The sequence below is a fragment of the Mesoplodon mirus genome (assembly GCF_964341445.2).
Source record: "Mesoplodon mirus genome assembly, chromosome: 4".
Classification (NCBI taxonomy): Eukaryota; Metazoa; Chordata; class Mammalia; order Artiodactyla; family Ziphiidae; genus Mesoplodon; species Mesoplodon mirus.
The window spans coordinates 152,282,897-152,859,612 of record NC_138979.1 but is presented as its reverse complement, the minus strand read 5'-3'; the positions used below and the strand labels follow the sequence as shown (position 1 = coordinate 152,859,612).

The window sequence follows — 576,716 nt, the reverse complement described above, 5'->3', positions numbered from 1 at the left end:
GTTTTGCTGATCTTCTCTTCAAGAGTTGGAGTATCTTTTCCCCTCTTTGAAACCTGGACTGGCCTTGTGACTCACTTTGACCCCAGGGTGTAGCAGAAGTGATGTGGTATTGGGTTGGCCAAAAAGTTCCTTCAATTTTTAAGTAAAAATAAAAGACACGTTTTTCATTTTCACCAAGAACTTTATTGAACAACGTATTCACTGTTTTGTTCCACTACCTTCTGCCATTTTTCAGGCAATTTCATAATTCCATCTTCCCAAAACTTTTTATCATTTTGAGAAAAGAACTGTTCCAGGTGCCTTTTACAGTCTTCCAGGGAACTGAAATTTTTTCCTTTAAGAGAATTTTGTAAAGACCAAAATCAATGGAAAACTGAAGGTGCAATGTCTGATGAATACGGCTGATGAATCAGAACTTCGCAGCCAAGCTGTAACAGTTTTTGCCTGGTCATCAAAGAAACATGTGGTCTTGCATTATCCTGATGGAAGGTCTTGTGTTTTCTGTTGACTAATTCTGGACACTTTTCATCGAGTGCTGCTTTCAGTTGGTCTAATTGAGAGCAGTACTTGTTGGAATTAATCATTTGGTTTTTGGAAGGAGCTCATAATAGAGGACTCCCTTCCAATCCCACCATGTACACAACATCACCTTCTTTGGATGAAGACTGGCTTTGATGTGGTTGGTGATGGTTCATTTCACTTGCCCCACGACAGTATCCACTTTTCATCACCCATGACAGTTTGTTTTAAAAACGGAATGCTTTCACATTTCAGTAGAGAATCGCATGCAGAAATATCGTCAAGGAGGTTTTTTTTGCTTAACTTATGTGGAACACAAACATCAAAGTGATTCACATAACCAAACTGGTGCAAATGATTTTCAATGCTTGATTTGGATATTTTGAATATGTCATCTATCTCCCACATGGTATAATGTTGACTGTTCTCAATTAATGTCTTGATCTGATCGCTATCAACTTCAACTGGTCTACCTGACCATGGAGCATTGTCCAGTGAGAAATCTCCAGCATGAAACTTTGCAAACCACTTTTGACACCTTCAATCAGTCACAGCACCTTCTCCATACACTGCACAAATCTCTTTTTTGTGTTTCAGTTGCATTTTTACCTTTCTTGAAATAATAGAGTATAATATGTCAAAAATGTTGCTTTTTTCTTCCGTCTTCAATATTAAAATGACTACACAAAAATTCACCCATTTTAATGTTTTTTAAATGCATGCTGATATGACAGCTGTCACAATACAGTCTAACAAAATTGTTTTGAATGAAATTAAAGACAACTAAGCGCTACGCGAGTCACCATATGGAGAAAACCGAAAGCACATTTTGGCTAACTCCATATTTGTAAAGGCTCAGCCTCAAGAGGTCCAATGGCTTCCACCTTCATCTTCTTGGAACACTTCTGCCACCATGTACAAAACCCAGACTGGACTATTAAGTGGTAAATGACCATAGGGAGAACAAGGTTTGGCCAATAACCCAGATGTGTGAATAAGGGGGGATTTAGACTTATGGAGTTGCCAGGCAATTCTAACAGAAGAACTGCCCAGTTAAAAAAAAAATGAACAAAAGACATAAATGGACACGTCACAGAGAAAAGTATCCAACAGCAACATGAAAAAGTGTTCAACATTCTTAGTCATCAAGGCAATACAAATGAAAAACCCAATGAGATTTCCACCAGAATGGCTAAAATTAAAAAGACTGACCACTCAAAATGATGGTGAAGATTTGCAGCAACTGAACTCTCAAACATCATTGATGGGAGTTCAAAATGGTTCAATCACTTGGAAAACTGTTTCATAGTTTCCAATTATACACCTATCCTATGACACAGAAATTCTACTATGTATTTACCCAAGAGAAATTAAAACATATGTCTACAAAAAGATTTGTATAAGAATGTCCATACAACTTTATTCACAACAGCTCCAAATTGGCAACCCAAATGTCCATCAACAGGAGAATGGATAAACAAACTGTAGATTATTCATACAATAATATATTCTCTAATAAAAAGAGAGAAACTACTGATTCATCAACAACATGGATGGTCTCAAAGGCATTATGCTGAGAGGAGGGGATTCTGGACTCTCCACCTAAGCATTCGGGGGAATTAAACAATGTGACCCTTGACACCTTGAATTACTTCATCTCTTGAATTAGCGTATCTCTTAATTACCAGTGATAAGCTGCACATTGCTTGTGGTAGAACATTTATCTTTCCCCTAGGTGATATTCAGAGTCTTCAGAAACCGAGGTACTAATGAGCTGGCCCAACAGTACTGGATGTTGGAGAAGAACCCACAAACCATGTTATCTGGAAAAGCCCAGATTCTTCCAAGTTTGTTTGAAGATGGCCATAAACTCACCAGGGGACCTTGTTAGCAGACATCTCTGAGAACAGAATGAGGGTCTCAACAGCAGGCTGACTCACTCCATCTTTCCTGGTAAGGTCCCCCTTCCCTGCCACACCACATGGGGAATGTATCTGGAAGCAGCTGAACTGGAGGAACTTCGCCTCTTCTTCCATAAACCTCGTTCACAGAATGTCCTCTCTGGAGTGAGATGGGAAACTCCCATATCCTCCTTCCTTTGGTATGACAGGCACCATTCCCTTCTCAGATCCCACCTAAGAGTCCACAAGATTCCTCCTAAAACTTGGGTTCATTTGAAGTTACCTCAGCAACCCAGAGTAACAACTGCTGAAAAGCAGAGTCCTGACATCATTAATAATTACAACCTGCTCCCCAGCCATTCAATCCAACCCAACCCGAAACATCTCTTGCCTGTCCCCTGCACTACATCTTCTGTGCTTGGGGTGGAATCTGGCCACTGTGTGTTCCCTCTGCCCCTGCCCCCGACGACGCCCCCTGGCCCATCTCTGGTCATATCCTGCAGTGACCTCACAACTCCTCCCTATAATGGCCTTCTCTTCTCCACCTGTGTGGAAAATGTTAGGAACAGCCTCCACGCAAGGTCTCCTTGGGGACTCTGGGTCTGAAACTGATGTCTCTTTCTTCTGTCTCTATTCTGTTGTCTCTGGATCTGATTCCACTTGAACGGTTTCCAGCCTCCTCCTTGGCAGCGTGGTTCATATTTAGGTTTGGCTGCAAATGGGCAGACAGATGTGCAGAACCACCTCTACCCCGGGGGTGGGCCCTGCTCTTCTCCTGTCTGAGATCAGCTTATTTTTTGCCTGACTTGCCTCTTGCCAACCCCACCACCCAGGCAGAATAGATGATTGAAGCAGGAGGCCCAAAGTAAGAAGGAGACAGAGCTCTCCGCACCTCCGAGCTGTGTCCTTTCCCTCCCCTTCTTTCCTCACAGTCAGTTATCTCTGAGGATTGCAGGGCTTATCCAGTGCTGCCTGCCCACATTGCTATTTATGACTCAAATTTCATTATTCCCATGAGTGTCCTCTCCGAAAATGAACTAACCATGCTGGGATGGGTGTTGCTTCTCCCCAGTGGAGCACCTGACCCTAAGTGCAACTTCCCAGGACACCAAGGGGCTTCCTTGCACCAGAAGGGGGTCTGTGACATCCCAAGAGCCCCAGGTTTTCAGGTTTTGGGCAGTTGGATTCCTAGACAACTTCTGTAAACAAATCCAAACCCAGACTCCCTGGTGCTGCACTGCCTGTTTGTTCTCCAATTAACAAGGTCATTTCTCATCTGTGATATATGAAAAGGCAGAAACAGCAGAGGGGCAGGGTCCCCTGGTAACAGCAGATCTCAGGTGGATTAATGGTTGATGGAGGCTTGTTTTTTTTCTCTTCTCCTGTTTGCCTGAAGCTCTTTCCTTTTCTACAAAAAAGCTATCCCTTGGGCTTCCCTGGTGGCACAGTGGTTGAGAGTCCGCCTGCCGATGCAGGGGACACGGGTTCGTGCCCCGGTCTGGGAAGATCCCACATGCCGCGGAGCGGCTGGGCCCGTGAGCCATGGCCCCTGAGCTTGCGCGTGCGGAGCCTGTGCTCCGCAACGGGAGAGGCCACAACAGTGAGAGGCCCGCGTACTGCAAAAACAAACAAACAAAAGCTATCCCTTACCCCATGTCAAGATGCTGAATAATTTGTCCCAAACTTGTTGCACAACAGGTAGTGAACCAGATGGCACCCAATTGGCAGGATGGTGCACTTAAGAAATTAAGAAGTCATAAAATGTGGATGATATTGCACAGGCTTTGACCAGAGATTGCCATGCTAGCTCGACTTTTAATTAACAGTCTAGTATTAGGCAAATTTATTTCCCAGCCTCCATTTCTACATGTATAAAATGGGCAAAATTAATATCAGATTCAATAGGATGTGGTGAAGATCACAGGAGAGAATGCTCCCAGTGTGCGTGGCCCTGTAATGTCCTCACAATTAAGAAGTTGACACGGGGGAAGCATTCTTTGGTCCAGGCATGGTCCTTTCCTCTCCTGGGGAGTCCTGCAGTTTCTCTGTACTGATCGGTTTCTACCATGTTATTTGTTTGCACCATGTAACTGTCCTCCTGCTGATCCAATTGACCCCTCTGTGAAATGGCACACTTTGAGGAGCTGTCGGGCATCATATACAATCACTTATGTGGGGGTGTGATTTCTTACCTGATAACCTTGCCCAACAAGACCCCAAACCCAGCTGCTCTAGAAGACAGTGACAAGGGCCTATTAGCAGCTATAGCAGTGTTCCAAGGTCCAATCATCACAGCTCACACAGGTTGGGAGCAAAAGTTCCCAGCGTTTGGAAGAAAAAGTCCCTGCTTTGAAGGCAGAGGTGAATTTAAATCCGATTTCTACCAGGTAGCTGTGTGATCTTGGAAAAGTTGCTCACCTTCTTTGAGGCTCAATTTCTTAAATTTAAATCTTGGTAAAAGGATGTGGTAAGGATTAGAGATAATGTTCCCAACCCATTGAAGCTCCTTATAACCAGGACTATTACTATTTCAGTAAGGTCGGCCTCCTCCAGCCCTTGTTCATTCTAATGGTCAGTAACACAGCTGCACAACTGTGAATAAGTTTGCATCCCTGACCACCCAACCAGCACGTTCAAGCAACTAGGAAAAGTAGCCAGATGGCAACATTCTCAGCCCTGGCTGCATATGAGAATCACCTGGGGAGTTCTTAAACCCCCCAGTGGCCTCACCACACCCCAGACCAATCACGTCAAAGAGCTGGGGCTGGGGGCCCAGCATCAATATTTTAATGCTCCCCAGATAACACCAACGTGCAAGCTAAAGTTAAGAATCGCTGGGCTGCTTCTCCAATGTTAATGTGCAGGTTTAGCACCTGGGGAACTTACCAAAACCCAATGGAGACGGCCTGGGGTGGGGCCTGATTCTGAATCACTAGTAGTTCCCAGGTGATGCTGATGCTACTGAGTAACAAGGGCTAGAAGATTTGCTCTCATTATCAAGCTGAGAGCCTAATTTGATGGGAAAAGACAAGACAGAGTCTTGGGCTCCAAATGCAGAGTGGCCTGGGACTGCTTAAAACAGAGGCACACAACCTATTAGTAGTCCCTATGAGTATTATTATATTACTTATTAGTAGTCCCTATGAGTATTATTATATTACTTATTAGTAGTCCCTATACTTATATTTACTAGTAGTTCCTAGGAGTATTATTACATTGTAACAAAGCCCAAATTGATGGTCATAACTATGACCCCAAATCTCTGAGAAAAAGTTACATTGTGTATAGGAGCATTCCTTTAGGAGGACCAGGAAATGATTCATGTATCTTGGAGAACCTGGGAAGAAAAATATGTCTTCAATTGTTAGAGGTGAACTTTAGACAAATCTTCCAATGAGAAATAACGAATGTCTTATTGATGTCAATTACTGGGCTTACCAGTGGGTTGTCACTCAAAAGGCACCTGACTGCTCAACCCTAGTTGTGAACTGATATAGACTATGATTGTTCCCAATTATTCACTCTCCTCTCCCTATACAAGGATATAGTTTCTCACTCCACTGACATAATGATTGGCCAAATGAGTTTTTGGCCAATAGAGTGTGAGCATTTGCAACGTGCCACACGCCACTTCCAAGCAGAAGTTTCAAGAACCATCACATAGTTCCTTTCCATCTGCCATAAGACTCTATTAGGGGATGCTCCTTCATCCTGGCTCCCAGAATGCAGAAAAACATAAACTTGCAGCTTGCATGTACAAGAGTGAAAAATAAGCATTGGTTGTTATATGACATTGAGATATTGGGGATATTTGTTACCACAGCATAACCTGGTGACAACTGACTAATATATGAGCAATGGAGAGAGGGCTGCAGAACCCAGAAAAGATGCCACTCTTCCCCACATGGGGGGTGGGGGGTTATAGTACAAAACAGAATGTGAGTGTGCCCAGGAGTGAATGTGGCTCAACATATGTAGATCCTGAAGGGATATATAATTGTCAGGACAAGGAGAGGACAGATACCTCCTGGTAGATCTGGGGAGGTTTCTTACAGAAAACACTCTCTCTGAAATGAAGGGAAGACATAGCAGGACAGGGGAGCATAGCGGTAGGTCCAGAAGCAATTATTATAGTGAGAGGGCTTGGGTTAAATGTTAGATTTGAAGCCCAAATTTAGAGTTAGATTGAGAGATGGGACAGAGGGGGACAAGAAGTGGCTGAGGGCTCTGATGAAAAGAGTGACAAGTTTTTTCCCCTAAGGGACACCAAGCTTTGGGACTTCTCTTGTGGTGCAGTGGTTGAGAGTCCGCCTGCCAATGCAGGGTTTGAGCATTGGTCCAGGAAGATCGCACATGCCGCAGAGCAACTAAGCCCGTGTGCCACAACTACTGAGCCTGTGCTCTAGAGCCCGAGAGCCACAACTGTTAAGCCCGCGTGCCACAACTACTGAAACCCGTGTGCCTAAAGCCCATGCTCTGCAACAAGAGAAGCCACCGCACCGCAACGAAGAGCAGCCCCCGCTGGCCGCAACTAGAGAAAAGCCCGCATGCGGCAATGAAGACCCAACACAGCCAAAAATAAATTTTAAAAATTAAAAAAAGAAAGGGACACTAAGCTTTCAAGACGCTTCTTATGGTCTTCAGCTGAAAGGTATATAGGACCACTTTCAACTCCTCCTCTTTACTCCCTGCCGAGAAGCACATGGGTCTAGTTGGCCAGAGTCCAGGGCATTGATTTGGCTGTTTCTTGCTCTTTCTCTGGTTTCATATTCTCTGTTGCTGTTGGGTATGGTTTGGAGGATAATGAGGTCATTTAATTCTCTAGCCTGGGACAAAGGAGGTACCCCAGGACCTAATCCAGCTCCCTTAATTTCAGTCTGCGGTCCTAGAATAACAGCCCGAGCTGTCATGAAGTATCTGCTTGGCCAGGCATTGTCCTGTTCATATATTTCCCTTGCAGACCTCACCCGCAGGGAGGAGTAATTAACGTGGGCAGGCTTCAAGTATTCCTGGGTCCTCTGGCCAAAACTCCATCTTCAGCACCACTTTAATACCAAACCTCTCTCTGACCTCTAAGATTACCTATCTCACTCATGCCTGCTGTCCTTGTGACTATCACCTGATGCCAGAGAGAGATTTTTAGCCAGAGTCAAGTTTTAGATAATTGTGTGTGTGTGTGTGTGTGTGTGTGTGTGGTATGTCTTTTAAGAGCACCATGACATGTTGTAATTATGCCAACAGAGGGCTCATTTCCTAAACCTTCCTCACCAGTTTATCAGAATCCACTGGGGAACATAAGATCTGAAAACAGGTGAACTCAGCTCAGCTATTCTGGACATAAAAATAGGGAAACCGAAAAAGACATGAAGGAAAAAGTTAAACCCCACAGAAGTATAAATGGTGACAGGAAAAGGACAAGTACAAAGAAAAGAGAAAGTCTTAAAATGAGAAAATCAGCTAGGGACTTGATGACTTTAGCGTCTCCCCCTACTTCTTTCACCTCATTTGATGAAGCAGCCAATATTAGCTGGTGAGATGCTCAGGCTGAGGAGACCATGTCTTTGTGTCACAATCCAACAGAGAAGAGTCTGGCAAAATCATTTTTATTCCCTTCTCTGCATGTAAAATCTATTCTAAAGCTTGAGGCCATCTCTCTACTCTAGAGAAAAGGAAAGTATTTACAAAGAAGGCAGAAGAATGTCTTCACACATGTACACAAAACAGAATGCCAATTAAAGCTCTCAGTAGGGGGAGAGTTTTCTAAGCTTGTTTCTGTCAGGGAGAAAAAAAAAACAAAACCTGGCCATCGACCAGCTTCCTTTAGACAAAGAACCAAATCAGAGTGCTAGGCATAAGAGACCTGAAGAGTCAGGGGTTGGAATTTAACAGCCCTGGCTTGTCCTCCACCCTGTTCCTCCAGGCTTCATCATGGGGGCGTCGGGTAGAATGGCCCACGGGAAGCAGAACTCTCCTGGGGCAGCAGAGACCTTTGATCATTCAGGGCAGTGAGAACAGAGGACACAGTCTAGTTCTGTCTCCATTCATAGAGGCATCTACTTTCCCCTGGGCACTCCTCACTCCTTTTCTAATTTTCTGTTTCCTTTTTTTTTTAATCCTCAAAAAATAAAATCCTTTTACTTCCTTCTAATCATGGACCCTTTGTGATCAGTGGGAAGGGCTCTCCCCAAGTTAACTATTGTCTCTAAAGTGGAGTCAGGATGGGCACCATGCTGGTCGTGCATTAGGAGGAGGGATGGGGCAGGATCCAGGCTGGGAGGAAGGGAAGCATAAGGGTGGAGCTGAACTTGGGGAGAAGACCACACATGGGGGAATGACTTGCTGGGGAGCAGTGGGGCACTAGGGTGGGAAGTCAAGAAACATGAGTCAACACTTTAAAGGCAGAAAGCTGGACTGCCATCTCATACCAGTGGAGAGGCCATTGTCATGGCAAAGGAATATGTAATGAGGAGTCTGACCCCAATTTTTGATGTTTGGCTGCTGATAGCTTTTAAGCCTTACCCATCCCTCTTCCCTTCATGCCCACAGCAGCTGATAAGAAAACCTGGGTACTCCCTCCTTTGGCGAGGGTGAAGATTCAAGCCCAGCCAGCTGTGCCTGCCCGGGAACACTCATCCTAGCCCTACCTCCCGACCACAACAAAAACCCTGAGCCATCTCCTTTCCTTGCTGTCAGCTATTTCAGACCTTCCTGGGTGGCCTGCCCTGCTCCCCTCAGAGACCTCAGTTGTGTAATCCAAACCTTCTCATTCCTCTTGGTATGTGAGGCCATTGTCAGTCTCCACATCTGACCAAATTTTGGGTGGTCGTCCATATGCTTCTGCAGGTAACCAGAGAAGAATAGATCTAGGAAATAATGTACTCTCATCATCCATGGTGATATCCGGTACTGATATAGTCAGGTAAAATTATTACCAAAAAAACCCCAAAAAAACCAGCTTCAGAAAAGCTGGTCCAAGTTGACACGGAGAAGGGCAAGGCCAGAGGTTGATATAGCTTACAGGGGATAGAGATGCAGTGGGCTTGAGTATTTTTAATTTCAGTTTGTTCAAGAGTCTGTCAGCTGGGCCACTTCCACAAATCTGAGCTGTCTACAAAATCACATCCTACAAGCACATAAAACATGAGCTGGTTGCATTGCTATGGTTCTAGGACAACTCCAAACCTACATTTATCTTATGTGTTCTGACCCTCTTTGTCCTCTCTGAGTTTTCAGTCTCTATCTGGTTCTCCTCTGCCTCCAATTTTTATTTTATGTGCTCATGATTTGATTACTTGTTTTGGATATGGTAGTGTGACTTGAGCTGGTACTCCCCCTCAGATTTCATCCAGAATTTGACTTTTGCTACCACACATTAGGATTTTAGGTAAACAGTAACTCTACAAACACACACACACACACACACACACTCACAAACACATATCAGGACTGGATAGCTGGCTAGTGAGAACAGAGAGCTATTGAGATAACTTCAGAATCCAAGCTTCTCAGATATCTTCCACAGATCCTGGGTGCACTGTGCAACCCTGGTGAATTTCTTTGCCCCCCCTCCTTGCAGAACGAGTCCAGTTTGCAGGAGAAGAAAAAGAGGGTTGGAGCAGGTTCACCTGCAGTCTGGGGCTACCGCAGCTGGGTCATAGATTACAAAGGAGTCCTCCCTCCAAGTCCCAGAATAAATCTTGCTGTTTGCTGCCTTTATAATCTGAACAAATTTGGCTCCACAAGGCATTAAAGAACCCAGGAGATATGGAGAGGAAAGGAAGAAAAATGGAGTGGCCTTACAGGTAGCAGTTCTGGTTTTCTTTAGGCTGAGAGTTCAGCCATCTCTGCAACTTCCAAAAGATCCACTGGGGAATGTTTTCAAAGGGTAGCCTTCCCTTTGCTTTACTAAATGTCTATCTAGAAAAATAGCTGTCTCACTAGGCAACACTCAACTAATCTAGATGACTCCATGTGTAGCTGCTCTTGGGGAAGCCACTTTAATAAAGCAGGGGAGAAATTCTCAGATCCTGGGCCATTGAATGGCATTCACTGAGGCAGGAGACTCCTGTGCTCTCCTTTCCCCACATCCCCCTGCCCTATCCCTATCTCCATTGTTCAGAAGGTTCCCCAATCCATTAAAAGCATAGCTGGGGTGGGAAGACTCAGCTGGGTCCAAAGCCTGAGGTTAAGTCATGTCTAACTCATGGAGTGGACTTATTAAGTCTATTAAGAAGTGTCCTAGGAGATCATCCATTCTAGGGAACACAAGAGACAGGAACAACTAGCTTAATCCTGTAGGAAAACCTTAGTGGCTGAGGCTCTGGCTTCATCTTAGAGCTGACTGCATGATTTTATTTCCCAACCAGCCCTCTTGAACTCACATCAGTCTGATAATATGGTTAGGAACCATTTGATGACCAAGTTATGTGTCAGTCACTATACCAGGTGCATTTTTGTATATGAATATGAGCTAATTCTTAATAACATACCATGAATGCAATTAAAAATTGTCAAAAAGTCAAAGGTGGATATTTTTGAACTAAAATGAGCAATTTATGGAGTTTCCTGAGGACTTTAGTCCCGGAGACCACCAGGAGTCTGGCTGCTGCCACACACACTCAGGGACATGGACAAAGCTCACACTGTGCCTGTGGATAAGCGGGGAGCTGGGCTCCTGAAATTTGGGGGAAGTCTGAGTTATCAGTATGGCCTCATTGTCATCTTGAGTGGGTCATAATTTTCAAGTGCTGATCTTGAATTAATTAAGAAATCTGCAGTCTCATATTTGTTAATCATTTGGTTTAACTCATGCAGTAGTGCATTCTGGTTATCAGTATGTTCTTCTCCAATGCCTTCTTATCACCCAGTTCTTTGTCCACCTGAAAGTGGGACCAAGTCAGACAGGTGGTCTTGTCCCCATTTCAGGGGCTGGCTCCAGAGATAAAGGAATCCCAACTACAAATACTTGTGTAAACACCCAGGTGATCTGGTTTGACAAGAAAAGTTGTTTGAAGCAAAATGGGAACCAATTTTTGGCCACTAAGATCCTGAGTAAAGAGGCTCTGATGTCAAGACTCGCAGCCCTGCCAGGCAGCACACATTGCTGGGGAAGGACCACTGAGTCACGGAATGAAAGTTGGTGGTGTGAAACCAAAACCTTCCTCAGAACACACGGCCATCCCCTGTACCTGCAGAAAAGGAAAAATCACACATAGAAGAGACATCTGAACAGATGCCCCTCACAACTCCCCCTCACTTTCTACTCATTGCCACACGTTTTGTTTTCTCTCTACCCTTCACTCATTATCCTCCTGACATCTGGAGGACTCCATCCTCACTTTTTGAGCCAAATAACCTTCTCGCAAACCTTACCAGCCACCTCCTAACTGCTAAACCCAACAGTCCGTGTTTGATCCTTATTTGGGGTTGAATTATGTCCACCCAAAATATACGTTGAAGCCCTAATCTCTAATACCTCAGCATGTGACCTAATCTGTAGATATAATTAGTTAAGATGAGGTCATACTGGAGTAGGGTGGCCCTTAATCCAATATGACTGGTGTCCTTATAAGAGAACAACATGAAGACACAGAGACATACAGGGAGAAGACTCCCATCTCTCGTGTGATGATGGGGGCAGAGACAGAGATGTCCAAGGAATACCTGGGCCACCAGGAGCTGAAAGAGACAAGGAAGGATCCTCTCCTAGAGGCTTCAGAGGGAGCATGGCTCTGCCCACATTTTGATCTCGGACTTCTAATTTCAGAACTGTGAGAGAGTAAATTTCTTTTTTAGGCCACCCAGCTCGTGGTATTTTGCTATGGCAGCTGCTGCAATCCTCCTCTTGCATCTTCAACCTGTTCTATTTACCACTCCTCTATCTCAAAACTCTCCTTCGTCTTGACCTTGTTCACCCAGCATTGCCTTCCTTCTCTATTGCTCTGTTCTTTTCTTCTCGCTGGCTCATGTCCCTAGATGTCTCATCCCTAAATGTGCATTCAGGTTCCTTGTAGTTCTGCCCGCAAGCTCTGTTCTTTTTGTGAGAAGCCTCCCCTTAGGTTTCAGCTATCACACTCATGGAGATCACTCTCCAATTGAGATCATTCATTTATTGAGGACCTCCTGTGTGTTAAGTATAGAGTTAGATGTTACAGATACAGAAGAAAATAACACAGCTATAGGACTAGTGAAATAGTCTTAATTTCCTGTCCTCTAGCTCCATATTACCTGCATCTCTATCTAGCACCTCAACCCTGATTCAGCCTCCCCAAACTCTTCCTGCACTTGGCTTACTATTTTGGTTAATTGCTCCATCAGTCTTCTAGTTCCCCAGGCTGGTGACCTCGGCTTCATCTTTGCTCCTTTTCCCACAACAATCAATCAATTATCATGTCCCCTAGATTCTGCCATTACCCTGTCCCCCCATATCCACCCTTGTTTAAACCCACATTAATCCTCATCTAGAATAGTCTGGCAACTTCCTCTCCAGTCTCCCTACCCATCTCTCTCCTTTCTGAGTCATCTTATGAGAATAATTACTCTTCCTCAAGCACAGCCGTGATTAGACATCCTTTTACCAAACCCTCAATGGCTCCCCACTTACAGACTAAGTACAGATTGCTCACCCTTGCTTCTAAAGTCTTTTATGGCAAAGCCCTGATCTACCTTAACCCCCAACTCTTCCCTACTGTACCTTACACATCAATCAAATTAGATCACTCCTGGTACATTTCCATTTTCATTTTTCTGCTCACGTTATTCCCTCTACCTAAAAGTTCTAGAAAGCTTTTTCCCCCATGTCTCTAGCTCTGCCTGATGAAATCTTATCCATCATCCTTCAAAGGGCTACCTTGAACATCACCACCTTCACATGGCCCTGCCACCAGGTGGGATCCTTACCCTCTCTGACTCCCTGTTACCCATGGTTTGTACCTCTCTTGAGTTTGATAGTTGAATCACTTGCATCTTTGCCTTGTCCCCACAGCTGGACTCTGTCCTACCCACCATGATAGATACAGTCCTCAGATACATGGAGAATGTACCAGGAATGGACATTATGAGTTTATTGAATTGGTGACACTCTAGGAGTGATAACACCCTGGGACACAATGATATCCCTAAAATATCTTCATTAAAACATGGAAAAGGACTTGACATGGATCTGAGTTGCCATAGTGACCTGTCCTTTGAGATTTAGTGGAATATGAAAGGAAAGGGAAATGAAATTAAAAAAAAAAAAAACACGTGTCCCATAGGAGACTGACATCTTCACAACATAAAATCCTAAAAATAATAGCCAATATTTACATATTGCTTACTATGAGTCAGACACTGTTCCAAACATTCTGCATATGTGTATTCATTTAATCATCACAAAACCTATTTTACTTTATTTTATTTTTTTAAACATTTTTATTGGAGTATACTTGCTTTACATTCTTGTGTTATTTTCTGCTGTATAACAAAGTGAATCAGCTATATGTATACATATATCCCCATATCCCCTCCCTCTTGTGTCTCCCTCCCACCCTCCCTATCCCACTCCTCTAGGTGGTCACAAAGCACCAAGCTGATCTCCCTGGGCTATGTGGCTGCTTCCCACTAGCTATTTATTTTACATTTGGTAGTGTATATATGTCCATGCCACTCTCTCACTTCTTCCCAGCATACCCCTCCCCCTCCCCGTGTCCTCAAGTCCATTCTCTACATCTGCATCTTTATTCCTGTCCTGCCCCTAGGTTCTTCAAACCTTTTTTTTTTTTTTTAGATTCCATATATATGTGTTAGCATATGGTATTTGTTTTTCTCTTTCTGACTTATTTCACTCTGTATGACAGACTCTAGGTCCATCCACCTCACTACAAATAACTCAATTTCATTTCTTTTTATGACTGAGTAATATTCCATTGTATGTGTGCCACATCTTCTTTATCCATTCTTCTGTTGATGGACACTTAGCTTGCTTCCATGTCCTGGTTATTGTAAGTAGAGCTGCAATGAACATTTTGGTACATGACTCTTTTTGAATTATGTTTTTCTCAGGGTATATGCCCAGTAGTGGGATTGCTGGGTCGTATGGTAGTCCTATTTTTATTTATTTTATTTTATTTTTTTTGCGGTACGCGGGCCTCTCACTGTTGTGGCCTCTCCCGTTGCGGAGCACAGGCTCCAGACACGCAGGCTCAGCGGCCATGGCTCACGGGTCCAGCCGCTTCGCGGCACGTGGGATCCTCCCGGACCGGGGCACGAACCCATGTCCCCTGCATCGGCAGGCGGACTCCCAACCACTGCGCCACCAGGGAAGCCCCTATTTTTATTTTTTTAAGGAACCTCCATACTGTTCTCCATAGTGGCTGTATCAATTTACATTCCCATCAACAGTGCAAGAGGGTTCCCTTTTCTCCACACCCTCTCCAGCAATTACTGTTTGTAGATTTTTTTATGATGGCCATTCTGACTAGTGTGAGGTGATACCTCATTGTAGTTTTGATTTGCATTTCTCTAATGATTAGTGATGTTGAGCATTCTTTCATGTGTTTGTTGGCAATCTGTATATCTTCTTTGGAGAAATGTCTATTTAGATCTTCTGCCCACTTTTGGATTGGGTTGTTTCTTTTTTTAATATTGAGCTGCATGAGCTGCTTGTATATTTTGGAGATTAATCCTTTGTCAGTTGCTTCATTTGCAAATATTTTCTTCCATTGAGGGTTGCTTTTCATCTTGTTTATGTTTTCCTTTGCTGTGCAAAAGCTTTTAAGTTTCATTAGGTCCAATTTGTTTATTTTTGCTTTTATTTCCATTTCTCTAGGAGGTGGGTCAAAAAGGATCTTGCTGTGATTTATGTCAAAGAGTGTTCTTCCTACGTTTCCCTCTACGAGTTTTATAGTGTCTGGCCTTACTTTTAGGTCTTTAATTCATTTTGACTTTATTTTTGTGTATGGTGTTAAGAAGTGTTCTAATTTCATTCTTTTACATGTAGCTGTCCTGTTTTCCCAGCACCACTTATTGAAGAGGCTCTCTTTCCTCATTGTATATTCTTGCCTCCTTTATCAAAGATAAGGTGACTATATGTGCATGGGTTTATCTCTGGGCTTTCTATCCTGTTCCATTGATCTGTATTTCTGTTTTTGTGCCAATACCATAATGTCTTGATTACTGTAGCTTTGTAGTATATAGTCTGAAGTCAGGGAGACTGATTCCTCCAGCTCTGTTTTTCTTTCTCAAGATTGCTTTGGCTATTCAGGGTCTTTTTTGTTTCCATACAAATTGTGAAATTTTTTGTTCTAGTTCTGTGAAAAATGCCATAGGTAGTTTGATAGGGATTGCATTGAATCTGTAGATTGTTTTGGCTAGTATAGTCACTTTCACAATGTTGATTCTTTCAATCCAAGAACATGGTATATCTCTCCATCTGTTTGTATCATCTTTAATTGCTTTCATCAGTGTCTTATAGTTTTCTACACACAGGTCTTTTGTCTCCCTAGGTAGGTTTATTCCTAGGTATTCTATTCTTTTTGTTGCAATGGTAAGTTGGAATGTTTCCTTTATTTCTCTTTCAGATTTTTCATCATTAGTGTATAGGAATGCAAGGGATTTCTGTGCATTAATTTTGTATCCTGCAACTTTACCAAATTCATTGATCAGCTCTAGTAGTTTTTTGGTGGCATCTTTAGGATTCTCTATGTATAGTATCATGTCATCTGCAAACAGTGACAGTTTTACTTCTTCTTTTCCAATTTGTATTTCTTTTATTTCTTTTTCTTCTCTGATTGATGTGGTTAGGACTTCCAAAACTATGTTGAATAATAGTGGTGAGAGTGGACATCCTTGTCTTCTTCCTGATCTTAGAGGAAATGCTTTCACTTCTTCACCATTGAGAATGATGTCTGCTGTAGGTTTTTCATATATGGCCTTTATTATGTTGAGATAAGTTCCCTCTATGCCCACTTTCTGTAGAGTTTTTATCGTAAATGGGTGTTGAATTTTGTCAAAAGATTTTTCTGCATCTATTGAGATGACCATATGGTTTTTCTTCTTCAGTTTGTTAATATGGCGTATCACATTGATTGATTTGCATATATTGAAGAATCCTTGCATTCCTGGAATAAACCCCATTTGATCATGGTGTACGATCCTTTTAATGTGCTGTTGGATTCTGTTTGCTAGTATTTTGTTGAGGATATTTGCATCTATGTTCATCAGTGATATTGGTCTGTAGTTTTGTTTTTTCGTGACATGCTTGTCTGGTTTTGGTATCAGGGTGATTGTGGCCTTGTAGAATGAGTTTGGGAGTGTTCCTGCCTCTGCTATATTTTGGAAGAGTTTGAGAAGGATAGGTGTTAGCTCTTCTCTAAATGTTTGATAGAATTCGCCTGTGAAGCCATTTGGTCCTGGGCTTTTGTTTGTTGGAAGATTTTTAATCACAGTTTCAATTTCAGCGCTTGTGATTGGTCTGTTTATATTTCCTATTTCTTCCTGGTTCAGTCTCAGAAGGTTGTGCTTTTCTAGGAATTTGTCCATTTCTTCCAGGTTGTCCATTTTATTGGCATAGAGTTGCTTGTAGTAATCCCTATGATTCTTTGTATTTCTGCAGAGTCAGTTATTACTTCTCCTTTTTCATTTCTAATTATATTGATTTGAGTCCTCTCCCTTTTTTTTCTTGATGAGTCTGGCTAGTGGTTTATCAATTTTGTTTATCTTCTCAAAGAACCAGCTTTTAGTTTTATTGATCTTTGCTATCGTTTCCTTCATTTCCTTTTCATTTATTTCTGATCTGATCTTTTTGATTTCTTTCCTTCTGCTAACTTTGGGGTTTCTTGTTCTTCTTTCTCTAATTGCTTTAGGTGTAAGGTTAGGTTGTTTATTTGAGATGTTTCCTGTTTCTTGAGGTAGGATTGTATTGCTATAAACTTCCTTCTTAGAACTGCTTTTTCTGCATCCCATAGGTTTTGCATCATCGTGTTTTCATTGTCATTTGTTTCTAGGCATTTTTTGATTTCCTCCTTGATTTCGTCAGTGATCTCTTGGTTATTTAGTAGCATATTGTTCAGCCCCCATATGTTTGTATTTTTTTACAGTTTTTTTCTTGTATTGATACCTAGTCTCATAGCATTGTCGTTGGAAAAGATACTTGATGTGATTTCAACTTTATTAAATTTACCAAGGCTTGATCTATCCTGGAGAATATTCCCTGAGCACTTGAGAAGAAAGTGTATTCTGTTATTTTTAGATGGAATGTCCTATAAATATCAATAAAGTCCATCTTGTTTAATGTGTCATTTAAAGCTTGTGTTTCCTTATTTATTTTCATTTTGGATGATCTGTCCATTGATGAAAGTGGGGTGTTAAAGTCCCCTGCTATGATTGTGTTACTGTCAGTTTCCCCTTTTATGGCTGTTAGCACTTGCCTTATGTATTGAGGTGCTCCTATATTGGGTGCATAAATGTTTACAATTGTTGTATCTTCTTGGATTGATCCCTTGATCATTATGTAGTGTTCTTTTTGTCTCTTCTAATAGTCTTTATTTTAAAGTCTATTTTGTCTGAAATGAGAATTGCTACTCCAGCTTTCTTTTGATTTCCATTTGCATGGAATATCTTTTTCCATCCCCTCACTTTTAGTCTGTATGTGTCCCTAGGTCTGAAGTGGGTCTCTTGTAGACAGCATATATATGGGTTTTGTTTTGGTATCCATTCAGCCAGTCTGTGTCTTTTGGTTGGAGCATTTAATCCATTTACATTAAGGTAGTTATCGATATGTATGTTCCTATTACCATTTTCTTAATTGTTTTGGGTTAGTTTTTGTAGGTCTTTTCCTTCACTTGTGTTTCCTGCCTAGAGAAGTTCCTTTAGCATTTGTTGTAAAGCTCATTTGGTGGTGCTGAATTCTCTTAACTTTTGCTTGTCTGTATAGATTTTAGTTTCTCCATCGAATCTGAATGAGATCCTTGCTGGGTAGAGTAATCCTGGTTGTAGGTTTTTCCCTTTCATCACTTTAAATATTCCTGCCACTCCCTTCTGAATTGCAGAGTTTCTGCTGAAAGATCAGCTGTTAACCTTATGGGGAGTCCCTTGTAGTTTATTTGTTGTTTTTCCCTCTCTGCTTTTAATATTTTTTCTTTGTATTTAAGTTTTGATAGTTTGATTAATATGTGTCCTGGCATGTTTCTCCTTGGATTTATCCTGTGTGGGACTCTCTGCGCTTTCTGGACTTGACTATTTCCTTTCCCATTTTAGGGAAGTTTTCAACTGCAATCTCTTCAAATATTTTCTCAGTCCCTTTCTTTTTCTCTTCTTCTTCTGGGACCCCTATAATTTGAATGTTGGTGCATTTAATGTTGCCCCAGAGGTCTCTGAGACTGTCCTCAATTCTTTTCATTCTTTTTTCTTTATTCTTCTCTGTGGTAGTTATTTCCACTATTTTATCTTCCAGGTCACTTATGCGTTCTTCTGCCTCAGTTATTCTGCTATTGATTCCTTCTAGAGAATTTTTAATTTCATATATTGTGTTGTTCATCACTGTTTGTTTGCTCTTTAGTTCTTCTAGGTCCTTGTTAAACATTTCTTGTATTTTCTCCATTCTATTTCCAAGATTTTGGATCATCTTTACTATCATTACTCTGAATTGTTTTTCAGGTAGACTGCCTATTTCCTCTTTGTTTGTTTGGTCTGGTGGGTTTTTACTTTGCTCCTTCATCTGCTGTGTATTTCTCTGTCTTCTCATTTTGCTTATCTTACTGTGTTTGGGGTCTCCATTTCGCAGGCTGCAGGTTAGTAGTTCCCGTTGTTTTTGGTGTCTGCCCCCAGTGGGTAAGGTTGGTTCAGTGGGCTGTATAGGCTTCCTGGTGGAGGAGACTGGTGCCTGTGTTATGGTGGGTGGGGATGGATCTTGTCTTTCTCATGGGCAGGGCTGTGTCTGGTGGTGTGTTTTGGAGTGTCTGTGAACTTTTAGTATGATTTTAGGTAGCCTCTCTGCTAATGGGTGTGGTTGTCTTCCTGTCTTGCTAGTTGTTTGGCATGGGGCATCCAGCACTGGAGCTTGCTGGCCATTGGGTGGAGCTGGATCTTAGCATTGAGACAGAGATCTCTGGGAGAGCTCTCGCTGATTGATATTTCATAGGTCCAGGAGGTCTCTGGTGGTCCAATGTCCTGAACTCTGCTCTCCCACCTCAGAGGGTCAGGCCTAACACAAGGCTGGAGCATCAGGACCCTGTCAGCCACATGCTCGGGCAGCCATCCTGTATGAAGTCACCTGAGGGTTGGGCATCCTGTCAGGGACTCCTCTCCTTGGGTCCCAGAGACACCTGAGGTGCAGCCTCCTTTCAGGGGCTTCCCGGTCATGTGCAGTCCCCTGAGGGCCGGGCGTTGGGTCTGAGTCATGCGGGGCACTCGGCGTTCATCTTCTCTGCTCCAGAGTGCAGCGTCAGGGGGTTTCACTGGCATCTGAGGCCCAGGTTGCAGCTTCCACCCAGGTTTACATCTGGGCCCCAGGTTTACGACTTCAAGATTCTCCAAACAGCTGGATGATTGAGCCATCTAATCTCAGTCAGCCTGCCCCAAGTGAAGAAGAGATGAGCCTTCCTTACCACACCATTTTTTCTTTTCCTCTGTTCTCAGTCAAGTTCCACTTGCTCATAGGGGCCATATTCAGAGGTCTCGTCCCCTGCACTTCAGACCAGAGTTTAAACCTATTTTATTGATGAGGAAACTAAGCACAAAAAGGGTAAGCATCTTGCCCAAGCTCACAGCTAATTAGTGATAGAGTTGAACCCAAGCAGACTGGCTTCCCGGTGCATGCTTGATGTGCTATATTGATACACCCCTGCATGTAAACTAGTGTCCCTGGAGTCTCCTGGGAGCCATATATCACACCCAGCAACCCTGGAGAGTCTCTCCCCATGCATGGGGCTTCTGCATGGGTCTCTTTAAACCTGGAAATTGTGCCACAGTCTCTGACCAGAGAATGGATGACAGTAGGAATGGCCATTCAGGAAGTGTGTAAAGGGTGTGGGGCTTATGTTCTGAAGAAATATGCTCCACGTCTTGAAGTTAAGGTGGCTGCTTTAGCTGGCTCTATCTCCCCCAATACCACCTGGCCTTCCCCTTCCCAGCCCCAACTCTGGGGGCACGATGAGTGCTGGGATGTGACATTGTGCTGAAGCCATACACCTAGATCTCTGGCCCAGCACCGACTCTGGTTCCCCACCTGTTGTCTCCTCTCCTTAGAAGGTCCATGCTAGAAGATGACTGATGGGAGGGCAGAGTGTACAGATGCCAAGGCTAGGCAGGCAGTTTGGCAGTAGGAAGCAGGCCTGGTCTACTCCCTGCTGGAATCACACAGGCTAGTGTGGGTTGAGCTCCCATTTTGTGCCAGGCACTATTCTACAGACTTTTTTATGTATTAACTTATTAATCTTCATAACTACTGTTCATTTTTTTTTCTCATTTTACTTATGAGAAGCCTAGGTCACAGGAAGGTATGGTCATTTTTACGAGGTCACACAGCCAGTTACTGGAAGACCCAGGATTTCAATTCATCCAGAGACCTTTTCCTTAACCACTAACCTTCACTGAATGCCTCATACCCCACAACCAAAAATAGAAAAAAAAAAAAAAAAAAAAAAAGGGATGTGGTTGTGGACGGCCTCATAGAATCAGCTAAGGACCTTTCCAAAATATCAGGGGCTGAGCACCATCCCGCAGAAATTCTGATCTCTTTGTTCCAGTGTTGTTTCTGAAAACCAATATTTTTTTATAGCTCCCCCACTGGCTTCTAATGCTTTTGATTTGGGGAGGCTTCAGCATCCATGTAGAATGCATTCATTCTTTATTTCCACCATCCAGTCATCAAATGTTATACATGCCAACATATAAGAAAACCTCCAAGCATACAGCTGAAAGGAATCCTGACAAATTTTGACCAGCTTGGACACATGAGCTTTTAGACATATAGATAATATAATTAAAATATCCATTTATATTTAACTTATGAATTTAGTCACACATATATATATATGTACATTTAAAATGATGTATTTCACAGAGTAGGAAATTAATTTAGAAACCTTGCTTTTTCCATTCTCATATCCCACAAAACAATTTTAGTTGAACTTCTTACATGCATCTACAGCATTTTTGTCTTCACATCTCTGAAGTCACATTTGGTGGCATTTGTACAGGTTTCCGGTACACATCACCTGCATGGCTGTTTGCTGATTGTAATATACCAACTTTTCAATACAGGTATCACATGGTCGCTGGAAACTTTACCTCATGCCACCAAAAAATGCTTTAGCACAACATCAGGGCATGAGGTTGAGCGTATGTGTTGTGGGTAAGGCTGGTAGTCAGCTGGTCGACAAGGCTTCCCCCTCACTCCATTCTGACTGATCTGTACCTGGCTCTGAACAATTATTAGATATTTCAAATATTACTGCTGCCTGATTTTTACAACCTACCAACCCCTTGCCATATTGTCCCTGAAAGTGAGTCTTAGAAAGGCTTATTTAAAAGGACACCCACACTTGCAGTTGTGAGGTTATACACTCAGCAATAATAAATGGAACTTAGACTTATAAATATTAGCTCAATAATAATGGAGCTAAAATTGTGAGATTACATGCTCAGCAATTTAAAGCTTAAACACCATTATATTTTTTGTTTCTTGTTTCTTTTTCTTAGCTGATCAGAGGTGACCTCTACGATGTTAGTTGGGCAATTTCTCAGTGTTTTCGTTTCAAAATAAGGTAACCGATGACTGTGTGGTCTGATGTGAAATATTCTGTAAGGGTTCCATTACAAGGTGACTGACTCTCTTCCAAAAGGTACTTCAGAGGGAGGGGGCATCTCACTTTTTCTCCAAGCACAGACAGTTTCTGTTGAACACCAAATGACAAGTCAGGCGCTGTCACTTATATTTCTACACCCATTGGGTCCAGCAGTGTCGCTCCTTGAATGGCTTCAAGTTTCTTTTCTCTCTTTCAATGTCCGTAGACTCAGGTGACAGAGGCGGGAGAGCTCTTCTCTTCCTCCCTCACACCTCCTCCTGCCGTCTCCCCACCCGGGTACCTACCTCTCTGCCAGCTGCCAGGCCTCAGCACGACTGTGAAGCAGCCCAGCAGCATCTGGAAGGCGCCCGTGTTGAACAGGGATGAGACAGACCTCCTTAAGCTACTTATTCTAAGTTGGGGATTCTTCCTCCTAGTCAATTGATACTGAAAATAATTACGTCTTAGAATCTTTGAAAACCAAATGTGTAAAGAGAAATTAAAATCTAATTAAATGGATGTAGGCAATTCTGTCTGAGTTGACAACCCTTAAGCCACTGCAGTTTGTCAAAGGTTACATTATCTCCCCATCCCTGGGCGCTTCAGGCTCTGCTTGGCTCTGCGCCCGGCACTCCCTCTCCAATACCCTTTCGTCTGCCCTGTCTTGGGCCTCTGCATCCTCTTTGTTCTCAGGCAGAGACGCTGGCTAAAGAGTCCATCTGTCAGCGGGGTTGCTGAAGAGCCTCTTGCAGAGGACGGGGTCTCCCAGATCTTAAAGCTCCAAACCACTGTTTCCCAACAGGGGTGGCTTCTGGCTTTGTGGCAGGACAGTTCCTTACTGTGTCTCTCTGGCAGGGCTGGGTGTGCAATATCACCCCCAGTTGAGACCCACCACTTGAGCCAACTCTATTCAGCCACCGGCATTCAGCTGGCAGCCAAAAACCATAAGGCTTTGACCCTCCCAGCTCCTCTATGACAATCTCTTAGACCAGTGTTACCCCAATCTGTGCACACGTTACCAGTCTGCAGTGAAGCCCCTGAGTTAAGAGGCTAGAAGTTTTTATAGCAATCTGACATTACCACAACATTTTTATTGCATTTTACAGATTGGAAAATCAGTTTGCAGTGGGTTGGAGGGGAAAAAAGGGGGCCATCACCCCTCATGACTTGGGAAGTTCTGTCTTCGACCTTTCTTGCCTATTCTGGACCCTGTTCCCATCAGATCCAACTTCTCCACGCTTGAGACCAGGGGCTTCGCCTTCATGCTTTGAATGTATTTTTTCTGACTTTCTTTGAAACGTGGTTCTTTCATGGAGAACATGCCACATTCTTCCATGGAGGCATTCTGGGTTGCAAGAAACAGAGGCTCATTCACATCACCTGGAGAAAATACAGGGTGGAGTGGTCACTGCAAAGCTTCTCACACATGGAGAGAGGCTAGATGTGTATCTGCAAGGACTGGTAGGATCCGAGGGAGATGAGATCCAGGCTGCTCTCTCAGCCTCCCTCCAAGGTCACCTGATTCCTCCCGGTGTCTCTCCTCTTTCCTCTCTCTCTCCCTCTCTCCCCCCACCCCCACTGCTGCTACCCCATCTGGGTGCTCACGGCTTCTGCCCCTTCTCCACTCTGCCCTGCACTGGCCCATCATGGCCCTTCCAACCTCATGATTGACTGTACCTGCCTACAGCCCGGGATCAGTCATCCTCTAGTTTGAGGTAACATGAGAGGGAATCTGATGGGCTCCGGTCACCTTTTCCTGCCAGGCCAGTCTGGGCAGCCTCATGGAGTGGTTATGCTTAGGTCAATGCCCTCTTTCAGGCCTGTTGATTTCCTCCTAAGAGAGAAGAGAACAGAGTCACTTGGTAAAAAGCAGACCCTCTGAGCAGCAGGGGCTGTGGAAGAGCAGTATCCCTAGGAGGTATCCTGGGTTCTGTCTGTCCAAAACACTCTTGCTTCTTCTTCTATTACCCAAACTGGGTGATACCAGACAGTCTAGCTGACTCCTGACCAACCTCGGTCCTTGTGAGGGCACCTACTCTTGGGTACTGGACGACTGCAGGGTTATGGCCTATAAGAGTGTGTGGCCCCATGAAATGCCCATTCGTGGACATTTCTCCCTTTGCATCATCCCAGCTCCAGTACTGAGCTGGTGGAAGGAAAGCGTTGGAGATCACGGGAGGCACTTCCCACTACCCAGCTCCGTGCAGCAGATAGCTCCACGGGAGTTCGTTGGTTTTTGGCTGTTGAAATCACAGCAGAGTCATTCATTGTCAAAGCTCTTTGACAGCATAACAGTTATTACTCCCTGGACACCTCCCCATTCCCTTCTGAGCCATTTCGTTTTCTCAGTCTTGTCGGAAATGAGTATTTGCATCAACATGTCAGTGCCCCCTTGTAATAAGGGCATAATGTTATTGTTTTCACACCACTGAGAGGAGGGCGTGCTGCAGAAGCTGCCACGCACGCACACCAGTTCGCTGGCTGAACCCCTTGGAGGGCTCAAGGGCCTCACTCAGTGGGATACCTGGGTGGAGAGGCTGTTCTGCCCCCAAGGGCCCTCTCCAGTGGGCAGGAGCAGTACCCAGTGTGGGTGCTCCTGTCCCTATGACCAGGCACTAGGAGTTTAGACCTCATCCCTTGCCCTTCTCTGAGTCAGGGACAAAACTCCAGTGGTGGGCAGGATGCTAGGTAACAAGCCCGGGGTCTCCTCCACACTGTTAAGGCTCATTCCGGCCCCCAGGGGGTGCTCAGCGGCTCCCTCACTCCCTTTCCAATGGAGAGGGCAAGGCTGCTTCTAGCCACTAGCGATAAGACTGAGGATCGAGATTGGACTTGGAGCATAGAGGTAAAAGAAGGACCCTTGTACTGTGTTTGGTCTGGGCTCCAGGGACTTGCAAAAGCTTTGTGTATTGCAAAAGTGTTCTTTGGGGTGACCTCGGTGGCCTTAACCTCCATGCATAGACCCAGAGGTCCTCTCTTAGGGACCTCAAGGGCAGGCATGCCTCGTCCTCTCTTTCTAGGTATCTTTTCACCTTAGAGACAGTGAGTAGCCGCTTCTTGCCCCACCTCTTGGCTCACTTCCCCTCTCCTGGCTTAGAATAAGTTGAAAACTATTACTTTTGCCATCTCTTGGACCAGTACCTTTCATTCTCGTCCTTCCCCTTCCAAAAGGAAGCTAGTCCCAGGACCATCTGTTACCATTCCCCCAAATTGTCTCCTAATGCAATTCAGTGCCTGACCTTCAAATAATGCCTTACCCTTTCCCTGATTATCTTTACACAGCGGTAAAATGAGTACCAAAAAATGGCTGGAGAGAATGCTTTTGCTATATATTGTCAACTCAGAATGAGGCCATCTAGGTAGATTCTCTAAAATTGCAAGGAGGAGAGAAGTAAGGGGCCTGCGGACCCAGGGTGCCCTATTACATGACATTTAGTCTTAGTGTCAAAACCATGGGGTGTACACTGGAGGCCTCACACAGCTCTCCTGAGGGCTTAGTAAAGCATCTGGGGTCAAGAGCTGGTGACTGAAAGTAGTGGCTCTGTAGTACTGTTTCCTAGCCCAAACAGCTGCTGTTTAGCATCAGACTAACAGAGATAGGAAGGTCATAGTTCTCTGCAAGGGACCTACCCCCAAGAACAGGATCTAGTCAAGGACACTAGGGCCATGTAATCTGTTACCCTTGGGCATCATATAGCAGTGACTAATTACCCCTATGGTTATGAATGCATTTATAAATCTGATATTAACACCCAATACATTATTTATGACCCCAAATATGAATAATTCAGTGTGTCCACATTTAGCAGGTTTCTGCTTAAAAACCAGCTTTGCACTGGGTCTTGGCTCTTGACATTGACACAGGAAGGAGTGGGAGGGAAGCAGCTCCGCTCTTGCTCTGAGCCCAGGGGAGGTGGGCTGCTCACTGTGGGGAGTGTTTCAGCCCAGGCTGCACCCCTGACCCGGGTCACTTGCTCAGCACCCTCTTTTGGTTTACTCACCCACGTATTGAAGATAGATGGGCTCAAAGATCTCTAAGGCTCATTCCAGACCTGAGATTCTGAGAAAGAGTAAAAGAACTAAAGAAAGGGGTAGGAACAGATGTAGTATTCATGATCCAGAATGGTTGCACTCGACTGCTCTAATCCTAGAGTGAGCTGTGCCCAGGTTATTGGTTCTAGCTAGGACTTGCCAGTGTCCCAGGCGCAGAGCTGAGGCTGCTCGATGTCTTACTTAGTTCCCTAGGTGTGTCCATGCTTGCATGGTGCAGCTCTTTGTCCCTCCTGTCCGAAAGCTACTTAAGGTCAGAGACTTATTTATCTTTATCTATTGCAGCACTGAGCAGAGTGCCCAGCATGTAGGGGGTCCTTCTATGTGAATGTTAAATGAAAGAATTAATGAGGCACAGATGTAGATTTGCACCAACTCCTTTGCCAGTTTAGTCCATCTCCATGACAAGGAAGGAGAAATTTGCCTTGGGTTTTTCCAGAAGTTCAGACCTCTGTCTTTTGCTCCAATAGAGGCATTCTATCCCTTTTACTCTTTCAAGCCAGGGAGAAGTATGGAAAAAAAGAATAATCCTGCCCATCTGCAAAACTCTTTCATCTTTTGCCTGTGGTTGGAGTCAAGCTGATTTCCATTCTGCCTAAGACTTGCCTTAGCTATTGAAATAGGAGGCAGGGAGTAGCTTAGGCAGCAGCAGGAAACTGCCAGCGTCTTGGCCTTGGGCAGGTCAGTTCCCCAAGCCCGTTTGTTTATCTCCACAATGAAAGGGTCAGACTCAAAGATCTGTCAGGCCATTTTCAACCCAAATTCTTTATGAAAAATGGGAGAGGAGAGAGGCAGTGGACCTGCCTCAAAGAACCCTGGGTTTAGTGGCACTCAGTGTGAAAAGTGAAGTTGTTCATGATAGATTAGATGGTGAAAGAATAATGCCACAAGCCCCGGACCCTGTGAGTCAATTCCTCTGCCCCATGGCCAGAGCCACAGCCATAAACCTCAGGTTTGGGCTAATGTCTGCAAGCCGAGCAAGTGGCTGCTAAATCACACCTGCTCGGGTATAAATAACCCCATGGGCATTTCTGTGGGGAGGGGGCTGAAGGTGCCCCAGTGCACTACCTGTAAGCTCTGGACAAGGGACAGCATTTAAGAGTGGTGGGCATTAGAGCCGGAAGTCGCCCATTTTAGCCCAATGTCCCTAAGCTCACCTGTTCTTAGATCACGTAGGGGAGACTGGGAATCATTCTGTTTTCAAAGATATGAGCCAGTAGAGGCTCAGTGACCTCTTTTGAGAGCCTGTTCTGGCTTTTGGTCATGGGCACAGTTTTCTTCTAATTGAAATCTCACTCAACGAGGCCCATTTCTTCTTCTTTAATCTTCAGAGTTGATGGCAAAGTCCTGCCCATGGTTAGAAACCAGCCTTCCTAATGGGGTCTCCTCTTTCTCCAGGAGAAAACACCCTTAACTTTAGGGTTAGAAGCTGTTCTCTTATTTTTCATGTCTCTTCAGCACCATGTTCAATTGCTGCACCTTCTTTTCAAAATACAGTGATCCAAGATTCAAGATAGTGGCCCCTCCCATAGGTGTGTTTTCTGTTACCCTGCCCCCAAACTGCATGTTTGCTTTTAAGTAACAACAATTTCTAACTTAATTCAGTTGCTGCTCCTTGTGATTCTCCCCAGAAATGCCTGTTTTTATTGTATGGTGCTCAGCTCATTTACATATGAGCTGAGCACCATACAGTACAATACGTATCATCATATCTAATGATGCTGAGAAATAGCAGACAACGATGATTGGGATGATCATAATGAAAATGAAAAAGGAATGAAGATGACCTAGCATTCGTGGCAGTGAGTGGGATTCCTGGGACGCCTGAATGCCTGCAGAGCAGCCCCTCAGCCTGAATGCTCTAGTCCCACGAAGCTTTAGATGGTTTTAGGCAATTGCCAGCACTCAGCATCATCCTGTGACAATATGTTTGGTCACAATTATCTCTAATCTCCTGTGGTGTTAATGCTAATTGTTAAGCATTAACACATCCTGATCTTATTCAAACACTTAGGACTTTCTTGCTGGTCTCAGATGCAGAGAGAAAAGCCAGAGTGGATGAGAGTGGGTGGAAACCTCACTGAGGGCTCTGCTGTCCACATGAAGGAGACCTCTGCAGCGGAAGCCACCCCTGAAGGGGCTTCCAGGGCTCGTGGCCGGCTTTATGTGGGGTGGACTTGAGTGCGTTAACTGTGGTGGTCAAGGAAACCCACACCCAAGACTCAGCCTGCCCAGGCCCCTCTCCAGGCCTCAGTCTCCCCATGTGTGAAAAGGAGAAGACTGTCCATGCCCCACAAGTTTCTCCTCCATGGGTGGCTGGGTGTGTGGGCCGCTGGTGGCTTTTGTGAAAGATATTTTTGATGTCTTCTGGCGTCTCTTTCCCTTTAATTCAGTAAATGTTTACTGAACACCAGCCAGGCACTTTGCAAGGCACCAGGGGGGACCCAAAGACAAAGTTTCACCCCAAGGCACTGACAGATTGTGGGAAAGGAGGGAAGGTAAGAGCACAGAGAAACACAAAGAAGGAGGACACTGTTGTGAGTCCAGAACAAAGAAAGCTGTGAGGTAACAGGAGAAAAAGGTTAGCTTTGATTCGACTGAGGTGGCATTTAAATTGCACCTTAAAGCAGAACTTCTTTTTTTATTATAGATGTTTTCAAACATACACAAAAGCAGAGAGGAAAGTATAATGGATTCCCATGGGCACATCACCCTGCCTCAAACCACGAACATGCTTTCGCGTAGGACCCCACCCACTTCCCAGGACAACTCCCACTGGATCATTTCCATTCAGATCCCAGAAAGCGTATTATTTCATAAGAATGTACATCAATAAAGACTCTTTATTTTAATACAAGCCCAATACAATTATTATATTCAAAACAATTTCCTTAATATCATCAAATATTCAATCAGTAACCAATTGTCTCATAAATATTTTTTATAGTTGGTTTGTTCAAATCAGGATACATGCTAGTTTGATAGGTCTCTAAAGTGTTCTCTCTCTTTTTTTGTTGTTTTTTGCGGTACGTGGGCCTCTCACTGTTGTGGCCTCTCCCATTGCGGAGCACCGGCTCCGGACGCACAGGCTCAGAGGCCATGGCTCACGGGCCCAGCTGCTCCGCGGCATGTGGGATCTTCCCGGACCGGGGCACGAACCCGTGTCCCCTGCATCAGCAGGCGGACTCTCAACCACTGCGCCACCAAGGAAGCCCTGTTCTCTCTTTTTTTCTTGCAATTGGGTGTTGTTGCTGAAGAAGCTAGATCATTTGTCCTACAGAATTTCCCAAAGTCTGGATTTTGCTGATGGCAGTTAATGTTCTTCTGCCCCTTGTACGTTGTACACATTGGCAGTTCAATCTAGAGCTTCATCTGACTTAGGTTCAATGTTTTTGGCAAGACTTCTTTTTAAGTGAGGCTGGGCACTTCCATCAGGAGGGTCATAAAGCCTGATGAGCTCTTTCTGTGATGTCAGCAGATGCTAACAATCGTCACCTAGACACAGCGGCTCCATGTGGGTGATAGTGATAGGGATTGACACAGATGGTTGCCTTGTAATTATTTTATAACCTGAGCATGTGTCTCATGAATTTCTAGTGTGTGTGTTCTATGGCATCAGAGAAAAAGAATATGGGCATTTTCATAGGCAGTAGGGCATTGTGAAGGGCCGTGACCGGTCAAATCCACGGGATAAAGCAGAGTGCCTAGCAGATTGAAGCTGGGCCTTAACAGCTAAAATCTTAGTTTCTAAGTACGTGGTGGTGTAATTGAGGTCCACACCCATGAGCCTACCCTTTGGGGCACTTACTGTTGTAGAGTAGAGGCTTCGACCTCCCACCAGGGTCATTTTAGAGGATGCCAAGCAGCCCTAGTCAGGAGATATGTGAGAGAGCCCTTACTGCCTATGTTTATAACACATGAGAGTTTTTCTTAGCGTGGAGGTTTCCAGCAGTTAATTAGGTGGGAGTGAACTTCAGCCACAGAAGTCTGCACATTTTGTCCAGTTAATATGTGGTCCTGGCGAGACTCCCAAATATAAGAGAGGGAAGGGTTTTGTGGCATCATCTACCTAAATTCAAATCCTAGAGTCACCTCTTACAAGCTGGGACACTGTAGGCAAATTACTTCACCTTTTCAAGCCTCGGTTTCCTCAACTGTGAAATGGGGGTAATAATAGTACCTAACTCCTGGTGTTGTTTTGATGATTAAATGGGTTGATGTTTGCAAATCAGCAGGCACATAATAAGGAACCCGTAAGTGTTGACTGTGATTATCATGCAGTACATGATTCCTCTGACATTTGCTTCCTGAGCCTCAGAATAACAAGTCTTGTGTGCAATCTTAATAAATATTAATTGATGAAGTTAGTATTAGAAATCTCTGGTTTCTTAGATTTCTGAAAGGACTTGGCTATGACATCAATGTGGGTCAAATGGTTTCTTCCCCCCCCACCCCGTTTCATTTTTTCTAGTAAGGAGACTTTGTATATTCGGGAAACTGGTGAACTTTCTGAGAGTCTGAGCAGGAAATAAATTATGGTGATCACACTGATTGCCAGCCTGCTCCTTGGACCCTTTGCCAGACCCTGCCAATGCTCCCATGGGAATTGTAATGTCATTAGAAACAAAGATATAATTAACATCCAAAATAGGCAGGGATACAAATTATCAAACTTTGTGATCTACAAATGACCAAGAGGCTAAAATCACTGCAGAGAACATTAAAACAGCAAAAGCCAAATTTTTCCAACTCAGCCTTCACTTTGGTTTAATGAAAGACTGGCTTGAAGTTCGGTGATGAGGATGGGGGCATGATGGGCTTAGAGCGTCTCTAAAATGAGGTCTCTCTTTCAGTTTAGATATGATTTCCACATGAGACATTTTCCAGGAGTCTCTTAACACTGCTGTGTAGTCAGTGGTCCATCAAGAAATACGTACTGAGCACCTAGACTTACATTCTAATGGTAGAGACAAATAAATGAGTGATTGTAATAGGAGGAGAGATGATACAACTTAAAGAGAGCTCAGCCTCATTAATAATGTTCAGAAGGCAGTCCATGGATTACTAGTCGGGGATTTAATAAGGACCCAAAATGGATACCATTTCTACCCCTGCTGCCATTGCTGTAGTCTAGCTTCTCACCACTTTGTGCCTAGACTCTTATAAGGGTCTCCCAACTCTGCACAAAGAGCAGATTCCCCTTTGCAGAAAACCACTTTTATCAAGTCGCATCCCTACTCAAACACTTTCTGGGACTTTCCACACTGATGAGGTAAAGTTTGAATCCTTTAACCCTGGATCTTGAAACTTAAGTACAAATTTGCAAGTAGATAAGGAAGGCGGGGGTGGGGGAGTGACTTCATTGCACAGGTTTGTTGCAGGGAGTGGTTGGGGAAGAAGCAACACCAAGTGAGACAGATGGGCTCAGTGACCTTCTTTCTTGTTCTGTCCTCTCCTGGTGAGCTCTTGGCATCCTCTGAGCTTATGCACCTGCCCCTGAGAGCCTGCAGGGACCTGAGCTGTACTAGATGTCCCAGCACTGAGGCTGGCCAGATTCTCTTTCATGTCAGCACTCACAGATCAGATGAATATCAAAATGACACAGAGCCTACATATCAGTTACAAGCAATCACGTGGCCCCAGTTAATGAATGTCATCCAGGGATTGAAATGGCCATTGATCCTAAAGAACCAAAGGAAAGAAATTTTAACCCAAGTAGGTTGAATTTGTCCTAAGCAAGAAGTACATTACAACTCCTCAATTCCAATGGTTTTTCCACATTTTATGTCAACTCTCCAAACATAAATATTGACTATTAGAGCACTTATCACATTGCATTTTAATTACCTGTCTCCTTGCTACCTTCCTCCACAAGACTGTGGAGTCTTCTCTAGGAATCATCTTTTATTTATCTTTTAAACAAAACACCTGGCATAAAATATGGTACACAATAGGCACTCAATAAATGGTAAGTGAATTCTGTTCCATTGTCTTACAAAGCCATTTCTGAGAACCTTAGGTCATGGCAGTTTGTCTTTTCTCTGAAGTCTCAGGGCATGATCTGTCCTATTTATGTATTTTTTCATTTTTACAACTTTTAAATGAGTTCTAAAAATTCATTGGAATATTCTCTGTTCACAGAAAAAATATTATAAATGTCACTGCATAAGCTAGTCCACAAATCTTATTTTTGAACCATCAAATTCAACTCAACAAACATTTATTGAACACTTGCTCTGGGCAGGGCTCTGGGATAGGCACTGACATAAAACAGAGAGTAGGCTTTGTCTTCAAGAAGCTTATGATCCAAGACAACAAATTAATGATGACAGCACAGTATGGCAAATATGGCCATACTTACTCTGGTGGTAGGCATGAAGGCTTCACAGAGGCGAGGGCCAGGCAAAAGGCCGCTGCATAGCCCAGGTGAGGAATAGAGAAGAGTGGACACGAGACAGCCCCAGCTTCTCTGAGTTTTTCTGTTTACTTCAATTGCCTTTTCCTCTACTTCTGTGCTTCCATATTTTCCAAAAGAAAGGACAGTGGACCATGGGGTCCAGTGATGTGAGGGTGTCCATATTGGGATGTAGACACAGACATTTGCACGTCTGCTGTTTATTAGTGGAGACCCTTCCAGTGTGTCTTATCTCCTGCTAACACTCTTAGCCACTTGAGGCTAAATGCTACATCTTATACATCTCTGTACCACTCTCCCACCCTAGCACAGTGCTCTCTGCATGTGTCCAAACCAATGAGAATTCATGAATTCAGATGTGTTGATTAATCCATATATTTTGCCTAGAATATACACTTTTGTGGGGAGGATCAGTGTCAAGCTCACTGCTGACATGTTGTATAAACACAAACATTAATTAAAACTACACAGTATTAACAATTCTAGTCTAACAGATGACATGGCACGAAAACAGGACACAGAGTACAGCCTAGACTGGGGCCTGAGCCTCACCTTGGCCCTGACACAATCCTGCTGCCCAGAGTGGGTTTAGTTAATTTCTTTAAGATTCAGAGTAGGCTTCTGGCTCCCCTCTACCCGACTAACAGCTCCGTGAACCTTCAGAGTAAGAAACAGGCAACAGTCAAGTTCACTGATCACACATGGCTAACAACCACAGTGTTTTTCCTTTTTTAAATTCAGTGAGAAGAGAATTCCCTAATATATTACACAGGATTCATAATCGCCAGAGATTTCAAAGATGGCAAGTCGAACTGAAAATCATTGACTCTTTGAGGATTTAGGAAGCACTTTGGGATCCTGCCCACCCCAGGGCCCCCATTAAGAATCCAGTTTTCAATGTTTTGTGGGAGGGTGTGGCAAAGCTGCCCCCACTAGAGAATCCTGCAACTGAAACCTCTGTGATGGGGGTGTGTACTGGGTGATGCGGGTGTGTACTGGGTGTTGGAATGAACCAGTACATCTGCAGTAAACTGGTAAATCTTGCAGTTATTCATTTAACCAACATTTATTGACCAACAATGCGTTTTAGGCACGAAGGTGCAAATCAAAGAAATAATGGGGACTTCCCTGGAGGTCCAGTGGTTAAGACTCCATGCTTCCACTGAAGGGGGCACAGGTTCCATCCCTGGTTGCGGAACTGAGATCCCACATTCCGCGTGGCGAATGAATGAATGAATGAACGAATAAATAAAGAGTCAAACAACCCTGGATTGATTCTAGGTCCCCCTTTGTAACCAGGGGTAAGTTCCTTAATCTTTTTGAGCCTCAGTTACTTATCCGTAAAATGGGGACAGTAGAACCCCCCACTGTGGGTTGTGATTAGGATTAATGAAGGGCCTCACCCAGCTCACAGGTGTTCAGAAGGTGAGTTCTCTTCCTCTTCCTTGCAGGGACCTTAAAATCCTCATGCAAATACAAACATCAAATAACTAGAGAATCACCTAACAGCAGACTATAATGCTGCATTAATTTATAGCAAACCGCTCAGCATCAAACAAGGGAGCCTGCAGCTGTCTGGAGAGGAACTGCTCAAGGTAATTTTTCAAAAATCCATTCTAAACAAGGGTTGACATAAACTCATCTTTAGCCGAGCTTTAGCTTTGTGGCACTTAAAAAATCCGTAATATTAAAAGTAAATTAGTTATAAAGCAGAAACTAACATACCATTGTAAAGCAATTATACTCCAATAAAGATGTTAAAAAATAAAAAATAAAAGTAAATTAAATACTGCGTATGACTAGGCATTGGAGGTGCTTAGGGAGCAATTTTGACAGTTGATGATTCAAGCCTTCCTGTCTGATGAAAATTCACATTTCCCCGGGGTTGGAGGAGGAGATGAGGAAACAGGCAATGGGACCTGAATCGAGAAGGTGAGGAGTTGGACAAGGGATTCAGATATGCACCTGCCACTGCGGGAAGATAGATGTCATTTTCTGAGGCTTTAATTGGCTAAGTGAACAGACACTCTTGGTTACAGAATCTGGGTCAAGAAATGCGGGTTACCCTCCCACATTTGCAGTCCTGCTGGTAACTCAGATCTGGAGGTGCAAAGTGGTCGTGTGGCTCTCCAGGATTTGGGGGTCTCCCACTTGTGCCCCCACCCCCTGCCATGTTGCAGCCCCCTTTCCTACCACCACTGGGTCCCATCGCCTCCCCTTTGGTGTCTTTTGGGATCATTATTAAATGTGTGGGATGCTCTGGCGAATACGTCAGAAGATGGAGCTGCTGATTATCAGCAGGAGATGAACATGGAGCCACTTCTCCAGCCGCAGAGAGGAATTCAGGCCAAGCTTTCCACATGCTCCGGTCTTCCATCTATGGGATGGGACTTGGCAGAAACAAGAGTCCAGGGCCATTCTGGGTTATCAGGGGGAGATTGGACACTGGACTTGGTCCTCATCCAAGGGACAGAGTTGAGCTGGGCTGTGTGTCAGCCATTCTGAGGAGAGAGCCAGAAACCCGAAGTCTGGGGCAGAGTAGATCAGATACCAGAAGGGCCTAGCTTGGAGCCAGAGAAGGACAGAACCAAACTGTATGAACGAAGCCAAGTTGGTAATGAGCAGGGGGGCCAGATCACACAGGGGACTTCAGGCTAGAGGAGCTTTGACAAATCTTACAAATTGCTGTTGACCAGCTGCAGGAACTTTCCCTCTAATGGTGTCTTAAAGGCAGTGAGCAGCCCTCAGCCCTGCAGGAGGCACAGGCTCAGAGCAATCCCACCCGGCCCTTAGGACTGAACAGTCTTCGAGGGCTTAGGGCTTTAGAATTCACAAAGCTTTTCATATATACTGAAGTATCCCAGCCTTATGAAAACCCATTATTAGCCCCTACTTTACAGCTGGGGGATAATGAAGGTGAGAGGCTTGCCCAAGTTCACCCAGACTTTCAGCTGTGGAGCCTGGTCTTGGACCTACCCCTTCCTTCATATCCCATCTTGAGTCTATGACTTTGGCTGAATCCTCACCATGTTCCTTTCAATCTGTGTGGAAAGCTGGAACTACTTATTCCTCTTGGTTCCCAGGCTGAGTGACAGCCTTATTGAGTGGTGGCCCAGGAATTAGTCATTACCTTATTTCTGTCCCACCCAGATCTGAGAGCCTACGGCATCCATGAAGACACGATATAACCCATTTTGGCCACTCACCATCTACCAAGGCTGTGACTTAACTGCAGGAAGTGACCTCACTGTGCCTCTCCACATATCCAAACCTCATTTTCTTTACTCTATTCGACTGTTCTTTAGAATAGCTGTTCATTTTCTGTGTAAAATCATGTAGCTCTTCAAGAAATCATGGCACGAGTTCTAATAACTCTCCTATTATTGAATAATCACCTGTATGAATCTCAACAAATATAGGTAGCAAGCAATCTTCAATTAATTAACATAAAGCAACCAGTCCCATTAAATTCAAATGTTGCAAAAGACATGGTTGGTTAGCTAAATAGCAGTTCCATTTATAAGTACATTCTTCTTGGGATTGTCCTGGACTTGAAAATATTTTTTATTAACTAGCTGGTATTTAACAGAAATTAACTGTTTGCTATGCATCATCAATTTCATCCCCTAGGAGTAAGACCTAGAGCTGCCTTGGAACAGCTGTGTGCGTGGGTGGAGAAGTTTTCTGGGTAGTTCTCTGAGACACACCACATTCTCCCCCCTTACTCCCTAATTCTCATCTCACTTCTACATCCCCCTACCTAGCATTTTAATGAGGCTTCTTCTAATCGAGCTGTAGTTTTGCAAGCTGTTCCTTAATTTCTGTCTTTGGAGTTGGCTCTTATTCCAAAATATTTCATTACTTGCTGATACCCAACCGGACACAGGTACTAGCATAGTGAGAGAATTGGAATCATGAGAGAAGTGGAGGAGTAAAGGGGTGGAATGACTCTGAACGAGGCTGTTCTTCTTGCACCTTCATTGTTAGAATGATAAAAACACTTGCCAGCAACCTGTCCCATCTGTATTAGTCAGGAGTTCTTTAACTGAAGTGACAGAAACTCACTCAAAAAATAATTGAAGCAGATAAATAACATTTATTGCCTCATATCAGTGAGTCCAAGGGAATTCAGGCATGGCTGGATCCAGGTATTTAAACAATATCATCAGGACTCTTTCTCTGTATGTATATCTCTGTATTAGTTTCCGAGGGCTGCTCTAATAAAGTACCACAAACTTGGTGGCTTAAAACAACAGAAATTTTTGCACAACAATGTGAATGTATTTAATGTTATTTTTAAATGGTTAGAATAACAAATTTTGTGTTATGCATATTTTTCCACAGTTAAAAACAAACAAAATTTAAAAACTCAGAAATTTATGCTGTCACAGTTCTAGAGGCTAGAAGTTCAAAATCAAGGTACCACCAGCACACAGGAGATGCTTGATAGAGGGAGCAAGAAGGGAATGAGTATACCATGCCTCCTCAGGTTGCTACCCTTGAGGGGAAGAGAAGAGACGAGAATTAAGTCAGAGAGAGACGAGATTAAATCTCTAACCAGACTGGACTAAGTCATGATGAATTGAAATGACCAGGACACAATGAGAGCTCCCTAAGTGATAGAAAAGGGGAAGTCTGCAAAACTTGACAGCGTGATTGGGGCCTCAGTATCACCCAGGGTCCCAGCAGGAAGCAGATGGTTAAAAATAAACAAACAAAAACAACAACAAAAATTGAATTGCCAGCAGAGCCATGCTCTGTCTTAAGGCTTTAGGGGAGGATGATACCCTGCCTCTTCCAGCTTCTGGTGGTTACCAGCAGTCCCTGGCCTTCCTTGCCTTGTAGATGCATCACTTCTATCTCTGTTTCTATTGTCACATGGCATCTTCTTATCTCTTAAAAAGAAAAAGGAACACCAGTCACTGGGACCCACACTAATCCAGCGTGACCTTGTCTTAACTAATTATGTCTACAGTGACTCTATTTCCAAATAAGACTATTCCAGGTGGACATGAATTTTACTATTCAACCAGCACAATCTCTAAGCTCCATTTGATTGTTTTCTTTATTTGCATTCAGGCTCCCAAGCAGTAGCAATATAACTGGAGGAAACCCCAATAACCCCAGAAAAAGGGAGACATCTCCACCCACCCCCAGCATCTGATTGGCTCCGCTTGGATCAGGTGCTCAACCCTGGACCAATCACTGTTAAGACAATGGGAGATTCAGACCACTCCTGAGGTGTGCAGGCAGGGCCACGTGACTGACACATAGTCTTTCCAGAATCTTATGGAGATACAGGACAGACACAAAGAGCAGATGTCCCCTACATTATTTCTCTTTTTATACAATTTTCTATAAACAATTAAGTTTCTGTTATTAAAGGAAAGAACCTATATCATTTTAAACTACTATTTCCATCTGCAGAACCTGATCAACTGAACATGATGGCTTTGATTTAGAAGCCATTAAATTAGGAGTTTCTTGAAGGCTAGGAATGGACACATATATATTCAACCAAGATTTATAGCAAGACCATAGTTTATGAAACTCCTCAACTCCTTTTCATTCATGAAATTAAGTCAGAAATTTGGAGGAAGGGACCCTTAGATGGCCCAGAAATGTGGCTTGTGGCATTCAGATACTTTTAGAACTATGGGGTATTCTGAGCATGAGTCATTTGTTACATAAAGACCTAAAGTGGATTTCAAAATCCCTCCCTCCACTCGCACCTGGCTGAATTCCATTTTGTAGCTTTTCTATTGTCATTAAGAGGTCATAGAAGATTCATTGACGGAAGTAACACCTTCAACCTGAACTTGCCAGAACAAACTCAGTCACAGCTGGATCTGCCCAACTTCGTCTCCATACACCTCCCTCCCTCTTATCTGTGACATGTAAGTAGAAGATCACCCATTACTCCCCTTGATCTGAAGGGCAAGGTCAAAGGCTTTACTGGAAGAGATTCTGTCATCCAGGGTGGGTAGAGTAAAATAGATTTCATCCCCTCTAGGGTATAAAATCTGCGGCACAAGGCTAGCAATGTTTTCTGGCAAATTGCACCTTGAATGACTTTTCTAAATGCTTGCTTATCTCAATGAGAAAGATTTACCCAGACAGACGTGACAGCTGTCACTTCATTAAGTTGCTTAGTCAGCACATGGGTAGCACAAGCCCATGGGTTACATCTGGCAGAATTTGAGCGTCTCTGTGGAACCTCCATTTGCCTGGCCCTGCTTATGCAGCAGTTAACAACCTGCTTTTCCAGAACCCTGACATGGGAATGATGGTTTGGACTTAAGCACCACACAAACACTTAAAGTCTCCATTCCCTGCCCCTGCCTCACCTCACACAATAGGGAAGAGGGTTATAAAATAGCCTTTTCTTGCCACATCTGAGCTGACAATGGTGTTGACAGTCTCCAAACTAATTTAGGGGCAAGATCCTCAGCAATAGCAAAGCAGCCAACAGATGGTGTCAAACTATGGTGCCTGAAATACCTGGAGAGACCGGGCAGTCCCAGGAACAGTGGTCTGAAAGCAAGGGAAGGAGAAAAGGAGACTGAAGGATCAGGGAATAATTAAAGATCATTAATATCACCAAGGGAGTGAAGGAAAGACAAACTGCCACTGGCAGTGTAGGTAACTGGGTGACTAACTCATCCTGGTTTGCCTGGCACTTTCCCAGTTTTAAAACTAAAAGTCTCATATCCCTGGAACAACCTCATTCCTGGGAAAACCAGGATGGTTGGTCACCCTCAGTAGATATAACATGGGCTTTAATTATGTAGAGCAGGTGGGGGAAGAGCCTGAAATGAACTCTGGTATCACTTTGGGGCCGAGTAGATTTAAAATGTGAAAACTGCCACTTTGACTCTGCAGCTGCAGTCCCAGGAGGCAGACCCCGCAGCATGCCATGGGTGTGACCAGACTTCTCAATCTTGAAGGGCAGCACCTGTGGTGAATGTCACTCTTCCTACTTCTCTGAAGTCCCATTAAAAGGCCATCGACAGGGCTTCCCTGGTGGTGCAGTGGTTGAGAGTCCGCCTGACGATGCAGGGGACACAGGTTCGTGCCCCAGTCCGGGAAGATCCCACATGCCACGGAGCGGCTGGGCCCGTGAGCCATGGCCACTGAGCCTGTGCATCCGGAGCCTGTGCTCCGCAACGGGAGAGGCCACAACAGTGAGAGGCTCGCGTACTGCAAAAAAAAAAAAAAAAAAAAAACAACAACATAACATATCTAGTTAAAAAAGGGGTACCACTAAGTGAGAGAGGCTATAAGGCTAAAGCTAAAAGCAAGTCCCAGAATAATGGTAGGAGTTGTAATCAGAACACTTCCCCTGGAGTCAGACGCACATGCCTGCAAAGGGAGGGTCTGGCCTTCAAAAGTTCCTCAGGCACAGACAGCCATGTCCCCAGAAAGTTGGCCCACACTTCCCACAGCCCAGGTCTGGCTTCCACATCTTCTCGTTCCTCACTCTGCTGTGTTGCAGACCTCAGACTGCCCTGCAGCTGGTCTCGGCATGGCCTCCTTGGACCAGGCATCTCACATTACCACTGCTCCTTCACCTCCTCTGCTGCTGCAGGACTAGGCTCAGACATTGCCATTCCTCCTACCCACTGGTCCTTGACGTTGGCCTTCTGGCCAGGCATTGACAGCTTCCCTTGGCCCAGCAACACTCAGCCCAGAGTACACACAGGGTGACTGCTTTGCCAACAGAGAGGCTCTCCTGTGGCTCCCACGCTCCTGGCTTCCCATTTTACAAATGTGGAATGAGACCATATGTCAAGATACACTTTCAGGAGCAAAAGGCAACACAGAGGTCTGAGTTTTCCTACTGTGCCCATCTCTCAATGTCCCATACATTCACACACTCATTAACTTATTTTTTAAAATACTAATGAGAAATCAGCTCATGCCAGGCACTAATGTAGACATTAGGAATACAGCAGAGAAGAAGACAAGTAAGGCTTTTGCTCATGGAGCTTATGTCCTAGAGAGGGAGAGAAAGATAATAAATGAGAACGTAAACAAATGAACAATGACATTTCAGAAAGTAATAAGCACTGTGAAGACAATAAAAAAAAGGGGTGTAACCTTCCTAGGAAGGGGGCTTGACTCCCTTTACCTTTAGGGACCTTCCCACAGGAAGGATACAGTCTAACAATGCCTCAAAGAGCCCTGCACTGCCCCCTGCTGGCCAGCATCAGCAGGGCATGCCAGGCTTTCCTGGGGTTGCTTTGGTTTCTCCACTAGTAGCTGTGTCTGTTTTGCCTGCCGCCCCCCTCCCCTGGCCATTTGCATAAGAGCAGTCTTAGTACTGTTCAAGGGGATGGGGGCTCTGGGAACAGAGCTTCTCTTGGTGAGTCCCCTCTTGAGATGTTCCCTGTCAATACAGGTCTCTGGAGGCCATATAGCCTGCAGCTTGGAGTGTGGGCTTTGGTGTCAGCCAACCTGCATTCCCTTCCTTTGACCCCATCTGTCTGGCCAACTGGCACTGATCCTTCAATACCCAACTCAAGTTTCTGCCCTGGAAAGCCTTTCCTGGCCCCTGCAACGTGAGTCCCCAGCAGCACGAGCCTGTGAATGTCATATGGGCATAGTCAAGTCTCATTAATTTGATACTGAGCAGAGTGTCTGAGGCACAGATGGGACTCAATACACTTTATTGAGTGCATGCTTGAATAAATGAATGAATCTGGAGTTCGGCAGGCAAGCCTGGATCTGATAAAGTTGGTCCCCCAGCTCATTGCAGAACCCAGAAGTCCACAATGAAAAGCAAAGTAAACATATTTTTCCACAAATCGCATCATGCACAATCAAAAAGTTGGAAAAGCATCGCTCAGGTGGTTCATAGGGGTTCTCCCAGAGGCAAGAAGCACAACTGTTTTCATCAGAGCCACACAAGCACCACTCGGTGGACTGCTCTGAAGCATCTATTGATCTTTAGAAAAGTATAATTAAAAAAAAGAAAAGAAAAGTATAATTTTAAGAAAAATGCTGCTTCCAGCTCCTTGTCTCATTCCCTGAATTCCCTCCACGTATTTCCAGCTGTGATGTGAAACTCAACTGTGTGCTCAGCTCCAGTGATTGTAACTCCCTAGCTCACCACTGGGTTGGTTAGAGAAAGCTGTCTTCACAGTTCTCTCTGGACAAGATGTCAATCTCTGACAGATTGGAATTAAAGGTTGTCCAAGGAGCTCAGACCTCCCTGGGTTGGCTGGAGTAGAGGCGTCATGAAGGTTCACCCCAAGCCCTGACTCAAGGCCAAGGCTTGGGGCATCTCCTGTGGGCTGCTGTCTGCAGAGCAGAGAAGGGGGTTTCTACAGTTGTTTGAGGAATAATGGAAACGGCAGAGCAGCATCAACTCTTGCTAAATGCTCTTTGTTGTGGATAAAAAGAAACCATCTCAAATCTCTGGTATTGAAGGATGATAATACTCTTTCAGAAAACTTCTCTCTCTTATCTTGGCCTGGGAACCCTAAGAGAAAGTCATTATCAAGGTTACAGTGTGCTGAAATGCAACCTCTCTATTCTCTTCAGGTTAAGGAAATTGATTTTCTGCTCAAACCCCATTCCGATTAATAGCAAGATGCCTCTAATATGATGATAAGAGCTCTTGACCTGCTGGACAGGCTGGGGCAAGTCAGGGACATTGAGTCTCCATTTTCTAGTTGGAATAATCCTCCCACTCATTAGCCTCTCACTGATTTTCTAGTTGGAATAACCTTCCCCTATAAAAACGGACAACCCCGTACCCTGGTGCCTCTCGCCTTCCAAGATGACCCACACTCTGTTTGTGGAGTGTGTTTCTCCCTGAACAAAACTTCTTTCACTTAAAAAAAAAAAAAAAAAGAGTCTACACTTACAGTGGAACCCACAGTATGGTTGTGAGGTTCAGCTATGAAGTCATATGTGAACATGATTTGTAAACTGTAAAACACTACAAATATGAGAAATTATTATAATGGGCCACCTGTAAACTAGCAATTTTGAAGAAAATTATACTGAATATCATTTAATATCTCTTTAATGTCTCATAAAACATTTTAGAACCTCTTGATGGTTCAGTGATATAATTTTGAATTTTGCTTGTTATAGTCATAGGCAGAATTCCTAAACTCCTGAGCACAGAAGACGCTCAGGACAGCTTGCAAGTGGTAATAGTAGATCTCACCACAAGATGGCACTATTGATGACAGTTCTTGGCCTTAATACGGAGGACATTTGAGGGGCCCAGGTCAAGAGTACAAAGGAAGCCCACATGCCACATGTTTTAATTATTTAAAAGTTAATCAATCTAATACCCAAAGTAAATAAAATGTTTCCTATTTTTAAAAACATATCTTCCCAATGAAATGGAAGGCCAAGTGCAAATTTAGAATTCTGAGATCCTCCAAGTTCTGGGTAGAAACAGCATGGTTCAGGGAAGGTGGGCATCCAGCCTCCCTCCCTCAGCTCCATCCTGCACTTGAAGACCCTGCACACTCATCCATACTGCTGTGCCCCCCACCCTCAGAGGCCAGACCGGAGGAGAGGCCTCTGCCAGCTCTGGAAAGAAGCTCAGAATTTTTGGGAAGACACTTACGAGGCCCTGGGGACTCACAGCCTGTCTGGAACAGAGGTCAGCTGACTTGCCTGTAAAGGGTCACTTAGTAAATATTTTAGGCTTTGTGGGCCATACAGTCTCTTTCACAACTGTTCAACTTTGCCACTGTATCACGAAAGCAGGTGTAGACAATGCAAAAACGAATGGGTGTGGTTCTGTGCCAATAAAACTTAATTGACAAAAATAGGTAGCAAGTTGAATTTGTCCACAAGGCATAGCTTAAAGACCCCTGGTCTGGAAGCTGGAGCTAGGATGGCCAAATAAAACACAGGACATCATGTACCAAAATGTTCATTGCAGCTCTGTTTACAATAGCCAGGATATGGAAGCAACCTAAGTGTCCATCGACAGATGAATGAATAAAGAAGATGTGGTACATATATACAATGGAATATTACTCAGCCATAAAAAGAAACGAAACTGAGTTATTTGTAATGAGGTAGACGGACGTAGAGACTGTCATACAGAGTGAAGTAAGTCAGAAAGAGGAAAACAAATATTGTATGCTAACACATATATATGGAATCTAAAAAATAAAGTGGTTATGAAGAACCTAGGGGCAGGACAGGAATAAAGATGCAGACATAGAGAATGGACCTGAGGACATGGGGAGGGGGAAGGGTAAGCTGGGAAGAAGTGAGGGAGTGGCATGGACATATATACACTACCAAATGTAAAATAAATAGTTAGTGGGAAGCAACTGCATAGCACAGGGAGATCAGCTCGGTGCTTTGTGACCACCTAGAGGGGTGGGATAGGGAGGGTGGGAGGGAGACGCAAGAGGGAGGGGACATGGGGATATATGTATACGTATAGCTGCTTCACTTTGTGATACAGCAGAAACTAGCACACCATTGAAAAGCAATTATACTCCAATAAAGATGTTAAAAAAAAAAACAAAACAGGACATCCAGTCAAACATGAATTCCAGATAAACAATGAGTGATTTTTTTTTAGTGCATGTCCCAAATATTGCATGGGACATATTTATACTAAAAAAAAATTAATAGATGTTTATCTGAAATTCAAATTTAACTGTGAATCATATATTTTTATTTGCTAAATCTGGCCACCCTAGCTGGGACAGGAGCTCTGGGCAAGACTGTCCCATTGGGCCCAGGGACTCCTTACCCCACAGGGAGGGCCACAGCTAGAGGGGGCCAGACTATAGCCTCTAAAGCACAGGTCCCAGGCCACTCTTTCCTGGGTGGGAAGTACTGGTTTCTTAAGTGACAATTTTTATGCTCTCAAAGAATAGATAGAATGTGTATATTTTGCGATTTAAATAGCTGATTTTGTATAGTTTGGATGTTTTTTGTTTTTTTGTTTTTTTTTTTTTGTGGTACACGGGCCTCTCACTGTTGTGACCTCTCCCGTTGCGGATCACAGGCTCTGGATGCACAGGCTCAGCAGCCATGGCTCACGGGCCCAGCTGCTCCACGGCATGTGGCATCTTCCCGGACCGGGGCATGAACCCATGTCTCCTGCATCGGCAAGCAGACTCTCAACCACTGTGCCACCAGGGGAGCCCTGGACATTTAATTTTTAAACAAGTATTTATTGAGTTCCTGCTCTATGCTAGGCACTGAGGGGAAAGCCTAATCCCTGCCTTCATGGGGCTCATACAGGAAACAGACATCATACCAATTCACATATAAATAAATGGATAATTACAAATTCGAAGGGCTATGGAAATGAGGATAACAAGGGAGATAAATAAATTGGGAGGCAAAGCAGGGCCCATCTGAGGAGTGACGTTGGGTCTGAGGTATCAAGGGGGAGAAGTGGGGTGCCAGAGTGGAGACCCTGAGTTGGTACCTGAGAGAGGCCAGAGGAGTGAGGTGTGGAGAGTGGGAGGGGTGGGGCTGGAGGGAGCAGGCTTTGCTTCCAGGGTCCTGTGCGCAGCTTGCATTTACTTACAGTGTAGCAGGAAGCCCCCGCAGGCTTTCAACAGGGAGGGACTCTGAGCCAATCCTCATTTTTAAGAGCTCACTCTTGCTGTTTCTTCCTGCAGAGAGGATGAGGGCAAGAGGAAGATGGGGAGGCTTAGCTTGGGGCTGCAGTGGTTCTGGAAAGGGGATGGTGAGAATTGCACAGCTTTGAGAAGCTCGTGCAGGTGGTGGATGGGGAAGGGAGGAGAGAGGGGATTGTCAAGACCGTCTCCTCCTGGGTTTCTGGTTTTGCCGAGATGAGGAAAAGTGGAGGAGATGCAGGAGTGGGAAGAAGATGGACATCACCATCGTTGGCATACAAAGTCGGGGATGCTTTTGATCCTTCCAGGTGGACAAATCAAGTGAGAAGGTAGATATACTTGTCTGCAGCTCAGAAGAGAGGTCAGGCTAGAAATGGAAGGGGTTGGTCGGCAGCCCATGGAAGGCATTTATAGCCAAGAGAATAGCTGGGACATTCTTGGTAAAAAGAGAAAGGGGCCTGGGACAGATCTCTGAGGCATTTCAATGTTTGGAGGAAGATAGACAGCAAAGGAGAGAAACAAAAAGAGGGTGGGGTCATAGAAGCCAAACGAAGGGAAGTTGCAAGAAGTTCTCTTTCTGACAATTACCAAAAGCATCCTTTCTCCTTTAGCACTTGTGGGGCCCCCTCCTTATCATGTCCTCTCTTACCTCATCTCTTCACTACATTTATGATGATAGAAAGATGAAGCAGATGAAACACATACATAAACAACTATATACAGTCACTCCCATTAGTATTTGCACAGTAGGTGCTCGCCATTGAAGGAGTGAGTAAAAAGATGAATGGGTGACTTTAAATGAGTGAACAAATATTGTCATCCCCCTCCCTTATGATTAGGAAATAGATTTTGAACCTTCCAGAATTTTCCTTAATGCAATGGCAGCCAGTGAAGCAAGAGGCTCTCTGAACAAATCCAACATGCGTTGGCATTCCCAGCCTGGGGTGTTTGTCCACCCATCAGACCTTGGTCAAACACACTGGGCCCAGGAGACTGGGGAAGTCAGTGTCTGTGCTAAGTCACCAGGGTGAGGGGCGCTGTGCGTTGTTCGGAATCCCTGAAGGGAAACCATGGGGTTTCCACAGTTCATATTAGTGACATTTCTCATTCCTAGTTAATAACCTTATGTTTTGACCTGTAACAATGTGAAATGCTAACAAAGTCATGAGGAAATTAAAATCCCTTGATGTGGCTTGGAGGCTGCCTGCATGGATCCCGTCCAGGTGACAAAAGGTCTGCTAGACCCTGGAAAGAAAGAAAGGAAGGAAAATGTCGCAGAGGAAGTAGCCATGTGTTGAAATGCCAACGTACAAGAGTTTATCTAGACCAAAGAAGTACCCTTTACATCAAAGAATTCCAAGCCAAGGGTCACTAACAGGGCTGAGCACCAGCTAATACAAGTAAAATGGAAATGGATGATTAAAAGAAGACCTGGGCTCTGATTGCTATATTGGAACAAAATTTGGTGTGTGGTAGGACTTTACCTTTATTTAGCACTTTACATTTTTCAAAACGCTTTTTCATATATATCACCTTATTTGAATTTTCCAGAAACCTGGCAAGGTAGGCATGGCAGGGACTAATATTCCCATTTGGCAGATGAACAGGGGGAGAAAGGCTCAGAGAAATTAAGCAACTTGCCTAAGGTCACACAGCAACCAGGCCAGGTGGTGGTCAGGACCCAGGTCTCCTGAGTATGGTTCACTGATCACTGTAGGACAGTGTCTTTCAGAACAATATCAGGTTGCAAAATGAGATCTATACAAAGCCTCAGTGAATCCAGAAAAAATTTTCTGTCCAACAGTTAGCAGACTCCTGTGGCTGCTGCACGTCTGTGTCCCGCAACGTTACGAGTCTGCAGAAATAGAAGTCATCAGTTAAGACATGGCAATAGAATTCTAAAATAGGTGTCATATGGAAAGCTCACATCACATGACTATTCCTGGAAGGCATGAAGTAAGGCAGCGTCAATATCAATTGGCTGCTCCCGGCTGTTGCCGTCCATTCCTGAGACTCCAGGCTGCTCCGCAGTGCGGCTCCCTCGTTGCTTGTGAAGTGGCACGGAGTCAATAATGCCTCATCTGCTTCTAATCATTTGCTCCGTCTCCCTGTTTCTTTCTTTTCCTTTTTTAAATAAATTTATTTATTTATTTAATTTATTTTTGGCTGCGTTGGGTCTTCGTTGCTGCACGCGGGCTCTCTCTAGTTGCGGCAAGCGGGGGCTACTCTTCGTTGCGGTGCGTGGGCGTCTCATTGTGGTGGCTTCTCATTGTGGAGCACGGGCTCTAGGCGCGCAGGCTTCAGTATTGTGGCACACAGGCTTAGTTGCTCCGCAGTACGTGGGATCTTCCTGGACCAGGGATCGTACCCATGTCCCTTGCATTGGCAGGCGGATTCTTAACCACTGCTCCACCAAGGAAGTCCCCTCCCTGTTTCTTTTATGGAAACCTGCAGAAGAGTTAACCAGTGAACTTCAGAAAGTCAACCTGACTCAAGCCTCACAGGGCCAAGCTTTGGTGTAGACAGGATGGGAGAGCGAGGAAGAGGCTAAGGCCCGGCTAAGAATTCTGGCTGGCACAGGGGCCTGAGGTCTAGATTCCAATATCCTCCAAGACAAGGATTCACTCTTGAGGGCAAAGAGTGAGCTTGGACCTCACTCTTCTGTGTATCCCCTGCACCTGACATAGTCATACTGACGGCACTCATTATGGCGAAATTGAATTCCTCTGAATGGATTTAAAAGGGACAAAGCAGGGAATGCGCTTACTCAGAAAGACACAGCTTCTCCTACAAACGCATAAGGAACAGACAGACAACTCATGGAAAACAGGCAAAATAACTGAACAGGCACTTCACAAAACGAATATCTAAATGACCAGTAAGCCTATGAATAGGCACTCAACATGGTAGTATCAGGGAAATGCTAATTAAAACCCCCTGAGCTGCCACCACAGGCCTATTGGAGTGGCTAACATGAAGGGGACTGACCACACCAGAGCATGTGGGGTCACCAGGAGTCTCACACTCTATTAACTGGCTTAATTTATGCATGTTGGAAAACCATTTTACAGCACCTACTAAAGCTGAACATATCCAGCTCCCATGGCCCAGGGTGGATGCTAATCAGCAGAATGTCATACACATGTGTTCACCAAAAGATGTGAACCAGAATGCTCATAACAGCATTTTTATAATAGCCCCAAACTGGAAATTACCCAAATACCCATCAGCAGTGGACCAGATGAAGAACGGTGTATTTGCATAATTGAATATTATACAGCAAGGAGAAGGAACCAACTACAAGGACATGGTTGAATCTTATCAACACAGTGTTTAGCAAACAAAGCTGGACACCAAAAGGTGCATTCTGAAGGCTTACATTTCCATAAAGTTCAAAAATGGGCAAAAGTACTCTAGAGTGTTCATGGCCAGTCTGGTCAGCCTGGCAAGGGTAGTACCTGTGAGGAGGGCTCCAGGGGTGCTGGTCATGTTCTGTTTCTCCTTCTGGGTGCCACTGACATGAGCGTGTTCAGTTTGTGAACATTCTGTGAGCTGCACACTTATGATTTATGCATGATTCTGAATATCTGTTATACTTCCATAAAAGCATGTTTAAGCCAAAGAAGAAAAAACTAAAGGAAAAAAGGAGCACGCTTCACCAGCATTCCTAATGCTGCTTCTTCTGCGGCTGCATCCAACGTAGTGCAGAGAAATGATCTTTCCCTCTGTTATGTCCCATTGCACAGCCTTTCTTGGTAGGTTGTCTCTTTTTCCTTCTCCTTTATTTACTTTTCAATTTAGATTTTAGCTCTTTAGGGAGAGCTGGTGAGAGGCAATTTTTCAGACTGGCATGGTGTTAGGAACCTGGGTCCATGGAGGAAGACCGGGTCACCCTGCACTCTTTGGTGGTAGGTTGAATCATAGGAGCGAGAGGCAGGGTTAAATCCTGGAGGCCTTGCATGGGATGCTGCATAGGAGCTGCCAGCATCAGGCACTGTCAAGTTTACATCTTAGACAGGTATCTGGAGCAGCAGCTGTGTGGAGGTGAAGAGGGACAGAAGTAGAGCCAGAGAGGTAGGTTAGGAGCCAGGGAGGTAGGTTAGGTTCAAGCAAGAAATAATATGTGTGTTGAAAACGAAGCTTCATTGCTTCCTCCCATTCTCTCCGCCTTATCTGCATATAGTTGATAATAATATAGTGGCAGATGCAACTGCCAGGAAAGGATGGAGGCAAGTGGCTGGGGTCAGATGGGAAGAGGATGTAGCCAAGGGGAAGAGAGGAATGCAGACATCAGTAATTAACCGGGGCGGGGGATTTAACCTAGCAAAGCATCCAGTTAAAAGCTTCAAAGAGTTTTGTTCCTTCTGTGATTACTAAAGCCAGTTTTGATCATTTCAAAATCACATTTTGTTTTTCTGGAGAAGTTTGGTCTTTATTCTTTAAGCAAACATTGATTTATTTCCTGTTTTCTGGGCAAAGGTTCCTCTAGTTTAACAGCTCTGGCTAAAACAACCCTTTTTGTGCTCCCAAGCCTCAGTAGCCTGTTTGTGGGAAGATAATATATTAGTCTTCTGCAGCTGCGAAGACAGGTAAATAGGAGGTACAGAATAGGTGGTACCACACCCACCGGCAGGTTGGGAGCCACCAAAAACCAGAGCTGGGGCTTTATAAATAGTCCGAGGCAGGAACATTGCACTCAGAAAAACCACTCCACCCCTGCAGTCTTTAGAAATCCTTGTTTGGATAACCTGAGTTAATACATCAAGGTCAAAACCCAGACCTTGAAGCTGTGGCAGAATCAAATGGCCTTTATCTGCAGCTGCAAACGGTAGGACTCCTTAGTGTGGGAGGTCGGGAGAGTGCTTTCTTGGGGCTTGAGATCCCAGTTTGGGGAAACTCCTGTGAGAAAAGGGAAAAGGAGGGCGGAGCTGAGGGGGTCCCTTGGGCTGATTACGGAGGAGTGCAGCTGACTTCTCTGCTTCCTCCAAGCAGGACTGGTCTGGAGGCTGTGAGTAAATACCCTCTCGGAGGCTAGTGAACCTGCCAGAGAGACCCAGGCTGCCCCTGGAATGGGGACAGCATCTCAAGCACGTATTGCTCTTCATGTGTTTTAAAGATATTTCTTCCCCCGGGCTTCTGGCTTGGATGTATATTTGGCAGCAAAGGCATATGTTCGATTCGCATTGGAGGAAGGGCCCCGCTGCCTCATGGGATGGGTCCCTGTTGCTCTCCGGCAGCGAGTGGAAGCGGGGCTGGGACTCCCCACTCCAGCCACCAGGATTCTGCAGAAGGGAGCCACAGGGGTCCTAGGGAGTCCCCTCGCTGTCAGAATTCGAGCAGCTTCTCCCTCCCTGTTGACTAGAGTCCCTGCTGTGTGCTGGGCACTGTGATAGGCTCCAGGGCACAAACAAGATGAAGATCCTCTCTTGTTGGGCTTCCCTGGTGGCGCAGTGGTTGAGAGTCTGCCTGCCAATGCAGGGGGTACGGGTTCGTGCCCCGGTCCGGGAAGATCCCACATGCCGCGGAGCGGCTAGGCCCGTGAGCCATGGCCGCTGAGCCTGCGCGTCCAGAGCCTGTGCTCCGCAACAGGAGAGGCCACAACAGTGAGAGGCCCGCGTACCGGAAAAAAAAAAAAAAGATCCTCTTGCTTTTTGCCTTCACAGAACTCGTGGGGCAGACAAACAGACACATCAAAACCACATTCTAACATGATGGGGTAAGCACATTAATGGAGGTATTGCAAGGTATATGGAAAATACATATTGTACAGAATACAGATGCAGGCTGTGTTCATCCCACTGGGAGAAGGACGACTGGGCAGGGCAGCAGGGAAAGCCTCTCATGAACTCTTTATTTGTTGAATTAATAACTTGATTAATTTCAAATTAAGAGGTAACATTTGAGCTGGGTCTTGAAGTATAGGTAGGAGTTCTCCAGCTCAAGAAGGGATGGCACCCCAAGCAGGAGAAAACCTGAGCAAAAGGACACAGCTAAAGTATAAGGCAGTGCTTCCCATATGGGATGCCCACATGCTCGGGCACCTACTGCTGTAGGTCAAGGCACACTCAAAGCCCCAGAATAAGCATGGCGCATCTTCCAAAGATGTTTATTTTGCTTAAATATTGGGTAGATTAAGATATATAAGAAGAGATTAAAGTCACTTTTAAATGAATATTATGCAATAGTAGGTAAAATTGGCATCAATTTTTAAGATGAAGCATTAGCCCTCCAAGAAATATTGTGTGTGGGGTTCTCTCTTCTGCTACAGATGCAGATCCTGGGGTCTTGGTCTCTCTCGTTCAGGGTACACTGGAGCGAAGGAGGGGAAGCCTGGGGTACACACAAGCTGGGGCTGGGATATGGTGTGAGGGGGGATGGCGGAGGACAGCAGGGTGCGTCGCTGAGAGCTTCACAGAACACGCAAGTGGTTTGGGCCGTCCCCCGGCAGCCTGCCTGGAAGGGATGGATACGCTGCTGAGGCTGCACCATGACCCTTACTCTGCAGCCGTGCGTCTGGTCAGCACAGCTAACGCACAGTGCCCACCTACTGCTCATTCCCCTGCCCAGAACCTTCTGGGGCTCCTCGTGGCTGCTGGGTCATTTCCAAGCTGCGTGCAAAACCCTGCTGCAACATGGAAAAGGGATCGCAAGGCGCCAGGCTGGAGGCGGGAGAGGGTGAGTTGTCGGCGGCCACACTCAGGAAGCGCAGGGGTAGCCGATGGTGTCTGAGATCCTCCGTATTCTCTAACCTGCCGCGGCGACCCCCATCACTCTTGCACCGCTGCCTACCTCTCCATCAAGCTGAATGACTCACATTCCTCATGGTTTCCTGCAAAGACAGTTTTTGCTCCTTCCATTCCTTCCTCTAGGAATATCCCCTGACCCATCTCCTGCTGCTGGAGGGGGTGTGCTTTTCGCTCAAATAATGCAGGGGGGCCTTACCCTGAGGGTCACTGCGGGCCAGGCCCTGCGCCGTGTGCTTTACATAATCTCTACCCTCTGTCCCTGTGAGCAGTAGTAGCTCCTTTTTTGCAGATGAGGAAACTGAGCATCACAAGTGAGCCTGGACCCCCGGGTGAGTGGACTAGGATGTCCTGAGGGGGCACCTTGCCCGGAGCTTGCAGAGGAAGTGACGCCTATCCCTCTCCTCTGGACTCCTCCGCCCCATGACCTCCGTCCACCGGTCACCAGGTCCTGTGGGTCCTACCACCTCCTGTCCCCACCCCCACTGCCATCTGCGGTCAGGGCCCCCGTCAGTTCCCTGCCTCCCACCCCCAGCACCGCTGCCCAGAAATCCATCCTCTGCAGTGCGGTTGGGTGGTGATTCTAAAATGGAGAACTCAACAGGTCCTGTCTCTGCTTACAGTCTTTCTGTGCTTACCGTTTATTCAACCCCCAAAACGAACTGAGCATCCACTCTGTGCTGCAGGGGGATGCAGCAGTCAGCAAAACAAAGCCTGCCCTCATGAAGTCCAGCCCCTTCTAGTGCCGCCTAAGAGGTCTGCCAGCATCAGGGCCCACCTTATTGTGCCCACCCCGCCCCCCGGCATTTCCCACCTCCGTCTCGCTGAACCACCTATGGTCTCACAGACACAGCTGGCTCCTTCTCACCTCCAGGCCTCTCTGCATGCCCTTCCCCTGCACGGGACATCCTTTCGCCACCCATCATCCCGCCACTTGGCTGCTGGCTCCTTTTCTTCCTCGCAGTTTCAGCCTCAAGGTCACCTCCTCCAGAGAGCCTTCCTTCACTGCCAAAGGTATGAGGTGCCCCTACTATGTGCATCTACAGTCCCTTGTGTTTTCTTGACTCTCCTCCAAGGCAGAGACCATGCTTTATTTATTTTCTGTAACTCTGTATGCTCAAGGCACAGCACAGTACCTGGGGCCTCTGTACTGCTTGTTGGTTACGTGAATATCGAAGCAGCCAGCCCCGTCTGCCACATCACATGCGGTGAGACCTCCCCAGGTGTGAACACCCTTAGGGAGCCTGTCCTGGGCATCGAATCTTCTTAGGGGCCAGTGGAGAAAAGAAACGGAGCAGGGAGACTGTGAAAATGGATGCTAGGCTGTCCTCCTGCCTTCTCCTGATTCTCGTCTCCCCCCCCACCCCCGCCCGTCTCCAAACCGCAGTGTGAATCCAACCCAGGAGCGCCTGGCTCATTTCGGCATCTGGGTGATGAGAATAGAGTTTTTTTTCTTGCCGGGCCATTAGGACTCATCCTTTCTAATCGCTTTTTTTTTTTGATGGTACGCGGGTCTCTCACTGTTGTGGCCTCTCCCGTTGCGGAGCACAGGCTCTGGACGCGCAGGCTCAGCGGCCATGGCTCACGGGCCCAGCCCCTCCGCAGCATGTGGGATCTTCCCGGACCAGGGCACGAACCCGTGTCCCCTGCATCGGCAGGCGGACTCTCAACCACTGCGCCACCAGGGAAGCCCTCTATCAGGTTTTTATGGAGTTTTCACAGGAATTTGTATCCTTGGGGAAAGTTCTGGGGTCTCTGTGCCTAGAGATGGGCTCTAGGAGATGGACGGGAATGAGAGAAGGCGGGGCTGCACCTAGTCAGGTTGGCAGGCCAGTGCCCTTCAGTCTTTTCATCCTGCTAAGCATTTTTCAGGTCTGCTGGCTTTGGGCACCTATCAGCAAGGCTATTTTAAAGCACATAAAACCTGAAAGTAAATGGAGTGGGGCTGGGACAGAGGAAGCCTGGTTTGGCAAGGACTGGTCCTCACAGGTTCCGAGTTCTGGTTGTCACTGTAGGGCCCTGCAGCTGGGAGGGCACTGTGGAAAGTCAAGGGTGAGAGGAGGCATGGCCACACCCTCATTCCCCTCCCTCCTCGCTGGAGGGGCTGCTCAGATTACACACCCGGGGACCTTCTCCTGGTTCTTCCTGGAATCTGCAAGACAGGGGTGCGGGGAGAAGAGCCCTAGGAACCAGCTAATTTCAGTGTAAAGGAGAGATGCTAACACCCGACTTACCCCCAGCCCCACTCCAACCCAGAGCCCTACCAGCACCTGCAAACAGATGGCCTCTCCCTAACCCAGGTGGCCAACGCCCGGTAGTAGGAAGCTCCTGGCCCTCTGCCTCATTCTCAGCCCACACCCTGAACCATTCTTCCCCAGCTGTCCTGCAGTCCTGTTCCTGGTCGTCTTGGAACCTGACCTCTGACCTCACACTCTGTATCTGGCTCTGCTCTTGTCCTGTATATCTGACCTTTGATACCGCACATCTGGTCCTGGCCTTTTCTCCGCTCACTGAAGATACTTTGCATTAGTGTCCCATACCACGTGCTTTAGAAGGCAAGGAATACACCTCAGACACCTGGGAGAGCAGGCATCTGGCCAGCCGCCCTGTAAATCCTGGCTCCGCTGTGAGCCAGATTACCATGGTGCGTTCCTGAGCCTCCCCAAGCCTTGGCTTTTTTTTTTTTTTTTTTTTTTGAAGTATAGTTGATTTACAACCTTGGCTTCTTTGTTTGTAAAATGGGGATGGTAATAAGATTGCTGAGAGAATCACTGAGCTAATTTACATGTAAGTGCTTAGCAGAGCGCTCACACATGTTAGATAAAACAACAACTTCAGCTCCCACAGCCCTACTGCCCTTCATGAGTGAGAAATGGATACTTACCACACGTAACACCCCAAAATACAAACTAAAAACGTTTAGAATAATGGCGCCTTTCTCTGACCTGAACACCTGAGTTCACAAAAGGGAACCAGAGCTCCACGGGGAGGCCATGGATTGAGCTGACACAGGGCGGCTGAGGGGTAGGCAGGGGCCCAAGGGGTAGGTTCATAGCTTCCCAGGGGAACCCAGCACACAGGAGAGTGTAGAATCAGCTGCAGTTTGTGCCCCTCAACGCATCAGGGCTGCCAAGGCTGCAGGAGGGCCAGGCGCCGAAGGACCACTGCACACCTGACAAAGCGGGTGAGCGTCATTTAGGGCTAAGCAAACGGCACTTTTTGGGTGTGAAAGGTGTCCTGCTTGTGAAGCATGTCCTGGCAAACCCAGGAGAGGTAGGAGGGCACTTTCAGGGGCACCTGCCAGGGTGAAGCAGGCCCAGGTACTGTTCTCTTCCCTTTTACTGAAGTTCGGGCTTGGTTCTAGGGCAGCGAATGCCTCTTCTATAGGTCCATGACCTCCCTGCTCCTTTCTGAGACTCCTGTCTTCCCCTTGACCACCAAGCTCAGCAATGATGGAAATTCCAGGACCCTCCATAGGTCTCCAGGGAGGACAGGCCCACTCACCCCAGGGAGGCAAATCGTTAGTGTCATCTCATTAAACTGAAAACTGCTGCTGACTCAGGCTGGCGCTTTGAAGGAGGGCTGACTCTCTCCTCTGTGTGACCTCCCCTGGGAGCTCCACGAGGTGGGATGAAAACACTCAGGCAGCAAGCGGACTGAGATGAGGGTGTCGGTTGGGATAAAATTTTGACTGCTCCCACAGAGACACCAAGTACAGTGGTTTAAGCAAGGGAGAAGTATTTCTCTTGCCCCTAAGAGTCTGGGGCCGGTATGGAGGCTCCACCGTCTGGGGGACCCAGCCTCCCCTCTCCTATTGCTCCACTATTCCTAGGGTGCTGCGCTCACCCTCCTGGCCAAAGAGGACTTCCCACGTGGCCAGTGGGATGCAGGGCTGGGAAGTACGGCTGTGCCCATCATGGTGCGGGTATCCCTTTGGTCAGAATTTAGTCATGTGATCCTTCAAAAAAAGGCTGGAAAACCTTGCTTTATCAGGGGCAGCCACGTGCTCAGCTAAAATTTGGAGGCTCTCTGCAGGAGAAAACAGATGTGACAGTCTCTTTGACAATGACCAATTCAGAGCCCTGCCCACGGGACTGCACAGGTACAAAGACAGAGCCATGCAAAGCAATGCACAACAAAGCAAGCACCATCCAAACATTTACTCAAGGAACATTTGTTGGGGAGTTACAGGCATTGAGGAAACAGAGGTAAAAGCACCGGCTTTTCCCCCAGGGGGCTCACAGACATAGTGAAGAAAAAAAATCATCTAATGTACTTCCTGCTATAAAGGAAACATTTGTTAATGCGTTAACACATACGTCTCATGCCCTTGCACCAATTCTAGAGACAGCACAATAAAGACTCAGGCTCTGCCCTCAAGCTGATGACTCTTTAGAAGGGAAGACAGACCCCTAGTGGGAAAACTGCAATGTGGGTGTCAGGGCTGTGACTGTGGTAAGAGGAGGGAGTCCCTAACACGGCCAGGAGGTCTCAGCAGGACCAAAGAGCCTTGGCAAGGCACCAGACAAGCCCCCAGAGCCTTGGCCCAGCCCTGGGGAACAGCCCCTAAACGACTGGAGCTGAGTTTCTCACAAGCTCAGGTGAAAGGATGATCAGAGTTGGATTTAAGCTGATGCTTTAAAGAGCACAGAAACAAGCTATTTCTGGCACCCTGGGTTATACACTAAGGCTCTGTCTCCACCAAAGTTTAGCTCCAGGAAGCTACAAGGTCTGGAGGCGGAGCCTGGGAAGATGCCCAGGGGCAGAGGTGGATTCGGAGTATCCTGAGGGCTAACAGCAATTCCTTTGCCTCCCATGCCTTCCAGCACCCCTCCATCTTATTCCAATCAGCCAAGATTTTGATGGCTGTTGGGCAGTGGTGAAGTCAACCCTGGGTAGCCTGAGCTGCCCACTCCTTTTTGAAACTCCCCCAAGGACAGAGTCCACAGTGCCCCAGATAACTTGTCCTGGGTTTTATTATCTCAATGGCCAACCCAAATCACTGTTACTTGAATTAAAATTCATTTTCTTTTACTTGGGCTTTGAAGGGATAGGACAACAATGGTTCATCAGCCTAAATCGTGAGAAGATGCTTTCTAAGCTGTGAAGACCCATAAAATAGGAAGTGGTTTTACTTTTATCGTATGTAAGATCACATAGCAGGTGAGGTGGAAGTTAAATTTTACTGAATAACCAGTCTGTGTCAGGAACAGTGCTAAGCACATTACATGTATAAGCACATTATACATACACATGTATAATGTGCATAAGCACATTACCTCCCTGCAAAGCGACCACTATTCTGCCAGGTAAGCATTATTTTTCTCATTTTACAGGTGAGACACTGAAGCACAGAGAGGTCCAGTAACTCCCATGGTCACACAGCTAGTCTGTGGCCGAGCCAGGACTGGAACTCAAGTCTGTGTGACCTTTTCCTCTCTTCTACAATCCTAGAAGATTGTAATTAGGTCATCCATGACCTTTTCCTTTCTGGGTTAAACTCCAATTTATTTAAATTTTTATTCCTTTTATAATGGGCACTTCATCTTACAGAGTATTTAACAGTTTTTGAAGATCAAGAGATGTTGTTGATGGCTACAAAGAGATGGAGTTGTTTTAAGGGCTTAGTGTATTGTAACCTCTGAGCAGAGTTTTATCTTGAGATCCCACTAGTACTGGGGTCTTACAATAATTGTAGCCAGTTTAAGCTGGTAGGGACATGAGAGGCACTTAAAACAAGAGTGAAGACACATATTGTGAATTTTATCGTGTCATGGTAAGACGTGGTTGAATGTCCTCTGAAAGACTTAAAATGACATTAACATAGAGTTACATGACGATAGTAGAGATGGTGGCAGTGGAGAAAAATTTTATCTATCCGTCACTCTGTTCATTCATCCAGATGTCAGATTATCACTGTGTTGGAGACTGGAGCTAGGCACTTCGGAAGACACAAAGTATATATGCGTGTGTGTGTGTGCGTGTGTGTGTGTTTACGTTATGTTTGGGGAAGGGGAATTATTGCATATATTTGTTACGGTTAATTTTTTTTTTTTTTTTGACCATGCTCTGCAGCCTGCGGGATCCTTGTTCCCTGACCAGGGACCGAACCCAGGTCCTCGGCAGTGAGAGCACAGAGTTCCAACCACTGGATCACCAGGGAATTCCCTGTTATGGTTAATTTCTCCTCCTCACCTTCATTAGGCCAACTTTATCCTGTGCTTCTTATTTGTCTAATCATGAGAAAAACATCAGACAAATTCCAATAAAGGAGCATCCTACAATATATCTGACCACTACTCCTCAAAACTATCAAGGCTGTCAAAAACAAAGAAGGTCTGAGAAACTACCAGTCAAGAGGAGCCTAGGAGACATGATAACTAAATGTAACATGGCATCCTGGATAGATCCTAGAAGAGAAAAAGACATTGGGTAATAACTAAGGCAATCTGAATAAACTATGGACTTCAGTTAACAATAATGTTCTTTTTCTAAATCACTCCTCAGTTCCAGTTAGGTAATATTGTCATTCCTCATCAAGGGTGGGCCCCAAAAGTTGAGATAAAGAGAGATTCTGAGGTCACAGGTGGTTAGCAAATGTGCGTGAACCCACAGAGGAGGCCTCAGCCCTGCTTGGCCTCCAACTGTTATTTCAGCCTTGGACCCAGCATCTCTCAGAGGAGCAGGGCATGAACCCTCAGGCAAGTGAGAATCTAGGGTGCTTGACCAGACTAGGATTTCCCACAGGACCCAAGCCCATCCCAGACCAATTGTTTTAGGCCATTTCTTAAGACAAGCCCTTCACCTCTCAAATAGCCATAGATTTTACTTGGCAAGATTTAAAAACAATCCCCTTCACCTTGTTAAACTCTCCCCTTAATTAGCAGAGGGAGAAATGCTTAATGGAAGCAACCTCTCTGCAGCACACTTCCCTCTGTTTGGCAAATTAAAAGCATTTGGATGAAACTCTTTTGTGGTCCCAATCAATAGCTCAAACCATAATTATTCAGTGGTGCTTGCAGTTTTCTCTGCTGACAGCCAGCTGGGTGTGCTGATCTGTAATTGTTTCATATGATTTTGCAGCTTTCTGTTCCCATGATTGGGGTCTGCAGCAGATTAATCGAAAGCATCTTTGGGGAAACTGGAGGATGGACTTGCCCGCATCTGAACCCTTTCAGGCCTCTCCATGTCTTTAGGAGTCAGGTGGGCCTTTTTGTTTTCTTGTTGTTACCTACCTGATGCAAAGCCAAGCAGAACTTTTGGGAGACCAAAAATACTCCCACTTCATAGGATAATCATGTAGTATCAGGCTTTAGATTGTGGATAATGGTTATGTGCCGAGGGACAGTAAAATAAACAAACGTTATTAGATTTCACTAATTTCAGAATTACTGATAATTTGGATGGGATGTTGATTAATGCTCAAGCAGATCTTTTCCTAAAGGAAAATGTAAACAAAACTGCAGGGGGTCGATATTTAAGATATTTCAGAGGATTAATTTCTTTTCAACATCACCTGTCTTTTAAAAGTGTGCAGTCACATGCAAGTAGCCGATTTATTCATTCCAAATCCTTCTGGAGTCTACTAGCTGAGACACTAAACTCCAACCCTGTATTTCTGTATTTCTCTAGACAGTTTACTTAGCTTTGTTTCTTAGTTGTTTTTGTTTTGTTTTGTTTTTCTGTAAAGTAGAAATATGACTTAACTTCAGATGGGTACCATAAAAATAAATGAAATAAAAGATATGACAATGACTTTTAAGTATAAAAAATGCTATGGTCAGTTAATTATTTCACACATTAAAAAGAGTATTTTAAATACTGAGGTTACTTTCTTTTTTAATGTTTTAACTATTTAGGCTTACTCCATGTTCTTAAAAGTGATCAAATCAATTCTTTTAAGACAATACAGATTAGATTTGGCTGTATTCCAACTCATGAACAGTTACATCTAAAAAGACAGTCTTTTTACATGAAAGGGAACATAAAACCAGTGGTCTCTATGTGAACCCAAGCCTAGGTAGCTCTCACCAGTTAGACTGATTATTAAGTGTTATAAGACACTACCTTAGACCAAAGGCACTGAGACTCTTCTAGAACATCCTAAGAGTGATGTCATGCATGACTGCCCATTGGGTTCAGTGCTGAGAAGCATCCAAAATAATGGGTGTGCCTCTTAGGAGGCTGAGCTTTCTGAGGATCCAGTCATTTTTCTGTAGGAGAAAATGGCCTGAAGACTGAGCAGGGCCCTGGGCCCATTAAGCCATGGAATCTCTTTCAAATCCTTTTGAAAGTGTCTGGGGTTCACCTCAGTTATCAACACCCTCACATGGTTTTTAATAAATGCTTGTGGTCCCATACAAAATTAAGCTGCCAGGAACCTAAACTGATCCTACCCATGGGTGACGTCCCTGCATGCTGATCTGAGCCCCCTGCTAAGTGCTGAACATACACTTCACCAACCCTTGGAAGAGCCACATCAGTACACCTTGACATCATCGTTTGTTTCCTCAAGAACTGAAGCACCTTGAATGGGGTTCAGGAAGAACCTGCCTTATACCAAATCCCAGAGGCATTCCAGCCTCTGTGCAGGAAGACCTCTTCTGAGTCTGCAGAGATCATTCATAATCATCCGTACTGTGTTTTCATTTTCTCACGTTCAACCTCCGTCCACCACCACCCATTCATCACATTTTTAAAAATTCAATGTGAACAATATTGAATATCTTCTCTGACTCACTCTCTCCTTATGTCACATGAGAAATTAAAGCAAACCTGTCAAAAGTCTCTGGAAACATAGACTGGGTTGGGAATAACTGTCTCTTTAAATGAAAGAGAATGTTGAAAGCTGATGGTTCCAATCTGAGCAGGAAGCAATACTTTATCCTGGAAGAATTATTAGAAAGAAAGGGACATATATTTCTGTTGACACTGTATATTAAGTGAACTTTCTAAACCCTCTTTTGTCTGTATTAAATAAATATGCTCAGAGTTTCCTACCATGTCCTTTATTTCTTCTGGTTTTAAATAAAAGGGATTAAGACTCCTAATTAAGACACTGGAGGAAGGCCTGATCAGTTTTGCCAGTGCAAATTAGTTCAGAGGCCCAGAGCTGCTCCTTTCTGTTTGCTGGTATGGGAGGGTTTGTTTGATTTAACATGGTTGAGGAAATGAAATATCTCTAAGACAAAGAACCAGTATTGCACTTCTGGAGAGTGGCTGGAGGGAAATTGGAAACTAATGCACATTAGCAGTGGATCCAAAATACAACCAGAAGGAGAAATGTTATTTAGAAGGAAAGTGATGTGACTAGACTAATCCTTTGACATAGATTGTACGTTCTTCTTCCTTTATTTTTTTAAAGGAACATAAATGAAATAGAATCTAATTTTCTAACAAGGTCCCATGAGCTTGGGACGTTATCTTTCTTTCCTTGAGTACAGGCCAGTTTCTATATGCATAAATTATTACTATTCACAACACCTCTATGAAATAGTTATTATTACCCCTATTTTACAGAGAAGGAATCTCATTTTCCAAAGGCAGATACTGACCTAAAGCCAAATAGTCTTTAAGACTCTTGGTTATTATTTCTGGTTCCATCAACTCTGAGCCATTTGGTAAGCCTGAAGAGAAGAAAGGTCTCAGTCATGGAAAGTAACGGCTTGTCCAATTCTAGTGTTGCATTGGGTTGGGTTCCTATTCAGTGGATCTGGTCAGGCCAGAATAATTCCCCAAGGGCAATGGAAAAGTGGGCAACAGGCAAACCTATAAAGGATCATCAGTTGAAGTCAAACAACAAAAATGGCCCCAAATGGCCTTCTCTTGTCCAGCTTGGCCTTGCCTTCTGTATCATAGCTTATTTTCTCCTCTTCCCTCTCTCCTGGTGTGCACGATTCTGCACTTACCTACTCAAGACTTTCTGCTCAACTTCTATTCTCAACAGTTTCAGTAGTTTGTTTTTTATCTACATATTTAATAAAAATTCAAATTCTTGTGTTATCTGAGGGAATGGAAGATGAGGTCTTCTCTGTGGTTGTCTGCTGCATGTGTGGGGTACTAGCACCTGTGTCATGGAATTGTCTCTTATCCCTCAAGAGTTGACCCCATTTTATGTCTGAGATGGCCAATCAGACTTTGAGAAGGAAGAGGATGAAAGATGGATTGCTTTAATTTTTGTCAAGCTAGGCATTGTAATGCAGAGTAAACCCAAATCATCCAGTTCCTACTACCTGGGACCTCTATGACTGATGAGCCAAAAATGCAATACACACATTTGTGTGTGTGTGTGTGTGTGTATGTTTGTATGGCATATGAGACACCAGGAACGTTAAGGCCTAGGTATCGATAGGTAACTCATAATGGCGTAGAAATGGGTGGTGGCTACGAGAGGGCAAAGTGGTTTTGAAAAATCCATCCATAACTGCAGGATCCAGGAGTCCTGGAGGAAAGACTCACAGAATCATAGAAGCACTGATTTCTTTGATTATCTTGTGATGTCTGGCAAAGTATCAAGCCAGGGTTGATAGTCTTCCAGGTGTGAATTGTTTTAAGAGTACCCAGGATTTGCTTTAATCAGGTGTAGGGAGACACACAAACATGGAAATGACTGTCACGGAGGAAGAAGTTCTTTTCACTCACAGATCCCTAGAAGTGGGAAGTGTGGTATGCCATGCAGGGGGGCCACATGGGAAAGCACCAGGGTTGGTCAGGAGGAGCAAGGGAAAAACATGGCAAGAGCCTCTATTGTGGTTCCTCTAGAAGGAATGGGTGAGGCAGAGTAAGCAGGCTTAGGGTTGTCTAGTCTGAATAATTTCTCTAGGCTTTGGGGTGTTGAGGCTGTCTCTAGTTCGTTGGTACCTGGCCCTGGGGTGATTAGGGCAGGACAATAGTGGCCCTGAGTGTGAGAGCTGAACAAAGATGGTGGTTCAGGGTATGGGCTCTGGATTGATTGGTTTGCATATGAAAGGTGCACTCACAGGTGAGTTGCTCACTATCTCTAGGAACTGGCTAGTCCTGGGAGGGACAGTCCCTCCTGGTTCAGCAAGACCCCAAGATGTCCAAACACCAAAAATATAAGAAAAATAAAAAACACAGTAATATAATACATGCATGTAGAGTTGTACTTCCTGCAATTATGAAAGGCAGAAGAAGGGCTACAGGGGTATTTGTCTCATGTATGTTGGGAGGAACCTGACAATAATTCTTCATTGTCCAGAAAGGTTAATGGCAGAGGGGAAAATGCTACTTTTTTGTTTATTTTTTTGTAAGAGTACAATTCAGTAGTTTTTAGGTTATCCACAATTTGTGTAACCATCACCAATATCTAATTCAAGAATATTTTCATCACCCCCCAAAAGAAACACCTTACCCATTAGTAGTCACTCCACACTCTCCCTCCCCACCCCAGCACCTGGCAACCACTGATCTACATTCTGTCTCGATGAGTTTGCCTATTTTGGACATTTTATGTAAATGGAATCACACAATATATGATTTTTTTTTTTTTTTTTTTTTTTTTGCGGTACGCGGGCCTCTCACCACTATGGTCTCTCCCGTTGCGGAGCACAGGCTCTGGACGCGCAGGCTCAGCAGCCATGGCTCACAGGCCCAGCCGCTCCGCGGCATGTGGGATCTTCCCGGACTGGGGCTCGAACCCACGTGCCCTGCATCGGCAGGAGGACTGTCAACCACTGCGCCACCAGGGAAGCCCAATGTATGATTTTTTTGTGTCTGGTTTCTTTCACTTCGCATAATGTTTTCAAGGTTCATCCACATTAGAGCATGTGTCAGTACTTCATTTCTTTTTGAGATATTCCTAATGATATTCTGTTGTATGATATACCACATTTTGTTTCTCCATTAATCAACTGAAGGACATTGGGTTGTTTTTACTTTTTTGTTATTTTGAATAATACTGCTATGAACATTCATGTACAAGTTTGTATATGGATGTATATTTTCATTTCTCTTGGATATATTCCTAGGAGTAGAATTGTTGCATATATGCTAATTCTATGTTTAACTTCCTGAGGAACTGCCAAGCTGTTTTCCAAAGTGACTGCAGGAGCGATGTATAAGTCTTCCAATTCTACCATATCATTGTAGACATTTGTAATTGTCCATCTTTTTGATAATAGCCATCATAGTGGGTGTGAAGTGGTATTTCATCGTGGTTTTGATATGCATTTCCCTAATGACTAATGATGTTGACCATCTTTTCATGTGAAAGCTCTATTTAATATGCTAACTTCCTCTTTAATGCACAAAGAATGTATAGTAACTAAGGAAAAACTAAAAAATAAACCAAAAAGACAACAAAAATCATCCTTAATTTTAGAACTCAGAAATAATTATTAATAATACTTTTAAGTATATTCTTTTCAGATTTTTTCCTAAGAAAAACTATTTTAAAAATCATTCCATATGTACCATTTTCTAATTTATCTTTTTTCATTTAACATACATTGTGAACTTTATTCCATGTTAATACCTATTATTTTCTATAATATCATTTTTAATGGCTGCATATTATTCCCCTGCATTCTTTTACCAGGATTTATTTACCCAATCCACTATTTTGGAGGGTCTGGATTGTTTTTAATTTTGTGCTAAGACAATTTGTCAAATAACATCCTTGTAGTCAAATCTTTGGATAAATAAGTTATTCGTTCTTTAGTATAAATTTCCAGAAGTGAAATCTCTGAGTCAAACAGCATGCAAAATACCAATGCTAAACTTGTGTGTCATCTAATTGCCAAACTCTGTGCTTCGCTGAGTCCCAGTTTCTAGTTCCACTTCAAACTTGAGACCAAGGACATGTCTGGCCAGCTCTGTTGATTAGAGAATGGAATAAACAAAGCCAGGGCTGTGGGTGTGCTCTCTGCCTAATGAGACTGGAGTACTCTTTTCAGCCAGTTTATGAATGTCCATCCTTGATCATGAGTCAGCAGAAGGAGGGAATGTGGCCATATTAGGGCATTTCTTTCAGGTATCACTCAAACATCACTTCCTGGAGGAGCCCCCCTCCCTCACCTGCTAAGACAGGCCAGGGGGTCTTTGTCTACCTTGGCTGTGAGCCAGACGTTCTCTGAGGTCAGGCACGGTGTCTAACTTGCTCAATCGTTTGTCCCCAGCACCTGCATAGCACCAGGAAAATGCATGTGTGCTGAATGACGGAATAAAAAAATGAATTAATACCACTGAGAGAAAAAAAACGAAGCAAGCCTTAGTCATGCTGAGCTGGACATAAAGGGAAGCGCAGCTATGACTGATGACTGCAAATAGAGACAGTATAGTGGCCGACTGCGCCATCTCTCTGCCAGCCAAGAAGGAAACGGAGGGAGCTCACACAATTGTGTATCCACTGTGTGCTCTGCATACATCATGGTATTTAGCCCTCATCACAGTAACACCTATAGAGTAGGTCTTATTACCCCCATTTTAGAGATGAGATCACTGAGAGCCAGAGAAATTCTATTCTTCTCCCAAGATCTCACACCCATTAAATGAAGAGTTGGCACCACACACCAGATCTGCCTGCCTGCAGAGCCCCTCCCTTTTCCACTATAATGTCACATTCCATTTATTCCAGAAAACTGAGAACCAAACCTGACCAGGTGTGATCTGAGCAAAGCTATAAGACCTTATATATGGCTCCAAATGCAGCCAACATTGTCCCGAAATGACTCCGTGGAGATGCCAAATTAGAGATGGTCTGATCAGTCTCAAAGGCCCTTGCCCTGGGAGGCCAGTTCTGCTGATGCTCCTGTCAGAGGGGCACTTATTTAGGACATGGGTCACAGTGACTCCCAGACCTGATGGTAGGGGTAAAGCGCAGGCTGCCCGGCCACCTCAGAGCAGTCAGGAAAGCAATATATCTGCCAGCTAATTCTAAGAGCCACTTTCCCTTCATGTAGATTTGTGACTCTCCTGGGCCCTGTAGGCACATTTAAACAATGAAAGGAGATTAACCACTCAGTCAGAGACATTTTTAACGTCACCATAGCACTGACTTTTTCCACTTCAAACATTCTGCTGGCGTAATTTGCTGCAGGGCCGCAAAGTACACCAGAAAAGTTCTCACCCTTCCGCTGGTCCGCCAGGGGAAGTCAGTCTCATAGCAAGATCATTGAGTGAGTTTGAGCCTAGCAGAGCCAGGCCAAAGTGGCCCACTTTGGAATCAGCTAGGAGATCTTCCCCCCCTTTAAATGGAGATAAGTGTTTCCTGCCTAACCACAGAGCAAAGAGTGAACTTGGCCAAGATGCAGTCAGGTCTGAGGTGGGCCATCACTGCCCCCTCTCCAAGAGGAGCATGAGGCCAGGCTGGCTTTCCTTTTGAGTTCCAGAGTCTCAGATCCACAATTACTTTTTTGAAATTTGGGGGCATGTACACTAGCCCAGTTTATTGACAGGTTTTCAAGGAGTTATGAGCAGAGTCCCAAGGGTTGGAGGTAGGGGTTGATGAGACCCACATCCCTCAGTCTGGCAAGGCTCTTTGAAGTCTGATCTGAGACCAGAATCGGGGCTGAATGCAACTGGGTGGGACTGGAAGAGAGTTGCAGAGATCTGCCGAGCACCTTTCCCTAATATTATCAGTGCTTTGTAATTTTGGCAGCTTCAGGATCCTAAAATGCTGAGTCTCTTCCTCAAGAGCAGAAAGGAAAAATGGAGGGAAACCAAACTGAGAGGTTTAAGGAAAGCATGGTTTTTAATGGATTGATTTTCTGCTGCTTCCAGTCCCTTCAACAGAATACATTTCTATGAACCATTACACACAAGTACTCATAGAGAACAATTATAGCCATGACAACATAAACCTCCCTGATAGAGGCAAGGCGTAGCTCCCGAAACACCTTAAGTAAGCTGGGGAAAGAGTAGGGAACAAATGATGAACTCTTTAGGGCACTTGTAATTGTGAGAAGAGAAATTATTCTTATTTGTCTTTAGGATTTAGAGATACACAGACAGCCACCATCTTGGCTCTGTCGTCTCCAAACTTTTTGATTATTCATCCTACCTATAAAAATGTTTAAGCCTACATCCCCAATATGTTATATGTGATATGCATGCCCTACCATACTCATTTGTTATGTACATTTTACAATATACAGAAGAAATTGAAATTAACATAGAATCAGATAGAAATCAATAGACATAGCTGTTATAATATTTTCTTCCTTCATCTCAAAGGATCATCTAGGTACATACCATTTTGGAGACTTTTGCTCTAAATGTCACAGAGTCTGTATTGGTTTGCTAGGGCTGCCCTAGTAATATACCAAGACTTGTTGGCTTAATCAACAGAAATTTGTTTTCTCACAGTTTTGATGGCTGAAAGTCCAAGGTCAAGGTGTCAGCAGGTGGTTTCCTCTGAGGCCTCTCTCCTTGGCCTGCAGATGGCCGCCTTCTTGCTGCCTCTTCACGTGGTAGGCCCTCTGTGCACGCACATCCCTGCTGCCTTTCTGTGTGTCCAAATTCCCTCTTTTTATAAGGATGATGCCAGTCAGACTGGCTTAGGGCCCACCCTAAAAGCCTCATATTAGCTTAGTCACCTATTTAAAGGTCCTAGTTCCAAATACAGCCACATTCTGAGGCACTGGGGTTAGGGCTTCACATATGAATTTTGGGGACACAACTCAACTCATAACAGAGCCTCTTCCTGCTAATAGTCCAGTGGCCTCCACAGGAAAAAGGAAAGCATGATGTCTGACACTGGGACCAAGGGGAGGGCTCTTGGGGGCTGTTCTCAAGCCATTAGCTAACCACTTGCCTACTGGTCCCCTAGGGATAATGTTGCCCCTGTGATATAACTGTAGGACAACCTTTCCCAGATACCAAGGTTGGTCCCTCTAATATCAGGTAGTATCAGGCCATTGGCTGACTTCCCAGAGGTGACAGATCATTTGCTCCCCAACCTCCCAAAGGGGAAATGCAAGGGAACCCTCAAGAGTTTTGACCAGGACTGGACTGTCCTTCCACAGACTCTACCAGCTATGGAAACACTAGCCAGGACACTGGAGAGTCTGATATTGGAGATCCAGTGATGAGTTAGTCCACAAAACTCCTTCCAACATGGTGAGAGGATAGGGGTCATATGCAGGGCTGGTCCTTGGCAATACTTTCAAGGAGTGTCCTTTTATGTACTCTCTTCCCTCTTTGAACATCCTCTGCCCTCACACCTTTCACGGCTATCCCTATAGTTCATGGAACTCCCCAGTTCATATCCCAAAGTTTACTCCTATTTTTTTAAGAGGCTAAAGTGGAGTGGGGAAAAACCAATCCAAAGCAATGAATCTCTAATGTTGGGATTTTGGACATTGGAATTGTAGGTTAGGAAATATGTGAGGATAGCAGAAAATTTCTTGACCTTTCAAATCACCCCTTGGTGAGAGATACTGATTCTGGCTGTTCCTATCATTAAAAAGCTACTGTTTCCCCTGTGCAATAGCTCTTGTCCATTGTTTCCAAAAGGGACTTCAGTGAGAAGGGTTAGAACCTGACTCCAGATGGTACTGACTCCAAGCTAGGAAGCAAGTTGGAGCAGTGACCTCCTGGATGGGAGGGGATGGATGGGGGCGTCACAAGGGAACAGATAAAGGGAAGATAGGGCTTAACGGGATGTTAAGACAAAGCCTCTGGAATTCTACCACTTGGGTCTGCTGCTTCCTACTGGCTATTTCCTCTATGCCTCAGTTTCCTCATTTTAAAATTGAGATAATTCTAGTGTCTTAAATGAGAGAATACCAGTAAAGTGCTTACCACAGTGCCTGACATATAAGTACCAACAAAAGTCAGCTGCTCCCATTAATATGCTTTTGCCAAATCAGAAGACCTAAAATAAGGCAAGTACGCAGCAAGCTTATCCCTCTTCAAAAGTGATGGGACCCGTGGGATGAAGGACCTCTGTTAACGAATTTTTCCTACCACAGAATATAAATATGTGAGGTTAGGATTTTGAATTATCTACTGCAGGGTAGCAGTGGCTTTTCAGGGCAAGATGGGAACAAGAGTTAACAGGCAAATGCTTATTTTTAATTCCTAGCAATCCTGTGAAGAGATGAGGTGGACTCTGTCCAAAGACTTTAGCACTGGACGTGATGGTGATAAGGAGAGGGAAAATTGGCCAGAAAAATTTTAACCTTGAAATCAAAGTCCAGACCCACAAGCCTTAAGCTTTTGGGGATCGTAAACCCCTCAGAGACTCTGAAAGCTAGGTGTGCTCTTCCCAGAAAAACCTCACCGGCAATAAAACTCTACGTAGAATTCCAGAGTGACCCTGGACCCCTTGAAGCCCATCCATGGATCCCGAGGGAGTCTGACCCCATATTAAGAATCTCTTGTAGGAGAAAGAAAAGCCTGCAGACTGACAGAGCTGATGTCAGGAAAGATCTGGAAACAAATGCATCAGGGTCAGATGCTGAGTCAGGCACCAGATTCCTAAGGAAGCCCTCTGGGGAGCTGCCAGGCCCTGCCATGAAGTTTGCTTTCAAAAGTGACCCCTCTGTGGATACAGAGTTACATGAACACTTAAACCAACGGTGTGTACAGGGCCCTGAGGACCAAGGTGGGCAGTGGGCTGTAGACAGGAAGGAGGGGACAACAGGGAAAGGGCTGAGCAGGACATGGCATCCAACCCCCTTTGGTGGAAAAACCTTCTTCTGTGACCCCAGGAGGGCAGGAGAGGGGGTGACAGAGCAAACGTGAGTGGTGACAGGAGCAGACCTTACTGAGCCTCCCTCCTCAGCCCCAGTGCTGTCACTGCTCTGTACAGATGGGGGGTTCTCAAGAATCACCCTGGATCGCTCGCTCTCTCCTGCCCTACTTCCTGGTTACCTCTCAAGTCCATCTCCTTCGTGCCTCTGAACCACGCCACAGCCCTCATCACTCACCACCATCGCCCTATCAGACTCCTAGGGTCTCCCTGCCACCCCCCAGCACCCTGTCCTCTTTTCTTTACACCCCACACTGCAGCCGGCATGCTCTTCTTCAAGGGAAAATCTGATTGTGCCCTCAGAATAACACGCCGCCTCCTGAATACAGCCTCCCGCATACAGCCGTGATGGCCTGGTCCCCATTCACCCACAGGCGCCTGTGTCTGAGCACCTTATGGTCCAGCCTCTCCTCCCAGGACCTTAGCCATGTCTCCCCAACCCCCAGGCCTGCCTAACCAGCTCCCACTCAACCTTCAGGTCTCCGGGGGACATCTCTCGTTTCCTCCTTTAGGAAGTCTCCCTCCCCTCCCCTCCACCCCCGACATCTCTCACCACAACCTCAGACTCCAGCCAGCAGAACTATTGATCTTGGGGTCCCCTCACAGTGCGTTCTTCTTGGCTCCAGGCCACCTCCTCCTCCTGCCTCAGTGGCTGGTGATGGGCCCAGACAGAGCTGCTTCCAATGCCTTCCCTAGCCTTGGGGGGCTGGTCATGCCCTCCACGTGCCCTCAGCCCCTGGATCTCTCCCAGCAGAGGTCTTGCCTCACCTCCTACATGCTCTTTCTGGGCTGGGCCTGTGCCTTGGGCTGTCTTGTATAGTCCCGGGTTCCTGCAAGGATGAATGGATTAATGCACTGATACACTTAAAACAGTGCCTGGAAAACAGTAAGCACAAGAATTGGTTATTATTATTGTTTCTGATGTTATCATCATGCTCATCATTATGATCATTTACAGCTATAGTCTCAGCACCTGACATGTGGTGATAGCATCCAACAAATTTTTGTTAAGGGAATGAATGGACGATAAAACTGTGTACGTGTATCATTGCAGTCATCTTTGTGTTTTTTACTTTTGTTGAAATGCTGTTTTAAAGAATCACTTTATGCTCTTCAAAATACACTAGGATAAGGAATCTGGACCCGGCAAACCTTGAAGCTGAAGTACAGAGAGGCTGGTCCATAATTACACAAAAACTGCCAGCTGAGTCTGGGGACAGAACGCAACAGATCCAGGTCCTTGCTGCCCTCTCCCTCTTCAGAACTAACTTTCTAGGAGAGTTTTTTTTTTGGTGGGGGGGTCCACCTTCCAGAACTCCTCCTCTCCTGACCCTGCTTTCTCCAGCTCGGGCTGCTGCACAGAGACGAAGGGGGAGGGCAGGGAGCACATACAATCGGTTGAGATTTCATTTACTTGCGTTCATTTGCATCACTTAATTATTGCGGTCTTGGGCCGGTTCTAATAAATGTGTTTTCCTAACCCACAGCCTCTGGGCTATCCTTCTCACCATATCTATTATGTCTGAATGGCTTCTTGGGAACAGAGCGACCTTCTCCTCCGAACTGCAAGCTAAGTAGGGCATACTAAAGAGCTTCCTGCCATCCGCAAGAGGGATGTGGCATGCAAGTCCCCTGTGCTCTGGTGACCAAGGCTTGTCATTTCACTGGCTGTCACCTGCCGAAACAATGGGCCTGGGGGCTTATACAACAGTGCACCCAGCTGCAGCCCAGCGAGGAGTCAAACCACAGCCTCAGGAAGGGGCAGGAGCCTGCTTATGGCTGTAAATATTTAGGCAACCGGAAAAGCTCATCCATCTTGATCTGTTGGCTTCTCCAGGGGAATGTGAAGGCGCCGAGATTACATTAAGCAAAAACAGCCCCACCCCGGAGACAATTTAGATCCTAGGTGTTTTGCACCAACATTCCTATTCAAAGAGAATTCAGTATCTGTACAGGGTTTGACTTCCCTCTGCTCAATACTTTGAGTTAAAATTCTTCTTTTCTTTCCTGCCCTCCAAAATAGATCACACTGGGCAGCAGAAGCTGGGTATTTAATTGCAAACTCCACAAACAAATGAGCAGCTGTCTTTGTACTGACAAATGCATGTCTTTTGTCTTTCCAGACGCTTCAAAAAAAAAATGCAGAGTGAACAGAGAACTATATGCTTTTTGGGAAACAGATTTACCTTCTTAATTATGTTTTTACTTGCCCTCGGATTAAAATTAGTTTGCCTTGCCTGAGCTGACACCAGCTTGAGTGGAGAGAGATGGCTGAAGAGAGACCTAGGGAGGGAAAATGAATCTGGTAAGAAACATCTGCTGCTGGGATTCTGTGAGGAGGATGTCTCTGCGGATCTGCCTCAAAGAGCTGAGAGTTACCTGAGGTCACCACCACTCCCTCACTCACACAAAAGGTACTTCTAGGGTAGGAAGCAAAGATGTCACTTATCAGTTTTCAGGGGGAATTGTCCCGGATCCCTGGGGACAGGTGTCTCTCCAAACTCACACATCCTCAGGATTAGTCTGTCAGTGGAGAAATGGAAATCTGGGCCCTGGTCTCCATGCTTGGATAAGGGTAGAGACCCGACATTCTGCTCTAAATAAGAAACAGACACCGAGGTTGGTGCTGGCTTCACAAGCCCTCCCATCCCTGGTGCTGGCAAAAGAGGAAAACTGTGGGTCAGAGACAGACCTCGTCACAGCAAGCCCCAAAATCCTCATGCAGCAGACAATACACTCAGCAAAGAGAGGTGTGGTGCGCTACCACCAGCCTGTCACTTTCCAACCTGTGGGCTGATTTTAGAAGCTCTAGCAGGGGGGCTTCCCTGGTGGTACAGTGGTTAAGAATCCGCCTGCCAATGCAGGGGACACGGGTTCAAGCCCTGGTCTGGGAAGATCCCACATGCCGCGGTGCAAATAAGCCCATGTGCCACAACCACTGAGCCTGCGCTCTAGAGCCCGCAAGCCACAACTACTGAAGCCCACGCGCCTAGAGCCTGTGCTCCGCAACAAGGGAAGCCACCGCTATGAGAAGCCCACGCACCGCAACGAAGAGTAGCCCCCTCTCGTGGCAACTAGAGAAAGCCCACGCCGCAACGAAGACCCAATGCAGCCAAAAATAAATTAATTAATTAATTTAAAGAAAAAGAAGCTCTAGCAGGTAGAGACACTATAGGTGTTTCTGGGTCTGCAAAACTCACCATGGGAAGCTTCTTATGAAATCTGAGCAAGAAATAACTTCCATTTCATTAAACCACTGATATTTTGGGGTCTGTCTTTTACAGTAGCTAGCTGTAACTTAAATAATGCATCTTCATATTTATGAGGTGACAGTGACAGATTTTCCTCGGTTACAGTTTCCTCCTCCCTTCCAATGACCCATATTGTGGATCCAAAAAGATACCTTCTTAGTAAACAGAAATTAGTTCACTAGTTTTGGAAAACAGACAAGATACTGAAAGAGAAGGTTATTCCTTCCAAGAATATGCTGAGAAAAGGAAGGCAGGTAAAAAGAATCTTGAAAGAGATTTTAAACTTCTTAGTTGGTAAATAAGAGTGATTCTATAGGGCTTCCCTGGTGGAGCAGTGGTTAAGAATCCGCCTGCCAATGCAGGGGACACAGGTTCGAGACTTGGTCCAGGAAGATCCCACATGCCGTGGAGCAACTAAGCCCGTGCACCACAACTACTGAGCCTGTGCTCTAGAGCCCGCAAGCCACAACTACTGAGCCCGTGTGCCACAACTACTGAGCCTGTGCTGTAGAGCCTGCAAGCCACAAGTACTGAGCATGTGCTCCACAACAAGAGAAGCCACCACAATGAGAAGCCCGCGCACTGCAGCGAAGAGTAGCCCTAGCTCACCGTAACTAGAGAAAGCCCGAGCACAACGAAGACCCAACACAGCCAAAATAAATAAATATTTTTTTTAAAAAGAGTGATTTTTATAAACCATTTCTTTATGATGCTTCCAGTATACTTGGAAGATGATGAGTGGTGGGAAGTGACATTCCCATGTTATAAAGGAGAAAGTGAATGCTTAACTTTGCTGAGAAATCCATCAAATCAAGGCTGCTGGTTTTGTGACTCCCATTCCACTGGTGAATGAGCTTTTGCAAACAAGACTAGTGATATTACCATATCAAAGGAGGTGGGTACAAGGCTCTCCTCCACTGTGATCACACAAAGAGGAAGCTCACACTGGAATCACCACTTTCCCCACAATCCTTTCCCAATTTACATTCTAATTAGATAAATTCCAGCGTAGGTGAGATAACAGAGAATGAAGCCTCAGCTCCATGCCGCCGGAAGACTCATCAGAGACGTTGTAAAGAAATGGGGTGAGGGGAATCAAAAAGGAAGAAAAGAGGTGGACAGAAAGAATGCTTCTTTCTCTTGCACAAACCATCCCTTGAGGGATCATCACGAGGTCCAGGGGCACTGGACACTCAGCTCTCTGTGCAAACGAGTCTTTAGTGGGTACCTTCCATCCCTATATCTGCTGAGATTCAGATGGGGTGGGAATAGTGAGTTGGGAGGGTACATGCCAGGCTGTTTGTTGGCATATTTTACCTACATTATCCTACCCAGTCTCTGCTGTGCCCCTCACAGCCAGTCACAGCACTGCCCAGTAGAGTTTGCACAATGATGGCAATGTTCTATAATTCTGTCCAGTATGGTAGCCACTAGCCACATATGACTACTGAACACTCGAAATGTGACTAGTGCACCTAAGGAATGACATTTTTTATTTTGCTTAATTTTAGTTAATTTAAGATTAAAATCACCACATGTGGCTAGTGGCTACCATACTGGACAGCAATGTGGATTAAGGTGTTGTGAGGGTACCAGTGGAACTATAGCTCATGAGGAGGAAGGCCAAGCCCATCAATGGGAACTGCAAATATTCTTGGTAAAACTCATCTAAAACACATTGTTGGAAAATAAAGTTTCTGGAGGAAAGCTCAACTCATAAGGAAATTCTACAGACAATTCTTGTGTCCCTCTCTGTTTCTCTCATTGGTCCATCTTGGATTGCTAAGAAACAGCAGGTCTGGGAAATTATGCAAACATGGATCTTGAGCCCTACAGGCTGGCACAGGAGTTAGCATTATTTAATCTTTACCAGCAACCCTATGAGGTAGCTACTATCTCTATTTTTCAGATGAGCAAACTGAGGCCTGGAGAGTTTGAAAAATTTGCCAAAGACACTCAGCTAGTATGTGGCAGAGATTTTTACCCAGATCTATCTGTTTCCAGCATATTCTCAACCATATGCATAAATGTTCCATAATTCAAGCCACAAATGTGCTTTTCTCCTCCAGTTTCTTGCACACAAAACATCTGGGCCCCTGATTGTTTTCTTTCATTTCCCCTTCATCACTGGTTTGATGTTAAGTAAAAGAAGTTTCTGGCACCACTGAATATTAATACCCAGCATTTGCATTGCACTTTACAGTTTATAAAACATCCTGACATTCATTATTTCTTTGATCTCCCCATGAAACATGAGAAATTATTATCATTTCCTTTGTTACAGGGGGAAAATGGAAGCTCAGAGAAGCTAAGTGACCCCACAGCTAGACAGAGGTGAACTCAGGCCTAGGCTCCAGCCCTTCTGACTGGGAGGTCCCAGCTCTGCCCCTGCTCAAAGCTGTGCCTCAGGCCCAGTATGCGTCAGAGAGACTCTGGGGTAGGCGGTCAACCTTCACAGAATAATAATGACCACTTCACAGAATAATGTTTTTAAATACATAAAATCGAATACACGAGGTTTCAAAGGAAACCAATTTTATTGAAATAGAAAAATGGTTTTAATCATGTGTGCGATACAGTGTTATACATGTGCTTCTTTATTAACCAGTTCTAGTAGCTGGTCTAATAACTTTTACAATTTCAAAGCAGTAATTGGTATAAGTGATATTTTAAAATATGTGCAACAACAGTGATATCGGATGAAAATATCTTTGATTTCTGACAGTAATGACACAGATACTGCTTATGCCATTGAGGGTTTGTTGCTCACATTTATAACTGAAGAAAATAACTTTAAAGATTAGCGAAAACAAAAATTAATTCTTTTCCATTTCAGTACACAGAATCTTTGAATTCTATCCATGAATTCTCTGGGACCACACACTTAGGACTTATCAGTGTGGGAATTCAAAATCCTCAGACTGGATCCTCCTTTCCAATGTAGGCACATAGTCCACCTGTAGGATGCACTGCATCATATCCCTAACCTCCCTCCTATAAGATCAGGGAGGAAATCTGAGATTGCTGGCTTGGATTAAGCAGGGAGAATCAGAAACATTTTAGTGGCCATGATGGTCAACTTGGGAGCTCAACTTCAGTATGTTCTTACTACATACTAGTACCTGGGAGTCAGAGTTTTCTATGTGCTCCATGAAAATGACCATGAGCATCCCAACCATCCATCTTATATTCATGTGGCATCTTCCTGCCCATGGCTCAGGGAAGTATGTCCAAATATATCCTCAGATCGTCAGAGGCTCATGGTTTCTTCTTTTATTTTCATTTTAAGCCTTCACTTCCATAACTGATTCTTACAATCTCCTTTTGATACTTCAGAGAATAGTATTAATATCTCTGCTTTATAAATGGAAGAAATGAGATACAAAATGATTGAGTGACTGATCACACAGTTTCACTGCAGGACTCCCAACTTTCAAGATGCTATTCACTATTTAGAAATTCGAGGGGGTGAGGTGGAGAAGGCAGACACACGGGAAATGAGGCCAGGTAAATCAGGCCAGCTGGTGTGCGTTTTACAAGAACGTGCTCCAAGTTCCCAGAGTAAACACTTGAAAGGGAGAAAAGAGAGAAAGGTGACCCTGAAGATTTGTCACCTCAAATTTCAAAAGTCACACTGCAGATGGTGGCGTGCCCAGACCTTGCAGCGGCTCTTGGCTAAAAGGCGATGTTGGAAGTCACTAAGCTCTCCCAGACAGATTTATAGTCATTTCTTGATGTACTCAAGCAGAGTGACTGGTTGTCCCAAAACATTCCAGAAATCACATAGAAGAACAAATAGGGAAATGGCATTTATCTGAACTCACCTTTGAGTAAATCACTTTATTGTTTTTCTAAAATATCCTATGATGGATGAGAAAATCACTGAAAGCCTGTTTTACCTTTCATCGTTAGTCTTAGCCCATTGACTAAATGATAAACAAGGATTTAATTAAAAGCCAGTGTCCGATTTAAAACTCATGACACACACCAGAAATAAGCTCAGTAGTTGAAAGGATCACAGTATAGAGTAGCAGGGGGAATTCTGAGAGAGCTATTAAACTGGACACTCATTCTCAACAGTGGAGAAACCCCCAATACTTGATTTTAACCTGTCAAGGATCCTTACTTTGCTTTTCATCTAGTGAGGGATTTGGAGGTGCTCAAGTATTTGAAGCAATCTATCATGCCCTGTCCTTTTACTTCTCTCTCTGGGCATTTAGTAAAGAAAGTCTGGAGCTAAAATATGGACATATATTTTGTGTGTGATGTAAATAAAAACCAAAATGTCTTTTCCAGCTTGGTATACAACTTACCAGTGTCACTTCTGAAATTTCTTCAGGATTCAAGTGACATAGGCTTTTTGGAATTCAACAGGAGATACAACGCTTCCAAGCTTTAACCACAACAAAAGTAATACTTCATGCCCACAAGAAGTGCAAGGGAGGTGGGATGGGAGAAATACCAAGGATTTACTCAGTGGCCTGGGAGGTACTTGCCATACTTGCCAAAGTGCAGAAGGGACAAAACTGTATGGAAATTCTTCCTCCTGGGCTGGTGGGAACAGAGATGGACACTTGTGCCACATGGATGTAAGATGGATGGTTAAGATGCTCATGGTCATTATCATGGGGCACATAGAAAACTCAGTGACTCCCAGGTACTAGCATGTAGTAAGAATATACTGAAGTTGAGTTCCCAAGTTGACCAGCATGGCCATTAAAACGTTTCTGATTCTCCCTGCTTAATCTAAGCCAGCAATCTCTTCCTGGGTGAGAGGTTTAGAGAAGTGAGTAGAGAAAGTATAAATGGAGCTGGTTATGAAAGTCCATCCTATAGTTTGCGCATGTCAAATATGCGAGGGTGACCACCACTAACCCCCAGCGCCCCCAGAGCAGACATCAGACACAGCCCCAAATCCCCTCTACACACAGCCTCCACCAGTCAGAAGTGGTGTAAGAGATAGAATCCCACATACTGTTTCAGCCTTTGCCCATCTGGTTGCATTTTTTTTATTGTTGTTTTTGCTGTTTCTCATTTGCAGTCTCCTATGTGGTAAGTGGTGAAATACCCAGTGGATTACACTCCACGCTCTCTGGTGGTCTAGTGGTTAGGATTCAGTGCTCTCTCCCGCGCCCCAATAGATTACACTCACATGCATCATCATATACTTAGTATAGTGGTTATAACTCGACCATGCTCGCTCCCATGCAGGAAAGCATATCCAAATACAGGTATATGTCAGGGACAATGTTCTAAAAATAACATGGAAACATTTAATTTTTTTAAAGGAAACAATCAGCAAATTTCCTTTAAGTATTATAAGTAAGTGATTTCTTGCCATACTCCTTCACAGTTGTGGGTCCTTCTATCTCCATGAATCACTGCCAAAGACATGGGGAAGCAGCTTCAGGTCCAGGATAAGATACTCCAGCCCTTATCCTGCAAAGCTGATGATGCTGCTGAAAGTCAGCCTCACATCCAGCCCACAGCTTAGCAGTGTTGCTCTGTCCCTTTTGACCTGTTACCTGTAGGCAAACTATGAGACCCTGTGGCTGAGAGGCACTGAAGTACGTACGGGGCAGCTTTGTCTGCCAATGCTTCCTCATGACATGCTTCAGAGGGTCCTGGGGTTGTAATAAAGAGAAGCCGGGACCTGCCAACCTCTCCCAGCCTGCATGCCCTCCCGGGAACACACACACACACACACACATACACACACACACACACACACACTGCCCACCCCGAATCCCCATGGCCCACACTGGGGCCCGTTAGCAATGGGCACAAAGAAGTCTCCAGTGAAAGCCAAAGAGAAAGCAAAGAGAAGTTTGAAATCATTGGATGGCTTTACAGCTCAGGGTATAACCACAGCATCTTCCAGGCAGGCAATTCTCTTCCCTTATTTGCTGTTTATCCTGAGGAATCTGAAGTTTAATGAGGTTCAGGCAAGAAAGACTCATAGAACCACAGCTGCCCAGTGAATCCTCTATGCTGGGCGGGTAGGCAGGGCCAGGAGCTTAATCACAGGCATCACCAGAACCCCTGCAAAGGGAGAGTCTATAAACCCAGCATCCCCATTGGTCTTTGTTTCCTTTCAGTGATTCCTGATGGCTTCCTCAGTTTCCTCTGCAGGTGAGCAGGGAAGCTTCCTGACTATTTCAGCTCATCACCGAACTCAGTCATCAGCAAAGTCAGTTCTGGGATCACAACATTTCAGGGTGGTGTTTGCACAGCGAGGTCAGCTGGACTCTAACCAGAACTTGACGGTGCATCCCAGAGGAAGAGCCCTAGAAGCTGAGAAGGAATATTCATTCATTAGAAATGCAAGAATAGGATTTTCACCTTCCTAGCCAGCCACACGGGGCTGCAGCCCTTACAGGATAATTGAAGAAATCTTGTTTCAACAGCTCTCTGGGAAAGAGGCCTGGCCTTGGCGAGACACTGGGCCTCAGTCTTCTCCTTCAGCCCAGCGGTGAGAGGAATTAATGCCTGCGTTGATGCCATACTTGGGGCCCACCCAGGTGTGTCACCGCGTGGTTTATTTCATGGTGAAACAGACGCCAAGTAAAACCGGAGATGGTAAATACAGCGGCGTATTTGACTGGTTGAATTGGGGGTCCAAGACCCTGCTGACTGGACAGTGCCCCAGCTCAGGTAGCTGTCAGAGTTCATTTCGTGCTTGTCTGGGAGTTGAGGGCTTTGTTGTCATTGTTGTTCCTAGAAAAAGGGAGGAGTTGGGGGTCAGGAGATTAAAGGAAAAGGAAGCAGAAGGGAAAGCTTGATACCCATTCCTCCTGAGTCTTTGTACTTAGAACATAGTGCAAACTTGGCAGACCAAGGGACACTTGAGATTATCAGAGTCATTTTTTTTCTTTTGCAAGAAAAATAAAATAAGGAGAGCAGGGACAGCCAGAGAGGGCCTTGTGGTACAGCTGCAGAGCTGAAGGAAAGCCGGGCTCTCGCCCACCCACAGGCCAGGAGTAATGCCTCCACCGCCCCCTGCAGATGACTCACACTGCCCTCTCAAAATCCATCTTCCAAAACACTTATTTTCATAATGCTGACAAAGTACATTGGAGACCCAGCTAAAGAAGAAACTTTAATGTCTACGACTAATCTTTGATAATGATTGTGATATGAATATTTATTGAAAATACAATTAAAAGAAAATCCTGGCAAGCTATTAAATGCAAGTCCCTCAAATGGCACCTTTTAAGAGAGCCTGTTACACATCCGTGACCAGCAGCTTCCGGCTCCATCACTTAAGTGGGCGTCAGGGCTGACTACGGGAAACTCTACCAGCTTTCCATTCCTGGGATCTACTGAACTGTCACATCAGCTGACACTGGTACCCACGTCCCATCCCAGTATAGTCCCCCAAAGACATCAACCTCATTTTTCTTAATATTCCAAGAATTTCTATGACTGGCTTTAGAATGAGTGGAGCATTAAAGGCAACAGTAAACTTTTCCCTGCTACATCTATTTCATTCTTGGCGTAAACTGGTCTGCATCTGATCCCTTCATGACCACTCCCACCACCACCTTTTTTCTCCAGATCACCTTGACTGTCTCTTTCCCTTCTCAGCCACCTGTCATTTCTCTTCTTACTCTCCCCTAACTCCTTAAACTGTTCTTATTTTGGCCACTACCTGGATGAGATTATACCTTGGCAGAGAGAACATCATGGCCTGATGTGTTTGTTTCACAATTCCAGAGCCAAAGCACGTGGTTTCTTGTGTCTAAAATGATGAAGCGCCAATGTTATTATGGGTCGAATCTAAAAAGTGCTTTGGGCACATTATTCCTTTGACAAATTCGGTGTCCAAGTAAAAGGCACTTGACCCTGGAGGTTCTAGGAACCGCAAGATGATAGTCACGTCTCATGGATGCCCCAGTCAGAGGATGCCCTTGCTCTGCCCTGTTGGTTAGAGTAAAACATTAAGGAGGAAAATACAGACTGTATCATTTTTGAGTACTAATAAGTGCTTGTCCTTGGCCAAGTGCAGAAAGCAGAACTTAGCATAACACTGACCTCTGGACTTTTAGCTACCAAAAAGTTTTAAAAGGGCTTCCCTGGTGGTGCAGTGGTTGAGAGTCCGCCTGCTGATGCGGGGGACTCGGGTTCGTGCCCTGGTCTGGGAGGAGCCCACATGCCGCGGAGCGGCTGGGCCTGCGAGCCATGGCCGCTGAGCCTGCGTGTCCGGAGCCTGTGCTCCGCAACGGGAGAGGCCACAACAGTGAGAGGCCCGAGTACTGCAAAAAAAAAAAAAAAAAAAAAAGCTAACAGGTCAAAGAGATGAGACAGAACATTCTTTGCAAAACTGGAGATAACAGTGGGAAAGACTTAACAGGGTAACAAGAGATTTGCAGAAGACTAGTAAATAGACAATGTTTTTATTGAAACCATCATGGGGGAGAAATAAGTGGAAGATATGAAGAAGAAAAGGAGGATGTGTGGTGGGCAAAGGAGACCACTGAGGACCAAAAAAGCTTACACTGGAACCAGGGGCAAAGGAGAAGGAGTAGCTGGAGAGAAAAGAGAAGCAGAATTGTCGAGATAAAAAATGGGGAGCCCATATTTGAACCCAACTCTCCTCCCCTTGCCACCCTTTCTCTCCCCCTCTTCTGCCTTTGGAATCACTCAGGTTCCCAGACGCTGGTGCTGATTCACAGCTCTAAGCTTTGCTCACACTCCAGGTCTGCAACGCCCCTTTCCTCTGTCTGCCTGGAGAACTCCTACACATCCTTTGAAGACCCACCACTCTGCCACTTTCTCTGATCAGCACTCTCTAAACAACCAGCCATCACAGAAAAGTTTTGGTAATATCCCTTCTTTATAGCGAGAACATGCACCATCTATAAGCCATGTCACTTTGCACTGGGTATTTGGTTACATGGGTTTTTGTTACCAGATCATAATCTTCTTCAGCATGAGAACTGTGTCCAATTACTCTTTATATTCCAGATACTTAGTGCAGTTTCTAACATATGATCGGTTTCAATAAATATTTATAGAACAGTTAAGAACCCATAACTGAGTATTAGAAATCATAGGCCTCAAGAGACTGGTTTTTAAAACATTTGTATGTCTTCATTGATGGATAGAATTTGGATAAATTTAGAGTAGGGATCAGCAAGCTATGGCTTGTAAGGCAAATCTGGCTCACCACCTGGATTTTTTTAACAGTTATTTTGATGGTATAATTCACATACTATACAATGCACCTATTTCAAGTGTACGATTCATTGGTTTCTAGCATAGTCACAAGGTTATGCAACCATCACCACAATTTAATTTTAGAACATTTTCATCCTGCATTAAAGAAATTTCATTATCTGCCAATCCCCTTTCCCTTCCCTTATCCACACCCACCCCCAGCCCAACCTAAGCAACCACTAATCTACTTTCTAATTTGCCTATTCTGGACATTTCATGTAACTGGAATCTACAATTTATAGCTTTTTACACCTAGCTTCTTTCACTTAATATGTTTCGAATATCCATCCATATTATAGCATTTATCAGTATTTCATTCCTTTATATGGCCAAATATATTCCATTGTATAGATATGTCACATTTTGTTTATTCATTCAATTGAAGGATATTTGGGTTTTCCACCTCTTGACTATTAAGAATAATGCTGCTCTGATTATTTGTGTACAAGTGTTTGTGGGATATATGCTTTTATTCCTTTTGAGTGTATACCTAAAAGTGAAATTGCTGAGTCATGTGTAACTCCATGTTTAATTATTTGGGATGCTGACAGACTCTTCCAAAGTGGCCACCTTATTTTACTTTTTTACCAGCAATGGATGAGGATTACAATTTCTCCACATCCTCATCATTTCTTGTTATTATCTGACTTTTGATTCTAGCCCTCTTATTGGATATGACGTGGTATGTCATTGTGCTTTTGATCTGCATTTTCCTAATGCCTAATGATGCTGATTATCTTTTCACAAGCTTATTGGCTATTTGTATAACTTCTTTGGAGAAATGTTTATCAAATCCTTTGCCCATTTTTTAATTGGATTACTCTCTTTTTGCTGTTGAGTTGGAAGAGATCTTTATACAGTTGACCCTTGAACAACATGAGTTTGAACTGCGCAGGACCACTTACACACGGATAGTTTTTCACTAAATACATACCGTGGTACTATACAATCTGTGGTTGGATGAATCCACAGATACACTACTGTGGAAACGAGGACTAACTAAAGTTATACGTGGATTTTCAGCTGTGAGGAGGGTTGTTACCCTTAATCCCTGCACTGTTCAAGGGTCAAGTGTATATCCCAGATACAAGTCCCTTATCAGATATGTGATTTGCAAATATATTCTCCCATTCAGTGGGTTTTCTTTTCAGATTCTTGATAGTATCCTTTGAAGCATGAAGCTTTTAATTTTGATAATGTCTAATTTATCTATTTTTTCTTTTGTTGCTCTTGCTTTTAGTGTCATATCTAAGAATCTATTGCCAAATCTGAGGTCATAGATTTACCCTTATATTTTCTTCTAAGAGCTTTGTAGTTTTAGCTCTTACATTTAGGCTTTGACCCATTTTGAGTTAATTTTTATATATGGTATGAGGTAAGGGTACAGCTTCCCCCTTTTTTTTTTTTTTTTTTTTTTTTTTTTTTTTTTTTTCTTTTTGCGGTACGCGGGCCTCTCACTGTTGTGGCCTCTCCCGTTGCGGAGCACAGGCTCCGGATGCGCAGGCCCAGCGGCCATGGCTCACGGGCCCAGCCGCTCCGCGGCATATGGGATCCTCCCAGACCGGGGCACGAACCCGTATCCCCTGCATCGGCAGGCGGACTCTCAACCACTGCGCCACCAGGGAGGCCCGCGCTTCCCCCTTTTGCAGGTAGCTATCCAGTTGTCCCAGCATCATTTGTTTAAGACACTTCTTTCCCCATTGGATGGTCTTGGCACCTTTGTAGAAAATCAGTTGCCCCTCAATTCTATTCCATTGATCTATTTGTCTATACTTATGCCAGCAGAACTCTGTCTTGATTATTGTAGCTTTGTGGTAAGTTTTTAAATCAGAAAGTGTGAGTCTACTTCTCCAACTTAGTTCTTTTTCCTCAAGATTGTTTTGACTCTTCTGGGTCCCTTGCATTTTCATATGAATTTTAAGATCAGCCTGTCAATTTCTGAAAAAAAAAAATGCCAGCTGGGTTTTGATAGATTGCATTGAATCTGTAGGTTAGTTTGAGGAGTATAACCATCTTAATAATATTTAGTCTTTCAGTTCATGAATATGGAACGTCTTTTTATTTAGATCTTCTTTTTCTTTTTTTTTTTTTTTTTTTTTTTTTTTTGCGGTATGCGGGCCTCTCACTGCTGTGGCCTCCCCCGTTGCGGAGCACAGGCTCCGGACGCGCAGGCCCAGCGGCCATGGCTCACGGGCCCAGCCGCTCCGCGGCATATGGGATCCTCCCAGACCGGGGCACGAACCCGTATCCCCTGCATCGGCAGGCGGACTCTCAACCACTGCGCCACCAGGGAGGCCCTATTTAGATCTTCTTAAAAATTTCTAACAATATTTTGTAATTTTCAGCATACAAGACTTACACTTCTTTATTAAGTGTATTCCTAAGTATTTTTGATGTTGCTGCAAATGAAATTGCTTTCAAAATATCATTGCTAGCATATATAAATACAATTTATTTTTGTATATTGATCTTTTAGCCTACAGTATTCATTTATTAATTCTAATAGCTTTTTTTTTTTTTTTTTTTTTTTGCGGTACGTGGGCCTCTCACTGTTGTGGCCTCTCCCATTGCAGAGCACAGGCTCCGGACCTGCAGGCTCAGTGGCCATGTCTCATGGGCACAGCTGCTCTGCAGCATGTGGGATCCTCCCAGACAGGGGCACGAACCCATGTCCCCTGCATCGGCAGGCAGACCCTCAACCACTGCCCCACCAGGGAAGCCCCTCTAATAGCTTTTAATGGATTTTTAAGGTAGTCTATATGCAAATATCATATGTCTGTTTATAATATATCACTTGCAAATAGAGCTAGTTTTACTTCTTCCTTTTCAATCTGGGTGTCTTTTATGTAATTTTTCTTGCTTAACTGTCCTGGCTGAACCCTACAGTATGATACTGAATAGATGGTCAGTGCAGATATCCTACTCTTATTCCTGATCTTAAGGGGAAGGCATTCTGTCTTTCACCATTAAGTATGATATTAGCTGTGGGTATTTTGAAGATGCCCTTTATCAGATTAAGGAAGTTTCCTTCTGCTCTTAGTTTGTTGGGCATTTTTATCCCCACCACCTGTTTTCATAAATAAGGTTTTTTTGGAACACAGTCATATTCATTCACTTATATATTTTCTTTGGCTGCTTTTGCCCTGTTAGTAATAGAGTTGAGCAGTTGTGACAGAAACCATATGACCCACAAAGCCTAAAATATTTACTATCTAGTCCTTTATAGAAAAACTTTAGTGACCACTGATTTAGAAGAAGAAAAGCAGGGGATGGGGAAGCATGCCTGCTGGGGAAAGGGCATTAGTAAATGTTGCAGAGGATATAAAATGGAAGAGAAAGAGGGGGTCAGATTATGGAGACTGAGAAAGCCTGGCACAAAAGAGAGAAATAAATGAGCCACTACAGGACATTCAGAAGACCTTAGCCTTGAAGGGAGTGATATTAGGAAAATGTAAAGCAAGGGGAAGCTTGAAGAAAAGGGCAGCCCCAGGAGGATGTGGAAATAATCCAGGTGGAGGTGACTGGGGCCTGGACTGGAAAGGGGACAGGAGACTGAGTGACCTTCTACGAGCCCTGCAGGTGGTGCTGGGAAAGAGTGCCAGGGAAGGCGTCAATAGTTCTAGTTTTGAGTCTTGACTCAGGCCCCCTCTTGGGCAGGTCCCTTCATCAACTTGACCTCAACTTCGTCATGAAGAAAAATGAGGGGGTTGAATTCCATAACTATGAAGGTCTCTCCACCTTTACTTTCCACAATTTTATGCTTTTATTTCAAGGAAAATGAGGAAGTGTTTCCTACTTCTCCCTTTTATCTTACCCTGGAAGGCAGGCTTGATATTTTCCCTCACATCTTCATTTTAAGGCTAGTACACACTACACAGTCCCTTTCAGCTACTTGGTAAGTTTGATTGTAAAGGCTGTGCCTGTGCTGACACATGGTTCTCGAACTTCATCGTAGATCAGAAGCCCCTGGAAAGCTTGTGAAAACACAGGCTGCTGAGCCCCACCCCCAGGGTCTCGGAATTAATAGGTCTGGGGTGGGGCCCAGGAATGTGCATTTCTAACAAGTCCCCAGGTGCTTGCTGTTGTTGAGACCACTCTCTAAGACCACTGGGCTAAGGCAAACATGCTTCCTCCTTATCCAACCCATTGTTAAAATATGAGAGTCAAATATTCTCTCTTTCTCTCGGCCTTTTGCTATCCAGCCACATCTTCCCCCACCAACACACAGTTCCATGTATGTAGGATTCCTGGGACTCTTCTTGATGTCCACCCAGGCCAAGTTATCTGCAGAGAACCCCAGAGCTATGGCACTTCCTGAGACCTATTTCCTATATAATAGGTCGCTTAGTGGGGGAGTCACTTACCCTCCATTGACTGTTTGGGAAATGAAGGTAATTCAACATCACAGAACGCCATAAGAATTGACCATCCAGAGTTTGCCAAGCGCCCTGGAGGGCGCCTGATGAAAGATGGCACTAAGAATGGCAGCGTTCCGAATGTGAAAGAACCTGATCGAAGACTGCGCACCGAGTGAGGAAATAGGCTCATAAAATCCCTCCTGACAAACGTGTAAGGTGCAAAAGTTGACATTTACAGCTATCTGGGAACAAGGATTGCATACTTCTGCTCTGAGGCATTAGCAATATATATTTCAAGACATCTTTTAAAAAGCTTTTTACGGGCTTCCCTGGTGGTGCAGTGGTTGAGAGTCCGCCTGCCGATGGAGGGGACACGGGTTGGTGCCCCGGTCCGGGAAGATCCCACATGCCGCGGAGCGGCTGGGCTCGTGAGCCATGGCCGCTCTGAGCCTGCGCGTCCGGAGCCTGCGCTCCGCAAGGGGAGAGGCCAAGACAGTGAGAGGCCCGCATACCGCAAAAAAAAAAAAAAAAAGAAAAAGAAACAGCTTTTTACATTTTCTAATAATGGACTGAAAAGAAGTCTGTTCTTCTTTTGGGACTGGCTTCTTTTCCCAGCTGCTGCCGGGGTTCACACCCCAAGGCTTCTAATTTCAACTTCTTTAGAGCACATCACAACCAACAGGCACATCCCAGCTCGCAACTCCTCACCCTGCTGGGCTCTGGCCTCCCGCCAGCAGCGTCTCTGATTGTGGCGCTCCTGTCTTATTCTGTCCAACAGATGCCTGAAGAAAGGAGAGGCAAAGTTGACTGTGTACTTACTGGGAATGAAAGACCAGGCTAAGTACTTGATGTGCATTATCTCATCCAGTCCTTAAAACCTTAATAGGTGGGCATAGATCCTATGTTATCCCCATTTTATAGAAGAGGAAACCAAAACTTAGGGTAGGTAGCAATGTGTCCTTAGACATATAACTAGTGAGGCAGGAACACTGGAAACCTGACACTCCGGAGCCTGGGTTCTTAACCACCCACTCTACCACGCTGGTGGGAAAGATAGATACAAGATAGCTAGATGTGAGAAAGAGAGAGAGAGAGATGATTGACTTTAAACTCCATTGTTACAGAGTCGGAAATTCAACATCCAGTAAGAAACTCATGCACAGCCTACCACCCTTGCTGTATTTCCTGTCATGGGCAACACCTTTCATCAGCTACTAAATGGTTACTCCACGAGGGCAGTGATCATGTCTTCTTGTGTCCCCACAGTCTAGTTCCATGTTGGGCACACAGTAAGAGCAAGAAAATATTTAGTGATCGACAGAGAAGCCAAAACACCCTATCAGAGGAGATACTTTCCCAGCCCCTTGTCTGATTGTGTGTAAAGACCTATGTAGGCTCATGGGTCAGTTAGAGGTTAGAACCCACCAACTGTTTATTAACAGAAATTATTTATTCAGAATAAATTTAATATAGGGAGTTGTTAACTAGGCAGAAAATTGTTATCTAGGCATTTGAAAGAACGAGAGAATTCTATGAGGTAGCCACTGCAGAGAGCACGCCACCCCAAACCCACCACAGCCCAGGTGCCTCACTGGCAGGAATGACCTTGATAGGAAGGAGAAACCAGCAGGAAGTGTGTAAGAAGCACGTCCCTTCTGCCTCATCCAGCATTGCAGTCTCCCTATAGCACCCCCTATTGGAAAGCCTAACAAAGAGCCATCTGGCAAAGCAGAAATATTCTTTGCGGAGCCCCAGCTCCAGGAAATATTATACAGAAGGGTGGGTTAGGAGTGAGAGACAGTAGCTTAATAGCTGGAACAGCTCGTGATAGCGGTGGTTAGGGAACGCAAACTTTTAACATTTGCTAAAACAAGAAGTTAATTGGGGTATTTCTCTTAGCCTATAATTGTTAGCTTATGCCTTTGCATTTCCCCTCACATCTCTTCCCAGTGGTGACTCAGAACCAACTATTCTGTAATGTTCGCCAGACAAACCCTACAGAGATTGGCTGTTTCCATCCAGACTTGACGCAAATTCCAGGAGCTGCCAAAGGAAAGACGTGGAGCCTTGAGTTATGAATAAACTCTTTCTCAGGAACAGCTAACAGAGAGATTTAAGCACTCTCCTCCGCACTGAAGTTGTTTTTTGTTTGTTTGTTTTTTCCTACAACATCATAACTCTTTAGTAAAACAACCATATTGGGTATTTAACTTCTGTACGCACTAACAAAAAATACTATTTGATTCTTCCGTTTAGGACTCTTAGAACAGGCGAAATGTGTGAACAGGTAAATTCCAGGCGCTTCTTAGATTCAGCTTGCCCTCTTCCTGTATGAATACAAGTCTTATGTAGAGGTTTCTTGAAACCTGAATCCCTGAGTGCAGGTTTTTGTGCATGTAGATTCTTCATCCCATTCTCCAAAATGTTTCTGTTTTTTTTTTTTGCTAGTTTATCCCTGCCCCTTTCCTCAGTCAAACTCAACAGTGAAAATCAATGTGTCTTTTATATCAGGTCCTGCTTTTGTTTAAAAGTAAACTATGTCTCAAGCCCTGAAAAACACAGTTCTCTTGCTGCTTGTTCTTTGCTTCATTCCATGTATTCTTTTCTTTTTTTATTTCTGTCTCCAGCATATTTTGGTGGGATCACAAGTGTTTTTCACCACATCTCCCCCTATGGTGCGTGTCCAGCCTATGCTTTCTATAAACTTTCCTTCCACAGAGTATTGCACACCAGGCTATAAATACCATCATTTGCATAGGCTACATCTGAGCTGACACTCTGCAGAGTCAAAAATCCAAAAAGAAAATATACCTTGGAGAGCTTTTCATCACTGAAAGGGAAGCCCTGACCCAGTGAAGCCTGGATTCCTCTAGAATAGTAATATGTATGCAAGATGCTGTTTGCATAAAACATTTTTTGAAAATAATCAAGATGGATTATGGGAGCTATCCTTTGCGGTAGTGCAAAGCCAATTTAAGCAATAAAATACATGGTGTGATCACATGGAGGCATACACTCTGCATGTCATGATTGCAGACTTTATGCTTCTAGGGTCTGATCTGAATGATTATGAAATAGGAGAAGAACTGCTCCCCAAAAGGATGCTGGGAAGAACAAAATAATGTGTTCACTTTTCAACAGGAAAGGATTGTTTTAAAGATGAAACAATGTTGTTGAGGATATGGTAGGATATGTACTGACTGGCGTATAATCTCACAGTGGTTCTGATAAACAATTTGGAACTATATATCAAGAGACTTAAAAATGTTAACATACTTTGTCCCAGTGATTCCAATTTCATGAATCTATCCTAAGAAACAATCAGCAATGTTATTAAAGGTTTATGTAAAAGAATGTTCATGAAAATTTACTTATAATAGTAAAAAAAAGTTATAAGTAGCCTAAATAAAGAAAAGGTCAAATAAACCATGGCAACTTCATATGTTGGAATATTATTTGGTCCTTAAAAGTCATGTTATTGGGCTTCCCTGGTGGCGCAGTGGTTGAGAGTCTGCATGCCGATGCAGGGGACACGGGTTCGTGCCCCGGTCCGGGAGGATCCCACATGCCGTGGAGCGGCTGGGCCCGTGAGCCACGGCCGCTGAGCCTGCGCATCCAGAGCCTGTGCTCCACAACGGGAGAGGCCACAACAGTGAGAGGCCCGCATACCACACACACACAAAAAAAAGTCATGTTATTGAGGAAAATTTAGTAACATAATAAGGTGCTCGTGATGTAATGATATATTTAAAAAGCAGCAGAACACAGAACTGTATACGTGTATATGTATATGTGGCTTGAACCTGATGTTGCAAGAAATGAATATAATATACATGTGAGTGTGTGCATCTCCCAAATGTTTGGTGGATTTTACTCTCTTGTTAGGCTCTACTGTAATTTCAAAATTATTTTTTAAATGAGAAAAAGGTTGTTTTAGAAGTGTATCTAAATTACCTGATTATAGAAAATGATACTAGCATATTTATCATATTCTTTAAAAATATGATCTTAGTTGAGTTAGCAAGAACAATTGTCACAGTCAGCTTTCCATTTCTTTCCTTATGCATAAAGTCCACTGAGTTGTGAACTTTAAAAACATCCCTAGGGACTTCCCTGGTGGTCCAGTGGGTTAGACTCCGCACTCCCAATGCAGGGGTCTGGGTTCGATCCCTGGTTGGGGTACTACATCCTACATGCATGCTGCAACTAAGAGTCCACATGCCGCAACTAAAAGATCCCGGGTGCCGCAACTAAGACACGGTGCAGCCAAAATAAATGAATAAATAAATCGTCTTTAAAATAAATAAATAAATAAATAAAATTTTAAATCTCCATTTTTCTTGTTTTCCAAGGCTGATAGATTATGACCAGATAAAGTTCCAGTGTCAGCAGCTAGGACAGCCTGCTGGGAGTTGGCTATAAATAGGCTGTCCTGAGACACACCTCAGAAATGTTTGAAAACTATGAGAAAGAATTGATTTAATTTTTTTTAATTGAAAGATAAAATTATGTGTAGTAAAACACATTCCTTTGGAAGAAAGTTACTAAAAAAACAAAAGCTATTATGTTTTCTCTCAAACCTTTCAGAGTAAATTGGCTGTTTGAAAAGAAAACTTCTCTGGTGGGGAAGAAGGAATTACTTTCTAATAAGTTGCTTAAATATTTTAATAACTATGGAGTGGGTACTTTATTTTTCCAGAGTTCTTCTATATATGTCTTCTGATCATCAAGATCATCAATCCAATGAGGTAGCCAGAACAGGTATTATAATCCCAAATTGTGGAAATTAAGTCAGAAGGATGATGACATTTGCCCAAAGAATACAAAGATTGCCTCTGAAGACATTGAGCCTGTTGTTGCTGAAGGCTTCTGCTCAGTTCCCAGGCCAATCAGAACCTAATATTATGTTCAGAGCCCACTCCCCAGAAAGGACTCAGTTTAAGACCCAATATGCCTGAGGTGCATGTCCAAGGAGCTGGTGCCTTCTCCCCGACACACATCAAAAACCACCCATCACCATGTTCTCCACTGGGCTGGATCCCAACTGGGACTTGAACCCCACCTTCCCTGGGACGCTTGCTGCCTACCTACCCTAGACTGGCCCCCTTCCCTGAGGACTGAACTGCACACCATTCGGCTTGGAGTTTCCTGGCTCTGACCCTTCCCTACCTCACACACACACACACAAGCACACACACACACACAATCACCACCATCACTGCCTCCGCCATTCAGACTGTCTTATTTGGAAGCTGAGTCCCGACAGCTTGTCACCAGGTCATAAATCCACTTAGTTGCCAGAGCTATAACAGAAGATATTTGTCCAGATACCTTTGGTCTTGTTCCTTCCTCTCTCCCTCCCACTTTGCTTCCTTCTTTTTGATGGTTATTTTGTTGTCCCTGAACCTCACGTGCCTCCCTTCAAGGCACATTTTCGTTATTTGTCCATTTTATTGTCCATTGTCTAGTTTATTGATGGATCCAGACTTATTCCCAAAGTCACCCTCTTTGTCCTCCCCCACAAGGCAATTATGATATGTTTAATGCATTTCTTCTTGATTATAAGGGGTATAACAAGATGTAAATTGTGGATTTGTAGGCATATATTTTAATTGACATAAACAGTTTGGCATTATAGATCTCATTCCATTCACTTTTTTTCACACAGTATGTTTTTATGATCCATTCGTGTAGCTAGGTGTTCATCAAATCCAGTGCTTCTAGCTACTGCACCCACGGGTATAAACCCATGACATTTATCCATCCTCTCCCACGTTCACCACTATCTAATTGCCAAGAAAAGCAGATGCGCACAGAACCCACTCTGCCTTACTCACTGCTGAACCCCATCATGCTGCTGGTGTGTACTGCTATAAGCCTGAGCTTGCCTAAAGAATGCACGCTGAAGTATGTCAAAGTTAGGTCCTAGACCACCAGACTACGTGGCCCTAAATTTCTCCTGTCTCCCAGTCCTTACTAAGACAAGCTTAGTTCTGGACATGTCTCCAGATGGCATGTTAGACTCTGTGTGAGTTTATAATAGGGATCAGCAAACTTTTCATAAAAGGACAGAGAATAAATATTTCAGGCTTTCACAACTATTCAACTGCGCTATTTTAGCATGAAAGCAGCCATAGACAATATACAAATAAATAAACGAGGCTGTTTCAATAAGACTTTATTTACAAAAAGAGAGTGAGCTAGATTTGACCTTGAGATGGATTTGGCCATGAGTCGGCTTTAGCCATGAGCTGTAGTTTGCCAATCCTGTTTTATAGCCACTGGTCTCATGGAAAAGAAATGCAATTGGTTAATTCTGGGTATGCTGGTTGTTTTGCTGCCATATTACTTGCCTCAAATTACTAGATTGTCTACTGGTGAGAGGTTGTAGACGTGCCGTAATTTATTCAACCACTCTTCTCTTTATAGGCACTTAGTTGTTTCCAATATTTTGCAACTATAAACAATGCTGCAATAAATAAATTTGTACATAAGCATTTTTGTATCATTGGAGGTATATCTTCAGGGGAGGTTCCTAGAAGTAGGATTGCTGACCCCAAAATAAGTGCTTATATTGTTTCATTAGGTATTGCCAAATTTCCCTCCAAAAGGGTTAGTGTATATATATATGTGTGTGTGTGTGTGTGTGTGTATGTATATATATATATATATATATATATATATATATATATATATATATATATATGTTCTTTTTTTAAATTAAAAAAAAATTTTTTTTTGCTTTATAACAAATTTAATCAGTTATACATATACATATGTTCCCATATCCCCTCCCTTTTGTGTCTCCCTCCCACCCTCCCTATCCCACCCAATGATAAATCTTTGGCAAATATGACTGGTTTGATATGTTTGGTCTAACAGAACAGTTATGTCTTCTCTGATATAGCAGAGTTGAGTATAATAGAAACATATATTTTATTTTACTTAGGTTTACTTTTTCCTATAGTTATACAAGTTACCGATCAAATAAACTAACATTACTCTTACATAATGTAAGTGGGTGTTCAAGATTGTCATAACTTCAATTCAAGAATAATTATGTTTGTAGCATGCCAGCTTAAAGATAATTTCCAGGATTCCTAGGTGGCGTAAAACTTTGAACTGGCATTAGATTGAGTTAATTAATAGATATTCATTGAATATCTAGATAATTTCTAAGATAGAATATTGAAACACAATTAATATGCTCTGGAGGGGATATGTCTATGGATCATGTTAATGAATATGTTCATTTTTGCTACTACAAGAACATATAAGAGAGGAGGCTTCTATGCATGGTTATAGAAAAGTGTATTCACGAGCTTTTCTAGTCTGCTGTAATGCTGGTGAATGGTAAAGTTCTCAATTACCCACCCCCCACCTACTTTTCTCTATGAATAAGAAGTTAGTTGTTTTGATTAAAGGTTATAGTTAATATAAGTGGTTGCAATTACCCTTAGGAGCAATAATAACAGAGAAACCCAACTACATGTATGTTTTGATATTTTCAAAGAAAAAGAGTGGTTTTATCCTAAAGCAGTAGTCCTCAATTTTGTTGGTCTCCAGATCATTTTACACTTGGGACTTGTTCAGGACCTCAAAGGGCTTCTGTGCATGTAGCTTATAACTATCAATATCATATTAGAAATTAAAACTGAGAATTTTAAAAATACTGATCTATTATTAAATTTGAGGATAGCAGTAATAAACAAATTGCATGTTTACATAAATAGCATCTCAGAATTATAAGAAAATTTGTTTTAATTTTGTGGACCCTCTGAGATCTGTTGTAATGCAAAGTGTCAGTTTGTTTCAGAATATGAAAGAGGATGATAAAAGAAAAAACTCAGAATATGAATTCTATTTGCCTTTGTTGATAAAAACTGAGTCTGAAAAAGAAGTTACGAAATGTGTTAAAATCTCAGCAAAGTTCAGTCTATTTTGATGGGTTTGCTTCCCTGGTTTACTGCTGAGTGTCTTTGTTTACAATATAAATGTATAAATTGCTTAGAGAGAAAAGATTCTGTGTCTTACCAGAATAATTTTCTGTGTTTTATTTGGACTTGATTATGTCCTTGATTATTTAAAGAAAAAAAAGAACAAAAGTTCCTCATTTATAAAAGAAGTAAGGTTCTTTCCAGTTGCATTGCTGTTGATGTGTATTTTTAAATATTTTATTATCATTTTGATTAACTAGGTAATCAAATATTGTTTCTCAGGCATCCATGAGCCTATCTTAACGATAGGTTGAAAACCTTGAAAACTTATTTTAATTGTTCCCTCCCAGACTGGGAAAAAAACCCCAAAACTCTCAGGATATTTTTTTATACCTAAAACTGTCTTTAAGTTTCCCAGAGAGCCCCTGGAAAAACTCACCAAGTTATTTTTTCTTTTACTTTATAAAAAGAGAAATACTAGAAATAATTAAGTTTGTTTGATGTGTGACTATTGTAAGAGTTTCATGGGAAGCACTGTCAGCAGAGATCTAGCCTGCCCCAGGTTAAATTTGTGTTAAGTGAAATGGTATTAATATAATACACTTGAGAAAGTGTATACTTTATGGGAAGTCCCTGGAAATTTGTCAGTATTCGTGCTTTCTATAATATGCTTTCACCTTAGGGGAAACACTGATTAAAACTCTTAAGAAATGGTTCCTTTCAAGTCTTCCTATATTTTATTACTGTCCCGGAGATGCTTTACCTGATCATATTAAGCCACAGCAGTATGGTATTATCAGTCATAAATTCAGTTATTATTTGAAATACTTAGCCAAAACCTTACTTCTTTAATTTGAATCTAGAGTTTTCTAGGACAATGGTTCTCAGTCAAAAATATACATCAGACTTACCCACGGAATATGGGTGTATAAATGGGAATATAAATACCCGTTTATATATTTTATAAAATTTTTTTTAATCCAGACTTATTTACTCTCTTTACTTGATATGCTTGGTATACTGTGTATATGTCTCAGAAGTGTTATGTTATATCTCAAGATTTTTTTCTTTATAGAAATCATATTCATACATTTCTATAAACCAAAAGTAGCATTTACTGACTTCTTTGGAGATAAGTTTAATCAATATCCTTAGCGATGCTTTGTCTAAATTTTTAAAGTTACTTAATTATCCTTGTTTTGCATGTCTTCAGACATTTTAAGTTTCAAAATTATCAGTAAAAAATTAAAGACAACCATTCTCAGGCTTTGTTATCTACAGATGGTTTTCATTTCACTCTGATGCTTCCCTGAAGTGATGCTATAGGATGCAGGCCAAAATTCATACATCGAGTAAAGAAGGACAATCTCAGAATCTCATTGAAAAGGACTTTACCAGGTACTTCAAACTACTGACATTTCAAAGAATAGACTCTCGGGTGCAGTCTTCTGAGGTGACATCCCTTAGACAACTCTCAGATGGTTCTAGTGGGCCAAGATTTCCACAACTCTTTTCCAGTTGAGAAGCAGACAGCTTCATGCAACTGCTAACCCAAGATCCAGCAGAACAAGAATTAATTATAGTACTGAATAAACTGATAAGGGAAAATTTATTGGCTATCTGGAATATTGTTGATTTTTTTTCATTGTTCCATTTTCTGGATCTATAAGAAAGCCATTTCTCTTTCTTCTTACACCTCTGTAACCCACAACAATTTAGTAAACTCTGCCTTTGTAAACTGAAATGAAACATATTTTAAATGATATCTGATTCTCACTGGGTCTGCAGAACTCAGAAACTCTTAGTCTCCTCACTTTTCATAGCAATATAGTTATTTCAGTTTCCATAAGAATCGGTCCTCCTTTTTACCAGAACATAATTGGACAAATTGATTGTGCAATAAAGGCCTTATCTGAAGTGCTGTATTGGAGAATGGTGTTCATTTAATCAGACATGACCGCCACTTTTTTTTTAGGAAACAAATGTTGGCTGTATTCATAGAACTAATACAAAACCCTCCCAGGGAAGCTGGTTCGGTTCCTGGCTGACAGGGTCCCAGCCTTTCAGGTGATTAGTAAGGTTACCTCCTAGCAGATCAAGAATTGTAGAATATTTGGGGGCCTTAAGAAGAGAGGAATTCACTTAAATTCTTAGGACCTGTGGGTAAACTCTGGTGGAGTTTCTTAGGATTGGTTTCCTAGTCTCAAGATAGTAAATAATAAACGCCTTTAAATCTGTCTGAGATTCCTCATGAAAACTCCCAGAGAGTAATTAGTTTTGTGGCATTTGTTCAAGACTGTATGGCTCAAGATTTGCAAAGCAGACTTAAGGAAGCCTGTATGTTAAATGACCACGCTTGCTGCATTTATGTAAACAATCAGGTCAAACCTAATTAAGGTCAGCCTTATTTTGTGATCAAGAATAATCTTTCTTTAAAATTCTACAATCACAAGGGAAGGGAGAGAGACTGTCAGAAAAAATTGTGAAAGACTTTGAAATGTACCAAAATGTACCCCCAAAATGATTGCATGTACTCGTAGGCAATTTATATGTTATCTAGAGCACATCATTTTGGCTTATCTGATTCTATGGGATTTAAAACTTTCATTGTCTTTGAGCTATTTTACAATTTTGTAAGTTATTTTAAAAAATGATAGCAATGCAAATAATTATTGTCTGTAAACATGCAAATTAATTCTGTCTGTGGGAGGAACAACTGATCCCTTCCTTTCCTCCATTATGGAAAAAGCCAGTTTTGCATTTATTTGTAAGTTCATTTCATGACCCACTTATGTCTCTGCTCTTTGAATTCTCCATTGAACCAGTTATAGCATCTTACTGATTTCCTCATTAATTAATAAGTTAAATAAAATACTTGATGCATATTCACTTTGTATATTTATATGATAGTCACGATTTTATCTTTAAAAAAATTATCCTTTAACATGTTAAATTCTTCCTGTTGTTCTTGTGGTGTAAACTCTATTAAATTTATTATTTATACATAGCTATAAAAGAGTTGAATTGTTAACAGTTGACTGTTAGTTTAGTAGACACTTAATTAGGCATTTATTAATTTTGAATCTACAGGAAGTTACTTCCTATCTTGGAGCTAATAATTTTATTATTTTAGGTGTTAAGTATTCTTGTAGACATTTGAAAAGCTCTTAAGCCCTAAGCACTGTGCTTATGGGGTAAAAATCAATAAAATGATTGTGTAGTCACTCAATGAATATTTGTTGAATGAATAAATGAGTGAATTGCAATAATATCTACCATTTTGGTGGCACTTCTCATGTGTCATATACTCATACCTATCCAAGAAATAGGGAATACAACATGAGAAACGAACTAGGCAGGGAGAGTTGTTGGAAATAATGATAATAATAATAAAATTAAAAAATAATAATGGTTATTATTATTATTAATATTTCCACTTGATAGGTAAGGAACGGGCTAACTGAGGGTGAATAACTTGCCTGCAGTTGCACAGTTCTAAGCACCAAGGGCAATACTGAACCTGGGTCTCTGATTTCAAAGTCCATGCCTTTTCTAAATCCCAGGGTATGGTGCTGGGTCTTCTGCTTACTCTCCTGAAGGAATCCGGTCAAGGTGATTCAAAGTTTCCCTTTTTGGTTCATTTACCCCTGAGCCCCATATCCTTGAACTTGGCTAAGGAGACATCTTCCTGGAAAGCACAGTGCTGCTGGGCATTGGATTTCAGTTCTGCAAACAAGGGACAACCCTGGCCCTGCCTGAAGCTGTGTACTCTTAAGCAAGTTACTCAATGTCTCTGTTAAAATAAGAATATTAATAATATCTAACCCTAAGAGTTGCTGTGAAGGAAAATGAGATAATGCATACAGTGGTCTTGACACAGTTCCTGGCACAGAGTAAGTGCTCAATAAGCGGTAGTCATGGCAACATCTTCCCGATTTCTCCTCCTCAGTGGATCAGGCATCCTCTGAACCGCAGCAATCAGAGTGGTGACAGCACTGGGAAGGAGGAATTGGTGGTGGGAAGATACAATTTGCATAAGTATTTACATATTAAGAAAACTCTTTTATTCCACAATGGAACGAGTCTTTTGAAGCAAAGCTGTACAATCTAGTGACAATTTAAACAAATTCAAATTGAAAAGTTACAATGAAGATTACAGAAGGAAGCAGGAGGAGTCCAGCCTCAATGGTTCTCAATCCCAGAGGCCCTGAGCCAAGCAGGCTCCAAAATGAGCCTTAACTCCAGCCTGTGCTGAGCGGGAATACTTCCCCAGGCTCAGCAGTAACTGAAATGAGGCAGGAGCGGAGATCACAGGGCATGGGGACTGGACCTACACCAAGCCCCAAACTCCAGTCTGGGTCCTAGTCTCTGTTCCTGAAGAAGTTATTTGTCAGCAAATGCAGTGAAACTGTAAGGGGCTTGTGTTTGTGAAAGAATGATCCTGTCTCTAGTGTAGCCATGTCCTGAAATAAAGCTCAACTGACTTCGGTTGCTTTCGTCCGTCCCTTTGGTCTTAGTTGCTGTGTCTGCATCCAGGGCAGCTCTGGGTTAGTGCTGACCTCCTAAGGTGGGAAAGGACCTTTCACTCACTGCTGAGGGAGTGGGATCCTGACCAGGGGTATCATCGAGCTGGCCTTGCTATACTTAATAATTGCGTCTGAAAAGAGTTTGAGGCTGTGCAGGGAGAGCTGGGGAGATAGAGAGCTGCCATCCCACAGATACAGAGCAGGACGACCTATCACAACCAGACCGCAGCTGCAGCGTGGCCTGGAGGAGGCGCCTGGGCTTTGTTTGCTGTCAGTAGAACGGGGTTCACACCTAGCTCTGTTCTTGCCCAGCAGAGTGACTTAATTTACTTAAGATCTCTAAACCTGTTTCTTCATCTCTAAATTAAGGGTAATTATAAACATCCCATAAGGTTGTTGTAGGGATTAAATGAGGTAAGTAAATGGAGATTAAACACACTGGACTCCCAGAGTGTTTTGATATGAAATGAAATAATGTATGGAAACTCCAGGCACTAAGTGGCAGCTGGGTTAGTCTGAGGGAGGACAATAAATCACCCACTCTCCCCTCCATGATCTGAGCCAACTGAGATCTAGAAACAGATGTCAGAAAAATGGAGATCAAAACATTAGCTTTGGGCTTCCCTGGTGGCACAGTGGTTGAGAGTCCGCCTGCCGATGCAGGGGACACGGGTTCGTGCCCCGGTCTGGGAAGATCCCACATGCCACGGAGCGGCTGGGCCCGTGAGCCATGGCCGCTGAGCCTGTGCACCCGGAGCCTGTGCTCTGCAACGGGAGAGGTCACAACAGTGAGAAGCCCGTGTGTCGCAAAAAAAAAAAAAAAAAAAAAAAAAAACAGAAACATTAGCTTTGCAGCCATTACACCTGCAGCCAAATGGGCTTCATAACATTTTACCTGAGGTTCAGCAGAGGCAGGAAGTGTTCCTCAGGGTTGTTTCCTTAAGGAAGCATGAGGATGGGGAGTTAAGTTCTTCTGACAACCATACATGGTACTAAAGTGTGGACTTTCCTAATCCAAACCCTAACCTTTCAACTTGTGGTCCTGAAACATTTCCATCACTCACCTATAAACTAACATCTTAGCAAGGGAAGTCTTCACAGATCAGCTTTCAGAAAAGCCCAGTGCTCCGAGCCAAGGATTCCTGAGTGATCAGTTTCTCTTCCCCAAACTTAAACCACATCCAGACTTTCTATTTTCATCTGCAGTCCTGTAAACATCACAGCCATGTTTGAAGTACACCCTTAGCTTTTCTCTCCTCATCTATCATCACTGAGGACCAAATGTGATACAAAGGGAAAGATGAAAAGCACACTCAAGAAGACCCAGCCTCCTTGATTCTCTTCAGTGGGTACTGAAGTCCCATCCACAAGCCTGGCAATGGACCAGGACTAGGCTCCTTCTGGTGCAGAAGACAAAACTCCTACCAATTAGAAATTTTTATTTAATACTAGGTTATTTCAAATCTTCTAGGATTTCCTCGAAATGCTGATGAGCATATGAGCTCACACACACATACACACTCACACTCACGGTTCACTCTCAGCAGGTTACTTTCTTATGAAGTCTCCTACTTCATGTAGACAATATCGTTTGGAAAGTTCCTTCAGCATCACACATTTAAAGTTACAACCCACACACATCTGCATGCATCTTCTTTGCCTTTCCCTCTGCTTTAACAAAGGAGCTCCTCCTCCAATTTAAGTCAAGGTCTTCTACTATTCTTCAGGTGCCATCATCTCCCTCCTTCGCAGAACTCTTTACTCTCAGTGACCCTTCTCTCTTTTGTACATGCAGTCTCTATATTTCAATTGGTTTTTCTCCCATAAGTGCTCTCCCATTAAAAAGCAAACTCTCCTAGGGAACTCTACTCAACACTCTGTAATGGCCTATATGGGGAAAGAAGCTAAAAAAGAGTGGACATACGTGTATGTATTCCTGATTCACTTTGCTGTACACCTGAAACTAACATAATATTGTAAATCAACTATACTCACCAATAAAAATGTTTAAAAAATAAAAAAGCAAACTCCCACTCAACCCCACCTTCCTCCTCCAGTTAACACCCCACCTCTGTCCCCCCACCCCCGCCATCACAGCCAAGCTTCTCAGAAGAGCTGTCTACTCTCATTGGCTGCATCTGTTCACCTCTCACTCACTGCTCACCACCACAATCTGGCTCTCTGCTCCCCCGCCAAACAACTCACACAAAGGCTGCCAATGATCTCCAATTGTTAACTTCAGTGGGTGGTTTTCAATCCTCACCTCATTTAAGCTCTGAGTAACATTTCACACTTTGAAGACTCCCTCAGATGTCTCCAGGCAACTGACTTCTCAGCCTAGCGTCTAGATCGGTCCTGATCTGGTAGTCTCAAGCTCAGAAATGGTAGCATCATCTAACCAACCCGCCAAAATTACTCAGGAGTCATCCACACCTCCTCTTTCCTTCCTGCCCTTTATATCGAATCTATCGACAAGTACTGCTGATTTTACCTATTGCAAGCACACACCTTCCCACTCCAAAATCAGGAAAATCTCTTGCTGCTTCTCACCACACCCCTTCCTCAGCCTGAGAACATTCCCAAATGCCAGTCAGAATCATTGCCCCGGTTATCTACAAACCCACACACAAAAAGACCCCTTGACTGTTTCCCATAAATTATTTGCCATTTATGAATAGGCAGTTATGAAACTGTGAAGCCATCATTTTCAATTATGCTCTTTTAATTCGCAGCAATGGCAAAGGGAATGGTCTTACATGACCCCAATACTTGCTCCCCGCTAAGCGATTACTATCTTTTATCCCTGTAATCTTGACATAATATCTATAAGGCAGAAGTGTTCTTTTCTTTCTCTTCTTTTATTTCTTTTTCCTCCCTGTGGTTGACCCTTCCTGTGGATTTCCAGTGTCTCCTCCTGGCTAAAGTCACTGTGGATTTCCTCTCTTCTCCAAACAGATGGTTCAGTATGATTAACTTCCTAGTTCTGTCTTTGAAAGATCCAATCTTTGTATTCCCTTCTCTCCTTTCCTTTACTTTTTAATAACAGAGGCATGTCAGGACAGAAATTGCTCCTGGTCTGGTGCAGGCTGTGCTGTCGATGGCACGCATATTACTGAGGCGGCGGGGCTTCACTTTGACTTGACACAAACCCAATCAGGATATGAAACTCTGAAGATATTCGTCTTTATCTGCAACCTCACAGTTGTTAGGAAAGTAGGAATGATATTGATGCATATATAGCTCCTTGCAGTCCACACCAAAGGGGCCGAGAGAGAGAGGAACCCCTGACATTTATCTCGTAAAAAAGACATGTGAGCAGCCAAATGCCGTTTGACAGGACAAATTTTTACTGTGCCTGCAAACAGCCCTGAATGTTGGTGCAGAGAATGCTAAGGCTGATCAAAGTTCAACGGAGATACCAGGTCCCAAGAGCTGGGGATTAAGGGCATCATTTAATACTGAACTATGGACAAGATTTGTCTCGTTGGCCTTGTATCCAAACTGGGGGAAATTTTATTTTCATTTCCTGGATTCTCCATGGGCTCACGTTCTTCAGGGTGAGTGGCTGTGAGCCCTTTTCATTCCCCTAAACTCTGATCTCCAGGCTGACCTTTCACACAGCAGTCAGCTGGGTTATAGAGTTGCAGAGTTCTTGTGAAGATTCGCTAGTTCTCCTCCAAAAAGAAAATTGGACTCCTGAAGACCCACAGGAACATCACTGCTAATAGCAAACAACGAGAAGAGAGACCTGTCTAGAGACCTTGGCGAGAAAAAGTACTCCAAGGCGTTTTTGCAGCAGCAAACCATATGGGGGGGGGGGGCAGGGGAATTTCCACTAACATGCTTGACAGTTATTCTGTAACTTGTAGAGAAGCCCTGCTTACTTCAGCAGCATTATTTTTTTAGATAGAAATGTCTGATTAAGAACCTCGTAGAGTGATGCTGTTTAATTGACACTGGCCACAAAGGCATCTGAGAAGCTTTATCTTCTGCCTTAAGCTCTTTACCTGTCTGCCCTCCTGGGGTCCTAGTAAACCTTCTTTTCCAGGGAAGGAGTCTGCAGCTGGAGTCAGGCTGCTTGCTTCCCTCGCTTCCTGGTTTGGATACATTTTAACCTCTCATGCCTCAGTTTCCTCAACCATCTAACCATTTTCTATCTATCTTTTGGGGCAAGCCCTCATGAAATGTTAGCTCTCATGATTATCATTTTTACAAATGCCATAGCAACGCTGTGCTGAGGAGGAATCCTGTCTTGGTCAGGATAAAAGATGCTGGATACAGACGTTCAGTTTTACACGATGAAAAGAGTTAAGATGGATGGTGGTGATGGTTGGACAACAATATGAATGTTTTGTTTTCTTTTTGCGGTACGCGGGCCTCTCACTGCTGTGGCCTCTCCCGTTGCGGAGCACAGGCTCCGGATGCGCAGGCTCAGCGGCCATGGCTCACGGGCCCAGCCGCTCCGCGGCACGTGGGATCCTCCCGGACCGGGGCATGAACCCGTGTCCCCTGCATCGGCAGGCGGACTCTCAACCACTGCGCCACCAGGGAAGCCCCAATATGAGTGTATTTAATACCACTGAACTGTATACTTGAAATGGTTAAGACAGTCAATTTTATGTATGTGTATTTTACACAATAAAAAAAATAAGTGAAAAGAATGAAAACAAACAAAAAAAATTTTTTTAAAGGAGCTGGGTATGACAGATAGAATCATGGTTCCCCTAAAATGTCATCATCCTGATCCCCAGAACCTGTGAATGTTACTTTACATAATAAAAGGGATTTCACAGTAGTGATTTTGTTAAGAACCTGGAGGGGGGGTTACCCCAGATTACCCAGGTGAATCCAGGCACAGGAGTCCTTATAAGAGAGAGGCAGGAGGGTCGGAGTCAGAGAAGGAGATGTGATGACAAAAGCAGAGGTCAGAGAGGAGAAAAAACTCTCTGATGCCGGCTTCGCAGATGGAGGAAGAGGGTCAGGAGCCCTGACGGGTCAGGGGGCCTCTGGCAGCTGGAAAAAGCAAGGAAACAGATTCTCCCCTGGGACTCCAGCAGGACCCCAGAACCCAGCCCTGCAGAAACCATGATTTTTAGACCAGTGAGACTTCTGCCCTCCAGAATTGTAAGATAATCCATTCATTTTATTTTAAGCTGGTGGTGATTTGTTCCAGCAGCCCTAGGAAACAAATGCACTGGGTAATGGTGGGTGGAGACGTGGGCCCGATCAGAAGAGGAACACAGAGGGACCTCGGCAGGGGGCAGTCCCGGGCATCGTTCCATCCGGCAGAGGGCACCTTGGGAAGGCCTCAGCCTGCGGGGAAGAGCAGCTACTCTTCATTCCCATGAAGTCTTGATGTCAATGGAGGCACAAGCTCAAGGCCAGAGCAGGTTGAGGGCTTGGGGGCCATCCCCAGATGGAAGATGGTACGTGAGAACTGAAAGTCCTTTGACTGCGGCCTTCTCTCCCCACAGAAAACCTCAGAGGAAGGGCCCAACATGAGGCTGTGCCTGCAGCAGCTGGTCAGAGTTTCCACATCCTGCTCGCGAGCTCCTGCAATAAAGCAGAGACAGCTTGCATACGTGGCTTATGAGACGGTCTCCTCTTTCTAGAGTCTCTGTACTTTCTTCATTTGCCCCACAAGCCAGTTCTCCAAAATACTTACTGAATGAATAAACAAACAAATGAACAACTAGACAAAAACAACCTAACTGTTATCACAAAATATCGCTGTTTTTCTTAGCCTGGGGGTGTGGGGCTGGAGTGAGACAGAGACCGGGGGAAGGTCCTTTTTCCTTCTCATCTCCCTAGAAGGGGCCTAACTGAGCTGTCCCCTCCCACATTCACACACCGGCGGTGTCCTTGGGCCCAGGACAAGGAAGGTGTTTCAGAGCCCTGCGCTGCTGCTGTTGGTGTGCCTACAAAAGCTCCCAGAACATTCGAAATCCAAGGGAGCAGATGCTAATAACCCATCATCAGTGTTGCCTTTGCCAACGGCCAAAGGAAAACAAACCTTTAATTGAGCAAGATCTGGCATCAATCAGTGATGTGACTTTAGTCAGGCAAAAACGCCAGATTCCTGAGTCGGACATCCAACTGTGAGAATTGTTCTCTTCTGGGGCAGAGAATGCAAAATGTGGATATATGGCATCTCTTACCCAGCCCAGGACCACAACTCATTGTGAAAAAATCCTCTCTATCTGTTTTTAAATCTTCCTGAGTTTAAGTTGTATTCTAGCAAGGCTTAACTAACTTATTTTGTAACTCTAAACCCCTTCACAGAAGTGTTGTGATTTATTATACATTGATGATAGTTTGTTTCTAAGAGACAGTTGGAGATGATTTAATTAGCAGAGAGAAGGAGGAGCCTGAAGTTAACAGTAGCAGGTCGGAGAATTCTGGCAAGATAGTGGTGATGTGGCAGCATAGGTTTGGGACCTTCTTGAATCCCCACAGAAAAACAAACAGAGCCACTAAGTAGCAAGACCAAGAAACCTGGCCATGAACAACATTTATGACAAAACTAGCTGACAAGCTACCCCCATAAGCCCCAAATGCAAGCAAGTTGGGATAAACCCCAACAGTAGCAAGCCCCGAGTGCTCTCAGCACCTGTGGGAAAGCAGAGGGAAGCCACGAGGCATCTGCGGGCCTAGAACAGGAAAACCCCACATAGCTGACAGGTGGGACCACTTGTGGGCCTATGGAGAACAGCCGGTGCTGGGGGGGGCTTTGCCCAATCCAACTAGGGGGGTGCTTTGCCCAATCCAACTTGGGGGGTGGGGGCGGTGCGGAGCACGAGGGATCTGCAGCCAGCTCTGAACTATGACCTTTCCAAGCTGACTAGCCAGGGATCTCTTTTAGGATGAGATCCCACATCAAGGAAATTGCTGACAGTGGAATTGAAACTGAGCAGGATGGTGCTTTAGACTGCCTGCCCACAAAAGCAGGTAAAACTCCATCTGCAGACATTTATGCCCATGACCCTCCCTCCCTCCGTCTTAGGCTAGCAGGCTGGTTCTGCTGCTCTGGGGTCACTGTTTTGTTGCCCTATCTGGATACAATTCTGCACTTGTCACTCTTTCAGACAGCTTTGCCACCACCCTCTGGCTTCATGCATAATTTCAATCAATTATTCCTACTACTGCACTCTGGAGCCATCAAGTCTCCTCCTTCCTTCATGTGACAGGTTTTGCATAGTTGGCAACAGCTCTCACAGGCCCTCTAAAAGCATCTCTCTTTGAGGCCAGGCATTTCCAGTTTCTTCAAAAGCACCTTCTGGAATGTGGCTTCCAGAATCCTCAGTCCTGGCCCCTGCCTCTGGGCTTCTTGCAGTTCAGTTCATGGTATGGCAGGAAAAACACCAGTCCTACAGCCAAAGAGCTTGTATTTAAGTTCTGGAACCCCCGTCTCCTGGCTAGCCTATTACCCCATCTGGGGCTCAGTTTTCCCATCTGCAATATGAGGATAATGTTAAGTCATAGACTTTTTTTTTTAATAAATTTATTTATTTATTTTTGGCTGTGTTGGGTTTTCGTTTCTGTGCGAGGGCTTTTTCTCTAGTTGTGGCGAGCTGGGGCTACTCTTCATCGCGGTGCGTGGGCTTCTCATTGTCGTGGCTTCTCTTGTTGCGGAGCACAGGCTCTAGACGCGCAGACTCAGTAGTTGTGCCTCACGGGCTTAGTTGCTCCACGGCATGTGGGATCTTCCCAGACCAGGGCTCGAACCCGTGTCCCTTGCATGGGCAGGCAGATTCTCAACCACTGCGCCACCAGGGAAGCCCCATAGACTTATTTTGAGGCACAGTGAGATAATAAACGGAGCTACTTGGAGAACTCTAGCACATAGACGAAATATACAGAAATGTTTAGGCATTATTTCTCCAAGTTGGTCATCGTTGGCACCCCAAGTTGCGTTCCAGAAAGAGATCATTCCAGAAGTGATCTGTTTAGAAGAGGATGTGATGGGACTGTCTTCTCCCTCACTCTAGTCTCCAGGCTTCTCTTAATGCAGTTTAAGACCTGGCACACTGTTGGTCCTCATGGAGTTGGCAGTGAGCTCAATGAGAGCCCCTCCCCTGATGTGAAGTTTCTTATCATCCATCATATTACACAGCACCCTGATGAGGAGAGTTGCTGTCAACCCGTACAAAGGGCCTTCGATGTGGAATTAGATCAGTCCATCATTCTTTCCCCAACTTGATTCAAAGGAATTTTTTTTCTGGGGGAGGAAATGTGTAACAAGGAAGAAACTTTGTATTCTATTACAAGTTAATCACTAAAGGCATGTTGCCTATAAGCTTAAATTATGCATAATGGCCCATCTCTGGGAATCAGGTAGTGAGCGTTAAGCTAAAATACCTTTGTTTAACTCAGAGGAAGCATCCTGACCAGGCCCAAGTGTGAATGAATGCAGGTAGGAAGAAATGAACACGTCCCCTCCGGAGGCTGACCAAAGGCAGGAAATGTTTGACTTTACTCCCTCCCCTTTTAGTATAAAAGGAGCCTGAATTCTAACTCAGGCAAGATGGTTCTTTAGAACACAAGTCCACCATCTTCTCTGCTGACTTTACGTATAAAGTCGCTATTCCTTTCCCCAACAACTTGTCTCTTGATTTATTGGCCTGTCGTGTGGCGAGCAGTACAAGCTTTGACTTGATAAAAAATGTACAGAAATCTCTGCAACTTTCCTATTTAGAAACATTACAGTCCTATATGTCCAATCTTCATCTTCCTCAGTATCCATCTATCAATCTTTAACCCAAGAACCAATCTTAAGATTTTAAGTTCTTTTTATCTTCTGCCTATCTCCTCTGGATAACAAACTCCATATGCCAAATGTGGGATATATACATCCTTTTTCTTGATTTAGCTTTGCATTTTAAGTTTCATGGGGTATCCCCTACCAACATGTCAAGGTTTGTTACACAGGTCCACCACGTGGCCCCTGGATTAAGGATTGTTTCCTTAATCACTGCTCCAAAATTCAGCCATCTTTAAAAGTTGGCAATAAAGTTTTAGAAAATGCATGGGAGTCACTGTTTTAATGAAAGGGTACTTAAAAAAACAAGAGGCAAAACATGTTATTCACTTTGGTTAAATAAGCAGAACCGCCTGGGAGCCTGGCTACTTGGCTTCCAAGGCCAGACTCGATGGACCAAGTCCCATGTGGTGCCAGGTACCTTGAATTGCCAGCCAAGAACAAAGAACAGATGAACAGTCACATGAGGACTGGTGTGGAAAATCAAAACATTTACAGTCTACTGGGGTCATTTATCCTTTCACATATACATATATCCAGATATATGATTGTCCTTTTACCCAACAAGTACACTAACCTCACATACCTTCTTGGTAAAAGGGTGACAATTTAATGGTGTGTAATAATACCATCCAATCACAGTAAGGCAAGGAATAGGATCTCACCACATCAGGCTTCGAAAAGAAAAGAAGATGGTGACTAACATTGAGCTCTTGGTTAACAATCTCATTGGTGAAAGTCCCCAAGTGATGTTGATGGAACATCTATCAAACCACCATTGGTATTTGAGCAGCTAAGCAGATCAGAGACCCTTGTGTGATACTTACATCCATGTGGCTAGATCCTGGACTTAACTGGGTGTATCTTAACACACAATGCATTTATGAAATGTCCCAGAGAAGATGGATGGAGTTTCACTGTCTCAGTCCCTCCCCTCCTTGGTGTCCCTTATGCTGTTGGTACTTTGTAGTTTATGATTTCAGAGAACTGCCTTTCAACTGCTTGATCTGCAGCTTATCACCAAATGAGGTTGCAAACTCTGTGAATTCAAGAACCAGGTCTTCAGATTTCTTTCTTTCTCTCCCCACTCAGCTCTTAATCCTATGCCTTTCATAAAGCAAACACCCAATAGACATTTCCTAACCAAATGGTCTAATGTGGCTTTGGAGATATTGGCATGGTGTCAGTCCTGAATTGCATGGCACTGCATGAAAAGAACTGTTAAGAGGGGCTGGGGTTTGGACTCTTTCTTATAAAACCATCTCTCCCTACACTTATTGCAGAGCCTATGATTTATTCATCCTTTTTTCTACCTTGGCTATTTTTTTTTTAAATCATGCCATTAGGATTTTGTTACTCATTCAGGTAGTAAGTTGAAGAAAAAAAACTTTTCTAAATTGCTAGCATTCCGGTCGTGGGTTTGAGGCCCAAAATTGCTCCTGTGCAAGAAAAGGTCAAGTGTCGTTGCTCACCGGAGAAACAGAGCAGGGTAAGCCATTTGCCCCCAATCAGAGATGATCCCACAAAGTGCAGAGAAGGCTGCTTTTGATCTGTGGCAACCTACAACCTGGTCATTGCCTGAGGTCTGAGTCTTGATATTTTTCCCCCATTTTCCAAGTGTCTGCTTATTTAAATTTCATGATTATCTGGTTATAAACTCCTAGAGATTTCAACGAAGAAAACAGCAGGTCAGCTTGAAGTTAAAGAAGATAAATGAACATAGGTCAGGGGAATAAGAGCCAATTCCCACTGAAGACTCAGCTAGCCTTATGTCATGGGGACACCAGCCTGATTGCATGAGGTAGCTGGCTCTATACCAAAATTGGACACATCTGGAAATGATCATTTTGCAGTTTGCTTGGCCTCTTCCCAATGGCGAGACCTCACTGTCTTGTCTTATGCAAGCCACAAATTCACACATTTCTGGCCAAAGGGGACAATTTAGGATGACATGACTTGCTGTTAACTGGTCACCAAGCATATAAACATACCTCAAACACACAAGGAACATGCTAGAGGGAGAGACAGAGTCATCACCCACAGTCACTATCTCTTAGTGTGCCTTTGGCCAAATACAGTATGACAACAGAGATATTGCCTCACCCCGAGTCCCTCTTAAGGCTTGCTAGCAGCTCCCCAGTGGTCCGTATCAGGACTATCTCTACACAGTTAACAGACAGCGGTCATTGGTTGAGTCGACCAGGGCTTGACCTCAAGGATCCAAAGTCTAGAGCTTGGAACAAGGATGTGAGTGATATTTCTGTTCTTCCTCCCCGTCATACGCGGGGAATTTGGAAGGTCACTTTCATCAGATTCACAGTGCCAACCATCCCCTTAATGAAGATTGAGTCCAATGGGCTCCTGGCACACACCCTGGTAGACAGATTTGTTAAAAGTATGAGAAAACAAACAGGCAAAAGAAATCAAACCAAATAAGCAAAACCGAAAGGACAGACCTCTTTCCAGCTGACTGGGCATTCCCTAGGCCTGCGTCCAGGTAGTACTCTCCTTCACCAAAGCCTGGCCCTGAGCCTGAGCCCAGTCTTTGCTGGAGGACTGTCCATGTCCCAACCCACCTCTGTCATGAAATGTATCACTTCTCTTTACTCTAAACCGCCTCCTGGTAAAAGCAAGAAAATCAAGGGGTACAGTTAGTACCCAATCCAATTAGGATGATGATCCAAACACCACTGAGTGAGCAAACCCAAGACAGAGGAAGGAACATTGGTCTCAAGGTTTCAAGACACCAGCAATGTAAGCTGCCCTAGGGGGTAGAGCTCAGGTGAAAGGCCTTCAGATGAAGTCCCACTTTGTTCCTGTTGAATTTGATTGTGGTTCTAGCTCAGAAACGTTCTGCTTGGTAGAGTGGTGGTCATCTGACATTTCAGGGTTTGGGGGATAGTCATAGTCAAGACAGTGACATGGTTTCTGTGATTTTCCTTTGGGGAAGGAAATGGTGTAAGGGAATGGACCAGAGAAGAATCATTTGGCTGCATAGAAACCATTCGTGCAAATTTAAATAAAGGGACGTTTACTCAAAAGATGCAGATTAAGTGGAATCCAAAAGAAGGTGATCAACTAGACACTGGAGCCAGGACCATTCTGAGGGCATCTGCAGGAGTGCCTAGACCTTCACCTCAGTGCCTGTCCATTGACACCATTCTGCTCCCTGAGCCCTCCCTCTTCATTTTCCAAGAAAGGGAATCTCATTGGCTTCTGACCAACCTTTTTTTTTATTGAAGTATAGTTGATTTACAATGTTTCCGGTGTACAACAAAGTGAGTCAGTTATATATATATAGTCTTTTTCAGATTCTTTTCAGTTATAAGTTATTACAAGATATTGAGTAGAGTTCCCTGCACTATACACTGGGTCCTTGTTGTTTATCTATTTTATATATAGTAGTGTGTATACTTTAATCCCCAAATCCTAATTTATCCCTCCCCCCTTCTTTCCCCTTTGGTAACCATACATTTGTTTTCTACATCTGTGAGTCTATTTCTGTTTTTAAAATAAGTTTATTTGTGCTGTTATTTTTAGATTCCACATATAAGTGATATTATATGATATTTGTCTTTTTCTGTCTGATTTACTTCACTTAATGTGACAATCTCTAGGTCCATCCATGTTGCTGCAGATGACATTATTTCATTCTTTTTTATGGCTGAGTAATATTCCATTGTATGTATGTACCACATCTTCTTTATCCATTCATCTGTCAATGGCCATTTATGTTGCTTCCATGTCTTGGCTGTTGTGAATAGTGCTGCTATGAACACTGAACTGACCAAGCTTCTTAGTCAACTGCCATCAGGGCAGGAGGGAGGATACACAGTAGAAGGACTTGGCTGGGTGGGGGTCATGTATTCCTTTAAGAAGGGGTTGTAGAGGCAGGAGAGGACTGATGAACAATTCTGCTGCAGAAGACCCCCTATTTACTTCCTTAGTGATGAGAAAAGATTCTTATTTGCGTCACATCAATCTGAACCAGAGGGTAGACCTGGAGCAGGGGAATCCCTCCCAACCTGGTCATCAAAGCAGATTGAAGCGAGACCAGGTGACTTCAGGTCAGTAAGTACGTAGAACATCTGGGAAAGCTGGAATGGGGACTAGAGGAAAAGGGCAAGAAGACATGCACATTTGCAGATTAATTAAATGTCTTTAAAGAACAGACTTCCTTGGTCTCCCTCAGACCCTGTCTCAACTGTGTTCTCACCCAGAGGAATGGTTAATTGGCGGGAGATCAGTGCATTTACATAGACTCACTCCAATTTACCAGAGAGGCAGGAAGAGCCAGGCAGAAGTGGCTGGTTGACATACTATTATGCAATCATCTGGAAATCTAATTTGTGGAACCAGGAGCCATCTGTTTCATGGGTAATGTGCCAAGGTACATGCCAACATCAGAACAAGCTTTCTGCTGTTGGTAACTAATTGCATCTATGGGACCAGCACAGCTTGAGATTCAACTTACGTAACATGATCTTCCACCAAATTATTATTGCTGCTTGGGTTTTTCTCTGAGTCTGTAAACATAGTACAAGATTTCTGACACGGCAGCAGAACGATGGAGAGGCTGGGATAGCCCTGTGCCCCCAAAATGTGGTAGGTCAGCAGGTATGAGGGGCAACCCCATTCTTGGAGCCGTGCAGGGGACTGTGGTTCTGCTATGGCCCGTTTTCCCTCCTGAGAAACAGGGAAGCCTGACTCAGGATGAAGCTGGGAGATGAGGTCAGAGCCTAGAAGGGCTTACAGATTGCTATCAGTGGTTCCTTTTATACCTTCTGAATATATTTTCTCTTTTAAGCCACCTTGTTTAGAGACTAGAGAGAGTAGAGTATGCAGGAGGTATGAAATCTATGTCTTCACCCCTGTCACTGCAGATGACATGGTGGCCAACAGTTCAGATGACGAGCTGCTCTGCTGTAATAAACTCCTCACAGGGAAAGACCTCTTGTTCCCTGGTATTACCCACAACAGCCAGCACGTAAAAGGAAGCAAGCTGAGAGTAAGTGGGTCTCCACCCTCTTCTGCAACTCCTATCCCCCAATCCCTGTCCACCCATAGGCAAGTTGTTCCCACAGAGCCTACACAGACTAGATCCTAGGTTTTTGTAATGTTTAATAAATTATCATGGGATGGATGGATGGATAGATATCTAGTCTGCCTAAAGAGACTTACTCTCAAAGCCCAAGTGATGGTACTTTTTTCATTGCTATTTTTTTTAGACTGTATCAGCATCATCAAAAATGTGCCAAGAACACTGGGCATTGTACAGGCCTCTCAGTACCAGCTAATTCTGGCCTTCCAATGGGACTGGGGACAGACCTCTCCTCCTGGAGAGATCTCCTGACTCCTGGGCTCCTTCTAACCTCTCATTAAATCCCTATCATGCTGGATTGGCTCTGAGCTTTAGTGATAAACAAATAAATGAATAAATAAATAAGACACCTCCTATTTTCCTGTCAGACCAGTACCTAGCCCGCTGCCCATATGTGATGAATATTTAGCGATGATCTAGTGCAAACAAGAGGAAAAAACCAAGGGATTTAACCAGCAGGAGGGAGTATGCTTAGCACTAAAGGAGCTAAGCTGCTAATAAAAAGCATAACTCAAAGGCACTTCAGACTCTCTGGTCCTCTGGGGATCAGTGAAGGGGTGTTGCATTAAAGCGGCTGCAGAAGGGAGCCCCCAACAGGCAGAACGGTCATTAGGCTGGGCCCATTGTGAAAGGTAAATGAGGAATATTCGAGAAGATTGACTTGGCTTTCCAGAGATGTCTCCATTATCTATGGGAATGGAGGTTTCTAGTGATGTGGGTAATCCCACAAAACAAAATATTATAGCTAACACTTAATTATGGAATGGATTCTATGAGGCTTTGGGGGTTTTTTGTTTTTAATTTTCTAATTTTTGAAAAAGTGGTTATAGACTACCTTTCCGATTGTATTTTGCTTGGATGACTAGGAAAATGAATTCTATGCCCCAGGTGGCATAAGCCACACATAAGCTGGGTGACACATGGCAGTGGAAGGAAGGTTGGCTTAGGATTCATGGTTCACTGTGATAACAGAGGTAACATCTGCCCAGGGGTGTGCTAGTATTAACAACTGGCTCTACAATAAAAGCCCTGGTCTTTAGTGTTTGCCACTTTTAGTGATGAAAACCCTCTCCCCACGGCTGATTCCAAGGCACCAATGTATCACTGAACGTGAGGCTGGGAAGAGAACCTGCCCCAGCATACCACTGTGTCCTCCAGAACAGGCTGGATTCAGGGGACAGAAACCAAAAGACCCACCAGCATTGGTGGGGGCTGGAACCTTCCATTTTTGTATATCTGGTATCATGATTACATTTAAAACTTACTTTTAATAAAAATTGGTATATAAAAAATGATGTTAAGGAATACCTAAAGTGTATGACTTAGTCCACCACCTTGAAAAAATATTTGTCAATAAAGTTCTCAGATTGGCATAGCATTGATTTCTAAAGGCTTTTAATGACATTTAATATGTAATAGAAATTACAGGGCTGAACTATTTACAGTAGCCAAGACATGGAAACAACCTAAATGTCCATTGATGAATGGATAAAGAAGATGTGGTATATATATACAATGGAATATTACTCAGCCATAAAAAATGAAATAATGCCACTTGCAGCAACATGGATGGACCTAGAGCTATACTAAGCAAAGTAAGTCAGAAAGAGAAAGACAAATACCGTATCACTTATATGTGGAATCTAAAATATGACACAAATGAACATATCTACGAAACAGAGACAGACTCACAGACATAGAGAATAGACTTGTGGTTGCCAAGGGGGAGGGAGTGTTGGGGAGGGAAGGATTGGGAGTTTGGGATTAGCAGATGCAAACTAGAGAATGGATGAACAAGGTCATAGTGTATAGCATAGGGAACTATATTCAATATCCTGTGATAAACCATAATGGAAAAGAATATGAAAAAGAATATTTACATATTAAAAAAAGAAATTACAGTGTTGAAAAATTGCACTAAAGAGATCTATCATTAGCTCTAAATTTATCTTAAAAGCTTAGGAGATTTTAAGAAAAACAAGAATTCTTTCAGAATCTCTTAATTTGTATTTTATTCTCAATTTTATCAAGTTTTTTTTTTTTTAACTATGCCTTTTCTTATAGATGTCTCTGAGAGTCCCTGATATTATTTGCTTTTGTACAAACGGGAAAGGTAAAGAGGCATTTTCCCCTCCAGAAGTCAGGTACAAGTAAAACTCTAAACAACAAAACAGAATTGTCCACGCCTTTATACTGATGACAAATTGGAATTATAATGGAGTGATCACAGTTCAGGCATACAAAATTGGAGTTGGGCGGCCACTGAGGATCTGGTCTCAGACATGTCTCTGCATGAACCTGAACTTTCTTTGAACTGTACCAGACCCAAGGACACCACCAGCCATCTTCAGAACACGTTCCAGCTGCAACCTTATTGTTTCAAGGTCTCCCCTTGTAACTACGCAACCATTCTGGACCCCAGCCAATCCCGACTTAATAAGCACCCTTATTTTCTTGCCAGCTCCAATTATAATTCTTGATAAACAACTCATGTAACTAACTGTAACCTTGCAGTTTTTACCTTTATAAGCCTCCCCCATTTTGTAGTTGAGCAGACCACAGCTCAGGTGCTTCTTGAATCTGTGTCTCCAGGGCTGCAGTCCTAACAAACCCCAAATAAACACCCTTTTGTTTCAATCAGGTCTTCTTTTCTGAAATTTTGGTTAACGCTCTTCTATAACTATTCTCTATTTTTGATCTAGAAAGATTTCTTCCAGCTCTAGAATTCTGTGAGTCTCCATTTCTATTTAAAGGCCCTAGAAATGTCCTTTTGAAGGGGTTCTAGCTGAATGAGTTTACTTTGGAGACCCTCTCCTTCAGCGATGACTGGATTTTCTCCAGCGAGTTCTGCTGGGGGCTGTGGTAACAAATGCATAGTGAGCTCAAGATATATCAACAAGCCCCCAGTGGACCTTCTCCCTGGGAACACCCAAAAGCTTTTCCCTCTTGCAACCAGACAGTCATCTTGTGAGGTGGGAAGAAGTGGTAAGAGAAATGGAAATGAACTATCAGGCTAATGCTCTTTTTCCTACGTCAGGAAATATAGATGCAAGTCTCTGGGAGATAATCTCCGGGACAAAGTAGAATCTAGCGAAGTGAAGCACGTCTCCAGGGTCAATGCCCTGATGACTCATCTCTCCACTTCTGAGCTATAAGAACTGTAAAACGTCCTGGGTCAGGTGTGGCTGGGAAATTGCTCTCCAGTGTGTGTTCCGTTGCCCCTCTCTCTCTCCCTGAATCTGTCTTTTGTCTGTTCACTCATCACTGTCCAACCACAACTCCTAGGAAAAGTCAGATGCTCAAGTCCCTAAAATCTGGTGCCACTTGCGTTTCTACACATCCACCTTTATTAGGTTCTGGGAAAGGAAACCACTTTAGATCTTTGTTCAGAAGTCATATGTTTCCAATATAGTTTTATGTAGTGAAATTTTACCTTAAGCTGGTATTTATCTAACTCATTTTTTCTAAAGGAGCAAAGTCTGCTTCAAAAAAGCAGAGTTAGCTGATTCTCATCTAGTGATGGTTGCTAGGAAATCAAACTAGAATCACATAAGCTCTGACTTCCCTGTCTTGGGAACTCCTGGAGAAGTAATGTAGGCACAATTCATTCAATGATGAATCAGCATTACCCAGTGATATCTTTTCTCTCTTACTGTTAAATTTTTATTTAAATAATTAACTTTTATCTACAGTTTGTCTTAGCTTCCCAGTTAGTCTTTAAACTCTCAGAAAATAAGTCTTCTTGCATGAATAACTTTGAATCCCTTCTCCCAAGTGCTAGTAACCAGAGCTTAACCAATATGCACTGATTGTATTTTGAAGTGAGGTGATCACATGGGAGAAATGACCCTGGTTGGAAAAAGAAGTCTGAGGTAAGTTCCACCGATAATTAAATGCATTCTTACAGCAATTGTCTTACTTTGGCTTATATTTCTGCTTTTTGCTCTTAAATTTGAGGCCACAGAAGGGAAAACTTGCTGGAATATTCAAGAATTGTTATGGAAACTGGTGCAATTTCTTTGCAGAATAATTTTGCAAGATCCGTCAAAGCTGCAGATGCACACACGCTTTAACCCACGAGGCCATTGCTAGATGTATAAAATCCTCACACAGCAGAAGAAATTCAGCAAAAAAAAGTTCACCTCAACATTGTCTGTACTAGTTTAAAAAATGAAAACAACTTAAATGTCCATCGGAAAAAAAAAGATACAACTGGGGCTACGTTCATACAACAGCATCGTATTAATGCTCTACTAGTAACGCTATACTACCATTCGCTGCGGCACGTCTGTCGCCCTGCGCCACACGACACGCGCGTTAAATGAGCCGGAGTCACATATGTCAACACGGCACATCACTGAGCAAAATAAATCTATTTGCAGAGAAATGCACACCATACAATACCATGTATATAAAGTTTAAAATATGTCAAACCAAACTGTGTATGAATGCATTATACAGGAATACACATTTATAGGAATAAAATCACTAAATTCAGTACCGTGGCTACCTTTGGGAAAGGGGAAAGAAGGATGGGTCAGAAAAGTCTACACAATTTTTTTCTGGAATGTTTTATTTATGAAAATATATGTTTGAAGAAAGCATCGCAAAATTTATGACTGGGTGAAGCTGAGAGGTAAGAGCCTGGAGGGTTATCCTCCAATCTATTTTTAATATTTGATATATTGCATTTTGTTTTCAAGAACTTGTTTTAGGATGATGAAAGACCTAAGATTCCTTTGCTGGGGCAAGTCAGCATTGCACAAAGCTGGGGCAAGAGAAGGTACTAAGGCGTTTTCAGTTTAGGGAATTACAGCTTCATTCCAAGTTCTATGTACACATTAGAAAGTTCACATGAATTAGATCTTTTAAATACTGGCAATAAAGCAAAGGAAGGTCAGACAATGAGGCATGATTTTTTTTATATGTAGCAAATAATAAATCTTTGTTTTATTTTGTTTGAAGAATAGTTAATTATAAAAGCAGTACATCACTTTGACAGCTAGCAATGCCTAGAGCAACAGTTGTGAAGCTGTAATGAGCATAATAATGCAGATTCCCAAGTCCCACCCTCACCCCACCGATGCTACTTCCGTATCCCAGGGCTGGAGCCTGTCATTTCCACTTGTATCAATCCCTCCAGCTGGTCAGTGGACAGGGCGACCACAGAGTAAACTGGGACTCTCCCAGGCAGGCTGTCCCACCCCCTGAACCAGAGAGCATTAGTGATTCTGATCATAACAGCACATTGCAAGCACTGCAGGGTCATAGTAATATTAGTAAATAAATTGCTCCTTGAAAGTCCAAATCTCTAAAATTATCACATCCAACATACTATCCAGCATTCATTCATTCACCAGATATTTGTTGAACGTCTGTATGTGCACAGTACTTCTTTTATCTTCCTTACTTGTACTCTATGTTAATTTCTTGACATATATATATGTAAATTTTTACATAAGTGCATAAATGTGGTTGGCTCGTTCATCATCTTTGCTTTCTGGTTGTTGTTTTTTTTTTTTTCCCAAAGTTGAACTGATGTACGAGGAATGCCTTCTTTTTTTAAGTGGAGTCTTTTTTTGTCCTTTTTTTTGTTTAACCACCCCTCCCATTCTTCTTTTTTTCCATCCATATCAGCCACCCCTCACCCGGATAATCCATGTTAACAACTTAATAAGTACCTCTCCATAGGCCACTTTATGCCCATATGATTTTATACAGACATATAAGATCTATGTTTAGACATACACCTAAACATAGCCCATCGACAGGCATGGATGTCTCAGCGCAGTAAAAGATACAGTCTCCCTCCACCAGGAGCTTATCATCTTTGGGGGAGACAATGCACATAAACGAAAATATCAAGACAAAAGAGTGGTACAGTACAATGAAAAATAGATAGAAAAGGTCTATCATCTCATATGCTGTAGGCTTTTGAGAGGCAAAAAATAGAAAGTGTAAGCACTCACTGTCATTGCCACCATGTCATGGACCACTCGGATCAGAATTAGCTTAATATTTGGATTCTGTGTGTACAAGAGACATATGCTCCCAGGTCAAGAAGGAAATGTCTCACCCTCAGAGGACAGAGCTGAGGAGAGAGTCCCTCCCCAGTGTGGAGCTCCCAGACCCAGGAACATCTTGGGGCTGGAACAAGGTGAAGGTCAGGAAAGCAAAAGCATGTGTTTAACTTAGCAAATGCCATGGTGATATTTGCAGGCTCAATCATGCAAATGTTATCTGCTGTGAGAAATGCATTTCCAAAGCAGATGCTTCCCACCATCTCTCCACTTGCCTGCCTCAAAATGAAGCAATTCCTTTCTCAGCCTCCCAGGAGGGGTAGTATGTCGGGGGCCTGGGATTGAGACTTGGCAGCCAGCGTAAAGGAACAGCTAAAATCCTCCTCTCAGCTGGTGAGGTGGGCTTCAGCCTTGGGGGTGGCAGAGCTTGAACTTGCAGGCTTCAGAGGACACGAGTCAAACCCCACCTTCCAGGTCAGCCCTGTGTCCTGACTGAGAAGGGAAGTGAGGCTTTGGGGTGAAGCTGACCACCTTAGTGAACCCAGAATTAGAGCCTAAGGTGAGCATGCGGGGAACAAAAAGCCTAGAAAATAAATGACACAAACCAACAAACTAGGAAAAGCAGCTGGGATGGATGAGACAAAAGAAGACTGCTTCTATTTGAGGATCTTCAGTTCTCCTTGTTTACCGGGCAGCATCACTTACCCAGGTGGTTAGAAATTTTTTCAGTCCTCTTGACAGAACAGGAATGGTGGGTCATTGGGCTTCCCAGTCCTTGACTGGTCCAGTATCAGATGGAAAAATAAAGAAATCGGCTAAGCAAAGAAACCTATAGCACAACGTTTACTGCAACCAAGGTTAGCCCCAAATCCACTCAACAGGGGTTCTAGGAACTCACTCAAATCCTCTGAGGAATACTTCTTGCAATAGTGTCCAGTGAGGTGATATAATTTATAAGCCACTGCACTTGGAATTGAATATCTAGAAAGAAGGCATATAGTACGGTGGAATGAAAATGAGACATTTTCAGTGGCTCATGTTCCAGATCCTCCACTTGCCCATGGGGTGACCTTGGGTCACCTTAACCCCCCTGAGCCTCTGTTTCTTCATCTGTAGACTGAGGACGTTAACGTCTTCCCACTTACTTCACCTGACTGACGTGATCATGCGTGGTGATGACCGCTAAAGCATTTTGAAATAGTAAAGGTTATAAAATGATAAGGTCCTTATGGCACTGTATCAAATCTTCTGCTACTGAAGATTTGAGAGGAGGCTGCACGGCCTCAGGAGAGATGTATAACAGGGGAACGTTTAGCGCAGACACCAAGGCAGTGCCTAATTACCTGCTAAACGGGGTGCAGAAGAAAGCCTTCATCATTCAGAGAAGCAAGTGATGACTCTGGTCTACAAGATACAGTTTTAGAGAGAGGTTAAGGGTTAAGCCAGTCCTCGAGAATTTAAATAACTGGGCAGTTTAAGAACCCAGGTGATCATAAACCACACAGATGACTTTATCAGAGAGTAGAAAAAAGTCATCCGCACCCCCAAGTCGGAGGGTGTCTGTGAAGCTGAACCCAAGTATCCCCCTTACTGGGGGGCCTCTAGGTGTACTCTACTGATTCTCAGCCACCACCTACCTTTGAGATAAGAGACAAGGCCGACAGAGAGCCCTCACCCCTTCATTTTCTCACATGACTTTCACTAGATTTTTCCTATGCAGGCCCAATGTTATGAAAGATAGTTTATAATTTTAAAAATTCAAGCAGTCATTCATCTCCCTCCAATCTGCTGTGTAACAGGACAAGGTGGAAATGACAAAGAAGTGAGTGTAATTATTTTTCCCTGCTCATTATTTATTCATAATATAAATGTCTGCCGATCAACTTTTCCTATTAGCGTGAGATAACCAGTGTTACCGGGTCAAGCTAATAATCTAATTCTAGCCAAAAGGCAAAGGAATTGAACATTTTGTTAGCATACACATTATTATCTGTATAAATGTATAATTTCCTGAAGACTTTATGAAATATTGAAAATAGTTCAAATATCTCTAATGAGGCCTGGAAATCCAGATCTCTAGGTCAGCAATCACTTTTCTGGAAGGTAATTTATAATATCAACCTATCAGCAATAGGAAGGTTGGAAAAAATTGCCTCGACTCCCTTAGAGCATGATGCTTGAACACTCAGCTGTGGGGAGTTCTTCACTCAAAGTGGCCCAGAAAGTGTGCCCCTTGGTTGTGCGGGACTGTCTAATCTCCCTTCCTGGTCATTATCCTGACCCCTCCTTTCTCCCATACACTCCACCCAGGAGTCTTAATTGTCTCTCCATCCCAGCCTCAGGCAGGGGTACATGCTAAGCTTCTTCCAGACCAAGAAGTACAATGCATGGGCTAAACCATCTCTAGTCCATTTATTCAGTGGGCTGACTCGCCCGGGACCACACAGCTAGCAGGGAGCTGAGCTGAGCCTGGCATCCAGCTTCCTGCCTCCTAATCCATTTCCCTTTCCAGTTCTCTGGAAGGCAGAAATGTTCAGATCTTGGTGTAAAATAAACCTAAACCTCAGAAATGCTACCATGACTTTCTTAAAGCAGTGTTGTGATAACAGATGTTTCGGGGGCCTAAGGAGGAATATTGGAAAAGAAAATTTAGAGAAAGAATGTAGCGAAACAACACCAATAAAGATCAAGAATGAAGGCACTCTGACTTCCAAAAACTAGAACCAATGCACCAGGCAGGAAGACCCCTAGAAAAGAGAAGAATTATTCACTGGTGGAAATGTCCCTTGAGCAATGTTCCGATCTGCTGGGTGCTCTCTGGGCAGACTGTCCGCTGGGAGGGATCAACATACAAATGGCAGGTATGGGTCACCCTGGATACTAACATCTGGTTTCCAGTGTCCTGATTTTTCTTTGAGATCAGTAGGAATTATTTGTCCCAGGCCCATCCCCCCAAGCCCTGCAAATAACTGATAACAGACTTTCTGAATCCACAGTGCCGAGACCCAGACCTGGGACTGAAGGTCCCCCTGAGATACAAACCCAGCCTGAGGGTGGGCCCAGAGCAGCCTCCCAGCTGCTGCCCTCGGGTCCCCTTATCTGCACTGGGGGGTCCTTAGCACCGAGGACTCTGGAGAGAGCAGAGGATAGGGGTGTGAGCTTTGACATCAGAACCTGGTACTGCCGTGTAACTGGGGCAAGGAGTTCAGCCTCTCTTAGTGTCATTTTCCTCATCTAAGTGTTGGCAGTGGTAATAATAATAAGACCTTCTTCAGAGGGTCACCATGAGGATTAAACGGTGCTTAGCACAGCAGCTGGCACACTGTAAGTGCTCCATAAATGTTACCTGTTGCTACTAATACCCAGCATGCTTCCACCGTGTTGCTTTGGCGAGGACACTGCCCTGTGCTTCACACGATTCAAAGACAGTTTTCCCCTCTTAACAATCTATCCTTCAGCACCCTGGCCAGAGATTCCAGGGTCCCCCGTGACACTGTTTTACTAGACTTCACCAGATGGGATCAGAGGACACCCGGCCTGCACCGTGGTCTTCCGCCCACATCACCAACCTGTGGGTTTGCCTGTCTCTCAGAACAAGTGCACCCTCTGTCTCTGCGATTCTTCCAAAAAAAGGAAACCTTTGGTGACCAATGGGGAGCCCTTGATTCTAACCTCTGTTCTGGCCAAATCCCAGGGTGGTGGAGCACTGTCTGCTTAATTCAGTGGGGACACAAGATCTAACCAGAGGAGAAGTGTGATTGAGGACTGCCCCAGCCTCTCAAGTCTCTTCCCTCACCTCTCCCAAAGGAAATTCAGGTTGGAAAGCATTGGTTTAGTATCACAAAGCTGGCTTAATGAAGGCTCTTGAAGACAACCGAGGTAGTTGCGACTTCTGATAGGAAGGGGAGTTGAAAAAAATCCCCCCTGCGCTTTATTCCAAGTTGTTTTCTTGAAGTTTCCAGAGCAGTCAAGCAATTATTTCTTTGTAAAATCCAGGAAAAGCTAGAGAGATACACTCCCTGGGAAAACAGGACTCATTTACAGAAAAGCAGGGATGAGATGAGCCAAAAGCATAAAGATTACAATTGGAAGGGAGATTATAGCTGATGTGTATTTTATAGATGAGGAAACTAAGACTTAGAGAAACGAGGTACATTTCCCCAGATCACAACAGTCAGAGGACAGACGTGAAATAATAACAGAAATAATATGGCCGCTAGTGCTTATTATAGAGCTTCCCATGTTTCAGGCTTTAGGGGACTTTGTGCTTGTGATTCAGCCTCTCTGAACCTCAGTTTCCCCATCTGTGAAATGGGGATAGTTATAGTGCCTACCTCAACTTTATAGGGTTACTTTAAGGATTAAATGAGTTCTCCTTGTAAAGATCTCAGAAGAGTACCAAGCACACAGTAAGCACCATCTGTGTAAGTTCCGACTACTACGATTATCACAAAAATGATTGTCATTGTTAACTTTTTAGGTTGACATCAGGGAGAAGTGAAGATGTTGCCTCTCACAAGAAGGGCAAATCCCGTGGCTGATTCAAAGACAAAGCCAATGCCTTCATCAGCCAAAATAAGTGTGGTTAACACCTCCGGCAAGAAAGCAGCTGTGACCCTCCACACGAGGGCAGGAATGTCACCTGCCAAGAAAACAGGGGCTCCAGCCAAGCCATGGCCACCCCACAGCCAATCCAGGCAGAGCAGAAGTCCCACCCAGCAGAAGGGGAGGCAGCCAAGGAGATGACGAACATGAGGAAAGCCAACACAGAGCCTGTGAAGAGGAGAACGAGGAGGAGGAAAGGTATGACAGCGACTCGGGGGAGGGTGGGCAGTGAGCAGGGAGCTGCAGCTGCAGCAGGAGCAACAGAGACGAGATCTCCCACTGGGAAAGCTTCCCATAGGACAGAGGACAGGAGGGGTCTGGATGGTGAGGGGTCCAACAAAGATGGCCAAGCAAATGAGCTCCAAAGAAAATTCAGGCAATCGATATGAGAGTTTACCTATGTCCGTGAATTTCTAGGGAGTTACCTCACTTATTAAAGCATGGGTTGTTTGTTTGTTTTGTTTTGTTTTGTTTCCCAGCAGACATCTCTGCAGAGCTGTTTCTTGGTATCTGCTTCAGCAGCCTGGTTTGGGATCCATTGAAGTGTTTAAACTGGTTAAACACTGGGTGGGGGTTAAGGGGTCCCTGAGCACATGCAGCATTCTGCATCTGAGGCTTGGGGAGCCCTCAGGTTTCAGGGTTGGGCCTGGCTGGGTCCCTCCTTTTCCGTCTTCAAGCCAAAGGGGATGCTCTCCTAAGGTAAGTCAGCAAGCCCCTGGTGTCAAAGTTCGTCCTAGACCCTCTCCTCTGATCCCTCCAAGCCACCTGGTCATCTGGCAGGGACCGCAGTCAACTGCTTCCCTACCAAATGCAGAGGCTGTGACCTTGAAGTGGGGCTGGGCTGGCCCAGGGACACCCTCCCTGCTCTTCATCCAGACCGCAGAGCCGGCTAGGTGGCATTTTAAGGCAAAAAGCACCGGGCACCTGAAAATAGGAGGGTTCCCTTAACACCTCTCCATATATAGGTTTACGTGTCTGGTGTCTGCATAGTCACAAAACCCCTTGTCCACAGGGATGAGCCATTGACATCTATCAACTGGTGTCTGGATTTTAGATCTTTTCCTGAACCTGACTGATTGGGAATGGTGTGGGGAGGCTGTGTTCATCTACCAAGGGGCTTTTAGTACGTGAAAGTGGATCTTTTCAAATAGGCTGGAAACAGACTTAGGGAGATAAATACAAGCACAGTTTGTTCTGTAGCAGCTTCAACACGCAGGCTGCTATTGTCTTCTGCCTTCTCCCCTTGGCTCCCCTCCTCCTTCGGTTTCCTCTCCGTTCGTTCCCTTGATGATCCCATCAGCTCCTGTACCTGCAACCATCACCTGCAGACACATGATGCCAAATGCACAGTCTAGCTCCTCTTTTCCCCTGACCTCGGTTCCGTGCTCCTGACCTTCTCCTGATGGGCTGCCAGCTTCTCAAACTCAATAACCCAGAACCACATTCACCTTCTGCGCCTCTGAAGCCTGCTGGCCCTTCTGAGATGCCTTCCTCACACACTGTCTCTATCGTACTCTGAGCTGTGAACCTGGAGTCCTCTGGTCTCTCCCTCCCCAGCCCCCAATATTCGATGAGCTTCCAAATCCTGCCAGTTCTACTCTCCTGTCTCTGTCCTCTCTGCTCCCCTCATCGCTGCCACTTCCCTAACTGTGGCTTTCACTTCTTCTTACTAAACTCCTGCAACAGCCTTCCCACTGGTCTCGCAGCCTCAGCTACTCCTCGCCTCCACCCCAGTCCTTTCCAGACTCTGTTGTCGGATTAATCATCCAAAACATCGTGTTTCTTTATATCACCCCGTCAACTGGGAGAGGGGAGAGAGGAGGGGAGGAAAGACTGTTTCCTCCAGTCATTTTCTCCAGAATGAAATGCTAATTCCTTGACCTTCAAAAAGACAAAGAAGGGTGTGGAATGAGTTTTTCCTCATGAGCCAACTCCAATTGATCAGGGCTGGCTGAGTGGAGCACAGAGTGGAAAAGGGCCCGAAGGCTGTATCCAGAGTTCATGGAAAAGATGCCCAGGTCATGTCTTTCATGAGCACTGGAATGGGCAATGGGACACCCATGCCTTCTAAGGGCCACCCCACTTCTAGGCCTCCCATCCTTTGGCCCACCATCATGTTTTTAATGTTAGCGCTCTCCAATCTCTTACTAAAACAAACAAACAAACAAACAAACAAAAACAGGACACAGCACTGTTCCCCAAACCTACTGTCTAGCCACCTACTCCTGTGCTTTATTCACACTGTCATTCCTCCTCCCTGTCGCCATTAAACTACACTTCTGTAAATCCAACCTATTTCTCAAGGCCCTACTCAAATCCCATCTCCTCCCTAAAAACATCCTTATTTTCCCCTGAACAATATCTCCCTTAAACTCTTCAATCTTTAGCTCCTCTCTGATGTCACACCTTCCTTTCTATAAGCAGCTTGACAGTAGGAGTCATATGGCTTGTCCAGTATTTTGCACATGATAGACAAATATTTGTCAGTTGAATGAATGGATATTCACATGCAATATGTGTCTCTAATAAGGACACTGTCCACCAGTTATTTTTCAATTAGGTTAATAATGCAAGTATCACAATTGACTCATGGGCTAATTATTAGCAATCAAAGCTATAACAGAGATGCAAGCTGAGTTCCGACTCACCTGCCCTTCCCTTTATTCAAAGCCCTGGGAACTTTATTACTGAACATTCCAGTCCTTTCTCTTGCCAGCCTCCCTAAGAGCACATGTGTGGAAGATAATTGAACCTCTCCGGGGCCTGTGTTCTACTGAGGCAGACAGCAAAGGCTTGGAGAGTGTCTTGGCAGCGTGATGCCATTTGGGGAATGTATGCAGATAGCCTGCTGTTCAGTTTACCCCCTGCAAGTTCACGTTCATTGTTCTCCCTCTGGTTTTCAAAGCCTCAAAAATTAGTTGACTCAGAGCGCCCCCAAATTAAAAGTAAAAAAATACATACCCTAAGTACACTAAAAAGACGGTGGTGGATAGTGAGCCTTGAGCCCTGATTTAAGAATGGGTCACCTGTTTGGTGTCACCTGTGTGGGACCCAGAGTGGGTAAAACTCAGTGGTCCCCTAAACTGATTGAGCATCAAAATCCACTGGGGAGATCTTTTTTACTAAAAATACATGGAGATTACGGGGTCCCATCCTATGAGTCCTATGAGTTTCTGATTTAGCTTGGTCCAGGATGAGAGTTTGAAATACATATTTTGGAAAAATCTTCCCAGGCAATTCTGATGTGCAGATATATTTGGAAGCCAGTGGTATGGAGGGGGGGAAGGAAACAGGGTCCTTGTAAAGACTGAGGGAGCACCGCGCTTGCCCACCTGGCCTTGGAGCCTGTGTATGAGGTGCATCCTGGTCCAGCAGGGCTGGGGAGGGTCTCTTCCAGGAGGGTTCTCACCAGGATACATTGCTAAACAAGTAGATCTCCAGGCCCAGGCCCAGTCCCCCTCACTCTGAGGTAGTCAGCTTTGGGGATCCAGGAATTTAATCTAACAAGCCCTCCACAGAAACCTGATGCACATGGGGGAGGGGGCTTCCCTGCCTTTACAGACTTGGGTTCAAGCCTAGCTTTGGGGTTGCCCCCTACCAGCATTGTGAGCCTTTAGGGATGTCCCCAAGTGCCCCCTCCCCCTGCTTCAGCACAGAGAGTAGCCTTCCTAGCTGACCCACCACGATCCGCAGAAACGGCTACGATGTCTTGGTTTTTGACACCCAGAGCTACACGGAGAGTCTTCTGTTCTGAAATGTACAAGAATTTCCTTGCCTAAAGGGAGAAAAACATGGACCAGCAGCAAGTCTCTCTCACTCCCGTCAACAACTACCAGCCCGCAGGCGTCAAGACCACCAAGGTGGTGAGGATAAGATTGCAAAGGATAAATGGCTCTTCCTCCTCTGTCTTGAAGCCCAGATCAATGCTCCACCTCTATGGCCTTCTCTCTGTAAGGCCTCTCCTTCTCTGAACTTCTTGAGAATGATCTGTCTTCTTTTTAGAGACTTTGCATTACCCTTAATAATGGTGAGAATTCAGCCACGTGGAGATCCACTTTAGGCAAAACCAGGCCTATTTTGCCTGATGTGCCCAGCCCCTCCGCCATGCCTCACCCTGACCCAGGCCTGCTGTGGATCTGAGGTCGCGGGTCCTCCCCACTGTGAGCAACAAATATTCCATAAGCCCCCATCTCAAGAAGCTCACAAGGGAGTCACAGGAGGCAAGACAGTCACCAATGGGGTTGCAGTGGACCATCTGGTGGAAGGAGGTATGCACTGCGTCATGCAAGCTGAGGGATCACATGGGTCAAAATCACCCTATGCACCCACCCCCAGCCCTGGACAACTGAGGGGTCCTGGGCCCCATCTCCTCTCCTTCCAAGTGACACTGACTTAAAGCCCTTTGTACAACTCTGGGCTTCCACTCCCTCCTGGTTTGCCTTCGAACCAGGCAAACTGGGTTCAAATCCCAGCTCTGGCACTTAGGAACGGCATGACTTGCTGCAAAAGTGGGAACGTTAGCACCTGTGTCACACATGTGGAGAAAATACAAATGAGTTAATGCATGCATGATGATCATTCTGAAAGACCGACTTATGACTCTAACGGTGAGAAGTCCAGGCTTCGGGGAGAGAAGAGTAGGGCTTTGGCAGGATTTTGAGAAAGCAGAAACCCTAGGGCTCACCTTACATCCCAAATTGTCGAGGGCTCTGACTCCTTTCTGCCTAGGCCTGTAGTCTCAGCAGCAGGAATAAGCACCACCCCCCTCAGTGAGGGCCACGTGGTGCTCCCTGTGGTGCTTTCCTGAGCCCCTTTACCAATCAGGAGCCATGATAAGCTCCTGTGCAAAAGCAGGAGCCACCACACCTGTAGCTCCGGGTCCTTTTGGCCATCCTCCTGGTCCTGAAGCACTGGAGACCCAAGCTCCTCTCCACCAGCATCTATGAGCCCTCCTCCTAGGTGGCTGCCAGGCCCAGGTCTGCAGACCACAGAGATGAACAGTGAGGGGATGGGGTGAGGAGGCTGCCAACAGGACTGAGGGCATGTCTGATGGACACCTGGCCAGCAAAGAGTATTAGGCAGCATAATACAGGTGTGTCAGTTGTCATAGCAACTCCCTACCCCTTCTAATAGTCTGGCCAGAGTTGGAACCAGCCCCGTTTTAAGCTATCCAAAGTGGACTGGTTTCTCAGGAGGAGTCATACCACAACTTTCTTTCCATCCCATGTCCCTGGCTGATGGACATCCTTGAAATCCCTAGTAACAGTAAATTCCTCCAGGGTTAGTGGACAGATTCTGCCTTGTCTACTCACTGCTAAGAATGCATTTGGCACGACTGCTGTGTAACGAACCATCCTGAAACCTCATGGCTCAAAACAGTACGCATTGATTATTGGTTACAAGCCTACGGGTTGGCAGAGAAGTCTCCTGGGCTCGGCTGGGCTCGCTCATGTACCGACAGTCCCCTCAAGGAGGGGTAGGCAGCACTCCTTATCTTGGCTGGATTTTCACATGTGTCTGGGGGTCAGCAGGTTGAAAGATGATCTATGATGTCCTCAAGCCGGGACAAATGGCGCTTGATTCCTCCATGGGGCCTCTATTCTTCTGTCAGAGAATAGCACCATCCTGGGCTGGTCTCCAAGGTGGCAGGGTTCTGAAAGAGAGAGCGGAATCATCCAGGGATTCTTGAGGCCAGGCTCTGAACTGGCATTATCATTTCTGCCACATTCTACCAGTCAAAGGAAGTTGCAGGACCAGTCCAGATTCAAGGGTAGGAAAAAATAGATTCCTTCTATTCAAGGAGAAAGATGCAAAGCTACATTTAAAACTATATATGGATGTAAGGAGGGGGAGAATTGGGGTCATATTTGCCGACAATTTACCACAATGTGGGAAGAGTCAATGCTGTGAAACAATTTTCCTTAAAAGCCATATACACTCACTTTGCAATACATTACCATTATTAGAACAAATTTCTAATTAGGTTAATGCCTGATGAGTGAGTGAGTGAAGGAGAGAATGAACGAATGAAATTTAGTCCCTCAGACGTGAATTAAGCACCCCCTCCCCTGCATCCCCGCCCTTGCATAGTACAGGATTCCAGTCCCACTTGGCCAGAGCTCCGCTCCTCCCTCCAGGAATCCCATCACCGGAAGGTTCCATGATTCATGACTCAGGGTTTTCCCAAGGCCATCAGGGTGAAGTCAGGTCAGCAGGAATGCGGTCCAGGCATCGTAACCCAATGCCAGGGAGATGCCTCAAACCACTCAGAGCTCGCAGCTTCAGGACTCCTCCCTGGGGCTCAGCAGCCCCAGAAGTTGCTGAGCCTGGAGAATGAGCACACAATGGTGTCCTTTTTTAAAAACAAGTGGCACCAGTGAGGCCAAAAAGGGAACGTAGAACATAAATATGATTTGTCCCTGGGAACACTATGCTAATGCCTGCCCCAGGGGAGAAGTTGTCCGAGTTGCCAGCAGGTAGGGAACAGGGAGGCCTGGGGGGGGGCACCCTAGAGCTTTCTGCACTCTCTGCCTCTCGCCCTGAGCCACAGAATCACAGACTCCACAGCTGTGTGGTTTCTTTTTTTTTAAATTAATTTTTATTGGAGTATAATTGCTTTATAGTGTTGTGTCAGTTTCTGCTGTACAGCAAAGGAATCAGTTATATGTATACATATATCCCCCTTTTTTAGATTTCCTTCCCGTTTAGGTCACCACAGAGCATTGCATAGAATTCCCTGTGCTATACAGCAGGTTCTCATTAGTTATCTATTTTATACATATTAGTGTATATATGTCAATCCCAATCTCCCAATTCATCCCCCCAACTGCTTTCCCCCCTTGGTGTCCATAAGTTTGTTCTCTACATCTGTATCTCTATTTCTGCTTTGCAAATAAGTTCATCTGTACCATTATCTTAGATTCCACATATAAGCGATATTAAACGATAGTTGTTTTTCTCTTTCTGACTTACTTCACTCTGTATGAAGAGCTCTACATCTATCCACGTCTCTGCAATTGGCCCTATTTTGTACACCCGGAGAAAACCATAATTCAAAAAGACACATGCACCCCAATGTGCATTGCAGCACTATTTACAATAGGCAGGACATGGAAGCAACCTAAACGTCCATCGACAGAGGAGTGGATAAAGAAGATGTGGTACATATATACAATGGAATACTACTCAGCCCTCTTCCGTGTCTCACTGTTGAATGGTTGTCTCCATATTCCAAACTGGGACGTAAATTGGCCCCTGTTCCCCACGTGGATGTAGGTTGTTGATCTTGCTAGTTCAGGGAGGCCCCATCTAAAAGATGGGACCCCTCAGTGCACTAAACCAGGGGTTTCCACCCCCCAGGCCACGGACCAGAACCAGTCCGGACCAGTACCAGTCCGCGGCCTGTTAGGAACCGGGCCGCACAGCAGGAGCTGAGCAGCAAGCCAGCAAAGCTTCCTCTGCGGCTCCCCATCGCTCGCATCACCGCCTGCACCGTCACTCCCCGCCATCCTCCGCCACGGGCCCATAGAAAAATTGTCTTCCACCAAACCAGTCACTGGTACCCAAAAGCTTGGGGACGCCACACTAAACGGCAGGCCCAGGGAGCCTGCAGCCAACCACAGCCCCTCATGTTTGGGAGGTGCCTCCTCCTCACCCACTGTGCCCAGCCTGGCGCCTAAGGGAACCCGACAAACGGCGAACTTCTCTTGGTTTTGTATTTCACTGGTACCCTAACAGCATCCTTAGGATTTGCAAAGCTCTGAGCAGAGGCAGCTTCCCTCTTTCCTTTCTTAAAAACCAGCAGGGGGAGCAGCAAAGCCCTGGGGCCTCGTTTTAGTTTTATTTTTGACATCTGGCTCTTGCATACATTATACATAATCCCTTCATGCCCCACATCACTGTGATCAATTTGTTCTTTTTGGAAACAAGACTGTAAAAAAAAAAGAAAGAAAGAAAGAAAGAAACAACTAAATAATTAACTCAAGGACATCTTCCAAGAAAAATACAAGAATTCAAAAGAGTAATCTTCCACTTGAATGATTTGGGCCTCTATTAATTATAACTTCCTATTCATTGTGATTAATGATTACCAGGATGACATTTAGAACAGAAAGCTGGGAAAGAATAACAAAGGGAAAGTTGTCTTTGCGATAAGATCTAACCATGGGATCGTCTCTCCCAGGGGAAGTGGCAGGACTTCATTCCAGGATGCTTTTAAAACTAGTCCTAGCAAAGCCTGGCAGAACAGGTTGGAAGGAGCAATTGTCCTCTAAAGAGAGATAAGAAATGCCCTCAACAGTTACTTACATCTGGGCTTTCTGAAGTGACTGACAGCTGTGATAACAGTGGTGACAACGGCAATAGCAAAAACAGACAATACAAATTAAGAGAGAAGTTTATTTTTTAAATAAATTATTGCAACCAGCTGAACGATTTGATAGAAGGGAACCATCTATGAGCAGTTAATGCTCGGGAATTTCATGTCCACAAGCTTTCCTCCATGATTTTTATTTGATCTATTTTCTTTTTCTCCAAGGGCTCAATTAACATATAATTTGGATCACCCATTAAGCCCATTACCAAATGTGGCACATATTTCAGATGGAAGCCTATAATTTTGGAGGAAATCCTCTGGAGATATAATCATCAAGATCTTTAGGACATGCCACAGTTCCCTGGTGCCTTCTCCAGGGTTGTGAGGACCTGTGGGTAACACAGTGCCACTGAAAATGAGATGAACCTGATCTATGTGGTATTTGGTGGTAAGTGTTGCAAATAAGAAGCAGTCTGAGCGCCTCGAAGCTCAGTAACCCTGACCTCCACCCAATTTCCTAGAAGGAGCCAGTCTTTGCCTGGTTTCTGAGGGTCCCTCAGCTTACTACAGCCTGCTGGGGAGCCAAGACCCCAGAGGGGCCCCTGGAGGCTGCACCCCCTATAGCACTGCCCCGCCAGTGCCCCCCCCGAGGTATTCAGTGCCTCAGGTGACCCCTGTCCAGCACGGCTAGCAGAGACAGAAACCATGTTGAGGATCAGCACTCACTCAGACACGATTCACCCACTGCACCGTGGGCTGCGCGAGACACTACTCAAGGCTCAGGGTGAGTTCCCATCAGGGCGCTGCTCTTTCTACTCATGCCTCAGCAGCCATGTTACCTGGTACACACCCTGGTCACTGAAACAACCCACTCCAATCTGTCAGGTGTGGACAGGGTTTCCCTTCACCACAGGCTAGTTAACATATATTTTGGGCCACCTGCTAAACCTACCGTAGAACATTCCACAGTTCAAAGACCCAGCCAGGAGAGGCACCACCCGCTCCCTCAGTGGATTTCCTCTAAGGGGCCTGTGGTCATTTCCTGGTTGAAGAAAACTGTCAGACCTGGCTTTCTATCATTGCACTTCCGTGTGTGTGTGTGTGTGTGTGTGTGTGTGTGTGTATTAGTGGTGATTGTGATGATGGTAAGGGGGCAAGAACAACAAGGTGTCTCTCAGGGTCCTGATCTCTTCTTTCCCAAGCATCTCCGCCCCTATATAACCAGGTAGATGCAGACAGAGGCAGTTCTACCAAGCATCAAATGCAAATGGGCATGTGCTGAATAACCTACTGAGAGATTAATCTGCGTTGGTTTGCTTCAGTGGGAGTCAAAAATGAGGGACATTTTCCCCTCTCCCATCCGAGGCCTTTGTGTTGAATAGCTGGGCTCCCTAGTCTCGAGGGAGTTTCCCTGGCATTTGCCACTGAGCACTATGGCCAGCAGTTGTAACTGCCCAGGAGACAGCCACGCATGCACACGTGCACATTTCCTACCTTCCCCTGTCTACAAAACACCCCCATGCAGAAGCACTTGGTTGGGAAGACTGGGACGATTAAGCATGGCTGGTGAAGGAGATGAAATACTGGGAACAGCCTTTTCCAGAAAGAGAAATGGGTGGTTTCTTCAAAGCTGAAGTGTAGGAAAGGACGACAGTACCACAGGAGGTGGGGACTGGAGCCCCTCTACACACACAGCACCCAGAGACGGTGGGATCGCTCTCTGAAGAGGTGCCATTATGTGGATGCCCAGGAGGTGGCCATTATGCCTGGCAACTTGGGGGCCTCAGTCAAGAGCCTACTTGCCCCAGAAGCAGTGGGCCACTCCGTCCTTTCCTCAGCAGTGACCCTAAGACCGTGGTGACCAAAGACCCTGCCCCAGAAGATCATGCTCTGCCTGAATCTCCTAAGGTTCCCACAAGACTCCAAGGGAGGGGCGGGGCTAACCCTTAACCCATTTCTTACCACTTATAAGTGGGAGCTCAGAGGCAGATTCCATTTTCTTCAGAACAAATGTGGTGTGACGGCCCTTATCCCCAGATGTGGTGGAGAAATGGAGAAACTAGGAGAGATGTGATATTTAACTTCACTGCCCCCCGTGGAGACCTGAGAACAGCCAACAGGTCCTGTCCCACAGTGACACAGGACCAGCTCCATGTCCTAATTTATTTCCCAGTCCTAAGCAAGTGAAAATCAGACTCTACCTTCTTGAACCCTCTGCCTTCTCCCCCCCCTCCTTGTTGCCCACTCAGGTGGGCCTCCACTGGGCCTGGGGGGAGGCAGCTGGAGCAGTACTGGAATCACAAGGACAGGGAAGCATTTTGGCTCTAATCCTTTCTCTCATCCTTCCTACTGAGTCCCACCCAGAGTGGGTTCTCAGTGGGTAGTGTGAGTGATGAATTAGCCAATTTTTCTCTCGCCATCTTTTTTTTTTTTTTTTTTTTTTTGTGGTACGCAGGCCTCTCACTGTTGTGGCGTCTCTCGCTGCGGAGCACAGGCTCCGGACGCGCAGGCTCAGCGGCCATGGCTCACGGGCCCAGCTGCTCCGCGGCATGTGGCATCCTCCCAGACCAGGGCACGAACCCGCGTCCCCTGCATCGGCATGCGGACTCTCAACCACTGCGCCACCAGGGAAGCGCTCTCTCTCTCTCTCTCTCTCTCTCTCTCTCTCTCTCTCTCTCTCTCTCTCTCTCTCTCTCTCTCTCTCTCTCTCTCTCTCTCTCTCTCTCTCTCTCTCTCTCTCTCTCTCTCTCTCTCTCTCCCTCCCTCCCTCCCTCCCTCTCTCTCTCTCTCTCTCTCTCTCTCTCTCTCTCTCTCTCTCTCTCTCTCTCTCCCTCTCCCTCTCCCTCTCCGTCTTTAAAACCTAAGACAAGCTCCTCCCTCACCCTCCAGAGGCTCCACCACGATGAGCCCCGCTTCTCTTCCCTGCAGCTCCTCTTCCCACCCTGAGTCCTTCTCTGGACTGTCTGGATTGCATTATTTATAGTTTCTTTTATGCCAATTAATAAGAACATTGCTAGATATTTTTGATGGGGTTTGCTTGTGATTTGTTACTTGACCATATGCTGCCGCCGGGCAAGACCACGCCCTCCAGCTGATACAAGTTTAAATGCATCTCTAAAGCCCCCAGACACCCACGTACACTGTGCCCTCCCCCACCCCAAGAAGATGGTGTCTGGGGCCTGCAGCTAAATCCTCGCTGCCTGCCCCCCTCATTCCCTTTGCCTTTTCTACTTAAGCCAACGTTACACCACCTCCTCATCCAGGTTTGAGAGGGGTCTGGGAAATCAAAAGTGCCTTAAATCAATATTTTGTGAACAGAACTAAATTCAAGAATGGAAGCAGCCAACCAGTTTTAGACTATTAAGGCCGGACTTGCTTGGTTTGGTGCTAGAAGTAAACATTTTTCTCAGCTGGGATGGATTTATGGCCCTGCCAAGAGCTTGCATGGGAAACTCGACACACCTCTGAATCTCCTTCTGCTTTTGGTTCCCCCCAGGGGCCTATGCCTTCATGTGAAGGAGATAAGGTTATCTACTTTGCCCCCAGCTCAGCACTCTCTTATGAAGCCAGGCATCCCCTTTCCCTTTGGCTCAGTTCTCAGCTGGGAATTTCTTGCCAAACCCTTTCTCTGAACTCCAAGTGCTGAGGGGAGGGGAAGGCGAGGCTAAAAGGACACCCAGGCTCCCAAAGATGTTTTTAGGGCACTTCACATGCAACCAGGGAAGACACCGGCTGACCAGGGATTTCAGTAATTTGATGTCCTGGAACTGACTAGCATCTCTCATGCTGAATAGCTCAGGGCTCACCCAGTATATTCCCAGATCATCAGCATTCATTCACAGCCATTTTTTACACCTGATCCATTCATGGCAATAAATTCCAGGTGACACCTTGAAGCCACCACACAGCCGTGTCTTTTTAAAAGGACCCCAGGCTCCCAGCAAAGGTGTCTGCTTTCTATAGCTAATTCAACCCTCCTCCCTTCTCACACTGCTCAAGCCAAAGGGAGACAGAAGCTGTCAATTGAACAAAAAAGAGAGAAAACCAGGTGAGGGAGGAAAGTACCCACGGGCAGGTTTCCCATCTGTCCACTGGATGCCCCAGGCTGAGCCCTATGTGTGCAGGGTCGCTGGCTGATGCTCTTGTACTGTCCTCCCCTTTGCCTCCTCGCAGACGGCCCTGCTTGGTGAGCACTGCTTGACCAGGCCGCCCAGCTGGCCTGGCTCCCTCCAGGAGACTGCTCATCACCTGAGCCGTGCATTGCTTAGGTGTCTTTGCGAGTTCACAGCGGGCCCTCGGGGGCCAGCCTTACCAGGTGGAGCCGGAGGACTTCTCCTCCACCTGGTCGGGTGCCTGAATGTTATCTCCCGGTCACATCTGCTACCACTTCATAGTTGCTCATCTGCATTTGCTGTTCCTTGTATTCTGGTCTCAATTTGTTACAGCCATATTCCCACCACATCTGGGTAAGTCATAGCATTTGGTCTACCAAAGGGAGAGGGGGACCATCCCTCCCCCAGTTCTATGGTAATGACCCTGTCTGTGCCGTTAGCAGGTGGTCCAGGCCACCTACTCCCTGCCTCTGGGTCAGACAGAGATCAGCTCTGACCAGTTAGAGGGCCTGTTCCTCTGGATGCAGTGATTGGTTCACTTCAGGGATAATCTGGGTGTTGGGAGAAGGGGGTCCTTCTCCTTCTGCATCGTGAGAACTAAAGACCTTCCTTGCAAGTCTAAGGCTCCTAAGTGGGGCAGGGCGTGAGGTGGGGGAGATTTGCCACCCCGCAGAGAGCCGCAGTGAGAATAAAACCTGGACTGAGCAAGGCAGAGCAGAGGGTTGGAGGAAAAGTGGGATCCTGAAGATGCCATTTGAGCATCTAAAACAGGAGCCTTTCCTGGGCACGCTGGTTCCACGAGCCAATACATTGCTTTTACGCTGAAGCTATCTGAAGAGGGAACGTCATCACTCACAACCACTACCTCGCTAATGTGTCTTCAGACCCTGGAGTCGTTTCTGTATTATTCAAAGGTCCTTCAGTTACAAGTAACAGAAATTCAGTTCAAGTTAATTTATGCCAAAAAGGGAGGAAAATAGTAAATGCCTGGAAAGGATTTGGGAATAGACAACCAACAAGGACCTACTGTATAGCACAGGGAACTATAGTCAATATCTTAGAATAACCTATAATGGAAAAGAGTCTGAAAAAGAATATATAGGTATATTATATATATAACTGAATCCCTTTACATCTGAAACCAGTACAATATTGTAAATTAATTCTACTTCAATTTTAAATGCTTAAAAAATAATACAATCGTAAACGAGACCAAAAAAAGAAAGAAAGGATTTGGGTACAACTGGCCTGGGGGACGACAGCACTGGGACATTCTTTCTTGGATGCCATCCCTGCAAATCCCCACAAGGCAGATTCTGTGGCCACCCCACTTTTGAACTTCAGCCCTCACAGCCCCATGAAGAGAGAACAGTCTCAGGGAAGGACTCTGATTGTCCTGTCCTGTGTGTCCCTGGACCTGTCCTGGCAGCTGGGGATGAGGGGCTGTGATGGGTCTGTCCTGGATCACAGGCTCACCCCCGCCACAGGCAGAGAGGAGGTCTGTCACTAGAAGAAGGTACAGGAAAGGAAGAGGCAGTGAAAACAAAGCCACCTTGACGTCCTCTTGCAGGAGGACCCCTGATAAATCCCACTCAGATACCCCGCACCTGACAGTTGGCTCGGCCCTGCACTGTGGGCTCAAACGGGTCATTTCATTAACCTGGCAATAAAGCACCCCTACCATTTATGTGACGGAACTTTCTGGACCACACTTGAGTGGTAAAGTAGGGTTTACTCTGTGCTTTAAAGCCATAAAAATGTTCATTTGCAGGTGAATTTTCTTCTCTCTGTTATTTGACAGTTTCTCTTACAGAGGAGACGAGGAAATGAGAGTGTGTCTCCAGATGTCTGTCTATTGCTGAGCCACACGGGAAACCAGCAAGCATGGTGATCTACAGCCCGGGCACACCTCTCCTCTAAGACCTGGCTCCACCCACCCACCTGGATGATTTCCTGCCTTTCAGCTTTCAGAATGCTGGTGTGCCCATGAGTGCACGTGGGTGCCTGGTGCCGTGTGTGTCCCCAGATGAGGAGGGGTGTGGAAAGACAGTGAAGTGATGGCAGATCAAGGCAGGCAGCAGGAGAAAGGCACACAAAACCGCTTCTCCTCTCTGTGTACGTTGACCTATTTGTCACACAGTGAGAAGAGCCGGGAACACGGTGGAAGGCTCTAATTTGTAAATATCACTCATATTTTAGATGGATTTTATAACGTCAGGTAGCGGGGGCCCAAAACCTACCAGATAATCTCCTTCCAATGAGTTGTGGGTGATCTTGCTGGCTAGAATACTGAAACACTGGACATGCTTCTTTCAAGGGAACACAGAAATCATGATGGATGAGGGCTGAAATATATATATGTCAGAGAGGGCAACACAAAAATATTTATAATTACTATATGATTTAGTGAATTAATATATTAATAGTACCAAAATCAAATTTCAATTCCTCAAGTCATTTACAATAATATTTAGTAATTGTCAGTATTCCAAGTAAAGTAGTTATTAATTCTTTTGCTGAATCATGTTAGTTAACTTTAATTGGTCTTAAAAATTTTATATCTCCTTGTAATTTAAACATTCCAATTAGTTACAAGAATTTTTTTGTGATTCAAGTCTATTAAAAACAATTTAATAATCAGACTTTAAATATGTTCTTATTCTAATCCCAAAACTATAGTAAATACTTTTCTTAACAATATCCAAGTCTTTATATTAACTGGTTATTCCTGTTGATATGAAAAACATTTCAGTTTGCTCTTGATAACAGCTGATGATATCCAAAAAGTAGGCCAGATAATGTTAATAAATAACACATAAGTATTTGTAAAGTATAGCAATCTGTTGGCATACATGCAATAACTAAAGGCGGACACTAGAGGGAGGTAGACAGAGAGGGTAAGAAGGAAGGAAAAAGATGGGCTATAAAGATGTTGTACTCGAATGAAGAGTTTGACCCCTTTGGTGCTCATTTCCTGGAGGCCTTATCCATGAACCTAATTAGAAATGTGATGTGTGATTCATGTAACACGAATTTACTTTACTTGGAAAGAGGCCAGAGCAAGTCAGGCTTGTCTCAGAAGAAAGAAATCTCATTATCACGCTCCCTCTCCTCATTCCACTCCCCACCCAATACTTGCATAATGCATTCCAGTTTTCAAAATGATTTCATATACATTATCTTATTTGGGAGGCAATGTGGTGTAGCAGAAAGAAAATTAGACTTGAGTCAGGGAACCTAAATTGTAGATGCCGGTGACCTTGGATAAGGTACCTAACCCATCTGGGCAGAAGCTTCCTCATATGTAACATACCAGTGTTAGCACAGATGACCTCTAAGATCCTTTCAATTCTAAAACTCTATAATTTTATGATATAGCTTTTTTAAGAAAGAGAGAGCGTATGTGTATGTGTGTGTGTGTACCTAAGAACGTGTGTGTCCCACTCAAATGTGATTTTTTTCAAATAAAAACACTATTCTGCCTTCACTGAAAGCATTTTCTCCTTTTGTCTTGGAGGAAGAATGCAAATATCAGGGAACTCCCAAGTAGTGAAACAGCCCCTCCGGGACTCAGCGAGTACCAAGATTGGGTTACAAAACCTAATGTGTATATGAAATATTTCCATCAACTTATAAAATAGAATCCCAATAAAAGCAGTGGCTTTTTATTATTATTTAGATTTAGATCATCCCCTGCAGTGCTGAAAACCTAAAGGCAACCTCCTGAGTTTAGTAATATCTTGGAATGAAATGGAAACTGAAAGTAGCAAGGGAAATAGATGCATTAGACATTATCATCCAACCTAAAGGGCAATTTTTGTTCTTTGTTTTCTTGTGTTTCTTTAAGCCCAGCAAACAGCACAAGTGCTGAAAGCTCGTTAGAATTTTAAAGAATTCTTAACTTGCTAATCAATTCTAACTTTTAGAATTTCTGAATTATTTTTTTTTTGGCTTAACTCTGGCTCCTCTGTGTCATTTTCATTAAGTTAGCGCAAAGCAATTGTCATCCCCAGCCTGGAAGAAATCCTTTAACTCTCTTGTCTGAGAGTGGATGAAAGCACGCCCTGCTTCTCATCTGTGTCTCTCAGTTCCGAAACTTCTGGCTCAAGGGGGAAAAGAAAACGGAGACTATAGGAAAGTTCGGAATGTGCATCCAGGAGTCTGGCTCAGGGATGAGAAGGGTTCTGTTTCATGGACTATCGGGTCGAGACTTGGGCGGGAGACCAGGAAGCTCAGAGAATACAGGCTGGGAGAGACCATTCCATGGTTCCCCAGAACAAGGGTGTAAGCTGGCCAAGGTGAGCTCCAAAGGCAGCTCTCTGGGTCAGTGCAACCCAATCTGGGAAGCAGAGAAAGCCAGCAAGGTTGCGCAGAGGGCCTCTAGATTCTCAGTTGCTGTTCCTATACAAGGAATCAATTGAAAGCATCAGCACATCCTCCCTTCCTGAAAGGAGGACTAGCAGGTTCAAACATGAGAAGCACTGGAAAGCATTTCAATCCGATCCCTAGAGCCCCTTTCTCCAGACGAGTTCCAACGTAAGGGAAATATTTCATTCAACAGTATTTATTAAGCTCCTACTGGCACAGTTCTAGGCACTAGGGATCGGTGAACAAGTCTGACAAAAATCTCTGCTCTTACAAGCTTATGTCCTTATGAGGGGAAAGAATCTAAATATATGAAATAAATACATGATCTAGTAGGTTAGATGCTGGTGGCAGCTGTTATGGAAAAAAATAAAGTAAGGTAAGGAGGATAAGAAGTATTGGGAATCAGGGAAGAACTGTTTGCAGTTTGAAAGAGTAGTCAGGGGAGCCTCACTAAAAAGGTGACATTTCAGCAAATATTCTAAAAAGGTGAGGGAGAGAGCCTTGCAGGTATGTAGAGGAAGACAAGACATTCCAGGCAGACAGCCAGTGCAAAGGTCCTGAGGCAGCAGCAGTATGTTCCAGGGACAGAAATGTGGCTGGACCAAAGTGAATGAGGGGTAGGTATAAGGAGGTGAGGTCAGAGAAGTAATCATCTCCAAAAGGGCATTTGATGCCATTGTGAGAACTTTGCTTTTTACTTTGCATGAAATAAGGAACCATTGCAGGGTTCTGAGCAGAGGAGTGATGTAATCTGATATATATAATATTTTAATAGGATTGCTCTGCATTGAGATTAGCCTGAAAGACACATATAATTCAATGGTAAATGTGACTTTCCATCTGAATGCCCTACCAAATGGGGTGACTTCCTAAAATCACTCATGCTAATGTTACAGCTGCACCTACAACATCCCGCTCTCAGAGGGGTCCTCTGTGCCGAGGTGATCCCGCCATGAGGTGAAGGGGGTCGGCTCCATTCCTCCTTGGCTGGAGCCACTGCGAGATGGTGCAGAAGCACCCGTGGTCCCTTCCCAGACACGTCCCACCTACTCAACCTTCTCTGGGTCAAGGCCAGAGCAGACAGCAGTCTCACAAGAGCAGCAGGCCATGGGAGAGCAGAGGTGGGTACTTGAACTTACAGAGGAGAACCTCCACAAACTTGATACTTCACGAAGGCCCCTTTCCCCAGACCCTGGTCTCTCTTCCCTTCTCCATCCCCATCCCATTCGTGCAGCCCTCTCCTTTGGGGTCCCCAGTCCAGTCTCCTCCTCCTCCTCTTCACAGTGGAGACTCCAGCCTCCCCATGAGGGGAGGAGCTGTTCTCCCAGATCCTTCCCGTGCCCTTCGGACTGTACACCTCAGCCTCCAGCAAGATGCCCTCTCATTAGAGGTGGGGGAACTGGGGGTGGGAGGGGCATTTGGGTCAGTCACAAAGACTGGGCAAACTCGCTGCATTTAGTGCCTCCAGGCCAGGGATGCTAACCATCTAGCAGTGGTCATTTGATCATGGTCATTTGAGATGGAGCATCTCAAATGCCAATAATCCCAATAAGAATCACTCAAGCACTTGAGATGAGGGCCAGACCCCAGGCTTTTCCCACCAATGGGAGTCAAAGCTGACTTTCTCACTGGTTTCCCTGACAAGCAAGTGTGTTTGTCCAACATGAACTTCTGTTGAATATTCATTTTTCTTATGAAAACACAGTCTAGTCTCATATGAGGAAGGCTTATTCCTCCTGACAGCATGCATGCCTCTCACCTTGTCCCCACTGGCAGTAACCCCCAGCATCACGGCACTGGACAGCATCTTGTATAACACAGGTTCTGGAGCTGAGTTGCCTGGTATGAATCCTGACCCTACCACTGATTACTAGTGTTACCTGAGTGAGCAGGTTACTTGACTCAGTTTTGTCATCTGTAAAATGGGGAGAATAACAGCACCCACCTCGTGTGGATGTGGAAAGAGAATACATGTCAGGGCTGAGCTGGGTAGTGCTCGAGAAACTACATTCTCTCCTTGGAAAGGGCGCGGGGGCACTCCTGCTCATCCCGTCCCCCAAAGATCATACTATGTGACCCAAAGTACGCCTGTACACTGAGTGTGTATATCTTTCACGTTGCCGGGTTAGTGACTGCTGCCCCGAACCATAATTCAATGTGAATCTAGACATGTTGCTATTTTGCCAAAGCTCACAGGGCTTGACAAGAGCAGATGGCTGTCAGTCGTGACACATCCCCAGAGCTGTTCCATAATCACATAACAACATTCAAGGCATTCTGGAGAATATAATGCTCTCCACAATTTTAAGGTGATGTCACTGTTGTGGTTCTTATTTCTTCTGGGGAATCATCTGAGTAAAACAAGGAGCCAATTTCACTTACTTGTGAAAGGAGGCAATCATCACCCCAAACCCTTACTATTTTAGGCCATTTTTCGACGTGCTGTTCCCCAAGACGTTTTTGCCAGAACTACTACCAAATAGAAAATGTGATGGGTTTTTTATTAGCTTTTTTGAACCTCTTCTCTGAATTGTGACTTTGCTCTTTCCCTCCATTTACTTCCTTGAACCTCTCAGGTAGAGTGGTGAAATGGCATCCCTTTCTCTCAGTGAAATCAAAATGGCCATCAACATGCTCAAATTCAGCAGAGATTTTCTCCATTTTACCAGGTCAGCTGAGTGAATAGGAAACCACCTACAGAATGTGGTTTGTGTATGTGTATGTGTGTGTGTGTGTGTTGGAGGGGTGAATGACATGGGGAGGGGCATATGTATGTGTGTACGTGGAGTATGAGAGGTGTATGTATGTTTTCGGTGTGTTTTGTTTGTGGTGTGGGTATGTATGTGTGTTGTATTGTGTGTGTGTGTGGTGTATATGGTGTGTGTGTGTTGCGTGTATGTGGCCTGTGCAGTGTGGGTAGATGTAGGTGTAGTGTGGGAGGAGCGTATGTGCGTGGAGAGGGTGTGTCTGTGTTTCTGTGTGTCTGTGTGTTGGGTAAGGCAGACCGCCAGGAATGGAAAGTGCTCTAAGTCAGGCCCTGACCTGGCCTTGGTCAGAGTAGTGTCCGATAATGTATTTACATACATTAGCTCTAAACCGCACAAGGACTCCACAAGAGTTGTTTACAAATGAAGACAGTTGAGTGTCAGAGAGGTTAAGGGTAGGTAACTTGCCCAAGGTCACACAGCCAGTAAGTGGAGTAACTGGGATCCAAATAAGCCTGGCTAAGTCCAAAAGCGCACACTCTTGTCATGATCTCAGGTAGTATATCATATAACAGTTCAGGGGAAATTAAATCATCAATGGATTTCATCAGTATTTCCTTGCCTTTTGTGGTTCCTTTGCCCCAAAGTTCTTTCTACCCATTAAATTTGTTCCAGTATCGGGATTGATCGTGTGAGTGGCTTTAAGAGGAGGAAAGCAGAGCTGAGTCTTACAATCCTGGTTACTCTGGAGCCAGTAAACAAGCTTAATTCTCTACTCTGGACCTCAAGAGTGAGTGCGAGATGACAAGGGAGGAATAGAAGAGATGACACAGAATGACCACATTCAAAGAATTGGTTGGAGGAGAGATTGGGCACAGGGCAATTACGCTTGGTCATATTTATTCGTAGACCAGTGTCATGAAACACTAGCCCCAAACAGCATGGAACGGTGAATTTATGGAAAAGAATGAGGAGGGGAAGAGGCTCAAGCTGAGATGAATGGATTGGAGACAGAATGGCTGTCAAGACAAAGAAGGATTCGCTGAGGCCATGAGGCCCAGACTCTCTCACAGGTGAAAAGTCGATGATATCCTGGCCCCATTAACTCACTTCAAACGCAGGCTCTGAGGACTGGTTCATAGTGGGGACTTGAAAGAGTTGCAATTAGTGAGGGCAGATCACCTACCAACTGCAGCTACCCCCCAGTCTATTCTCTCTGCCACAGGGTTGCCATCTGGTCCCACAGACCCTGGAACCATCCTGACCATGGGGAGACAGGCCCAGGGACAGGCATTCTGACACATTTGAGTAGACATTGGTAGAACTTGAAATATCTAGGAAGAAAGGAAAAGTAGGCATTAGATACAGCTTCAGGTCCTAAGAGGCATGAGGCATCGTGATCTGTTACTACTGAATGAAAGAACGAAACCAAGAAAGTATTGAAAAGTATTCTGAGCTTGGTATAAATGCAAAGTACCATTATTTTGCCCAAAGAGATCCATGGGAGGTTGGTTCAGTTCGTTTATTCATCCCACAACTAGGTACGGGTGCCTACTTGCTAAGTGTGGTTTCGGGGCTGGACACGCAATGGCAAACAAGGACTGGCCTCTGCACTTTTGTAACTGATATGTCAGTTGGAAGAAACAGAATATAAGTACACATATAAATGAGATAATTCCAGCTTGTGGTAAGTGCTATGAAAGCAGAGTGATGTGCAGCAGAGCCCCCGGAGGTGGAGAAGGCAAGCTCCTTCCGGTGGGCTCTGCAATCACTCAACGGTGGGGTCAAACCCCAGTTCCACCACTTACTAGCATCATGGCCTTTGGCAAGTTACTCCTCCTTGCTCAACCAGGGCTAATGCCTGCTTTGCAGAGTGCTTGTGAGAGGAATAGGGCTCAGTAATGTGAAGCACCAGCCACATAGCAAAACATGAGAGTGATGATGGGGTTCTTGGTCACAAACAACATAATCCACTCCAGTGAGTTTAAGCAGACAAGGAGTTTAATAAAAGATAGCTCAGAAAATATGTAAGAGGGACATAGAATTAAGCTTGCATTCTGGAACAGTGCACAATTGCACCTAGACTGCTCCAGTGGAAACTCTATCTCAGCAGCTCTCCTGGTTGCCCTTGGCAGTAGGACGCTACCTACCATCAACCCTGTGGCCTCCAAAAGCAGGATGTCTCTCTACCCTTTCACCAGACTAGATTCCACACAGCACCTCCTTCCTTACATTCCAAATTTGTCTCATGTGGATACGTCTGATTGACAGATCATAGCTTTGTCTAAAATCTGTTTCCTTGGGAGGGTAGTGATGTGTGCTTATGGTTTCAACCTAGGGAGGTGGGACCCATAAAATGGGAAACTCTTCAAGCATAGAAGGGTGATCAGCAGTGCTGGGTGCTATGTGTCTCAAGTGTCCATGTACAGAGCAAAAAACCACATGGCCGGTTTAATATAACACATGCCCAATACTACTCCTTGTCACTCCTAAGAGAACAAACCAGCACACAGAGAGATCGTCTCTGCAGGTGTAGCATCTCTTCCTCTGAGGTTATTAAAGAAAGGGGGAAAGGGAAGGAGGAAAACAATGAGATACCCTTTTACATCATCATATCAGCAAAATGTAAAAGTCTGATGATACCGTGCATTGATGAACATGTGGAGAAAAGAAAATTCTCACATGTGGCTAATAGGAGTGTGGATTGATGCAGCCATTTTAGCATGGAATTCAGAAACAAGCAATGAAACTGAAGAGGTTCATGCGCTATGACCTAGAAGTTCACTCCTAGAGAAATTCTCAAATGTATACACAGAGACACAGGTGAGGATGTTCACTGCAGCACTGTTTGTAATACTGGAAAACTGGAAATAACCAGAATGCACATCAACCAGAAAATGGATACGTAAGTTGTGGCTTATCAAATAATAAAATACTATTCAACAGTTACAATAGATGAACTATAACTACTTATGGCAACATAAATAGATAAGACATGGAAATTGAGTAAAAACCAAGGCACAAAAGGAAAAAAGAAAAGCAAATCACAGTCTGATATCAATGAAATAAAACTTAAAAATGCAAAACAGTGCAATCACATGTTCATGGAAACACTGATGTGGAGTGTTTAAGTCACACATGGCGTGTATTGTATACCAGTCGGGATGATGTACCTTTCTGCGGGAGAAAGAGAAGGAAATTGTTTTTTCTCCTTGCACTAGCAAAAAATGAAAATTATAGGGCTTCCCTGGAGGCGCAGTGGTTGAGAATCTGCCTGCTAATGCAGGGGACACGGGTTCGAGCCCTGGTCTGGGAGGATCCCACATGCCGCGGAGCAGCTGGGCCTGTGAGCCACAACTACTGAGCCTGCGCGTCTGGAGCCTGTGCTCTGCAACAAGAGAGGCCGCGATAGTGAGAGGCCCGCGCACCGCGATGAAGAGTGGCCCCCACTTGCCACAACTAGAGAAAGCCCTCGCACAGAAACGAAGACCCAACACAGCACAAATAAATTAATTAATTAATAAACTCCTACCCCCCGCCAAAAAAAAAAAAGAGAAAATTATACAAGATATTTCCGCCACTATTTAAATGCCAACTTTAATCAAGCAACAGTAAAAACAAAATAGCATAATACTACAGCCTTCTGTTTAAAATAATAACACTGTTCTGCCTCTTTTCCAATTACATATTAAATATGATGTCTACATATATATGCTTCTGTGTATGATTAAAATGTTTCACAACTTGAAAAAGCTAAAAAACAGTGAGATTTGGAACCACTCAACTCTGAGTAAAAACTCTGACTCCTCCACTTACTAGAAAAAAATTGTAAACCTCTCTGAGTCTCATTTTCTTCATCTGGAAAATGAGGTTAATAATACTTATTAGGTTGAACCTTATGAAATTGTCTCTTTTTCAGGACAAAAGCAGTTGCCTATCAGCGGTGTCACAGGTTGCATCCAGCTTTATCCAGTAGAGCCGTGGTGCAGCCTGAGGGAGCGTGCATGCGTAAAGGGCTGCTGGTTCCTCACTCAGTGAAGCGCTGCGCTTATGGAAAGGAGAGACATTTTGCTGGAAGGTTTGAGTGTGTCCCTCCCTAGAAGCAAAGGAGTCGCTAGATGACCCCTTGAGGTGTCCTAATCCCAGGGAGCCAGGATTCTATCATGTGGGCCCGGAGTTACCCAAACCAGCAGAACACTTGCCAGTATCAACTCGTGGAGCACAGAATTTCCAGCATCTTTTCCAAAAAGAGTGTGGATTGAGGGAGGCCTTGCAAAGACAAATGAAGCTTTCTCTGGCTGGTGTCAGATGGAGAGGCCTGCAGAGACACATCTGTTTGGCTCAAGTACAGGGACCAGACTGATATCAAAGCCAATCAGCTTGGCCAACCTGCACAAAGGGCCCTGAATAAGCCTTCTTCCAACCTTGAGCAGAAGAGCCTGGCACCTTTTCCACAGAACCAGCCTCCAAAGTGCTGAATGCATACCTTCATTACACTCAAGACTGAACAAATTGCCTAGTGAATGTTCTCAGTGGTGCCAGAAATGGCAGTGCATGGGGGTGTTTTTTTCTGAAGGGTGGCAGGAGGGCAGGAAAGAGCTGAAGATGATTAATGATCAAAGCCTAGAGGAAAAAACACACCAGCCAATTTGTGCCGATTTTCTTCTGTCTGAAAATGGGGAAAACCCAAGGATTATTCAAGCTTAACTGATGTTTTTGCAGCAAAGGAAATGAAAGGTGCTTAATTCACACACACACTCTCAGAGGTCCATTACCAAGCTGTCACCCGCACCAGCCAGGCCAGTAGGCTTTCTCTGGGCCCTCCTGTCCGTGGGCACATAAATCTGCTCCCAGCTGTATGTCAATGCCTGGGCAACTGGCTGGCTGGGTTGTTTAAGAGGAAAAAGTAGACTTGAGAAAGAGTTGAAAAAAAAATCTGGACAGAAAATCAACGTTTTTGATCTTTGCAATTTAACAATTAAACAATTTAATTTGTTCTCCCCAAGTTGCAATTTTTCTGACCCTAGCCCTGAAATAGTATTTAAGAACTTACCCAAATTTACAGCAACTTTGGTGATCGAATTTGAAATTCTTGGGCCGATCCTTAGCCTCTCTGAGTCCCAGTTTCTTCATCCATCTACCAGGGACATCTATAAAATGAGGACAATACTTTTCTCAAAGAGTCATGGTGGATTATGAATCATGGAAGATGCATGAGTGATACAGACTGGATGTTTCATAAATGTTATTCTTTTCTCCCTGGCATTTATGAGAACAGGTGATTTTCACATATATGACCCATAGCACTTAATGAGTTCAGGGGGAGGAAAGATGTAGGAGAAAACGTGTAGCATGCAATAGTAACTGGGTTTTGTTAAGTACCTAATTTTTCCTACTACCAAATGAATGTAAGTGCATACTCAGAAACCAGAGAGTGTGCCCAATAAAATCAGCACACAAAGGAACTACAAAATTTTACACAAATGAGGTAGCCCTTCAAATCACATGTGAACTGTCCAAGTGGAGAGCACAAAACAAGTAAGCCTCAGAGCCCCTTCAAGACCACATTTTCTGGTAAGTGAATGCCTTTTAATTCCAGCTGTTGTTACTAAAAGCACGTTTGAAAGGGAGGGACAAAAAAACAACTATAGGGGAAGGATGTTTGCACAATGAGAAGGGTTGTCCAGGCAGCACTCAGCTGTGAATACTTGTTTCCCCAGAAGTCCTTTCACCAGCAAAGCCTGCACAGAATGAATTTGCATTCAAAGAGAACTGCCCCTCCAGCGTCTCCCAAATTGGCCAGATGGGCATTCACAGGGAATGCAAATTTACAATAAAAGCTCTAGAAAATCAATTGAGTTCTACAATGGGCATGTATTTCTTTTGTAATCAGAAGACAGTCGATCTCATAAAAAAGAAATAAAGAAAGCCAAATTGATTAGGGCTATACAATTGAGGCAGAAGTCTGTGTTTATTAAAGCCTGATTTTTATAAACAGTTGTGGACAGAGAGACAGAGTACACAGCAATCCTTCTACAAGCTCTGATGTAGGGGAGCAACCAGCATAGTGTTGACCAGCAGGGGCCAGCAAGGGACATGGGTGAGTGTGGGACATTCACAAACCACAGAGCTAAAGAGAAGACAAATGAAGAAGATGTTTGGACCCAGAACAAAACCACCTGAACATTGTTAATAAACCTAGAGAACAGGGGAGATTAGCAGTTATCAACAGAACTGCCATAAAGGGACAACACTTATAAGCCAAAAATATCCTCTAGGTCCTACCCTCGGCAAGGTCGCTTTAATAGTTTGTAGTTTGTCCTCTAGATCAATATCAGCCACCTACCAAGTTGCATGATCTCAGTCCTCTGCCTTTTTGTATCTCCTTAAGAATCTCCAAAGGGATGGAGGACCTTTAGAAGGGATGTTTGCATTTATAAGCTGCCTCTCTTCCCTGTTCTAGCCTATGTCCACTCCTCCACTCCACTGGCCACTGTCACTCTGTTGACCTAATTAGTGACATATGCCTGGTGCACCTCAATCTACCAGGCTGCCGACCTGGATATTCTTCAAGTCCATGGCCACTGCCAATTGTCTCTGCTCTGCTCTGTGTTATTGCAGATGACCTGCCACATTCAAGACCACTGATGCTCCTCACACTATGCCCAGTCTACTCACCCCAAAGTCCAGATCTCCTTTGACCTTCAAACACCTTCAGAGTCCACCCCACCAGGCACTGGTCCTGAGTTTTACCCTCACAACTGCACGGCTTGCCTGTGTCCCCAGCCAGTAAGGAAAAAAACGCCCCTGTTTCCTTCCTCTGCACTTGCAGAGGGGTTCCCAAAAAAGAGTTTCTTGGACTCCCAGTCATATGGTTCTTTCAGTTTTGTCACACATTCTTCTTGCAGGAGTGTCTCCTACAGAGATTTTATGGAGACAAAGATGAAAAAATAAAAGCACTGGACACTAGCGAAGCCCACAGTCCAGTGGAAGGAACAGACACTTACACAACAGACAATGGTACAAAATAAGTGTCCACTGTAGCATAAACAAAGTTGACACATGAGTACTTAGAATAAATTAATAAACAAAGAAATAAATAAACAAAACCTCAGTGCTATCCTTCAGTTTTCACTTGGGATCCAGTATATAATCAAATCCTGTCTTGTCAGCCTGTATTCTTATCCAGGCCACCATCAGCCCCCAACTGGTCCCCTGCTTCTGCCACAGCCTCTGTAACCCATCCTCAGCGTGGCAGCCAGAGGGATCCCACCCAAGTATGAGTCGGATCCTGTCACTGCTCTGCTCAGAGCCTTCGAGTGCTCCCACCTCACACACTCTCACTCGGACTCCCACATGCCCACGTGCCCTGGGCTTCCTTCTCTTTAACTTCATCTCCTGTTGCTCAGCCCTCACCCACCTGCCAGGTCAGCTACAGCCTTGACCCTTGGCATGGGCTGCTTCCTTTTCTGGGCTGTCTTCTCAGATGACTGCTCCGCTACTTCCCTCACTCTCTTTAGGTCTTTGTTCAGAAGTGCTGCTCTGATCATGCTATCTAAAACATCCCAGTCTCCCCACACAGTTACTACTATCTATATTAAGTATTTGTCTTGTTTATTGTCTGTCTCTCCTATTAGAATGGAAGCCCAAGAAGAGCAAGGGTTTTTATCAGTTTTTTCACTATGTGTACCCAAGTGCTTGGTAAATTATCATTGAATGAATGAGAAAAGAGGAGGAGAAGACATTGCATATGGTTCTTGAAGACTGAAGAGGTAAAAGTGTTTTGATACTCACACAGCTACACATTAAGTCAGGTTGTTCTCCAAGGGAAAAGGCCCAGAGGCTGTATTTACTACTCTGGTCAATTTTCCACAATACAGAATCTGACCCTCAATCTTTTAAGTCAGAAACTCAACTTGCACCTTCTCTAAGGAATCAGGCTCAGGGTGACCAAATTATAAAAGCAGAAAAACACATTTACTTCCTTACAATTTTAAGAAAACTGTTGTTTAGATGATAAAAGTCTATGAACATATGTAGTCAGAACATACGCTCCCCCTGGGAAGACCCTCTTAAAAAAATCAATGATAATCAGAAGGCAGCTTGGTAATAATGAAATTAAATCAAGGAAAGTGAGAAGAAACAAATGTGTAATTGCCATCAAGCTTAGAAGATTTGATGTACAAGTGGCCATTAGAATTCTTATGGCTGCAAGTGACAGAAAAACCAACCCAACTGGCTTAAGCGAAAAGAGGATCTAATGGTTCATACAACTGCAAAATCCAGAAGGAGAGCTGACTTCAGGCAGGACTTAATGCAAGAGCTCAAAGGGATTCAGTTTCTCTCTCTACATCTCTTGTCCCTCCTTCCTCTTGGGTGACTCGTTTCTCAGACAAATGCTTTCCACATGGTGGCAAAGTGGCTGCATTTGGCTCCAGCCTCACATGCACAACTGCAAAACTAGGTAAGGACACAGCCTCTTTTCTAGGTTTTCTAGGAATTCTGCCAAAGTCCTGAGACCCAAACACTGTAATCAGGGAAATGAAGCATGCTGACCAGCATAGGCTCATCCCATACTCTATGGCCTGACTTGGGGGTAGGACCCTGCCCAAAATATGTGGCCTTAGAATGAGGTGAATCTCAAACACTAATTGAGAAACAAACACTATCAATGAAAATGAGATGAGCAGATACTAGGAGGAAAAATTTTTAATTTCCCCTGCAGCCTACAACTTAATATTATATGCTTGTCAATGGTGTGGGGATGCTCACAGTGGGCTGGGTATGCCTCCTGCACCCAGTCTTCACATTACACATGCTTTTGTCAACAGGTCTAGAAATCTACCGACCAAGACTTCCCCTTCTGTGGTTAGTGCATGGGAGTACACTCCTTTTCCTGGGGCTCCACTGCTAGCCAACCCCAGCTAACACATTCAGTCAATTACAACCAAGGCCTGCTGGTTGGGAACTCTTCATTCTCTCTCCTACAGATGACTTTGCATGTCTATGCTCTAATCCAAGGTAACTCAAGTCCCTTATGGAAAGAACACATCTGTATCCCATTGATAACTGGGGGCATAGTCTAAGTCAGCTTCTGCAGACACATTTTCTTTAGTCTTAAATTCCACCTTAATTTTTAATATAGATTTTGTATTCTATTCTATGGTATTTTACTTGCCTTCCAGTAAAAATAGAATCTCCAGGAATATGTACCATGCCCACACACTAAGCTCTAGTCACCTGAGTCATTTTATAGACTTGGATGAAATGCCATCCCATGAAGCACGCAATCTGGCTCACAAATGTAGACGAAACAATGAGTTAGGTCTGAGATGTTTGGGGTATGATGTTCATGTGGGACATGCAAGTGAACCTGTCTAGTAGGCAATTGGAGATATGGGCAGGTAGCTCAGGAGAGAGGTGAGGACTGGAGATAGAAAATTAAGTATCATCAGCATGATGGGGTGGTGGAGCCAGGACGGTGGGTGGGATTGCTCATGGACCACGAGGAGAGAAGAGAAAGGATTTCAGCCCACACAGCTGAATGCTGGAGAAGGAAATGGGACCAGGAGGGTAGAATCAAGAATATCTGCCAAAAGGCAAAGAAAATCTCAAAGACTCCAAGCAACTGCCCAAAAGAAGCAGATCAAGCTTCAACGTTGGCTATTTTGAGGGCTCCTGAGCCATTGCAAAGCACTACCCGATGCAGAGGCTATCCTAACAAACCAGGATTGATGGACTGCTGTGCACAGAACCGGCAGCACTTACTCCGGTCACCATGGGGCTCTTTGCTGGCAGGGCTACTTGGCATCACCTCCAGTCCCAGTGATGCAACTGCTCTGCCACAGAGGGGCCACCTAAGCTTGCACAGGTGGGCAGAGCCCCTTAGGGGAGGCAGGTACCTGAAAGTCCTTTCTGCTGACCTCACACCATTTGTCATGTGCTCCTCACTTGCCCTGGCCGAAAGCCCAGAAAGGAGGAGGAGAAGGTCAGAGTAGGCTGCTGTCTGCATGACAGTTTGCTAGAGGGCTTGAGCCACCTCTTTAAGGATATCTATCTGCTTGTGAATGGCTGGACTGGACAGGCGACCTAAGGCTATTTTAATTCTTAGATCCTCTCCAGAGGTGACAGTCACCAGAGTGTTTATAATGGAATCTTTTGCTAACAAGGCTTCAAACTTTCCTGATGACCGAGCTTTGCACCGCTAGAAGAGGAAGAACAAACATGGATTCCACTCGCGCCAAGAGCCGGCCCCATATCAGACACTCCACGCACAGCTTCATCCCCAGAATGACGTTGCACGCAGGCACTGTTATTATCTCGGTGTTACAGACGAGGAAACAGGGATCAGAGAACTAGTCAGGGGAGAGCTATGTCAGACAGCATTTCCCAGTTTTCAAGAACAACTTTAGAGTTGACAAAGCTCTTCCATATAGAATATTTCCTTTTGACTTCAGATGCTCACACTGACGGCAAGAATTAACCCATTTTGCAAATAAGAAAACTGAGACCCTGAGAGTTTAGTGATTTGTCCGAGATTTGAACGTTGAGCCGTCAGACCTCTGAATTCAGTGTTCTTTTCACAACACTTCTTATCCATTCCAGGAGAAAGCCTGGAAGATCCAAATAGGCGATTTTCCCATAATTGACAAACGATTTCCTAAACAAGAGGCCCTCTTTCTTGAAAGACTTAGTAGAAGATCTCAAAATCTGCCAAGTCCCAGAGTGAATTCTGTGAAGTAGAAGTTACAAGGGGGCATCGGTGTTACAGGGGCAATGAGTCCTCTGGGTTTAACAAAGCCCATGCGACCTCCCTACCTCATCAGCCACCTGGACCTCTGGATCTGGGGGACCCAGCAAGGTTGCCGTCTCAGCTGCTTGCTGTCTGTTTTTGTTTGTTTGTTTGCAGTACGCAGGCCTCTCACTGTTGCAGCCTCTCCCGTTGCGGAGCACAGGCTCCGGACGCACAGGCTCAGCGGCCGTGGCTCATGGGCCCAGCCGCTCCACGGCATGTGGGATGCTCCCGGACCGGAGCATGAACACATGTCCCCTGCACTGGCAGGCGGACTCTCAACCACTGCGCCACCAGGGAAGCCCTTGCTGTCTGTTCTTAAACATCAAGCTTCATGAACTTGGCTCCCGGCAACAGCTCTGTTCCCACCCTCAAAGACCACTCTCTGCCAGCCATTCACCAACTAGCCATGGAATGCCCTGCAAGTCCCATGGGCTTTTCATTATATTCTCATTTAACTCACTTTTATTACATGTTTCGTGCTCGGATGTCCTGCTTCCCCAGCAGGGGTGCAAGGGATCTTGTCTTGCTCCGCACTGTAACCCTGCATGAGTCCACACTTAGAGGATGTATTTTTTAATTGATCTAGCCAAAAGCCAAATTAATTTTTTTTTTTACTATAATACCCATTCTTTACCAAAAGTATTCTTTTTGCTGTTAAAACGAGTTGCAATAATTTGTCAGGGGGAGATGTTGGCAATTTCCTTTACGATTTGCTTTGCTGTGGAAGTCTCCTTTCCATGCAGGCTTCTTGGCATTGTTCCACAGAGAAACACCTGGCCGGTGGTTAGTTCTGAGCTGCCTTGCTCCCTCTGGCTAAGCACTGGCCAATGGAGAATAGCAGGGTGTTTAGAACCTTAGTAATATCTTTAGCTGACCAACTGGAATAACAACAACAATAATGATACCAAGTATTTGTATCATAACTTTTCATTTTTTGAAATAGCTATTGGATTTGGGGGCTGGAAAAGTCCTAGAGACTGAACCCAGTTCTCTCATTTACAGATGAGGAAACAGATGAAGGCCAGAGAACCTAAAATCCTGGGTGACCCTCACAACACTCCTCATGGGTCTGTCAGCCCCCATTTCACAGATGAGGAAACTGAGACACAGACAGTGACTTGTCCCAAGTGACTCAGCCGACTCAAGGCAGAGCTGGGCCCAGATTTCCAGTTTCCTGGTCCCTGGTCTGGTGCTCTTTCCCCTTAGCTGCAGGCTCTCTCCCTTAGCCAAGGAACCATTGGAAGCGATACCAAAGAACCTGGGTCATCCGTGATATTGGATCTGACCTTGGCCCATACCAGCCTGAAACGTTGCTTCCAAAGGCCTCCCTGATCTGAGCAGTTGTCTCTGCTCCCTTGCCTTCCCTGTCTGCCTTGAGTCATGAAGTGTGAAAACCCTGAATACCCTAATCATCTGTTAGAGACAACTTTGAGCTGAGGGCTGAGTAGCTTCCCGTCACTTTAATTAATGACAAGTATGTGTCTGAAGCTCCCTATAGCAGCAATTGCCATATGTTGGAAGACGTTTTAGCTCTAAGTAAGGGGAAATGCTATGCAGCCGTGCATGGCCCTGTCTGGCTGGAGGAGGTCGTGAGGATCAGGGATTGATCAGGATGTGGACCAGGCTAAGCCCCCAGCAACAGCTGCCCCATCAGCAGGACGGTGTGGGCGCCCCCTGGTAGAAAGGTACAAGGTGCTTCCTGTCCCTGGGGCACAAAGGGAGAGGCAGTGAGAGACAAAGCAAGTTGGACTTCAGGGACAATTCCCCAGCTTCTTCTCAGGCAAGCCCATATTGATAGCTGTTTCCCAGGTGCCTCCACGCTGCAGCTGAAGAGCTGGGCTGATTCCGCAGCAAGTGTTTATGGTGAGCCCCACTTGCCATGGAATCAAGACAAATCCATGGTTCAGGTTTCCAGCTCAAGGAACTCACGTCTTGTTGAGAACTCGAGACATAAAACTCTGCTCCCGGTTTTGCCTGCCTGGCTTGCAGGTCCCTGTCTTCTATCACAGCACCCTGATTTCCCTCAAGGGCCCCCCTCACTCAGTCCATGTGGTTCCCCTGCCATAGGGGAGGGCTCTCCAACCTAGACCACCCGAGAAGCGCCTTCTGGGTCCTTTAAAACTCAGAGAAACGATCTCCTTCCTCTTCTAGAAAGCCTCTCTTGACCCTCAGAAGTAGGTGTCCACTTTCTCCTGTGACATCCTCACCTCCACCTCTGCATACTTTGTACCACAACTGCGTGTTTATGTGTCAGTCTTCCCCTCCAGACTCTGGGCTTTTAAGAGCTGGGGTGTCTTTAATTATTTTTAAATCAGCAGCTTCTAGCACAGTGCCTGGCACATAGTAGGTGCTCAATAAATGTTAGATGAAGAGTGAGGGACAAGACTCACACCAAAACTGTAAATAATCGTGTAAGTACAAGGTGGGCAGATCAGATCCTACAGGCTCGTGGACATATTATCAACCTCAAGCACTGCAAACCACAACATGCAGAGGCATTATTGCATTTATTGGTGAGGCGAGATAAACCCCATCTGACAGGTCCCCCTACTCATATACCAGCCAGATGGTGCACAATTAAATACGCAGCCCTGTCAAACACTCCAGCGACCCCAAGGCCATGCTGTATCTGACAGTAAGAGGCTGGGCGAGAGAGCTTTCACCCCTGGATCAGGACGGGGCTGGGGGAAGGGAGCCTGCAGAGGAAGAGTGTTACACATCTCCCCTTAATTTTCTCAGTTTCTCTTTCAGAAAAACAAAATACGTGCCTGAGGCAATTGAAGACCACCAAGCTATGTGGAGCTGGTGCTTAAAAACAAAATACTTACCTGTAAGAAACAGTTACACATTAAAACAGATTCGGAGCAATCCAGGGCATTTCTGCCCTTGTAAAATGTATGAACTCAATCAATAAACATTCTTCTCCACAGCTTAGCAGCCCCAGGACAACCTTGCCTCAATGGAAGAATTTCACCTTCAGTGGAAAGGAAGTCAACTCAGCCATGTTCTCCAGCAAATTCCAACTGAGATACAGTTTTTCTTCTCATTTTGTGTCCCCTCTCTAGTTTAGATGAACTAGTGTATGGGCTGGTTCCCCAAGTTAGGATTCAGAGGAAGCTAAAGTAAGAGTTATTTCTTCATTGAGCCTCAATATTCCTCTAAATCCACTTTCTGTTGGCCCCAAGCCAAAGTCAGCTATCTTCAGCTAGAAAGAAATTGTTTCGGTGTTAATATGATTTGTATCTGGCAAACCCAAGCACCCTGCTGATTATCATCATATCCCTGCCATTTAGTTCTTTTCAAAATGACGGTCTATTGATCCAGTCATCTCCCAGGTTTTCAAGTTCATGGAAAAGGACGTCTCCACTGTACGGTTCATTCCCACTGTTCCTCGTGTTGCAGGGGAGAAGTGTTGCCTTTCATATTTCATGTACTTCCCCTGCCCCTTCAAATGAGGGCCAATCACCAAGGATCTTTTGATGCTTACCAGGCACAATTCCAAGCCCAGGGCTGGCCCTCAGAGACTGCTGAGCAGAATGCAGCTGAGCGTACCTGTCTTTTCCACCCTCTATTGAGACTTTGCCCTTTAAATTCATAACTGATAGCTTGGTGGCTTCTTTCTGCAGAGGAAGCGGTATAGCAGGACATCCTGCATTCCCGATGCCTTCTCTGTTTTGTTTGAGCCTTACAACCACCCCGTGGGGCTGGGTGAGAACTGAGCTTGTTTTGAGGAGCTCTGGGAGTGACCAGAGCTGGGATTCGGCCCTGGGTGTTCTGGCTCCAAGCCCAGTACTCTTTCCTCTCTACCTTATCCTCACATCCCTCTCTGCAGGCAGCATACCCCGAAGAGCGCTTACACAGCATCCTGGCCCTGCCGTTCAGGTGCTGTGGGACCTTGAGCAGGTTTTATCTGAGCCTCAGTTTCTTTATCTGATAACTGGAGCTAAGAAGGCCCCAGTTAGCATATCTCAGGGCCATGGCACGAGTTAAGCAATGCAGATGAAGCTTCTAACACAGTGGTTTTCCCTGAGTTACTGCTCAATGGCTGCTACTGTTAATGATTGTTGATACTACTGTTACTCGGCCGAAACTGCTGTATTTCTTTTTTCTTTCTTTTTTTTTTTTTTTTTTTTTTTGCGGTACGCAGGCCTCTCACTGTTGTGGCCTCTCCCGTTGCGGAGCACAGGCTCCGGATGCGCAGGCTCAGCGGCCGTGGCTCACGGGCCCAGACCGGGGCACGAACCCGTGTCCCTTGCATCGGAAGGCGGATTCTCAACCACTGCGCCACCAGGGAAGCCCGAAACTGTTCTATTTCTGAGCCAAAACAAATCACTCAAATAGTAGGTCTTTCCTCAGTCTTGGTCTTGACGTCATCATCATCCCTGCATCCACCTTTCTTTCTTATTCTATAAACTAAAGAACCTGTCTTTTCAGCCTGAAGGATTTGTAAATGTTACTGAGTTTCTAAGATATTTGGAAAGCCTCTTCCAGGGAGAATCCTTAGAGACAGAGTGAAGAGAGAAGGCTTTAGGCCAGATACCTGTCCCACGAGGAGGCCAGGCCTCTGGCCAGCCAACCCTTCCCTCATGTCCCCCTGTGGAGCAGAAACTTCACTAGAGACCACTGTGTCGGGCTGGAGCCCTGGTCTGGATGTGGTCCTGAAATGGCACTGCTCAGAAGCTCTCCATCCCCTCCCCATCCATCTGGGTACCATGTCCTGCTGACTCTGTCCCCATGACTCATTTGGGCTCTCATGTCACACCCACTGCCACTACCCCAGGCCATGCACCTCTTGCATGGACAATTAACTAGCCTCTAACTAGTCCTCTCGCCTTCAGGCTCTTGAGGAATCTAGCATTCTGGACCAGACTGACCTTCCTGGGGCCTGGCTTCATTGATGAGTCTTCTCAGCCGACTCCCATTTTATAAAGCAAACTTTGAAGCCTAGAGCACAGGCCATGCAGAATCTGGCCACACCCTGCCTCGTGTTACCATCCTACATTATGGTTCCACATTACGTCCCACAATAATGCTTCCCAAACCCCTGTCCCAGGGGCAGACTCACCCAGGTGCTTTGAAAAATGGGTGTTCCCAGGCCTGACCCCAACTTGCTTAGACTTACTGGGGGTGGATCCCAGGAATCTGTATTTGTAAAAGGTGTTCTAGGCAACTGAAGCACTGCCAGGTGTAGGAAGCACTGCCCTACATGGCTGCCAGGGAGATCTGAGCCCAGGCCCACGTTCACCACACAGCCTCACTCTCTCTGCTGACTGCCCAGGCTCTGCCTGCTAGATTCTCCCCACCCTTCAAGGCCCACGTCCAATACCCACTCCTCCAGGAAGTTTCTCCAGATTCTTCCAGCCAGAAGTATGCTCCCCCTCCTCTGAATGCCCATAACATCTTGTCCCTCCCTCTCTGCCATTTTCTAATCATTCCTTAAAGTCAGCCTCCATTGCCTCACCTCCTGGTCCCGAGACAAACTCAAGACATATCCATACCTGGCTGCTCTCCATGCCCTCTCCATCCATTTGCGGATAATAGTATTTATGTCATAGGATCGTTTTACGGATTGAGTTTCCACGTAGAGTACTTCAAATTGTGCCAAGAAATGTTAGCTCTCATAATCATCACTGCCATCATGTCATCTTCATTCGTGTTCTTATGGTTATTTGTGTACCTGCGTTTTCTCCCTCGAGTTCCTGTTGAGGGCAAGACCATATCCTGTTCATCTTCCTGCGCTCCGGGGCACTTGGCAAAATGCCATATACCTACAGGACATGCCATGACGCAGGATGGATGGATGACAGACTCTGATACGGCTAACTGCCTCCCCCCACCCCTCTGTTTTCTCCCCACCTTTCCCTACTACTTCGATTTGCCCTCGAAGAACTTATCACTATCAGAATTTGTAATTATAGGTTTACTTTTTGCAATTATTTATCATCTGACATTTTCACCAGGCTCTAAGTTCCTTGAAGGCAGGGATTTTATTTTCAATTAATTAATTAGCAAACCCTAATTAATCCAAAATTGATTCATTAACCTACCAATGGACCTTTTTCTTTTTTTAGTTCTCTTAATTATACTAATATAATAGATTGGGTTCTGAATACTAGAATAGTTATAGTAAATGAGTCCTACTAGTAGCTAGAACCATTCAGTGACCACATGAGTCTAGATCAATGAGTTGTTAATTGGGTTATCGACTGGAGTACAAGGTAGGCATTCAGAGTGTGGGCTCTGCAGTCAGGTGGGCTAGTTTGGGACACTCTCTTATTACCTGTGTGGCTCTGCAGTCAGGTGGGCTAGTTTGGGACACTCTCTCTTATTACCTGTGTGACCTATAAACAAGGGAGTGACTTTACTCTTCTCATCTGTAAAATGGAGATAAGAGTAGATCGACTTCATAGGGTTACCAGGCATGTGAAATCCTTACTCAGAAAGTTAGTTACTATGATGATAATGTTGGCTTCCAAATAACCTGAGACTAGCCTAATTAAATTTTTATGGGTTAGATCCTGTGCTTCAATTTTCTTATCTATGAAATAGTGCACTGGAATTCTTATTTTATAATAAAAATGATCTGTTTACAAGGGGACAATAATAATGGAAATTTAGGGCCCATCCATGTACATCCTAACCTCTGACCAGAAATATACTCACTTTATAGAAAATAAAGTCATCAAAGGTTTTACTTCCTTAAGAAAGTTTAAGCAGATTTAAATTCTTCCTCCTAGAAAAACTAAAATAAGTAATGCTAGAACCAGAACAAAGAAAAGAAGGGAATGGGTCAATTCAACCACATTCATCTGCCTGTCCTTCTAGCTGCAAGACACTTAGCTTCCCAGAACTTTGATGACAAACACAAAACGTCATTGTGACCCTAGTAAAATCCAGAGCTCTATACAAGCAGTCTAAGTACAAAGTCACATTCAAAATCACACAATGAAGGGTCACATGTAATTAAAACAGAACTGCCAATCTTCACTTGTATCTCGATAAGTACAGTAGGCTTTCTGTATCTGCAGGTTTCATATCTGAAATTTCAATCTGTGGTTGGTCGGATCTGCGGTTGTGAAAACCCGCAGCTATGAGGGCCAGCAGTATTCACTGCACTGCATCATTTTATGTAAGGGACTTGGGCATCCATGGATTTGGGGGCTCCTGGAATCAATTCCCCCATGAACACTGAGGGACAACTGTACAATAAAGGTGATTCAGTTCATAACTCACCACAACATATCTCAGAAGCTCTCTGTACATGACTTCTATACAAGAAGCTCTCAGTACCTGACTCAGATAAACATATCTCAGAACCTCTCTGCCCTAAGAGATGCTATTTTGGAGACACTTCAAACCCCATATTCTTCCTCAAGCTCCAGCACCTGGCAAGTTACGCAGGCCTTTGTCCTCCTGCCTCCCTACTCACTCCCTCTATTGATAGACTTAATCCCTTTACACCACCACCCTCCAACCCTTCCCACCCATCCCCCCTTTCCACATCACAAAAGATCTTGCACTGGGGCTGGCAAAAACTCTCCTTTCCTGGAGGATTGCATGGGGCTGGGTAGTCAGGTTAGAGGATGAGCATTGTCTTCCCAGCTCCCCCTCTTTTAGTAACTGAAAATTCTGTTTTCCTTTTCTGATTGCAGGTCACTTTAGTGGGACTGTCAACGAGGCCCTGACCAGTACATGACTCAGGTTAGGTCACCAGACCCTCCCCCTTCATCCTGGCAGCAGTGCCCCAGTGCTGCCTCTGATTGGTTCCTGCCTTCTTGACCCCTCTATCTACCCAGACCACTGCCATTGTCCAAGCCCAATTCTTCAGTCTTCCGTAGACCCTGTGAACTGTCTGAAGTCTTTCCAACCAATGTGTCTGCTTAACTTATCCAAGTTGATTTCTGTTGTTTGCAACCAAAGAACACTAGCCAGTACCCAAAACTCACATATTAATAAACCTTGTCACCATCTCTGTTTATGAGATTATGGCTGCTGCCCTGGACAAATGAACCTAAACTTAACTGAAGTAATTGATTGCAACTCATGGTCAAAATTAGCCTCCATTAAATTTGCTTTCTACAACCTTTGCTCATTCCCCAACAAAATCATTTGGACCTACCTAAAATTCTTGATGAAGAAAGGAATAATGGTTACTCAAACATTTTGTAAAGCCTATGTTCAAAAAAAAAAAAAAAATCTGTAAGACATCTACATTTACATTAGAAGCATTATTAAAAGGATAACGACCTGTTATCTCTCTGCACTAACTTTTCCAATTATAAAAGTAATATGGGTTCCTATTACTTTTAGAATATTTCTAAATATATGAAGAATAAAATTTAAATGACCCATTAAAAAATTAAATAAATAAAATAAAACCTATGTTCACCTTCTAGAGGCTACTTGTAGTAATAAAAACAACATGTAGCAAAAAGTAAAAATATTTAGCCTCTCTCATTTACTGACTGTGTGTCTTCAACTCAATCACCTAATCTCCCTGAATCTCATTTACCTTGTGTATGAAAATACATATAAATATACCAGCTCTTTCTACTTCTCAAGGTTGTTGTGAGGCCAAAGTCAAAAAGCGAAAACAACAAACAAACAAACAATGCCTTGAGAATCACTAAATTTGTGGCCCAGGCAAAAATTAAAGCCACTCGTGGGCACTATCTTCCCCTAACTGGTTCTTCCTCCTCTTAACATCCCTTATTTAGCAAATCTTCCCACTTCTTTCTCCTCCCTCCCAGCTGCTACCATCTAGGTAAGGAAGATTGTCCTTTCTCAGCTACCGTTCCAGGGCTGGATAAAATGCACCCTATGGATATACAAGTATCAGTGGTGTCATTCTTTTAAACTGTGAATTCCTAGTTAGTCTGTGCCCATCCCAATTGTTTTCTTTGTGAATTTGTGTACAGTATCCAACCTAGGACTGCGGCACATGGGCACGTACTCAAATGCAACCAGGAAGGAAGGCGATGGGCCCACTCATAGTGGATTCCCTGGGTTAGTGAGAACTGAAATTGCCTCAGCTCTTCGCTTTTTCTTTTTTGCTATTAGAAGTCAAGCTGGAGGCAAATTTTCTTCACTCTGCACTCTTGAAAGTAAGGAATCATTACTCCAGTGGAACTTGATTAGCTAGGGCTCCTGACCAAAATCTGTAACTATAAATGATTTCTACTCAAATTTCTGTTAAAAATTTTTAAACTATAGTAAGAAGAGCAAGGGAGTGCCTGGAGGAGAGAGGAGCTGTGGTGGAAATGTGAAAGATGTGAAAAGCAAAGGAGCGCAGGAGGCCCCGAGAGGCAGGAGGCATGGGCGCGGGGGAGGGCCAGAAGCGGCGCTCACCGAGGAGCTTGTGTTCAGAGCAAGCCCCCGGCGCCACTGCTTTTTCTCCTTTCCACTGACAAACTACTCAATGAGAGAGACGGAGCTTTTCCTCGGTGCGACCAGCAAACTGCCTTCCAGGGCACTGCAGCCTGCTAATAATAGTAATAGCTATCATTTAGAGGCTCTCACTATATGCCAAGATGCAGCACTAAGTGCTTTTGAAGCCCTTGGTGGTAGGTACTGGGGTAGATGATATTGTTGTTCAAATAGTAACTGCCCTTCCCCGGGGTGGGGGGGATTATACTCTCCTCTGCCATTCACTGGGACAGTGATCGGTGATAGCCTCTCTCTCTCTCTCCCCCTCTGGCAGGGGCCCCTCTGTCACTCTGGCCCACAGTGAATGCTACCTAGAGCGGCAGCGCTGAAACCAACCCACAGTGAACATGGAACATGAAAAAGAAGAAATTTTGTGGGGATGGTTTAATACAGCATAACTTAGTTTCAGAAGTGGAGGCTCAGAGGGTAATTGCCCAAGATGACACCGTCAGCAGGTGGCAGCGTCCCCTCTAACTGCAGAGCCCTCACATTTCACCCCATCCCAATGGCCTTGGCTCTCCATCGCAGCCTGACCCCGGGCAGCAAGGTCCCTGGGGCAACTGCAAAGGCAGCCTCCCACTTCTCCCCTTTGCCGGCTTATCCATGGCACGGGTCCTGTTTGCCACCTTCCCATTCTTCAGACGCTGCTTTGGGGACTTCCAGGACCTTGCATTTCTCTTTATCCCCCAGGCACCCTGACTTGGCAGTTACAGCCGAGCCTTTACAGTCAGACAGGATCCCAAAGGTGAAATCTAGGCTCTTCCTCACCAGCTGTGTGGTCGTAGGGAAGTGACTCAGCCTCTCTGAGCCCTAGTTTTTTAAATGGAAGACTGGAATAACAACACCTCATCATTAAATGAGTTGGCCTGAGTAAAGGAAACAGGCCAACTACGTGGCCACCTGCCCCTTATTTGAGGATCTTTCCTCACTTGCTTGCTTGAAGAGCTGCTTGGTATCACTTGCCCCTACCCTCCTCCCTCTCTGGTCAGCCCATCCAAAGCCTCCCCTGGGCCCATAGGAGTCTCTCTCTCAACAAATTGAACTAAAATATCCAGAAATAAGTCAGTTAGATCCATGCGCAATTATCCATCCTTCAAACTTATCCAGAATCTGCCCTCTTCTCATTACCTCCCCAGCTTCCACCCTAATCCAGATCACCGTCATCCTTCATGGGATCACTGAATCAGCCTCCTAACTGCCCCCCCAGCCCCCCTCATTCGATAGTCTGTCTCCACACAGCTCCTGCAGCAGCCTGTCATGTGGAAGGCACACCACGTCCCTCCTGTACTCCCAGCCTCCCAAAGACCTGTCTCATGTCTCGCAATGGCCTGTAGGCTTGGCATGAGCTGGTCACTTGCTTTGATCTCCCCTCCCCCACTCCACACAAGCCACACTTGTCTCTCAATGCCCCATCTCAGGGTCTTTACCCCTATTTTCCCCTCGGCTGGAAACACTCTTGCCTCAGATATCTGCGTGCATCACTCACTCACTTTCTTCAAGGCTCTGCTCTAATGTGACTGGATCAGAGGGAGGCCTTTTCAGACAGCAGTTATTAAAAAAAAAAAAAAAAAACACTCCACCCCACCACCCCAAAGGCACTTTCCAGACCCTCACTCAGCTTTATTTTTCTTCATAGCATTATTGCCCTATAATAATATATCCGAAATATTATATCTCTGTTTGTTTAATATGTCTCCTCTACTGGAATGGAAGAGACTTCACTGTGATATCTGCTGTATGCCCAGTGACTAAAAATACTGACTGACAACATAGTAGGTATTCAATAAATTTCATTGAATGAATGATTGGATGGATAATATTGGACTCAAACTAAAAAGTCACAGTGAGGCCATGGGAAGCAATAGTCAACAGAGAGAAGCAGGAAAATGGAACAGACACACAGAGAAAAACAGAGATGAGAGACCATGTGTCCCAAGAGAGATGCAAGGAGAGGCAGCCGTACATGACTTCCAAGGCCATGTCCTGGGAGGTCCAGCTGTTTCCTGCCTTGGGATATAATAACACACACACACATCACACACACACATACACACACACCACACATCACACACACATACACACACACATACATACATACACACACACATACATACACACACACATACTTTACTGAAATGACCCTGAGTGAGTTTCTGAGTCTTGCTGCCTGATGACCCCACACAATGGCAGTGTATAAATACCCAACACAGAACCAGGCACACAAGTGTTCATTCACGTGAGTTCCCTTCCTCTCACCTGAAGCCCTAGCTATGAGCAGTTCCCAAGGTTGAGAACTTGCCCCCATCTTCCGTTCCCTAGAGTTGTTTTCCTGTAGAGTTACCCCTCTCACAGCCTCTGCACACCCCCCTCACCAGGCTTCACCCACCTGCCTCCCCACCTTGCACAGTGTGTCCAGTCCCCTGCTCTGTCCCCTGGGCTGTCATGTTCTATGCTGCTTCCCCTGTGAAACGGACTCCCCATCCCAACCGCCCTGACAAGAGCACCTCTGATTTTCAGTTATTCCTATTCGAAACTTAGGAGTCATCTTTTAACACCCCTGTCCTTCAGCCCTGCGTCTGTCCACCAGCTTGTCCATTCTTCCCAAACACTTCCTAGAGCAACCTTTCTTTTCCGTTCTCACAATGGATCTTATAGCCCTTCATCTGGAAATCCTCCGCTGACCCCAGGACAAATCAGGTCCCCATTTATGCTCTAATAGCCCCTGTATTTTGCTTTGCATTGACCATGGTTTGCAACTGCATGTGTGTGATAGCACTGGATTACTGTCTCCTCCCCCACTGACTTTACACTCCACAAGGGCAACTCTCAATAAATGCTGTTAGATGGATGAAGTGAGCTACTTTTTCTCTCGTACTTTGTCCTCATCCCTAGCTATCATGGAAGCTTCCCGAAGGACGGAGCTGTGTTTATCACTGCCTGTATCCCCCCTCTCCCCCCCATCCCAGCCCCAACACTTAGCACAAAATCAAGAGCACACTAGGTGCTCCCTAAATAAGGGCTTATTGACTGGGGTGTCCCCGCCTATCATTCAGAGTCGAGTCTGGAGAAAAGCAAATCCTCACTTCCAAGCGACCAGTCAGGCAACCGGGCCCCGCCAGCCCCAGGAACCCAATAACCGGGACCGTGTGTTTGCACAGCAGCCCACCAGGCTGGCAGCGCTTCCTTCCTTTGCCTCCTGATTCTGCAGTAATTAGAAACAGCAGTCATCGCTATGTCGCGTTCCCCGGAGCACCCTGCTGGATGCGCAGAACACATGTAGCTGCGAGACCACCTGCCGGGAAGAGACTAGAAGAATCATTTGCTGAACATGGCAGGGGTGATGGCCAAGGGGATGAGTCGCTGCATAGAAAATAGCCGCCTCATCTTCCCCAAAGCCCTAAATAATTTCTCCACTTGAAAAAAAAGAAGAAAATACACGATTAATTTTTCATGTAGATCACCTCACTTGGAAGCTTAGGGAAGGCTGTGCATGCTAAGAGCCAAACTTGAGATGCCACATCGCTGGCTTAGACACAGTCAGGGAGAGGGAGCAAAGGAGAAAATCCGCGGCGTTTACTTGTGGCGCTTGGTGGACAGGGAGGGACAGAAAGGAGGGCGTCCGCTTGTTCTTTCTCTTTAAGGTACTGCTTCGGTCCCTGGCGTGGTCACTTTCACTGTCACATTTGCCACAATAACACTGAGGGTCGTCGGACTTGTCCTCCTCTTCTACACGAGGAAACCGAAGAAACCGGGGACATGGGACACCTCGGCCAAGGTCACCCGGCCAAGAGGAGGCCGAGCAGGATTCCGAGCCCAGCGCGCACCCACCTCCCGCAGACCCGCCAGCCGTGCGGACTCCTGGCAGGTGTTTAGGGAACCGCTGGGTGACCATCTGTCGAAGAGTGTGGCGGGCTTGCTTTCACTGCCTCGGAGTTGTCTGATCCAGATTTCCCTGCCCACGCGTTAACTGTTTACCGTCTGCCTGAGCCCCGACCATCGTGAGGCAGAGCGCACAGGAACGGAAGAGAAGGCGGCTCGGACTCTCTGGCTGCACATCCCTGAATCTGATGAGGGTCCCTTCCAGTGCAAAACCCACCGCAGCTGCGGAATGTGTTACCGCAGAGGAGGCTCAGAGCATCAGCTCTGAAACACGCCCGGGGGCTTCCATTTCCTCCACACTAGATGTGTGCCCCTGGGCAAATGGCTTAACCTCTGTGTACTCATTTCCTAGGGCTGCCAGAACAAAGTGCTGCAAACAGGGTGGGGTTAAACATTCTCACACATACCTTAATATATTGTAAGTCATTTAAACTCATCACTTGTCTATGAGCTAAGAAAGCATCATGGATTACTCTCTTGGGAAGAAAAATGGAGCTAAGTGAATTTTTCCTGCATCCTAAAATGAAGACACCCAGGCTTTGGAATGCCCTCTTCCTGCTTATCTTTCCATGCTGGGCCAATCCTAGCACTCTTCAACAGAAAGGGAAGAGAAAGTAGAAAGCCCCTCAACTATCAAAGAAGTTCTGAGCAGCAGAGCAGCCTGAAGTATCCAAGCATTCTCAGAAAGGATTTTGCAAAATCTTCTGATTACAAACATTAATTGGTCTCTGGTCCTCACAGCACACAGAAAAGAAAAGCAGTCTAAGGAATTACACTTCCCCAGTCTCACTGTAGCTTGCTTTCCTTAGCTGTTTTTTGTTGTTTTTTTTCAGTTTGGTTTCTGTGGGTTTGTTTAACGTTACCTCTCTGTGATCCACAAGTTGCTGAATAATCCATCTGTAAAATTAGGGAATTGAGCTAAGGTTGGATTACTATTAGAAAGAAATAGTCTCCCACCAGAGTCGTGAAGGTCTCCAGGACCCTCTGTTTGGCTCCTTTAATGGGTCTCCAGAAGCTGTCTTGTTCTATGAATTCCTCTTCAGTCCCTGTACCTCTCTATAGCTGACAGATATGGCTATGTGGGTCTTAATCCAGAGAGCCTGGGATCTCTGAGACCTTATCAGGATGCAGAAATGGATGAGTGCCCTGAGCAGCCACCTCATTCAGTAGAGAAGACCTGAGGCAGCTTAGTCTGACCTGAAATTAATTCCCGTTTTTAATGAATTGCCCAGGGAATTCCTTTTCCAATTTCCCTTCTGGTTTTATAGTTTTCTTTAGATTTCCTTCCCTTCATTGTTCTCTCCATCCCTCCTGGGTCTGGAACTGGGAAAATTGTTTCTTCTCGGGCTGAACCCTCACGGTGTATGGTCATTGGTACTGAAACTTCCCTGTGGCCCCTGAATCCCCCACTCATTTCCTTCCCAATAGGAAGCAGCAGGTTTAAAGTGGTGGCATTGTCTTCTTTCCATGTCATAAAATTTTCTTCCATGTGATTTAAGAACTTCTGGGATGCCGCATGGGTCTCCCAGTGGACAACAGTGGTTAAACCCCAGCAAGCATACTGCTATTGTTAGATTCTGGGTTTACGATGACGTGTGACCCCAGCAGCCAAGCCATTACCAGCTGGCTTGGAGAAATTTTCAAAGCACTTAAAAAAATCCAGCTCTCCCTACACACCAGTGAGGTGTTGATTAAGATGACTAACTTTAATGTAGTTGATTAAGGCCATAAAATCCATGAAGGTCTGCGTGGCTTACCCAGGCCCCTTCATTTAGCCCAAAGACAGACCATTTTTGCTGTATTGCAAGCCCTGCAGGAGGAAACAAGAAAAGCTTTATTCTCTGTGTCCTTGTGCCATTTGGAGGCTGCTCCCTTTGCTCCTCTCCTTCCCACTACCCCCACCTACCCCGCCCCCCAGAATATAGAGAATGGAAAGCATAACTTTCCTAACACTGAAGAGAAAAGTCGATATGGATGCAGTGTCTTTCATTTGAAAAGTGCCCTTCCTCAATGAATGCAAAGCCTTTTGCGAAACTGCCATTTCCTAACATAGAAGAAGAGAACATTTATAAAGATGGAAGAACCTAGGCACAGATAGAGACAAGATGGTCCAAGGTCACCTTTGGGAGCTGGGGGTAGAATAAGGAAAGGTTGGTGGACTTGCCCAGAACTGCACAGTGTGGGGCACAAGCTACCATGATGATGGTCTTGAACACTCACTGCTGAGCAGGCAGTGGTTGCGTGAGGGCAGTCACTGAGAGCTGGCCTCAGACCCTTCTTTGCTTGGCATTTTCTCAGGACTCTTAGGGCTGACAGGATCTTTCCCTGATCCAGGTCCACACTGTCAGTTTCCAAGAATTAGTCAGAGGCTCCTGTGTGTTGAATGAACTGCCAAGTCATCACCAAGCCTTGGCTCACAACACTGAAATCATAATTACCCCAAAGGGGTGACCACAGGGGTCCCAAACTAGGATGCTTGACATTTACAGATAGCAATAGCATGACTGCTTATGTAAATTATATCATAAAATGCAAAGGAATTTAATTATTTTCTGTTGCTTTGGCAGCAACATAAAATGATTTTAAACAAAATATTTAAGAAGGATTTTTCTTTTCATGTTGAGTCCTGAGAGATTTACTTTCTGGAGTAGCTATCCATTCATAAACAGTTAAAAGACAGTTTATGTAAATATAACCTAATATTCATAATTAAAATTGAGTAAAATGTTGATTTTAAAAACTTCCTTTTTGGTATGTGTGGTGGTATATGTGAAATAGCTTCTGTGCTCCATTTTGTTAAAACTTTCCATCACAGTACTGTAGTGAATGGTGTAAGGTGAAGGCAGTCAGTGTAGTGGTGTAAATCCAGGCTTTGGAATCAGTCTCCTGGGGTCAAGTCCCAATTCTGCTACTTACCAGTTATGGGACCCTGGGCAGTAATGTGGCCTCTCTGACCTCAGTTTTGTCTTATGTAAAATGACAATAATCATCCTCTAATCTGTAGAGTGTAGGCTTAAATGAATAAATTGTGTGAATCTCTTAGTTCCATGCCTGCTACATAATAAGCACTTGAGAAACAGAAGTGGTTGTTATGAAGAGGAATGTGACAAATTTCAAATATGTCAATGCAAAGCATGATGGAGGGTGAGGGTGGAGGAGGAAGAATCTGGAGGGTGAAGAATCACTCACTATACTAGGCTACTACAGCTGGAGGAAGGGATATTTCACTTACAAGATGTGGACAATGCAAGAGAAAGATGGGTATTGACTAAGAAGAAAGTACCCTTCAGTAGCGTTAGAGAGACGGGCTGCCAGATTCTTTGAAGGACATAACCACAAGACCTATGCAGAAGACTCTGTTGTGTAAAAGTGAGAGAGAGAAAGAAAACGTGAACAGTTGCTCAGACCAGTCTAGCCTTTCAGTGGTGTCACGGTAGTTGTGTGGCATCTTGGCTAAAGCAAAAATATTTAGGGACAGACTTTTCCACTTAGAGCTATAGGCCCCTCTGTCCTCTGGAGCTCATCCTGGAAGCCTGCTACCTGCACCAAATCACCCCATCTTGTATGGCTGGAGCCGGATGTCTGCAGATCCTCATGTCAGAGGATTTTCTGGGATGGAACAGCATCTATTGCCCCCTCTTCTAGAAGTGAGGCAGGGCAATGCACTACGGAGAAACTGAGGTGCTTGTCGGAGGTTCAGACCTCACTGGTTTGAGCAGGTCATGGAATGCTAAATTTCCATGAGGTGGGTCCATATGTCTCAAAGGTGCCTTGATTGTTCAGTTCTTACTCCAAAAAGGACATAACTAACCTTGGCCAGAATCAACCTTTTGCATTCCCTTCCATAATAGGAACAACTTTGGCAGTGGGACCAGAGTATTAGTTCATCAGCCAAGGTCATCTTGACTGAGGCAAAGCCCTCTGTGCTTCTCCCTAAGAAAGCATGGGGGCTCTCCTGGGGCATGTGGATGGCCTAACAGATCCATGACACAAGGACACCCTTGGTGTTAGGCTCAGCAGATGAACATGTCTCCTTGGCGGGAACAATAGCCCAGGAACCAAGTCTGTTATGTGGAACACTCCACCTATGTTTGAATTCTCCCACCTATACACAATGAGGATAATCCTAGCATATACTTCCTAGAATTATTTCAAGGATGAGCTAGTATACCTGAAGTGCTTAGAACAGTGTCTAGCATATTCAGTAAGTGTCAATAAATAAAAATGTCAATAAATAGCTCCCAATAAATGTCAGTGATCATGGTGATGAAGAAGAAGGGGAGGCGGAGGAGGAAGGCTATGTCACCCAATGTCAACTAAATCCAAATGCCTCCAGAGAATTATCTTAGAATTTAGTAGGAGAGAAATTGTTTTCTCCAAGAGAAACCAAGAAGAATATAAATTTTTTTCATCCCTGTGTTTAGGATTCTCAAAGTTAAATTTTAATCCTCAGTTACCATCATGTTAACCCCGTGGTTAGAATATTTGCTTTTTGTTCTTTCTTCGGTCTTGATTTTCTATTTTATTAGTCTAGTCTTTTATGTCCTTGATAGTAAGCTGTCTGGAATTCCAGTTACAAGAGGTGAGATATAAAAGATAAAATAAAGAGAAGACACTCCATAAAAGTTTGCTGAATTTATTGAATTGTTGAATCTTTCCACATAAACCAGACTGTTTCTGAAAAAACAAGTAAGCACAAGAGACAGCTGTAACAGAAAAGCACACTCCTTATTTCCTTGTTTACACATCAACCTGCTACCCATGAGAGCAATCCCAGTTCTCTTATTTCCTGTAGCCATAATGCAAATCCCCTCTTCCTTGTGAGAGGGTCTGAGAACCTGTGTGAGGGCAGACGCTTCAAGAGGCTGATGGTACAAGTTATACAACATCTGTTCACACTCTGCCTTGAGGCGTGTGCCATTTCTTGTTGGAGTGGGCAACTTTAACAGCTAATTTCAGCTCTGTCTCTCATTATCCTTTCACAACTGCCCTGTCCTTCCTCGTGGAGGGAGAAAAGAAGAAAAGAGAAGAAAGGAAAAGAAGAGAGAAGAGAAGCACACCTGCATCCCCGAAGATCAAAGAGATCTGATCTGGAGCCATTCTTGAGGTTGCTATGGTGATGGACAATTCTGACCATCAGGGTGCAGGAGCCACGGGTGCTGAGGAAAGCACTGAGCTGAAGAGTTATGGACACACAGGTGCAGAGAGAGCACCAGAGTGCCTCCTGGTTTGAGAAAATGACTGGCTTGTTCAGCCTACTCTCCACACTCCTGCAAAGCCTTTCTGATGGAAAGTCAGCCTCTTCACATTCAGCTGAAACATTATCTGTCCCTTCTCACAACTCTCAGCATGCTCTGGGGCTCTGGTGAGTCCTTTTCCCATCATGCTCTAATGGCCCCTCCAACGAACAATTTGAAGGAGTGAACAGTTTGCCTCTGAGGATTCTGAGTTCAGCTAATTCCAAGAGGAGACCAATTTCCCCTCTGATAGGTCCCTAGGGGTCTGCCTTTCCTACTGCACCCCCAAAGCTATAATCTTTTGACTCTATTTCATACCAGGACTGGCTTTCACCTGTTTGGAGAGTGACAATAGGGTGTTTTAGGCAGACATGGTTCAAAGTCTAACCATTCAGAGGACATCCTCTGAAGTTTTGTTTGTTTGTTTGTTTGTTTGTGGTACATGGGCCTCTCACTGTTGTGGCCTCTCCCATTGCGGAGCACAGGCTCCGGACGTGCAGGCTCAGCAGCCATGGCTCACGGGCCCAGCCGCTCCGCGGCATGTGGGATCCTCCCGGACCGGGGCTTGAACCCGTGTCCCCTGCATTGGCAGGCGGACTCTCAACCACTGCGCCACCAGGGAAGCCCACCAAAGCTTTTCCTCCGTGTGCTTGCCCAGCCTTCTTTGCACGCCTCTGTTCCCTATACAGTCGTGTGCTTTTCTCATTTTGAGAAATGTTTGTTAAATCCATTAGATAAAATTCACAGGGTCTAAAAACTGAGCCGACTGGTTTGTGCTAACTAAAGCGAATTGGCAAGGACAACAATGAAGCACAAACACCAGACAGAGACTGTCTCACACCCAAGGCTGTGGGCCCCCATGGAAAACAAGATTGGTAGAACCAACAAACATTCCCAGCCTCGTTCTTCTAACTGGCTCTCCCACAAAGTTGGGAAGGCTGAAGTCCCTTTTTCCCAGCCTCCCTTGAAGGTAGGATTGGCCATGTGACATCATCCTGGCCAATGATGTCTGCTAGGAACTTCTAGAAGGTTACTGTTTTTCCCAATAAAAAAGTATCACCTTTCTGTTCCTCCTGCCTTCTTCCTTTCTTGCATGAAGACACGATGGCTTGAGTAGCCACGTGACAACCATGAAAGAAGTGCCAAAGGATCCCTGTGGCCTTAGCCCTGGCACCGTCAAACCTCTGAACCAACACCAGCAACAGCTTAGCTCCAGATTTCTTGTTCTAGAGAAAAATAATCCCATTTTTAAAAAACCATTGCAGTCAGATTTTTCTTTTACTGGCAGCTGAATGCTTTCCTCATTGATATAAGCCCTCTCATTTCTACATTCTGACTCTTTCTCAGAATGTGTAGGGAGAAGCAGATGCCAAGGCCAATGAAGGGCTACTTCTTGGAAATTTGAAACTCAGAGTTATCTCATTCAAATCATTTGACAACGCCTAGTGGTGTTCTGTGCATCATTTCTGTTATTTATAAAAGTTGATTAGGTTAGGATTTTCTGAGAGCTTCAGGAATTCTGCTGTATGTTATGACAAATGGAACAGTATCCCAATTTCTTCTGATCAAACCATTTTGAAATGGAGGAGGGGAAGAGAGATGGGAAAGATAGCACAGCAGAATGGTAAAGTTACTTAGCACTATAATTTTCTGCAGGCATAGATGAAAGGCCCCTTCAGTAAGACAAAATTCCTAAATGGCACAATATTGAAGAGAGAAATGGAACCTTAATTTCCTTTTTATTTTTTGTATAACAAGCCTCAATCCCCCAAACTCAATCTTGGGTCCCTTTGAGAAATTGTCCACAGAGAAGAAAATGGAAGAGGGAACAAGGATAAATCCAACCCCCAAACATGACAACGGAAGATTACAAGACATTTTTCCAAACCACTTTTATCACATTATATTCCCCAGTGATGTTGGCAAATGTTTGGAACTCTTCGTTCCACCTCCTGGACCCTGGACCTGTAGTTCATTCGAAGGTAGAGGTTATTTCCTCCAAAGTGGCAAAGAAAACAGGCCATCCAAGCACTTCCTACTTCCCTAACATTGCTTCTCCACCACATCCCCAGACTATACAAGAACAAAGTGAATCAAACTCCAATCCCCCAGGTTTCTCATCACTTTCATGCTTCTCCAAAGCTCTTCTTCAGCTTTCTTCAAGGGACTTTTTCTCTTTGAAGTTGTATAGGTTCATAAGGAAACTATTTTTTTTTTCAGATTTGTTACCCCATATCTGATCTAAGTTTCTGAGAGAAATCAGGGAAGACATAGACCACCTGCCCAAAGAGCTTAGAATGGTGCCTGGCACATAGTAGACACACAATAAAATATTTATGAAATTCATCTGGGAAAGTCATTTTGTATCAGAAGAAGATTCTATTACAAATGTTGAGTTTAGCTGTAAATTCTCAAAAGATTTTTATTTCATCATTTTCTAATTGCTTGAATGGCATTAGTATTTCACAATGGTACGATTAATTGACCAATTCTAGACCTTTGCTTAGAGGGCAAATGTGGCTTAATCACAGTAGAAGATCAGTATCTGAGCAGGGAAAGTGCCCGCCGTCAGTGGGGTGCTCCCCAGATGCCTGCCAGGGTCCGGGGGTCCTATCCCACCTGGAAATGGGGAATTGGTATGATGAGGCCCTGTTGATTTACCAGCCAACTGTTCTAGTTAAAAACTCAAAGAGCAGTTTTCTTCTAAATGCAAATCATAGGCCCATTCACTAAATGAGTTAATTTGAATGACAATACAAATACGGTAGCAAAGAAAGGCGGACTCTGCTCTTTCATCCCAGACTAGACCTCTATTTCTTAAAGAAAAAGCAAGGAGGAAGGGGAGGAAAGAAGAGTGTCAAGGCAGGCAGGATCCCTGATGATGATTTGATGGCTCTCAGCTCCCAGAAATTACAATAAAAGGACAGAAAATTACAGCACCAATTTCTTCAAAATGGTCCTGTACTTCTTCAGGGACAGTCTGAGACACTGGCGTATTCATATATACAGCCTTTGAACTAGAAAAGATATTTGAGATCTCAGCCCTCCCTCTGTTAAAAGCCATCAGGTGACTCCCAGTCCCCCTGCATCTGAATTGAAATCCAAAGTGAAAAAGGTTTCTACCACCCCCTGGATCTGGCCCTGCTCCCACCTTTGTCCCCTCTCATTTGGGGGAGGACGCCTCACGTCCATCACATTCCTAACCACTCTGCCCGGGGGATATGCAGGAGGGTGCTGGGACTCTGACTTCTGTGTCTATGACAAATGATGCCCTTTCTCCTCTGTGACACCCTTCAGGTGACACCCACCTACATTCTCAGAGAAAAAGGATGCCATTTCAGTTATTGTACAGAAGAGAAGAATTTTAAACGGGGCGCCTACAGGTATTTTACTATCATTCTACTTGTTAATTACTGGATTCAAGATTTTTTCATATTACTAAGCCCTGGTCTCATTCTCCCATTTCAGAGCTCAGACTAGGCTGAGTCATAGGGGGACAGCCTCAAGCATTTATTTTGAATAATGAGACTGTTCAATGAGGGAAAGGAGAAAATTAGAGACCACAAGAGGGAAAGAGGACTTCTGAAGGCAGAAGTTTGGACAGCTGTGAAGTCAAGAGAATTTGCAGACATCTAGGCAGGGAAAGCTCTCATCCCCACTCCTACCCTCCATCCCTCCTTCCCTAGTATGTCAGGGTCTCCAAGACCAGCCCACATTCAGTGTTTTTCCAGGAAGACTCACAAGATTCAGTATTCAGTCACACTCATGGCTAAGATTTATTACAGTGAAAGGATACAAAGCAAAATCAGCAGAGGGAAACAGGCACAAGCTTCCAAAAGTCCTATCTCGGTAGTCATAGAGGACACACTTAATTCCCCAGAAGCAAATCGGGACAACAGGGTTGGTACCATGCTACCCAGGGAAGCTTGACAGAGACTCAGGGACCCAGTTTTATTGGGGGCTGGTCATGTAGGCACCCTCTGCCTACCATAGCCACAAATTCCAGACTCCCAGAAGGAAAGCAGCTGTTGAGCATGAATCCCATTGTTCACACAAACAGTTAGGTGCAGGGAGCCACTCTCGCCAGTCAGGGTGGTGGGAACCCTCCTGAGGGCCAAGTTCCCAGAGCCAAGCTTGGGAGCAGGCCTTTCAAAGACAGCAGTCGCGGGCCTGCTGTGTTAGCTCTGTCCACACACTCTCCGGGGTCTGCTCTGTGTCCCCTGTGGCACTATCCCCACCAAGAGGCCCACTCAGGGGGCTGAGGCCACTGCAGGACCCCTCAGAAAAGGCCAGGCAAATCTGTTTACATACATACATTTCAAGTGACCTTCTCTTCCTGGGGTGTCAGAGCTTCTGACAAGATCTCTTTGCCACACTTCACCGGCCCCAGCTTCTCCCTGCTCACCCCACTCCTCCACTCCTGAAGTCAGCCACACTGGCTGGCTGGGTTTCATGGTCTGCCTGGCCTTTGGGGGTGAGTATGGAAGCCCCCTGCCCACTCCCCACTCCAGAGGAGGTAGAATTCATTCATCAGGTATTTGCTGGGCATCTCAGGACACATAAATGGGCCACAGAAATCACAGAGAGTAGGGGGCTGGATATTGCAAATAGCTCCAGCAGGCAGGGCCCTGATTTGAGCATAAATCACTCTGGAAATCTCACTCAGAAAGAAGCACAAGTCAGGGATGAGGGAGAGAGTCCGGGGTCTGGGTTCAGATTCTGGCTCTGTTCCTTGCTAACTGTGGGGTCCCAAACTCTATGTTTGCAAAGTGGGGGTGATAAGCTCCACCTCATGTTTTTTGGGAGGATTAAATTAGATACTTAACATAAGTGCCAGTTCTCTTGCTTTTTGTTTTTTCTTTTCTAAAGGGCTCCAAACCTTCCCTGGTTCTCTCAACAGCTAAATTCCAACATTAAAGGCGTTAGAAGTCAGCTTTGTAGTATAAACAATAACCTTGCCTCACCCTCCCAGCAAGGATTATTGACCCAGACAAGGTCTGTTTGCTCAGCAGGAAAAGACTCTGAATAGAAAGTCTCCCACGGAAATCCCAGAGCCCCAGAAAGCTGGGCTGAAAGAGAAAAAGTTTAAATAAGTTGAAGGTGAGAGATGATCATAGTCAGCAAATAGTTATTATAGCCCTAGTCCTGAGATGGGTAGGTACAGTGGGGACTAAAAGAGAAGTAGGGGACGAGAGCTAGTGGTCTTTGCCCCTGGGAATTGGAGTTCTATTAAGAAGAGAAGCCTCAGACTCTTGGGGGTAATAAGACAGCTGTACAGAATAGAATAAAATCAAAAGCTTGGTTATAGGGAAAACTGATTCTAGAATATGCTTAAGGAATAGTTGGGAAAGGGGTGAGATGTTGGCTGGGCCTTGGAAGCAGGCAGCCTCTAGGATGTCCCCAATATCTCCCTCTCCTGGTATTCAAACCCTCGGTCACCCCCTCCCATGTGTGCTAGGCTTAATGACTTGGCTCTAATAAGCAGAAGTACTGGGATGCCATTTCCGACATTAGGTTATAAAAAGACTGTACCTTCCATCTTGGGTGTTCACTCTTGACTGTTCTCTCACTTGCTCACTTGCCAACAGGGAAACCAGTTGCCATGTTATAAGATGCCCTAAGGAGAGGCTCACATGACAAGGAACTGAGGTAGGCCTCCTGCCAGTGTCCAGCAAGGACCTGAACACTGCAAGTGACCATGTGAGTGAGCGTGGACATGGTCCCGACTAGTCAAGATGAGACTGCAGCCCTGGCTGGTGGTTTTCAACCTTATGAGAAACCTTGAGCCAGAGGCATGTACCTAAGCCACACCTTGACTTCTGACTTACAGTAACTGAGCTAATAAATGTTTGTCGTCTTAAGCCACTAAGTCTTGGGGCAATTTGTTATGCAGCAATAGATAGCTCATACAGCTGAGAAAGATGAGTAGGCTTGCAGGGGTTGGTGCCTGTAGGGGGAAAAGGAGGTAGAGGGGGAGAAGGGTAGAGACAGGCAGACACGGGGGTGGGGAATGAATATAAGTGAATTTCAAGTGAACCCTTTCGTGAGAAAAACTATTGAGGAGTCCAGTTCCTGGTTAAAAACCTATGTGTAATTGCGTGATATTTTAGGCCCAACCATAGTCAATTTCAAAGGCTTTGCCTGGCAGGCCTGTGGGGAGCTGCCCTCCCCACTGCAGCCCTGGTGCACAGCCCATGTCATCACAGTCTCTGGGGGGAGGTGCAGTCAAGGACTCAGGCCCCCCATCCTCACCCCACCCCCGTAGGTCATGCTCTTCGCATATTTATGTTCCTAGCTCAGAGGCACCTTCATTCCTAGGTCTCTCAATCTGAGGTCTTGGGTGGAGGTCCTCTTCAGTTGCCTGACTCTGCTGAGACCTCCTTATGGGGGGTGGGGGTGGGGTGCGGAAGGAAGGGGAAACCCCATCTGACTCGGGACCCAGTACTTTCCCACTCTTAGCCCTTCCCCCACTTCCCCAACCTCAGGATCCGCAAAACTGAAATCTTTTGTGCTTGGAGCCCGACCCCCACCCCCCACCCCGCCAACAGCTATGCTGATCCACCTGACGCTGGGCTAGTGTGCCTTTCCATGGGGGCAAAGGGGGCAGGAAGAGTTGGCATCTTTTCCAGCTTTAGACTCTTGCTTAGACCATTGCAGTAAGTGATTAACAGCTTCACTCTTTCATTTTTGACTTGTTGCTTTCATCAGCTACTTGGACACCTGGCAGCTCAGCGCTCTCTCTCCCAGCTCACTTGAGCCCCTGACAGCTATCACAAAGGTATGGAGGGGGCAATGTTTGTGGCTGAGGCTGGACCCCAGCTGGAGAAAATGAGAAATAAGAGCTCTAGAAAAGCTCAGCTCATCACCAAAGAAGATGATTCAGAGAAGGGGACCAAAGCTCCATATAGCGATGATGAATACAAAGTATGTTCCTTGTCATCGAATTGTCACCTTCACGTAAGTCTCCACTTGTTTCTTAGGGCATCATCCAGTTAAGGACAAGTGCAACGTTTGCTCTCTAGGACCCTGCTGTACTGATGACTTTGCTATGCAAAATATGCTCCTTGGACCAGGAGTATTAGCATCACCTCTGAGCTTGTTAGAAATGCAGAATCTCAGGCTCCAAGCAGACCTGCTGCATCAGGATCCATGTGCTCACAGATTCCTAGGCACATTAAAGTTTCAGCAGCACTGGCCTAAAACAGGCTGACAGACTCACACATTGAAACACAAACAAACAAAAATAAAACCCTAAGATTATTCAGTTAATAAGGGAAAGTTGAGAATTGGGCTTAACTAATTAATTTAATCACTTATTCAATTATTTATTTAAAAGAAAACATTTATTGAGCATCTGCACTGGACATACAAAGCTGACAAAATATATGGCCTTGCCCCAAAAGAATCTACAGCTGGAAGGAGTGTCAGACATGTAAACAGCCAAAGAAAAAGAGGTGTTACAAGTACTACTATGGATGTATTTACAGGTACAGAGGGGGCACAAAGGAGGGGACATTCCCTCCACAAAATGCATGAAGGGTCAAGAAAAGCTTGAGCTGGGTCTTGCAATATGGGTAAGTTTGTTTGTTTTTCTTTTGGCTGCGTTTGGTCTTCGTTGCTGCACGCGGGCTTTCTCTAGTTGTGGCGAGTGGGGGCTACTCTTCGTTGCAGTGCACAGGCTTCTCATTGTGGTGGCTTCTCTTGTTGCGGAGCACAGGCTCTAGGGACGCGGGCTTCAGTAGTTGTGGCACACGGGCTCAGTAGTTGTGGCACATGGGCTTAGTTGCTCCGCGGCATGTGGGATCCTCCTGGACCAGGGCTCAAACCCGTGTCCCCTGCATTGGCAGGCTGATTCTCAACCACTGCACCACCAGGGAAGCCCTGGGTGAGTTTTAACCAGGGTAGGGAAAGACATTCTAGGCTCAGGTTTATAACAGCTTGGCTCACTTGGCAAATAGTTTGATGTGGCTGGAGCAGGATACAGGGCACACTTGTGAAGGCCTTATGTACCCATGCTAGGGAATTTGGATTTTCTCTTGTAAGGATCCATAGACAATGTCTCAGGTTGCTTTTGCCAGCAAGTAACAAAAGAAGGCCCATCTAAATGTGGCTTAAATGATAAGAAAATTTAATTTTCTCATATAATAAAAAGTCCAGCAGTAGAAAGTTTCAGGAACTCATCAAGATATGGCTCTGGGTCAGCTTCCATCCATGATCACATCCAGGTCCAAGCATCACGGCTTCAACACACAAAATCCCAAAGCAAGACAAAAGGGAGCTTCTCTCACTTGTGCCTTTTCTATTAAGGAGGAACGTATTTCTCAGAAACTCTCGGAAGGGCCAGTTGATCAGAACTGGGTCATATCCCTGTGCCCTAGTTGCAAGGGAATCTGGGAGGATGGATATTTGGCATTTTTTCATCCTTCCCAGGAGGTCAGCTCTGCCAGCAAGAGAGAAAGGTGTTGGGAATGGCTGATGAACGGCAACTATTAACACACCCCACAAATGGGTGTTGAGCAGGAGAACCATGTGATAAGATGAGCACTTGGAAGATAGCTCTGGTGGCAGCATGGAAGAAGGACTAGATGGGGAGATAGAAAGTAATAGAAGTGCAGGTTGAAGACAGGTCAGTGGGCGATGGGATGGTGGACCGTTAGTGGCCTCTGGAGGAGCAAATTTCTCCATGTACCCAAGTGAGATATCTCCTGAAACCCACAAAAATAGAAGGGGGGCACTTTCAGGGGCTGAGGTGCTACATGAGCTAGTGACTTCTGTGTTATTACAATCTCTGTAATCCCATCTCAACCTGCCAGATGAAGAGGCCTGGGGAAATTAGGACTACATAACACGTGCTGGAATTCATTTCCCTTAAAACTATAATGACGGTTAATATTGAGCAGCTTTATGTTGGAAGTCTCCAAAAGGCTTCCTAGGTGCCAATTGATGTAAATATTTAAAAGGGTTTATAGAACTGGATTCCCAAAAAGCCTTTCAGCCTAACCTTTCACCAGCTGTCATATGTACAAGTTACCTAGAAAGGGTTTTCGAAAGACTAAGACATAAAGCTCTGGCCTTTGAGAGCTTGTTCCTGGTTTGAGGAACAAGACTTAAACATGTGTATGGTACAAGATAACGCTCTGATTAAGGATGCTGTGGTTGGAAGGGACTAAAGCCAACACAAATAAAGGACAGAGGATAGGAGATTGTGAAAATTCATGCCAGCCAAGGGGAGGAAATGAAGTAAAGCAGAGCCTCATGACATCACAAATCACCGAGAGCTGAGGCCCTTCTTTTCTTCTCTCAGTGGATCATGGGTGCTTATACCCATGTGTCTCCGTATTGATTCCATTCTCCTGCTTCTTTAAAAAACAAAAACAAAAAAAACCACTAGCCTTTTCTGCTTACTATTTCTGCACAAGGCCCGGTATGGCCACCTGGATCTGTGTGGCCTTCCAAGTCCATCATCTACTGCCAACTAACCACAATTTCAATATTTGGAACCAGGCCATGTCATCAGCAGATGGTCAGACTATGAACGGGGCTGCCCAGGGTCAGGTGTCTCTCTCTTGGTTCCAGTCAGCTGTACCTGGGGTCTCAATAAAGGTGGGAGAGAGGGGCAAGGCCAGATGTGCCTAGCATAGTCAGCCAGGATCTGGTGCATGTTGACATGGACACTCAGAAGGCCTAAGGCACAGGAACTAGGGGTGGAGAGTCTGTGGAGCTGGTGAGGAGACTCTGAGGTGGAGGTAGTCCTCTCTTTCTCCCATCGTCTCTATTTTGTGGATGGCCTTCCAAGATGACACAGTCAGACCCCAGAAGTAGGAACATGAATAGCATGTAACTCTTCCCAGGCCACAGAGAAAAGGGAGCAGGGTCACTGGGAACCACATTACTAAGGTCATATTTTCTGAGAATTCAAGTCACTTCACCCTCTGAACCTCAACCCCTCATCTTGAAAATTAGAGGTTGCACTGAGTGATTTCTAAGGTTCCTTCCAGCCATGTCATTCTATGACTGTGGGCTTTTTTCTTAAAGAGAGGGGTCCGAAAAATAAAGAAGTGAGGAAAAAATCTTCCCATCATAGAAGGAGGGCATCATGACTCATTTGTTGCAGTACAATGTTTTGTAAGCATTATCACCTCTCATTTTAGAGAATAATGTGACCTGGGAGGAATTAAGACCTTAACTCTGAGGTGTAAATAAACAAAACAAAAACAAATGACCCAGAAGGAGACCTCTGTTCCCTACTGCAGTCTGTTCTGATGGTAATGGAAGAAAAGATGCTGGAAAATCCTCTGTATGTGACATCTGAAATGATAACCTTCCATGTCACTAGGCAGAAAAAGCTGAGGGCAGCTCCAGGGTCTGGAGCCTGAGAGAACTGAGGGACTGTGTTGCTCCCAAGTGACTCTGGAGGTTAAGGAAAGCACTGGGACTGGAAGGATGGGGTTGCATTAAACTGATAATCAGGAGGGTTTATGGAGGGGCAGTTACTACCATGGGCTTCGGAACTTTCACTTGGACTCAATCCCTCATCCTGAAGCAGCCAGGCCCCCTGGCCGCTTCCCCTAGAAGAGGTATTGCAACCGCCTGACATCTGTCAGAACCCAGCTGCCATTCGTGACAAACGCACTGGACTCTATCACATGGGAGCAAATTAACTTGACCTTTAGGAGAAAAGGGAAATATGTCACCTTCCTAACACAGGCAAATAGGCAGATGGCCCCTGTTATGAAGAATAATCTCACTGTACAGCTTTTCAAGCAGGTAGAGAAAGGCCCTAAAAAAGAGTTGGGAATGAAACACTGAGATCAGAGCAAGGGCACATGGCACAACGTTTAACTCTCATCAGCTTTCCACAGTGTTCTCACAGGTACCATTTTCTCGGAGTCTGATTTCTCTCCTTTCCTTCTAACCTTTCCTGGACATCTGATTAGCTTAGAAAGAGAGCCAGGGTCTTCTGTGTCATGAGACTGGATTTGTCAGGGAGGTCAGCAGTGCCATTTTAGGGCACGGGATGTAAAGGGATAGGTTTCTTTCTAAGCAGCTGTCCTGGACAGCTTCCTTGGTGGTCCTTCATGGGAAGGATGATAAGAAGGGGGGATGTGAGATCCAGATACACTCCCGTTACAACCCTACTCATGAATGAGCATCTTCCTTTGCAGAGAACAGTGGGATCCAACCCTGGTCAGGAGCCTCAGTCTTATTTCAAGACAATCTGTCCTGTCTAGGGCACTTTGTTCCCGTCGACCTGGGCAGTGCTTAGCTGGCAAGAGACACATGGAAAGCAATCCCTCTGACTAGAGAGGAGCCTGTCCCAGGTAGCCTCGAGGTAGGTGCCATTTCAGTCAGCTTACACCTAGGCTTGAGGCTTTGCTGGTTCCCTTGGTGTAGCTGTATGACATCTTGGAGTGAGAAGGTGGGCTGAGGCTCCTTGGAGAGAAATTCTTCTGGCCTGATGAATGGAGAAAGTTTGCCAGCTATCTGGATGGGAGGTAAACGCCATGGGAACAGGAAGAGAACATCCTTCCTTCTGCCTACACAGACTCACTCAGGCTCCCCTCTTCTGTGAAACCTTCTCTGACCACTTCAACCCCCATTGACCTGCCCCTTGTCTGAACTCCTAATAGAATCATTGTCTGAACACTTATGGGATCACAGAGCTGGGAGGATGTTTCTTACGGATTATCCAGTGCATTGAGGTTTGGGATGAGAGCATTTCACAGATGAGGAAACTGAAGCTTAGCAAGGTGAAGTGACTTACCTGAGGCTTACCAGCTAGTTAGTGGCAGAAGTGGAACTAGAACTGAGCTTTCCTGATCAAGCAAGTCCCTCTTTGTCACATAGCATATATTCCCATGGATTATCAGTGATCTTTTCATGTGTGTTTCATCTCCTGCTTTATGTCTTGTATGAGGGTCTTTGAAGGGGCAAAGGAAGGCCTTATTGGTCTGAGTGGAAAGGCTTATGTAATGAGTTCCCCAATCTCAGCATGGAGCTGAAGGGAATGCCAGTGACTCAAAGCCTCCTGATTGTGTCCAAGGAAGACCGTGTGGCAGCCTTACTCAGTGATGCCCCAAGAAGCCTCAGATAAAAGGGCCACAACTTCCCTCTTCACCCAGGCCTTCCCACAGGCTCCCATCTCAACATGGCTGCCTGGGGTCCCTCCTGGTCCTTATGCCAGGCTCATGTTTGGATCCAGAGTCTTGGAAAGCATGGGTTCCCCCCACCCTCATCTCCCAGTTGTGGGATGGGGAAAAACTCTCACCCTCAACATCTGGTTTATCTCCCTTCCTGGATTTTGTGGGTTACCTCTCCCCACCAAAGAAGAAAAATCTGCCCCAGCCTTCTTTTCTAGAAGAAAAGGAATTTACTAGTTTAATCCAAAGGGTGCAATAATAACAGCTCATCCTTATTGAGCACCTACAGTGTGCCAAGTACGACTGTAAGACTTGACATGTATTAACTCACTTTATCCTCCAACAACCCTGTGAGGGGGATAACATCATCATCCTCTCACTTTGCAGTCAATGAAACTGAAGCTCAAGAATGTGAACTTGCCCGAGGTCACACAGCTGGTAAATGGCAGATCTGAGATTTACATCCAGGCTGTCTGGTTCCCGAGTCCAGTGGCTTAACCATGATTCGATACGGCCATGAAACCCAATGTACAATATAATGCATTAGTGATAGTAGTAATAATAATAATAATAATAATAATATATTCAATACATATTTGTATGGCAGGGACCCAAATCACTTATTCCTCCATTCCAAAAGTCTGTTGGGACAGTTTAATACTTTTTTGGAATAAGGTCCTAAAGAGCCCCCCGGGACCTCTGAGTACTTCTGAATCTGGCATCCAGATCAGGTGAAGAGTTTGTTCTTACCTGGGTGAGAAGACAACAGCTAACATTTTCTGAGCACTTGCTGTATGTCAGACACTATGCTTAGCACTTTACAGAAATGGTCTTATTTCCTCTTTATCACACAACTTTATTGTATGTAATCCCCTCATTTTATGGATGGGGAAAGTGATTCTTGGAGAAGTTAAATAACTTGGCCGAGAGTGCATGGGGGGTAAACGGCAGTGCCCCTGCTCTAAGCCCTGCTGTTGTATCCACCTCATCCAGAGTGGCAAGCTGAGCAGCAGCGTAACTTGACAGCCCTGAAAAGTTTTATACCCTGTAGGTTCTGGACTTCCTGTCCCTCACCAATTCATTGATTTGCCCCATCCACCTTCTTGGCTGCTTATCCAGCAGGGCGGGCAGTGAAGTGCAGTATTGACTGTAGCTCTGACTGCAGTGGGGATCAGCGAGCTGATTCTAGCTATGACTGTGACCTTGGACAGGACCACAAGCCACGAAGAGAGAACTGATGCATTGGGGATGGGTGAGGTCCAAGAGTAATTCTTTTCTGGCCATGATTCATTACGGGTGGGCAAAGGGAAAGCAGTGATACAGGGAAGCAGTACAATGTAATGGTTGAGTGTGAGGATTCTGGAGCCAGACTCTTTGGGTTCTAAATCATAGACCTGCTACTTAGTAGTTACATGATTTTGAGAAAATTATTTAATCTCTCTGTGCTCTAGTGTCCTCATTCACAAAATGGAAATGATAATAGTATCTACCTCATGAGATTGTTATGAGGGTAAAATTATGCAGTATTTGTAAAGCTCTTAAAATAGTATACGGCATATAGCAAGTGCCACATAATGTTTGTCAAGTAAGGATGAACAGCAGACCACACCTTAACTTAAAACTTTATACCTTATCTTTGTTGTTGTTGGGATGGGGGTGAGAGGCTGTCGTCAAGGTGCATAGTGGGGCTTATGCTGTGTGGCCATAAAGGGGAAGAGTTTAGGAAGGCCAAGCTTTCCTTGACTGATTCATCCCTCAAGTCATATTCCAGGTACCTAGGAAGCAAGATTTGTGTTTCTCATGAGTTTTCATTCACCACAGTGACTGACAGATGGAGAACAGATACATAATAAATACACGTTGAATGGTTCTCTCCAATATTCCTTACACTCCTATAGCTCCTCTCCTAGTTTAGTCCCACATTAAGGCTTACCTAGATGACTGCCGGTCTTTTAATCGGCTTCCTTACCTGCATCTCCTACTGTCTCTGACAGGTGCTGAACACAGCTTCTCACTAACCTTCCCAGGGCACACGCCACCCCAGTGCTCACAAACCTTTGACGACCTCTCTCTGTTCTCATCACAAGCCTCTTGGCCTAGACTTCGGGCTCTGCACAATCTGTTCTCTGGTGACATTTCTAAAACTGTTTCCTCCAACTCCTCTTTTGGCAGCTGTGTTCCTGCCAGACTATTAGCCACCATTTCCCCACGGGTCTCTTCCACTTTCCCATGTCTGACCCTCCCCTCATCTCCATATGTTCAAATCCTGCCCTGCTTTCAAGATTTACTCAAATGCTCCCTGATCCCTCCAGCCAGAAGGGGTTTTCACTTTCTCTGAATTCCATAGCACTTTGAACTTGCCTTCCATGCTTATCATATCCTGGTCGGCCTTATAGTTATTTATGAAGATAAATTATCTTCTCTTCTGCAAGAATTTAAGCTCTTCAGGGTAGGATGTGTCTAATGCAGCTTTGTATCTACTATAGGGCCTAGAAGTGTCTCTCACACATGCTAAGCACTGAACAATTATTTTTTGGATAGATGGATGGATGGATAGATGGATGAGCAGATAAGCTCTCTTGATGCTGAAAAAATTTCCGTGGGGATTCCTTTCTCTTTACTTTTTCAGAAGACACTTTAGCCCCAGGATCCACACTCACTTAAGAGTCCTTCACTGGGACTCTAAAGTCTCAATTTTGCTTGATCTGACATGTGTGTTAGGTGGCCCACAAATTTCAAGATGGGGCCCTGAAGGGCATAGAAGTGAAAGAGTTAATGCCTAAATCCAAGACCTAAAGGAAATCCCTCTTTACTGGTCAATATTTAAACCATTTACCAGGATACTCAGGATAATTGTCCTGTGTCATTAGAGATTAGGAAATAGATGCCTCCAAAGTTGAAATTATTTATCAGTCACTGGATGTACTGAGTTTAGAATTTACAGCTGGGGGAGGTAAAAGAGGAACACTTAGTGAGTACCAACTATGTCTTATAAAAAGAAATCATCTATCCACAAAATAACCTTGTGAGATAAGCACTATTTTCCCCATTTTACAGATAAGAAAACTTAAAAGGTAAAGTAACTTGCCCAAGATCACGCAGCTGGAAGTGGTGAAGTCTGGATTCAAACTCAACTCTGACAACCATCCATCCTGGTTCTTTTCACAAAGCAATAATGTTACATCCTTTGTTAGCCCTCACTGTGGTCTCACTCAAGTTAGAAAAGTATATGCTTCCTTGTATTTATGCCTTGAATACCCCATTGCTCTAGGTAGCCCCTTCATTTCACACCTCCACTGGACTATTCAAGGCAATTAACTTTTTTTTTTTTTTTTTTTTTTTATTTATTTTTGCAGTACACGGGCCTCTCACTGTTGTGGCCTCTCCCGTTGCGGAGCACAGGCTCCGGACGCACAGGCTTAGTGGCCATGGCTCACGGGCCTAGCTGCTCCGCGGCATGTGGGATCTTCCCGGACCAGGGCACGAACCCATGTCCCCTGCATCGGCAGGTGGACTCTCAACCACTGTGCCACCAGGGAAGCCCAAGGCAATTAACTTTAATGGTGGGAACAAACCACTCTTAAAGTCTCAGTGGTACAACATAATAAAGGCTAATTTCTCACTCATATTAAGTTGAGTTCAGTTGGGCAATTCTCCTCCAAGCAATCACTCAGGGATCCAAATTTCTTGCAGCTTGAGACACTGTAACCTTAACATGTAGCTTCCAATATTACCTTGGAAGAGGAAGAGGATGGGGACAATTGCACAGGGGGTTTTATGGCCAGGCTTGGAAGTGTCATACATGATCCCATTGAACAGAACCCAGTTGCATAGCCTCAACCTAAATCTAAGCGAGAATGGAAAATGTAGTCTTCATATGTGTCCAGGAAAAGGAAATGGAATTGATTGACATTAGTCAGTCTCTGACACACCCACTGTATCAATCAGGGTTTTTGCAGAAAACAGATGGCATACCTAGCTGGGACTTTGAATTTAACAAAGGTACTATTTACAGAGGTGTGAATGGGGTTAAGGGAATCTATAAGGCATTTTGAAGCATCCAGGGACTAGCAGAAACAGGAATTTTATATCTCCCCTGTTTATGAAGTTTATAGTTCAAGGGCAAGGAGAGGAAAACATGTTATTAGAGCCCAAAAGAGCTGGAGCCATGGAAGGAGGGCTTCCTGATAGAAGCTATGGCTGTAGAGGGATGCAACCACTGCCAGAACTGCAGGAAATACCCCCAACCCCCTCTCTCCTTCTACCCTCAGATCTCCTGTCAAAGCCGATTGGGAGCCAGAGGGCAAGAGAGGCTAGGTGATGCAGCCACAGTGGTCATGCTTCCAGGGTGCAGAGAATAGCAGACAATAGATCTTGAGGATAGGGATTCACAAGAATAACCAGCATCCCAACCACTCCACCTGAGTATCTCCCTTCCCTAGGAAGTATCACTGTCCCTCAGACCCTGCCCTGTGTGCTCTCTCCCCATAGTTCTGCCTGTCCAGAGTCATCTACCCCAGCTGGGCACCCTGTATCACATGCCCCACACCCTCCCCTGTCCCCACCACACCCTCACAAATGGGATGGGGGAGAATGCCGGACTGCCAAGAATCCTTAGTTTTTTCCAGTTTGACGTGTAGAACCCAATACTGGGCTTTATAGCAATTTATATTTCACTCTATAAGTCAGCTACCCTCTGTGAGGAGAAAGGAGAGGGTCAGGGTGGAGAGAATCCCGATTCTTTTTTTTTTTTTTTTTTTTGGCTGTATTGGGTCTTTGTTGCTGCGGGGGCTACTCTTTGTTATGGTGTGCGGGCTTCTCATTGCAGTGGCTTCTCTTGTTGTGGAGCACGGACTCCAGGCACGTAGGCTTCAGTAGTTGCAGCCTGCGGGCTCAGTAGTTGCGGCACGCGGGCCCTAGAGCACGCGGGCTCAGTAGTTGTGACATGCGGGCCCTAGAGTGCGCGGGCTTCAGTAGTTGTGACACGTGGGCTCAGTAGTTGCGGCGTGAGGGCTTCAGTAGTTGTGGCGCACAGGCTTAGTTGCTCTGTGGTGTGTGGGATCTTCCGGAACCAGGGATTGAACCCGTGTCCCCTGCATTGGCAGGCGGATTCTTAACCACTGGCGCCACCAGGGAAGTCCCGAGAACCCCGATTCTGAGAGATTTGACCCTCTAGGCCCTGAATGACTCAGTCCTTCACTGCTTCCCATGGTCACTCTCCCCTCCTCCACCCTGTCCCTGTCCTTTTCCACCTTCAGTAACTATGCCCCGCCCTGGCCCCCCAAACCTGCATCAGACCTGGCTCAGTGCTGATTGCGATGAACTGTGCAGATATGTTCACAGGAACTTGGCACTCTGGCAGGGCCTGGAGAAGCAGCTGCAGTAATTACAGTGGATTTCTGGAATGGAAACTAATGATGCAAGTTCAGATCTAAAATGCTTTTGATCCTCTTCATCATTAAAAGGCTATTAAAGATACAACACATATATTATTGAACATCAAATCTGCACTGATGTAAAAAGAAATTAGGCTGATAATTGTTCCCAAGGCCATTATCTCCAGTGAGTGGGGGCACATTGTACCTTGTGTGATCCCACAGAAAGGCTTTCATTGACCCTGATCAGCTCAGTTTAGACAACACTGATTAAGCACATTCTATGTGCCATCTTAATCAGAGGTCTACTTCTGTGACTGCCCTGATTTAAACTGTGACTTTCAAGAACTTACACTCTGCTTTAAAACCTGAGCCCCAGGGGAAAAATATACTTACAGGCCTTGAAAGACCACAAAAGTTCACGGCAACAGCACTGAAAGGGAGCGCATGACCTAGTGGCTCCAGCGAGAGAGGCAAAACCACGTGTAAAATGATAAAGAGACTACAGAACCATCTAAGAGAGTGCATTGCATGTAATAGATATTCAGTCAATATTGGTTTAATTAAGAAATTAACCAATGACCTAAAAGGTCTTTCTTTATAGACTTCATGTAAGGATGGGGCTTAGGCCATTCTTATTGGCTTAGATCCTCACTACTTCCCCTGAACTACCACCAAAGAAATTCTCATCCAGAAGCCTTACCACAGGCCAAGCCCTCCTCACTTAACCCCATCCCACATTCCTAATTATCCTGCAGCTACCACCCCCTTGTGTCACCATGGCATTCCTGGCCTGGCTGCTCATTGCTACTACCCTCCATTTGTCCCCCAGGGTGTGAGGTTAGGTGACAACACCACAGTCTTATTTCCAGGCTCTCTAAGATAATAAAGAGGATGAGGAAAGTATTAAGGTGGGAGAGTGGGCCACTGACTTCTCCAGAGATAAGATTGAGGGTGGGAGACAGTGCAGAAGTAAACGGTGGTACAGAGAGTCTCAGAGAGAGAACGGGTTATTAAATATTGGGTTGGCCAAAATGTTTGTTTGGGTTTTTCCACACGATGTTATGGAAAAACCCCAACGCACTCTTTGGCCAGCCCAATGCATGGCACATGGCTCATCATTTCTTAGCTCCTGGACAAGAATATCTTCAGAACCATGACAGACCCAGTCACTGCCAAAAAAAGAAATAGGCCAAAAGGCTGTAACCAGTACCGGTGTGAGCTGTGACCAGAACAGGTTCTCTTGGAGCCCCTCAGCCTCAGAAGTTGGGAGCGAGATATGACAGTAATCTAGGGAGAAGGTGATAACTGCAAGCCCAGATGAGACCAGGGGCAGGAAGGTCATTCTTAAGGTGCAGGCTGTTCTTCCATCCAAGGCCACCTTCAGAAGATATCACCAGGGTTTAGTGCTCACCAACAGGGAACTGGTTAAATAAATGATAGTATAGCTACCAATTATTGTAATGTCTATATATTGATATGGAAAGGTCACCAATAAAAGGAATACAAAATAAAAAAGGGTCATAAAGGTAGTATAATGTACTACTGTTTGTATAAAAAAGGAGTGAAAAGAATGCATAAGAAACCAAATAACATTGGTTTCCTGTAGGAAAAGGAATTGAGTGGCTGGACGTCTGAGGAAGGAAGGAGAATTTTCATTTTCGTATTTGGATGTGACTATTATTTATTCAAAATAGAAAATAAAGCAAAACCATTTTTAAGTGAATGGGGAAGGGAACTATCATTTATTGAAAGTGTATCAGGAGCTTTGCATATATTGTCTAAGTTACTTCTCTCACTCCTATTGAATCCTACTTTTTATTTTTATATGTATTTTTGATTTATAAAAGTAATACATACTCAATGCAGAAAATTTGAGAAACTTTAACACATATGAGAAACAAACATACAAACAAACAAAAAGTCCCTAGCTGTAATCCCAACTACCTTCTGAGAGAACTACTGTTAAAATTTTGGTGTAAAGCCTTTCAGTTGCACAGTTGTTTTTATGAAAATGGAATCCGTGTTCGTACTGTTTTGTAACTTGCTTTTCTCACTTCTCACCATAACATGAATAGTTTCCCATGTCAACATTATTCTTCTATAAGATAATTTTAAGTGGATGCATGATACTGTTTAATATGGGATATCATTATTTAACAAATTCTCTACAAATACTGTTATAAGCATTCTTTTATATGTATTTTATTTATAGCTCTGATTATTTTATAATCTTTATTTTTTCCCCCAGAAGAGTTAAATAACTCCTTGAATTCACATGGGTAATAAACAATACATCTGAGATTAGCATTCATTATGTCTGCCTCCAAAATTGGAGTTCTTTCTGCCACCAGACACTGCCTGCATCTGCTTACTAAACAGCAGATTTTTATAATTTGGTTGTATGGAAATGTTGTAAGTATTGTACTGCTCCAGCAGGAATACGTTTGAACCGAACATGACAGCTTCCTAGAGGTACGGAAAGTAAAACTAGATGTTACCAGAGCTATGCAAACCTCAGTTCTCAAAGATGAGACTTGGGGAAGTCACCTGTGCCGTGCTGTCTGTTGTCAATGCAGCACAGTCACTGCCTTCTCCTAAAATCTGCTCAGCATTGCAGGAGGGAAGTCTGGAACTACATTTCTGAGGATCTTTCTTCCTTCATGGTTCTGGGTTATATGCTGCCAATGAGAAGCACTTATGAGAGATTAAGAGAAGTACTTTTTCTCTGGTGGCAATTGGGGGCAAATATATAGGCAGATGGCAGAACCAAGGTTTGCACTGACTTCTGGGTAAGCTTCTGCAAATCACCTGCTTGGGTAGTGCAAGCAGCTGAGATTGGAAGTGGCTTGAGATTCCAGCACGTTTTGATTTCGTAACCTTTAGCAGTGTCTTCCCCAGCTTTCACTCCTCCAGCTAATCCAATGTTTGCCTAAGTCTCTAATTCCCTGTATTAAACCCTTCCTACTTGGAATAGCAAAGTAGTTTCTGTCTCCTGACCATCCATTAGCAAGACTTTAGATGAGAAACATGGTCTTTCTGAAAATCAGGAAAAATCTTTTTTTTGGACCCCCTGTCCTCCCCTAAAAGACTTATAAACTAGTGGGCTTGTGTGATTTTTCATTTGCCACTGTTCAGGTCACTTTTTAAAGATATGCTGCATTTTTTTCCTGACAAACATTAAAAGAGCAGCTACCATGTGTCAGGTTCCCTGGATGGTGCCAGGGATCAGAGATATATACATAGCCTGGTGGAAAAGGCAGTCAGAACAATCAATAATACAAGTCATGGTCAGTTTGGTAAGAGCCAATTGAACTAAGTCTCTTCTGTGTCCTATGAAAAGTGTATGGTGTCCAGGTGTCACCTCTCTTTGGGAGCCTCCCTACCTCTATAAGCAGAATGGTTCTTCCAAGGTAATGTGCATGCATGTACCTCCAGCATAGCTCTTAGATATAAAAGCCAATTTCAGCAATTTGGTCTGTCTCTACAAGACTAATCTCCTTGAAATAAGAGTGTGGCCTACTTACAGCATACTTATCTGGGTGCCTGTATATAGGCTCATTTAATAAAAGTTTGCTGAGTGAGTAAGCGAATGAATCTCTGCCTCCCACAGCTAATTCAGGATTACAGGTTCTTTCATCTTAAAATGGGAATTCTGTGCTCTGTATAAATGCAGGGGTGTAAATGGTGTTGAGCACATTAATTTCCTTAATGTGACCAATGAACCCTTGCTAAAGTCATGAAGTGCCCCATATTTCTCTTTTAAAAAAATACAAAGTTATGTTAATGCAATTATCATAATTATTTAAAAATCATGCATGCATAAAGATAAGGATTGAAGAGACTAGATAAAAATAAAAATAGTTTATTACACAGGGATTTTTATACGTTAGACTATGAGTGAACTTGTTCTTTAATTTTTTTTTTTTTTTTTTTTTTTTTTTCTTTTTGCGGTATGCGGGCCTCTCACTGTTGTGGCCTCTCCCGTTGCGGAGCACAGGCTCCGGATGCGCAGGCCCAGCGGCCATGGCTCACGGGCCCAGCTGCTCCGCGGCATATGGGATCCTCCCAGACCGGGGCACGAACCCGTATCCCCTGCATCGGCAGGCGGACTCTCAACCACTGCGCCACCAGGGAGGCCCGTTCTTTAATTTTGATTTCTGTTAACGTTAAACTGTTTAGCAAAAAGTACTCTAAAAATTGCTTGTAACAATGGCGGCCTCAGCTGTGCAGTTTCCTCATCTGTATGTGAGGGTGGTGGAGTAGACACCCCTCTCTTTGTGGGACTCTCTTTGAGTCCCACACACTCAATCTGTCAGCAAATTCTATTGCCTCCACCTTCAAAGCATTCCCCAGGTATGACGATTTTTCTTCCACTATGACCACTCTGGACTGATCCACTATCATCTCTCACTCAGAAAATATTAATAACAACAATAACATCAAATATAGAAGCAGCATTTGCTATGGGCTGTTACAAATATTTTAACTCATTTAATCCTCACAACAACCCTATGTTCTAAGAGTTTCACACTTACTAACTCACTTAATCCTTACAAAAACCCTCTGAGGTAGGTACAATGTTTATCCCCACCGTATAGATGAGGAAACTGAGATACAGAGAGATTATGTAGTTTGCCTGAGGTCATGCAGCTAGTAGGTGGCATAGCTGGGATTTGAACCCAGGCAGTCTGGTTCCAGAGACTCTGCTCTAAATACCTAAACTCTAACACCCTTCTAGATGTATCTCCTAACTGGTCTCCACTACTACTTCTATCCCCACAGGATATTCTCAAGGAAGCTACCAGACAAATCACTTTTTTTTTTAACTGAAGCCAGATCACGTCATTCCACTGCTCAAAACCATTCAATAACTTTCCATTTCATTTAGGCTAAGCCCTTATGCTGGTCTGCAATGTCCTTAGTCCACCGGGTCTCCCATGACCTCTTTCACCTCTTCCTGCCACTCTCCTCTCCAGTCACACTAGCCTCCCTGCTTTCTTTGAACAGGCCAGGCATGCTCCTGCCTCAGAGCCTTTGCATTTGCTGTTCCCTCTACATGGAATGCTCTTTCCTTAGTTAGCCACATTCCTCACTCCCTCATCTCCTTCAGCTCTTTGCTCTAATATTACCTCCTAAGTGAGGCCTCCGCTAACTGACCCCTCCCCGCCATCCTCCACTTAAAATGTTACTCCTCCACCTCCTTTGTAGCACTCTTCATACCCCTTCTTTGTTTTGTTCCTTTCATAATTCTTATGTTTCATGTACGGTTGTCCCTCAGTAGCTGGTGGTGGGGAATGGTACCCGGAGCCCCCGCATATACCAGAATCTGCAGGTGCTCAAGTCCCATAGTTGGCCTTCCATGCCTGCCGAGTCTCCTATTCAAAGATTCTTGGTGGAAGTTTCAATCTGCTGATGCGGTAACCCCCAAATGGGGAGAGCCAACCATATATTCACTGAAAAACATCTGCCTATAAGTGGACATGTGCAGTTCAAACACTTGTTGTTCAAGGGTCAACTGTATTTATTGTCTGCCTCCCTCCTTGAGGATAAGAATCTTTGTTTGTCTTCTGCTCTGTCTCTAAGGCTTAGAACAGTGTTAGACACATAGTACACACTTAATAAATATTGGTTCAATGAATAGTTTCCAAGGTCCTTCCAACTACTGCCATGTTCCTGCTCGCATTTAAAGAAACCAGTGAGCACTGCTTTGCTGCTCACTGGGCATACACACTGGCTGTGGGAATTGCCAAACACCACCTTATTTGTGTGGGAATAAGGGGAACGAGGAAGGGGAGGATAGGGAAGGTGAGGTGAGATGTGAGGAGCTCTGGGCCATCAAGCACAGCGAGTCTCCACTAGAGCTACTAAGATCTGCCTTATTAATACTTAACTCTGCATTATAAATCACATCATTGTCTTAAGAATATATTGTAAGGGCTTCCCTGGTGGCACAGTGGTTGAGAGTCCGCCTGCCGATGCAGGGGATGCGGGTTCGTGCCCCGGTCCGGGAGGATCCCACATGCCGCGGAGCGGCTGGGCCCGTGAGCCATGGCCACTGAGCCTGCGCGTCCAGAGCCTGTGCTCCACAACGGGAGAGGCCACAACGATGAGAGGCCCACGTGCCGCCAAAAAGAAAAAAAAAAAAAAAAAGAATATATTTTAAGAATGAAAAAAAAACCCAATTGTTCCAACAAAGCTTATTACTTTTTTGTTGGTGGCTGCTTCCACAAAAATGCTTGGGATTGGCTTTTCTGGGCTACTTGGCATAGTCCAAGTCTGTGAGTTGGAGGAGTGCTGGGTTCTAGGGGACCTCTGAACCCAGGTCAGTTGGGTAGGACCAACTCCAGGGTAACTAATAGAATCTCAGATAGCCCGGTTTTCTTAAGAATTGTTTTTGTGTCATGACTCAGAGGAAACTGTCTTGGAATACTTGTTGGAGGGGCTCCAAATGGGCTTGGAAGGCTTGAGCCCAGGAAGCTATAAGATTGGAGTAAGGGACTAAGTTAAAAAGTTGGGGAAAAGTCACCAGAAAAGAACAGTCTTGGGGCAGAATAATCAATCAACTGGGCAGGCATCTTTTCAGGGGGGCTCTTGAGGTATCCATTGGGAATGTAAAGTACCTTGGTCCAGGAAGTATGAAGCATGATGGGCTTTAGAGGATAAAGTCCTCCTGGTCCCTGGACAGCTTCTTCCAGTTTTGCAGCCTCCTTGGAAAGCCAGGAAGAAATCAGATCATCAGCCTTTGAAGCTTAGAAATCCTTCTTCCCCAGGTAGGCCATGAGGTGAGCTGATGGGGGTATTCAGCTGCTCTATGCCAGCTCACCTGGGCATATGCCCAAACAGGAGCAGCTTTGAGAGGCCAACTCTGATGGTCAATTGCCCCTCACCCCAGCTTCTCTTCCTTAATTTTTAGGTCTTTCTGGCCTTCTTCCTTATTCTGCCACTGCCAGCTATGAGTTTGAACAAGTTACTTACATTCTCTGAGCTGTAGCTTCCTCATCTGTATAATAGAGTCTATTCATACCTAGCTCATGGGATTGTTGTGTGGATCAAATGAGATGTGTGTACAGCACACAGTAGCTACTCAATAAATGAGTGGTGGCTAATGGCGATGGTGATACCAGGCACGGAAATAAGATAGAAGGGGGTTGTTTGGCAGAAATGACCTTAGGGTCTTCCTGGAGGCTCCCAGCCTCAGGCCACGAGCAGGTCACTTTGAGTTTAGGCTGAGTACGTGGAGGGAGAAATGCCTGTTTCTGCCATCATCACGATGCCCGCCCCCTTCCTCCTCTACCATGTGCGTGCTATGCACTGCCCTGTCTCACATCCTTTCCCCTCTACCCCATTTCCCTGTGAAAGCAGCTGAAGATGCACATATTATGGGCCCTCTGAGCTCTGTCGAATTGCCAAGCTCATAAGTGCTCAGCACCGTGCTGGCAAACGAGGCAGTGGGGAGGCATAATGCTTAAGCCCTGGTTATATTAATAAGGAGACATGGCCAAGTGATAAATAAGCCAACTCAAGAAGAAAAATAATGTTAGGGAGGTTAATATGAAAGAATAAAGAAAAGACTGAGGTAGAGAGGAGAGGGTGGAGTGGAATTGGGTAGTAGGGGGTGGGATAAGGTGCAGAGCTCGGCTTGCTTCAGTGGGAGCCTGCAAGGACAGTGAAAAGAGCACAGCTTAGGAGTCAGGCCCAGGTTTGCACTCTGCCTCAGACACATCAGCTATGTGACCCTGGAAAAGCTGCTTAAATTCAGTTTCCTCACCTAGGAAAATGGGACTAACAAGAACATACCTCCACTAAATGGCTGTGGGAATTAAGTGTTGTAAAGAGCCCTGCAGGTTCAAGGAACACGGTAGGTGCTCAGCAAATGTTATTTTCCTCTGCATGCTCGGAATTCCCATAACCTCACAGCCAAGCCCAGAAGAGGTGCCTTGGACCTAGCCCAGACTCTTCACCTCATCCTCATCTTGGAGCAAAGAAAGAAGCTGAGCCTCTGGGAAATGAGGCAGGTAGGAAGGCTAGGAGCAATGGTCAGGATTACTCCCGAGTCCAGACAAAGCCAAGACTTCTCACCCTTTCAACTGAACTGCAGTGAGCATTTACAGTACACTCAGCCCTTGGGATACAAAGATGGATAAAATGCAGACTATATCCCAAAGGAGCCAGAGGTTGGGAGGGAGAGACAGACACGTAATCATGATAGCTAAGGAAGGAGTAAGGGCTTCACTCATTTATGTATCCTGATTTCAAAGAATCTGCTTTATTGTCTCTACCATCTAATTTGATTTGGAGTTTGGGAAAAAATCCTGACAGTTTCCCCAGAGATCTGAGCAAAGTGCTGCAAAAGTGCAGAGAATAATGAATTCTGCTTAGGAGAGTCAGGAGGCATTTGATCAAGGTAATGACAATGATGAGGGTTAACGTTTATCAGTGTTCACTGAGCACTAACATTTCGGGCACCAAGTGCTTTACACATACTCATTTCAATCCTCATAACAGCTTTATGAGGGAAATACTATTCCTATTTTACAAGGATAAAGTCACACAGTTTGAAAGTGGGAGGATTTGAAGCCAGAGGATCTTACTCTAGATCCCACATTCCTAATGTCTATGCCAAATTGCCTCTCTGAATCTTGAGGAATAAGTATCATGACCATTCTGAGATAAAGGCCAGTTTCCCATCCTCCCCAACCCCGACTGGAACTACACCCAGACCAACAGAGATCAACCATTCATCTATTCATTTCATGTTCATTTAGCACCCACTCTACGTAAGGCTACGTAAGACTCAGAACTGTGGGACTTGTATGGGGAGCAGCAACCTATGGCCCCTTTCTCCACCCATGAGCTGTTTTGCTGTAATTTTCCATGACTCCAGAGCCTAGAGAGTGGAATTGGGACAGTCAACTGGGCTTCCTTCCCACCTCTGCCCCTGGTGGGCAGGAATGGTGGGACTGAGAGGCTCAAGACGTGAAGAAGCGCTCAAAGGTTTGGAGATTCAAAGGGGCTTCCAAAGCAAGGCTTTCTTCTCTATTTCAAGAGTAGAATAATTCTCTAAATGCAATCTTACATGAAGCAGATAAAGTGGAACTGCTGTGATAGAAGTGAGCTGGGGGTTTTAGAAACCCGCTCATTGAACATTCTCTATATCTTCTCCCATCTTCTCAGGTGACTCCTGAAGCCTCTCCATGGAATGCAGTTTGAAACCCCTGTCCTATGTAGAGCACTGGCAAAAGCTTGACGCTGCCCCCTCCTCAGCTCTGCTGGCTGTTGAGGATTGGCAGCATCTGCAGCAAGCAAATGAGGTCAGGAAGCAAGGGAGTTATCAATTACTACTGTCATTTGGAGGTTTAATGACTATTTACATGATTCTCTGCCTTACCATGTGCTCTGAATAGCCTACAACAGAGACATGGGTTCTGGGTTGGGATCAAGGAGAGAGAGGGTCACAAAGGGTGGGCCAGGTGGGGCTGTGGGCAAGTGGGACTTGTGAGTGGAGGAGGTGACAGATATTTGCTCCTTGTGGCAAATACAGGAGGGGTCAAGGTTGAGAGGAGATGGAAAAGAATTAAATCAGAGAGCCATTCAGAATGAATGAAACTCTCACGCTTGGTTTTATCGCAGATGATCAAGGACACCATCATTAAATTCTGATCAAAAGGACACCATTTACAAGGGCGGGGGCGGAGCAGGTTTTGGTTCCTTTCTGTTCTGTGTACTCTTCCCCAGAATGGGGGCCCAGCACTGCTTCTATAGGTGATACATCATGCTGCCTAGAAATTACTTCATGCTGCCTAGAAATTACTTCATGCTACTATTCATTTCCCATGGGGAAGTCTGAAATATTTAGGCAGTATTACAGGCTGGTGCAGAGACAGAGCTTGAGAGTCAGAGGTGAATCTGAGTCTAGGCTTTGTCACTTATAATTTGTTTGATTTGGGCAAGTTACTTATCCTTTCAATTCCCTCCTCTGCAAAATGGGAAGAATATTAGTTTCTCTCTCATAGGGTTGTTGTAGGAATAAAGGAGTTAATACATACAAAGCACTTAAAACAATACCTGGCATATAGTGGTTACTCAATAAACGTTAGTTATTATCATGAAAGCTAAAAGGCCAAGTAACTACTAAGCGCCTCCTCTCATGTCAAAAATAGCTGGGGTCAAAACCTGGTTTGCCAGATTAAGGGCAATTCAAAACTGTATTTTTTTTTAAAACATGATAAAGGCTTATCTCTCAGTCACATCCAAGTCTACTGCAGGTTCATCAGCAGAGTGTGGCAGGTGGTTTTGTTCCATGAAGTAATTCAGAGGTCCAGGCTCATCCACCTAGGCTCCATCATTGCTTAGGAGTTGGGTTTTTTACTAATTGCATGCAGCCTGGAGGCAAGGGATGGAAGAAAGCTTAGAGGATCGTGCAGGCTTAGACTCACACTTGGAAGAGCCTTACATTCTACTGACCAGAACCTAAGTCACATGGCCTGACTACAAAGTGCAATCTAGCTATGTGCCTTGGAAAAAGATGAGAATGTTAAGAGAGCATTGGGCCAGTCTTGACTGCATCTTTCAACATTTTTTTATACTTAATTCAGATATGCATTAAAAGTTTTCATATGGAAAATACTGAAAAAAACTAGAGAGAATAGTGTAACAAACCCCCATGACCTATCACTCAGCTTAAATAGTTTTCATCTCATGGCCAATCTTGTTTCATCTATACTCCCACCCAATTCTCCCTTCCTCTTGTATTACTTTAAAGCAAATCCACGATAGTGCATCATTAAATCTATAATAATTTCAACACAGTACATTTTCAAGCACTTACTATGTGCCAGTCACTGTGTATGCACTAGGAATACAACGATGAATAAGATACAATTTCTGCCTTTAAGGGGCTGCAGCTGAGTGAGGAGCTTATTGACTAAAGCTTATTGAGATAAGCTAGACTGAATCACAATGAGAAGAGAAAACAGAACTCTCTAACTTGGGAGGATATATCCTCCAAAAAAAATCACCCTTGAAACAGGCAAAGTGACCACAATAACTAATAAACTTATTTCCCCTGACCTCCCTGCCTCACCAGTGGTTTTCCATAAGCATCTTCTCTCTTCCTTGAGAAGCTGCTCCTCTGAGAGCCACTGTAGCTTAGGAGCTCTGTAAATCACAGGGCATGAGCTCACCTGTTGGTAGAGGAGTCTGATAATGGAGTGGCTGCTGAGAGAGGCTAAAAGAGGCCCGTTCTGGCCAAGTAAGCTCCTGGGGCTCCCACTAAGCAATGACCTCAGGCTTTAACTCTGTCTTTTCTTGGAGGTGGGAAGGATAAGTGGCCTCCAGGGGTTAAGAGGCAGAATCTTAATCAAAAAGAAACTGAGTGTTGACAGCTCTGCTGGCTCCAAGCTCTCTCTGATGGGAGCTCAGGACACCTTCATGGGTCACTAACCTTGCCCCAGATGTCCTGCCCTAGATCATCGCCTGCACGTCAGTCACTCAGCATGCCAGGCCAAGCCAGGAAGAAAACACCACCCGTATCTTCCACCTCCTTCAGGTCCCCCACCGTGCAGAAGGCTGGAGTAGGAAATTCAAATGCAAGTAGGCTTGGAAATTAGACAAACCATCATTAGGTAAAACATACATGCATATCAAACTTCATATTTAAAAAATGTTTCCACATATAAAGTTCCAACATCAACTTCAGCCACAGAATATTCATCTGCATGAGACTGTGAAGCACACCTGGGGAAACTTTCTGCTCAGAGGTGAAGCACAGAAGGCAAACAGAGCACAGAAGGCAAACAGAGTCACATCTAGAGTTATTCCTGCGTGGAGGGGCTGGGTGACAGCTCAAATAGCCTTTTATTATAATCCAGCACCTCTGTGTGCGCACAGCAGGCTGAGCTGGGAACAGACACTCTGCTAGGACTCACCTTCCACAGGAAGCAGGCAAGCAGAGGCCCCAAGTGAGAGTGAGCCCAAGCAGGCATCTCCAGAGCACAGGGTCAGTCTGTTGCCTATGACCTCACAGAATCTTCACTTGTCTCACTTGCCCATCTATTTTCTCCTGTTTTGGAAATGGGTAGAGAGTGAACAGAAAGAAGTATGGAATGCTAGTTCTAAAATTGTCAGAGAGAACCGGGTAGGGGAACAAGGTTCATTGAAGACCACGGTTAATAATGTTTCCCCTTAGTGTGAGCCTGGACGATCAAACTTCAAATAATCCAATGTGCTAAGGATAAATGGGGTCTGGGTCACATAGTTTGGCTCTTCACGGCAGAAGGGCAACCTTACACAGAGGCTAGAAGAACAGGCTGAAGAGTCACAGTCCTGGATTCAAGTCTTGGTTCTGCTCAGCCACCCATCAGCCATTTGCTTTGTAAATAGTTTATCTCAGAGCTTGCCAAAGACAAACAGGTTGTAGATGCACCACAAATGCTGTCAGTTGCAAATTTTCATATAATTATAAAATACTTGAAGCAATTTTTTAAACTATTCAACATTTTATAACAGTTGAAGTTATACTTGAACACTATTTGTATGGTTCCTTGTGAGATATCTTGAATACAGTAATTGTTATTTTGCTGTGTATTACTTTATACCTAGTACCCACTGCCAGAGAGCAATGAGTGACTCCATCATGTATACCTTTCCTGATCCTCCGCTGAATATCTTTGTCAATTTTTAATATAGATGTAGTGAATTTTTTACCTAGCCCCATATAGATGCTCCAAATCCCCTCAAATTTACCCCAGAATGCCAAACAAATATTTTTCTATGTGTGCCATCTTGTGAAAAAGACTGGAAAGCAGTGATTGAATCTCTGAATAAATTTCCTCCCATGAAAAATGGGAATAATAATAGTACATATAGGGTACTGTGAGGATGAAATAAAATATATAAAACACTTAGAATAGTGTCTGGAACACAGTAAATGAATAATAAATGCCAGTTATTATTTTTCCTTATCTTTAGAGATGGGGATAATAATACCATCTGCACATGGCCGACGTGAATATTATGCATGTGAGATAAAGCATGTTAAGGGCTCAGTACACTGTCTGGCACATAGTAGGAGGTCAGTAAACGCAAGGTCAGTAAGTTACTCGTGCTCTAATTATTCAAATGTACATAACTTTTTATGTTAAATTGTAACTTTTCAGTGTAGTTCATATGTGTACAACTTTCTGGTTAGACTGTAAGCTCTTTAAACTGATTTCATTCTCTTCAGGACCTACTACAGTCCTAGAACCATAGAAGCTGCCCAAAACATGACTGGAGATTGAGTCTGCAGAGCTGTAAGCCTTTACAAAGCAATTTTATGTCTACTCTTCTTACTTAATTTCTCAAAGCAACGATTAAGAGCTATCTATATTTTAAAGGTAAGAAAACTGAGGTCGAGACAAATTATGCAGCTTGCCTAAGATATCAGCAGGTTAGTTTCTGAGCTACAAGCAGAACCCAGGTCTGTTGATTCCAAGTAGAGTGTCCTTTTTACCAGATCCCATGACTGCACTGGGACTGCTGTATACAGCTGTACAGGGGAGTGCAATATTGTAGACACTGCAGATTTGTATACTTATGTAATTTTCCTGGCAGGTAGCAGTAAGAGTTTTGTTATACTAATAAGTATATTACAATAATTGTCTAAAGGAGTACCTTCATCAAATTTGCACAGTTAGGCACCTTACAGATTAGTGGAGGGCCTAACGTACTACTACCGCAACTAGATTTTCCTCTGATGATTCAAACAGTATTTTAGGATATTAAGCCCTTTGGATTATCCATTTGAACCTAAAAGATACTTAGAGCAGGGGTCAACAAACTTTTTTCTATAAAAGGTCAGACAGTAAATATTTTAGGCCTCGGGGGCCACACAATCAGTCTTTGTCACAACTACTAAACTTTGTTGTTGTAGCCTTTGAAAGCAGCCATAAACAATATGTAAATGAACAGGCAGGTCTGTGTCACAATAAAGCTCTGCTTAACAAAAAAAGGGCCTTAGGCTATAGCTTGCCAATTACCGACTTACAGAACTCTGGCTATTTGAATTATCAGTGAGAATTTCTTGAAAGAGCATTACCTCAATTAGATCAAACTTATTGATCCTAAACAAGTGTGAAGCCAGAATCTGAAACTAGAGCTATCTGGTTTCAAACCGCTCCTTCTGTAACTTGAACACATGTATGTTCTCATTCTTGGTGTGGTGACCCGCCAGTATGCAGTGATCAATTGTGAGGTATGTTTGCAAACAATTTCCAGTGTTTATGTATATGACTTGAAAAATAATGGAATAGGTCAGAAGGGACTCACACTTGTTTTGAATTCTTGAGTGGAAAGAACAATCAGATCTAGTCCAGGGTGGGACGTCACCGCCACTCTTGGCTTCTAAGGAAACTCTGACTCCTCAGTTCTTTTGGCCTTTGTCTCTACAAATTCCTCTTCCCTTGGCTTAGATGAAAATAAAGCTGTGTTCTATGAAAGAAGCTTTAGAAGGAAACAAAGGTAGGAAAGAAAACAAACAAAAGAGGAGTTTCCAAATTTAAACAGGTAGATTTCCGAAGCCTGTTATGTTATGTAATGTAAGAAATTAAGTTTCTTGATTGTAACTGAGATAAAGAAAAAGACCCAGTCAGCTTGTCTAGCAAACAGATAGGGCCTTGTTCCTCTTTGTTACCAGATTAAGCTGTCTAGGCTTCTAACCCAGGCAGCTTCAGGTTGGCACCACTTATTTCCTGGATGGAATTTCAGTCTCTACAGTGTGACCATAAATCCATGACCATTTTAGAAATTTAGGGCCGGAAGGAACTTGGAGGTTAACTAACCCCTGCTGCATGCTTGAGGTTCCCTTTGGCATCCAATTCTGCTTGGACATTCCTTCAAGGACAGGGAACTGCCACCTAAATTAGCTTGTGTCATGATCAACAACACTATTAGGAAGTTCTTTCGTGTGTTGAGTTAAACTTACTCTAATTGTTGCTGATTCTGCACACTGCAGTCACATGAAACAACGTTACCTGCTTCTTCACATAGCAGCCTCACCAGTATCTAAAGATGTTACCATGGAGTACCAAGCACAGGATTCAAGATGAGATTCAATAATCCAATACTTTCCGTCTGGAGACTTCTGTTTTTGAGGGGTAGGGTAGAATGGGAGGGGGTGTCATAGCACTCTATTGGCAATACTGAGTTTATGGGCAACTAAATTCTCTAAGTCTTTAGTTACATCTCCAACAGGCTGAACTGAGACACAACTGACCTTCTGAATCTAAGAATAAACTACATTTGTAAGCTGTACAGTATGTTAAGTGCTCTGGTATTCATTATCCAATGCAGTGACTCTAAGCCCTAAGTATATGCTAGATTTACCTTTTCATTTCAATTTTTAAGCAACTTTTAGGGACCCTAATTCTCTCCAACAATATAATTTACTATTATCTCAGTTTTTAGTCACTAATACTTTTGATTAACAATGCAAAAAGAATAGTGATAACAGCTCACATTTGTTGAGCTTTGTGCCAGGCACTGGGCTAAGAGATTTTCATATGTTAACTTATTTAACACTCGCAAAAACCTTATGAAGTAGTTATGTACTAGTATTATTTTCATTTAATTGATGGTTTAGTGAAGGTACAGAAAAGTTACTTGCTCAAGGTCACAGTGCCAATAGGTAGAGGACCCATGATTTGAACTCAAGTAGATTGACAAGAGAACTCATCCTTTTAACTACTATATCATATGGTTCCCATCACTGTCCTTTTTCAAAGCATTAATAAACTATGTGAACAAGTCGGGATAGAGCTCTTATGGCAAACCAGCAGAGACTTGAGTTAATCAAACCGTTTGAATGAACAGCTGATTCTTAATACAACTACCTATGCTCATGCAGCCTCAGCTGCTCTATCTTATCCACAATAACAGTTACTGCCATGTTGAAATCCTAGAGACAGTATGCAGAGACAGTGTTCCATGAGTGGTTAAAAGCCAGGCAGTCTGCATTTGTATCCTGGCTCTATCACCCTCTAACTTTATCACCACAGGCAAATTACTTAAGACTTCTGAGCTTCAGTTTCCCAGTCTAAAATGATAGTACCAACCTTATTATTATGGTGATTATAAATTAACTCAGGTAAAGTATTTAGAAAAACTCCAGGTACATAGAAAGTGCTCAATAAATGTTAGCTATTACTGTAATGCTCTTTACTCTAAAGCCAGAAATATGATTAGTCTGGTATGTCTGGTCCTTACACAGTTATTACAGTTAACATTTTAATAATCTAGTCTAAAACCTTACTTATAACTTATCAAATTTATCAGTCTACATGTTGGTACTCTATCTTCTTCTTATCTTTAAAAATAGAAATATCTGCTCATTTTCAATCATTCAGCACCTCCTAGTTCACCATGCTTTCTTAAAGACTACCAAGAATCCTGATCTCTCTCTACACTGAGAACTACAGACTTGAAGTATACTCTGATATCTTGACATTTGGATGTAATGGAGAAAAACAGCAGGAACTCCCTAAGGTGGCATCTCAGTTTATGGCCTGTAGAGTCATCACCAGTCTGTGAACCTGACTGTAAGAAATCAAGATTGGTGGTCAGGACAGTTGAAACAGAGCCACTTTCGATCCTCAAGGCCAAGTCTGAGAGGGGCTCAGGATATGAGCTATCTCAGCACAGTTGTCATTTTAGCACATTAAGTTACTTCTGAGCCCAGGATGAGAGCCAGCTGAGTAGACACTGCCCAAGAATTGGGACATATGCAGCATATGAACCTGAAAGCACTGCACAGCTGTTACCCATCTTACCAATCCTTTCCAGAGACAGAATCTTGAAGTTAGAGAAGAACTTTCTAGATCTATTCCAGCAGTTGTAAACTAATGGACCATGGACCAAAAGTAGCCACAGATGTCTTATTTGCCCTGCTTAGTGTCTTATATTTTTGAATTAGCTGCCAGTATTTAAAAATTTGAAATTTTGCATATAAATAGATTTGGCTCATCTTGAAAAACAAAGATCTGGCCACATTATGTCCTTAGCACAATAATCAGCTGAGCATGAGTAGTAGCTACCCAGTTTAGACATGTGGAACCCAAACAGACAACAACATTTGCAAACTCTGATTAAATCTAAACAATTCATTTCACAGGTGAAGAAAATTGAGCTCTAAAATGATCTGACCTGTCCACATTAAATGGCAGAGTCAAAATTGAAGGCCAGGTGTTCTTAACCCGAATTCTGTGATTTTCAGTAAGTACTGTTGATCTTTCTTCTAGGGAATGTGAGGTACAGGGACTTACCGGCTTGTAGGAACAATGACAAGGAGAAACAAAACTGAAAACTATGTCTTCTGCCTTTGCACCCACTACCCTTCATTTCCTATGCTGGGCCAGAAAATTCTTAGGGGCTGCAATCCACTAGGGAAGTTAAGTCTAGCCAGAAACTCTAAGTCCCAGCATTCCTCAGACTGCTGACTACACCCACAGTTCAAACTATCTGTGCTCTCTGTACAAAGCACTGCACATTCCCAGCCTCCACCAGATGCTCTCATGCCCAGCTGGGTTATGAACAAACATGCTGCTTTCCCTTTGTTAATGGCCTTTTCTCTACCCACACAGGTAGTTAGGGAACAATGGCCTCCACGGGACACTGATGCTGGAGGAGAGGTTACAGTTACAGATGATAGGAGGGCAGTAGGAGCTCTGAACTCTCTTCCTGGCTCTCTTCCCAAAACACCAAATGGCTATGCCATGGCCTTCAATACATCGCTTTTAAAAAAAAGTGCAGGTTCTGTACTGATTGACAAAGGATGACCTAGCCACATTCCCCTTGAGTATAAAGACACTGATTTGTGAGAATCTTTGAAATCTTTAGCTTAAAAGGCTCCGAATACACAGTATCATAGCATCATTATACCTCAGAGACAGGAATATATTACTTAAAACTGTCCAAGGGGATATCTAGTTTCCTTTCTATCTTGGAGATGCCAATGACAAAACTATAGTCTGTGTAAGTAATTAGGATAGGAACTGCAGGAGGAATGGAATAGTTAACAAAGGCACCATTCACAAGAGATCATTTTCTGTAGAAATACAAAATCAAGATTGTCTTATTTAAGAATAAGGAGAGAGTGAAGCCACCATTAAAATCCAAAAGGAGGGGTTTCAGACAGCTTCCAGGTTGGTGAAGCAGAATGCCTCCATGTGCCACTGTGCTGGGCTCCAAACTCCAAGAGGACTGAAGTTTCTTTGTTCTCCACCTCACCCTATGAATCTCTTCATCTGGCTGTTGGTTCCTGTGCTTTAATACCCTTGGTAATAAACCACTCATCTGCTGTGTGGCGGATAGGGTCTTGGTACTCCAGCCTGGTGTCTGGTCTGAGCCTCTGAAGTGGGAGAGGTAAGTTCAGGACATTGGACCACCAGAGACTTCCATGCCCCATGTAATATCAATCGGCGAAAGCTCTCCCAGAGATCTCCATCTCAATGCTAAGACCCAGCTCCACCCAACGGCCAGCAAGTTCCAGTGCTGGACGTCCCATGCCAAACAACTAGCAAGGCAGGAACACAACCCCACCCATTAGCAGAGAGGCTGCCTAAAATCATACTAAGTTCACAGACACCCCAAAACACACCACTGGACGTGGCCCTGCCCACAAGAAAGACAAGATCCAGCCCCACACACCAGAACACAGGCACCAGTCCCCTCCACAAGGAAGCCTACACAAGCCACTGAACCAACCTTACCCACTGGGGAGAGATATCAAAAACAATGGGAACTACGAACATGCAGCCTGCGAAAAGGAGACCCCAAACACAGTAAGTTAAGCAACGTGGGAAGACAGAGAAATATGCAGCAGATGAAGGAGCAAGGTATAAACCCAACCAGACCAAACAAATGAAGAGGAGGTAGGCAGTCTACCTGAAAAAGAATTCAGAGTAATGATAGCAAAGATGACCCAAAATCTTGGAAATAGAATGGAGAAAACACAAGAAATGTTTAACAAGGACATAGAAGAACTAAAAAGGAAACAAAAAATGATGAACAACACAATAAATGAAATTAAAAATTCTCTAGAAGGAATCAATAGCAGAATAAATGAGGCAGAAGAACAGATAAGTGACCTGGAAGATAAAATAGTGGAAATAACTACCGCAAAGCAGAAAAAAGAAAAAAGAATGAAAAGAATTGAGGACAGTCTCAGAGACCTCTGGGACAACAGTAAACGCACCAACATTCGAATTATAGGGGTTCCAGAACAAGAAGAGAAAAAGAAAGGGTCTAAGAAAATATTTGAAGAGATTATAATTGAAAACAGTCCTAACATGCGAAAGGAAATGGTCAGTCAAGTCCAGGAAGCGCAGAGAGTTCCATACAGGATAAATCCAAGGAGAAACATGCCAAGACACATATTAATCAAAAATTAAATACAAAGAAAAAATATTAAAAGCAGCAAGGGAAAAGCAACAAATAACATACAAGGGAATCGCCGTAAGGTTAACAGCTGATTTTTCAGCAGAAACTCTGCAAGCCAGAAGGGAGTGGCAGGACATATTTAAAGTGATGAAAGGGAAAAACCTACAATTAAGATTACTCTACTCAGCAAGGATCGCATTCAGATTCAACAGAAAAATCAAAAGCTTTACAGACAAGCAAAAGTTAAGAGAATTCAGCACCACCAAACCAGCTTTACAACAAATTCTAAAGGAACTTCTCTAGGCAGGAAGCACAAGTGAAGGAAAGGACCTACAAAAAAAACCCCCACAACAATTAACAAAATGGCAATAGGAACATACATAGCGATAACTACCTTAAATGTAAATGGATCAAGTGCTCCAACCAAAAGACACAGACTGGCTGAATGGATACAAAAACAAGGCCCGTATATATGCTGTTGACAAGAGACCCACTTCAGACCTAGGGACACGTACAGACTGAAAGTGAGGGGATGGAAAAAGATATTCCATGCAAATGGAAATCAAAAGAAAGCTGGAGTAGCAATTCTCATTTCAGACAAAATAGACTTTAAAATAAAGACTATTACAAGAGACAAAGAAGGACACTACATAATGATCAAGGGATCAATCCAAGAAGAAGATATAACAACTGTAAATATTTATGCACCCAACTTAGGAGCACCTCAATACATAAGGCAAATACTAACAGCCATAAAAGGGGAAATCGACAGTAACACACTCATAGTAGGGGACTTTAACACCCCACTTTCACCAATGGACAGATCATCCAAAATGAAAATAAATAAGGAAACACAAGCTTTAAATGATACATTAAACAAGATGGACTTAATTGATATTTATAGAACATTCCATCCCCAAACAAAAGAATACACTTTCTTCTCAAGTGCTCATGGAACATTCTCCAGCATAGATCATATCTTGGGTCACAAATCAAGCCTTGGTAAATTAAAGAAAATTGAAATCATATCAATTATCAAGTATCTTTTCCGACCACAACGTTATGAGACTAGATATCAATTACAGAAAAAAAACTGTAAAAAAATACAAAGACAGGAGGCTAAACAATACGCTACTAAATAACCAAGAGATCACCGAAGAAATCAAGGAGGAAATCAAAAAATGCCTAGAAACAAATGACAATGAAAACACGATGACCCAAAACCTATGGGATGCAGCAAAAGCAGTTCTAAGAGGAAAGTTTATAGTGATACAATCCTGCCTCAAGAAACAAGAAACATCTCAAATAAACAAAAAATAAGATCAGAAATAAATAAAGGAAACAACAGTAAAGATCAGTAAAACTAAAAGCTGGTTCTTTGAGAAGATAAACAAAATTGATAAACCTTTATCCAGAATCATCAAGAAAAAAAGGGAGAAGACTCAAATCAATAGAATTAGAAATGAAAAAGAAGTAACAACTGACCCTGCAGAAATACAAAGGATCATGAGGGATTACTACAAGCAACTATATGCCAATAAAATGGACAACCTGGAAGAAATGGACAAATCCTTAGAAAAGCACAACTTTCTGAGACTGAACCAGGAAGAAACAGAAAATATAAACAGACCAATCACAAGACTGAAATTGAAACTGTGATTAAAAATCTTCCAACAAACAAAAGCCCAGGACCAGGTGGCTTCACAGGCGAATTCTATCAAACATTTAGAGAAGAGCTAACACCTACCCTTCTCAAACTCTTGCAAAATATAGCAGAGGGAGGAACACTCCCGAACTCATTCTATGAGGCCACCATCACAGATACCAAAACCAGACAAAGATATCACAAAAAAAGAAAACTACAGACCAATATCACTGATGAACATAGATGCAAAAATCCTCAACAAAATACTAGCAAACAAAATTCAACAGCACATTATAAGGATCATACACCATGATCAAGTGGGGTTTATCCCAGGAATGGAAGGATTCTTCAATATACACAAATCAATCATTGTGATACACCATATTAACAAGTTGAAGGATAAAAACCATATGATCATCTCAATAGATGCAGAAAAAGCTTTCAACAAAATTCAACACCCATTTATGATAAAAATTCTCCAGAAAGCAGGCATAGAGGGAACTTATCTCAACATAATATGGGCCATATATTACAAACCCACAGCCAACATCGTTCTCAATGGTGAAAAACTGAAAGCATTTCCTCTAATATCAGGAACAAGACAAGGATGCCCACTCTCATCACTATTATTCAACATAGTTTTGGATGTTTTAGCCACAGCAATTAGAGAAGAAAAAGAAATAAAAGGAATCCAAATCAGAAAAGAAGAAGTAAAGCTGTCACTGTTTGCAGATGACATGATACGATACATAGAGAATCCTAAAGATGCTTCCAGAAAACTACTAGAGCTAATCAATGAATTTGATAAAGTAGCAGGATATAAAATTAATGCACAGAAATCTCTTGCATTCCTATACACTAATGATGAAAAATCTCAAAGGGAAATTAAGGAAACACTCCCATTTACCATTGCAACAAAAAGAATAAAATACCTAGGAATAAACCTACTTAAGGAGACAAAAGACCTGTATGCAGAAAACTATAAGACACTGATGAAAGAAATTAAAGATGATACAAACAGATGGGGAGATATACCACGTTCTTGGATTGGAAGAATCAACATTCTGAAAATGACTATACTACCCAAGCAATCTACAGATTCAATGCAACCCCTAAGAAACTACCAATGGCATTTTTCATAGAATTAGAACCAAAAATTTCACAACTTGTATGGAAACACAAAAGACCCCGAATAGCCAAAGCAATCTTGAGAAAGAAAAACGGAGCTGGAGGAATCAGGCTCCCTGACTTCTGACTGTACTACAAAGCTACAGTAATCAAGACAGTATGGTACTGGCACAAAAACAGAAAGATAGATCAATGGAACAGGACAGAAAGCCCAGAGGTAAACCCATGCTCATATGGTCACCTTATCTTTGATGAAGGATTCAAGAATATACAATGGAGAAAAGACAGCCTTTTCAGTAAGTGGTGCTGGGAAAACTGGACAGCTACATGTAAAAGAATGAAATTAGAACACTTCCTAACACCATACACGAAAATAAACTCAAAATGGATTAAAGACCTAAAATGTAAGGCCAGACAGTATAAAACTTAGAGGAAAACATAGCAAGAACACTCTTTGACGTAAATCACAGCAAGGTTCTTTTTGACACACTTCCTAGAGAAATGGAAATAAAAACAAAAATAAACAAATGGGACCTAATGAAACTTAAAAGCTTTTGCACAGAAAAGGAAACCATAAACAAGACAAAAAGGCAACGCTCAGAATGGGAGAAAATATCTGCAAACGAAGCAACTGACAAAGGATTAATCTCCAAAATATACAAGCAGCTCACACAGCTCAATATCAAAAAAACAAACAACCCAATCAAAAAATGAGCAGAAGATCTAAATAGACATTTCTCCAAAGAAGATATACAGATTGCCAACAAACACATGTAAGGATGCTCAGCATCACTAATCATTGGAGAAATGCAACTCAAAACTACAATAAGGTATCACGTCACAGTGGTCAGAATGGCCACCATCAAAAATCTACAAACAATAAATGCTAGAGAGGGTGTGGAGAAAAGGGAACCCTCTTGCACTGTTGGTGGGAATGTAAATTGATACAGCCACTATGGAGAACAGTATGGAGGTTCCTTAAACAACTAAAAATAGAACTACCATATGACCCAGCAATCCCACTACTGAGCATATACCCTGAGAAAACCGTAATTCAAAAATAGTCATATACCACAGTTTTCACTGCAGCACTATTTACAATAGCCAGGACATGGAAGCAACCTAGGTGTCCTTCGACAGATGAATGGATAAAGATGTGGCACATACATACAACGGAATATTACTCAGCCATAAAAAGAAATGAAATTGAGTTATTTGTAGACCTAGAGTCTGTTATACAGAGTGAAGCAAGTCAGAAAGAGAAAAACAAACACTGTATGCTAACACATATATATGGAATCTAAAAAAATAAAATAAAATGGTTCTCATGAACCTAGGGGCAGGACAGGAATAAAGATGCAGACGTAGAGAATGGACTTGAGGACACGGGGATGGGGATAGGGAAGGGTAAGCTGGGACGAAATGAGAGAGTAGCACTGACATATATACACTATCGAATGTAAAACAGATAGCTAGTGGGAAGCAGCTGCATAGCACAAGGAGATCAGCTTGGTGCTTTGTGACCACATACAGGGGTGGGATAGGGTGGGTGGGAGGGAGACACAAGTGGGAGGGGATAAGGGGATATATGTATATGTATAGCTGATTTACTTTGTTATAGAGCAGAAACTAAGACAACATTGTTAAGCAATTATACTCCAATAAAGATGTTAAAAAATATGTAATATTAAAAAAAAAAGAATAAGGAAAGGAGAAAGCAGGTGGCAACTGAACTGGACTGCAGATGGCGAGGCTGAACAGCTGAGCAAGTACTCAGAGTCAGAGCTTCTTACTTGTATAAAGAACCAAAAGTGAATGCACTGTCGAGGGGCAAGTGTTCAAACATGCATAGTATCAATGAAAGTTGAAGCCAAAGAGCTTGCCACAGCCTGCCTCTGCCCTTCCAAGGATCCTGGAACAGCTCCCTCCATGTTTCCAAAAGGGAGATGGCCATCAGGAACCAGTAAGTGTAGAGGTAAATTCTCCTTTGTGCTTCCTTCTGGGCATGGCACTTAAAAAATTCCCTAGAGTCTGTATCTGGCATAAATTAGGGTGTTAAAGCCCAGTCCCCAAATTGTCAACCCTTAAGCCACACATCTATTCTATATGAGACTACGGATCCTGGCTATTGCACAGCCTCCCAGGAGCGCAAATGAAAAATCAGGCGGTTGGCTATGGTCAAAGTGGACATGTCTATTGCACCTTAAGTAAGAGAGATTTATTCTCATTGAGGCAGAGGAGATTCTTCTAAAGGCACCATTTAGACTCCAGTACTTTTCCTGCTTACTGAATATATAGTGATTACAGTCTCTCTAGCTAAAGGATGATGACAATCACTCTATGAGATAGCTTTTTAGATGTGGTTTTTCTTTTTTAACTCTCAAGCCCCTCAGAAGCTGAGGCCATTCATGTTCTCAACTTTCTAGAGGGAACCCAGGAAACAGCTTAGGTTCTATATGATAGAAAAAAACTAAAGCTCAGAGAGGGAAGCAACTAGTCTCATTCACCTGGGACACAAAGAAACCCTGGATTAGGGCTGGGAGCCCTTTGACAACAGGCATGGACTCTTTAAGTTCAGCTCAGCACTGAATCAGACTTGAGTGATAGGACCAGAAAGAACTTTTGTAACTGTTTTGTCATGAGTATGCAGGATGGTGGTATCCACATTCAATGAGCCCAGGCTAATAACTTTGTTTTCTAGGTAAGGCTCTTTCACAAATGGGTCTTGTAACAAGGAAAAGACCCAAATCTTCCTAATCTAGCACTGGTCACACAATTTAAAACCATGTAGAGTTTTACACGCAATTCAAAATCATGTAGGGTTTTAAAGTACCAGGCCCTCATGGCGAAAGTATAACAGTGGTGAAGAAATGTCAGTCCTCCCAACAAGGCAGCCTGTATAGCATGTACTTGATGATTTGCAAAAAAGTGGCTCAGAAAAACTTTTCAGAAGGAAATGGTCAGCAGTATTCATTAGCCCCTCACACCTGCAGGTTTAACAATTTGGTTAGTTCTTCATTTTTCCTTCCTGCTTAAAGCCACTGGCTGCTTAGCTATTAAGGTCAGAATCTAAACACAGACCCTTCCCTCCCCCACCATACTTTTTCATTTTAACTCTCTGCTTCAGAGTTTCACTTCCTGTATGACAGAGTTTAAGCACCTACTGAACAGATCTTCCAATGGATAACAATGATCAACTTTTGACAAAATACAAAAAAGCTACCCAAAGCCATTGGATACTGAACAAAAAAAGCAGGCAAATTCTGGAAAGAGGCTGAAACTTAGAAGGGAAGGGTACAAGGTGAGTTTCCCATTTTTATGGCTTTTAGGCTGATAGAAAACTGCTGTCTTTCTGGTTGAAGAAACAGAGGACACCACAGAATCAGAGCAACCACAGCTGGTGGAAAGTGAGGATGGAAATCTCAGAAGATAGAAAGGCAAAGAAAGAGAGTTCCAAATTCTGTGTGTAAAATCTACCCAAATCGGGCTTCCCTGGTGGCGCAGTGGTTGAGAGTCCGCCTGCCGATGCAGGGGAGACGGGTTCGTGCCCTGGTCTGGGAGGATCCCACGTGCCGCGGAGTGGCTGGGCCCGTGAGCCGTGGCCGCTGGGCCTGTGCGTCTGGAGCCTGTGCTCCGCAACGGGAGAGGCCACAACAGTGAGAGGCCCACACACCAAAAAAAAAAAAAAAATCTACCCAAATCTCTAGCTGACTCCTGAACCATATATGTGTGGGGCAGGCTCCAGCTAAAGATAAAATAATTGGGATTTGCGCTTTTGCCCAAGACACAGTTTACAGTTTGAGTTCAATGAAGTTAAACACCTACTAACACAGACAAAAACAGCAGCACTCTTCAGAGGAATATAACAGAATCCACAACATTAACATTTATAACATGCAGGATACAATCTAAATTTACTCAACATTTGAATAACCAGAAAACTGTGATTCTTTTTCTAGAGAAAAGACAAATAGAGACCAACTTTGAGATGATTCAGATATTAGATTTAGCAGAAAAGGATTTTAAAGCATTTATTATAATGATGTTCAAAAAAGTAAAGGAAAACATACTTGTAATGAATAAAAACAGGAAATCTCAGCAGAGGAAATAAAAACCCATGGTTACTCATGTTCTGATGACAAGTGAGATGAGAATTAGAAAATAACTCATATTCAAAAGTACCTCTGCTTAGTTGGAGATTTTTGTTTCAAACGACTTATTTGTACCAAAACTAAATTGAAAATTGCTTACTGACACTAGATGGTTAGTTCTGGGAGACCTGAATGGAGAGGTAGAAAGAATTTAGGGAAGTTTGGTGGGGATATTTTACATACAGGTATTTTCATTTAGAGATGATGTGAAGGACAGGGCTTTTCTGTCTAGGATTCCTGATATTTAATATCAGGCCTGCTACTGGTTTCTACATGGATCAAATTTTTCTTTCAGAAGGAAAAACAATGCTATGAAATACTCCTACAAGGCATCTAAAAGAGGCAGGCTATAGAAAAGAGGATGTGTTCTTAGAAGGAGAAAAGTGATGTTCAGAGGGAAAGCAGAGAGAGCATCAAAGTCTTGTCTTCCAAAGTGATTCTGATGTGGAATTACTAAAAGGAAGTATTTGGAAGAGTTAATCCCAAGTCCATTTTGGGTCTCATACTGGTTCCTCTCTCCTTTGTTCACCAAACTCTATGTAGTATGAGATGCATACTTCAGAAACAGAGCCAGGGACCTCCCTCGTGGCACAGTGGTTAAGAATCCACCTGCCAGTGCAGGGGACATGGGTTCGAGCCCTGGTCTGGGAAGATCACACATGCCAGGGAGCAACTAAGCCCGTGCCCCACAACTACTGAGCCTGCACTCTAGAGCCCTCGAGCCACAACTACTGAGCCTGTGTGCCACAACTACTGAAGCCTGTGCACCTGGAGCCTGTGCTCCGCAACAAGAGAAGCCACTGCAATGAGAAGCCTGTGTACCGCAACAAAGAGTAGCCCCTGCTCGCCGCAAATAGAGACAGCCTGCGCACAGCAGTGAAGACCCAATGCTGCCAAAAGTAAGTAAATAAGTAAGTAAATAAATAAATAAATAAATTAATTAAAAAAAAATGGAAACAGAGCCAGCTTCCCAACCCCACAGATTCCTGGTACTCTCAAAAGCAGGACATGATAGGAAAGGGCACAAATCATTTCCTGGATAAAACAACAGGTCTCAACTCACAAAAAGTGACAATACCCACAATAAGAAAGAACAAGCCTGAAATTGTTAGCTTGGAAGTGGAGGGGATAGTTCCTCTGGCAGTGAGGAGTATGATTATTTGATTTAATTAAATCAAATAAACAATGCCCAAAATAATAAAATAAAATTTCCCTAAGATGGTTCTGAGCAACTCTGTAATGTGCACCAACTAAACTCAGTTTTCAGTGTTAAAATGGACCAATGACTCTCTGAGCTGAACCACTCAATCTAAAACAGAAAAAAAAGTAAAGCAGAACTATAAAACTCTTCTTTTTATCAACATTTTCCACTATAAAGCTGGCCACATCATCATCTAATGATATAAAATTCTAGAAACTTTACAAAATTCCTCTTTTTAAAATTTATTTTTTGTTATCAAAGAGAATGTTCGGAAACATTGAGTACTAAAGAATCTGTTCATGGTATTGTTTTACAAAAGTTCCCAATGGAGTATGAATATTTTATTTTCTGTTGTATCCTTCACTTATTAATGATGAGGTGGATGAACTGGTACAATTACTCAAAAAAAAATTCCAGACAAAAACATCCATTCTCATTCTGAATCTGTTGACTGGAGTGAATTCAGTGGTTACAATACCACCACTGGCTAAGAATCAAGCTCCCCACAGGAGGGAGCTATTTGAGTCATCTCATTAGGTCACATAGGTCTCTCAGATATAGGCACCATGTTTGAAGTCTCACACAAAATGTCTGTGTCACTTAAATTACACAACGTGGCAGTGTTTGTTTCATGGGGACATAATCTTGAAAGAACGGGTCAAGTAGAAAACAACCTGTTTGTATGTTATACGTGAGTACATTATCAGACTGTGCATGGTTTTGAGGGCATGGTAGCCCTTGTTAAAGAGGAATTCCACCAATGAAGCATCTGTCAGATCCCAGCTGTCCTGGCGATGAGGGTGTTGACTCATTTAACCATGAGTTGTTAGGTTGGGGCCTTCTTCATCTACCGTTTGGCTCAAACGGTTTGAACTGAGTTTGGCTGTCTTTCTCATCCATCTAAGCTTTATTTCTCAGCCTCAGGATATGTGGGGTACTTGACTGTTTCTATCTTCTCTCGAACTTTGTAGGAGGGATATAGGCCCGTCCTTCCCAGTTTTCTGTTGACACCTTTAGAATAGCCATCCCAATGATTTCCAGCCACACCAATGATATCTCCAGGTTCCATGGGGATTTCATCTGCAGTTCGAGGTTGGTGAGGATAAATGGCAATCTGGTTGTGGGCATTTTGCCCTCCAAAATAGTAGATGTCATCCAAAGAATGGAAGTTTGCAGAGGCATCGGGATGCAGTGTTTGCATGATTTCATAAGCAACTCGACAGACCTTGGGAAAGCACGGAAAAAATTTGGTTAGTATGTGTAAGGTCTCCTTCATAGCAATCCAAAAGCTCTTGGCCAAAGAGACTAGGCCTAGACTAGGACCAGGACTGAGAGAATGAGAAGCAGTGGATTCTAGTCACAGGTTTTCAGTCCATTTGCTCTCAGATGATGGTACAAGTCATTCTTCATTTCTGTGCTTGTATCTTTTTTTTTTAACATAAAAGATAATTACAATTAAGATCTCTCAGAGAAAAAAAAGTATGTGTATATATAGTGCAAAGTATTTTATGAATTCATAAATTCATATTTATTAAAATATAAAATTTTAATTTTAATAAAAATTTATTAAGAGCCACAGAGTGTTCCATGTTGGGCACTAGTGGTACAAAAACGAGTAAGACACAGTCTATGCCCTTGGTGAATTCAAGGTTCAGGATTAGAATCAGGATTATAAATACTTTACACAAATGCTGCTGCTTCCTTTCCTTCATTCAGTATTAATAAATCACATACTCTTTTCTTCTAATTTGGACTTGGTCTCAGAACCCTTCTCAACTGAAATTCATGTAATTACTGACAATCAACTATTGCCAAATGAGCTAAAATACATCTGCCACTTCTGTTCTAAAGTGTGATGTGTGTGATGTGTACACAGTAGCATCTAGATTGAAATCAGATGAACTAGGCTTTGGGGACAAGGCATCTACCTGATGCACTTAAGGCTACTTAAAAGATTCCTCTGTCCAAAAAATACCTCCCTTGGGCCTCCCTGGTGGCGCAGTGGTTGAGAGTCCGCCTGCCGATGCAGGGGATACGGGTTCGTGCCCCGGTCTGGGAGGATCCCATATGCCGCGGAGCAGCTGGGCCCGTGAGCCATGGCCGCTAAGCCTGTGCGTCCGGAGCCTGTGCTCCGCAACGGGAGAGGCCACAACAGTGAGAGGCCCGCGTACAGCAAAAAAACAACAACAACAACAACAAAAAAAACCTCCCATTCCAACTGGATGGCAGCTGGAATTCCACAATCTGAGCTTCATTCCTTGAGCTTCATACTTGGTGATAAACTATAACTATCTTAATGGAGGTATAACATTTTAAGCAATTAACAAATATATTCATTATAGAGTAAATGGGTTTCAGAAACTTTTCTAAGAACAGGTGAAGACCAAAGAGAGAATACTATCATTTTGCTTAGAAAATTCTTCCATTATACACTGTGAACACAGGACTCAACTCAGGTCAATTTTCCTACATCTCCAGTTGTAGTTACCTCCGTTAATGAAGTTTTATTGTCCCTACACCAATACTTCTGCACATATTTAAAATGATACTAATAGTAATTGTTAATCTGCTCAGTGGAGCAATTTCGGATTACCCAGCAGTTCTTTAAAACTTTGGCATTCATGATATCAAAAACTGAATTCTTAAATGTTATGAGCAAATGGAATCTGATTAGGTTAATCATCAACTTAACTCCTTAAAAAGTCTGAATTTTAGGAACCCGAGGGGCGGTTTTCACATGCTATATGTAATTTGTAAATGAAACTAAGTTTAGATAGTATTTTAAATTTTGCAGATAGGGACTAAAATACAAGGAGATCTGCCCAAATTCTAGTGCTAGAATTTCAACTAGACATGGAACCAAGAAAATAACTTTGCTTTCAAATTTGCTACTTCATCAACAAACTAATTTTATATTGGTACAATTGAGATCACTGGTAGAATACTGAAACTATAAAAAAATGAGGCTAAAAAAGATTTGGAACTTGAACTTCAAATTCAGCCAAAGGCCCACACAGCACAAGCAAAATCAAGTTAAGCCTTTGGAAAGAAACTAAATAATGAAAACAAAGCAGCTCCAATAATAGCAAAGTATAATAACAATGATAGAGGCATATTTACTGAGTTTTTTCTGTCAGACATTGTTTCTAGGTCTAAGTTAATTGTCAGCAGCCCCATAAAATTTTATCATGCTCGTTTTATGGATGTCAAAAGTCAGTTAAGGAATGAGCTCAAGGTTACACTACTATTAAGTGGCATATTCAGGTTTTGAACCCAGGCAGTCTGTGTATGCTTGTTAACTGCTAAGCATATTTTTTCTTGCAGATCCTATTCTCCATGTTCACATTTTAATAGCAGAAAGATATAACTTAAGGCCAAGGCTGGCCTTGGGAAAATCTGAGAGTCTTATATTCAGGCCCCCTCCACCGACTTTTCAATTATCCTGAGCCAGGGATGCAAGACCTTGTACTGTCTTTCGGATGACCACAATGCCCACCGTGGCAATGAACCCTAATGTGTTTCCTCCTTTCATTAATAAACTTCTCACTCTCATAAAAACAACACTGCCCTCAGTCCCATACCCTTAGGGACGTGCTTTCTTTTGGGGTAATCCTAATAATCAGTTTATGTTTTGGTATCAATAGCTGTTGATGTATTAGGCTGATGGATAACACATGTACTTTCTTTTTCTTTTTTTTTTTTTTTTTTGCGGTACGCCGGCCTCTCACCGCTGTGGCCTCTCCCGCTGCGGAGCACAGGCTCCGGATGCACAGGCCCAGCGGCCATGGCCCACGGGCCCAGCCACTCCGTGGCATGTGGGATCCCCTTGGACCGGGGCACAAACCCGTGTCCCCTGCATTGGCAGGCGGACCCTCAACCACTGCACCATCAGGGAAGCCCCACATGTACTTTCTTAAGCCAAAGAAATTACGAATGGTAGAACTTTCAGACACAGAGTGGACCAATATAAGACCCTTTCTCCTTCTCATAATAATGGCAATAGTGAGAGCAGCTGAGCTTACTGAGCACTGTTCTAATAGCTGCGCTTGCACACGTGCTTCCTCTCATCTCATTTAACTCTCACAACAACCCTATGAGTTGGTTACTGTTATTATTTATATTTTACAGCTGAAGAAACTATGCCAAAGAAAGATTGATTTCCAAAAAAAATGAATAAAGGAGCTAGTAAATGACAGAAATGTAATTAGAACTCTGTCTCTAAACCATACACTGAACTGCCTTGGGTTCTGAGGATAAGTACCTAGAACAGTGCCTGCCACAGAGTAGCCACTCAGTAAGTACCTTCTGAATGAATACTGCTCCATGCATAATACCAGTCCAGCAGTGGAGATGCAAGTCCACTGGTGATATTTAATCCTTAAGATCCATATATAACATTCTGAGTAATTAAAAATTTTTCCCTATATTAACCATGGGGCAATTTACTGCAAAGGGCTAGAAAGATTACTATAGTGTCAACGTTTGCATTTAATCACCCTAGGCTTCCTCTCTGGGCTTAACAAATCCAAATCACGCGACAGGTAAATGAGGTCTTTCAGTTGATGTCAATACTCAGGTTTGAAACTTGACAGGTAGCATGATTGAGAGGGGTAGTCTATGGTTTGCAAAGCAGTGTTTGGCCACACATATGTTTTATTTCATTTGCTGTTGATGTGGCACTATATCATTTTTAGAACACTACTAAGCACACAGTAGTAAGTAAGAGCAAAAATCCTGCCAAAGGATAAAACATAGATATGACTGTATTTAAAAAAAAAAAATTAAAGAGTGGAGGAAGGTCCATTAGTTTGAATTTTATCCCTGAGTAACAACCAGCTGAGCTTTGCATGAGCCTCCAAAGCTTTCTCAGAGCAGATGGGATCTTGGTTTTTTGTCAAAATTGACAGGGCCAGAAGGATCTCCTACTGTGAGAAGTTGGAAGTGGGCTCTTGTCTCACTGCGTGAGGCTGGGATATCTGTGCACTTTTACTGTAAACTGCTTTGTTTTGCTATTCAATGAGAGAGCAGTATCCACTGTCGCTTCATGAACCATATCTCAGTGGAAATTCCTATCGAGAGCCATCTGTCTAGAATAAAATGAATGTAGTATCTGGTTTCTCCCTCTGGGCTTTCCAAAATCTGATTCAAAACGTGATGAGGCCAGTTGTGTTGTGTGTGGATTTGGAATGAAACAACAGAGAACGCCAGGAGAATGTCATATTAAGTGCCACAAAGGGAAGTGTCTCAGGGGGAGGAAAAAAAAGTAACTTTGTCCTATGGTGATTTTAATGATTGAGAAACTAATGAACAATGTTGACTGTTCCTTAAAAAATGTTGATTACCCATAGTCTTTAAAATGGACATCTACAAACCATTTTTGTAAATCAGATTCCAGAGTTATAAAACCTGATTCTAAAACTTGATAAACAATATTTTAAAAAAGAAAACCTTTCTGATACTTTGCCCTTCTACAACTGAGTGAGCTGTCAACTGCTGGAATTGGAACTCCAATTCCTTTGCTTCAGATTTTAGATGGTTTCATTAAATATGAAAGTAACTTAAATGACATAGTAGACGCTTAGGGCACAGGCAACTTCCAGTAACACAGAACAAGATTAGAGTATTTGGTAGAATAGTTTGGAATGCGATGCACTGCATAGCTTTCAAAACTTACTTGATGCTGTTGAGAAGTGTTAATATTGCCTCTAATTTTCAGACTAAATCCTGAAGATTGTTTTCTTCAATTTATGAGGCTTTTAGGACAAACTTGGCTATGAGAAACAGCTCTGATGAAGGAATTCAGAAAACTGAGTGCAAGAATAGTAACAAAATTAGAGAGGAGAGTCATATTCTTGGCTTTTAAAAACTTTTCACTTAAGGAGAGAATTCCCAGACCTCACTTGTGGATATAAAACCAAGAATGATTAGAAGCCCTAAGACTGAGAAGAATGGGTCCAAAACCTTATAAAGGATCCTGATTAAGGTGCCATGACATTTGTGCCTACAGTTTCTCAAACATCAATCAGGCCTTGCAATTTCCTTCTAACAATACATTTCATTCTTCCAGTATTGTCTACAATAGCACATGGTCAGCAGATAAACTCTTTCTCACTATTGTCATATAGCATAAAAGTCCTCAAAGGGTAGTATACAGGAGACAGAAAGTTTACATGACTGAAACTTCAGGATTGTCAAAACATTATGAAAAAGATACTAAACTTTTATCCCTTCTAACCATCTCTTGAAATGAGATTATCATCGAGCAAAGTTTGAAAGTTGGTTGTCCATGTTTTATTCTGGGCTGAGATTTGGTTCTCAATGTTTTATTCGCTTATCACCCTTCTGGATGTAAGGCTTTAGTCTTCTTCTGTTTTCTGCAGGAAAGTCTGCAGATTAATTTCCCTAAAGTCAAAACAGACACAAGTTTACCTGCATTTGCTAAAGCAAATACTATTACTTATCACTCACCCTTTGGGAATGAAGAGCTTTTGTTTCTGAAAATTCATATTATATGGTGACGCTCTCTTTCAATAAGCTAAATAAAATAGAGTTAAGGTGGTACCTTGGCACAGGAATTAATATGCCGAATGTTACTGGTTATTATTCTTTATGAAGAATTGTTACACACATCCAATGCACACAATGACTATGTGGAACCTAAGCATCACCCATGACCATAAGCAGAGGTAATGGAGTCCTTGAACAGCATATTCCATATTCCTTCTAAAATGTGAGATCATATAGTCTGAAATGGGGCCACGTGAAAAAAATCGTTAAAATAAATACTGTAGAGTCTAACAGGCAAAGATATACCTATACCTATTCCTTTATAAATAATAATAGCAGCTAACATTGCATTTAACATATTGCTGAGTACTATTCTCAGTGCTTTACATATAATATATCTTTAATCCTCACAAAAACTTTATGCAGTAGGTATTATTGTTATTACCGTTTTCACAGGGAGGGGGGAAAATGTCAGTGATAGGCTAAGCAATTTGTTCAAACGCCACAGAGTCACTAAGTGGTCAAAGTTGTATTTAAACCCAGGTAGTCTGACTCTAGAGTCCACAATGCCTCATTCTTGTTCTCTGTCTCATGAAGTCAACGGCTTGTTACCTTGATGTCATCAGTGACGTTTTCTCAAACTCCACTGCTACTGCTGATGAGACATTTTGGGGGCATTCTTCAAACGATTCCGATTTTGGTTTATGGCAATTTTGGTTTGGTTTATGCTACAAGCCACCAACCAACTCGGTCACACCACAAAAATATTAAACTGTACCAAATGCCTTTTTACTAAAAATATTTTCAAAAAATACTGGGGTGCAGGACTTCCCTGGTGGCACAGTGGTTAAGAATCCGCCTGCCAATGCAGGGGACACGGGTTCGAGCCCTGGTCCAGGAAGATCTTATATGCCATGGAGCAACTAAGCCCGTGCACCACAACTACTGAGCCCACGTGCCACAGCTACTGAAGCCCGCATGCCTAGAGCCCATGCTCTGCAACTAGAGAAGCCACCGCAATGAGAAGCCTGTGCCCTGCAACAAAGAGTAGACCCTGCTTGTCGCAACTAGAGAAAGCCCGCACGCAGCAATGAAGACCCAATGCAGCCAAAACCAAAAAACCAAAAAACAAACAAAAAAACTGGGGTGCAAGGAAGCCCAAAGATTAATCACTGAATGTGGAATTATTCCACAGTCTCAAATGCTACAGCTGTTAGTCACCAAGAAAGGAGGTGCTCGCATTTAGCAAACTGCTACTCACTATATAAATGTAAGGTATTTTTTACTGTTAAACTTTTATTCTGAGCCCTAACATGTTTTGAGGTATTCAAGTCTATCTTGGGACACAAAATATTGGTTTAAATGATCAGAGTTATTTTGGATGAACTTTGACTTGCCAAGAGTTTTTAGGAACAATATAATATCTAATCACAAATCTTATTCCTTTGGACACAACCAGACCTCTCATTACTACGCTTTCTTCATATAAACTGTTTCTCTGGATCTGAGGTCTGAAGAAGACACAGAGGTTGATATTATGCATAAAATAGAACAAAGTAGTGTGAACAATATGCTCTTCAAACCTGGACAGGTTTCCAGTATCATGAAGTGACAGAGGTCCTGACTTCTGGGTCAAAACTAGACTTATGAGGCTATGAGGATCAAAAATTCTACAGCACATCCTTGAAAAGGGAAAAAAACCAAAAGATTTTCTTTCCAGAATGAGTCTAATGGCATTATTAAGGAGAGCTGGACAAAGGAAAGCAAAACATAGAGCACGTCCTTGTAAGTCTCAGTGTCTACCTCCATGTAAGGTTGGTAAATGTTTAGACATGTATATATTTATTTACTTTTAAAGCTTTAAAACTAGAGCAGTGGTTCTCACAAGGGTGATTTTACCCTCCCACTCCCCCCACCTGGGACATGTGGCAATGTCTGGAGACACTGTTGGCTGTCACAACTTGAGGTGAGGGTCTACTGGCCACGGACGCTGCTAAGCATCCTATAATGCACAAGACAGCACCTCACAACAACTTATCCAGCCCCAAATGCCAACGGTGCCAGGTTGAGAAACCCTGGACAAAAGGAATAGACTTTAGGAAGGCCTAAAATCTAGACCTACAGAGGAGGTGGTACATCTGGGAAAGTGACTCTTGATTCAATCATTGTAACAATAAGCATTCGAAAATGTGTTATTTGCACCTGTTGATCACGTAGGCACATAGCCAGATTCTCAAAAGCAGTTGAGAGGGACTAGGTAGTTACAACTCCTCCCCCCATCCCACCCCCTTATCAAAGATAGGATCCTCACCCCAATTAGGGAGAATATCAGCTATGGATGCCTTCATGTTTTCCCTCTGATGAGGACCTATTGCCATGTGACTCCTGTTCTGTGTAGCTGTCTTTGCGTCTTGAGTTGTATTCTTATGCCACATTGAAGGAACTCATACAGGCTTTGCTGGGATAAGTATCTTTCCAACAATCATGTCACCATACCATTGTGAGAGTGTGCATTGTCACATAATAAAAATCTGTCCATTTCTTTGTACTCTCTGCAGTATATTCCCATGTAAATGATGTGGCTTTCCTTTTCACACTTTCTTTTCTCTGCTTCTTCTAAGCTTTCAGGCATATATTTATCTTACATGGTTTATATTTCTTTGTAATTATTCTCTGGTTATTTCATGTGGATATTTTGCTCACTAGATTCTGGACCAGGGTAAGAGCTGTATCTTCGATCTCCTTTGAAATTCCCTCTACACCTAGTATAGGTCTGAGCACAAACAATCATTTAACAGATTGTTGAACAAACTAACCAATAATATGCACATAAATGAGACAGTTGAATAAAATCTACAATAAATCTTTCTATGCTGATATTCCACTGGGCATATAAGGCTGATTGGAGCACTCATAAAAACACACACACCAAACCAACAACATATTAAATATCTATAACAATAAACTCAAAGAATGATTATAATATGGTATTGCTTAAATATAATGTACAGTTTCTTGCTTGGTAGAAATGTTAAAAGGACTTGAAAGAGGAATTACATTTACTCTTTCTTATTTTCTATAAAGCAATCAAGTGAGGCAAAATGCTGAGCATTTAAGCCTCTCAGTATCAGTGCACTGATGTGTAGAAATGGATGGACTCTGGTTACATACTGATTGTATGCAAAATCAGAAAGTATTAAGTAAACTTAATTACTTGCTGTTTCTGTTAAATGTTGTGAATAAGCCAAGTACTTTTAAACAACCCCAGTAGCTGGCTTCAGTAGATTTGTATTCAATAATTGCTTGCAAACAATTAAATATTCAGTGCACTCAAATAGCTATGTTTTCTGGAATCTTCTCATTCTTTCACAAAAGGGATCATTCCCCAATATTAAAAAAATTGTACCTGAGTCATGAAAACTAACATTTTTTAAAAATCCAAGAACTTCCTGACCCAATATAACCAAAGAGTATTGATCACTTAAAAATGCTTACCTGGGATGAAAAAGTACACACTAGGAAGTCTGCCTGGGAGAGAAAGTGTATATCCAGGATCACACCTCGAAGTGAATTTTCTGTGTATCGATTATGTAGTCCAGCTGACCAAGAGATAGAGTTATCACTAATAAATTCATAACTGGGGTACCTGAAAAAAGAAATAAATTTATACAAACTCACTGAACTCATAGAATTCTGTCAGGAAATAGTATCCTATCAGCAGGAGGTAGCCAGCTCCTTTAACCAAGAGTACCCTTCTTTCTGACAGTAAGGAAAGCTTTAATTCTGGCATTCAATAGAGTAGCTGACAAAGCATCTTTGAATCCATTGATGGGGCAGAAACCATTCTGGGGTGTCCTGTATGTTAAAAGTTATTGGCACGACATATAAAATACACATATGCACCAGAATGTCCCTTTCAATTCATGAAAGAATTGAAAACAGAAAGCTCTTTATTTTCATCGTAATAAGTGACCTTGAAGAGGTTTTTCAACCTGCTTTCATATTTTTTTCACACAGACACATTTTCATTTTATGCATTCCTTTCCCACTTTTATCCTTAAGCATATATCTTTTTAAAAATATAATTTATACATTGTTTTTTCTTCTTCCAGTTTTATTGAGGTATAGTTTTTTTTTCTTTTTGCGGTATGCGGGCCTCTCACTGTTGTGGCCTCTCCCGTTGCGGAGCACAGGCTCCGGATGCGCAGGCCCAGCGGCCATGGCTCACGGGCCCAGCCGCTCCGCGGCATATGGGATCCTCCCAGACCGGGGCACGAACCCGTATCCCCTGCATCGGCAGGCGGACTCTCAACCACTGCGCCACCAGGGAGGCCCGAGGTATAGTTTTTTAAAAGATCTATTATTTTATTTGTTTTTGGTTGCATCAGGTCTTAGTTGCGGCATGCGGGATCTTCGCTGAGGCATATGGGATCTTTCATTGCAGTGCACAGACTTCTCTCTAGTTGTGGCCTACAGGCTGCAGAGCGCGTGGGCTCTGTAGTTGTGGCGTGTGGGTTCCAGAGCACATGGGCTCTGTAGTTTGCAGCACGTGGGCTCTCTAGCTGAGGCACATGAGCTCAGTAGTTATGGCGTGCAGGCCTAGTTGCTCCGTGTCATGTGGGATCCCAGTTCCCTGACCACGGATTGAACCCACATCCCCTGCATTGTAAGGCAGATTCTTTACCACTGGACCACCAGAGAAGTCCTGATCATACAGTGCTGTATGAGATATAATTGACATACAGCACTGTATAAGTTTAAGGCACAATGATCTGACTTACACACATCATGAAATGGTTACCACAATAAGTTTAGTGAACTTCCATCATCTCATTACAGACAAAATTTTTAAAAAAGGAAAAAAAAATTTTCCTTGTGATGAAAACTCTTAGGATTTAGTCTCTTAACAACTTTTGGTTGCTGTGGCTAGGACTTTCAATACCATGTTGAATAAATGTGGTGAGACTGGGCATCTTTGTCTTCTTCCTGATTTTAGAGGAAAATCTTTCAGCTTTTCACGGTTGAGTATTATGTTAGCTGTTAGTCTGTGATATCTTATGGCCTTTGTTATGTTGAGGTATGTTTCCTCTACACTCACTTAGTTGAGAGTTTTATTATAAATGAATATAGAATTTTGTCAAAAGCTTTTTCTGCAACTATTGAGATGATCATATGATTTTTAACCTTTGTTTTGTTAATGTGGTGTATCACATTGATTGATTTGCAAATATTGAACTATCCTTGCATCTACTTGATCATGGTATATGATCCTTTTAATGTACTGCTGGATTCGGTTTGCTAATATTTTGTTAAGGATTTTTGTATCTCATCAATGATATCGGCCTGTAAGTTTCTCTTTTTGTGGCGTCTTTGTCTGGTTTTGGAATTGGGGTGATGTTGGCCTTGTAGAATGAGTTCAGAATTGTTCCATCTTCAATATTTTGGAATAGTTTGAGAAGCATAGGCATGAACTCTCCTTTAAATATTTTATAAAATTCGCCTGTGAAGCCATCTGGTCCTGGATTTTTGTTTGTTGGAAGTTTTTTGATCAATCTTGATTCAACTCCATTACTGGTAATTGGTTTATTAATATTTTCTATTTCTTCCTAATTTAGTCTTGGGACACTGAAATTTTCTAGGAATTTATCCATTTCTTCTAGGTTGTCCATTTACTCACATATAGTCGTTTGCAGTAATCCCTTTTGATCCTTTGATTTCTGTGGTGTTGGCTATAACATCTCTTTTTTCATTTCTGATTTTATTCATTTGGGTCCTCTCTCTTTTTTCTTGATGAGTCTGGCTAAATGTTTATCAATTTGTTTACCTTTTCAAAGAAACAGCTCTTAGTCTCATTGATCTTTTCTATTGTTTTAAATGTCTATTTCACTTATTTCTGCTCTGATGTTTATCATTTCTTTCCTTCTACTAATTTTGGGCTTTGTTCTTCTTTTTCTAGTTCCTATAGGTGTAAGGGTGGGTTGTGTGTGTGTGTATAATTATTTTAAGTGGATCTGAAGTTTGAACACATTCTAACAACTTCACAGTTTTATTCCTGTCTTCCCCTGCCCACATTTAATGTTTTTTTGATATCATATTTTATATCTTTTTGTTTTGTGTATTCCTTAACCATGTATTGTGGATATAGATAATTTACTACTTGTCTTTCAAGTTTCCTACTAGCTTTACAAGTGGCTGATCTACTACCTTTACTGTATGTTTGCTTTTACCAATGAGATGTTTCCTTTCATAATTTTCATATTTCTAGTTATGGTCTTTTCTTTTATGCTTAGGGAAGTCCCTGTAACATTTCTTGTAAAGCCTGTTTAGTGGTGCTGAACAATTTTAGCTTTTGCTTGTCTGTAAAACTCTTTCTCTCTCTTTCAAATTCGAATGGTAGCCTTGTAGGGTAAAGTATTCTTGGTTGTAGGTTTTTTCCTTTCATCACTTTGAATATATCATGACACTCTCTTCTGTCCTGCAAAGTTTCTGCTGAAAAGTCAACTGACAGTCTTATGGGAGTTCCCTTGTACATAACTAGTTGCTTTTCTCTTGCTGCTTTTAAGATTCTCTCTTTATCTTTATTTTTTGTCATTTTAATTACAATGTGTCTTGGTGTAGACCTCTTTGGGTTGATCTTGTTTGGAACTTTCTGTGCTCCCTGGACCTGGATGTCTGTTTCCTTTCCCAGGTTAGGGAAATTTTTGGCTATTCTTGTTTTAAATAAGTTCCCTGCCCCTTTCTCTCTCTCTTTTCCCTAAGAGATCCCTATAATGTAAATGCTGGTATGCTTTTGTTGTCCCAGAGGTCTCTTAAACTGTCCACACTTTTTAAATTCTTCTCTTTTTTTTTGTTCAGCTTGGGTGATTTCCACTACTCTGTCTTCCAGTTTGTTGATATGTTCTTCTGTATCATTTAATCTACTGTTGGTTCCTTCTAGTGTATTTTTTACTTCAATTATTGCATTCTTCAGCTCTGTTTGGTTCTTCTTTACCCTTTCTAACTCTTTGTTAAGTCTGCCACTGTGTTCATCAATTTTTCTCCCAAGTTCATTCAGCATCTTTATGATCATTACCTTGAACCCTTTATTGGGTAGATTGCTCATCTCCACTTTGCTTAGCTCTTCTTCTGGGGTTTTTTCCTTCATTTGAAACACGTTCCTTTGTCACCTCATTTTGCCTAATTCTCTGTGTTTATTTGTATGTATTAGGCAAGTCCGTTATGTTTCTCGTTCTTGGAGAAGTGACCTTATGTAAGAGATGTCCTATGGGGCCCAGCTACATACTCCCCTCTGGTCACCAGAGCTATATAATCTAAGGGTGCCTTGTATGTGGGCTGAGTGGGCACTTCTGTTGTGGTGGGGTCAACTACTGTGGGCATGCTGGTAGGTAGGGCTAGTTCCCAGCCCGGTTGGCTGCCAGGCCCTACCTCATGTGGAGGCTGCTAGCTTCTGGTAGGTGGGTCTGGGTCCTGACACAGCTGCCTACATGGCCTGGTAAGTCCCAGGGCTGGTGCCAGCCCACTGGTGGCTTGGGCTGGGTCCTGGTGTGCCTGGTTGCAGGCCCGCAAGTCCTAGGGTTGGTCATGTGTTGCTGGTGGGCAGTGCTGGGTCCCAGCATGGCTGGCTGTGGGGTTTGGGGATCCAAGTACTGGTGCTGATCAACTAGTGGGAGTGTAAGCCCCTGGTTCTAATAGGTTAGAAGGAGGACTCCAAAATGTTGTTTGCCAGCACCAGGGTCCCTGTGGTAGAATGAGCTCCCCACTGCCTGCTGCCAGTATATGTGTCCCCAGGGGGAGTCCCAGTTGCCTCCTACCTATCTAGGAGGCTCCAACCTGCTTTCAAATTTGGTCACTGAGCTTTTCCTTTAGAATATAAACATCATGATTAAACTTCATTTAAATTTTTAGTTTAGAATTTGTGATAACTGAGACTTGTCTCCCTTAACCCCCATAAGCACCATCTTAACAAATAACGGTGACAGAAAACCATTCTAATAAATTTATGAAAGCAAATTCCTTGTAGATGTCCACCAACTAATATTGTGGTAGTCGTGAGAAGATATGTGTTAAAAAATATTAAAACAGGATGTCTTTAAAAAGTCTACTATATGTTCAAATGATTCTACTCTGAATTAGAGGTTTAATTATACTCTAGTATAGAGTGAATAAATTTTCTCAGTGCATGAGACAGATCACAGTTAAGTTGTAAACTTTCAGAAGTTACATGCAAAGGTGATAGTCATTGTACCCAGTTTATATAATTTTTTAAGAATTAAATAAATTAAGCAATGTAAAGTGTTTAGAAGAGTATGTGACACGTAGTAAATGCTCAATAAATCATTAACTGTGATTGTTAAACATTCTTTCCCCAGATATTCACCTGGTTTTATCTCTTACTTTCCTCTTAGATCTCCGCTCAAATGCTGCCTTATTAGTGAGGAGTTTGGCAATCCCTATCCCTTTTACTTGCTTAATTTTTCTCCATGGCTCTTACTATCACTGAACATAATATATATTTACTGATTATTTACTGTCTGCATTCATTCCGCACCTCCATCATCCCTAACCAGAATGTAAGCTCTATAAAGAGAGGTATTTCATCTGCTTTGTTCACTCTATTATTCTCAGCACTTAGAAGAGAATCTGGAATATAGTACAAGGTCAATAAATATTTGTTGAAAGAATAATAGTTCCTATTTATAAGCCCTGAGGCAGCAGGAGTCAGCTTACATGTCTTTTTCCCAAACAGTATTTCCCAAAGGTCAGGACTATGCCTTATTTTCCTTTGCATCACAGCATCTAGCACTCCACACAATGCTATGTGGATGAATACATGAACAAGTTAGTGCTACCCATGTCTGGGACGTTTTCCTAATTCCCTAACAGCTGCTTCAGATTTCTCTTCATTCCACAACCTCCACGGCGTTTTCTCTCATAGCCTCTAGTAATGACTGTGAAGAAAAAGTCTCTGAGCACTGTTTCAGTGATTGGTATTCAGTGTTCAGATCCATTTGGCCTCATTATTTTCGACATTTTGCCCTCCTCAACTTTGAATCAGGGAGATGAAGGAAATGTCACATTTGTTCTGAAAAGAAAACCACCAAAAAAACTTTTAATGTGATTCCTGTGAAGAGGCAGATCCAGTCATGGGGCAGAAACAGAAACAAATAAATATGAAAAGGCTGGAGGGTGGAGGAGGGGGGGAATCGTTAAAACACACCAGTACAGGTTTTATCCTAGAATAAAGACTAACTCTGTCAGCATGGTTTGGGTGCTCAGTGAACCAAACACAAGAGGGATCCTTTTACTGAGAAGTGACGCGAACATCATGCCCTTCCTAACTTAAAGGCCTCTTCCTGGAACCAAACCAAAAGGTCACCTAAGTTCCTCAGGCCTTATCTCTATATGCAAAAGATAGCTTGATGAAGGATACTGAGTGTTGAAAAACAGAAACAAAGTGAATAATGAGGGAAGGAGATTTTGTACTTCCAATAATGAGCATGAAACTTTCCACACAAACATGCTTCTTTCTTGTCTTACGCCTACAAGTATGCCAGCAGAAGTCTTCCACTGTGAGGCTGCAGAGATTGGCAATGATTTTAAAAAATATTTTTTTCTTCTTCCATCTTGCAAAAGTTTATTTTTATATCAACCACAAAGGTGTAACTTGAAATTATAAACTAACATCAAATTTTCTTTTGTGAAGTCTTTCTCCAGACTGAGGGGGATACTCTTCTTCTTGACTTTACTACCTAGTATACAACTCCTTCAGGACAATTATATAATGACACTGATTATTTGTTACCTGTATATTGCCTTCAAGTTGGATACACCCTGAGATAAGGAGCCACATATTATCTTTTATTTCTTTGTGTATTCCTAATGCCCTGTAACTGTCTAGCATATTAGATGTAGTTCAAAAAAATAGTGAAGAACTTTACCACTATTGCTGATTCTTCATTTCACATGGCAACCAAATGCTTTACAACAACTTTTAAACAAATTTCTCTTACCTCTACTCATTTAAATGAACCTAATTTTAGGAAGAGCTTGTCCAGCATTTTTGATAAAGAGCAAACTAAGTATGTAAATATTTAATCTGAGAGATTTTTAATGGCTTGTTTTTTCTCCTGTTTCACTCCTAAACCCAGTCTCCACAATCTTAGAATACAATGCTGGATAGACAACTTTAATAGTTCTTACTTCTTAGACTGCCAAAGATTCTGTGATTTAAACACTCTAACAGTGAATTACCTAAGAGAGAGATCTCCACATTATCAGCAGCTGTCACAGTCACTAGGATGCTGGTGCTAAAATCTCCTGAATGAACTCAAGTCTTAATCTAGAGAGACCTGAGGTGTAATACTAAGCAACAAAGCATTAACTACCGGAGCCACATATATAAGCTAATCTTGACCCCTTTTACAAAGAATAAACTAGTCAGAAAAATGGTTTCTTCTCTAACTGTACGAATACTATGCCTCATTTAATTCTCCATCTCTTCACCCTCTTGAAGCAGAAAAGTCTTATAATCACCTTGGATTCTATATGCCTTGTTGAAAAATTAATTCATGCTTTGGTCTCCTAAAACAATAACAGAAGTTTTATGATTTGCTTAGGTATCAAAACCAATCCTGAGAGGTCAAAAGCAGAATTAATTCAGAGTGGAAAAAACATTTAAGTAAAATAATGAAGGAGAGAAATGGTATTTAAATTCCTGAGAAAGTCCTTAAAATGACTCAGAAAACCAAAGAATTTCCAAAGAGGAAAAAAATATGCACAAAATGCTATTGCTACATTTATAACAGAATATGGAGAAAAATGCTGCCTGGACTACCATGGGGAGAGGAGTTACTAGCTTCTGACCACACACACATACGCAAAAGAAAAAATCAAGTTTTACAATTCTTACAATCCAAGTAGATACTACTGCCATCTGTACTATAAGGGTTGCTTGGTGTAAAAATATCATGCTGTGCTATGGATCACAGCTGTAAAATATTCATATCCTTTTATCTAAATACTTCCAAGTCCAGAAATCTAGATTAACGAAATAATATGGATAATTTCAGGCATACCTCATAGCACTGGAAATTGGAAATAACCTGTCAAATATTAAAAGAATGGTCAAGTAAGCAAAGGCATTTCCATTCAGTGGATATGTAGTCACTAAAGAAAAAGATTTACAATAACTTTTTTTAGCAACCTGGGAAAAGGGATCTAGTGCTGTATTAAGTAAAAAAAGAGTTCAAATTATACAGAATATGATCAACTACAAAGATGTATAACTACATAAATGACTGAAGGGAATATGTTGATATTTAAATAGTTATTGCCACTGAGTAATGAGACTGTGGGTAATATTTTTTCCTTGCTTGTATAGTTACCAACTCCATATTTTCTAATGAGCATGAATTATTTTGCCAATCAAGGGAAAAACTTATGTTGCATTCAAGAACAAGTAAAAGAGTAAATAAAGTAATATTTTAACATTTTTTCCACTAAGCTACAAATTCAGTCTGATATTTTAAAATGAAGGACTAAGATTAACTATTTCTACTTTGTTTCTCTCTAATAGGTCTGTACTATCAAACTAGAAAAATATCTGTGAAATTTTTTTCTTGTTTTATGTCCAAATGTTCATTTAATCCCTAACTCTATACTTAAACAAGAATTATAACTATATAACTTGGCTTATATTTGGCTGATGAATTTCTTGGTCTTTTGTTTGTTTGTCTGTGTGCATGCACACCTGCGTGTGTGTGTGTGTGAGAGAGAGAGAGAGAGTGTCTGTGTGTATAATCAATAGAGGGAGCCTTAAAGAAAAAGCAATTTATATCAGGTTAATTTAGATTCTTATGAGGTAGAAATAGGGTTTAAATGATTATCCAATGATATGGATAAATACCTGCATTATAGTATTCATTCCAGATTTGTTTTTCTTCCCAACCCCCGTTTGTGACATAAAAGAGGGATTGAGAAATAAATTAAAAGTCAAAAAGGTCAAATGATAATTGCTAATAAAATGTTTTCAAATAGATAGGACTGAAATGAACATAATTCAATACTTACCAGGCACTTACTAGAACTAGGTACAGTTTCTAAAGTGCTTATAACCTAGTGAGGGAGACAGAAGTAAGCAAATGCTAAATATTAAGAGGAATGCACAGAGGAGGACCACTTAGTCAAGGATTCAGGAATGATTTCTGGAGTAGATGGTATTACTCTATAGTAGCACTACTCATACTGTATTGTAACTGTCCATTCCCCTACTAGATTGGGAATTCCTTGAGAGCAGAGAGTGTCTTGCTTATCACGGAATCCCCACCACCTAGCACAGTGCCTGAAATACAGGCAGGCGGGCTCAATACAGCTCAGTACAAGTTGGCAGTCCTTATTATTTCACTTACAAAACTCATCTCTTGATTTTTTGCTTTTTAAAAAAATATAAATTCCAGAAATTTTTATAAGATGAAAACTTATATCTTACACATGGTTTCAGTTGCCTGTGATTGTTGGTGAAGATAGTAAGAGCAAAAGGGCAAGCACCTGGTGTGTTTTATTGCTAACAGTCTTGTGAGTTGGTTAGTATTATGGACTAAATGTTTGTGTCCCCCCAGAATTCATATGTTTAAGCCCTAACCCCCAATGTGATAATATTTTGAGGTGGAGCATTTGGGAGGTACTTAGGGTTAAATAAGGTCATGAGGGTAGGACCCTCATGATGGAATTAGTGCCCTTCCTTACAAGAAGAGACACCATTAAGCTTGCTCTCTCCCTTCCAAGCACATAAAGGTCATGTGAGTATATAATGAGATGACTGCTGCCTACAAGTCAAGAGAAGGGGTTTCAGAATGAAATCTACACCTTGCTGGCACCTCACATATGCTTGGATCATAATAACAGTTGCACAAGTACACAGTTGTTTGAATTTAAAACCCCCAATAATCAGTAATAACATTCATTGTAACAAGAATCACAAGTCATGGGAATTAAGGATTCCTTTCAACTGAAAAGAGATGGTTCACTCTAGAATCATTAGTTCATCTAACTTACTTTGTTTTTGCCTCCTTTAATAAAGAAGGGTCATCTGTGGCCAAATATACTCTTTTTTTATCCACTTGCATTCTGCGAGCAAGAAGCTGAAAATGTTCTTCAACATGTACCATGTATTCCTCAATGGGGTGGAAGGCTGCTTCTGTTCCCACTTTGTCTGTGCGTCTGACATGGACTCTGCGGGGGCAGAGGGAGAAAGTCAGATTCTACTGATAATGTTCTGATCCACTGAGTATTTTTAGGGTACTCAGCTTTATACCCCTATTCATGGTGGTGTTATGGACATTTTAAACCAATTTTTCTTTCATTTTCACCATTAGAAAAAATAAAACCAATACTTAAAAAAATTCAAACACATATATTCTAAATATATTTGCATATTAATACAAGGGGAATTAGAAAAAATAAGTTAAGTCTTTGAAGAATGCTTTCTTATAAAGAGAAAGTAATTGGCATAATAAGGAATAAATGGGAGATTCCAGAATTAGACCGCATATAAGGCAGCAAATACCAACCAGCCTTCCACAAAAAACTGGATATAATTTTTAATATATTTGACAATAAAGGATGCCAAGATTCACAGTTGCTATTACAGAACATTAAATATATCATTTGTAATGTTTTGATGCCAAGTTTTCTTTTTCTTCATTTTATCCTGTATTATCACTGTAATACCAGCTTGTTGAATTTAAAGTTGTGCAAGGAAAACACAGACCTGTATGGATTCTTCCTATAGCACAATCAAAGCAAGGCAAACCTTTTAAGAGTTCTTACTATTTTAAGTTCATGGAGCCACGCCAGCCTTTTTGTTATAGGCATAATGAATTTCCTTTCCCTGCTTTTTACTCTATCAAACACAAGCAGATACTGATCTCATCTGTCCTATTTAAGAAAAGCTCCAAAATTGTAAAATTGGGGACACAGATTTACATTGTCCTGCACTGAATAAGGCATTGACTTCCAACACTATTTTAATGAAAATAGGAATAATAGTTAGAGTTTGTTTTCATAAGTTAAAACACTACTTAAATTTGCTCTTCCCACATCTCCCCTCTTGCCAAATTACTAAACCACTATTCATATGTTGGAAAAGAAAAAAGGTAGATTTGTTTCCTTTAGGTCACAATATGCGGGCATATCTTAAGTCAAGCCTAGGGCCAGCTTTTTATTATGTATCTGGAGTGAGGATTTAACTTCACTGGAGTTACTCTGACATCTTCGTGGCTGTTCTTTCCTTTGCATTTCAGGTGATAGTCCAGATGTGAATAATAACAGATGAACACCTATCATATCATCTTTTCCTTCCCACGTTCTTCTTAGTCACTGGTTCTCTCAGGAAATTTGGAATTGTTCACTGTAGTCCATGGAGATGAGATAGGGCAGAAAGAACAATTCCACTGAATTTCAATGAAAAGCTTCATGAGAAGAAACACTATTTGAAACTCTGATTTTACTGTGTTCTTGTTTTAGCTCTACTACTTAGAACAGGGGTCAGTAACTTCTATACATATGAAGACTAAGAAACAGGGAAGAAACGCGGTAGGAGATATGAAAATAATGATGAAAACAAAGGAGAGCTATAACAAGAAGGAAAAATCAAAGGAAGAGGAACACTTGACATAGTGGCAGAGTACTACTACTAAGCAAATTTCTCAATTTTCCAAGTATTCCTGAAATTAGGCCTGGACCAATAATTTGAGAGAGGACCTTAATGGAATTTTTCTGGAAGAATCAGAATGTTAGACCTGTGAAGGATATTAGAAGTCATTTGATTTAATGTAACTCTTTCATCTGATACTTAAAGAAACTGATGTCTCTGAAGATACTTCAGGGAACAAAATGACAATATAAGGCAAAGGGAGGCTGGTTTCTTTCACATACATTTTAACCCAGTCTTTACAAAAGTAAAAGTTATTTGTGTACTTGACTGATTTTCACTATCTATCAAAGCTCCTCCAAGGCAAAAAATCTGGTTTTATTTATTCCCAATTGCACCAAACACAACAAATGAATGAATGAATGAATGAATGGATTATGGGTAGACACAAAAATCTAACTGTTTAGTATTGTGTAAGTAGAAACCTTAGATACTACTATCTAACCTAGCATTTTCTTTTGTTTTGTTTTAATAAATGAAAAAAGAGTGACAATTAATGAAGGCCCAGAATGACCAAGTAAGTTGTCCAAAGTCACATAACTTGTTAGTGGTGGAAGCCAGATTGGACCCCTAGATTCTTGAACTCTAATGCACCCCTCTTTCATTACAGCACACTACTTAAGTGTGCAAATAACTTAGCTGTCTGCGGTACTTCAAGTTTCTATATTTGGCCAATTCTCAATGCGGTGGATACTCCATGAAAAATTAATAAGGGTAGCTTTCTGGTACGTAAAACTACAGGAAATCCAAACAAAGTTAAGCAGGTGTAAGTCCTGGTTTTGCCTTTATAAACTCTGGAACTTTGGGAAGAGATGTTCTTTCCTTAGTTTCCTCACCTGTAAAATGGTTATCTCTGCCCACATCACAGGATTGTGTTACAGGATCAATGAGATAATGCAGTTGAAGTTATTTTGGTAATGTGACTACTATAGTGTATCTTTCTCCATCTTCCAAGATCCTGTTCAAACACTGCAGCTATGAACCCTTTCTTGGTCCTTTCTTGGGAAATGGAGGTATATTTCCCCTCCCTCAACCTCTCATAAAACTTTTTATGCTTTCTCTCAGGGCATTTATCACATTCTGCTCATATAATGTTAGTTGTGTAAGTCTCTTTTCCCATGGACTGTGAGGACTTAAAAGGAGCCATTAAAAAAAATTTAACCTCTGTCCCCCACAGTAGCAAGTATTCAATAAGCATTCTGCAGATAAGTGAATGAATCAACACATGTATTAATATTAATCAACAGTTGACTTTATTACAAACAATAGAAGCTGCAGAATGCCATAGTCTAGCCTACAAATCTATTTTCAGGAATTACTTAAGCATCACCAGTCTCTCTGAAAGGTAATAATATTTTACAGTGTATTTTTTCCCACAGAACTAAAATCCTTTTTCATCCTTATATTATCACATCATCATTTTTAGGGCAGGTATTGCCTTCCCTATTTTACAGATGGAAAAAAAAATCAAAGCTCAATAATACTATTATTAAGTAACTTGGCCCAGAATTAGGGAAAAGCCAGGAATACTACTGAGGTCACTTAACTCTCAGTCTAGTATTCTTCCCATTAGGCAAAGAACATTTCCCGTGGTGTGAAATCTGGCATCAGGACCCAGGAAAACTCCTTACTCCATAACTTTTTATGTATGGGTATAGGAGCACATGCTTGTGAGCAAAGATGCTCTTTTGGATTTTTTTTGCTTCCAGAATTTCCTGATATATCTCCCTTAACATAAGCATGAGACTGTACATATATACATGATAACTCCCAAGTGGGTCAAGAGATAACTTTTTTTTTTTTTTTTTGGTGGTACGTGGGCCTCTCACTGTTGTGGCCTCTCCCGTTGCGGAGCACAGGCTCCAGACGTGCAGGCTCAGCGGCCATGGCTCACGGGCCCAGCCGCTCTGCGGCACGCGGGATCCTCCTGGACCGGGGCAGGAAACCGTGTCCCCTGCATTGGCAGGCGGACTCTCAACCACTGCGCCACCAGGGAAGCCCCCAAGAGGTAAGTTTAAACAATAATTTTAACATTATCTTACATTACTAATGATATCTTTATTCTCAAAGTAGCTTTCAAAACAAAAGAGAAAACAGAACATCAAAAATGCAAAATAATCACCAGTGGCAATTAATGAAAGCTAAGAATAAGGTGCAATAGAAAAGCTATAAATATGAGAGCTTCATCTCGTAGCCCTGTTAGAGTAAGACAGGAGTCATGTATAGCATCTAAAATACTCCCAACAAAATAAGATTTTGCTGGTTTCCCCAGGAGAGACTGTTAATTTCAGAAAGAGGTTTTATATATTTGTTGAATGAATAAATGAACAAATGATTAAGGGTGACTAAATTATGATGACTCAGCTGTTCTAAATGAACAAAGGAAGAATAATCTCCCTGTGGCCTAAGGTGAACTCTGGAACCTCTGTTTTTGGGTGGGGCTATGAAAATTACACTATATCTTGTAAAGTTCACACTGTATTGTAAAGGTATGTATCCCTGCTACTACATATCACTTTTAGGAGGAACAAATCAGGTTCTTACCCAATAACTGGATGTTTGAAGCCTAGCTTCTTGGTGGCCTCTTCTATTTCTTTTTCCAGCCAAGGTTGTGGGCGGATCAAGTATTTGACAAACTGGGACACCCACCACACTGCAGGATCACCATGGACTCGTACAAGTCGATCTGCAAGGTCTTCTGGTACAGCCAGGGGTAAATATGGAGGACGAGGATGAAGACTGTCTACAATGGGGAGCTCAACCACCTGAACATTTTTGTCCTTTACTTCACCTGAGGGAATATCAAAACATATCATCACCACATTGTATTCCTTGTATAACTACCATTTGACAAGAACTCACTCTGGGTGCTTTTATCCTCACAGAACTCTAAAGAAGTATTATAATTTTCATTTTACAGAGGAAGTTAAGTAACTTGCCCTAGATACCAGAGTAAAAGTGACAGAGCTGAATTTCACATTCAGGTTGGTCTGTCCCTCAAGTTCATGGCCTTTTCTTTTCTATCATAATGTGCTGCCATATCAACACTTCATACCCCAGATAAGAATGGTATCCATTTTTCTAGACTCCATATATATATGTTAATATATGGTACTCTTTTTTCTCTTTCTGACTTACTTCACTCTGTATGACAGACTCTAGGTCCATCCACATCACTACAAATGACACAATTTCGTTCCTTTTTATGGCTGAGTAATAGAGGGGTGGGATGGGGAAGGTGGGAGGGAGGCTCAAGAGGGAGGGGTTATATGTATACATATAGCTGATTCACTTTGTTGTACAGCAGAAACTAATGCAACATTGTAAAGCAATCATAATCCAATAAAGATTAAAAAAAAAAAAAAAAGAATGGTATCTGGCACTCAAAGCATCTAATCAGAGAATAACCATATCGCCAGTGGACATGGCTCCCTAGGCAAAGGTTCTGTTTTTTATAATTGTTTTTTAAAAATTTTTATTGGAGTACAGTTGATTTACAATGTTGTGTTACTTCTGCTGTTCAGAGAAGGACAAATATTGTATGATATCACTTACATGTGGAACCTATAATTGTTGCTTTTGAATTAGACATAGTGTTCTCATAACTTCCAGCTTGCCATTACAGCAAATGGCTCTTGCATACTTTCATGACAGACCACAACGACTCTAGAGATATCTAAAGATTACAATTTTAAGACAAGCATCTCTCTCTTTTGAAGAAAAAAATTTGATAGTTCTAAAGTCTTTTTTTTTTTCTTGGCCAAAATTAGACCTATTATATTCTCAGTGATGATGAATAGAATCTGTGTTGATTGTTTACCTGGATATTTTAAATTTAAAGTTAGAACAGAGATAGAGAATTTCTGTAGATGACGATCGGTTTAAAAACCCAACTTCTATATACCATTAATGTTACTGCTGTTCTATCACTTTATAATGCAATGAGGACAAACCAAAATGCGATAGCCAGCATCCTTAGAGTTTACGTCACATACTAAAGACCACATAGTAATAACTAGAAAACACAAAGATGTCAGGCAGAAAGATTTCACAAATATAAAACGAACTGACTTAAATTTTCAATAACAAAAAGTATTAACCTGAACATATAAAATGACTCCAGTTAAGATGTTGTCACTGTGCATAATAAATTAGAATCACAGTTAATCACTGGACTGTCAAAGAAAGAATGCACTTGTAGAGAACAGACCTAGAATACATTTAAGATGTATCCACCAGAATGAAACACAGTCCTTAAATTCTGTTTTTCTACATATATGAAAAGTATTTTAAAATAAATTACATGATCTGGGTATGTGATCACTCAAACCAATTGCATAGTTATTAGAAAGTCAGTTGGTATAACTAAGAATTAAAAACTTCTGGTTAATATTCTCTCTCTCTCTGGGCCTCCCTGGTGGCGCAGTGGTTGAGAGTCCGCCTGCCGATGCAGGGGATGCGGGTTCGTGCCCCGGTCTGGGAGGATCCCATATGCCGCGGAGCGGCTGGGCCCGTGAGCCATGGCCGCTGGGCCTGTGCGTCCGGAGCCTGTGCTCCGCAACGGGAGAGGCCACAACAGTGAGAGGCCCGCGTACAGCAAAAAAAAAAAAAAAATATTCTCTCTCTCTCTGATATGTAAAACTCATTTCAGGAGTCTTAGAACAAAGCCCTTGAAACATGACATTTGTTGAGGGAATAAATGGGAATAAACGGGAATAAACAAATTTACAGCCAGTATTTCAGTTCGTCTAGTATGCCAGCTAAGAAAGAGTTGGGCCCCTTTATCAGATGAGAAACTGTAATGAAGAGTCTGTGGGGAAAGAATAAGCTGCATTTTAAATTAAGCTCTAATAGTCTCCCTAAGGCAAGGAAAATTGGGGTACTTTCCCTGATGTGGAGATGATAAGTAGTACATGTATGAGAGAGGAAAAAATAAGGAAGAAAGGTAGCTCTTTTTAAATAAAAAACAAAGGGGGAAAGAAAGAAAGATCCTAGCTTCTCATATACGACCATAAGCAAAAGCAAAATTAGTACGGCTACTTTCTTTTTGTGATTACTTCCTGAAAAGGTTATTCTAAATGTTCCATGTAACTAGCTCCAAACTTCATTCATGTGAAAGTATTACCTTCTAATTGTCCCAAGACCTCAAACTTCTGTACAGCTAGCCCTATTGACTATTTCATTTCAGAAATGAAAACTATGCTTGTACCTTTAAGACACAGAACTCAGTTTATTTTTATTGACTCTTTTATTCATTCATTCATTCAAATATTTACTGAATACTACTATGTCAACCTCTGTACTAGGCAGAGTATAGAGTGATGACATGGTTCCTGCCTTTCAAGATTTCCAGTTCAAAAACCTCACCCAGAACTAGACTGCTTTTGGTGAAAGAAAAAGAAACAAAATAAAACAATCCATCATCACCAACAAACATGCTATCCAAAACATATCAATACTCAGCTGCCTAGTAAAATATTAAGAAAGGGGTATTTATATTTATAAATGAAAAAGAGTGTCATAGCATGAAAATTTAGCCTCCTCAATAACGATACATTTCAAAATGAAAGATAATTACATAGTACACACTATGTTAGAAGGTCTTTTCTTTTACTTGGTTTACCACATGACATTTTTTATTCTATTGGAATACACATTCAGAAGAATTTAAATCTGGAAGAGATCCTAGACATAATCTTATTCAGTGTTTTCTAAACTTCAGTCATTTAAGTACCACCTTTGTAATTCTCCCCATATCCATATACCATCTGTACTATTTAATGTTTTAAAAATTCACTTTTTAAAACTTAAATTGATTTATTGGTAACTAAAAATATAACTTCACTAAAAACAAACCATGTTATTAAACTCTATACAGATACTATTGTTTATAAAGAGCTCTGAGCTGAAGTCAGATTTATATTAAAAAAGATTATTAGTGAGGTTTTAAGGGGTGATAATTGCCTCTCCCTTTATATCTCCTATGAGTTTGAAACCAAATGAAAAGCAGAGAGAGGAATAAAAAGGCAATCAAAATATCAGCTTGATTACCAATAAAGATGAAATGGAGAACGCAGTTTTGTGTTCTGGATTGATGGTCTCATGGGTTTCCTAATAGTTCCCACCCAGTCCTAAGCAGAGTTTGTCAACAAAGGCCTTCTAAGCACATGGTGGAGGAGAAGCGTGTCTTCTGAGAATGGGCCGCACCATGAGAGGAGCCAGAAAGGGCTTTACCTCACATGTTTGGTTCTTCCTCTTATCTCACCAGTTGTATAACACAGGACTTTCCTTCCAAGTAGAGGTGAAATGAGGTAGACAGAGCAAAAAAGCACTTCTGTACTTTTCCCTTCTAAGGAATGGAATTAACTTCGCTTCTATAGAGATTTTTGAGGAATAAACGATCCACAGTATCTGCCCCCGCCTACCTCCATCCCCAAACAACTATCCAGTGTTAAAGAACTATTAAAGATATCTTGATATCAAATTGAGACTGATATAATCAGAAAGACTGAACAAGGAATAACTCTCTCAGGTATGAGATTCAATGTTCATTTTAATGTTTTATCAGAAAACCACCTGACATTATCACATATGCCACCTAAAGTCACCTCTAGTAATCTGTGGTAGGTTTCAGAATTTGGGAAACACAGATTTATTTAAACTGCCTCATTTTCCAGAAGAAATAGACTAAGAGAGGCTAAGAGAACTCAACGGTAATACAGCTAATGATCAGACTCTAGTGTTTACTCCTCTACTTGTATTACCTTCTGATTTCTGGAACATAAATTTTTAAAAAGCATTTAAGTATGGCCCTGGTGACCAATCAAGAGTGCCCTGTCACTCTAAGAGGACTCTAGTGTTGGTTAAAAAAAAAAAAAAAAAAAGCACTGCACCAACCTTCTAGCAAGAGAATGTTTCAGATGTACAAATCACACATAAGTTAGCACTAGTCATCTGTAAAGAACCAGTGCAAACTAGCCCGGGTATTACACAACTGACTGCCCAGCTCAACTTGAATTGATTCGGTCATTATTAATTATCTCATATTCAAGACTACCTCTCTTGTGGATAATCCTCTTTTATCAGGTCATTTGCTGAGGGCAGCTCTGGCAGGAGCATAGGTAGCTCTTTGAAAGGGATGATCTCCATAGTTACAGGCAAGTACCTTTAGAAGAGCCCTCTTCCCTGCTAGTCAATTCATGAGAGCCCCATTTAAAAGCACTACTCTGCCATCATTTCATGTAACATTAAGTCAGAGACACCAGCCCTGCAAGCTAGTCAATTAGAATTATTAGTCTTCCAAAGACTCAATAGAAAGGGCTAGAGAAGCTTAATATCCACCATAAATGAATGGGTTCTGCTATAATGAAAAAGGTTTCAAGGATAGAAAGATTTTGGGTCCCAGTGCATAAGATTTCTTCTGTATTTACTGTCTTGTTGTGAGAGAAGCAGCACTCAGGAGGGGGAACTCTCCTAAAAACAGAATTCATAGAGCTCAGAATTGTCAAGGCAGAGAGGTTTGGAATAGGGTTGCCAGTTGAGAAAAATCTTCAATAAGACATCACTATCTAGAACTTAAATTCACTTGGTGGGAGGAGGGGGTTATTAGTAACTTTTTGGTGATTCTGAACCAGAAAAGCTGTCTATTTTTTGGACTCAGGACTCTTAAGATTTCCCTCAGTACCCACATAGGTCCTGGCTTCCTCCAAATAAGTACAGAGCAGTAGAATGAGGTTTTAATTCTCTACCTAAGGGTTGCCTTGAATGGTTATTGCTGTTAGGTGCCATCACATCCAATAGCCATTCCAAAGACTGTTTCAACTGCTGGGATTCATGGCCCTATTTGAGGGTGGAGCAGGGAGAGACATCAAACAAAACAAAGTAAGGCAAATGCTTATCCATACAGTACCCTGACTGTAGTGCACAGTGATTAAGAGTATGTATGGGCTTTGGAATTATAAAAATTGGAGTTCAAATACTCTATCACTTAACAGTCGTGTGACCTTGGATAAGTTATATTTAACTTCACCCTTGTTTCTTCATCTGGAAAATGGCGTTGACAATAGCACACTTCTCATCTGTAAAATGGGGTTAATAATAGTATCTTACTCATCAAGTTATTTTGAGGATGAGATATTGCCTGGAGAAAGCTGAGCACAATGCCTGACACACAGTAATTCTCAAAAAAATGTTAGTTTTGTATCCCGGGATCAGTTCTGCTGAACAATTCTCAAGAATCTGGCTATTGTTTAGTCCAGGAAGAGATTACTTGCCAAAATATCATATTCTCTGAAAAATATATCAAAGTGCCCCATTTCAGTGAGCCACAGATATACTCCCAAATACACCAGATAAGGAGATATAAGATATACACCCAAAGCAAATCTCATTCATACTGTTTACCACAGGCAATAAAAGAGTGAACAGCAACTCTGATTATCTGAAAGTTCTGATATTCTATCATCACTAACTTGACCCAAATTCTGTGCTCTACTGAAAGTACAGAATAGCAGTACGTTGTCTAAACTAGTAATATTTCCTGCTCATATTACAGCAAGGAACTTGTATGATTAAATTATATCCACAAAGACTATCTGGACTTTTGGGATTTACATTTTCTTTGCCACTGTGTGGCCAAATATGACTGACTAAATTCTCACTCGACTCTCTGAGACTTGTTAGAGAAGGCAAGACTAAAAGACCAAAAGTTAACTAGCTGTGGTGAGACCTCTAGAGGCACGGGGGAGCCTTCTTGATTTTACTTGACTTATAGATGGCCGTTAAAAAAAAAAAAATCACATAAATGTGTGAGCTCTGTTCTTTTGGATTTTAACATGACGACATTAATATTTATATCCTCATTTAATGACTGAGCTCTGTTCTCACTTAAAACATGAAGGAAAGATATATTATTAAAAAGTGAACATCTGGGCTACTTTCCTTTTGTTTTTCAACCACCGCGGCTGATAGAGATCTCTTCTTGAACTTGAATGAACAACTGTCACCTGCCATATGAATTCCATCACTGCTCTACTTAAGCAACAACTCAAAAGACTGTTATTACTGCCAGTTTGAAGCCTTGAACCAACTGAGTGAAAAGTTCTAAATTCAATCATATGAAACACACTGCAGTGTTAGCAACATTCTTAAGAATTAGCATATCACACTGTGGGAACGACTGTGCAGCATTCTTAGGAGGTGCTTCCTTCTTTCACTAGCAATAGAAATGCCTTGCAAAAGCAACCAGAATCATGGCTCACTGACCCCAACGATATTCTGACAGACTTGACTCTGGATTGAGGACTAAAAGAATAGCTAATGGAAAATGTGTAATAACTTAGTGAATTATGCAGTTCAGGATAAAGTAGGCAGGACAGTGTCAAAAGAAAAAAGACCAAAGATATTTGTTTGCTTTGTACCACTAAACAGAAGATTTCCTGCAGTCATTCTTAATGTTTCTGAAACAAATTCAGTCATTTAACTTTTATATACATATATGTTACTTTGCCAAGAGGTTCCAGACAGTCCACAGACAGCTTGCTCATAAAGGGTATGCTGCCAATAGCTTCTTTGATCATTCAGATTACGCAGGCCCTGTAACTCCATGGCTAGAGATTTTAGGGGAGTTTTTTGTTTGTTTTTTAGTAATACTTTCTCCTAACTTAGAACCTCCTACTAACCCAAAGGATCCCAAGGAATCCTTGAACAGCTTTTCTCATTGGTAAGAAACAAGAGAATGGAGGAATGGAAAGCAGTAGAAACAAAGACAAGGCTTAATATCATCAAATTTAGTAAAGAGCCAAACCCCAACCTTTCTTTCCCCCATTCTTGTAAAAAAAAAAATCACAATTCCACTCTCATATTCCTCTTATTTTTTCATCACACGTCATGTCTCCTTGAAAGAAATAGCCAGGAGGAAGGACCTCATGGCAATACCAGCCTTTCATTCCTTGAGAATCCCTGTAAGAGGTGACGGAGTGAGCAGGTGTGCTGTCAGGCTCTCACTGGATAGAGCTGTCAGTTGGCATGCTGCATTCCTTTTTGCTTTGGGGGAATTTTATAGTTGCCTCTGTGGTTAGCACATACTTGGAGAGTTAGGAATGCAATATTTCATGTTGGATTTACAGCTACTTGTAATTTTTATGCTGTTATCTTCCAATTATGTTAATCAGGAAGGCCTAATTAGGGTCCCTTGATGATAGGGTAAAGGTCCATCCTAATACCCTAAGATACAAGAATTACAACAAGAAATTCTGGATATTCCATGAGAGAAGAAAATGAAAATACAGTCATTTTGGAAGAAGGAAATAATAACAAAATAGTTAAGACTTTTGTGGGATGTGAGGAGAGAAGACGAATTAAGTGTGGCACCATGCTAAAGCACTGATAAAACAGACAAATATCTTGGCCTACTAAAATAGGGACTGGAACAAAAAACCTCCCTCATATTGTATGCTAGACCAATGCATAAAGTACTAGCAGCTCCAAGAGTCACCCTGCCATCATGCCCATCTTTAGCTCTTGCTGCCACCTCAGACTGCAGAGTACATCTTCTTTCCCAGCTGCCTCCTCCTCCACTGTGGAAGAAAAATGATGGGCAATGGGGTACGGCTTTACAGGACAAGCCACAGCTCTTGCTGTCACTGAGGCTCCAATCTGGTATAAGTCACCTGTCCCTCCCTCGTTTCTCCTCTTCTGGGTTGTATTATATATCTAGAAAGAGAGCTAGTACTTTACAATCTACAGCCTCTGGTGGCAGAGCTGAGAAAAATACTATAAAGACATTATTCAAAAAATGGCTATATTTTACCCATTCTGGTTTAAATGGAGGAAGAGCAGGGGATATCCATAAATAAAGAAAAAGAACTATGAGGCAAAAGGCATGAAACCTTAATTAATGGAGCATGGAAAGGGGAGGGAAGAGGAAGATAAACATAGCAAACAGGGTAAAGAGGAGAAGTCTGAGATGGAGAGTAGTCTTTTGATTATTACTGCTTAAAAAAGATAATACTTTGTACAGGTTTGATACTTCACACGATGGCTCCCATGACACTTTTCGTTTATGCAGGGACTGCACAACCACAACTTTCTTTAGAACCTACACTAGAATTTCCAAAGGAATATGTCTGTCACTCCTTTGCCAAGAAGATTCCTACTATTTCTTATTATATGCAACATATTTTTCAACCTGTAGATAGTTATCTATCAATAAGCCACAAAGTCTTACCTGGTAGATCTCTAAATCAGAGGCCACCATTTATCATAATCCTATCTTCATCTAAACTGATAAGGATTCTGGCAGGGATACGGGACAAGAGTCTATTCTTTCCATATGCTTTACTCCTTGTCAATCACCCATGCTATAAGCCACTTCTAACACAGCTCCTGCGTCCACCCCCTCCCCACCTCACCTCTCTATCAGCATTTTGAATTAACAGCTAACATTTGCTGAACACCAACTATATGCTAGGTACTACACTAAACATTTTCCATACATTATCCCAATTAGTCTACAAAGTCTTTATGAGGTGAGTACTCATTTTACAGACGAAGTTAACTCAGTCTGTTCAAGGCCACCCAGCTAGCATTCAGAAATAGGAGCTGAACTTAGACATTCTGATTCCAGAATTTAAAGTCTTACTCCAACCCTACTCCATTACCTTAAAGTTTCAGAGAAAGCCAAAGTGACTCCTCCTGTAATGAAAAACAGAGGCGGGAGGGGGCCAGGCTCCAAGTGTGAGTTTAAATCTCCAAAGGAAGAGGTAACGGAACTCCCATGTGTAAGGTACAGACCTCTCTCTACAGAGTGCACTGGATCTAGAAATTAATATTAAGTAAAGGACATAAAAACTTCAAACAGTTATCATGTGTACCCATATAAAGCTATTAGAAGCCATGAATTATGGCTTAACAAAACAATTTCATTCATTGTCATTTTGGATTCACACTGGGATCCCATAAGAAACAAAAATAATAGCTAGACAGCTGACCTCAAATTTAAATTATTTGTATGAAATAATTAAGGTGCTTTTCAGTCAATTTAAAGCTCATGGTTAAGAGTTAATAATACCTTCACAATTTGACTGTAAAGAGAAAATATGAATTAGACAACCTATGACAGTCTTATTTCCTAATAATGATATAATAAGCTTTCCATGAAGAAGAAGTAGCCTACTTCAGAACAAAGAATCAGGAAGCAAAGTTATTATAAAGAGATTTATTAAACTTGTAAACCATTCTCCCTATTATCTATTTACATACTTATTTTCAACTATTAAACATTAAAGCAAAACATATTCTGCAATCTAAAATACTTTTGTCCTTAAAAAGTACTTTCACCTTTAATTTCTTAAGTGGTATATTAGGGGATAAACAAAAATAAACAAATTTCAATTTATTCATAAAGACCTTATAAAACTGACTTAAGTATCTACTCCTGTTGATATGATCCAAAATTCAGGGTATAATAACTGATGGTATCCAAAATAAACCACAAAATAAATACAAGTATTTTGTATTTTCAGAAAAAATTTCAGCCTTGATTATTATAATAATTAACTTTATTCATGTCAGAAGAATTTCTGAAAGATTAAAAAATATCAGAGAGAGAACTTTTAGAGGGGATACAAAGTAATTTTTAAGTCAATTCAATAGTTTACTAAGTTGAACATACATAAAAGGGGAAATCACAATTGTGTTTATATATAAATAAACTTGTGCAGTTCAACTACTATCTCTCAAGAATAAAAAGAAATAATGTTTTTTAAGAGGATGGAGATCTTCCAAATGACAAGAGGATGATTCTCTTCTATCTGAAAAGATGAAAGCTGAGAGGGGATATGTTCAAAGCCTATAAAAATCATGACAGATTTAGATAATGTATTCAAGCTGTATTCACCAAACCTTAGAATTAGGAAACTTTCATTGGTGCTTGAAAAAAGTACTTTGAGAATAAATAAAATAAAGCCCATTTTACACAATAGATAGAATTCTTACAGAACTCAATATCCCAAGAAAAGATAAAAGTCAAAAATGATATGTTTGGGGAAAAATGTAAATGTTCAGACCTTGACATCATGGATGACAACTATATCTTCCATAAAATGTCACTGAGGACTACTGTTAAATCAGAGTTATGAACTGGATGAATCAACAATATGACCCAAAATGTCCTTCTTAGGCTTCAATGCACAGGAAACAATATATACAATATAATAAGACTATGTTACATTTTGGCTGTAAAAGATGCTTTTTCTTTGTGTACTAACAAACAATTATTTCTTTTCCTTGCAGTATGGACATAAAAGGCAGATACACCATTGAAACGAGGATACAAGGAAGAAAAATAGAATATTACTTATGCCTGATGATATTGCTTACTTGGTTAGAATAGATTATAAAATTCATAAAATAAAGGATACTGGAGTTCTGACATTGGTACCTCATAGTTAGGTTATGTAGAACAAAACTTGTACATGACTATTTGCTCTCACCAGTATCAAACAACCAAAAAAGGATTTATTGAGAACTGTTTTAGTCAAGGTCACTTGTTGCAAGGACTAGAAGCCTGATCAAGTTAGCTCAAGTGAAAAGGACATTACTGAAAGTATATAAGGGAATTGCCAAGAAACAAAGAACAAGAAGTACAACTGTATCTTATAGAAAATGGGAAGCCTGCAATTCTTACTACCTCTCTGTGGCCCCATGGTCTGGGCAGGTCAGCTACACTCTCTGCTAACTGACTTCTCTCTTGCTCAGGGCCCATCTTGTAGCCATCAGCTTTAGACTACAAGATTTTACAACTTAGTCTCACCCTCAGACAAGCTAGAGTCTCTGTCTTGTAATGATACTAACATTTACTGAGACCATGTGCTGAATACTATGCTAAATGCTTATGAATATTATTTCTCTTAATTAACAAAACTACCCTACAGGGCAAGTACACTTATAGATGACCAGTGAAGGAGTTAGAATCCAGACCAATCGGACTCCAGAGCTGGAGTGCTCAACTATAAGATTAGATTACCTGTCAACAGGTATCTTATTGGCACAGCCCAGCCTAAAGGATTAGTTTCTCAGGATAAGGTAATCACCTTGGCCTGTACAGCTGTAAACACCTGTGTGTGCACGCATGTGTGTGTATGTGTGTGTGTAGGAGGGGAGGAGTGGTTACATGATATACACAAGGCAGCAAGGACTGTATTGCCCAAATAGATGTTATTAGATGAAGTGTGAGGAGTTAATAACTGATGTATAGTAAACCTTTGGCTTTTAGGAATTTAAAATTTTAGGAATTTCACTCTCAGAACATAGGGTAATTTTAAGAACCTTCCATGTACATATCTCTATCACTGCATTTACCAAGTTGTATTATAATTATGTTTTTGTATCTGTCTCCTGCACGTCTGGAATGACGACATAAACCTTAGCATATTCATCCTATTGCTTCATCAACTACCACTATCCCAGGCATACAAAAGGCACAAAATTAAGTTCTTAATTGAACAACTGAACTTAATATATAAAGCACTACAATCAACATGAATCCCACAGTCTGCTGTAGGAGTAAGTGAGACGACCATTCAGCATCACAATCTCAACACTATAGGTAAATTTTGAGATTTGAGAATATCACCAGTTTTATTGCTTTAAGATGCAAAATAGTAAAAACTACTCAGGTACTGCCTTTATTTAATAACTTTATCTGTCTCTTAGATAACAAATACAGGAAAAGTGGTATGTAAATACTTGTTAAGCTAATTTATATAACAACCTTATTCTTCTTGTTACTTGCACAGTACTTCAGAAATATATAGGCATTCTTCCTTGGATCTACCAAACATTTAAAAAATATACACTACCTAAATAGGATAGAACAGGAAAGAAGATAATACTCTTGCTTTTGTGATTTTGTTATGATTTCACTGTACACTTTTCGAGGGAGTTGAATCTAAGTTCCTGGACCCAAAGAATTGTCTTTGAGAGTGACAAACACTATAGAATCTATATTTCAGTTATAAAATAATATCAGAATTTGTAATTAATTTTTACATGAAGTACAGAGCTTGATAGAACTGGAAATTATGCTAGACATGTTTTAGGTATGTTTCATTGCTAGAACAAAGTCTGTTCCTTCATTCAGAATTTGTAAGTTTCACACTTTGTATTAACTGGAAGTAGATAATTAAATTAATTTAAGAGTTTCACTTAGACTATTTCTACACATCATAACCAAAAATACAAAAATAAATTGAACCTTACATTTAAAACTAAGATTTTCATGTCCCTTGTTATTGCTGCTTGTGACCATTACTATTATTATAATAAAACATACTGTACTTTTTTTTTTCAGTTTCAGAGAATTTTCACATATTAGTTCAGCTTATTTGCAACAGAGCTCCTTATTCTCCTTAACAAGACCTACCTTCAAGAGCCTAACCTACGGAAGTTTTACTGAAGCCTAAGCAACCTGAGAGGAGGGAAATATCCATCTAAAGTTCACTACAAGACAGACCTAATCATAGGACTATAGAATACTTTGTTTCCCCCATGCCATATTACCACATCAATAGAGCTGCTGAATAATAACAAAGGATTACAGCTGAAAGAACTGCCTATTAAAGGAGTCTCTAAGAAAACCTAAAAAAAACCCAAGGGAGATGAAAAAATGAGGACACTAGAGGAAAATTTAACATCTGACACCACAGCTAATAGTAAACACAGCCTAACTCCTAGCCAGATAAACATAAAACCTCACACTAAAGGCCTATCTATTTCAGTTCAGTTTCTAGCTAATACATCATGTCCAGTTTTCAGGAAAAAAAATTATGATATGCTAAAAGGCAAAAAAAGAAAATACAGACTGAAGGAACAAAGCAACCATCAGATCCAGACTCATATATGGCAGACATTTTAGAATTATCAGACCAGGAATTTAAAATAACTATGATTAATATGCTAAGAATTCTAATGAAAAAGTAGACAAGCTGCAAGAAGAGATGAGTAATATAAGCAAAGAAATGGAAACTCTAAGAAAGAATCAAAAGAAAATGCTAGAAATAAAAAACACTGTAACAGAAATGAAGAATGCCTTTGATGGGCTCATCAGTAGCCTGGACATGAGCAATGAAAAAATCAATGAGCCTGAACATATGACAACATAAACTTACAAAACTGATTGGAAAGAGAAAAAAAATGAAAAGGATGAAACAGAGTATCCAGGAAGTATGAGACAATTACAAAAGGGGAACATATATGTAATAGGAATGCTAGAGGAGAAGAAAGAGACAAAGGAAGAGAAGAAATATTTGAAGTAATAATGCCAGAGAAGTTCCCAAAATTAATGACAGACACCGATACACAGATGTAGGAAGCTCAGAGATAAATACCAAAAAAATAAATCTATATCATGAATGTTATACTCAAACTATAGAAAATCAAAGACAGAATCTTGAAAGAAGTCAATGAGGTAGGGGGAAACCTTATCAATAAAGGAACAAGAATAAGAATTACATAGGCCTTCTATTCAGAAACCATGCAAGCAAGAAGGGGGTGGAATAAAATACTTAAGTTTTAAAAGAATGAAAACCCAGCTACTTAGAATTCTGTATTCAGTAAAATTGTCTTCAAAAGTCAAAAGGAATGAGGGCTTTCTCAGACAAACAAAAACTGAGGGAGTTTGTCACTAGCTTCAGAGAGAAGGAAAATGATATGCTGGAAACTCATATATTCATACACATGTATACAGAAAAGAGTATTAGAGAAGGAATAAATGAAAATAAAATTAAATCTTTTCTTTTTCATATTCTTTATTAATCCAAGAGATAACAGTTTGTTCAAAGTAATAACAGCAACAAAATATTTGGTGGTCATAGCTTATAGAAAAGTGAAATAAATGATAACAATGCTTTAATGGATGGGAGGAAGGAATTGGGAATACTCTGTTATAAGGTATTTGAAGCGCCCATGAAGTGGTGGTATACTGTTATTTGAAAGTAGACTTGTAGTAGTTATAAATGTGTATTACAATCTTTAGGGCAACTACTTAAAAGAGAAGTTGTAATTTATATGCTAAGAGAGGAGAGAAACTGGAGTCATATATAATGATCAGTTAAAACCAAAGAAGCAGATGAATAGAGGAAGATAATAAAGAAACAAGGTCAACACATAGAAAAGTCACAAGTATGGTTTATATTAATCCAACTTTATCAATAATCACTTTAAATGTAAGTGGCCTAAATACTCTGATTAAAAGACAAGGACTGTCAGAGTGGATTAAAAAGCAAGACCCAACTATACGTTGTCTACTACTTTAAGTATGAAGACACAGAGACATTAGAAGTGAAGGAATAGAGAAATATATACTATGCTAACATTAATCAAAAGAAAGCTGGAGTAGCTGTATGAATTTCAGACAAAGCAATAAAAATTACCAGTGATAGAGAGAGGCATTATATAATGACAGAGGGTCAATTCTCCAAGAAGACATCACTATCCTTAAAATGTATGTGCCTAATAAGAAGGTGTAAGATTATATGAGGTAAAACCTGTTAGAATTGGAAGAATAAATTCACTATTTATTTTAATTCAGGGATTATTCACAAATTCACTATTAGTTAGAGATGTCAACACCACTCAATCAGTAATTGCCAGAACCAGCAGGCAGAAAACCAGTACAGATATAATTGAACAGGAAAGTATCATGAATCAACTGGATCTAATTGACATTTATGGAATACTTCATCCAATAACAGCAGAATGCACAGTCTTCTTAAGCTCACAGGGAACGTTCACCAAGTTAGATCATATTCTGGGTCATAAAACACACCTTAACAAATTTAAAAGAACAGATATCATATGAAGTATGTTCTCAGACCACAATGAAATTAAATGAGAGATCATTAACAGAAAGATAGCTAGAAAATCCTAAGATATTTGCAGATTAAACAACATACTTATAAATAACACAAAAGTCAAAGAAGTCATCTCAGGAAATTAAAAAACTTTTTGAACTAAATGAAAATGAAAATAAAACATCAAAATTTGTGGGGTGCAGCAAGAGCAGTACTTAGAGGGCAATGTATAGCATTAAATGCACAAATTAAAAAAGAGCCAAAATCAATTATCCAACTTAGGAAACTGGAAAAAGAAGAGTAAATTAAGTCCAAAGTAAGAAGAAAAAATATCAATGAAATTGAAAGTAGGAAAAAATAGAGAAAAATTAACAAAACTAAAAGCTTATTCTTTGAAAAGATCAATGAAATGGATGAACCTCTAGTCAAGGTAACCAAGAAAAAAGGAGAAGACACAAATTACTAATATCAGTAATGAAAGAGGGACCATGGCTACTGAACCTGTGGACATTCAAAGGATAATAAAGGAGTACTATGGACAACTCTATGCCCACAAATTCAATAACTTAGATAAAATGGAGCAATTCCTTGAAAGACACAGTCTATCAAAATTCATACAAGGAGAAATAAGTCATTTAAATAGGCCTATATTGACCAAAGAAATTGAATAAACAATTAATAACTTTCTAAAACAGAAAGCATCAAACACGGATAGTTTCACTGGTGAATAATACCAAATATTTAAGGAACAAATGATACCAATTCTTCACAATCTGTTCCAGAAAATAGAAGCAGAGTGAGCACTTCCCAACTCATTTTATGAGGCTATCATTACACTAACACCAAAACCACACAAAGACATTATAAGAAAAGAAACAGGCCAATATTTCTCATTAACATAGATGCAAAATTCTCAAGAAAACATTAGCAAATTAAGTCTAATAATGTATAAAAAGAATTATACACCATGACTAAGTGGGATATACTCCAGATTATTCAATGTTCAACATTTGAAAATCAATTAATGTCATCCATCACATCAACATACTAAAAAAGAAAAATCATATGATAATAGATGCAGAAAAAGTATTCCACAAAATCTAACATCCATTCATGATTCATGATCCAACTCAATCTTTAGACTTAGCACAATCCTAATAAAAATCCCAGCAAATTACTTTCTGGATATCAACAGTGATTCTATAGTTTATATGGAGAGACAAAAGACTCAGAATATCCATCACTATTGAAGAAAAAGGCCAAAGAGCACTGATACTACCTGACTTCTAGACTAACTAAAAAGTGACAGTAATCAAGACAGTGAAAGAATAGACAAGTAGATCAATGGAACACCACAAAGAACCCATAAACAGACCCACACAAATAAAGTCAACTGATCTTTGACAAAGGAGCAGAGGCAATCCAATAGAGAAAGGACAGTCTTTTCAACAAATGGTGCTGGAACAAATGGATATCCACAGGCAAAAAAAAAAAAAAAAAAAACCTAGACACTAACCTTGTACCTTTCACAAAAATTAACTCAATAAAGATCATAGACCTAAATGTAAAATGCAAAACAATAAAACTTTTAGAAGATAAACATAGGAAAAAATCTAAGTGGCCTTTGGTTTGGCAATGAGTTTCAGATACAACACCAAAAGTACCATCCATAAATGAAAAAACTAAAAAGCTGGACTTCATTAAAATTAAAAACTTTGACTCTGTGAAAGACATTGTTAAAAGAATAAAATGAAAAGCCACAAATGGGAGAAAGTATCTGATAAAGGACTTACATCCAAAAATTTAAAAGAGCTCTTAAAACTCAACAGTAAGAAAACAACCCTATAAAATGGGCGAAAAAGCTGAACAGAGACCTCACCAAAGAAGATATATAGATGGTGAATTAGCATATGAAATGATGTTCAACATTACAGGTCATTAGTACATTGCAAATCGAAACAGGTACCAGTACATGCCTATTAGGATGGCTAAAATATAAAACAGTGATGCCACTAATGCTGGGGAGGATGTGAAGCAAAAGGAACTCTCATTCATTGCTGGTGGGAATGCAAAATGGTAGCGCTACTGTTACGGACTCAATGTTTGTGTCCTCCCAAAACTGATACACTGAAGCTCTAACTTCCAATGTGATAGTATTAGGAAGTAGGGCCTTTGGGAGGTAATTATGTTTAAATGAGGTAATGAGAGAGTGCCCCAATGTTGGCATTATTGCCCTTAAGAAGAAGAGGAAGAGACACCAGAGCTTCCTCGCTCTATCATGTGAGGATACAGCAAGAAGGCAGCTGCTTACAAGCCAGGAAGAGGTCCCTTAAGAAGAACCAAATTTGCTGGCACTCTCAGTTTGGACTTCCTAGCCTCCAGAACTGTGAAAAATAGTGTCCTGTTTAAGCCACTCAGTCTGTGTTATTTTGTTATAGCAGCCCAAGCAGACTAAGACAGCCACTTTGGAAGACAATTTGGCAGTTTCTTACATAGCTATACATAGTCTTACCATACAACTCAGCAATCCCCCTCTTAGGTCTTTACCCAAATTAGTTGAAAATTTATGCCCACACAAAAACCTGCATGTGAATGTTTATACCAGCTTTATTCATGACTGCCAAAAATTGAAAGCAACAAAGATGTCCCTCAATAAGTGAATGGATAATGTTTATCCATACAATTCAATAATATTAGCAATAAAAACAAATGCGCTGTCAAGCCACAAAAAGACATAGAGGAACAGTTTTTAAAAAAAGCAGTCAGAAAAGACTTCATAACATATGATTCCAACTATATGACATTCTAGAAAAAGCAAAATTATAAAGACAGAAAAATCACTGACTGACAGAGATGGTGAGTAGGGAGAGGAGTGAATAGGTGGAACACGGGATTTTGAGGGCAATGAAACTATTCTGTATGATTATGTAATGGTAGACGCATGACATTATGCATTTAGCAAAACTCCCAGAACTATACTACACAAAGACTGAACCCCAATGTAAACTACAGACTATAGTTAATAATAATGAATCAACATTAGTTCATCAATTGTAACAAATGTACTGCATCAATACAAATGTTAACAATAGGGGAACTGGACCATGGAAGCAGAACAGGGAAGGAAAAAAGAGGGAACTCTGTACTTTCTAACAGATATTTTTGTAAACCTAAAACTGCTCTAAGAAATAAAGTCTATTAATTAAAAAATACAGGCATTCAAAAAAGACTAAAAGAATACACATACGGGCTTCCCTGGTGGCGCAGTGGTTGAGAGTCCGCCTGCCGATGCAGGGGACACGGGTTCGTGCCCCGGTCCGGGAAGATCCCACATGCCTCGGAGTGGCTGGGCCCGTGAGCCATGGCCTCTGAGCCTGCGTGTCCGGAGCCTGTGCTCCGCAACGGGAGAGGCCCCAACAGTGAGAGGCCCGCGTACCGCAAAAAAAAAAAAAAAAAAAAAAAAGAAGAATACACATACACACCATATATTTAAGTCGTATTTTTATTTTCTTTTTATATTTTCTAAACTTTATGGGTTTTTCAACAATAGGTATTCATTGCTTTATATTTAAAAAATTATTTTAAAATAATTATGCCAAATAGAAGGAGTACATTTAGCATTAAGCGAACAACAATATGATCCAGATGAAACTAAATCCAGAAAATTCTGATCTCTGACACTTTATCCAATTAACCAATCTCTAATCCTTCTTTTTCTTGTTTTATATTAATTAAAAATCATGCTACCTCCCCTTGGGATTGTCTTCTGGAGAGAACAAATGAGGAAAATGCTTTAAAAATTAAAAACAAAGATACCACAGAGACTGTTAAAAATTATTAATGTTGAGAAAAAAATAAAGTCTTTCCTTTGACTGAAGAGGGAGCTAAGTCTGGGAAGGTTTCAATGAAACCTCTAACCAACTAATAAAGGCTAAACTTATCACAAATTACAAGCACAAAGAGAGTGTTCTATTAAATCAAAGTCTTTTTCAGTTGAACTGAAAGGATACGTGGAGAAACAGCTTAAATTCAATAAAGTATGAGTCATAAGTTACCTGAAACCTCTCCCCTGGAAAGAAACTTGTTCTATCTCAAAGTATTTAATTTCAGGGCAGATGCTTTCAAGTTCACAACCTTAAGGATTTTCTGGTCAATACTGATACGAAGGCTATAACTTGATATAAGTGGAAATACAGCTTTCTCAAAGTCCTCTTTCTTCTATGGCAAACAGAGACATAAAATTTGCCCTTATATATAAGTTTCTTACTCTTTGCTAATTGATAGAATTTTAAGGCTTAAAAGAAATCAAAGAGATAATCAAGCCCCTTTCTCTATTTATTATCTCCAGACTGTTGTTAACAAAACAACTTTTAAAATTAACAACATTAATCCTTTATTGAAATGACTTTCATGTTATAATATGTCATATCCATTAACAGACCTCAACCATTCACTTAAGCCCATCTAAGTAGCTTGATCAGGTTCCATTAAAATAATGTACGGTTTCTTTCATTCCAGCATGACATAGCTAAAGATTTATTTCATATTGAACTTTAAAAAAAAATGGATTCAAGAACAGGTGTCTCAGGCTAGATTCGGGACTGCATAAATAAGCTTTGTGTTAGGGGATGATAAGAATACATTTAAAATTTTAAGTGAAGAATGCCAGGCACCAGAGGCAAAAAGCATGCAGTTTAAAAAAAATGCTAAATAAAGCCAGCTGCCAAAAAGGGCAAGCTCACTGGTGGTTACAGCTGTTCACCATGATGCAACAATAACACGAAAGTTCTCTATTTCTTGAGGTATGTCTTATCCACTTGGTGGACTATGGCCTCTGCACATCATTTTTCTATACCCTGGGGTTAAGTTACCAAAGTGAACGAAAAGTTACTTTTTGCATGTCTACCATATAATATTACCTACAATTACATGTCTTCTAATTAATTTAGGAGAGTTGACTGCATGATTCTTACTGTTCTATTTAATGGCCTCTGAGAGAATGTCAATTCTTCCATTTAGTGCCAAGAGGGAAAAATGTGTCCAAAACTCTGTTTTGAATTAGGAAATTGGGTATTGGATTGCAAATATATGTTGTCTCTCATTCCAGTGACAAAAGGGACTGTAAAATGACAAGTAAGGGAGAAAAAAAAGAGCCTGAGCTTTTACCTTCTCCTTATTTCTGGTAGTCACTAACCTAAACATAGAAAGGAGGAAGGACAGGAGAAAGCAATGGGCTTTTAAAAAAAATCCACAAACTGAAGTCTTTTTCTCTATCTCTTACCTGTGGTCCCTGTTACAAAATAGTATTTGATTAATTTAAATTAAACTAATTAAACATGGAGCTGAATAACAGCATATTATGTTTTACACTAAAAAAGTGATAGGTTTAAAATGCTAGTTTGCCCTTGACAACAGATAAGTTTGTCAAAATATAGCTTGTGGAACCATTTATTTCCCTGTTATTTTAAAGAATGGCATGGCTAGATAGAGGGTTCAGACTATTTTTTAGCCACAATGCAAACACTTCATTCAAACTTTCTCTAAATGATTCTTTTTTCCCCTTTTCTTTTAATCTGCTCAGCACACTCTAAAGACACATGTAATTCATTTCAATGAGAGAGAACTGCAAGGCAGTCTATAAGAAATGGTATGGCAAATGAACAAATTTACAGAAGTGTTTTCTTATGCATCTGTGGCCACTCCTGATTTTACTCAATTACATAGGTAATTCCACTACTAAAATAGAGAGAAATACGTTTAAATAAATAGTTAAGGGCATATTACAGTTGTTATCATAAAATATGCATTAGTCTTTTTGTTAAACTGAAAATGCCACTGAACACACATTTTCACATAAAATCAATTCCAAACAAAATATCTATATCAACATAAAAGATAGAAACCACAATTGCTATTTATCACTAATGTATATGTCTTTTCAGGCTAAGAAAAATGTTCAAAGAAGAGATTTCATTTAATCAAATGAGAAACATTTAATTTAAATGATCCACAGCAGACCAGGGAACAGTGATTTGTCCATATATACATTAATTACTTCAGTACTAACATATTAATATTAATGATTCAGAAAAAGAAGTAGCTTAAAGCTATTATCAGATTTTTTTTTAATGTCACAAATATAGACATAACATTTATTATTCATACAATGGATGCCAGTCTGCACAAACTACAAAATTAGGGAATCTTTATGCCTCCCCTGCCTTTATTTTTGGTGTTTGGAATATTGTTCAACTGACACGGAGTAATTTATCCTTTTCTCTCTTTGAGAAAAATCCCTCCATATCCAACCATTTGATTAATAATTTAACCGTCATATTCTAAACTATGTTAGCAGAAAATGCATCTCCTGATGTAGTTTAATACTTTCCTGCGTGCTTAACTTAGAAAGTACGAAATCTTTCAGGGTGACATTCATTGTTTACATCCCTGCCACTATTTACAACAAAGGGTTGAGTAATAATAACAATGCCAATCCTATGTCATATCCTCAATTTAATTAAAACATTCCTAACAAGCAATTCTATATTAACTTGACTACTTTTGCCGATGTTCTTCAAAAGCATGGTTACATTTATTAATTGTTTTTCACAAATCATTGCTAATGTGTTATAAAATTATGTGTTGAATTCCTATAACTACAAAACCTATCCCAAAAATTGCAATTACTCTGAATGTAAACATTGATTTTCAGTTTTACCTATTCAATGACAGTTAAGAATGAATGCAAAATGCAAGGTTTATTTAACTAAAGCACTAATATTTTCAGCTGAAATATATTGTTATTTTAAAGAAATACATTACAGCTGAAAAAATACCTGCACCTAAGCACCTTCTATCAGGTTTGTTTTGGAGTCCCTTGAGAAATGCAACATAATTAGCTATCAGACTGATTTTTCAGTCACATTCTACTAAAGGATGACCGAGAAGCAGATGGTTTAATGCTCTCTTCCACATAACTCAGCAAATCAGGGGCAGAAGGAAAAACAATGCCTGGGAGTTCTGATACTTTGGCACTACTCTAAGTAAGATGTAACAGGCACATAATCATTTTTTATCACCATTCATCAAGCACTCCAAGTGTGCAGAATTCTATATCTAAGATTACTGGTCATTTTACAACTTTTCCAAGACCAGTTCAAATGCCATTTCTTTTCATTCTTTTGGCTGGAATGACTGTATCTCCCAACCTTGGGAGAGTTTATATCTTTGGTCTCTTGTTTATATGTTTATAACATCACTAACCACATGTTGCCTTATGAAACAGATTTTTTTTTTTTTTAATGTTTGTGTTAATCTGCTATTTAGACTGGGAGCTTCTTGAGAACAGGAACTCTGTCTTAACCATCTACACTGAGATTGGCAAACTTGTCCTGTAAAGGGCCAGATAGTAAATATTTTACCCTTTGTAGTCCACATACATCAAATGTCACATATTCTTCTTTTTCTAAAAACAACCCTTTAAAAATGTAGCCAGCCTTATAAAACCAGGCTTTGAGGGCTATGGCTTGCTGATTCTGAGCATTAATGTTTAAAGATCAGGTTCTGAAGTCAGACTGGGGATTTCTTATTACCTATGGCAAATTATTGACCTATATAAAATGTGAATAATGATAGCACCTACCATATAGGTTTATTGTGAATATTAAATAAGATAACATATACAAAGTTCTTAAGCACTGTTACATGGTAAGGTTCACTAAATGTTAGCTATTGCTGTACATAATATTACTTTAATAATACCTGAGCTGGGAAAGTATTCAATAAATGTTTACTGAATCAAAGATATCCAAAGACACAGACATACACACATATAGCTGAGATTTTGTATAGGAAAATGCTTTAGTCCATAAAGTACTTTTAAACTTAGCTATTTTTCAACATAGCATTTTTCAGTATAACAATAAGGCCATCATATTTTTGAAACATTTTTCAAACATTTCCATGCCTACGATCTCATGTGCACTGCATCAGAAATCTGTGAATCACATAGATTAGGCTATATTTCCTTTAGTTGATAGATTTGGAAATGGAGAGTAAAATTTTTCAAGGATCATTTTGCTTAGAGGCAATTTAATTAAAAACAAAACAAAAAAACCAAGATTTCACACTAACTGAGTAACAGTTATTGGCCAGTACTCTTAGGCAAAAAGGAGACAAAATAAATCAGACAAGAATCTCAAAAAAGTCACTATAAATATAGTTAAAGAGACATGTAAACAAACTATTTAAATATAGTATAGTCATAAGTGAGAACATGAGGTTAACTGGAGAGAAATATCACAAAGGAAGTGATACTAAAAGATAAACAGGAATTCATGGGGTGAAATGGAGGAAAGACATTCTAGAAAGAAGAAATATGTTCCCAGTACATAAATAAAAGTGCACAGAATTTTCAAGGAATAAATCTGTAGTTGAACTGGTGAGATCAGGAATCCTGGGCACGTTCTGAGACATGGGGAGTAGCAAAAGGGGCTTATTTCTTGTATTCTAAGTAAGGAGTTAATATGTGTCTCTCTAGACACTGAGCAGCCATGGAAGTTTTTGAGAAACAAAGTCGTATTTGATTTTGGAGATATCATTCTTCTGGCAGTGTGGAGAATGGATTAAAAGGGGATAAATTCTGAAAGCAGAGGGGATAGTTAGGAGACTATTGAACTAATTTTCCCATAGAGGGGTTAAGCATATGAAGACAACTTAAAGATAAATATACTTCACTATGACCTAGTAACACCACTTCTAAGCATAGGTCCAGCTTTCCAATTAACATGTCAAAATATTTGATGGAAGATAAAAACTTGAGGTGTAAGGACAGACATAAAAAGAGCAGTAGAACAGGAGAGAACAGAAATAGATCCAATCGATTTTTGACAAAGGCACCAAGACAATTTGATAGTGAAAGGCCAGTTTTTCAACATCTAAGTCTGGAACAACTGGATAAACATATAGAAAACAATAAACCTCAACCCTTACCTCACACTACACACAAAAATTAATATGAGAGGGATCATAGACATAAATATAAAAGCTAAAAGTATAAGACTTCTGGAAGAAAACATAAAACAGTATCTTTGCAACCTTAGGATAGGCAAAGATTTCTTAGGACACAAAAAGCACTAACTTTTATAGTTATAGAAGAAAAGCAATTAACTGGACTTTAATAAAGTTAAAAATTTTGATCTTAAAAAGATACTATTAAGAAAATGAAAAGGCAAGCCACAGACTGAGAGAAAATATTTGTAAATCATGTTTCTGATAAAGAATCTGTACCTAGGATACACACATACACCCCTCCTATAAATTAAAAATAAAAAGTCAAATAACCCAATTTTAAAAATTAGAAAGGACCTGAACAGACAAGGGTATTGGTTACATTATCAAAACTCATTGAATTATACATTTAAGATCTGTTTATTTCACCATAAATTAATTTTATCTCAAATTAATAAGTTCATGAAAAAGACCAAACAAATTAAAAAAAAAACTATTCACAAATTTACAGTGGTTGAAATTATATATGGTGATTTAGAACATATAAAGCACTGTCAAATACAGTATCACTTTGAGGTACATAGAACAGGTATTATGAAAGGTTGTGGGATACTAGTTAAAGTCACATAACTAATACCTTCTGATTTCATGTCAATGACATTGATCTGTCCTTCTGGACTATGCCTTTCCTCATTCTTTAAAGGCCCAGCTTATGCTCCCAATGATGCCTTTAATACCTTCAGCCAGAAAGTTTCTCTATCTTCTGATGACCCACAAAATTCTATACCTCTCTTATGACACTTAACATATCCTATCTTTGTTACAATTATAGATCAGTGTGTCTTAATACACTCAGTGTAAGTTCCTGAAGGGCAGGGACTGGGTCTTATTTATCTTTCTATCCCCCAAAGCATCTAGAAACACTCAAATTTTTACATGATGACTAGTGCACTTCCCTGCTTATGTGGGTGATCCACATATGTATAATTCCACCAAAGACCATGGCTTATTATTACTTCCCATTTCATAGAATTAGCCTATAATTTATATAAACCTGAGGAAGAGAGATAAGGACATTCTAGATTTATATCATACCCAGAGCTCTGGCATATAAAACCAACCAAAAGGGCTAGGAGGCATTCTTAACTTTCTTTGGCATTTCAACAATTATCTTAATTATAGAATCATTCTAAACTTGAATGTGATCTACAGATTATAAACAAGTAAGACTCTTATCAAAATGCAACCAAATGACTGCATTTTGAAGAGAATATGAGAGAGGGAGGGAGGGAGAGAGAGGGGGTGGGGTGGGGGGGTGGAGAGAGATCAATGAACCAGGAGACTACTAGCTCATATTAGAATAAAGGATTCTTTACTTTATGAAAGGATTTCCTTTGGAATTCTTTTTTTATTCTTACCTCTATTTTTATTAAATAGATGCAGTGAAATTGAGATCATAGGTAAGAGGGATTTGCACATTATAAAATACCGTCAAATGTTATACAGTTTGCATAATGACAATCTATACAGAAGTTTTAATAATGTCAATAATATTAACCGACATTTATTGAGTACTCAATTTATGCCAGGTACTCTTCTATGTGTCTGACATGCATTTATCTCATTTAATACTCCCAGTAAGTCTATGAAGGAAGTACAATTATTATTCCCATTTTACTTAAAAAATTTTTTTTATTGGAGTATAGTTGATTTACAATGTTGTGTTAGTTTCAGGTGTACAGCAAAGTGAATCAGTTATACATATACATATATCCACTCTTTTTTTTTAGATTCTTTTCCCATACAGGCCATTACAGAGTATTGAGTAGAGTTTGCTGTGCTATACAGCAGGTTCTTATTAGTTATCTATTTCAAATATAGTAGTGTGTATATGTCAGTCCCAATTTTCCAATTTATTCCTCCCCCCTTGTCATCCCTAGGTAACTATAAGTTTGTTTTCTACGTCCGTGACTCTACTTCTGTTTTGTAAATAAGTTCATTTGTACTCTTTTTTTTTGAATTCTTTACATCAGGGGTCCCCAGACTGATACAGTCTGGGACGTGTTGGGACCCGGGCTACACAGCAGGAGGTGAGCAGTGGATGAAGAAGCGAAGCTTCATCTGTATTTACAGCCGCTCCCCATCACTCGCATTACCACCTGAGCTCTGCCTCCTGTCAGATCAGTGGCAGCACTAGATTCTCATAGGAGCACGAACCCTACTGTGAATTGCACATGCGAGGGATCTAGGTTGTGCGCTCCTTATGAGAATCTAAGGCCTGATGATCTGATGTGGAGCTGAGGTGATGATGCAAGCACTGGGGAGCAGCTGCAAATACAGATTATCATTAGCAGAGAGGTTTGACTGCACAGAGACCATAATAAATCAACTGCTTGTAGACTCGTCTCAAAACCCTATCAGTGAGTGGCAAGTGAGAACAAGCTCAGGGTTCCCACTGATTCTGCATTATGGTGAGTTGTATAATTATTTCATTATATATCACAATGTAATAATAATAGAAATAAAGTGCACAATAAATGTAATGCACTTGAATCACCTTGAAACCACCCCCCCCGCCATCCAGTCCGTGGAAAAACTGTCTTCTACGAAACTGGTCCCTGGTGCCAAACAGGTTGGGGACCGCTGCTCTACAGAGTTCCACTAGAATGTTTAAAACATGACTTAATTTATAATAATTCAATTTACAGCAAATCTTTAAGAACACATAACATAAAAGGTGTATCAGTACTTACAAAAACACTGATAATTTCTGAGACAGGTATCAAGGTCATGTGGCCCAGACATTCCCACAGGAAATCCAGAGCACCTGGATTCTATTTCTAGTAACCTTGGATAGGTTCTAAATAGACTTAAGAGGATTTTTCAAAAACTTTTCCAATGGAACTATTTTCACTCCACAATGACTTTGATGCTAATTACGTATTGCTACTTCCTAAATCATATCTCTTTTAATCTCTGAACTCATTCTGCCAGATCTTTGTCTAAAAAGAGCAGGATATATTGCTTTAAAAAAGTTCATTCTTATTGATAGACTATTTTCTTAAAAAAACAAAATCTACAATTTAGTAAAAGTGCCTCACACAGCTTGCAGGGTAATAGTTTCAGATTTGGACCAGGATGCAGGAGAGGTGGGTTTTATTTCTTTCTTTTATTACATTTATTGTGCTCTGGTCAAGTGTTTGACATTGTGTAAATAACCCAGAAGACCTAGGTCCTGCTACCATCTGGAGTCTCCTTCAAGATGAAATAAATAGCTAAAAATTTGAACATAGAATAGTACTTCTTAAAGTTTTCCTCCAAAATGCTCCCAACAGCAGAGGAGGGTAAACTTACACTACTGAGGATGTGAAGGCTGCACTAAACCTATGGGCTGAAGTCTGATGTTTCATCAAAATTTTCATTTTACACCATTATATATCCTGTTTGTTTTATTATCTGAAAATGATTTAGCTTACATATCAGCAAATAAAACTGATAGTCCAGAAGAATGTACCATGTTTATCCTGGCAGTTTGCAAACCTCTGACTCACTTTTCCCAGGTTTACTCATAACTCGATAGGAAAAGCATCTGTAGGATAAATACGGAAATAAACATCTATGGTTGTGTTTAAGATGTGTGGGTACTCCGGGCAAAACTGTTGTGTGGATGAAGCTTCAGCTCCCTATTCCCATACTGTGTAACTATAACTGAGATACCATAGATATCTTTCTCTCTCCTGAAGTGGGAAGCTGAAGATAAAGGAGATATCATAGTTAAAGATAGTTTGAGTTCTTCTGAGATACACATATATTCTAACTGGTATTTTACATTCCTGAAACAAAAATCTTCCTTTCTTTTATGGACCATGAACAGCAAAACCAGTCTTATATAGGCTGAAATAAAAGTCTTTACGTACCTGCAATGATACGTGTTTAGGTCAGTAATTCTCAAAAGAGTAGGATGTAGGGCAGAGAGACCTATTAGAATCTTGAAGCAGGGATAGCGAGCTTTTCATCTACGCACAGTACCAATGCAGTCTTCAAGTCTTCTCCCTGAACCACCACCCCTTCCCCGCAAACACAGCCAGTTTTAAAATCACTAACTATAGTGAGCTACTGTTATAGGTGGGAGTATACCTTCTATCTCAGGTGTGTTGGTATAGAAAAAAATATTAAGGTAGCTGCAGAGAGACTCTCTGACTGGTCCAGAATTTTACTATGATTAAACGGTGGGTTTATTAAGCACAGAGATATTTTAGCACTTAGAGGTTATTCTCAGAGGTTATTTAATTTTACTATGATTAAATGGTAGGTTTATTAAGCACAGAGATATTTTAGTGCTTAGAGGTTATGCTCAGAAGTTATTTCTCCTCTCTGGATCTCTTTCAATATTTCCATGTAACTTTATAATTTTAAAAGGGAAAACTGTCTATGACGCTCTTATAAAGGCCTAGTTTTCCTCTTAGAAAAAAAGGATAACTTTTCTATTGTTGCAGATTATAATCTAATAATGTATTCTATTATTATGTTTTGTTTTAAAATTTGGGGACCAAACATAGTGAAAATAAACTGTATGTGAAAATCATCTTAATACCTTTTATAGCTCTTAATCATTTCCCCTTGTGATTATAGCCCTATAAAAGTGGATAGGGAGATAGGTACTGAGTATCATGAGCTTTCTTAGAATGGAACTGAGGTTCAGAAGCTATAACTAACTGCTGAAGTTCAGAAAGCTAAAAACAACAGAACTAAGATCAGACATGGGTAAACTCAGAGACCAGTAACCTTTCCTCTTCCTCATATTACCTAAACAGAGAAATAAAGATATTTTTGCAGCACAAGAAATCTAAAATATTATATGCACTTATTTCATGTTTCTACTAATCAATCACCAAAGGCTGAAAATACTATTACTGTAAAAAATACTACATAGAAGTGTGACAATAGCCTATCCTAATAGGTATGTCTATAGATTATCAACCATATTATTAGTTTATCAATCAGTCCATCTGAGATAAGCCATTATTAAGGATACAAGCTTGTTAGATTATTTAGATGACTCCAATAGACATCTGAGTAGTTTTTTAAATGTTACAAATACTAGTTTCACAGGAAAAAGTTAAAGTATAATTTAATTTGTGTTCAACTTGTTAAAGATTTTCCTTTTGACCTTAGTGATATATTTGCTTAAACGACAGAACTAACATATGATCCAGCAATCCCATCTCTGAGTAATATACCCAAAGGAAATGAAATCACTATCTCGAAGAGATATCTGCACCCCCATGTTCACTGCAGCATATTTACAATAACCCAGACATGGAAACAACTCAAGCACCCACTGATGGATGAAAGGATAAAGAAAATATTATATATATACATATATGTATATATACACACACAATGCAATATTATTCAGCCATGAGAAAGAAAGAAATCCTGCCATTTGCGACCACATGTCTAGGCCTTGAGGATATTACACTAAGTGAAGTAAGTCAGTCAGAGAAACACATGCACTGTATGGTCTCCCTTGTATGTGGAATCTAAAAAAGGAAACTCATAGGAACAGAGAACAGATTGGTGGTTGCCAAAGGTGAAAAGAGGTGGGGTGGGGGTGGGGAAGGCAGGGGGGAAAAGGGTGACGGTGGTCAAAAGGTACAGGCTTCCAGTAAAAGGACATATAAGCTCTGAGGATGTAATATACAGTATGGTGACTATAGTTAACGATACTGTATTGTATAGTTGAAGGTGACTAAGAGAGTAAATCTTAAAAGTTCTCATTACAAGAAAAAAAGTTTGTAACCATGTGAGGTGATGTATGTTAACTAAACTTATGACAGTAATCTTTTTGCAGTATATACATACCAAATCATTATGTTGTATACCTTAAACTAATACAATGTTTATATGTCAATTATATCTCAATAAAATTGGAAAAAAATTGCTCAACCAAGGTAGAAGACTAAATTACCTTCCTATTCTCTCTATAAAAAATGGTAATGCAAAATTGTTATCATACGAGATTATCCAAATTTTTAAAAAATGCAGGAAAAACAGCATTACAGAAGTGCTTTAGGCAGTTAATAAAAATATAATGTTTTTTTCTGGAGTATACAAGTTTGTGGTATTTGTCAGCTTTCAAAACTTTACTGAGTGAACGCTAAAAAATATTAAAAATGAAATTTTTAATTAAAGAGTTAAATGGCTCCTAGATGACACCAAGAGCCAGCTGAAAGCAATCTGGCTTCTAACTTTGCCCAATCTCTGAAGCAAAAACAAAACAAAGAGCTCTGACACCTGAATTAAAACCTGGGTTTTAGGGAGGAACACAATCATACAACTATCCAAACGGAAACCCTATAAGTAACACTTGTTTTCAAAATGAAACATAAGTCTCTCAGTATTCAAACTTTACAATGAACTATTTCTAGTTCCCCCAATGACTTGATGTTCTCTTGCCTCTTTTCACATGTTGTGCCCAATGACAGAAAATTCTTCTATCATATCTCTACCTGGCTGACTCCTACTCATACTTTGGGTCTTAGCTTAAAAATCACTTCCTCCAGAAGAATCCCAAATACATGTTAGATATGTGCTTTAGAGTACTATGGACTTACCCATATCACAATAAATTTTAATTGTTCATTCAAGTTGTCTACCTTTCCCCTTCGGCTGCCCCTGACAGCATGTAGTCCAGCATGGTGCCTAGCACATAGCAAGTGCTTTTATTAAATTACTTCTAGTTTAAGGTTGCCTCCATGTAAGGATGCCAACTAAAACTCTTTGACCAAAATATTTTTTTCAAATGAGGTATGGAGAGAAGGTAACCATCCAATTTAGGTAATTAAATACAGCAAGTGGCAATCTACTTAAACATGCACTTAAATCAGACACCTCTAGGGCATTAAATTTTATCATATTTACAAACAGTTTCTTATTAGTCATTATTTTCATTTAAAAGAAAGCTTTTCAATTAGATTTATCAAATTAAGTAATTCAGTTCAATTTATGACAATCAAATATAAGAGAAGGAAATGCAAAACACCCAAATGGTTTAACTGATAATCTGAATAAATGTGCAATTTTTAGAATGGAAAAAATAGTGGAGAACTGAATTTAAATAGCTGAGGTTCCCTATTGCTAAATCATTTATTCAAGAGTATTTCTAGCAACTAGAAAAGCATCTTGGAAGCTGGTCACCATATATAGCCTAAAACAGTCAAAATACTTTTAAAAACAAATCAATTTTTGTTGAAAGATACTTCAAACTATTAAATACCAATATTCCCATTCTGAATTATCATAAGGAATCTAGTCAGAAGAATCGGGTCTATGAACATGTAGTTAGTTCAGGTTTAGGAAACATTTTGCGATACAGAAGAATATTTGACCATTTTATCAACAACTTTAGAACAGACAGGACATCTATAGGTGACAGGGAAATGTTATTATTAACTGGAAGCATAATTTTTAATATTTTGCTTCACTAAACCAAATTATACTACAAAGGATACGGTTTCATACACGAATATAAAAAAATGAAGGAGAAAAAAGGAACTCAACTTACACCAAGGCATGATTTGGCTATTCAAATGATCAAATGTGCATACTAATTCCTGTAGTGGTGACAGATTTGAACAGAAATCACTAAATTCCACCTGCAAGCACATCATGTCAAGTGTGTATGAACAATAATAATCTCATGGCAGTGGTGCCAAGGGAAATATCCCAAGGTTCTTTGTACAAGTCAGAACAATAACAGATTTAGTTGATTTATGGCTAACTGAAGGATTAATGTTATTAAATTTCATTCTGATTCCTCTGAGTCTAGAAATAGGTTAGTTTCTCCAAAAGGTACATATAGAGATAATATATATAAACAGATACAGAAGTGGATGGCAACCATACTTCTCATAAAAATTAAAGTATTCTAAGTTCAAACATAAACTTCTTCCTTCTTTTAGATATAAGATTAGCATCTAAATTATTGTAGTTATAATGAGTTCTGCAAGAATATTGAAAATAACTGCTAGTTTAATTAATTAAAGGTGTCCAATAGGCACAGTTTAATTCATTAGCATGGAGAAAAATATATGATTTTATATAATACCTGCAGTTATAAAGGAAGTATCTATTTAATTAAAATTATAATTCTATGCTACCATGATAAAATGATTTCTTTGATCAGGGACGGCAAATGACTAAGAAGAAAATATTCCATTGGTAACTCTTCGGTACCTAAAATTATATGAAAGATTTGGAAAAAGTTACAGAATAGGGGGAGGAAAGAGGACAGAGATATTAAATTCATCATCTTATTTAGTTCCCAAACATTCAGGACAGTTTCTAATCATTATTCTGCTAAGTAAGGTGCTTGACATGTGCTTGCTAGGAAGGACTTAGACTGGATGTAGGTAGAGTGAATGTACTAACCAGAATTCTGTCATTTGTAAGCTGTGTGATCCTGGAAAAGCCACTTAGTATCTACCAGGCCTCAAGATTCCACATAAATAAAGGAAGGATAATTTCTAGAACCTGTTTAATTGTAATGTCAAGAAATTCTGAATGTTTCAAATTCAAGCCATTGTTAATCTTCATGTTCTGTAGTTGCCACTACAGACTACAATATGTATGAGGAAGGCTTACAATCAAACAAACCAAGTAACTAGTTGTAACATATAGGCACGGACAACCTACACACTGAATTTGACAAGTCTAGTGAGACTAACCTTTTACTTTTTTATTAACTGACTGCTACTCAGAAAGCTGACTCTCCCTAGAAACAGTAAAACATAAGAACTTTGTCCTACGCCAGCTATAGGCTTCCACAATCAAAGAAACTTGAAACTGAACTAAGTCCACAAAATGAAAAAGTTAGCTATAGTGAGACTGACAGAGTTGCTTTTCCTGTATCTTCCTAACCTTGACACCTAATCTGTACCAGCTATAAACTACAGACCAGTCAATGGAAGAGGTAACCTCAAAACTAAAACTCAGGTAGGTTCTAGATGAATAGGTTCACTTTAAAATTTGAAGTGAGCTACAAAGAAAAAAATATGTTGATATACCGAATAAGGTTCCTAAATAATCCTACGGAAAACAAAACTCACATCACAAGATAATACTTTAAATCCATATAGCACATTTTATAGAGCAACTTAAAGCATTTTATAGAAATTACCCAACTGACTTTCTTGACACTTCTGTGAAGTCAAGTATTACCTGTATTTTCCAAAGAAGGCAAAAAGAAACAAAGGAACTAAAGTTACTTACTTTGCCAATGACATAGCTCTCTATTGCACATCTAGGGTTTTAACTTGTGAAAAAAGGTGTTCAGCTCCGTGAGAAATTACATTAACTGAAATGCCTCAGCATTTTGGAAAATACTGGGCTTCTCACAAGATGTGAGTGCAGAGATAGTGTACTGACTTACTTAGCATTTCACCTGGTCACTTAGTTCAGTATCTGCCACACTGTCGGCACTCAATGAATAAGGGCTATTAAAGATAGCTAACAATTACTAGAGCTCATATATCAGGTACTGTGCGAAGCACACTATACATATTAGTTCATTTAATCCTACCAACAACTCAAAGAGGTAAGTAAATTATTACTTTTCATTTTACTGATGAGGAAATGAAGGTCTAGGTTAAGTAACTTGCCCAAGATTAAAAAATGGTACAGCAAAGATTTTAACAAAGGTAGCCCAACTTGGGACCTTGTTTGAAGATTGTCCTTGTAGAAAGAACAAGAGACTAGCAGTAAGAAACTCTATCTATACTCTATTCCCTGTTTCACCAAGTCCTTGGAAAGAAGTGAAATTTCTTGCTAATCTTTGTATCTCTTCTCAGGCCTAGCATGGTACCTTAATCACATTATTCCTCATTAAATGTTTCCTGAATAAAATTAAAATCACATAAACAAATTAGGCTTCATTGTCCTCAACTGTAAAATGGAGATAAAGGTACCTGCACTGTCTGCCTAAGTAGTTCTCATAGTGTGGTCCCTGGACCTGGAAACTTCGTCAGAAATGCAAGTATCAGGCCCTACCCCAGGCCTATTGAATCAGAAAATAGTATTTTCTGATTCAAGGTGATTCTCACACATGCTGAAGTTTGAGAATTACCAGTCTACCTTAAAGGATAATTTGGAGGATCAAATGAGTACAATAATGTGAAAGCACCCAAAAAAGTGGAGGTATATCATCATCATAATCATTAAAGGAGTAAATTATGTTCCTTGAAAAAACTTAGTGATTTTGCTAGATCCGGATAAAAATGAACATCAGAAATGAAATTATCATGAGGGAATTCCCTGGTGGTCCAGTGGTTAGGACTCTGTACTTTCACTGCAGGGGGCATGGGTTTGATCCCTGGTCGGGGAACTAAAATCCCCACATGCTGTGTGGCACAGCGATAAAAAAAAAAGGAAGAAATTGATCATGAAACATTTTGTGAATAAAAATTATTATTCCAGATTTTATCTGGATAATGTATAGCATTCACAGATGCAGAGAAAAAGACGACTATGAGCCATAAGGTTGTACGTAGAAATCTGATAACTTGGTTATGCAGTGGTTCAACACAGAGAGATGACAAACTACACAGGCTTCTTACCTGACCAGTGTCCAGTGGAGATGCCAGATCTGTCTGTGCAGGTCTCACTTACAGGCCTAAACACAGTTTCCCATCCTCCAGTAGCATAGCGCCAATTGTGAGATTCCAAGATGAGTGTTCGCTGGGTGCCATATGCAATCATGAAGCAGTAGACCACATGATGGAGCTGACAGCCATAGCCACAGCCTTTGTTGATATTACATACTAGTTTCTTGGCTTTGCTGCAGTCCTTGGGATTCTGTCAGTAAGGAAGAGAAACAAAGGTGAAGATTAGCTGTACTGAGAGGTTAACTTCTCTTTATAGGTGACAAATGTCAAAAATCATATAATAAGCCAGGACTAATCCAGTATATCTTATTAATTAAGCAAGGAATTCAGCTTTAAATTATATTTCAAAGAATCCACTGAAAATTTTATGTGCATACTTACGGAGATGGCAGTTAAAAAGACCAGTTACTTTGGAAACATCACTAAACGAACATGAAATTAAGCAGTTATGTTTTTTTTTCTTTTTTGCGGTATGCGGGCCTCTCACTGTTGTGGCCTCTCCCGTTGCGGAGCACAGGCTCCGGACGCGCAGGCTCAGCGGCCATGGCTCACGGGCCCAGCCGCTCCGCGGCATGTGGGATCCTCCCAGACCGGGGCACGAACCCGTATCCCCTGCATCGGCAGGCGGACTCTCAACCACTGCGCCACCAGGGAGGCCCTAAGCAGTTATGTTTTAAAAAATATTCTTTCACTTCTCTATCACTCAGAACATGCAAGTGTGATCTTCTCTGAACTCAAAGTTGCACACACTGAAATCTTTATGAAAGAAGCAAACTAGTTCGCTTATTCCAGGTGCAGTTAGCATTCTGAGATTATTACCTTCACTGATGAAACAAATCATCTTAAAAGAAAAACTATAATTTAACTAATAATTCCAACTATTCCAGAATTCGAGATGTCACCAACAAAATGTACTTTTTCATTATGGAAGTAAAGCCACTGAGTAAAAGGATATCTGAGTTCAACAATTAAAAAATATCAGTCATGGGACTTTTTCACAAAACCAATGTTGATGATACCAGTAATTTTAAAAATAAAATGTAGAGCATGTTTTTTTTTTTTTTTTTTTTTTTTTTGCTGTACGCGGGCCTCTCACTGTTGTGGCCTCTCCCGTTGCGGAGCACAGGCTCCGGACGCACAGGCTCAGCGGCCATGGCTCACGGGCCCAGCCGCTCCGCGGCATATGGGATCCTCCCAGACCGGGGCACGAACCCGTATCCCCTGCATCGGCAGGCGGACTCTCAACCACTGCGCCACCAGGGAGGCCCTAGAGCATGTTTTATATTAGATGCATTGAGAATGTGCTATGCCAGTTTTTAATCAGGAGATCCATTTTTCTATTTACATGTTTTGCTGTAAGATGAATAGCAAGTAGTTAAAACATTTAATATTATCTAACAGTGGGTGCAATGGGGTTAAGCAAACATGAAAAATTCTTTTTTCCCATTCTAAAGTTTCAATTCCACTGTAATTTGTATGGGCTGTTGCTAAATATCCCTAGGCATCTTAGTTCTTCAAATAAAAATTTGTTTTGACAAGGACTCCTTAGCCTGAGAAATTTTTCAAGCTGTTCTCTCTGCAAGGGAAGAGCAAGGATGGGTACCTTCAGGAACAGAATCTTTTCTTCCACATAGCAAGAAGAAAGGTAATCAGTTCTTAATTTATATGAGTCTTTAATAAAGCAGTTGCCAAACTACAAATCTACAACTATTTTCTAGGGATATCATCTGCTCTGTAAAGTAGAGCCCTAGAAACAAAAGCTAGGATGGTAAGGCTATAAAATGATTCTGAAAGAAACGCTGAAAAAGGAATATGCCACACACCATTACTTTCAGAAGTATCTTTCATACTCAGGTGTGCCACTGCAGGCTGGTCCTTTCAGATCAAAGCAGAACCTACACCATCAAGAGCCTTCTGAAGAGTTAGAGCCCTTATGAACCCAAGAGATCCCAGATAAAATTCAGCAAGACAGGGCTTCCCTGGTGGCACAGTGGTTAAGAGTCTGCCTGCCGATGCAGGGGACACAGGTTCGTGCCCTGGTCCAGGAAGATCCCGCATGCCGCAGAGCGGCTAGGCCCGTGAGCCATGGCCGCTGAGCCTGCGCGTCCGGAGCCTGTGCTCCGCAACGGGACAGACCACGACAGTGAGAAGCCTGCGTACCACAAAAAAAAAAAAAAAAAAAAAAAAAAAAAAAAAAAAAAATCAGCAAGACGTGGTCAATACTGTTTCCTCAATCAAGTATTAAAGTTGCTGAATTCTCTTCACTTGAGACTTTGAACTCATGGCAGACTCCTAAGGCAATAAAGATCCCCACTCCAGGTGCTACAGCCGCAAAAGAGTTAAGAAGAACAGAGGGGGTGTGATGTTGGAAGACCAATTTATCATTTACTTTCTTCTAATATTATACAAGGATCTGGGAATAAAGAATATTCAAAGCTTTATTATTAATTCAATAGTTAAGAGAGCAAAGAATATTGACATTTGTCAGATTTTTCAGGAAATGTAAGAAATACAGCACTTTGAATATCTCTAAAATTCATATGAATGAAAATGTCCTTCATATATTTTTCAATAAACATTTCCTTTTACAACTGCTTTTAGATGTACAGAATTATTGCAGAGTTAGTACAGAGATCCCATATACCTCACAACCAGCTTCCCATATTATTATATCTTATATTAGTCTTCACATTTTTTAAAGGAAAAAAGAGTAAAGGAACATAATAATTGAAACAGATGAACTTTAGTTTTCAAACTGTAGATTTTCTACTTCAAGGAAGACACATCTGCATGAAAAAAAAATACATCTACTGTGTTTCTTAAGAGTTTAATTAGAACCCAGTGTTTCTAGCACAAGAACTGAGGCCTAAGAGAAAGAAGAGGGTAATTTATGAAATGAAGCGTAATTAAAGAGTCTTAATGTGTCTCAAAGTAAGCTGAAGAGAGAATATATTAAATCTTTCTCTTATGTATTGATAACACAGAGAAAGGGAAAAAAATCTATTATGTATGGTTCTGGAATGAGAAAGGTCTACATATACAAGGTAACCAATGGAAGAGTCTAAGGCAGGAAGTGATAAGAGAAAATGAATGGCTGTTTGGAATGATAACAGTTAAACAAAACACTGAAAAAGCTCAGCGCCACAGCCCGATTTCTTACTGAAATAATATTTAAAAGTCTGCAAAATTCAAAGGATCTTGCTCATAAAAGATTCAGAAATAGGAGAGAGCAAGAAACAGAAAAAGTATATGTGTTTCTAACACAAGATTAGGCTCATCAGAACAAAGATCTAGAAAAAACAAGCAGATGTATAAAAGGTAAACAAAGCAACAACTCAGATGGATAGGGATTTACTCCGATGGAAGGGAACCTTACAGAAAACCCCTTATCTGAGCTAAGTTTTTGTTATCCACCACTGTTATGAAGTAGCAACAAGTAAGAGATTTATGGGAGTCTATAAAAGGGAAACAGAGCCATTGTTATACATACATACATGCATATATATAATCTCCAAATTTCTTACCAAATAGACCTTGTTAATTACCACTGATCCTGGTTTTATACTTTTCTGTTGATGTCTGCAAAAAGCTTGAAGGTTTGTCTCATCCAGAAGCAATAATATAGAGAAGGGCTTCATTACTAAAAGAAGCTTTACTTTAATCATGTTATCACTTTAACAGGGTAGCTATTTCTGATGATAAAATCTGTTTTTCATTTGCTTTTTGTGTGTCTAATCACTCTCTTGTATATTTCTCTACCTGTAACGCCAAAATGCAGGCAGATAGTTTTGTTCTATGTTATAATGCTTTATCTCTTTCCCCTCCCTCCCGTCTTATGGTACTCCCTCCACTCATCTCTCGCTCTCTCTCTCTCTCAGACACACACACACACTTGAAATATGATACACTCCAAGCAGATGTAGGCTCACTAGGAAGCACTTCTTATTCGTGAGTGGGAGATGGGGAAATACAGATTGAAAATGCTACCCCGTAAGTCCCCTGGGAGAGCATCCTACTTCTCCGTCCTTCTGCCTTGAGTATCACCCACTGATCAAGTATAGGTGAACGTTTGTTCACTTAATAAATATTTATTAAGCACTTAACTTATACAAGGAAACTTGGGAGATGACAATCCAATAGAATAAGAAATTATATACATAAATAACTACAATAGACAATTGAAATGTTTTAAGACCATGGTAAACAAAGAATTAAGGAATGGAAGAGGAAAAAAAAGTCACTTTCAGCTGAACTGGAAAGGGCTATGAATAAAACTGCATTTAAAATAAATCTTTAAGATATAATTTATTGTGTTTATGAAATGCTAAGTAAATGTACTTTTTCCATTATTCAGTGGAGGCCTATATTGCAAAGAATAATTGTGAAGGGCAAGGTAAAATTACTTTATAAACTCTACATATTATATTTATAACATAGAATTTTTGTATACAGGGCCTTCTTAAAGTCAGACTCATCAATAGGCACATGCATTCTTGCTTCTTTCGATGATGATGTTATTTAAGCTTTAGAATAGGAGGCAAATTTGTCAAAATTACTTAAGACAACGTGTTCTAGTTGAAGAACTGCAGAGGTTTAAGATACAATTTTTTTTTCTAATTCAAGCTCTGTTATGAATTCAGTTGTGTGATCTTGCTTCAATTTGGTAATTTAAAATTGAGATAAAAATTACCTCCCTCCATAACCTCTTCCTGCTCACCCATCCTTCCATCTCAGAGACACTATGAGGCTAAAATACATGCTATATGCTCAAAACTAATTCAAACATACTTCTCATTTATCCTCATAATCTCAAGAGACATTACTTCACACTGGATAAATGAACTACTTTCTTTCATTTAGTGCTACAGGGTGGCCCAATCATGGGCCCTTGTAAGCTAACAATGTTATGTAACATTTTTACAGTTATAATTCTGCAGCAAAGCTGTCACCATAGGACATGTAAGAAACAAGGACTGAAGATAAAATGGGGTTCTTCTGTATTCAGTTTCCTTTTGTTCAGCTCTTTTAAAAAATTTTAACACTATCTGAGGCATTTCTTATGATGCTGTTAGTTTCCAAGAACAACCCTGTCTCAACAGAACTGAAAACCACATTTGCTCTCACTGTCCTATAAGTCAACATTGGGAAGTATATTTAAATCAATATTCCTCTAACTAACACAGTATATTCAAGGAAGCAGCAACTCTTTTTTTTTTTTTTTTTTTGCGGTACGCGGGCCTCTCACTGCTGCGGCCTCTCCCGTTGCGGAGCACAGGCTCTGGACGCAGAGGCTCAGCGGCCATGGCTCACGGGCCCAGCCGCTCCGCGGCATGTGCGGACCGGGGCACGAACCCGCGTCCCCTGCATCGGCAGGCGGACTCCCAACCACTGCACCACCAGGGAAGCCCACAAGCAGCAACTCTTAAACCTAAATGATTACTAATCCACTAAAGGCACCATCAAAATGCTAAAATATCTATTTTACTTTGGTTACAAATATGAAAATAGTCGCTCTTGGACATATTTCAAATAAGGAAGCCAGTTTAATTTCTACTTTGCTAAAAAAGAATAATTTGGAATCAACTAGTAAACCACAAGCATTATTATATTACTTAGGCACTGCTAGGATTTAGAGGTTTCTACTTCCTTCACTTAGTAAATTAGTAGTAATTGTGAATTAATGATATAATATTACAAAATATAGTACTGATTCCATGGCTTTTAAATTAAATCACAGATAAAGCCTTTTGCCAGGACTATTTAGATTTTCCATACAAATTAAAGCCTCTTCAGAGGAAAATTTTCCAGCCGCAATGTAATGTCCCTCACTTATCTGCCCAGTTACTACAGACCAAAACACTGCAGAAAAAGCCTAAATCAACAACAAACAGAAAGCATTTAGTCAATATAAATTGGTATACTATCTCCAGGCATCTCTTGCAAAGAAAAAATGCTCAATAACAATTAGTTCAGAAGAACTGCATGTACAGAGACAAAGGTGATGTCAAATCCACTGTCACAAAAATACACTAATTGGTGGCAAGCCAAAATTTAGAATTCAGGTCTCTTAATCCATCGCCCAGTGCTCTTATACTGTCCCCCCGCCCCATGATGTCTTCAATACAAGATGCAGCAAGAAACACAGGCTCAGAGCACTTACCTGGTCATTGTTTCCCCAGATTTATGGATGTGTACTTGACAAATAAAAATTGATTATATTTAAGGTGTACAGCATGATGTTTAAAAATATGTAAACACTGAAATGATCACCACCATCGAGCTAATTAACATATCTATCACCTCACACAGTTACGATTTATTTTTTGGTGGGGAGAACAGTTAAGATCAACTCTCAGCAAATTTCAAGTATACAATACAGTATTAATAACTACAGTCACCATGCTGCACATTAGTTCTCTAGAACTTATTCAACCCACATAACTGAACCTTCGTACCATTTGATCAACATCTCCCCCTTTCCCCCACCTTCCTGACCCTGATAACTACTGTTCTACTCTCTGCTTTTATGAATTTTTTAGACTGCACATGTAAGTGAGATCATGCAGTATTTGTCTTTTTTGCGTCTTATTTCATTTACCATAATGTCCTCCAGGCTCATCCATGTTGTTGTAAATAGCAGAATTTTCTCTTTTGTTATGGCTGAATAACATTCCATTGCTGTTTGTATACACACACACACACACACACACACACATTTTCTTTATCCATTCATCCACTGATAGAACCATAAGTTGTTTCCATATCTTGGCTATTCTGAATAATGCTGCAATGAACATGCGGGTGCAGATATCTCTTTGAGATACCGATTTCATTTCCTTCAGATAACATACTCAAAAGTGGGATTGCTGGAATCATATGGTAGTTCTATTTTTAGTTTTTTGAGGAACCTCTATATTGTTTTCCATAATTGCCATACCAATTTACATTTCCACCAACAGGAATGGGGACAAAGGTTTCCCTCTGTCCACATCCTCCACAACACTTATTATCTTTTGCCTTTTTTGATAATAGCCCTTCTAACAATTATAAGGTGATATGTCTCTTTGTAGTTTTGATTTGCATTTCCCTAATGATTAGTGATGTTGAGCATATGGATGTTGACCCTCCATATGTCTTTTGAGAAATGTCAGTTTAGGTTTTCAGCCCATAATATGATCAGGTTATTTGGTTTTTTGCTATTGAGTTGAATTCCTTACATATTTTGGATGTTAACCCCTTACCAGATATCTAGTTTACAAATATTTCCTCCCATTCCACAGATCGCCTTTCAATTTTGTTGTTTCGTTTGCTGTACGGAAGCTTTTCAGTTTGATCTAGTTCCACGTGTTGAGTTTTTATTGTTGCTGTTGTTGCTTGTGCTTTTGGTGTCATATCTAACAAAATCAAATGTCACGGAGCTTTCCCCCTTTGTTTTCTTCTAGTAGTTTTAGGTCTTACATTTAAGGATTAAGAATCAGAACCCTGGGGATCCTTCCAGCTCCTAATAGCATTCCTTCTATAGGGAGGAGTTAAACCACAGATAGCTCCTATTTCCGATAAAGAAAGGTCACTCAAGGAATGAGCCAGGTAAGTTAAAGTTTATTCTGCTCTTTGTCTGCTCTAATCATAAGACTAAACAGTTTTTAATTTGCTTGTTTAAAAAGATTTGCAACATCTAGCTTTAAAAAGATTTGCAACATCTAGCTTCTCAATAATGAAGAAAAGATTCATTAATAGTGTGGTGAAAGCACTTCATTGTACTGGAAACAATTTGATTTTATTCCTCTAAAATTATTTTCAAAACCAAAGCGGAAGATGTAATGAAGCAAACAAAAGAATTGAAGTACTACACAGTGGTAATTAAAATAAAGACTCTGGGCATAGTTAACCATGAAAGAGAAAGTTAAAAAGCATTCTCATTTTTAAAAGCCAAGACCGGAAATCATTGTCTCTTAACATATTAAACAAGAATATTTTCATAGCAAAGTTAAAGGTAGTTTCAAGGTGTGCTTTCCACCCCTCTGGCAGAGAACAATCTGTTTTAAGTAGTAAGAACAACACAATAGCTGACCCACAAGTAGGCCACCCAGTGCTTCAGGAAATCAATTTCCCTGGGGTATTTTATAAAACTTCAAGAGTATAAACTTAATGGAGAAAAGATATCAAGATACATAGTTTACAGGCTATTATCCTGACGGACTGAAGCAAAAGGTAGATAGTTATTATAGTTATAGAAGAGGCAAGCATCTTCTTGGTAAGTAAAGACAATTAATTGGCTTACTTTAAATGCATTTTTTAAACTTCTGCTCTTTGCCTAGAAGTCTCTATTGAATGTCTGGAAGCCATTTTTTAAAAGACAGAAATTCTACAGATCCAGTTGAAAGCATGTGGGGAATTTCTTCTACTAATGGTCTTTGAGACAGTATTCTGTCATCTCTGGGTATTCCAGGTAGTCTCTAAAAAACCTCTATCTCAGGTTCAAGTACATCAGAGCAACCTTGGTAATACTGTCTGCTTCCATAAGGGCCACAAAGGGAAGGCAGAGAAAGAATGAGATGCATCCAAGTTTAATTCTCTCATTCAAAATCTAATGTAAACACAACTCCCTCCAAGGCTAGAGAAGAAAAGTTAAGTTACCTGAGGAGCCAGATTCTGCCAATCCTACATAAATGCATAGAAGATCTATCTCCTCAAGCATCTTCAATATTTCTCCAAGTTTATAGCCTGATTCCCAGGTCTCAGAACCAGCTGAACTGGTCAGGTTAAAAATAGCATGCTTACAAAATTACGGTTGAATTTCAGAAAGGCCCTCCACCCACCATCATTTTACTTAACAGGATTCATGGGGTTCTCTCCTCAAAATCAAAATACAGGCATGCTATGGCAGGCAGACACTCTCAAAAAAAAAAAAGAGGGAGACAGGAAAAGGGGGTTGGAAGTAGTAGTATGGGAAAGAGGGAGGAGGAAAGGAGAAGAAGGGAGGGAAAGCTGGAAGAGAGAAGAGAGAGAGAGGGAAGAGGGAAGAGGAGGAGGGGGTGGGGGTGGGGTGGGCAGCGGAAGAAGAGGGGAGAAGGAGAAAGAAGGAGAAAAGTAAAAGCAAGCTCCAGAATGGTTAACTCTGACTTATACAGGATTCAAAAATAAAGTAGATAGCAGACACAGAAGAGAAACACTGGCTGGAACTTTGTTCTTGTGCAAAGGCTGCTGCAGGTGCTTCGTTTTTTGTTTTAAATAAAAGTCAAAATAACTTACACTGTTTTGTCAGCTCTTCCATTCTGCAAAATGTCATTCTTCAAGGTAGAAATGGTACTTATAGCATTTGCCTACTCACTGGCTTTTAAATCAAACCATCAACAGTAATTAACCCAGATGTCAAATCTTGCTACTTTTTCTCCTGGAGAGAGGCTTTGCTCCACTTCTCCATGCAGCTAGCCATGCACTGAGAATCCACTATTAGCAGAGCAGAAATTTCTTTGGAATCCCTGGTTATTATTATTATTATTATTTTGATTTAAAAAACCCAACCTGTTAAGATCACTTTTCTCACTGCCTCAGTTTAACACTGCTCTAACCAATTCATGTTATTTTCTTTACTTTTGAAAATCTTAGACTCTGTATTTTTTTGCTGTTTATTTGTAAATAACTTAAGACCCTTAATAAATTGCAAAAACAGTAGAGTTACTGTGTACTTTCCACACAGCTTTCCCCAATGAGAACATCTTACTTAACCACAGTACATTATCAACATCAGGAAATGGACATTACACAACATTATTAACTATAATATAGGCCTTATTTGGATTCACCAGTTTTTACATGCACTCATTTTTTTTTTTTTTGGTATAGTACTATCAAAACATGTAGAGACTCATGTAACCATTACCATAATCAGGATATAAACTGCTGCATCAAAACAAAGAAATTCTCATACACTATCCCCTTTAGGGTCACACCCTTCCCAAAACCTTAATCCCAGGGAACCAGTGATCTCTGTTCTCCAGAACCAATGATCTCTTTTATCACCTGGCATAATGCTCTTAAGATCCATCCAAGTTATTATGTGTATCAATAGTGCATTCCTTTTGATTGCTGGGTAGTATTCTGCTATGTGGAATGTACCACAGTTAATTCACCCATTGAAGGACATTTGGGTTGTTTTCAGGTTTTGATTATTACAAATTAAGTTGTCATGTATATGAGTGTACAGATTTTTGTGTGGACATGAGTTTTCATTTCTCTAGGATGAGAATACAGCAGTATAACTGCCGAATCACACGGTAAGGACATGTTTAACTTTACAGCAAACTGCCAAACTATTTCCCAGAATGGCTGTACCATTTTATATTCCCATGAAGAATCTATGAGAGAGCTGGTTGCTCAGCATTACTTTAGCCATTCTGATAGGTGTGTAGTGGTATCTCATTATGTTTTTAAGTTGCATTCCCCTAATAGTTTATGATTTTGAACATCTTTTCATGTGCTTATTTGTTATCCATATTTACCCTTTGGTAAAGTTGTCTATTCAAAACTTTTACCCATTTTTTGACTGGATTGTTTCTTGCTGTTGAGATTAGAGAGTTCTTAATACATTCTGGATACAGGACCTTTCTTGGATGTGTGATTTGCAAAGACTTTCTCCCAGCCTATGGTCTGTCTTTTCATCTTCTTTAACAGGGTAATATCCTCAGATCAAAAGTTTTTAATTTTGATAAAAGTCCAATTTACTTTTTTTTCTTTTATGAACCATTCTTTTGGTGTCACATTTAATAACTTTTAGCCTAAGTCACAAAGATTTATTCCAAAGATTTTCTTTATAGTTTTATGTATAGAAAGTTTTATATGTCACATTTATTTTATCTGTCAGATTTACTATCCATTTTGAGTTAAATTTTAAGTAAAGTGTGAGGTTTAGGTCAAGGTTCATTTTTTGCTTATGAGATGTCCAATGATTCCAACATCATTTATTGAAAAGACTATGCTTCCTCCACTGGATTGCTTTTGTACCTCTCTTAAAAATCAATTGCCCGCTCATAGGTATATACTCGAACTGAAAACTGATACTCAAACAAATACATGTGGAGGCATATCATAGCAGTGCTCAAATAGCAAAAGGCAGAAACAGCCCAAATGTCCATCAGTGAATGAATGGACAAATATTGGTATATCCATACAACGGAATGTTATTCAGCCATAAAAAGGAATGAGGTACTAACACAAGCTACAACATGTATGAAACTTGAAAATATTATGCCAAGTGAAAGAAGCCAGACAGAAAAGGTCACATGTTGTATGATTCCATTTACATGAAATATTCAGAATAGGAAAATCCATAGAGAATGCATATTGGTGGTTTCCAGAGGCTGGGGGAAGGGGAAAATGGGGGAATGGAGATCCAATGCTTAATGGGTATGGAGTTTTCTTTTGAGCTGATGAAATATTTGGGGACTGGATAGAGGCAGCACTTGCATAACCTTGTGAATGCACTAAGTGCCACTGAATTGTTCACTTCAAGATGGTTCATTTGATGTTATGTAAATTTCACCTCAATGGAAAAAAAGGAAGTTAGGGTACCTATGTGGGTTTATTTTAGACTCTGTTCTGTTCCACTGATCTAAATGTCTAACCGTCCTCCAACACCATACGCTATCTTGATTATTTTAGCTCTACTTGTAAGTCTTAAAGGTAGAAAGTGTGATTCCTCTAACTTTATTCTTCTTTCTCAAAATTGCTTTAGCTATTTTAGTTATTTTGTCTTTCTATTTAAAATTTGAAATCAATTTGTCTATACATACAAGAAGAAAAAGACTTGCTAGAGTTCTGATGGGAATTGTGTTAAGCCTATGGATCAAATTGGGAAGAACTGGCAGCTTTTCTATGCTGAGTCTTCCAACCCATGAACACAATATGTCCACTCATTCATTTAGGTCTTCCTTCATCAGCATTACACAAGTATTTTAAGTATTGCTTTTCCATTTTTATGAATAGGTGTAAATGGCATGATGGCATAAAATTTTGGTTTCTAATTGTTTCTTGCTGAGATGTAGAAGTATGATTAATTTTTGTGTGCTGACCATATATCCTGTGACTTTGCTAAATTCACTTAAATGTTCTAGGAGTTTTATTATCGTGTGGTTGTTGTTTCTTTGTAGATTATTTGGGACTTTTCTATGCAGACAATCATGTCATTTGCAAATACAGACAATTTTTTTTCTTCCTAGTATGTATGCTATTTATTTCTTTGTCTTGCCTTACTGCCCTGCACAGAACTTCCATTACTATGCTGAACAGGAGTGGTGAGAGCAGACACCCTTGCCTCATTCCCAATTTTAGGGGAAAAGCCTATGGAAATAGTCTCTCACCATTAAGTGTGATATTACCTGTAGGCTGTTACCTGAAGATGCTTTTTTAACAGACTGAAGAATGTCCCTTCTATTCCTAGTCTGCAGAGTGTTTCACCATGAATGGATGTTGGATTTTGTCAACATTTTTTTATCATATGTCAACATATTTTTTATCATTTTAATATACATATCATGACCAAGTAGGGTTATTCCAGAAAAGCAAAACTGGTTAAGTATTCAAAATTCATTCAATGTAACCACATTAACAGTTTAAAGAAGAACTATATGATCACACCAATTAATAAAGAAAAAGCATTTGACAAAATCTAACACCTATTCCTGCTTTCCTGTGCATGATTTGAACTTCATTTAGTATTCAGTTTTGGTTCAGCTATAGTGTTTATTTTTTTAAAGTACATATCATCATAGAGTATTTTAAATGGCTGCTCTGGGGATTACAATTTATATACACATAGTTTATTACAATTTACTCATACCAACATTTTACTGTTTCAAGTGGAATGTAGAAACCTTGCTATAACTTTTAAGTCTGTTTACTCTCTCCCCTTTTGTCTTAAAAATTACCTTTATATCTCAGGGAAAACTGAGACTGAAAAAAAATTACACTGAAAACTATATCAGACAACATTATAAATTTTACTTTTTACCATCAAACCATTTAAAAAACTTAAGGGGAGGAAACTAGTCAGTTACCCTGCATCTACTCTTTCATTTGTACTTTTTTCATTCCTGATAGTCCATGTTTCCTTCTGTCATCACTTTCTGTCTGAAGAATTTCCTTTTTTATTTTATTTTATTTCATTTATTTATTTATTTATTTTGCGTTACACGGGCCTCTCACTGTTGTGGCCTCTCCCGTTGCGGAGCACAGGCTCCGGACGTGCAGGCTCAGCGGCCATGGCTCACGGACCCAGCTGCTCCGCGGCACGTGGGATCCTCCCAGACCGGGGCACGAAGCCGCGTCCCCTGCATCGGCAGGCGGACTCTCAACCACTGCGCCACCAGGGAGGCCCTAGAATTTCCTTTTTTACAGCAAGTCTGCTGGCAAAAAACTCTCTTAGTTTTCCTTCATCTGAAAATGTGTTTATTTCATCTCATATTTTCACTGGACGAAGAATTCTGGGTTGATAGTTCTTTACTTTTGGCACTTTAAATATGTCTTACTACTTCTTTCTGGCCTCCATGTTTTCTGATTCAGATGCATTGTAGGTAATGAACTGCTTTGCTCTGGCTGCTTTAAAGAATTTTTTCTTTGTCTTTAGTTTTCAGCAAATTACTTATAAAGTGTCTGGGAATGGATTACTTTGGGTTTTTCCATTTAGGAGTTTGCGCAACTTCCCGAATATGTTGGTTTGCCAAATTTAGAAAGTTTTCAATCACTTTGTCAATCCTTCACTCTTAATTCTCTCTGAGACTCCAAAGATACAAACATAAAAAAAAAAAATTGTTATTGCCCCACAGATCCCTGAGGCCCTGTTTACTTTTTAAAAAATCTTTATTCTCTCTGTTGCTGGAGTGCATAATTTCCATTGATCTAACTTCAAGTGCAGTGATTCTTTCTTCTGTTAAAGCTATTCTATTATGAGCCAGTTTTTTTTACTGAGGTTATTATATTTTTTCAGTTCTAAAATTTCTATTTGGTTTTTCCATGTATCATCTATTTCTTTACTGAGGCTTTCTATTTTTTTTACTTGTTTCAAGTCTGTAATTGCTTATTGGAGCATTTTCATTATTACAGCTTCTGTAAAATCCTTGTCAGGTTATTCCAACATCTGTGTCATCTCAGTGTGGTGTCTGCTGATTATCTTTTTATTTTTATTAGTCTCTGCTTTACAACAAAGTGAATCAGTCATACATATACATCTGTTCCCACATCCCCTCCCTCCTGCGTCTCCCTCCCTCCCACTCTCCCCATCCCACCCCTCCAGGCGGCCACAAAGCACCGAGTCGATCCCCCCGTGCCACGCGGTCACCCCTCACCATCCATCCACCCCACGCCCGGCAGTGTATACACATCCATGCCTCTCCCCCGCCCGGTCACAGCCCACCCCCCCCATATCCCCAAGCCCACCCCCAGTAGGTCTGTGTCTCTATTCCTGTTTTACCCCTAAGTTCTTCATGACATTTTTTTTCTTAAATTCCATATATATGTGTTAGCATACGGTATTTGTCTTTCTCTTTCTGACTTACTTCACTCTGTATGACAGACTCTAGGTCTATCCACCTCATTAAAAATAGCTCAGTTTCGTTTCTTTTGATGGCTGAGTAATATTCTATTGTATATATGTGCCACATCTTCTTTATCCATTCATCCAATGATGGACACTTGGGTTGTTTCCATCTCCGGGCTATTGTGAATAGAGCTGCAATGAACATTTTGGTACATGTCTCTTTTTGAATTATGGTTTTCTCAGGGTATATGCCTAGTAGTGGGATTTCTGGGTCATATGGTAGTTCTATTTGTAGTTTTTTAAGGAAACTCCATACTGTTCTCCATAGCGGCTGTACCAATTCACATTCCCACCAGCAGTGCAAGAGTGTCCCCTTTTCTCCACACCCTCTCCAGCATTTATTGTTTCTAGATTTCTTAATAATGGACAATCTGACTGGTGTGAGATGATATCTCATTGTAGTTTTGATTTGCATTTCTCTAATGATTAATGATGTTGAGCATTCTTTCATGTGTTTGTTGGCAGTCTGTATATCTTCTTTGGAGAAATGTCTATTTAAGTCTTCTGCCCATTTTTGGATTGGGTTGTTTGTTTTTTTGCTATTGAGCTGCATGAGCTGCTTATAAATTTTGGAGATTAATCCTCTGTCAGTTGCTTCATTTGAAAATACTTTCTCCCATTCTGAGGGTTGTCTTTTGGTCTTGTGTATGGTTTCCTTTGCTGTGCAAAAGCTTAGAAGTTTCATTAGGTCCCATTTGTTTATCTTTGTTTTTATTTCCATTTCTCTGGGAGGTGGGTCAAAAAGGATCTTGCTGTGATTTATGTCATAGAGTGTTCGGCCTGTGTTTTCCTATAAGAGTTTAATAGTGTCTGGCCTTACATTTAGGTCTTTAATCCATTTTGAGTTTATCTTTGTGTATGGTTATCAGAGAGTGTTCTAATTTCATTCTTTTACATGTAGCTGCCCAGTTTTCCCAGCACCACTTATTGAAAAGGCTGTCCTTTCTCCACTGTATATTCTTGCCTCCTTTATCAAAGACAAGGTGACCATATGTGCGTGGGTTTATCTCTGGGCTTCCTATCCTGTTCCATTGATCTATATTTCTGTTTTTGTGCCAGTACCATACTGTCTTGATTACTGTAGCTTTGTAGTAGAGTGTGAAGTCAGGGAGCCTGATTCCTCCAGCTCTGTTTTTCGTTCTCAAGATTGCTTTGGCTATTCGGGGTCTTTTGCATTTCCATACAAATTGTGAATTTTTTTGTTCTAGTTCTGTGAAAAATGCCAGTGGTAGTTTGATAGGGATTGCATTGAATCTGTAGATTGCTTTGGGTAGTAGAGTCATTTTCACAATATTGATTCTTCCAATCCAGGAGCATGGTATATCTCTCCATCTATTTGTATCATCTTTAATTTCTTTCATCAGTGTCTTATAATTTTCTGCATACAGGTCTTTTGTCTCCTTAGGTAGGTTTATTCCTAGATATTTTATTCTTTTTGTTGCAATGGTAAATGGGAGTGTTTTCTTCATTTCACTTTCAGATTTTTCATCATTAGTGTACAGGAATGCCAGAGATTTCTGTGCATTAATTTTGCATCATGCTACTTTACCAAATTCATTGATTAGCTCTAGTAGTTTTCTGGTAGCATCTTTAGGATTCTCTATGTATAGTATCATGTCATCTGCAAACAGTGACAGCTTTACTTCTTCTTTTCCAATTTGGATTCCTTTTATTTCCTTTTCTTCTCTGATTGCTGGGGCTAAAACTTCCAAAACTAAGTTGAATAAGAGTGGTGAGAGTGGGCAGCCTTGTCTTGTTCCTGATCTTAGTGGAAATGGTTTCAGTTTTCCACCATTGAGGACGATGTTGGCTGTGGGTTTGTCATATATGTCCTTTATTATGTTGAGGAAAGTTCCCTCTATGTCTACTTTCTGCAGGGTTTTTATCATAAATGGGTGTTGAATTTTGTCGAAAGCATCCTCTGCATCTATTGAGATGATCATATGGTTTTTCTCCTTCAACTTGTTAATATGGTGTATCACATTGATTGATTTGCGTATATTGAAGAATCCTTGCATTCCTGGGATAAACCCCACTTGATCATGGTGTATGATCCTTTTAATGTGCTGTTGGATTCTGTTTGCTAGTATTTTGTTGAGGATTTTTGCATCTATGTTCATCAGTGATATTGGCCTGTAGTTTTCTTTCTTTGTGACATCCTTGCCTGGTTTTTGTATCAAGGTGATGGTGGCCTCGTAGAATGAGTTTGGGAGTGCTCCTCCCTCTGCTATATTTTGGAAGAGTTTGAGAAGGATAGGTGTTAGCTCTTCTCTAAATGTTTGATAGAATTCGCCTGTGAAGCCATCTGGTCCTGGGCTTTTGTTTGTTGGAAGATTTTTAATCACAGTTTCATTTTCAGTGCTTGTGATTGGTCTATTCATATTTTCTATTTCTTCCTGATTCAGTCTTGGCAGGTTGTGCATTTCTAAGAATTTGTCCATTTCTTCCAGGTTGTCCATTTTATTGGCATAGAGTTGCTTGTAGTAATCTCTCATGATCTTTTGTATTTCTGCAGTGTCAGTTGTTACTTCTCCTTTTTCATTTCTAATTCTATTGATTTGCGTCTTCTCCCTTTTTTTCTTGATGAGTCTGGCTAATGGTTTATCAATTTTGTTTATCTTCTCAAAGAACCAGCTTTTAGTTTTATTGATCTTTGCTATCGTTTCCTTCATTTCTTTTTCATTTATTTCTGATCTGATCTTTATGATTTCTTTCCTTCTGCTAACTTTGGGGGTTTTTTTGCTCTTCTTTCTCTAATTGCTTTAGATGCAGGGTCAGGTTGTTTACTCGAGATGTTTCCTGTTTCTTAAGGTGGGATTGTATTGCTATAAACTTCCCCCTTAGAACTGCTTTTGCTGCGTCCCATAGGTTTTGGGTCGTCACGTCTCCATTGTCATTTGTTTCTAGGTATTTTTTTATTTCCTCTTGATTTCTTCTGTGATCACTTCGTTATTGAGTAGTGTATTGTTTAGCCTCCATGTGTTTGTATTTTTTACAGATCTTTTCCTGTAATTGATGTCTAGTCTCATAGCATTGTGGTCGGAAAAGATACTCGATACAATTTCAATTTTCTTAAATTTACCAAGGCTTGATTTGTGACCCAAGATATGATCTATCCTGGAGAATGTTCCATGAGCACTTGAGAGAAATGTGTATTCTGTTCTTTTTGGATGAAATGTCCTATAAATATCAGTTAAGTCCATCTTGTTTAATGTATCATTTAAAGCTTGTGTTTCCTTATTTATTTTCATTTTGGATGATCTGTCCATTGGTGAAAGTGGGGTGTTAAAGTCCCCTACTATGAGTGTGTTACTGTCGATTTCCCCTTTTATGGCTGTTAGTATTTGCCTTATGTATTGAGGTGCTCCTATGTTGGGTGCATAAATATTTACAATTGTTATATCTTCTTCTTGGATTGATCCCTTGATCATTATGTAGTGTCCTTCTTTGTCTCTTCTAATAGTCTTTATTTTAAAGTCTATTTTGTCTGACATAAGAATTGCTACTCCAGCTTTCTTTTGATTTCCATTTGCATGGAATATCTTTTTCCATCCCCTTACTTTCAATCTGTATGTGTCTCGAGGTCTGAAGTGGGTCTCTTGTAGACAGCATATATATGGGTCTTGTTTTTGTATCCATTCAGCCAATCTGTGTCTTTTGGTGGGAGCATTTAGTCCATTTACATTTAAGGTAATTATCGATATGTATGTTCCTATTACCATTTCTTTAATTGTTTTGGGTTCGTTATTGTAGGTATTTTCCTTCTGTTGTGTTTCTTGCCTGGAGAAGTTCCTTTAGCATTTGTTGTAAAGCTGGTTTGGTGGTGCTGAACTCTCTCAGCTTTTGCTTGTCTGTAAACGTTTTAATTTCTCCATCAAATCTGAATGAGATCCTTGCTGGGTAGAGTAATCTTGGTTGCAGGTTTCTCTCCTTCATCACTTTAATTATGTCCTGCCACTCCCTTCTGGCTTGTAGAGTTTCTGCTGAGAGATCAGCTGTTATCCTGATGGGGATTCCCTTGTGTGTTATTTGTTGTTTTTGCCTTGCTGCTTTTAATATGATTTCTTTGTGTTTAATTTTTGACAGTTTGATTAATATGTGTCTTGGCGTATTTCTCCTTGGATTTATTCTGTATGGGACTCTGTGCCTCCTGGACTTGATTAACTATTTCCTTTCCCATATTAGGGAAGTTTTCAACTATAATCTCTTCAAATATTTTCTCAGTCCCTTTCTTTTTCTCTTCTTCTTCTGGAACCCCTATAATTCGAATGTTGGTGCATTTAATGTTGTCCCAGAGGTCTCTGAGACTGTCCTCTGTTCTTTTCATTCTTTTTTCTTTATTTTTCTCTGAATCAGTTATTTCCACTATTTTATCTTCCACCTCACTTATCCGTTCTTCTGCCTCAGTTATTCTGCTATTGATCCCATCTAGAGTATTTTTCATTTCATTTATTGTGTTTTTAATCGATGCTTGATTCATCTTTAGTTCTTCTAGGTCCTTGTTAACTGTTTCTTGCATTTTGTCTATTCTATTTCCAAGATTTGGGATCTTGGAAATAGAATATTGGATCATCTTTACCATCATTATTCTGAATTCTTTTTCAGTTAGACTGCCTATTACCTCTTCATTTGTTAGGTCTGGTGGGTTTTTATCTTGCTCCTTCTCCTGCTGTGTGTTTTTCTGTCTTCTCATTTTGCTTATGTTACTGTGTTTGGGGTCTCCTTTTTGCAGGCTGCAGGTTCGTAGTTCCCGTTGTTTTTGGTGTCTGTCCCCAGTGGCTAAGGTTGGTTTAGTGGGTTGTGTAGGCTTCCTGGTGGAGGGGACTAGTGCCTGTGTTCTGGTGGATGAGGCTGGATCTTGTCTTTCTGGTGGGCAGGTCCACGTCTGGTGGTGTGTTTTGGGGTGTCTGCGGACTTTTTATGATTTTGGGCCACCTCTCTGCTAATGGGTGGCGTAGTGTTCCTGTCTTGCTAGTTGTTTGGCGTAGGGTGCCCAGCACTGTAGCTTGCTGGTCGTTGAGTGAAGCTGAGTGCTGGTGTTGAGATGGAGATCTCTGGAAGATTTTCGCCATTTGATATTATGTGGAGCTGGGAGGTCTCTTGTGGACCAGTGTCCTGAAGTTGGCTCTCCCACCTCAGAGGCACAGCACTGACTCCTGGCTCCTCAATTTGGGATGATTTGTTGTCTATTCATGTATTCCACAGATGCAGGGTACATCAAGTTGATTGTGGAGCTTTAATCCACTGCTTCTGAGGCTGCTGGGAGCGGTTTCCCTTTCTCTTCTTTGTTCTCACAGCTCCTGGGTCTCAGCTTTGGATTTGGCCCCGCTTCTGCGTGTAGGTCGCCGGAGGGCGTCTGTTCTTCGCTCAGACAGGACAGGGTTAAAGGAGCAGCCTCTTCGGGGACTCTGGCTCACTCAGGCCGGGCGGGAGGGAGGGGCACGGAGTGCGGGGCAAGCCTGCAGCGGCAGAGGTCGGCGTGACGTTGCACCAGCCCGAGGCACGCCGTGCGTTCTCCCAGGGAAGCCGCCCCTGGATCCCGGGACCCCGGCAGTGGCGGGCTGCACAGGCTCCTGGAAGAGCAGTGTGGACAGTGACCTGCGCTCGCACACAGGCTTCTTGGCGGCGGCAGCAGCAGCCCCAGTGTCCCACGCCTGTCACTGGGCTCCGCGCTTTCAGCCGCGACTCGCGCCCGTCTGTGGAGCCCCTTTAAGCAGCGCTCTTAATCCCCTCTCCTCGCGCACCAGGAAACCAAGAGGGAAGAAAAAGTCTCTTGCCTCTTCGGCAGCTCCAGAGTTTTCCCGGACTCCCTCCCGGCTAGCTGTGGTACATTAGCCCCCTTCAGGCTGAGTTCTCGCCGCCAGCCCCAGTCCTCTCCCTGTGCTCTGACCGAAGCCTGAGCCTCAGCTTCCAGCGCCGCCCGCCCCGGCGGGCGAGCAGACAAGCCTCTCGGGCTGGTGTGTGCCGCTCGGCACCGATCCTCTGTTCGGGAATCTCTCTGCTTTGCCCTACCCAGGTATGTGGGGAGTTTCTTGTCTTTTGGGAGGTCTGGGGTCTTCTGCCAGCGTTCAGTAGGTGTTCTGTAGGAGTTGTTCCACGTGTAGCTGTATTTCTGGTGTATCCGTGGGGAGGAAGGTGATCTCCGCGTCTTACTCTTCCGCCATCTTACCCGGAAGTCCTCCAACATGCTCTTAAAAGTGATTTTAAGTGAACAGATAGTGCCCAAAGTTTGTGACAGAGCAGAGAGTATATATTCCTGCGTCCTTACATACCGTTCATATCTAGTCCCATGATCTAATGAATGGGAAAAATAACTAATTGTTTGGGACAGGAGCTTCAGCAGGTGGCTAACAATGGGATATGCCCAGAGAGATGATATCTCAAATACAGACAAGAGCTCATATATAATTGAAGGAATCAGAGGAAGAAATAAAGGAAAACAGAAGGCAAAAATATTTAAGAATTACTTCCATCACTGTCTAGGCCACAGTTGGCAAGCTTTTCCTGTAAAAAACCACACAGTAATTATCTTTGCCTTTGCAGGCCACATTTTCTCTGGCACAATCATTTAACTTTGCCCCTGTAGCCTGAAAGCAGTCATAGATGATATATAAACAAATGTGTATGGCTGTGTTCCAATAAAACTTTATTTACAAAAGCAGTTGATGTGTTTTTGGCTGGAGTGCAGTAATTTGCTGACCTCTGGTTTAAGCCAGTAAAATCTGTAAAAATAGTGTGGCAAAAGGAAAACCAACATCTGATAAGATGGGTAGGAATACATGCTCCCTAAGGATATAGGAAACTATATCTTGTTCTATTCTGTATTCTACTATAACAGGGAAGAGTCAATTTTGACTCCATGTTGGATCTGTTTCTTTGACTTTCGCCTTTGCTTTTCGTTGCTTTTATTATTATAATCATACATAATGGCCTGCCTCAGGGAACCCTGCCCACCTGTGAATGGCTGCAAAAAAGAAGAAATTAACACATCCCAGCCTGAGACTGGCTGGAGATGTTTTGCAAGACTGGTGGCCCGGGCTTCCCTGGTGGCGCAGTGGTTGACAGTCCACCTGCCGATGCAGGGGACACGGGTTCATGCCCTGGTCCGGGAAGATCCCACATGCCGCGGAGAGGCTGGGCCCGTGAGCCATGGCCGCTGAGCCTGCGCGTCAGGAGCCTGTGCTCCACAACGGGAGAGGGCACAACAGTGAGAGGCCCGCGTACCGCAAAAAAAAAAAAAAAAAAAAAAAAAAAGACTGGTGGCCCTTTTTACTTTACTTCCTCCCTGCCTCTCCCTCTCTATTCAGCCTGTTTTACTTTACTTCCTTCTCTGATTCTGTAAAAGAAACTGGCATCCAGACCCCTATAAGATGGTTTTTTGGGGGACCCTAGTCCGCCATCTTCTCGGTCTGTGGGCTTTCCGAATAAAGTCGTATTCCTTGCCTCAACACCTCGTCTCTCGACTTATTGGCCTGTCATGCGGCGGGCAGAGTGAGCTTGGACTCAGTAACACTACTTTGATAAAACTTATGAGACCTTTTATCATTTGTGAGTCACATAGATTTAGTCCCTCAATAAACCTAAGGAGATTCTCTAATGCCCACATTACTTTCTATTTAAACAAGCAGCATTATTTTCCTGATGTGTGAGCTGCTAAAATCTAGACTCATCTTTATGACGACTAGTTTTACCTAGTGAAACTGAGTCCCCTTAAAACCAAGTCCCCTGCCAAATGTATGATTAACTTCTCTATCCAAAACTGTATTCCTTTTTTGTCCTGCCCATGTTCCCCCTCAGGATTGAGGAGTATCAAAGAAAAGGGGAACTGAAACTGAGCAGGACCCTGTGGGGCCCGCCCCGGTACTAATGCCCCTCTTTGTCCCCCATTTCTTGTTTGTATAAAAAGGTTTTAGTCTCCTAGGTCTTCCGAGTTCCAAAGAGCAGAGTCAAAACAGTTACTAATTAGGGAAGTGAGGGAAAGCAGAAACAAAGCAGCAAGAAAAGTAATGATAGTAAAACAGAGCCATAGTTCCTCCTCAAGGGGTATATACATAACAATCTGATGCATATCTTTGAGTTGTTCTGCAAAAACTAAGACCCTCACCCAGGTGGTGGATGGTGACCACAAGCACACAGATGCCAGACTAGTTGGAACCAGGAAGATTGATGATTAAGATTCCTGAAACCTCACCACCCACCAATCACAAGAAAGTCCACAAGCTGCAACCATCATCCTAAATGCTGCCTTTACAAACCCTCCCCAGAAAGCCATTGGAGGGTTCAGGTTTTTTGAGCACGAGCTACCCATTCACACACTGCTTGGCACCCTGCAATAAACTCTGTACTTTCTTTCACCACAACCCAGCGTCACTAGTTTGGCTTTGTTGCATGTCAGGTGAGCAGACCCAAGTTTGGTTTGGTAACACTAGTCCATAAATATACTTGGAATATTAAAGGATTTGTTCTACTACATATAGAACAAAACTGAAAATTGGATGGAAACAACTGATATTCATTTTTTACCAGCTGGAAAGAAAGATGCATGATAGATATAATGGGCAGATCAGGATATGTTTAACATTTCTTTTGTGAAATAATCAGGCTTTCTGCTCACACCTCTGAGTTTTAATCTACTTAGCACATAATTCTACATTCTACTACAACTGAGTTAAACTTTTTATAATCCAGAGAGAAAATCACCTCATGACAACTGTTACGATTAAAGACAATAATGACTTTTAGAACACACTTTCCATAGGATTTCCATATTACCGACCTCCTATTTTCTCCAGATTTGTTCATTCCTGAAAAAAGAAATTTATATTCTCAACTGACTTTTGCAAATTTCTGTGTATTTGCACAACTGGTAATCTCTTATAATGATAATGACAAAGAAAATCATCTTAAGAAGTGGAAAACACACACACACACACACAGAGGCAGAATCCATGTCTGGAAACTTCACATTTTATGGTCCTACTCATTTAGCTATTTAAAAGTTATACCTCACTTTCCTCTATTTTAATGTAAACCCTGACAGTTAGCTTTTCTTTTCGTAAAAGGCAAGTACCTGTCTTCAGCTTTGACTGCCAAAGCATCCAATTCAAAGAGGGGTATTTCCAATTAACACAGTGTAGCCTCAGGACTAGCTGAAGACCCACAGTGGCGCCCCCACCCCAACTGAGGCTCCTTTGTTTTAGAGATCTTGGTTGATTTCAGTGACTGACCATTTGGGCCACTCGTTTTTTCCCTTCCCTTGCTTTAAATTCCTGCTCTTTTGTTTTAAATTCGCCAATAAAGAGTGAACTCCTGAAGCCCCTAAAAATCAGAACCCCAAGCCCACACGTTCTCTCTCTCTACACACACACACACACACACACACACACACACACACACACACACACAAAACCTGGCTGTGTGGCTCCAGGTGTGCTATGTAATTCCCAGGTCGTGTAAGTAATAAACATTTATTTATTTCAGTTTCCTGATGATTATTGCTAACGGGTGTCTTGCAATCATAGTAAGAACCACAAGGGCCAGTCCAACCACAACACTGCTTTCTAATAGGCTGAGACCAGCACAAAACATTTATTAACTAAGTACATGAGAAATCTAATTGTTCAAGGTTTCTGTAGCAAGGTCCCATTTGCTAGTGATGGGTAAATGCAAAAGAGGATGTGGCTTCACCGGCCAATATTACAAGCAGCCTGGAGCTTATACCCAGTCAGTCACCTTCAACAAACCACCAAGAAAAAACAAACACTGGCTCTTCAAACTATTTCTTAAATGGTGAATATAAAGACTTGGAGTTAAGACTCTTCCTTTTCCCTCTGCCATCTACTAGGCAAGTTATACAAACCTCTCTAATCCTCAATTTATTCTCCTGCTTACTGAGTATAACAACACCTGCCTCATGAAAGTTACTTTGCATAATATCTAGCAATACAGAAAGTGCTTAGAAATGGCAGCTTGCAAAAATTCTTCATCCTCATAACTCCCTTTAATGCACCAGAAGAACAAGAAGAAATATCTGCTCCCTTTCACCTTCCCAATTTAAGGTTTTTAATGAGACCTTAAGATATCTGGATGTTTTACCATCTATTTTCAAAATGACCCAAACCTTGAGCCCAATATAACACCAATGTAATGACTTGAATGCCTCAACTTTCCATAGAGAAACAAGAATCAGTGCAAACCTTTCTCAGATGGGTGTTTGAAGTGATGTGAGCTATGCAAGTCACATACACCACCCCCTGATATTTATCACAACTGGCATTTTTGGTTTAGGTAGGTCAGATTTATGATCGCATTCCACATAAAACATCCAAGCTCTTTTAGAAAGGCTACCACAATACCATAATGGATGTGTGAGAACTATCATGCCCATTTTCTAGGATCAGAGCATATCTATCTATATTATAATTAATTGCACAGACATGTAGTTGTATGCTTTTATGACATCACTGAGCCCTAGTTATGACTTATTTGATCTTAGATCCTTAGTCAATACTCCATCCTGAGCTAAGCAGTTACAGGGAGGGAAAAGAAGGTGTAGTGAGGCGTACTGAACAGACAGAAAAAGTCAGGGGATAGGCCACTCAGTTCTGGTCTACAGTAACCAGGACTCACACCTACAGCATAGCTGCCTTTCACAAAAGTTGTAGGCAGTCAGTTAACAGAGGCTGATAATTATAAGATGGTCAATTTGAGAAAGTGCTGCATACTCCAGGGAGTGCTGGAGAATGAAAGTCCTAGTCAGAGCTTAGCACTCTTTAATGGAAAGCTGCTGTTCCAATATCAAATTAAAGCAAAATTTTAACTGGAGGCAACGTAGTCTTTATTGTGTCTATGTACTTGAGATGGAACCCACCCAATCTTAACAGTCAGCATCTATCACTTTTCATCTAATTTTGCAATGTCTTTCTCTATTTCAGGCTTCTTACCGTTAGTATTCTTGGGTAATCTTATGTCTTTGGAGCAGGGCTGAGAACCCCCTAAAGGGACTTCAGGTTCCCTCCTACTTCAATGAGAAGAGCTTTCTTGTGGGCAGAGTGGATTTACTGAGATGTATTGTAACAGGAAAGAGCTACATGGACTCCACGTTGGATCTGTTTCTTTGACTTTAACCTTTGCTTTTCATTGCTTTTGTTATTATAATCATACATAATGGCCTGCCTCAGGGAACACTGCCCCTCTGCTGTTCAACTCACAGGGAGACAATCTGACGCTGTCCACCTGCGAATGGCTGCAAGAAAGAGGAAACTAACACATCCCCTCACCGAGGCTCGTCAGGAGATGTTTTGCAAGACAAATGGCCTTTTTACTTTACTTCCTCACCGCATCTCCCTCTCTGATTCTATAAAAGAAACTGGCAACCAGACCTCGATAAGATGGTTTTTCGGAGACACTAGTCTCACATCTGCTCGGTCTGCTGGCTTTCCGAATAAAGTCGTATTCCTTGTCTCTGGCTCACTGGCCTGTCGTGCAGTGAGCAGAGCAAGCTTGGACTCGGTAACAGTATGCTTCAGGGACCCTCATTTACACAGGTCCCTTCAAAGGCTCTGGGAGGAGGGGGACTTGTGTAGTGTGTTCACCTGGTCAAAATTTGCAAACTTTGTCTATAATGAGTTAAGACAGATGTCTCTTTCCACTTGAAACTCCCTCCCATCCACTTCACTTCCCCAGTGTTGGTGTTGGTATTGGGTGGAAATGAAGTGGCCTTCAACATTTCTGGGGTCCTCTTATGGGAAAATTAAGCTGGGGATTCACTTAGTTTAGATTTAGAGGGATACATGTATGTGGTTCATGGTTGCTTTTGTGCACAGTTATTTTTGTGACATAAATATAGGTACAGGGCAAGAGGTTGCACTGTGATGTGAACATGCCGCACGGTGCCCAGGATGAGAAGTATCAGGTAATAAGAGAAGTGGAGTCAGTTCTCAGTGATGCCTAGTCAACACAAAAGTTTTCTTCTCTCAATAACCTCAAAAATGTAGCATATACTATTTAAAATGCAGCATAAAACAATTATATGTCGCATACTTTTTTTTGGATGAGAATCACATTAAACAGAATTTATATGAATTCCTTTGTATGCAGGGCACAAGCTTATAGCAGTACTATAAACACAACGTATGTCTGTATGTGAAGTTGCAAATGTTATGTATCACAAATATTAATAATTAAAAAAACTTTTTTGATCAACCATGCTAGAGAAAAATCTGACTTAATCTTCCCTTTTTCTTTATTAAAAATATTACAAAATCACTGTCAATTCATCTTATACAAAATATTACAAATTGTAATCAAAGAGTACGCAGCCAAGAAATGTGGGGAAACAATATTATAAAGAGTGTCAGGCAGTTAATAAAAATTTTTATTCTTCTGGAGTTTTGTGTTTGTGGTATTTGTCAACTTCATAAAATCTATAATTTGTTGGGATTTTTTTCATTATAAATAGTTGATCCTCACTATCTATGGATTCCAAAATTGCCTACTAGCTAAAATTTATTTGTAACCTTAAAATCAATACTTGAGGTGCTTTCAGGTCACTTGTGAACACGTGCAATACAGTGAAAACTGGGAGCCTCCTGAAGCACAAGTTCTCAGCTGAGGTCAAACAAGGTGCCACTTTACCTGCTTGTTTCAGCTCTCATATATGAACAAGTACCCTTTTTGTGGTCTATTTAGACTTAACAGTATTTCATATTCACTTTATGGTTGAAGAACTTTTCAGATAAACATATAAAAGATTAAGACCTTAAGAGAATTACTTGGTCCATTCTACTTGAGCCTAATAGTATACCTGTGGTTGTCTTCAATAAGATTATTATAATCTTTTAGTCAGTTTAGTCTTTTTATACCATGCCATAGGGCCTTCAACTCTGAAGAGAAAATAATCTTAATTAAGACAACCACAGAACTTTGTCCCACTGAAGTCCAGTTGCCCTAGTTCCTTTCTATTTTCTAGTATCTTGTGAAATTGCTTCTCCCAAGTAAAACCAAGGTATATGATAATAAATGAATGGAAATCTAAAATTGAGACCAAACTTAACTGTACTATATGATTGTAAGTCAAGCAGGATTTTCTTGAGACATAATGATATTTGCTCAATTCAAAGGACTGGATAACTGCAGAAAGAAAGGCTTAGATTTAAAGTGACGCCTATTATGGATTAAGACAAGGTTCCCCCCCACCCACCACTTCTGGAAATCAAGCTTCTTTTTTAAAAATTTAATTAATTAATTAATTAATTAATTTTTATATAGCAGGTGACAAGGGTTTAATCTAGGCTTTTTTCTTTGTACTAGGTCTTGCATTATACCTTAAACAAATCAGTGTTTTTAAAAAATGCTTGTTGGTGATAATGAGAAGTGACAATAAGTTTCATGAGTATAAGTAAAAATCTAGTAAAACTGAAAATGTTTTCAACTATACAAACCAATTGAAAGTAAATTATAAAATTATCTGAATTATTTATCAAGAATACAATAAGGTATTTAAATGACTAAAATCTCCCAAAGAGATTTAAAATGTTAAAAATATTTGCTTTTATTATATCTTTTCCCTATTATTTTCTACTTAGATACAAATTATTATCCTCTTTATATAACAGCTGGCTGATGGCTAAATAAGGAGAGCCTTCTAAAATCTCCATCAATAAGTCATATGAAGTGCTTATTTTTATTTTGAATACAGGTACCAAAAGTCAAAGATTTTCTCCTTTATCCCCCATTTTAGCTTTATTTCCTAGTATACTATTTATTTTCTAAGCCCCGTTGAAGTCTTTCAGAATCTAAGTTGCTTAAATAGTCTTTTTACAGTAGTATTTCACTTCAAGTAAAGGTATGAAAACACCAATAGATTTGAATATCAAGAAAACGTAATGGAAAAATGTAATCACTCTAAAAAAATCTGTATAAATAGCTCAACTCTTCTGATTAAACTCTCTAATCCATTTAGTTAAACCAGTGACAAATCATTCTTTTTAAAGGAATAAAAATTCAAGTCAGAAAGAGTTCCTTACAAATACGTATTTTTAATTTTGTTGGAATGGGTGAAAGGACCCTTATTCACCATCATGCAGAGAAGTTGATGAGTGAGTGACTGGCATCTTTAATCTCTGAAAAATCATACATTACGAATACAGTTCTTAACTTCAAAAGTGGAAAAAATGATCGTACATACACTGAATATTTAAAGAAAAATATTTTTCTAAAATATGGCTTTTCCTATTGAGATTTCCCCATCTCCTTTAATATTAAAGATTGCATTTTATTTTCCAGTAAAAAAAAGCATGAAAGTAAGAATTTCTTAAATAATTAATATTTGAAACTGAAGTTAAGGTCCATGTGAAACGATGTTTTACTGTAAGTCTGAAAGATTTAAAAAGCCAATATAGTTTTAAATCATTAGCATGATTTACAAGTGCAATTCTCTAAAACAGAACCACAGAAATCGGCACATAGAAGATGAAATTCACACTACTGGTGAAAACACTTGGCCACTCAGAAACCAAGAGGAAAAAAGAAACTAAAGCAAGTGGCAGGTACTTATTACTGGCGGGTTGGGGGTGGTGCTAAACTATGGCCAAATCATAGTTTAAATATAACTTTTGTGGTGTGAAAATTTAATGAATATGTGGAAATGGAAGAAACTCAGAGACCAGAGTTATTTCCATTTCAAATGAGGATGATAGTTCTGAGCCACCAGCTGTTTACAGTTCATTGAATGAGGTTCTAGTTGATAGGAGATAATTACCTCTTCCCTACAGGAGGCAAGTGTTTCTCATTCTACAGACACCTCTGATGAATGGCCATGGGGGTATGAGACCGAGAAAGCATGCCAAGATCAGTTTCGTTTTTAACGATCTCTTGAAACACCTGATTTTCTGCTTTTTCCTATTTAAGTATAGAAAATGTGCATCTTAAAATATACAGAATAAAGTCACTGGCTATTATTTTGCTTTTATAAGGCACCTTAACCTTAAAAGGAAAACAGAGTGTTTATACACAGAAAGTATATATACCATCAACAGTACTAGAAAAGGATGAGCATGATCATTTCAACTTCAAGCATTTGGAGTGTTAAATTCTACTTACTCATACACTGTTTTCTCCTGATTTAAGTTTCTTTTCAGTTAATGACACATTACCCCATTCATTCCAGCTCCTTCAGCTACTTGGAAAGGCCTATCAATTCGATCTTTCCAAACTCTCTCAAATTTGTCTCTTCACTTCCAATGCAAACTGCCACACACCTCAGTATTTCTCAGCTTCAGTATGGTCCTCATATCCTAAACGCTCTCCTTGCTTCTAGTCTCTTACAATGAATCCAGTTCAAGCAAAATACCACTTTTCAGATTAATATCACTAAAGCAGCACTCTCATCATGCCACTCTTATGTATAAAAATCTTTCAAGGGCTTCCCTGGTGGCGCAGAGGTTGGGAGTCCGCCTGCTGATGCGAGGGACACGGGTTCATGCCCCGCGTCCGGGAAGATCCTACATGCTGCGGAGTGGCTGGGCCTGTGAGCCATGGCCGCTGAGCCTGTGCGTCCGGAGCCTGTGCTCCGCAACGGGAGAGGCCACAACAGTGAGAGGCACGCGTACCACAAAAAAAAAAAAAAAAAAAAAAAAATCAAAAGCAGGTTGTGACTCCAATATAGAAAAAAGCTTATGGCATATTAAGCAAAAACCAAAATTCAAAAGTAAATCAATTCTATCCTTACAAATATGTAACACTGGGTAAGCATATTAATAAGAGCTAGAAGAGAACACACACAAAAAATGAAGAGAATATATTTTAAAGGGCCTGAGACTTGGAGTTTACCCTTGATTTATATTTCCTATTTGTTGTTATAATGATGGTTATACAATAAATAAAATCGTTCAGCAACCATTTACTGCTTATGCACTATAAAGCTTAACCTGTACCCAAGGACCTCTGCAATCTGGCTCCCAAACCTACCATTTCCAACCCTCCTTTTCGCACAACCAAAACTCCAGACAAACTAAAGTATTCTATTTCTCATTGGGTTCCTGTACTGTTCTTTCCCAGGTATGGACCACTACTTACATCATATGCTCCAGCTAGCATGCTCTTCTCCATTTCTGGGTGTCTAAATCGTACCTAATTATCCTTTACAGCTCAGTTCAAATAATACCTTTTCCACATAGCTATCCCTGACATGTTCCTCCAATGAGCATTTCATCTAATCTCTCACATAAACGCAGCACTTCCTATTTTGCACTGTAGTTTTTGTATGTCCGTGTGTCAGAAGTAGCCCCCTTTAGGGCAGGGACCTCTTTTAGCTATCTTTGTATTCCACTCAAGGTGTAGAGTCTTTTTGAATAAATAGGTAAAATGAATGAACAAATACTTTCAAAAAGTGAGGGCTAGGAAGACTAAAAACCAACAGCAACTCTTACTTTTAGTTTTATTATGATTCTCCTATTTTCACTCAAGTTAATTTCTTAACCTAACCTTCTTACCTGAAGGTACGTTATTCTCCGCTGGACCAACTCTGTCAGATCTTTGGCCTCTTTTTCCCGCCAATCACCTGCTCCATCTGTTTGACTGAGGTAGTATAAATCTGTCATTATAGACCTATAAAAAGCAAACAACATTGTGGGTCTAACTTATTTGTATTTCATCACAGGATTACACAAAGTCATAAGAAGAGAGTCAAATTCTTTATAAAGATTGATGCTCACACTGATGCTGGTACTCATTTTTTATTTTCTACCAAGACTGTGAAATTCAACAGTGTAGTCTCTAGCAGCCCAGATTCATTCCTATAGTAAATCTTTACTATTGAGAAGAACATACTCCCCAGCCCCGCCCCGCCGCCCCAGGCCAATTATGTGCACTTATATCCCAACACAGCACATGTCAGATATCAGGGGAAAGTGGATACCCATAGCAAAGAAATAAGTAGACTAACATAAGGGAGAGAAATACATTGGTGACAGCGTTTCAATATTACCTTTTTGTTCTCTCTACTGTCACCTCCTGTCCCCTCTTAAATTTCTTCTTCATACTTGGAAAAAGATCAGAGGAAAATTTTGGCACAACTCTTACACAATGGTCGAAACCAAGGGTCAGCAAACTTTTTTCAATAAAGGGCCAGACAGTAAATATTCTAGGTTTTGTGGGCCTCTGTTGCTTTTCTAGCAGGAAAGCTGCCATAGACAATATGTAAAAAAAAAAAAAAAAAAAGTGTGTGTCTTCCAATAAAACTTTATTCACAAAACCAGGCTATGAGCCAGATTTGGCCCTGGAGCTATAATTTGACAATTCTTGCTCTAAATTAATAAAATGATTGTTAAGGTACTTTCCCATCCTGTGTAGTAATTTCAATTACAACATGCTGAATTTCCTGCAAAGTAAACTAAAATACCCAGTATACTAGGGAAGAGAAACTTGACAGCTGGTGCAGATGGTTTTCATTTATATTACACTAAACAAAAGCTATGACTTGCATTTACCAATAAAGAAAAGTAAAAAGCAAGACTCCTCCCTTTCTCTGACACCCCCTACCAACCTATCAGCAAACATTTCGCCAAGCTCTGAACAAGTATCATCACTGGCATTGCTACCAACTGAGCCACCACTTTTCTCACCTGAATTGTTACAGTAACCTCTGAACAGGTCTCCCTGCTTCCACCCTTGCCAACATCTACAGTCTGTTCTCAATGCAGCAGCCAGATCCTGTCAAATATCAGTCAAATGATGTTGCTCCTTTGCTCTTACTGAACTGACTGTTCATCTCAATCAGTCAAACCTGAAGTTACTAATTTGACCTACAAGGCCCCAGACAATATGGCCTCCCTTATCTCTTTTTAAAATTTATTTATTTATTTATTTTTATTTATTATTATTTTTTAACATCTTTATTGGAGTATAATTGCTTTACAATGGTGTGTTAGTTTCTGCCTTATAAGAAAGTGAATCAGTTAAACATATACATATATCCCCATATCTCTTCCCTCTTGCATCTCCCTACCTCCCACCCTCCCTATCCCACCCCTCTAGGTGGTCACAAAGCACTGAGCTGATCTCCCTGTGCCATGCAGCTGCTTCCCACTAGCTATCTATTTCACATTTTGTAGTGTATAATATGTCCATGCCACTCTCTCACTTTGTCCCAGCTTACCCTTCCCCCTCCCCATATCCTCAAGTCCATTCTCTAGTAGGTCTGCATCTTTATTCCCGCCTTGTGCCTAGGTTCTTCATGACCTTTATTTTTCTCTTAGATTCCATATACATGTGTTAGCATATGGTATTTGTTTTTCTCTTTGACTTACTTCACTCTGTATGACAGACTCTAGGTCCATCCACCTCACTACAAATAACTCAATTTCATTTCTTTTTATGGCTGAGTAATATTCCTTTGTATATATGTGCCACATCTTCTTTATCCATTCATCTATTGACGGACACTTAGGTTGCTTCCATGTCCTGGCTATTGTAAATAGAGCTGCAATGAACATTGTGACTCTTTTTGAACTCGTTTTCTCAGGGTATATGCGCAGTAGTGGGATTGCTGGGTCATATGGTAGTTCTATTTTTAGTTGTTTAAGGAACCTCCATACTGTTCTCCATAGTGGCTGTATCAATTTACATATCCACCAACAGTGCAAGAGGATTTACTTTTCTGCACACCCTCTCCAGCATTTATTGTTTGTAGATTTTTTGATGATGCCATTATGACTGGTGTGAGATGATATCTCATTGTAGTTTTGATTTGCATTTCTCTAATGATTAGTGATGTTGAGCATTCTTTCATGAGTTTGTTGGCAACCTGTATATCTTCTTTGGAGAAATGTCTATTTAGGTCTTCTGCCCATTTTTGGATTGGGTTGTTTGTTTTTTTGATATTGAGCTGCATGAGCTGCTTGTAAATTTTGGAGATTAATCCTTTGTCAGTTGCTTCATTTGAAAATATTTTCTCCCATTCTGAGGGTTGTCTTTTCGTGTCCTTTATGGTTTCCTTTGCTGTGCCAAAGCTTTTAAGCTTCATTAGGTCCAATTTGTTTATTCTTGTTTTTATTTCCATTTCTCTAGGAGGTGGGTCAAAAAGGATACTGCTGTGATTTATGTCATAGAGTGTTCTGCCTATGTTTTCCTCTAAGAGTTTAATAGTGTCTGGCCTTACATTTAGGTCTTTAATCCATTTTGAGTTTATCTTTGTGTATGGTTATCAGAGAGTGTTCTAATTTCATTCTTTTACATGTAGCTGCCCAGTTTTCCCAGCACCACTTATTGAAAAGGCTGTCCTTTCTCCACTGTATATTCTTGCCTCCTTTATCAAAGACAAGGTGACCATATGTGCGTGGGTTTATCTCTGGGCTTCCTATCCTGTTCCATTGATCTATATTTCTGTTTTTGTGCCAGTACCATACTGTCTTGATTACTGTAGCTTTGTAGTAGAGTGTGAAGTCAGGGAGCCTGATTCCTCCAGCTCTGTTTTTCGTTCTCAAGATTGCTTTGGCTATTCGGGGTCTTTTGCATTTCCATACAAATTGTGAATTTTTTTGTTCTAGTTCTGTGAAAAATGCCAGTGGTAGTTTGATAGGGATTGCATTGAATCTGTAGATTGCTTTGGGTAGTAGAGTCATTTTCACAATGTTGATTCTTCCAATCTAAGAACATGGTATATCTCTCCATCTATTTGTATCATCTTTAATTACTTTCATCAATGTCTTATAATTTTCTGCATACAGGTCTTTTGTCTCCTTAGGTAGGTTTATTCCTAGATATTTTATTCTTTTTGTTGCAATGGTAAATGGGAGTGTTTTCTTAATTTCACTTTCAGATTTTTCATTATTAGTGTATAGGAATGCAAGAGATTTCTGTGCATTAATTTTGTATCCTGCTACTTTACCAAATTCATTGATTAGCTCTAGTAGTTTTCTGGTAGCATCTTTAGGATTCTCTATGTATAGTACAATGTCATCTGCAAACAGTGACAGCTTTACTTCTTTTCCAATTTGGATTCCCTTTCTTTTTCTTCTCTGATTGCTCTGGCTAAAACTTCCAAAACTATGTTGAGTAATAGTGGTGAGAGTTAGCAATCTTGTCTTGTTCCTGATCTTTGTGGAAATGGTTTCAATTTTTCACCATTGAGGACGATGTTCGCTGTCGGTTTGTCATATATGGCCTTTATTATGCTTACGTAAGTTCCCTCTGTGCCTACTTTCTGGAGGGTTTTTATCATAAATGGGTGTTGAATTTTGTCGAAAGCATCCTCTGCATCTATTGAGATGATCATATGGTTTTTCTCCTTCAATTTCTTAATATGGTGTATCACATTGATTGATTTGCGTATATTGAAGAATCCTTGCATTCCTGGGATAAACCCCACTTGATCATGGTGTATGATCCTTTTAATGTGCTGTTGGATTCTGTTTGCTAGTATTTTGTTGAGGATTTTTGCATCTATGTTCATCAGTGATATTGGCCTGTAGTTTTCTTTCTTTGTGACATCCTTGTCTGGTTTTGGAATCAAGGTGATAGTGGCCTCGTAGAATGAGTTTGGGAGTGTTCCTCCCTCTGCTTTATTTTGGAAGAGTTTGAGAAGGATAGGTGTTAGCTCTTCTCTAAATGTTTGATAGAATTCGCCTGTGAAGCCATTTGGTCCTGGGCTTTCGCTTGTTGCAGGATTTTTAATCACAGTTTCAATTTCAGTGCTTGTGATTGGTCTGTTCATATTTTCTACCTCTTCCTGGTTCAGTCTCGGAAGGTTGTGCATTTCTAAGAATTTGTCCATTTCTTCCAGGTTGTCCAGTTTATTGGCACATAGTTGCTTGTAGTAATCTCTCATGATCTTTTGTATTTCTGCAGTGTCAGTTGTTACTTCTCCTTTTTCATTTCTAATTCTATTGATTTGAGTCTTCCCCCTTTTTTTCTTGATGAGTCTGGCTAATGGTTCATCAATTTTGCTTATCTTCACAAAGAATCAGCTTTTAGTTTTCTTGTTCTTTGCTATAGTTTCCTTCATTTCTTTTTCATTTATTTCTGATCTGATCTTTATAATTTCTTTCCTTCTGCTAACTTTGGGGTTTTTTTTTTGTTCTTCTTTCTCTAATTGCTTTAGGTGTAAGGTTAGGTTGTTTATTCGAGATGTTTCTTGTTTCTTAAGGTAGGATTGTATTGCTCTAAGCTTCCCTCTTAGAACTGCTTTTGCTGCATCCCATAGGTTTTGGGTCGTCGTGTTTTCATTGTCATTTGTTCTTTGTTCGCACAGCTTCTGGGGTTCAGCTTTGGATTTGGACCCGCCTCTGCATGTAGGTCGCCTGAGAGCGTCTGTTCTTTGCTCAGACAGGATGGGGTTAAAGGAGCAGCTGATTCGGGGGCTCTGGCTCACTCAGGCCGGGGGGGAGGGAGGGGTACGGAATGTGGGCTGAGCCTGCGGCGGCAGAGGCTGGCATGACGTTGCACCAGGCTGAGGCACGCCGTGCGTTCTCCTGGGTAAGTTGTCCCTGGGTCACGGGACCCTGGCAGTGGCGGACTGCACAGGCTCCCGGGAGGGGAGGTGTGGATAGTGACTTGTGCTTGCACACAGGCTTCTTGGTGGCGGCAGCAGCAGCCTTAGCGTCTCATGCCCGTCCCAGCGGTGTCTGCGCTGATAGCCGCAGCTTGTGCCTGTTTCTGGAGCTCCTTTAAGCAGTGCTCTTAATCCCCTCTCCTCGCGCACCAGGAAACAAAGAGGGAAGAAAAAGTCTCTTGCCTCTTCGGCAGCTCCAGACCTTTTCCCGGACTCCCTCCCGGCTAGCCGTGGCGCACTAACCCCTTCAGGCTGTGTTCACGCAGCCAACCCCAGCCCTCTCCCTGCATCAGACTGAAGCCTGAGCCTCAGCTCCCAGCCCCCGCCCGCCCCGGCGGGTGAGCAGACAAGCCTCTCGGACTGGTGAGTGCTGGTCAGCACCGATCCTCTGTGCGGGAATCTCGCTGGTTTGCCCACCACACCCCTGTTGCTGTGCTCTCCTCCGTGGCTCCGAAGCTTTCCCCCTCCGCCACCCGCAGTCTCCGCCTGCAAAGGGGCTTCCTAGTGTGTGGAAACCTTTCCTCCTTCACAGCTCCCTCCCACTGGTGCAGGTCCCGTCCCTATTCTTTTGTCTCTGTTTTTTCTTTTTTCTTTTGCCCTACCCAGGTACGTGGGGAGTTTCTTGCCTTTTGGGAGGTCTGAGGTCTTCTGCCAGCGTTCAGTGGGTGTTCTGTAGGAGTTGTTCCACGTGTAGATGTATTTCTGATGTATTTGTGGGGAGGAAGGTGATCTCCGTGTCTTACTCCTCCATCTTGAAGCTCCTCCTCCTCCCTTACCTCTTTGATCTCATCTTCTACTACTGTCCTCCTTGTTTACTCTATTTCAGCCACATAGTCTTGTTACTAATCCCTGAACATGTCAGCCATGTTCCTACTTTAGCACCTTTGCATTTGCTCCTCCTTCCCCTGGAATGCTGGTTTCCCAGATACCCATTCACGTGGCTCACCCAAATGTCCTTCAAAATTTTGCTCATATATCACCTGCCCCAAAAGGCTATCCAGACTATCTCAGTTAAAAATTCACCACCCAGTCACCATCACATCCCTTGCTTTTCCTTCTCCTCTTTCCCTGCTTTATTTTTCTCCAAGCAATTATCATCTTCTAATATATATCATTTACTTCTTTATTTTATTATTTTTCTCCCCCTACTAGAATTTAAGCTCCATGGCAGCAGGGTATTTTTCAAACTCCCCTCCCTGCTCCCAAACAAGCATTTAGAACAGTGCTGATCACATAGAAAGCATTCAGTATATATCTTTGAATAGGTAACTGAATGAAAAAGTGGAAAAAAATTTTCAAGAATTTTAAATGAGATAATATTGAGAATTTTTACCTTTCACAAATCCAATTTTGTGCTAGAGAATTTCTGGGAATAATCCTTAACTAGTAATAACTCCAGCTTTACACGTTCTCTGCACTTTATATTAACTCTTCTGTTCAGGGAATGCTTATAAGTATGTGTTATTTGCTTGTGAAAATTATAAAGTTAGAAATTTATTTCTATTTATCAGAAAGTATACAGCTGTCCCTTGAACAACTCAGGGGTTAGGGGTGCTGAACCCCCGACAGAGTCGAAAATCTGCATATCACTTTTTTTTTTTTTTTTTTTTTTTGCGTTACGCGGGCCTCTCACTGTTGTGACCTCTCCCGTTGCGGAGCACAGGCTCCGGACGCGCCGGCTCAGCGGCCATGGCTCACGGGCCTAGCCACTCCGCGGCATGTGGGATCTTCCCGGACCGGGGCACGAACCCATGTCCCCTGCATCGGCAGGCGGACTCTCAACCACTGCGCCACCAGGGAAGCCCTGCATATCACTTTTGAATCCCCAAAAACTTAACTACTAATAGCCTACTGTTGACCAGAAACCTTATTGATAACATAAACAGAATTAACACATATTTTGTATGTTATACGTATAACAATCAAAATGTTATGCACCAACAAATATCAAAGTAAGGGGTCTGGAGTACAAAAATGTGGACTCTGTTCATTGTAAATATGCAATATCAGAAAGATTTTGAATCAGAGGAAAAAGAGCTTTGAGAGCCAGACAGATCTCTCAGTTTGGGATCTAACTCTTACCAGCTTTGTGTCCTAGGAAAGTTATTTTGACATCTCTGAGACATAGTTTCTTCAGTTTAAAATAAGTATTATAAAACCTTCCACACAGTTTTTTAAAAAGGATTAGTGATAATACAAACAAAGTAGTATATGTGGTGGCTGCTTGCTAGAGTGAACATCTGTGTCTCCCCCAAACGCACCCATTGAAACTTAATGCCCAGTGTGATGGTATTCAAATGTGGGGCGTGTGGGAAGTGCTTAAGTCATGAGGGTGGAGCCTTATGAATGAGATTAGTGCTCTTGTAAAACCAGACCCCACAGAGCTCTCTAGCCCCTTCTACTGTACGAGGGCACAGTGAGAAGGCACTCTCTATGGAGGAGAAAGAGGACACTCATCAGACACCCAATCTGCCAGCACCTTGATCTTGAACTTCTCACCTTCCAGAATTGTGAGAAGTAAATTTCTGTTGTTTACAAACCACACAGTCTATGATATTTTTTTGTCATAGTAGCCTAAACAGACTAAGACATTGCTATTTATGCCAGAATGCCTCAGAGAGTTGCTTCAGAACTTTTACCTTGTGTCTGAAGAGTACCTACTAATAATTCCACAACTAAGAGGAAAGATCCATTGGGTATGAGGGTGACAGTAATATGTGGGACTGACAGCCAGTCAGAAAAATGACCCAATACTCAGTGCCTTGTAGCACCCTGAAGAAAGGGATTGATCAGTGAGGACTCATTTAACAGATGATGAAACCAGCCCTCAACAACTATGATTTATCTAGGAGTACATGACATAGTCTCAGTTCTCTTCTATTCCTGGTTCTTAACTAGATGATAAACCATTTAGGAGCAAAGCAATGGAAGCCCACTGGAAAAATAATTAAAGTCTTATTTACTATCATAGAAAATCATCAGAACTACATATGATTAACAGAGAATACCTGATAATAGCCCCCTTGAATAAAACAAAACTATTAATAATATGCAAATAAAAATTCAAAATCATGGCCACAGTTTAGAATATTCACCCAACTAATAGTGGAACAGCTTTATACAATGCTTTGGGATAACAGGGTCATCTGTGAAGCATTTCAGGCATTTGTTCAATGTGTCAACATTATCCATGCACAGAACACTTTACAGCTTGACTATTTCCATGTTTACCCTTTTAAAATAGGACAAGAGTCTAATATGTGATGCTTTATCTGTTTTTATATGTACTATTCCCACCTAAGATTCAAAACATTTCTTTCATGAAAAAGAGTAATTTTAGTTGGAAAAACCATATCTACAACATACTGCCTCCTTTAAGAAACTAACTTACAGTCTTACACACTGAACAGAGGTTCAAGTTTTTTTCAGATTATGAAACTGAGGCCCCTATGGGCTATTATGTAGCCTATGGTATTATCTTATAGTTGCTGTGGGAAAAGTTACCACTCATGAAATTGTGTGAGTTGATCATGGAAACACAGGAGATGTCTTTCCTTATAATGGTGTTACAGGGCTAAGCTGAAGTTTATTTAAATTATTTTCTCAGTTTTATAGGCCTCTTTTCCATTACTCTCATCACACCCATTATTTTTCACATTTCATAGGTTTCATCATATCCAAACATGGTCATTTGCTTTTTCCTACCCATCAAATAGGAGTGATCACAAAACTTGTTGAAAGTCTCAACTTTAAATAGCAGTATTGTTTCTGGAGATGTAGTACAGTGGGATAAATAACCAGTCTATCAGCAAATGCCTGTTGAAGGAATAAAGGAAATTCAATATGCTCTGCATGGCGTTACATTAAATTAAAGATACACACACACACACACAGACAAATAGCACTACATCTCATGACAATCAGTATATAGCCCCAAGCAGGTAAAAAACTACATTAGGTGTAATTTAGAGGGGAAAATTTTTTGAAATATATAAATTGGCATGGTTTATGCTTTCATGTCATAGTAATCAAGCCATCACTTTACCACTGGGAATGAAAGCTGATCTCTGTATATTTTAATAAATTAGAAAACATAAAAGTGAATGTTTTTACCGAGTTACATCACTACTAAGTCTTAGCAATCAGTTATTTATATTTATCCCAATATCTGTCAAGAAAGTGGAATAACCACTTTATAACTAGAAGACCAAAGACCAAAAAAAGTACACTAATTTTTTATGATAATGCAGTCAGAGTCACAGTATAAGGCACTCTATTCCAACAGTCAACTAAAATTAAGCTTCCTTTGTAAAACTTTTTTCTTGGCCTCCCCACTGGAGACCATGTAAGGAAGACAAGCCCAGGAAATGACTTTAAATTCAACCTACAGTTGACCCTTGAACAACACCGTTTGAACTGTGCGAGTCCAGTTATATGCAAATTTTTTCAATAAATATCGGAAAAAATTTTTGAGATTTGAGACAATTTTTAAAAACTCACAGATGAACTGCATAGTCTAGAAATATTGAAAAAATTAAGAAAAAGTTAGGTATATCATGAACTTATAAAATATATGTAGATACCAGTCTATCCTTACATAGGCATAAAGGCATTAAATTCTATAATTTAATATAAAATTAATGTATTCGTTTTCTTACTGTTTTATAACTTTGCTTTCAAAGAATTACATTACCATACAGTATGCCTTCCTCATAACTGGAGAAATTGCATATCAGCTGATCATCATAGGTAAGTGTTTTTTTTAATTTAACAATGTTTCCAATATTGTATTATGAATATGATTATAAAACTGTATGCCATAAAAATTTTAAAACAATTAATTTACTAGTGTATAGGCTAGGCTACCATGAAGCAATCATATTGATTACACTACCTCCTTTAAAGCAATCATTGCTGTTACAGGTATAATGCATGTATTGTTACAGCTGAACATAAATGAATTTTTTCGTGTTATCTTTTCATTTTTGCTTTCTAATGTTAGTAATACATATAATACCTTCAGTGTTTTGTATCATATAAGACAATACAGATGTAGGTACTGACAGACAATTCATCTTGTAAACAGAGGACATAAACTTCCAGTATCAATAAAGATAGTACAGTGCTGTAAATGTATTTTCTCTTTTTTATGATTTCCTTAATAACATTTCCTTTTCTCTAGCTTATTTTAAGACTACAGTATATAATACATGTAACATACAAAATATGTGTTAATCGACTGTTTATGTTATCAGTAAGGTTTCTGGTTAACAGTAGGCTACTAGTAGTTAAGTTTTTGCGAAGACAAAAGTTATACGTGGATTTTTTTTTACTGTGCAGTGGATTGGTGCCCCTAACCCCCGCATTTTTCAAGGGTCAGCTGTAGTTCTTTGCTAATCCAATAATGTTTAGACATTACCATCCTGCAAAATTAGTCACCTTTTAGCCAAAGACATGAGGATAAGCAAACAGAAAGTTTCAGTTGTGGCCCATTATTGGGAAACAGGCTGCCTGAAAACCATTCTACAGAAATTCTGGATTTTCAGTGACTCCATTCTCAAATCAAATCTCCTAGAGGTATCCCTCAAGCTGGTAATCTGGATATCTTGGTTTTGACTTTGAAGATACCAAAAAATCTAGGACGTGGGTGGTGAATCTAAAGGCCTGAGGTATTAAAGCCTGGGAAATACAAACCCAGGCAAAGTACCAGCAGAATAGTGCTAGTCATTTGAGGGTAGAATATACATGCCTGAAGATAAGTGATAGACTAGACCAACATCTGTGACTCTAAGTAAGCGAAAGCCAGCTATGACAGGCATCAAAACCTCTTCTTTAAAAACTGGGCTACATTTATGTTCTTTGTATTTTCTGTTAATTTTCCTATTTTTATACCTTAATATTCACAAAATTCTTTTTAAATGTTCTAGTCTGTCTCAATTATGCCAATAAAGAACCACAAGGAGAGTATTTTGCTTATACCTTATTCAAAATGATGAAGAGGGAAATTCTCCCTGAGGGCCAGCACAGAGCAGATATAATTCAAGGAAGAAAAGTCCAAGGTGAAGGAACTGACATTTATTAAAGTAAATGTGACTAAGGGAGGCTATACCACAGAGCCTAATCCATAGATAAATACGGATCAAGGGCAATACTTTGGTTTGCTCCTGGGGCAGAAGTAAGCAGTGCAAAGGATAAAAATGTGACCAGGAGACAGATAGGCAGACAATGCTCCCACTGCCTCCCATGTTGTCTCAGCAGGAATTTTAGAATACCACCATTCTGACAGCTCACATGGGTGGAGAGGAGTCCAGAAGGGCAACAACAAATACAGCTCATACTACCACATAAGGCAATAATTATGCTATTTGGTGAGTGATGCCCACTAGGCTTATGTTTAGGTTCCAGATCTTCCTATTGAGCGCTGTGACAATTTCCCCTTACCTGTGCCTTCCTTGGAGGATCTAAGAATTTTCTATTTATATCCTCTTACAGGACTTCCCTTGTGCAGGTCTGACTAGAGTCTACCAGAACCTACAATGTGTCAGTGACTGTGGAAAGTGTTTTATATATTTTCCCACATTTAATGATCACAGTGCTGTAATACAGCAATTATATCTCCATGTGTAGAAGTGAAAAATAAAGCTCAGAGAAGTATTTAGCAATTAAGAGAAAAGATTTTAGAATATAACAGCTCTTCCACTTACTTGCGTAAGCTATCTAAATTCTCTAGGTCTGAGTATAACTTTATTTATAAAATGAGGAGGCTATCAATATTACTATGTTGACAAAATATTACTATGTTGACAAAATAATTTACCTATGACAAGTTAAATCCTTAGTAAGTAGTTATTTTTAATGTCAAAATAATTCTTGAGTTTGGAAGCCACAGCCAAGGAGATGTAAGGTGGGGGCAGGCAAAACAGAACTAGGGCCACAAGATGAGACACACTTTTCCACCTGCAGGTTCTCCTCCCAATGCAGATTTTATTTTAGGGGAGAATGTTCCCTTACACAAGATGGAGAATCACAATCTGTTTGATAGAAACTAAGTGATAAGCAGAATAAGGACCACTTCATATGACAATGTCTCCCTTCATCTAAGGATATTAAGAGAAATGTTCTAGTACCACTTAAAAATAAGCCTGGATTCCTTAGTAGAAAAACAATCATACAAAAACATTTTGTCCAAAGGAATTAAAAGCTGGGGAACAAGTATCTACATTCCAGCTGAATGTAAGAATCAATTAAATCACACATCAAAGAAATTAAGTGTGTATGTAATGAAACAAAAAACAAACAATAATAGATTTGAAGGTTCACAAAACTATTCAAGAGTGAAAATTTCAATTCTTGGACCTTTCAAAGACAGTTGAGTAGAGTCTACCTTATAAAGAGAGTGAAAACACAAGCTACTGGACCACAATGGTTATGACCAGCAATTCTGATCAAATAGATCCATAAGCTATTAAGCTACCAATCTTGCCCTATAACCAGTCAGATATTGTACCACTTATCTGATTTGAAGTGCTTTTGTTACATAGTCCCCTACACACAGTAGCAAAAAGCCAGTCAGCTTAATTAGCCATAAGTATCATTCATCATTTTGGAAACACAGCTGATCTCAGTCTTAGCAAAGCTGCTTTACATATTACCGATAATGAGATGATGCAAACCAGGCAGGAGTGATGAGATTGCTACTTTACTACATTGTTTCTCAATAGTTTCAGTCAACTTAATTAAGAAATAGCTCATCAGTCCTGTGAGCCCTCCTGTCCTTTAATAATTAATATAATTTAAAATAAGAAAGAAGCAACTCCAGTAACTATTTCATAAACTGGTGTTCGGCACCATAAAGATGACAAAAAGAGCCAAAGCGACAATGATTAAGTTAAATGTATCTCTGGACAACCAAAAAGCGTGGTAAGACAAACTTTCCATGACACCCTCAGAGGTTGAGGGCCAAATCTATGAGGCTGTAAATCCAAGCACTGAGCCTACAACTACTACATAAATAATAAAACCATAATGACAAAAATAATCACTCTCAATTGCTGATTTCCCTCTTGCTATTTCAAAGAGACAGGCCAGGGTCAATTCATGATCAATGATATCAAAAGCACCAGGTAAATGTGACTGTATTACTAAGAAGTGTGGTCACATACAATCATTAGAATGAAATCATCAACTGAAAAATCAAATAATACTAATGCTTGAGATCAATACAGCAGGTAATAATAATATGCTACTCTGTATTTATTTATTATACCATCAGCCCCTCTAAATTCTTTAAAAAACCTTCTAAAAGACAAAGAATATTACTAATTAACTAGCAGTTGATCACCCAACTGTAGCAGCAGGCAGGGATCAAGCTCTACTAGATACTAGCTCTCAAGTAATAGGCTAATCAGGTCAATAGCATTCTGCTAAAAATCTCAGGTAAGCTGAATCCCATATCAAGTATGATATTTGGCATCCAAGCTGCATTAATGACAGGTATTTTGAGTAATGAACAGTGGGAGCCACATTCTAGAAAAGAAACATAGTCCCCTCACTAAAAGAAACAGCATCAAGTGGGGAGCAAAAGAAGAGTCTTTCCCCACAGTTTACAGATAGGTCCACTAATCTACAGAGAAATGTGATTTTTTCCAAGAAACGTAGACAACCTCTATCAGTGGTGAACGCATAAAGAGAACCAGGGATTCTGTAGAGCCTTAGTTCTCAAAGACCAGCAACTTCAACATCACTTACGAATATGTTAGAAATGGAAATTCTCGGGCCTCACTCCAGACCTACTGAATCAGGAACTCTGAGGATGGGATTTAGCGATCTGTAGTTTAAGAAGCTCTCCAGGTGCTCTTGATGCCTTGCTGAAGTTTGAAAACCACTACAGTAACAACAATGACACACAAAATTTCTTAACAATTTAGGACAGAGCACTTTTGGCTTCCCTACTTTCTAATTTACCTATGTGTTGAGAAGAGGCTGTTGTGAGATATGCCTCTATTTATCAGATGATAAGTACTGAATTTCAAATATCTTCAATAATATCTATGACCACAACTTTACAAGTTAAAATGTTTGGAAACTAAATTTTTCTACTTAGTATGACAATTGAGGACATTAGCAATATTTGTGATTTACTCAACATTTAGTTTTTTATAGTAGGGTTCTAGGAAATTTATTTAGAAAATAAATAAGAGTTCTGCTCCTAAAATTGACTTAGTTAAAATATACCTTCCATAATAACAGTGCAATAAACCATTCATATTGTTCACACATATAAAAAGAAATCTAATATACACTAATAAACATATATAAAAGGATTTCTGATTTATATACTTTAGGTATGGTGTATTACCTTTTGAAGAATTAAGATGAAAGATATGCAATTTTACTTACCACATTAAACTATAAAGGTCTAAGAGGCAATAAAAGCTGAGTATGAAAGATGTATAAAAAGTAAGGATACATTTTTTTTCCTTTTCAATATTAAACTGAAATCCCAGTTTTGACGGTAAAGCAAGTAGATAGATTGATTCCAAGAGCTCAGGGTCATCAAAAGAAAATAATATTCCATATTCACTTTACTCTTTCTCCTCTCCTTGCAAGGAGAGTAGCACCATGGAATAAGACAAAAGATCTAAACCAGTTCTCTGAATCTAACAACCTTAATAAGTTTATGATGAAGCAAAGTGGGGTTTTTTCCCTAAATTTTAACAAATTTTTAGATGCATTTAAGAAACTACTGAGCAAACAGTCCACGAAATGTAAACAAATGATTAGATGTATTTGGTAAGCAACATTATTTTTTATCATTCACATTCAATTAAAAGAAAGTCCAAACTTCATTGCTTAGAATCAGAATTACACTCCAAATCAGAAACACTATGATAGTTTTCTTTTTAGTGATTCATGTATAACTGAAGTCTCAAGACTACTTTTAGATACAGGAATCACTTAAGTCTTCCAAAGCAAATCAAACATGAAGTCAAGGGCACTGAGTACAAAAATCCTTCTATGTCAGGTTTTCTTCCAGTCCCATCATGCTTCCTATCAGCCCATTTCCTTCCCTATATATCCTTGACTTCTAACAGATAGTCTCTGTTTTGCAGAACCCACTGTTAAAATTAACTGGAGCTTCCAGTTTTATTCAGAGGTAAATGACTTTACTCCTATAACTTGTCCTTCATACCTTTTGGGATTCTCAATTACAGGAGAATATTTTTACCTCAATTACTTAATTTTCTTTAGTTGCATAATATTCATAAATCTTTCAGTGGAACAGGATTATTTTTACAAGGAGGTACAAAGTAGAGTGTGAAATAATCAAAGAATGCACATACATGCCTCCCCAGCAAATAAAAAAGACATAACTTACTGAACACTAACTAAATAATGAGTGCTTAGTACTGCAGGGTAGAGAATAAACTGAAGTTAGAGTTCCAGTCCTCAGGGGATTACACTTTGTCAGGGAAAAAAGCCAAATTACTACAAAAGAAACAATGATGTCCATTTATGAAAGCTGTCCTCCCAGGAAATTACAAGTCCTCAATTACTTTTGAGTCCCCCATCTCCCTACATTGGATCAGTTACCAAGTCCTGCAGCGTCTATTTTTCACGCATTTATCCCTTTCTATTCCTACTACCAACTACCCAGGTCCAGAAGCTCATTATCACTTACTTGGACTTCTGTAAAATCTTTCTCATTTCCTGACAACAGACTTTCCTTCACATGGATCTCAGAATGAGCTTTCTAAAATGCACCAGTAAGACTTGTATCCAGAATAAATGAAAAATGCTTTTAGCTCAATAAAAAGAAAAAAATTCACCCCAAATTAAGCATGTGATTTGGAAAAGACACTTGGCCAAGGATGATATAGGGATGGCAATTAAGCACATTAAAAGATGCTCAGTATCATTAGTAAGGAATTGCAAATTAAAACCATTATGATATACCACTACACTCCTGCTAGAATGGTAGGAGGAAAATGTAAAAATTGACAATACCAAGTGCAACAAGGATACAGAGCAACTAGAACTCTTACACACTGCTGATGAGAATACAAAATAATACTACCCTTTGGGAAACAGTTTGGCGATGTCTTACGGAATTAAACATTCACTCCATACATCAGCAGTCCCCAAACTTTTTGGCACCAGGGACTGGTTTCATGGAAGACAATCTGTCCACAGACAGGGTCGGGCGGGGAGGGAGTTCAGGCGGTAATGCGAGCGATGGGGAGAGGCAAATGAAGCTTTGCTTGCTCGCCTGCCGCTCACCTCCTGCTGTGTGGCCCAGTTCCTAAGGAACTGCCATACATGACCCATCAAACCCACTCCTATGTATTAATCCAAAAGAAGTGAAAACATGTTTCCACAAAAAACGTGTATGTTAACGTCTATAGTAGCTTTATATATACATAATCGCCAAAAAATTGAAAACCCAAATGTACTTCAACTGGTGAATGGATAAACTAAGTGTGGTAGGTCCATACGATGGAATATTACTTAGCAATAAAAAGGAATGAACTACCTATACACAAAACAACATGGGTGAATCTCAAATGCATTATACCAAGTAAAAGAAACCACACTCAAAAAACTACATAGTGTGATTGCATTTACATAAAATTCTGGAAAAGGTAAAATTATTGGGGCAGGAGACAGATTGGGTGACTGCAAGGGACTGGTGTGGGGGTGGGGTGGTGCTGACTCTAAAGAGGCAGAAGGAATTTTCTTAGGGTGGTAGCAGTGTTCTGCATCTGGATTGCAGTGGTGGTTATCAAACTATGAGCATGTGTCAAAACTCACAGAACTACAGACTAAAATATGTACATTTTACTGTAAATAAATTATGCCACAATAAAGTTGATTTAGAAAGGAAAAAAAGGAGGATCAGTGTTTCTATCAGAACAAAGTTCTAAGATAGAAAGAAACCCCTTCTGAAGAAACAAAAGCCCATAAGTTACTTCTCTATAACTGATGTCTTTCTAAACCAAAAAATGATGAGTGATTCAAAGGGAAATCTGAACAAGAAAACTGATAGACTCAACCTCTAACTGATTCTTCAGAGAATACAGACTTTCAGTCCAGAGACAACTTGTACACTATGATTTGGGCAAGTGTAAAAAGAAAATGGGGATTTTTGTGTACTGTAAAAATCACGAGAGACAAACAAAAGTCTGTTTTAATTTTAATTCTTACACTTACCTTGGAAATTAGCAGTAAGACAGCATATTCTACATACATGTAAATCCTCTCTATTTGTACATTAATTACTTTAAAGGTTATTTCTCTAATGTTTGGTTGTCCATTGCTCATTATTTGTATCACTGCATTCTAATCTGGCTGCCTGGAGTTAAATTACTACCCTGCGAAGTTGTATCCCAAGTTCATTATAATTTCTGCTTAAGACAGCAAAAGAAATCGACTTGGATATTTTGGGTACCTTTCCTTTTTTGTTTTCAGTGAAATATTATTATTTAACATTTACTAAAAGTTAGTGTCAAGAAACATAATGTATTTAAACCAGAACTCACAAAAAACTTAACATTGATTTACATCAACTTTTCAGGGCCCAACATTTTTCATTTGTACATGTTTTCCAATTTCTACATATAGTCACAAAATATATGCACAAAATAATTTATAAATAATTATTTTAATTTGGAAGAGACCAAACAATGAAATACTCAAGTAATTAAATCACTCAAACTTTAAAATTAAACATTCTATCAGTAGTCAAGAGCCAAAATTATCCTTTAAATACCACATAGGCTTCCCAACTCAAATCCTCTTCAGATCTACACTTTCCTATAAAACTGCAATAAGCAAAGCACACAAGCACACAGTTCCAAATAACATAACTTTGGTGCCTAGAATCAGCTTAGGGTAGAGAAGCATTAAGGACAGAATTAGTCAGTATTTGGTCTAGTGGTCTAAGTATGGCTTGATTGCAAGCTAAACTAAAAATTTCAAAGGGACTGCCAAATCTGTGGCCTAATAAGTCAATGCCCCTTGAAATTTATGCAATCTTATTGCTGTAGATTCACTAATGCTAAAATGATTCCAATAAACTGACAGATTTTATTTGTAATTTCACTTAAAACAGCAGAGCAATATTTCAAAATCACTACAATATTGCTGATGATGTTAATATATATGAATCTGTTGGTTGTGGGTAATTCTTTTCCTCTTCATAGTGGTAGGTTGTGTTAATACAACAAGTTTTCTTCTATTGTTCACTAATGAGACAGTAATTGCCATCAGAATCCTACTGGGAATACAGACTTGCATAAATAATAGGCCTAAGGACAGGTTTTACATATCTATAATGATCCTCAGATACATTTTGTTCTGCATGAACACACCAGCACCGAAATGTGTCCTTTCTTATGGAGGATAAACTCCATATTTCCAGAAACATGCAAACAAGAGAAACAAATTTAACTAGGCAGATTTCAGGTTCTTCTTTCTAGCAACTAAATGGAAGAGCAATTAACAGAATGCTCCTTTTTATCAAAAACTTATTATCCTTTCACTAGAAGCCCTAAAAAGTTGCTATTTTAAAGTTTTCAATGCTTCAGTTAGGAATATAACTGGCAGCCTCAGTATGAGTTCCAGTGAATGTACTGTAATGTAAAACTGTACACGTCACTTCAAATATTGGTTGTATAATAAGGAAGTTTAAAGAAGATATTTTAATGCATTGTGGGCTGACACCACTATCCTCTGAGTTTATTTAGGGTATAAAGATTTCTAGAAATTCATTTAAAATAATATTTTCTGGTGATGAATGACATTTGGCAATTACTGTCCACTGAGCCCTGAGGTACTCTACTGCTTCTAAACATGGTAGGTATCATTTACCATTCAGCAGGGAAATTAACAAAAGTTAGCATTTCCCATTCTTAGATTATAATCTTTACTAAACCCCAAATGAAATGTAAATGTAGTACCTTTCATGATGTCCCAAATCTGACAGAAATTCATCTGCATGTCTTTGGAGTTCATTTCCTTCTAAATTCTTTAATTTCTTCAACTCACTTTGTAGGAAAAACCAGAGCTCTTTAGCTCCATTTTCAATCCTCCTCCTTAGGATTTCATGATCCTTCCCCAGCCCTGCAGTCAAAGAATAGAGAGCATCAGCATTTCCAACATTCTGATGAAAGGAAATTTTCAATTATTTGTGCTAATGGCAATATATTGAAGAGGAAAAACGATGTATCATTACCTACCATTTCTAGTTTGTTTCTTGTAATTTTCAATCTGTTCTTTGGCCTTCACAAGCTGCTCTTCTAAAGCACGAACCCTTCCTGAAGCTGGCCCCTGATCAATGGGGCCTTCTGGTATTCTGTAGTTCAAGGAAGAAAATGTAAACATTTAGCTTATAAATTATGCAACAAAATACATGTTTACTTTGCTAAAACATTATTTATTGGTAACTCTAGAAGTCACTGGACCATATCATATATTAGAAGTACCAAATGAAATTTTCTCTCCAAAGCTATAGGGTAAGATGTAAACACTGGAATGAAACTCAACAAACACACAAAAAAAATAATCTAGCTCACAGATGTATGATCTTCTAGGAATTAAGGAACCTTTAGAACTGTATCCTAAATACTTTCATCATACAACTTAGAATAACACCATCAGTGGCAAAGAGATCAATTCTTCATTAGTGCTGAGAATAACAAAGTTGAAGGAGAGGGTGACAAAAAGGCTTAAAAGGAGTAAGAAGGCACATAACTGTACCTGTGTCTATGTTCAAATATCAAATGCAAATTATTTCTAAATTAATTATAATATCAGATATAAATCTGTGTTCCGATTCATGAACACATGACCTTAGATTACTAAGCATGGGTTTTATAAAGAAGGGAAAGACAAGAATAGAAGATGAAGTATACCAGAAAAAAAACCTGAAGATTAATGTTCTGTTTACGTCAGGAATGGAAAATATCAGTCAATAATACAAAATGTTGGAATATAGCAGAGGAACTCCAGGATCTCTTGCTTATATTATCAACCTGTACAGCTTCTTTCCAAACTGTACCTATTTCTAACATATTTTGTTTTTATGTGACTTTTGGCAGTATTCTGTACTCCATTATGGCCATAAAAGATACCCACATCCCAATCCTGTAACATGTAATGCTACCTTAGGTGACAAAAGAATCGTTATAGGTGTGATTAAGTTAAGGACCCTGAGATAGGGAGACAGCCCTGGATTACCCATGTGGGCCATAATTGTAACCACAGGTGTTCTTATAAGAGGGGAGTAGAAGGAAATTTTATTACAAAAGAGGAGAAGGTGATGTGGTTAATTAGTTTTGAAGATGGAGGAAGGGGTCATGAGCAAAAAAATGCAAGGAAGGCATCTTTAGAAGCTGGAAAAGGCAAAGAAACGGATTCTCTCCTACAGCTTCTCTAGTGAATGTGGCCCACTGACACCTTGGTTTTGGACCAGTGAAACTCATTTCAGATGTCTGCCCTCCCAAACTGTAACAGAATAAATTTCCATTTATTCTGTTTTAAGCCACAGAGTCTATTGTATGTGTTACAGCAGCAATAGGAAACTAATACATATACACATATTTACATACATACATATACATACATATATACTTCTGAAAAAATATTAAAAAGATTAAATAATGGCTGATTTTTCTTCCAAAATCTATTTAAATGAGAAACTGCCTCTAAAAGTATGAAGCACAGTGTCTGTCAATAAAGCTTAACAGGACTATTGTATCTGGGGTCAGTCATTCTACAGATGAGCTGTAATATCAAAATGCCTGGGATATCTATTCTTACCATCACAATCATTTTCGGGAAACAATTTCTAAATTATATTTGGCAGAACTTAAACTTAGCTATCAACCTGAGGAGAAAACCAATACAAAGAGTGCAGACAGCAGAAGCAAGAAGAACTACAATCCTGCAGACTGTGGAACAAAAAGCACATTCCCAGAAAGATAGACAAAATAAAAAGGCAGAGGGATATGTACTTGATGAAGGAACAAGATAAAAACCCAGAAAAACAATTAAATGAAGTGGAGATAGGCAACCTTCCAGAAAAAGAATTCAGAATAGTGATAGGGAAGGTGATCCAGGACCTCGGAAAAAGAATGGAGGCAAAGATCAAGAAGATGCAAGAAATGTTTATCGAAGACCTAGAAGAATTAAAGAACAAACACCTAGAAGAATTAAAGAGCCAACAAACAGACATGAACAACACAATAACTGAAATGAAAAATACACTAGAGGGAATCAATAGCAGAATATCTGAAGCAGAACGGATGAGTGACCTGGAAGACAGAATGGTACAATTCACTGCCAAAGAACAGAATAAAGAAAAACGAATGAAAAGAATGAAGACAGCCTAAGAGACCTCTGAGACAACACTAAACAAACAAACATTTGTATTATAGGGGTCACAAAAGGAGAAGAGAGAGGAAAAGGACCCGAGAAAATACGTGAAGAGATTATAGATGAAAACTTCCCTAACATGGGAAAGGAAATAGCCACCCAAGTTCAGAAAGTGCAGAGAGTCCCAGGCAGGAAAAACCCAAGGAAAAACATGCCAAGACACACAGTAATCAAACTGACAAAAATTAAAGACAAAGAAAAATTATTAAAAGCAACAAGGGAAAAATGACAAATAACATAAAAGGGAACTCCCATAATGTTAACTGCTGATTTCTCAGCAGAAACTCTACAAGCCAGAAGGGAGTGGCACAATATATTAAAAGTGATGAAAGGGAAGAACCTACAACCAAGATTACTCTACCCAGCAAGGATCTCATTCAGATTCGACAGAGAAATCAAAAGCTTTACAGACAAGCAAAAGCTAAGAGAATTCAGCACCACCAAACCAGCTCTGAAGCAAATGCTAAAGGAACTTCTCTAAGTGGGAAACACAAGAGAAGAAAAGGACCTACAAAAGAAATCCAAAACAATTAAGAAAATGGTAATAGGAACATATATATTGATAATTACCTTAAATGTGAATGGATTCAATGCTCCAACCAAAAGACACAGGTTTGCTGAATGGATACAAAAACAAGACCCATATATATGCTGTCTACAAGAGACCCACTTCAGACCTAGGGACACATACAGACTGAAAGTGAGGGGATGGAAAAAGATATTCCATGCAAATGGAAATCAAAAGAAAGCTAGAGTGGCAATACTCCTATCAGATAAAAATAGACTTTAAAATAATGAATGTTACAAGAGACAAGGAAAGACACTACATAATGATCAAGGGATCCATCCAAGAAAAAGATATAACAATTATAAATATATATGCACCCAACATAGGAGCACCTCAGTACATAAGGCAAATGCTAACAGCTATAAAAGAGGAAATAGGCAGTAACACCATAATAGTGGGGGACTTTAACACCTCAATTACACCAATGGAAGATCAGCCAGACAGAAAATTAATAAGGAAACACAGGCTTTAAATGACACAACAGACCAAATGCATTTCATTGATATTTACAGGACATTCCATCCAAAAACAGAAGATTACACTTTCTTCTCAAATGGACATGGAACATTCTTCAGGATAGATCACAACTTGGGTCACAATTCAAGCCTCGGTAAAGTTAAGAAAACTGAAATCATATCAAGCATCTTTTCTGACCACAACGCTATGAGATTAGAAAACAATTACAGGGGAATAAATGTAAAAAACACAAACACATGGAGGCTAAAGAATAAGTTACTAAATAACCAAGAGATCATGGAAGGAATCAAAGAGGAAATCAAAAAGTACCTAGAGACAAATGACAACAAAAACATGACAATCCAAAACCTGTGGGATGCAGCAAAAGCAGTTCTAAGAGGGAAGTTTACAGCAATACAATCCTACCTCAAGAAACAAGAAAAAATCTCTAATAAACAATCTAATCTTACACCTAAAGGAACTAGAGAAAGAAGAACAAACAGAACCTGAAGTTAGTAGAAGGAAAGAAATCATAAAGATCAGAGGAGAAATAAATGAAACATAAATGAAGAAAACAATAGCAAAGATCAATAAAACTAAAAGCTGATTCTTTAAGAAGATAAACAAAATTGATAAACTGTTAGCCAGACTCATCAAGAAAAAGAGGGAGAGGGCTCAAATCAATAAAATTAGAAATGAAAATGGAGACGTTACAACAGACACCACAGAAAAAGAAAAGATCATAAGAGACTACTACAAGCAACTCTATGCCAAAGACAACCTTGAAAATGGTAGTTGTGAAAATGGAAAACCTTAAGAAATGGACAAATTCTTAGAAAGGTATAACCTTCCAAAACTGAACCAGGAAGAAATAGAAAATATGAACAGACCAATCACAAGTAATGCAATTGAAACTGTGATTAAAAATCTTCCAACAAACAAAAGTCCAGGACCAGACTGTTTCACAGGTGAATACTATCAAACATTTAGAGAAGAGCTAACACCCATCCTTCTCAAACTCTTCCAAAATATTGCAGAGGAAGGAACACTCCCAAACTCATTCTACGAGGCCACCATCACCCTGATATCAAAACCAGACAAGGTTACTACAAAAAAGAAAATTACTGAACAATATCACTGATGAATATAGATGCAAAAATCCTCAACAAAATACCAACAAACAGAATCTAACAACACATTAAAAGGGTCATAAACCATGATCAAGTGAGATTTATCCCAGGGATGCAAGGATTCCTCAATATATTGATTCCACAAATCAATCAATATTGATTCCACAAATCAATCAATATTGATTCCACAAATCAATCAATGTGATATACCATGTTAACAAATTGAAGAATGAAAACAATATGCTCACCTGAATAGATGCAGAAAAAGCTTTTGATAAAATTCCACACATATTTATGATAAAAACCCTCCAAAAAGTGGGCACAGAGGGAACCTACCTCAACATCATAAAGACCATATACGACAAACCCACAGCAAACACTATTCTCAATGGTGAAAATCTGAAAGCATTTCCTCTAAGATCAAGAACAAGACAAGGATGTCCACTCTTGCCACTATTATTCAACATAGTTTTGGAAGTCCTAGCCACAGCAGTCAGAGAAGAAAAAGAAATAAATGGAATTCAAACTGGAAAAGAAGTAAACCTGTCACTGTTTGCAGATGACATGATACTTATACATAGATAATCCTAAAGATGCCACCAGAAAACTATTAGAGCTCATCAGTGAATTGGTAAAGTTACAGGATACAAAATTAATGCATAGAAATCTCTTGCATTCCTATACACTAAGAACAAAAGATCAGAAAGAGAAATTAAGGAAACAATCCCATTCACCACTGCAACAAAAAGAATAAAATACCTAGGAGTAAACCTACCTAAGGAGGTAAAAGACCTGTACTCAGAAAACTATAAGACATTGATGAAAGAAATCAAAGATGACACAAACAGATGGAGAGTATACCATATTCTTGGATTGGAAGAATCAATATTGTGAAAATGACTATACTACCCAAAGCAAACTACAGATTCAATGCCATCCCTATCAAATTACCAATGGCATTTTTTACAGAACTAGAACAAAAAAATCTTAATATTTGTATGGAGACACAAAAGACCCCGAATAGCCAAAGCAATCTTGAGGGAAAAAAATGGAGCTGGAGGAATCAGACTCCCTGACTTCAGACTATCCTACAAAGCCACAGTAATCCAGATAATATGGTACTGGTACAAAGACAGAAATATAGATCAATGGAACAGGATAGAAAGCCCAGAGATAAACCCACACACCTATGGTCAACTAATCTATGACAAAGGAGGCAAGGATATACAATGGAGAAAAGACAGTCTCTTCAATAAGTGGTGCTGGGAAAACTGGACAGCTACATGTAAAAGAATGAAATTAGAACACTCCCTAACACTATACACAAAAATAAACTCAAAATGGATTAGAGACCTAAATGTAAGATGGGACACTATAAAACTCTTAGAGGAAAGCATAGGAAGAACACTCTTTGACATAAATCATAGCAAGATCTTTTTTGATCCCCCTCCTAGAGTAATGGAAATAAAAACAAAAATAAACAAATGGGACCTAATGAAACTTAAAAGCTTTTGCACAGCAAAGGAAACTATAAACAAGACAAAAAGACAACCCTCAGAATGGGAGATAATATATGCAAATGAATCAATGGACAAAGGATTAATCTCCAAAATATACAAGCAGCTCAATATCAAAAAAAGAAACAACCTAATCAAAAAATGGGCAGGAGACCTAAATAGACATTTCTCCAAAGAAGACACACAGATGGCCAAGAGGCACATGAAAAGCTGCTCAACATCACCAATTATTAGAGAAATGCAAATCAATACTACAATGAGGTATCACCTCACACTGGTTAGAATGAGCATCATCATAAAATCTACAAACAACAAATGCTGGAGCGGGTTGGAAAAGAGGGAACCTTCTTGCACTGTTCTTTGGCATGTAAGTTGATACAGCCACTACAGAGAACAGTATGGACGTTCCACAAAAAACTAAAAACGGAATTACCATATGACCCAGCAGTCCCACTACTGGGCATATACCCAGAGAAAACCATAAATTCAAAAAGACACATGCACCCCAATGTTCAATGCAGCACTATTTACAATAGCCAGGTTATGGAAGCAACCTAAATGCCCATTGACAGACGAATGGATAAAGAAGATGTGGTACATATATACAATGGAATATTACACAGCTATAAAAAGGAACGAAATTTGGTCATTTGTAGAGACATGGACGGACCTAGAGATTGTCATACAGAGTAAGTCAGAAAGAGAAAAACAAATATCATATATTAACACATATATGTGGAATCTAGAGAAATGGTACAGGCGAACCAGTTTGCAAGGCAGAAATAGACACAGATGTAGAGAACAAACGTATGGACCCCAAGGGGGGAAAGTGGGGGTGGGGGATGTGGTGGTGGGGGTGGGGGGATGAACTGGGAGATTGGGATTGACATATATACACTAATATGTATAAAACAGACAACTAATAAGAACCTGCTGTATAAAAAAATAAAATAAAATTCAAAAAAAAGACATGAAATTTTTAATACCTTTTCTAGCATTTTTATATAACAGAAGAAGCCAAATTAACTGTTAATTACTTGACCACTTCAGAATGCATGTTTAATAAAGAAGCTCCTGTTACAGTTATATCAGAGTAAATAAGGTGTTCTATAATTTCACATGAACTTGTATGCACTAACACTGAACGGAAGCAGGAAAGATAGGCATCCTCTAAGCATGAGTTTTCCAGGCTACAGAATTTGAATTAAAAAAGCCTTCATTGGGCTTCCCTGGTGGTGCAGTGGTTGAGAGTCCGCCTGCCGATGCAGGGGACGCGGGTTCGTGCCCTGGTCCTGGAAGATCCCACATGCCGCGGAGCAGCTGGGCCCGTGAGCCATGGCCGCTGAGCCTGCGCATCCGGAGCCTGTGCTCCGCAACGGGAGAGGGCACAACAGTGAGAGGCCCGCGTACCGCAAAAAAAAAAAAAAAAAAAAAAAGCCTTCATTTGTATACAAACAACAGAATAATGATAAAATGAAGAGAGTTGTTAGGTGCACAATTACACAATTTACGAGCACAAATATGTATACCTTCATAAATGAGGCATTTCCTGGTATATAGTTTTTAGAACTTGGCTCTTACTTTCTGAATTAGATGGCTGGGTTTTAGGAAATAATTTCAAACAAAATAAAAGTACCACCCCTTGTAATTTATTCAATATTTTAGCAGCAATATACCATAAGATAAGCATTTCCTTTTCCGGAATATACTTTAGTGATACAAAATTTCAGACAATAGAAAGATATGGCTAGGTCCTCCTTTTTTTCTCATTTCTTCATACATTGATGTAATAACATTAGGGGAAAACAGGCATGAAGAACTAGCATAAGGTCTTTTTGGCAGAGTTCCATTAAGTACTAATGCCAATCTAATTCTAATAAAATAGAAATGAATTAGTGATTTCTAATAATTCATTAGATTATTAGTGATGCAATAATCTAATCCAACTGTGGATAAACTATAGGTAAAGAAAAGTAATAGAGAAGTCAATGTAAAAAATGTACAGAATAAGGACTATTGGAAAGGACTATTCTTTCCAAACCCCATAAAGAAAAAAGTCAATCTGCAAGAACAGTCTCTTTATCTGAATATTTAGGTAACTGAATGTTTTATTATATTCACTGTGCAAAAAGATATATAGAATGTCTTCTGGCTAAGACGAAATAACAGAGATCAGATTTACCATTAAGCCTGAAACAACTGAAAACCCAGATAAAGCGTATGAAACAATGGTTTAATAAAACTGGAACCAGGAGAAAGACGGATGGCCAAATATGTGGTTCCTGAGTTCAGTCCCCCTCAGGGAAAGGGAAACTAGCAACTATCCATAGACAAGATACCTTTCTGAAGATCCCAGAACAAAGGGGTGAGTCTGAAGCATCACTTTCGACCACAAAATCTGAGAAAAACAGCATGAGAAGGGTAAGAGGAGTGTTTTCACTTTGACCACGGCCCCCCCCACTAAGGTCAGTTCAGTGCTGCATTGAGGGGATCCCCTGGTCCTAAAGTTTCTCCTGTGGGCAAAGGGGAGTGCAAGAGGACATGAAGTTTCCCCAGCATTCCAGATACTTCCTGGGAGTGATACCGGCAGGGTCCTGTGGAGCTCCTGGACACAAAGTTTTCTGTGCCCCCCATTTCTTTGATGACAGTCAATAGCCTTCATCAGCCTCCATGACATTCCTTGAGTTCCAACAGGCAGATTCAGGCAGTTGTTAACTAGGGATGGGCGGGGATACAAGACCAGGGAGAAACAAACAGTCAAGAGAAACAACAGTGCAACCTTGGGGGCAAGGTCCTGGTTCCCTATCAAGGGATACACAAAACAATGTCTTTGAGCTGTTTTGCAGATACTGAAACCCCCTCCAGGTGGGAGAAGTTAAGATTAACAATGGTATGTTGCCCACAAGCATGCAGACCCTAGACCAGCTGGAACCTGAAGGTTGATGATGCTGACTCCTACTCATCTCACCACCAACCCATCAGAAGAATGTCCACGCGCTGATCTTGCCCTCTTTAAACCATTACTATATAACTTCTCAGTATCCTCTTCAAGTTGGGCCACATAGTTTTTCAAAGCAGGAAGCTGCTGTGTCCCCCTGTGCCTGGCAAAGTAATAAAGCTATCCTTTTCTACTTCACCCAAAACTCTGTCTGCGAGGTTCGATTCGGCACCAGTGTACAGAGAAGATGACCTTTCGGCAACAGGAGGCCCATTTAAGCACTGCCTCACAGGGATTATCACGACAATCAGAGAAGGGGAAAGGGGCTCACAGGAATGAATGTGCAAATCCTGGCAGACTGCATTCCTGCTAGTGGTCGGGCCTGAGCGGAGATCCCATCCAGTGACTCTGACCATTTGCAGAGCTGAGCCCCGTGACCCCAGCTGGTCAGGGAATCTGGTTGGCATTTCTGCCTTATTGGGTCCCCAACCAGACTGCTATCTTGGTGGAGGACCAAATTCTAGTGCTCTCCCTATACAGGGAAGCAAGTCAGCAGCCCCACCCAACTGCTGGGCATAGCCTCCAACCCCACTTCAGCAGGAAGCCTGGCCTGAGATGCTAGGCAGTCACCCAGCACATCCTACGGCCCACCCAAGCAAGGAAGCAAGTCACTGGCCACACCCAACTGTTGAGCATAGCCTCCAACCCCACCCAAGAGTGAAGACTGGCCAAAGATGCCAGGCAGTTGAGGGCAGCCATGCAGTACATCCTACGGCCTTCTTAGGAGGAAAGCAAGTCGGTAGCCCCACCCAACTGCCAAGCCTAGCCTACAGCTAACCTGACCAGGAAGTCTGGCCAGGGACTTAAGGCAGACACAGAGCCCATTCTACAGGCCTGCTCAAACAAGGAGCTGAGACAGAAGCATACTGTTGAACATAGTCTCCAGCCTCACCAGGTTGCTCAGCCAGAGACCCTGGTCAGCTCTAGAGTCCATTCTACAAGCCCGTTCACGCAGAGAGCCAAGCCAGCAGCCTTGCCCAACTGCAGAGCATGACCACTGGTTCTGTCTGACTGAGGAAGCCCAAACAGTGACCCTCAGCAGCTTTCAAGCCTGGCCTCTGGTACTGACTATGTGGAGCCCAGCCTACAGTGCTGTACAGCAGCACAGCATAGCCTACAGCCCACCCAGTTGCTAAGCATAGCCTGCAGACTCACCCAGGTTGAATGCCCAGCCAGCCACCTCACCTAATCACAAAGCACAGCCTGTGGCTCCACCCAACCAGTGAGCCCAGAAACCATGGAGCATAGCCTCTAGCCCCACCCAACAGTGAGATATAGGTGGCAGCCCTACCTGGCCAAGAAGCCCAGCAAGAGACTTTGTGAAACAGTGGAACACAGCCAGTTGCCTTCTCAATTGCAAAACACAGCCTGCAGGCCCACCCAATTTTGGGGCAGAGCCTGTGGTCCCAATCTGATCAAGGAGTATGGCCTGAGTTCCCATCTGATCACAAAGTCCTGTGTATGGCTTTGACTGAATGTAGAGTCCAGCCAATGGCACCTTCAAACCAGGGGGGCACAGCTTGAGGCTCCACCCAACCATGGATGAATGTGGAGCCCAGTGTGCGGCCCTGCCCATTCCCAGAATGCAACCAGCAGCACTCCCTGAACACCAGGCCAGAGAACATGGCCTGAAACCCTGCCTGAGCAGGTGACTGCAGAGCCCAGCAAATAGTCCTGTCTGAACACAGATCCCAGCAAGCAGTTCTGTTTGAATGTGAAGCCCAGCCATGAGGCCTACCCAAATTCAGAAAAATGACAGCCCTCCGGCTCCCCAACCTCAGAGCACGTGCAGTAGCCCCATCCAACTAGAGACCCTGAGAGTAAGCATGGCTTGTCCAAGGCTGCTACCAGCTGCCCATCCAGAACCCCAAGCTGAGCTGACTGGTAAAGACCTTTCCCTGCTGAAGCAAATCTGTAAAGGCTATAAAAGAGATCACTTTCTCAAAGGAGCAGATATCCACACAAGGATAGAAAGATCATGAGGAATCAGGTAAACATAACACGATCAAAGGAAACTAATAAAGCTACAATAACTATACCTAAGGAAATGGAGATCTATCAACTGTTTAATGAAGAATTTAGAATGGCCCTCTTAAAGAAATTCAGAGAACTATGAGAAAACATAGATACACAGCTAATAAAAATTAGGAAAACAATGCATGTAACAAAATTGTAAATTCAACAAATAGAAACCATAACAAAACAGAAACAGAAACAACAGGAATCCTAGACCTGAAAAATACAATGACTAAAGAATTCAACAAAAAGCTTCAATAGCAGACCTGACCAAGGAGAAGAAAGAATTAGTGAACCTGAATACAGCTCATTTGAAATTATCCAGTCAGAGGAGCAGAAAGAAAAAAAGTGAAGAAAGACTAAGGGAATTTGTGGAATTCCACAAGCAAAACAATCTATGATTATTGGAGTCCTAGAAGGAAAAGAAAAGGAGAAAGGGGCAGAAGGCTTATTTTAAAAATAATTCCCAACTCTGGTGAGTGATCTGAACATCTAAATTCATGAAGCTTGTAAGTCCCAAGTAGAAAATCTGATGGAGTTTTAAAAGTCTGCAGAATACAAAATCAACATACAAAATTCAATGTATTTCTACATTCTAGGAAACAACAATGGGAAATTGACATGTCAAAACACAATATTACTTAACCATAGCATAAGAACCATGAAAAAATGAAATATGACTCAGTAAAAGAGGTATAAAACCTACAAACTGAAAATTATAAACTTTGCTTAGAAATTGACAGGTCAATTCAAAAATTCATATGGAAATGCAAACACCTAAAGTAGTCAAAACAAATCTGAAAAAGACTAAGAAAACTGAAAGACTAACATCATCTGATATCAAGACCTACAGTAAAGTTACAATAATCAAGATGGTGAGCTACTGGCATAAAGATAAACAGAGATCAATGAAACAAAATAGAGTCCAGGAATAGGACCATGCATATACGTAAAACTGATTTTTACAAAGTCACAAAGGTAATTCAGAGGAGAAAGGATAGCTTTTACAACAATAAAACGTCTGGAAGAAAACAAGAAATATACCTTTATGATCATCAGTTAGGCAAAGTTTTCTTACATATGACACCAAAAGCATGATCCATTAAAGAAAAAATTGGTAAATTAGACTTCACTGAAATTGAAAGCTCTTTATTTAGAAAGACACTCTTAAGACAATGGAAAGACATGACACAGACTAGAAGAAAATATTTCCAAATCCTATATCTGTTAAAGGATTTGTGTCTAAAGGATCCAACCATCAGAACACAACCCAAGCAAAACAAAAACAAAAATAAAAACAAAAATGGACAAAGAGATTTGAATACACTGCATACAAAAAAAAATTAGAATAGCAAATAAGCACATTAAAAGTTGTTAAACATCATTAGTTCAGGGAAATGGAAGAAAAGTATAGTGTGTGGCTGGCCTGGTTCATTGCTTATATTTAATGCCATGGAATATGAAACAGGGTTTCTTGTAGATAATCCTCATTCCCTATTAAAAATTCCTACATGTTCAGTTTTTCTGACATGATGCACATTTTAAAAATTGTCAAACTCTCCTGAATAAGACATTTGAAGAAAATCTTCATTCAAATATGAAGTTGCCCTTCTAATACACAAACATAAGCCCCACTCTTCAGGGAATTCAGCAGATCTGTCCAAAAATATGAAAACCAGTAAATTCCTGTTTTGCAGTCAGAATATGAAAAAACAGTGAATTTGTAGCCTAAGTGTAGTGATTATACAGCTCTCTCAGAGAAATTAAACTTTTGTCATCAGAAATATATTTAATAATTCATTTAAAACAGGTTGCCTTTCTTAAATATCAATACTTTCAATGATTTTGCCATGAATGTTGGAACAGTAAAGATATTAATTTAAGAAAAAGAACCTAGGCACAAATAAACAATATTAGGAATCAAAAGAGAATCATAAGCACAGGTAAAGAATTTTAAAACTCATCACAAAATACTACGAATATTTTCAGGTACTTAATTTTAAAATATGGAAAAAATAAATAACTTCCAGAGGCAATTGAATTACCAAAATAGATTCAAGAAGAAACAGAAATTGAATCAGTAATCAAAAACCTATTTAATTAAAAAAAACTCTAGGATCAGGCGTTTTTATACATGAGTTTCACAAATGTTCATAGGACAGCTATCTGAATTTTTTCCTAGGGAATATAAAGAGATGAAGTTCCAAAATTCCATTCCTGAAATTAGTATAAGATTGATAGAAAAATAGTGTAAAAGTCAAGAAAAGGAAAATTAAAGGCCAATTCAATTAAAAACTTATTTTTAAAATCCTAAGTGGTATATTAATAAAGATAGCAATTTTAAAAAAAATACATCATGACTAGACTTTATCCCAAGAATACCTAGTTGATAAGGAATATGTAGCAAAAAATCCCTAGTAAAAATCACATTCCATGGATCAAATAATTAGAAGTATTCCTTTTAAAGTTAAGAACAACAGAAGAAATGTCTGCCATCACTGCTCTTTTCACCACTGTGCTGGACGTCTTAGCCAAGGCAGTAAGAAAAAGTAAGACTTACAAACAAAGGAAAGGAAGAAACAACTGTTGTTATTCACAGATGATATGGTCTTTAGTGTAGAAAATCCAATATAATCCACAAACTAATTGCATTAAGAGTTCAGGGAAATTTCTAGATACAGTATTAAGATATATAAAAATTAGTTTAACGTTCCTAAACAAGAACCACAAATTACAAAATGTATCTTTTTAAAAAATCACATTTAAAATGGCAACAACAAAATGATAATGTACTAAGTAATAAATCTAAACAAATAATAAGATTTGTATGAGAAAAATCATACATTTTCTGAAGAATTAACCATTCCCCAAATTGACTGGATGTAATTCTAACAAAAATTACAAAAGGATTTTTTAATTGAATGACAAGGTGATCCTAAGATTCAAATGAAAGACCAAAATCCTCAAATAGACTAGAAAATTTGCAAAATAATAAACAGGAGGGAAGATTTGCCCAATCAGATAACTAAACATAACATTAGTGTGGTACTGGCATAAGGTCAGATAAATTAATGGAACCAAAGAATAAAGCACCCAGAAACAGATCCCAAAATATATGATGGAGGTATCATTCTAACTTATTAGGGAAAGATAAAGTAGTCAATAATTACTTGCTTAGACAGCTGGCTTCCTACTTGGCAAATGTGAAAATTAAATAATCAGACAATCAAAAATTTTTAATTTTAGAAGAAATTTTATATTCTTCATGACCTTGGAAAAGAGGTGAATTTCTTAAACAAGATTTAAAAAACCCAAACTATAAAAAGAGAGATTGATAAATCTAACTGCCTTAAATAGGAACAGGAATTTGTATGCGTGGGATAGGGAGGGTGGGAGGGAGGGAGAAGCAAGAGGGAAGGGATATGGGAACAGATGTATATGTATAACTGATTCACTTTGTTATAAAGCAGAAACTAACACATCATTGTGAAGCAATTATATTCCAATAAAGTTGTAAAAAAAAAAAGTTTATAGGCAACTCACCAATGGAGAGAGGATAATGGAAAGTATCTAAATTATTACCTAGATTATATAAAGAACTCCTTCAAATCTATAAGAAAAAGACAATCTAATAGAAAAATGTACAAAATATATGAACTAGCAATTCACAGATGAGAACTTTAATGATTAATAATCCTGAGAAGTGATCAACTTTAAAATTTTAGTTGCCAGGATATTCAAATTAAAACAGAGATAGATACCATTTCTTATCTATTAGAATGATAATAACTAAAAGTAAGACATAGGGGACTTCCCTGGTGGTCCAGTGTTAAAGAATCCACCTTCCAATGCAGGGGACATGGGTTCAATCCCTGTTCGGGAAACTAAGATCTCACATGCTGTGGGGCAACTAAGCCCGCATGCCACAACTACTGAGCTCATGTGCCTCAACGAGAGAGCCCGTGTGCCGCAAACTACAGAGCCCACGCACCCTGGAGCCTGTGTGCCACAACTAGAGAGAGAAAAAACCCCACATGCCACAACTAGTGAGAAGTCCGGGCCACAACAAAGAGCCCACGCCCCAACAAAAAGATCCCACACGCCTCAACAAAGACCCCGCATGCCACAACTAAGACCTGACACAGCCAAAAATAAAAATTAAAAATAGATAAATAAATAAAATAAATATAGAAAAAAAAACATTGAATGTTAGTGAAGATATAGAGAAATTGGAACTCTCATATGCTGTATTAGCATATTTGCTAGGGTTGCCATAGCAAAATACCATAAGCTGGTAGCTTAAGCAAAATCAAATTTTATTTCCATAGTTATGAAGCTAAAAATCCAAACTCAAAGTGTTGACAGGTCTGGTTTCTTCTGAGGCCCCTCTCGTTGGCTTGCAGATGGCCAACAGGCAAATGAAAAGATACTTATCACAACTAATTATTAGAGAAGTGCAAATCAAAACTACAATGAGGTATCACCTCACACAGGTCAGAATGGCCATCATCAAAAAGTCTACAAATAATAAATGCTGGAGGGTGTGGAACAAAGGGAACCCTCTTGCACTGTTGGTGGGAACGTAAATTGATACAGCCACTATGGAGAATAGCATGGAGGTTCCTTAAAAAACTAAAAATAGAATTACCATATGACCCAGCAATCACACTACTGGGCATATACCCAGAGAAAACCATAATTCAAAAAGACATATGCACCCCAATGTTCACTGCAGCGCTATTTACAATCGCCAGGTCATGGAAGCAACCTATATGTCCACTGACAGATGAATGGATAAAGAAGAAGTGGTATATATATACAAGGGAATATTACTCACCCATAAAAAAGAATGAAATAATGCCATTTGCAGCAACATGGATGGACCTAGAGATTCTCATATTAAGTGAAGTAAGTCAGACAGAAAAAGACAAATATATGATATCACGTATACATGGAATCTAAAAGCATTATATAAATGAACTTATTTACGAAACAGAAATAGACTCACAGACAGAAAACAAACTTAACGGTTCCCAAAGGGAAGATGTGGGGGATGGGGATGGGGAGATAAATTGAGTTTGGGATTAACATATACATACTACTATATATAAAACAGATAACCAACTGTATAGCACAAGGAACTATATTCAATATCTTGTAGTAACATATATATAATGGAAAAGAATCTGAAAAAGTATATATGTAAATATATGTGTGTGTGTGTGTATATATATATATATACACACATATATAAAACTGAATCTCTTTTCTGTATACTTGAAACTAACACAATTTTTAAAATCAACTATACTAAAATATATATATAATTAAAATTTTTAAAAAGTAAAAAATGAATATTGCTATAAAAATATCAAGTAAAATATCTTTAATTTAGAAGAGACTAATCAACATAGCTGTTCATCAACTACCTAAACTTTTAGTCATTACTATAGAGGACTAGAACAGCTAAGATCATTTCACCCAATAAAAGCAATTTTTTAAAAAAGCAATCTATAAAAAGATTGTATATTTTTGGCATCCTGCCAATAAACTACTAAGATTCCATAAATTTGGACCATTTATAAATATGAACTAAACTGGCTGAAAATTGGCATTACACTCAGTAACTCAGAGACGCTCATTTTTTATTTGTTTTCTTTTTTTTTCAGGTAGAATTTTAAGTGGCCACTCATGGAACTAAAATATTCCCAGCAAAAGCACAAAAAGTAATTACATTTATTCAAATGTCAAGCTTTGCCAAGAGCTTTGTCAAATTAGACAGATGGAAGAGACCTATCAAGAGAAAATATCATTTTATGCAAATTAACTGCTTCTTGTGGTTATATTTATTCATTTTAGCTAGTGTGTAAAAATTCGAAATGGAACCCAAGAAGGAGTAGAAGGGTCAAGCAACATCAGTTTTAACAGAATAATCACATGGAAAATCCGTATTGAAATTCAGCTCTAAGGTACTGTGATATCAACACAAAATAGGTCTCAGGCTCAATTCTCCAAGGAAACCTGTGACCATGTTTATTTTGACAAGTGAAATAGAAAGTGTAAACCAGACCATTCTTTCATCATCCAGCAGCCAAAAACAGAACAATCTAGAGTGACAGTTGTCCTTGCTCACTTCAAATGTGACAACAGCCCCCCTGATAATGTAATTGCTTATTTATTTGTTTATTCAGTGTACTGCTGAATTTTCTTTAAATTTTATTTACTTAGAGTTTCACTGAAAACATAATACATGAATAGAGGTTTCTTTTTTTTTTATATACACAGGTTCTTGTTTTTTTGTTTTAATTTTTTATTATTTATTTATTTATTGTGGCTGTGCTGGGACTTTGCTGTGGCACACGGGCTTTTGTTGCAGCACGTGGGCTCTTCGTTGTGGCACGTGGGCTCAGTAGTTGTGGCATACAGGCTCAGTAGTTGTGGCACATGGGCTCAGTAGTTGTGGTATATGGGATCTTAGTTCCCCAAACAGGTATCAAACCCAGGCCCCCTGCACTGGGAGCATGGAGTCTTAACTGCTGGACCACAAGGGAAGTCCCTAGAGGTTTGTTTCTTTCTTAAGGTGCAACATTGTATACAATGAATAAGTCCAGTCCCCATGGACCCTCAATAGAGGCAAACACTGTTGACAGTGTCTTATGCACTTTTCTAGAAATGTAATATATATGCCTATTTATTAATAGCTACAAAATATTCACTTCATGGAGACATCATAATCTATTTAACCCTTCCCCTACTGATGGTGATTTAGGTTGTTTTTATAACCACTTATTTGAGTCAAGTGCTTGTCTCTCCTCTCTGCTACGTTAAATCTGTGAGGGCACTGTTCTATATCTAGCACCTAAACACATTCTCTGACACACAGTAGTTGCTTCATAAACACTTTTGAATAAATGAACTAACAAACAAATCACTGGCTACCAGAGCCAAGGGGAAAAAGAATGAGGTGGTAAAGGCAAGGAAAAAAAACAAAGCTCTTGTCAAGTAGTCAGCTAAAGATCAGAGAGAAGTGAAAAATAAAGCATTCGTAAAACTGAAGTATGAGTAAATGGAAAATCCAATTACTTTGTCAAAAATCTAATTGACACACTTTTTTTAAACTCATGCTTTGCGTTAAGAAATGAATACCTTTAAAGGAAGAAAATGCCCAAGATACAGGTTGTAGCAGGAAATTTAAGCATATTATTCTAGGTTTTCTGGGTTGAAATATTATCAAGCTATTCTACTTTTAACACTTATTGGGTTTTGGAGAAACTTCTACATTTCAACAACATTTCTCAATAGTAAGAGTTAATTTTCTTCATATTCTCAAAAGGGCAAGAGTCTGGTGAGAATATCTTCTGGGCACTGGATTTACAGCAGATTACTGAATTTTTGCCAGAGCTTATGTACCAAGTAGACCTCTTAAAATAAACTATTATTGTGGGGCTTCCTGGTGGTCCAGTGGTTGGGAGTCCGCCATGCAGTGTGGGGGATGCAGGTTTGATCCCTGGTCGGGGAACTGAGATCCCACATACCGCGGGGCATCTGGGCCCACACACTGCAACTGCTGAGCCCTCGCACCTCAACTAGAGAGCCCACCTGCTGCAGACTACAGAGCCCATGCACTCTGGAGCCCTTGCACCACAACGAAGAGCCTGGCTGCTGCAACTAAGACCCGACGCAGCAAAAAAACCCAGAAAAACAAACAAACAACTATTATTGGAAAGCTCTTCTTACAAATTAAGAAAGCAGTGAATGACTTTATTAAGAAATGGAAAGACCTGGATGGTCTGCCAGTTCACACTACTGCAAATCTTTTAGATTTGCAAGGTTCAAAGGATAAAATGATAACACTGCAACTACTAGTTCAAAACGTGAAGCAGAACCCTTACAACAAAACCTTGCAAAGCACAGAGTATCTCTGGATGTCTGGCCCAGGAACATAGCTTCAAATTCTTTTAAGCAGATGCTTCCTGTAACACAGTGGTAAGGCCTTTATATGACACAGGCCCAAACTTGAATAGCTTGCTTATAACCCTATACCAGCCATTTCCTAGCATGAGTAAAAATTTAGAACATCTCAGAAAATACTCATATCAAACTAAGAATATATTAAAATAAATAAAATTAATTTTTTGAAAATACATTTCCCAAAGAGTACTTTTGTCTCCTTTCAAACATACCTTCGATTTTTAAGAAATGCTTCAAGATAAGGCAGAGCTGAACCACTTAAAATTATGTGTGGAAAGGAGGAGAAAAACACAAGAAATTCTCAATGAGTTTAGGTTGCTCTCTTTTCTCCTCTCCTCCTCCAACTTCTTTTCAGAAAAATGATTATCTTATTTATATTCCTGATATAGAGTGGACACCATATTCTGAAAACATATTTTTTTCTGTTTTTGCTGATGACTGGTTCTGTCTTTGCTTATTTCACATTTATAAGGTGGGAAACTGGGCTCAGGCAAAAATTAAGTTCTTATGTTCAAAGGCTTGTTTCAAAAACATTAAAAAATTATTAAAATATCTGTAAATTTTTACTAAAATTCTGAATAAACGATGTCTTCAAACAATATTTCAGTCTTTGGAATAGATAAGTGTAGTATTATGGAAATATAACATTATTTTCCTCCACAACTCAATGATGAAAATAAACTAAGTTGAACTAGAGAAATAAGCATAAGACCCCTAACCAAACACTCAGTGCTAAATTAGTCTAGATTTAAATAGATGCATACATATACTCTTTTCTCGAAAAAACTATATATATATATATATATACATATACATACACACATATATATGAACACATCTAAAAGTAGAAACATGTATACTTATACTCATAATAGAACTCCTTCTATTTTATTTTTTTTTAATATTTATTTATTTATTTAGGCTGCGCCGGGTCTTAGTTGTGGCATGTGGACTCTTAGTTGCAGCATTGTGGACTCTTAGTTGTGGCATGTGGACTTCTTAGTTGCAGCATGTGAAATCTTAAGTTGCATGCATGTGGGATCTAGTTCCCTGACCAGGGATTGAACCCAGGCCCCCGTCACTGGGAGCATGGAGTCTTACCCACTGGGCCACCAGAGAAGTCCCTAGAACTCTTTTAAATTAAATAAATTGACAGATTGCTAGGACTATAACATTTTTGGAGTTTTTTTTGTTTGAGCAGAGAAAGGCTTATTGCAAGTACCAAGCAAGAACAAGTGGCTTGTACTCAAAAACCCTGAACTCCAGGATTATGTTTTTAAAGTAAGGGTAGTTCTCATTAGTCCATCTGAATGCTTATCACCAAACGGCTGGTTTCCAAAGGGCTCACTTTTGCAAATCAAGTTTTGTTGTTGCTGTTTTTTAAATTTATTCCCTACTCTTGTTGTTCTACATCAATAATGAAAATGATAATAGTACAGTAATAATAGCTATTATCATATATGGTACTCTCATTATCTTCAAGGTACTATGTTTAGCATTTAAGATAACTATTTCATTTACAGCAACTCAGAACAATCATGAAAAAAGAGGTATCCTTATAGATATGGAAATGGAGGTCCAGAGAGGTTAAGCACCTTTGTTCAAGGTTCCAAAGCTAATAAGTGGTGTAGCCAGAACTGGAATCCAGGCTTTTTATTATTCTTCCCTCCTGTTAGTTAACAGAATAAATTAAAATACATTAAGAACAAATTCACTGCGAGATGGCATAAGCTATAAATACCCACCTCAATGTTATCAGGATTTATTTGTCCATATTGGGCAGTGATGCTAGAGCAAATTATCCTCAGCTATTTTAAGAGATGTGTAAAAAGTTTCCAGGCCTCCAAAGAAAACTTTCGCCCTTTACTCCAAGCCAAGCCACTCTGGGATATATAACATTCTAATAAGTGTGAATAAATCAGATTAATTCACCACCATCACTGTAACTGCTGGTTAGGGCGGCAGTATAGAGGTTAAAACCACAGGTTTTAGAGGAAGTCAGACCTTGATCAGGGTCCTACTAGCTGTGTGATTCTAAACAAGTTACTTAACTTTTCTAAGCCTGTTTCCCTATCTGTACTATGAAAATAACAATAGCACCACAAAGACTCACACTGAAGAAGAAATGCTTCAAAATAGTGGGGGCTCAATAAATGTTACTTATTAACACTTTCCACTGTGTTCTATTGTGGAACAGCACAGACTACTATGGAATATCTTTAGGGTACATCCCTAAAATTTTATAAAGATTATAAAGAATATGATGACAGCTTTGCCTTATGAATTAAGGTGCTGAGATAACTAGGATGACTGATCTTTTAAAAATGTAATAAAATTCTACGTATCAAAGTAAGTGTTTATACAGGACCATGTTCGGAAAACTCAATATACTACAATGTAGAAAGTCCTATGAGAGAAATTTTCACAAATTTTAAGCTACAATTTATTTTTTTAAAAGAATCTCTTAAGTCATCAAAGAATCGTGTAGTTTCTTATCTGGTTTCTTATTATGCTATCTTGGAGATGTTAGCTGAAAACTATTAAAAGGATAAATAAGATTTAGTAACTTCCCTAGCTATTCTGCACAACCCCACTATAGTCTCCTAGGAAAATCTGAAGGAAAATGAAAATGAAAGAAGGGTGGCTTTTAAAAATTTCAGTCACATTGAAATAGCTTATCATATAAAGAAAGGAATACAATCCTTCTCCAGAAACCAGTCTTCATAGCTGCTGTAAATGAATTAAAATCTTTGGAAAGAATTCTATATAAATTATACGCCAATACCGAGAATTCTAGTTGAACACTGCTGTTGTCAAAGCAATGATTAATAAGTACATTTAATCTTTATGCATACTCACAACCAAGTAAAAACTGTGGTTTTTATTATATTAGTAGATCTATAGTTAAAATCAAACTACAGCCAGTTTGCATATGCATTTGCACGGTATCATCTCTGTGTATGTTTATTTAACTCAGTTAAAAAAATAATCATTCCAAAAGGGCAAAAAAAAAAAAAAAAGTCAACAGAATCTAAATGGGACACAAATTAATTTCAATTCTACTGACAAAGATTAGATTCCAGATCAGCAATTAGTCAATTCATTTTACAGACTTCTTTTCAATTGTTATTAGGTAAGTTTATATTTTCTAGCCCAGATGATATTACAGTACACTGATACTTCAAGAAACATAGAAGGGCAAAGTAATTACGTTGTCTGAAAAACAAAAAGCACTTTACAAACAATAACCATCTTATCATTGTTAAAGAATTTCTGGAAGACTCAGTGAAGATATGCTACAGTATCATGTGAAAGGTAATATAATTGTAAATATTATCTGTTGCTTTGAAAGAAAAAGAAAGGAAGGTGGGGAATACCCAATACATCCACAAATAATAATTCTCTACTCAGAGAGCAGCTACCACGTCATATTCAATTCCATGAATATGGCATGGCCCAGCCCAAGTGCTGACATATAGTAAATGCTCAAGAAATGCCTATCAAATGAATGATGTATTAAAGAATGACTAGAGATAGTTTCCCAACAAGTAAAAGAGAGGAATATTTTCCACAAAAGATAGAAATACATGAAATGCATTATTCCCAATGCTGATAAACCCACGCAAGTTCAAACAAAATTGCAGTAAATCATTGGATAGCAGATCCACAAGGATTATTTTAGGGGAAAAGGTGATTAAGCATGCCTGCAAATTTTTAACGTTGTATCCTGGAGGATATACTGTCCTATAACAAATTGCAATGTCCATTAGTATCATTATTAGATAGAACTAAGCTATCTGCATGAAAGAATGACATTCCTTAAATGCAAGTCCATCCTCTGGTACAGTCCTCTTTTGCTTTCCACCAAAGGTTGAAGTTTGAAGGACCCTTTATGTCTTTGATAATTAAGGAAGACCTCACCACTTGTGTATTCATTCTCTAAGAGAACACAATCACATCCCCTATTAAGAAGCCATTGCTAAAATAAATAGGGAAAAAAAATAGGTCATAGGTCACACCCTTCCCCCACCAAACCTGATCGTTCTTTTGTCCATAAATTATATAAATGTATACTTTATTTCAAGTCACACTCACACAATCATTTTTTGTGAACTACTTTCCAGCAGAGAAACAATGATGACACAAAACCAAAGTGAAAAATCCTCATATGCATCCAAAGGCATTCAGTGCCTGTTTTAAAAATGGAGCTGGCAAAAAACCAATTGCACATACGGCTGCAAATGCACAAAGCTGCAGAAAAGCTTTCATAATTAATCCCTCAGTTAATAAGCAACTGGGAACTTCCTGAAGAACTAGGAGGTGAGATCTAGAAGCAATGACCTTTGTTTATTCCCAGTTAAAAAAATTTTATTGCCTTGCAATAGATTTTACACCTTTTTAGTCACAACCAAGTCATGCAAAGAATTGTTTTAATCAATCTGTGACTTGCTTGCACTGTTAACAGTATCTGTAAAGTGCAATGCTACTAGATTATACATCACACACACGCACACGCACACATACCACAAAAGCCTGCTTTAAAAATACACATTTTTCTTGGTTACACACCAGAATAGTTTAAGAGAAAGGCAACAACTAATTTTCAGCTGAGATATTAAAGGTGAGGCCCACTTCATAAAGCGTTCTAGCCTCAAACTACACTACCTGAGAGATTAAGACCAAGGTAGCGATTCTCCTCGACTTCCCCTCCTGTCACCAATGAAAAAATGATCACTGGTGTGCAACACCACAATCATAACAGCAATACCAAACCTTTACTAACTTAACCGTCTTTCATCCAGCAGAATCAGGCTGCTTTGCCAATGCTGAGGAAACGATACAAAACCCCAGTGAGGTAGACGTTATCAACAACTGAGGGTTAATCCTTTCAAAGAAAGATTTGGGTTTTTCTTATATTACCATCTTGCCTTGTCAGAACAAGGAAGTCAAAGTTAAAAGATATAATGTATTTTAAGCTTTCAGAAGTAGAATCTTACGCCACTTTCATGTTCTAAAATACTTCACAGGGCTTCCCTGGTGGCGCAGTGGTTGAGAGTCCGCCTGCCGATGCAGGGGATACGGGTACGTGCCCCGGTCCGGGAAGATCCCACATGCCGCGGAGCGGCTGGGCCTGTGAGCCATGGCCGCTGAGCCTGCGCGTCCGGAGCCTGTGCTCCGCAACAGGAGAGGCCACAACAGTGAGAGGCCCGCGTACCGCAAATAAATAAATAAATAAATAAAAATAAATAAAAAATAAAATACTTCACAGTCTAAACCTGAACTAAATCTCAACATTTTTATCTGCCTTTCATCAAAGACAGTGACAAGTGATAGGCCACAGACTATTAATATCAAGTTCAAAGATAAATTTGAATGCCTTTATACTGAAATGGGAAAATTTTAAACTAATACCACACTCATTTAAGTAACAAATGTATTCACACAACTATTCTTATGAGGGAACAATTCATCATATGCCCCAAGACTAGGCTTTGTTTCCAAAGTATCAACAAAGTACTTCCTGTTTTCCTCCATTATTATACAACACTATGTGTTAAATACGTGTGTGTTAACAAAACATAGATAAAATAAGCCAAGCTTGCAGGATATAACATTTTCCTAAGTCAACACAGAAATGCTTTTGTTTGTTTTTCCCCTCCAATGAAATTACAAATGTGTAAAATTCTCAAAATATAGCACTAACACCACTTCTCCCCACAGAGATTTTTGTCAAAGCAGATGGAGTGGCAGAAGGAGGTGAAAGATTACTATCCTTTGCCCTCAGGCATATAATTCCAGCCTGAAGTATGAGATCTATTTCCAAAGAACACCAGTAGACTAGGAAAACAATGTCTCAAGTAGGATTTCACTGAGGTACTGAACCCATGTAACTATACATGGTAGCGTCTTGAAACCTTTTGTCCGGAGTAAAAATTATAGGTTTTTACTATAAAACCGACTTCACAAAAGGACTGCAGTTCTCCCATATGCCTAATATATTCTGCACACTAATCGACATTTAGGGAATAGAAAAGTGACACACTGGGTGCTGTGATGCTGCCATCTAGGCAATGAAACCTTTTCCGTTATTAGTATTCCCCGTTGTTTGCTAAAGAGGAGAGAGAGGCATTTCAAGGGATTTTCCCAATGGTATCTATTTTTTGACCCCATGATGCAAAGATATAAGAACAATTCTACGGCTAAGTCAAGGTGTTCAGATTTCAGCAAAAGCACAAACTCTGCCCCTTTCCTGTCTCTTTATATCCCATGTGACAAATGAACTGGCTTTGTTGGGTTGAAAACAGACTCACTGCAAAGTCATTTCAAATTCCAGAGTCCTCGAATTAATGTTTTTCATGGTTTAAGTGACTATTAAAATAACAGATTTTCTGCCCATGAACTCATGGTCAACAAGTGATTTTTATTTTTATGCAATCATAAAGGAAAAAATGTGAACTTATAGGGACAAAATCAAGTAGGCAGAGCTCTCAAACACCAAACACACAGCTAAAGCAGATTAATCCGACCAGTGAGGTAATCCACTGGTGTGTCATGTATTTGTTTCTTTCCTCTCAGAGGGGGAGGATATCTCTGAATGGATGCACAAGGAAGTGGTAGAGGCAACTGCCTGTGGGAAGGGGAACTGAGGGGTTGGAGGGTGGGTTGGTGCAGGAAATTATTTGTCACTGTGTACCCTTTTGTAGTATTTGAATGTTTTACCATGTCTATGAATCATCTTTTAAAAAACTGGAATCTCATGTTAAAAATTATTAAAGTAAGTTACATATACCTTTATTACTGTGAGAGGAAGGGAAAGGAATGAGAGGAAAGGTCTTCATACTGAATGACTGACGGTGAACAACTTTGAGTCAATACATTTAACAAGGTCCTTGACAAACAAAGGGTGAGTATCAAAGCAAAGATCTGGGAAGTGCCATGGTGTTCTCTGTAGAATTTTAAGTCTGTGCCAAATTCTTATTTTCAAGCTTGTATAGACTCATCGTTCCTTGTTTCTTCTATGTGCATTCAGTTATATAATGCTATTAACAGACTCTGATATTGCAAGAAGTTTCTAATGAAATCAGGACTCTTTTTCTAAACGATGTTCCACCATAAATAAACTCACCCAGATAATCCGTAAGAACAAGGAAGTAGTAACCATTGGTAGATTTTACAACCCTTTTTCCCTGGCAAACACTCACTACTTAAAAGTGCCTGTCTTCTGCATATCATTGAAGAAAAAAACCAAAACTGAGAAGGAGGCAGGAGGGGGAAAAAGGAAAACAGTGAAAGAGGGGTTGGAGAAAGAAAAGAGAAGGAGGGAAAGAAAGGAGAGAAGGAAGAAAATCTGATAATACGATCTCTGCAGGACTAAGAATCACTGTTCAATCAAAAGACAATTGTTAGTGCTTCTTACATGCCAGGTACTTAAGGACACAACATGAATCAGAAACATCTACTACCCTCAAGGAGTTCACAACCTGGTGGAAGAGTCAGACACAAATGCTGAAATATGAATTACATGACACAGTAACAGTTATGACTTTGTATATAAGAGTTTGGATTAGAGCAAGAAGAGACAACATCTGGTGTAGCTAAGGACTTAAAAAGGGCATCCTGAAAATTAAGGAAGAGTTTGTTGGATGATGAAGGAAGGGAAAGCTATCTGAAGCAGAAGGAAGAGCATGAGGAAATGAACAGCAGTATGAAAGAGCACACTGTATTCAGGAAATGTGGATATAATTTTATATGGCTGGAGCGTATGGCACATAGGAGAATAGAAAGTAAAAGTGAAAAGGAAGGTTTTATGGTAGAAAAAGGAACAGTGGGAAATTAAGCTAAATGAGCTACTAGGGTCAGTTTTCTAAAACCATAGAAGAATATTTGTTTTAAAAGTAAATTAATTGTATAAATATTCACTGGGGCAAAGGTTGGTGTTAGTATTTTAAAGAAAAAAACAATTCTTTTCAGAACACAAATACAGTAATTATTGATGTATAAATGGATGGTACTATATATCAGGTCCAGTGGGCTCTCTAATTAGAAATAGTTTGTTAGACTTATTTTGGTTTACATGAACTCAAAAGCAGTACAGCTGTATTTATCTTCAAATGTTATATAACTCACAGTTGTCATTAATTCAGATTGATTATTTTCCCCTCAAACAAGCAAATCAGTAATGTTACCACACAACTAATACATGGGTACATTTGCTTTTATAAAATCAGGCATGCATACACAAAGTAATTGTGCAAATCTAAGCCCCAGTAATGTTTATATTTAGCAAAATTTTAACAGTCCAAGAATGCATGAGATTCAGTGTTAGGACTGTATTGTCATCTTTTACACCTAATTTGTAAAAGCTTCTAAATGTTACCTAAACTATATAATTTTATTCACAGAATAGTAATAGCACATGTACTAAAATAGGTAAGTTTGCCTAAATAAATAATTTCAGCCTATTATGTACAGACACACACAGATGTGCAATGCACACACACAGGGCCTATTATTTGTTCTCTTTGTGATGCAGTGTGGCTCTATACACCACTACCCTAAAAATACCTCAATTCCATCTATTATTACTTGTATAAGAGAGGGAAAAGAGCAGCAGACAAAGAATCAGAAGACTCGGACTCTTGTCCTAGTTATAAAACAAACTAAATATTTGACTTACATCATTTCTGGGCCTCATTTTTTTTTATTCTGTTAGTCATAACTTTTTCCTAAATAAATACATACTTTAATAATTTTTGTAAAAGTTATCACATACTCTTTGAAAGGATTAATGTGACTTAAAAGGAAGTACGAAGAGAGAAACCTCAAATAAATACTACCACATAGAAAGTTAAAATAAGTTAACTTTTACATTAAGATAATTCTAGCCATTTTAATGCCTATATCAAAATAGATTTGAAAGCTTTTATAAAAGTTGAATTATACTGTTTGTGCTTTTAAAATATAATACACTTAATCTTACCTGAATTTAATAGAAACATGTCAGGGAAAATTCATGAATTTCTCAATTTCAAATGGATATTTTCTAAAAGATCTAAGGTTAAAAAAATGTGAAAATATTAATAGACTGGAGTAGTGTCTTTATAAGTACATTTAAAAATTTAGATGTTATTAACTAAAACACGAGAATACTCTTATGTCCCCTCAACTCAAAATTTAGTTGGCGTGTTATTTTTCACACTGTCAAACTTTATAACAAATATATCAGATTCCATAATCATAAATTGTATAAGTGTCTTGTATTTCATATTAAATGGAGCCACTGCCAATTTTGTTACTGATTTGTTTTACCTTTTAATTGGCTGCATTTCATAATTAAGTGATTTTTTTTTTTTCAAGAAGGACTCATGGGTACTTGGGAATGTCTGCCTGCTGAATTTATACTTACTTGAAGGGTATCTTGGCTAGGAACAATACTTCTTGATCACAGTTTCTTTATTTCAGAATTATATAGCTATTGTTACACTGATCTCCAGCACTGACTGTTCCTGAGAAGACGTTTACTAAGAGCTTCATTCAACCTTCCTCCTTTGATAGTCTTTCTGAAAACCTGGAGAAATATCAAAGTTCTATCATTTAACCTAGGTATGTCAAGCAATCAAAATCACTAGGACTCAAAATATTATTTTGACTTGAGGACTCAATTGTTAACTCTTTTCAAGAAAACTTTATTATATCTTTGAATAATTTTTCTCTTCCACATTTTCCATTCTCTACTTCATGCAAGTATCTTAATGCTGGATCTTTGCTGGTCCTCCATATCTATTACATTCTGTTTTAATTCCTTGCTTTTTCACCTTCATTCTCTGTGATATATCAAGCTTTTCTTCAATGTCAGTAATTTAATATTTAGCTACTATTTCTATCCCTTGCTATTTCCACTTTACTGTTTCAGTAATTATGTTTTAAGATACCATACAGCATGTATCTTCCTGAGGCAAGGCAGTTTGACTTCCGTATGCTGAGTCCTGCCAGTTCTGAGGAAATCAGAAGCCATTATTTCCGAAGGAAACTATGATAACTAGACATGCCACTCCTCAGCCTTCACTGTTACATAACAACTTTAAAAAATCCCTTTAATAATATTTACTCTCTTTTTTTTTGCTCCTTGTATCAAGTTTTAATAAAAAATACAAGTAATCATACCTCTGTCAAAAGGGGAACAGCTTAGAATATCCCTATTTTTATAAGTGCATGTTAATGTTATTTCCTGTTATTTCCTATTATATATAGCTAGAACCTAACCCTGGCTATCATTTCAAATCAATCATTATTCAGGTTAGGAAACCATAAAATTGAGAAAGAAAGAAGGAAAAAGACAGAAATAGAGAGAATATCCTAAGAGTTGATGTGGGAGGGAAATGAGATAGAAGTGTTTTAAAATAAAGTAACTAAGAAATATATGAACAAGTAGGAATATTTATCAAAATAATTAAATATTTAGTTTACATATATCCTCATATTGCAATACATTACTACAGCCAATGGTGACATTATAAGGTGTAAAACAACAAAGTTGTCTTGAAGTTCAGAAGCTTGGATTCTAGTCTGGGTGCAGTCATGCACCTTGGGGGAAATATTCAGTAAGCCAACCAATATTCCATCTCTTCAGCTTCAAAAATGAAAGAGGTAAGAGAGATAACGTTTAAAGTCCTTTTCAGTTCTCAAATTCTATGAAAAAGTAAGTAATGTATGGTACAAGGTATGGCAGCCAGACTACAAAATGGCCCCAATGAGCGTCACCTCCTGGTGTGCACTCTCTTGTATAGTAATTTATAAAGTAAAAAAACAGTCATCAACTGGAAGTACAGACCATGGTCTTATAAAGTTTTTAAACATCATTAATAACCTTAGCAGTTAAAGTCAAAGAAACATCTCCAGGCCTACTCTTTCCTAGTGATGGAATATTTAGAGAGGAGAAGGGTAGAATTCAGTAAAGAGAAGAGAGGCAAAATGGCAACCTATATGGCATGCATTTTAGACACCCATCTTCCTACAGCTACCATCAATTCTTGCCAATTTTTACACTTTGACGTAAAGATACATATATATATGTTTTTCTAAAAGTCCAAATACCATTTACAGAAAATGTCAGGGTGCTTCCCAAATAAATTAATCTCAAGAATTTTACCTTGAAGCAGTTTGGATTCAACAAAAGAAAAATAAAGAACAGGCAGAACAATCAGTGAAGAAAATAAAGAAACATATTAATCCTTACAGTGAATTTCTCTAGAATATTTTGGTATTAGAATTTTAAATAAATGCATTCCTAAGAACATACTGAAAAGTTACTCTGAAGGAGGCACTAGGTTTAATACTACAGAGTAGGGAAAGATGAATGAAACAGCCCCTGCTTTCAAGGTAGTTACAAAGGAAGAAAGGGGTTAAGATAAAACAAATCCATAAATGTTTTTAATACAATGTCTAGTAAAATACTATGAGAGATAATATGAGACTGATTTTATGCTAGAAGGAACTGAGGAAAGGCTTTGGAGGAAGCTGACTGGACAAGAGCCTTGAAAAGTGGACAGGATTTCAGTGGACAGAAAGAATTCTCCGGGCAGTGGAGAAGAGTATGAATGTATGGACATTCAGACATGCACAGATGCATTTAATATATACAGAAACTGCATTCTCTTGAGGTTTGAACCTTGAAAGCAAAATGCACTTTTTAATTTGCTTGGTTCTCTAGAGAAGTTTAATATATTTAAATTAAGTCTGTTGTATCTTTGCACATTAATATAACCCATAATTCAATTCAGCATATGCTTGCTTGTTTTCACTTACTAGACTAGTAATAATTATTCATCTAGGGCTTCCCTGGTGGCGCAGTGGTTGAGAGTCCACCTGCCGATGCAGGGGACACGGGTTCGTGCCCCGGTCTGGAAAGATCCCACATGCCGCAGAGCGGCTAGGCCCGTGGGCCATGGCTGCTGAGCCTGTGTGTCCGGAGCCTGTGCTCCGCAACGGGAGAGGCCACAACATTGAGAGGCCCGCATACCGCAAAAAAAAAAAAAAATTGTTCATCTAACTTAAGATTTCTTACCTGACTGCAGATAATCACTTTACAGATGACTACCCTACAGGTGTAACATTGTAGACTATAGTTGAGATAAGTGGTCATTCAAAGAACCATTTATGTAAAATATGATTTCTACAAAACTTTTTATTTCCTTTAAATGAGTAGACCAGGCAAATACACGACATCTGATCTAAAGTAGAAGTTCTATATATACAAATCTTAGAAACAAAGTAAGATAAAAACCATAACTTACCATTCAGGACTATCAATAATATTAGATTAGTCAGTCTCTAAACAACTGTGCTACAATGTCAGTAAAATACTTTAAAATATCGTACCATGTGGTATATGTGTTTGTGTATACTGGTGTAAGTGTGTTCTAACCTACACTCTAGGAATAGTAAAATACTTTATTAGGGAATAAATACTTAAAGATGTGCTTACATTTTGTTGCTGAGAATTTTTGCACATTCAGCAGAGATAGTGGTCGGTAGTGTTTTGTTTTTGTAGAGTCCTTATCTGGCTTTTATATCAGGGTAATGCTGACCTCACAAAATGAGTTTGGGAGTATATCTTCTTCTTCAACATTCTGGCCCATATAATTAATAAGCTGGCATTAGTAAATCCTTACATATCAATAATTGTTCTATTTGTAAATATATTGAATTCTCCAATCAAAAGACATAAAATGACTAGATACATGTTGTTTTCAAGCTGGCTAACATCTATTCCGCAGTCCATGGATCAAGGAGTAATTTTGATTTGCAAGTCTTATTCTTTAAGAAATACATTTTGTAAGGCTATAGCGATTCCTCTGATGGATCTGGGCAAAGTCAACTGAAAACCTGGAAAGGATTCACCATTCTAGACGTCATTAAGAACATTCGTGATTCACGGGAAGAGGTCAAAATATCAACATTAACAGGAATTTGGAAAAAGTTGATTCCAACCTTAATGGTAGACTTTGAGGGGTTCAGCACTTCAATGGAGGAAGTCCCTACAATGTGGTGGAAACAGCAGGAGAACTAGAATTAGAAGTGGAGCCTGAAGATGTGACTGAATTGCTGCTATCTCATGATAAAACTTGAACAGATGAGGAGTTGCTTCTTATGGATGAGCAAAGAAAGTGGTTTTTTGAGATGGAATCTACTCCTGGTGAAGATGCTATGAAGATTGTTGAGATGACAAAAAAGGATTTAGAATATTACATAAACTCAGTTAGCAGAGTTTGAAAGAACTGACTCCAATTATGAAAGAAGTTCTACTGTGGGTAAAATGCTATCAAGCAGCATTGCATGCTACAGAGAAAACATATGTGAAAGAAGAGCCAATGAATGCAGCAAACTTCACTGTTGTCTTATTTTAAGAAATTGTCACAGCGACCCCAACCTTCAGCAACCACCACCCTGATCAGTCAGCAACCATCAATATCGAGTGAAGACCTTCCACCAGCAAAAAGATTATACCTTGCTGAAGGCTCAGATGATGGTTAGCATTTTTTTAGCAATAAAGTACTTTAATTAAGTATAATTAAGTAATTTAATTATATACATATTTTTAGATATAATGCTATTGCATACTTAATGGACTACAGTATAGTATCAACTTTATATGCACTGGGAAACCAAAAAATTTGTGTGACTCACTTTATTGCAATATTTGCTTTATTGTGGTGGTCTGGAATTGAACCTGCAATTCTCCGAGGTATGCCTATATATGCTGCCTAAAAGAGACTCATTTCAGTTTTAAGGACACACATAGGCTCAAAGTGAAGGGATGGAAAAGGATATTACATCTAAAGATTTGATGCAATCCCCATCAAAATTCCAATGACATTTCCCACAGAAATAGAAAAAACAATCCTTAAAGTCGTATGGAACCACAAGAGATCCTGAACAGCCAAAGCTATCCTAAGAAAGAAGAACAAAGTTGGAGGCATCACACTTAATGATTTCAAACTATAAGCTATAGTTATCAAAACAGTACGGTACTTGCATTAAAAACAGACACATAGATCAATGGAAAAGAATCAAGAGCCCAGAAATAAACCCTTGAATATGTAGTCAACTAACATTTAATAAGGGAGCCAAGAATACTCAATGAGGAAAGCATAGTCTCTTCAATAAATGGTGTTGGGAAAACTGGATACCCATTGCAGAAGAATGAAACCAAACCCCTATCTTACACCACTCACAAATATTAACTCAAAATGGACTAAAGGTTTAAGAATTAAAATCATAAAACTCCTGATAAAAACAGGGGAGAGGGCCTCCCTGGTGGCGCAGTGGTTGAGAGTCCGCCTGCCGATGCAGGGGATACGGGTTCGTGCCCCGGTCTGGGAGGATCCCATATGCCGCGGAGCGGCTGGGCCCGTGAGCCATGGCCGCTGAGCCTGCGAGTCCGGTTGCTCCGCAACGGGAGAGGCCACAACAGTGAGAGGCCCGCGTACGGGGAAAAAAAAAAAAAAAAAAAAAAAAAACAGGGGAGAAAGATCATTGACATTGGTCTTGGCAATAACTTTTTGGATATGACACCCAAAACATAAGCAACAAAAGCAAAAATTAGCAAGTGAGACTACGTCAAACTAAAACGCTCTGCACAACAGAAATAATCAACAGAATGAAAAGGCAATCTATGGAATGGGAGAAAATATTTGCAAATCATATATCTGATAAGGGATTAATAGCCAAAAATATATAAAGAACTCATGCAACTCAAGAGCAAAAAAAAAAATCTGATTTAAAAATGGGCAGAGGAACTGAATAGACAGTTTTCCAAAGAGTACATAAAAGTTCCCAACAGGTACATGAAAAAGTGCTCAACATCACTAATGATCATATCAAAGAAATGAAATCAGTATCTCCAAGAGATAGCTGCACTCCCATGTTCACAATACCCAAGACATGGAACCAACCTAAGTGTCTGTCAACAGATGAATGAATAAAGAGTATGTGGTGTATATACATACAGTCAAATATTATTTAGCCATGAAAAAAGATGGAAATCCTGCCATTTACGACAACATGGACGTGCCTGGATGGCATTATCCAAAGTCAAATAAATCAGAGAGAGAAAGAAAAATATTGTATGATCTCACTTATATATATAGACTCTAAAAAAGCTGAACTCATAGTTATGGTGGTTCCCAGAATCAGGGATAGGGGGGATGAGGGTGGGGTAATGGATGAAGGTGGTCAAAGGGAACAAACTGACCAAATTATAAGATGAATAAGTTCTGGGGATCTAATGTACAACATGCTGACTGTGATTAACAATATTGTACTGTATACTTGAAAGCTGCTAATAGAGTAGGTCTTAAAAATCTCACACCACACACACACACACACACAAAAGGTAACTATGTGAGGTGATGAATGTGTAACTAACCTTATTATGGTAAAAATTTCATAATATATACATATATCAAATCATCACGTTGTACACCTTAAGTTAACACAATGTTATGTGTCAACTGTACGTCTGTAAAGCTGGGGAAAAGCTCATATCTCAAAGGCAACAGCAATATTAACTTCTTTAGCCAACTATATTTCCAGTCAAAGGTAGTTTGTTATTAGCTAGGTAGATACTAGAAATATTTCACTGGTAAAATTAATTCAACATATACGAAAATGGGAACCAAGAAATGTTGTAGAAGCACTTTGTGAACAATTTTGTAAACAACATGTACGAATGTAGCAAATCCAGTAGACCACAATCTTTCAAATGACACCTTAGGCCTAGGTTTCAAACCCATATGGTGTCCAGGGGCTCATTCAGACATTCTCTGACACCTGAACAGAAGGTAGACTAAAACCTGTTATTAGAATAAGTCACAACTACCTCAAGAGAAACTTTCACAAAAGATACTTCAAGAACAACTAAAAAGACTGAAAGCATGGACTTTGACAAAGTTACACAACAGATTGTGTGACTGTTTTTGCACCTGCTTACTAACATTTGTGTGTGGCAGAATTCAACCTGAGTCTTGCCTTCACTGTAACATATTAAATGTTAGCAAAACTATGGGGGAGAGGCCTATCTTCCTCACTGACCTCTAGCTTTTGGAAGCTACCAATAACTATCAAAAAAATCAAATAATAATGACTTGGTTGGTTTGCAACAATCTCCTGTGCACTCGCACACATGCGTGTATGTGTGCACGTGCACCCATGCATATGCACAGTACACAGTACCATCAGTAATGTGGAGAAATGTACTCTTCATAATGCTAGGAAGCCAGAGCCATATTTATTATTGAGATACACTGAAAAGACTTTTGCTTTCTTCTCAAGGATCAGAATAAGGTTTTACTGATGTTAGGTTTGGCTGAAGAACTAATAGATCCCACAGTCTGTACACATCCCCTTAAATGGAAATGCACATGTTGTTTGTGTACACTTTTCCAAAGAGGTGACGCTGTGCCCAAATATAAAAGGATTATTATGGCATAGTAAGAAATGAACTCAGATCTGTCAAGATATTACCTTGTGTGGACAACTGCACAAGCAGTTTATGACTCCATCAGGGACTCTAAAGGGCCATAGGAAGCTACATTTAGATGTATTACATCTATTTCTACTCCATATGGTCACACCACTTCCAAGAAATTTATGTATGGTTGACCAAATAAATTTAGAACTTAAACTTACAGTATGTGGTTTCTTCCCACAGATTCTCTGACCCACGTGAAACACTGCAGTACTGATCATAGTAAACTGCTGTCAAATGTGCTACTTGTATTTATTTATACAGATTATAAGCTATTACTGCAGTTAAGCTCAATAAATATGAAACATAGTCCCCATAGCTTACACAGGTGCATCTATATAACTTAAAGATGTAATGATTCAAGTGGCCATTTCTAATACTGATATGTGGAAACCTCTGATCACATTTAACAATTACCAAGGGTAATGGTAATAATAACTAGGATAGTTTGTCATTATCTGTAGCCTAGTAAAACATATTGTCCTGAGATAATATTTAACAGAAGAGGAACTTGAGTAGGTATTAAAAAAATGACAGCATAGGCAGTGTACTGAAAATTAGATCCAACTTCGTAATTCCTCAGAAGATTCTATTTTTAACTTCTGCCATTGACTTACAGAAAAATGACTAAATCGCTTTAGCTTTTGTACATATCATATGGTAAGAGATAATATTTTTGAAGTGCTACTGAATATAAATGAGAATTAACATTAAACTATACTTTTGAGTGTCCCTTTTGTCTCTATTTGCAGATACAGTATTCCATATTTATTACTCCAAACATCATACTCTTTTATGCATTTCTGACATAAAATATCTCTCTGCCAAGCAACAGCTTTTGCATACATTTTAAAAGAACAAAAGGATTGTATTAAAATCAAACTTATTTTATTTGAACCAGCAACAAGAAAAGCACAGTGTGCTATTTTATACTATACCTCCTTCTAGCCATTGTAATTCATAAGCTAACTCTAATTTATTTAGAGTCTTTTTATATTTATATTGAGTCTTTTTATATTTATTTGCTTTCAGACAGCTTTGTCTAGAATACTGATCAAGCTAAACAACCACTGTTTCATGATTTTACCTAAATGAATTATAAATGTCAATATGACATTTCAAAAATATTTAAAAAACAAACAAAAAATCTTCCCAGTGAAATAAAAGTTCACCTAAAAGAAATGTGAGAAATAGCCCAGTGAAGTTTTTTCTTTTTGTACACAGTAACAGCAGATTATGTGTCATCTGTAAATCAAGTGACACTGAAATTGATCAATCACTATGGCCATATTTCCTGTTACTATTTATCTTCCATTATTAATAAGTGTCTGGAACCATAGTCAGCTCAGTAATACTAGAATAAAAGAATAAAGAATAAAGAATAAATGGTAGGGGCTTCCTTAGTGGCACAGTGGTTGAGAGTCCGCCTGCCGATGCAGGGGACGCGGGTTCGTGCCCCGGTCCAGGAAGATCCCACATGCTGCAGAGCGGCTAGGCTCGTGAGCCATGGCCACTGAGCCTGCGCGTCCGGAGCCTGTGCTCCGCAACGGGAGAGGCCGCAACAGTGAGAGGCCCGCGTACCGCAAAAAAAAAAAAAAAAAAAAAAAAAAAAAAGAATGGTAAAAAATGTTTAATCAAGCCCCTAAACTCAAATATTCACACATTATAAAATATTTAATGCACACTCACTTTGCCTATATGACATTTATACGTGGAAGAGAAAATTCAAACACAAAGTTTAAAGTTTTACAATTTAGTTATTTAAGATTTTAATATTATTATTCATGTGACACCTTTCTTAAAGAATGGTGCATTCTTCCCTAGAGGCCTTTCTGAGTAGTTATAATAAATAATTAAAATTCCTATATTTTAAATAAAGTTCACGATGGGCAACTATAATTCTCATATATAAAAGCACCAATCGTTTAAAAAAAATCATATAATTCAGTCATGAGAGCCAAAATTCTAAGTAACAAAGCCTATTCTATACTCCTTTATAACCTAGTATATTATTCAACTATTTTGCCTCTGTAAAGACTTACAAATTTGTTGAATGTGATCATCTATCCCTATCAACTTTTTCTAGTTTCAGATGCTAGTCCCAAAGAGGTTAACTGATTTTTTCAGGGTAAATGGTCACTCTGAAGAATATGTACATTGCATGAAATCTAATCTGTTATGCTAAATATTTGATATAAGATATTTTTTTCTATTAAAAAATAAAAACAAGTATTCTGAGCTCTATGAAAGTTTGTAAGGTCATGTGCTTTTTAAATTGTCAACTACCATTAGCTAAAAAGCTATTTATTGATGAACTACTAATAGATAGGAGTTCTTCTAGATATGCTTTTAAATATCATTTAAAACTTAACAACACTGCAAAATAGAGATTATTATTACCATTTTACAGGTGAAAAAACTGAGGGTCAGAAAGATTAAGTGACCTTTTAAAGATCATTAAGTTAGTAAGTGGTAGACTTGGGATCCAAACCCAAATCTGAGAAACCCATGCTCCTTTCATCTCACCCAGTTGAGCCTGGAGATGAAACCCCAGACCTAACCAGCACCTTCTGCAGCCTTGTGAGAGACCCCAAATCAGAGGTACCAGCTAAACTGTGCATGGACTCCTGATCCAGAGAAACTGTGAGATAATAAGTGTGTATTATTTTTTACCACTGTTTGTGGTAATCTGTTGTACTACAATTGATAATATACCTGTTTAACAGATTAGATATAAATAATTCAATGCATTTTTGTTTTAAAATTAGTTCTAAGGAATCTAAAATAAATTAAAGAACAAATCATCAAACATGACTCCCCTTTTTACTCCACAATTTATCCAGTGCCTTTCACTAAGCTTTGCCATTTCCTTCCTGTTTATAATATTAGTGGCCTACATTTTTTGATTTAAGAACTACAGAAATTCTACTTGACTCCATTTGCTCTTCAAAATCATGTAAACAGCTCCAGAAATCTTACACTGTATTTTTTTCCCAAATACTGAAAGTTAATTTACTCTAATTTTCTCTGCTTGGTGGTGATTCTGACATTATATATGAGAGTACCAATGCAAATGAGGAAAGCGATTATAATTCCTAAGCAGAAAGCATGATCTTACCCTATATTCCACAAAGCTGGCTTTTATTAAACCATCTTTGTTGGAAATAAGAAGTGGGCAGAGCTTAGAATGAAGAGGAAAAGGAATTTTTCTCTACAGAATGGACTTCCAGCTGACTCTATAAATAAGAAAAAATGTCCACAGTCCAATCCTCTTCCCTGCCCCCTCTCTAAATACACAGACTTCCCTGTTCAATATGTCAAGGCAAGCTACAAGAAATTATAAAGGAAACACTCCTATCCAAGCAGAGAGCACATCAGAATAGGAGGGTTTTCAATGGTAGATGTGTATTCTGTTGTTTTTGAATATTCTATAAATGTCAATTAGGTTAAATTGATTGAGAAAATGCTGTTCAGCTCAGTTATATCCTTACTGATTTTCTGCCTGCTTGATCTATCTATCACTGAAAGAGGGATGTTAAAGTCTCTAGGTAAAACAGTGGATTTATATATTTGTCCTTGCCTTACATATTTTGCCTCATGTATTTGATGCTCCGTTGTTAGGTGCATACATGCTACGAATTGGTTGTCTTCTTGGAGAACTCCTTGATCATTATGAAATGGTTCTTCTTTATCTTTGATAATTTTCCTTATTCTGAAGTCAGTTCAATGGTTAATGGGGAGGAAAGGAATCTGACAGAAATATTATGGTCTATGTTCTAGTCTTCTGGACCCCCCCACACACACACACACAGCAAGCAAAGAATATTAGGACAAAAAGGATTGTGGCACTTTTATTCTGACATAGCAGTTACTTTTACAGGCACCATAGTAATGTGATTACAAATTTGGATTATGGAGGGATAAATTAGGAGTTTGGGATTAAAATATGCACACTATTATATGTAAAATAGATAACCAACAAGGACCTACTATATAGCACAGGAAACTATACTCAATATCTTGTAATAACCTATAATGGAAGAGAATGTAAAAAAAGAATATATATATTTGTGTATACATATATATATGTATAAATGAATCACTTTGTTGTACACCTGAAACTAATGTAACATTGTAAATCAACTATATTTCAATAAAAAATTTTTTAAAAAAGAAATTTAAAAAAAAGGAATTTGGATTAGGGAGTCAGTGTCTGGATCTGAACTCCAGATCTATCTTTTACAGTTATATAAATTTCAGCAAACTACTTAACTGTGCTTCATTGTCTACATCTATAAAATGAGGATAATGTGAGTACTTAAGTCATAAGCCTGTTGTAGGGGTTGAGATAAACTGCTTATAATATGGCCTAATACACAGTAACAGCTATTATTATTTTGCTGTCTTGCTGTTCCTACTACTCATGTTGTTGTTAGAACAATCAAGAAGCTGGGAGTAAAAGCAGAAGCTAACATCCTGGCTTTGAATCAGCCAATGAAATACACATAAAACCCTGGGTATGAAGAAGAAAATTAAGAGAACATAACAAATGTTAATGAAAACAGCATGACATCTTCAATATGCTATTCTTCTACTAATGTTCTGTCCCCATAAAAGCTAGTAATGATAATTGTGTGGAAAAATATGTGGTCCTATGGTCTGTACCACATAACCAACTGCTATATCCATGAAACAGGTGCAGTGGTTGAAAAATATCTTGTCATGTGAGATTGTTGCTGACCCTACAAATAAGAGTATGTTAATGCTATTCCCACACTTCCTCCTCTCCAAACCCATGATTACTGTGGGTCACCTGAAATGAATGGAGGAACTTCTACCTTGTGCAACACATTTTCTGGCAATTACCTCCATATGGATGATTCCCAAAGGTATCTTCCTCTCTCATCCTGGCCTTTTCCCTGATTTCTAGATTAACCTTCTAATGTTCTACTGGATAGGTTCAGCAAGCACATCAACCTCAGTCTATCTAGATCTCATCTTGATCTCTTTCTCCTAAGAGATCCACTATATTGGTCAATGAAGCAGAAATTACTCTGATAGTTAAAAACTTCCAATCCATCCAAACTCCTCCTTTCCTTTACCACACACCTGGGGATACAATGGGAGAGAAAGTTAAAAACAAATCCAAGAAAAACCTGAAGAACCAGGTCTTAAAATGGGAAAGAACCAGAACAGCTCCAGGGATGTAGGTACAGGAACTAATGGGAATCTCTTTACAGCAGCAGTATTGGGATAAATCAAACCATTTTCAATCTAGGTAGTTTTGGCTTCAGGTAGAATGTAGTATGTAATGGTAAACCCTACTCTTGCTGTAATAATGACAACAATCAAAAAAAAAGAAAATAACTTGAAAATATAACCCATTTTAAAGCCATTAGAGAGGTATATTAAGTGCAGGATTAATCAAAAGTCCAGAGGACAGCATTCTATAACTAGCCATGTTCTTGCTTAGGGAGCACTTCCTGATTCTAGGTAAGATGTGAGGCACAGGCTTGGATCCCACGAAAGGTTTTGAAAATTTGGAAACTACAGGGGCACTAAACACATAACCACTTTTATCCATGGTATATTAGCTTAATTCTGGGGATCCCAGGGAGACTAGAGAGCAATTTTAAGACAGACTAAAATTTCTCAGTCTTGTGATATTACAAGACAAAGTTCTGTTTGAGACTTACCTTAAACTCACAGCTCGTGTTTTTATTCAGTGTTTGCCATAATTAGATGCTACATAGTGTAAGAGGCCAAAGAGCAAAGCCTAAAACATCTAAAAGGCAAACTAAATTTCCCACGGTATTTTAAGTCTTCAAAGAAATCCACCAAGTTCTTAATCAAAAGCGTGGAAGATTTACGCCTGAGGAACAGGGAAGAAACAGAAGTGGGCTAAGTTTTACTAAAGCCATAATGCAGCCATGACCCAGCTCAATCCCTGATTGCACTGAATGAGATAATAAGCCCAGAGATAATATATCCCTAACAGAGGGAAACCTCTGTAACCTCCACACTACTTTTACACAATATTTTGTCAAAATATTTTGTCACAATATCTGACAAAAATAAAAATTACTAGACATGGAAAGAGTCAAAAAATGTGACCAATAATCAAAAGAAAAACAAAAGTTGATCAAAAGATGACCCAGATATCATCCAGGTATTAGCAGACAACATAATAGTTATATCAGAATAACTACTTAAAGAAGTTATAAAAAAAATGGACAAAGTAGATGAAAAATAAAGAATTTACAAAGAAATTTGAAATTATCAAAAAAAATGGACTAGATATTCCAGAATCAAAATATATATAAATTAGTATTGGGTGTTTAACATCAGAATGAATGCAGAAGAAGATAGATTAAGTAAATTGGAATACAGTTCAAAAGAAAATATATAAAATGAAGTACAAAGACAAATCAGATTGCAACAGACACATAAAAGGCACATGAGACACCATAAAAGGAAATCTGCTAATATACGTAAGTGGAGTTCCAGGAGAAAAGAGAAAGGGTAGGGCTTCCCTGGTGACGCAGTGGTTGAGAGTCTGCCTGCCGATTCAGGGGGTACGGGTTCGTGCCCCGGTCTGGGAAGATCCCACATGCCGTGGAGCGGCTGGGCCCGTGAGCCATGGCCGCTGAGCCTGCGCATCCGGAGCCTGTGCTCTGCAACGGGAGAGGTCACAGCAGTGAGAGGCCCGTGTACCGGAAAAGAAAAAAAAGAAAAAAAAAAAAAAAGAGAAAGAGTAGTGCAGAAGCAGTATTTAAAGAGATAATGGCTAAGGATTTTCTAAAACTGATAAAAGACATCAAATCTCAGAATTAAGCTCAGTGAATTTCAAACTGGATAAAAACAAATAAAGTCATATCTGTGCATTATGGTCAACTTGTATAACACCAAAGACAAAAATTAAAATGCGAAGTAGCCAAAGAAAAAGATACACTTCAATTAAAATTGCTGACTTCTCAACAAAAACTATGAAAGCTAGAAAACAACAGAATGACATATTTAAAGTGTGGTAAAAAATTACTGCCAAACTAAATTCTATGCTAGCAAAAATATCTCTCAAAACGAAATGTTTTTAAAAAGTCTTCAGAAAAAGAAAATCTAAGAGTTTATTGCCATCAAATCTGCACTACCAAAAATACTAAAGGATATTCTTCAGGCTGAATGGAAATGATAGGCATGGAAGAATTAAACTGCAGGAAGGAATAAACAACATTAAAAAGAATAAATATATAGTTAATTATAAAGGATTATGACAATTTAAATCAAAATTATAAAAACATAATGTGCAGTTTATAACAGACATTGGGTTAAAATATATGACAATAAAAAGACCAAAAGTGGATGTGGGGGAGGGGTGTTAAAGTTTTAAGTAGGACAAAATTCTTGCACTGCTCTAGAAATGATAAAAATATTACTTTAAGATAGACTGCATTAAAAGGGTATATTTGATAGTATCTAGGGTAACCATTAAAAGAATAAAAATGTATAACTAAAACTATTATAATTGAGAAAACAGAATAACAATTAAAAAAACTGTTTAATCCAAAAGGAAACAGCAAAGAAAAAAATAAGAGATGAGACCAAAAGGGAGGAAAAAATAGCAATGTGGTAGACTTATATCCAGTAATTACATTAAATGTAAATGGATAAAACAACTGAATAAAAAGACAGAGATTAACAGACTGAACAAAAAAAACAACAAAATCCAATCCTATTCTTATAAGAAACACTTCAAATAATTAAATCTGTTTAAATATATTTAATAAAAAACACATGAAGGTTAAAATTAAAAAGATGAAAGAAATGTCATGCAGACACTAACACAAAGAAAGTTAGTGTAGCAATATTAATACTGATACCAAATAAATAAGACTTTATAGCTAAAAAAGTATTATTAAAGACAAATGAGGTCATTAGAAAATAAGATATTCCTGTAGCAAATGAAATAGCTTTAGATGTATCAAAGAAAAGTTGACAGAGGTGAAAAGAAATAGATCTGTAAGCACTGTTGGAGATTTTTAACATGGCTTTCTTGTTAGCTGACAGAACAAGCAGATTAAAAAAATAATTCTATATAAATTTAGAAAATACTAATAACACAGTTAACCAACCTAACTTAAATGACATGTGTAGAAGAGCATATCCAACAAGAGCAGAATACACATTTCTCTTAAAACATTCATCAACGTAAGTCATTTGCTGAGCCATTTAAAATTTCAAAGAACTGAAATGATACAGAATATAATTCTATCTGGTTGAAGAACACACTAGAAATCAAAGCCAAAAAGATAACAGAATAGTCCCACTTAGAAATTAAGCAACACACTCCTTTAACTGTGAGTTAAAGAACAACAAAAAAAAAAATCACAAAAGAAATTTGAAAATAGTTTTAATTGAATAACAAAATAGGTCACTGTCAGAACTTGCAAGATGCAACTGTGCTCTCTAAAGCTGTGCTTACAGAGAAATTTACAGCTATCCAGGTATATGTTAGAAAAAAAGCAATGCTTAAAATCAATAATATAAAATTCTTTCTGAAAAAGCTTCAAAAAGAACAGGGAAACAAACCCAGAGACTATAAGAAACAAATTATAAAACTAAGAGTAGAAGTCAATAAAATAGAAACAGACATACAACAGGAGAAAAAAAAACAACAACCAGAGATTCTTTGAAAAAGTAAATAAAATCAATAAACTCTTAGCAAGATAAAAGGAGAAAACACAAACAAATAAACAATATCAAGAATGAAAAAGGAAACAGTACTACAGATATTACAGGTCTGAAGAAGAAAAGTAAAAAGGAATTATGAACAACTTTATGCTACTTTTGAAAATCTTGATAAAATGGACACATTTCTTGAAAAACACATTTTACCAAAACTGACATAGGAAAAAATAGAAAATGTGAATGGTCCAATTTCTATTAAGAAGATCAAATCTAGAATTTAAAGCCTTCCCACATGTCTCCTGTCCTTTTCAAACCAAGCTCCGCCCCCCCTGCAGCTAAAAAAAAAGACTGCAGGCCCAGACAGCGTCACTGAAATTCTAACAAAGATTTAAAATAGAATGAATACCAATTTCATACAAACCCTTCCAGAGAATAAAATTTTCCTGCATAAACTTAATACCAAAACCCAAAAGACATTATAAGAAGGAAATATTACAGGTAAACATGTCTTGTTAACATAAAAAAATCCACTAGCAAATCTAATACAGCAATATATGAAAAGGTTAATACAAATTCCAGGGAGAAAGCATCTGATTGTCAGACTGAGAAGGCTAGGAATCTTGACTAAAAATCTCACTAAGATATTCTAACATAGGGAAGGAGTATTTTCCATAAGGAAAAATAAGATATTCTTTTTTGAAAAATAAATTTATTTATTTATTATTTATTTTCTGGCTACATTGGGTCTTTTGTTGCTGTGCGGGGCCCTCTCTACTTGTGGCAAGTGGAGGGTACTCTTCATTGCAGTGCACGGGCTTCTCATTGCGGTGGTTTCTCTTGTTGCGGAGCTCGGGCTCTAGGCATGCGGCCTTCAGTAGTTGTGGCTCACGGGCTATAGAGCACAGGCTCAGTAGTTGTGGTGCATGGGCTTAGTTGCTCCGCCGCATGTGGGATCTTCCCGGACCAGGGCTTGAACCCATGTCCCCTGCATTAGCAGGTGGATTCTTAACCACTGCACCACCAGGGAAGCCCAGATACTCTTTTTTTTTTTTTTTTTTTTTTTTTTTGCGGTACGCGGGCCTCTCACTGTTGTGGCCTCTCCCGTTGTGGAGCACAGGCTCTGGACGCACAGGCTCAGCAGCCATGGCTCACGGGTGCAGCCACTCCGCGGCATGTGGGATCTTCCCGGACCGGGGCACGAACCCGTGTCCCCTGCATCGGCAGGCGGACTCTCAACCACTGCGCCACCAAGGAAGCCCCCCAGATATTCTTGATAGCATAAGGAATAATGGATGCAGGGCTTCAAAACTAAAAGTAAAGAAGAATGGAAGGTTACAGCTAGATGCTCTACACACTCCAACCCATTCACTTGCTGTAGGAATACAAGCAGTATGCTCTTTATAAGCGAGATGAGCAATTATGGAGAAGACTGCCTACAGCAAATCCTCCAACCAACTAACAGGAACAAACACATCTCCAATTTCTAATACCAGTTTCTCAAAAAGAAGAAGTAAGATATGACCTGTGCAAAACCCTACCAGTCAGTCTCCTTTCTACCCATGTCAGGGTTTCATAATTTTGTTGCCTGAGACAAATTTTTCCACCATGAGATTCTTGCTTCAGCTCTAATCCAACTGAGGAGACTAGTACGTAGCTCAGAAAAACAGATAATTGTAAGCTAATTATACTTCCTTTGTGGTCTGTAAAATTTACAGTTTATAGCTAACATCTAAATTCCAGAAGAAATATTTTCTTTCTTGGACCAAACAAACAAACCAACCTTATTAAAAGGCCACAAAGTCACATTTGAATTTTTTAAAATTATGCTCCCCAAAATAAATGGAAATAGAATAAGGAATTAAGTTAAGAGGAAAGCTGTCAATTAAGCACTCTTTAAATGTTACAAGTTCTGCCCAGTTCTGACTTCTGTCACTGAGGTTCACTGCTCAAGGGGTTTCTGAACAAGGTTCAATAATTTTCCAGGTGTTTTCTGATAAATTTCAACTCTGAGAGGCAGATTGGCAGGTTCAAATCCTAAAAAGAAAAGATTCTGTGAACTGATAGCAATTTCACATTACTAAAGGTTAAGACAAAACAAACATGAAAGATGAAAGGCATTCCTGTAGGGTGGCAGGCTTAAAAAGTGATGATTTCTAAGTTTTTAAAAGAAAGACTACTACATGTATACTCAATGTGCTGGCAATCAACAAATAAGAAAGGGATGTTTGGGGAAAGTCAAATAAAAGCATGATGGGAACATGGGAAAATAAGCAGATGTACCTTGGTACCAAAGCCAACAGATTAAATCATTAATTTAGGTCAGCATCACCTCGTGTCTAGATTAATACTGTATTTCCCAGTTAATTTCACTCCAGTCAAGCACATGGCCCAAATCCACCTGAAAATCTAAATCTTCCTCAACCGTTTTCACTACATCAATCCTCTGCTGAAAACCCAATTACGGTTCCCTATTATCTATCAGCCAAGCCTACACTAAACTCTGGCTGTTCAAGACTGCCATGATTTGACCTAATCTATTCAACATTACTTCTAGAGATGAGGAGAGTGGGTTAAATATGGCTACAAATTCTTTGCAGCTCCTACCTCTGTTCCCTGAATATGGAGTATCCCTTTGACTTGCAAAGACTAACAGAATGTGGCAGAAGTGACACTGTGCAACTTCTCATGCTTGGCCTCAAGAGGACTTGCAGTTTCTGTTCTTTCCCTCTTGGAACACTACAGCATAAGAAACCTGGGCTATCCTGCTAGAGTAGCCAGATAGAAGGGAACCAGTGATGGCCCCAGCTAACCACTGAACATGTGTTAGGTCATGTGGACTGACCAACCACGATGGAGCCACCAGATGGCTGCAGCCACATGAGTGACCCCATAAATAATTAGGAAAACAGCCCAGCTAAGGCCAACTGAAATTGAATAATCAGGAGCAAATAAATGTTCATTGGTTTAAGCCACTGTGTTTTTATTTTATATATACGCATATATATAAAACATTTTATGTTATATATAAAACCCCAATTTCTTAAAAAAATTCAGTAAGAAAACAAATAACTTAATTTTTAAAATAAGCAACAAATTTGAATAGATACTTCACCAAAGAAGATATATGAATAGCAAATAAGCACATGAAAAAAATGCTCATCATCGTTAATCATCACGTAAATGCAAACTGAAACTATGAGATAATACTACATATCTATTAAAACATAAAGTAAAAATAGCTGACAACAGCATGTGCTAGCAAAGATGAGAGCTATAACTCTCAAGCACTGTGGGTGGGAATGCAAAATGGTACAGGTACTCTAGAAAACATTTTGCACAGCTTCTTACATAAAGTTAAAATGCACTTTACATATGACCCAGCAATTCCACTCCTAGGTATTTACCCAAGAGAAATAAAAACTCACTTACACACAAAAACTTAAAGGGCAAATGTCTGTAACAGCTTTGTTCATAATTGCCAAAAAAATGGAAACACTAATAACATCTTTCAACTGGTGAATGCATTTAAAAACAAACAAGACTGATACACGCCTACTGTGGAATACTGCTCATCATTAAAAAAATTTTTTTAAATAAAATGAACTACCAATACACAAAGTAGCACTGATGAATCACAAGTATATTATGCTAAATGAAAAAAGCCAGACTCAAAAGGCTACCTACTGCATGATTCTATTTATATAACATTCTGGAAAAGGAAACAAACTTAGGACAGAAAACAGATCAGTGGACGCCAGGGACAGAAGGTTAGAAGATAATTTAACTACAAAAGGGCACAACAGAATTCTGGGGGGAGAAAGAATTCTTCTATAATTTGATGGTAGTACTGGTTACATGACTATAAGGATTTGCCAAAATTCACAGACATGTATGCTAAAACAAGTGTATTTTACCATACAGAAATTATTCATCAATAAGGCAGAATTAAATATACATACAGATACACATGTACAGACAGAGATGCAGCAACCTCCCATACATCGTACTAAAACGTTTGCATCCCTCAGAGTAATGATTTTCGAATTATTTTCCTAAATTTGTAGTAGTATCAACAAAATTAGCAAACACTGGCTAGAGGGTTGGGTAAATGCTTTTAAAAATTATTGTCCTGAATCTTAAAAATTGTAGTTTCAGGCTTCTGGGTTACTTTCCAATTCGAATCCACATATCATATCTCAAAGAAATGACCTAGTTTTACAGACTTCTGAATTAAGCCTTTATAGTCTACCTTCTGAACATACTTTCTTATAAGAAAAAGACACAGAAAAAAGATACAGAAAAGTATGGAATATTACAATAAGGGGAAAAAAGAACACCAATGCCACTAGCGCCTCCACTGCTCTTCCTTTTATGCCAGGGGCTCTAAAATAATAATCTCTTTGAATAAAACACAAATAGCCCTACCAATAAAGTTGATGGAAAGGCCTGAAGAGGTTTTCTTCCCTAATTATTTACATATTTTCCTGAAATCATGTGTGTGTGCGTGTCTGTGTGTGTGTGCATGTCTGTGTGTGTGTGTGGGGGGGGCTCATTTTCTCCATCTGTACTTTCAGATTGTATTTATGATGTTATAGAATGACATATTAAATGTCTCAGCTCTTAGAAGTTGTCTCTACATTTATAGTAGTTGAGAATTTAATTTTTTGCCAACATGAAAGACTATAAAGGAAGTGACTTCAGAGATCCAAAGATTATTTTGCAGAAGGAACAACTCATATTAAAGGCAAGCTTTCCTTCATGCAATAGAAGCAAATACTTGGCAGTCAGACAAGCCAAGTGAACTATCAATATTTAAGTTAAAATTAGGAAAAAAGTGAGCAATTTTTTATTAGCCTAAATTGTTAAGAGGCAATATGTTTTCAAGGAGTAAAATTCTCATAACGTAGAACAAGATCTTACTACAAAGCATACTCCAAAATCAACTACTCTTGCTGTTTTCCTACATGAGATGTTTAGTCGAGATTTCTGAACCATTTACGTCTCTCTGGTTTCTATTCAGAGAGGCAAAACCGTTCATCAGACCCCTGGCTTTCCACTCATACTGCCAGGATTCAAAGTAAGTTCCATCATTTGTGAGAAGTGTGACCTAGGGAAAAATTAAATCACTTAATATCCCATTGATTCCTCATCTGTAAAATGGTTATGAAAACAGAACCAGCATCCCATAAGGAAGCTGTGGAATTCAATGAGATAATCCATGCAAAGTCCTTGGCACAGTACCTGGCACTTAACAAACCCTCAATAAATGATAGCTATGATTACTAACCTCCAAATTATCAATCTTTGGTTCCCATAACAATGATTAAGACTCTACTGAAAGACCACTCTCTCCATGATCCTTCCTCTCTGGCTCTCCCCAAAAAGAAAATAAAATGATACACAAATTCAAGAAGTTAGCTGTCCACTTTCTAATTCCTGCGTACTTTGTATTTTGCTGAATGGCACTACTACTCCTACAAATGACAGGCCTGATGTTTCATTCATTGAAACAGTAAAACTCTTAATACCTAGCACAGCCTTCCACAGAACATAAAGAGATCAAAATGATATCATGGTGAAAAAAAGTTATGGAACTAAACAAAAGGAAAGAACTGAGTTCTAAATAGAGTTGAAAGGCAGTGAGGGAAGGGAGGCTCCAAGGGTGTATGGCACTGCCAACTACATTCTTTCGTCACAGAAGGCTCCTCGGCCTCCACAAAACAGCTCTCTCCCCTTCTCCTTCTCCAACTACTCTGAAAGTTCTATGCACGACAGAACGTTTCCAGTTTCGACTCCTCGATGTATATTTTTCTCAAAAAGAAATGAATTTGTGCTTTTTTTCTACACTAACTTCCTTTAGAGTCAATTACCACCTCTAGACGACTCTCACCTCTTCATCTTCTCAAATCTCCGACCTCTGTTTTGAGAGACAGCAAGCACTACGTATACAGTCACCTTCATATTTAAGTATGAGGAATTAGAAGATACTAGATAATTTCTAAATTCAATAACTTTGAAAACAAATATAGACTATCTATTTAACACTATATTCACTTGCTTCTGAAAATAAAAGGCTTTGTTTTTCCCAATAGTTGATGACTTCTAACGCATACATGTCACTTTTTTTTTTTTTTTTTTGCCGCACCACGGCTTGTGGGATCTTAGTTCCCTGACCAGGGATTGAACCCAGGCCCCCGGCAGTGAAAGCACAGGGTCCTAACCACTGGACTGCCGGGGAATTCCCCATGTCACATTTTTAATAGACTGGAAGTAGCAATTATAATAATTCTCTAGATTCCAGATACAGTTGTTTTATTTAAGAATGAACGTTTTCATTTAGTAAGTTATAGTTAGACTAACTCAGCCTCTCAATTATTATGTGTTTGTTATAGGCCATGATGAAAATTTTAATATGTACTACTTTAAATCATACAAAGTTCATATTTATCAAAATTATCAAAATGCTGAAGATAATTTTAAACAAAATATAAGTAAATTAAATGGCATAGTTTTTCTATATTAAAATTCATATGCAAAATAAGATTTGCCATTATAGAGTAACTCTCTATGTTAAATACATAGAGATATCATTAGCACAAAAAGTACCTTACTATTTAAATTTTTGCAAAAATAGCAGTTTACAGAAATCATTAAGAATTTTTTAATAGCTGACTGAAGCCTTGCACCTAAAAACAAAGTACAATATTTCATCATTCTTCCCTCAGTTTTTTAGAACCTACCGGAGAGATTCAGCCATTCGTCTCAAGTCTTCATTTTGCTGTTTTAAGCGTTCAAGCTTTGCCAAAATCTTGGACAGTTCTCGGCTAGAGTGATCAGGGTGGTCATTATCTCGTACCAAGTGACCACCTATATAAAATAGCAAGGTCCCCCAGGCAAAAAGAATGAGCATAATCCAACGCCAGGAACCAGTCCATGGCCGCATTTTCAGAGTTTCAGCTCACTCTCCTGGGTTCCTGGAACTCAAGGAATTGAAAACATCGTCACTCTGTTTCTAGCGAGTGCAAAGGTAATAGCCTTCTGTTCTTTCAACACATGATGCTTCAGACAAATTAGTCTCTCTGGTAGTCCTGTGGTGACTCTTTCCAAGAGATCCTCCTGGTGGTATGAGTAGGAAGCTTTATTGTCCTGTGCTTCATGGATGCTACATGCTGTGGAAAGAATAAGAAATGTATTTAAATTATTTAGGATATGTAAAATGGCATATGCTGAGATTCATGGAGTTAAAAGAACCATATTGGTGTTGACTAGCCAACAGGCTGGCAAATAATGTAATTGCCTAAAGTAAAAAGCAAAAGCTTTTAGGTCTGCATATTAAATCAAGGCTGTACCAGATACATTAATTAGCTCTAAGCCTGAAAGTCCTCCAAACGCCATCATCACTTTTCCTTCTAACAACACTGTGCAGCAGCACATATACAGAGATTAAAAGATTGTATCTTTGAAAAACCACTCAAAACCAAACAAAATGTACTCAACTACATATTCTGGGCTAATGTTTCCATTATCTCAAACTGAAACATGTTCTCTGCATGAGTGAATTCATTCTTACAAAATCTCAACTCCACCCCCCTCCATCTCACTGCTCAGCTGCCATTACACCACTTAACTCTGCAGGTGACAGGCATATTGTCACTTTTAGGAAAAGTTCTAAAAGTGGCATGTATATTAGCCAAGCAAAGGCTATCACAGCCATTAAGCAGCTGGCAACCACTCCAAACATCACAAGCAAAGGTTCATATGGATTATGGTAGATTATTCCTTTCTCAAATTTATTTAAAAATACCAACAATTGCAATACAAGTCTAATACCAGTTAAATCTTAGTTATGGAGCATCTTAAACTACAAAATGGATATGCTTTCTCAGGCTTGGTTATTGGTTTCATTTGTCACTTCTCCATCATTAGGCTTAGAATTTCCTTTGAAAACAAAACAATTTTCTCACCAAGGAGAAAATTTGTAGGCAAAGATATAACTTTAATACCATTTGATAATTCTAGAGCTAGATAAGAAAAGTCTTATCTCCAGGCATAGAGTTCCTTATAAAAGAGAAGGAAAGAAATAGTTTCTATATACAAAACTGAATGTGATGGGTACTTAACCACTAATAAAACAGTTATGAAAGACTAGATAGAAAGGTTGGAGAAGAAGTTTCAAAAATTAGAGCACAGGACTACTATTATCCTCCTTTTGAACCTCAAACTTCAAATGCTTTTAAATGGCCAAGTATTCAAAGAAAAGAAAATCTCTTCAAAGGAGTGACCCAGAAACATTCTACTTCCTTCCCATTTATTCCTACACTATTTTCCTCATTGTTTCTGGTTTACACTGACTAAACAAATGAAAAAAATTGTACTCACTGAGAATGTTAGAAAGCCAAATAAAGTAATAATCCAAAGAAAACTTTTGTCTTTTGTTTTAATATCTATTCTTAAGTCTAATGAGAACATTCTTTTTATTGACTCCACTGTTCATTCTGTCTCTTTCTCAAAATCCTTTCTCAAAACCCTATTCCTCTAATTTCATGTAACCCCATCTATTCACTAAACATAAGAATAATTAAAGTCTATTCAACATCTCAGGTATTCAACATCTCACAAGATCCAGTCGTGTGAGGTCTACTTTTTATATTATATAGAAAAAATGCAGACATTCTGGGATTCTTGGTTAAAAAACAAATTAAAAAATCCACTCTGATGGTCTAAGGGATGGATTTAATTCAGTAAGTCAACAAAAGAAGTATTAACATTTGAGTTAATAATACTGTTTGTGACAACACATGCAACCCTGTAAAACGTTGTCATACCATATGCTGAACCTATAATGTATCCTAGTTGATTCTAAGCTACACCAGTAAGATATTAGAAATGTTTAATCTTTCCCTTAATAGAAAAAGTTAACTTAGACAAGTGTGAAAAAAAAAAGACAAGTGTGATAAACAAAAGTACAGAGAGTTTTCTAAACAAAAATCATTTCAATAACAAATAAGAAAAAGTTGTTCTGTAACATTTTACTTAGAATTATAACAAAGAAATTATCATTAATATTCAAAGCCAGCAAAAGTATAATATAATTTGAACAGAAACAAGTTTAGAGAAACATAAATTTTGTATACCAAGTGCTTTGGGTTTTTATAAACCACCATCAAAAGTATCCAAGATATTAAATTACTATATTTTGCAGCAATATTGATAATGCATGAGTTATAAAGCAAGAAATTATTGTAGGAGCAAAACATGGTCATTTTCTTAATTAATAGCATCATTTTAACTCTGTTTTTAGAGAGAATATTTCCCTAAATTTTGTTGTTCTTAAAACAATATTTTTAAAGGGATCAATGAAAATAAGCCAAGCTGAAAACCAAGTAGTTTTCTATGTAATTTTCCTTAGCATGGTTTAAAAGAGCAGGTATAGAATTTCTTCCTTATCCATAATGAATGCCTGCTTACTTACTTACTTACCTATTATGTTTACTGTTTATTTTTGAACCATGCCTGCTAAAATGTAAACTTCATGATTTTTGGCCATTTTGTTCACTGACGTATCCAAAGTACTTAGAGCAGTATTTACAACTTAGTAATAAATATTTTTAAATAAATAAGTGAATGAGTTGAGTGAAGGATGTCATAATGGCATATGACATGACACGGAATCTGAGAACTTATCAGCTTCAACTGCATTTTATGCCCCACTTAAGAAAGCAAATACAAATGTAGAATGTGAGACAGTGCTATTATAAGGAAAATAAAATCATTCAAAACTTTAGGATTTATTATTATCAACATATATTTTATAAGACAGCCTCAAATTATTAAAATAAACTGGTCTAAAAGGCCAATAAGATCAGCAATCTTATGGTTACCCTTCAGCCATGAGAAAATAATTCTCTATGTCGTATTTTCCTCATCTAGAAGATTCGCTTTGCAAAAACAATGGGATAACTGAAGGAAGTACGTACAGCCTGTGATATGAAAGCCACTCAATTTATTTCTGAATGAATTTATTAGTGAAAGTACTTCAAATTTATTAGTAAAAATATTTCAACATTAACTACATGAGCTAATTTCTGACTAAAATTTATATAGTAGTATTTGCTAAGATTTCTTCTGAGTAGGTTGTTTTCTTTTCAAGTATTTACAAATTCATTCCTGTTTGAGATTCACATACTACCCTTCATCTGCAGAACAGTAAATGGATTGAAATGTGTCAGGTTTCCTTCTGCAAATTTATTTAATTAGCAATACCACTTTTTTAAAGTAATAGGTATTTAAATGATTCATTTCTTTTGGTATTTACAGAGACTCTTTGGGTTATATTGTTTAATGTCTCTGAAACAAAAAAAATATGTAAAAAAATATGTAATTTTTCAAAGCAATTTCTTGAATCTGGAATCTAAAGTACATCATCAGTAAGATCAGGAGCTTTAATGGAGTTATTATGAGGCTTACACGAATAAAGCATTTACAAGGCTTGGCACATAAGAGGTGCCCAATAAAAGGTAATTATATTTTAATGCTGACAAAATATGCAGATTAAAAATATGGGTGCTAGAATCAGCAAAGTCTGAACTAGAGCCTTGGTTCTGCTATATCATAGTTAGGTAACCTCACTGAGCTTCAATTTCCTTATATGTAAAATGGATATATTACATACTACCTCTCCCACCAAATACTGGGAGAGGCTTAAATAAAATAATCTGTGGGAAGCACTTAGCACACCAGTGGCAAACTGTTATTATGTCATACATATTAATACTGTAACATTATTTTAAGACACAATTATAATATTTTATATAATTTATATACCATATGTTATTATAGGCAGTTTCTAAAATGGCTGTCAATGATCCCTGTGTCCCATATTCGTGCTGTTATGTAATCTCCTCCTCCAAGTGTGGGCTGGACCTAGTGACTTACTTATATACAACAGAAGACAGCGAAAATGATAGGATTTCACTTCTGAGATAAGGTTACAAGAGATATAAGCTACCACACTGTGAGCTGCCCTATGAAGAGGCCCATGTGGAAAGGAACTGATTCCTGCCAACAACCATGTGAGTGAACTTGGAAATGGATCCTCCATCAGTCAAGCCTGGACCACGCCACTGTACCTTGGTTCACATTTTAATTTCAGGTTTTTGAAAGACCCTGAGCCAGAAGACCCAGCTAAGCCATGGCCCAATTCCAGACCAACAGATAATAAATGTTTTTTAAGCTACTTAGTCTTAGGGTAATTTGTTATGCAGCAATAGATAATACACATGTCTAGTTCCCTACTAGGCTGAGTACCTGGTCTTCAATTCACGTATTATTCTGTCTGTCCCCAGCAAGCTGTACAAAGTCTGGGGCACAGAGTAGGCATCCAAGTTGCAGGACAGAAATGAATCTTAATTACAGTTTCTTAATATCCTGCTAATATCTCTTACAAATACTATAAAAACTAAACTCAATTTATAACAAATAAGAGATTTGGTAAAAGTATAATTATTAGTTATATATTATACCAAAAGTCTGAAAGCATTTCTATTAATGTTTACTAAACAGACTTCTACTTCTAACCATGAAAGAATAACTGGTATTAGATTTGTCCTCACATATAAACTAGAAAAGTCACATATTCTTTGTTTTTTTCTTGTTTCTTGTTTCTTTACAACCCTTTAAAAATGTAAAATCCATTCTTAGCTCAAGGGCTGTAGCCCAGATCTGCTCATGAGACCAGTCTAATGACTCCAGTCACAGAATAAAGGCCATGCTAACAAGATCCATAACAAAACTTAAAAACAAGCTACAAAAACAAGCTAAAGGTGATCCAAAAGTAAATTAATGCCTATCAAAATAAACTTAACATTCTTTAAAGAAAGACAATAACATACAGATACTCAACAATATAAAGTTCACACTGTCCAGCAACTAATCAAAACTTACAAAGAACATGGAAAGAGATCATCCGGTGATGCAGGCATCCAAAAACCTGCTAAAGGCTAAGGGTGGATGAGAATACACTCCACTCCAAGCCCCAAACCAAGAATAAGGCAGCAGTAGTCCACTACCTCAGGAGTTTTAAGTCTCTGCAAAAACAAGACAGTCAAAATTTCTGCCCTCAAGAGGTAATATTCTAGTGGATTCTAATCACAAAGGGAAGTCACTAAAACAAGCCCCAGAAAAGCCTCTTCTTGCAACAACTAACATTCTGAGTAATTCAGTAGAAATCAAATATAGACTATATCACCTAATTACTTTCTTAGAAATAGTGTAATCATTCTATTAGAAGCAACAACCATGACAACAAAATGCAGTACCATTTACAACACTATCAAACTGGCTTTTCTTATACCTAACATATAAGAAAATGACCAATAGCTACTTCTTTTAGCATCTGACTATGCGAAAATGATATTTCCAAGAATCACATTCAAGTGGCTTCACTTTAATGCTAAGGCCAAAAGATGGAATCTGTGACAACGTGCTACAGAATCAAATGACTAAGAGCCTGACCTGTTCTGCTGTGAACCATGTTCATTAGAAGATTGTCCTCTAAACTTAAAACTAATTCAGTACTTATTTAAGTAATATAAATATGTATACCCTATGCAAAGGGAAATATAGCATTATATGTCAAATATTTGCATAAACATTCCCTTTGATGAGAAACTCAACTAGCAGGAATTTATGCATTTTAACACATGAACAAAACATATCACAAGGGTATTCATTACAACGCTGTTTGCAATAGTTCCAAACTGGAAAAAACATAATTGCCCATCAATAGAAACATGGTTGAAGAAATTATGAATTACTTTTCCAGAAATATGTATTTTTTAACTATGATGCCAACAAGTAGGAAAATGTGGCCCATAACTAAGAAGAAAATCAGTCAATTTAAAACAGACCCAGAAGACAGAGATGATGATAATAGCAGATAAGGACACTAAAACAATTACTACAAATATGTGTTAGGATTTAAGTGTTTAAAAATGAATACATTGATTAAAAGAAATAAAAACTAACAAAAAGGCAACATCTATAATTTTTTAAAAATCTAAAAATTAAAAAATTCTCTGGAAATGATTAATAGCAAATTAGATACTGCAGAGGAAAAGTTAGGTGAATTTGAAGACAAATAGAAAATATCCTGATCACAAGAAAAAAATTACAACTTTATATGGTGACATGTTAACTAGATTTATTATAGTGATAATCTAACTATATATATATATATATATATATATATATATATATATAAAATCACTGTGTTTTACACCTGAAACTAATATATGTCAACTTAGAAAAATTACCCAAAAAGAAAATTATCCAGGAAGAAAAAAATCTGAAGGAGGTTTGATAAAAAAGTAAATTTTTAAAGCAACCACTGTTTACAGCACTTCAAATATTACAGTGTTCGACAGCTTTCAGCACAGTCACAGCACATTACAGTAAGTATCATCGTGAACTAAAAACTGTTCAGGAGCTAAAACTCTAATAAAAGTCACCCATCAACATTAGCAAGAAAACAATTTACATTAATCAGCTTTGGAAATGTACCGGCATTCCCCATTTTAGCATTCAGCTTGAAAAAGGACTTCTCAGAACAAAACCTGTCTCAAACCTGAAGTAATGTACATTGAAAACTAGCTTAGTCACGGGCATATAAAGAATTTCCAAAGTATTTTAAAATACAAATAAAACCATAATTTGGAGGAGAAGATTAGTCACGGTGGGGTGGGGGAGAATACATAGGTGTTAAAAAGAGTTTCAGGGGGCTTCTTATTGGAAAAAAATACAAGCAAGTGGGCAATGGAATAACATCTTTAAAAGTGCTGAAATAAAAAAACACGGCAAAACTACACTTTGTTATCCATTGAAAATACCTTCAAAAACAAGAGCAGGTTTCTGTAAGTTTTCATTTAACTTGGGTAAATACCTAGGATTGGGATTGCTGGGTCATATGGAAAACATACACTTATAATAAGGAAAGGTCAAACAGTATTCCAAAGAAGCTGCATCATCCTGAATTGTTACCAGGAACAAATGAGTGTTCCTGTTGCTCTACAATTTCTCCAGCATTTGGTATCTTCAATTTTTTTAAAAGCAATTCTGATAGTTGTGTAGTGGTTCAATCTGGTTTCCATTTGCACTCAATTTCTCTAATAACAAATGACATTAAGCATGTGATCATCTATTCATGTGCTTATCTGCCAACCATACAGCTTCTCTGGTGAAATGTCTATTGAGATGTTTTGTCCATTTCTATATTACATTGTTTACTTTTGAGATTTAAGAGTTCTTTATATATTCTTGATACATGTCTATAATCAGATGTGTGACTTTTCAAATATTTTTTCCCACTCTGTGACTTGCCTTTGCATTCTCTTAACAGTGTCTTGCATACAGCGAAAAAAAAAATTAATTTTTTGACAGAATATAAAAAAATTATAATGTTTTTTAATAGATTTGGGTTTTTTTAATAGTGGTTTGAGTATTATATCTAAAAATTCAATGTCAATCCAAGGTCACATATATTTTCTCCTACATTTGCCTTAAGAAGTTTTAGTTTTAGGTTTCAAAGTTAAAAATACACTTGCCCAGGATTCCCGCTCCTACCTAGGTATCATCTCAAGAAAAATATAAGCTCATGTTCCCACAAAAACTGATACACAAATGTTTATAGCAGCTTTATATATAGACAAAAATTGGAAGAAAAATCAACATGGTCTTCAACAGGTGAATGAGAACATTCATTTATCAAAACAAATGATCATGTATCAAGAACAAAGGACTACTACTCAGCAATAAAAAGGAACAAACTATTGGCCCACTCAACAAAATAGGTGAACCTTATAAAGAGCCCAGAGATAAATCCACACACATATGGTCACCTTATCTTTGAGAAAAGAGGCAAGAATATACAATGGAGAAAAGATAGCCTCTTCAATAAGTGGTGCTGGGACAGCTACATGTAAAAGAATGAAATTAGAACACTCCCTAACACCATAAACAAAAATAAACTCAAAATGAATTAAAGACCTAAATATAAGGCCAGACACTATAAAACTCTTAGAGGAAAACATAAGCAGAACACTCTATGACATAAATCACAGCAAGATACTTTTTGACCCACCTCCTAGAGTAACGGAATTAAAAACAAAAATAAACAAATGGGATCTAATGAAACTTAAAAGCTTTTGCACAGCAAAGGAAACCATAAACAAGACGAAAAGACAACCCTCAGAATGGGAGAAAATATTTGCAAATGAAGCAACTGACAAAGGATTAAACTCCAAAATATACAAGCAGCTCATGCAGCTCAATATCAAAAAAACAAACAACTCAATCCAAAAATGGGCAGAAGACCTAAATAGACATTTCTCCAAAGAAGATATACAGATTGCCAACAAACACATGAAACGATGCTCAACATCACTAATTATTAGAGAAATGCAAATCAAAACTACAATGAGGTATCACCCCACACTGGTTAGAATGGCCATCATCAAAAACTCCACAAACAATAAATGCTAGAGAGGGTGTGGAGAAAAGGGAACTCTCTTGAACTGTTGGTGGGAATGCAAATTGATAGAGCCACTATGGAGAATAGTATGCAGGTTCCTTAAAAACTAAAAATAGAACTACCATATGACCCAGCAATCCCACTACTGGGCATGTACCCTGAGAAAACCATAATTCAAAAAGAATCATGTGGGCTTCCCTGGTGGCACAGTGGTTGAGAGTCCAGTTCATGCCCCAGTCCGGGAAGATCGCACATGCCGTGGAGCGGCTGGGCTCATGAGTCATGGCCGCTGAGCCTGTGCATCCGGAGCCTGTGCTCCGCAACGGGAGAGGCCACAACAGTGAGAGGCCCGCGTACCACAAAAAAAAAAAAAAAAAAAAAAAAAGAGAGAGAATCATGTACCACAATGTTCACTGCAGCTCTACTTACAATAGCCAGGACATGGAAGCAACCTAAGTGTCCATGGACAGATGAATGGATAAAGAAGATGTGGCACATATATACAATGAAATATTACTCAGCCATAAAAAGAAACAAAATTGAGTTATTTGTAGTGTGGTGGATGGGCCTAGAGACTGTCATACAGAGTGAAGTGAGTCAGAAAGAGAAAAAAAAATACCATGTGCTAACATATATATACGGAAACTAAAAAAAAAAAAGGTTCTGAAGAACCTAGTGGCAGGACAGGAATAAAGACGCAGACGCAGAGAATGGACTTGAGGACACGGGGAGGGGAAGGGCAAGCTGGGATGAAGTGAGAGAGTGGCAAGGACATACATACACTACCAAATGCAAAACAGATAGCTAGTGAGAAGCAGCCACATAGCACAGGGAGATCAGCTTGGTGCTTTGTGTCCACCTAGAGGGGTGGGATAGGGAGGATGGGAGGGAGACATAAGAGGGTGGAGATATGGGGATACATGTATATGTATAACTGATTCACTCTGTTATAAAGCAGAAGCCAACACACCATTGTAAAGCAATTATACTCCAATAAAGATGTTAAAAAAAATGAATAAATAAAATAAAAGTAAAAATAGAACTACCACATGACCCCACAATCCCACTACTTGGAATCTACCCTGAGAAAACCATAAGTCAAAAAGAGTCATGCACCACAATGTTCACTGAAGCACTATTTACAATAGCCAGGACATGGAAGCAACCTAGGTGTCCATCGACAGATGAATGGATAAAGAAGATGTGGCACATATATACAACAGAATATTACTCAGCCATAAAAAGAAATGAAATTGAGGTATTTGTAGTGAGGTGGATGGACCTAGAGACTGTCACACAGTGTGAAGTAAGTCAGAAAGAGAAAAACAAATACCATATGCTAACACTTATATATGGAATCTAAAAAAAAAATTTTTTTTTTTTCTGAAGAACCTAGGAGCAGGACAGGAATAAAGATGCAGATGTAGAGAATGGACATGAGGACACGGGGAGGGGGAAGGGTAAGCTGAGACAAAGTCAGAGAGTGGCACTGACATATATATACTACCAAATGTAAAATAGATAGCTAGTGGGAAGCAGTCACATAGCACAGGGAGATTAGCTTGGTACTTTGTGACCACCCAGAGGGGTAGGATAGGGAGAGTGGGAGGGAGATGCAAGAGGGAAGGGATATGGGGATATATGTAAATGTATAGCTGATTCACTTTGTTATACAGCAGAAACTAACACAACATTGTAAAGCAATTATACTCCAATGAAGATATTAAAAAAAAAAAGGGTGAATCTTAAATGCATTTTGCTAGGTGAAGAAAGCTAGAATCAAAAGATATATATTGTGTAATTCATTTATCTAACATTATGGCAAAAGGAAAACTACAGGGTGAAAAAATAGATCAGCAGTTGCCAAGGACTGAAGCTGCAAGGAAGGGCTGATTAACCAAGGGGCTCCAGGGAAAATTTTTACACTGATGAAACAACTCTAAATGGTACTGAAGAAGGGCACATTATCTCTGTGGTATTCAACCCACAAACCCATAATTCCAGTCTAAAAGTTAGAAAAATACCAAAAAATCCCAAACTGAGGGTCATCCAACAAAATACCTGACCCAAATATACTCTTCAAAACTATCAAGGTCATAAAAAACATGAAACAACGAAGAAACTGTCACAGATTAGAGAAGACTAAGGAGACATGGTATCTAGGATTAAATCTTGGAAGAGAAAAGGGACACTGTGGAGAAACTGGTGAAATCCAAATACAGTGTGTAGTTTAGTAAATAATATTGCACCCTGTTAATTTATTACTTTTGACAAATGTACCAGGCTATGTAAGATGTTAACATTAGGAGAACCTGGGCAAAAAGTATATGAAAACTCTCTGTACTTTCTTTGCAAAGTTTCTGTAATTCTAAAATTATTCCAAAATAAAAAGCTTTTAAATGATAAAGGCAAAATAAATACATTTTCAGAAAACAAATGCTGAAAGAACTTGTTGCCAACAGATACACTCTACAAGATATATTTAAAGGGATGCTTTTCAGGCTTAAAGAAAATAATTGTGGATAGAAACTTGAATGTAAACAATGAACAAATTTATGAGCAGGTATAAGAGAAACTTTTTCTCATTTTTAATTTCTTTTAAAATAAATTTGATTCAAAAAACAAAATACATTTGATTCTTTAAAACTAAAATAACAAATACTATAGGGTTTGTAACAATGTCATAAGATGTATGACAGGCAGAAAAAAGGATATGGTTTTTTATTTTTTAATTTTTAAAAAAAATTTAAAAATTGATTTCTTTATTTTGGGCTACATTGGGTCTTCGTTGCTGCATGCACGCTTTCTCTAGCTGCGGCACGCGGGCTTCTCATTGCGGTAGCTTCTCTTGTGGAGTACGGGCTCTAGGTGCGTGGGCTTCAATAGTTGTGGCACACAAGCTCAGTAGTTGTGGTGCCCAGGCCTAGTTACTCTGCGGCATGTGGGATCTCCCCAGACCAGGGATCAAACCCATGTCCCCTGCATTGGCAGGCGGATTCTTAACCACTGCACCACTAGGGAAGTCCCAAGAAAATGGTTTTTAAGTCCCTCCGTTATACTTCAAGAAGTGTGAAAGTATTTGAAAGTTTGGTGAAATAGGTAAAAGCTTCACATCGTAAATTCTATCAATGAAATATAAAACAGATAAACAATAGAGGAGGGCCTCCCTGGTGGCGCAGTGGTTGAGAGTCCGCCTGCCGATGCAGGGGATACGGGTTCGTGCCCCGGTCTGGGAGGATCCCATATGCCGCGGAGCGGCTGGGCCCGTGAGCCATGGCCGCTGGGCCTGCGCGTCCGGAGCCTGTGCTCCGCAACGGGGGAGGCCACAACAGTGAGAGGCCCGCATACCGCAAAAAAAAAAAAAAAAAAAAAAAAAAAAAAAAAAAAAAAAACACAATAGAGGAAAAAAATCAATGAAACTAAAAACAAATTCCTTGAAAAGATCGATAAAATTGATAATATTCTAGATGAACTAATCAATGGGAAAAAAAGAAGACATAAGCTGACAATATAAGGAATGAAAGAGAAAGCATCACTACAGATGCTACAAAAGAATAGTAAGGAAATATTATGAACAACTTTGGGTCAATAAATATGAAACCAGACCTGAAATGGATAAATTTCTTAAAATAAACTGCCAATGCTCAATCAAGAAGGAATAAATAACCTGAATAGCCATAGAGCCTTATATCTATTAAAGATGATGAATGTGTATTAATAAACCTTCCCACAAAGAAAACTCTAGGCCCACCTGGCTTTATGTGTGCATTCCACCAAATATTTATAGAAGACACAACAGCCACTTTATTAATGAATCAAAAATTTGAAAAAATCCAAGTATCTAACCAACAGCTAAATGGATAAATAAATGTAACACATTCATATAAATGGAATATTTTCAGTAGGAAACAGGAATAAACTACCGATTTACACAACATGGATGAATCTCTAAAACATGCCTGGCAAAAGATGTCAGGGACAAAAAAAGAATACACATTTATATGAAGCTCTAGAACAGAGAAACTAACATATAGTGACTAAAATCAGACCACTGATTGCCAGGGAACAAGCAGACAACTGATTAAAAAGGGGAATGACAGTTATAAAAAGGTATAGATTTAAGAAAAATCATCTAAGTGTACACTTAATATATGTACATTTTATTGATGTAAGTTATGCTTCAATAAAGTTGAAAAATCGTAACAGAAAATTTAAACTATCTCCATTTTGTGAATATAATTGAAAATGTCAATAATTGAAGGATGCCAATTCATTAAATGGCTAAATTATGTGCTTGCATTTTGAGTTTCAATGAGACATTTTCTTCAGCAAAATCATCACTGTACATTCCTACTTTTAATTAAAAAATCAGAAGTAATTATTCTACACATATGATCAACTTCAATCCAAATGTTAATGTGAAAATTTTATTTTTTACATATTTCAAAGACAGTGAGAATCAACTAAAATAACTAGTAATATAATTAACAAACTATACTGAAATTTTTCTGAATCTTCTTTGTAGCTTTTTTCTCAAAGTGAAAGAAAGCATCATAAATATTCAAATAATAATGATTCCTTAGATTATAATAAATATCTACTATAGTTTAGAGAGTTATCATCTTTAGAAGAATTTTTTAACAACTGGAAAGAATAAAAAGCAAATCATTGTTACAGAGTGCTTCTTAAAGTAATTCAATGTAACAGAATAAACTGAAAATTTCAACAGAAAAATAATTTATTCAGCAAATTTAATGAATGACTACTATAATGTAGCAAAGGTTAAACATGACTGTTATATTTTAAAGGCATCAGGTTGATAAAGAGAAATATAAATGAAACTTTTAGAGAAAAACTATTTATCAATTACAAAGTACAAATATTTAAAGAGCCCTATGCATATATAATTCAAGTCAATTCTAAATTGATAGAGGTCCAAGACTATATATTTAAATATCTTCTCAACTGATCTCAGTTCACTTTCAAATTAAGTACTATTAATGAACTTATTTAAAATCTTTCTTACTGTCCAGCCTCCATATATGGGTAAAGGGCAGTAATAAAATTGTGTTTATTAATTTAAGAAAGAAGTAGGAAAAAGCAAGTAAAAACAGTGTCATAAATTAAGATGGTCCTTTCATGCTGGTTGAAATCAACTCATTTATATAAAAGCAATTGGCAAAATAACTAAACTGGTATGTGGAATGAAGGGAGTAAGGCAGGGGAGGAAGGAAAGAGAGAAAGTGAGGGAAGGGAAAAGCATGGAAGGGAAAAAGAGGGAAGGGCAGGAGAGGAAAGAAAAGGAAATTTTCATATAGCCCCTGCCAAGATTATAAAATTCAATTTTCATTCATTACTTACAGAGTCATCTATCATACTCTCATAGTATGCTTATCAGTAAGGTCACAGTATATACACATAGGAACTTAAAATGCCAGGTATCCTGACTACATGAGCACAAAATATTAATTCACTGAAACCAGCCAATATCTTAGAAATTAATCTTCCTAGTTATGAAGTACAAACACATAACCACATTTATGAGGTTTCTATCAGGAGCATCTCACTCACCTTAACTCAAGATAACACACCAGGTTGTGTTTACTGATACAATTAATTTCTATTATTCAAATGGATCCAGAAATCTGGCCTTTGCATCTGTACCTTCCACCTTAAATAAATCAATACCGCTGAAAAGTGGGAACACTAACAAATTCAGATAAAATGTATATCTTACCATTTCATCTGGTTATGAAGTATATACATAATATACACTCAATAGTAGAAAGAGCAACCATTTCAAATCAATCACTGGCTATAAATATATGGGCAGTTTACCAAACTACAAAATGGTCACTTCACTTAATTGTGAAGATCACATTAAATAATATAAGTAAAAGTGGTTTAGAAACTGTAACACAATTTATAAACATTGTTACTATTATCTTTCCCTTGCCATCAGAAACCAGGTATACCAGCCTTCTGCCAGTTTTTAGACTACGTCAAGTTCTTAACCTATCATGGGGCCTTCATTCTTGCTGTTCCTTCTACCTGAGCTGAAATCCCTTTGGCTTATTCTTATAATTCAAACCTCTACTTACATGTCACCTCTTTTCAGGGACAGTCCATGACAACATGTATCAATTAGGACATGCTAGGACACACATAAGAGAAAATCCAACTCAAAATGGCTTTAAAAATAAGGAAATCAATTTCTCAATTGACAAAATGTTAGTTAATTCAATTGCTCCATGAAATAGTCAAAAAACTCTTTTCATCTTTCTATTCTACCTGCTTGGCATGACGACAGCCTCTGTCCTCGTCCTAGCTCTCTTCATGGTAACAAGTTAGCTGCCTCAATTCCAGCCACAAGTAATTATGTGTAAAAGAACAATTGGTAATCTCTTCTAGTCAGTCTCATTTTAAAGGAAACTACTGAAAGAAGTCTCCCTCAAATTTGCATATCCTATTAACAAGAGTGAGTCACCTCATCCTTTGCAAACTCAATCACTGGTAAGTGAAATGGGATTACCATTATGGCTTAGACTAATCAGGATTTATCCCTAAGGGTAGGCCCCAAAACAAAATCGGTACCCTGAAAGCAAGAATGAATGACTATAAAACCCTACAAGAATGCTACAATATCGTCTTTAAAAAAAAAAAAAAAAGCACTCACCACCCCCCATTATTCTCTATCACAATACTTATTGGTTTATTTATTTCCTATAATAAAAGATATGTACCAATAGAGCAGGGATTTAGAGCACAGTGCCTAAAACAGAACAAGCCTTGTATTAACATTTGTAGAAAAAAGTGAATGCATGAATATTACACAATGTGCATATATTTATTTAATATCTATAGTCAAAATCCTAGGCAAAATAAAAATAAAGCTTTCAAAGAATTAGAACTAAGATTCAAAGTCATTTTCATGTTTATTAATTTATATTTACATGCAGAAAATGTCAAAAGTAGATGCTCAGAAAGAAATATATTCAAATATAATTTCAAATCAAAGACATTCAAGCCAACTCTTGATAACCTGAAGAGTCCTCCAATACCACATTTAATAGTTAATAAGAGCCGACAGATGTATAGCAAAAATTCCAAGTCTCATACAACAAATAATGACTAAAGAGGCACAATCTTTCTAGAGAACTCTTTCTAAATAACAATAGAGATTTAAAAATTCAGATTCAAAGAGATTTAAAAGAGTTTCTACAGAACAACAGAGATTCAGAAGTGTAATAAACATATTATGCTACTGAAAATTTTAGCGGGATATACATTTTTTAAAAACACATTTCAATACTCATATAAGAGGCATGATGCCCTTTAAAGGCTAATCTTTACTACTACATGTATAAAGAATAATATACCGATATTATTGGCTAGCATTCATTAATACATGAACCAGATGGGCGGCATAGAGACAATTTATATATCCTAAAATAAGAGAAGTTTAGATAAATTATGGTGCAATCATTGGTGAGATGTTATAGCTCGGTTTAAAATGTGAAGTATGAAGACAAATACACATAATATAATGTTAGGTGAAAATGCAGGATGCAGAGGGATTTGATGATGTTGATGCGTAGCATCATACCGTGGAAAAGTATATGCTGTAAGGTCAGACAGCTCTGGGTGAATAGCCTAATAATACTTAAATAGAATTGGGCCAGAAAAGAATCAGACAAGGCATCTTACTTTCTCTGAGCCTGGATTCTCTATCCTTGAAATGACTGTAATAATTCCTATCATATGGGCCTATCATTCTAAGTATAATGATGATAACAGCTACATTTATATAGTGCTTCCTGAATGCAAGGTACTTTTCTCTTTACTTCACAATTATAATACTATTTAATCTTCTCAACAATCTTGTAAGTACTATTATCCCCATTTTACAGTGAAGGAAATTAAGGCACATTGAGATTAAATAGAGTCATAAAGTCATGAAGTGGCAGAACCAAAATCAATGATACCTATTTTTTTTATTATTGTTATTAAGAACCTGCTCACTTCAAGAATTGCAAGGGAAGCTAGAAAATCTCCTTCACACGTACTTTTTAACCCAAGGATAAGCAACTATATCACTAGGATATGTCGAGTCTAACTCAATCCAGACATTTAAGGGCCTCAAGCTTTTCCTCCCAAATAGCACACTATTAGGAAAACTAGATAAAACAACTCCAGCTGACCTAATTTTTTTTACATTTAAAGTACAGTGAAGCAACTTTCAGTTCCAGACCAAGATGGAAAAGATGTACTTCTCCCCATCCCTCCCACTATGAACAGCTAAAAAACCCTGGCCACTTTTTTTTTTAACACTTAATGGTTTATTAATGTTTGTTTTATAAAAGCAACCTCAGTTTCCTCACTGGGTTACTTACACATTTCTTTGCTCTTGACCACCAATAATTCTCAGGATTCTCAAAAGCTTTTACAATAAACATGTAGTTTTTTGTTCCCCATTTATAGTAAATATTGTTGACTGCAAAATTCTAAAGAAGTAAGCTGTCATTTGTCAAACAATTCACCTGAGGTAGACAGATTTGGGATATTTCTCCTTAAGAGTCGGCCACTGAACAATGAAGTAATCAGAGAGGTGAAACAAGATGACTGTGTAAGGTGGAAAGCAAAGGCAGACCTACTAGGGATCTAGGGACTAGAGGAACAACAACATGGCAGTAAGTTCTCTGAGTTTTCTTTTTGCTTCATAAATCCAAGAAGGAAGAAAGAGCATAAGAAATAGCAAAAACATGGGTAAATATAATATACTTAACCTTCTGTTCTTGAGTTTTCTACATTATGTTTGACAGGTGAAGCAAAAAAGTATACCACTGTTGTAGTTCTAAATATATGTGGAGGAAATATTTAAGACCATCATGTAAGTGAGAGAGAGTAATGGAACTTTAGAGGTAAACTTTCTACACTTCACTCAGATTGGTAAAACATCAATACACCAGTAGATTGTAACAAGTTATGTATTTTTAATGCAATACTTAAAGAAACTAGTAAAACATCTATACAGAGATACACTCAATAACATTTAGCAATGTAGTCATTGGAGGCTTAATAGAGAGTGAGTTTTAGAGTCAACTAGAACAGTGTTTGCCCATTTCCTCCACTTTCTAGCTGTGTGACTGTGGCCAAATTATTTAACCTCTCTGTAAATTAGGTAATAACATTCATTATGGACCAATTAGAGTTAAAACATAATAACTATAATTATTATAGCTATTATTATTATATTTTGGTTGAGTTAGGCTATTAACTCTCTTTAATTTATTTACTTTTGCTAGTTTAAATGAATATTTAAAGTAGTCTTGAACTGAGATATACATGGAAAGTGCTAGTCATGGTGACTAGCATGTAGTATGGGCTTGATAAATAAAAGCTATGATTAATTATCAGTAAATAAACGAGTTATGGTTAGCCTTTCCTTAATTCCATTGACTTTGCACCATAAAATTTTAATGCCTTCTTGACATCAATCTTGGCAGTGATTTTTTTAATTTGACATCAAAAGCAAAAAAGGCAACAGAAGCAAAAATAAACAAGTGGGACTACATCAAACTAAAAAGCTTCTGCATAGCAAAGGAAACCATCAACAAAATGAAAAGGCAACCTATAAAATATTTGGAAGCCATATATCTGATAAGGGATTACTATCTAAAATATATTGAGAACTCATACAACTCAACAGAAAAGATAAACAATCCATTTTAAAAATGGACAGAGGATCTAAATAGACATCTCTCCAAAGACAACACACAAATGGCCAACAGGTACATGAAGAGGTGCTCAACACCACTAATCATCAGCAAAATGCAAATCAAAACCACAATGAGATATCACCTCACACATATTTTTATCATAAAGACAAGAAATAACAAGTGCTCGTGAGGATGTGGAGAAAAGGTAACCCTTGTGTATTGTTAGCGGGAGTGCAAATTGGTGCAGCCACTATGGAAAACAGTATGGCAGTTCCTCAAAAAATTAAAAACAGAACTACCATATGATCAGCAATGCCACTTCTTGGTATTTATCCAAAGGAACAAAATCAGTATTTCAAAAAGATACCTGCAGCTCCATGTTCACTAGAACATTATATTGTTCACTAGAACAACAGCCAAGATATGGAAACAATTTAAGTGTCTATCAAGGGAGAATGGATAAAGAAAATGGGATATAATATATATAATGGAATAGTATGCCACATAAAAAAGGAAAATCCTGCCACTTGCAACAATATGGATGAACGTTGACAGCATTATGGTGAGTAAAATAAAACAGACAGAAAAAGACAAATACTGTATTATCTCACTTATATGTGGAGTCTAAAAAAACCCCAAACTCACAGATACAGAGAACAGATTGGTGATTGCTAGAGGCTGGGAGTGTGGGAGGTAAGTAAACCGAGTGAAAGTGGTCAAAAAATACAAACTTCCAGTTATGAGATTAAAAAATCCAAGGGAAAAAAAAATCTCATAACAATAAAATATTCCTGTTTTTTTTTAAAAAGTGAAGACAAAGTATTTTATTGTTTTATATCTGGGTAGTGCTATATAATTTATAATTTCAATTTATCCTCAAAAAAACTATAATTATAATTTGCCACCCCTTTACAGATGAGGAACCGTAGCTCACACCAATTAAGTAATTTGCTCAAAGCATTTACAAAGCTAGTATAAGCTAAGGTCAGAGTAGAGGTCTTTTGTCTATAAATGTAATGCCCTTTCATGACACTATGCTGCCAATCAATTACAAAAACATATTCAAGGTCACATAATTGGTAACTAGAAAACACAGGATTCAAAACCAGGTAAGTTAAGCCCTCGTACCGAAGACTTTATTATGCGGTTGATACAAATGATTAAAATATAGATAAACAGACAGATGGATATTCAAGTTCATTACTAAGTAAAGATACATTAAAACACATCAAATTAGACACATTAGATACACCAAATTAGCAAAGATTTATAATGAAGACTGAAAAACTAATAATATTATAATGGAATATTATATTGCCATCACCAAAAGGAATTTATTCTTGAAGAAGATATTCTATCACATAGAATGGATAGCTAGAGATTTGAGAGTATGCGGTATTTCCACACCACTCAAGTTACATGTACTGTCCGGCAAAATCTATAAAATAAAGAAGAAAAGGAAATAAGGTGATAAAAAATGACAAGTAAAGTATGTACAGTACTTACTTGTTACTAGCCTTTAAATAAAATTTAAATGATAAGAGATATATGGAAAGGAATGAATAGATCCACAAGGAAAAACAAAGATAAAAACTATATAGGAAACACATTTGATAAACTACAATGAAATATATGACCTCCTGAAGTCTTTCTAGGACTATAATTTCCACACTACCCAAATAAAACCAAATCATAAATTCGGCAACATGATTAAAGAGACTGTAACATTCTCAGCTCAGGCATCTAAACCTTTGTCTATCCAAAGCTACTGAATTAAATATGTCAAGTCAATTATTCTGGTGTCACACAAACCATTTAAAAGTGAGGGCCCAGGTATCAATACATACTCAATTTTTTAGAATAAGCTTTATGTAAAAGAGTGAAATAATCTCAACCATTTGCTGTATAGGCTTCAAAATAATCTTTTCTCAACCTCTTCTACAGAAAATAGCTAATCCAATGTTTTCTAAATTTTTTTCCATATTTGCCAATCCAAAATTTTTAGAGGAGACACCTGAAGTATCATTAATAAGAATATATTTACCAGAAAAAAACTACAAAGTTATGAGTACTTCATTTAACAATAGCATAACAACCTAACAATAGCAATCTATGAAAAATTGTTAATATTCTAATGACAAAAATGATTCATGCTGTCATCAATTTTGCCAGCTCCTCTAACCACCCCCAATATCCAACAAAATGTAATTTAATAACTAATTGTACAAATGTTACTGTATTGTTAAATATTTTTCCCATAAAAGTTTCATATTTCCCATTAATCTAATAAAATTTCACCAGTATAATCAAAGTAGATCCACAATCTTCTCAATCCCTGAGTCATTTATGCTACTCCCCTTCAATTTTCATTTATCTTAAGTTCCCCCACACACCCCACTTTGTACACCAGCCATTAAATCTCAGTGGTGCTTTATTATTTATGCTCCTTCCCCTCAGGAATATATTCTACACATTACAGAATACCCAAACACAGCAGTAACTTGGTTTAAACAAGATGGAGGTTTATTTTTTCCTTTTGTAAAAGTTGTCTAGAGATAGATGATGTAGGGGACGGTGGTTGCAAGTATCCTCAGGGACCAAAGCTTCTAACTTTTCCACCATTCTAGGTACCTGGCTTCCATCATCAAGATCACCTCAAGGCCCAAAATGTTCACTAAAGTTCCAGTTACCATGTCTTCAATACAGGTCAAAAAGAAGAAGAGAAACTGAACAGCAAAATGGGGTCTCTTACAGCTGAATCAGTGCAAGCACACACATAATGCTTCTACTTTTATTTCTTTTGCCAGAACTTAGTCACATAGCTGGGAAATATAGTCTTTTCTTCCAGGCATCAATGTGCCTAAGCTAAAAAAAAATCAGGATTCTATCACTACAGAAGGGGAAAACAGATTTTAGAGTTGGGTAGAATCGTAGGAGCCTGCATCATGACTTGCTATCCGTTTTTCAAAACTTCTAAATAACCCTTCATATTGCGAAAAGTTTTATATTGTATCTTTAATATGGCTGATGTAAAAGATTTTCCCAATAAATGCTTTTACTTCCTTGGTCAGCTGTGGAGTGTGGCCAATCCCAAACTGTATTACAATAGGTACACCAAGATTGCAATTCTGAAGTCTTATTGGATAGAATTTTTCCTCTACCACATCTTGTGCACCAGCTAGGATATAAAAGTTGATTTGTTCTGTATAAGTGACCTAACAGAATGTTGGAACACACTGTGTTGTCCTCATCAATTAGCAATGGAGCTCCAGTATGGTCTCTTCAGTTACAAATCCTGGATCTATGCTTACTTCACAGGCACATCTGCTGCATCATCATAATATTAATCCCCTTATAGTACCATCATTTACTGAACATTTACTAAGTCTCTGTGCAAAGTGTTTTATTTATTTATTCATTCAGGCCTCATAACATCTTTCTTACATTATTTCTGTCCTCGTTTTATAGAAGATAATACTAGCAAACATGTATGAGTGCTCACTACATGCCAGGTAGGTATAAAACACTCCAAGTGTTTTACAGATAGGTACTATAATTATCTCTAATTTACAGATGAGAAAGAGGAAGCAGAAAAGTTAGTGACCTGTCCAAAGTCACACAGCTTATAAGTAGCACAACCAGGATTCAAATCCTCACAAACTGGCTCCAGTGTTCACTCATTTAACTAGTAAACTATACTAATATCAAACATACCAGCAGAGGTTAAGTAATTCACCTAAGGTCACAAAGCCAGAAGGAGCCAAGATTCATAGCCAGATCTATTTCATTATGGAGTCCTGTTCTCACCTTCAAATGAATCAAAGCAATATGGCTTGGCTGACCAAAACCATTATTATTGAGGGATTATTACTCTTTAGTAGCAAAGTAACAAGGGAACATGTAACCAAAATAACACCTAATCCATGAATTTCAATGGTAAACAATTTAGAAGGATGAAATGTAGTGCATCCATGTCACCTAGGTAACACTATGGGTAGACCCATCTCTTTAAGCAATAACAGACCAAAACCAAAAGCAGGTTTGGCAAATGGATCTAGTGGCTGTCATATATCAGTTTAAATTTTCTCACAAGTGAATAGTCATTAGTATCTAAAAGATTTTGAATAATTAGGTGTCTGCATTTTGTATCTGCTATCAAAAAAATTAAAGAGTTAAACAATCTTTTGCTATACCACACCTAATAGCTGTATCTAGAAGCAGTAATTTTTACAGGTATCATTAAACAGTTTTTAAGAAATAATAAAAGTAACAAAAATTCAGACATTTTGGTACCATCTGTTAGAGTTAGTGCATTTATAGTTCTCTCATCTATAATTATAACCCTGACCCTTATCCCTTGAGAGATATGTAAATCATGGCTATAAATTTCTTCAGATTTTTTCCTAAGATATACTTATATGCAATTCTGATGCTAAAGACAAAAATGCCTTCTTTAAGCCTGAGCACACAACATTCAAATCACAATGATACTACTGACTCATTTTCAAACATTCCCCTAAGAATTTCAAGTCTCTCGACTAAGAACACCATAGAAAAAAAATGACTACCGGATAGGGCACGTTGTACCTAGTATAGTAACTGAAACACTATAAACACTAATGATGAAGAATGAAGCTCATGTTGCGAACTGAATCAATCATACGCAGGAGAGTCTTTAACTCTTTCATGAGCACCTCAGATCCTTTAAAAAAAAAAAAACAAAACACTTTAGGCTCACTGTATTGTTCTTCACCAAATACATCTTTTTTTTAAATTCCAAACTTAATGAGACATTCTCAACTTCACACCAGTTTATATCTACATTCTACTTCCAATTACGAATGCTTTTAAACTAATTGCAAGAATTTTAAAGAAATAATGAGCAGTACTAAATTTAAACTATTTCACTGTATCTCAATAGATGGAATATAAAACAGATTTGTTTTTTATTAGTAAAAAGTTTCTATACTAAGTAAGAGTTATGTTAAGGTTTCTGTTTTTGTTTTTTTTACCTATATTGAATCATGTTTAATAGAAAAAAAGTACCATAAAACAAACAGTGCTCTTCAGAGAGGCATAAAAGTACCCAAAAGAATCAGCCTATTAGTTAGGGTTACACTAACTTTAATTTAATGCATCAGTTGACTAGTAACTAGTATTAGATGAAAAGCAGCCAAAGCAGGTTTTATTTATAGGATGGGCAGGATGTATCACTTGCTAAGAATATCAGTCTTCAATTTAAAAGTGTTAAGAGATCTCTACTTTCACCCATCAGGGAGTAATATAATCCAGAATTAATTTCGATATGCAAGCAACTAGAAAACTGGACAAACTACATATATGACATTGGACAACAGGTAGCTCAAAAGTGATTCCAAAAAAAAGGGAAACAAAAAAGGTGAGGCCTATAATTATCTAGCATGTCTTTCTCAAAGGACTTTTGGGACTGCAGGATGCTGGAGGAGAAACCCAAATAGAAGTCAGTACATTGCTGAGTTGAAAAGACAGGTGAGGATAAGCCTCTTAGATAGACTCATCCACCAGAGGACAGACAGCAGAAGCAAGAAGAACTACAATCCTGCAGCCTGTGGAACATAAACCACATTCTCAGGAAGACAGACAAAGTGAAAAGGCAGAAGACTATGAACGAACAAGATAAGACCAAGAAAAATAACTAAATGAAGTGGAGACAGGCAAATTCCAGAAAAAGAATTCAGAATAATGATAGTGAAGATGATCCAGGACCTCGGAAAAAGAATGGAGGCAAAGATTGAGAAGATGCAAGAAATGTTTAACAAAGACCTAGAAGAATTAAAAAACAAACAAACAGAGATGAACAATACAATAAATGAAATGAAAACTACACTAGAAGGAATCAATAGCAGAATAACTGAGGCAGAAGAACAGATGAGTGACCTGGAAGACAGAATGGTGGAATTCACTGCTGCAGAACAGAATAAAGAAAAAAGAATGAAATGAAGACAGCCTAAGAGACCTCTGGAACAACATTAAATACACCAACATTCGCATTATAGGGGTCCCAAAAGGAAAAGAGAGAGGGTAAGGAACCAAGAAAATATTTGAAGAGATTATGGCTGAAAACTTCCCTAACATGGGAAAGGAAATAGCCAACCAAGTTCGGGAAGCGCAGAGAGTCCCAGGCAGGATAACCCCAAGGAGAAACATGATGAGACACATAGTAATCAAACGGACAAAAATTAAAGACAAAGAAAAATTATTAAAAGCAACAAGGGAAAAATGACAAATAACATAAAAGGGAACTCCCATAAGGTTAACAGCTGATTTCTCAGCAGAAAATCTACAAGCCAGAAGGGAGTGGCACAATATATTAAAAGTGATGAAAGGGAAGAATCTACAACCAAAATTACTCTACCCAGCAAGGATCTCATTCTGATTCAATGGAGAAATCAAAAGCTTTACAGATAAGCAAAAGCTAAGAGAATTCGGCACCACCAAACCAGCTTTACAACAAATGCTAAAGGAACTTCTCTAAGTGGGAAACACAAGAGAAGAAAAGGACCTACAAAAACAAACCCAAAACAATTAAGAAAATGGTCATAGGAACATACATATCGATAATTACCTTAAATATGAATAGATTAAATGCTCCAACCAAAAGACACAGGCTTGCTGAATGGATACAAAAACAAGACCCATATATATGCTGTCTACAACAGACCCACGTCAGACCTAGGGACACATACAGACTGAAAGTGAGGGGATGGAAAAAGATATTCCATGCAAATGGAAATCAAAAGAAAGCTGGAGTAGCAAAACTCATATCAGATAAAATAGACTTTAAAATAAAGAATGTTACAAGAGACAAGGAAGCACACTACCTAATGATCAAGGGATCAATCCAAGAGGAATACATAACAATTATAAATATATATGCACACAACACAGGAGTACCTCAATACATAAGGTAAATGCTAACAGCCATAAAAGAGGAAATCGACAGTACAAAATAATAGTGGGGGACTTTAACACCTCACTTACACCAATGGACAGATCATCCAAAATGAAAATAAATAAGGAAACAGAAGCTTTAAATGACACAACAGACCAGAGAGATTTAATTGATATTTAAAGACATTCCATCCAAAACCAGCAGATTACACTTTCTTCTCAAGTGCGCACGGAACATTATACAGGAGAGGTCAAATCTTGGGTCACAAATCAAGCCTCAGTAAATTTAAGAAAATTGAAATCATATCAAGCATCTTTTCTGACCACAACGCTGTGAAATTATAAATGAATTACAGGGGAAAAAAACGTAAAAAACACGATCACATGGACGCCAAACAGTGCGCTACTAAATAACCAAGAAATTACTGAAGAAATAAAGAAGGAAATCAAAAAATACATAGAGACAAATGACAACAAAAACATGATGATCCAAAACCTATGCAATGCAGCAAAAGCAGTTCTAAGACGGAAGTTTATAGCAATACAAGCCTACCTCAAGAAATAAAAAAAATCTCAAAAAAACAATCTAACTTTACACCTAAAGGAACTACAGAAAGAAAAACAAAGAAAACCCAAGGTTAGTAGAAGCAAAGAAATCATAAAGATCAGAGCAGAAATAAATGAAACAGAAAGAAAGAAAACAATAGCAAATACCAATAAAACTAAAAGCTGGTTCTTTGAGAAGATAAACAAAATTGATAAACTTTTAGCCAGACGCATCAAGAAAAAGAGGGAGAGGACTCAAATCAATAAAATTAGAAATGAAAAAGGAAGGACCCTGGGAAGATGGCGGATGAGTAAGACGCGGAGATCACCTTCCTCCCCACAGATACATCAGAAATTCATCTACACGTGGAACAACTCCTACAGAACACCTAATGAACGCTGACAGAAGACCTCAGACCCCACAAAAGGCAAGAAACTCCCCACATACCTGGATAGGGCAAAAGAAAAAAGAATAAACAGAGACAAAAGGATAGGGATGGGACCTGCACCAGTGGGAAGGAGCCGTGAAGGAGGAAAGGTTTCCACACACTACAAGCCCCTTCGCGGGCGGAGACTGCAGGTGGCGGAGGGGGAAAGCTTCAGAGTAGCTGAGGAGAGCACAGCAACAGGGCTGTGGAGGGCAAAGCGGAGAGATTCCGGCACAGAGGATCGGTGCCCTCAGGCACACACCAGACCGAGAGGCTTGTCTGCTCGGGCCGCCGGGTATCGGCTTTCAGTCGGAGCGCAGGGAGAGGACTGGGGCTGGCGGCAGGAAGAGAGCCTGAAGGGGTTAGTGCACCACGGCTAGCCCGGAGGGAGTCCGGGAAAGGGTCTGGAGCTGCCGAAGAGACAAGAGGCTTTTTCTTCCCTTTTGTTTCCTGGTGCGCGAGGAGAGGGCATTTAGAGGGCTGCTTTGGGAAGCGCCGGAGACGGGCGCGAGCCGCGGCTAAAGGCGCGGACGCGGACCCCGGAGACGGGCGTGGGACGCTGGGGCTGCTGCTGCCGCCGCCACTGCGGGGCCTGTGTGCGAGCGCGGGTCACTGTCCGTCCCGCCTTGCGGGGGACCTGTGCACCCCGCCATTGCCGGAGTCCCGGAACCCGGGGACGGCTTTCCCGGGAAAGCGCACGGAGCTCCTCGGTCTGGTGCAATGTCACGCCGGCCTCTGCCGCCGCAGGCCCGCCCCACACTGCGCGCCCCTCCCTCCACTCTGCCTGAGTGAGCCAGAGCCCCCACATCAGCGGCTCCTTTAAACCCGTCCTGTCTGAGCGAAGAACGGACGCCCTCTGGCGACCTACGCGCAGAAGCGGGGCCCGGTCCAAGGCTGAGACCCGGGAGCTGTGAGAGCAGAGAAGAGACAGGGAAATCTCTCTGTGCAGCCTCGGAGGCAGCGGATTAAAGCTCCACGGTCCACTTGATGTGCCCTGCGTCTGTGGAGTGCATGAATAGACAGCGAATCATCCCAAATTGAGGAAGTGGACTTTGAGGACAAGATTTAAGACTTTCCCCCCTTTTCCTCTTTTTACAACGAAGTATCCCAAATTAAGGAGGTGAACTTAGCAAGATTTCAGACTTCTCGCCCTTTTCCTCTTTTTACAACGAAGTATCCCAAATTGAGGAGGTGGACTTGGAGAGCAAGATTTTTTATTTTTCCCCCAGCTCTCTTTTTGTGAATGTGTATGTGTATTCTTCTGTGTAAGATTCTCTCTGTATAGCTTTGCTTCCACTATATGTCCCAGGGTTCTATCAGTCCGTTTCTTTTTTCAATAATTACTTTTTAATTTTAATAACGCTACTATATTTCATACTTTATTCTATTTTACTTCACCTGCTCTTTTTTTCCTACCTTCCCTCCCTCCCTCCGCCCCTCCTTTTCTTCTTTCTCTCTTTCTTTCCTTCCTCCCTCCCTCCCTTCTTCCTTTCACTCTTTTTCTTTCCTTCCTCCCTCCCTCCTTTCTTTCTTTCCTTCCTCCCTCCCTCCCACCCCTCTTCCTTTCACTTTCTTTTTCTTTCCTTCCTCCCTCCCTCCTGTCTTTCTTTCTTTCTTCCATTCCTCCCTCCCTCCCTCCCTTCTTCCATTCACTCTTCCTTTTTCTTTCATTCCTCCCTCTCTCCCTCCTTTCTTTCTTTCTTTCCATCCTTCCTCCCTCCCTCCCTCCTTCCTTTCTTTCTTTCCATCCTTCCTCCCTCCCTCCCTCCTTTCTTTCTTTCTTCCTTCCTTCCTTTCCTTCTTCCTTTCTTTCTCTCTCTCTTTCCTTCTTCTACTAATTCTTTCTTTCTACTTTTTCTCCCTTTTATTCTGAGCCGGGTAGATGAAAGGCTCTTGGTGCTGCAGCCAGGAGTCAATGCTGTGCCTCTGAAGTGGGAGAGCCAACTTCAGGACACGGGTCCACAAGAGACCTCCCAGCTCCACATAATATCAAGCAGCGAAAATCTCCCAGAGATCTCCATCTCAACACCAGCACCCAGCTTCAGTCAACGACCAGCAAACTACAGTGCTGGTCACCCTATGCCAAGCAACTAGCAAGGCAGGAACACAACCCCACCCATTAACAGAGAGGCTGCCTAAAAACATAATAAGGCCACAGGCACCCCAAAACACACCACCAGACGTGGACCTGTCCACCAGAAAGACAAGATCGAGCCTCAACCACCAGAACACAGGCTCTAGTCCCCTCCACCAGGAAGCCTACACAACCTACTGAAACAACCTTAGCCACTGGGGACAGACACCAAAAACAACAGGAACTATGAATCTGCAGCCTGCAAAAAAGGAGACCCCAAACACAGTAACATAAGCAAAATGAGAAGACAGAAAAACACACAGCAGGTGAAGGAGCAAGATAAAAACCTACCAGACCTAACAAATGAAGAGGTAATAGGCAGTCTACCTGGAAAAGAATTCAGAATAATGATAGTAAAGATGATCCAAGATTCTATTTCCAAGATCCAAAATCTTGGAAATAGAATAGACAAAATGCAAGAAACAGTTAACAAGGACCTAGAAGAACTAAAGATGAATCAAGCATCGATTAAAAACACAATAAATGAAATGAAAAATACTCTAGATGGGATCAATAGCAGAATAACTGAGGCAGAAGAACGGATAAGTGAGGTGGAAGATAAAATAGTGGAAATAACTGCTGCAGAGCAAAATAAAGAAAAAAGAATGAAAAGAACAGAGGACAGTCTCAGAGACCTCTGGGACAACATTAAACGCACCAACATTCGAATTATAGGGGTTCCAGAAGAAGAAGAGAAAAAGAAAGGGACTGAGAAAATATTTGAAGAGATTATAGTTGAAAACTTCCCTAATATGGGAAAGGAAATAGTTAATCAAGTCCAGGAGGCACAGAGAGTCCCATACAGAATAAATCCAAGGAGAAATACGCCAAGACACATATTAATCAAACTGTCAAAAATTAAACACAAAGAAATCATATTAAAAGCAGCAAGGGAAAAACAACAAATAACACACAAGGGAATCCCCATCAGGTTAACAGCTGATCTCTCAGCAGAAACTCTACAAGCCAGAAGGGAGTGGCAGGACATAATTAAAGTGATGAAGGACAAAAACCTGCAACCAAGATTACTCTACCCAGCAAGGATCTCATTCAGATTTGATGGAGAAATTAAAACCTTTACAGACAAGCAAAAGCTGAGAGAGTTCAGCACCACCAAACCAGCTTTACAACAAATGCTAAAGGAACTTCTCTAGGCAAGAAACACAACAGAAGGAATATACCTACAATAAGGAACCCAAAGCAATTAAGGAAATGGGAATAGGAAAATACATATCAATAATTACCTTAAATGTAAATGGACTAACTGCTCCCACCAAAAGACACAGAGTGGCTGAATGGATACAAAAACAAGACCCATATATATGCTGTCTACAAGAGACCCACTTCAGACCTCAAGACACATACAGATTGAAAGTAAGGGGATGGAAAAAGATATTCCATGCAAATGGAAATCAAAAGAAAGCTGGAGTAGCAATTCTTATATCAGACAAAATAGACTTTAAAATAAAGACTATTAGAAGAGACAAATGACACTACATAATGATCAAGGGATCGATCCAAGAAGAAGATATAACAATTGTAAATATTTATGCACCCAACATAGGAGCACCTCAATACATAAGGCAAATACTAACAACCATAAAAGGGGAAATCGACAGTAACACAATCATAGTAGGGGACTTTAACACCCCACTTTCACCAATGGACAGATCATCCAAAATGAAAATAAATAAGGAAACACAAGCTTTAAATGATACATTAAACAAGATGGACTTAATTGATATTTATAGGACATTCCATCCAAAAACAACAGAATACACATTTTTCTCAAGTGCTCATGGAACATTCTCCAGGATAGATCATATCTTGGGTCACAAATCAAGCCTTGGTAAATTTAAGAAAATTGAAATTGTATCAAGTATCTTTTCCGACCACAATGCTATGAGACTAGACATCAATTACAGGAAAAGATCTGTAAAAAATACAAACACATGGAGGCTAAACAATACACTACTCAATAACGAAGTGATCACTGAAGAAATCAAAGAGGAAATTAAAAAATACCTAGAAACAAATGACAATGAAGACACGAAGACCCAAAACCTATGGGACGCAGCAAAAGCAGTTCTAAGGGGGAAGTTTATAGCAATACAATCCCACCTTAAGAAACAGGAAACATCTCGAGCAAACAACCTGACCCTCCACCTAAAGCAATTAGAGAAAGAAGAACAAAAAACCCCCAAAGCTAGCAGAAGGAAAGAAATCATAAAGATCAGATCAGAAATAAATGAAAAAGAAATGAAGGAAACGATAGCAAAGATCAATAAAACTAAAAGCTGGTTCTTTGAGAAGATAAACAAAATAGACAAACCATTATCCAGACTCATCAAGAAAAAAAGGGAGAAGACTCAAATCAATAGAATTAGAAATGAAAAAGGAGAAGTAACAACTGACACTGCAGAAATACAAAAGATCATGAGAGATTACTACAGGCAACTCTATGCCAATAAAATGGACAACCTGGAAGAAATGGACAAATTCTTAGAAATGCACAACCTGCCAAGACTGACTCAGGAAGAAATAGAAAATATGAATAGACCAATCACAAGCACTGAAATTGAAACTGTGATTTAAAATCTTCCAACAAACAAAAGCCCAGGACCAGATGGCTTCACAGGCGAATTCTATCAAACATTTAGAGAAGAGCTAACACCCATCCTTCTCAAACTCTTCCAAACAATTTCAGAGGAAGGAACACTCCCAAACTCATTCTATGAGGCCACCATCACCTTGATACCAAAACCAGGCAAGGATGTCACAAAGAAAGAAAACTACAGGCCAATATCACTGATGAACATAGATGCAAAAATCCTCAACAAAATACTAGCAAACAGAATCCAACAGCACATTAAAAGGATCATACACCATGATCAAGTGGGGTTTATTCCAGGAATGCAAGGATTCTTCAATATACGCAAATCAATCAATGTGATACACCATATTAACAAGTTGAAGGAGAAAAACCATATGATCATCTCAATAGATGCAGAGGATGCTTTCGACAAAATTCAACACCCATTTTTGATAAAAACCCTGCAGAAAGTAGGCATAGAGGGAACTTTCCTCAACATAATAAAGGCCATATATGACAAACCCACAGCCAACATTGTCCTCAATGGTGAAAAACTGAAACCATTTCCACTAAGATCAGGAATAAGACAAGGTTGCCCACTCTCACCACTCTTATTCAACTTAGTTTTGGAAGTTTTAGCCACAGCAATCAGAGAAGAAAAGGAAATAAAAGGAATCCAAATTGGAAAAGAAGAAGTAAAGCTGTCACTGTTTGCAGATGACATGATACTATACATAGAGAATCCTAAAGATGCTACCAGAAAACTACTAGGGCTGATCAATGAATTTGGTAAAGTAGCAGGATACAAAATTAATGCACAGAAATCTCTGGCATTCCTGTACACTAATGATGAAAAATCTGAAAATGAAATCAAGAAAACACTCCCATTTACCACTGCAACAAAAAGAATAAAATATCTAGGAATAAACCTACCTAAGGAGACAAAAGACCTGTATGCAGAAAATTATAAGACACTGATGAAAGAAATTAAAGATGATACAAATAGATGGAGAGATATACCATGCTTCTGGATTGGAAGAATCAATATTGTGAAAATGACTCTAAACCCAAAGCAATCTACAGATTCAACACAATCCCTATCAAACTACCACTGGCATTTTTCACAGAACTAGAACAAAAAATTTCAAAATTTGTTTGGAGAAACAAAAGACCCCGAATAGCCAAAGCAATCTTGAGAACGAAGAACGGAGCTGGAGGAATCAGGCTCCCTGACTTCAGACTGTACTACAAAGCTACAGTAATCAAGACAGTGTGGTAATGGCACAAAAACAGAAAGATAGATCAATGGAACAGGATAGAAAGCCCAGAGACAAACCCATGCACATATGGTCACCTTATCTTTGATAAAGGAGGCAGGAATGTACAGTGGAGAAAGGACAGCCTCTTCAATAAATGGTGCTGGGAAAACTGGACAGGGACATGTAAAAGTATTAGATTAGATCATTCCCTAACACCATACACAAAAATAAGCTCAAAATGGATTAAAGACCTAAATGTAAGGCCAAAAACTATCAAACTCTTAGAAGAAAACATAGGCAGAACACTCTATGACATAAATCATAGCAAGATCCTTTTGGACCCACCTCCTAGAAAAATGGAAATAAAAACAAAGATAAACAAATGGGACCTAATGAAACTTCTAAGCTTTTGCACAGCAAAGGAAACCATACACAAGACCAAAAGACAACCCTCAGAATGGGAGAAAATATTTGCAAATGAAGCAACTGACAAAGGATTAATCTCCAAAATTTATAAACAGCTCATGCAGCTCAATAGCAAAAAAACAAACAACCCAATCCAAAAATGGGCAGAAGACCTAAATAGGCATTTCTCCAAAGAAGATATACAGACTGCCAACAAACACATGAAAGAATGCTCAACATCATTAATCATTAGAGAAATGCAAATCAAAACTACAATGAGATATCATCTCACACCAGTCAGAATGGCCATCATCGAGAAATCTAGAAACAATAAATGCTGGAGAGGGTGTGGAGAAAAGGGAACACTCTTGCACTGCTGGTGGGAATGTGAATTGGTACAGCCACTATGGAGAACAGTATGGAGGTTCCTTAAAAAACTAAAAATAGAACTACCATATGATCCAGCAATCCCACTACTAGGCATATACCCTGAGAAAACCATAATTCAAAAAGAGACATGTACCAAAATGTTCATTGCAGCTCTCTTCACAATAGCCCGGAGCTGGAAACAACCTAAGTGTCCATCATCGGATGAATGGATAAAGAAGATGTGGCACATATATACAATGGAATATTACTCAGCCATAAAAAGAAACGAAACTGAGCTATTTTTAATGAGGTGGATAGACCTAGAGTCTGCCATACAGAGTGAAGTAAGTCAGAAAGAGAAAGACAAATACCGTATGCTAACACATATATATGGAATTAAAAAAAAAAATGTCATGAAGAACCTAGGGGTAAAACAGGAATAAAGACACAGACCTACTTGAGAATGGACTTGAGGATATGGGGAGGGGGAAGGGTAAGCTGTGACGGGGCGAGGGAGAGGCATGGACATGTGTACACTACCGGGCGTGGGGTGGATGGATGGTGGGAGGCAGCCGCAGGGCACGGGGAGATCAGCTCGGTGCTTTGTGACCGCCTGGAGGGGTGGGATGGGGAGGGTGGGAGGGAGGGAGATGCATGAGGGAAGGGATGTGGGAACAGATGTATATGTATGACTGATTCACTTTGTTATAAAGCAGAAACTAATAAAAAAAATGTTTTATGAAAAAAAAAATGAAAAAGGAGAGGTTACAATGGACACCACAGAAATACAAAGCATCATAAGAGACTACTACAAGCAACTCTCGGCCAATAAAATGGACAACCTGGAAGAAATGGACAAATTCTTAGAGGTATAACCTTCTAAGACTGAACCAGGAAGAAATAGAAAATATGAACAGATCAATTACAAGTAACGAAATTGAATCTGTGATTAAAAATCTTCCAACAAACAAAAGTCCAGAACCAGATGGCTTCACAAGTGAATTCTATCTAACATTTAGAGAACAGCTAACACCCATCATTCTCAAACTCTTCCAAAAAATTGCAGAGGAAGGAACACTCCCAAACTCATTCTATGAGGCCACCGTCACCCTGATACCAAAAACCAGACAAAGATACTCCAAAAAAAGAAAATTACAGACCAATATCACTGATGAATATAGATGCAAAAATGCTCAACAAAATACTAGCAAACACAATCCAACAACACACTAAAGGGTCATACACCATGATCAAGTGAGATTTATCCCAGGGATGCAAGGATTCTTCAGTATATGCAAACCAATCAATGTGATATACCATATTAACAAACTGAAGAATAAAAACCATATGATCCTCTCAATAGACGCAGAAAGCTTTTGACAAAATTCAACACCCATTTATGATAAAAACTCTCCAGAAAGTGGGCATAGAGGGAAACTACCTCAACATAATAAAGGCCATATACGACAAACCCACAGCAAACATCTTTCTCAATGGTGAAAAACTGAAAGCATTTCCTCTAAGATCAGGAACAAGACAAGGATGTCCACTCTCGCCACTATTATTCAACATAGTTTTGGAAATCCTAGCCACGGCAATCAGAGAAGAAAAAGAAGTAAAAGGAATACAAATTGGAAAAGAAGTAAAACTGTCACTGTTTGCAGATGACATGATACTATACATGAAGAATACTAAAGTTGCCACCAGAAAACTACTAGAGCTAATCAATGAATTTGGTAAAGTTGCAGGATACAAAATTAATGCACAGAAATCTCTTGCATTCCTATACACTAATGATGAAAAATATGAAAGAGAAATTAAGGGATCACTCCCATTTACCATTGCAACAAAAAGAATAAAATACCTAGGAATAAACCTACATAGGGAGACAAAAGACCTGTATGCAGAAAACTATAAGACACTGATGAAACAAATTAAAGATGATACCAACAGATGGAGAGATATACCATGTTCTTGGATTGGAAGAACCAATATTGTGAAAATGACTATACTACCCAAAGCAATCTACAGATTCAATGCAATCCCTAACAAATTAACAAGGGCAGTTTTTACAGAACTAGAAGAAAAAATCTTAAAATTTGTATGGAGACACAAAAGACCCCAAATAGCCAAAGCAATCTTGAGGAAAAAAAAAAATGGAGCTAGAGGAATCAAACTCCCTAACTTCAGACTATCCTACAAAGCTACAGTAATCAAGATAATATGGTACTGGCACAAAAACAGAAATAAAGATCAATGGACAGGATAGAAAGTCCAGCGATAAACCCACACACATATGGTCAACTAATCTATGACAAAGGAGGCAAAGATATACAATGGAGAAAAAACAGTCTCTTCAATAAGTGGTGCTGGGGAAACTGGACAGCTACATGTAAAGGAATGAAATTAGAACGCTTCCTAACACCATACAGAAAAATAAATCAAAATGGATTAAACACCTAAATGTAAGTCCAGACACTATAAAACTCTTAGAGGAAAACATAGGAAGAACACTCTTTGACATAAATCACAACAAGATCCTTTTTGACCCACTTCCTGAAGTAATGGAAATAAAAACAAAAATAAACAAATGGGACTTAATGAAACTTAAAAGCTTTTGCACAGCAAAGGAAACTATAAACAAGATGAAAAGACAACCCTCAGAATGGGAGAAAATATTTGCAAACAAATCAACGGAGTAAGGACTAGTCTCCAAAATATACAAACAGCTTATAAAGCTCAATATTAAAAAAACAAACAACCCAATCAAAAAATGGACAGAAGACCTAAATAGACTTTTCCCCAAAGAAGACATACAGATGGCCAAGAAGCACATGAAAAACTGCTCAACATCACTAATTATTAGAGAAATGCAAACCAAAACTACAATGAGGTATCACCTCACACCGGTTAGAATGGGCATCATCAGAAAATCTGCAAACAATAAATGCTGGTGAGGGTGTGGAGAAAAGGGAATCCTCTTGCACTGTTGGTGGGAATGTAAACTGATACAGCCACTATGAAGAACAGTATAGACGTTGCTTAATAAACTAAAAATAGAATTACCATATGACCCCACAATCCCACTACTGGGCATATACCCTGAGAAAACCATAATTCAAAAGGACACATGCACCCCAATATTCACTGCAGCACTATTTACAATAGCCAGGTCGTGGATTCAACCTAAATGGCCTCAGACAGACGAATGGATGAAGAAGATGTGGCACATATATACAATGGAATATTACTCAGCCATAAAAACGAACAAATTTCAGTCATTTGTAGAGACGTGGATGGATCTAGAGACTGTCATACAGAGTGAAGTAAGTCAAAAAGAGAAAAACAAATATCGTATATTAACGCACATATGTGGAATCTAGAAAAATGGTACAGATGAACCATTCTGCAAGACAGAAATAGAGACACAGATGTAGAGAACAAACATGGACCCCAATGGGGGAAAGCGGGAGGGGGTGGTGGTGGTGGTGAGATGAACTGGGAGATTGGGATTGACATATAGACACTAATATGTATAAAATAAATAACTAATAAGAACCTGCTGTATAAAAAATAAAATCCCCCCCAAAATTTGCAGTCCTCATATTAATTACCTGAAATATTTGAACTGATTTATATCTTCCTCCTTCATATCTCCCCTCTTTTTGTTTTAATTGGCATCTGTGGCCCACTCTCTCCCAGTTTTCCTCCACCTGATTCCCCATTCTCATCACCTTTGCTTATTTCCCCTCAACTCTCTGACCTCTGAACTCTGGAGTGTTTTCTACGTAGACTCATCTCTAAGTTGAATTTACTCTCACAGCTTTCAATACCATCATATACTGATGAATCTTATATTTATGATCCCAGTCTCAGCCATGACCCCCAAATTCAAAAAAAAAAAGAAAAAAAAGGAAAGACTGGTGAGGTCAGAGCACAGAAAGGCCAAAGCAGCAATTATTTGGTGGGGGTGGGGGGAGTGGGGGAGGTAAGTCCTGAAGTCAGAGAGCAATGCAAAGACCAAATTTTTTAAGGGGAGTGGAGGGGAATTTCCACTTAAATTTTACCTGAATACCAATTTGCATATGCAAATTAAGGTTGAGCAAAAACAACTTCTGGGAAAGAATAATTGCCAGGTAATAAAAGGTGAATAATTCCCAGCTTACACAGGGCCAGGAATCATCCATGTTCTCACAAACAAGATAAAAAGTCCTCATTGAATCCTTGGGACATTCAGTAAAGACACAAGCAGAGAGGTGCACCCTAGTAATAAGGCTAAGAAAGCGTAAGAGTAAAGATTACTCTATACCTGCCCCCAGAAAACGTTAAGAATATTAACATACACAGAAAGGGAAGAGGCAAGAAAAGAATTTTGATGCTGCTAAGTATGTCTTAGAAAAGCTCAGTCTCAAAACTCTCCCACACACGTGGTTCCATAATTACCATGTGCTACTTTGTCCTGTGTGCCACTCAAAAGAGCAGCTGCCACTGCCACCACAGGAAAGGAATTTGAGATGCTGGGAAGCATTGCCATGCCCAAGAATAAAGGTAAAGAAGGTAAAAACAGATGCAAGGGTAAGAAAGAAAATGAATCCAAAAAAGGTTGTGTGTAAAGCATATGAATAAGAGTATGCTCAGGTAATCAGAATGTTGGGAAATGAATGAGTAGAAGCAATGTGCTTTGATGTGTAAAGAGGCTATGCCATATCAAAGGAAAAATGAGGAAAATGGTTTAAATAAATACCTCAGATATCTTATTGGTTGGTCTGCCTGACTATCAGGATAACAAAGCTAATGTAATTTCAAAATACAATGCAGATAAAGCTATAAGTCTGAAGGCATATGGCAAGCTTCCAAAACATGCTAAAATCAATGAAGAAGATATATTTGGTGCTGGAAATGATGATACAATCCATTTTGCTGATACTGGAGATGATGATAAAGACCATGATGATATATAAATTGAACTCACTGTTTTACATTCCAAGTTTCCAAGATGATATGGCTTCCTTTTCCTTGAGAAAGTTAATGAGACTTCTGTGTAGCTTTGCAATTTTATATTGGCATCCCTTTCCTAAATGAATACATGAACTCCTGATGCTCACATACTCTTAGTAGCAGTTCTTTGGTCTTCCTGATTATTCCCTCATTAGATAAAACTCTGACACATTTTAACAGATAACTTTAAGAAGTGAGCTTTTATAGAACCCAAGTATGTCTGATTCCAAAGTCCTATTTTCTTAAATGTAACTTCCTTAAAAAAAAAAAAAGAATAGTCTACATGAGTGGTATATTAGAAGATTAATGAGAAAATCCCAATATGCAAGAGAAAATGTTTGAGAATACTGTAACTGAAATAACAGCTTCTGTCTTACAGATAAGAAAACCAGGGCAATTAAAAGGAAATAAAGGGGGAGGGTCACACAGCAAGCAAGGGTCAAACAGGAATTTCAACCCAGTTATTTGAGTCCAGATTCTACTGCAAGGAGGTTTTCCACAGCAAGTATCTTCCCATGTCTAGACCATTCATCTAAACAAAGGATCCCCTATCAATAGTTAGAATAAGAGGGCTTCCCTGGTGGTGTAGTGGTTGAGAGTCCACCTGCCGATGCAGGGAACACGGGTTCGTGCCCCGGTCCGGGAAGATCCCACATGCCACAGAGCGGCTGGGCCCTGAGCCATGGCCGCTGAGTCTGCGTGTCCGGAGCCTGTGCTCCGCAACGGGAGAGGCCACAACAGTGAGAGGCCCGCGTACAGAAAAAAAAAAAAAAAAATAGCTAGAATAAGAGAGAAAATCATTGCCATCACAAGAATGCTACCATAATGAACAGTGACCTTTAGAAGAATCATTCTTCCTCAAGAGCTCTCTTGTTTTCCACCTAAGAAGACCTTTGGGGGCTTCTCTGGTGGCGCAGTGGTTGAGAGTCTGCCTGCTAATGCAGGGGACACGGGTTCGAGCCCTGGTCTGGGAGGATCCCACATGCCGCGGAGCAACTAGGCCCGTGAGCCACGACTACTGAACCTGCGTGTCTGGAGCCTGTGCTCCGCAACAAGAGGCCGCGATACTGAGAGGCCCACGCACCGCGATGAAGAGTGGCCCCCACTTGCCACAACTAGAGAAAGCCCTCGCACAGAAACGAAGACGCAACACAGCAAAAATAAATTAATTAATTAATAAAAACTCCTACCCCCAACATCTAAAAAAAAAAAAAAAGAAGACCTTTGAAGCTCTAAATATCTTAGCAGTATGAACTTAATTAAAAAAAAATAAGGATTCCTCCAAAACTTCCCCTCGTCATTCATGAATTCAAGCATAGTTATTCACTGGCCCACTGCCTACCATGTGTTTGGCACTATACTGAGTACCAAGGATACAATGATGAGCAAGACAGAGACAGTCTTTCCCCACTGTTTTAGTGGACCTTAGAATCTACTGGGAAAGAAAAAGTGAAAGAAATAATTACACAATTAATTTCTTAGGTTTCTAAATATTCTGAGCCTGTACCCAACACAGGGCTTTTGAATTTCCTGTCTGAAACACACTGGCCCAAATACCCACCATAGTTCTTTCCTCATCAAATTCAGTGTCACCCTCTCAGTGAAACCTTCCCTGACCATTCTATATAAAAATGGTACACTCCCCACTCTGACACTCCCTATTACCTTCCTTAATGCAGTCACCTTTCTCTAGAACATTTATCACCATCTGACATACATATTTGTTTAGTTTCTTTCTCTCTACAAGTGTATAAGCTCCATGAGATCAATAATTTCTATTTTGTTGACTGGTATCACTCAGAATCTAGAACAGTGCCTATAATATAGCAGACACTTAATAAATATTGCTGAATAATAAATAAATGAGTACAATAAAGGAAAGTATGAGTATTATGAGAAGGCATTCATTTCATTTAGACTAACGTACACAATGTTATTATCCAAATACATGTCTTCTATAACAAAATACCAATTATAAATTCTATCTATCATTCATGTATATGGTATTAATTTAGGCATTGTTTCAGTTTTTCTATAATTCCTTTTTTTATAAATTACTTTTAAACATTTTAAAGTATTTACAATAGAATGACTTACTGCTAAAAAGCTTAATATTTTTATACTAGAAGAGAGTCAACATCTAACAAAATAATTTATTCTCCATTCTATAAACTAGCTCACCTTAAAAAATGGAGACAAGATGAAATGTACCATTCTACCTGGATTTGATATTACCACATTCACTGAACTGGAATAAGCATCTTACTTTTCAGAAATAAAAAGTAAAAAAAAAAAAAAAAAAAAAAAAATGAGAGAGAGAGAAAGAAACGATCTAAAAAATCACCTTCTAAAGTTTATAGTTTGATGTCTTTGCTTTGTATGCTCAGTGTGAAGATTTTATACAATTACGGCACATAGCTAAATATTTAGGGAAAAAAATTGTTTCAAATTTAGCATATCACAGTCCAAGGGACTTTGTGGCCTGACAAAAAGTCTGATTTTGAAGAGGAATAATACTTTCATTTATACCTAAATAATGTTAACCCAAATGTTAACCTTAAAAGGTTAACATGATCATTTAAACAATTATTTAACAATATCATTTAAAAAAGATAAACAGACCCTGAGACAAGTTTTCATATTCAATCACATATCATTTGGAACTCCAATAACTAGAGTCAACATAATCCTCCAAAGGATTAAAAAAAAGTAAAGTTGCTACAGTATTTCTAATAAAATGAGTTTGTTACAAACAATCTATGTGTAGAATGGAACATTTTTCATGAGTCCATTAATTTCTCCTGATACAAACACAAGTTATTGGAAGAAATTAAGAAAACAGTCATGAAGTATCAATATGATCTGCATGACTATACTTTGAAAGTATATATTCTTATACTGAGAATATTGATGAGATGTAATCAGGACTCCCAAAATCCATATGTTCTCTCCCCTAATTAAGAAACTTAGAAGTCATACTAAGCAAAGGAGAGGGCAAAAACAAATCTTCAGATATACAATGCAGTTCAATATAATATCTATTAATAACTACATCCAAACTAAGTTTTCATATACATAAAAAACCTAAGAATTTTCTCAGTTCTCCACCATCTAATTATGTAGACATTCCTCAAAGTATCTACAAAACAAAATTAAAATTACTACTAAATATTTTTCAACCATTACATACATTAAAGAAACATTATTGTTCATTCTAAAACTATACCTTCTGAGAGTTAACAGTAAATGTTAAATGTAATCATTTCCTTCTGGTTAATTATATTCTTCCAGAAACAAAATGCAGAATTCCTTAGATAGATTTTTTACATTTACAGGACAATGGACCATCAACCAGTAACTATGTTTACTGATACAGATATTAAGTTTAAAAACATTTTTTTAAAAATCAATTTATCCCAAACATTTAAAATTAGCTTATTTTTAAATAGTCACTGCAAAACAAAAGACAGAAATACATAAAGATAAAGGAAAGATCACAGGAAACTTACCTCCTAGAAAAAAGAATTCCTTATTACCATTTCTCCACCATCTCAAGATATTTTACACAAATGTAAATAATCTTAGATTAAAGGAATCATTCATACATCCTATTCTACAGCCTACTTTGCTTAATTTGACATTAGGTAAAGAACATCTTTTATGTTAGCCAACATACATCTATGTATGTCATCATTTTTAAGGGCTCCAGTGTATTACATTCTATGTATTACCATAACAAAATCATTTTTCCTATTAATAGATATTTTATTCGTTTCCATTTTTTAAATGAAATATCTCAAATACAATGAACAGCACACTCCACACTTCTTCACTAAAATGCCCCTTACCCCCAAATTCTTCTCCACAATACAGAAATTCATTTATTCAAATTATTTTTTTTTAATTAATTAATTTATTTATTTTTTGCGGTACGCAGGTCTCTCACTGTTGTGGCCTCTCCCGTCACGGAGCATAGGCTCTGGACGCGCAGGCTCAGCGGCCATGGCTCACGGGCCCAGCCACTCCGTGGCATGTGGGATCTTCCCGGATTGGGGCACGAACCTGTGTCTCCTGCATCGGCAGGCGGACTCTCAACCACTGCGCCACCAGGGAAGCCCTATTCAAATTATTTTTAAGAGCCTATTATGTCCTACTCACTGTTCCAGGCAATCTAAGTTCCATGAGTGTAGGTACTGATTCTATTTTATTCATTGCTTTGTTTCCAGTGTTTAGTGGAGTGTCTGGTACATAGTAGACTTTCATATATGTGCTGAATGAATGATCATCCTTGTTCATTCATCCTTCCTCACTTCTACAATTATCTCCTTTTTTTTAAGATTTAACTTTGAAATTAGTTCTTTCATTTTTTTTGCCCTACAAAGTAATAAGCCTATAAACGTCTTCACCACTCAGCATTCAGGATCTCTACTGGGAGTCAAGAAAATAAATGTGGAGGAAAAAAAGTAGTGTTACAATGTTACCTCTTGGAAACTCTGCTCAGCTGTGTTTAAAATTCTCAAAGTTCCTTTTTTGAACTTCAAAACACCATCCAAAGGAAACGTGAATATAACAGCTGGTTGTAGGTCTTCCTTTGGTCTGGTCTTGCTAACATTTCAGTGGAAAAAGAGTAGTATCCAAAAGGTCCAGCTGGTGCACCCAGAAAAACCTTAAAAATCCAACTAAACTGAAAAATTATCACTGAATTCACAAAAGATTAATTTTGCTTTTCCAGAAAAAATACTCTGAGAGAGGGAAAAATACCACTGAAACATCAAAACACACTAAAATGTTTTTATTCCAATCAAATTTTGGTCTTTTAAATTATTATGAAATAGATCTGTTGAGAAACCTCTAGACATACTAATTCTGTTTTCTATCATCTGGAAATCCAGGTACTATAGGGATTAAATTAGAATCATAAGTCTGGAAAGAACCTTCTGCATTTTACTCACTTACACTTAAGGCTTTTTACATGCATAAGAAATATATCCACAACAAAAATTTGTCCAACTCAAGGTAGAGGTGGAGATAGGAGATTAAGTCAGAGTTAAGGTAAGAGCTTGGACAAAAAGATATAAGTCATTCGAAGGATGTTGTTATTGGAAAAGACTATTTTGGAGAGTGTCATGATCCAACTTCCATTTTAGTATGATCACTCCAAAATTTAGGCTTGAATGTTAAATGCATGTGTTAAATACACATGCTTGAATGGAACATGCTTGTCGATTATGGCCATGTATTTTGCCTCTTAACTGGTTAGGATGACATGCAAAAATCTTAGCGTGAGAGGATGCTGGTTTGGATCAGATTGTGAACATCTCTTCAGCTTCAAAAAGTATATGCTACCAGTTTGTTGTGTTTTCATAAACACACCCTATTATTCTCATTAGATTGTAAGTTCTTCAGAAATAGTACCATGGTTTTATTACTCTTTATATCCCCAATACACAGTAAGTATTCAATAAATATTATCTTTATATCGCTTAGAATACACAACAGGTATTCAATAAATATTCACTGATATCAGTGAAAATACAGATATTCATGTAGCCCATTCAAAGAGAACTTCATTACCTCAGATATATTTAAATGTTAAAATATATGTAAAAATACATGACCACAGTTGAACAGACATTTGCACACCAATGTTCATAGCAACATTATTCACAACTGCCAAAAGGTAGAAACAACCCAAATGTCCATTGACAGATAAATGGATAAACAAAATGTGGTATATGCATAAAACAGAATATTAGTCTTAAAAAGAATGAAATTCTGATACATGATACAACATGGATGAACCTTGAAGACACTATGCTAAGTGAAAGAAGTCCATCACAAAAGGACAAATGTTGTATGATTCAACTCACATAAGGAACCTAGAGTAGTCAAATTCAGAGACAGAATAGTGATTAAAGGGCCTGGGGGTCAGGGAGAATGCGGAGTAAATTTTTTTTTTCTTTTCATTATTTTGAATTTTTTACTGAGGTTTAGTTGATGTACAATACTATATAAATTTCAGGTATATAACATAGTGATTCACAATTTTTAAAGATTATACTCCACTTATAGTTATTATAAAATATCAGCTATATTTCCTGTGCTGTTCAGTACATCCTACAGCTTATTTTATACACAGTAGTTTATACCTCTTAATCCCCTAGACCCTATATTGTCCCTCCCCTCCACCATCCCTCTCCCACTAGTAACCACTAGTTTGCTCTCTATATCTGGGAGTCTGTTTCTTTTTGTTATATTCACTCGTTTATTTTTTAGATTCCACATATAAGTGACAACATTCAGTATTTGTCTTTCTCTGATTTATTTCACTTATCATAATATCCTCCAACTCCATCCATGTTGCCGCAAATGACAAAATTTCATTCTTTTTTATGGCTGAGTAGCATTCCAGTGTGTGTGTGTGGTGTGTGTGTGTGCACGTGCGAGCACACGCATACCATATCTTCTTTATCCATTCTTCTGTTGATGAACACTAAGGCTGCTTCCATATCTTAGCAATTGTAAATTATGCTGCTATGAACATTGCGGTGTATGTATCTTTTCGAATTAGTGTTTTCATTTTTTTTGGATATGTACCTAGGAGTAGAATTGCTGGGTCATATGGTAATTCTATTTTAAGTTTTTTGAGAAACCTCCATACTCTTTTCCACAGTGGCTGCAATTTATAATTCCCACCAACAGTGTATGAGACTTCTCTTTTCTCCACATCCTCACCAATATTTATTTGTATTCTTTTTGATGATAGCCATCCTGACAGGTTTGAGGTGATATTTCATTGAAGTTTTGATTTGCATTTCTCTGATAATTAACAATGTTGGGCATCTTTTCATGTGTCTGTTAGCCATCTATATGTCTTCTTTGGAAAAATATCTATTCAGACCATCTGCCCATTTTTTATAAGGTTGTTTGTATTTTTGATGTTGAGCTGTATGAGCTATTTATATATTTTGGATAGCAACCCCATGTTACAGGGGCTGGGGGTCAGGAAGAATGGGAAGTTAATATTTAATAGGTACAGAGTTTTATTCAGAATGATGAAAAAGTTCTAGAGATGGATAGTGGTGATGTTTGCACAACAATGGGAATATACTTAACACTATTGAATTATACACTTTAAATGGTTAAATGGTAAACTTTGTTCTGTATATTTTACCATAATAAAAAAGGAGAAAAATACATAAATCATATTACTTTATGAATGACTTGTCCAAATAATACCTTGTAAATGTACAATCACAGAATTCTAATTGTTCTTAACATTAAATTATTAAGAAAAATGTAGTTTAAATTATTACCCAGTTTTATACTGAAGTATCTGGCTTTTTTAAAAACAAACACAATACCCCCCCCACAAAAAAAAACCCAAAAAACAAAAACAAAAAAAATCCTTGAAGAAAATAAAGTTATTTTGATCTCAGCCATACACATAATGCATTTAATCTAACTCTGTAAATCCTTTGCTTTACAACAAAAATACTAAATGTGGCCATAATCAACATATCCATATGTCCCTAACATTCACACATAAATTCATATCCATTTTCTCAGCAGAAGCTTGTCTTCACTCAGTGTTTTTGCAATTCAGTTTTTATTGTATTTTCTTCTATTCTTTTTCTTGCAGGTAAAGACTATGCATGCAAAGACTATTCTCTACTTTGTGCAACATTTTCAGGGTTGTTAATAAGCATCTAATAAGGAGCTACATAACATCAAATAAAATGATAAACTGGGAATTCTTAAAAGTAATTAACACTGTGTATGCTAATTATTTCCTAAATTTTGGGAAATGTGTAAGAAAATAAGTTAAAGTTTACATTTACATGCATCTGATTACATACAAAAGCTGACTCAACTGCTACAGAATATAAAAGCAATAATATTTTGCTGCTGGTTTTTATAAAAGTGATTCATATTCATATAAACCTAACTGAAATTCATGGAATTATAACATCCTTAAAATACAAACTTCCCAGTTCGTCAATCTACAACCCTTCAATACAATATACCACATATAACATCCATTCCTATTCTGTGATTATGTCAAAGAAATTATACTGACTTAACACATAGCTAAGTTCGTCAATGTACAACCCTTCAATACAATATACCACATATACATCAATTCCTATTCTGTGATTATGTCAAAGAAATTATATTGATTTAACACATAGCTAAGTTCACCAGTAATACTGATCTAATTCATAACTCATTTAACATGATTCATTTATGAGTCTTGACCTTAATTTACCAACTAAAATTTAGTATTAAATTTTAATACTGGTTTATTATTCTTTCTCTGATAATTATCAAACCAGAAAATTTTCAGTACTGAATAATTTTCCAAGATCCATAAAACCATTACTGTACACTGAAGTCTCATTTTAAAATAAAGTCACCTAAGATAAAAAGAACAAAAGCAAAGAAATAGGTACATTCAAGTGTTTGGACCCCCTAACATAGTGCCCTACGTATATTCTTTCTACAAGTAGCTATTGGGTTGGCCATAAAGTGCCTTTGGTTTTTAAGTAAAAATAAAAGATATGTTTTCATTTTCACCAAGAACTTCATTGACCAACATATTCACCCTTTTGTTCCACTGCCTTCTGCCATTTTTCAGGCAACTTCATAATTCCATCTTCCCAAATCTTTTTATCATTTTGAGCAAAGAACTGTTCCAGGTGCCTTTTACAGTCTTCCAGGGAATTGAAACTTTTTCCATTAAAAGAACTTTGTAAAGACCGAAATAAATCACAATCCGAAGGTGCAATGTCTGGTGAATACGGTGGATGAATCAGAACTTCCCAGCCAAGCTCTAACAGTTTTTGCCTGGATATCAAAGAAACATGCGGTCTTGCATTATCCTGATGGAATACTATATGTTTTCTGTTGACTAATTCTGGATGCTTTTCGTAGAGTGCTGCTTTCAGTTGGTCTAATTGGGAGCAGTACTTGTTGAAATTAATCGTTTGGCTTTCTGCAAGAAGCTCATAATAGAGGACTCCCTTCCAATCCCACCATATACACAATATTACCTTCTTTGGATGAAGACCGGCCTTTGGTGTGGTTGGTGGTGGTTCACTTCGCTTGCCCCACGATGTCTTCCATTCCACATTATTGGACAGTATCCACTTTCATCGGCCGTCACAATTTGTTTTAAATATAGAACATTTTCATTACGTTTCAGTAGAGAATCACATGCAGAAATAGTCAAGAAGGTTTTTTCGCTTAACTTATGTGGAACCCAAACATCAAAGTGATTCACATAACTAAGCTGGTGCAAATGATTTTCAGTGCTTGATTTGGATATTTTGAGTATTGATATTTTGAGTTGGCTATCTCCTGCATGGTATAACATTGATTGTTCTCAATTAATGTCTCGATTTGATCGCTATCAACTTCAACTGGTCTACTCGACCATGGAGCACGGTCCAGCGAGAAATCTCTAGCACAAACCGTCACAAATCACTTTTGACATGTTCGATCAATCACAGCACCTTCTCCATACACTGCACAAATCTATTTATTGCGTTTCAGTTGTGTTTTTACCTTTCTTGAAATAATAGAGCATCATATGCCGAAAATGTTGTTTTCCTTCCATCTTCAATATTAAAATGGCTACACAAAAATTCACCAATTTTGATAAGTCTTTTTTTAAATGCACACTGATATGACAGCTGTCATATACAATCTAACAAAATTGTTTCGAATGAAGTTAAAGACAACTAAGCACTATTAGAGCCATCCTAAGGAAAAAACCAAATGAACCTTTTGGTCAACCCAGTATTTCAAGCGAAAATAAATGCTTCAATCCATAATTTCCCTACTTTCCCAATGAATTATATTAAGCAAAAATTAAGTAAGCTAGTGTATAGAGTCCTCCCATTAAAAAAACAAAACAAAACCTAGAGATTAACTTTTACTTATTACATTCCTCCTACTATATATTCTTTTGGACTATATATTTTGGACACAAAAGATCTAACCAGTAAAACTCACATATTTATAAAAGTTTTTAGCAATTTAACATTCAGATTTAGATTCAACAAAAACCTCCTAGACTATATGAGGAAATGAATTACAACCACAACTTTACAACATGAGTATTAATGATCTTATGTCAAAGGAAAATTAGACCTGGAGAGACAAAATAATTTGATTTTACAATGATCTCACGACAAGTAACTAGTGAATTCAAGGACTGGAATCCAGATATTACTACTGATGCTGAAAGGAACTAGGAGGAGAAGTAACACTGGTGCATGCCAAATATGAGCCGGGCACTTAGCATGCATTTCCTCAATTAACTCTTACCAGTGCTTTGTAAGGTAGGCACTATCTTCATTTTGAAGATGAGGAAACTGAGGTAAGAAATGATTTGACTTGATCAAGGTTTGTACAGCTAGTCAGCAGCTAAGACAGGACAGAAACCATGAGATTACACATTGATAGATTCTGTCCTCAAACCACTACTTGTGATCCAAGTAGGAAAGTTCATTTGATGTATTTTATTTTTGTGTTTGTTTTGGTTTGATTTGGTTTGGTTTTTAATTCTACAGAGAAGGGAACAATTTCACTGAATCCATTTTAACAAGATTTCTAAATCCTGTCTATGTTATTAATCCCTGTAGTGTCGCTATCATAAGTCTGCCAGACAGACAAATGATAACAATGAATATTCTCTCCCTTTACAAATTCTCCCCTGTCCTTTCTCATCTGCTTCTGCTCTTCCTCTAGATCAGGGGTCCCCAACCCCCGGGCCACGTACTGGTACTGGTCTGTCAGTAGAAAAACTGTCTTCCATGAAACCAGTCCCTGGTGCCAAAAAGTTTGGAGACCATTGCTCTAGATCACTCAAAAGAATATGGATACCTAGAGGTCTATTATTCAGGAGCAAAGGTCAATAATTATCAAATACTGGCCAGGGCATGAGGGATTCATATTTCACAGTTTTCAAATTTTGCTACATGGAACCAAAGTGGTGTAGGAGGTATTCCTTCCTTGAGGTAAGAAAAATGTTTAAGTATTTTTAAAAATCAAAGTTTTAAAATTCTTACTCTAAAATATATAAGAGGTAGAGGTGAGGTAGGTGACAATTTGTTGTATTTTTAAAAATGAGTTCCTCATCTTTCTTCTTTCTGATCACATATTTATGATGTGAATCCTACTAAAAAAATTTAAAACTAAAAAGAACTTGCATATTCCCTGTTGTTGTTGGATTATAGATGTCAATCATTTCCAGTTGATTGATGCTGCTTCTGGGTTCAGATATGTCCTTACCGATTTTCTGCTACATCTGTCCATTTCTGACAGAGGAGAGTTGAGGTATCACCTACTACAATTGTGGACTGATCTACTTCTTTTTGCAGTTCTGCTGGTTTTTGCATCACATATTTTGACGACCTGTTGTTAGGTGCATATACATTAAGGATTGTTATGTCTTCTTAAAGAATTATCATTATATAATGCTCCTATTTATCCTTGAAAATCTTCCTTGCTCTGCAGTCTGCTCTGTCTGAAACTAATATAGTTAATTACATCAGCTTCCTTTTGATCAGTGTTAGCATGGTATATCTTTCTCCACCCCTTTAATTTTAATCTATATGTGTCTTCATATTTAAAGAGAGTTTCTGTACACAACACACAGTTGGGTCTTGACTTTTGATCCAATCTGACAGTCTGTCTTTTAGTGTATTTAAACCACTGCTATTTAAAGCAACTATTGATATACTTGGGTTAATATCTACCATATTTGTTACTGTTTCCTACTCATTGCTTTTGTTCTTTGTTCCTGTTTCTGTCTTCCACTCTTTTTCTGTCTTTTGTGGTTTTAATTGAGCATTTTATGATTCCATTGTGTCTCTTTTCTTAGTATGTCAATTACACTTTTTTAAAAACTTTTTTTAATGGTTGCCCTAAAGTTTGCATTATACATTTCCAAATAATCCAAGTCCACTTTCAAATAACACTATACCACTTCATATGTAGTGCAAGTACCTTATAAAAGAATATTCCTAATTTCTTCCTCCCAACCCTTGTATCGTCATCATTCATTTCACTTATATATGATCTATAATCACTGAATACATTGTTGCTACTATTATTTCAAATAAATTATGTTATCTGTTAGATCTATTAAGAAAAAGAAAAGTTTTTATTCAAGCTTCACTTATTCTTTCTCTAATCTTCTTCTTCTTTTTTAAGGTAGATACAAGTTTCTGGCCTATATAATTTCCCTTCTCTGAAGAACTTCATTTAACATATCTTGCAAAGCAGGTCCACTAGCAACAAATTCTCTAAATTTTTGTTTGCCTGAAAAAGTCTTTACTCTCCTTCACTTTTGAAGGATAATTTTACAGGATACAGAATTCTAGATTGTTGGTTTTTCCTCTCAACACTTTAAATATTCACCCCACTCTCTTCCTGTTTTCATAGTTTCTGAATAGAAGGCCTCTGTACCTAAGGTAATTCTTTCTCCTTTGGTTTCTTTCAAGATTATTTTCTGTATCTTTGATTTCCTGCAATTTGAATACGATATCCCTAGACAAAGCTTTTGGGGCACTTATCTTGCCTGGCATTCCCTGAACCTCCTAGATCTGTGGTTTAGAGTCTGACATTAATTTGGGGAAATTCTCTGTCATTATTCTTGTTTCTTTTTCTCCTTCTGGTATTTTCATTATGCATATGTTGCACCTTTTGTAGTTGTCCTACAGTCCTTGGATATTTTTTCTTTTTTCCATTCTTTTTTCTCTTTGCTCTTCAGTTTTAGAAGTTTCTACTGATATATCCTTAAGCTCAGAGATATTCTTTCCTCAGCCATGCCCAGTCTAATAATGAACCCATCAAAGCCATCCTTCATTTCTGTTACAGCTTTTTATCTCAAGCACTTCTTTTTTACCCTTTATTAGATTTTCTATCTCTACTTATATTATTCATCTGTTCTTGCATGTTGTCTACTTTCTCCATTAGTGCTCTTGGCATATTAATCATAGTTGTTCTAAATTCCTGGTCTCATAATTCCAATATTCCTGACACACCTGAGTCTGATCCTGATGCTTGCTCTGTCTCTTTAAACTGTGGTTTTTGCTTTTTAGTATAGTATGCCTTGTAATTTTTTTGTTGGAAGTCAGATATGATGCACTGGGTAAAAGGAACTGTAACGAATAGGAATTTACTAATGTGGTTAAGGTGTGGAGGGGAGTAGAAGCATTCTACAGTGCAATGGTTAGGCCTGCGCCCCCCAAGCTGTGAACTTCACAAGTTCGTTTCAGTCCTATGCTCCCCTCCTAGGTGGAACAGGATGGCTACAGGGGACTGGAATGGGGTATTTCTCTCCCCACCATGTGGAAGGCTACAGTTGGGTATTTCCCTTCCTCCAGGTCAGTGGGTCTCTGATAACACCTTAATAGATTAGGCCCTGGTAAAATACTTTCTCTTGATAGCAGATCTTGTTAAGAAAAACAAGATGCCTTGGCATATTTCAAAATGGTTACTCTTCCCTCCCCCTGCAGGAAGCACCTCTCCTATACTCACTGTGAGGACCTGGTAGAGCTCCTAGAAGCAAAATCATGAAAGTGTGGGGGGCTCCCTATGACTGGGTCCCCCTGGAGTTTTTACCTCAGGCTTGTCCACATGGAGTCTCCCCTAATTTTTTAATCACACTTTAGATTTTCCTACCCAGTAGTGTTCCCTTGGGGTTTTTGCTAGGGCAAGTTGTCGTTCTCTATATTTGCCTGTCTGTCTCTCTAATTTGAGAGCAGTGGTTTGCCCTGTGACCTCACTTCTGTGATGGATCTAAGAAGAGTTGTTGATTTTTCAGTTTGTTCAGTTTTTCACTTGTGGTTAGGATGGAGTGATGACTTCTAAGCTCCTTACATGCCAGATCAGAAACAAAACAAAACAAAATCCATTTTCAATTTTTACCTTTTAACTAACTGATAGAGTGATATATAACGCTCTTATGATATTAGGGAGAGAAGGAACAAATGGAGATCTAAATTTATCTCAATGGCACACGAATTACCTAAAATATGATTATTCATAGTGTTTACCCTATAAATAATACTAAAATGCAAATTATTAAACAATACACTTCATCGTTTCTTTCTGAAATAATGAAAACACATAGATGAATATCGTAGGTTATCGTTTAGATCCCGCATCATTATTACAAACTAAAATATTTCCTAAATGAACACTTGATTAAATTTCCATAAGAACTTAAAAAAAAATCTATCAATAAGTACTGCAATGGACTGGTTATCCCTACTGTTCAATTGCAGAAAAATAAAGCCTGTTTCTTATTCCTAAAGTAGCATTATAATGTCTTCTAAACAAATTTAAGTTTTAAGATTCTTCCCCTGAGGGAAAAGAAAAATCAGTAGAAAGCTAAGATGTGTATGTGAAATTTGACATTTGGATGCCAATTCCCAACATTTTCTATTGCCATGAAATTAACCTTTATCAATATTACTTTACTTAGAAAATCTTAGTCAACTGTGCTATCTGCTGTTCTTATAAGCAAGAAATAACAGCTAATTTTTTTTTCCAAATCACACTGTAAAACAGCTCATTACTTTTTATATCACTGACTTAAATTGTATTCAACTTGAGTTTTAACATACTTAATAAGACTCCAAACACAGCAAGAATATCAGAATGGCCAAACCCAAGGGAACATATTAGCAGTATCTTCGCTTTACATAAATGTAAATTTTATTTTATTATTATTCCCACATCTGTGACGCATTAGGTACAACAGACATTTCTGAGCCCTTTGTACAGTGACAGATGGTGAACCATTACAAAATTAGGAGCAAGCATTACATCTTAAGGAATTATTAATAATGTTATTTATATTAATAATTGTTAATAATATTATTAATTACAAAATTAGGAGTGAGCATAACATCTTAAGGAATTATTAATAATGTTATTATCCTTCATTCAGAGGGTAACTACAGAGTTGGACATATAATTTTCCTAGGAGGATCATGAGGAATTAGAGTGAGATATACGGAAAATGGTAATAGGGATAGCCACAAAAAGAACTGGGAAAAGAGACCACCCAGTAATAAGTGAAAGATTATATAAACACTCTTAGAAAAAAGAAAATCTACCCAAAAAAGGACTGTCAAATGAGAATGAAGATGGATGCTTGTGAAAAATGGAAAAGAATGCTCTAAAAGTTTCACTTTTAATTTGCTGAATATAAAATATATTCCTGAGACCCCACATTCCTGAAACCCCAAAACAAAGTCAATGTCTAAGTAAAACTGAGACTTAGTACCTGACATAGTTTCTAGCTAAAGTAATCACCAACAAAATGGATCCAATTATGGCAGTTTACAAGAGATAAAGAAATGAAAACATCAAAAGCAAAAAACAAAAAATATTAAGGCTATCTAGTCATGTCAGGGGGTTATATATGTAAAAATAAACTATTCAGCTGAGAATGGCTATGTAAAAGGGACAAGATAGCCTAGCAGACAGAGCACAGAACATAGTCCTGCTCCAAAAAACTGTTGTATGATTTTTTGAAAGTCATCATATCATCTCTAGAGCTGAAATAATGTAGACTCAGTGGAATCTTTTGAGGAATAACGATATGACATAAATAAATAATACAGTGTTTTCTGGGTGAGAAAACACTACCTAAAGAGAAAAGGGTTTTCTAATCTTTTAAAAGAGACAATTTTGATTTATTTACAAAGTTACTTAAATATTAAGTGTGAAAAATGGCTTACCTTTCTTCACATAAGAAGATGACGAAATCACATATTTCCAATGGAAGATATTATTGCTTGAATCTGGGTCACTAAAATTACCAACTGTTTAAAATGAGACAAAAGAAAGCAGTAACATTAATTATCTACAACTATACATTTTCTTTGTTGTTAACATGAAACTTACTTACACTAAACCTCAAGGCCCCTCAGGCCTTGAAGAGATTTATGTCCCTAGGTTTGAACTCTCCAGGGAAATCTTTGAAGCAAAGATTGGACAAATAGTTAAAACTATTTAAACAATTCCTGTTCACGAAATGTAAATGGTTTTCTTAACTAACAAAAATTTAGTATTTACTGTTATCACCTTACTTTAATCCTTTTTCCCTAAAATTAAAGTCCAGCTAACATAAAAAGGCCTCACTGTTGTTGTTGTTGTTGTTTTTAAAAAGGTGGGTGGGGGGGAATATTCAAACAGCTTCAAGGACAAAAAGCATGTTCTAGACCAGCTCTTATTTACAGTTCCTCATCTAGAATTCAACTAACATCCAACTGCAGCAATCAGCCAAGCTTGGCAAATTAAAATAACAGTAATTTTGACAGATTATCTTCTATAAATATTCAAATATGGACGTTTGTGTGCATGCAAGGGTCTCTATATGCCAATCAAAATGCTTTGTTTAGGATCCTAAAATTGAGCATTTTTTCACCCCTCATTTCTGTAGGGGTGCCCTGAATCCTTAACTTTCATTTTAACTCTTTCACCTCAACCGATAAAGAGGCCAATTATTTCAATTCCGTGACCTGAACTGTATTATCTACAGCCTGAATTTTAAAAATTTAAGAGTAACATTCATAAAAAGAACCACAAGACAGAAACAAAGAACCTAGGATCTTAAAAATCTAGGTCTGTAAAGACAAAAGGAAAGATCCAGGAACTGGGGGCAGTGGGGATGAGGGAGGTAGGCAGAGGATCTTGAAGGATGGCAACTGAATAACTTTTTAGTCATGTGATCAGGTAGGCCTTGGTAAAGTAAAATCCAAATGTAAAGAGCAATTAACAACTTCATAAATTTGGGCTTGTATGCAAAGTTCAATTAAGGTGGACTACCATTTATTTGGCTCAAGGAAAAAAGATCCTGTGCTTTGATGACAACCTGAAGTACATCAAAGTGTCAAAAGTGGAAAAATGCATTTAGTATGAAATTCAAACCAAATTTTTAAAATCCATAGATAGCCCTATTTAATCAAGAATAATGGCTTTAATGAACACAAGCTATCTGATGCATGAATTTTCTAATTGTCCTCCTATCCTATCTCCCATTAGTTTCCCTTAAACATATACACAATTACTAAAAAGCCTCAGACGTTCCAGGAAAACTACAAGTGACTGGCATGCCTCTGTGTCTAGAGCAGCATCAAAATTATGGAAGAAAAGTCAACCTATTCCGAGGCACTGCCCTTCTAGTGCCACCTGGAAAGAAACAGCTATAAATACCTCTACTAAAATTGCTCAAAATATTTCTAGAAAGTGGGCTTGCAAGAAACTCTTACTTAATGATCCACTCCATTCAACCACCCAAAACCAGGTCCAACAATGGATCCAAGCCAGACCAGTGGTTTGTTCTCAAAGCAGGAAAGAGAGAAGAAAGTTTGGTCTAGGGACCAGTAGCTTCAGCCTCCACTGGGAGCTTCTTAGAGATGCAGAATCTCAGGCCTGAACCAGTGACATACTGAATCAGAATCTGCATTTTAACAAGATTCTCAAATAATTCACATACATATTAAACTTTGAGAAGCTTTGCAGGAAGAAGAATATTAGAATGAGAGAGAAGGTATAATCTTCTATTCAAAGATTAGTTTCACTGTAGGCCACTGTTTGGCCAATAAGTAACCAATTTTTAACCTCTGGTTTATCATTACTCCTACAATTTTTGTATTTTGAATAAGGGATCTTGAAAAACAGAAATCCCTTTAGAGTCAAAGGAATGAGTAATCGACTTTCAGTTCCCAAGAAAGGCTGTGACAGTTATCTTAGAGCATATAGTCCTGTCTCATGCCCCCAAATCACATTAGCTAGACAAGTAATTTAAAAATAATAATAATAACTCCTTTCATTCTAAATCCTAGACACTAAGAGCATGCAGGATCCCTGTAGCTAAGAAAGAGACCAAGAGAAGAGGAGAAGGCTATATGTGCTGGTTATTCAGCTACAGTCTCTCAGCAGCAAATCCACCCTTTAATACTCAGCTCAGTAACGCTGAAAATAGAACTCTGGAAACTACTTTTCTCTTTTGCCAGCTAGCTTCCTCATACTGCCAATAAGAACACTAAAAGGAGAAACTTGCTTTTTCCACTCAGCATTGCCCTAGCACAGGCCCTCCACCCCAGCAGCAGCAGTTGGTGACAGCCACAAGTTTTCTCTGGCACTCTCAGAAGTACCAGCAACAGCCAGACAGTACCCCTTCCAGAAGTTTTGAGCCCCAACCCTCTGGATGATTGATGCTTTCTGCAATTTTTGACTCTGTGTTACTCCAGTGTTCCCCTTTTGCCTTTTCAGCCTCCGACACCTGTATAACCCACTCCCTGTGTTAAATTTTCTTGGTAGAAATATCTAGTGTAGATTGTTTCCCTGTCCAGATTCTAACTGATATATCATGACTAGATGGAATAAAATTTCAGCAAGATTTGATCAGTTTGGAAAACTACTTTCCCAAAACATGATAGTCCATGAGAAAACATTTACTGCCTCTCCTCAAAAATATGTACAAGAAGGGAAACTGAGGCAAGAAGTACAGTTGAGAAAGAAAAAAGAGGGAATATAACCTAAGAAAGTAATGTACTAAAACAAATATCATGGTAGAAAACACACTTTAGCTCCCAAAAACATAAAGAAAGGGCCAATAAAAAGTCTGAAACAAATATAAGTTTTCCACCTTAATAAAAATCACAGAATTTAACAAGTGGAAGGAACTTTATTCTTCCGCCTCTGCCTCTGTTCAGTTTTGTTAAAGCAATTTCATATTGAGTTTGAATTACTATCCTTTCAGGAAGCTGTTGAGAAATTAGGGAGAATCCCAAGAAGATTACAAAAATGATGAAAGCAATAGGAGATAAAAGCCATGAAGAAGGGTTCAAGGAGTCAAATTTTTTAGTCCAGTATAGTGTGAAGATAACTTCAAGCCAAAATTATTAGCTGCCTCCTAGTTAAAGAGTTCTCACCAGCTATGCTTCATCATACCTACAGATGCTTAAACGGATAGAAGATAACAGTAAATGAAGACATAAAATGGAGCTACTTAGCTTACTGACTCTCCTTCACATCACTAAAGTAGCAGCTCTTAATGCTATTCACACATGAGAATGACCTCGAGTATTTTTTTACAAAAAAGAAAAAAATGATAATGATGATGACAATGTCCAGAACACTAACACCAGAGATTTGATTTAACTAGTCTGAGGTAAAGCCTAGGCATGTTTTTTAAAAAGCAAAAACAAAAAACACCCAAGTGTTTATAAAGTACTGACAGAAGGATTCAGAACCACTAGTAGGACATTCTGTAACTTTAATACTCAAGTTATAATCTAAAGACTAGCTACATCCAGATTACCTGTGGAGCTTATTAGAATGGCACCATCTCAGGCCTATTCCAAAGCTAGTAGGAATCTACATGTTACCAAGATCCCCAGGTAACCTGTATGCACATTGAAGCTTGAAAAACATTGTTCTATAACAGTCTGAAAAGGGTGTGCAAGAGACAGTGTGTGTGAGTGTGTGTGTGTGCACGCATGCGTGCGCACACAAAACTCCAGCCTAAAAATAACTTTCTAAATTAAGGTTTTCTAAAGTTTTAAAGTATTAATTTTGTTAACTTTTAAAGTCTATTAGCATCTACTGAGACTACTATTTTAGTGAGTGAATAATAACTAATACATATTCAGCCTGTACTATTTGCAGGCATTGTTCTTTACTAAATGATTTAATCCTCACCACGTGTAAAAAGTAGATAATTTTATAATCCCTGTCTTACAGATAAAACCGAGGCAAGAGCTAAATAAAATAAATAACCTGCCCCAGGTCACACAACTATAAGTGGTAAAGCTGAGAACTGAACCCAGATAGTCTTGTTTAAGAATGTATACTCTTAACCACAAAAAATAATACTATGTTTATCAATACCATACCAAAACATTTTGAAATAAATCAGAAGGAAAGTATAATTATTGGAAATAAAAATGCTATAAGAATAAAGGGGAAAAAATCAGTGTGCTTTCCTCTGATTTAAAAGGAAAAATATCAACAGTTATAATAGTAATATAATCACATCAATACTGTTATGGGTTTGTGGCCCACACTTAAAACAGAGAGGAACATGACAGAAAAGGCAGTAACTCAGATTACCTGTAACGCCAACACTGTCAATATTTGGGGGTGAGTGATAAACATACCAATACTGCACACGGGCCTCCTATGAAAGAAAAATGTCTGGAGACAACCACTTTGCTCTCTGTATTTGGGAAATAACTGAAACCCCATGTTAGGAGACACATTCTCCGTGATGCCTCCTTAATTCACCCTGCACTCTTACCGCCACCGCCCCCTCCTCAGAAAAGAAAAGGACATAAGGCTATGATTATTTTTCACAATGAAACAGGCATGATATAAAATGTAGTCTGATTTTTCTCCTCTTCTGTACCCCACTGCTCCTAACTTCTAAAAAAGTTCACTCTCTGCTTCTGTCACAACAGAGGCAAAATCTCCAGTCCCAGGAAGACCCAAATGATTCTTTTGAAAATGCTGAAGACTACTTTTAAAGAAGAGGTCAGACAATAGGCTCAATAAAAGACCTACTAGAAAGGTTTAATAATTCATATGAATTCTAAATAGCACAGCAGAATATAGCCAAAGTTCCCAGAGATAAATAATATTATTGTATTGGCAAACAGATTGAGTTTAAAATATGCAAAATTATATCCTATGAGAATTTAAAGCAGAGCAACAATGTCTATGATGTTTTAGCTTCATTCAGTCCAAGGACACTCCCAAAAAGTAGAGTGTACAACACCTTTTTCATTAACATCGACAAAGCCCTAGTGACCTCATTTCTGAGAATGAACAAAACTACAGATATTAAAAATGGAGTTGCTTAACCCACAGAGTTATTAAAGTGGATGCTGGAGCCAGAAAGATTTGGGGGGTAAAGATACCAATGCAAAGACTCATTGAAATGGAGTCTTCTAAAGACCTAAGTGTAAAATTCTGACTTGAAGCCAATTCATTGGTTCCTTTAGGTAAGGTTTTACATGAAGAATCTGAGAAAGCTGAGGTTCATATGAAGAACTGTAGGGATGAAACTTGATTTCCCAAACTGTGGATTTGGAGTAAGACTTCCCAGGAAGCCAACATAGACAAAACCCAGAAGAGTGTTCTTAGGAGGGAACACAGCCGTCAAAAAACACAGAAGCTGAGCATTCCTGATATGACTCTTTCGTTAACTAATATGACTAATAAAGTGACCCATACCAAAACTCCTTGAAAATTTCCATCAGGTTTTAATTATTCATATTAGTTATGCAAATTATTTATAGTTATATTTTCCTTTCTAGTTAGCACCAGAAAACCACTCTCTTCACCTCCCTACCTATCTTCATAATAGTATGTTCTCAATCTGCCTTACTTTCCTACCCTATTCAAAAAGACTACATTATTTGAATAATAAAGTAAAATATGCTATATTTATGAAAAAATTAAAATATACCTCAAAGAAGTGATATTTACTAAATAAAAGTTGAATGAACAAATATCACTATCCTCCTACCCTCATAACATGGAAAAAATTTAATGGAAAAAATTTACCAGCTCCATCACCAATAAAATAGAAAGCTTATTATATCAAAGAAACACAACTATTTAAAAAACCACTAGAATCATTTTTTAATCATCAGGAAGAATAAATTTAAAAAGATGATTCTCAAAATTCATGGTGAATCAGAATTATTTATTAAGCTCGTAAAACTGCAGAATCCAAGCTCCATGACCAAAGATTCTGATTCATAAAGTCTGAGTTTCTAAAGATGAAACCAAAACTCTACATTTTAACAAGCTTCCTAAGTGATTACCATGCAGATTATCCTTGAACTACACTTTAATATATACTTCACCTTCATCCACTGTCAACTCCTCAATAAGTCTTTGAAGTCTGGTCAGAATGCCCACTCCTGAGTCTTATCTTAACAGCCTCAACTTCTACTTAAACTACATGCTTGGAAGTAACACAGAGAAAAAAATTATAGTAACCAGTTATTGGACATATATTACTATGGGCTATAAAACTTCACATGATCTATTATATATACATAAGAATTAAATGATATTTTCCATGTAAAGTACATAGTATAGTGTCTGGCTAAAACAAATAAATGCTCAATAGAAGTAGCTGCTAGTTGAAAACTAATGTCCACACAAAAACCTACATATGGTTGTTTATAGTAGCTTTATTCATAATTGCCAAAACTTGGAAGCAACCAAAATGTCCTTCAGTAGGTCAATGGATAAGTAAACTATGGTACATCCAGACAGTAAAATACTTACTATTCAGTGCTAAAAAGGAATGAGCTATCAAGTCATGAAAAGACATGGGGGAACCTTAAAGTGAATGAAGTCAATCTGAGAAGGCTACATAGTGTATGATTCCAACTAATATGCCATTTTGGAAAAGGAAAAACTATGGAGACAGTAAAAGGATGAGGAATTATCCAGGGCTGGAAGTTGGGGAGAAGGGATGAAAAAGCCCAGAGGATTTGGGGGCTGCAGTGAATGTACTCTTTATGATTTTATAATGATAAATACATATTATATATTTGTCCAAAACCACAGAATGTACAGCACAAAGAGTGAATCCTAAGGTAAACTGTGGACTTTTTTTTTTTTTTTTTTTTTTGCATTAAGCGGGCCTCTCACTGTTGTGGCGTCTCTCGCTGCAGAGCACAGGCTCCGGACGCGCAGGCTCAGCGGCCATGGCTCACGGGCCCAGCCGCTCCGCGGCATGTGGGATCTTCCCAGACCGGGGCACGAACCCGCATCCCCTGCATCAGCAGGCGGACTCTCAACCACTGCGCCACCAGGGAAGCCCGGGACTTTTGATTATGATGTGTCAATGAAGGTTCATCAATTGTAACAAATGTACCACTCTGGTGGGGAATGTGGACAACGGAGGAGGCTATGCATGTGTAGGGGCAAAGCATACACAGGAAACCTCTGTACCTCCCTCTCAGTTTTGCTGTGAACCTAAAACTGCTCTAAAAAAACCTGTCTTTATTAAAAAAACAAACAGTAAACTGCTATTATCCCTAACAGCAGAGATATTATTTAGCAGGGGTCCTCCTAACAACCCTAAGAGGTGGTTGCTATTATTTCCAAATTGCAGTTAAGGAAACTAAGGTTTAATAACTTGCCTGGGCAAGTAACTTGCACAGAGATAGTTAAGGAGCAGAGACAGGATTCAAGAGAAACCAAGTAACTCCAAAACCTGAACCCTTTACTCTAACCTAACTGCCTGAAGCAGCCAGGCAACAACAGCCACTACAAAACCACTCCAACAGTCATAATCACCCTTTACAAGAATTTTCCTGAGTCATCTCCAGGCCAGTCATGACCTAAGCACACTCTCACAACGTTTCTGTAAGTCTAAGAATTAAAGAAGGACAGGCATAGGAATCTAATGGATGGCTGAAGACAGGTAATTGTAATAACCAATATTAAGTATGGGTTAATGAATGAACTACTTTGCATTAAGGAATGTTCTAATAAATATAATACTTAATGAGTGTTTAATGTTTTCACAGTACTTTAGAATTATAAGTTACTAATAACTCCATGACAAAGGTCAATATGACTGTTAACCTTCCAGCAGAAAAAATGAACAGACAGGTTAATAAAATCTAGTCTAAAGTTAAACAGCTAACACTAAATAACTTTAGATTTCATTAACCTGTCAAACTCAGTCTTGGGACTCTCCACAGATAAAGACTATGATCCTTAGTTAAGAGTCTAAGAAGCCACAGGGGGGGTCAATTCAAAATAACTAAGACTTCTATATTTCATCCACACAAAATATGAACATAATAAATATGAAATTCAAAGTTCTCTAACATGATGTTTCCTACTCAAATTTCATAAAATTTTATGTTTCTAATGATTAAGTTTTGTATGTGAATCATTTATTTTTTAAAACACTGTAACTTTTCTCAAAATATCTGTTTTTTTCCCTCATCTCAAATTGCTCCCAGGTGGCTACTGTTTTCTTTCTTCCAAGTATATTTCTAGCTTGCTTCTTCCCACAACCCATCCCCAAAATGGTAAGCATTGGTTTCCACAAACCTCCCTTACCCCCACCTAAACCACAACTACATTCACAACAAATAAAACACAATTAGTCATGGCAAAAAAGATTTATATACTGATAACATCAGCACAGCACTAAAACTACAAACTCAGAAAATGAAAATTACTGGTAAAAGTGCATTCTATTCTATTAAACTGTACAGAGCAGAGCTTGTATTTTAACCCAGTATCTCTTAACAAGTTAACACAAGCCTTACAGTTTTTACTTAGTTTTATAAATCTTCCAGTTTTACAGATAACTCTCTAAGAAGATTTTTAATGAAATGCATTAAAATTAGGCTCTTAGCCAAATAAAATATGATACATAATACAGGATAATATACATATATAACTCAGCCAGAAAGAACACATACGTCTCATTTGTTCACTGTCTTCTTAAAGGAAATAAAATCTTCACTACCTGTCCCATACACAGAGTCTGATTCACTGGAGTGCTACTGCCCAAGGAACCCCAGTACTGCAGGAGGAAGCCAAAGATTGAACACTTCCTTCTACTGGAGATCTGTTCATTAAACACGTAAAAGTAGGTATCTCCATTATCTAAATTTTTGCAAAGAACACATATTACACTTTCATAGTTAGAAAGGATTTAGTCATTTTTTTTATGTGATAAGTTTATTTTGTTGAGGTTTTCCCTTTTTCTTTTCTTTTTCTCTTCTTTTTTTTTTTTTTTTAAGGAAAAAGGAGATTTTAGAAATCCCTGCCTGAGGAATGATGTAACCTTAAACATTAAATCCCATAAAAGCAAATCAATGAAATCAGTGAGGTTGTGAAGGGTTCCAGACAGAGGCACAGAGTCCCTGAACCAACAGATACCACATTTCATGAGTAAGAACTGTGTGCTTCTCTTCCAGAGCTGTCTACAGAAAAAGCACTATGCTCTTTATATAAAACCAGGGCCCAGAACTTATATAAAGACCACAGAAATTATTTGGAATGCCCTAGAAGTCCCTCTAACTATAACCCACAGTACCTCAAACAACAGGAAGCCTAAATGACAGGAAGCCTAAACATTTGGTAAATCCTTCCCTACCTCTTCTTACTAAGTATAAAAAATGTTGCCCCTCCTGAGCAGATTCTCTGGACACAACTGAATAGTGATGCTTTTCCACCTCAGACTGCCCTCCACTCCTCCACAGAGGGTGAATAAGCCATCTAGTTGTAATTCAGTCAGAAATTTTTTAAGAACATATCTTTTAATGGTATAAAAATGCACTGTCCATTAAGGTAGTCAGTAGCCAACTGTGGCCACTGAGCATGTGAAATATGGCTAGTTTAAACTGAGAAATGTTGTAAGTGTAAAATACACACTGATTTCAAAGACTTAGTAGAAATAAAAGAATGTAAAATATTCATTAATTTTTTATTAATTAGTTTAAATAATATTTTGATATATTAGGTTAAATAAAATATATTATTAAAACTAATTTAACCTGTTTTTCTTTTTACCTTATTTAATGTGGCTACCAGAAAATTTTAAATTACATGCATGGTTCACATTATATTTCTATTGTACAGTGCTGATCTATATAAACTAATGATCATAAGCCCTTACTAAACTTCCTATATCAAGTTTTCATGCTTATATAGCATCATAAAATCTAGTCCTTACAAGAGCCTCACCAAAATTCCCTCTCCCCCTGATTTGCACAGTAGATTATATTCAGGTTCCTTCCTTTCTGATACCATCATTCAACCATAAAATGTTGAATAAATTCTATATTTCACCTCCTCCACCACCAACACCTAAACCAAGTTATTACCAGCCTTAAAATGTTCATCTTTTATCTCTAATGGCTATCACACTTAGAGAAGGAAAGGCAGAGAATTTTTCCCAGAGGGGCCTCCAAGTTATCTTTAAGAAGCAATATGTGGTGGCATTAAGGGTTTGGTCTATAGAACCAAAAAGCATGAACCCTGCCTTCTACTGTGCAAAGCTCAGCTCCCTCATCTGTAACAAGGGTAAATACTATTAAGTTACACAATGTTAAATTAATATTTCATTTAACTAATTTCAATATTAAAATATCAATTCCATAGGTTGTTGTAAGATAAAATAAGAAAAGCATTTAGGACAGCATCTGGGACTTCAGTACTAATAAGTGTTAGCTATTATTGTTATCATTATTTCCTTTTTTGTCCTGTTTCCTGAACCTATCATTCTCTTTCTACTCCTGGCTGTTCCATCAGTAGGTTCTCTCTTCAGTCAAGCCTGCAACATATCCAACAAAATGTAAAGTATACACAACAGCAGATGGAGAGGGAGGTCATTTGGGGCCGACAAACACAAAGAACACCAAACACAAGAGCCCGTAAGAAAAGTGTACTGCATCACATAACAGAAAGATTCTTCGGTATAAGGAAAGCTAATTCTGGGACCCTGTAAAAGGTATCTTCAAGGGGGTGGGAATAGATGTTCCTAAAGTCCCCTTTTAATCAAACTCTATGCCCCTGTCAAAGTATCCAACCCAGATGTTAAAATCCGGAACCTATTCTATTGGTAATATTCAACAAGACTAAAAACTGTACGTTCTTTGTGACACTTTGACTCAGCGACTGACTCATATCCGTACACCTAAAAATTAACAAGCTCCTATCTGCATCTATTGGAGAGCCAAAGTTTAGACCTCTATCACATGGCAACCCATGTTAAAAATCTGTCCACTCTTACCTAAAAAGCAGAATATATATATATATATATACACACACACACACACACACACACACACACACACACATGTATGAAAAGGTCAAAATGCTCACTTTGTCACTTGTGGTGTACTGAGTCTCATGGACCTAGAGCAGATTCAGGTGAGTAGCTCTTTAACTTAAGCCAAAATTTAGTTCAGCTTAACATCCCATTATCCTTTCATATTCTGTCACATACTGTAGACATTTGTCTTATATATTTTATTTCCTACTTCCCCAAATTAGACATAAAGTGTATCTTAAAGGCAAGGACTATATCTTCCTTAATTCAAAACTCTACAACCTTAACTCTGACATATTGGATACACAAATATTTGTGATGCTAGATTGAATCTATAGTTATAGTATAAAACAATATTATTTACCTTTGTGAAGTCTTCAGTTTTTAAAACAATTTCACGTGATTTCATTTGATTATTCCAGTAATCCTATAGTCACATCAAAGATATAGTCTCATTTTTTATGAATTACCTGAATCTCAAAAGTCTGATTAACTAATTAAAAATTATTCACTTTAGTATGTCTTAATAAGCAAGCTTTTAGTCCAAGACCACGCTGGTCGTAAGTGACAAAAGCCAGAACTGCACTGTACTATATCACACCATGCTAGAGCCTTTCTCAGAGAGAACTCGTAAGGAAAGGAAGAAAATGAAAGAAGACAGTGACAACAAGTTTTGATAATGAGATAAATGTATGGCCAATCCTTAAATAAAACTGAATTGCTTTTCACATTTCATTTTTCCTATCTTATTAAAGTCTCAAAGTTTTATTTTCCTTCCTAAGAGTTTCTTTCTGTTAAGTTTCTTCCTTTATCCTCACAGTATTAGTTGTACCTTCATCAACAAAGTATACTCCATCTCAAATTTTACCTGCTATCAGCCCTCATACGTATAAGGCAAACTATGTTTTAAAAGTTATGTGGTTTAAAAGTCTCCTCATTCTGCTTTAATGAATGTTTTACTATTCACTTGAATTCACCAGTATTCTCTGAAATGGCTTTTGTTCAAAGCTACCCTCTCTAAAAATAACCTACTATATAAGTTCACATTCTGCTGATATATCCACTAGACTTATGTGAGAAAAGAACTGGCAGCTTCTCTATAAAGTACCTACAAAGAACAATCAACATCAGCTAACACTAAGATAATAAAAGCAAGTTAACTTGCTACCTATTGTCACTACTGAGTTCATATTTAGAACGTCCTATAAACCTCCCATTTAATCAATGACTTAATGTAATTCACTTGACTTCTCTGAATATGTTTCCTTACGTGCAATAATAAGAAAGTTGCTCTAGATCTTTGGAATTTCTTCTAAGTTCTAAAGAGTTCCTGGGGATTTAAATCCAAGTTTATTTACCCTCTAAAAGTTGATCTATTATTTTAATGAACATATTTGCACCTTTTCTATCTACTGTACTTGAAGGTAAGAACTATATATCTTTGTATCCTTACCCCTTTGAATGTGGTGCTATGCACATACAGGCATGTTTCAGCTGCCTTTCTACCTTAAGAGTTAAATTGTTAGCTTTGGCAGAAGACTCTTTCAATTCCCTATGGGTGATTCAATGGCAAATCACTACAATTTCTGAGAAGATAACACTGTAAAATTAGGTTAAAATCCAAGTTATGTTATTATAGCCCAGGATCGATATTCAGCATGACTAGCATCCACAAAAGAGATGGTAATCAACTGGGAAAGGGAGACTGGCCCTAAACCTTGCTCTTAGTCACAGTTCTTCATAACCCTTATATCCGTTTCCCAACTGATGAATTCAAAACCAGACCTTAGAATGACATCCACATCCTTAGATCATAAAACTATAGGAAGAGTGAGGGAAACATTAACATGGATGTGTATTTTACTTCTGATTCAATCTAATAGAACTTGCTCCAAAAATTAAGAAATTTACCAAATTTGTTCTTAGACAAGGTGAAAGGCAATTTCCTATTACAGTAAAATTTGAAGAAATATTTTTTTAAAACATAGACATAAGGTTTTTTTTAGGTATTTCCAGTCAACCTGTAATAATGTCAACATTATCTTAAATTGAGATTGAAAGCCTATTATTCCTCTAAGTTTTTTTAGTAGATGCCTAGGCCTTGATAAAAATCGCTAAACTGTGTTTGGAATACTCATACATCTATAAAATTCAATGCAGAAACAAGCAGATAACAATCATTTAACTGTGCACAGAGCAGTAGGAAAACAAAAGTTTCTGGGAACCTTAATAAAGAGTCACATATAATCATTACATCTGCATGCAGTTAAACACATGGCACTCCACTTTCGGGAATCCTGAGTTTACCAAAATTTTTACAACTAAATTTGGGTTACTTGGGGTGAGGGAAAGAGATGCGAAAGGGGAGTGAGGAGCCTTTAAAAACCCCTATTTTGACTAATCTGCAGCTGTAATTACAGCTGTTCTGAAGCTTTTCTTGGAACTGCCCAATTACATTTTTTTTAAATAATAATAACCAAAAGTAGGTTTAATGAACTGAAGAACTTGATAGGAGGACTTCTTCATAGTTAAAGGCTATTTCTATTGTTTTGCTCTGCAACTAATAGATAAGGATTGTTACATAAATGCAAGAAGCTTTCTCGGCTTCCTTGAATGTTGGAGTTTTAACATAAAAAAATACATTAGAAAATGCACTGCACTTCCTTCCTTTAGCACTTTTGCAGAAACTCACATTTTATATTTCTCCTCTCTCGCCATGCCATCTATTTTGCATACCTATGAAACAAGTCTATGACCCAAAGCAGAAATATGTATGATATCAATAAGCAACACACTGAATCTGTAACAGAGAAGAGCCAATTTTGACTCCATGTTGGATCTATTTCTTTGACTTTAGCCTTTGCTCATTGCTTTTGTTATTATAATCATACATAATGGCCTGCCTCAGGGAACCCTGCCCACCTGCGGATGGCTGCAAGAAAGAAGAAATTAACACATGCCCTCCCCGAGGCTGGCCATTCCAGAAGATGTTTTGCAAGACTGATGGCCCTTTTAACTTTACCTCCTCCCTGCCTCTCCCTCTCCATTCCGCCTTTTTTACTTTACTTCCCTCTCCATTCTGCCTTTTTTACTTTACTTCCCTCTCTGATTCTATAAAAGAAACTGGCATCCAGACCCCTATAAGATGGTTTTTCTAGGGACCCTAGTCCACCATCTTCTCATCTTCTCAGTCTGCCGGCTTTCCGAATAAAGTCGTATTCCTTGTCTCAAAACCTTGTCTCCCAATTTATTGGCTTGTCGTGCAGCGAGCAGAGCAAGCTTGGACTCGGTAACAAATCCTTTTGATATCATTCCAAATATATTCTCTAATAGTGTATTTACATTTTTAAAAAAGGTTACATCATATACCAGCACAAATGGAGTTATACACATTGTAGACTCATTTTTGTGTTATATGTTAGATATGATCAGCATCTCAGTTCTCTCGATAATTATTCAATCAAAGGGACAAATATTTAAAAATCACAAACGTCATTCCGGTCCAAGACGGCGACATAAGAGGCTCCCAAACTCACTGCCTCCCACAGACACAATGAATCTACAACCAAACACGCAACAAGTTCCTCTGAAGGAAATTCAAAAACTAGTGGAGGGACTACTACACATACAGTGAAATGAGAAAAAACCTACATGGAATAGGTGGAAAGACTGAGACATTCGTTTCGTAAACCCCACTCTCAGCACAGCAACATACAGTTGGGAGGGAATTCACAACTACTAGCTGCTCCCTAAAGAATGAAGAGTTTAGACCCAACATCTAGCACCCCAACTTTTAAGACTTCCATCTGAGGGATGGGCCCCCAAAACACCTAGCTCTGAAAGCCAATGGAGCTTGCATCCAGGAGACCCAGAAGCTATAGCAAATAAAGAAACAGTCCTTGGCGGGCTCTCTAGGGCTCTGTGGCGATCCCCCCAGGGCTCAGTGCAGAGGCAGCAGACAGAAACAGCCTGAAGGTCAGGTTTCTAATTTAACACATATCTAAGGGCCAACTGCAATCCTCTCCAGAGATCAGGGAGGCCATCAGTGTTCTCCCTCTGCCCCACTCCGGGTCGCCAGTGCAATTTTGCAGCAGCTGCCTAAAGGACACAACCCTTGATAGGCTGGCTCTGGTACCCATCAGGGCTTGTGTTCACGGGTTCAACAGGATTGTACCAAACAAAGAAATAGTTTGTAACTGGCTGTCTCCCTTCCCCAGGGCCTGACACAGAGGAAGGGGACAAAACACCCCATCTCCCAATCATTTCCTGAAAGAGACCTAATTACCTACTTTAAAAGCTGTTGCCTGAGGGTGAGGCTTCTAGTTTAGCATGCATCTAAGAGACATCAAACCTCCCTGAAGACCAGAAGCAAGCAGACTATCTTGCATTCTCCCTGTAGATCACTCCAAATCATGAATATCTCCATGAAAGGAGCTTGTACACATCTGGAACCCTCACTGTTGTGGCTGCTACCCAGGGGTTGCACCCCTTGATTGCCCGGTTTTGGTACCTAGTCAGGCTTATGTCCACAGGTCCCACAGACACTAGTAAACAAACAAATGGTTCTTAAGTGGCTAATCCCCAGGGCTCAACATAGAGGAAAAAGACAGAAGAACACAGTCTTTCCCTGAAAGACATCTACTTGCATACTTTAAAAGCTGCCACTTTAGGGTCTAGCTTCCAGTTAGCCTGTACAGAGGTGCTAACTGGTCTTCCCTTCTGGGACACTTGACAGGTCTTGTCATACTGTCCAACTACAGGAAGCCATGAAGAAGGTGCCTTGGACAATCACAAAGGTTTGAGAGATAACCAAGAGCTACAGCTGAACTGAATGAAAAGACTCATCATCTATAATACATGAGGCCATTCCATCAAGGCTAGGAGAGGTGGCTATTTATCTAATGCACAGAAACCAACACAGAGAGTCAAGGAAAATAAAGAAAAAGAGGAATATGTTCCAAACAAAAGAACAAGACAAAACTCCAGAAACAAAGCTTATAAAAATGGAGATAGGGCTTCCCTGGTGGTGCAGTGGTTGAGAGTCCGCCTGCCGATGCAGGGGACACGGGTTCGTGCCCCGGTCTGGGAAGATCCCACATGCCATGGAGTGGCTAGGCCCGTGAGCCATGGCTGCTGAGCCTGCGCGTCCGGAGCCTGTGCTCCACAACATAGTGAGAGGCCTGTGCACCGCAATGAAGAGTGGCCCCCGCTTGCCACAACTAGAGAAAGCCCTCGCACAGAAACTAAGACCCAGCACAGCAAAAATTAATTAATTAATTAATAAACTCCTACCCCCAACATCTTCTTTAAAAAAAGAAAAAAAAAAATCTTCCAACAAACAAATGTCTAGGACCAGATGGCTTCACAGGTGAATTCTATCAAACATTTAGAGAAGAGCTAACACCCATCCTTCTCAAACTCTTCCAAAAAATTACAGGGGAAGGAACACTCTCAAACTCATTCTACGAGGCCACCATCACCCTGATACCAAAACAAGACAAAGATACTACAAAAAAAGAAAATTACAGACCAATACCACTGATGAATATACACGCAAAAATCCTCAACAAAATGCTAGCAAACAGAATCCAATAACACATTAAAAGGACCATACACCACGATCAACTGGGATTTATCCCAGGGAGGCAAGGATTCTTCAATATATGCAAATCAATGAATGTGATACAGCATACTAACAAATTGAAGAATAAAAACCATATGATCATCTCAACAGATGCAGAAAAAGCTTTTGACAAAATTCAACACCCATTTATGATAAAAACTCTACAGAAAGTGGGCATAGAGGGAACCTACCTCAACATAATAAAGGCCATATATGACAAACCCACAGCAAACATCATTCTCAATGGTGACAAACTGAAAGCATTTCCTCTGAGATCAGGAAAAAGAAAAGGATGTCCAATCTCACCACTATTATTCAGCATAGTTTTGGAAGTCCTAACCACGGCAATCAGAGAAGGAAAAGAAATAAAAGGATTACAAATTGGAAAAGAAGAAGTAAAACTGTCACTATTTGCAGATGACATGACACTATACATAGAGAATCCTAAAAATGCCACCAGACAACTACTAGAGCTAATCAATGCATCTGGTAAAGTTGCAGGATACAAAATTAATGCACAGAAACCTCTCGCATTCCTATACACTAATGATGAAAAATCTGAAAGAGAAATTATGGAAACACTCCCATTTACCACTGCAACAATAAGAATAAAATACCTAGGAATAAACCTACCTAGGGAGACAAAAGACCTACATGCAGAAAACTATAAGACACTGATGAAAGAAATTAAAGATGATACCAACAGATGGAGAGATATACCATGTTCTTGGATTGGAAGAATCAATATTGTGAAAATGACTCTACTACCCAAAACAATCTACAGATTCAAGGCAATCCCTATCAAACTACCACTGGCATTTTTCACAGAACTAGAACAAATCATCTTAAAATTTGTATGGAGACACAAAAGACCCCGAATAGCCAAAGTAGTCTTGAGGGAAAAAAACGGAGCTGGAGAAATCTGAGTCCCTGATTTCAGACTATCCTACAAAGCTACAGTAATCAAGGCAATATGGTACTGACATAAAAACAGAAACATAGATCAATGGAACAAGATAGAAGGCCCAGAGTTAAACCCACGCACCTATGGTCAACTTATCTATGACAAAGGAGGCAAAGATATACAACGGAGAAAAGACAGTCTCTTCAATAAGTGGTGCTGGGAAAACTGGACAGCTGCGTGTAAAAGAATGAAATTAGAACACTCTCTAACGCCACACACAAAAATAAACTCAAAATAGATTGGAGACCTAAATGTAAGACCAGACACTATAAAACTTTTAGAGGAAAACATAGGAAGAACACTCTTTGACATAAATTACAGCAAGATCTTTTTTGATCAACCTCCTAGAGTAATGGAAATAAAAACAAAAATAAACAAATGGGACCTATGAAACCTAAAAGCTTTTGCATAGCAAAGGAAACCATAAACAAGACGAAAAGACAACCCTCAGGATGGGAGAAAATACTTGCCAATGAATCAACAGACAAAGGATTAATCTTCAAAATGTATAAACAGCTCATGCAGCTCAATATTACAGAAACAAACAAGCCAATCCAAAAATGGGCAGAAGACCTACAAAGACATTTCTCCAAAGAAGATATAGATGGCCAACAAACACATGAAAGAATGCTCAACATCACTAATCATTAGAGAAATGCAAATCAAAACTGCGATGAGGGATCACCTCATACCAGTCAGAATGGCCATGATCAGAAAATCTACAAACAGTAAATGTTGGAGAGGGTGTGGAGAAAAGGGAACCCTCTTGCACTGTTGGTGGGAATGTAAATTGATACAGCCACTATGGAGAACAGTATGGAGGTTCCTTAAAAAACTAAAAATAGAATTACCATATGATCCAGCAATCCCACTACTGGGCATATACCCAGAGAAAACCATAATTCGAAAAGACACATGCACCCCAATGTTCATTGCAGCACTATTTACAATAGCCAGGTCATGGAAGCAACCTAAATGCCCATCGACAGACGAATGGATAAAGAAGTTGTGGTACATATATAGAATGGAACATTACTCAGCCATAAAAAGGAAAGAAATTGAGTCATTTGTTGAGACGTGGATGGATCTAGAGACTGTCATACAGAATGAAGTAAGTCAGAAAGAGAAAAACAAATGTCGTATGTTAACGCATGTATGTGGAACCTAGAAAAATGGTACAGACGAACCTGTTTGCAGGGCAGAAGTTGAGACACAGTTGTAGAGAACAAACGTATGGACACCAAACCACGGTGGGATGGGATGGTGGTGTGCTGAATTGGGCGATTGGGATTGACATGTATACACTGATGTGTATAAAATTGATGACTAATAAGAACCTGCAGTATAAACAAACAAACAAAACAACTAATACTAAATGTTCTTTGGGTTATTTGTATGGAAATATGTTAATATAAATATGTCAGACATTACATGAAATTTCTAAAAATCTTATGGGTTCTGGTATAATGTTATAAGTCATAATTTTAGTTATTACTTTAAAAGGTATATCTCAGAAATTATTATAAATTTCCTTGTCAATTGCATTATTATGACCTTTCATCAAATCTTTAACCGTGGTCATTTTTAAGTCTTTTGTCATTTACAGACAGTTCTGGGTGTACTCTGATGCTTCTGCAAATATGTTCCTATAAAAGGGTTTCATCTTCAAGGAATTCATGGAAAAGACCCTGACAAGTACAGGTTTCTGGTAACTGATTATACAGCTGAACTGAATGAATAAGCATTTTCAGAACTCTAATGGAAAACTGATGAATTCATAAAAGTGATAACAAAAGATCAAGATAAAAAAATTAATTACATGGGACTGAGTGAACTGATGAGGATGATTATAATTTTTGTGACTTTCTGTTTGAATAAAAAAAAAGAAATGATATTTGAAAATAAAATACTTTTTAAAACCCAAGTATTACACATGCAAAATAATTGCTTTACAAAGGAGGTGTTTTTTGGGGAAAAAATTGTCAATACAAAATTGTGCACGACGACAGACACTTGCATTAGCTAGGGTTGGAACATAAATAGATGGTAATTCTCATCTCAACAGACACACAAAAAAAAGCATTTGACAAAATTCAACATCCATTCCTGATTTGAAATCTCTGCAAACTAGGAATAGAAAGGAAATTAATCAATCTAATAAAGGGTCTAGGAAAAATCTGTAAGTAACATCATACTTAACTGTGAAAGAAAAGATACTTTCCCCCTAAGATTAGAAGCAAGACCAGGATGACCACTCTCACCAGTTCTATTCAACATTATACTAGAGAGTCCAGCCAGTGAAGTCAGCCAAAAAAAAAAAAGGAAAGAAATAAAAGGCATCCATTTTGGAATGAAAGAAATGAAACTCTTCATTCACAGAAGATGTGACTGTCTATGTAGAAAATCCAATGGAATCTACGAAAAAAATACTAGAACTGAAAAGCTAACAAGGTTTCAGAATTCAAGGCCAATATACAAAAATAAATTGCACTTTTATATGTTAGCAATGAACAAATGGAATTGGAATTTTTTAAAATACCGTTTATAAAAGCAGAAAAAATATAACATACTTAGGAATAAATCTGGCAAAATATTGAAAAGATCTGTACACTGAAACCACAAAACATTGCTGAAAGAAATTAAAAATCGAAATAAATGGAGATAGCCTTATTCATGGGTTAAAACACTCAACACTGTTAAGGTTTCAATTCTGCCAAAATTTATCTATAGATTCAATAAAAATCCCAGTAGGCTTTTTAAAATAGACATTTACAAACTGCTTCTAAAATTCATATGGAAATGTATAAAGGACCTAGAAGAGTTGCATCACTCTGGATCCAATCAGGAGAGAAGCCACAAAGAAATTTGAAAAGCAAAAGTTAAGTATACAGAATCATTAACTATAACAGGAGGCTGAAGTAACAACAGTTAACTAGTGAGAAGTAAAGGGAATCTAAAGAATACAAGACAGCCAATACCTCCTAGGTCTGAGACAGAGTGCCCCAGCAAGAACCTCTCCCTACTCCTCCCCAGTCATTCCTGGGCTGACATCCAGACCTTGCTGGAGAGGGCACAGGCCTATCTCACTGAATGGTAGAGAAGTTGCTCTGGTGCCATGCCAGGAGAACTTGTTCCATCTGCCTATGGAACTTGCCAGAATTCCAGCCGTCAGGGAGCTATGAAAAGCTGTTCACCTACAAGTGTCCCACCAAGGCACTGTGCTACAAATCACATGAGGGAGAGATACAAAGAGAAGCTTCTAGCTCTGGGCTGCCGGCTGCTAAGTTCTGTGCACTGCAGGAGCCTAGTAGCGCTGGTAAAGCCACACATGCTCAGGGGATGTACAATGGGAAAGCTAGACACTAGAGAAGATGAACATGCTGCTGGAGTCCACGAAGCAAGCACACAGGAAGCAAGAAGCAAAACTCTTTCCTTCTGCAATGTCTCTCCAGCACTCTCTATTGACAAAGCTTAACACTGTGCCAGTTGGCAAAAGAAAAATATTTAAAGGACCTGATACATTTTCACAGAGCAGGCAAAAAGGATAAATCTGGAGCTGAGAGCCAATAAATTGACAACCTGAACAATGGCCAACATTTTGGCTGAAAAAGAAGAACAAAGTTAGATGGGTAGCATGACCTGGCTTCATGACTTCTTATAAAGCCACAGCAATCAAAACAGTACTGGCACCGAGACAGACAAAGAGATCAGTGGAAAAAATCAGGTAGTCTGAAATAAATTCACACATACATGATGAACTAATTTTTGACAAATATCAAAAGGACAGCCTTTTCAACAAATGGTGCTAGAAACAACTGGATATCACTATGCAAAAACATAAACCTCCATCCAGTTTTTGTTCTATATTTAAAAAAAATTCAAAATGAATCATAGGACTAAACATAAAACCTAAAACCATAAAACTTCCAGAAGATAACCTTGTAGAAAACCTTTATAACCTTGGATTAGGCAAATATATCTTAGATACAAAAATAAAATCATAATCCATATAAGAATAAGCTGATTGCCTGGACTTCATCAAAATTAAAAATGTGTGTTCCTCAAAAGATACTGTTAAGAGAATGAAAAGACAAGCCACAATCCAGGATAAAACTTCTGCAAAGCATAGAATCAAGACTATATAAAGAGTGCTCAAAACTCAATAATGAGAAAACAACCCAATTAAAATAATGGGTAAAAGACTTGAACATTTTACCAAAGAAAATCTACAAATGGTAAATAAACACATGAACTGATGTTCAATGTCATTAGTCATTAGAGAAATGCAAATTAAAACCACAAGGAGAAACCACCACACACCAGTTAGAACGGCTAAGCTTTAAAAGAATGACTATACCAAATGTTGGTAAGATACAGAGGAACTCTCATACACTGCCAGCAAAAAAACCCAAAAAACAAAAAAATGGTAAACCTACTTTGGAAAACTATTTGTCAATTTCCTAAAAAGTTATATACACACCTACTGTACGATCTAGTCATTTCACACTTAGGTATTTACCTAAGAAAAATGAAAATATGTGTCCATACAAAAACTTGTATATTAATGTTCATGGCAGCTTTACTTGTAAGAGCCAGTAACTAGAAAGAATGCAAAATGTCCATCAACAGATGAATGGATAGACAAACTGTGATATATCCATATGTGTCACTTATCAATTTATTGCCACCTCAGCTCTGAATGCATCCATCAATATATGCTGTATGATAAACAAGAAAATTCCTTTCAGTATTCCTCTTTCAACATGCCCCATGTTCAGCTCTCTCAGTAGAGGGCACTCAAGAGACACTGAAGCAAAAGAGTCTCTCCAGCAGTTTACTGAAAGGACTTGAGGGGGAATGAATGTTAGGTGTGGGTATGAAGGCTTCCAGTAGAGTGCTATCCGAGCCACCTGCAGAGAAAACAATCCTTCTGTGACCTTGAAGCCTCAGCCTGGCATAATAAGGTATCAATAATAATAAAGTGTCAACATCCCTCTTGACAAGGAAGCCAGAGCCCCTAAGCACTCTGAAGGTCTCTGGCCAGCACCATAGTCCCTCTACAAACCCGCACTGAGACTGAATGTAGTTGTCTGTGGCCCAGATGGATACACACCAAACTGTCTCTCCTGTAAGCCCCCAAGGCAGTGCACACACTCCAAAAGTTTCCTGCCCCTGCTGGCACCTGGACTCCCACTACACACCCATTCCGCCAGTTGCTGATGGCCTGCTCTCCTCTTGCACTCCAATGAGTTGCCTACTGCTCATCTGGCAACTTTGGACCACCTCTGGCCTATAAAAACATGAACTTATCTGCTACCCAGTAGACTGAACCACATCTTCTCCACTGAGGTCTTAACCTCTTCCAAATTTGTCCTCCTTGGGTACCCTTCCAAAGCTCTACAGTACTGTATAAAGCTTCCTTATATCTTATAGTTAACTCTTTTGTCATAGTTAATAATTCTTGATATTAAACTTTCCCTGCTTAACCTATTATATGGTTTCCGTCTCCTGACGGGACCCAGATTGCTACACCATTCCAGAGAATACCAATCAGCAATAAAAAAGAATGAAATAAGGATACATGCAACAACATGGATGAATCTCAAAATAATTATGCGGAGTGAAAAAAGCCAGGCCCCTCCCAAAAGTACACACTACAGATTCCATTTTTTAACACTTTAGAAAATATACTAATTTATAGTGACAGAAAGCATATCAGTATTTGTCAGAAAAGGGGGAAGGTCAGGAAGAGGTGAGGGAAGGAATTACAAAGGGACAGGAAGAAATTTTGGGAGGTGATGGATATGTTCACTATCTTAATTGTGGCAATGGGTTCACAGATGTATACATATGTCAAAACTTACCACGTTGTATATGTCAAATATACTCAGTGCTTTGTATGTCAATCATACGTCAATAAATCTGTTTTTAGAAAAATAAAACCACACTCCCTCATCATCCCCCAAAATATACAATATTGAAGTCTAAAAGGAAAATGAAATATATGCTACAGAATTATAAATTAATTAATTATAATTGTTTAATTATCTGGGAATTAACATCCAGATAAAGAGAATTAGATTAATATCCAATATGTAGAGAATTCCTAAAACACAACCACCCCCCCAAAAAAAGCTCAATTCAAAAATGGGCAAAGGACTTGAACAGACATTTCTCCAAAGAAGATACACAAATGGCCAATAAGTAGATGAAAATATGCTCAATATCACTAATCATTATGGAAATGAAAATAAAAACCATAAAGAGATACTACCACATACTCATTAAGATGGCTATTAGCAAAAAAACAGAAAATAAGTGCTGGCAAGGATGTAGAGAAATTAGAACCCAGTGCACTGCTAGTAAAAATATTAAATGGGGCGGCCAATATGAAAAACACTATGGTCATTCCTCAAAAAATTAAAAATAGAATTACAATATGGCTCAACAATTCCACTTCTGGGTTTATACCCAAAAGAATTAAATACAGGGTCTCAAAGATATTATTCATGATAGCCAAAAGGTGGAAGCAACCCAAGCGTCAACTGACAGATGAACTGATAAACAGAATATAGTATATACGCACACTGAAATATTATTCAGCCTTAAATGGGAAGGAAAATCTGACACATCACACAACATGGATGAACCTTGAAGACACTATACTAAATGAAATAAGCCAGTCATAAAAGGATAGATACTGTATGATTTCACTCATATGAGGTAGGCAGAGTAGTCAAATTCAGAAACAGAAAGCAGAATGGTGGTTAACAGGGGTTAAGGGCAGGGGATTGGGAAGTTACTATCTAACGGGAATAGCTTTGCAAATGAAAAAAGTTCTATGGATGGATGGTGATGATGGTTGCATTAATGACATGAATGTACTTAATGCCACCGAACTGTACACTTAAAAATGGTTAAAATGGTAGATTTTAGGTTGTATGTATATTTTATCATGATTTTAAAATTAAAAAAAATAATGTTAAAAGGAAAAAACAGAGTTCGCATTTCTATACTTTGTTATACTTTTATTAGTCCCCAAATGCAGATGTTACTGTAATAGTGGGGTAGAAAAAGCAGATTCAGATAAAAAAGCAATCATAGTCGACAAGTATTCTAAACCCCCCAAACATGGTGTGACATAATACGAAGTACATATTTATAGGACTCTGCCTCTGATTCCTGACACAGAGCTCTAAAACCCTTGTAACTTCCTGAGTGATAGGGGTGCCAGGAGTATCTTTTGTTCTGATATTTGGTCTTTGACCCTAGTTCCTGTCACAGAGTTCCCAAAACCCTAGTAATTACCTGAGTGAGGGGGTGGCAGAAGCATCTTACACAGAGCTCCTAAATCCCCTGGAATTTCTTGATGGAAGCGTCTTTTGTTCTAATGAGGCTACTCTTGGTGGAGCTTCAGGGTGGAGGCTGGTCACCAGAAAGACCAAGCCATGATTAGAAGCTTGGAACGTTCAGCTCCACCTCCTATCCTCCAGGGAGGAGAGAGGGGCTGGACACTGAGTTAATAACCCATCACGTCTACATAATGACGTCTGCATAAAAATCCCTGAACTACAGGTCTGGAGAGCTTCCAAATTGGTGAAATAATCCATTTACCGGGAGGGTGGCACACCCCAACCCCACAAGAACTGAAGTTCCTGTGGTCATGATCATTCTGGACCTGGTCCTATGTACTTCATCATCCAGCTGTTCATCTTTATCTTTTACTATAGCCTTTAAAATAAACTCGTAAATGTGTTTCCCTGAGTTCTGTGAATGATGATAGCAAATTATCATACCTGAGGAGACTGCGGGAGCCCCCCACACCCCCGATTTATAGCCAAGTCAGACAAAAGTGTGGGTAACCTGGGCACGCACTACTTGCAATTGATGTCTGAAGTGACGGGTAGTCTTGCGGCACTGAGCCCTTAATCTGTGGACTCTGTGCTAACACTCAGTTGGTGTTCTCAGAGAATTAGGGAATTGCTTGGTGAGGAAAACCCACACACCTGGTGTCAGAAGTGTAGTGAGTAGAGTAAATGAGTTTTCTTTTAAAGGGCCAGATACTATGAGCCACTAGGGACACAAAGATAAGCAGTCCCCATAACTAAGGGGTTTCTGTTGTAATCATATTTACACATAGGCAAGAAAGCAAAACAAATGGTTTCATTAGATGGCATTATTAATGGCATTATTTGAAACTGATTCCAATACCACCCAGAACCAACTGTAATGATCCGTTTTCAAATGATAGTAGCAAAATATCTGGTTTCTTCATACTAGAAAATTTTAATCCAATTCCCCCACTCTCCTACTGAAAAGGATCACTCCTGAAACATACCATTTATGAGAGAATAGATGGAAATACGTAAAAGAATCTTGCAGATTTGTGACAGACTTAACATCTAACATCATGGCCATATCTGCAGAGTAATCAAAATCACTCCACCCTCTGGATAACAATTCTTGTTTTTAGGCATTGCCTTCTAGCCTTATCATTCAACTTACTACTGCTGATAAAAACTAAGAACTTTAGGTATGTGAGAGAACCCACATTAAAAACAGACAATTCACCCCCCCCAAAAAAAGGAGGGAGGAAGAAGCAAAAAGAAATACATATCAAAAAAGTATGAAAAATGTCAAATCTCACTCATAAACAAAGAAATACAAACTAAAATAAGAGATCCTTTTTATCAACTGAGAAATCTTAGAAGTTAATAATACCCAGTGTAGACAAAATATGAGGAAAAGTTTATAAATTGGTACAACCTTTCTGAAGGGGATTTGTTTCTGTTAATCAAGAAACTCAAATAATTAAATCTTTTGAGCCAACAATTCTCTCTCAAGGAGTTAATGCTAAGGAAAAATTAGGCAAAATTCTTTTGTACACTAATACGCAGGCTATATATAATACATATGCCATATGCCATGGATATCTGTATTTTTAAAAAGCTCCTCAGGGAATTCTTATGATCACCTGGTTTGGGAACCATGACCCAGTGAATGAACGTATGTATTAAAAGAACTAACACCTAATCAGCAACTTCTGTGAGCCTGGCACTATACTGAGAAATACATTATCATGTTTAACCAAAAGAGATAGAGGGGATGTTTTAAAAGCCCCATATTCCAAAAATACTGATAAATAAAAGCCTTAAAAGGAATTTTCACTGTTCTATTTATTACCTCACTTAACAGAATTCATGTTTTTTGTTAACTGTAAGGACAATTTCTAGTTACCATCTCAAATTTTCCCATTAATTTATATTACAAAATGGGAGCTATTCTCAAAATTAGATAAAAATGACATTAAAAAACACAACATGGGCTTCCCTGGTGGCGCAGTGGTTGGGAGTCCGCCTGCCAATGCAGGGGACGCGGGTTCGTGCCCTGGTCCAGGAGGGTCCCACGGACCCATGGCTGGGCCCATGAGCCATGGCCGCTGGGCCTGTGAGTCTGGAGCCTGTGCTCCGCAACGGGAGAGGCCACAGCAGTGAGAGGCCCGCGTACCGCAAAAAAAAAAAAAAAAAAAAAAACACAACATAACAAATAAAAATTAATGGAGTATCCATGATATAACTGAATAATCAAAATAAATTTCACAGTACAAATATCATACCGAAAAATCCTAATAATCTTATGTTAAAAATTGTAATTAACTGGATCATTAAAATCTTTGAGAAAATATCTATATCTACAATGAGGAAATGTTCTATATATACACTATTTGGTAGCCACTAGCTATAGTGGCCGTAGAGCACTTGAAATATGGCAAGACTGAAGGATTAAATTTTTAACTTTTAAAATTTAAATAGCCAAATGTGGCTATTGGCTACCATATTAGACAGCACTTATCTATATAATAATCTTTGGTTCCTTGCAATTAACAGCTCAGGCACCCTCTGTTGCCTGTTGCTCTGTTCCTTCGCCCACATTCTCTGAAATCCCCAAGCTAATAAACTAGCAGTTACTATCATTCATTAAGTATTGACTACCTCCTATGGGCCAAACACTGTGCAAAACCCGCATAATCCGCTCATAGAACTCACAGCCGGGACCTATCAACCAATCCCACCACCACTGGCGATATCTTAGCCTTAATTAATTAATTAATTAATTTAAATAAATTTATTTTTATTTTTTTTAATTTTTGGCTGTGTTGGGTCTTTGTTGCTGCGCACAGGCTTTCTTTAGTTGTGGCAAGTGGGGGCTAGCTACTCTTCGTTGCAGTGCGCGGGCTTCTCATTGCGGTGGCTTCTCCCATTGTGGAGCACAGGCTCTAGGCACATGGGCTTCAGTAGTTGCGGCATGTGGGCTCAGTAGTCGTGGCGCACGGACTTAGTTGCTCCGCAGCATGTGGGATCTTCCCAGACCAGGGATCGAACCCGTGTCCCCTGCATTGGCAGGTGGAGTCTCAACCACTGTGCCACCAGGGAAGCCCCTTAGCCTTAACTTATATTTATTCTTTTTATTCTTCTTAAAACAGTTTCATCTAGTAGTTACTATATCTCTTACTAATACTTTGGTTTTACCTAGAACAGGCATTGATAACAGGATTAATCTTTTATTTATTCTTTTTTTTATTCTGTGAAAGATTAAAATTTTTTTTAATTAAAAAAATTTTTTTATTGGTGTATAGTTGTTTTACAATGTTGTATTACTTTCTACTGTACAGTGAAGTGGAGTCTCCTGTGCTATACAGCATGTTCTTGTTACTTAACTATTTTATACATATTAGTGTATATATGTCAATCCCAATCTCCCAATTCATCCCACCCTCTCACCCCGACTTTCTCCCCTTGGTGTCCATACATTTGTTCTCTGCAACTATGTCTCTATTTCTGCCTTGCAAACTGGTTCATCTATACCACTTTTCTGGATTCCACATATATGTGTTAATATATGATACTTGATTTTCTCTTTCTGACTTACTTAACTCTGTATGACAGTCTCTAGGTCCATCCACATCTCTACAAATGACCAAATTTAGTTCCTTTTTAACTTGAGTAATATCCCATTGTATATATGTACCACATATATGTCTTCTTTACCCATTGATCTGTTGATGGACATTTAGGTTGCTTCCTTGACCTGGCTGTTATAAATAGTGCTGCAATGAAAATTGGGGTGCATGTGTCTTTTTGAATTATGTTTTCCTCTGGGTATATGCCCAGTTGAGGGATTGCTGGGTCATATGGTAATTCTACCTTTAGTTGTTTAAGGAACTTCTACACTGTTCTCCATAGTGGCTGTATCAATTTACGTTCCCACCAACAGTGCAAGAAGGTTCCCTTTTCTCCACACCCTCTCCAGAATTTATTGTTTGTGGACTTTTTGATGATGGCCATTCTAACAGGTGTGAGGTGATACCTCACTGTAGTTTTGATTTGCATTTCTCTAATAATTAGTGATGTTAGCAGCTTTTCATGTGCCTCTTGGCCATCTGTATGTCTTCTGTGGAGAAAGGTCTATTTAGGTCTTCCGTTCCTTTTTGATGGGGTTGTTTTTTTATACTGAGCTGCATGAGCTACTTGTATATTTTGGAGATTAGTCCTTTGTCCGTTGATTCATTTGCAAATATGTTCTCCCATTCTGAGAGCTGTCTTTTCACCTTGCTTATGGTTTCCTTTGCTGTGCAAAAGCTTTTAGGTTTCATTAGGTCCCATTTGTTTAATTTTGTTTTTATTTCCATTACTCTAGGAGGTGGGTCAAAAAGTATCTTGCTGTGATTTAGGTCAAAGAGTGTTCTTCCTATGTTTTCCTCTAAGAGTTTTGTAGTGTCTGGTCTTACATTTAGGTCTTTAATCCATTTTGAGTTTATTTTTCAGTATGCTGTTAGGGAGTGTTCTAATTTCATTCTTTTACATGTAGCTGTCCAGTTTTCCCAGCACCACTTATTGAAGAGACTGTTTTTTCTCCATTGTATATCCTTGCCTCCTTTGTCATAGATTAGTTGAACATAGGTGCATGCGTTTATCTCTAGGATTTCTATCCTGTTCCATTTATCTATATTTCTGTTTTTCTACTAGTACCATACTGTCTTGATTACTGTAGCTTTGTAGGATAGTCTGAAGTCAGGGAGTCTGACTCCTCCAGCACCACTTTTTTTTTTCCTCAAGATTGCTTTGGCTATTCAGGGTCTTTTGTCTCTCAATACAAATTTTAAGATTTTTTATTCTAGTTCTGTAAAAAATGCCATTGGTAATTTGATAGGGATTGCATTGAATCTCTGGATTGCTTTGGGTAGTACAGTCATTTTCACAAAATTGAATCTTCCAATCCAAGAACATGGTATATCTCTCCATCTGTTTGTATCATCTTTGATTTCTTTCATCAGTGTTTTATAGTTTTTTGAGTACAAGTCTTTTACCGGCTTAGGTAGGTTTATTCCTAGGTATTTTATTCTTTTTCTTGCAATGGTGAATGGGACTGTTTCCTTAATTCCTCTTTCTGATCTTTTGTAGTTAGTTTATATGAATGCCAGAGATTTCTGTGCATTAATTTTGTATCCTGCAACTATACCAAATTCACTGATGAGCTCTAGCAGTTTTTTGGCGGCATCTTTAGGATTATCTATGTATAGTATCATGTCTTCTGCAAACACTGACAGTTTTACTTTTTCTTTTCCAATTTGTATTCCTTTTATTTCTTTTTCTTCTCTGATTGGCATGGCTAAGAGTTCCAAAACTATGTTGAATAATAGTGGCAAGAGTGGACATCCTTGTCTTGTTCCTGATCTTAAAGGGAATGCTATCAGTTTATCACCATTGAGAATGATGTTGACTGTGGGTTTGTCATATATGGCCTGTATTATGTTGGGCAGGTTCCCTCTATGCCCACTTTCTGGAGAGTTTTTTATCATAAATATGTGTTTAATTTTGTCAAAAGCTTGTTCTGCATCTATTGAGATGATAATATGGTTTTTATTCTTCAATTTGTTAATATGGTATATCACATTGATTGATTTGCATATACTGAAGAATCCTTGCATACCTGGGAAAAATCCCATTTGATCATGGTGTATGATCCTTTTAATGTGTTGTTGGATTCCGTTTGCTAGTATTTTGTTTAGGATTTTTGCATCTATATTCATCAGTGATACTTGTCTGTAATTTTCTTTTTTTGTAGTATCTGTGTCTGTTTTTGGTATCAGGGTGATGGGTGCAGAGGAGTGTTCCTCCCTCTGCAAATTTTTAGAAGAGTTTGAAAAGGATGGGGATTAGCTATTCACTAAATGTTTAATAGAATTCACCTGTGAAGCCATCTGGTCCTGGAACTTTTGTTTGCTGGAAGATTTTTAATCACAATTTCAATTTCATTACTTGTGATTGGTCTGTTCATATTTTCTATTTCTTCCTGGTTCAGTCTTGGAAGGTTATACCTTTCTAAGAATTTGTCCATTTCTTCCAGGTTGTCCATTTTTTAGCACAGAGTTACTTGTAGTAGTCTCTTATGATGCTTTGTATTTCTGCGATGTCTGGTGTAATTTCTCCTTTTTCATTTCTAATTTTATTGATTTGAGTCCTCTCCCTCTTTTTCTTGATGAGTCTGGCCAAAGGTTTATCAATTTTCTTTTTCTTCTCAAAGAACCAACTTTTAGTTTTATTGATCTTTGCTATTGTTTTCTTTGTTTCTATTTCATTTATTTCTGCTCTTATCTTTATGATTTCTTTCCTTCTACTAACTTTGGGCTTTGTTTGTTCTTCTTTCTCCAGTCCCTTTAGGTGTAAGGTTAGATTGTTTGAGATTTTTCTTGTTTCTTGAGGTAGGATTGTATTGCTATAAACTTCCCTCTTAGAACCACTTTTGCTGCATTGCATAGGTTTTGGATCATCGTGTTTTCATTGTCATTTGTCTCTAGATATTTTTTGATTTCCTCTTTGATTTCTCCAGTGATCTTTTGGTTACTCAGCAGCATATTGTTTAGCCTCCATATGCTTGTGTTTTTCATGTTTTCTTTCCTGTAATTAATTTCCAATCTCATAGCATTGTTGTCAGAAAAGATACTTGATGTGATTTCAATTTTCTTACATTTATCAAGGCTTGATTTGTGTCCAAAGATGTGATCTATCCTGGAGAATGTTCTGTGTGCACTTGAGAAGAAAGTGTAAACTGCTGTTAACCATATGGGAGTTCCCTTGTATGTTATTTGTCGTTTTTCCCTTGTTGCTTTCAATAATTCTTCTTTGTCTTTAATTTTTGTCACTATGTGATTACTATGTGTCTCGGTGTGTTTCTCCTTGAATTTATCCTGCCTGGCACCCTCTGTGTGTCCTGGACTTGGGTGGCTATTTCCTTTCCCATGTTAGGGAAATTTTCAACTATAATCTATTCAAATATTTTCTCAGGTTGTTTCTCTCTCTCTTCTTCTTCTAGGACCCACAGAATGCAAATGTTTGTGGGTTTAATGTTGTCCCAGAGGTCTCAGGCTGTCTTCATTTCTTTTCAGTCATTTTTCTTTATTCTGTTCCACAGCAGTGATTTCCACCATTCTGTCTTCCAGGACACTCATCCGTTCTTCTGCCTCAGTTATTCTGCTACTGATTCCTTCTAGTGTAGTTTTCATTTTAGTTATTGTATTGTTCATCTCTGTTTGTTTGTTCTTTAATTCTTCTAGGTCTTTGTTAAACATTTCTTGCATCGTCTCGATCTTTGCCTCCATTCTTTTTCCGAGGTCCTGGATTATCTTCACTATCATTATTCTGAATTCTTTTTCTGGAAGGTTGCCTATCTCCTCTTCATTTAGTTATTTTTCTGGAGTTTTATCTTGTTCCTTCATCTGGGACACAGTCCTCTGCCTTTTCATTTTGTCTATCTTTCTGTGATTGTGGTTTTCTTTCCACAGGCTGTAGTTCTTCTTGCTTCTGCTGTCTGCCCTTTGGTGGATGAGGCTGTCTAAAAGGCTTATACAAGCTTCCTGATGGGAAGGACTGGTAGAACTGGGTGTTGCTCTGGTGGGCAGAGTTCAGTAAAACTTTAATCTGCTTGTCTGCTGATGTGTGGGGCTGGCTTCCCTCCCTGTTGGTTGCTTGGCCTGAGGCGACCCAGCACTGGAGCCTACAGGCTCTTTGGTGGGGCTAATGGCAGACTCCAGTGGGCTCATGCCAAGGAGTACTTCTCAGAACTTCTGCTGGTAGTGTCCTTGTTTCTGTGGTGAGCCACAGCCAGCCCCCACCTCCTTCAGGAGACCCTTCAACACTAGCAGGTAGGTCTGGTTCAGTCTGCTATGGGGTCACTGCTTCTTCCCCCTGGGTCCTGCTACACGCACTACTTTGTGTGTGCCCTCCAAGAGTGGAGTCTCTGTTTCCCCCAGTCCTGTCGAAGTCCTGCAGTCAAATCTCACAGGCCTTCAAAGTCTGATTCTCTGGGGATTCCTCCTACCATTGACGGACCCCAGGTTGGGAAGCCTGACATGGGGCTCAGAACCTTCACTCCAGTGGGTGGACTTCTGTGGTATAAGTGTTCTCCAGTCTGTGAGTCACCCACCCAGCAGTTACAGTATTTGATTTTATTGTGATTATGCCCCTCCTACCATCTCACTGTGGCTTCTCCCTTGTCTTTGGATGTGGGGTATTTTTTCTGGTGAGTTCCAGTGTCTTCCCATAGATGACTGTTCAGCAGTTAGTTGTGATTCTGGTGCTATGGTAAGAGGGAGTGAGCGCACATCCTTCTACTCCGCCATCTTGAGCCAATCTCCTATTTATTCTTTCATAAGCATAATCACTGTGTGGTAAATTTCAACCCCCTCCCCCCTCAGGGAAGATTGTTCTAGTTGACATAACATTAAACTATTAATATTATGTCATATTCTTCATTAAAAGCACCATCATTGATTTAATATAGCTTTTTGGGGGGAGCGGCACACTAACATATTAACCATACTCATCAATTTTTAGGATGTATTAAAATAAGGTATTTCTTTGAAAAGAAAAAAAAACTGTAAGTGAAATAGAAGCCTAGAAGAAAATCTAGACTAAGTTCTTTTCTTATTTACATTGGTAAAAAGGGCAACTTAATCAAACTCTTTCACTCTGTGAAGACACAAGCAATAGCAATTCCATGAGTTTCTTCAAGTCCATTAAGGACTAAGTGATTTTTCATTGCTACCAATGCAAAAAAAAGTTTGAAATCAATAACTGCAAGAGAAAAGCTTTGATGACTCTTTCCTCGTCCCTTTAGGCAATCATCATAACTTTACATAACTAAGTAATACAGATTTCTTTAGCAGGGCAATTAAACCCTTTGGAACTTTATTTAAGGTAACACTGCTAAGAAAATAAATACAAAACTTTCTACCATGGTATTAGTGCACTGGTCAAAGACTCAAACTTTGGCTACCAGAACTCAAAAAACTAGAGAGGCTTGCCCTCTATCTTTCATGAAAATATGGGTCCAGCTATAGATAAGAACAAAGCAGAAAACAATTTAAAGCATATTACAGTTGACCCTTGAACAACATGTAGGCTCCAGTGCTGGGTCGCCTCAGGCCAACACTTACACATGGATTTTTTTAAATAAACACATTGGAAAAGTTTTTGGAGATATGCGACAATTTGAAAAAAACTCACAGATGAACTAGGCATCCAAGAAATATCAAAAAAAATAAGAAAAAATTAGGTATGAATGCATAAAATATATGTAGATACTAATCTATTTTGTCATTTACTACTATAAAATATACAAAAATCCATTATAAAACGTTAAAATTTATCAAAGCTTAGGCACACAAACACAGACAGTACATGGTGCCATTTGCAGTTGTGGAAAATGTAAACAAATGTAAAGACGCAGTATTAAAGCATAACTGCATAAAAGTAACTGTAGTACATACTGTATTACTACGATAATTTCGTAGCCACATCCTATTGCCATTGTGGTGAGTTCAAGTGTTGTGAGTATCCACTTAAAATGCCGTGTGACGCCAATCATCTCTGCATGAGCAGTTTCTCTCTCCAGTCAATTACATATTGCAGTAGAAAGTGATCTCTCTTATTTCTGAATATTTTTCATAATGTTCAGTGCAGTACCATAAACCTTGAATAACACCATGGGACCCATACGAACGAAGTGCCACTAGTGATGCTGAAAGTGCTCCCAAGAAGCAGAGAAAAGTCATGACATTACAAGAAAATGTTGAGTTGCTTGATATGCATCATAGATTGAGGTCTGCAACTGCCAAGGCCCGCCATTTCAAGATAAATGAATCCACTATAAGAACCATTGTAAAAAAGAAAAGAAAATTCATGAAGTCATCGCTGCAATGAAGCCAGCAGGCACAAAAACCTTGCACTTTTTGCAAACTACCTTTTTTTTTAATCACATATTGAAAATTCAGCTTTTATGTGGGTGCAGGATTGCTATTCCTATAGAGTCTAATATGATTTGAGAAAAATCGAAACCATTATATGACAACTTCAAGCAAAAGGAAGATGAAGACCTAAAGCTGGAAATTTTAATGCCAGCAAAGGATGGTTTGACAATTTTAGAAAGAAGTTTGGCTTTAAAAAATGTCAAGACAACAGGAGAAGCAGCTTCCATCAACCAAGAGGTAGCAGACGAGTTCCCAGACACCAATAAGAAAATCACTAAGGAGAAAGAATATCTGTCTGAACAGGTTTTAATGCAAATGAAAGAACCCTATTCGGGGCGGGGGGGAGAAAAGCCACAAAGAACATTTACTAGTAAGGAAGAGAAGTAAGCACCTGTGATCAGGACTGCCCTTATCTATAAAGGTGCTAAACCCCTAACCTTGAAGGGAAAAAATAAACACAAGCTGCCACTCTTTTGATTGCACAACAAGAAGGCCTGGACAATGAGAACCCTTTTTCTGGACTAGTTCCATTGATGCTTCATCCCTTAAGTCAAGGAGTGCCTTGCCAGTAAGTGATTGACTTTTAAAGTTCTTTTGATATTGGACAATGTCCACGGTCACCCAGAACCCCATGAGTTCAACACCAAAGGTGTCAAAGTAGTCCACTTGCCCCCAAATACGTCTCTAATAAGGACCCTTAAGGCTCATTACACACAGTCCTCTATGGAAAGGACTGTCAACACAATGGAAGAGAACCCGACACATCGTGAAAGTCTGAAAGAATTACACCACTGAAAATACTATCACTGTTACAGAAAAAGCCATGAAAGCCATCAAACCCAAAACAAGTTCCTGTTGGAGACAACAGTGTCCAGATGTTGTGCATGACTTCACAGGATTTATGACAAAGCCAATCAAGGAATCATGAAAGCAACTGTGAGAGATCATGAAAGAGATGGCAAAAGAAAGTGGGGGCGGGGGCGGGTAATGAGTTTCAAGATATGGATCTTGGAGAAATTCAACAGCTAACAGACACCACACTAAGGAATTAACAGAAGATAACCTGATGGAGATAAGAGCTTCCAAACCAGTGCCAGACAATGAGAAAGAAGACATAGAAGAAGGAGTGCCAGAATACTACCCAAAGCAATCTACAAATTTAATGCAATCACTATCAAATTACCCATAACATTTTTCACAGAACTAGAACAAATAATCCTAAAACTTATATGGAACCATAAAAGACCCAGAATTGTCAAAGCAACCCTGAGAAAAAAGAACAACGCAGGAGGCATAACCCTCCCAAGACTTCAGACAATACTACAAAGCTACAGTAATCAAAACGGCATGGTACGGGCACAAAAAAAACAGATATATGGATCAATGGACAGGCTAGAGAGCCCCAAAATAAACCCACACACCTATGGACAATTAATCTTCAACAAAGGAGGCAAGAATATACAACGGAGTAAAGACAGTCTCTTCAGCAAATGGTTTTGGGAAAGCTGGAAAGCCACATGTAAATCAATGAAGTTAGAACACTCCCTCACACCATGCACAAAAATAAACTCAAAATGGCTTAAAGACTTAAATACAAGAAATGGCACCATAAAATCCTAGAAGAAAACACAGGCAAAACATTCTCTGACATAAATCATAATAACATCTTCTTAGGTCAGTCTCCAAGTCAATAGAAATAAAAGCAAAAGATAAACAAATGGGACATAATCAAACTTATAAGTTTTTGCACAGCAAAGAAAACCATAAACAAAATGAAAAGACAACCTATGAACTGGGGAAAAATATTTGCAAAAGATGTGACCAACAAGGGTTTGATTTCCAAAATATACAAACAGCTCATACAACTCAATAACAACAACAAAAACAAAAAACAACCCAATTAAAAACCAGGCAGAAGACCTAAAGAGATACTTCTCCAAAGAAGACATACGGATGGCCAATAGATACATGAAAAAATGCTCAAGATCGCTAATTATTAGAGAAATGCAAATCAAAACTACAATGAGGAATCACCTCACATCAGTCAGAATGGCCATCATCGAAAAGTCTACAGACTTTGCTGGAGAGGGTGTGAAGAAAAGGGAACCCCTCCTACACAGTTGGTGGGACTGAAAACTGGTATAGCCACTGTGGAAAACAGTATGGAGGTTCCTCAAAAAACTAAAAATAGAATTGCCACATGATCCAGCAATCCCATTTCTGGGCATATATCCAGAGAAAACTAATTTGAAAAGATACATGCACCTCAATGTTCATAGCAGCACTATTTACAATAGCCAAGACATGGAAGCAACCTAAATGTCCATCAACAGATGAATGAATAAAGGAGATGTGGTATATATATACACAATGGACTACTACTCAGCTGTAAGAAAGAATGAAATACTGCCATTTGCAGCAAGATGGATGGACCTAGAGATTATCATACTAAGTGAAGGAAGTCAGACAAAAAGACAAATATCATATGATATCATTTATATGTGAAATATAAAATATGATACAAATGAACTTATTTACAAAACAGAAACAGACTCAGACATAGAAAACAAACTTATGATTACCAAAGAGGAATGGGGGGGACAAATTAGGAGTCTGAGATTAGCAGATACAAACAATTATACATAAAATAGATAAACAACAAGGTCCTACTGTATAGCACAGGGAACTACATTCAATACTTGTAATAATCTATAGTGGAAAAGAATATAAAAAAGAAAACTCATCTAAGGTGTATGTCTGGTCTTCCTGTGGAAAACTTAATAATTGTACAGCAAGAACTGTATGAGATTTTTTGTATCATTATCATCAACATCACCCAAGTATTCATTGTGTAGAACATTGTGCAAAACTTGTACTGAAGTGCATAGCCTATCCTTACATAGGCATAAGATGAGTGGTATTTAAAATAAAGTTAATAATGTGTTCATTTTCTTACTGTTTTATAACTTTGCTTTCAAAGAATTACATTACCATACAGCATGCCACTCTCTCATAATTGGAGAAACTGCTTATCGCCACAGGTAAGTAGGGTGTTTTTAATGTAACAATGTTTCTAATATTGTATTATGAATATGACTGAAACGCTGTATGCCATAAAAATTTTATAATGATTCATTCATTAGTGTATAGGTTAGGCTACCGGGAAGCAATCATATCAATTACACTAGGCTACCATAAAGCAATAATACTGCTGCCTCTTTATTATCAATGCATGAACTGTTATAGCTGTAAATAAATACGAATTTCTTTTTCATACGATCTTTTCATTTTTGATGTCTAGTGTTAGTATCAGGTATTACATCTACAGTGTTTTGTATCATATAAGATAATATTGATGTAGGTACTGACAGACAATTCAGGTTCATCTTGTAAACAGACAATGTAAACTTACGATATTTACTCAGAGGATTTTCAACTGTATAGGCTGGGGGGAGGTGTCAGTGCCCCTGAACCCTGCATTGTTCAAGGGTCAACTGTATTAGCAAGGGCCATAGGCACAAGTTCTGATCCTTCACCCCAAAAGGTTAAGAGAAAAAATTTTTTAAAATTATACATGGCTAAAAACCTACCACAATCTGGGAATGAAGACACCTCTCCAATGTCTGAAATCAGCTCTCAGGAATTTACTACCTACAGATTAATGCAGTTCTCAGGAAAAAATTTTATGCAGAGAATACTAAGTGCTAGACACTATGTTGGACACTGAATTGAAGATAGCACTAAAAGAACTGAACTTATTAGTCAATGGCCTTAAGGAGAGTCCATGATGGATCCAACACAATCTAATTCAACAGCAAGTTGAAGGTATTACTTCTGGGTTCCTCCATCTAACATCTGTTCTAGGGCAATTTTCCTGGCTGTCATTTACCCTCAGATTGGCATGCTTTGGCAATCCCTATCCTACTTAAAGCCTACTTTATACTCCTTTTCTCCTCCAGATTCTAGAATAAAGGTCTACTTCAGAGATTTTTCCTTTAACTTTTTTTTTTTTTTAGTGATTTCATGGTACTCAAGTTTTTCTAAAATTTTAATTTTATTTGTAATTTTATCACAAATCTATTATCACTTCATCAACCAAAATTTCTCTTGAATTCTCAATTTAATGATCATGATTTATATTTTTCTTTAACAGGTTACAATGATGAAAACCAGCAAGCCTTAAAACTAATGAGTTCTTAATTCTTCACTTTTAAAGTGTTAAAAGGTATTCCTTTAGCATGCAGAAATATTTTCCTGGCACAGTCTTTATGAAAATGAATTAAAGTTATTTATATTTCACTCAAATCTGACCCTTGCTAGAGGAGTAAGGAGGAGGGGGGAGGGGGGAGGAGGAGGAAGAAAGAAAAGAAAAGGAAATCCTCCATTCATCAAATACTTTTTTTTTTTTTTTTTTTGCGGTACGCGGGCCTCTCACTGTTGTGGCCTCCCGTTGCGGAGCACAGGCTCCGGACACGCAGGCTCAGCGGTCATGGCTCACGGGCCTAGCCACTCCGTGGCATGTGGGATCTTCCCGGACCGGGGCACAAACCCGTGTCCCCCGCATTGGCAGGCGGACTCCCAACCACTGTGCCACCAGGGAAGCCCCATCAAATACTTATTGACCACCTACTCTTTGTTTCAGGAGGTATATTTTAGGTGCTCAGGATATGTCCTAAGGGGTTGGCTGGAAGGAATGGCTCAGTGTCCTTACCCCTGGCTTCATTCCCCTTCACCAGAATCTTGTTCTGGGATATTTACCCCCTCCTTTGCATGCCATAGGACTGGCCCAACTATGAACAGTAGAAACTCTGAGAACAGGAAGAAGGAGCAGCAGTTTTCCTGGTTTTAGCCAGGCACTCCAGCCTTGTTAACAGCGCATACATAGTTAAGGCCCTGTGCATTTAGGCATTTAATAAAGGTTTTCATGAAAAAGAAGAAAAAAGTTCCTCATAGAACTTTCATTCCAGCATGAAAATAATCAATAAACAAACACATACACATATGTACACACACACACACTTACACACACACAGAGGGGGAACAAGAGTGTTATACATAAGATAATATGACAAAAAGTTACAAGATATTTATTTCAGACTGAGTAATCGGGAAAAGCTTATCTGAGGCTGGCAACTAATACAGTCTTCTTGATAAAGTGTCACTGTATAACACTATCACTCCACAAATTCTGACTTTAATTTAACAATACGTATGAAAAGTACCATTGTAATTTTTTTTTTTTCGCCGCACCACACGCCATGTGGAACTTCCCTGACCTGGGATCGAACCTGTACCCCCTGCAGTGGAAGCATGGAGTGTTAACCCCTGGACCACCAGGGAAGTTCATCACTGTATTAATTGACTAACCAAGTATTTCTGTAAAGCATTCTCTAGAATCTAAAATTAGATCAATTAAAAACTCTACTTTCAATCACAATTAATCAAACTGTCAAGTAATCTACTGGTATGTAAAAGAATCACACATTTTTAAGCCATCCCCTTTCCCACGTAGCACTTTTTTACAACTCCAAAACTACAAAGTGTATACAATAAATTAAACTATCACCAAAGGATAACTTTCCTAGGATTTTTAAGAACATACCTGTATTATGAAGCACTACTACTACCTGGTAGTAGTGCACAGGAAGTAATAAATATTTTTAAAATAAGATTTATCTTCTATTCTGCAATTGCCTATATCATATTCCCTCAAGTCAGGAGCTCAGAACCTAAAACACAGTAACACCATTGTTCTAAAAATCTAAGTATCTAAGATAGATACTATCTAGGGTGGAGGGTAGAATATCTCTTTTCAGAACATTAAACATACAAAGGTTTCTGTGACTGTTAATGCATTTCCAACCTCCATTGCCCAAGAAAAAAGACAAAGAAAAATCAAAGCCATCAAGCGTTTGACTACCTCCACTGCCCAAGAAAAAAGACAAAGGAAAATCAAAGCCATCAAGCGTTTGACTATCATCAGGCCCCCTTAGAAGGTCCCTCAACATTTTACAGACCTGGCTCTAGAACCTAGACTGAAAAGATTATAGGAGATACAATCTAGACTTGACTACATTTGTCTCTTGACCTTTCTGCTGCCTTCATCAGTTATCACTGATAACATCGAAAATAAGTTATCACTGATAACACCTATATTTTTAAATACAGAACTTTAAAAAAAAAGACATCTCTCCCTACAGTTTGGCAACACAGTTCAGATTCCTCTAACTTATCCCAAGTGAGTCAACTTACCCAGACTAGAAGCTGTGAAGAGTTTCTCTCATCAACCCTTGCTCTATGATTATGCCTACGTCATATAGGGAAACCTAACCAACCTGTGGTCTCATTCTATGACAGAATTTAAACATAAACCAAGAGCCTGTTTTTTCTGTACTACTCTTTTACAATATTAGGGTTCTTCAAAAAATTTTCAGCACTAAATTAGCTTCAGGTCAGAAAGGCACACCCAGAACAGGTCATTCTATAAACGATATTCTCTATATAGGTACATATGCAAAGAAATAGAATGAATTGTCTTATGTACTCTGCTAAAGTTAAAACAATGCAAAAAAACATGCTCAATGAATAAATAACTAAATAAAAAGGGGCTTCCTAGAATCTAGTCTTGGCAAACTCAGCATCTAAGTTAACCATCCAAGCACAGCTAGTAAATCCAAATCAGGAATCAGACCACATCTGCCTTACTCCATAGCTTACACTCTCCAGAGCAATTCTAGAACTCACATAAACATCCTGATTGACCTGAATGCTCAGAGAAGTACCAAGAATCCTCAGGAATAACAACAAATAAAGCGCTTATATTTAACTAGAGAAAACCTTTACATCTAGGTTGATTTTTATTTGGAATAAGTCTAATTATAAAAGTTTAATCATATTATCATGCATAAAATAATAGTTACCAAGAAACATATAGAAAGGGAAAACACAGGGTAACCATTCATAACTAGAACTTGAATCATCAGAATACTTTTTGAAAATGAGGGTAATTTTATTAAGTTTTTGTGAAATGGTCACTTCTTTTCTCTTGAAAATCGTGCCTAAAACTTGATCTAATCTCCCATCTTAAATCTGTAAGAAATATAAAGTTGTCCCCAGTAAAAACAAGTATCATCTAGTAAAAGTAGCAGCAGCAGCAGCAGAAGTAGCAGTAGAAGGAACAGGAGGAGTAGGAGTAACAGCGTTAGAAATAGCATTGTCCTAACAACACAGTAGTAATAGTAATGGAAGAGGTCGGTGCGGTAGAAGTAGGACAGGAGTTGTAGTAATATTACTAGTAACCATAATATGCCAAGAAAAACATAATTTTGCTTTGTTGATCCTGAACCATGTAAAATATCAGGGTCCTTGTTAGAAGCAATAATTCTTTTTCTACAGATCCATAACTGAATGCTAGGGTACACTGTAACTTAACCAGAGAAGTCTAGAGCTGAAGAAACTTTGGAGAACAGGTACTTGAATTTTAGCTTTAAAAATATCTCTGCAGTCAACGGTCATCTCCTTCAAGTGCCATTCTCAAACTCCTTAATCTTCCACTCTGCGGATATCATTACTCCCTCCCTATGTTCACAAAGCATATTTTATATGAGCACAGTTCCCTATTTGTCATAACTGTAGAGACTTCTGTCTTTCCTTTGGACTTTCGCCTCCTCAAGACTTTAATTAATATCTTATCCATGTGGTTGTCTCGAGCACTCAACAGAGTACCTGAATTACAATAAAAGTTCAATTAACAATTGTCCCATTTAAAAAACATTCAATTATCTAATGTATAATTTACAATGAAAATTAACTAATTAATTAACTAATGGTGGCTGAGAAGTTGCTGAAGATTGTGCATAAAGAATTAGGTGGGTTCAGAATCATCAGACTCAGTAGAAGTTTCTATAAATTTCTGTTAGTACTGACTTGCCATTCAAATGACTAGACTCAATTCAACTCTAAACACAAAGTGACAGGACAGAGGAAAAGTCAGAAGACTACAGAGAAATCCAATAAGGAATCCTGACAAAGATGTCAAATTAAACCCACAAACATGAGGTAAGAAAAAATCCAATTTGTAAGTACAACGTAAAATATTAAATTATTTGACTAAAGACAATTTACAACCTAAGGGTGAGAGTCTAGAATACCAAGTTTGACATAACTAAGAGATCATTTTTATCACCTAGTTACAAATTTTCAATTTTTTCGACTAGAACTGTATGAATCACTTTGGCAGTATAAGCCCTAAAGCATTGTTTTCTAATCACATGAGAAAAAAAATCCATTTTTCAAGATCCAGTAAAAGTTAATTAGCCCTGTGGGAGAGAACATGAAATACATAAAATACTCCTTGAAAGAAAGACAGAGAAACTAAAAGAAAGAGAGACTGAGACCTCCGAAAATCCAGGCAAGGAAACAGCACAGAGAAAAGCTAAACCAAAAGACATGGAAAAGGTAGGGCTTCCCTGATGGTGCAGCGGTGAAGAATCTGCCTGCCAATGCAGGGGATGTGGGTTCGAGCCCTGCTCTGGGAAGACCCCACATGCCGCAGAGCAACTAAGCCTGTGCGTCACAACTACTGAGCCTGCGCTCTGGAGCCCGAGTGCCACCAACTACTGAAGCCCAAGCACCTAGAGCCCCTGCTGTGCAACAAGAGAAGCCACCCAGTGAGAAGTCCCGGCACCGCAAGGAAGAGTAGCCCCTGCTCGCCACTTAGCCCGTGTGCAGCAACAAGGACCCAACGCAGCCAAAAATAAAAAATAAATAAATAAATTTACTAAAAAAAAAAAAAAAAAAAAAAGACATGGAAAAGCTAAATGCACACACAGTTCATCACAGTGATAGGTCTGATCAACCTAATAATACCTTTCTCAATGAAAAAATATTACTATTAAAAACACAATGATGCAGAATGAGAAAACGCACTACTAATTGCAAAAAGAAAAGCACAGATTTAAAAATAAATTATGATCACAACTATGTAAAATAATCTATACAAAAAAGGACTAGAAAGCACATACACCCACATGGTAACTATAGTCATGTAACACTGGTGGAATTAAGGGTGATTCTCTTATTTTAAGAAGAAGTTGTCTAAATTTTCTGTAACACAGTAATTTTTTAATATGAATGTTTTGCAAAAGAAAATAAAGAAAACTACACTTTATGTATAATTTAGACCAATTTCTCTTTTTATGCCTCAATTTCTACCAAGATATCTAATACTCGTGATGTGCATTAAATTTTTTACCACATCACAGAAAATTTAAGGATTAACATTACCCTATTCTACTCATAAAAATAATTAGTGAGCAATGTACTAATTAAATTAAGACACCCAGTCTAAACAGGTCATCCAATTAATTGGTTCCATAAATACAAAGTATCAGCACAAGGTTTTAATAACCACTCTTAGCATCATCAGTATATTTATCAGAGTGCAAATTAGTGTAATTTGACATGACCCTATTCCCAAACAGGCTGTAAAAATCTGGCATTTTTTGTAAGGTATACACATATAAAAATGAAACTTTGACTATCAACATAGGAAACAAAGGTGGCTGTTGCCCCCAAATACACTTGCCAACAGAATAACAGTAAATGGACTAAGAACGAGTAATCTCACCAATAACGGAAGTCAGTCCTAGTATCAACTTCCCTCTGGAAAAGTTCTTTACTCGTTCTTGCAAATTACAATGTATGACCTCAAAATGTACAAACCTGATGCCAGAAGGAAATCACATTCCAAATGAGTAATACTGCCAAATCAGACAAAGGGTTTTGTACCAAGTCTTTACCATTACGAAACTGTGGAAAATATTCAAAACTAATCTTCAATCAGGTCCAGCATGTAAAGAACTTGGAATTCATCAACCTTGTCCTTACAACAATAAAAAAGCTGAAAAGAAAAAAAGAAAATCAACCACTCTTCTTAAATCTGTCAGGGAATTAAAGCCAGAGGGTAAACCTCTACCCTGAAAACTAGAGAGAGAGACAGGTAGATACAGAGAATAGCAGTGTGCAAGAAGCAAAAGCCCAGGAAGATAAACCCTCAAATGGAGCCAGTATTAGTAAGAACACTTTAAACAGTAAATGATGAATTGCTGGAGACTCAGTGTAAACTAGCCTGTGAGGGGACTCAGTCTTTGAAAGGTCCCAACAGTTTCTTGAGTTTTACCTCCAGAAGCCCTACCACGTTTTCAACTGTGATAATCTGAGAAAAATCTCTTTGTTTCCAGCAGGGGGAGGGGAAAGGTAATCATTTTAAAATATACTCAGAGCTCTCTGTTCTTCTTAAAAAGGACTGCCTGAAAAAAAACCCAAAAAAACCTATTTTAACAGAGCCTAACACACCAGGACTTTACAGTGTCTAGCCAACCTGGGATAAAGGAAGTACCTAATTGCAGCTCCCTCTACCCTTCAAACAGGGGAAGAGACACCCAAATCAGGCTTAAAAAACTGAGACCTAATCACAGTACTACAGAACTCCCACCATCTTACCTCCACATCAATACAACTCCTGTACAATAACAGAGGATTACAGGTAAAGGAACTTCAAGTTTGAGACCCTATTTAAGGATTCTCTACATAACCCAAAGACAACACAGCAAACCAAAACAAGAACACTACAAGAAATATTAGCTTCTGACACCACAGCTACAGCAAACAGGAAATGCAGCCTAATTCCTAGTCAGATAAACATAAAACCTCACACTAAAATCCTACTTACCTCCTCTTTTTTATCTAATATATCATGTCTGGATATCAACAAAAAAATTACAAAGCACTGTAAAGGCAAAAAACACAACCTGAAGAAACAAAGCATGCCTCAAAACCAGACTCATATACAGCAGAGGTTTTAGAATTATCACTGGGTTAAAAATAGCTATGGTAAATATGCGAAGGGCTCTAATGGAAAAAGTGAACAACATGTAAGAACAAATGGGTAATACAAGCAGAGATATGGAAACTCTAAGAAAAGATCAAAAGGAAATGTTACAAATCAACAACACTATAACAGAAAAAGAATGTCTTTGGTAATATGACACCAAACCAGATGCAGGAAGCTCAGTGTACATCAAGCAGAATAAATACTAAAATACTTACACCCAGGCATATCATAATGAAACTACAGAAGAATAGATGAGAAAATCTGAAAAGAATCAAGAAAAAAAGAGAGAAGGAAAAATAAACCTACCTAGAGAGGAGCAAAATAAGAATTACATTGAACTTCTCTTCAGAAACCATGCAAGCAAAATGAGTAGAGTGAAATACTGAGTGTTAAAAGAAAAAAACACCAACCTAGAATTCTGTATCCAGCAAAATTATCCTTCAAATGTGAAAAAGAAATACTTTCTCTGACAAACAAAAATTGAGAGAACTGAAAACCTACTGACCTGCCTTGCAAGAAATGTTAAAAGAAGTTCTTCAGACAGAAAGAAAATTACATAGGTCAGAAACATGGATTACATAAAGAAATGACGAGCATAAGAGAAGGAATACATAAAGGTAAAATTAAATCTCTTATTTTTCTTACTCTTAATCTAACAGACAATGTGTTCAAAGCAATATATTTTGTGATCACAGCTTATAGATAAATTAAATGAATGACAGAAATGCTATAAGGCATGTGAGAGACGAATTGGGAATATTCTGTTATAAGGTACTTGTAGTATCCATGAAGCAGTGTAGTGTTATTTGAAAATGAACTTGGATTAGCTATAAATGTATAATTGCAAACTCTGAGCAACCACTAAAACAAAAGTTTTTTAAGAAATATAATGATATACTAAGATAGGATAGAAAATGGAACAATATAAAATGCTCAATTAAAATGAGAGAAAGCAGACACAGAGTGGAAGAGCAAAATAAAGAAAAAATAAACCAAAAACCCAAGAACAAGGAATAGTAAACAGTTAAAAATATGGTAAATATTAATTCAAGTATATCAATAATTACTTTAAATGTCAGTGATCTAAATATACCAATTAACGTGAAGCAAAAGATAAGTCCCAACTATAGGTTGTCTGCAAGAAACCCACTTATAAAGGCATAGATATATTAAAGGAAAAGGGATGAAGTAAGATACACTATGCTAACACTAATCAAAAGGAAACTAGAGTAGCTATATTAATTTCAGAAAGAGCTGACTTCAAAGCAAGGAAAATTTCCAGCAATAAGGAGAAACAGTATATAATGATAGAGGGTCATTTCTCCAAGAAGATATAACTATCCTTATACACATGCAGCTAACAACAGAACAAAATACTTGAGGTAAAAACTAGTAGAACTGCAAAAAGAAATATATAAATTTACTATTATATCTGGAGATTTCAATACCCCTCTATGAGTAACTAACAGAACCAATAGGCCGAAAATCAGTAAAATATCATAGAACTGAATAGCACCATCAATCAACTGGATCTAATTGACATCTATAGACTACTTCATCCAACAACAGCAGAATACACATTCTTCTCAAGGTCAAAGGGAACATTCACCAAGAAAGACTACATTCTGGACCAGGAAACACACTTAACAAATTTAAAATAACACATTATATGAACTATGCTCTCAGACCACAATAAAATTAAACTAGAAAATAATAACAGAAGATAACCAGAAAATCCCCAAGTATTTGGAGAGTAACAACATACACAAATAATACATGAGTCAAACAAAGTGCTGAGGAATTTTTTTTTAATTTTTAACTAAATAAAAATGAAAATAAAGCATCAAAATTTGTGGGATACAGCAAATGCCATACTACATTTTCTGTCTGAGAGAGAAACTTATATAACACTGGATGCATATATTTAAACAGAAGAAAGCTAAAGTCAATCACTCAAGTTTCTGCATTAGGAAACTAGAAAAAGAACAAATTAAGTTCAATATAAGCAGCAGAAAAGAAATAATAAAAATCAGAGAAGAAATCGATGAAATTGGAAACAGGTAAACGGTACAGAAACTCAACAAAACTAAAAGCTGATTCTTTGAAAAGATCAACAAAATGAATAAACCCCTAGCCAAGCTTCCCAAGGAGAAAAGGAAAAAAGAAGCAAATTACTAATATCAGATATGAAAGAGGGGCCATCACTAGCAATCCTACAAACATTAAAATGATAATAAAGAAATATTATGAATAGCTCTATGCCCACAAATTTGCTAACTTAGAAGAAATGGACCAATTCGTTGAAAGACACAATCTACCAAAGCACACACAAGGAGAAATAGATCATCTGAATAGGCCTGTATTGATCAAAGAAACCGAATAAACAATCATCTTCCAATAGAATACTCTAAATCAATTATATTTCAAGAAAAAATAAAGAAAAGAAAAAAAAGGAAAAAATGTGTTCAACATGGTTTTTCCTTCCTTCCTTCCTTTTCTTCTATGGAGCTGCAGGAGTAGCTGGGGAGGAGGTGAAGGGATTCCTCTAGGTTCTCAAGCATCTATAAATCAAAAAAATAAACACTACATAGAAAGTGAAGACTGTGAACCATAAAAGAAATCAAGTATATCCATACCCTACCATCATGCTCACTTCAGAAAAGGTTATTTCATTTTCTGAACTCAGCTGATACAGTGCAGCAACAACACATTCTTCTAACTTTAAATGAATTAACTGACCTGAAGCATGTCTCCCTTCTAAATACAATATTCAAACTAAAAAATAAAATATGTAAGTCAGAGAGATAGGCTAATTCCATGTTTACCTAATATCTTCATTAATGATCTTCACCCAAGTAAACAAAGCATAAATTAAGTCAGAATAAATTCACAAGTCAGAATCTGTCAGATCAGCACTTAAAGCATTCTATTTCTTTTTTCAATTATTTCACTCCAACAAAATGAATACCAATATGGTATATAGCAGACACTCAACAATTACAGAACTTTAGAACCTGAGATCTAGAAAGGCCCTCAGAGATCCATTCCTCTTCTCTTCTTCCAGACCTCCCATTTTACCCATTGAGAAACTAACAGCTGGAAAAGACAGTAACTTTCCCAAGCTAGTTAACAGCAGGACAGAAACTAGAACCAAGGCACCTTGATTTCCATATTGGTATTCTTCTCACTACACGTCATGCTGTTGTCAAGAACTCTGATGAGCCTGAGATTCCTACATGCAAGCTAAGCAATCGGCCATGACAGTTTCATGGATACTGAGAACCAAAACGATCTAGCCACACGCAGATGAAACACTGAGGATCGAAACCATATACTCCTTGTACAGCATTGAATACTGTCCCCCCAAAATTTATAAACACTGGAACATGTGAATTTGACCGTGTTTGGACATAGGGTGTTTGCAGATGTAGTCAAGGTAACATGAGGTCCTACTGGATTAGGGTGGGCCCTAATCCAGTGACTGGCATCCTTATAAAAAGAGGGAAATTTGGACACAGATATAGAGTGAAGATCACCATGTAAAGATGGAGGCAGAGATTACAGTTATGCTGCCACAAGCCAAGAAACACCAAGGCCTGCTTAAAAATACCAGAAGCTAAAAGAGAGAGGAAAGAATTCTTCCCCTAGAGGCTATTATTTTAAGCCATCAATTGTGTGGTACTTTGTTATAGCATCCCTAGGAAACTAATACACCTACACACAAACACATCTTTCTGTGTACATTAGCCTGACTTTACTAGTCCAATGCCTTCATTAGCATACTCTACTATTCCAGGAGATTCTTGCAGGGACATAACTTGATTGTTCATTACAGAAGCTTCAGGAAAGACGCATCAACTCTTCAACAGAAAGCATCAACAGTTTTTAAAATCCTTGCATTGCTGTTTTGACCAATTCTACTGTAAATTGTTATATCATGATACTTCTTCAATCTTAATCAAGCCCGATCACCACCACTGCAAACTCAAATTAAATCAAACTTCAAATTCTAAAATTTTTACCTTGACTTTGCCCCTCTAAGGCACTACCAAAGTTCTGTCAAGGTGGTGTTCTCCTTTACTGCAGTAAGCAATAAACTCAGCTTTGTTTTATCAATAGGTTGTGTTAGTGATATTTGGTGAGCCAGCATCAGATAATCCTGGCAGAAAATATGACACTCCTGGGTCATAGATAAAGAAAAGTTTACTACTCAAAACAATAGCAGTAGCCAGTGTATCATCTTTTGCATTGGTTCCCAAAGCTCTAATCCCTAAAGGGCAATACAAGGAGAGGCAGGTGATGCCTGCACACACAGTGAGTTACATTACAGGAGAAGAAAGCTGAAGCTTATGAAACACCAATATTTTAAAGGAGTTGCAAGCAAATGTACCCCACCTACTCCCCAGAGGGATTATCTTGACTATCCTGGACAGCAAGGAAATCTGCCCTCTGTCCTTATGGTAATACAATTTCTATCTTCCCAGGCTGTTTGCTATGCAAATTTCCTTGAGAAGATTGCCCTCAACAAAAGCTGCCAATGCCTCTGCTCAGAAGATGTGCTGAAGCACAAGAGACTCATGGCGAATCATCTCCCAGTAGGTGTCTCCTCTGTCCTAAGGGGCTAAAGACACTAACGAAGTTAGTGTAATACAATGAGTAGAAAATGTTCCAGGAAGAAAAAAAATTAGAGCAAAGAGGTATACTTCCTGTATAACTTAAAACCACTTTGAGTCTCTTAAACATGGCTTTAACTCTCTTAACATGGCTTTACATCAAATATCCAAAAGTAAATAATTATATGTTTGATTCCTATTTTTATTTTAAATTATTCCATTTCTAAAACAGTATATTGAACAAGTTTTTTTTGCTAATTTTCTAGGCTCAGTAGTGCTCATGAAAAAAAAGAAAACTGTTTGGCATTTCTGAACTTCACCAATTATACCTGTAAATATGATTATTAAATGAAATCCTCCAGAGCCGAATATAATTCACATTTTAGGGTCCTTAGATTTTAAACAAGAAATCTAAGGTCCATATCTATCTAAAGTTTGTAAAAATGTTGGTCTTATTTAAATATTATACATTTTAAATTAAGCCAAATAAAAATTTTTGAGGCTGCTGAAAAATAAAAAATAATTTCTTAGATTTTTCTAGCTATATATTCAATATTAGCATATTTTTTGCATCTGTTTGAAAATTAAGATCATATCTCATACCACTTCAATAGTAACCTGTTTTAACTTAAAATCAATTGAAAAAGAAATTAAAAGTGAGTTTTGTAAATCAACAATTTTAAATTGAGCAATTTAACTTTATTCCAACCCTAAGATCAAGCAATGATCCCATGAGGAAGAGAGGCAGGATGATGAGTAAAATGAGCACTACATAACATGTCTCCAGCTATCTGTGTGACTAAAAGCATATCACCTCACCTCTCTGGGTCTCCATTTTCCTATTTACAAAAAAACAACAGGCATTAGACTAAATGTTCAAGGTCAATTTTGCTTAAGAGTTCTATAAGGAGTACAGCTTTCACAGTTCTGATTCTATTTTCTCATGATTTCAGAAAACTGACTTCCTACTTCTTGCCCTGACAATCTTGAAGAATCCATGGATGAAATGTACTATAGTGAACTCAAAGTAGCCCACTAATGGGTGGGACTAAGTCATTCATTCAGCAAGTAATAATACTTGCTGTAGGAATATTTACTCAGAAAGCACCAAAATCTAAAATGATCCTTGCCATCAAGAAGTTCAATCTTCTACTTGAGAACTCAGAAGTAAGTATGTACATTAAATTCTAATAAACTTCAGGAAACATATGATATTTGTCTTAAAAATTTATGCCATGCTCTTTGGCAAATGGAATCTGTATTGCCAGATGCTAGTTATTCATCCCTTTTCTAATATTTGACCTTCAGTAATATTTTTGATGTTGTATTATAAAAGTTATGCCAATTGACTTTTCACGCCCAACCTTTGTCCTCTTTACATATATTTTTAAAATAGGAGAATTCTTATAAATACTTGTCTTTTCTAAACAGGTGACTCTCGGAGCTACCTATATTGTGAGGGTTAACTATATAAAAACCTGTAGATTTCTGATCTAACTGTATACTCAAGAAAGCTACCTGATTTTTCAATAATCAGGAAACACCATAAGTTTCAATACACCTCCTGTCTAATAATTTTGCACCACCTCTCCTTTACTCAAAATGAACATAAATTTTAGGTATCTTCCCCTACCCACAAGATGTGTTAAATTTTTTCTAGTTTACTTTTAATGACATTTTAAAAAAGAAATGCAACCCCAACCCAAAAAGGCAACAAATCATCTTGGTCTCTTAATAACAACAACAAAAAGTAACATTCTTTTAATAAGGAATATATAATCAGGGCTTCCCTGGTGGCGCAGTGGTTAAGAATCCGCCTGCCAATGCAGGGAACATGGGTTCAAGCCCTGGTCTGGGAAGATCCCAAATGCCACGGAGCAACTAAGCCTGTGTGCCACAACTACTGAAGGCCGCGTGCTCTAGGGACCACGTGCTGCAACTACTGGGCCCACGTGCCGCAACCACTGAGCCCACGTGCCACAACTACTGAAGCCCACATGCCTAGAGCCCGTGCTCTGCAACAAGAAAAGCCACCTCAATAAGAAGCCTGCACACGGCAATGAAAAGTAGCCCCCACTCGCCACAACTAGAGAAAGCCCATGCACAGCAATGAAGACCCAATGCACCCAAAAATAAATAAAATTAAATTAAAAAAAATATTTTAAAAAAAGAATATATAATCACATTTTTATTTTAAAATTTATGGCTCCATAGTAAACAGTGGAACTTATTCCTGAATTGTAAGGAGAGTATAACATACAAAAATTAATGTATTGTGTTGGCCAAAAAGTTCATTCGAGTTTAAGTAAAAATAAAAGAAACATTTTTCATTTTCACCAAGAACTTTATTGAAAAACATATTCATTAACCAAGAGAACTCTTTGGCCAACCCAATAATATGCCACATCAACAAAATAAATGAAAAACTCATATGATCATCTTGATGCATAAAACGCTTTTGACAAAATACAATATCCTTTCATGATAAAAACACTCAACTAAATAGGAATAGAAGGAAACTACCTTAACATAATAAAAGCCATGTATGAAAAACCCACAGCAAACATACTCAATGGTCAAAGACTGAAAGCTCTTCCTCTAAGATCAGGAACAAGGTAAGGATGCCCACTTTCACCACTTCTATTCGACATAGTACTGAAAGCTCTAGCCAAAGCAATTAGGTAAAAAATAAAAAAGAATAAAAGGCATTCAAACTGAAAAGGACAAAGCAAAATTATCTCTGTTTGCAGATAATGTGATCTTATACATAGAATACCCTAAAGACTCCACAAAAAACAGCTGTTAGAACTGATAAATGAATTCAGCAAAGTAGAAGGATACAAAGTCGAAGACAAAACTCAGGTGCATTTCTATACACAATGAACAATCTGAAAAGGAAATTACAAAAATAATTCTATTTACAGTAGCATAAAAAAGAATAAAATACTTAGGAAATAACTTAACCGAGGAGGGAGAGATTTGTACAATGAAAACTACAAAATATTGCTGAAAGAAATTAAAGAAGACATAAATAAATGGAAACACATCTATGGTCATATACTGAAAGACTTAATATTGCTAAAATGTCAATACTACCCAAAGCAATCTACAGATTCAATGCAATGCTTATATCGAAATCCCAGTGACTTTTGTACAAGTAGAGAAAAACCTATCCTAAAATTCACATGGAATCTCAAGGGACCCTGAATAGCCAAGACAATCTTGAAAAAGAACGGAAAAACTGGAGGATTCACACTTCTTGATTTCCATATTTTACTACAAAGCTATAGAAAACAAAATAGTGTGGCAATGGCATAAAGACAGAAACAGAGAGCTTAGAAGTAAACTCTCATACATATGGTCAAATGATTTTTGATAAGGGTGTTAAGACCATTCAATGAGAAAAAAGAACAGCCTTTTGAACAAATGATGCTGGGAAAACTGGATATCCACATACCTAATATCATATAAAAAATTAACTCAAAATGGATAAGTATCTAAATGTAAGACCTAAAATAATAAAACTCTTAGAAGAAACAAAGGGCAAAAGCATCATGACATTGAATTTATTAATAATTTTTTGGATGGGGGACACCAAAGACATACATAAAAAAAGTGAAAAACAAGACAAATTTGATTTCATGAAAATTAAAAATTTGGGGCATCATAAGATACTACCCACAGAGTAAAAAGGCAACCCACAGAATAGAAGAAAATACTTGCAAGTCATATATCTGATAAGTGATTATTATCCAGAATATGTAAGAACTCCTAAAAATCAACACAACAGCAACAAAAACAACAAAAAACCAGCACAACTCAAAATTGGAAAAAGGACTTGAAAAGACATTTCTCCAAAGAAGATATATAAATTACCAATATGAAATGCCATGAAAAGATGCTCAATGTCACCAATCATTAGGGAAATGCAAATGAAAACTATAGTGTGATACCACCTATTAAGATGGCTACTTTGGGCTTCCCTGGTGGCGCAGTGGTTGAGAGTCCGCCTGCCGATGCAGGGGACACGGGTTCGTGCCCCGGTCTGGGAAGATCCCACATGCCACGGAGCGGCTGGGCCCGTGAGCCATGGCCGCTGAGCCTGCGCATCTGGAGCCTGTGCTCCGCAATGGGAGAGGCCACAGCAGTGAGAGGCCCGCGTACCGCAAAAAAAAAAAAAAAAAGATGGCTACTTTAAAAAATAAATAAATAATAGAGAGATAAACAAATAAATAAACAAACAGAAAATAATAAGCATTGGCAAGGATGTGGAGAAGTTGGAACCCGTGTATTACTAGTAGAAATGTAAAATGGTACAGCTCCTATGGAAAACAGTATGGTGGTTTCTCAAAAAATTAAAAACAGAATTGTATGATGCAGCAATTTCACTTCTGAGTATATACTCAAAAAGAAATGAAAGCAGGGTCTTGAAAAGATCTTTGTACACTCATGTTCATAGCCACATTATTCACAGTAGCTACAACATGGAAGCAACCCAGCTATCCATCAGCTGATGAGTGGATAAAAAAATGTGGTATATACATACAATGAAATATCATTTAACCTTAAAAAGGAAGGAAATTCTGCAATATGCTACAAACGGGTGAATCTTGAGCACATTTTGCTAAGTGAAATAAGTCAGTCACAAAAAGACAAATACTATATAATTCCACTCATATAAGTACTTAGAGTAGTCAAAACAATAAAGTATCATGGTGGTTGCCAGGGGTAGGGGGGAGCAGATAATGGAGTTACTGTTTAATGGGTATAGAGTTTCAGTTTTACAAGATGAAAAGTCATGGGGATGGATGGTGGTGATGGCTGTACAACAATGTGAATGTATTTAACACCACTGAACTGTACATTTAAAAATGGTTAAGAAGGTACATTTTACATGCATTTTATCAAAAAAAAAAAGAAAAGAAAAAATAGTATGACTGCAATAATCACCAAAAACTAGAAACTCCCCAATGTCCATCAAACGGTGAATGGTTAAACTAACAGCAGTACATCCCATACAATAGAACACTACTCAGCAATAAAAAAGAATGAATACACACAACATGGGTGAATCCAAATGCATTATGCTAAGTGAAAGAAGCCAGATTTTAAAAGCTACCCACTAAATGATTTCATTTAAATGATATACTGGAAAAAGCAAACAACAAGGACAAAAAACAGATCTGTGATTGCTAGGGATTGAGGTGGAGAGAGAGGTTGACTAAAAAAAGGCAACGTGAGTGAATTTAAAAGATTATGGTAAAGAATATACATTTGTCAAAACTCACAGACTGAACAAAAAAACAAATAAATAAAAATTTGGGTGTATAAATGAAATACGAACAAGAACGAAACTTTTTTTTTTTTTTTTTTTTTTTGCGGTATGCGGGCCTCTCACTGTTGTGGCCTCTCCCGTTGCGGAGCACAGGCTCCAGACACGCAGGCTCAGCAGCCATGGATCACGGGCCTAGCCGCTCCGCGGCATGTGGGATCTTCCCGGACCGGGGCACGAACCCGTGTCCCCTGCATCGGCAGGCGGACTCTCAACCACTGCACCACCAGGGAAGCCCAAGAATGAAACTTTTAAAAGCTACTAAAAATTTCAAAAAATTTTAAGATGAGGTGTTTATTTCAGCATCAAACATGCCACACAACGATGCCAAAAGTACAGTGTACCATATTCAGCCACAGCTTGTTTTATCTGGCCCTTACTTTAAAGTAAAAAACTATCAAATAGGAAATAAAATATTTTTCCATTTTATACACTGCAGATTGTACATAGTAGGTAGCATAGTAGGTACATAATTCAATAGAGTTTAGATTGACTTGGCCCTTCTACTTCACTGGTACATACATATGTAGCTTTAAATACAAAATTATCCATATCTCAAATTATGAACATATAATTGGAACAGAGAAGTACTGTCCACAAAATCTACTAACCTGAATTTGATCAGCTAATCAATGAAGGCAATAGAGCCCTTTATTGTGAATGGAAACACCGTCAGGGTCATGGGTGCTCTCTTAGCAAAAGCAGCAACCTAGAACAAATAAACAAACAAACTATATATATATATATATGAACTTCAGCCCCACTCAAACTTCAGTTACCATTATTATACTTTTTTTTAAAGTCCCTTTTTTCCCCTTATGTAGCCAGACATAACATGTAAAAATTTTACATATTCACTTATTCTGAAAGCTGTGCCTTTCAAATCCCAATAAGGAACAGGTTTTCATTTTGCAAATTATATTCAAACACAGTAACACTCAGTGTCTTAATTTGCTTCATAGTTCATCTTAAAATAAGTCAGCACCTATAAAACTTGCCTTGTGAACACAATGTTCTTTAATTTTGTCTACTTAATATACAGGTCAATCAGAAACATCTCTCTTTTCGGACCAATGCTCAAAATCTTCTACATTCACACACCTCAATTAGCTCTACAACCTAATTTTTGACTATATTCTATACGAACTTCCATTCAAGCCGATTTAATTTGCTTGCTTTCCGCAGAACAATTTTGTCATTCTCAGCTGTCACCCTGTAACACACCATTCCTTCCTTTTAGAAGATGGACTTTTTCTCCCTTATCCTCTTTGTCAATCAATGGACATCCATCAACTTTCTCAAAATCCAGCCCCCATTCCTCCCACAGAGATGATATAATCATTCTGTACTCCATCAATCTCTGCAAGAATATTTTGCTGCCTTTTATATGTCATCTCATGTAGTATTCTGATTAGCAACACTATCTCCTACTTCTGTTGTCACTGCTTTTCCATCATCTAGTACCATGTTTGACATACAGAAAGTAATCACTATGACCAACAAGTGAAATGGTCTTAATGAACGTTCACACATCACATATTCACTGAGTATGTACATGTGTGCAACTCACCAAGTAGAAAAACTCAAAAATAACATAAAAACACAATACACTCTATAGAAACGTGTTTCTGCCAGTTAATTTACTGTTGTTACAACATGAGATTATTCTCAGGTTGACATTATTATTAATTGTGAGAAGCAGTCTTTCTCCAATGACATCAAAGCCTACTGAAACCAATTTCTGGAGATTAGAAGTAATATAGAAGTATCATCACCAGCTCCATCTCCTCAAAAGTAATCCAACTATTTTCGTTTTAAATTCCAAGAGTCAAAAATTAATCCTGAGACAGAAGAGTCTATAAAAACATTTAATAAGCAATTCCAAACCAAAAATAAGCACATTTGTATATTGCCTTACTATTTGGGAGGGTGCCTGCCAGACATTGGTGGGGGACCCCAATGCCCAAGGAGATGGGAAGAACCCCCAAGCGAACCAGTAGGACCTGGGGGCACTGAGGGGGGAGGAGAAATGGAGGCCGACAGGACCAGCGCCCCTGAGGGGTGGGTGACATGGGGGAAGGGTTCCCATGCCTGGAGGGACCCTTGGGGGCTCCAATCAGGGGGGAGCAGGCCCAGCGTTTCCCCTTCCCAAACAGCTGGGAAAGTCTGCCCGGCTCTGAGGGTCCTATACCATCAGAGGTCCTCTCCCGGCCGGGTTGGTCCTGGGGGCGAAGGAGGGAGAGAACAGGAGAGGCAGGTGGGAGGGCCCCTCCAGGACCAGAGGAGCAGAGGAAAGGAGCGGAGGGCGTTTGCCCCACCCACTCAGGCTCAGGGAGCCTGCTGAGCAGTCCCCCACCTTCCAAAGCAACCTCCAGGAAGCGTGGGCCCTGGGGGCATAGGAGGGAGGGCAGGAAGATCAGGAGAGGCAGCTGGGAGTGGGCCTCCAGGACCAGAGAAGCAGGAGAGGAGTGGAGGGCGTTTGCCAGGAAGCCTGCTAAGGTGGGGTCACCCACCCTCTGAGACCAGAGGTGTGAGGCACGCCTGAGCCTCTTCTATTCTGTTGAGCCTAAGCCCCACCCCCCCACACCCCCCAGGGCCTTTTCCAGCCCTGTGGGCCCTTAGCATTGGCCCCGCCCACTGCCCAAACCTCACCCCTGCTTAGGCCCCACCCTCCCCGGCCAAGGCCTTTCCAATGTTTTTATTTCTCCTCCTCTTTTTTACTACTGTGGTTCTGTTTTACTTTCCAATTATTGTTTCATCTATATTTTTATTTTTATTTTTTTCTAACATACCTGTTAGTTCCCTAGTCTAATTTTATTGTTTATATTGTTATTGTTCTCCCCCTTTTTTTTTTTTTTTTGCCACCCCAGTTGGCTTGCAGGATCTTGGTTCACGAGCCGGGGATTGGGCCGAAACTCCTGCAGTAGGAGCTCAAAGTCCGAACCACTGGACTAACAGACAACCTCAGACCCCAGGGAATATTCATCAAAATGAGGTCTCCAGGCTTCCCTGGTGGCGCAGTGGTTGGGAGTCCGCCTGCCGATGCGGGGAACACGGGTTCGTGCCCCGGTCCAGGAGGATCCCACGTGCCGCGGAGCGGCTGGGCCCGTGAGCCATAGCCGCTGAGCCTGCGCGTCCGGAGCCTGTGCTCCGCAACGGGAGAGGCCACATCAGTGAGAGGCCCGCGTACCGCAAAAAAAAAAAAAAAAAAAATGAGGTCTCCGAGAGGTCCTCATCTCAGCACCAAGGCCCAGCTCTACCCAACAGCCTAGAAACTCCAGTGTTGCAAGCCTCAAGCCAAACAACCAGTAAGACAGGAACACAATCCCACTCATAAAAAAAAAAGGAAAAAAAAATGAGACACCAAAATAGTATGTCACAGATGAAGGAGCAAGGTAAAAACCTACAAGAACAAATAAATGAAGAGGAAATAGGCAATCTACCTGAAAAAGAATTCAGAGTAATGATAGTAAAGATGATCCAGAATCTCAGAAATAGAATGGAGGCACAGATTGAGAAAATACAAGAAATGTTTAAAAGAGATCTAGAAGAACTAAAGAAAAACAAACATAGATGAACAACACAATAACTGAAATGAAGGGATCAATAACAGAATAACTGAGGCAGAACAACAAATAAGTGAGCTGGAAGACAAAATGGTGGAAATAACTGCCAAGGAGCAGAATAAAAAAAAGAAGGATGAAAAGAATTGAAGACAACTTCGGAGACCTCTACGACAATTCTAAACACACCAACGTTCGAATTATAGGGGTCTTAGAAGAAGAAGAGAAAAAGAAAGCGTCTGAGAAAATATTTGAAGAGATTATAGTGGAAAACTTCCTTAACATGGAAAGGAAATACTCACCCAAGTCCAGGAAGCACAGAGAGCCCCATACAGGATAAACCCTAGAAGAAACACACCAAGACACATATTAATCAAACTAACAAAAATTAAATTCAAAGAAAAAATATTAAAAGCAGCAAAGAAAAAATAAAAAACAACATACAAAGGAATCCCCATAAGGTTACCAGCTGATTTTTCAGCAGAAACTCTGTAGGCCAGGAGGGAGTGAGAGAATACAGTTAAAGTGATGAAGAGAAAAACCTACAACCAAGATTACTCTACCCAGCAAGGATCTCATTCAGATTCCACTGAGAAACAAAAAGCATTTCAGAAAAGCAAAAGCTAAGAGAATTCAGCACCACCAAACCAGCTCTACAACAAATGCTAAAGGAACTTCTCTAAGTGGGAAACACAAGAGAAGAAAAGGACCTATAAAAACAAACCCAAAACAATTGAGAAATCGTAATAGGAACATACATATGGATAATTACCTTAAATGTGAATGGATTAAATGTGCCAACCAAAAGACACAGACTGGTTGAATGGATACAAAAACAAGACCTGTATATATGTTGTCTACAAGAGACCCACTTCAGACATAGGGACACATACAGAGTGAAAGTGAAGGGATGGAAAAAGATATTCCATGCAAATGGAAATCAAAAGAAAACTGGAGTAGCAATACTCATATCAGATAAAATAGACTTTAAAATAAAGAATGTTACAAGAGACAAGGAAAGACACTACATAATGATCAAGGGATCAATCCAAGAGGAATATATAACAATTATAAATATATATGCACCCAACATAGGAGTACCTCAATACATAAGGCAAATGCTAACAGCCATAAAAGAGGAAATCGACAGTAACACAATAATAGTGGGGGACTTTAAACACTTCATTTAAACCAATGGACAGATCATCCAGAAAGAAAATTAATAACGAAACGCAAGCTTTAAATGACACAACAGACGAGATAGATTTAATTGATGTTTATAGGACATTGCATCCGAAAACAGAAGATTACACTTTCTTCTCAAGTGCACACAGAACATTCTCCAGGATAGACCACATCTTCGGTCACAAATCAAGCCTTGATAAAGTTAAGAAAACTGAAATCATATCAAGCATCTTTTCGGACTAAAGTGTGAGATTGGAAATTATTTGCAGTAAAAGAACATGAAAAACACAAACACATGGAGGCTAAACAATATGCTACTAAATAACCAAGAGATCACTGAAGAAATCAAAGAGGAAATCAAAAAATACCTAAAGCCAAATGACAACAAAAATACGATGATCCAAAACCTATCTGATGCAGCAAAAGCAGTTCTAAGAGGGAAGTTTATAGCATTCAATCTCACCTCAAGAAACAAGAAAAACCTCACATAAACAATCTAACCCTACACCTAAAGCAAGTAGAGAAAGCACAAAAAAAACCCAAAGTCAGTAGAAGAAAAGAAATCATAAATATCAAAGCAGAAATAAATGAAATAGAAACGAAGAAAACAATAGCAAAGATCAATAAAACTAAAAGCTAATTCTTTGAGAAGACAAACAAAATTGATAAACCCTTAGCCAGACTCATCAAGAAAATAAGCGAGAGGATACAAATCAATAAAATTAGAAATGCAAAAGGAGAAATCACACCTGACACCACAGAAATACAAAGGATTATAAGAGACTAGTACAACTATATGCCAATAAAATGGACAACCACAAAGAAATGGACAAATTCTTGGAAAGGTACAGTTTTCCAAGACTGAACCAGAAAGAATTAGAAAATATAAACAGACCTATCACAAGTAATGAAATTGAAACTGTAATTAAAAATCTTCCAACAAACAAAAGTCCAGGACCAAATGGCTTCACAGGCAAATTCTACCAAACATTTAGAGAAGAGCTAACACCTATCCTTCATCAAACTCTTCCAAAAAAGTGCAGAGGGAGGAACACTCCAAAATTTGTTCTACGAAGCCACCATCACCCTGATACCAAAACCAGAAAAAGATATCACAAAAAAATTATAGACCAATATCACTGATGCAAAAATCCTCAACAAAATACTAGCAAATACAATCCAACAACATATTAAAAGGAACATACACCATGATCAAGTGTGATTTATCTCAGGAATGCAAGGATTCTTCAATATATGCCAATCACAATGTGAAATACCACATTAACAAATTTGTGAAATACCACATTAACAAATTAAGGAATAAAAACAATATGATCATCTCAATAGATGTAGAAAAAGTTTTTGACAAAATTCAACACCCATTTATGATAAAAACTCTCTAGAAAATGGGCATAGAGGGAACCTACCTCAACATAATACAGGCCATATATGACAAACTCACAGCCAACATCGCTCTCAATGGTGAAAAACTGAAAGCATTTCCTCTAAGATCAGGAACAAGACAAGGATTCCACTCTCGCCACTCTTATTCAACATAGTTTTGGAAGTCCTAGCCACGGCAATCAGAAGAAAAAGAAATAAAAGGAGTACAAGTTGGAAAAGAAGAAGTAAAACTGTCACTGTTGGCACATAACATGATACAACACATAGAAAATCCTAAAGATGCCACCAGAAAACTACTAGAACTAATCAACGAATTTGGTAAATTGCAGGATACAAAATTACTGCACAGAAATCTCTGGCATTCCTATACACTACCAACAAAAAATCAGAAAGAGAAATTAAGGAAACAATACCATTTACCATCACAACAAAAAGAATAAAATACCTAGGAATAAACCTACCTAAGGAGGCGAAAGACTTGTACTCAGAATAAAACAATGATGAAAGAAATCAAAGATGACATAAACAGATGGAGAAATATACCAGGTTCTTGGATTGGAAGAATCAATATTGTGAAAATGATACTACCCAAAGCAATCTACAGGTTCAATGCAATCCCTATCAAACTACCAATGGCATTCTTCACAAAACTAGAACAAAAAATTTTACAATTCATATGGAAACACAGAAGACCCCAAATAGCCAAAGCATTCTTGAGAAAGAAAAACGGAGCTGGAGGAATCAGATTCCCTGACTTCAGACTATACTACAAAGCTACAGTCATCAAGACAGTATGGCACAAAAACAGAAATATATATCAATGGAACAGGATAGAAAGCACAGAGATAAACCCACGCACATGTGGTCACCTAATTTACGACAAAGGAGGCAAGAACATACAATAGAGAAAAAACTGTCTCTTCAGTAAGTGGTGCTGGGAAAACTAGACAGCTACATGTAAAAGGATGAAATTAGAACACTCCCTAACATCATACACAAAAATAAACTCAAAATGGATTAAAGACCTAAATGTAAAACCAGACGCTATAAAACTCTTAGAGGAAAACATAAGAAAAACACTCTTTGACCTAAACCACAGTGAGATCTTTTTTGACCCACCTCCTAGAGTAATGGAAATAAAAACAAAATTAAACAAACGGGACCTAATGAAACTTAAAAGCTTTTGCACAGCAAAGGATATCACAAACAAGACAAAAAGACAACCCTCAGAATGGGAGAATATGTTTGCAAATGAAGAAATGGACAAAGGATTAATCTCCAAAATATACAAACAGCTCATGGAGCTCAATATCAAAAAAACAAGCAACTCAATTTAAAAAATGGGTGGAAGACCTAAATAGACATTTCACCAAAGAAGACAATACAGATGGCCAAGAGGCACATGAAAAGATGCCCAACATCACAAATTATTACAGAAATGTAAATCAAAACTACAATGAGGTATCACCTCACACCTGTCAGATGGCCATTATCAAAATATCTAGAAACAATAAATGGTGGAAAGGGTGTGGTGAAAAAGGAACCCTCCTGCACTGTTGGTGGGAATGTAAATTGATACAACCACTATGGAAAACAGCAGGGAGGTTCCTTAAAAAACTAAACATAGAACTACCATATAACCCAGCAATCCCACTACTGGGCATATACCCTGAGAAAACCATAATTCAAAAAGAGACATGTACCACAATGTTCACTGCGGCCCTATTTACAATAGCCAGGACACAGAAGTAACCTAGGTGTCCACTGACAGATGAATGGATAAAGATGTGGCACATATATACAATGGAATATTACTCAGCCATAAAAAGAAACGAAATTGAGTTATCTGTAGTGAGGTGGATGGACCTAGAGTCTGTCATACAGAGTGAAGTAAGTCAGAAAGAGAAAAACAAATACCATATGCTAATACATATATATGGAATCTAAAAAAAAAAAAATGGTACTGATGAACCTAGTGGCAGGGCAGGAATAAAGACGTAAACATAGAGAATGGACTTGAAGACATGGGGGGAGGGGGAAGCTGGGGCGAAGTGAGAGTAGCATCGACATATATACATTACTGAATGTAAAATTTAGTTAGTGGGAAGCAGCATCATAGCACAGGGAGATGAGCTTGGTCCTTTGCGATGACCTAGAGAGGTGGGATGGGGGAGGCTCAATAGGGAGGGGATATGGGGATATATGTACACATATGGCTGATTCACTTCACTGTACAATAGAAACTAACACAGTATTGTGAAACAATTATACTCCAATAAAGATCTACTTAAAAAACTGTTATTCTGAGACAGAACAGCCTATAAAAACATTTAATAAATAATTGCAAACCAAAAATAAGGACATTTGTATATTGCCTTATTATTTACAATCTCATCTGATAGCTCTCATTGAAAAGGACAAACCACTGCCAAGTCAACTACTCCCAGGGCCCATAAACAGACAATTCCTAAATAGCCATTAACTATAAAATCAGTTAAGGCTCATTGCGATTCCTTCCTAAAATTTCACCCTAAAGTCTTTACCAACCTCCCACAATAATCCAGTATTATGGGATTTATGCTTCTAGCCATTATGGAGTAACTGGTACCGCATTTCTCTTCAAACAGTAAACAACTGAAAAACTAGACAAAATATAGGACGCAACAGTCTCCAGACAATGGAAAACAATTAGTATAGATCTGCATTCTCTGAGAGAGGGAAACAAGCTAGATAAGCCTACATGCACCTTGACTTTCTGCTAAGAGACATGTTATAGACACTAATGCAGGCAGGGAGATTCAAAGCAGAGCACAGCAGTGTCACTAACGTGAAAAGACAAAGATCAGAGTTCAGAAGGTATAGGTGGCAGGAATTATTGGAATAATGTACCAGAGAGGAGGCAGTAATGCAGAAAAAAGCTCCACACATCTTCTCTTGAGTCTTTGACTTAATACTAATTTGCACATATTTGGGGGAAATTCCATAATGCAAGAGGAAAAAAAAATCTGCTGAGGAGCTTAAAAAATGAACAATTCAAGGTTCATACAGAGCTAGGGAAATTTGAGTTGCAACTAACCAGAGGAGAGAGACCTTGTATACTCTGGACAATAAGTAGAGACCTCAGCAGGGCTAAATTAGTCCCAAAATAAAGATTAATCTATAATGATACCAGCAGAGCTTAAAAACGAACCCTGAAGGAACAACCTGATCTTCAACTTAACATCTGTAACCAGATGGTTAGCTAAATGGAAAACCTCGTAATTCACAGGGCATCAGGTAAAGTATTCATAAAGGTTCTGACTCAGGAATACAGCAAAATTACATTAAATGGTCCCAGTAAGGAATACCTTAAAGGATTAAATACTTCCCAAGTAACTTAAATACATTCCAGAAAAAACGTCAAGAATATTTACAGGAATACAAAAATATCCAGCACCCAACAAGGTAAAATTTACAATGTCTTCTTTTCCATGCCTGACAAGCATTAACTAATTTGCCAAGCAGGTTGTGGCGGAGGGGAGGGGTGGGGAGGCAAGAAAATAGAGCCAAATGAGGAGAAATATCAATCAAAACCAACCCAGAAATGACAGTTTTTATAGAACTAGGAAACTAGGATTTAAAGTTATTATAAATGTATTCCATATGCTCTAGAAGCTAGAGAAAAGATTGAGTGTAATTTAAGTTAAAACATAGAAAAAGGACCCAAATCGAACATCTAGAAATGAAAACTACAATGTTAGAGATGCTCTGCCTGACACTCAGTGAATTATATTTTCCACCCTGTCTGATGGATTCAGGCTCTATTCCTGACATTGTGTGAGCTCTGTATTGTTCCCTCAATTCCTTTTGGGTGGTTCTTCCTTGACCTCAAGCAGTTTCCTCACAGGTCTGTACTGATCAGTACTCAACTGAATTCTTGGAAGGGACTTCTGCAGATGTGCAAAATTCTCTTGCAGCTCTCTCCTCTCTGGTACTCTGCTCTCTGAACTCTAGCTGCCTTGGCTCCTTAGGCTCCCAGCACCATCTCCTCATTTCAGGGAGATCTCTAGGCTCCTCTGGGGTTCTACTGCCCTAGCCCATGCCTAGAAACACTCTCCAGGCTAGAGCAAGCATAGGTCTCATCTAATCTGTTTCCTGTCTCTCAGGGATCGATGTCTTTTGTTGCCTGATGGCAAATGCCTTCAGAACTGTTGTTTCATGTTTTTTGTCTAGTTGGCTGTTTCAAGTAAAAAGATACCAATCTGTTAGTCCAACTTGGCTGGAAGCACTATCTTAATTATTTTAAAGGGAGACCATGAGTTAAACCAACTTTGTGATAGCACTGAAAGCTGAAATTTTCCGAAAATTAGATGTATTCGGTTAACAACACTCACATGTTAATAAGTTATCCTGAACCATATGTGGTAGAAAAGCACAGTAACCATGAAAGTGAAATAGGCAATACCAGCTGAGTGTAAAGAATAAATGGCATTCAGTAATCAGAAATAAAAAGTCAACACAAGGAAAAACTAATTTTAGGAAAGATTTCTCTGAAAGAAAGAAATGTACATGGGAATACATAACCAAGGATGCAGCATATGATTTCATATATGCTCAAATCAAATGTATGGAGAAAATTATTCATTTAAGAGGAAATGCTATATTTGCTTATCAGTGGCATTGGAATTCAGGTCAAATGTTACAAGATCTGCTGTAAACTAATCAAAGGTGAAGATACTAAAGGAAGAGAAGCAAAACAAATAAGTCTTCAGGAGAAATACAGTAGAACCAAATGAACATCTTACTCTCCCCATGACAGGTAAAGGAAAATATAAAGAAAGAAAAATCCTTTAGAAGACGTTTAAAGAAAGAACTGTAAAAAAAAAAGGTTAGGAATTAAAGGTTTTATTTTCAATCTCTGCTGTTGAACAGAGTCAGTCATTTTTATCCATATAGAAGGAAAAAGACTGTGAGCTAAACTGAACATACTCTGAGTAGGAAAAGAAAAAACAGCACATGGCCCGTTGATTCTTATCGTCAAAGAAACACAACTGTCCTGTTCTAAAAAAGGAAACTACACACACAAAAAATCATCACATATGAAATGAACAAAAAACTAAATTTGTGGGAAAATCATGTTTAACAGATGACAAAAGAAATTCTGTCAGGGATGAAACTGGTCACTTTTAAGAAAAAGAGAAGAGAGGTTCTACATGTTTATATAAAAAGGTATTTACCCATAGGTAGTGAAGCTGTGAACACATTTAAATTAAAAATCTAAGTATAGCGCTTCCTTGGTGGCGCAGTGGTTGAGAGTCCGCCTGCCGATTCAGGGGACACGGGTTCATGCTCTGGTCTGGGAAGATCCCACATGCCGCAGAGCGGCTGGGCCTGTGAGCCATGGCCGCTGAGCCTGCGCGTCCGGAGCCTGTGCTCCACAACGGGAGAGGCCACAACAGTGAGAGGCCCACGTACCGCAAAAAAAAAAAAAAAAAAAATCTAAGTATAACTCAGGCAATGCAGAGCCTTATAACACTGATGATCCCAAGACCATTCTAGGCTGGACTTCAAACAAGGAGGTAATGTTGTATAGATGAGACCACCAGACTGAAGTGGGAAAGGGTAGGAGTCGGGACAGCCTACAGGAGGCTGTTTGCTAGGAATAATTTTACTACTAGAAATTTGTCAATCTCTCTATAGTATGGCTTATAGTATGGCTTAGATTTGAAAAGCAGTAAGATAGGACCTCAACGTCTTTTAGCTATGGATCAACATTAAGAGAGAAAACACACAGAGGTAGAAATAAGCCCCAAAAGAGAAGAAAATACTATGTTGTACCACTCTCTTTCCCTCTCCTTTCCCTGTAGCATTAATTAATATGCTAATGAATCTGGTATAACAAGGGAAGTTGCTCCTTTTAGCATACTCTGTAAATGGGCAAATAGACATCACTAAAGTAGGTGATATTAAGAAATATGGGCCCAGGGGCCAGGGCCTCTGTGACGATCAGCTGCCCCACCAGAGGTAAGGAAGATTTGAGTTTGCAGTCTTCAACTGGGAACAGCTTTGGGTTTTAGCTTTCTCCAGGCCACTTAGAGTAGTTCACGGCAAATCTTTTAATTAAAGCATGGAACACGAAAACAGAAAACTTCAGCTAGTGCTTTAGTCTCATAAGAAATTCTACAGGCATGTGTCTTATAAGCAGTATATGGCAGAATTTTAAGCCAATCTGAGAGTCTCTGTTTTTCAGTAGAAATTTCAAGCATTATTTTTTTTTGTTTTTTTGTTTTTTTTTTGTTTTGTTTTGTTTTTGCGGTACACAGGCCTCTCACTGTTGTGGCCTCTCCCGTTGCAGAGCACAGGCTCCAGATGTGCAAGCTCAGCAGCCATGGCTCACAGGCCCAGCCGCTCCGTGGCATGTGGGATCTTCCCGGACCGGGGCACGAACCCGTGTCCCCTGTATCGGCAGGCAGACTCTCAACCACTGCGCCACCAGGGAAGCCCCAAGCATTATTTTTGACTATTACTTACTACTGAATGTTCAGTTGGTGAAACTGAAGGTCTTTCACTCTGAAGGAATAAATCAAGAAGGTGGTCATGGATGGCTGAGATTAAATGGAGCCCCCAAAAGGTTGTACAGTGTCTAGCAGCTAGAACCTGAGGCTCGCGTGCTCCTGAGGGGCTGTGAATGGATGGCCCCGGCCCTCCTGAGCACCCCACCCTTCCGAGTAGGATGTCACTGCGATCCCCCAAATGGAGCCTCCTGCTGCTGTCGCTCCTGAGTTTCCTGGTGATGTGGTACCTCAGTCTGCCCCCACTACAATGTGACAGAACGCGTGAACTGGATGTACTTCTACGAGTATGAGCCCATTTTCAAACAAGACTTCCACTTCACACTTCGAGAGCATTAGAACTGCTCTCATCAAAACCCATTTCTTGTTATCCTGGTGACCTCACACCCTTCAGACGTGAAAGCCAGACAGGCCATTAGAGTTACTTTGGGTAAAAAGAAATCTTGGTGGGGTTATGAGGTTCTTACATTTTTCTTATTAGGCCAACAGGCTGAAAGGGAAGAAAAATTGTTAGCATTATCCTTAGAGGATGAACACCTCCTTTATGGTGACATAATATGACAAGATTTTTTATAGACACGTACAATAACCTGACCTTGAAAACGATTATGGCATTTAGGTGGGTAACCGAGTTTTGCCCCAATGCCAGGTACATCATGAAGACAGACACTGATGTCTTCATCAATACTGGCAATTTAGTGAAGTATCTTTTAAATTTAAACCACTCAGAGAAGTTTTTCACATGTTATCCTCTAATTGATAATTAGTCCTATAGAGGATTTTACCCAAAAAACCCATATTTCATACCAGGAGTATCCCTTCAAGGCATTTCCTCCCTACTGCAGTGGGTTGGGTTAGTATATATCATGTTTAGAGATTTGGTGCCAAGAATCTATGAAATGATGAGTCAAAACCCGTCAAGTTTGAAGATGTTTATGTTGGGATCTGTTTGAATTTATTAAAGGTGTACATTCATATTCCAGAAGACACCAACCTTTTCTTTTTATATAGGATTCATCTGGATGTCTGTCAACTCAGATGTGTGATTGCAGCCCATAGCTTTTCTTCTAAGGAAATTATCACATCTTAGCAGGTTATGCTAAGGAACACCACATGCCATTATTAATTTGACATTCTACCCAAAGGCTAGAGAAGGGAGGGGTGCTTTGTGGAAAACGTTAAAGTTAGGACTGTGAAATCTCCAATGGAAAACTCGTGGGAAGGTCACTGTGTGGCTTACACGGAACTGAAACTCATGGAAGAGCCCATAGACTGGAGACTGGAGGGTTGCACTTGACCTGTGATTTATTTTGACAACAATCAAGTCAGCCCTTTTAAAGATGATATTCAGAGGAATTAATAAACATTTTATGAAGGAATGGGAGGTTTCTGTTAATAAAACTAACAGGACCAAACAATTTGAAGATGTCATTCCATAGACTAGAACTTCTTAAAAGGGTTTCATTGAATTATAAGCTCATTTGTCCATAACAACAAAGCAGTGTGGAGTATTTTTCATTGAACAATCTAGTCAGTTCAAGGTTTTGTGTATATCTTACATGGATTACCAGTTTTTTTAATATACAGTTCTGTGGAAAACAACTGAAGCTATACCAAACAAAATTTCATCTGTTTTTGGTCATTCACAAGATACTTCAAGATGTTGCAGTATTTCAGAGTTAATATCAATTATTATTTAATATTACTTAGAGTTTTGCACTTCCTGGGTGTTTGAATGTTATGGTTGTTTCAATACTATATAAACAGAAGAGTGAAAATCACTCTTTATATTTAAATTTTTTCCAATTACTTCTCTGACGAGTTTATTATGAATAGCTCCATTAATGTGAAGTCATTGGTCATTATTGTATATCAGTAATCTCTTGGACTTCGATAAGTATTTTGTCATGGTAAAATAGAGAAGAATGAAAGCAAGAAGATCTGACTTATTGTCTTGTTTTTAAAACTATAATCCCCATTGTGTTTAGGTGTCACTTCATTGGTCTCATTTTTCCACCTGGAAATTAGGAATAATATAGAATGCCAGGCAGCATATCTCCTTTTGGAAAGGACTCTGAAGCCAAAAAGAAAAGAGAGAACGTGATGGCCAGAAAGAATATTATGAAAGGAGTGTCATATTTCAGTGCTTGAGTTGGAAAGAGAAGACTAAAGATTCAAGTGTCGTTGTTAACTGCTCCATGTGTTTTCTCATTAACAATCAGTTTGAGAATAAAAAGGAAAAGAGAAAAAAAACCTGATAACCAATATGAATTTGAAACATAAACAAAAAACTGAAAAGCCTGTTTTGTCCACTGTTTCAATAAAAATGAATTCATTATTCTAAAACTGTTAAACTCATATCTATTGGTAAGCAAATATTTACTATAATGATCCTGAAATGTAACATTACTTTGAAGCAATATAAAAAACCAAGTTAGGAACTAGAAGTCTTCACTACTCCCTCTCATATTCTGAAGTTGTCTACCTTGACAACATAAATTAGTAGTGCATCAGTTTTACTCTATCGATCTTCTTACCAGTTAATAGGGCCCAGTTAAATTTTTATTCATATTTTGGCCTAGGTAAATTTGTAAGTTCTGTTTGACATTATAATGTCAATTCCCTTTTATTCTCCTCCTCCTCCAGCCAGCCCTATTTGCCAAAAATCATTGAAACAGAAATTTAAGTGACTTCTGTCATCCTTAGTTCATAAATTTGTTCAGATAAGCTTTGCAGAATCACCTAAAATAAAAATAAGATTTCTGAAAAATTAGAAAAGAAGATTATATCTGTATCTATTACAGTCAATATCCTTTTATAGTTATAATCCTTTCAGCTAGTCTGAAATCAGAAGGCAAAGTAGTACAATTTCCATCGTTTATAACACCATCACGCCTTTTAAATTCCCATGGGAAATAACTTGACTTTCTAAATCTTTTTCAACTTGCTTTACATTACACTTGGCTATTTTCTCCACCCCGTCCCCCACAAGACTGTGCACACCATGAGAGCCAAGACTATGTCTATTCATCTTTATATCTTTTAGTGGTTTCTAGCATGCTGCTTTGACACACATTAGTATTTAACATTTTCTGCTCACCAGTATCCCTTCTACCCGTCTCACAAGGATACTGCAAGGATCAAAGAGTGTATTTGTGAGAGTACTTTGCAAAATAAAAGTGTTTTGCAGATATCAGATGAATTTAATTTCATTATCGATGATTATTCTAAATCCTACCTGGCAAGTAGTGGAATGTTCTAGGGAATGAGAACAGAACAAATAGCATTCAAAGAGCAAGTTTGATGGTGGCTCCACAACCTCCTTTACTCTGTCCTCCATTCTATAGGTTCTAGAGTCCACTTAGTCATGGTAGAAGCTCTTATCACTTTGACATCATCCACATCACTACAGCCCAAAAATCTTCTGGCATTTTATGGTTTCCAGCACCAGGTCCTGCTCTAGCTCCCCAACTATAGTTCATAACAATTGGCCTATTTACTATAATCTTCTAGCTAGCCCTTCCCTTACTGGATTAGATATAGAGGTAAAAATCAATGAGCCAGAGTCTTATGACCTAACATTACCTCTGGGATATTGAGTAAATGACTTGTGTTTCGGTGCCATTTTTTAAATGCCAGTATAAACATGTAACATTGCCACAGCTGCACTCTAAGTAAGATGTGAAGATCCCAGTATCTGGATAATCGTGACTTTTAAGAACACATTCTGGCACTGAAGAAAGAATCCTGAAACAGAAATGAAGAGGCTTAGGTTCTAGTCCCAGCTCTTCATATTAATTTACTACATGATTTTAGATATAACATATCACTTTCCTAGACTTCTAGTTATTCTTCTATTAATGAAAGAATTGGAATAAATTGTAAAGGTCTCTTCCAGCTCTAAAATTCTGGGACTGAAAGCCTGAACTACACCTTCTAGGTGCCGTTAAAATTCTTCAGCTTATATTTCAATTCAGAACTCAACTGTTAACTACTAAATATGCCCTCTTCCCCAACATTCTAAATAATTCGTCTACACAAGATATGATTTGAAGTTCTAGAGGCAAATTTTTCTTTAATCTTTAGCTAAAAAAAATTTCTCTCCAGTACAAAGACTTCTTTTTGCTTCATTATTATAAAACAAAGATATTTTCCTACAACTCTTTACCATCAAATATATGATTACACCTCCCAGAGTCACTGAAAACTGACAAAACCAGCTTATATTCACCAAGTTCAGCCATAAATTCACATAAAATTCACTTTACAAAACCAACCCAGGACACCACCAGCACCACTACATTAAAACAGTTTTTTTTATATTTTAGCACAGTTTTACATTACAGAAAAGTTGCAATGATAGTACAGTGCTTCCACATACCATATACCCAGATTCCCCTGCTGTTAACATCTTGCATTACTCTGGTACATTTGTCACAATTAAGGAAACAAGATTAATATATTACTATTAATGAAATCCCATGCTTTAGTAGGATAAACATACTCAATATCAAAACAATTTTTCAAAGCAAAATTCTTCAAAAGAGCAATGGAAACATAAAACATAGTAAAAGACACATAGCAAACAGAATACAAACAGCAAATATAATAAATAATTGTCAGAGCTCAGCTCAAGATTATCAGTGTCAATAGTAAATGCAAAGAGCTTAACTCCTCTACTAAAAGGAAAAAGATTTTTGATCAGCTCATGACCCAAAACCCAACTGTACGCTATATACAAGGAGCACCTAAAACAAAGTAATTAAGAAACATTAAAAGGAAAAAGATATGAGCACAGGTGTAACAGGCAAATACAACAAAAAAGAAAGCAGAGGTTATGATCTTAATAACTGACAAGGTAGAATTTAGGCCGAAAAAGGCACCTAACATGACAAAGTAGGACTTTTTTTTTTAATGCTAAAGAACAAATAGACAATGAGGAAGATAAATCAGTTACGAATATCTATGCACCAAAGAACACAGTCATAAGCTTTGTAAAACAAAAATCTACATTAGATAGATGAAGAAATTAACAGAAACAGAATAATAGTAAGTAAAGCTATAGAAGACATAAGCTATGTAATCAATAAGGTAGATTACATTATATTGAACTTACTATACTTAACTTTGTACTCTGATAGAGAAAACAATCTATTTAAGTGGACGTGGACTATTCACAAAAACTGATCATATGAAAGGTCATAAAGAAAATCTCAATAAGTTTAACAGAGTAGAAATAACACAAACTATGTTATCTGATCACAATACAACTACACATGAACAACAACAAAAAGCCCTTCCTCCTGCAAGTTAAAAAATATTCTATTAAATAACTTTTGAATGAAATGAAGGACAAAAACTGCAGAATACATAAAATCCCAAATGGATCAGGAAGTAAGACACAAAAATTAAAACCATGAATGTCCTAGAAGAAAACACAAATGATTCCAACTATATCCTGGAATGAGGGAAGTCTAGCAGTGACTGAAAATCCAAAGGCAAAAGATACAATTTTTAATTGATACATTCAACAATAAAAACTGATTTCTGAAATAGATGGCCAAAACTGCCAAAAACTATAAGTAAAGGCAAAAAACAAACTGTAAGAAAATATGTGGCTACTGAGCACTATTGCATACTTGAATTGTGGCCAGTCCAAATCCAGATATGCTGTTAAGTGTAAAATACACACAAGATTTTGAAGACTTGGTACAAACAAAAGAATTTAAGTATCTCATTAATAGTTGTTATGTTGATTACATATCAATGATAATACTCAAGTACTGACATGGTAGTATTTTAATACATGTGATAATATTTGGATCTATAATTAAGTTAACTGAAACTTTATTTTTAATTTTTTAATGTGTAATTTAAGTTTTCTTTTCTTTTTTTTTTGTTTTGTTTTACAAGTTTTTGTGTGGACTTAAATCTTTATTTCTCTGAGATAAATGCCCAGGAGTGCAACTGTTGGGTCATGTAATTAATTGCATGCTTTATTAATTAATTTTTTTTTTTTTTTTACAAAACTGCCAAAGTGTTTTCCAGAATGGCAATATCATTTTCAATCCCACCAGCAATGTATAAGTGATCCAGTTTCTCTGTATTCTGGTAAATATCTGATATTGTCACTATTTTTTTTTAATGGAAAGGGAATCTAAAAGAGAGTGGATATATGTATATGTATAACTGATTCACTTTGCTGTACAGCAGAAACTAATACAACACTGTTAAGCAACTATACTCCAATAAAAATTAACAAAAAATAAATCAATAAAAATAAATTTTAAAATTGAAAAATAATGTGTAATTTAAGTTTTCTAGTAGCCACATGTAACTTTACATTTCTAAGAAGTCTTAGAATAAATGATGTCCCTGAAAAATGAACTTAGAACCCAGATAATAGTATCTAAATCTTATTCTCATATCTGAAGCAGGGAATATATAAAGCGAGCCTGGGACATCATTGTATGCTTGACAGAAAGAATTCAAAGACGAATAAAGGCCCATCAGAAAGACACAGAGAACACACACACCCATACACACACACACAAAAAAGAAAACACAAAAGTAAGCTTGAAGGGGCTCCCATTGGCCAAATCTGAGCATCAAAAAAGAAGTCACCTTATATGACTGTAAAATATTAAATTAAAATCAATGAGACTATGCATTCTTTTAAAAATGGGAGAGCAGGTAAGTTCCATGTCCAATATGGTAGAAGCAGCTTATCCAGACCAATCCTCCTCCAGACAACAATTATAAAAATTGACAAAATATAAATACCACCAACCTCTGAAGGCACAGGAAAATGAACAAAAGCAGACAGATTCTGGAGGGCATATATACCTGGAACAAAAAAATGGCAGGAGTAAGTTTCTAAATATACTGTGTATAGCTGGAGGGCAGGCCACAATCAGTGGCTGCACAAACTAAAATTCCAACAGAGAACCACAGTTTTTATGCGCAGTTTTTCTTTTCTGGAGTGCCAGAGGAAGCTTTCAAAGCAACCACCAACACTGGAAAGCGAGGGAGAAATTCCAGAAAGAAGAGGGTCAGACAGGGGAAGTTGTAAATCCTATGTTTAAGTCTGCCCAAATCTTTGACAGACCAACTGGCTGACCAATTAACTGCATATATGGAGGACAGACACCAGCTAATGATTAAAACAAAAACAAAAACAAAAACCTGACAGTTGAATTGTCTCCTAAGACACAGAGTTTGAAGTATGAGTACAACAAAATTAACTGCCTGCTAAAACAAAGATATCAGCCCTTTTATGGAGGACTGTAACAGAATCCATAACAATCAAACATAAAGATTATAATCCAAAATCATTTGACATGAAGGCCAAGAAAATGAGACCAAACAAAGAAACAACAAGAAAACAATAAATAACAACCTTGTGGAATCAGATGTTGGTGATTTAAATCCTTTAAAACAAGGATTTTAAAAGAGCTATTATAATTATGCTCAACAATAAAGGAAAATATGCCCACAAGGAAATGTAAACCATAAAGAAGAACCAAAAGGAAATTCTAGAATAGTAAAAGAGTATCTAGAGCAAGAACAGATTGGAAATAACACAGAAAAGAGTCAGTGCACCCTAGCATAGATAAATAGAAACTTTTTTAGATACCTAGAACTTTTTCATCTTATAAGTGGAAGTCTATATCCTTCGGCCAACATCTCCCCATTTCTGCCATCCCCCACCCCTGGTAACCACCACTCCAGCCTGTTTCTATGAATTCAGCTTTATTAAAGTCCATTTATAAGTGATATCACACAGTATTGGTCTTTCTCTGTCAGACTTATTTCACATAGCATAATACCCTCAGGGTTCATCAATGCTGTTAAAATGACAGGATTTCCTTCTTTCTCATGGCTTAATAATAACCCACTGTGTGTATAAACATGGGTATGCAGATATCTCATCAAAATCGTGTTTTCATTTCCTTTGGATATATACCCAGAAGTAGGGCTGCTGGATCATATGGCAGTTCTCTTCTTAATTTTTTAAGGAACCTCCATACTCTTTTCCGTGGTGGCTCTACCAACCGACATTCCCACCAACGGTTCACAAGGGTTCCCTTTTCTACACAGCCTTGCCAACACTTGTCATCTCTTATCTTTTTGATAACAGCTATTCTAACAGGTGTGAGGTGATATCTCATTGTGGTTTTGATTTTCAATTCCCTGATTATTAGTGATCTCAAGAATCTTTTCATATACCTGTTGGCCATTAGTATGTCTTCTATGGAAAAATGTCTATTCAGTTCTCTGTCCATTTTGTAATCAGATTTTTCTTTTTTTTTTTTTTTTTACTACTGAGTTGTATGAGTTCCTTATATTTTTTGGATCTTAACCCTTTATCAGATATATAACTTGTAATTATTTTCTCCCATTTCATAGGTTGAGGTATGTTCCTTCTACACCCAATTTGTTGAGAGGTTTTATCATGAAATGATATTTTGTCAAATGCTTTTTCTGCATCTATTGAGATGAACATGACTTTTATACTTCAATCTATTAATCTGGTACATCATATTTATTGATTTGTGTTTTCTGAACCATCCTTGCATCCCAGGGATAAATCCCACTTGATCATGATGCATAATCCTTTTAATGTGTTGCTGAATTAAGCTTGTTAATATTTTGTTGAGGATTTTTGCATCTATGTTCATCAGGGATATTGGCCTGTAGTTTCCTTAACTCGTGGTGTCCTGGTCTGACTTTAGTATCAGGGTAATGCTGGCCTCATAAAATGAGTTTGGGGGTGTTCCCTCCTCTTCTATTTTTTTGGAAGAGTTTGAGAAGGACTGATATTAATTCTTCTGTAAATGTTTGGTGGAATTCACCAGTGAAGCCCACCTGGTCCTGAAGTTTTATTTGTTGGGAGGTTTTTGATTACTGATTCAATCTTCTTACTAGTAATCAGTCTGTTCAGATTTTCTATTTTTTCTTGATTCAGTCTTGGTAAGCTGTATGTTTCTGGAAATTTATTCATTTCTTACAGACTGTCCAACTTGTTGGTATATATTCAATAATTCTTCACAGTAGTCTCTTAAAATCCTTTGTATTTCTTTGGCATCAATTGTAACATCTCCTCTTTCAATTCTGATTTTATTTATGTGAGTCCTCTCTCTTTTTTTCTTGGTGAGTCTGGCTAAAGGTTTGTCTGTTTTGCTTATCTTTTAAACAAACACAAACAAACAAAAAACAGCTCTTAGTTTCATTGATCCTTTCTATTGTCTTTTTAGCGCTATTTCATTGTTTTGCTCTGATCTTTGTTATTTCCTTTGTTTCTACTAACTTTGGGTTTAGTTTGTTCTTTTTCTAGTTCCTTGAGGTATTAAGTTAGGCTGTTTATTTGAGTTCTTTCTTTTTGTTAGTATGCGCATTTATTGCTATGAACTTCCCTCTCAGAACTGCTTTTGCTGCATCCCATAAGTTTTGGTATGCTGTATTTCCATTTTCATTTGTCTCAAGGTAACATTTTATTTCTCTTTTGATTTCTTCTTTGACCCATTGGTTGTTCAGTAGCATGTTGTTTAATCCCCACATATCTGTGAATTTTCCAGTTTTCCTATCATAACTGATCTCTAGTTTCATACCACTGTGGTCAGAAAAGATGCCGGATATAGAGTGAAACTATTTTGTACAATATAGTAATAGTAGGTACACATCGTTATATATTTGTCAAAATTCATAAAATATACAAGACAGAGTGAACTTGAATGTAAACTGTGGACTTTAGTTAATAATAATGTATCAGCATTGGTTCATCAATCAAAAAAAATGTGTCACTCTACTGCAAAAGGTAAATAATAGGAGAAACTGACAGGGCAGGGAAATGTAATGTGGGAACTCTGTATTTTCTAATCAATTTTTCTGTAAACCTAAAACTTCTCCAAAAAAATAAGTATTAAATTTTTTAAAAGATATCATAAGCAAAATAAAAAACTGAAAAATTGAAAGAAAATATATAAAACATATATTACAGATAAAGATCTAGTATCCCAAGTATAGAAAGAGTTCTTAAAAACTGAGAGAAAATGGGACCAAAAACCTAATAGAAAAAAATGGCAACACATAATTCACAAAAAGTAAAGTACATAAAAATGGACTTTAAACATAGGAAAGATGTTCAACCTCACTCAGTACACTGGCCTACCACTTCTCACCTACCCACCCCCCATGTTTTAATATATATTCTCTTGGTAAGACTGTGGAAAAACAGGTACTCTCATAAGTTGCCGGTGAGAATGTAAATCAGCACATGCTAATAGAGGGGAATTTGGCAATACCTAACAAAATTTATATAACAAAACTTATAAATAAAAACAGAAATACAGATCAATGGAACAGGATAGAAAGCCCAGAGATAAACCCACACACATACGGTCACCTTATCTCTGATAAAGAAGGCAAGAATATACAATGGGGAAAAGACAGCCTCTTCAATAAGTGGTACTGGGAAAACTGGACAACTACATGTAAAAGAATGAAATTAGAACACTCCCTAACACCATACACAAAAATAAACTCAAAATGGATTAAAGACCTAAATGTAATGCCAGACACTATAAAACTCTTAGAGGAAAACATAGGCAGAACACTCTATGACATAAATCACAGCAAGATCCTTTTGGACCCACCTCCTAGAGAAATTTAAAAAAAAAAAAAAAGGGACCTAATGAAACTTAAAAGCTTTTGCACAGCAAAGGAAACCATAAACAAAATGAAAAGACAACCGTCAGAAGGGCAGAAAATATTTGCAAATGAAGCAACTTACAAAGAATTAAACTCCAAAATATACAAGCAGCTCATGCAGCTCAATATCAAAAAAACAAACAACCCAATCCAAAAATGGGCAGAAGACCTAAATAGACATTTCTCCAAAGAAGATATACAGATTGCCAACAAACACATGAAAGAATGCTCAACATCACTAATCATTAGAGAAAGGCAAATCAAAACTACAGTGAGGTATCACCTCACACCAGTCAGAATGGCCATCATCAAAAAATCTACAAACAATAAATGCTGGAGAGGGTGTGGAGAAAAGGGAACCCTCTTACACTGTTGGTGGGAATGTAAATTGATACAGCCATTATGGAGAACAGTATAGAGGTTCCTTACAAAACTAAACATAGAACTACCATACGACCCAGTAATCCCATTACTGAGCATGTACCCTGAGAAAACCGTAATTCAAAAAAGAGTCATGTACCACAGTGTTCACTGCAGCTCTATTTACAATAGCCAGGACATGGAAGCAACCTAAGTGTCCACTGACAGATGAACTGATAAAAGAGATATGGCACATATATACAATGGAATATTACTCAGCCAAAGAAAGAAACGAAATTGAGTTATTTGTAGTGAGGTGGATGGATCTAGAGACCGTCATACAGAGTGAAGTAAGTCAGAAAGAGAAAAACAAATACTGTATGCTAACACATATATATGGAACCTAAAAAAAAAAAAAAAGGGCTTCCCTGGTGGCACAGTGGTTGGGAATCTGCCTGCCAATGCAGGGGACATGGGTTCAAGCCCTGGTCTGGGAAGATCCCACGTGCTGCGGAGCAACTAAGCCCGTGAGCCATGGCCGCTGAGCCTGGGTGTCCAGAGCCTGTGCTCCGCAATGGGAGAGGCCGCAAAGTGAGAGGCCCGCGCACTGCGATGAAAAGTGGCCCCCGCTTGCCACAACTAGAGAAAGCCCTTGCACAGAAACAAAGACCCAAATAAATAAAATAATTAATTTAAAAAATAAATAAAAAATGGTTCTTAAGAACCTAAGGGCAGGACAGGAATAAAGACACAGACATAAAGAGTGGACTTGCGGACACGGGAGGGGGAAGGGTAAGCTGGGACCAAGTGAGAGAGTGGCATGGACATATATACACTCCCAAATGTAAAATAGATAGCTAGTGGGAAGCAGCCGCATAGTACAGGGAGATCAGCTCAGTGCCTTGTGACCACCTAGAGGGGTGGGATAGGGAGGGTGGGAGGGAGGGAGACGCAAGAGGGAGGTGATATGGGGATATATATACGTATAGCTTATTCACTTTGCTATACAGCAACTAACACAACACTGTAAAGCAATTATACTCCAATAAAGATGTTAAAAAAAAAACAAGAAAATAATAAGACTGGTTACCAACAAGGGGTGTGTATTAGTTTACTGTGGCTGCTGTAACAACTTACCACCAACCTGGTTGCTTAAAACAACATAAATTTATTCTCTCACAGCTCTGAAGGTCAGAAGTCTGAAATCAGTTTCGCTGAGCTGAAATTAAGGTGTGATAGGGCCTCACTCCCTTAGGAGGCTCTAGGAAGGAATTTGTTCCTTGTCTCATATAACATCTGGTGGCTGCCACCATTCCTTAGCTTGTGGTTACAACACTCCAATCTCTGCCTCTATGATCACATTGCCTTCTCCTCTCCTATGTCAAGTCTCCTTCTGCTTCCTTCATAAGAATATCTGTGATTGCATTTAGGGCCCACCCAGGATAAACTATCCCGAGTCTTAATCACATCTGCAAAGATGCTTTTTTCAAATTAACAAATTTCAGAGATTAGCACTTGCATGCCATCCATGGGGCCACTTTTCAGCCTATCGGGAGTATATGAAAATGGAGTGGAAGAGATAGGCAAATGACACTTCTGAATATACCTTTCTATATAGTTCTGACTCCTGCTATGAGCTCCTATAGTTCTGAACCATATCAATGTTTCACATACTCAAAAAATAAATAAAATCAACAAGGATAGAGGAGGGCTAACCCCTAAAGTGATACACAGACAGAAAGAACTAGACCTGAAAGTATTTCAAATAATTAATATATCCACACTGAAAAAGGTGATCAAAGCCAACATCACTAATAATGGGACAAATCAACATCATGTGGCTCCAGATAAAACAACCTGAGAAGGACACAACATCAGTACTAAGTAGCCCTGCAAAAAATGCATAATCAGATTCTCCTAAGATGAAACATTAGACAAACCCAAAAGGGGAATAGGGCCACTAGGAAGAACTAACTGAAGTAACTTTTGAATACGGTATTTTGCCTATACACGCTCAAGCTGAAAACAAAAAGAACACTAATTTTTCCACTGGTGTGGGCTAGCGATTTTGAGACTATCTTCTATGCATACTAGGATTGACTAAATAAGTAAATATATTATAAATAATCAGAGACAGGTGTATCACCATCAGCAGAGGGAATTAGAAATACTGAAAAAGTCAGATTAGAATGAATCCTGTGGTGCTGGATTGAAATTGGAGGTATCAACTTGAACTAAATATGTAGATATACACACACAGAAATAAGAGAGAGATATGAATGTGTGTGTGTATCTCCTAACTCTATCAACTGAGAGGGCTTAGAAGCAATGACACCCCACTAACAATGGGCAAGACAACTAGCACCCAGACCTTTTATCTAAATACTATTCTCTACTAAAAGGAATTGAGACTTCTTGGAAAAACAGCTCATTCCACTTCAGGGGCTGGAATAGTACAAGATGGACCCAGAACATCTCGTGCCAGAAACTAAGGAAATGTTCAAAGAATGATGGAAACTTTTCTTAAGACAGGAGTCAGCCTGAAGGCACCAGATCTGGGACAATCTGAGAATCAAAATAAATGATAGTAATTTGACAGCACTAAGTAAAATAAGAATCCATGTGTCTGTACATGTTAGAATGTCAGCTAATTAAAGGAGAAATTCACCATTTGGCAACTACCATATTAATAATATTGATTCAATCTAAACTCCTCAAAGGGATGCAAAAGTAGTTAATGAAATTCTGATGAGGAACAGGATATTCATATAGTCTCAAGTATTTCCTCATAATATACTTATTAATTACAAAGGAAAAACATAGCATCTTTATAGTGAAAAGAACTGGCAGGTGATCAAAGCCGACATCACTAATAATGGGACAAATCAACATCATGTGGCTCCAGATCAAACAACCTGAGAAGGACACAACATCAGTACTAAGTAGTCCTACAAAAAAATGCATAATCAGGGCTTCCCTGGTGGCGCAGTGGTTGAGAGTCCGCCTGCCGATGCAGGGGACACGGGTTCGTGCCCCGGTCCAGGAGGATCCCACATGCCGCGGAGCGGCTGGACCCGTGAGCCATGGCCGCTGAGGCTGCACGTCCGGAGCTTGTGCTCCGCAACGGGAGAGGCCACAGCAGTGAGAGGCCCACATATCGCAAAAAAAAACAAACAAACAAAAAAAAAAATGCATAATCAGATTCTACTAAGATGACACATTAGACAAACCCAAACTGAGGGACACTACAAAATAACTGGCCTACGCAATTTTAAAAAGTCAGTGTCATAAAAGACAGAAACTTTCCCAAATTAAAGAAAACGAAAGCAACTCAAGATCCTGAATCTGACCCTGGATGAGAGAAAAATACTTTTTATTTTGCTGTATTATTTGGTCAATTGAAAAAATTTAAATTCATAGACTAAATAAGATTTAATACATATAGATATATTAAATGAATAAGGCTTACAGATAGATTAATGTCCTTTGGTTACTTCACAAGACTGTTCTGCATTTCATAAAATATAAAATACACACTGAGTTTCAGAGGATCATGTCTGTAACTTTCAAATAGTTCAGAAAAAAAGAATGATAGAAATATAAAGAAAACGTGATAAAATATTAACATTTGGAAAACTAGACAAGGGATACAGAAGAATTCTTTACACTATTCTTGTTCCATTCATTTTTGTGAGTCTGAAATTAGTTTAAAAATACAAAGCTTTAAAGGTCACTAGGGTAATAATTTTGAGATTGGAAAACAGATGTAGGGAACCTGACCCAGGACCAGTTGAAGTATGGAGGAGACTCTGCTAGACTGTAAAGTCCAAAATTGTGTAGTATCCAAGCGTAGGGAATAGAACTATGTCTGTCAATGTCTGCCTTCTGTCCTAACTCCTTCCCATATCCAGCCAGTGCCTGCCACATAGTGTATACTGTAATAAACATGTGTTAAATGGATGAACCCATATGTAAATATCAACCAGCAATGATAATCTGCATAAGAAAATGAACTAAGCTATTCAGAAAGAAGTCCTAAAGATAAACATGAAGTTTCTAAACATATTTTAGCCACAGAATACTTTTTCCTACTAAAATCCTAAACAGAACCTCAACACAGAAAAAAAATTTAAGTGCAGTGGCTCTAGTTTCAGTGTGGATCTAATAAAGGTTTGGAACCCCTCAACTTCTATTCTTCCAGCACCAAAACCCCAACACCAATTTCTCAAGGTTCAAGAGCTCTGAGAACATAATATAAAGATGAAAGGATAGATTTTGAAGCTCTTGTACCAGCTTCCACTGATAAAAACTTTTCCTTGCTTTTCTCTAAACCTTGGTCCAGAGAACCATTCAAAACCAAGGCAAAATTATTTCCTTTTCACTGTTCTAAATCTTTGGAACTGTTAAATAATCAATATTCAAGACTGGTTCCTCTCAAGAACCTTCTATCACCTGGATTCCTTAAAAATGTACAGTAATTAAAAGCTTTGAAATTTATCCCAAGACAGAAAATTGAACAGGAAAATTCAGGTAAAAAAAAAATCAGTAAATAACTATCCTCTAATAACTAAAAGATATATCCACAAATTGGCCTGCTACATATAAAGTATGATCCACAAATCAACTGGGATCCACAAGGGATCTACAAGGACAAAACTATTTTCATAATAACACTGAGATTGTAACTGCCTTTATCACAGAGTTACCATTTGCATGCACAATGCAAAAACAAAGATGGATAAAAATGATGGTGCCTTAGACTGAATCAAGGCCCTGGCATCAAACTATATTAGCAGTCAGCGTATGCTTCACTGACACACAACTGGTGGGGAGTTGGGGGAAAGGTGGAGGGAAGCTAGTTTTACTTAAGAATATCCTTGATAAAGAGTAAAAAATTTGGGAATACCTGGTGATGCAGTGGTTGAAAATCCGCCTGCCAATGCATGGGACATGGGTTCTGGCCCTGGTCCAGGAAGATCCCACATACTGCAGAGCAACTAAGCCCGTGTGCCACAACTACCGAGCCTGCGCTCTAGAGCCCGCGAGCCACAACTACTGAGACCATGTGCCACAACTACTGAAGCCCGCGAGCCTAGAGCCCGTGCTCCACAACGAGAAGCCACCACAATGAGAAGTCCACGCACCGCAACAAAGAGTAGCCCCCGCTCGCAGCAGCTAGAGAAAGCCCACATGCAGCAATGAAGACCCAACACAGGCAAAAATAAATTAAAAATAAATTTTTTAAAAAATTATTTTTATATTTTAAAATCTCAAACCTTCAGAACAGATCTTAAGTCTGTGTATTGAAATGGAGGTATGCAATAAAGCATTTCTGTGTATACCAAAGGACAATTGTCTTGAGGAAAGCCACCTGTGAGATTGAGTAGCAAGCTGAAAGAGCCAATTTCCATGGAACACTGTTTTTACCTGAAAGAATTATGGTTGTTAGACCTGCGTATTTGGTAGACATTTTCTTGAAAATGAACAAAGTACGCCTACCTCTTTAGTGACAGTTGCTAATGATAAAATTTAAACTTTCAAGTGAAAATTACAAGTTGGGGAAACATGTATTCATCACCATGGGCTTAACATCTTCCCTTGAGATCGGTGATGCTATCAACAAGTGATATTTTGATGTTATATAATGAAACGTGTCAACATTTGGAAGATTTGCATAACTCAATGAACCCGTATTTTCCAGATGACCCAAGTTTAATGTTATAAAACCATATATGGGTTACAGATCCACTCAAAGTACACAGCATAGCCATGGATTTTAATGTAATAAAGTAAAAAGGTTCACTGATATAGTTTCAGATTTCACAGTTTAGAAAACTACCATTTGTCAAGTTTTGATATAGAATCAAAAAAAGATCACAATCATCTAAAAAGCTAAAATTACTTCTCCCTTTTCCAACTATATACGAGGTCATATTTTCTTCATATACTTCAGCCAAAACAATATATCATAATATAATAAATGCAGAAGCAAATATAAAAATCCAGAATCTTCTATTAAGCCAGACATTAAAGAGTTTTGCAAAAATGTAAAACAATGCCACCCTTATTAAGCTTTTTTGTTTTGGAAATTAGTTATTTTTAATTAAAATGTTATTTACATAAACATGTAATGAGTTTATTGTTTTTTTGTTTTTTTTTTTTTTCTTTTTGCGGTATGCGGGCCTCTCACTGTTGTGGCCTCTCCCGTTGCGGAGCACAGGCTCCGGACGCGCAGGCCCAGCGGCCATGGCTCACGGGCCCAGCCGCTCCGCGGCATATGGGATCCTCCCAGACCGGGGCACAAACCCGTATCCCCTGCATCGGCAGGCGGACTCTCAACCACTGCGCCACCAGGGAGGCCCTATTGTTATTTTTAATGAATAATTATATTAAATTTGTTTTAACCTAATGTGGTATCAGTATAATCCCCCAGAAAGTTTCTTGTACTCTCCCTCAATAATTTTTAAGAATGTAAAATGGGTCTTAAGAACAAAAGTTTGAGAAATACTACTATAGAGCAACAAGCTGATTTGTCAGAAAACTTCCTCTAATCTCTATAGAATTAGAAATAAGAAAAAAAAAAAACTGACTGTCATTATTATCACCATAGCTCCATTCAATTCAGTACAAGTAAAAACAAGTGTTCTTCAAATACAACGAAACATTGCTATTAATCTTAAATTATTTTCCCTCAGTAAATAATCACACTTATTTTTTTCAAATATAAAAGAAGGAAATTTTAGAACCCCTAAATATTTTCTCATTCTAAATTTCTCTATTCCTATTGTATCATTAATGTTGAAAAATGGTCAATGGTTTCGGATGGAATGGAATACATTTAAAAGCTCAAAAAAAGAAAATAAAATTGTCGGCTCTTCCTGCTTATACTGACATTCAATGCATAAGAGTATCACACTACTGCTGAGAATAGGAATAATTCTAAAATTCCAAACTATTTACTTAGCAGCTGTTATCACCATCCTTTCAGATCTATATAAAACTATGACAAGTGAACAAAGTTTATGAGATTTTTCAGAATAAGAGGCAGCTATGAAAATAAAATGCCATCGAAAATACATGGTTTTAAAGTAAAACTTTTAAAGTGAAACTCAGCACTGCTTAATTTTCACTGATAATGTTATAATTATTGTCTACCATTAAGTTTATATTAATACCTCCCTTTTTTAAAAGTCAATAAATTTGGAAGTACTAAAAGAAATTTTAAAAAAAACAAATAATGAGATTGTTTGCATCCTTAGTTATAGAGTTTATAAGACATTTCATACCAGTAGATATTGCTGATTGCTGATGAAGTCACTTTGTTTTTGCCAAATTAAGATACAGTCTACAGAAGACTCAAGTAGCCAGGTACCGTGTTTAGGTTATTTGGTAATAATAACAACATTTTTTTTTTAGTATTTACTATGTTCCAGGCATTGTTCTAAGCGCTTTTTTCTTACATGAGATAACTCACTGAATTCTCACAACCCTCTAAGTTCTAAGTTCATCTCTACTTTATAGAAGAGGAAACGGAAACAACACGACTTGCTCAATGACACAGATTGATTAAGTGGAAAAATGGGATTTGAACCCAGGCAGTCTGTCTCTAGAACCTGGGCTTTAAATGACTATATGACACTGCCTCCCTAGTGATGTATGGTTAAGATGAAAACTAATGCTTTCAGCGACTGCCCAGGTTATCAATGACCATGGATTGCTTTCAATTTTTACTGAAACTCTCATTATCCCTCATAGTGTGGATGACTCTTCTTCAAACACTCCAGTCCTGACACCTGTTTTTGTTGTTCTTCTCTCAGTATATGTTAGTTCTCCTTTGCTGATCATTTTAACAAATATTTGCTAGACACCTAATAAGACCCAGGCATTACACAAAGTGCTGAAGATACTGCAACTAACAAAAGTTAAGGATCCCTGCTCTTCTGTCTTTTTTAAAAAATAAGAGCTAAACTATATACTGCAAAAAAATTAACATCTGCTTAATCTCAGTGGTGGATACTGTCTGCTATATGATATACTATACTTTTTTAATATGTCTGAAATGTTTCACAGGTTAAAAAAAAATCTCAGTAAAGACTATTGGAGGAAAGGGAAACAGGGAAAGAATAGGGGGAGAAAAAGGAAGGAAGAGAAGGGGAAAGAAAAGAGGAGGGCAAGGAGAAGGGAGTGAGGAGAAGGGGAAATAAGAGGGGAGGAGAAGCATGAATGACCTGCTAACTCTACCTTCCACAAAGCTGGCTGGACATTTTAAGTATATGATACCCATAAACAAATTTTCTCTAGGTATCTCATATGTACTATGGCCCAGCCAAATAACATTGCTTAAATGAAGCACTTGTTATCTGAGACAAACTTTCTTACAAACCATTTTCAAAGTTCAAGGCCAAAAACATTATTCTTTTTAATTGTGCTTAGCTTGTTAACCTGAAACTGAACTGTAAACATTATTATATTAACTAAACTTGTAGATTTTTATCATCAGGTTCATATAAGAACAATTATCAAATTCATTTACATTATAAGGTTTCTATGTCACTTACACTGAAATAGCTTTATAAGTCAGTACTGGCTACTGATAAACTAATTTGCATTTCAGAGGCATATATGCATTTCAAAAGTTTACTATTTCAAAACAGGAAATAAAAATTCATCCAATCTCCCTATAAAATAAGACTTCCTGCAGAAGCAAACATTACTATATAAAATAATAATTGGAAGAAAATACAGCACACTATTTTATTCATTGCTTTTACTTGCCATTGAGCTTTCCTTAATAAGTACTTAATAAATGCTGTTTATGAGCATTATAAAAATGTGAAAAATTAAAAAGCTATCTTTAATTAACATAGCCAAAGAGATATCAACATATACTATCACACCTACCTACTATTATGCCTTTTAAAACATAATTCTATGCTGTAGCTCAGTAAAATGCTCGCTTTTATGCATGTCTTTAGGCTAAAGAACTAAATGTGAGGAATTAAGGATCTAACGGTATGCTATTGAGTGTTTAATGTGTACCAAGTGCTTTGACTAAGCACTTTATATGGGCTACTGCTAAATCATTTAAAATCTCATAACCATTCTGTAATTATCATCTTCATTTTACAGTTGAGGAAACAAATACAGTTAGTAAATAGTCGGGCTAAAATCTGAACTCAGATCTGACTCTAAAACCATAGTGTTTTCCACTCTACCAAGTTACACAGATTAAAAATTACAGTCTTCAATCATTCATTAACAAAATATCAGCAATACTATCATTCAGCCTCAATTACACAAAAATGTAAATTATCTGCAGTACATGGCTTAACCCCAAACTGAGATATATAATCCCTAATGATTACAAACTAGTAAATGTACCAAACATTTCATGCTTGGCCCCTGGCAAGCAAAAAGGTCCTCATATATAAAGTAAATAGGCCATCATGAATGAACTGGCTATTCCAAAACCTGTTCAGAACTTAGAATGCACTTTCCTTTTATATGGAAACATGTTAAAAATGGTAACTCTATTCCCAGGCCAAGCTATATTTAAATAGAAATTTATGAACTATATCTAGCTACCATTTATAAGTATAGGGAAATATACATGTTGGGGGGCAGGGCAGGCAGTGTGGGTGTATTAATATTCTGAATTCCAAGTTGTGATCTCAAAAATTCACTTGCCTCCCTGTTTGTCAGTGAGAGCAGAGACGTCCCTGACACCCAAGGCACCATGGCAGCCTTGCAGAGAGGCAGGGATTCAGCAGCAGAATCTGGGGTCAAAGAGAAGACTAATTAATAATGCCTGCTGGAAAATCTGAACAATCACATAAAAGACAGCATTCCTCTACAGAGAGATCACTCACTTCCCCAGGCAATTTCTATTCTATAGAGCACTTAAATCTAGAGTGTGTGTGTAAGTCAAAGACTAACTGTACCACAAGTTAATTTGGTGTACTGCAGAAAATACATCTTTACTTTCCTTTTTTGTCCATTTTTACTTGAGCAGCATAAAACTATAAATACAATGCTTAATAGCCAATTTGGCAAACATTTTAGTTTAAATTATTAATACATCAACCATTATATCTACATTCATTTGCAAAAGGAAATCTATACTGCCAATTTTTGTTACCCAGGCTGCTGTTGGGCTGCTTTCACCCACCAATTAGTATATATATCCCATGTATTTGGTATTTTAGTTTGATATTAAATAAAATATAATTAGATAATTAGTTGAAGAAAATACATAAACCCAATAACAACAGGAATACTAATTACAGCTAAGTTCTATTAAGCATCTATCATGTAACAGCCACTATGTTGATTATTAAAATTATTGACTGGCATTAAATTACTTCAATTAAATGTCTAATAACAACACTATGAGCTAGTTGTTAACCCATTTAACAGACAGAGAAATAGAAATTTGGTAAATTTACTTCTCTCTTCAAGATCATACAATTAATATTTGGTGGAATGAGGTCTGCTATCAAAGGCCATGATCTTATTCATTATTCCCTTCACTACATTGACTGAGCACCTCTGAGCCAGGCACTGTGAGGGAAAAAAAGGTACAAAATCACAGAGGTAAAGATATTCACATCCTAATATCCATTCAACAAATATTTCTCGAGTTCCTATTATGTTCCAGGAACATAATGTTTTATGCTGAATCAAAGTTGTTTTTACTGGTGGCTCTTTGTTGAGGCTCTCCTCAACTAGTATTAACCCTATTATATAATCATCTCCATCGCCAGTGAATTTTGGAGAAATGTCTGATTTCACAGAATTGGCAGAAAATTACAAAATAAGCCTGGAACAACTTTTCATACCAGCAGCAAGAAAGCAATAAAAGACAACTAGGGACATATAAAAGGATTCAGAAACCTCTTAAAGAGGCTCCCACTAGTCAAAGATTGGACAATTTGAGCTTCATTAACCATATTAATTGCAATGGATTAAAATCTAAATATGTCTAAATCCACGAGCTCATAATGATCCTTAAATAAACTAAAACACCTTCAGAGGTTTTTAGAGCACAAATTCACTACCTTGAAAACTGGTAACTAAAAATAAAGAATTAAGCATTTATCCCGCCTTTCCTTGTAAATTGTACTATTTAATAACAAAATAGCAGCTGAAGAGAATATTCTATGTAAGTACCTTAAATCATAAATAAAAGAGAAATAATTTAGAATATCACCATTCTGCAACCCCCAATGAATTGAATTACTGGATCTAGGCATTAAATATCAATGGCTGCTAACATCACAGAAAAAGACTCATCCAGATATCAAGTGCCTCCTGATGAATGTAACACCTCACATAGTCTTGCCAGGATCACACCTGATTCTGATCAAGCCTCTAGATCCCACAGAAAATCTGCAGGACACATAAATAAGAGAAAAACATGCTGAATTACACCATTAGTATGCAATCAGCAGAACCAAACTGTGGGAAACCCCACAAGTCATTCAGGGCTCAGTAGCTAAACTGTACGGAAAAGAAAGAGATGAGAGGGAAACCTACAGATTAAAAGGCTCAAAAGATGTATCAAATTCAAAAATAAAATAGGTAAGATTAAAGTGTACTATCTAGTAGTACACACTTGAGTGATGAAACTATGGATTAGCTGGCTGAAATTCCAGCTCTATCACCTTCTTGTTGTGTGATCCTGGCAAGACATCTAATACCTCTATGCTTCAGCTTCCTCATGAGTGAAACAGAAAATAATAACCATAATAATGAGGAAAATATAGTTTAAATGTTTTGCAAAGTGCTCACTGGACAGTATTATGATTTCAATAAATAGCAATTATTACCTATTCAAAAATGTGACATTGTACTTCTAGGTCAAATTCTTTGCACAGAACGATTATAGTACTAATTCTTTTAATATAAAAATTTTTCTGTATATCAGTCACTTTTTGTACAAATCCTTCAAAGTTAAAAAAATCGAATAAAGAAAACACCAAACAATACTTAACAAAAGTTTATTTAACCAGTACTTAGACCAAATGCCTTATAAAGCAAACATGTATTTAATTTGAGGGAACATAAATTCATTCCTCTTGGGCAAATACCTAGTGGTGAGATTTCTGGGTCACATGCTAAGCGTATGTTTTATTTTATAAGAAACTGCCCAACTATTATCCAAAGTGGCTGTACAATTTTGCATTCCCATCAGCAACGTATGAGAGTTCCAGTTGCTCCACATCCTTGCCAGCTTGGTATCTGTCAAAGTTTTGGTTCTATTCTAAAAAGTACGCAGTGGTATCTCTTTGTGGTTTTAATTTGCATTTCCCTAATGGCTAATAATGTTGATATACTCAGGGGTTTTATTAATATGACATTAAATTCTTCTTGTTTAAGGACTATTTTTAATATTTAGCACTCAGGCTGTTAATGGAATGAAATAGTTTTATAAACTAAACAAAGCTTGATGCAGAATCATTTACAATACTGCTAATTTCAAATTGTCCTCATAAGTAATAATAGAAAGTTTACGCAAACATTTTCAATTCATTCGGTATAAAATGTATTCAAATAAAATCAACTCAAATAAATTTTTGGCAGCTTTTTTAATAAAAATTGAGAAAATTAAGTAGCTTCTTTTTCAACTTCCTGCTTCTCATCTTTACAGAAGCTCCTTCCACAAAATAACCTAACTGTAACAGTGTCACACGGCATTTATTGAGTGCTTATTTTGTGCTAGGCACTACACTAAACCTTAAGTATACAAATATGAATAAGTCAAATGACCCTGTCCTCAAGCAGTTAATTTCATATATTTTTAAAACTACTTTCTCATTTTTTTTAAATAGCCTTTCTCTTTTAGAATAGTTTTAGATTTAAAGAAAAATTCAATCCATATACTGCCCTCCCATTCAGTTTCCCCTAATAGTAACATCTCACATTAGTATAGGACATTTGTTAAAATTAATTAAAAAATTCTGATATATTATTACTCACTAAAGCCCATAGCTTATTCAGATTATCTAAAGCCCTATTTCTGTTCTAGGATCCTATCCAGGGTACCAAATTATATTTAGTTGTCATGGCTCTTTAGGCTCCTCCTGGCTGTGACAGTTTTTCAGGCCTTCCTTGTTTTTAATGACTTGACAGTTCTGAGGTATTCTCTAGGATGCCCCTCTTTGCCATACTCAGTTTTAAACTTAAAAAATTTTACTCATTAAACAAATCTCATTGTGAACCAAAGCTTGGTTCAAATTTTTAAATTATTAATAACACAGGTATATTTTTCTACAAATACATGAAAATATTCTAAGGTACAGTACTATAAACCGTAATTAAACTGACATCTATGTTTCAACAAACCTGATCTCTAACTCCATCACCATAGTGTATAACAGGTCTCCATATATGAAATAAGGAAGGAAATAAATTCCCAAAATTATAATGAAAATTAGTTACCTGTCAATGTATTGTCTCTGTAAAAAATATCTTGCCACTTATCCAAGATACCATCTTAATAAGAAATTAACCACTTAAAATGTGTGAAAATACATTTCCTTCTGTATAAATTGCTTATTACATTTATTCATTTTTTCCTCTTTTATTTAAGCGATGTGGTTTTGATTATATTATGAAATGTAGTTCTGGGACTTCCCTGGTGGTCAAGTGGTAAGGAATACGCCTTCCAATGCAGGGGACATGGGTTCGATCCCTGGTCAGGGAACTAAGATCCCACGTGCCGCGGGGCAACTAAGCCCATGTGCCACAACTACTGAGCTCACACGCCTCAACTAGAGTCCACGTGCCGCAAAGTACAGAGCCCACGCACTCTGGACCCTGCGCGCCACAACTAGAGAAGAGAAAACCCACACGCCACAACTAGAGAGAAGGCGCACACCTCAACGAAAGATCCGCATGCCTCAACAAAGATCCCGCGTGCACAGCTAAGACCCGACGCAGCCAAAAATAAATAAAATAAATGAATAATAAATTTTTAAAAATCTTTAAAAAAGAAATGTAGTTCTGTTACCTTGGGTCTAAAATAATGACCACAAGATTCAGCTCTTATAAATTACTGCACAGGTAAGGAAGTTTCTCCTCAATCTCATTTAGGTCAAGGGTACTTCTCATCTACAACAAAAGAGATAACTGGACTATGGTAAAATGTTCCCGTAATTCTTACTATGGTATCTCACTTCTTGCCTTTATTGGTTCTTCTTTATTTATTGCCCTAATAAACTCTAATGCTTGTAACTTACATACTAGCCACAAATGTCATAAAAATCTAAGAGTTTTTTTTTTTTAAAAAGGCTTTAAATCACCAGAGAAGTTAAGTCTTTCCCAGCAAGAAGGACTCTGGATGGATGCAGAGTTCACAGAATTCACTTAAGACACAGAAGTCACTTTCTGCAACTAACTGACAACCTGGAAAACTAGGTTTTATCAAGAGGAAGTAATACAAATAAAATGTGTTGCAGCAAGTGCTAATAATCCCAAATCTAACTAAATTCTATCAGAACAAAACTAACAAAATAAAACTTTATTTTTTCAACAAGTCAACAGCATAGAGAAAAAAAAGAGAGGAGGAAGGCTATTCTAATTTAAAAGAAACAAAACACATTACACAACCAATTATAGTAAGTAGACCTTTTTAAAAGAAACTTAAAACAGGTGTTACATAACCAGTTATAGTGAGTAGACTTTTTGGAATCCTGACTCAAACAAACCAAATGCAAAATGACTTTGTACATAATTGGGGAGTATTAATTAATTTTAAGGAATTACAGTTAGTTGCTTTTAGGTATGATAACAGCACTGTAATTACACCACACAAAAAAATTCAAGTTTCATCCTAAAGTATTTATGGATAAAACAGCATGATTTCTGGAATTTTCATGAAGATACATCAACAAAAAAGTGTTGAGGGAAGAGACAACAGGCCCAAAATGGAGTCACTTGTGCTAAGCCCCATGTCCACAATCCAAGACTTAATACCTAACTTAATTGCAATTTCAATCTCTCACAGGAATGTAATCTTAAACAAGTCAACCTGGAATTTCCTGGGCAGCTGTAGTGAGTCAATCTGCCTGATAGACCCCTTCAATTCCCCCAAAGAAAGATGAGGTAATCTGCTTTTTCCTTGTCCCTGTCCCCTTCTGCCTATAAAAGTCTCCCATTTTGTTCAGCTCTTCAGAGCTCCTTTCTATTTGCTAGATGGAATGCTGCCCAATTCATGAATCACTGAATAAAGCCAATTAAATCTTCAAATTTATTCAGCTGAATTTTGTTTTCTAACAGAGGGTAGAGGTTGAAGTCACGTGATGTTTCATGGGAAATCGATATAATCTCTATTTTTGTTTTTGAAGTTCAAAATTACAAACAATGAAAAAATAGGTAAAACTTTAGTACCTAGAGATTAAAGTGTCTTCCCTTCGAGCAATTTAGCTTCTGTTGACATAACTGGGACCTAATACAGTGCCTGTCCTATAGTACTTTCTCAATAAAAACACATTTGCTGAACAAATTATTGAACTGCCTAATCAAAGAGGAAAACAGACCTCTGAGACAATAAAAGTGTCCCTATTCAAAAGAGGTGACAAAAATTTCTAAAAAAATGTGCCTCTCTGTCAATTCTGGGCAGCAGTACTGACAAGTTTAGGAAACCACCCAGTACAGGAGCAGGAATTTCACAGACAAAAGAAAAGCTATCTAATAACATTCTCGTTAAAGGTTCAGAAGTACAGGGAAAGGTTGCCCAGAGGCAGCAGGAAAGAAAACTTGTGTCAGGAGGGGGAAATTGGGATATTTTGAAAACTAGTTCATTCTCAGGAGTAACATATCCTTAGGTGATACCTAGTAAGATAACTTCTCTCTGACGCATTGCCTTCTCCTCTACCTGTATTGTAATCTAGGTACTTCTTCATCCATTTATGTTAAAACCAGTGTGGCATTATTAAAAGTATTCTGATCACTCTTTACAAACTTTCTTTCAATTGCCTATCTATTGTTCTATCAAAAACAAAGACTTTAGGAAAAATTTCTAGTTCTAATTTAGAAGAGCGAAGTATATGATACTGCTTAAGAAACCACAGATGATTCTGCCATAAAATAAATATTGGGTTGGCCAAAAAGTTCCTTCAGCTTTAAAGTAAAAATAAAAGACATTTTTCATTTTCACCAAGAACTTTATTGAACAACATATTCACCGTTTTGTTCCACTACCTTCTGCCATTTTTCAGGCAACTTCTAAATTCCATCTTCCCAAAACTTTTTATCTTTTTGAGCAAAGAACTGTTCCAGGTGCCTTTTACAGTTTTCCAGGGAACTGAAACTTTTTCCCTTAAAAGAATTTTGTAAAGACCGAAATTAATCGAAATCCGAAGGTGCAATGTCTGGTGAATACAGCAAATGGATCAGAGCTTCCCAGCCAAGCTCTAACAGTTTTTGCCTGGTTATCAAAGAAACATGCGGTCTTGCATTATCCTGATGGAAGATTATGCGTTTTCTGTTGACTAATTCCGGATGCTTTTCCTCAAGTGCTGCTTTCAGTTGGTCTAACTGGGAGCAGTACTTGTTGGAATTAATTGTTTGGTTTTCCAGAAGAAGCTCATAATAGAGGACTTTCTTCCAATCCCACCATATACACAATATCACCTTCTCTGGATGAAGACCTGTCTTTGGTGTGGTTGGCAGTGGTTCATTTCGCTTGCCCCATGATCTCTTCTTCCATTTCACATTATTGTGCAGTATCCACTTTTCAGCACCTGATACAATTTGTTTTAAAAACGGAACATTTCATTATGTTTCAGTAGAGAATCGCATGTGGAAATATGGTCAAGAAGGTTTTTTTTTCGCTTAACTTATGTGGAACACAAACATCAAAGAGATTCACATAGCCAAGCTGGTGCAAATGATTTTCAGTGCTTGATTTGGATATTTTGAGTACGTTGGCTATCTCCCACGTGGTATAATGTTGATTGTTCTCAATTAATGTCTCAATTTGATCGCTATCAACTTCAACCAGTCTACCCAACCGTAAAGCATCATCCAGCAAGAAATCTCCAGCACGAAACTTCGCAAACCACTTTTGACGTGTTCAATGAGTCACAGCATCTTCTCCATACATTTCACAAATCTTTTTTTGCGTTTCAGTTGTGTTTTTACCTTTCTTGAAGTAATAAAGCATAATACGATGAAAATGTTGCTTTTTTTCTTCAATCTTCAATATAAAAATGGCTACACAAAAATTCACCAATTTTGATAAGTTTTTTTAAAAATGCACACTGATGTGACAGCTGTCACAAGACAATATAATAAAACTGTTTCGAATGAAGTTAAAAGACAACTAAGCACTACTAGAGCCATCTTATGGAAAAAAACCAAACGGATATTTTGGCCAACCGAATACTTTTTGAATTATAAAGGAGACATAGGGAACTTCCCTGGCGGTCCAGTGGTTAAGACTTCACACTTCCATTGCAGGGGGCATGGGTTTGATCCCTGGTTGGGGAACTAAGATCCCATAAGCCTCACGGCCAAAAAAAAAAAAAAGAAAGAAAGAAAAGAGACATAAATATTAAATGAATTACAAAAGACAATATTATTTTCAGTAGTAGGGATAGAAAAGTAAATGTTTTAAGTTCTGATCAGATCCTACTATTTACCGTCCCACACTTCAAAGGACCAGTATAGTCACTGGTTCATAACTTTCCTATACAGTATTCCAAAAAAAAAAACCAAGATTATTTTCTCTTTATAAAGAGGTCCAAGAGAAGGACTAGAGGGCTCAGCACTTAAATGATGGTCTCTTAGCACTAGGAGGTTTCTGTGCATATTTCATTATTGCTAATGTTGTTTAGAGGGACATGGGCTTTCTTCCTTTAAAAATTCTCTGCATCCATAAAGAAAAACTTGTAGTTTCTTTTCTTCTCCATGAAACATTATAGTTTATCGAATGAGTAATTTGCTTGAATAACTGAGACAGCACAAATTTTGTACTAGGCAAGAACTTTCTTCAAAATGACAAAGAATATAGCTTCTATCATCCTTTTAAATTTTTTAAAAATATATTTATTTAGGACATCCCTGGTGGCACAGTGGTTAAGAATCTGCCTGACAATGCAGGGGATGTGGGTTCAATCCCTGGTCTGGAAGATCCCACATGCCGCGAAGCAACTAAGCCCATGCACCACAACTACTGAGCCCACACTCTAGAGCCCACAAGCCACAACTGCTGTTAACTACTGAAGCCCGCGTGCTCTAGGGCCCACGTGCCGCAACTACTGAGCCCACGTGCTGCAACTACTGAAGCCCATGCACCTAGAGCCCATGCTCCGCAACAAGAGAAGCCACCACAATGAGAAGACTGCACACTGCAACAAAAAGTAGCCCCCGCTTGCCGCAACTAGAGAAAAGCCCACACACAGCAGTGAAGACCCAACGCAGCCAAAAATATATATACATATATATTTATTTATATTTAGGAATATAGTTTTAAAGAAACTTCTGTACCTTGACTTGACCTTCCAGTTCAAGTGCCCAACACAGTCTGACTTGAAATTATATCTCAGTTGCAAATTATGAGAAGTTACTAGAAAAGAAATTCTAATTAGCCCAGATGATGTACACTATCCATTTTCTGAGAAAAAGACTGGATTGTTTCCTTCCATCTCTATTTCTGCTTCTAAGTATTAGTATGATTCTCCTAAACCAGCTTTTCCAGATCCTTACAGCCTCTTTCCCTGCTAGGTGCAATTCCAAAAACCCAGAACAGAGCTAGTATTTGCTCATCTCACATAACCATCCATAAACTATGAGGTAATAAGCTTCCATTTGGACCATGTGACTAGAGTAGGGGTAGGATGAGTTCTCCAAAAGAGGCAGGTAAGAATGAGGGTATTAGTGATTTAGACATAATCACTGGAGGAGTTGATGGTGGCTAATTAACGAAACTAATCTATGTCTACCACCACTGGGGGGCAGGGGAGAGGAGGTGGTGGTGGTACTTAATGGCTACACATTATTTTTTGGAAATTATATCTTTTTCAATAGAAAATAAAATACCAGCAACTACACTTACAAATTCTTTTATATTCCAGTCTAAAAATTTTCTTTAAAGTAATTAAAATTTCAGAAACCATATATCTAGCATTTACAACTGCTTCTAATTGTAATTCTGTGTCTGTGAAAAAATATAGCTGAAAATGTTGGAAGTAGAGACTTTGGGGATTTAAGAAGTGGGAAAGTGAAATGGTACCAAGAGTTCAACCACAGACCAGGAAGCAGGAGAAGGGGAGGTGCCTTAGGATGGAGGTGGGGGTGGGTAGTACATTCAACTATAAGTAACAAAACAAAGCAAAACAAATTAACTGCACCTTAAACAAACCAAAAGTTTATTTCTCTCTGACATAAAATAATCTGAAAAAAAGGCGATCTAGGGCTGTTCTACCATGTCATTAACATACAGTATCCTTCCACTCTCCAGTCCACCAACCCTAAAGTACAGTCCATCCTCATGGTCTAAGTTGGCAGCTGCAGAGAAGAAGATAAAGGTACACCTCACCCTTTAAATAAAACTTTGGGAAGTATCACATACTTCCACTTACCATTTATCAGAACTTCTTCACAAGGTTATAAACCTATCTGTAAAAGAACCTCGGAAACTTAGTCTTTCAGCAACTAGAGATAGTGCTCACCAAATAGCTAGGTTTTGTTAACTTGAGAAAAAGACAATCTGACATAGTAGATCAAAGGCAAGAAAAGACAGATGAAATAGGAGATGTGAATGCAAATCTTCCTTCTCTAATCTAAGCTACAAAATGACTGGAATGAAATATTACTTACCTGAGAGAGAAGAAATGGAGAAAGAGGAAAAGGATCTTTAATTCTATTTCTTAGGCTATTTCTTACTCCTCATATTGCTATTAAAAAAACTCACTTGAGAAGTAACAAAAGTGTGAGCCAAAATAATTTGACTCAAAGTTGTAAAACCTCCTTACTATACAGAAGTAGAAACCAACTTGTTTAACAAACAGAAAACACCAAGGTAGAGAGATAGTTTAAAACCAAACCAAAAAACAAAATCACACTATCACTCTTCTACAGTTAAGACTTTTAAGTTAAGTTACTTCCCAGGTCCAGAAGCTCAACCCAAACTCCTCTTCATACCCACTCCATTGTTTGGTAAACCTCTCTCTTCGTATCCATAGAGCAGATCTAATATAATCTCCCTGGTTCTCCTGCCTTGCTGTTTTAAGGATTTTACTGTAGCTACCACAGAATCACAAGAAGAAATTACAACGTTTAGAAGAATCTTATAAAATTATCTGGGATCTCAAATATTCTCACTTCACTGGACAGAACTAATGATGTCAACTAGTATTCAGTCACATATCTTCTTGTCTCAACAAGCAAAGTGTATTTCTAAGTCCATAAACAGTTAATGTATTTCAAAGAATCTTTCTTTAATACAGGCATGATACAGAGGTGGCAGTGGTGACAGTGGCAGTGGTGGGACCAAATTAAGACCTTTAGAGGCTCCAAGTACAGAAAATATAATAATATAATCCTCTACCTCCTCCCTACGAAATTCTAAACTAAGATTAACTTAGTCCAATAAATTCTTATTTTTTTCCCAATTAGTACTTCCAAAAATTTTTTTAAAATATTAAGTGCTTTTAATTTTTTTTCAAATTATTTTTCCTTTCCTTTGCTGGTACCCTAAGCATTTGTTGGATATGCCTTTTGGGTAATCAGCATAAGCAGAGGTAAGAAATAGAAGTAAAAGCCGCTGCAACTTGAGGAGGTCCACTCTGTGTCAGGTATTTTACATGCATTATTGATAATTCTTACCACATCATCTACAAAAGGGAGATATTATCAACCCTGTTTTGGTGATAAAGAAATGGCTTCAAAGAAGCTAGGTAAGATGCCCAAGGTCACTCAGGCAGTAAATGGAGGAGCGGAGTATTTGAAACAGGACTTTCTGTCTCCTAAGTTTGATCCATTAGACATATTTCCTGTAGGGCATTTCTTCAGAACCTGCTCCTGGACAAAATTTCATTTTGGGGAAACAATGAAGAATGATTTTTAAATGCATCATTTGATAGTACTCAAATCTTCCGTGGAACCTAATCACTGATAATCCTAGATGATGGCTATAAACATATAGCCAGGACTGATGCATTGCACAACTCCATAGAGCACTTTTTTTTTTAGTATGAAATGGTGTCCTCTGGATTGTACGATGTAGCAGCTATAACTCAAATGCCTGTCAAAGGCCTTGTCAAGGCCATTTACTGTACTGTTCTGGAAAAAATGCAATCATTTTTTAAAAAGCAAATACACACCCTCAGAGTGTTAAAGAACTGTATTTTAAAGCACAAGAAAATATACTCAGCATCATGAGTCATTAAGAAAATGTAAATTAAAACCACAATGATAAAAATCTCCTAAAAGAGCTAAAAAAAAAAAAAAACCTGACAATACCAAGTGCTAGGATGAAGATCAACTGGAACTCACGTACGTTGTTGGTGGGAATACAAAATAGTGCAGTCACTTTGGAAAATAGTTTGGCAGTTTCTCATAAAATTAAACATACACTTACCATAATTCGGCAATCCCGCTCCTAGGTATTTACCCAAGTGAAATGAAAACTTACGTTCATACAAAAAGTTATTCTCAAATGTTTTTAGAAGCTTTTTTCATAATTGCCAAAAATGAGAAACAACCCAAACATCTCTCAACAGATGAAGGAATAAACAATGTACATCCATACTTAGCAATGAAAAGGAACTATTAATACATGCAACAACATGAATCAATCTCAAAAACATTTTCTAAGTGAAAGAGGCTGACTCAAAAGTCTACATAACTATGATTCCATCCATATGACATTCTGAAAGAAGCAAAACACTGACCATAAAGAACACATCAGTGTTCATCACGGGGTTGGAGACAGAGGGAAGAGGCTAACTACAAAGGGGGCAACAGGAGCTCTTGTGGTGGATACATATTCTATGCATTTATCAAAACCCAAAGAATTGTATTATCACAGTGTGAGTTTTAGTGCATGTAAATTTTTTAAGACTTCTACTTTTTAACACATGGAAAAATACAGGAAATATGCCAAATAAAGAAAAGAATAAAAAAGAAGGAAAAGGTTTTTTAAAATGTCTATTCTAGAAATGGTTATCCTCTGGAGATAATATAGCTGCCTCCACTGAGGTGTGGAGATAAAATGTAAAATGCTTTACCCAAGGCTTACCACCTAGTAAATTCTCAACTAATACTAGTTCCTTTCCCTTTCCCTGCTTCCCTCTCCTATGTATGCATTGCTCTTTCCCTGTGTCTCATACTCCCTTCCTTTCCTCCTCCTCTCTAATGGCTATAGATGGTTTTTGCCTACTTCACATTCCTTCTCCCATTCCTCTGGTTTATAGTATTCCCATCCTTTGGGGAACTAATCCTCCCCCATTTTATGTGGTTCTGATGACAATGCCAATGACAATTCTCCACAGCGATTAACCCAAGGATGGGACCCATTAGAGGCCTTCCTTCAGAAACTTAAGTTCTCAGTGGTCTGAGTCCACACATCTCTGCTATGAAAGAAGCCTTCTAACATAAGCAGATAATAAGACCAACACAAAGAAAGACGTAAAGTCAGGAAATGGAGAGGATCCTGAAGACATCATTTAAATTTCTGGATCTGGTTGTTCCTGGACTGCTCCACCTCTGTTCTTCCTACTTACAAAGCCAGAAAGTCATCTTGTTTTAACCATTTTCGAATTGTTGTTGTTTTTAATCCTTCCCATTTGAAAAGAACAAAACATTTTGTTTCCCTAAGGGAACAGAAATAGTAAATCATCGCTTTACTTGCTGTGGCCTTCAGTTAAGTTACTTTTAGTCTTAGTGGCTATTAATATAAAGATATTACCAAGCCCTACTGTAGGACAATCAAACATGTGTGGAAAGAGGCAAAAATAAAAGATAAAGCCAGGACTTCCCTGGTGGAGCAATGGTTAAGAATCCACCTGCCAATGCAGGGGACATAGGTTCAAGTCCTGGTTTGGGAAGATCCCACATGCCACGGAGCAACTAAGCCCATGCGCCACAACTACTAAGCCTGTGCTCTAGAGCCCACGAGCCACAACTACTGCGCCCGCGTGCCTGGAGCCCATGCTCCGCAACAAGAGAAGCCACTGCAATGATAAGCCCGCGTACCACAACAAAGAGTAGCCCCCGCTCGCCATAACTAGAGAAAGCCCGTGCGCAGCAACAAGGACCCAATGCAGCCAAAAATAATTTAATTTATTTATTTAAAATTAAAAAAAGATAAAGCCATATATAAGTACAGCTGACCCTTGAACGACATGCATGGGTTAATCCAAGTATAATTTATAGACAGCCCTCCATATCTGTGGTTCCTCCACATTCATAGATTCAATCAACCACAGACCTTATAGTACTGTAGTATTTACTAATGAAAAATATACAGGTATAAGTGGACCTGGACAGTTCTAACCTGAGTTGTTCAAGGGTCAACAGCAGACTGAAAACAGCTACCCATTAAAGATTTACATTCCAAGTGTCAGGAACATTAAAGACAGCCTTTAATGTGAATTTTAGTCTTTAGATTTTAAGTCTTCAATGCAAATGGTGCTCACTTTTCACCCCTTCACATTTTTACCACTCTACTCACTCAAAGTGAGGTAATACAGATACATGTTATTTTGTATCACTCTGGTTTTAGATTGTTCCAAATATCTGAAGAAAAGCAATAGCACATGCCAATAGGAAAAACACCCACATGCAGTAAGGATTAAAGCAAAAGTCTTATGAGTTGACAACATATAATAAACTTCTAGCAAGTCTTTCCTCAGTTTGCCTGCCTGGAATGTCCCTACTTATTCTTTGATGTTAAGCTTAAATGTCACTTCCTTTCAATACAGCCTTCCCCACCTATCACACCCTAGTAGAACTGCCTCTTCCTCCTCTCCCTCTATTATAGCAATTACAAAATTATAATTATTTATATGTTAGTAGTAATGAGAACCTAAACTTCTGTGGTTAAAAAAAAAAGGAAATAGAAAAGAGCTGATAAAGTAGAGAAACACTATAGTATTCACAGCTTGACAACTGAATGGATCTGATCGGGAATTCAAAGATAACTTAGAATTCAAGTTTGGAAAATGGGAGGGATAAGCCAACAATAAAGGCAAGAAAGTTAGAAAGAATAATACATTTTAGATGAAAGAAAATGAGCACATTGAGCTTGACTGAATAACAAACAAGTGGAGCTCTCAAGCTGGAAACTGAAGTTCAACATTTACTATATGGGTGGGAGTTGTCTGAAAGAGGTGCTCACTGAAGATAACATTACAAGGAAAAAAGTCTAGATTAAGAAAAATGTATGAGGCAAATACTTAATAAAGAAGTTGACCTTGTAAATGAAAAGAAAAGTTGCTAGAATATATAGGAGAACCAGGAGGACTACAAAGTTATAAGGAAAAGCAAGGAGGAAAAGGGATTCACAGTGTCAAATCTGAAGAATTAAAAAGCAAAAACTAATACTAAAAAAAGTCTCCATTTGGCAGTTCAGAAGGTCACTGGTAACAACAGAGAGAATGATTTTACTGAAAAAGAAGGTAGAAAAACTGAAATAGGCATATTGCTTTTTCTTTGGGCTGTGGATAATACCAAAAAAGGCCGAGGATGGGAAGGGCAGGAGGTGACAGAAAGAATAAGGAAAGGTGGTTTGGGGTTTGCTTTTTTGTTTTTTAGGCCAGTAAAGATGTTGTTAGGGGAGACTGAAATTAAAATGATAAAGGAGTGAACTAATGAACCTTATATTCTAAAGGGTAGCAGGGATAAAAAGTAGTCATGAAGTAGTCATGAAAGCCTAACGGACACATCCCTGACACCAAATGGTACAGAGGAGGGGAAATTGCACAATTTACAGATAAAGAAAAGCAAAGCTGAGGAAGCCTCTGTTTGATGGTCTTAACCTTCTTACACTTCTCAAAAAAAAAAAAAAAAAAAGTAAGTGAAATAACCTGCAAAGTCTGAGAGCAGTATGCTGTTGGGGGCTAGGCAAGAGGTAGAAAAGGGCTGAAATAGCCCCTGTAGGAAGTCAAGCAGAAAAGAATTGTTAACAAATATAAGTAAGTATTTTGGAGCACCCTTTAAAAGTTTTCTAAAACTTTTAAATTAATCATTTCTACTGCTTTAATGCGGTTCTAGTCTTGCTCTGATGCTTTGCTTAAATATCAAATTAGTATTTCATTACTCAAGAAATCCCTGTTATCTATTTTCTTAAGAACAAGTATTTGAGAGAACTATATAAAGAACAAGAATTCTAAACCTAGAAATGGCTATACCTTCTGACAGTTGCTCACTTATTATTATTATTAAAAATTAAAATTACCTGAGAAAATATGAATGATGATCATCTTTAATATTTTGGAGCTTCAGGAGTTACAGAAAGAAGTGTCTCTTTCCTTTACACTGAAATTTTTCCAGTTACATAATTCATATTTAGGTATTTTATATGTAGGTAGTACAACTTCAGTGGGACATTTAAAATATACGGTATAGCATATATTCAAAAGAATATTGTTGCCATAAAAACAGTCACCTTAGAAAGCTTCATACTTATTCCTAGAATGCTGCCATTGCATAAAAAGCTTTGGGATTCAACTTTTGGAACTCCTTATAAGTCTTAACACAATCTTCATAATACTGTCAAAAGTGACAAATCTTCATTCATTTAATATAGGTTTGCTTTGGGGATATTTTTGGTGATAATTAGATGACTTATGGTATTTATTAAAAATATCATTCTGGGCTTCCCTGGTGGCGCAGTGGTTGAGAGTCCGCCTGCCGATGCAGGGGACACGGGTTCGTGCCCCGGTCCGGGAGGATTCCACATGCCACGGAGCGGCTGGGCCCGTGAGCCATGGCCGCTGGGCCTGCGCATCCGGAGCCTGTGCTCCGCAACGGGAGAGGCCACAACAGTGAGAGGCCCGCGTACCACACACAAAAAAATACCATTCTGAGCAAAAAGTGTGACTATAAAGCATGAAACAAATTTTCTTATGCTGCTCTAATGACACCATCAGTAAAATGTATTTATAGCTACATTCCCCTCCTTCACAGTGCCTGCTCTGTGGGTTACCACTCATACGTTCTAGTATGCTGGGTAAAAATAAAAGTTCAATCATTTTATAGCCATACTTCCTACTATTATAGATGATATAAGAAGCTCTGATAGTTTCTAAGAGTCAAAATTATTGAATATTTGAAAGCAGTCACGGTACTCTTATTTTTTAATTTAGCTAGGTGTTATTCAATGCCCTATCTTTTATTATACTATACTGAAAATGCACATTAGCCCCTTGGAATATACCTGATACCAGCCTACTCAGTCAGTTGTCTATACCTGCTACACGTACATAAACACATGCAAAAACATATTTTTTAATTCCCTGTATACATATTTTTTTTCCTAATTTGTCACCTGAATATTATCTGTCAGCTTTGCCTCCAGATGAGCCCTAGGACAGTCTTCCCAACAGTAGCCATACACTTCCTTCGGTTCTTCTTTGAAAAACAGTCTAATCCCACTTGGCTGCCTTGATCCCAACTTGTCTCAAATTTAACTAAAGTTGCTCCACCCCACCTTCTACTTCCAAAACAAAAGAAATAACTAAAAAGCATAATTTTTTCGTATGTTCATAAGAAGCTTCGATCACTTTTAAAGCTCTGCCTCTGACAATTATTCAACTTTGCCTTTATTCTCTTCAAAAGTCTTAATTATTAACTCAGCATTTAAGACTACCCCTATTCTCAAAGTTGTACACATGAACTAAGAAATGCCCAAGAAAAAGTTTAATCAGCCATCTTGATTTTTCAAGGCAATCTCAAATTTGCCATTGCTGAGTCATCTCTTCGACCATAAGCCTTGTTTTTGATTCAGAAAAAAACATATGTTGACATAAAGTGTTTACACTTAAGGGGAAGAGTTAAGGTACATTCTAGGAAAAGGTCAGTGAATGTCTACCCAGATGTGAAAACTGCAATAGAAGAAAATAAAAATAATTCATTTTATGGAAAAAGAAGCAGAGGCCCAGAGAGGACAAATGGCCTACCCAAGTTTACACATCTGGGTGGCAGAACCAACACTAGTATCCAAGTCTCCTGATTCCAAGTTCAAACCTTTTCTACTTTATCCATTCTTTCAAATTACTAAACAGGACTATACTAAGTGAAAAGAGCCAGACACAAAAGATTACATATTGTATGATTCCATTAACGTCAAATTTCTAGAAACAGCAAAACTAAAGAGACAAAATACAGACGAGGGGTTGCCTGGAGCTGGGGGTAGGAACATGGGTTGGGCAAACGGGCAAAAGGGAGCTTTCTGGAAGGTGAAAGTGTTCTAAAATTGGATTGTGATAACTGCTGTACAGCTGTATAAATTTACGAAAACTTGTGAATTTTATGGTATACAAATTATACTTCAATAAAGCTATCCAAAACATTACTATGAAATAACTCAGATTTTAGCTTTACATCTGTGGAACTCTCAAAAAATTTTATGTCAAAAGGCATCACTAGGGCTTCCCTGGTGGCGCAGTGGTTGAGAGTCTGCCTGCCGATGCAGGGGACGCGGGTTCGTGCCCCAGTCCGGGAAGATCCCACATGCCGCGGAGCGGCTGGGCCCGTGAGCCACGGCCGCTGAGCCTGCGCGTCCGGAGCCTGTGCTCCGCAACAGGAGAGGCCACAACAGTGAGAGGCCCGCGTACTGCCAAAAAAAAAAAAAAGCATCACTAAAACACGAAGAAAACAGCCTTTTTTCCAAACTTCAGATCCTTTCCCTTCAGAATTTCCAAAAGTTAGGTACCTTACTTTCTAACCTTACATTTGCCATGGAAAGAGAAAGTGACAGGTACTATGCAAATATACACAGAAGAAATGTGCACGATTCTTGTGAAAATACTTTAGTTATTGATCACTATTTCCTTTTAGGTAGGATTCTGTATGGCTCTAAGTGAACCTCTGTAGACAGTTATAGAATAGAGGATGTGCTCTTTTATCTGTTATCTGACAAACTGCTCCAGAACAGAATTCTTTGGTGATTTCATTTTCACCATTATAATTTGTGCCATTATAAACACTAATAAGAGTCCTTTCACTAAGAGGAACCATTCCTAACTGCGTATTAGCAAGTTTCTTTAGTTTATTGTTTGTACATCCTTATTAGGTATACATCTCTTCAGCCTACTCAGCACAATGAGCATAGTCTTCATTTACTTACAAATTAAAAATAACATTACATCACTCACACTATGAATGCTTTACACCTATAAGTATCAAGCTGATACTTCTACTGTTTGGACCTTAAAAATAAAGTTTTAATTAGTGAAGGCCCAGATGTCTGTAATCACGTCAGAGGAAGCAGTCAGGATTACTCAGTAAACCTCCATTTCTCATGGCTGAGGCTCATTTTACCAATGCTAAGGAAAGACCTTTTGGCCCAAGAGCTTCAATTACCACCCTCCTAAACCCTAGAGTTTCACTAAACTTTCTAAAAGAGAAAGAAAGGGGGTTACAGTCAAGATGGCAGCAGAGGAGGACTCAGAGTTCGCATCTCCCCACAACTAGGGCACCTACCAGATGATGGTGGGGGGACCTCAATGCCCAAGGAGATGGGACAAACCCCCAAGCGACCAGGTAGGACATGGGGGGACTGAGGGGGGAGGAGAAGTGTAGGCCGGACAGTGCCCCTGAGGAGTGGCTGGGAGGGGGGAGGGGTTCTAACACCTAGAAGGACCCTCAGGGGCTTGGAGGATCAGGGTGATCATGCCTATCATTTCCCCCGCCCAATCAGCCCCAGGAAGCCTGCAGGGCTCCCAGGCCAGGTCCTCCACCCACCAAGGCCCCCCTCTGGGCCACGTTGGTCCTAGGGGTGTAGGAGGGAGGCAAAGGAAGAAGAGGAGAGGCGGATTAGGGAGGGGCCCTCCAGGATTGGAGGATCAGGGGAGGTGCAGACATTTCCCCTGCCCACTCAGGCCCCAGGAAGCCTGCTGGGCTCCGGGGCCTTGTCCCCTCCATTCTCTGGGGCCCCCTCCGGCCTCATGGGTTCTAGGGGAATGGGCGGGAGAGACGAAGGGGGAAGAGTAGGAGAGGTGGACAGTGGGACCCTCCAGGGCCGGGGGATCAGGGGCAGTGCTGCAGGCGTTTCCCCCACCCACTCGGCCCCGGGAAGCCTGTTGGGCTTCCGGGTCTGGTCCCCTGCCTTTTGGGACCCCTCCGGCCACATGGGTCTTAGGGGCATGGCGGGGGGAGAAGAAGAGAGGCCAACGGGGGGGTGCCATCCGGATTGGAGGATCAGGGGGGAAAACACCTCGCATTTCACCGCCCACTTGGGCCCAGTGAGCTGCTGGGGTCCTGGACCTGGTCCTCCGCCTTCCAAGGCCAAGGCACTCCTGGGCCCCTCTTGCTGCCTTGAGCCTAAGCCCCATCCCTCACAACCCCCAGAGCCTTTTCAGGCCCTATGGGTCCTAAGCATAGGCCCCACCCATGCCTAAACCTCACCCCCCCCTAAGCCCCACCACCCACAGCCAAGGCCTTTTCTGGCTTTTTTTTTTTCCTCCTCTTTTTTACTATTATGGCTCTGTTTTAACTTCCAGTTGTTGTTTCATCTATATTTTTACTTTTTAAATTCTTTCTAACATATCCGTTACTTTTCCAACCTTATTTTATTTTTTACTCTTTGTTATTGTTCTGCTCCTTTTTTTTCTTTCCTTTCTTCTTTTTTTTTCTTTTCCTGCCACCCCACACAGCTTGCGGGATCTTGGTTCGTGAGCCAGGGGTCAGGCCGGAGCTCCTGCGATGGGAGCTCCAAGTCTGATCCACTGGACTAACAGAGAACCACAGACCCCAGGGAATAGTCATTGGAGTGAGGTCTCCCAGAGGTCCTTACCTCAGCACCAAGGCCCAGTTCCACCTAACAGCCTACGAACTCCAGTGTTGGAAGCCTCAAGCCAAACAACCAGTAAGACAGGAACATAACCCCACCCACCAAAAAAAAAAAAAAAAAAATGAGACAGCAAAATAAAGGAACAAGGTAAAAACCTACAAGACCAAATAAGTGAAGAGGAAATAGGCAATCTACCTGAAAAAGAATTCAGAGTAATGATAGTAAAGATGATCCAGAATCTCAGAAATAGAATGGAGGCACAGATTGAGAAAATACAAGAAGTGTTTAACAAAGATCTAGAAGAACTAAAGAGCAAACAAACAGAGATGAACAGCACAGTAACAGAAATGAAAAATACACGAGAAGGAATCAATAACAGAATAACTGAGGCAGAAAACGAGTAAGTGAGCTGGAAGACAGAATGGTGGAAATAACTGCTGAGGAGCAGAATAAAGAAAAAAGAATGAAAAGAATTGAAGACAATATCAGAGACCTCTGAGACAACACTAAACGCAACAACATTCGAATTATACGGGTCCCAGAAAAAGAGAAAAAGAAAGGATCTGAGAAAATATTTGAAGAGATTACAGTGGAAAATTTCCCCTAACATGGGAAAGGAAACAGTCACCCAAGTCCAGGAAACGCAGAGAGTCCCACACAGGATAAACCCTAGGAGAAACACACCAAGACACATATTAATCAAACTAAGAAAAATTAAGTTGAAAGAAAAAATATTAAAAGCAGCAAGGGGAAAGCAAAAAATAACATAGAAAGAAATCCCCATAGGGTGATCAGCTGATTTTTCAGCAAAAACTTTGCAGGCCAGAAGGGAGTGGGAGGATATACTTAACGTGATGAAAGAGAAAAACCCACAAGCAAGATTACTATACCCAGCAAGGATCTCATTCAGATTCAACAGAGAAATCAAATGCTTTACAGACAACCAAAAGCAAAGAGAATTCAGCACCACCAAACCAGCTTTACAGCAAGTGTTAAAGGAACTTCTTTAGGCAGGAAACACAGAGAAGAAAAAGACCCACAAAAACAAACCCAAAACAATTTTAAAAATGGTAATAGGAATATACATATCAATAATAACCTTGAATGTAAATGGATTAAATGATCCAACCAAAAGACACAGACCGGCTGAATGGATACAAAAACAAGACCCATATACATGCTGTCTACAAGAGACCCACTTCAGACATAGGGACACATACAGAATGAAAGTGAAGGGATGGAGAAAGATATTCCATGCAAATGGAAATAAAAAGAAAGCTGGAGTAGCTTTCTTTTACTCGTATCAGATAAAATAGACTTTAAAATAAAAACAGTATTACAAGAGATAAGGAAGGACACTGCATAATGATCAAGGAATCAATCCAAGAAGATGTAACAATTATAAATATTTATGCACCCAACACAGAAGTACCTCGATACATAAGGCAAATGCTAACAACCATAAAAGGGGAAATCAACAGTAACACAATAATAGTAGGGGACTTTAACACCCCACTTACACCAATGGACAGATCATCCAAACAGAAAATAAATAAGGAAACACAAGCTTTAAATGACACAACAAACCAGACAGATTTAATATTTATAGGACATTCCACCCAAAAGTGACAGAATACACTTTCTTCTCAAGTGCACACGGAACATTCTCCAGGATAGATCACATCTTCGGCCACAAATCAAGCCTCAGAAAATTTAAGAAAACTGAAATCATATCAAGCATCTTTTCTGAACACAATGCTATGAGACTGGAAATCAATTACAGGGGAAAAAAAACTGTAAAAAACACAAATACATGGAGGCTAAATAGTGCACTACTAAATAACCAAGAGATCACTGAAGAAATCAAAGAAGAAATAAAACAATGCATACAAACAAATGACAATGAAAACACGATGACCCAAAACCTATGGGACACAGCAAAAGAAGTTCTAAGAGGGAAGTTTATGGCAATTCAATCTCACCTCAAGAAATAAGAAATATCTCAAATAAACAATCTAACCTTACACCTAAAGCAACTAGAGAAAGAAGAACAAAGAAAACCCAAGTCAGTAGAAGGAAAGAAATCATAAAGATCAGAGCAGAAATAAATGAAATAGAAATGAAGAAAACAATAGCAAAGATCAATAAAAGTAAAAGTTGGTTCTTTGAGAAGATAAACAAAACTGATAAACATTTAGCCACACTCATCAAGAAAAAAAAGGGAGAGGACGCAAATCAATAAAATCAGACATGAAAACAGAGAAATCACAAGTGACACCGCAGAAATACAAAGGATTATAAGAGACTACTACAAACAACTATATGCCAATAAAATGGACAACCACAAAATGAACAAATTCTTGGAAAGGTACAATTTTCCAAGACTGAACCAGGAAGAATTAGAAAATATAAACAGACCTATCACAAGTAATGAAATTAAAACTGTAATTAAAAATCTTCCAACAAACAAAAGTCCAGGACCAAATGGCTTCACAGGCAAATTCTATCAAACATTTAGAGAAGAGCTAACACCTATCCTTCTCACTCTTCCCAAAAAGTGCAGAGGGAGGAACACTCCAAAATTCGTTCTACGAAGCCACCATCACCCAAATACCAAAACCAGAAAAAGATATCACAAAAAAAGAAAATTATAGACAAATATCACTCATGAACGTAGATGCAAAAATCCTGAATAAAATACTAGCAAACAGAATCCAACAACATATTAAAAGGATCATACACCATGATCAAGTGGGATTTATCCCAGGAATGCAAGGATTCATCAGTATACACAAATCAATCAATGTGAAACACCATATTAACAAATTAAGGAATAAAAACCATATGATCATCTCAATAGACTCAGAAAAAGCTTTTGACAAAACTCAACACCCATTTATGATAAAAACTCTCCAGAAAATGGGCAGAGAGGAACCTACCTCAACATAATAAAAGTCATAGATGAAAACCCACAGGAAACATCATACTCAATGGTGAAAAACTGAAAGCACTTCCTCTAAGATCAAGAACAAGACAAGGATGTCCACTCCCGCCACTCTTACTCAACATAGTTTTGGAAGTCCTAGCGACAGCAATCAGAGAAGAAAAAGAAATAAAAGGAATACAAATTGGAAAATAAGAAGTAAAACTGTCACTGTTTGCAGATGATATGACACTATACATAGAAAATCCTAAAGATGCCACCAGAAAACTACCAGAATTAATCAATTAATTTGGTAAGTTGCAGGATACAAAATTAATGCACAGAAATCTCTGGCATTCCTACACACTAACAATGAAAAATCAGAAGGAGAAATTAAGGAAACAATCCCATTTACCATCACAACAAAAGAATAAAATACCTAGGAATAAATCTACTTAAGGAGGTAAAAGACTTGTACTCAGAAAACTATAAAACACTGATGAAAGAAATCAAAGATGACATTAACAGATGGAGAAATATACCATGTTCTTGGACTGGAAGAATCAGTATTGTGAAAAAGACTATACTACCCAAAGCAATCTACAGGTTCAATGCAATCCCCATCAAATTACCAATGGCAGTTTGTACAGATTTAGAACAAAAAATTTTACAATTTGTATGGAAACACAAAAGACGCTGAATAGCCAAAGCATTCTTGAGAAAGGAAAATGGAGCTGGAGGAATCAGGGTCCCCGACTTCAAACTCTACTACAAAGCTACAGTAATCAACACAGTATGGTGCTGGCACAAAAACAGAAATATAGATCAGTGGTACAGGATAGAAAGCCCAGAGGTAAATCCACGCACATATGGTCACCTTATTTATGACAAAGGAGGCAAAACATACAGTGGAGAAAAGACAGCCCCTTCAATAAGTGGTGCTGGGAAAACTAGACAGCTACATGTCAAAGAATGAAATTAGAACACTCCCTAACACCATACACAAAAATAAACTCAAAATGGATTAAAGACCTAAATGTAAGACCAGACACTATAATAATCTCTTAGAGGAAAAACACTCTTTGACATAAACAACTGCAAGATCTTTTTTGACCCACCTCCTAGAGTAATGGAAGTAAAAACAAAAATAAACAAATGGGACCTCATGAAACTTAAAAGCTTTTGCACAGCAAAAGAAATCATAAACAAGACAAAAAAGACAACCCTCAGAATGGGAGAAAATGTTTGCAAACGAAGCAACGGACAAAGGATTAGTCTCCAAAATATACAAACAGCTCATGCAGCTCAATAACAAAAAAACAAAAAACCCAATTTAAAAATGGGCGGAAGACCTAAATAGGCATTTCTCCAAAGAAGACATACAGATGGCCAAGATGCATATGAAAAGATGCTCAACTTCACTAATTATTAGAGAAATGTAAATCAAAACTACAATGAGGTATCACCTCACACCAGTCAGAATGGCCATCATCAAAAAATCTACAACAATAAATGCTGGAGAGGGTGTGGAGAAAAGAGAACCCTTTTGCATTGTTGGTGGGACTGTAAATTGATACAGCCACTATGGAGAACAGTATGGAGGTTCCTTAAAAAACTAAAAATAGAATAACCATATGACCCAGCAATCCCACTACTTGGTATATACCCTGAGAAAACCATAATTCAAAAGGACACATGCACCCCAGTGTTCACTGCAGCACTATTTACAATAGCCGGGACATGGAGATAGCCTAAATGTCCAATGACAGATGAATGGATAAAGAAGATGTGGTACATATATATATACAATGAAATATTATTCAGCCATAAAAAGAAACGAAATTGGGTCATTTTAGAGATATGTATGGACTTAGAGTCTGTCATACAAAGTGAACTAAGCCAGAAAGAGAAAAACAAATATCGTATATTAACACATATACATGGAATCTAGAAAAATGGTACAGATGAACCTATTTGTAGGGCAGGAACAGAGACGTAGAGAACGGACAAGTGGACACAGGGTGGGCAAGGGGAGGGTGGGACGAATTGGGAAATTAGGTTTGACATAAATACACTACCATGTGTAAAACAGATAGCTAGTGGGAACCTGCTTGTATAGCACAGGGAGCTCAGCTCAGTGCTGTGTGATGACCTAGATGGGTGGGATGCGGGGGATGGGAAGGAGGTCCAAGAGGGAGGGGATATAGGTATACAAATAGCTGATTCACTTCATTGTACAACAGAAACTAGCACAACATTGTAAAGCAATTTTACTCCAATAAAAATATATGTGTGTGTGTATATATATATATACACACACACATATATACAATAAATAAATAAATAAATAAATAATAAAGAAAAATCTGAAACTTATAAAAAGGAAACAAAATATTTAGCCTGGCTTAAGCTCTAATTTTAAAGAACAGATTTTCTCAAAATTACAATCTTTTGCCATTTGGTAACTGACTGAATTAAGTAGTTATTCACAAAACTCAAGACACACAAAAAATAACAATCTCTACTGAATACATCTCTTTCAGGTATAAGTACAATTCCATGTGTTAAAGAAATCGAATCAGTCAGAGCTCTAATGATTAGGGCCCTAATTATCAAACATACACTTTCTCCTTGTGAACTTTCCACAATAAATGGCTTAAATCTGCTAAAACTACTGCCATGAATGGAGAACACTGCTGTCCATTTTAGTTTCAGAGCTGGTTCTCTTCAATGGACACAGGTTTTTATTGTTTGGGGCTGTTTGTTTTTTTTTTTTTTACATTATATTATTGCAATGAGGGACACGAAGAAGGTGAAGAGATATTCTAAAAACAATTCCTTGTATTCAGAAACTCCACAGATGAAGACTCCATAGATGAAGACAGAAATAACAGAGGAGGCATGAGACTGCATTCCAAGAAACTGGAAGAAGGGATTACCATATACGAAACAGTAAGTAGAACAATAATGTGACTGATACAGGACCCTTAACAATGAACCAACATCTCCCATACCGCTTTTTATATGGAGTTACAAAATCATTTTTAATAAATAATATTGAACCCCACATCAACTGAATTTCAAGTCTCTTGCCTACTGCTGCAAAAGAAAATGTAATCATTATAATAAACTTATTGTAACATAAAAGCTAATGTTGTACTAGGAAATGTTCTATGAACTCTAAGGAAACAAAAACCCTACAAAGATGGTAAACTCCCACATTTTCCACCACTGTTGGGAGAGGAAAGACAACAAACAGGGAGAAGAAGGAAGTGGACGGAGAGGAAAAAACTGAAGAAGAAATCTCCCTCAACTCCAAATAAGGCAGGCTCATCAACCAGTACACCCCCTCTCTCAACCCCCCTCCCTTCACTGACTGTCCCAAAGCTACAAACTATATTTTTCCACCTTTACTACTTTATCAAGATATTACAACAAATTATATTTTAAAAATTATACAAGTGATTTTAGAAACTAGATTATGGAATGTTAAGTAATTTAATAACATTGGTATGCTTTTACAGTTTGATGGTTTGTAAATATCATTTTTTACTACAGGCAAATTTACTCTGGCTCTAGGTATTAATGGCATATTAAATGGCATTTATCTCATCTAAGGGATATAATGTAAATAACCAGCCATAAATTAGTATAAATTTAAAACTCATTCATGGTTCATTAACAGTCTTAAATGAATATTTACAGACACAAAACAGGTTCATTTTAGTTGTATATTTGAGGTGAGTCAAATAGAACAATCTCCCATTTTCACTTTACTTGTGTTCATTTATAATCAGAAAGTTACAGCATTTAAAGTTCATATCATGTAATGCTTCTCATAACTTAGATTGTAAAATAAACATGAGGGTAATTTCCCATTTACATCTAAATCTAAGATTAGTATCAACACTATTTATTTTGTAATGTGAACTTTATTTACACTAACCAGTCATAGAGACTGTGACAAGTAGAAATGCTAAGTCTGATCTTCTTAACGTAAATGTTAAGTCACGTTTACTCAGTTTATCCCTGAATCAGTTTAATTAAGAAAAAACCCAAGTTCTAAGACATGACAAATATAGGGAGCATTTCAGTAGTGATCTTCAAAGTTTTATTCCAGTGCTTTAATGAAGAGGTTATACTACAGACCAGTGCAAAAGAGAACGACAGTAAAGGCAAGTTTGAACTACATCTGTACTAGCCTTATGTTGATATAATTTGTCAATTTTTTAAAAAACTTAAAATTCAAAACAAATTTCCCCTTCCCATGTCATTTTCTCACACAAAAACTATCACAAAAGATAATTTTAAAAAGTAGTAAATGAGTGTGGTATTGGGTTTAGCAAATAAAGTCTATTTTTTTTTTAAAGTAAATGAAATTAACCCTATAGCTCTACCTTCTGTAAAGAGTATGAGTAACTCTTACGTTGAAATACATGGCATAAACCCCTTGGGCCCTTATGTGCTCTTCTTCCATTAAAAGGAAAATCTACAGTATTGTATAGTCTAAGCTATATGTTTAGAATATTGTACAGATTGATATAAAGTCATTTAATCAAGGAAGAAAAAGCTATGCCAAGTGAATGGTATGACTGATTTTATTGGTTTTATTCCTAATTATTCCAAGGAGAAAACTGTGGGATGATGGAGGGTGGCTGGAGAAGGGGAGATGTAGGCAGGAGAGTAGAATGTAGACAGAAAGGAAGGTTGAGACTTGAGACTAATCTGTTTATATATATATATATATATATATATATATATATATATATACACACACACACACACATATATATATACACATATATATACATACATATATATATATATATATCTTAAATGCATACACATCCCCATATAACATTCTTCTGTTTGGAATTTTAAAAGGTTTTTTTAAAAAAAATCAGTTGTAAACATCTCTTACTTTTAAATGTTTTTCTCATTATAACAAACTACAATTTAATAACAATTCAAACTGCAAAACCATATACTATTTGGTACAGAAATATAAGCCAGAGAATCATCAAGAGGAGAACCAAGGGAAATCCTGTAGCAGTCCTCTAAATCCTACACCTACTATACCACTGTTGACTGCAGAAGACTGGAAGTTGATGTTTCATCTGAGAAGTACCAATAGGACCAGTACTGAAGCAGAGTAGAAAATTACTATAAAAGCAATACTTCTGGTTTCAGAGTTGTTTAGAATCTTAGTTTTGTTTTATTTTTAAGTAAAGAAACTTATTTACATGTTTATTTTATATGTACTCTTATAATTATGAAATGAAAACACTTTCTTTTGCTTTTATAAATGTGCTATAATATGAAATGGGTGCGTTCACCATTTAATTAAACCAAGAGATTTACTAAATGTACTTTATAGTAAATCAAAAATAATCATTAAAGAAATGAAAAAAGATATAAAAATATTCTAGAATGTCTTATAAAACTGGTTAATTTACAGCATTAACCCCTTAAATATAGTAAACACCTCACTATTCTGTATCTTAGATATATTAATTTTTTTCAAAGAATCTATTTTTTATTTTAGCAGCACTGAAATTCTATTTACACAATGAAGAGCAATGGAGAACAACCAACCAAACCACTACCCTCAGAAAACTATTCTATTGATTTTAAAATACACACTATCAATTCTACCCTTGAATTTGAAGAATATGTGAACTGTGAGAAGTAAAATCAAAACCTAACTGATTACGGTTCAGAGACCTAAATAAAGTGCCATAGATCAAAAATAACTGCTTCATATTCAAAGGCACAAGTTCAACTTCACAGATCATCTGGACTCACTGCATTATACTGCAGGAGAGAGAGGTTAAGAAGTGACCTTGGGATCCTGCTCTCCAGATGTCGGAGGGACCCATTTCTTTATTAAAAGTATCTCTACTTTTGATAAATACCTAGCTTACTACACACTTGATGTCTTTGCTATGATAAGACTCTACTTGAAGCTCTTTTGAAATTTTAGGACTGTAGATATTATAAAGAAAAAATTTAAGAAGATGCAACATGCACAAAGGGTCAACATATACTCCTTCCTTTCTGATGCAATGCACAAGAAGGTTAAGAAACTACTATCATACACCCTTAAGTTTAGGGACATATTTTCAGAGATCTTAAATGAGAAATTCAATAAATGTTACGCATTTACTTCCCATTATTTCAGATCATGAAACAAATTTTTAACCAATTTTTAATATACTATATATATATATATATATATGCTCCACAAATAGCGATCTACAGATATACATCTATATAAAAATTCCCTTATTCTTTTAACTAAAAATTAAGTTTATGTTTCTTCTGGTCATAAAAATCCAGTTTGGGGTGTTTTAAAAGTTCAAACATTTATTAAGCCATGCTTTGCTTTGGCACTAGCTCCCCCTCCAGACCAACCTACTGATATAACTGCACTTAAAAAAACAAACAAGTAAGAAACACAAGTTTTTCCAAGCCACTAGCAATTTCAAAATTCACCACTTTTATAGACACTCCAATTCCTCAAAATAATTAGTTAAAATTTGTAACCAAACACTGCAGAATGTAATCAGAGGTACTGTTTTTTCAATTCCATATGTCTCAAATAAAACTGACTTGTAGGAAAACAACTTCAAGTGACTATTACAATTTAAGAACATCCTAAAATACAATCTATATAATGCTATATTTTATGGACATTATTTTGAATCACTAGCCTAATAAACCACAACATACTCTTCATGTTAACTCACTACTTGATCAAAGACACATCTTGCATGTTTCTGCAATCTATGCAACTTTCATTCCAGCTGTTCAGCAATTCAAGAATTCTCAGTTTATAAAGCAGGAAAAGGAAAATTCATGCCTCCAAACCATCCTTCTATGTTCCTTAAATCCTATTCATTTCTAACTCCCTGCATTTTTACATATTAAGCTGTAAAATCACAATTTCAAATGTTTGAATTCCCACCCTATCCCTACTATTGTAGTAGTTATAAATCAAGTAATTAAGACTTTCTATATACATTTTATGATATATTTCACAAGGCTAGCAATGTATGCAGCCTTATTATACGGCATAGGATTTTAGGTTAATTTTAAGTTATTCTGAAGAAGAGAGAATACAGCTTATACTTCAGTATAACTCTATAGTGCTGCAAATTTCTCTCCTAAAATGTTTCCTATATGATGCACCCTTTAAAAGAAGTATGCATAAAGACAAAATTTAATCAAGAAAATAAATATGCACTTAACCCCAAGAATAACAAGGGGAAAAGAAACTATAATTAAACCTTGCCTGCAGTTTCTAAAGAGAGCCAAGCCAAAGTTCAATCAGTTACTTGTGATGAGTTTAATTGTAAACTGATTGAAAACTTTTGTCGAAATTTGGTCTGCGTTCCCTTGAAGTTTGTGGTTTCTTTAGGAGGTTCTGGCTTTCCCAGGTCCACTTTCTTTAGTTGGCTTAAGTCAACTGTAAATTAATTCAAACATGGGAAGAAGAAACAACACCTCTCCCTGCCTCTATCCAAGGCCTCAATCAATAGTAATATACAGCAAAACGCTAAAGCTCACCAGGGATAAATTTTAACCATGACACTGCCATTTAACTTAAGAAATACACTGCGTCTCCGACGTTCTGTGGGGCTGAGGATTGCAAACCCCACTGTGAGAGAAAAACAGGTGCTGCAAACGACAGCCCACTCACTCTTGCAGGACAAACCTTTAACTAATAAATAGGGACTAATTTAACCTTCCCAAATAAGTTTTAGATACTCTAAAACCGCAAACTCATCATTTCCACATCAAACCAGGGTGCAGCGGCACCGTGCACTGCCCTGGCACTGGCCCCTCGCCGGGAGCGGATCTTTGCACGGGTCCACTCCCCGATTTCCAGCCGGAGAACCTCTCACGAAAGCCCCTAACGCACAGGCATGCTCTTCCCCACTGTCTGTGACAACATGGAGAGAGTTGCTGGCGAAAGGGTAGGTAGGTGTAGAGGAGAGAAGAGGGACACCTCCCACCCCCGCCCCCATCCCTTCTCCCCTCCTCGGCTTCGGCCCCTTCCCTAACCAAGGATGCGCGACGCTGGGGGCAGCCGCCGCGCCGCTCCAAGCCCCGGCCGGGGTCGGCAGGCGCCCCTAGCCCCCTGCCCGCGCCCCCCGGGCAGCGCAAAGGCACCCACCAGAGGGTCCTGGGGGCTCCCTCCCCACTTTCCCCGGAGCCGCTGGATAAGCAGCAGCAGTGGCAGCAACAGGCCCGGGGGTTGCCTGGGGAAAAAGAGCAGCGACGGCCGTCAGGCACCTCCCCGGAGCCTCCTGAGATCCAGCGCTTGCCCAGCCCCAGACCCCGAGACGTGCGGGGCCCGGCTCCCAAACGCCCCCTTACCCGAGGCGGGAGCAGAGGCGGTCTCCGCAGTTCCCCAGTCGCCGCCGCCGCCGCTACAGCCCTCAGCCGCAGCTGCCCCGCGTTGGGGTAGTGGGAGGGGTGGCTGGGTGGAGGATGCTATTCCCTACTGAAGGGAGAGGAAGAAACGGAAACAGGAACCGCCGCCGCCGCAGCTGCTTAACGGAGCCTTAGGCGCCACTGACTGAGGGAGAGCGCGAGGCGGCGCGAGCCAAGCAGTCGCTGACAGCGCGAGACCGAGCGCGAGCCGGGTCCCGGGAGCGCGACCCCGAGCAACGCCGGCCCCATTCCGCAAGGAGAGGAAGGGGACGGGTCGGCCGGGGGCTGGGAGGGGGCGGCGGCGGGCGGGGTCCTGGAGCGGAGGGAAACCGGCTACTCCGGTCGGCCGGAGATAACACGCGCAAGCGCCGGAGCGGCTCTGACAACGAGCGCAGGCGGGGAAGCCTCGACTAGCGCAAGCGTGCGCGCGCGAATGGGGGCGCGCGCCCCTCAGCGTTCTAGGCTTCTAGGAGAAGGCGCGCATGCGCTGGCCGCTGCCACCTACGGGGACCCCGGCATGTGCCAGGGCTTCTCCCTGCCCCCTTCTCGCCGCGCCCGTTGATAACGTAGTCGCAGCATCCACCGCTCGGCTGAGTTGCGGGCTACAGCGGGACCCGGAGACTTCCAGCAGGGCAGCAGCTGTGCGCGCGGGCGCTGGCTCCGACACGAGCGTAGGCCGCCCTCTACCGCCTGAAGGCCGGAGGCTAAAGGGGGCGCGAGTGGAGCCGGGCTCTCCACTCCAGGGAGCGCCACCTCCGGGGAATGCCGTATTCTCTACCTCCGGGAAACAGACTGGCCCGTGCCAGTTCAGCCCGCGGCCCTAAGGAGCACTGGTATTGGAGATCTGGAGCAGGCTCCTTGCTACTTTTCAGGAGTGATCGCTGCTGCTCAGCCCCTGCAGCCCAGGTCTGGCCGCTCCGCTGCAGCTTGCAGCACGATCACAGAATGGCATTGAAGCCACATGCGACTAGCGAAGCCCTGTTTTATCTTGTGAGAGTTGGTCTTCCACATTCGCCCCGACAGAAAGACCCACCCCCCCGCCACGAGGGCCCGAGTTCGGTGCCTGGCCTCTCCCCCGACCCACGGCTGCAACAGCCCCTCCGAAGCGGAAGTTTATTCAGTACGGGAAGGAGAACATGGGGCGGGGGGGGGAGGGGGCTTTTCCCTAGGATGCTTCCTACCCGCTCGGACTCGGGAAATTCCTGGCGCCCGCGATGCAGAGCAGTGGGCCGAAGAGCTAGACCAGTCAAGCCCAGACCGCGAGCTGAGCCGGAGGACCTGAGCGCGCAGCCCAGGCACACAAAGTAGTCGCGGGCCGAGTGGGGTGCCATGGAGGCCAATCAGAGACGCGAGCCGCGTGAGTGGAGTGCGAGCCGGCCAATCAGAGGGTGGGAGGATGAGCTTCCCGTACCGAACTCTTCCCTGTAGCCTGCGGACCCAGATCCCAAGCCTGGGGTGCAACACCTCGGGAAAGGAAATGGTGCCCTAAAGACAAAAAAATTATTTCTCTAGACTTGGGTGTTTTTAAGTAAATGCCTTAGGCACTTATCCCAGAGCAAAGAGCGGCGGCCTTTTACATGCCGAGTATGAAAGGATCACAGAAAAGAGACTTAAGAGGCAGTGGTCTGCCAAGATTGCAATCTGCCTAAAAACACTAATAAATTTACATTTATTGACATCTTTTTATAGGCCGGAAACTGTATTACAGAAATACAAACAAGATGCTGCTGAGTCAAAGAAGAAAAAAGTTCCCTGTCCTCAAGAAGTTCAGTTTCCTCTGAAAGAGGTTTGCTGGACCTTATGACTGGTATTTATCCTCAGACCTTTAAACAAAAAGCTGTCAGCGAAGTGGTAGTTTACAGTCATTTTTTATTATTGTTATCTCCCTGTAAGAAGAGAAATTTGAGAGAAAAGTAGAGTGACTTATCTAAGGTCACACAAAAATATACTGGCAGAGCCAGAATGATACTCTAGCTCAGAGTTTAGACACCATCATTCAACCATCATTTATCTAATCCATGGTTGCTATCCTCCACTGAAGAGGTTTCTGCTATAAGCTTATAAATTAAGCAAAATTCTGCTATAAGAACCACATACTTTAGTTGTTGGAAATTATCAGAAATTTTAGGCTTATGCCATAGTAAGATAGATTAAGGCCAAAGTCTTATCAGTCAAACTCTAGGTAATTTTTAGAAGTCAGAGATGAGGTGGATATTTACTTTTTAATTTAAACAGCACTTTAAAAAAATATTTTAGCAAGCATGTTTAACTTTAAAGCTTACCTTGTATAATATTTTAAGATCTCCAACTTCAAAGCTTTAATTCACATTTGCCTCAAAACATCTGGGTTTTTTAATCTGGGCTTCATTTTTCCGTTCCAAAAACCTAGGCATTAAAACATTTATATTCTCTACCTCCTTCTGCTAAAAAAAATAAAAAACAAAAAATTCTGTCCAAGGAATGTTCATCTAGGATTTAGTGCACTTTAATAGGGTGGCATAATATATATTGAAACACCAAGTAACTTTGGTGTCTCTAAAATATACTCAAAAACTAGTTCTTCAGCATTTCGGATTATGTTCTGTTGAGTCAGTGTGCGTCACAGCCTCTGACAGAGCACTGTTATCAAAGCCTTTTCCAGGACATGCCCAGCATTTAGATGCCACCTCAGAACTGAAAGTATCAGTTAAACAACTGATTTGTGAGAACCAATCTTTACACATTGAGGTCCAGGCCAATAATGAATTTCCAGAAAATTCCCAACAATTCCAGCCTTTAAAAAACACATTTCTTGGGGCTTCCCTGGTGGTGCAGTGGTTGAGAGTCCGCCTGCCGATGCAGGGGACACGGGTTCGTGCCCCGGTCCGGGAAGATCCCACATGCCGCTGAGCGGCTGGGCCCATGAGCCATGGCTGCTGAGCCTGTGCGTCCAGAGCCTGTGCTCCTCAACGGGAGGGGCCACAGCAGTGAGAGGCCCGCGTACCGCAAAAAAAAACAAAAAAACACATTTCTTTTACTCTCACAAGAGAGGTAATTACTGAAACTCTGCCTTCTTCTTGCTAGGTTAAATTTCTGACAGAGAAAATATCCCCAAAAGATTCTAAACATCTCTGGCCACCAGAAGACATCTCTGTCAAAAGCTGTTTTCTCCATAAGCTCCAGCCTCCCCCTCTGCTTCTAGGCCCCCTAGCTCTTCTTACCCCAGCTGCCTGCCTCTGCCTCTCATCATTCCTAGTTTCTTATATTTGCCTGAGCAAGTAGAATTGCTCCACCACTTCCTCCATGGCTCCCTCACCAACTAGGTTTTACGCCTACCTCTGCTTATCTGATAACTTACAGGCAAGTTCTGCTCAACAAACCATTGTACAGAACATTCTTCATGACATGTTGTACTGAGAACTAATAGAACCTTGTCCGTACATTATATTCTTTTTCATAAGGCTGCGTGAAATTCTTAGTCATCAACTAGAGCTGTGGAGTCTTGCGGATGGGGTGAGGAGGAATCAACCATTAGACAATGGAAAAGATCAAAATGAAAGTTAGTGAGTACATGAGTGGCCATTTTATTGAGAGATTAGCTAGATCAAAGTTAATGAACTTGAATACTATCACATTTCCAAAATTTTGAACATTCATGTAGGAACTAGTTTGAAATTGACTACCATTTCATTAATGACTATAATAAAAATAATAGATGAGGTGTAATATTGCTGAGTGCCAGGCCCCATAATAAGCTCTTTACCTCCGTTATTTAATTCTCAAATCAACCCTTTGAGGTGGGCCCTTTATTACAATGGTTGGGGGGATCAGAGAGAAAGGTTGAAGAGGCTCTCAGGAGGTTCAGCAGCAGCTACTTACCAAATAGTTTAGAAAATTCTCCATCTCTGTCATTGTGGACCAACTGAATATCAGCCCTAGAAACATTCTTTTTTTTTAAATTTTATTTATTTTATTTTTGGCTGCATTGGGTCATCGTTGCTGCACGCGGGCTTTTCTCTGGTTGTGGCGAGCAGGGGCTACTCTTTGTTGTGGTGCGCGGGCTTCTCATTGTGGTGGCTTCTCTTGTTGGGAGCACGGGCTCTAGGCGCACGGGCTTCAGTAGTTGTGGCACGTGGGCTCAGTAGTTGTGGCTCGCGGGCTCTAGAGCACAGGCTCAGTAGTCGTGGCGCACGGGCTTAGTTGCTCCGCGGCATGTGGGATCTTCCCGGAGCAGAGTTCGAACCCGTGTCCCCTGCATTGGCAGGTGGATTCTTAACCACTCACCACCAGGGAAGCCCGCCCTAGAAACATTCTTAATAAATTTTAATTGCTCTTGTTTTCTAATTGTTGCTCTAGCTACGTTTTACTTAGAGGATTCCTTTTTGCAGCAAATCATCCAAAGGACAGCACTGTTATTACTACATGCAAGAAGGTGTGACCTTGAGATAATCATTTTACCAATTTGGACCTTAGTTTTCTCATCTTCAAAATAAAAGGGTTGGACTAGATAAACTTTAGTTGTTTGCTAGTTCTAAAACAATAAATCTGGGCTTCCCTGGTGGCTCAGTGGTTGAGAGTCCGCCTGCCGATGCGGGGGACATGGGTTCGTGCCCCGGTCTGGGAGGATCCCACATGCCGCGGAGCGGCTGGGCCCGTGAGCCATGGCCGCTGAGCCTGCGCGTCTGGAGCCTGTGCTCCGCAACGGGAGAGGCCACAACAGTGAGAGGCCCGCGTACCGCAAAAAAAACCAAAGAAACAAAAAAACAATAAATCTAGCTAGTTTGACACATCATTGGCAGCAACTACAAAAATGAAATATGGAAAAACCGTCCATACTTTCAAATCCAATAACTATTTTAAGTCACTTTTGAGCCAACTCCTTAAATAGAAACTCTAACTACACCCACCCGTTAAAGAGCCAAAGCCAGTCTTTCCAATCAGAAGGTTAAATAAAGTGACTGATGTAAAGACTGATGAAACTGGCCAAACTATCCCTCCTTGTGACTTGCCTGCATGGCTGAAATTACTGTCTTCTCCATTAGGATAAAGTATCAGATAGTTCACACTGTTGATTGCTTATTCAACATCTACTCCTGTTCCTTCCTTATTAATAGAGTTCCTTGTTTTTATTTTTCTTTGTTTATTTTTTAGGTAACCATCCAACCTCCGGCTACAGAAGGGCGACTCAATTAGTCTGAGTCAATCAGTAAATGAATTCCCTTGTATGGTAGAGACTCGTAAGGCTTACCCTGTCTTTCCAGGCACATACAGAGATTACATCCCTGCCACCCACCCCAACACTTGTAGTTCGGTGGACCATGTGACTAGTTATAGTCACTAGTCTATAGTGGGTTGTGGATAAAAGTGATATGTGTCACTTCCAGATAAAACACCTAATTGCAAGTATAAGTCCATCTAGTGTTACTCTTCCCCAGTCTCAAGACCAGTATTGGCTTCCCTGGTGGCGCAGTGGTTGAGAGTCCGCCTGCCAATGCAGGGGACACGGGTTCATGCCCCCGCCTGGGAAGATCCCACATGCCGCGGAGCGGCTGGGCCTGTGAGCCATGGCCGCTGAGCCTGCACTTCCGGAGCCTGTGCTCCGCAACGGGAGAGGCCACAACAGTGAGAAGCCTGCATACCGCAAAAAAAAAAAAAAAAAGACCAGTATTGTTGAAGATGATACAGCCTTTGTCAACCTAGGTCCCCAAGAAAGAAGAATGTGAAACAGCCCACCTCCCACCCTTATCAAGTCAGAATGGATATATAGTTTGAGTAAAAACTACACCTTTGTTGCTTAAGCTACTGAGATTTGGCGGGTTTTTTGTTTTTATTGCTGTGTGACCTAGAATCTAAGTTATGCTAGGTCCTAGACTACCCTAATTATTACACCTGAAAACCATTGTAGTCCTGGGGTAAACTGGTCCCATCAACTGAAGGGAAGGATTTTGGGCCCATGCTTTGGGGAGAAGATTCTCTCTTTCCTACCAGGTATGAACAGGTCAGCCTATAACCCAGATTGCCACTGGCAGCAATCTAACAACCACAAGAGGAACTAAACTTAGAATGAAGTCGACACACTAAGGATGGCAAACAGAGAGAAGAACACTTGAAGATATGATTGAGCTGAAGGTTATATCACTCCTGAAGGCTAATCTTCTGTGGACTTCTAAATCTGCAAAATAATAATTCTGCTTGTTTGTTTCTCCAAAATGCTATAAGCAGAAAATACACCTTGAATATCATTAATTTCATCACAGTTCCTGACACAGATCTAGCTCAAGAAGCACTCAAAAATATTGGATGAATTAAAATTTTTTTAAATATAATAGCTCATACTCTTGCCTTCAGAAATAAAATATTACTTGTATTAACAAGGGGAAAAAGTAATTTGATTCAACTCAGTCTTTTTATAGGTGAAGAGAAGACCCAGGTACGTTACAAAATTTATGAAGTTCACATAGCATTGTTATGGCAGAACTGAAGGGGAAAAACAACCTAATAATTGCTTCATCAGAAATGACTGTAGTCTGGGCATATACCCAGAGAAAACCATAATTCAAAAAGACACATGCACCCCAATGTTCATTGCAGCACTATTTACAAGAGTGAGGTCATGGAAGCAACCTAAATGTCCATTGACAGACAAATGAATAAACAAGATGTGGTACACATATACAATGGAATATTACCCAGCCATAAAAAGTAATGAAATTGGGTCATTTGTAGAGACGTGAATGGACCTAGAGACTGTCATACAGAATGAAGCAAGTCAGAAAGAGAAAAACAAATATTGTATATTAATGCATATATGTGGAATCTAGAAAAATGGTGCAGATGAACCGGTTTGCAGGGCAGAAATAGAGACACAGATGTAGAGAACAAACGTATGGACACCAAAGGGGGAAAGCGGGGTGAGGGGGGAGCGTGGGATGAATTGGGAGATTGGGACTGACCTATGTACACTAATTTGTATAAAATAGATAACTAATAAGAACCTGCTGTATAAAAAAATTAAATTAAATTAAACTTTTAAAAAATGACCATAGTTTCCAACTCAAGATGGAGAAGTAATGAGACAGTATATTACCCTGGTTGTTAAAAACTTTGAAATTAAGACAAAAGTAGCTTACTTATTAGCTATATGATCTTGGAAAAGGTACTTAACCTCTCTGAGCCCTGGTTTTTCCACCTGTAAAAGAGGATAACAATCTCTAACTCAGAGTTGTGAGGAATAAGTGACTCAACATATAAAAAGCACTTAGTGGGCTTCCCTGGTGACACAGTGGTTAAGAATCCACATGCCAATGCAGGGAACACGGGTTTGAGCCCTGGCCCGGGAAGATCCTACATGCCGCAGAGCAACTAAGCCCAGGCGCCACAACTACTGAGCCTGAGCTCTAGAGCCCGCGAGCCACAACTACTGAAGCCCACATGCCTAGAGCCCGTGCTCCATAACAAGAGAAGCCACCGCAATGAGAAGCCCGCGCACCACAACAAAGAGTAGCCCCCGCTTGCCGCAACTAGAGAAAAGACGGCGTGCAGCAACAAAGACCCAATGCAGCCAAAAATAAAATATATTTATATAAAAAACAAAAAAATAAAAAGCACTTAGCAAAATGCCTGACACATAGTAAACATTCTATATATTGAAGCCATATCAAAGGATGTTTATTCATAGCTAAATCAACTTTTTTTCCATTAAGATAGATCCTGTTCTCCTTTATCATTTATTTAATTCAGACCGCTGACCTATGTTTTTCCATAATATATAATTATAGTGAAGTCTATACAATTGTGTAGCCAGTATACACCTTTCCTATAAAAACGCTCCTCCCATTTCACAATTCTATAATATGATGGCAGCTAGAGAAGTCATATTACCGCTGACTGTCCCCTTGACCATAGCTAACTGGTCAAGAGGTGCATATCAGACCCAAGATGAACCAAGGAAGCCATTCCTCCAAGATTTTTAGACTTTGGGAGAGAGGTCATGCCAAGTGTCAGCTAGATATAAAATCTGGGAAATGTCATTGGACATGTTTTTTTGCCAAGTGGAAAAAACACATTCTGTATTGAGAAAATACAGTCAATGGACAGGAAGCAGAGAGGATGCAGAAAATGTCTCTGTTGTACTGGAATTCCCATTTCCAGGTTTTCTTGACCATTGGCAGAATCTCTGCCTTTCCTTCTGCTTAGGTTTGCCTCTTCCAAGAGTTTCCCCCATATTCTTCCTATATATTTCCCATTTTGCATAAGCGAATTCCAGGTGAGTTTATTTTAGATGCAGTTAATGTAATGATATGCTATATGATATCATAAAATAAAAAGGGAAGATCTTAGATTCATTATCTTTATTGACAACTTGAATGATACCTCTAAGAATATAATTGTCAAGTTTATAAAAATGAATCAATAAATTTTTATCAAATACCAGCTATAGGAAAAGTACCTGTGGCAGAGATTTCAAATTACCCCCTCTTATCTATTCTCTCGTTCCTTCATGGTCCTATGGCCAATCAACTAAAATCTTACATTTCCCAGTCTCCTTTGCCGTGGGTGTGGCCACATTACTAAATTCTGGCTGTTGAGATCTAAGCGTAATTTGGGACTTCTATTTTTTTAAAAAGAAGTCATAAAAAGAAAGGAGTTATACTCTTCTTCTGCCTACTCTCCATCCTATTACCTGGGACATGATATGATGACTGGAGCCCTTTCAGCCATCTTGGACCACGAGGAGAATAGCCATATCCTAGGGATAGCATAATAGTGAGTAGGAAAGAGGCTGGCTCCCTGACAAATTTGTGAACCCTCCATGCCAATCCTGGAGTGCTTACCTCCAAAATTCTTTTATGCAAAAAAGAAATAAGCTTCTATCTTATTTAAGCCACTATCATCTAGGTTTTTCTGTTACATGCCACTGAACCTAATCCTGATACAATGCCATAGTAGTTTGATAAATTATATTGAGTTAAGTTGGATTGTTAATGCTTTGCAAGAAGAGAGACAAATACCAAAATGTTTGAAAACATTTGAAAGAAATGTAACAAAGACAAGTACATTCTACTACTATATTTTAAAATTTTAAACCAAAACTAAAACTACAGTCTGGGGAAGAATGGGATAGGTGAAAGAGAAAGAATTTTTTCAGAGAGAAAAATTCCAGCCAAAAAAATAATTACCCCTGTCAAAATGTTATAAATACTTGCTCCAGTAAGAGTGAGCTTCACTGAAGTCACCAAAGTTCCAATGTTCCACTTTACAGGGGCCAAAACTCTATGACTTCACCTGAGGAAACACTTGGCTCCAAGGGGAAAAACTAACTCTAACCAAACTGACAAAAGTCTGAAATACCAGAAGGCCCCTTGAGGGCAGAGATCCTGCCTATCTGTCTTGATCACCGCTATGTAGCATATTTGTTGAATGAGTTCATTCATTTTCATTGCCATAGACCTGCCAAGGGGAAAATCAAGAGAGTAATAACCTCTGGTTAGTCAGGATCTTCTACCGTTTCCATGGGAACAAGGCAGTATAGAGTTGTGGTTCAGAACGTAGATTCTGACTATATTTGAATCCTTGCTCTGCCACTTAATAGTGATGAGACCTTGGGAAAGTTTTTAAACCTCTTATTTTTTCATTCATGTAAAATGGGAATGATAATGTTATCTACCTCATCGGGTTGTTGTGACTGTATAAATGGCTTACTTATAAGCCTCTTAACAACAGGGCCTGGCACAGAGTAAGCACACAATAAATGTTAGCCATTTATAGCTCTACAAAAACCCTGAGCTAAAGCAAGCCTTTGTGAACACTACTGTTATTATCTGATCTAAATCCAAAGTCAAGATAACATGAAAACAGAATCTCAGGAAGAAAAAAAAAATGATTGACAAGATTTCCTGGGCCAAAGGCTGAATATCATTTCATTTCTGCAGTACATGCTACAACACAACTGTTGGTATTTAAAACAAAGAGTAAAGATTCTAAAAACAAACCCCTCTAAATTGTGCTGGCATGATTTACAAGTAGACTTGTAAACTCACACAGATAGGGTCAAGTGGGGCTAACTTATATGTATTTCAAGGTTGATCATTTAAGTTTAAAATACATTCCCAGTCTTCTGGGCTCTTACACTCACATGTCAAACAGCTGAGAAGTCCATCCAACTTCCAGAGAGGGAAATCTTGATGGGTCTTCATGTCTTTCTTTACTCAGTCACATCATAGATCTTCTGGCCTTCAGTCAGGTATTACTTCTGGTCCAAACTACTGTGTCAAGGTCGTGGAGGTTGCCCCTTCAGCAGGGGGTATGGGCATGAGCATGGCAGACCCTTTAGTAGAGGCAGGAGGTGGGCAGACAAGAATTGACATCTCTGGTACCCAGCTGTACTCCTTTTCCTTGCTTTCTCCTTCAATTTTTTACAACTCTACTAATCCCTCTAATGTTCACATGTAGATCTTACAACTCTATCCTTCTACTTAGCAATTCAACTCAATCTCAGCCTTCATATTGGCCTATGAAAACTCCCCAGTCCAGTAAATTTGTTTCTAGTAAATGTCAGTCTTGATTTTGTTTATGAAGTCAGGTAGGCTGTGTTGAAGTTGGTCTCCACGTGGACCATCGAGCTTCCCACCAACTAAATAACTTGCCTGCCTTACAATGGTCTGATCACAAGGTGAGCTCTGGTCACAAGGAGAAATCATAATCTGTGTAAATGCAACACTTGGCTCCTTTTAAAAACAGCAAAAAGGTAAAAGCCCTATGATAATGGGACAAAACTGTCTTCACATAGGAAAGACAGACATTTTAAAAGTTAATCTCTAAACAAGTTTTATTAAAAGCTAATGTTATCATGTGTTGAAACAAAGAGTTTATGAATGTCTAGTATATAAATAGTAGCAATAGAAGTCATATAGCTCTGAATTAACAACAAGGGAGACTGGAACTAATGTCTCTGCCACACGCAGCAGATGACCTACACAATCATAAGTGGCATGGCTCTGGATGCAATAATTTAAGAAATAACCAAGAGATGAAATGGATAGCAGGAGGTGAATATCAGAAATTATAAAAGACATGATAACTGGTTAGGTGAAAAAGTGCCTAAAGATAAGTGAGATCTGAGGCTTGAGTGAATCATTATTTGATACCATTAAAATAATTCATGGTTGAGTATAACCACAATTAGAATTCAGGTCTTCTGATCCCAAACCAAATATTCTTTTCATTCTGTCAGGCTCAATATTTCATTTGCAAAAAAGCAAAATTATAACAATCACTGAATCAGATGGATTTATCATTGTCATCCCCAGTGTCTGGAATAGTCCCTGGCCTCTTAGATGTGAGTGAATAGTAATTGATTGAATGGATGAGTGAATGAATGAATGAAGAAAGTTGAATTTATTTCCACAGAAAAGATCTGACAAAATAAAAGAAGTTTTGTCTTTACTTGTTGCTAGATCTTGCAAATGGTTTCCAATAAATTTCTAATAGCTTTTAATAGCTATTTTTAAAGGATCATAGGAAACCTTATATATACTTATGTCCACATTCCTAAATAATAGAAGAAATCCAATTAACTTTGTCTTTCCTTTTATAGGAGTATTCTTCATTTTAAAAATAAGTGTCTAATAAAATAATCTATGCAGTCCTTTCACTTTTAACATTCTGTGTGCCTCTAAGAGAAAATGTGCTTGATTAGTTCTCCTCCACAACTTACAATGAATGAATATACCAACTCCTCCCAGATGGATATGGCTGTGGTGGCCATATTTTTTTCACCAAGTGGAGTGAAACTAAATCTAGCAACTAAACCTAATACTTAAATATGAATTTTCCTGAAAAGCCTAAGACATATGGACACGATAGGGATGAGTCTGAAATATGTATTTAAAGTCTGCATTATAGTTATGCTTCCTCACAACCATGCCCTTAAAATGTCCTTGGCTGTATATCAGGGCTGATGTTGGCCAATACGGCAAAATTCTGATTAGTCAGGAGTCTATTTTTATTGTCTGAGCCCATGTAATAGTATTTTGAATATTCAAAGAATATATTTGTCATCTATGAGCTTAACTTAGTAGCAGGGAGGCTAAGTGAAGCTCTGGTAAACAGGATTGCACACAGATAACTTTGATTTTGTGGTGGGAGAGTTTTTATCCTTCCTTCACTCTCTCCCAATTACTACTTACCACTTTGCTCATCAAAGGACCTGGGATAAATTTTACATTAATCACATCAAATCTAGAACTCCACTATCAGCTGTAGATGAAGACAATTTAAAAAAAAATTTTTTATTGGAGTATAGTTGATTTACAATGTTGTATTATTTTCTGCTGTACAGCAAAGTGAATCTGTTATACATATACATATATCCACTCTTTTTTAGATTCTTTTCCCATATCGGTCATTACAGAGTATTAAGTAGAGTTCCCTGTGCTATATAGTAGGTCCTTATTAGTTATCTATTTTATGTATAGTAGCATGTATATGTCAATCCCAATCTCCCAGTTTATCCCTCCCCACCCCTTTCCCCCTGGTAATCATAAGTTTGTTTTCTACACCTGTGACTCTATTTCTGTTTTGTAAATAAGTTCATGTGTATCATTTTTTTAGATTCTATATATAAATGATATCATATGATATTTGTGAACTAAGACCAATTTTTACAGGTAGAGACTAATCTGAATAGTTTTGATTTTGGGGGGTTTTGTTTGGTTTGGTTTTTTGGTTTTAGGCTTAAGTCAGTCATGTTCTGACAGTATCATGGACCATGTAATATCTGGAGATTCCTCCTGTATTCATGACTCATAATTTTCCACTTATATAGTTCTAGAAAAACCAAACTGCTGGGTATGGATATTCATTAAATTGCTTTGCACAAAAGAAAGGATATTGCTCTTTTTATTACAGTCAAAATGAAAATTGAATAAAGTGTATCAGATTTCCCCTAATATCCCTACAATCTTCTCCAACTGCTAGAATCATCTTCCAAAGCTTTCTAGACTCAAGAGCACCTCAAGTTATTGTCCTCCTTTATGTTCCCAACCTCTTTGGTAGTCAGGTTGGAGCCATGTTCTAGCCACTAGGATTTGGACAGAACTTATTTAAGTCACTTCCAAGTCTGGTCATAAATGCCCCTGTGAGAATCTCCAGCTCTTTCTTCCACTGCCTCGGTGATCTTGGAGCCTGCATATTCCACATGATCTCACGCTAAGAAAAAGGTAGGCATCCCAGATCCCTGAGTGTCCACTAGGAAGAAAACCACCCTACAGGCATTGGACCGTGACATGAGCACGGAATAAACCTTTATTGCTTTAAGCCACTAGTGTTAATTAACCAACAACCTTACTGGCTGAGAGGATAATGGGGAGCTAAAATCCACCTCCTGACTTAATTACCAAACCACATGCCTTGGCACAGTCTTTTACCAAAATTAGTGAGCTTGTCTGCATCTCATCCTCTTCTAATTCACATACAGATGCCATAGGACTAGCATGGCCCTGACTGAATCCCACTCAATTGATCATCCTGCCTCCACTTTGCAATCCCTCTGTAAGAGGCTGCCAGATTAATGTTTCTAAAGCATAACTCTGATCATGCCATTTCCTGCTCAGAAACCCCCAGAGGAGCCCACTGCTTCATGGATTAAGGCCCCAATCTTTAACATGGTCTCCAAGGCCCTCCACAATTCATTGAACAAATGCACCTATGCATCCTAGTTACTACCTTTGTCTTCTCACCACCCCCACCCCCTGCCCCGTGTTCTCTGGCTCTGGAAGCCTGCATGGCATGAAGCCAGGAGCTCCCTCAGCCTGACTCCACAGAACAGGCATTCATTTTCCCAGCTTATGGAAACTCCACCTTCACTGACTCTGAGAATTTCCATAGTATAGAATTTCTTCAAGGTTTCCAAGACTTCTGGAGTCACCTTTTCCTTTAATATCCAGATTCAAAAGCTCAACTTTCATCCTGTGTATTATAAGGGCACCTCCATCTGCTTATTTGTGGGGGGAGGGGGAATCTGTCTCACAGTTGTTCTTGAGTTCTTAATTCACTTTATAGCCTGCTCCTCCATTTTGGCTCTGCAGCATAACAAGAAATCAGCTGTATTCTCACCCCTGGTTGGACCCTACTTGTGAGCAGTGTGTCACTAGCAACTCATCTTACCATGAGGGAACCAAGAGGTGAGGGAAAAAAAAACAACATATAATACAGCTACTCCTATTCTGTGTAGCAGCTAGGATTCACAGATGAGATACGGGATGTCTAATTAAATTTGACTTTGAGATAAATAGCAAATCATTTTTTTAGTATAAGCACATCCCAAGTATTGCATAACACACTTATGCTAAAAAATTATTTGTTTACCTGAAATTCAAATTTAACTGAGCATTCTGTATTTTTATTTGCTAAATCTGGCACCCCCAATAGAGGCCTCCCTTTCATTAAATTCTTGAGCTTTGGTTCAGACTGGGGGTGGGGACGGGTGGAAGCAGGACTCTTCCGCCAATGCATAATCCACCAAAACCACTGCTGTTTTAAATAACATTTCCCCCCTCAACGAATGTTTTTCTCCCTGTTATTCATGTGTCATAGTAATTTCTACACAGTAATATCCCACATATGACAAAAATAAGCTTCATGAAGTCAGGAATATTATTCTTCCTATTCTTTCATTGGCTGGCTGGACCTCGGAGCCATCTTTCTGGCACTGACTATCTACTTGCTACATTAGTGTTTCAAGAATTCAAAACCAGCAATAGCACCAGAAATTTTAAAGCAGATAACAGAGTCATAAGAAAATGCCTTGGGCATCCTAGCACTTTTTCTGACTTACATTATGAGCCATGGATTTTTAATTTTGGATTTGCACATGTTTCCAAATATCTCCCCACGTCTTCCAGGAAATATTTGGCTGGGTTTTACCTGAGGTGCATCAGACACTCATAGGAACACAGGTTATGCCTAGAAGTCATTCTTTTAAGATAGCTTGCCAGAGATGTAACTCTCTCCCTCAAACATAAAAGGTAGCACCTCCACTTGGTGGGTGTTATTTCATTCTCTTCTAAACACATTTACACGTTACCTGCAGCCTTGGAATGTAGCAAACGGGCCATGAGTTAACATCTTGTGAATCTCACAGCCTCACTGTCCAGCTCCTGCACCCTGTACTTTCTTGGTTGCTCATCTGGAAGCCAGAAAGATGGGTGGGTTAGATTATAAAGGCTAATTAAACACCATAAAATGTATATAGGACCATTAGAAACAAATGGCCCTGTTCTTTCTCTCAAGCACCCATATTCAAGCAGGCATTAGGCTCCACAGTCATTAGGTATCTAGCACGATGATTCTTTTCATAAGGAATGGGAAATTAATCACAGCCATGGAGGTACCCTGTACTTTCCTAGAGTAATAGTAGAAAGAGTAGGTGTGGTCTGGTTCCTTTAAGCACATAATCTAGAGATGGGGAAATTTCCCAGACTGCTTTATAGAAATCTAATCCTTTTAGAGAATTTCAATTACTTCACTAAAAAAATATGTGTATATATATATCCAGTAGCAAAATTTTTTAAACTAGATAACATATACACATCATTAAAAAAATTCAAAGGATATGTAAAAGGACATAAAAAATTCAAAGGATATGGAAAAGTGCCTCTTCCATACTGTCTCCTAATCTTCCTCCCCTGAGGTATCAGTGTCACCAGTTTGTATACCTTTCTAGATGTATTCTCTGAATATACAAGCATGTATGTATATGTTGCCTTAAAACAGATTTAATTCCTTTTAAAATCTTCTTTATTGTAAGAGTACAACATATATATAGTGATCTTGGGGTTTTTTTTATTTAATAATATAATCTTTGGAAGCATTCCACATTAGTGCATGGCACTCTGGCTCAGTATTTTTGACTATTGTATAATATTTCATTGCATGAATGTACCACTAACCAATCCCAATATTGATCGACTTTTTGTTTGTTTCCAACTTTTGCTATAATAAAATCTTTTCAATTACTTCTCCCTGTTAGGAAAATGGCTTCAAGTACTACTGAGCTATTCAACAGATATTTATTGAACACCCATCCAATACACAGCACCAGGCCCTGTAAACAATAATGAAACTAAGAATATTCCTACACATTTCCCCTTCTTCAAATTGTTTGGTCACTTTACATGTGTGTGCTCTGGGATTTGTAATTATCCCTCCCAGGTCTGTAACTAAAGACTCCTTCTTCATCTATTAAAACACTAATCTTCTCTTCTAAATTTACTTTACTATGGCAAAGTGGGAATTCCATAACTACAAATCTTTTAACTATCACATCGGAGACTATATATCAATTCTCTCTGCAAAGATACACCTGTGCTTAATTTAGAATTACAGAATTTAAGAGACAGGGAAAAACCTAATGATCATACAAACCAACCTCTTTATTTTCTAGATGAGAAAAGTAAAGCTAAGAAAAGGAGAAATGGCTGGGCCATGGCCAAACTCTAGCTTATTTTTCTGATACAAATTGGTTCAATATACTCCCCCATCTTCCATTTAAAAATCAAAACTGATTTTCACTTGTGGCCATGATGGAGTAGCAGGGACCTGATTTACCCTCTATCTTAAACAAATGGAAACCAGACTAAATATATATAAAAAACTGTTTTCAGATATTAGACAACATGCAGCACAAGACAGTCATCTCTGAAAGAAGAAAAACACATGACGTGAAACTATAATTGCCCCAGCTTACTGCCTAGAGAGATTCCAGGCTACAGCACAGGCAAGGGAACCCCACCAAGCCTGGCAGCTTCCCTGAAGTTAAGAATTCAGATTGGCTAAGGTAGCTAGAATTTGTAGGGTAGGAAAGCTGCACAGAGAGAGACAGAGAAGAGAGTTCTGGAGTTCTGCAGGGCCTTCCGCTTGAGTCTTGAGCTGAATACTGATCAGCACACATGTGTGAGGAAACTACCTGGGGAGAGGAAGAGAACCACCTGAAAGGAGCAATTGCTGGCATTCACACAGGGCTGGAAATAATCCACATTCCCAAGAGCCTGAATGGAAAAACCTTCTAACACATTGGGTGTCGTGTTGAGTACTCAGAAAGGTATTGCCTCATTAGCAGGCCAAGTGAGCCCTATATTAAAGGCGGCTCTGCTTCTGCCTATCAGAGTTTAAATGCAAGCCTCAAAAAGATCAAACTGTTTCCAAGTAACTTCACTGTGTCCCAGACATAATTCAAAAATAGTTAAAAGAATAAACCCCCTCCCCCCAAAAAAAGTCCAGCCTCAAACAATGTGAAATTCACAATGCCTGTGATTCAATTTTTTATCGGTACTTTTTCTTTAACCAGGCATTCAAGTTGAAGCAGGAAATCCCAGAATGAGGAAAACAAATAAATCCTTCAATAGAAACAGAGCCAGATATGGCACAGGTGATAAAATTAGTAGGTAAACACTTTAAAACTGCTATTATCAACAGCTCTTATAACTGTGCTCTATATGTTTAAGAAAGTAGAGGAAGGAATGAGCTTGTTAAGGAGAGAGAAGGAAGATTTTTTTTTAATGAAGTTCTATTCTTTTTTTAAATTTTATTTATTTATTTATTTGATTTTTGGCTGTGTTGGGTCTTCGTTGCTGCACACGGGCTTTCTCTAGTTGCAGGACCGGGGGCTACACTTTGTTGCGGTGTGCAGGCTTCTCACTGTGGTGGCTTCTCTTGCTGCAGAGCACAGACTCTAGGCGTGCAGGCTTAAGTAGTTGTGGCATGCAGGCTCAGTAGTTGTGGCTCGCGGGCTCTAGAGTACGGGCTCAGTAGTTGTGGCACATGGGTTTAGTTGCTCCACGGCATGTGGCATCTTCCCGGACCAGGGCTCAAACCCGTGTCCCCTACATTGGCAGGTGGACTCTTACCCACTGCACCACCAGGGAAGTCCCAGAGAAGGAAGATATTTAAAAAGACCAAAGTTGAGCTTCCTAAGATGGAAAATTCAATATTTTAGATGAAAACTCTGAACTGCTATGGGAATTATAATTTTTGCCATTATTTCCATCTTATCAACACCATAATGAAAATAATATTTTCACTGGGTCTAAAAATACTCCTTTTCATATAAAAATCTCAATGTGCATCAAAACCATCAATGTAGAGTAGTGTTTGCACAGTAAAAATATGTTAGCTGCACTCACTATTGGTATTTGTAAAGAACAGAGCCGCACACAGCCTTTTCTATATGCAAAACATGTTAAGCCAAGCATAACTTCTATTCAGAAGTGTTTAAAGTCCAATGAAGAACAAAAAATTGGGTTCTGTGACTTCATTTTTAAGCTTGGTACATGTGTAAATTAAAGAAAAAAGTTCTATATGTACCACTTAGGACATAACATAAAGCTAGAGATTTTTAGACCTTTGCCAGGATCAGTGATGTCAGTATTCCCAACAATTTGTTGATGAGCTGCAGTCTAAAGTACCTAACCTAAGAAATAGAGATAAGGAGAAAATCAAGCAAGAAGCAGAAGTAGGACCAAAAAAAGGAACTCTTATGTAAAGTGGGAAAAAATGTGAGGACTGCGGTTTACAAGTGTATATGAATCTCCCTGACAGAGGCTGAGGAGGAGATAACATGAAAATGCAATTAAATTTAACCAACAGTTATTGAGTGCCTGTTATCTGCAATACACTGTACCAAATGAAGTACTATCCCTTTCCTCCAGCAGCACAAAATATGATGCAAGAGATGGATGCAGATACATAAATAATCGTATCATAAGTCAGATTGATAGTTGCAATAACGTAGACATAACAACAGCTATGGGAGACCAGAGGAATGAAATAACTGGTTCTTGGGGTAGGAAAATAAGGGAAAACTTCACATAATAGGTGACATTTGAACTGTGTGCTAAAAGACACAAGGGATTTTACTATATATAAATGGGGATTACGTGGTTATCCTCCATTTAATTTTCCCCTCCCTCATACCACCATTTATTCTCTGCCTCTCTTCCCCATTTTTTAATCAATAGACTGCATCATCTGACCATTCTTGGTGGTTGGCGGGCTCCTAGTTGAGTTTGGCCAATTAAAGACACCTGCCGGAGATTAGCGGGAGGAGGAGAGTTTGGGGTATTTATTCACTGTCCCCTCTCTGCTTCAGCATATGGTTTGGCAGTGGCTCTAACCCTCCCTGCCTACAGTTCCTACTGATGGCCCTCTCTCCAAGGCTTCAGCTCTCACCGAGATGTGGTAATGGTATTTCACCCCCTTGGCCTTTGAGCCTACAGAAAATAAGAGCATCCCACTCTGTTATTCTATGGATGTCTCAGCCACTCTTGTAGCTTCCCTTTACCTTGACTGTATCTCTGTAAGTCGTCCCTTTGTTTGAAGCATCTGAGCTGAATGCAGTCCTAGACAGAGAGAATAGTATAAGCAAAGGCAAGAAGGAATATATGTCATGATTCAGGAACCATGACTGCATTATGGGGAACCTCATGGGGTGGGAATCTAGGCTAGAAGAGAGTGGTTTTAGAGAATTGGGGTCAGATTGTGAGCACCTCACTGAAGAATTTGGGCCTTATTCTTGGGTAAGCATAATCCAATGGTGGTTATTTTCCCCCCAGTGGTGGTTACTGAGTGGAGACAATCAGGTCTGTGTTCCAGAAAGATCTTTCTACTAGCATGTGGAGGATGGAATGAAGAGGAAAGAGACTGAAGGCAAAGATGCCAAGTAAGAAGTTACTGCAACAAGGTCCTAAAATGGGGCATAGGATGGTGGTAGGGAGAATGGATTTGAAATTGGTAAGTATTAAAATCTACAAGGCATGGCAAATAAGTGAATTGAGCGGCAAAGCCAAAGAAATTTTTAAGAGTGACTTCTAGGTCTCCAGCTTGGGATAATGTGAGAATGGTACCCCTATAAACATAGAGACAGAGATTCTTTGAATGGGGAACATGAGTTTGATTTGGATCACCCAGAAAGCGAAGTGCTATGGAGCATTCAGTCTGAGATGCTCAGCAAGGAGCTGGAAATTTGGGTCTATGTATCAGGAGAATGTAAGACCTAAAAATAAAAATAGATATTCTATAGCTATGGTTCTCAGTCCTGGCTGTACTTGAGAATCACCTAAGGAGCGTTTTAAAAATAGATGCCAGGACTTCCCTGGTGGTACAGTGGTTAAGAATCCGCCTGCCAGTGCAGGGGACACGGGTTTGAGCCCTGGTCCGGGAAGATCCCACATGCCGCAGAGCAACTAAGCCCGTGCGCCACAACTACTGAGCCTGCACTCTAGAGCCTGCAAGCCACAACTACTGAGCCCACGTGCCATAACTACTGAAGCCTGTGTGCCTAGAGCCCGTGCTCCACAACAAAGAAAGGCCAACACAATGAGAAGCCCGCACACCACAGCAGGGTAGCCCCCGCTCGCCACAACTAGAGAAAGCCCGTGTGCAGCAACAAAGAACCAACACAGCCAAAAATAAATGAATAATTTTTTTAAAAAGCATCTGTTTAAAAAAAAGAGATAGATGCCAGGATTCAACCCCAGGTCAATCAAATCCAATTTCTTGGTGGTATCAGGAATCAGATTTAATTGGTATGGATTTAATCAGACTTGATTGGATTTAATCTGGGTTTGCACTTTAAAAGAGCTCCCAGGTAATTCTTAGGTGCATCCAGATTGAGAAGCACTAATCGAGCAAAGTAGGAGCAACTAAGAATGGGTACTTGAGGACAGCAGCATTTAAGGTACTGACACGGGAAACGATAGAGTGGCAGGTAAAGATAAAGGCAGTCAAAAGAATTTAATCAGGAGAGTTGCTAAGCAATCACATGCCATGAACAGGTGGAAGAGGAATGAGAAGTCATTACTGATCTCTGGGAAAGCAGTCTTAGTTGCTGCAGAAGCCAGCTTGCAAGAGGCAAGGGGCAGATTTTATATGAGGAATTGGAGGGAGGGAGGGTAGACTACTCTTTCAAGGTTGGTTATGTAGGAGAAGATAACCGGTAACTTAAGGAGCAAAAGCACTGAGAGAAAGTTTTTTGGACTTTAAGAAGGAATGCAGGGCTTCCCTGGCAGCGCAGTGCTTAAGAATCCGCCTGCCAGTGCAGGGGACACAGGTTTGATCACTGGTCCGGGAAGATCCCACACGCCGCGGAGCAACTAAGCCCGTGCACCACAACTACTGAGCCTGCGCTCTAGAGCCCGTGAGCCACAACTACTGAGCCCGCGCACCTACAGGCCGTGCCCGGCAACAAGTGAAGCCACCGCAATGAGAAGCCCGTGCACCGCAACGGAGTGTAGCCCCCCGCTCGCCGCAGCTAGAGAAAGCCCGCGCACAGCAATGAAGACCCAACGCAGCCATAAACAACCAAACAAACAAATAAATAAATTTTTTTTTAAAAAAAGGAATGCATTAGTTGATGAAGGTAATGAAGATACACCATAGAGAAGGGGTTACTGGAAGAGAAGGGCTGCAGAGGAGCCTGGAGGGGGTGGCATCAAGGTTATCAGGGGAGTCAGACCAGGAAAGGCATACCAAAGAGACGGGTTTCATTTGAGAACAGTTGAAGGAGTTCAAGCCATTTTTTTCATAATGAGTTGGAAGACATGGGTGACTGCAGAGAGCAAAGAAGGCAGAAGGAAGAGGGAAACAGGGCAGAGAAGAGTTATTGAGAGCTTCCCACATGCCAGGGGCTATGGTGAAATTCTACCAAGTTACCCCATTCGGTAATTAAATGTGCTTTTGAAGGACAAATGTTGTCAGATGGGATAAGAAGCAAAAACTTAGGCTTGTTCTGCCCAATTTCAGCCATCTAGTCACCTTGCTCCTCTGGTACCATTACTAGTTAATGGCCCTTTAAAGCTTGGCCTGCAATTAGTTTTGTTAAATGCTCATTTCTAGCTGAATAGGGAAAGATTTCAGTTATGATAATATTTCCTTAGTTTAGTTTAAAGGGAAAAGCCATGGAAGAACATTTAAGAAAGAGAAAAGGCCTATAATTGGGAACGTTTCATTAGTGAGTGCAAGGAGAAATGGAGTTTCAAAAAGTTAGTGTTTAATGGTCTGAATTAATGGCAATAAATATTTAGGAAGTAGAATTAACCTGCGTATTTTTAAGTTCCTCTTTTAAATGTAAAAATGTAACTTGAGTTTACAAGTCCATCAAGGGCTAGGATGTGCTACCTCCTTCTACAATGCCTGAGCAATGGTGTGGACTCAGTGGGTAACAGCTGAGGACTGAGCCATCCTACTTTGCCAGACCCTCCCATTATGATCCATGCCTTGTGGTACAGGCAAGCAGGCCAGCAAGCTAGATGACTTTCAATTTTCCAGATGCAAATGGAGCCTCTAGATGGGAAACTTGTTACATTGGCTGTCCTGTTCTCTTAGAAACACTCTCCAAAGTTGGGATCAGGACCTTTAGAAGTAGCTGCCAAGGGTTTCCTTCACTGACATCCAGCGAACCAAACTGGGGAGTGGGCATAGCTGCAAGGAAAGGCAGAAGACTTGACCAACCTATTGGAATGAGCCTTGGGGGGGACCCCGGAAGGATGATCTCTCAGCTTCCAGAAGTTCAGTGGGAGTGGAGGTGGGGATGAGGTTGCAGGAAGGCTGGGAAAGGCTGGGATGAACTCAGGGTAGCGCCCCTATTTGCCTCTCCACAGCTTAAATACTGAACCACTATAAATTATTTCCAAAGCCATTCTTGGACCCCTCGCCATAGGCTGCTGAGCCTTGCCTTAAAAGACTATAGTGCCTGGGTTTCCCTGGTGGCACAGTGGTTGAGAGTCCGCCTGCCCATGCAGGGGACACGGGTTCGTGCCCCTGTCTGGGAAGATCCCACATGCCGCAGAGTGGCTGGGCCCGTGAGCCATGGCTGCTGAGCCTGCGCGTCCAGAGCCTGTGCTCCACAATGGGAGAGGCCACAACAGTGAGAGGCCCGCGTACCACAAAAAACAAACAAAAAAAGACTATAGTGCCTGGCATGTAAGGAGGTTGGTGCTCACTAGATAGTTATTGAATGTTTGAACTTTGCTCACATAATTCTGCTTTCTAGTGTTCCTACATATTATTTGTTTAAAATTTTCCTTGTAAAGTTTTAAGTATTACTATATTTTTTCATTATTCTTTACATTAAATAGTCAAAGAAAAATTTTGATGCTATAAGGTATAGTCACTACGTAGACAGGCAGACGTTTTCCTAATCGGCCTGTGGACTTATTTTGCCTATAGTCCTGAAAGTTTTCTAACATAGGTGTACTGAGGGAGTATTAATTTGAAACTCCAGCGTGTTCTGTCCTCTGTTTCCAAAATTAATAGCTTTCAAGTGAAATTGTTGTGGCTAGAAGACCTTCAAGGGTTATATCACCTGACACTTGGTTAATGCATTTCTTAAGAGAATGCATTATTTCTCTCCCAGAGGCTAGTTCATGTCTCCTACATCCTGGGCAAGTAGATACAAGACAAACATTTTCATTTCATCTCCATTCTAAAAGGTCAAAAGGACGACAGAATCAGAACTAGAACACACACCTTTGGCTTTGGCTTTATTGCAGATTTCATCCTATTTAACTTTTATCCACAGGCCTCCTGTTCCTAGTGGCTGGGATTATAGACAAACTGGCTTAAAACAAACCTCAGCTTTCTCTCAGCCTTTTCCTTAGCAGCTCATCTTCTTAATTCCTGACCACACCAGCTTGGTCAAGTAATTCCTAAACTATAATAACAAGAAGAGTAAACTTAATTTTATATAGGATCTTTCATACAGCTCCATTGCAAAGTGGTTTGCCAACTTAAGAGTTATAGAATTACAGAGCAGAATTACTGTTAAATAATAAGTAACAGCTGGTACTAATAATTAACTTAATTTATGGTCTAGCAGAACTGTCACAACTGAGGCAGCTCTCCCTCCGCCCCCATCTCCGTCTTTCCTTCCCCCTCCTTCCTCCTTCGGCAACAGCGCCCAAACCAAGTGCTGAGATTGTTATATTAGTCACCATAAAGTCAAGTATTTTCTTTACTCTGTAGCTTTATGACCTTATGCTATTAAGAATTTCTAACCTTTTTGGAGTTGCATCACCCCATCATTGTTTAATTTCACAGCTGCTTCTCCTGATGTCATGCACTTGGTGGGAGGGGCTCACTAGGAGAGATTGAAATCTCAGGAATTTGCAACAACCTCAGAAAGGCTCTTGCTTTTTGCCAAGTCAAGGTTGACAAGTACTGTTCTACCTGGTAACCTTGTAAAGAGGTTTCGCTTAAATCAAGGGACTAAAACTCAGACACATCAGCAAGGTCATACTGGAGTCACATGGCAGAAATTGGGAATGATTCTGTCTTTCCAGTGTCTGTGTATGGCAGCTTTCCATGGACACTCTGATCTCCATGGAAAGAATTCAAGAATGTTCTTATATAAACCTGAGTTAAACACCCATGTAGCTTAGATTTAACACGGAATGCCCATTTTATCACATTTATTAATCACTTACCTCCCTATCTACTGACCCCTAGGCTCTAAGCTCTAAAGCAGGAATATTGGCTTTCCCTTCAATCAAAATAATGAAACTTGGTGACCAAACTCTCCAGGGCCACCAAAGCTGCTCCTT

General features: G+C 39.7%; 1 protein-coding gene and 2 pseudogenes across 4 annotated transcripts; 2 read left to right on the top strand and 1 right to left on the bottom strand.

Annotated features, from left to right (window-relative positions):
* Nucleotides 1–217,590: 217,590 nt before the first annotated feature.
* FUT8 (fucosyltransferase 8) lies at nt 217,591–552,606 on the bottom strand. Of its 2 annotated transcripts, XM_082620187.1 has the most exons (12): nt 552,085–552,606; nt 490,910–490,950; nt 487,656–487,753; nt 377,287–377,715; nt 326,481–326,596; nt 326,202–326,364; nt 307,187–307,301; nt 276,053–276,290; nt 241,120–241,366; nt 236,919–237,095; nt 227,361–227,511; nt 217,591–218,583 (listed from the first exon to the last, which is right to left on the bottom strand). In XM_082620187.1, exons 4-12 carry the CDS (start codon nt 377,487–377,489, stop codon nt 218,266–218,268), a joined length of 1,728 nt encoding a protein of 575 aa, XP_082476313.1. In that variant the 5' UTR covers nt 377,490–377,715; nt 487,656–487,753; nt 490,910–490,950; nt 552,085–552,606; the 3' UTR covers nt 217,591–218,265. The 2 variants fall into 2 exon arrangements, with proteins under 2 accessions (XP_082476313.1, XP_082476314.1); XM_082620188.1 differs by lacking the exons at nt 487,656–487,753; nt 490,910–490,950.
* Nucleotides 414,988–415,416, top strand: LOC309803180 (eukaryotic translation initiation factor 1A, X-chromosomal-like; annotated as a pseudogene). Its single transcript has one exon. The product of its transcript is annotated as a eukaryotic translation initiation factor 1A, X-chromosomal-like (transcript).
* LOC309802934 (UDP-GalNAc:beta-1,3-N-acetylgalactosaminyltransferase 1-like) lies at nt 500,021–500,605 on the top strand (annotated as a pseudogene). Its single transcript has one exon. The product of its transcript is annotated as a UDP-GalNAc:beta-1,3-N-acetylgalactosaminyltransferase 1-like (transcript).
* Nucleotides 552,607–576,716: the final 24,110 nt, after the last annotated feature.

Excerpts from the sequence above, each read along its gene's own strand:
- FUT8 (XM_082620187.1), bottom strand. The coding sequence starts at position 377,489 with ATGCGGCCATGGACTGGTTCCTGGCGTTGGATTATGCTCATTCTTTTT. Across the intron at positions 326,597-377,286 it reads CGAATGGCTGAATCTCTCCG|AATACCAGAAGGCCCCATTG; the intron begins GTAGGTTCTAAA and ends CTTGAACTACAG. Across the intron at positions 326,365-326,480 it reads CAAGAAACAAACTAGAAATG|GGCTGGGGAAGGATCATGAA; the intron begins GTAGGTAATGAT and ends CTTTGACTGCAG.